The sequence below is a fragment of the Curcuma longa genome, chromosome 15, assembly GCF_044706935.1.
Source record: "Curcuma longa cultivar G26 ecotype Majalengka, Jawa Barat chromosome 15, ITB_CL_G26_1.1, whole genome shotgun sequence".
Lineage (NCBI taxonomy): Eukaryota > Viridiplantae > Streptophyta > Magnoliopsida > Zingiberales > Zingiberaceae > Curcuma > Curcuma longa.
This window is the reverse complement of record NC_133875.1, coordinates 2,942,214-3,491,479: the sequence shown is the minus strand read 5'-3', so window position 1 is coordinate 3,491,479 and position 549,266 is coordinate 2,942,214. Positions and strand designations below refer to the sequence as shown.

At 39.5% G+C, this 549,266-nt stretch overlaps 92 protein-coding genes, 1 long non-coding RNA gene, 2 other non-coding genes and 8 pseudogenes across 115 annotated transcripts in view; 52 read left to right on the top strand and 51 right to left on the bottom strand.

The window, feature by feature from the left end:
* LOC141846267 (uncharacterized) overlaps window positions 1-2,569 on the top strand; it is a 4,287-nt gene extending 1,718 nt beyond the window's left edge. The window contains exons 7-9 of the mRNA XM_074734278.1: window positions 679-821; window positions 2,121-2,208; window positions 2,318-2,569. Of these exons, the coding sequence (XP_074590379.1) occupies window positions 679-821; window positions 2,121-2,208; window positions 2,318-2,454 (368 nt within the window). The 3' untranslated portion in view covers window positions 2,455-2,569. The remainder of the gene's footprint in view (window positions 1-678; window positions 822-2,120; window positions 2,209-2,317) is intronic.
* A 99-nt stretch (window positions 2,570-2,668) lies between these two features.
* LOC141846264 (thioredoxin reductase NTRB-like) lies at window positions 2,669-5,883 on the top strand. 2 transcript variants are annotated; one of them, XM_074734276.1, is made up of 3 exons: window positions 2,669-3,943; window positions 4,247-4,250; window positions 5,643-5,883. In XM_074734276.1, exons 1-3 carry the CDS (start codon window positions 2,764-2,766, stop codon window positions 5,716-5,718), a joined length of 1,260 nt encoding a protein of 419 aa, XP_074590377.1. In that variant the 5' UTR covers window positions 2,669-2,763; the 3' UTR covers window positions 5,719-5,883. The 2 variants fall into 2 exon arrangements, with proteins under 2 accessions (XP_074590377.1, XP_074590376.1); XM_074734275.1 differs by lacking the exon at window positions 4,247-4,250 and having other exon boundaries at window positions 2,749-3,943; window positions 5,672-5,883.
* A 447-nt stretch (window positions 5,884-6,330) lies between these two features.
* LOC141846339 (AT-hook motif nuclear-localized protein 25-like) lies at window positions 6,331-7,570 on the bottom strand. Its single transcript, XM_074734357.1, has one exon. It carries the CDS (start codon window positions 7,508-7,510, stop codon window positions 6,479-6,481), a length of 1,032 nt encoding a protein of 343 aa, XP_074590458.1. The 5' UTR covers window positions 7,511-7,570; the 3' UTR covers window positions 6,331-6,478.
* Window positions 7,571-13,686: 6,116 nt separating this feature from the next.
* On the top strand, window positions 13,687-15,296 carry LOC141846613 (uncharacterized). Its single transcript, XM_074734648.1, has 3 exons — window positions 13,687-13,830; window positions 13,901-14,017; window positions 14,622-15,296. The coding sequence occupies exon 3, from the start codon at window positions 14,659-14,661 to the stop codon at window positions 15,064-15,066; it is 408 nt and encodes a 135-aa protein (XP_074590749.1). The 5' UTR covers window positions 13,687-13,830; window positions 13,901-14,017; window positions 14,622-14,658; the 3' UTR covers window positions 15,067-15,296.
* Window positions 15,297-16,482: 1,186 nt separating this feature from the next.
* Window positions 16,483-18,461, bottom strand: LOC141846770 (transcription factor bHLH81-like). Of its 2 annotated transcripts, none has more exons than XM_074734813.1 (6): window positions 18,045-18,461; window positions 17,845-17,972; window positions 17,646-17,765; window positions 17,503-17,568; window positions 17,365-17,433; window positions 16,483-17,283 (listed from the first exon to the last, which is right to left on the bottom strand). In XM_074734813.1, exons 1-6 carry the CDS (start codon window positions 18,391-18,393, stop codon window positions 17,200-17,202), a joined length of 816 nt encoding a protein of 271 aa, XP_074590914.1. In that variant the 5' UTR covers window positions 18,394-18,461; the 3' UTR covers window positions 16,483-17,199. The 2 variants fall into 2 exon arrangements, with proteins under 2 accessions (XP_074590914.1, XP_074590915.1); XM_074734814.1 differs by having other exon boundaries at window positions 17,646-17,762.
* Window positions 18,462-19,730: 1,269 nt separating this feature from the next.
* Window positions 19,731-23,485, bottom strand: LOC141846077 (galactinol synthase 1-like). Its single transcript, XM_074734059.1, has 6 exons — window positions 23,218-23,485; window positions 22,768-23,130; window positions 22,343-22,666; window positions 22,143-22,277; window positions 21,824-22,061; window positions 19,731-20,309 (listed from the first exon to the last, which is right to left on the bottom strand). The coding sequence occupies exons 2-5, from the start codon at window positions 23,086-23,088 to the stop codon at window positions 21,843-21,845; spliced, it is 999 nt and encodes a 332-aa protein (XP_074590160.1). The 5' UTR covers window positions 23,089-23,130; window positions 23,218-23,485; the 3' UTR covers window positions 19,731-20,309; window positions 21,824-21,842.
* Window positions 23,486-23,871: 386 nt separating this feature from the next.
* On the top strand, window positions 23,872-26,573 carry LOC141846078 (serine/threonine-protein kinase Nek6-like; annotated as a pseudogene).
* An 841-nt stretch (window positions 26,574-27,414) lies between these two features.
* LOC141846529 (uncharacterized) lies at window positions 27,415-30,077 on the bottom strand. The gene is given in 7 exon segments (XM_074734572.1): window positions 27,415-27,474; window positions 27,476-27,524; window positions 27,566-27,601; window positions 27,603-27,856; window positions 27,858-28,396; window positions 28,399-29,314; window positions 29,316-30,077. Coding segments are annotated over 7 exon segments (2,616 nt in total).
* Window positions 30,078-30,905: 828 nt separating this feature from the next.
* Window positions 30,906-32,097, bottom strand: LOC141846528 (GPI-anchored protein LLG1-like). The gene is made up of 3 exons (XM_074734571.1): window positions 31,484-32,097; window positions 31,354-31,410; window positions 30,906-31,270 (listed from the first exon to the last, which is right to left on the bottom strand). Exons 1-3 carry the CDS (start codon window positions 31,566-31,568, stop codon window positions 30,906-30,908), a joined length of 507 nt encoding a protein of 168 aa, XP_074590672.1. The 5' UTR covers window positions 31,569-32,097.
* Window positions 32,098-35,677: 3,580 nt separating this feature from the next.
* On the bottom strand, window positions 35,678-39,196 carry LOC141846758 (disease resistance protein RPM1-like). The gene is made up of 2 exons (XM_074734799.1): window positions 39,059-39,196; window positions 35,678-37,934 (listed from the first exon to the last, which is right to left on the bottom strand). Exon 2 carries the CDS (start codon window positions 36,936-36,938, stop codon window positions 35,910-35,912), a length of 1,029 nt encoding a protein of 342 aa, XP_074590900.1. The 5' UTR covers window positions 36,939-37,934; window positions 39,059-39,196; the 3' UTR covers window positions 35,678-35,909.
* An 867-nt stretch (window positions 39,197-40,063) lies between these two features.
* Window positions 40,064-41,335, bottom strand: LOC141846787 (zinc finger protein CONSTANS-LIKE 2-like). The gene is made up of 2 exons (XM_074734840.1): window positions 40,643-41,335; window positions 40,064-40,477 (listed from the first exon to the last, which is right to left on the bottom strand). The coding sequence occupies exons 1-2, from the start codon at window positions 41,333-41,335 to the stop codon at window positions 40,160-40,162; spliced, it is 1,011 nt and encodes a 336-aa protein (XP_074590941.1). The 3' UTR covers window positions 40,064-40,159.
* Window positions 41,336-42,616: 1,281 nt separating this feature from the next.
* LOC141846723 (cyclin-D1-1-like) lies at window positions 42,617-44,092 on the top strand. The gene is made up of 6 exons (XM_074734761.1): window positions 42,617-42,808; window positions 42,929-43,015; window positions 43,242-43,337; window positions 43,422-43,623; window positions 43,694-43,824; window positions 43,904-44,092. The coding sequence occupies exons 1-6, from the start codon at window positions 42,626-42,628 to the stop codon at window positions 44,090-44,092; spliced, it is 888 nt and encodes a 295-aa protein (XP_074590862.1). The 5' UTR covers window positions 42,617-42,625.
* A 9,063-nt stretch (window positions 44,093-53,155) lies between these two features.
* Window positions 53,156-56,031, top strand: LOC141846527 (disease resistance protein RPM1-like). The gene has a single exon (XM_074734570.1). It carries the CDS (start codon window positions 53,156-53,158, stop codon window positions 55,925-55,927), a length of 2,772 nt encoding a protein of 923 aa, XP_074590671.1. The 3' UTR covers window positions 55,928-56,031.
* A 3,960-nt stretch (window positions 56,032-59,991) lies between these two features.
* On the top strand, window positions 59,992-61,777 carry LOC141846300 (RING-H2 finger protein ATL46-like). Its single transcript, XM_074734314.1, has 2 exons — window positions 59,992-60,227; window positions 60,459-61,777. The coding sequence occupies exon 2, from the start codon at window positions 60,528-60,530 to the stop codon at window positions 61,632-61,634; it is 1,107 nt and encodes a 368-aa protein (XP_074590415.1). The 5' UTR covers window positions 59,992-60,227; window positions 60,459-60,527; the 3' UTR covers window positions 61,635-61,777.
* Window positions 61,778-61,870: 93 nt separating this feature from the next.
* On the bottom strand, window positions 61,871-65,605 carry LOC141846359 (homeobox-leucine zipper protein HOX16-like). Of its 2 annotated transcripts, none has more exons than XM_074734380.1 (4): window positions 64,997-65,605; window positions 64,775-64,911; window positions 63,839-64,078; window positions 61,871-62,460 (listed from the first exon to the last, which is right to left on the bottom strand). In XM_074734380.1, the coding sequence occupies exons 1-4, from the start codon at window positions 65,088-65,090 to the stop codon at window positions 62,065-62,067; spliced, it is 867 nt and encodes a 288-aa protein (XP_074590481.1). In that variant the 5' UTR covers window positions 65,091-65,605; the 3' UTR covers window positions 61,871-62,064. The 2 variants fall into 2 exon arrangements, with proteins under 2 accessions (XP_074590481.1, XP_074590482.1); XM_074734381.1 differs by having other exon boundaries at window positions 64,775-64,884.
* Window positions 65,606-68,237: 2,632 nt separating this feature from the next.
* Window positions 68,238-70,041, bottom strand: LOC141846691 (protein NRT1/ PTR FAMILY 5.8). Its single transcript, XM_074734725.1, has 4 exons — window positions 69,951-70,041; window positions 69,670-69,887; window positions 69,145-69,596; window positions 68,238-69,081 (listed from the first exon to the last, which is right to left on the bottom strand). Exons 1-4 carry the CDS (start codon window positions 70,009-70,011, stop codon window positions 68,268-68,270), a joined length of 1,545 nt encoding a protein of 514 aa, XP_074590826.1. The 5' UTR covers window positions 70,012-70,041; the 3' UTR covers window positions 68,238-68,267.
* Window positions 70,042-72,857: 2,816 nt separating this feature from the next.
* Window positions 72,858-74,445, bottom strand: LOC141846614 (trimethyltridecatetraene synthase-like; annotated as a pseudogene).
* Window positions 74,446-81,160: 6,715 nt separating this feature from the next.
* LOC141846619 (trimethyltridecatetraene synthase-like) lies at window positions 81,161-82,664 on the bottom strand (annotated as a pseudogene).
* A 4,227-nt stretch (window positions 82,665-86,891) lies between these two features.
* LOC141846325 (dimethylnonatriene synthase-like) lies at window positions 86,892-88,449 on the bottom strand (annotated as a pseudogene).
* A 2,749-nt stretch (window positions 88,450-91,198) lies between these two features.
* Window positions 91,199-92,074, bottom strand: LOC141846326 (dormancy-associated protein homolog 4-like). 2 transcript variants are annotated; one of them, XM_074734343.1, is made up of 3 exons: window positions 91,726-92,074; window positions 91,535-91,640; window positions 91,199-91,424 (listed from the first exon to the last, which is right to left on the bottom strand). In XM_074734343.1, coding segments are annotated over exons 1-3 (363 nt in total). In that variant the 5' UTR covers window positions 91,982-92,074; the 3' UTR covers window positions 91,199-91,423. The 2 variants fall into 2 exon arrangements, with proteins under 2 accessions (XP_074590444.1, XP_074590442.1); XM_074734341.1 differs by having other exon boundaries at window positions 91,199-91,393.
* A 7,166-nt stretch (window positions 92,075-99,240) lies between these two features.
* On the bottom strand, window positions 99,241-100,292 carry LOC141846392 (RING-H2 finger protein ATL3-like). Its single transcript, XM_074734424.1, has one exon. It carries the CDS (start codon window positions 100,260-100,262, stop codon window positions 99,417-99,419), a length of 846 nt encoding a protein of 281 aa, XP_074590525.1. The 5' UTR covers window positions 100,263-100,292; the 3' UTR covers window positions 99,241-99,416.
* Window positions 100,293-106,106: 5,814 nt separating this feature from the next.
* Window positions 106,107-111,151, top strand: LOC141846356 (uncharacterized). The gene is made up of 12 exons (XM_074734377.1): window positions 106,107-106,346; window positions 106,502-106,634; window positions 106,878-106,955; window positions 107,800-107,925; window positions 108,018-108,206; window positions 108,291-108,425; window positions 108,548-109,023; window positions 109,314-109,413; window positions 109,854-109,913; window positions 109,989-110,081; window positions 110,168-110,287; window positions 110,545-111,151. Exons 1-12 carry the CDS (start codon window positions 106,273-106,275, stop codon window positions 110,872-110,874), a joined length of 1,914 nt encoding a protein of 637 aa, XP_074590478.1. The 5' UTR covers window positions 106,107-106,272; the 3' UTR covers window positions 110,875-111,151.
* Window positions 111,152-111,314: 163 nt separating this feature from the next.
* LOC141845823 (protein TIFY 9-like) lies at window positions 111,315-112,169 on the bottom strand. Its single transcript, XM_074733829.1, has 5 exons — window positions 112,064-112,169; window positions 111,881-111,953; window positions 111,688-111,799; window positions 111,544-111,616; window positions 111,315-111,468 (listed from the first exon to the last, which is right to left on the bottom strand). The coding sequence occupies exons 1-5, from the start codon at window positions 112,114-112,116 to the stop codon at window positions 111,375-111,377; spliced, it is 405 nt and encodes a 134-aa protein (XP_074589930.1). The 5' UTR covers window positions 112,117-112,169; the 3' UTR covers window positions 111,315-111,374.
* A 6,686-nt stretch (window positions 112,170-118,855) lies between these two features.
* Window positions 118,856-122,808, top strand: LOC141846241 (organic cation/carnitine transporter 7-like). The gene is made up of 6 exons (XM_074734247.1): window positions 118,856-118,943; window positions 119,039-119,321; window positions 119,782-120,019; window positions 120,644-121,163; window positions 121,242-121,444; window positions 122,395-122,808. Exons 2-6 carry the CDS (start codon window positions 119,053-119,055, stop codon window positions 122,611-122,613), a joined length of 1,449 nt encoding a protein of 482 aa, XP_074590348.1. The 5' UTR covers window positions 118,856-118,943; window positions 119,039-119,052; the 3' UTR covers window positions 122,614-122,808.
* A 661-nt stretch (window positions 122,809-123,469) lies between these two features.
* On the top strand, window positions 123,470-124,124 carry LOC141846782 (uncharacterized). The gene has a single exon (XM_074734832.1). It carries the CDS (start codon window positions 123,515-123,517, stop codon window positions 123,962-123,964), a length of 450 nt encoding a protein of 149 aa, XP_074590933.1. The 5' UTR covers window positions 123,470-123,514; the 3' UTR covers window positions 123,965-124,124.
* Window positions 124,125-125,983: 1,859 nt separating this feature from the next.
* On the top strand, window positions 125,984-129,704 carry LOC141846370 (putative mitochondrial adenine nucleotide transporter BTL1). Of its 3 annotated transcripts, none has more exons than XM_074734390.1 (5): window positions 125,984-126,152; window positions 126,838-126,932; window positions 127,682-128,015; window positions 128,815-129,052; window positions 129,196-129,704. In XM_074734390.1, the coding sequence occupies exons 1-5, from the start codon at window positions 125,985-125,987 to the stop codon at window positions 129,444-129,446; spliced, it is 1,086 nt and encodes a 361-aa protein (XP_074590491.1). In that variant the 5' UTR covers window position 125,984; the 3' UTR covers window positions 129,447-129,704. The 3 variants fall into 3 exon arrangements, with proteins under 3 accessions (XP_074590491.1, XP_074590492.1, XP_074590494.1); XM_074734391.1 differs by lacking the exon at window positions 125,984-126,152 and adding an exon at window positions 126,243-126,345; XM_074734393.1 differs by lacking the exon at window positions 125,984-126,152 and adding an exon at window positions 126,357-126,517.
* Window positions 129,705-130,583: 879 nt separating this feature from the next.
* LOC141846526 (putative invertase inhibitor) lies at window positions 130,584-131,132 on the top strand. The gene has a single exon (XM_074734569.1). It carries the CDS (start codon window positions 130,584-130,586, stop codon window positions 131,130-131,132), a length of 549 nt encoding a protein of 182 aa, XP_074590670.1.
* A 319-nt stretch (window positions 131,133-131,451) lies between these two features.
* Window positions 131,452-136,761, top strand: LOC141846327 (cytoplasmic 60S subunit biogenesis factor REI1 homolog 2-like). Its single transcript, XM_074734344.1, has 5 exons — window positions 131,452-131,630; window positions 132,567-133,154; window positions 133,240-133,409; window positions 134,597-134,815; window positions 136,416-136,761. The coding sequence occupies exons 1-5, from the start codon at window positions 131,526-131,528 to the stop codon at window positions 136,573-136,575; spliced, it is 1,242 nt and encodes a 413-aa protein (XP_074590445.1). The 5' UTR covers window positions 131,452-131,525; the 3' UTR covers window positions 136,576-136,761.
* A 2,601-nt stretch (window positions 136,762-139,362) lies between these two features.
* Window positions 139,363-140,122, top strand: LOC141846522 (pathogenesis-related protein PR-1-like). Its single transcript, XM_074734564.1, has one exon. It carries the CDS (start codon window positions 139,363-139,365, stop codon window positions 139,870-139,872), a length of 510 nt encoding a protein of 169 aa, XP_074590665.1. The 3' UTR covers window positions 139,873-140,122.
* A 1,303-nt stretch (window positions 140,123-141,425) lies between these two features.
* Window positions 141,426-143,285, bottom strand: LOC141846708 (aspartyl protease family protein At5g10770-like). The gene is made up of 2 exons (XM_074734745.1): window positions 143,001-143,285; window positions 141,426-142,927 (listed from the first exon to the last, which is right to left on the bottom strand). The coding sequence occupies exons 1-2, from the start codon at window positions 143,167-143,169 to the stop codon at window positions 141,666-141,668; spliced, it is 1,431 nt and encodes a 476-aa protein (XP_074590846.1). The 5' UTR covers window positions 143,170-143,285; the 3' UTR covers window positions 141,426-141,665.
* A 573-nt stretch (window positions 143,286-143,858) lies between these two features.
* Window positions 143,859-148,517, top strand: LOC141846369 (uncharacterized). The gene is made up of 3 exons (XM_074734389.1): window positions 143,859-144,115; window positions 146,109-146,627; window positions 148,091-148,517. Exons 1-3 carry the CDS (start codon window positions 143,873-143,875, stop codon window positions 148,310-148,312), a joined length of 984 nt encoding a protein of 327 aa, XP_074590490.1. The 5' UTR covers window positions 143,859-143,872; the 3' UTR covers window positions 148,313-148,517.
* A 1,003-nt stretch (window positions 148,518-149,520) lies between these two features.
* Window positions 149,521-150,881, bottom strand: LOC141846520 (class V chitinase CHIT5-like). Its single transcript, XM_074734563.1, has 2 exons — window positions 149,743-150,881; window positions 149,521-149,641 (listed from the first exon to the last, which is right to left on the bottom strand). The coding sequence occupies exons 1-2, from the start codon at window positions 150,863-150,865 to the stop codon at window positions 149,619-149,621; spliced, it is 1,146 nt and encodes a 381-aa protein (XP_074590664.1). The 5' UTR covers window positions 150,866-150,881; the 3' UTR covers window positions 149,521-149,618.
* Window positions 150,882-152,765: 1,884 nt separating this feature from the next.
* On the bottom strand, window positions 152,766-157,778 carry LOC141846395 (transcription factor TGA4-like). Of its 2 annotated transcripts, XM_074734428.1 has the most exons (10): window positions 157,571-157,778; window positions 155,673-155,841; window positions 155,522-155,596; window positions 154,653-154,712; window positions 154,487-154,564; window positions 154,350-154,413; window positions 153,712-153,819; window positions 153,548-153,603; window positions 153,207-153,443; window positions 152,766-153,134 (listed from the first exon to the last, which is right to left on the bottom strand). In XM_074734428.1, exons 1-10 carry the CDS (start codon window positions 157,609-157,611, stop codon window positions 152,982-152,984), a joined length of 1,041 nt encoding a protein of 346 aa, XP_074590529.1. In that variant the 5' UTR covers window positions 157,612-157,778; the 3' UTR covers window positions 152,766-152,981. The 2 variants fall into 2 exon arrangements, with proteins under 2 accessions (XP_074590529.1, XP_074590528.1); XM_074734427.1 differs by having other exon boundaries at window positions 153,548-153,819.
* Window positions 157,779-159,499: 1,721 nt separating this feature from the next.
* LOC141846394 (elongation factor 1-alpha-like) lies at window positions 159,500-163,237 on the bottom strand. Its single transcript, XM_074734426.1, has 3 exons — window positions 163,175-163,237; window positions 160,782-161,252; window positions 159,500-160,663 (listed from the first exon to the last, which is right to left on the bottom strand). The coding sequence occupies exons 2-3, from the start codon at window positions 161,241-161,243 to the stop codon at window positions 159,782-159,784; spliced, it is 1,344 nt and encodes a 447-aa protein (XP_074590527.1). The 5' UTR covers window positions 161,244-161,252; window positions 163,175-163,237; the 3' UTR covers window positions 159,500-159,781.
* A 2,416-nt stretch (window positions 163,238-165,653) lies between these two features.
* Window positions 165,654-166,439, top strand: LOC141846399 (PLAT domain-containing protein 3-like). The gene is made up of 2 exons (XM_074734431.1): window positions 165,654-165,819; window positions 165,919-166,439. The coding sequence occupies exons 1-2, from the start codon at window positions 165,721-165,723 to the stop codon at window positions 166,423-166,425; spliced, it is 606 nt and encodes a 201-aa protein (XP_074590532.1). The 5' UTR covers window positions 165,654-165,720; the 3' UTR covers window positions 166,426-166,439.
* Window positions 166,440-166,966: 527 nt separating this feature from the next.
* On the top strand, window positions 166,967-169,969 carry LOC141846393 (uncharacterized). The gene is made up of 3 exons (XM_074734425.1): window positions 166,967-167,263; window positions 167,546-168,297; window positions 168,387-169,969. Exons 1-3 carry the CDS (start codon window positions 166,967-166,969, stop codon window positions 168,883-168,885), a joined length of 1,548 nt encoding a protein of 515 aa, XP_074590526.1. The 3' UTR covers window positions 168,886-169,969.
* Window positions 168,995-171,014, bottom strand: LOC141846397 (uncharacterized). Its single transcript, XM_074734429.1, has 8 exons — window positions 170,883-171,014; window positions 170,181-170,611; window positions 169,996-170,068; window positions 169,674-169,754; window positions 169,525-169,588; window positions 169,369-169,456; window positions 169,196-169,280; window positions 168,995-169,107 (listed from the first exon to the last, which is right to left on the bottom strand). The coding sequence occupies exons 1-8, from the start codon at window positions 171,012-171,014 to the stop codon at window positions 169,054-169,056; spliced, it is 1,008 nt and encodes a 335-aa protein (XP_074590530.1). The 3' UTR covers window positions 168,995-169,053.
* Window positions 171,015-172,350: 1,336 nt separating this feature from the next.
* LOC141846525 (UDP-glycosyltransferase 72B1-like) lies at window positions 172,351-173,803 on the bottom strand. The gene has a single exon (XM_074734568.1). It carries the CDS (start codon window positions 173,785-173,787, stop codon window positions 172,351-172,353), a length of 1,437 nt encoding a protein of 478 aa, XP_074590669.1. The 5' UTR covers window positions 173,788-173,803.
* Window positions 173,804-176,319: 2,516 nt separating this feature from the next.
* Window positions 176,320-177,426, bottom strand: LOC141846398 (transcription factor MYB93-like). Its single transcript, XM_074734430.1, has 3 exons — window positions 177,294-177,426; window positions 177,089-177,218; window positions 176,320-177,022 (listed from the first exon to the last, which is right to left on the bottom strand). The coding sequence occupies exons 1-3, from the start codon at window positions 177,424-177,426 to the stop codon at window positions 176,389-176,391; spliced, it is 897 nt and encodes a 298-aa protein (XP_074590531.1). The 3' UTR covers window positions 176,320-176,388.
* Window positions 177,427-179,452: 2,026 nt separating this feature from the next.
* On the top strand, window positions 179,453-181,101 carry LOC141846308 (putative protein phosphatase 2C 10). 2 transcript variants are annotated; one of them, XM_074734326.1, is made up of 5 exons: window positions 179,453-179,591; window positions 179,994-180,230; window positions 180,298-180,574; window positions 180,653-180,807; window positions 180,873-181,101. In XM_074734326.1, exons 1-5 carry the CDS (start codon window positions 179,514-179,516, stop codon window positions 181,011-181,013), a joined length of 888 nt encoding a protein of 295 aa, XP_074590427.1. In that variant the 5' UTR covers window positions 179,453-179,513; the 3' UTR covers window positions 181,014-181,101. The 2 variants fall into 2 exon arrangements, with proteins under 2 accessions (XP_074590427.1, XP_074590426.1); XM_074734325.1 differs by having other exon boundaries at window positions 179,991-180,230.
* A 555-nt stretch (window positions 181,102-181,656) lies between these two features.
* LOC141846445 (F-box protein FBW2-like) lies at window positions 181,657-183,136 on the top strand. The gene is made up of 2 exons (XM_074734491.1): window positions 181,657-181,964; window positions 182,572-183,136. Exons 1-2 carry the CDS (start codon window positions 181,657-181,659, stop codon window positions 183,134-183,136), a joined length of 873 nt encoding a protein of 290 aa, XP_074590592.1.
* Window positions 183,137-185,744: 2,608 nt separating this feature from the next.
* Window positions 185,745-188,136, top strand: LOC141846664 (F-box protein FBW2-like). The gene is made up of 3 exons (XM_074734704.1): window positions 185,745-185,823; window positions 186,512-186,834; window positions 187,515-188,136. Exons 2-3 carry the CDS (start codon window positions 186,527-186,529, stop codon window positions 188,095-188,097), a joined length of 891 nt encoding a protein of 296 aa, XP_074590805.1. The 5' UTR covers window positions 185,745-185,823; window positions 186,512-186,526; the 3' UTR covers window positions 188,098-188,136.
* A 2,545-nt stretch (window positions 188,137-190,681) lies between these two features.
* LOC141846635 (F-box protein FBW2-like) lies at window positions 190,682-192,469 on the top strand. The gene is made up of 2 exons (XM_074734675.1): window positions 190,682-191,009; window positions 191,635-192,469. The coding sequence occupies exons 1-2, from the start codon at window positions 190,702-190,704 to the stop codon at window positions 192,185-192,187; spliced, it is 861 nt and encodes a 286-aa protein (XP_074590776.1). The 5' UTR covers window positions 190,682-190,701; the 3' UTR covers window positions 192,188-192,469.
* Window positions 192,470-193,322: 853 nt separating this feature from the next.
* Window positions 193,323-194,739, top strand: LOC141846402 (mitochondrial uncoupling protein 5-like). Its single transcript, XM_074734435.1, has one exon. The coding sequence runs from the start codon at window positions 193,585-193,587 to the stop codon at window positions 194,566-194,568; it is 984 nt and encodes a 327-aa protein (XP_074590536.1). The 5' UTR covers window positions 193,323-193,584; the 3' UTR covers window positions 194,569-194,739.
* A 2,895-nt stretch (window positions 194,740-197,634) lies between these two features.
* LOC141846746 (uncharacterized) lies at window positions 197,635-198,707 on the top strand. The gene is made up of 4 exons (XM_074734785.1): window positions 197,635-198,022; window positions 198,098-198,156; window positions 198,224-198,388; window positions 198,477-198,707. The coding sequence occupies exons 1-4, from the start codon at window positions 197,669-197,671 to the stop codon at window positions 198,544-198,546; spliced, it is 648 nt and encodes a 215-aa protein (XP_074590886.1). The 5' UTR covers window positions 197,635-197,668; the 3' UTR covers window positions 198,547-198,707.
* A 104-nt stretch (window positions 198,708-198,811) lies between these two features.
* LOC141846524 (protein TIC 22, chloroplastic-like) lies at window positions 198,812-202,327 on the top strand. The gene is made up of 4 exons (XM_074734566.1): window positions 198,812-199,014; window positions 199,768-200,188; window positions 200,335-200,397; window positions 201,090-202,327. The coding sequence occupies exons 1-4, from the start codon at window positions 198,812-198,814 to the stop codon at window positions 201,204-201,206; spliced, it is 804 nt and encodes a 267-aa protein (XP_074590667.1). The 3' UTR covers window positions 201,207-202,327.
* Window positions 202,328-204,492: 2,165 nt separating this feature from the next.
* Window positions 204,493-207,453, top strand: LOC141846268 (galactoside 2-alpha-L-fucosyltransferase-like). 2 transcript variants are annotated; one of them, XM_074734279.1, is made up of 3 exons: window positions 204,493-204,617; window positions 204,748-205,694; window positions 205,769-207,453. In XM_074734279.1, exons 2-3 carry the CDS (start codon window positions 205,538-205,540, stop codon window positions 207,262-207,264), a joined length of 1,653 nt encoding a protein of 550 aa, XP_074590380.1. In that variant the 5' UTR covers window positions 204,493-204,617; window positions 204,748-205,537; the 3' UTR covers window positions 207,265-207,453. The 2 variants fall into 2 exon arrangements, with proteins under 2 accessions (XP_074590380.1, XP_074590382.1); XM_074734281.1 differs by lacking the exon at window positions 204,493-204,617 and having other exon boundaries at window positions 204,850-204,863; window positions 204,957-205,694.
* A 6,329-nt stretch (window positions 207,454-213,782) lies between these two features.
* On the top strand, window positions 213,783-213,938 carry LOC141846836 (U4 spliceosomal RNA). Its single transcript, XR_012603373.1, has one exon. It is a non-coding gene; the product is annotated as a U4 spliceosomal RNA (small nuclear RNA).
* A 2,140-nt stretch (window positions 213,939-216,078) lies between these two features.
* Window positions 216,079-217,149, top strand: LOC141846582 (heat stress transcription factor B-4d-like). The gene is made up of 2 exons (XM_074734618.1): window positions 216,079-216,360; window positions 216,436-217,149. Exons 1-2 carry the CDS (start codon window positions 216,079-216,081, stop codon window positions 217,147-217,149), a joined length of 996 nt encoding a protein of 331 aa, XP_074590719.1.
* A 640-nt stretch (window positions 217,150-217,789) lies between these two features.
* Window positions 217,790-221,948, bottom strand: LOC141846581 (uncharacterized). The gene is made up of 4 exons (XM_074734617.1): window positions 221,053-221,948; window positions 218,982-219,119; window positions 218,184-218,423; window positions 217,790-218,096 (listed from the first exon to the last, which is right to left on the bottom strand). The coding sequence occupies exons 1-4, from the start codon at window positions 221,908-221,910 to the stop codon at window positions 218,007-218,009; spliced, it is 1,326 nt and encodes a 441-aa protein (XP_074590718.1). The 5' UTR covers window positions 221,911-221,948; the 3' UTR covers window positions 217,790-218,006.
* On the top strand, window positions 221,930-223,125 carry LOC141846523 (putative purine permease 4). The gene is made up of 4 exons (XM_074734565.1): window positions 221,930-221,960; window positions 222,050-222,389; window positions 222,441-222,694; window positions 222,983-223,125. Exons 1-4 carry the CDS (start codon window positions 221,930-221,932, stop codon window positions 223,123-223,125), a joined length of 768 nt encoding a protein of 255 aa, XP_074590666.1.
* Window positions 223,126-224,430: 1,305 nt separating this feature from the next.
* LOC141846057 (putative auxin efflux carrier component 1c) lies at window positions 224,431-226,897 on the bottom strand. Its single transcript, XM_074734044.1, has 6 exons — window positions 225,727-226,897; window positions 225,363-225,639; window positions 225,183-225,268; window positions 224,925-225,082; window positions 224,736-224,812; window positions 224,431-224,660 (listed from the first exon to the last, which is right to left on the bottom strand). The coding sequence occupies exons 1-6, from the start codon at window positions 226,865-226,867 to the stop codon at window positions 224,594-224,596; spliced, it is 1,806 nt and encodes a 601-aa protein (XP_074590145.1). The 5' UTR covers window positions 226,868-226,897; the 3' UTR covers window positions 224,431-224,593.
* A 7,313-nt stretch (window positions 226,898-234,210) lies between these two features.
* Window positions 234,211-236,172, bottom strand: LOC141846084 (putative auxin efflux carrier component 1c). The gene is made up of 6 exons (XM_074734067.1): window positions 235,173-236,172; window positions 234,883-235,132; window positions 234,733-234,818; window positions 234,509-234,666; window positions 234,360-234,436; window positions 234,211-234,277 (listed from the first exon to the last, which is right to left on the bottom strand). Exons 1-6 carry the CDS (start codon window positions 236,170-236,172, stop codon window positions 234,211-234,213), a joined length of 1,638 nt encoding a protein of 545 aa, XP_074590168.1.
* Window positions 236,173-237,876: 1,704 nt separating this feature from the next.
* Window positions 237,877-242,878, top strand: LOC141846302 (E3 ubiquitin-protein ligase RHF2A-like). Of its 3 annotated transcripts, none has more exons than XM_074734319.1 (9): window positions 237,877-238,039; window positions 238,315-238,448; window positions 238,560-238,606; window positions 239,046-239,108; window positions 239,203-239,311; window positions 239,396-239,724; window positions 239,814-239,909; window positions 239,991-240,302; window positions 240,634-241,187. In XM_074734319.1, exons 2-8 carry the CDS (start codon window positions 238,317-238,319, stop codon window positions 240,286-240,288), a joined length of 1,074 nt encoding a protein of 357 aa, XP_074590420.1. In that variant the 5' UTR covers window positions 237,877-238,039; window positions 238,315-238,316; the 3' UTR covers window positions 240,289-240,302; window positions 240,634-241,187. The 3 variants fall into 3 exon arrangements, with proteins under 3 accessions (XP_074590420.1, XP_074590418.1, XP_074590419.1); XM_074734317.1 differs by lacking the exon at window positions 240,634-241,187 and adding an exon at window positions 242,592-242,878 and having other exon boundaries at window positions 237,878-238,039; XM_074734318.1 differs by lacking the exon at window positions 240,634-241,187 and adding an exon at window positions 242,592-242,878 and having other exon boundaries at window positions 237,878-238,039; window positions 238,308-238,448.
* A 268-nt stretch (window positions 242,879-243,146) lies between these two features.
* Window positions 243,147-246,267, bottom strand: LOC141846307 (uncharacterized). The gene is made up of 11 exons (XM_074734324.1): window positions 246,182-246,267; window positions 245,956-246,025; window positions 245,690-245,770; window positions 245,490-245,606; window positions 244,881-245,321; window positions 244,380-244,786; window positions 244,103-244,202; window positions 243,961-244,020; window positions 243,809-243,895; window positions 243,617-243,745; window positions 243,147-243,524 (listed from the first exon to the last, which is right to left on the bottom strand). Exons 1-11 carry the CDS (start codon window positions 246,250-246,252, stop codon window positions 243,210-243,212), a joined length of 1,878 nt encoding a protein of 625 aa, XP_074590425.1. The 5' UTR covers window positions 246,253-246,267; the 3' UTR covers window positions 243,147-243,209.
* Window positions 246,268-251,465: 5,198 nt separating this feature from the next.
* Window positions 251,466-256,121, bottom strand: LOC141846178 (BEL1-like homeodomain protein 2). The gene is made up of 6 exons (XM_074734175.1): window positions 255,222-256,121; window positions 254,605-254,812; window positions 253,378-254,465; window positions 252,619-253,034; window positions 252,084-252,144; window positions 251,466-252,008 (listed from the first exon to the last, which is right to left on the bottom strand). Exons 3-6 carry the CDS (start codon window positions 254,407-254,409, stop codon window positions 251,598-251,600), a joined length of 1,920 nt encoding a protein of 639 aa, XP_074590276.1. The 5' UTR covers window positions 254,410-254,465; window positions 254,605-254,812; window positions 255,222-256,121; the 3' UTR covers window positions 251,466-251,597.
* Window positions 256,122-256,285: 164 nt separating this feature from the next.
* Window positions 256,286-259,008, bottom strand: LOC141846830 (uncharacterized). Of its 2 annotated transcripts, XR_012603368.1 has the most exons (5): window positions 258,841-259,008; window positions 256,957-257,017; window positions 256,636-256,883; window positions 256,486-256,541; window positions 256,286-256,318 (listed from the first exon to the last, which is right to left on the bottom strand). XR_012603368.1 is itself a non-coding variant. In XM_074734890.1 (4 exons), exons 1-3 carry the CDS (start codon window positions 259,006-259,008, stop codon window positions 256,663-256,665), a joined length of 450 nt encoding a protein of 149 aa, XP_074590991.1. In that variant the 3' UTR covers window positions 256,286-256,541; window positions 256,636-256,662. The 2 variants fall into 2 exon arrangements, 1 of the variants encoding a protein (XP_074590991.1); XM_074734890.1 differs by having other exon boundaries at window positions 256,286-256,541.
* Window positions 259,009-259,563: 555 nt separating this feature from the next.
* LOC141845758 (protein PHLOEM PROTEIN 2-LIKE A10-like) lies at window positions 259,564-260,735 on the top strand. Its single transcript, XM_074733759.1, has one exon. It carries the CDS (start codon window positions 259,564-259,566, stop codon window positions 260,617-260,619), a length of 1,056 nt encoding a protein of 351 aa, XP_074589860.1. The 3' UTR covers window positions 260,620-260,735.
* A 1,368-nt stretch (window positions 260,736-262,103) lies between these two features.
* On the top strand, window positions 262,104-266,361 carry LOC141846802 (kinesin-like protein KIN-7L). Its single transcript, XM_074734862.1, has 15 exons — window positions 262,104-262,254; window positions 262,347-262,436; window positions 262,497-262,615; window positions 262,702-262,815; window positions 262,893-262,974; window positions 263,052-263,119; window positions 263,214-263,291; window positions 263,368-263,510; window positions 264,002-264,104; window positions 264,179-264,259; window positions 264,556-264,624; window positions 264,694-264,753; window positions 264,869-265,018; window positions 265,114-265,392; window positions 265,978-266,361. Exons 1-15 carry the CDS (start codon window positions 262,104-262,106, stop codon window positions 266,359-266,361), a joined length of 1,971 nt encoding a protein of 656 aa, XP_074590963.1.
* A 1,512-nt stretch (window positions 266,362-267,873) lies between these two features.
* Window positions 267,874-270,419, bottom strand: LOC141846632 (growth-regulating factor 7-like). The gene is made up of 4 exons (XM_074734670.1): window positions 269,993-270,419; window positions 269,378-269,602; window positions 268,945-269,275; window positions 267,874-268,776 (listed from the first exon to the last, which is right to left on the bottom strand). The coding sequence occupies exons 1-4, from the start codon at window positions 270,402-270,404 to the stop codon at window positions 268,005-268,007; spliced, it is 1,740 nt and encodes a 579-aa protein (XP_074590771.1). The 5' UTR covers window positions 270,405-270,419; the 3' UTR covers window positions 267,874-268,004.
* Window positions 270,420-277,677: 7,258 nt separating this feature from the next.
* Window positions 277,678-279,293, bottom strand: LOC141846703 (putative inactive poly [ADP-ribose] polymerase SRO3). Of its 2 annotated transcripts, none has more exons than XM_074734738.1 (3): window positions 278,381-279,293; window positions 277,950-278,301; window positions 277,678-277,859 (listed from the first exon to the last, which is right to left on the bottom strand). In XM_074734738.1, exons 1-3 carry the CDS (start codon window positions 279,196-279,198, stop codon window positions 277,761-277,763), a joined length of 1,269 nt encoding a protein of 422 aa, XP_074590839.1. In that variant the 5' UTR covers window positions 279,199-279,293; the 3' UTR covers window positions 277,678-277,760. The 2 variants fall into 2 exon arrangements, with proteins under 2 accessions (XP_074590839.1, XP_074590840.1); XM_074734739.1 differs by having other exon boundaries at window positions 277,735-277,854.
* Window positions 279,294-297,452: 18,159 nt separating this feature from the next.
* LOC141846379 (uncharacterized) lies at window positions 297,453-300,949 on the bottom strand. The gene is made up of 2 exons (XM_074734408.1): window positions 298,321-300,949; window positions 297,453-297,991 (listed from the first exon to the last, which is right to left on the bottom strand). The coding sequence occupies exons 1-2, from the start codon at window positions 300,947-300,949 to the stop codon at window positions 297,591-297,593; spliced, it is 3,030 nt and encodes a 1,009-aa protein (XP_074590509.1). The 3' UTR covers window positions 297,453-297,590.
* Window positions 300,950-312,356: 11,407 nt separating this feature from the next.
* LOC141845776 (uncharacterized) lies at window positions 312,357-313,117 on the top strand. Its single transcript, XM_074733783.1, has 2 exons — window positions 312,357-312,620; window positions 312,714-313,117. Exons 1-2 carry the CDS (start codon window positions 312,417-312,419, stop codon window positions 312,810-312,812), a joined length of 303 nt encoding a protein of 100 aa, XP_074589884.1. The 5' UTR covers window positions 312,357-312,416; the 3' UTR covers window positions 312,813-313,117.
* A 1,615-nt stretch (window positions 313,118-314,732) lies between these two features.
* On the top strand, window positions 314,733-314,806 carry TRNAE-CUC (transfer RNA glutamic acid (anticodon CUC)). The gene has a single exon. It is a non-coding gene; the product is annotated as a tRNA-Glu (tRNA).
* A 52-nt stretch (window positions 314,807-314,858) lies between these two features.
* Window positions 314,859-317,204, top strand: LOC141845756 (pentatricopeptide repeat-containing protein At4g16390, chloroplastic). Its single transcript, XM_074733758.1, is given in 2 exon segments — window positions 314,859-316,837; window positions 316,839-317,204. Coding segments are annotated over 2 exon segments (2,106 nt in total). The 5' UTR covers window positions 314,859-314,941; the 3' UTR covers window positions 317,049-317,204.
* Window positions 317,205-319,690: 2,486 nt separating this feature from the next.
* Window positions 319,691-323,166, bottom strand: LOC141846157 (microtubule-associated protein 70-5-like). The gene is made up of 10 exons (XM_074734156.1): window positions 323,067-323,166; window positions 321,910-321,995; window positions 321,752-321,817; window positions 321,491-321,661; window positions 321,225-321,395; window positions 320,987-321,142; window positions 320,754-320,900; window positions 320,495-320,566; window positions 319,883-320,416; window positions 319,691-319,804 (listed from the first exon to the last, which is right to left on the bottom strand). The coding sequence occupies exons 1-10, from the start codon at window positions 323,164-323,166 to the stop codon at window positions 319,691-319,693; spliced, it is 1,617 nt and encodes a 538-aa protein (XP_074590257.1).
* A 4,086-nt stretch (window positions 323,167-327,252) lies between these two features.
* On the top strand, window positions 327,253-329,813 carry LOC141845869 (ACT domain-containing protein ACR4-like). The gene is made up of 8 exons (XM_074733872.1): window positions 327,253-327,369; window positions 327,741-327,801; window positions 327,874-327,919; window positions 328,021-328,135; window positions 328,220-328,299; window positions 328,365-328,961; window positions 329,053-329,157; window positions 329,230-329,813. The coding sequence occupies exons 1-8, from the start codon at window positions 327,366-327,368 to the stop codon at window positions 329,566-329,568; spliced, it is 1,347 nt and encodes a 448-aa protein (XP_074589973.1). The 5' UTR covers window positions 327,253-327,365; the 3' UTR covers window positions 329,569-329,813.
* Window positions 329,814-333,231: 3,418 nt separating this feature from the next.
* Window positions 333,232-337,042, top strand: LOC141846033 (uncharacterized). Its single transcript, XM_074734020.1, has 5 exons — window positions 333,232-333,298; window positions 335,151-335,268; window positions 335,354-335,422; window positions 335,504-335,610; window positions 336,329-337,042. Exons 2-5 carry the CDS (start codon window positions 335,160-335,162, stop codon window positions 336,881-336,883), a joined length of 840 nt encoding a protein of 279 aa, XP_074590121.1. The 5' UTR covers window positions 333,232-333,298; window positions 335,151-335,159; the 3' UTR covers window positions 336,884-337,042.
* A 123-nt stretch (window positions 337,043-337,165) lies between these two features.
* On the bottom strand, window positions 337,166-339,187 carry LOC141846035 (ureide permease 1-like). The gene is made up of 8 exons (XM_074734021.1): window positions 339,055-339,187; window positions 338,727-338,976; window positions 338,520-338,658; window positions 338,242-338,432; window positions 338,137-338,164; window positions 337,931-338,058; window positions 337,491-337,865; window positions 337,166-337,418 (listed from the first exon to the last, which is right to left on the bottom strand). The coding sequence occupies exons 2-8, from the start codon at window positions 338,961-338,963 to the stop codon at window positions 337,263-337,265; spliced, it is 1,254 nt and encodes a 417-aa protein (XP_074590122.1). The 5' UTR covers window positions 338,964-338,976; window positions 339,055-339,187; the 3' UTR covers window positions 337,166-337,262.
* Window positions 339,188-342,179: 2,992 nt separating this feature from the next.
* Window positions 342,180-343,917, bottom strand: LOC141846360 (flavonoid 3'-monooxygenase CYP75B137-like). The gene is made up of 2 exons (XM_074734382.1): window positions 343,003-343,917; window positions 342,180-342,903 (listed from the first exon to the last, which is right to left on the bottom strand). Exons 1-2 carry the CDS (start codon window positions 343,900-343,902, stop codon window positions 342,244-342,246), a joined length of 1,560 nt encoding a protein of 519 aa, XP_074590483.1. The 5' UTR covers window positions 343,903-343,917; the 3' UTR covers window positions 342,180-342,243.
* Window positions 343,918-349,835: 5,918 nt separating this feature from the next.
* Window positions 349,836-350,705, top strand: LOC141845787 (uncharacterized). Its single transcript, XM_074733796.1, has one exon. The coding sequence runs from the start codon at window positions 349,836-349,838 to the stop codon at window positions 350,703-350,705; it is 870 nt and encodes a 289-aa protein (XP_074589897.1).
* Window positions 350,706-353,941: 3,236 nt separating this feature from the next.
* Window positions 353,942-355,031, bottom strand: LOC141846704 (uncharacterized). 3 transcript variants are annotated; one of them, XM_074734740.1, is made up of 3 exons: window positions 354,871-355,031; window positions 354,515-354,665; window positions 353,942-354,445 (listed from the first exon to the last, which is right to left on the bottom strand). In XM_074734740.1, the coding sequence occupies exons 2-3, from the start codon at window positions 354,599-354,601 to the stop codon at window positions 353,993-353,995; spliced, it is 540 nt and encodes a 179-aa protein (XP_074590841.1). In that variant the 5' UTR covers window positions 354,602-354,665; window positions 354,871-355,031; the 3' UTR covers window positions 353,942-353,992. The 3 variants fall into 3 exon arrangements, with proteins under 3 accessions (XP_074590841.1, XP_074590843.1, XP_074590842.1); XM_074734742.1 differs by having other exon boundaries at window positions 354,515-354,629; XM_074734741.1 differs by having other exon boundaries at window positions 354,515-354,623.
* Window positions 355,032-359,870: 4,839 nt separating this feature from the next.
* LOC141846385 (uncharacterized) lies at window positions 359,871-367,919 on the bottom strand. Its single transcript, XM_074734416.1, has 9 exons — window positions 367,733-367,919; window positions 367,178-367,258; window positions 365,138-365,255; window positions 364,971-365,065; window positions 364,199-364,270; window positions 361,769-362,107; window positions 361,527-361,632; window positions 360,599-360,770; window positions 359,871-360,138 (listed from the first exon to the last, which is right to left on the bottom strand). The coding sequence occupies exons 1-9, from the start codon at window positions 367,754-367,756 to the stop codon at window positions 360,051-360,053; spliced, it is 1,095 nt and encodes a 364-aa protein (XP_074590517.1). The 5' UTR covers window positions 367,757-367,919; the 3' UTR covers window positions 359,871-360,050.
* A 3,456-nt stretch (window positions 367,920-371,375) lies between these two features.
* Window positions 371,376-377,603, top strand: LOC141846082 (mitochondrial outer membrane protein porin 5-like). Of its 3 annotated transcripts, XM_074734064.1 has the most exons (7): window positions 373,289-373,381; window positions 373,511-373,578; window positions 375,772-375,882; window positions 375,963-376,049; window positions 376,130-376,338; window positions 376,419-376,762; window positions 376,952-377,603. In XM_074734064.1, the coding sequence occupies exons 1-6, from the start codon at window positions 373,336-373,338 to the stop codon at window positions 376,723-376,725; spliced, it is 828 nt and encodes a 275-aa protein (XP_074590165.1). In that variant the 5' UTR covers window positions 373,289-373,335; the 3' UTR covers window positions 376,726-376,762; window positions 376,952-377,603. The 3 variants fall into 3 exon arrangements, with proteins under 3 accessions (XP_074590166.1, XP_074590165.1, XP_074590164.1); XM_074734065.1 differs by lacking the exons at window positions 373,289-373,381; window positions 373,511-373,578; window positions 376,952-377,603 and adding exons at window positions 371,376-371,439; window positions 371,570-371,637 and having other exon boundaries at window positions 376,419-376,807; XM_074734063.1 differs by lacking the exon at window positions 376,952-377,603 and having other exon boundaries at window positions 376,419-376,807.
* LOC141846083 (uncharacterized) lies at window positions 371,805-372,394 on the top strand. The gene has a single exon (XM_074734066.1). The coding sequence runs from the start codon at window positions 371,921-371,923 to the stop codon at window positions 372,347-372,349; it is 429 nt and encodes a 142-aa protein (XP_074590167.1). The 5' UTR covers window positions 371,805-371,920; the 3' UTR covers window positions 372,350-372,394.
* On the bottom strand, window positions 372,452-373,278 carry LOC141846068 (uncharacterized; annotated as a pseudogene).
* On the bottom strand, window positions 377,043-378,107 carry LOC141846518 (mitogen-activated protein kinase kinase kinase 20-like). Its single transcript, XM_074734561.1, has one exon. It carries the CDS (start codon window positions 378,105-378,107, stop codon window positions 377,043-377,045), a length of 1,065 nt encoding a protein of 354 aa, XP_074590662.1.
* Window positions 378,108-378,853: 746 nt separating this feature from the next.
* LOC141846517 (zinc finger protein ZAT6-like) lies at window positions 378,854-379,369 on the top strand. The gene has a single exon (XM_074734560.1). It carries the CDS (start codon window positions 378,854-378,856, stop codon window positions 379,367-379,369), a length of 516 nt encoding a protein of 171 aa, XP_074590661.1.
* Window positions 379,370-384,194: 4,825 nt separating this feature from the next.
* Window positions 384,195-385,883, bottom strand: LOC141846081 (cyclin-D2-1-like). The gene is made up of 5 exons (XM_074734062.1): window positions 385,457-385,883; window positions 385,295-385,381; window positions 384,924-385,227; window positions 384,708-384,841; window positions 384,195-384,452 (listed from the first exon to the last, which is right to left on the bottom strand). The coding sequence occupies exons 1-5, from the start codon at window positions 385,781-385,783 to the stop codon at window positions 384,234-384,236; spliced, it is 1,071 nt and encodes a 356-aa protein (XP_074590163.1). The 5' UTR covers window positions 385,784-385,883; the 3' UTR covers window positions 384,195-384,233.
* A 3,028-nt stretch (window positions 385,884-388,911) lies between these two features.
* LOC141846516 (long chain base biosynthesis protein 2a-like) lies at window positions 388,912-391,726 on the top strand (annotated as a pseudogene).
* Window positions 391,727-395,518: 3,792 nt separating this feature from the next.
* LOC141846515 (homeobox-leucine zipper protein ATHB-21-like) lies at window positions 395,519-396,235 on the top strand. Its single transcript, XM_074734559.1, has 2 exons — window positions 395,519-395,884; window positions 395,957-396,235. The coding sequence occupies exons 1-2, from the start codon at window positions 395,594-395,596 to the stop codon at window positions 396,233-396,235; spliced, it is 570 nt and encodes a 189-aa protein (XP_074590660.1). The 5' UTR covers window positions 395,519-395,593.
* A 941-nt stretch (window positions 396,236-397,176) lies between these two features.
* Window positions 397,177-400,150, bottom strand: LOC141845856 (uncharacterized). Its single transcript, XR_012603306.1, has 6 exons — window positions 399,966-400,150; window positions 399,814-399,886; window positions 399,533-399,727; window positions 399,384-399,437; window positions 398,988-399,063; window positions 397,177-397,673 (listed from the first exon to the last, which is right to left on the bottom strand). It is a non-coding gene; the product is annotated as an uncharacterized LOC141845856 (long non-coding RNA).
* Window positions 400,151-400,903: 753 nt separating this feature from the next.
* LOC141846350 (deSI-like protein At4g17486) lies at window positions 400,904-405,525 on the bottom strand. 3 transcript variants are annotated; one of them, XM_074734369.1, is made up of 4 exons: window positions 405,322-405,525; window positions 404,362-404,573; window positions 402,683-402,970; window positions 400,904-401,758 (listed from the first exon to the last, which is right to left on the bottom strand). In XM_074734369.1, the coding sequence occupies exons 2-4, from the start codon at window positions 404,567-404,569 to the stop codon at window positions 401,517-401,519; spliced, it is 738 nt and encodes a 245-aa protein (XP_074590470.1). In that variant the 5' UTR covers window positions 404,570-404,573; window positions 405,322-405,525; the 3' UTR covers window positions 400,904-401,516. The 3 variants fall into 3 exon arrangements, with proteins under 3 accessions (XP_074590470.1, XP_074590471.1, XP_074590472.1); XM_074734370.1 differs by having other exon boundaries at window positions 405,332-405,525; XM_074734371.1 differs by having other exon boundaries at window positions 405,436-405,517.
* Window positions 405,526-407,016: 1,491 nt separating this feature from the next.
* Window positions 407,017-409,254, top strand: LOC141846677 (vicilin-like seed storage protein At2g18540). Its single transcript, XM_074734714.1, has 5 exons — window positions 407,017-407,496; window positions 407,570-407,754; window positions 407,815-407,895; window positions 407,974-408,285; window positions 408,355-409,254. Exons 1-5 carry the CDS (start codon window positions 407,208-407,210, stop codon window positions 409,252-409,254), a joined length of 1,767 nt encoding a protein of 588 aa, XP_074590815.1. The 5' UTR covers window positions 407,017-407,207.
* Window positions 409,255-418,680: 9,426 nt separating this feature from the next.
* Window positions 418,681-427,427, top strand: LOC141846713 (phosphatidylinositol/phosphatidylcholine transfer protein SFH6-like). Its single transcript, XM_074734751.1, has 15 exons — window positions 418,681-418,890; window positions 418,987-419,030; window positions 420,176-420,464; window positions 421,198-421,297; window positions 422,161-422,427; window positions 422,530-422,607; window positions 422,807-422,908; window positions 422,991-423,040; window positions 423,146-423,245; window positions 423,416-423,514; window positions 423,596-423,712; window positions 424,874-425,009; window positions 425,731-426,131; window positions 426,760-426,834; window positions 427,194-427,427. The coding sequence occupies exons 2-15, from the start codon at window positions 418,997-418,999 to the stop codon at window positions 427,218-427,220; spliced, it is 1,875 nt and encodes a 624-aa protein (XP_074590852.1). The 5' UTR covers window positions 418,681-418,890; window positions 418,987-418,996; the 3' UTR covers window positions 427,221-427,427.
* A 1,759-nt stretch (window positions 427,428-429,186) lies between these two features.
* Window positions 429,187-430,409, top strand: LOC141846712 (mitogen-activated protein kinase kinase kinase 18-like). Its single transcript, XM_074734750.1, has one exon. The coding sequence runs from the start codon at window positions 429,198-429,200 to the stop codon at window positions 430,407-430,409; it is 1,212 nt and encodes a 403-aa protein (XP_074590851.1). The 5' UTR covers window positions 429,187-429,197.
* A 4,548-nt stretch (window positions 430,410-434,957) lies between these two features.
* LOC141846513 (mitogen-activated protein kinase kinase kinase 20-like) lies at window positions 434,958-436,022 on the top strand. The gene has a single exon (XM_074734556.1). It carries the CDS (start codon window positions 434,958-434,960, stop codon window positions 436,020-436,022), a length of 1,065 nt encoding a protein of 354 aa, XP_074590657.1.
* A 4,313-nt stretch (window positions 436,023-440,335) lies between these two features.
* On the top strand, window positions 440,336-441,024 carry LOC141846711 (uncharacterized). Its single transcript, XM_074734749.1, has one exon. The coding sequence runs from the start codon at window positions 440,351-440,353 to the stop codon at window positions 440,909-440,911; it is 561 nt and encodes a 186-aa protein (XP_074590850.1). The 5' UTR covers window positions 440,336-440,350; the 3' UTR covers window positions 440,912-441,024.
* A 246-nt stretch (window positions 441,025-441,270) lies between these two features.
* On the bottom strand, window positions 441,271-459,669 carry LOC141846710 (calcium permeable stress-gated cation channel 1-like). The gene is made up of 12 exons (XM_074734748.1): window positions 459,422-459,669; window positions 455,575-455,913; window positions 454,502-454,651; window positions 452,787-452,922; window positions 451,773-451,874; window positions 450,482-450,601; window positions 450,268-450,348; window positions 448,132-448,472; window positions 446,772-447,017; window positions 444,628-444,952; window positions 442,450-442,683; window positions 441,271-441,685 (listed from the first exon to the last, which is right to left on the bottom strand). Exons 2-12 carry the CDS (start codon window positions 455,886-455,888, stop codon window positions 441,428-441,430), a joined length of 2,307 nt encoding a protein of 768 aa, XP_074590849.1. The 5' UTR covers window positions 455,889-455,913; window positions 459,422-459,669; the 3' UTR covers window positions 441,271-441,427.
* Window positions 459,670-460,950: 1,281 nt separating this feature from the next.
* LOC141846031 (putative clathrin assembly protein At2g01600) lies at window positions 460,951-470,043 on the bottom strand. Its single transcript, XM_074734017.1, has 15 exons — window positions 469,832-470,043; window positions 469,663-469,732; window positions 469,465-469,562; window positions 465,940-466,078; window positions 465,694-465,821; window positions 465,501-465,593; window positions 465,319-465,369; window positions 464,791-464,856; window positions 464,616-464,681; window positions 464,353-464,433; window positions 464,185-464,265; window positions 462,571-462,747; window positions 462,421-462,496; window positions 462,216-462,331; window positions 460,951-461,567 (listed from the first exon to the last, which is right to left on the bottom strand). The coding sequence occupies exons 1-15, from the start codon at window positions 469,919-469,921 to the stop codon at window positions 461,193-461,195; spliced, it is 1,707 nt and encodes a 568-aa protein (XP_074590118.1). The 5' UTR covers window positions 469,922-470,043; the 3' UTR covers window positions 460,951-461,192.
* Window positions 470,044-473,920: 3,877 nt separating this feature from the next.
* LOC141846509 (single-stranded DNA-binding protein, mitochondrial) lies at window positions 473,921-476,086 on the bottom strand. Its single transcript, XM_074734553.1, is given in 6 exon segments — window positions 473,921-474,308; window positions 474,935-475,035; window positions 475,769-475,814; window positions 475,817-475,894; window positions 475,897-475,960; window positions 476,030-476,086. Coding segments are annotated over 6 exon segments (420 nt in total). The 3' UTR covers window positions 473,921-474,234.
* A 624-nt stretch (window positions 476,087-476,710) lies between these two features.
* LOC141845827 (uncharacterized) lies at window positions 476,711-477,544 on the bottom strand. Its single transcript, XM_074733830.1, has 2 exons — window positions 477,284-477,544; window positions 476,711-477,028 (listed from the first exon to the last, which is right to left on the bottom strand). Exons 1-2 carry the CDS (start codon window positions 477,542-477,544, stop codon window positions 476,711-476,713), a joined length of 579 nt encoding a protein of 192 aa, XP_074589931.1.
* A 1,180-nt stretch (window positions 477,545-478,724) lies between these two features.
* On the top strand, window positions 478,725-491,424 carry LOC141846250 (putative protein phosphatase 2C 67). The gene is given in 13 exon segments (XM_074734260.1): window positions 478,725-478,824; window positions 480,990-481,449; window positions 482,322-482,430; window positions 483,296-483,346; window positions 483,348-483,383; window positions 484,155-484,191; window positions 485,635-485,679; window positions 486,853-486,905; window positions 488,309-488,473; window positions 489,017-489,100; window positions 489,876-489,965; window positions 490,048-490,095; window positions 490,987-491,424. Coding segments are annotated over 12 exon segments (1,230 nt in total). The 5' UTR covers window positions 478,725-478,824; window positions 480,990-481,057; the 3' UTR covers window positions 491,107-491,424.
* Window positions 491,425-492,271: 847 nt separating this feature from the next.
* On the bottom strand, window positions 492,272-492,783 carry LOC141845816 (uncharacterized). The gene has a single exon (XM_074733818.1). It carries the CDS (start codon window positions 492,776-492,778, stop codon window positions 492,272-492,274), a length of 507 nt encoding a protein of 168 aa, XP_074589919.1. The 5' UTR covers window positions 492,779-492,783.
* A 1,873-nt stretch (window positions 492,784-494,656) lies between these two features.
* On the bottom strand, window positions 494,657-495,920 carry LOC141846806 (thaumatin-like protein). Its single transcript, XM_074734868.1, has 2 exons — window positions 495,540-495,920; window positions 494,657-495,463 (listed from the first exon to the last, which is right to left on the bottom strand). The coding sequence occupies exons 1-2, from the start codon at window positions 495,897-495,899 to the stop codon at window positions 495,038-495,040; spliced, it is 786 nt and encodes a 261-aa protein (XP_074590969.1). The 5' UTR covers window positions 495,900-495,920; the 3' UTR covers window positions 494,657-495,037.
* Window positions 495,921-498,759: 2,839 nt separating this feature from the next.
* Window positions 498,760-504,846, top strand: LOC141846278 (uncharacterized). Of its 2 annotated transcripts, XM_074734290.1 has the most exons (8): window positions 498,760-499,212; window positions 500,434-500,576; window positions 501,044-501,315; window positions 502,266-502,420; window positions 503,181-503,443; window positions 503,566-503,628; window positions 504,261-504,552; window positions 504,621-504,846. In XM_074734290.1, the coding sequence occupies exons 1-7, from the start codon at window positions 498,945-498,947 to the stop codon at window positions 504,528-504,530; spliced, it is 1,434 nt and encodes a 477-aa protein (XP_074590391.1). In that variant the 5' UTR covers window positions 498,760-498,944; the 3' UTR covers window positions 504,531-504,552; window positions 504,621-504,846. The 2 variants fall into 2 exon arrangements, with proteins under 2 accessions (XP_074590391.1, XP_074590389.1); XM_074734288.1 differs by having other exon boundaries at window positions 504,261-504,846.
* A 1,722-nt stretch (window positions 504,847-506,568) lies between these two features.
* LOC141846192 (uncharacterized) lies at window positions 506,569-510,328 on the bottom strand. The gene is made up of 8 exons (XM_074734192.1): window positions 510,086-510,328; window positions 508,897-508,977; window positions 508,731-508,819; window positions 508,567-508,641; window positions 508,356-508,474; window positions 508,066-508,263; window positions 507,784-507,849; window positions 506,569-506,985 (listed from the first exon to the last, which is right to left on the bottom strand). The coding sequence occupies exons 1-8, from the start codon at window positions 510,209-510,211 to the stop codon at window positions 506,861-506,863; spliced, it is 879 nt and encodes a 292-aa protein (XP_074590293.1). The 5' UTR covers window positions 510,212-510,328; the 3' UTR covers window positions 506,569-506,860.
* A 5,411-nt stretch (window positions 510,329-515,739) lies between these two features.
* LOC141846486 (protein WRKY1-like) lies at window positions 515,740-518,191 on the bottom strand. The gene is made up of 3 exons (XM_074734526.1): window positions 516,810-518,191; window positions 516,592-516,717; window positions 515,740-516,204 (listed from the first exon to the last, which is right to left on the bottom strand). The coding sequence occupies exons 1-3, from the start codon at window positions 517,604-517,606 to the stop codon at window positions 516,060-516,062; spliced, it is 1,068 nt and encodes a 355-aa protein (XP_074590627.1). The 5' UTR covers window positions 517,607-518,191; the 3' UTR covers window positions 515,740-516,059.
* A 7,145-nt stretch (window positions 518,192-525,336) lies between these two features.
* Window positions 525,337-526,374, top strand: LOC141846345 (AP2/ERF and B3 domain-containing protein Os05g0549800-like). The gene has a single exon (XM_074734363.1). It carries the CDS (start codon window positions 525,360-525,362, stop codon window positions 526,338-526,340), a length of 981 nt encoding a protein of 326 aa, XP_074590464.1. The 5' UTR covers window positions 525,337-525,359; the 3' UTR covers window positions 526,341-526,374.
* A 5,276-nt stretch (window positions 526,375-531,650) lies between these two features.
* Window positions 531,651-534,589, top strand: LOC141846206 (LEAF RUST 10 DISEASE-RESISTANCE LOCUS RECEPTOR-LIKE PROTEIN KINASE-like 1.2; annotated as a pseudogene).
* A 3,605-nt stretch (window positions 534,590-538,194) lies between these two features.
* Window positions 538,195-539,067, top strand: LOC141845751 (zinc finger protein 6-like). Its single transcript, XM_074733753.1, has one exon. It carries the CDS (start codon window positions 538,314-538,316, stop codon window positions 538,926-538,928), a length of 615 nt encoding a protein of 204 aa, XP_074589854.1. The 5' UTR covers window positions 538,195-538,313; the 3' UTR covers window positions 538,929-539,067.
* Window positions 539,068-545,946: 6,879 nt separating this feature from the next.
* On the bottom strand, window positions 545,947-547,179 carry LOC141845877 (uncharacterized; annotated as a pseudogene).
* A 1,555-nt stretch (window positions 547,180-548,734) lies between these two features.
* Window positions 548,735-549,266, bottom strand: part of LOC141846508 (uncharacterized) — a 1,447-nt gene continuing 915 nt past the window's right edge. Inside the window, exon 3 of the mRNA XM_074734552.1 lies at window positions 548,735-548,750. Within this exon, the coding sequence (XP_074590653.1) occupies window positions 548,735-548,750 (16 nt within the window). The remainder of the gene's footprint in view (window positions 548,751-549,266) is intronic.

Sequence of the window (549,266 nt, the reverse complement as noted above, 5' to 3'; positions counted from 1 at the left end):
AGAAAATGAGGTTTCCTTAAACTACGATCATCAGCAAGTCATTTTGTCCCAGTTACATTGAGCTGTACACAAGACAGGTTTCATTAAACTATCATTTCTTGGATATATTAGTGGATTTAGACTTTGTTTATCGTGCATAATCTTCCAATGAATTAATTTATGCTTTGCAACTTGCTCCTAATTTTTACTAACATGATTTATTGAAAGAAGTCATCTTTCAGAATTGGGCACTCGCTAGATAAAAGAATCTAGCCTAATGAATTCTCTAATGATTTGCTAGCTATCTTAAATTACTCAGCTTTACAGTAGAACTCTGTAGCTTAATTCCTGCTGAAATAAGTGATTTAGCATCCTGACATCCTTCAGCCATGTTGATAAACCTCTTTTCTTAACTTTCAAGGTTTGGTATTTGATTTCTCTTTCATCTCTCTCTCCTTCTATCGTTGTCAGATGTTGATTATTTGCCAGGGTATATAAGTGTATTATATAGAGAGTTTACCTAAAAATTGGCTTCATTCCTTACGTCCTGTAATGACTCTTAAGGTACAAGGAAATGAATTTGCATTTTTCTATAGTGATGCAGATTTCTTTTTGATTAAATAGAGGTTTGGAATGATCATATACAGGTAACTTTCGGTAAGTTGCTCTTTAATCTAACTCTTGTACGTCTTCAAACAGACAAAATAGTTTCTAAATCAGAAGTATCCGACAAGCAAGATATGCTGAAACTAAAAGGTATTGAAGATAATATTGCTCATCTCAAAGATCAGATGCAAAAGTTGGAAGAAGAATATCAGAAGGAACAACACAACCATAGCAAGGTTAGTTTCAATTTCTTTAATTTTGCATGTGCTTCAATTCCCATGTTTCAGAAATATAGAATTTAAAGTTGTTCATGTTTAACCTGTTTCTTAGTGCTAGAGAAATTTTCAATATTTTTATTCTTTCCATTTGTCTAAAATGTCTTCGACAATTGTGCTCTGGGAATCTGAGTTTGTAGATTGATCTCTATGCAGTGGATGCTCTACATTCAGATAACGTGAATGTTTCCATGTAATTTGATCTTCCTCTAAGTGCAAGGGAAATAGATGCATCTTCAGTTTATTCATCCCCTATTGCTAAATAATCTGTGATAATTTTCCTAGTGGTACACTATTTTGCAGTTATGTCACAACCGGCAACAAACATCATCTGTGTAAGTATAGACATTGTAGAACTTGAATTTGTTGCATAGCAATCTATACATTACATGCTGAAAATCAAAGAATGATTTGTTCTATTACTTTTGTGATTGTACCAGCCGAGTACCATGAATTCATTGTTTTTAGTTGATGATGTGCGCATTTGGCTTGGCATTCCATCCATCATATTTGTAAATGCTGATTTGATTGATTGTTGGGGTAGGAAGTAGATCTAATTATGATTTATATACCTTTTATATTTGGACTTTTCATCTATTCCTCCTCTACTTATGTTAGACACCCACACTTTAACACCAACAAGGTCTTCTCTATTACATGTATTAAGAAAATATAAAAAATGCAGTGTCTAACCTTGAATTCAAGCACTGCATTGAATGCGTGTACTTAACTTCGAGTATTACAATATTTTTTCCACCTTTGCTGCTGGCTATAGCATATAAATGTTTTTAATATAAACTTTGTATTGCATTTTAGCTAAATTAGTTATCTTTTCAAAGTAAAAAAAGCGAAATTGACCATGAAGTTAGGAATACATTACTGGGATCAAGATTTGAAAAATAGTGCCATAGTAGCCTCTACTTGGCACATTGCTTGTTGTAAGCTCGCTTCTCAAGTTATAAAGTAATTATGCAACTGCATAATGATTTATAAGTTATTCTATTTCTGGTTTTAGTTATTAAGTGAAACTCGATTCATTTTCTAACACCACGCATGAGCTCTGCTGTAATGACTTTTGACAAATTCGTTTTTAGTCAGATTGTAATCTTCTATATCAATTGTCTGCCTCCAAGTATGTTCTATACAGATGTTCTATATTACCCTGTCCACTGAGCTAGGCCCTCCATTTCTTTGCATCTGTTCTAGGATTTGATGAGTAACGGAATTATTAACCATTTGCTGGTATCCACATTCGTGCAGGCTTGTGAAGGGCTTGCCCATGCTGAAAGAAGATGGTTTCTCACGACGGCTATCATGGAAGAAACAAAACAGCTGCAGGAACTAGCAGAATATCCTTTCTCAAATATTCCTATTTAAAATGCAATAATAATTTCAAAAATGGTAGAATGCCATCATTTTCTCTTTTTTTTTCACAACTGTGGCATTAACTAGGAACAAGCGGACACCTGAACTGGAAAAGGCTGTTGCTTCTCTCGGGGAAGACTTGGCAAGGAAGTGCACTTGTCCCAGTTGTGGATTAAACAACATCGAAGCTGGAGCCATGGAAGGACCAGAAGCGATTGAAACTAGCTAAATTCACCCTTTTGTTTAGGTCGCAATTGCACGATGAGCAAATAACCTTTTGTTTCAAGGTGATGTTCCCTTTCTTTTCTTTTCCTTTTTCTCTGCTGCAGAGACTCCAATTGCAACAATCTGTCCGAAAAAACAAAGAATAATAACAAAAGATCCTAAACCAACTCTTACTCTTCTCAATCCTTTATTCTTTAGTAGCCATGTAAAGTATACTTTAGCTACACGATCAAATATTTCAATTACAATGTAGCAAGTTTTGCACATAACGATTAATGATCGACAAGATAGTTGAAGAACTCCAAAGAATTCGATGGATGAATGGAGTAAAGCCCAATTAGAAGGCCCGGCCCAATTGGACCGCAGTTACCACCCACCGAAGCAGTCCAAGAAGAGGAGTCTGAGAGCCAGAGCGAAGGGTTTTCTCAATCCCATGAGCCTCCGCTCCAAGCTCTCTGCCTTCCTCAAGAAAGCCACTGCCTTCGCCGGCGCCTCTGCCGGCGCATCCGGTACCTCTGCGGGCGCTGCTTCCCCTTCTTCTCAGAATAGGCGGTTCTCAGCGTCGACCGCCATGGCCGACGGTTCCGTGAGGACGCTTCGAACCCGGCTCTGCATCATCGGGAGCGGCCCCGCCGCCCACACGGCGGCGATTTACGCTGCGCGGGCGGAGCTCAAGCCTGTCCTCTTCGAGGGGTGGATGGCCAACGACATCGCCCCCGGTGGCCAGCTTACCACCACCACCGACGTCGAGAACTTCCCAGGGTTTCCTGAGGGGATCATGGGGCTCGAGCTCATGGACCGGTGCCGCGCGCAGTCTCTCCGCTTTGGAACTGAGATCCTCACGGAGACCGTGACCAAAGTCGACTTGAGCGTCCGCCCCTTTCGTGTTTTCACCTCCTCCACCGCCGTCGAGGCGGACGCTGTTGTCGTCGCCACTGGCGCCGTCGCACGTCGGCTTCACTTTCCTGGGTCAGAGGAGTTCTGGAACAGGGGAATATCTGCCTGTGCGGTCTGTGACGGGGCGGCACCTCTCTTTCGCAATCACCCCATCGCAGTGATCGGCGGCGGAGATTCAGCTATGGAAGAAGCCAACTTCCTGACCAAGTACGGATCCAAAGTCTACATTGTGCATCGCCGGGACGCTTTCAGGGCGTCGAAGATCATGCAGGCGAGGGCGCTCGGAAACCCAAAGATTCAGGTGCTGTGGAATTCGGAGGTAGTGGAGGCCTACGGGGAGAGCCGGGGAACTCTCTCTGGCGTGAAGGTGAGGAACGTGGTCAGTGGAGAGGTGTCTGACCTCAAGGTCTCTGGTCTGTTTTTCGCGATAGGCCATGAGCCGGCCACCAAATTCCTTGAGGGGCAGCTAGAGCTAGGATCCGATGGGTACATTGTAACAAAGCCGGGGACGACTCACACCAGCGTGAAGGGTGTCTTTGCCACAGGGGACGTGCAGGATAAGAAGTACCGGCAGGCCATCACAGCTGCTGGATCAGGTGAACTATTCTTTGCTTTTGTTTCACATTTCAATTATATTAATCTAAACACACGAAAAGTTTAACTAACTGCCGAAGGAACCCCAATGAACATTAGCTTGATATTGATTCCCGATTGCTTTGTTGATAGGCACAAGAAATGTGTTTATGCATGTCACAACTTTTTATTGTTCCTTCATGGTGATGTTCTAGTGGAATCCATGTTATGATCACTGTTGAATGACTTGATTGCGTGCTGGTTACAAGAGTTTTAGATCCTTATAATTTTCTTATATTTTGTGTGCTCCTTGTGCTTTCTCTTAGGTTGGTCATAGTATATATACTATGAAGATTTATTTTTACTCTCTCATTGAAGCTCATATGAGTTTGACATTGCTATGTAGCAACATCTTTATTATATTATATAGGTTTCATGGTTATATTTTCTCAATGATTTGTGTAAGACTAACCTTATTCTACGGAACAATTGGTTAACAAATTGCAGCAATTCCTCTGAAACGTGAATTTAATTATCTATAGTACACAAATTAGCCATTGAAATTCTACATCAAGCAATTTCTACCCACAAGTAGCACACAGATGATGGTGCTGGCAAAAGAAATAAAGCATCAGTCAAAGCATTATCATCAAGATGTCATATTTGTTCCAACAAGTTGAAGTTGGATGCATGAATTTTATCTTCACTGAACTATATGTAAAGTTATATCGCAACTAATAATTAATTCAATCATTTTTTTATTAGGATGTTTTAGAGCCTTGTTTTTGGATTTTAAGTTTCTCTTTCGATATACTTCTTTGGTCAGCCATTTGTTGTCTTCATGTGTATTGATTGTCACTCATATATATATATATCATTTTACCAAATGCTCTTATGCCTTGGTGATTGTTTTGTTTTATCCTCTCTTACAAGTTTATCAAGGTTTAGGAAGTTGATCTTTAATTTCATATGATGGTTTATCTTTTGGTCACATTGACCAAAGTTTGAATTCCCAAAATATCCGAGTGGTTTTGAGGTCAATTAACTCCCCTAGACTTCAAATTGGAATGATTAAATGTGTTGGCGGCATGTTGGTTTGACTCTTGTCCTTTTCTTTTGACCAATATCAGTTACTAAAGATCTTCTTTAATACTTTTCCCAAAGGGTAAAAGTAAATTGAATGCTGGTTTTATGCATCTTAGAAAGTGAGTCTTGACAAGATTTGAGGTGTAATTGTGTAAATCAAAAACTACTATTGTATTTGGTTTTACCAATTTGCCAATGCTGCTTGATTTATTCCTGGATAAGCAATTAGCATAGCACTTATAATACATTTATAGATATACCTCACAACTCTAGTAAACAAATGTTGCAGTTGAATGCAATAAAATGTTTTTTTTTCTTCCATGCAAGAATTGATTTCCACTGTGTAGCATCCCTTAGATCGTTTAGCATCAGAGGCAAACCTCTAGCTATTGTAGTGAACATATCTTGGTTGGAATTAGATGGTGCCAATTGGTGTACCATGTGTTAGAGTGAGGTGGAGGAGGAAGATGAATGAGAGGAGGAAGAGACATGCAGAGGAGAAGAATATGGGATGGTGGCAACACAGCTTTTTGTACACACATAAGAGAGTAATATGAGAAGAATGTAGGCTTTTTGTACACTCCTTGAGGAACTCTTTTCCCCCTTTAAATCAACTTCACACTGATGCTGATCTAGTGCTATTCGCATGGCTGCTTTGGATGCAGAGCATTATTTGCAGGAGGTTGGAGCTCAGGAGCCAAAGACTGCATGACCATCTTCAGATGCCCTGAAAAAATCTCCAAAGATCTTATTTTCAGCCAGGAAAGGAAAAGCTTCGAAGAGCAGTAAGATTGTTGTTGGGATTTCTATTGGTTTCTGTTGTTGAAAATGAACTTTCCAATTGTCATATTTGAATTCGATTGATACATTCTCACAATGTGTGTTAAAGGTGTCGATTTCATGCACTAAAACGCATTCCCCATGTATCTTGGAATGAATATTCATTTCGTTTGCTGTTAAAAAAGCATCCTTCTTACAGTTTATCGCAAATTACTGTCGTCTTACAAAGAAACAGAATGGAAACAGAGAAATTAGGCTGGTTGAGTTTCCCCTTCATTAAAAGAGTTAATTTTATTGAGAAAAATCAAGAACAGGCACCATTTGAAGAACCGACGAAGCATCCACGAAAACGGCGCAGGTCGATTTGAGCAGGTGCGAAGTTAGAAGCTATCCAATATCATAATCATATGCATGTTGAGCGAGTAAATGACAAAGATAACTGCCACTCTGACAATTTATCTTTCTTTGACTTTGACTATCCTCCATCTTCTTCTTCCTCCCCTTCTCTGTTCCACAATGCAACCATGAACTTGAATTGAAAGAAGAAGAAGAAGAATCAAGAAAAGGAAACAGCAGAGGTTTAATGATTCGTTGTTATTGTCTCATGGGCAACTCAAATGCAAGCAATCGACACTAAAGGCAATGTTGCAGCTTCAACATTTGCATGCAAAGCAAAAGGGGATGATGATGCACTACTCCAATACATGGATAAATTGATCGACCGCCAATGTGAAATTAAACGAGGGAATCTCGGCAGTGGAGGAAGTGACTAGGAATTGATTGGACTCTTTGCTGGAATCAGAACGGTGGCCGGATGCTGCTGCCTCCGCCGCCGCCGCCGCCTCCCCAACCGGAGCCAAATCCATCGCCCTGGCCCTGAAGCTGGTAGGTTCCCCGAGATTGTAGAAAGGGACGCCGGCCGTCGCGCCTCCGCCTTCGCCGGTGACAGCTCCTCCTGGCGACTGCAGGCTGCCGACGCCCTGTTGCTGTCCCCCCTCCGCCGCCGCCGCCGCCGCTGCTGCCTCCTCCTCGACTTCCAGCGGAAGCCGCTCGTACATCGCATTGGAAAACGACGCCGCCATCAGCACCACCGTCCCCACAGCCATCAGCGGGCCCACCACGCTCCCTCCCATCACCTGCCCCTGGCCTCCGGACAGAAACACGGTGAGGCCGCCAGCGCCAGGCGGGGCCGGGGGCGGCAGGACTGTCCCCGTCAGCGAGAGGATCTCAAACCGCCCCCGGAGGGTCGCCACCAAGCTCCCAGGCGGCGATGCTCCGGGCTGGCGCAGGACCACGTTGGCGACGGCGCCGCTGCCGCTGAGCACGGAGACGCCCCGGCCTCGGCGGCGCGCGTACTCGGTCACGCACTCCACCACATCCGCGCCAGCGGCCACCTCCAGCACGTGCGAGTGGAGCGCGTTGGGGCTGTCCTGCGTCACGATGATCGGCGGCCTCGGTTTGTTCTTCGAACCGAGGGGGCGCCCTCGGGGCCGCCGGAGAGGGCCGCCGGAGCCAGCGGCGGAGGAAGACGGTTGGTCTCCGTCTCCGTCGCCTTGGTCAGCCCCGGGGCTTTCCTCCTGCGACGCCTTGGATTCCTCGTGCGGAGGGAGGTGCGCGGACGAGGACGCGGCCGGCGGTTGCGGCGGCCCAAGAAGGTGGTGCAGATAGCCCGACGACGAGCCTCCACCTCCAGCACCACCCCCTCCGGAGTCCATTCCTCCCATGGCCGCCGCATCTACCCGTTCCCACCACTTGTTCGCCAGCTTCTCTGTTCTCCGTCGATCTCCCACCTAAAAATCGCTCCTTTGACAGCAAGAACTCCAAAAAATCAAATCTTTACCATCCCAAACCCATCGTTTCAAAGAAAGATCTCGATCCCGCTTTCTATCCCTTCTTGACAAGATCGAGGCGAGATGGAGACGATGAAGAAGAAAGGAGAGAGTGAAAAGAGAAGTCGTCGCCAATGAGCAAGTGGCATCATCTGCTCTCGTTTAATATGAAGATATATATACACTTTTTAATTAACCAAAAAAACATGATATTTAATTAGCTTAAGAAATTAATGCGGTAGAAACCAGAAATAAATGGATTTGACCATTTTCTTACTGTGAATTTTGGACAGAACTGCACATACTAATTAATTATTAATTAATTAATTATGAAAATTTTAATGCTGCTATCACGTCAAGAAAATAATTAATTAAGTTGATGGTGCAACAGCCAGCAAGATGATGTGTTTAGGGTTTTATTTTAATTCAGGGCCAGGGGGATGGAGTTCGTGGGTTCATGTGGCACTTCACGACGGTCATGTGGACAACTTTGTCATGGGTAGGACAAACTAGGTTTTCAAACCCTAGGTGGGTTCGACCGGTTCGGTCGCAAAGATCGAATGCGGTTTAATCGGTTTATCCGATAGAGTTTGGCCTAGTGAACCCATTGATTTTAATAGTGTATTATGTAATCTATGATTTATAATATTATTCTATTCATCAAACTTTTGTATCTATTATTTGACTAGTCCAATTGAGAAACTCCAAATCAAAGGAGAATCTTTCTATTTGTTTCCAATCGAGAGTTTATTTCATAAAAAATTATGAGCATTTAGGATTATGTTAATTTAATAATACACTCGATTATGTTATATTGGATCAAACATATCTAATTAAAACATTTACAGATTTAAGTTATTGGATATAGATTTATACGTGTAGTGTTAAATATTGACAATTCTAAATTTATATCTTATTGATTAGTCTAATCAACTAACCCAAGTCAACTTTTAATATGAATCATGATAATTCCTTAAGGTCTCATCGTAATGTTTAAAAGTAAAGGGGCAAATATCAACAATATAGAATATAAAAGATCAAGCAAATCTAAAGAAATCAATGAAAATAAGATTAAATTCATGTATATTTATTTTGATTACCCACTTAGTTATTTGGTTTACTGTCCGCTCCCTTTGACCTTCAGTTTTGCAAAGTATCCTATTGATATTATAGTCGGTGTCAACTTTTATCTAGAGTTGTTTGGTAATCTTAACCTATTAATGCTTGATTCTTAATTATATTTTGTTGTATGTACACTTTGTTTCGTCTGTTATTTTATTCATATAATTTTCCTTATATATAATAAAAATAATATAAATAAAAATTTTAAGATATTTCATAGTTATCTTGATTATATATTATCATTGAGTGAGGTATCTCTTTGTGCAAAAATGACACCCTCACGTAATTTATAGAACCATTAGTCCGTTTTGTTAGAATTAGATATTTTGACAGATCTCTACGCTTTCCACTAACACCCTATGGAAGATCATCTTTACAAGATCTCCGGATTTCATAGAGGACACTGAGACAATGACATTTTTACTATAATCAGGTTCTATTTAATTTTTGACATCCTTATTTCGCTATAAAATTAGAATCAATCATTTTAGTTCACTTATTAACGAGTGCAAGCTCTCTAATATAAACATTAAGCATATCCTTCTTGCTCTCTTAGCTTGTATGATCGAGGAGCTACTTAATTAAACAAATTAATTAATTAGCAAGAAGCCGGTTGAGATGCTTAAGAGTATAATTAATTAATTAGGTTAATGGATGCCAAAGCACATAGAAAAAGGCAAAAAGCAAGAGGGGATTAAATTAATGAGGCAGTGTTAAGAGATGCTGTCCTCCTCATGCGCACCTTAAAATTGTCCCTAAACCTCTCACTACCAGTTGTGTTCTTTGTTCTTTTGTGAATTAATTAAGACTAATCTCATTTGGGGTTATCGCTAAGTACGGTCACAAATCACAATGTAAGTAACATGACTCGACTCGAAGATGATTAATCAATTATTACTTTGTTACTTACCCTCTAGAAAGAAAGAAAAAACAAGAGTATTTTTTTTGAAAAATTAGTGATTTGCACTTTCAAGATTGAAATTAAACATATATTATTTCGAGATAGAACGTTTGTCTTTCTCCGAAATAGATAGCATTTTTTGCGGTGTCGGTAGCCAATGACTTGATGCTTGCGATTGAATATTGTCGGAACAATAAGACTAGAACGAAGAAAATCTCATCTCATTTGTGAGTGTAAGGATAAGTAATTAGGATAAGTTTGTTAGGTGTTAATCTTTTTAGGTTTCTAAGTGGACTTGAGCTCATCACTTGTTTATTAATGGAGAATGATGTAATCCAACATTATTATGTGGAGTGATTAGTGTGATGTTAGGCCAAAAAAAGGTTGAGACCAAATTAATGATATTGCTAAATACTCTAGAGTTTCTTAATTAAGAGTTTACAACTTCATAACAATTGAAATAAAATTAAGAGGTCATAGAGGTTTCTTTTCTAAGTCTTTTAGTGTTCTTAAAGCTTTAAAGGTATGACTTTTCATTTTCTTTAATAATTATGATTTTTTAAAAAGGGCGAAATATTCATTTAATTATAAGAGAATATATAAAATAAATAAGCTTAAACAAGGATTTTTTTCATTTAATTATAGGAAAAGTTTGACAAAGTGAAAGGCATGAAATATATAATTAATACAATATATAGAATATGTTTAATTATCATATTGATCGTGGCGGCGCTGCCTTGTCGCCGGCGGTGGGAGGCCATTGGCTCCTCCTCCTCCTCCTCCTCCTCCTCCTCCTCCTCCGGCGATCTGATCCACTGCATGCATCCAATTAAACACCACCTCCCATTAATTAATCATTAACCACTATGACTTTGAACACCAAGCACGCTTTTTAATTAATTATCCACATATATATAAATATATATATATATATAGATATTCAATACTGATGCATAGCTTTAATTTGTTGCATGTGGATAGGAATGATTGCAACTTGCAGGTCCATGCTTTACTTGCCTTAATCCATCAGCTAATCTCATAGTGATGCATAATTATATATGTTTAATGGCCAAAGCCAATCCTTTAACCAGATGCTGATGGCAAAGAAGGTGGCCTTTCACATTAACTAAGAGAGGATATTAAAGGCAGCATCTTTAATTCTGTGTTAATCAGAGCTCTTAAGGAATGCGATGCTCAGTGATCATGTCCTTCATTTAATGAAATTAATTCTGAACAAGAACAAGCATGGGCATGAATGAGAAATTAAAGCTGTAGGATTCTTAATTTTCTCACCCAGCAAACTGTTTAAGTAAACTGTTCTTCCTCTCGTCTGACACAGACCCTTAGGAGACAAGTTTGGAGGAGTCTTTGCTGGACCTGTTGCATTCCATGTGACCCATGGCACGAGCAGACATGAAGGAAAAGATCACTGCTTTCGATTCATGAACCTATCAAATGATTCAGCAAACGCACAGTGTGATGATGAGGAGGAGGAGGAGCTCGAATGCTGTTTACAGTTCTTCTTATTAAGTTAATTAGTTCAGTAGAAGGCAAGGTTTGGCATCTGTTTGTTCCTTCTTGGTAATTGCCATGAGCTACTTAATTGGTGAAGACTAGTAACCCTAATGAATTTTCTTCTTCGACAGTTTTGATCATGTGAAAAACAATCGATAAAACCTGTGCACATTCGAGTTGCTTTAACTCATGGCGGACTGAGATTTTTCTTATCATTTTCCTTGTCTTTGAAGGAAAAGCTACCACTTGCTTGCCATTGGCATCTGCAAGTGAACTGGAAATGAAGGTCGCTAGCTCGTCTTTCATGAGCGATGGCATGGCAGCAAGAAAGTCTGCGAGGAACCACTCAAGGCACACACACACAATTAAGCCGATTTACTTGCTGCATATCCATCCTTATTCAGAATCATTGATTTCGAGAATACAAATATATTTTACAAAAAAAAGGAATTCGAGTATTAAGCAGGCAATGATGAATGGTAAGAAGATGAAGTGTTGGGGAAGAGTAGAATGCAAACAATCGATTCTCGTCTGTCTCTTGTCGCTTGACTGTCACCATCATTAGCTTCGCAATCGCTGGTACAAAAGTGTAGCTCAACGAGAAGTGCAAATGGATTGGAAGTGACCGGGCAAGGTGCTCGATGAGGATACCGACTGGAGGAACAACTCCATGGCGGGGGTTTATGATCCTTTCTACCTTCGCGGTCTCTGCCATGGCGCTTTGCTTGGCCGTCGACGACTCGGGCATCGTCGACAGAAGCAGTAGCCTAGCTCCGCGGCTCCGGTATAATGTCATAGAAGGCGACGAGCGCAGGCAACGGCCAATTGACGAAGGCGGCGGCGGCGGCGGCGGCGGAGGTGGGGAGAGAGGAGGAGGAGGCGGGGGTGGTGGCGGCGGCAATGGTAGCGGCGGCGGTGGAGGAGGAGGCGGCGGAGGTCGTATAAGTAGTTGGGGATGGGGATGGGGATGGGGGTATGGTTGGGGATGGGGCACTGCAGGCGGCGGAGGCGGAGGAGGAGGAGGCGGGGGAGGTGGTGGAGGGGAAACCAGGAGGAGTAAGCAGAGCAGCGAAGGAAGAGTGGGAATGGCGGCGGCCTACGGCGGTGGGGGGCGGCCGCGGCGCCATAACTACAGCTCGAGCTTGTACAGGGTCGGGGAGTACGCGCGGTGCTCCGGCCGGGGGCGGTGCGGCGGGATGAAGCTTCTCTGCCCCATGCACTGCGACGGCCCCTGTTTCTACGATTGCCAGAGCAACTGCAGGGCTCATTGCAGGTTCCAATGACGCACACTCACAATTTCGCGCCCTCCCATAAATAACTTTATTTTATTTTTATTTTTATTTTATTTTATTTCCTTTGGGCACGAACTTAATTAATTAGTGTTGGATGAATATTTATATTTTGCTTTATCAAGGAGACTAATTCAATTCAATCGCACCGTCCATTTCAAAAGTAATCGATGTAAATTAAATTTTATCAAAATCACATCATTCAATAATTAATTAACTAATTAATTCTTTATAGAGAATGTTTTCGTCGCTTCGACGTGCAATAGACCGCACTGATTTTAGTAAAAGATTCGGAGGCCCGGTCCGGCCCGGCCCGGCCCGGCCCAGTCTTAATGAGGCCGTAGTCGTCGTCGTCGTTTGAATATAAAAGTGTGGGAGACGGCGACCTAATCTTGCACGCCGCCGCCGTGCCGCCAGCTTCCGCGTGCTGGGCGGCCGACACCGGAGACGATGGCAGCCGACTCGTGTTCGACCAAACAAACAGAAGCGTGTGTGTTGATTTGAGAGAAAAGAAGAAAAAAAACACCTGCGTCAACTGCCGCTGCCGGTCTCGCTGGCGATTTTTTACCTGCAGGCGACGTTGGATTCCGACGAGCCCCTGCGGCCCACCAAACTACTCCGTCCTCAATTCCAACTACAAGTGCGAAGGTTGCGCGCAAGCCGGATTTCCCGGTGGTGCTGATTACGAGCGCGGATGAGAGAATGTTCGATCGATTGCTTCTGCGCGCTCGCCATTTACAGTCCCAACGGGATGATCTGCTTCAAGAAGCGTTTTCCCGTCGGCAAATGGCAGATTCAGAATCCTCCAAAACAGTAGCACCGGAGTAGGAAACGGTTCTTCAATCTCTTCCTCGACGTCGTCGCCGTCGAGGAGAGGGAGAACTGAGAAGGACTGCCAGTTCTTGCGTCGTTGCTCTTTATAGTAAATTTTTTAAGCACAGAATCTAAAGTCATAGATCTTTTATGTTACTTCTAGTAATTAATGATCAAAACTAATTAATTTATAACTTGAAATTAATTAATAAATATACAAATAATTTTTTTGATGGGATCGGATATTCATCATCGGCTTGTTTGTTTCAATCGAAATTGCCATTAATAGAATCTGAACGCCATCTGGGACCAATTTGTCAATTTTATTGTTTTTTGTGCTAAAAAGTAAAAATGGAAGGGCATGACTGAGGCAGTACCATATATCTTTCTGTAGGTTTTGGCCAACAGAACCAACCCAACAAGGTATCCAATCTACGCTCGCCTCTTTCTTCTTTCCATCCGGTTTCTCTGCTCATCTTTTTAGCTTCTTGTAGGGATTTGATCATGACAGCAGCCTGATACTCTCGTTTCTAGAGCTGCATCGCACTTCTGTTTGAAACCGCACTCCATTTTTGGTTCTCATTCTTCTGTTCAAGAATCACTCTTTGTTGGCTATCAAATCTTCAAATCTTCGACTTTGTGCAGGCAGGAGCCTAAAAATCCGATCTTTTGATGCCCTCTTCCTCCTTTTCTTATTTCATCGTCGGATATGGAGGAAATGGGCGCGAGATTGTAGTGGCGGAGACCTGATGCTCGTATAAGGTCAGTTTTCTGAACTAAAAATGTCGTTTTGTTTCTCCTTTGTCGATTTCCATGATTAATGTTAGTTTTAAATGTTCTTTTTGCTTCCGAAGATTGATGAGATCACGGAATCATATAAGATGGTCGTCGTTGAATGATTTCGCCTTTTTCTTTGTCATCGGCTTTCATAGATTTCGACCAATCTGTGTATCGGTATTAGTCTTTGCTTTTGTTTACTGATTGACATGAATGGAATCTGATCGATATTATCACTTTGTTGATCAGTTCATTTTGTAATTCCTGCGATCCATCTTCAGTTCCTGATTGTTCATTCGTATGAATCAAATCTCAGCGATCCGTCTGCAGTTTACCTCTTTGAAGCTTAAGTTGACTTTTAGATGTTTGATCTGGGTAAAGATCGTCCGCCAAAATCTTATATTCTCTTACTTGGTGGAGATTGGATTCTGTATCATCTCTGCTGCATCTTCTATCAGTTTATAGACTTTCTTACCAGCTATTGTGTAAATGCAAATTAATTGCTTGACTAAACTGTTGCTAGGAAACAAAAGAGCTCTTAGATAACTGCATCTGATTGCTTTCTCAATCTTTTTTTTCTCTTTTGCAGAAAATCATAAAGTCCAAGTGTTGCTGGTTTAGGGTTGATGGGTAGAGGTAGGGGAAAGGGTAAGAAATTGACTCTGTCCACTTATAATGAGGAATCAAAAAGTGGTGGTGAAGAGGTTCTCCCTTCCTATAAGAGGAAAGGAAGGCCTCAAAAGCCTTTGAAGGATGACATGGATGAAGAAGATCTTGAACAAAATGAAGAAGTAGAAGATGATTCAAAGCTTAGTGCACTAAATAAAGAGGTTAAGGTCCTAACAGTGGTGAATGGGAAGAAGAGAAAGAGGATTTCAAAAGCAAAAGAGAACTCTGATTTGCTGAAAACAGAAAATGGAACTGGATCCGAATCTAAGGAACACTCAGCTAGTTCTAATGGTTTTCGACGTGTTGGGAGCCGGCGGAAAAGTAAGCCTCATAGGGCTGCTGAAGCTGGAGTTGAGTGCAAGTGAGAATTTCTACTGAGACCTTGTATTGTTCCAGTTTCAAATGTGGCTGAGAGTTATGATCCATGGTTCACTTTTTTTCCCACATTTTAAGTTTTATGCTGTTAATGATAACTTGATTTTAAATACTAGCTATACTTTGTAATCTTCCAAGCTAATAGAGCTGGATGCAAACTTTACTTGAGTGTTGTGTGCTTTTTTCCTGAGAATCTCAAAAATGAACTTTTTTTCCTTCTTGTGATCTGTTTCATATAATTGTCTTCTTTACCATTGATTGAACACTTATTATTGTCTTGGTTTATTTGCCTGGAACGTTTTGCAATTGCTCAATTCTTATATGTCACATATGTGCGTTGATGTTGCAATTCACCTCTTGTCTGTTACCTCTGATTGTTTTCATACTGTAGATATTTGATGCAGCAGTTAGGTTATCAAATGTTTGTCTGACATTTCGTGCTCGCTCGTGTCGGTTGGTACACTCTTAGGAACAGATAGTGTCTTGTTTATTACATGCTTCTCTTCTCTGTGGAATTTTGTTTCTACTTTGTACCAAGTATTAGGATAAACTACTCTGGGCAATGCTGATTAGTCTGAAATGAAAGAAGAACACTACACTCATCAATTTCCCCTTTTCCTTCTTGCTCTGTCACTTTTAACTTGATTCCAAACAGTTTATCGACCATAAAAGTACCCTAGGATCTCCCTACATCTTGTTAGATTCAACATTGTTTTGATCCCTTTGTTTCTGTTGGTTCAAACTGGTCAGACAGTAGCTGAGAGAGGACTCCATCTCTCTGGAGTTAAAAACTTTCCATTAAAAACTCGACCCAAATGATTCACAGATTTTGATCCCTTTATTTACATGTTTTGATTATCAAACCATAATGATCTTTTGGTTTGTCTGAGATAATTCTCATTTACTGGAACTTGATGATAAAGAGTTTGGTTCCTTGTTACATCATGATGGTTTCTGCAGCTGCAGAAAAATTTCTGACGGGTGGACGATCAAACTTGATTCGTTTCAGACTCATTCAAACAATCAAATTGCTTTGGTTCATGGAAGAGCAGCCAAATCAGACAGATACTTCCGACGGATTAGGTGGCAACTATACGATGTCTTGCAGTGTAAGCACACGTTTCTGACCCAAAACAAATCACATGCAGCATTCTTAATAGTAAATATAAGTTTGATAGACTTCTTCACGGGCAGAACTTGTGTCAGGCAAAGAGAATAGTTAAACGAGCATAATCTGCTTTTAACTTTGTTGAAGCTGGTAAAGTGTTGCACTGTTTGTGGGACAGATTGGATCATGATTTTTGCTATTTCATGACTTTTGCTTAATCAGAATGATACAAGAACAATTAACTCTGAGTAGTCATTGCAGTCCAAAAGTTTGCTCCTTGGAAACTTCAAAGCAAACGTTCTTTTTCTGTTGTCTTCTAGTGGCAAACAATAATGATTTCACTATTTAAAGCTGATTGAAGTACTAAGCAGTTTTTGACAGGAAGAACAAAGGCTGTCTCTACTCGAATAGCAAGTTGCTTTTTCCATGTTTGAAAAAGTAATCTGTGTGCTGAGAAACTAAACTGATGCATCTAAACAGTGTTAGCAATTCAATTGTTTCTTTGATAATTACAACATCAGACCCTGCACCAAGCCACCTTCATCACAGTCCATTCCACCACCGTCCACGAATAACCCAGGCAATGCCAATGCGCAGCCTGCTGCTACTCGATCGTTTTCCAGAGTTGCTTGCAGCCATGGTAATATAATGCTCCACCTTCTGTTCAAAAGTGGGCTTTCAACAGTGGAGTTGCCTCTTTCTCTTCGTTGGAGCCAGCTGCCTTCCTCACAGAGCACTCTTTCTTTCCTGGTTTCAAGATCAATTATTCGTATAAGTACTAGGGTTCTTGACAGAGGTAAACTTGTCCCGATCGATGCAAGTGGAGGAATATGGTATGAGTTTGTCCTTGAGACGAGAACAACACTAATGCTTTACTGATTCCAGTAATTGATAGGAGCTACACACAGTCACAGACAATGCTTTTCTTGCTCTGCTCATCTGCTTCGATGGAGCTTCCTCCAGCTAAAATCTAGCATAACTAATACTATTACCAATTACCAGCATCTCCAATTCTTTAGCATTCACCCGCTCCATTGCTCAGGTACTTGCTCTTCTCGCTAGATGAGCAGGTGCACTTCGCCTGTCCCTCCGCGAGCACCTTCAAACAGCAGCGAAAACAAGGCGAAAGAAATCAGAGGGATGCAAAGCGGAAATCTTGAGAGAGCAGCTAGAGCAATACCTTGACTTGTTTCTGAAGATCCTTGATATAAATGACTGCTAAATCGAGCATAGCGGCTGTGTTGATTTGCTGCAAATTTACCACATTTTCAGCAAAGCTAGGCCATTTCGTGTTTGTGTTAGTGACTGATAGAGTTACCTTATCCATGTTAGGAACGAGTTCTTGTAGCTTCCTCATTCTTTCACTAATTTTGCTCCTCCTCACCTAATCGAATCCATGCTCAATTCAGTTATTTGACTCAAGCAAACTATACGAACATAGATCGGAAGGAGATTGATAACCCTTTCAGCAACACTTCGCGGGTGGGTAGCGAAACCCCGTTTAGCTCGGGCCCTGCAAGTTACTGCATCCTCGAACTGTAGGAATCTGTCAATTGCACAGTTCTTCGGCAAGCTCGTCTGCTGTGCCCAAATCACACAGAGAAGTATAATTAGACAAGCTAGCTAATCATTGTAATTGCGTGAATCTGATGTCAAGTACCTGAGTTTCTGATTCCTTGCCATGACCACTTTCAGAGATCTGAGGCATTAGGAAGTTTTGCCTCGGTGGGCAGCTAATGGGCGGAAGATCCTTGTTTCTGAGACTGCTCGAACTTATCACAGTGTAGCCTACCGACGAATGAAGCATAAAAATCTCAGCTTTATTGTTTCTTGCAGAAATTGGAAGAAATTGATCGTTACCATTATCTGCATTCGAGTGGGGAAATGAGGCGACAGCAGGAGAGCTCGCCGGGCGAGTGAAACTGGGACAGAGATGATACATCGTCAGCGGAGTAGTGGGGAATGCAACCTTATGATGGGGGATGAGGATCTCCGACAAAGCCGGCGGCCGCGACTGGTTTTCCGGGATCTTTGGGGCCGAGAATCGGGGGAACATGGTATCTGTCTCGGGCCGGACGGGGAAGAACTCGCCGCAGATTTCTCCGAGAAACGAGCTCGGAGCGGACTGGAAACGCTCGAGGCCGGAGCTCATCTGTGGTTGTCCGCGGAGGAGTTCCGATTGAGGTTCCTTCGACGGAGTTCTGCCCATCAACCACTCTTCCTTCTCCGCCGCCCCAATCACTCCATTTTTTAGCCAAAAAAAAATCTCTTTTTGATTGTAATCCACAAGATACCTCGGGAGATTGAATCCGCAAAACCTTAAAAAGATCAGATTGGAAGCAGAGAAGGAATCCAAACCTCGTCGACGCCGAAGAAGCTTCGAAAGAACAACTTTCTCTGCTCGAAGTCGTCCGACCAACGATGAACTCCACCTCAACTGAATTTTTGCAGCTGCAATCACAGAATTATATGATAAACAAAAAAATAAAAGTGGGTGCAGCGCCAGATTTCTCTCCAAGTCCACGGAAACAACACCGGAGTTTGAGATGAACCACAGTGTTCTTCGAGGCCGCCATTTATAGAGGCCAAGTGTCGTAAATACCCATTCGTATCATTGTACAATACAAAAGACCACACGTTTCAATTTCCTTAAATTACCAAAATGCCCTTAGTCGCTTGTGAAATCTTTCTGCCACAAGGGTACTTCTGTAAATTGCCATATTGCAAGTGGCAACTTGCGATACGCTAGCAGGTTCGATAAAATTCAAATTGGATAAATAAATTCTAAATTTTATTACATATGATTACGTCATCATTATGTCAAATCTTGTCCACTTGCACCCATAGATTAACATACATAAAAAAAAAGATAAAAATAAAAAAAACGTTCGACATTTAGACATTTTTTTTTAAAAAAAAAAAATTAAAATTTTAAATCCTAAATACTACTATATCAAAATATTTCTTAATCAATTTTATTAAAATTATTTAAAATCATTTTAAAATTATTATAATAACTACTTAAATAGTTATATTATTCTATAATTATAACAATTACTTATTTTTGGAGAATTAATAGAGTAAAATTCGAATTCTCATGATTATATATTTTTGGAGAATTAATTCCTCCTATCTAGGAGGTCACTCGATATCGTAATTTACCTCGCTTTCGTAATATCTTAGAATGATATCATCTTTTACAATAATATAACAATACTAAAATAAAAAATATTCTCGAGATAAAACATATAATGGGATGCTTACTTCATATCGTTTACAAAAGAAATGCTCATTTGACAATTCATTAAATGTGCTCTCTTGATTTTTGCCCTAAAAAAATCATAAACAAAAGACACATGATTTAATGGGGAGATTTCAAGAAATCAAGCTCACATTACAGGAGAGCATTAAAAGCAATTTAACAACTGAAAATGAGAAACAAAAAAAAAGTGAAATAAATTTCATTAGTTAACAGTTAAATCAGCTCACAACAAGCCTCATCCTGATCATATAAACGATCACTAGATTCATCCAAAGATAGCTTTCACTTTGCAGAAAAGTGTCATCACTTTTGCCCAATTATTATCGAGATACCTCAACTGATTCACTTTAAGATAGATTCCATCAATAAGTAGCATCCCTCAATGGTGGATTGGTTGACATTTCAGTGGAGAAGAATAAACTTTCTTCACTTGTCTGTAAGAGAATGGTTCTGTTCATTCCATCGTCTTCAATCATCAGCCATGTTCATGAACAAAGAACATCTCTGTGGTTCTTGCCAAAACATAAAAAAGGAGATCAAGCACAAAAAACCTTTAACTCTTTTGTCCTAAAGGATCTGCTTCTAGAGGTCAAACATTAAAATTGAGAAAATGAAGGCAGTGGCATCTTCCAAAGTCAAACCTTCAGGCTAAAATAAAATTCAGTAGACAGGCAACAGGTATATTATGCAAAATAGAATAAAGAAACTCAGAAATGCATGTTTTATTCCATTAAAATTTCATACTTGTTGCCAGATTTGATATACTACACTCATTATTGGTAGGTCACTAGCAAACTGACAGTTGACATCTCGATCATCTCCTAGTCTGTATGATGGTTGAAGTAGCCCTCCAGAAATCCAATCTAAATCAGAGCCAAAAAAACGAAAAAATAGGAATGCAAATAAGTAACCCAAGCAGCAAAATAGTTTGTCAAAGAGACTTTTGGCTACACATTCTATTGCTTACACAAAGAAGGACAAAGAAAATTCATAAGAATTTAAGGAGACCAATATGTAGTTGCAATAGATTTATAGAGCAAACAATCTTAGAGTGTGATAGACAATGGATGAGGAAACAATAGTTAAGTTAGTTGTTGCAAAAATAAGTAGAAATATATAATTGGATTCATACTCATAAACAGGTTCAAATTTAAATTCATTGCCAAATGTGATAAACATGATGCAAACAAATTGAAACAACTAGAGATAAGTTAAAGTGGGTAGCTAACAAGTTCGATAATAACTCTAATGTTATAATACTCATAACAAACCTTTAAAAGCAATATAGACTTGTGAACTAGTGTAAATACAGATCCAATAGTGAATACAAGAATATATAAATACAATTCTAGCCTAGAGTATGGAACGACTTGTGAACAATGTTCAAGAACTATAACCAAGTTTAATAATATTCATGAGATTCATTCAAAAAACTAAAAAGAAAGTCTATAAATGCCCTCCGCTGGTGGTATCAACACTCTCAATTGGCATTAATATCCAACCTCATCTAAGTTTGTAAAGCTCCTCTATTAGTCAAAACATACCATGTGAGACTAAATTAGAGAGTTACAATAAATGAGAATTAGCTAATTTGCTTATTAATCATAATAAATGAAGCACAAGATATTGATAATCCACTCACCTAATAAGTCTATAAATCTCCTTCATTAACCAACACCTAACTATGTTGGACTCAACTATAAAAAGGAAAAAGGGGCAGGGAGGCACAATTGACAACTCAACTATGCGAGAATGCTTGAGTTTTGTCAAAGGCATGATATAAAACATCTAGCATATCAAAGTCAATTTCTGACTTAAATAGGGAAATTATAATTGTGTTCCTTTAGGAAATGTTTGCAATATGGATTGAAATTCCAACCATTATTGGACCCAAATAGACTAGTACAAAAGGGGAGCAAAACCTTAATATCCCATTGATCAAATTCCATGGTCAAATTAATAGGCAGAAAATAGTTGCCTTTTTAGTTGTGGAGATTAGTTTGAAGATTATCTGGCTGTGCGCCCACAGAAATCGAGACCATGTCTAAACAGTTGGATGAATGACTTTATGACGATGTTGAAGAAAAAAATGAATACAACCAACTTTATATTTGAAATCAATAAAATGATCAAGCATTCAATTATTATATAATGCTACATGTCTACCAAGAAAGATAATTAATTTTTCTTTTTTATCTTCAGTTTCATTTTCTTTAAAAAAGAAAAAAAATACTAATGATGAACAGAAAAGTACATTATAGATATATATACATGTGTTATATCACAGTATAAACAAGCCAAAATGCAGCGAACAAAAAAAACAATTTTCAAATAACATGCAACACCAGCCCATCCTAAACTTTAGAAAGCAATATACCTGAACACTAGATAGAAAGTCACGCTGCGGAGGGAGTCATCACGTACTCTACAGCTCCAGCTGCCGATAGTGTTGATACTGGCAACTCTCTGACCTCCCCCTCCTTCAATGCAAATGGAAGGCCCTTGTAGTCGAGGCTCTCATCGTTGTACACATTCCACCACTTGCCCACAAGCATCTTGACGTCCTCCCGGTCCATGTTTGCTTCTTTCCCCGTGTACCTCCATGGCTTCGACCACTGAATAAATTCCCACATTTAATTTCACAGCAACACAACTGATATGCTCCCAGGGATAGACGAGTGCAAAGTAGTACATACGGCATTACAATAGTGGACGAGCTTCACTTTCTCAAGATCCACCTTCTCTGGATGCCTCCATAGCATAGAAATTATCAGGTTGTAGACCAAAGGGATCGGCTTGTAGATGTCCTTAAAGAACATGTTCAAGAAATCCTACAGAAAAAATTTAGTTCTTTTAGTGCAATCTCCAGAAAAAGAGTAATAAACTCACCATGCACCTGCTCAGCAAAGGGGGAGGGGGCGGCTATCTTGACAGCGGCAAGTAGAGACTCGCAGGTGGTGAGACACGGTTCGTGCAAGAACATGCCGGCATTGAAGTAGAGGGAGGGAGGCGGGCTGAGCTCGCCGGCAGGCCAGGTCACACGGTCAGGGCATTGCTGACAGTAACCAATCTTGAACTGCGGCGTGTGGCTCCACGTCTTCTCGCAGAAGCAGTCCATAACGGCGTAGAAGTAACCGTCGGGTAAGTCAAACAGATGATCAACATTCTCGTAAACTTGTATATCCGCATCCAGGTACACAATTTTCTGGTACTCGACGAACTGGAAAATGATCGAACACCTTCTATTCTCATCCCAATGGCAGAAAGAATCGATTTTGAATCAAATTGCCAGGACGAAAGGAAGATAAAGAGTTGGATTACCCCCCAGATGCGAAGCTTGGAGTAGTTGATGGCATAGTAAGCCTTGGCGAACTCTGTCTGGTTCTCCGGGGGGTACACAGGTTCAATGTCACGGACTATGCAGCCCTGTGACACGAGGATCTGGCGGTGACTCTCCGGCACGTTAGGGAGCGTTGCCACCACCAGCGGGTAAGCGGAATCTACTTTCTTCAACCCCTTGGCAAGCCCCACAGTACCCTTAACGTAGTCACCATCGCCGGCGAGAAATGTAACGTAAGCCCTCGACGGCTTATCCTTCCTCTTTCCCTCCTCCGCCGATTTCCGGACAATCTCCGACGCCATGTATAAAGAGAGCTGGATGAAGGATCAAATCAAGGGCAGTTGCTACAAATCGCAATGAGCGAAAAGGCGGAGATCAAATAAGAACAAGAGATCCATTTTCGGAAAGTTCATTAAGTTTGGAATCCTCACCATTAATCACCAGAATCCCTCCAACAAATCCTTCCATGATAGGAGAAAAGATTCGTGATCTGCACCATGCGCTGCCATCCAAAAAGACAAACGAAACCGCGGCGATCGCGACTTCAAAGGATCGAGCAGGGTGGAAGCCGCCGGAAGCAGGGCAAGGCCTCCGGCCATCGAGGACGTGGTAAAACACAAAGGAGGCTTCCGAACCCACCTGCTCGAACCACACCTCCTCTCCTCAAGCTCCATCAGACACTCCGATCTTGCAAGCCGGCGGCGACGGAGGCGGCGGCGTAGAAGCGGGACGGAAGAAAGGGTAACCTAGTGACGAAATGAACCGGCTCGGTTCGAGTCAATCTACGAAATATAAATGAACCGGCTGATTTTTAATCAATTTTTTAATTATTTTTTTCTGAGGGAAAAAAAAGGCCTAATTGTTAAAGCAGAGCAGAGTTGCGACAGACGCGTCACCGTGACAGCTGACGTTTAACCGGCGCCATTCCCTTATCCGACGGCCAGCCAACCACCGCAGGCCCCGCCAGAGCCGACCCCGCCCCGCCCCCCCCCCCCCCCCCCCCCCCCCCCCCCCCCCCCCCGCGTGCCCACCAAAAACGTGATCATGGTGGCGCAGCGATGATTAACTCTATCAGCATACAAAGGAGGACTTGGAGTCGCTTCTTCGCCACGGCTCTGTGTGCTTCGAGTCGATTACCGCGGAACAGGAACGATGGAAGCAGGCGGCGGCGGCGGCGGTGGAGAGGAGAGCTACGAGGTGGTGGAGCAAATCGGGCGAGGGTCCTTCGGCGCCGCCTTCCTCGTCGTCCACAAGGCCGAGCGGAAGAGGTACGTGCCCGTCTGCCCTGCATGGCGCGTTGTCGGCCGCCGGTGACATCACCTGAGGTCGTGGTGGTTTGCGTTGCAGGTACGTGATGAAGAGGATACGCCTGATGAAGCAGACGGAGAAATTCCATCGCACCGCTTACCAGGAGGTACCTATAGAATTCATGCTCGAACCAATTGGATCAGTTCTGCCTCCGATTGATACGCTTTCTCTGCATCGAACAGATGGCTCTGATCGCGAGCTTGAGCAATCCCTACATCGTGGAGTACAAGATGGATGGGTGGAGAAGGTACACCACACACACACACACACACTTGTCATCATGGCAGCAAGCAAACATTGATGCTCTGTGTTTGCAGGGGAACTCTGTATGCATTGTGACAGGATACTGTGAAGGAGGAGACATGTAAGCATTACCATTTTCAGATTCATCTTTTAGTGTTGTTTCTTTGTTTCCCATTAAAGTTCCAATCCAAACTGAAATGAAACAGGGCTGCAAAATAAAGAGGGCCAGAGGAAGGGTTCTTCTCAGAGGATGTGAGTACTGTGTAAGTCTTACAGCTAAAACAGGGTCATGTTAGTTGATTGCATGTTACTGCAGAGGGTGTGCAAATGGCTTACACAGTTGCTCTTGGCTGTGGACTACCTCCATTCTAACCGTGTTCTGCATCGAGATCTCAAGGTAGATGATTCAAGCCTTAAATTTTGACGAAGATCATACTATATGTGTCTGATTCCTCTGCATTTTGGTTTCAGTGTTCCAATATATTTCTTACCAAGGATGATGATGTTAGACTTGGTGAGATGATATCAACTTTCATCAGTTAAAATGTTCTATGATAAGACTAGCTTGTTCATTGTCATCTAGTTTGGGTGTAGGTGATTTTGGACTCGCAAAATTACTGAACTCAGAAGACCTTGTTTCATCGGTATAATCCATTTCATTTCCTAGTTATCAAATAATTTTGCCTTCATAAGCAACCTAAGAACAACTCTAAATGTATGTCTTCGAATTGTGAAAAGAAAGACTAAGGTGCCAAAATATGAAGTTCTTGAGCACTGTCACAAAAGAGAAATATGAGCTTGGAAACATTGACAGAAAGTAATTCATAGGCTTTGCTTATCAAAACTCGCATACTGATCATTATTCATGTGAGTTTGCTCTGCATGTGTAGATTGTAGGAACTCCAAACTACATGTGCCCAGAAATTTTGGCAGACATACCATATGGCTACAAATCAGATATATGGTCCCTTGGTAAGATCCTCCAAAAAGAATTTATCACATAGTTCCTATCGATATGATGATGAATTTTGCTATCTATGAACTGAATCAGGTTGCTGCATGTTCGAGATAGCAGCTCATCGACCAGCCTACAAAGCTGCAGTAAGTATTTGATACCATATCTAGACTTCTTGAAATGCAAATGATTCATTGAATTCTTCAAACAGGATATGCAAGGATTGATCAACAAAATCAACAAATCATCCATAGCTCCAATGCCCCCCATTTACTCCTCTTCTCTGTGAGTTTTCCTTGGAATCATTGTTTTCTATTTCGAATGCCAAGGAGCCAAAGTTTTTTGCTTTAGTTTTTGAGAGTATGTAATGACTCCTGTGAGTGACAGGAAGAGATTGATCAAGTGTATGCTGAGGAAAAGCCCTGAACATAGACCTACAGTAATATTCACATACACTCCAGACTTCTTATATCGTCTCAATTCGATATCTTGTATCGGTTATGCTTGCCTTGCATTTCAGGCTTCAGAACTGTTAAGGGATCCCTACCTGCAGAAGTATCTTGCAGCATCCTTCAATCCTTCACCTCTCTACCTTCCAGTACAATCAAACAGCAACATTCCACAAGAGAAACCGGGAAGAAGGCAAAGACACCAAGAGTTGCACAATGGCGAAGTTGAAAGATTGAATATCCAGGTATCAGAAGGTGCACCTGGAAGATTTTTGCCCATCGAACGGGTCTGCTAATGATCATGAGTCGACTTTGCTTGAATCGTGATGATGAGATCAAGAGGATTGATCCAGGGAGCTCTAGGACTACACTCCACACTGATATTGGGCAAGAGATATCCTTAGATGGAGCAAAGGATATGACAGTGGATGATGAAACAGCAGGAGCAAGCGACCACAAGAAAGATATTAAGAATGCAGATGAGGCAAACTTCTGCTGGGGAAGAAGCATCAGCCACCAGCAGTGTGGCTCCACCTCATGGAGACAACAACACAAGAGGTGAATGGGAGAGCTTGAGCATAATCCAACAAAGGGCCAATGCCCTGGAGTCCCTGCTGGAGCTGTGTGCACAGCTGCTGCAGCAAGAGAGGCTCGAGGAATTGGCTGGTGTTCTGAAGCCATTTGGAGAGGAGGCAGTGTCATCCAGGGAGACGGCAATCTGGTTGACAAAGAGCCTCTTGTCTGGCCACAAGTATGGATCAGAATCCAAAACCAACTAGCACTGTAAATTGTATTGCAATACACTATCTTGTTGTTTGAATTTATAATGATGGTGAAAAAGCAAGACAAGTAATAAATAAAAAAACTCTTTTTATCACATTACATTTATCATTCAAAATCTCACAATCCGTAGAAATTGAACACAGTGCAGAAGGAATTATTGACTCATCAAGCTGCAAGGTTTCGCCTTGATGAAGTTACTGCAAGTAGAAGGCGAAGAAGGAGAGGAAGGAGGCGGCGATGGCGGCTCCGACGGCGGGGGTGATGGCGAAGGAGGAGCTGGCGGGTCCTGGGGCGGGGGCCTCGGCGGCGAGGGCGGTGGTGGCGACGGTAGCCACCAGGGCGGCGCAGGCGATCTTCCTCATCTCCATGGTGATGGCTGTGGCAGGGGAAGAAATGAGAAAGATAGTCTTGGAGGGATTCTTCCTCTCCTTTGCTATTGCAGATTTGCAGGCCTGAGGGAAGGGAAGGGGGGAAAGGGGGAGATTTATAGGAGGTAGGGTTGGAAGGACAACGCCATTGTTGTGAGGATGGACGCGGTTCGAGGGAAGGCCATGTGGAAGGCCATGCAAAGCTGGTTCGTGCCTCCTCTCAAACCAGGCGAGGAATTTAATGGCTATAAAAGGACCTTCACATAAATCTTTGAGAAATCTATCTGCTTAGCCAGTGTTAATGATGACATAATTCAAGCTCCATAAGCTTTCAGGATCATAAACGAGTCGAGCAGAATTAGCAGTGAGTGGTGAGGTGATCGATAAGAGATTCTCCTGAAAAAGAAAAAAAAAGTTACCAAAGACAACCTCGAAGAACAGCAGATACATGGTGACAGAGAATTCCACTCTATAGTGAGAAAATTTGTTATCAAATCTCAATTCTAATCTTCTTTTTTTTTTTCACATCTTTCGTCGAAATCTGACCAGCTTGGCCAGTGTTTCCTGTGCCGCCAAGGTCATGAGCATGGTTATGGCCTAGCATCACGGTCCTAATGCTAACACAAGTTTCTCTTCCTCGCAGAGTCCAGGGCTGAGTTGCTTCCCCTTCAAAGGAAGGGCAGTCTTTTTGATGAAGAAGACCATGTCCTGCACTGAGCTGCACGAGAGGTGGCTCTTGTTTGAAGCCGAAGACGAGGAATGCTGAAGCCCACAGGTGATCCAAGTTCATTGCAGCATTGCCAGCCCTCATGGCTCCGTGCACTGCAGCCTTCGCCGGCGGCAGCCCGCCCTTCCTTTTGGCAAACACTTGGGTGATTGGATGGAGTTGGATCCAGCAACCTGGCTGTCTCGTGCTTCTCTTTGCCAGGCCGAGATTCACCAGCAGCATAGCAGAGTCTACTTCAGCTCTTTCTTGCTTGACTAGCTGCTAAACAGCACCTGGAGGCACAAAGGAACGCATCAGTGAGATCTTTCCCCCATTGACAAAAGCTTCCTTTTGTAGGCAAGTTGTTGGAGGCGGCCGCTAATAGATTTGAAGAAACTGGAACGGAAGCAAACCATGCACCAGTTTGGGCCATTTTTGACGCAAGGCTTCTTCCTGTAGCTTGATCCACCACTGCAAAGCAGAACACCAGGGTTTTCATCAAGAAACTGTTGCTCCTCCAGAAGCCATCCTCATTTCCCCACGACAAACAATTGCCATCGTTGACTGAGATCCTATCAATTGCTTCAAGCAGTTCCAATGGTGAAATGGGAAGCTCTGAAAGAAGTGATCCAACCACTGACAACCCAAAGCTCAATCTCTCCAACCTCTCATCAAATTTTTTCAGCACTTGACTTTCCTCACTGGTGTAGTCCTTCTTCCTCCTCCCTTTGAGGAGCAACAGCGACTCTGCGAGTGAGAGTGGCGGAAGTTGCATGGGTTCAAAGCTCATGACCTTGGTAGCCTAGTGGTGATGATGACATGGGTAGCTCCAGTGTTCCTTGGAATGAGATCATGCAAATCTTTCCCTTCCCACCATTCTTTCTCCGTCTCAAGGTTGTCAATAACCAGCAAGTAAGGGATATCTCTGAAGAGCTCCCTCTTTACCCGTAGGAATGCGTCGAACTCTTGTTCATCGAAGCTCCTTATCCTCCCTCTTTCCTTCTCTGCCTCTGCACTGAGGTCCAATCCCAATTTCAAGGACAGGTTCAAGATGTTTTGCCTCAAGTACCTTGTTTCACCACCGATCCACAGCACCATCCTGTATCTCTGAGCATACCTGTAGGCAAATTCCAAGGCAAGCTCTGTCTTACCAATGCCCGAGCTCCCATTGACACAGAACACACTAGCATTTCCATGGCCTTTGTTAGCACCGCATCGCGATTTCTTGTGCTTCGATCGCTGCTTCTGAAGGCTTCTTCCTTTGCTTGGTAGTTCAATTACTGGTTCAATCCAAGCCTCTAAAGTAGGCTCTTTGCACTTCCTCATCTCCAAACTTATATACTTTTTACTTGTTCTAACTGTATCAATTTCCTCGTCAGCAAATCCATCACTCGAGCTGCCCCTTGTCAGGGAAGGCTTTGGGCATTCCATTTCATGAGCTTCGATGCACCCAAAGAAAGCAGCTTCAATCTCTGCCACCTCCTTCTCTCTACCCACAAAATGGTCATTTCGAGGAAAGGGCAATTCCTCAACAAAATCAGTTTCTACCTCTGCAATGCTCCTCCTTCCAAGCCTTGATTTTAGAATGGCCACAACCTTGGATATGCAGCTTCTCCAATTGCTACCATTTGTTTCAATCTTGAACTCGTTGCAGTTTGTAAAACCTTCCAATGCTTCTCTGCTTTCCTTACCCTCCATCCTCTCATTTGAAAGGCTGAACAATCTCAGAGAGCTCGGTGTCGAACAGAACTGAAATCAGATTTTTCTTCTGAGCAAAGAACCTAATTTCCTCAACACTGAGACGATTTAGAAAGCTTGATGGAGTCACCACGATGACGCCAAAGGCAGCAGAGCATATTATCCGGTCTGCGATTTCATGGCTCTGAGAATCCGAGTACTTCGCCCGGTCAGCAACAAACGATGCTATTCCCTGGAGCTCAAGCTCGGTCTTTAGCCACCTACAGAAGCGAACGAGGACGTGGTTGTGTCCGTTGTACCCAATATAGACATCACAGCCATGGAGCTTCAGGTTGGAAGGAGGAGACACCGAGCCTCTTGTGAGCGAGGTGCGAGGAACCGGGAAGGAGAACGATATGCGAGGCAACACGGCATCGGAAAACTTGGGCTTTTGCTCGATTTGGTCTGCAACAAAATCAGACCTTTCCGAAGGAGGAGTGTAGGAAGTGCTCGGGATGTCATCGGAATGCGAAGCGGAGTTTGATGTGGTCGACGGCATCGTAGCTGTGGAGTAGCTGTGATTCCCATTCAGAGGTTCCAACGCTCTCGGAGAAATATACGGAGATTGCAGAGCCGAAACGAATGCAGACGATGGAGGAGAAGGTGAGTTCAGGTGTGGGGAGAGAGAGATGGCCGGAGAGATTGGCACAGATTTCTCTCCATTCTCCGACGAAGGCCCAGCTATTCTAATGGTCAGCGTAGATGTGCATTGTTCGGAGGAATGAGAAGCTGATTCATCCATGGGTAGCCACAGCTCTCCCTTTCTTCACCACTAAAGCAGAATAAGATCGAAGAAAAGGAAGAAAAGATCATAAGCTGAAGTAAGAACTTACAAAGAAGGCTGATTTCATGCTCTAAAGCTCAAAATTCGAAGATCCAATTCCATTTCCTCACCAAAGCACAAGGGCACGGCAAGGCTCGAGATACATGAATCTGGTCCGTCTTCTCTGTATTGCTCACATGGCTCAGGTTTGAAATAAAAATCATTGGAATAAACAATACAAAGATACTGTTCTTGGCCTTGTTCTATGCGTTGGGTGGGGGTTCCTTCAATTCACGTCGCAGGGCTGCACGCCAAGTCTTGGCAAGTGGCGGGAGACATTGGGAGGGGAACCAGGGCTCAGACATTATTGGCAGAGGGATTCAGTGGAGCAGAAGAAGACAGGTGTGGCTCCAAATCCCATGCCGTGGTATTTGGAGCAAGGACCAGTCAACTTCCCCTCTCTCTCTCTCTCTCTCGCTGATATGATAGTTGATACTCTGAAACTTGTATTGCTTGTGATTACTGTGTTTAGATTCTGCTCCAAGAGCTCAAAAGCAATGTTCAGCCATGGGATTGTCTTCACGGAAATAAATGTTCTTTGGAGCTGTCTCATGCGTGCAGTCTGCAACAGTAGGGAGTAAACATACAGGACAAAGCTTTCTCTGTAGGTGCAGAACAATTGCAGTGAGAGACGCCATAAATTTCCTCCAGTAATTTTTAGGATTAACCAGAAGCATAACAGAATTAGACAGTTTCAGTAAAAAGAAATATATTATTAGAGAAATGTTATATGAATCCCAAGTTTCGTCAACAAAGAAACTCTACACTTCCAAGAAAGAGAACGAGCTGCACTGCGAGGGAGAATAAGCTTTGAATCGTCGAGCCAGTGCTTGCATCCGCATTGTCTGAAGCCGGTGGAAGAGCATCGCAAGCGAGACCTTCAGCGCCTTCGCGACACTCGCTGGCAAAAAGTCCAGGCGGGTACTTTCCGTAGAGGTTAATGTAACTGAACATGGTGGTGGCGCAGTCATTTCTGCCGTCGTTCAACTGATCAGCGTGAGGGCACGCGAATTCCTTGAACGCAGTGCAGCAGAGCTTGGCAGGGTACTGTGGCCCTTTGCACTGGCTGGTGATCACCGTGTAGTTCAGGTTCTCAAAGTCGATAGAGCAACCTAAATAAGCATGAGCAGAAATTAATGTATCTGAAGCAAGCTCATCGACGATCAGAAGAGGGAAATGTTGCACAATTTATTACTCGATTGAGCCTGAAGCAAACTTCTCCCCGCAGAGCCGCGCGATTCGAGAGCATTATCTATGCAAAGGCGAGCCAATTGGTAAGCTCGGAACAGAAGGACGAAATCACGAACCATGGTGACAATTCATACCTGAGATGAAGGTAGAAGCGGCCGCCGATCGCGCTACGACGACGAGAAGAACAGTGGGGAGGAAAACCTTCAGAACGAAATCCATCTCTTCCTATCGCCAGACAGAGGGGGAAAGGAAGAGATAGACGGGGAAGCAACGAGAGAAGCGGAGGAATGGGAATAGAAGAGGAGGGGACTTGCTGCGGCCGCACAAGTCGGGGAACAGAGGAGGCCATGATCGATCGCTAGAGCTAATAAAAGAACATGCTATTTTTACAGTTCAGCTTTCAGCAATCATCTGACCAGTTCGCAATTGTATTTTTTCAGAAAATTTCAGAAGAAGAGCTCGATCGATCGTTCTCACCATACAGCGCAGATTGCAGAATTAATTACAGATAAACATTATCAACTTGTAGTATTCGCTATAAAGCATTTAAAACAGGGGCGAGCTTTTAGTCACTGCCGGCGGCGAAGGTGGCCGGCGCTTCCGGCGCCGCCGTCCGGCGTCGTCGTCGTCGACGCAGTAGAATATGATCCAGGAGACGATGGAGAGCCACGCGACGATGACGCAGTACATGGCTTCTCCCCCGAGGCCTTGGATCGTTCCGATCTTTTCCATGATCTCCATGGCTCTGTATCTCTCCATCTCCTCCGTTGCTCAGAATTTATAGGAAGAGGACGATGCAGACGCTATATCGTTGATGTTAATTTGCTTAAGGTTTAAGGAACAGGAGCGATAAGCTCTGCTGCAAGCTTAATCAATGTTGATGGGGATTGGCTTCCCTTCCCAGGAATCGCGATCGGGGCAGCACAGTGCTGACATTTATCAGGGCGACAAATTAGGTGGATTCCCATCACATCTTCGTATAGCAATTTAGAATTTTTCAACATCATTTCAGTTTAATCAAACTTAAATATTGCTTTTCAGGCGAGATGAAAGCATTTTCGTCAGCTAAAGAAGCCTGGAATTAAGAACGGCTTCGCAAGACGAGAGCCGCAAGGCATAATTGAGTAGCTGGGAAGACGTTGACATTGGGCTAGGATCGTTGACTTTGTTGGCGGGTAGATGGTGGTTGACTTTGGTCTCCTTTATGGCTTATTGACGTAGCGAAAAGTTATTGGTCTCATTAATTTGTCGAAAATAATATTAATATAATATAAAAAAATAGAAAAATAAATACATTGTTCCCAAAGAAAAAGATGACGATTGAAAATTATAATGGATCCAAATTCATCCAAATTAATTCAACAGGTGTTTAAATATTCAAATCCTAAATATTCAGATGATGAAAAAGCCTTCAAATTCTATCTCCAATACAAAAGATTACAAATGGGCTAAAATTCTTTCGGACCTTTGAAAAAATTTTAAACAACGTATTTTGGGCTTGAAATTGACATGTTATAGATTCTTAATGAATTTCGATTTGACACGTATAATATTTAATTAATCAGAATAAATTTCGATTTGACATATAAAATATCATATTTTGATATCTATCTTTAAAAATTTATTCTATTATTCTGCATCACTCAAGATTAATTATTTATGCTCTCCCTCCCTAAATTGTTATAAAGAATTATTAATTATCTTTAATATTTTACCTCTTTAAAAAATTAATATAATATTTTTCAGCTACTCTGCGATAATCTAATTAAGAGATTTAATTAATTTAATTAGGTGCATTAATACATCAACAATCACTAGTTTTTTTTTCCGGTCCGGTATATTTAATTTAGCGCACACATAAAAACCATTATTTTTCTATTTTCCTTTTTCAGAAATGTCTATAGTATTTTTTGCTGTTTTATGCAAAGAGAGGTAATCCTTGTCACAACATATTCCCGTCACAAATTTGTGACAGGAATCTGGATCATTCGATTTTAAAATAGAAGATTAAATCCAGGTCATCGCAATCATCCATTCAATCTACGGCCTGGATTTAATCTTAATTTTAAAATCGAACGGTCCAGATTCCCGTCATAAAATTTGTGACGGAAATCTATTGTGACAAGTAGCTTTATTTTAATAGTGTTAGCATAATTAAATTATAAAATATTAGAAAACAACAATATGAACATTCATAAACTTATTAAAATTGCAAAATATTTAAAAAATAAATAAAAATTTGATTAAAGATTATTATTTAAAAATCGATCGTTAAATATACATAATATCGAATCCTAAATATATGGATTATAAAAAGATAAAAATTAAATTATTAAAATTAAAAATTATGTATAAACTCTCTTCATCGTTGTAGCCTCCTAGAGATCCACAAAGCTTGCCCCTTTTTCATCCTCGACAACTCGATCCATCGACACTGCGCCATGTGCTGCCCGAGCAGGTGCTGCTGCCTCTGCTTCCTCCTCTTGCTGGCGATCATCGTCGTCGGCTTCGTCTTCGGGTTCGGGATCTTCTCCCACGGCTTCCACAAGATCCGGGACGCTCTACACCTCCAGGAGCCGCCTACGCCCGGATCCCTCAACGGCCGGCCCTTCCTCGCCGGCGCTGCACCGCCTTCTTTCTGAGAGGCACGCTCTTACTCTTTCCTTGATTCCCCTCATTCTCTGGATCATTTCGCATGCTTACATTGGACTTCGGCAGGGGAGTTTCGGATTGGTAGATTCTAGGGTTTATAGATTTCTTTCCTTTTAATCGATTTGATGTTTCTTATCGGTTCGGATTTGAGATCGATTCTTCTTCTTCGGTTTGATCTGTGGAATGTGGATATCTGGTTGAAAGATGGAATTTGTTCCCGATATGGATATTTATTCTGGATAATTCAGTGAAAAAACAAAAATTTATCTTTGTTTGATGAATAATTTCTCCCCCAAATCCATGATTCCATGGCTTGTCGATCTTTATCCAAGTTGAAAAATTCCTCTCATTTTTTTTAATTTGAAAAAATAATTTAATAATGCGAAATAGCCGTTTGTTTTATTTACGATAATAATCTTTATCATATGGTAAAATCCAAGATGATCTAACTCCTGGTTGAAACTAATATTTTTAAAAAGGTTAATTAGCAAAGAAATTTGACACTGTGTTCCTTTCTTGAATATCGATCGGGTTGAAACGCTTGCATGGGGAAGATCTATAACCTTAATTTGTTGGGATTTTCACTGTCAACAATGAGAACATTTCTATCTTAATTGTCACTAAGGAACTGTATTTTGTTAACGATAGTGTAATTGATTCTCTTTATTTCATTAAAACATTTCGAACTTGAAACGAATATGTTTGAAGCTTCTACTTCTTTGTTCTTACTATACTTTGGAAGTTCTCCGTGAGCATGTTCTAATGATCATAGTATCCATCAAAGCGTGGGAGGATTAATTGCATGAAATTATTAGAAGTCATTAATTTCATTTTTACTCAATTCAAAACTTTAACTCTTGACATCACTGATAATAAAAATATATAAAGTTTTATACACTCATACAACAACTCTCTGTTTGAGAGGAGGTGAGGGAAGAAGAAGGAAAGATAATTTTGATCTTTGTTTGGGATGAAATGAGTTAAGAAGGAGAAAGGAAGAGAAGCGCAAGCTTCACCTTTGCATACTCTTAATCATTGCAATATCTTACATTCCAATTTGAAATGTAAAAAAAGGAAAAAGAAATTTAAAAATATTTTATACTCATTTTATTTATATTTTAAGATGTTTCATTTTTACGCCGTTGCTCTTTATACAACACACGTCGTTATCGTTTAGTGTCTAATCACTTGCACTCCACGAAGTCGATGTCGATCCTTGCCACATATTTCTCTGAAGACAAGACTAAAGAGGATAGAGACAGATAGTCTTAATTTTCTTCTTTTCCTCCTCAAGGACTCTTCTTCTTCTCTTCCAAAATAGATATTTATCCAAACAACATATATTATTTATTTTAAATTTTTTATATCCTAATTTTTACGTGTAATATTAATAGAATTTTATAATTTTTTTTCTATTTTCTACACGCGTTATCTTTTTTAAAAAATGAAGTTATTTTTATAATTTTATTTATTTAACTTTTATTCCTCTTCTTCCTTTCTTTCCAAATAAGATAACACATTAATAAATCTTTCATCGCTTATAAATAAGAAGAACATACATATTTTATTTTTTTCTTTCTTCCTCTTTAACCTTCTCTCATCCAATCCAAACAAAATGTAATAATAGAAGGTTAAGAATTTGAAAAAGACAAAGAAGATAGAATTTTCTCATAGACTTTTATTGACAGCAAATAGTTTATTAATAGACTAATACATGACTGAAAATAACTTAGCCACTAACCCGTTAACTCCTCAATGACTAGATATGCACTAATTCAGTAATTCCATAATAGATAATGAAGATTAACCCTCTAATTAACTCCATAATACATACTCCTTAATGAGATTAGCATCCACTAATTAACCTTTAATTGTCGAACATGCTCCAGACCACTAATAACTCTTTAACTAAACAGGCCATGCTATTGAGTTGCAGACTGACTTCCAACCATGGCTTCTCTTCACTCGGCTGTCTCCTCCGAGTTGCGACGAAAGTTCATCCGGCATTTCCTGCAAGTAAATGAGACAAGGAGAGGGAAGCTTATGCACACCTTCAATTCTCGCCAGACCTCTGCAGCGGCAAAGATGCAACGCACACAGGCTCGGCAAAGCATCTTCCTCCACCTCCAACTCACGCAGACACTCAAGCTCCTCGATGTTGAGTGATTTCAGGCCCCGAAACTGTTGCGCGACGAAGCAGAGACGGCTCCCGTCGTACGCCCTTCGAAGCGTCAAGTGCAATAAATTATCTAATTCCCCGAGAAGAGGAAGGGGATTCGACTCTTCATCGCCCAGTTGAGAATCAATCAAGTAGAGGTGTGTGAGGCTAGTTAGGAAGCCGAACCACATTGGGAGCTTCTGCATGCGTCCATCCACTACGAGCTTCTGGAGTTGAGGAGGCAGGGAAGACAGTGATTCCAACTTCAATGCGTCGGCCGGTGCAGCTTTTATACTGAGGGAGAGAAGTTCCCGCATCGCGCTTAAGGACTTGCAAAGATCAGACCACTGTTTTTCTTTAAGGTTCGCAAGCGCAAGACGCCTGAGATGGATCAGTTCTGCCATGTCCTCGATGATTGAAGAATCTAGTCGGACTGTTTTCAGAGTCAACAAGTCTTTCAGTTGCCACACCCACGAATGATCTGTGACGAAATCAATTAGGATGCCGTCCTTGGTGTGGAGCCTCGGTTGGTCCATTAGCAGGTGCCGTAGTCTCGTAAGCTTTCTGATCCTTCGGGGAATGTATGCAACTCTCGTTCCCTTCACATCCAAGGTCTCAAGCATCTGTAGTTTGTCGATGTGCTTGGGGAGGTTTTCCACCTTAGTTCGCCTCAAGCTCAAGTACCTCAAATTAAAAAGATCAGCCACTTCATCTGGAACATGGGCAATAGGAAGATTCCTCAATTCCAATACCTTCAAGAGCATGAAATTGGGGGACATTTTCACAAAAGCAGCAGCAGAGTCCTCGTCACCTGAAAAGAAGAACAAAGATCGAAGGCGGGAGATGACGTTGTCTCCCACTGTTGTCTTTTTGCCTTTTGGAAGGGAAACAGGGGATTCCTTGATGCTCTTCTGGATAGATAGGCGACGTGTGGTGTCATCTACTGCAGTTATTCGCTCGTCTAATACGGTGAAGGGAGTTTTGCAGCAAGCTTAGCATATCTTCCCTGCTTCTGTCTGGGCCGATGTCATCGTTGGTCACTTGCCTTACGATGCTTCCCATAAGCTGGTCGAGGCTGCAAGATTTGGATACGGAAACCCAAGCAGAGCAATCAAAGCACTCCTTGATTCCTGATTTGTTGTAGACATTCATCGCGAGGGCCGTCTTGCCCAGACCGCCCATGCCGCAAATGGAGATCGCTATGTTCCTCAGGACGTCGACGTTGGTCTCGTGCAGGAGCCACCCAGTTAACATGTCTTCGTGGCGCCATTTTTTGACCTTGATATCGCTTCCTTCTCTCTGGAATTTCATGTTTAAATTCCTTCTTGATATTCTCCAAATGGGTGGCCATGTAGTTCTGAGCTATCGATCTCCAGGATTTATCCCAGACTTGGCCGCGTCCGCAGTAGACCATTTGTTCAAACATGTCCTCCACCTTCCACGACGTTTCTTGCACCTGCTCTGCCCAAGCGGTGAGAGCGCCGCCGGTTGTGTTTTGCTCCACCTCTCTTAGAAATGAGTGCATGCTCTTCAGCTCCTTGCCCAACTCTTCCAGTTCATACTCGATATCGATTTCGGAGCCTCCGACGTCTTTGATAGCTCGTTGGAACCCGAGGGAGGACCGATTGGCCAGCGTGAGGTCTTTGATAGCTCGTTGGAACCCGAGGGAGGACCAATTGGCCAGCATATTCGACAAGTAGCCTTCTAAAACGGACACTGCGGAATCGATCAGAGAATCCATTTTATTTATCTGCGCTCTCGTTCAGCTCCGATCTCTGCAACAAGTTTAATTAATGCATAAGTTTCTCTGCTTGTGATCGATAGATAATTCATGATTGAAAAAACTGGATCGAGTAAATGAACTCTAGCTCAGATATCCACCAAAAGATTTAATACAAATTTTTAGTTTTCTTCTTTGAAGATAGATATAGATCAAATGAAGAAAACTAGTAGAAATTTTCAAACTATATATTGCTTTGCAAAGTAGTTTGTGGTTTACAAATCATAAAATTACAGTGCCCTGAGATGTAAAAGAACATTTTTGAGTGTTTCATATATGAAGGAACTCCAAAAAAAATTGCTTTAAAAGTTCATTATGATATGGGGAGGTCGAATCTTTCAACACATTTTATAAGTAGCAAGTAACTCACTAAAATGTTCATATGTCTATTAGATTCGTTAGATCCAATGGAATTTACGTATATCTCCAAAACGATATAATATTGTTCATTTTAGACTCATATTCTACTGGTTTTATTTTTGGACTTTATCCAAAAATTCTCATACCAATATAGATATCTCAATCTTATAATCTCAAGATTTTTTTTATGTATTTCCAATATTAGAATCCCAACAATATCTTTCCTAGCTATTAATGTTCTTACCATCTTTAACAAATTAATACATCAAAAATTAAAAAAGGCACTCTTTATTATCATTTTCATAAAAATATATATTGATTTTTTTTAAATGTCAAAACAACGTTTTAACACATATTTCTCATCTAAAAATACCCTTCTTCAAGTATTTTCATAGCATCTATGAAAAGCAAAATTACTACATATATAACACTTTTTTAACAAATTTTTTTTTTTATCAATTTAGTCAAAGAAAAAATTAAACTCGATCAAAATTATTGTAGCAAAAATACTATATATACATAGTTGCTATAACAGTGTATTGATTATGTCATAATTGTTATAAGGCACTATTTTTATTTTTACCCAATTTAATACACTAAGAGTTTCCATTATATTTGTGATCATCTGAAGTGCTTTTCTTGATTTCTTGACAGTATTCATGTAAGAATGCACATAAATTTTCATTAATGAATATAAATAAGAGGAAAATCTTCCTAAGAGATAAGTTGTCGAGCAATACTGAGTATAACTTAACGTACCTTCACTACTTAAAGACTTTTCGGCCTCGATTGCCTTCTGTCTTAACTCTCAATGCTCGATACTTCCTTTCCTCTTGCTTCCTCTGTTTATAGATGGTGCTGGAGAACCAATGGGGCTTTGCTATGCCTGGGTCTTTAGATATTTCTTTTAGAAAAAGAGTTGACCTACAAGGAGTCAATTTGCAATGTCTCACGCAACTAAAACTAAAAGACGAATTTGTTTTCCATTCTTCTGATAATCTTGTGCATATTGAATGGCTCTCATACCAAGTCGTTCCTCCACTTGTTGTGTGTATAATAACCTATTTATTACAGACACACATCATCCTCTGGTTTAGGTTCAAACTGAAATGGATTGCATAGGTGGAATAGTTCAAGAGAATCAAGTGAGGTTGCTTTCTGCACTCATTTTTCTTCTTAAATGAAAGCATCATTTTGGTTGGTTGCTGAAGCTCTTAAATCGCCATTTGTCTTTTCCATTTCTCCCTTGTAGTCGTATCTTGTCCTTCCCTTGTGCTTGGCCTTACGATAGATGAGCTCAATTTAAAATAATTTTGATTAAATTGCTAAATTTGTCTAACTCTTCAGCTGTCTCTTACTACTTACTGTTCCATTGCAGTGTCGATTTTCTCAGTGGGCTTTATGCTCTCCTTTTGTCGTTTTCATGAAAGAAGGGGGCCAAAGGAGAAGAGAGAATAGTTTTTGCACCATGAAAAAGGATTGCCTTTAAGCTTTACCTTTTGAGTTCTTGGCACATATGCTCCCTTGTTTTTCAATTTGGTGGCTAGCAATCACAGAGGAAGGATGCAAGTACACAATCCTTCTTCTTTGGTTGCTTGGCACGAGTTTTTTCTTGTTTAATGTCTTTGGCTAGCAACCACATTCTTTTCTTTCCCTCTTCTTCCTTTTTCACATACAGTTTTGGGATACTTACGATGTTTCAACAAAAAAAGCAGGCTAAGTCAATAGAAAATCTTACATAAACTCAAATTTCATAGCTACTTACATCTATCTAACTATGTATATCTAGCAATATCTCTATCCATTTCTTAGATTTGGCCAATAACACTGACTGAAACTCTTCTGCTAGTTCAACAAACACTAGAAAGAAGGCACAATGCCGTAGCTTCCATCTGATGGCTTGTGCTCTGCATCCGGCCGCTTCACGAACCGGCCCTTGATCCTCGGTCTCATCTCGGCATATGCCTTTCTTGATGCATACCTTATGGTCTTCTCGAATTTCCTAGCCTTCCTCTTCTCTCTGTACTTGAGCACTTTGGCCTCCCTGTACATGGGAAACTGGGGTGCCATTTGCGGCAGTGGAGAGCAAGGAAGGAGCTTGATCGGTCCGTGTGAGTTCGAGATGTCTGTTATTGTAGTGTCCGGCACGATACTCGCATCCATGGATGCAAAGGATACCTGAGAATGAGCTTTAGAATAGCAACATCAAAAGAGGACTCCATTGTATCGAACACAGTTATTTACACAGTGAAATTTTAGCTCAATTCAATCATCATCTACTACAGGAGAAGGTTTCTGAAACTTGATTATGATTTCTACTATAATTTGATAAGAATGACTCACGCTGTGGCTGAGGGAATTGTCAGGGCAGCTGAATCCGGCAATGCAATTCGACACCTCGTATTCCAACTCCAATCCATAACCTTCCTCTTGCTGCTGCTGCTGCAATTCTTGATGATCTTGGACAGTTAGTAAGCAAAGAGGCGAAGGAACGACGCCCTCGCTCAGATGATGATGGAGTTGTTGTTGTTCTTGATCGTGGATCTCGTTACAGGCGTTGTTGTCGTAGCCGACGAGGTCCAAGTACTCATCCACCAGATCGACGCCGAATAAGGCCGCAGGGTTGTCGCAGTTCTTGCTATTGATCAATAGCCACGACTCTGCCTCGTCCTCGAGGGCGTGGCGGTGCTCCTCCTCTGTCGGGGAGAGGAAGGGGGTTCCGGCGAGGGGGAGGATGGGGACGCGGTGGTGGCGGCGGGCGAGGGGGTTGGCGGAGTGGACCTCGGCGTCGCAGGCGGCGCAGAGCGCGGCGTCGTCGGCGCGGCAGGCGAGCGCGGCGGGGGCGACCGCGCACGCCTCGCACACCCACACGCGCTCGTGCCGCGACGCCACGCGGTTCGCCGTGTGCACCCTCGCGTCGCACCCGCCGCACAGGAACGCCGCGTCCGCCCGGCAGTACACCGCACTCGCCGCCGTCCGGCACGCGTCGCACGCCCGCGCGCTGCGGCCGCCAGGTCCGCCGAAGCCAGCCATCATCGAGCGAGAACGACGGCGGAGACACGCGGCGCGCTCGCGATTGCACAACCTCTCGTGCTCATGGGAGAAGACACTCGCGGGACTGGATTTGGATTTGCACTGGCGGCGGCCTTCGCCTCCTAATAACACTGCGACGACAGAAAAAAAGGAGAATCTAACGATCGACACGTGGAACGCAGGGAGAGGGCGAGGCTCGGCCTAGTGGTCGGCCGAGCTCCAAGGTGGGCTCCACCGCAGGGCCCGCAGGCTTTCTCCTTTTGGAATCCATGGTCGCGTAGATTGAGGGATTTGGGCATCCAACCAAAAGCCAAAATAAGTGAGAGAGTGTTGACTCATTAAATTCTCTCACGATCTTGATATAAATGCCATGGCTTTATGGCCAGTGAGAAAGAAAGAAAGAAGACAAAAAAATAAAAGGAAAAGAGGATTCCAAAAGGGTGAGGGACTTATGGCCATGGTTGCAGGGTTTGGAACCTCGATCGAGGGGCGAATGCTCAAGGCATTGGAAGAGGAAGAAGATATTATGACCTCTGAAATATCTATCAGCCACATGGATAAAGCAGCCATGCAGCATAAATATCTATCTTCGGATGCACGTAAACATCGATCGAGAGGGACGTCGACGATGCATGGGTGGCTAAGCATAGGAGAATCGTACGTGGTGTTGCATTCCTTCAAACAATAACTGAAAAAAGATGTTTGAGAGGTCAATTAATTACAGAAGATAAACACAAACTTAAGTATTGTTATTTGTTTGGAATCACGTAACATGCATGCATGTTGATACTGACCTAATTAAATTATGCTTTCAGTAACCCTTGAGAGTTCAGATATTTTGATTGTGAATGGAGCTAAACAACAACTGTATCAGATATGAGATTGTTTAATTATGCTACTTATTTCAGAATTCTCAGCTTTTTGTTGAATATGTTTGTTTCAGTTGTTTCTGAATATGTTATTCTTGTCAATCTTTTGTGGTTTTAAGGAACTTCAAAGAGCTTGTCAATCGGTTTTAAAATCAAATATATTATAATAATAAATTATCATGTCATATTTTTTTGAATAAAATTAATTTATATTAAATAATATGTAAAAATTTTAAATAATAATATTAATGGGAATTGCTTCAAGGTTAAATAAAACCCTTCTCCCTATTTAAGGACACGTGAACCATTGCTTATACTTACCGTTTGAGTCTCTCGGGTCTTCTCTTCTTCTCCGTCTCCACCGGGTTCTGGTGCTCCGCGGTGATGGAAAATCAATGACTAGCTGGCTCTTTCTCCTCCCACCATGCCTCCATCGCCGCCAGCCTCATCCAGCTACTTCAACCTCCTCTGCGAGGACGACGCCGGCGAACTCGCCGACTCCCTCGCCGTATTCGTAGACGGCGAGCCGGAAGTCGATTCGACCAGGTTCCCCGCCGACTCCGTTGACCACTCCGCCCGGCGCGCCACCGTCGAATGGATTCTCAAGGTTCTGATCTCTTCTCTCACCGGCGCTCCGTTCATCTTAGAACTCTCTTCTCCCCCACTTGCTAACATGCGCCTGCGCCGGCCACCATCGTCTTGGCGTACGTTTGGTTGCTTTTCGTAGGTTCGTGCTTACTATCGGTTCAGCCCACTGACAGCCTACCTCGCCGTTATCTACCTGAATCGCTTCCTCTCCTTCCATCGCCTACAGGTAGATCAATCTCCCTTCACCCAATTCTTCTCCATCTGATTCCGATTAGAAGGTCTCCATTCTAATCAGAGTAAAGAAATAAGCAGAACTCTTGCTGCTGTAGTGCTGTTGATGCATTAGAATTCCGCAAAAATTTTCCCAGTAAAATTTTACGATATGGAAGTCATGAATGATCGAATGTAAACTTCTGCGTGGCCTGCAATTGCTAACGGTGGTTCTGTGCCAGCAAAATGGATGGGCACTGCAGCTCTTGTCAGTGGCCTGCCTCTCCCTTGCTGTAAAAATGGAGGAAACACTAGTCCCGACCCTTCTGGACCTCCAGGTGATTGAGCTAAGGACTAAGATCGCTGCTACGATCTACTTCACCAAGCATGCATGCGTGAATTAAGCTGTGTTAATCGTATAGGTTGAAGGTGCAAAGTTCATCTTCGAGCCTCGCACTGTGCTTCGCATGGAGCTTCTCGTGCTCGCTGCGTTAGATTGGAGGCTTCGTGCCGTGACTCCCTTCACCTTTATCAACTTCTTTGCTCTCCAGGTTGACCCAACGAGTAAAAGAGCAAAAACCTTAGTTTCTAAGGCTGCACAAATCATATTATCTTCGATGCAGGGTAATAACTGAGCTAACCTCAGCAATAGAATCTGCAGTGCTTTTTTGATCTGAAGTCTTTGTTGGAACAGAGATTGACATCACGAGTCATTCCCCATCGGAACTTGCAGCAGCTGCAATAATCTGTGCAGTCGACGAGACGCAAGATCTAGCCATTGTTGGTCCTACGATCGCAGCATCATGGTTCGCTGGGCTAACAGAGGTAACTAATAGATATGGTCCATAATTTGTAATTAATCGATGGATGGCTCTAGGCTCAGCGTAGAAATTTGGCCTTTTAGGAGAGGATTTCAAATTGCTACCGAACGATGCGAAGAATTGTCGTAGAAAGAAGGCTCAGAAAGTCTCCAGTCATTCTCTCACAGCACAAAGTAACTAGTCCGGCCAAAAGGGACTCAGGAACCTCATCGTCTTCTTCCACGTCTCTACCAAACAAGAGAAGGAAGCATAGCAGCCACAGTTGTGATTGAGTGGCTAGTGAGGGAGAGACCTTGCTAGAAATAAAATGAAAACGAGGAGCCTTAGATTATGTATCTCTACCAATATGCAGATTCTTCAGTATGTCTTGTTTCTTTTTGGCCCTTGAAAAAGTTGATTCATTTGAGGGGCTTTGTTTCATTGCATTGAGTGTGGAAAGGGATAGAGTGAGCTGGTGGGTTTTGGTGGGGCTGCGGTAAAAGCAGTAAGTTCTACATTCGAGCAGGGGTAGAAAGTAACTGACGGCGAGTTCCAGATCTCACACTGTTGCATTGCTTCTGGTCAAGCTTCTCTGCCATTGATGAGAGTTTTCTTTTTGTTGTTTTGCTTAGGTCTCGTTGCTCGAGCAGCATGAATTATGTATCTCATGCATGTGTTTTTCACTTTCTGCATGCTTGGCAGTGATCTTGAGGTTGTTCCTAAAGCTACTGCAAATGCTTCCATTGGCCATCTGAAAGAACATAAACATGTGAAACAGGTAATCTACTGAAGATTGTGGGGAGCTGGATTCTGGACCACTTGTGAAAGTTAGGAGGTCAAGCAACTAGTCATTTTAAACGGGATCGTTAGCTAGATCGATTCCAATCTGCTAACGAACTTGGAGATACTCCTAAAAAACACACACATCTCTGTGCATTAGGGGCCATGCCTTTAATTCATTCTTATACAGTTTGTCTCTTGTATTCTCCAATGATGTGATTTGTGTGTTTCTGTTTGTTTCATCCCCTTCTGTATCTACTTGTTCATTACGCATTCTCCAGTGTGCTTCTAAGCTCCTTATCAATGGGGAACACTTTCAACCAGGGAAGTTGGTAGAGAATGAGAAGGAACCCAACCCTGTTAGATTCCCTCGTGCCTGACATGTTTCCAAATTAGTGAAAGAAGAGTAGTTTTATTTCCTTCTCATGTTCTTGAAAAGAGAGAGGGAGAGAGATGTTAATGCTTTGTTTTGCTTTGCTATATATGCCCTCCACTGCGTTCTGCAGTCTCTTTGTCCATCAAGCATGCAGGGAATCCCAAGAGTAAGCCCAAAAGCCAAAGACCCAATGCCACTCACTCTCCTTAGTCTTCTTTCTTAAAGGCGAGCATGATTTGATAAAGGGTGCTTCAACTTTGGTTCTCTCTGCAGGATCTCTCTACTTCATGCTCATGGTGTAATGTTGCAGTATGTCCTGAAATAATGGAGGCAAAAGTTGGCATTATAACACAATACTGAACAGTGCATAATCATCAATATCCCTCATCACTGCTCTTTTCTGTTAGCTTTTCAGTTTTTTCCCCCTAAAAATTTCTGGCATGATGATGGTGTGCAAATGGAGAAGACAGTTTGATGGCTGTGGGGAATGGCAAGTTCAGAGGACTGTTAGATGGCAACACACCAAGTCCATTGTTAGTGATGAAAGCAATTGGATACCAAATGATGGCAAAGGCCATGTAAAGTTAGCCAGGATTATGTTATGATATCTACAGATGCATAAAAGCAACTTTTCTTTCTTCATCAGAAGATTAAATTAAGCTTTATAAGAACTCTATTTATTGGACTAAATTGAAGAAATGTTGGATGATGCAGTCTTACGTATGGATACCTACTTGATTGGTTCCTGCTTGGATTTGACTGAAGAAGCATCAGGTAATAGTAAGTGATGATTCATGATTCTACAATGGCAAACAGCACATTATGCTGGCACAGAGGAGGACAATGCGATTTGAAGATCAATTTTCAGTGGCTTTTAGCCTCTTTAGTTAGTGTTTTCAGAATCCGACCGGCCCGACAGCTCTGACTCAATTAGATCGTAAATGAGAGGGCAATCTAATCCAACTAGTAAAAGCACTCTGATCAAATTAACTCAAGATTGTTAATTTATGACCAAATGATCATAATATCCTCAAGTTAAGAAGATTGTTCTTGGGCTATTCTCAGTCTGAACCAACAACAAATCTAAGTTCACCTTTAAGCCTGGCCCGAATCAAGTAGACTTGGGTCGCGACCATTACACAGTGTTGTATAGCAGTTCCTACTGGCCTTCCTTTGTTATTGGCACTCAACTAGAAAAATGTTGCTTGCTATAGATGCATCATGATCGATAGTATCGTATTCTCGTCCAGTGCTTTTATGAAGTGATGCTACAAGGAATTGAATCCAAGGTGCCAAATGCTTCATGTGTTCAGATGGTAGACATAAAAACTCTTAACAACTAATTGCAATTCTATAGAAATAAGAAACTTGTTAGTTGATTACTTGGAAGTGTGGAACTGAAACTACATCAAACTTATACAATTTTCCATTAGTGATTACCTGATGACAAATGAAACTGAAACATTCTTGCCTTGTAGTGATTAGCGAAAAATTGGACGAGATGTTTAAAGATCAGGAACTGAAAGTTCCTCTCATAATCAACACTACTGTGACTGGTTTTTGTTAGGAATACTTTTAGTTTGTCTCTTTTAGTTTAGCTATCATTAAATAATTATTGAAAAGACTAGACTAGGTCTTTTGTATATAAACATTTATGAAATAAAGAATCATGTTTTGGTCAAATGATTGCAATAGTTTATTTTGCAATAAAGTCCTCTTAATTCACATTGTAGATAACTTGGTGTCTGTGAGACACAGAAGACCATGATTATCAGTCCCTTGTGAATTATAAACTAAGGCTCACAACCAAGATGGCGTTGGACAACCCATCGGGAACGGTTGTAGTGTAATTCGGTGACTGTCTGTCTTGACTGTAGAATTACACTAGTGCACTTTGTGTGTATTGAGTAGGACCATTGAGGTTGTTCAATTTACACTGACTCGCAAATTGAACAAGACCTCTGTTATTATAATTATGCACTCTTAATCCCGATGTAATAAATGAGCACCTATAGTTAGTAGTCATTGCTTTGATTTACCAAAGGGTGAGATCTTTCCGTCAGATCAAATATTCTCGGTAAGTTGGGTGATGTTGCTATCTATACGGTGTGCCATTAATTATAAAAGGAATCCGTGTCCCAGTAGGGCTGATGATGTCCCCTTGGAGAGCTCATAAGGATTGTCAAGTCAAATCTTGCAAGTGGACTTGGTCCGGCTGACAATAAGGTTGAGTGGTACTATTCAAGGTCTTAGATGTCGATTATTGAGTTGTCAGTGAACTCAGATAATTGACGGACATACGATATCTTAAACACGGGGAGCAATGCATAAAATAATAAGAAGGAACCCATAACATAATTTGGGGATTGGATTGGTAGTGCAATAATGATCCTCTAGTGGAATGGATCGTTATTGATGGATGTAGGTGTGTATTCGGGGTTGAATACGGGATCCGAAATCCATCAGAAGGCCAGATCTAATACCTCCTCGAGGTCCCCACTGTAGCCTAAAGACATCTTCAAAAGGATGCAATCAAACGGATGAGATTAGTTCTTAGCCGTCGGATGAGATTTAATCTCGACCGTTGGATGAGATTGGTTCTCGACCGTAGGATGAGTTAATGGATGAGATCAACTTGTATCCGTGGGATTAGATCAAGTTGCATCCATTGGATCGAAATAAATAAAGAAAAATAGAAGAGAATAGATTAGAACCGTTGGATGAGATTAAGTCGCGTCCGATGGACGAAATCTTTCCAGTTCGATTTTAATTCTCTTTGGAAGGAAGAACCGGTTCACGAGGTGAACCAGACATGGTTCAAATAGACCACACGCCCAAGCCATCAAATTGCAGCCGTTGGATCGGAGCAATTAAGTTATATTAAAGAAGATTATATCTTAACCGTTAGATGAGATTAAGTTGCATCCGATGGATGAGATCTCTTCGGTTCAGTTTTATTTTCTTTTTAATATAGAATTAATTCAAGGAATTAATTAAAGTGGTCGGCCATAATAGATAAGGTTGGAATAATTTTATTAAAAATAATTCCAAAAAGATCTAACGGTTGGAAACCAAACAATCTAATCCAAGAGTTTAAATTTAAGATGTTTCTATAATTTGAAATTGGTTCATTGAATTAATCCAAATTGGAATAATTCTTAAAGAATTGACAAAGGGTGCATGGTCTTGGGCGTGAAGCTATAAAAGAGGGCAAGGGGTGGGCGGCAGAAGATGAACAGAACAAGAGAAGAGAGATCGAAACGATTCGAAAGCCTCTCTTCCTCTTTCCCCTTGGTGCCGCCGCCCCTTCTTCCTTCTCCTTCTCTTTTTCTTTTTTCTCTTCTTCCACCGCCCCTTCTTCTTCTTCTCTTGAGGTGGCCGAACCTCCTTGTCCAAGGTGGTGGCCGGATCTAAGCAAGGGAACGAGACAAGGCGAAGTTGCAGCAAGAAGAAGAGACGTGATCCAAGGCTTCATCATCCAGAGGTTGCAGTTCCTTTGGTCCTGGAGGATCGTTGTCCACCCAACGTCCAACAAGGAGATAGGAATACAGCGGAAGGCAGCGAGGTTGTTTAAAAAGGTTCAGGTAAAATTTTATTTCCGCAGTTTTTAATTTTACTAGAACTAGTATTGTAAACCGTAGATAATAATTTAGGAATCGGCGATCCTGAAGGATCGATTGACTTGGTCTTTTGTAGACTTTGTCAATTGATCCAGGCGGGATAGAAATTTTTGTCCGGTGGGGTTCTATGCTTTTCGGAGCGGATAGAATTCGGAACGCAGGACGGAGATCCAGATCGCCAACAGAAGAATCTCTGGTGATATTTTGCTGAGAATCCTGCTGATATCATTCCTAATAGGGGAATTTTTCATTCTTATGGTTTCACTTACTAATCATTAACATTAAAAAAAAACTCTAAGATCATCATTCTGCAGGAGAATTCTCAAATTCAGATTCACAATCACAACTCACTCTCACTACAGCTCAATGATTGTGTGTGTTGGTGATGAACTGGATAGCTGCTCCCCTGGCCCTACAATTCAATTTCGCACATTAATAGGTTGGTGAGAGATTCCATCCCATAATTGTCTGCAGTGGCAGTCCACAGGCACTCATTTCCAGCTCCAGTACGTAGGTCGAATTCGGCTATGAATTTTGGATTGTTTTGGTGTCTAAACGGGTAAATAATGTATTTGGATCATTTAGCATTTCTCAAAATTTGTGATATTAGTTCATTTTTGTCGCATCAAATATGTTTTTTAATCATATTGTGAGTTTTGTTTTTCAATTTATATGAGTTAGTTTAGTTTTATGTTCTATTTGTTCTAAAATTAGGCCCAAAGAAAAAAAGAAATTAATATTTTAAAAAATGAGTAAAAGTTAAAAAGGAGTTGACTTTTTTATGAAAATAAAATCTTACTCTCTTGTAAAATGACATAATTGTCATTCAATATGGTTCTCATTATTATCCTACCTATATCTTGTTAGAACCGATGAATCAAAATATCTCTACAATGATATGATATTGACCACTTTGGACCTAAACCCTCATGATTTTGTTATTGGGCTCTTCCCAAAAGGCTTCGTATTAATGGAGATATCTTCCATGATCTTTTTCATGTGTTTTAGATATGGGACTATGTTTGCACCAACAATCCCCCCTCAAACAAAGGACCACAGACCCCTCTCAAACAGAAAGCCTCCGTTTGATGTTCGAATCCTCGATCCATCAGGACTTCCTGCCCCTCGGTCCATCCGACTTACTAGGACTTCCTGCCTAGCCGCAACTAGGACTTTCTGCTTTGTGTCTGATCCTCTTGATTCAGACACGGGAGCACCCACTTGGGAGGGACAAGATACGACTACAAGGGAGAAATGGAAAAAACAAATGGCGATTTAAGAGCTTCAGCAACCAACCAAAATGATGTTTTCATTTAAGAAGAAAAATGAGTGCAGAAAGCAACCTCACTTGATTCTCTTGAACTATTCCACCTATGCAATCCATTTCAGTTTGAATCTAAACCAGAGGATGATGTGTGTATAATAACCTATTTATTACAGACACACAACAAGTGGAGGAACGACTTGGTATAAGAGCCATTTAATATGCACAAGATTATCAGAAGAATGGAAAACAAATTCGTCTTTTATTTTTAGTTGCTTGAGACATTGCTAATTGACTCCTTGTAGGTCAACTCTTTTTCTATAAAAAATATCTAAAGACCCAGGCATAGCATAGCCCCATTGGTTGAGAGTCAGTCAACGGTTTAATTATGTGTATGAAGTTGTTAGCAATCCTTCTCCATCACCATCTATAAACAGAGGAAGCAAGAGGAAAGGAAGTATCGAGTATCGAGAGTTAAGACAGAAGGCAATCGAAGCCGAAAAGTCTTAAGTAGTGAAGGTACGTTAAGTTATACTCATTATTGCTCGTCAACAATTTATGTCTTAGGAAGATTTTCCTCTTATTTATATTCATTAATGAAAATTTATGTGAATTCTTACATGAATACTGTCAAGAAATCAAGACTCCATTTACAAAAGCACTTCAGATGATCACAAATGGAAACTCTCAGTGTATTAAATTGGGTAAAAATAAAAATAGTGCCTTATAACAATTATGACATAATCAATACACTGTTATAGCAACTATATATATAGTATTTTTGCTACAATAATTTTGATCGAGTTTAAATTTTTTTTTTTACTAAATTGATAAAAAAAAATTGTTAAAAAAGTGTTCTATATGTAGTAATTTTGCTTTATATTGTATCAACTACATCATAGATAGATGCTATGAAAATATTTGACTAAGGGTATTTTTATATGAGAAATATGTTAAAACATTGTTTTGACATTTTAAAAAAATCAATATATATTTTTTATGAAAATGATAATAAAGAGTGCCCTTTTAATTTTTAGTGTATTAATTTGTTAAAGATGGTAAGAACATTAATAGCTAGAGAAGATATCACATCCCGAGACCTCCATCCCTATATGGAAGTTAGCCTCCTTTCTTGGATAATATTCATTCCTGTATCAAAATCTATAAATAACCCAACAAGGATACACAAACTGTATAAATATAAATATGCAATACTTTATTCAATGATGTAGACACTGTTCGATCCCAAAATCTGAATCTACTATGTCATGACATGACTAACAACTAACCTCGTGCAGATAATGAAATGAACAATACCGAAACAATAAAATGTATAAGTAGCTGCAAATGAAATAAACTTAAAGAGGGCAACACCATCTATTATTATTTATCTTTTCTATGTCATTTATCTTTTATTTTCTTTTTAATTAATATTCTCAATTCTCATTATTGTCTTATTTTATTTGACTACTCAATATGATTTTTTGAGTTAGTAAATGACATACAATCTACTTATTTGGAATATGTCATTTAGGAAAAAGAGAACGACCTACATTCCACTTAATACAAACACATTATGTATAAATAAAAAAATATCAAAGTGAGCGACCTGCAACTCACTTGAAAAAGATGCATCGTATAACCGAGTGAATGACCTGCAATCCACTCATAATAAAATTGCATCGTAAGTATGCATTTATGCATACATAGCTCGAGTGAATGACCCACAATTTACTCAAGAAAGATGTATCGAATATGTAAGGAGTGAACAACCCGCAATCCACCTTAATATATAATACATTATATATGTGAATGCATATATACAAACACATACATAGAGTGAACGATCCGCAGTCCACCCAAAAAATACCTCACATAACAAAAATATGATGAATGACCTGCAATCCACCCTGTGAGAAAAATTTTATCTCAATTTGATCGAAATTTATGTACACGTAGAACGATTCGAAGGCTCCTTTCAGGCTGTGAAGTAAAGCGTTCTATATGTATAGAAAATTACTTAATTCTTTATTAACTTAGTTGAAAAGTTATATATCTTCTTACGAGTATTGAGCCGAAGCTCTCTCGTATGATTATATGACTTACTTCAGTTATAAGAATTTCATGAACAAAATTCATTTTTGATATTCATCTACTATTTATTTCCTTGTAATCATTCAGGTTATTCTTTTTTTTTTTTCCTTTCATGATCAAATTTATGGACAAACAACAATAGATCATAACCATAAGAATATATATAGAAACATACAACATATTATTATTTTCTAACGGAATGAAATTAGTGATATTTATTATCAAGAAAAAAACTTAAATTGATTTATAATAAAAAGCTGCATGTGAAATAACATCTTAGACCAAACAAGAATAAAAGAATAATATTTTCATAGGTTGGAATCCGAATAAAATCAACAATAGTTTGTATGCTACAGATAATTGATTTTCATTCTATAATATCAAAGAAAGTAACAACACGAAGAGCTAAGAGAATTTGGATTGTTGGTTGAGTTCCGAATCCATAGAATGATCAAGATAAAGGGATCCAATTAAATTGTTTATTCATATAGGAAAAGAGATCTAAAGAGATCAAGTAAGAAAACTCCACCTCAATTAAATATCTCATCATGTTTGATGCTATGAAATGTTGGCGGTGCTGCGATAACATGCAACGGCAACGATGACGACGATGACAGGAAGCAAGGACGGCGACGGCGATGACGACAGGAAGCAAGGATGACAATGGCGGAGTAAGGAGTTTGAGGGTGAGAAAAGAAATTATTTCTGGAGATATTAAGATTTAGGGTTATAGAGGTTTTAAAGAAAGGAAGAAAAACAAAAGTCAGGTTCAAACCCTTTATTTATATTTTTTATAAAGATCCAACCAATTTTTAAAATTTATAACTAAGTCTCTTTTTTAAAAAATTTAAGATATAACAAAGACATATGAACATTTTAGTGAGTTACTTGCTACTTATCAAATATGTTGAAAGATTCGACCTCCCCATATCATAATGAACTTTTAAAGCAATTTTTTTGGAGTTCCTTCATATATGAAACACTCAAAAATGTTCTTTTACATCTCAGGGCATTGTAATTTTATGATTTCTAAACCACAAACTACTTTACAAAGCAATATATAGTTTGAAAATTTCTCCTAGTTTTCTTCATTTGATCTATATCTATCTTCAAAGAAGAAAACTATAAATTTGTATTAAATCTTTTGGTGGATATCTGAGCTAGAGTTAATTAGAGAAACTTGTTGCAGAGATCGAGCTGAACGAGAGCGCAGATAAATAAAATGGATTCTCTGACCGATTCCGCAGTGTCCGTTTTAGAAGGCTACTTGGCGAATACGCTGGCCAATTGGTCCTCCCTCGGGTTCCAACGAGCTATCAAAGACGTCGGAGGCTCCGAAATCGATATCGAGTATGAACTGGAAGAGTTGCGCAAGGAGCTGAAGAGTATGCACTCATTTCTAAGAGAGGTGGAGCAAAACACACCCGGCGGCGCTCTCACCGCTTGGGCAGAGCAGGTGCAAGAAACGTCGTGGAAGGTGGAGGACATGTTTGAGCAAATGGTCTACTGCGGACGCGGCCAAGTCTGGGATAAATCCTGGAGATCGATAGCTCAGAACTACATGGCCACCCATTTGGAGAATATCAAGAAGGAATTTAAACATGAAATTCCAGAGAGAAGGAAGCGATATCAAGGTCAAAAAATGGCGCCCCGGGAAGACGATGCAACGCTTCGTGATCCGTGGCAGTTCCCTCAGAGCCACAGCGTCGACGATGAGCTCGTAGGGGTGGAGAAACACGAAGACATGTTAACTGGGTGGCTCCTGCACGAGACCAACGTCGACATTCTGAGGAACATAGCGATCTCCATTTGCGGCATGGGCGGTCTGGGCAAGACAGCCCTCGCGATGAAAGTCTACAACAAATCAGGAATCAAGGAGTGCTTTGATTGCTCTGCTTGGGTTTCCATGTCCAGATCTTGCAGCCTCGACCAGCTTATGGGAAGCATCATAAGGCAAGTGGACGACCATGCCGTCGGCCCAGACGACAATCTGCACAACAGAAGCAGGGAAGATCTGGTAACCTTGCTACAAAACTCCCTTCATGGCAAGAGGTATGTGATCGTCCTAGATGGCGTGAGCAGCAGAAATGCATGCGACGAACTTTCTCACTTCCTGCTACAGAATGGCGCCCCAGGAAGCAGGGTTCTCCTGACAACCAGAGACCGCCGGATAGCATCCTCCCTCTCGACTGAGGAGAGGTACGTCTTGAACCTCCAACTTCTGCCGGAGAAAGAAGCTTGGTCTCTTTTCTGCAACAAGGCTTTCCGATCAAACCCTTGCCCGAAGGATTTGGAGGATTGGGCTCGGAAGATTGTGGCAAAGTGTGGAGGGTTGCCCTTAGCTATTGTGACACTTGGAAGCGTCATGTCAACCAGAGATCGAACAACTTTAACCTGGAAGCAATTCTACAATAGCATGGGCGCAAAGTTCTACGACAATGAGAAACTCGCCACCATGTCTCGTGTTTTGATGCTCGACTTTGCTGGTCTACCATCCAATCTCAAGCTGTGCTACCTGTATTGCTGTAGCATCTTCCCCGACAACTACCTTATCAAGAAAAATTGGCTAATAAGGTTGTGGGTGGCAGAAGAATTCGTGGAGGAAACACAAGGAATGACAATGGAGGAAATCGCAGAGGATTACTTGGATGAGCTGGTCAGAGCTAACCTTATTCAAGTAGCAGTTGCAGATGAAATGGGAAGAACAAAAGCTTGTCGAGTCCATGTCTTGATGAGAGAAATATCACTCGCTGCAACCAGAGATAAGCTCTTCACCGTATTAGACGAGCAAAGAACTGCAGTAGATGACACCACACGTCGCCTATCTATCCAGAAGAGCATCAAGGAATCCCCTGTTTCCCTTCCAAAAGGCAAAAAGACAACAGTGGGAGACAACGTCGTCTCCCGCCTTCGATCTTTGTTCTTCTTTTCAGGTGACGAGGACTCTGCTGCTTCTTTTGTGAAAATGTCCCCCAATTTCATGCTCTTGAAGGTATTGGAATTGAGGGATCTTCCTATCGCCCGTGTCCCAGATGAAGTGGCTGATCTATTTAATTTGAGGTACTTGAGCTTGAGGCGAACTAATGTGGAAAACCTCCCCAAGCACATCGACAAACTACAGATGCTCGAGACCTTGGATGTGAAGGGAACGAGAGTTGCATACATTCCCCGAAGGATCAGAAAGCTTACGAGACTGCGGCACCTGCTAATGGACCAACCGAGGCTCCACACCAAGGACGTCGTCCTAATTGATTTCGTCACAGATCATTCGTGGGTGTGGCAACTGAAAGGCTTGTTGACTCTGAAAACAGTCCAAGTAGATTCTTCAATCATCGAGGACATGGCAGCACTGATCCATCTCAGGCGTCTCGGACTTGCGAACCTTGAAGAAAAACAGGGGTCTGATCTTTGCAAGTCCTTAAGCGTGATGCAGGAACTTCTCTCCCTCAGTATAAAAGCTGCACCGGCCGACGCACTGATGTTGGAATCACTGTCTTCGCCGCCTCCTCAACTCCAGAAGCTCGTAGTGGATGGACGCATGAAGAAGCTCCCAACGTGGTTCGGCGTCCTAACTAGCCTCACACACCTCTACTTGATTGATTCTCAACTGGGCGATGAAGAGTCGAATCCCCTTCCTCTTCTCGGGGAATTAGACAATTTATTGCACTTGACGCTTCGAAGGGCGTACGACGGGAGCCGTCTCTGCTTCGTCGCGCAACAGTTTCGGCGCCTGAAATCACTCAACATCGAGGCGCTTCAGTGTCTGCGTGAGTTGGAGGTGGAGGAAGATGCTTTGCCGAGCCTGTGTGCGTTGCATCTTTGCCGCTGCGGAGGTCTGGCGAGAATTGAAGGTGTGCATAAGCTTCCCTCTCCTTGTCTCATTTACTTGCAGGAAATGCCGGATGCTCTGTCGTTGCAACTCAAAGGAGACAGCCGAGTGAAGAGAAGCCATGGTTGGAAGACAGTCTGCAACTCAATAGCATGGCCTGTTTAGTTAAAGAGTTATTAGTGGTCTGGAGCATGTTCGACGATTAAAGGTTAATTAGTGGATGCTAATCTAATTAAGGAGTTAGTGTGTTACTGTATGTGTTATGGAGTTAGTGGGTTAATCTTCATTATCTATTATGGAATTACTGAATTAGTGCATATTTAATAAACTATTTGCTGTCAATAAAAGTCTATGAGAAAAATTGTATCTTCTTTGTCTTTTTCAAATTCTCAACCTTATTTATGTTTTGGATAAAAAATTATAAAATTCTATCAATATTGCACTTAAAAGTTAGGATATAAAAAATTTAAAATAGATAATGTATGTTTTTTTGGATAAATATCTATCTTTGGAAGAGGAGAAGAAGAGTCCTTTGAGGAGGAAAAGAAGAAAATTAAGGTTATCTGTCTCTGTCCTCTTTAGTCATGTCCAGTGTGCTTCTAAAAAAAATGATAATCCCAGTAGTCACATCTCTGGGGGTGGTCGGCCCGGTCCCATGGAAGTTTCCCACCGACCATCAGGGTAAATCGGGAAGCGCATACGGCGGTCAATCCAGATGCCCAGCATCTTTTGATTGCGTTTCCCATTTGGAGGAAAATTCCTGCAAATACGCCGTAGCTGGGAATCGAACCGCGGGTCCCTTGGTCACAACCCGGATGTCTACCGTTGCACCATTGCCCCGGGGACTCCAGTGTGCTTCTAAGCTCCTTATCAATGGGGAACACTTACAACCAGGGAAGTTGGTAGAGAATGAGAAGGAACCCAACCCTGTTAGATTCCCTCGTGCCTGACATGTTTCCAAATTAGTGAAAGAAGAGTAGTTTTTTTTTTCATTCTCATGTTCTTGAAAAAAGAGAGAGAGAGATGTTAATGCTTTGTTTTGCTTTGCTATATATATCCTCCACTGCGTTCTGCAGTCTCTTTGTCCATCAAGCATGCAGGGAATCCCAAGAGTAAGCCCAAAAGCCAAAGACCCAGTGCCACTCACTCTCCTAACAGGGCATAATCATCATTATCCCTCATCACTGCTCTTTTCTTTTAGCTTTTCAGTTTTTTTCCCCCTAAAAATTTCTGGCATGATGATGGTGTGCAAATGGAGAAGACAGTTTGATGGCTGTGGGGAATGGCAAGTTCAGAAGACTGGTAGATGGCAACACACCAAGTCCATTGCTAGTGATGAAAGCAATTGGATACCAAATGATGGCAAAGGCCATGTAAAGTTAGCCAGGATTATGTTATGATATCTACAGATACATAAAAGCAACTTTTCTTTCTTCATCAGAAGATTAAATTAAGCTTTATAAGAACTCTATTTATTGGACTAAATTGAAGAAATGTTGGATGATGCAGTCTTACGTATGGATACCTACTTGATTGGTTCCTGCTTGGATTTGACTGAAGAAGCATCAGGTAATAGTTAGAAGTGATGATTCATGATTCTACAATGGCAAACAGCACATTATGCTGGCACAGAGGAGGACAATGTGATTTGAAGATCGACTTTCAGTGGCTTTTAGCCTCTTTAGTTAGTGTTTTCAGAATCCGACCGGCCCGACAGCTCTGACTCGATTAGATCGTAAATGAGAGGGCAATCTAATCCAACTAGTAAAATCACTCTGATCAAATTAACTCAAGATTGTTAATTTATGACCAAATGATCATAATATCCTCAAGTTAAGAAGATTCTTCTTGGGCTATTCTCAGTCTGAAGTCTGAACCAACAACAAATCTAAGTTTAGCCTTTAAGCCTGGCCCGAATCAAGTAGACTTGGGTCGCGACCATTACACAGTGTTGTATAGCAGTTCCTACTAGTCTTTCTTGTTATTGATACTCAACTAGAAAAATGTTGCTTGCTATAGATGCATCATGATCTATCGATAGTATCGTATTCTAGTCCAGTGCTTTTATGAAGTGATGCTACAAGGAATTAAATCCAAGGTGCCAAATGCTTCATGTGTTCAGATGGTAGACATAAAAACTCTTAACAACTAATTGCAATTCTATAGAAATAAGAAACTTGTTAGTTGATTACTTGGAAGTGTGGAACTGAAACTACATCAAACTTAAACAATTTTCCATTAGTGATTACCTGATAAGAAATGAAACTGAAACATTCATGCCTTGTAGTGATTAGCGAAAAATTGGACGAGATGTTTAAAGATCAGGAACTGAAAGTTCCTCTCATAATCAACACTACTGTGACTGGCTAGGAATTGAAACTAACTTTTAGGTTATAGAGTCTTTTACTTTCAGTTTGTTTTATCAGAATTTTTGGTCTCTTCAAAGGAATACTTTTAGTTTGTCTCTTTTAGTTTAGCTATCATTAAAGAATTATTGAGTAAGAAGAATCTCTGCTGCTGATATCATTACTAATAGGGGAATTTTTCATTCTTATGGTTTCATTTACTAATCATTAACATTAAAAAAAACTCTAAGATCATCATTCTGCAGGAGAATTCTCAAATTCAGATTCACAATCACAACTCACTCTCACTACAGCTCAATGATTGTGTGTGTTGGTGATGAACTGGATAGCTGCTCCCCTGGCCCTACAATTCAATTTCTTGCACATTAATAGGTTGGTGAGAGATTCCATCCCATAATTGTCTGCAGTGGCAGTCCACAGGCACTCATGTCCAGCTCCAGTAGATCGAATTCGGCTATGAATTTTGGATTGTTTTGGTGTCTAAACGGGGTAAATAATGTATTTGGATCATTTAGCATTTCTCAAAATTTGTGATATTAGTTCATTTTTGTCGCATCAAATATGTTTTTTAATCATATTGTGAGTTTTGCTTTTCAATTTATATGAGTTAGTTTAGTTTTATGTTCTATTTGTTCTAAAATTAGGCCAAAGGAGAAAAAGAAATTATTATTAAAAAAATATGGGTAAAAGTTAAAAGGAGTTTATTTGTAAAAGACATAATTGTCATTCAATATGATTCTCATTATTATCCTACTTATATCTCCCACCTAATTTTTGAACTGGTCGGACGTATTATAACAACTACAAAACCGTAGCTGTTATACAATTGTAGCAACTACAAATCATAGCTGCTATAATATGATTTTTTTAAGATAAATTATTTAAAACCTAAAAAAAGCTTTAAATAATTTTTTTTAGACCTGAAATTGGATTATTATGGATTCCATCTAATAATCATTTGTAGATTTTTGAACGAGCTTGGATTTGATATATTATGCATCGTGTGGTTCAATCCGAGTTAAAAGTTATGATATTTCAAAGTGGTTTAACATTTACGTTGTACCGGCTACAGTTTCGTAGATGTTAATTCTTAAATTTTAAGAGAGTATAACTTTTAACTCGAATTAAACCACAGGACACATAATATATCAAATCAATCTCGTTTAAAGATCTACAATTGATTACAGGGTGGAACTCGTAATGGCCCAATTTCAGGCTAAAAAATATCGTTTAAATCATTTTAGAAGATTTCAAACAATTTTAATCTTAAAAAAATATATTGTAGCAATTAAGATTTCATATCTGCTACAACTATGTAACAGTTAAAAAATCGTAATTGTTACACTATGTGACAGCTCTGATGTATAGTTACGAAATCGTAGCTGCTACAAAGCATTCGATTTAGATGGGAGAAATGATGAAAATAATACTAGAGGATAGTTATATCATTTTACAAGGGATGCAGGTATTCTTTTGATAAAAAATTAATTAATTTGGCCGATAAATTGTTCGTCTATTGCGATGGGCTAAGCGAGCTCGAGTTCACTATTATGTAGCCAATTTTTTTAGCGTTTGAAATCGAAATCGGCAATTGGAGTTATTTGTTCTTATAGCTAGAAAATTTAAAGAGAAGCATGAAAAGTTCATGTTGCAAAACACAACTTTTAGGCTTGTTAACAAAAAGACAGGCAAATTGATGCTCGAGCATGTTTATCAAAATAGGCCCTTAATAACGATAAATAAAATTTGTGGGGCCATTTCCAAAACTGCGCAGGAAAGATTTGGAAAATGCCAATCAGAGAGAGACAGCTGTTCTTTTCTGAATCCAAAAAGGAGCCGGTGGAGATCAACGCGACGCGACGCGAGGCGCAGAAGACAATCTGCAACCCTAAGCAAATCTGTTCCTTCCACCGCGTGATGCAATAGAAGCCAATCTGGAGGTTACTCTCGCATCCAAGTTTGGTCCTTTGCCTCCCCGGATCTCGCCTTCCTCGCGGAGTTGCGGCAGCGATAGTTTGAATTTTTTTTTTTCTTCTCCTGGAGTAGCAGCGACCGGGGGTTCGTTCTTCGGATGCCGTGACTGGATCTGACCTCGAAAGGTTCGAAAGTGCTTAATCTTTCGTGCTTTGTTTGCTTGCAAAAATTTTGTTTTTGTTTTCCTTTCGATCGATTGGGCTACTTTACAACAAAATAGTGCCTTTTTCTTTCGATGAAGGAGCGGATCCGCTTTCGACTCCTTTCCGAATTCCCTTCTCTCTCTTTTTCTTTCCTAATTTTGTGAATTTGGTTATTGGAGTTTTGGTTTATGAATTACCTTCTGATTTCAACAGGTTATGGTCTTTCTAGTCTCGAGAAAGTGGTGAAATGACTTGGATTTGGTCCAAGATTGGGGAAGGAGAATGCCTGTCTCCCATAGATCAATAAGAGCTCCTGATCTCGTCTCTGAAGCCAAGAACCAATCTTCGCATCTCAGTGCCTTTCTGAGAGATTCACTGCCAGTTGCATCATCGGAATCCTCACCGGCACCATCTTCACCGGACAGTAGGATAAGCCCAGTACTCCTCTTCATCATAGTCATCGTCGCCCTTGTATTCTTCATTGCTGGTCTTCTCCACCTCCTGTTGAAATTCGTCATCAAGAAGCACCCTTTCCCCAGCTCCTTCCAGCACTCGAGCGGGCAACCAGACGGCACAGAAGTCGCTGGATCCGATGCACTCCAGCGGCAGCTCCGGCAACTCTTCCACCTCCATGACTCAGGCCTTGACCAGGCCTACATTGATGCACTGCCAGTCTTTTTCTGCAGGGAGATCATTGGCTCCAAGGAGCCATTTGATTGTGCCGTATGCCTCTGTGAATTTGCTCAGGAAGACAAGCTCAGGCTTTTGCCGATGTGTGGCCATGCTTTCCACATCAACTGCATAGACACTTGGCTACTGTCTAATTCTACTTGCCCATTGTGCCGAGGGGCACTCTTCGCGCCCAGCCTCCCGATCGAAAACCCAATTTTTGATTTTGAGTTGCCAGGGGAAGAGGATGGATTTCCACAAGAATCAGAAGCCCCTGATACCAATATGGAAAAGAGGGTGTTTTCAGTGAGGCTAGGAAAATTCAAGAACTTTGGCACTAGAGGTATTGTTGATGGTGGTGCCATTGCTGTTGGCACCGTAGGGACGGAGGAAGGAGAGACCAGCAGCAATGCTACCAGGAGGTGCTTTTCCATGGGCTCTTATCAGTATGTGGTCGTCGATACGAATCTCCAAGTTTCTCTAAACAGCGTACATGCCGCGAATGGCTATGCGAAGGGATCCAGGCGACTGAATGAGAATCATACAGACATCATGAAGGTTTTAGAGAGGAATAAACTGGGTTTAGGAAGTAGAGGTGAGAGTTTCTCAGAGTCAAAAATCTGGCAGTGGACTAACAATAAAGGAAAACTCCCAGTGTCTTTGGATACTAGTTCGCCTGCTGGGTACTTGTCATGGATTAGAAGTAGTAGGGATACATGAACTTCATATGTCTGTTATATTTCTTTCTGTTGGCTAATTTAGTTAATGTGCCAAATCCATATCAGATGCTGCATTTGATTTCTATCCTCCTTGTTTTGAATGTGGTTTCACTAATTCTCAATAGAAGAAAGTATGCTTTTGTTCCTTCAGATTCTTTGTAACAACTAATTGATGAATCCACTCTAACCAATTTGACAAAAGAACAAAGATTGTAAATCATAATGGACAACAATCAGTAACCAACAGTGGCAAAGCAACCTTATTAGGACAAATGTTCAACACAACCAGCCAAACTACAAGTCTTATGCACTGAGTTGCATGCAGTCCAAACATATAACGATCCCCACGCATTGTACTACAGCTATTATTACACACGTCCAACACCGATCGACTTATCGACAGTAATCATGACTGAATACGATCGTATTTCCTAGTGGAAGAAAATGCTTTCCACGCAATCCAGCCATTCATTCAACTGCACTTCTTGCTGTTGCAGTTGCTGATGATTTGTAAAGACGCCATCGGGATAGTAGTTGCAGCCCTCATTGCTAATGTCGTCCTCAGAGTGGGTGCCAGCGTCTGACAGTCCAACAGGGTGGTCGCTTTCTGGGAGGAAGGGCTCTTCCACGAAGAGATGAGGCTCTCCCATGGCTGCCGCCACAGCGTGTGCACCACTTCCCGTGCTCAGGAGGTCGTCCACCTTCTTCTGGATATTCAGGGCCATCGGATCAGCACCCAATGCCGCCTGATCATCAGGCGACAGCACGGTGACTCCAGATGCCCCTTGCTGATCATTGGCTTGCAACTTTTCCAGCAGAAAGTTCACCTGCAAGTTATGCGAGATGAAAAATGTCTATATATCATCGAAATTTCCTTTTTGTTAGTTCGACTAATCATTGGAAGCATAATTAACTGAATTGAGAGTAGACTTTTGACAATTACAGTTGAGAGGCTTTGGAGCACATCCTCTTGCTCCAAGGTGCTATGCTATTGGTGCTTAGTTTACTTTAGGCCTACTGGGTACAAGATCGACCAGATTGCATCTGGCCCAGGTTTCTTTTAGCATCAAAGGAGAGTCTCTATGATTTGCAACTTAGCAGCTTGGTCCTCTGTGAGTCGAGTGACTAGCTTGGGAGGGATTTGTATTCTCAGTTTAAAAGAATTCAACTTAGGTATGTTATGTCACTGGTGGTGGGTCTTTATTTCCCCTTTCAGAGAGGTGATATTTTATCTTTTCTTAAGTAAAAGGGGGAATATGCCACCCCAACGGTCCCATGACCAGCTGTGAGAAGTTAAATCGGAAAGCTACAATTAACCACTACGAGGAAGAGCATTACCTTGGCTTCGTCGAGATTCGACCCTTGCCCACTTCAGTAAGTCTGTCCCGTAGTAACCAACTCAACTATGTCCCCAGAGCACATATCGATATTTTATCCCTAGAGGACACTATAATCAACAAGATTGATGCCGAGTCCCGTCAAATAGATCAAAAAGTCATCCTAAATCCAAAGGAAGATAGAGCTCTGCTCAATCAAGCAATGAGGAAAAGATAGATTTTTGTTTGCCAAGTGTCCAGATCAGCAATTGGAAAGTCGTTTTAGACAAAATCGAGCACCAAGGATTTTTGTCTCTAACTAATGATCAACAGGGGTGAAGCTGGAATTAGACCATCAAGAGTAGATCCAACATTCACACATTAAATACAGAAGATGGAAGTGCCAGCCATTTCTTTTGGGATATTGAATTTTGTGATTCACTATTATTTGCTAATTCAATAATATGACAAGTCGACTTTTTTCTATTTTCAAATACAGTGTCAACAGAATAAATTATCATCACTAGATAATAAGTTATGACCTTGACTAAATCCTAGATTTTTTTTAGTTACCAAATATGGTGACGAGTCCTACTGTTTCTAAATTTCATACTTGTTGCCGTGTATATACAGAACTTAGGGCGGAGCAACCAATCAGTTGACCAGGCATCCATTTTCTACCTACCAAAAAAGATTAAAAAAAAAGTTTCTAAGTTGACAAAATAAGGCCATAACGAATGATGTATGATTTGATTTGTGATCATTATAGTGGTTTGACCTTGTCTCTCATGAATTTACCAATGAAATTAACAATTTAAGCAAACATGTTAACAAGTTGTAAAGTACAAGCTGAATGAACTGAAACTGATGCGAGAGAGGAATGGTTCACCTGACAACGCAAGCGATCGTTGTCCTTGCGAACGGCATCATGGTCGAGGACGAGCGCATCATAAGAGGCCTTCAGACGATCGTAGTCATGCTCCACCTGCTTGTTCTTCCACCGGGCACGACGGTTCTGGAACCACACCGCCACCTGCCTCGGCTGTAGCCCTAATTTCTTAGCAAGCTCGCTCTTGCGCTCCGGCTCCAGCTTGTTCTCCTCCTCGAAGCTCCGCTCCAACATGCGTATCTATTTGTTAATTCAAAACTATATCACTCTTGATCTGTATTCAAGCAAAACTAATTGTTATAGCCTAATTTGAAGTAAAAGTAATCAATTCCGCCATATCTTCACAATCAATCACCCAAAACAATTTCCCAGTCTCATAAAAATTATATTTTTGTCCAAGAAAATCACTTGCTCCATCAATTTCAGAGAAGAAGACACTATAGTTTCAGATCGTGAAAAACTCATACTAATAGGACCACTTCAATTAATTGAAATTGATGTATAAATTTCAGAGGTGGAGGCAAGCAAAGCACTAAAGGATTTCTCTTTCACAAGTTAAATAACATTGAAAGATCGCGTAACAAGGAAAATCAGCAACGAATTTCAAACAATTGAGGTTTATTATAACTTTCATAGTAACAACTAACAAGGAACTAAGCTCGAATCAACTTACTACCAGCAAAAGTAACGTTTTTCTAGTTTCTTGTTGAGTCGGCAAACAATTTGTCTCGATGATTTTGTCCTCTTCCCCTCTATCGATGGCTAGATGACAACGGAAACCAGAAAGACCTTTGGTGCAACGTACATAAAGCAGATTCAGGAATGCAATTTGCAATGGACATGCAATTATGGGCCGCCACATGTTGGACCCACGGTGCGTACCGATGACAAGGCAGTTAGGTACAATGATACAGGTTGTGTTTGCTTCGTGCGTACCTGCTCCGAAGTGAGGCGGCGCTTCTTCTCCGGCTGGAGCTCCTCGTAATACTCCTCGTAGATCTCGTCCGGCGACGTGAAAAACCGTGGCCTCTTGCTAGCATCGTCCCCTGCGCACATCACCACCGATCTCACCTCTTGTGATTCCAACATAACACGCTAGCTGATAAACCATGTATTGGAACCCCAATCCAAAAATCAACAAGAGGTCATAACCAGTACCTGAAAAGACCGAGCTCGAGCTGCTCAAGAAGATCAAGCGGCCGCGGGAGGTGGAAGAGGAAGACGAATCGAAGATCAGACGGCGGGAACTCATTTTCTTACCTTGAATCGGGAGCGATCGGCCGTGGGATCTAAGTTCCCAAGTGCGTATCCCTCCCTATTTCCTCGCTTCTAGCTACTAAACCTATTTACTCTTCTCCCTCAGTTCTCGATCTATCGGAGATCGAATGAAAGGGGATCCAGATCGATTTAGAAGAAGAAGAAGAAGGCGATGATGCAGATGGTCTTATGACGGAAGAAGCTAGTACTCCACAGAAGACGCGTCGAAGTCTTGATCGGGTAGAGAGAAAACCCCATCAACAACTAGGGCTTTGCAAGACGCGCTCGCAAGAACAAAGACGAAGAAAAAAAACAAGCCTTCACCACCACTTCCTTCCGGCGGAGACCCGCCGGAAAACGACTCAGCTCCCGGAGAAAGAGGTGAGCACGATGGGCCTCGAAGGAGTAAGATTTCCAGGTAGCTCCACCGCCGGAGCTGGAGATTCCGACGAGATTTCTGCGAAATTGGGGCTTATTTTGCCCTTTTCGGCAAAGAGTTCCGGCTGAGTAAGGGGCGGGGGTTTTGTATACAGAGGAAGTCGGGAAGCGATATGCGCGCGCTATACGGCGTCACCGTAACGCCGTTACTCTCTGATAACGACTCCATGTCAGCGAGAATAACGGCGGAGTTGGAAACGGCGTCGGGATTGGGAATCGGAATTCCGAACTGCTTATCAATAACGGGGCCGATACGTAAAACCATATATCGGGACGGAACTGTTGTAACAGTTGGAGAGATCGTGCGAGGCGACAATGACATCTGGCACGACCAATAGGAGCGGACTTAGTGTCGATGTGAAATATTTTGAAATTAATGAAATGGAAATGGACATTAAGATAAGACAAATTAATTTAATCCGTCCAATCATATAATTTTTCTGTGATGTATAAATTTTATTATGTTCATTTTATGTGTACTAGGAAAAGCGAAAGAAGTTGCAAAGAATCTTCTTTCCGCCGAAGTAAACAAAAGTAACGTGAATGTCAATTCACTGTTTTCGGACCACCTTTCTAATACAGTCCATTTGAACAATCCATTATAACAGATCTGATATTCTACACGATCCGTGTTACGTGATCCCGTGCGCGACATAGCCGACTCCTGTCGCTTCCGACCACCCTCGCTGCACCGTCCGGCCATCGCCGGCCGCCGGACTCGACGATCGACTCGTCGGCACGTCAGCTGATAGCGGATTTCGGTCGGTTTGTGATCGGAATCCGATGCAATTTGGCCAGAACGCGATCGGCAGTGGCACGTGCCGTTTTCGATCAAATCGCGATCGAATTTCGGCCAAATCACGGTCGGAGACCGCCCGGGGAAGGACCGACGTGCGACGGCGATCCTTCCTCGGTCGGTCTCCGATCACGATTTAGCCGGAAATCGATGTGTGTCAGCCATGTTTCTGGCCAAATTGCACCGGATTCCGACTACAATCTAGCCGAAATCCGATGTCGACAGACGCCCCGACGAGTGGCGCGTCGATCGGGCCCGGGTCGGCGGCCGGCGGTGGCCGGACGGCACGACGAGGGCGGCCGGAAGCGGCGGGGGTCGAGGGGGTGGAACACTGTACATTTCCATATTTGAACGGTCAGATCTGGCACGTGATCACGTGATAAACGGTGGATCACATGTCGCGCATGGGCACGTACGAGGGAGTCGCGCAGAATATCAAAATCATCCGTTACAAAAGCATACCTAAATGGATAAGTACGGATTGCAAATGAATTTTTTAAATTGGATTATGAATTTATGATGATATTTTTTTTTTAATAAAAATTACGAATTTTTTATTTCAATTACTTTGATTTTTGGTTAATATGTGTAAGCGTAAAATTAACATTTTAAAATTTTATTAGATATTTTAATATTTATTTATGAAAAAAAAATCAAATTTAATAAATTATAGAGATTTTCGATGGATTAGATCCATCTAACCGCTTTAATGCTACAGTCTTGACATATTAATGATCATAACGAACTAATTAAAATTCGTTTTTTTATCTTTAAAAATTAATAAATTCCAAGTCAACGGTAGGAGTTTTTTTCTTCAGTTATTTGTTAAAAAATATTCTGCTGATTGATTGTGGATATATTAGTTTATTATCTGTCTTAATTAAGCTAATCTTGTCACATTATTTCTAATAAATACCATGATTGATTTTGTAATATTTTCACAGCTCATTTTTTTCTTAAAAAAGAAATTAGTTTGCCAAACTTTAACAAAACAATTAAATCAATTTGGCATTGGATCTAGCGCAACGATGCCAGAATATTGATAAAATCTTTTGTTGCATTTGTTTTTTTAGTCTGCATCTAACCTCTTTTGTAATAAATAGAATCAACAATTATTTGTGAGAAGGTAAGTTGGCCGGTATTACTCGACTTCGTCAAGATTCGAATCCTTGCCTTTTTCTGTAAGTCTACTTTATCGTAATCAACTTAACTATACTCCGGGAGCTATATCTAACTTCTAATTTTTAAAATTGATTAATTCGAGAGCTAATCAATTTTATAAAATTTGTTCACAGAGTAATTCAAGAGCATTTGTTTTCAAATATTATTTATTTTTCTATCTTTTAGTATTATTTTAAATTAATATATTTTAAAAGATTATTTTCGACGTTCACAGTTAAATCAACGATTTCAATATTATCTATAATTAAAATAATCGCTATTCCATCCGATGTCAATTAGAGTCAGATCAATCAACTACTCTCACCACGGCACCACCACTCGACTATTCAATTGACTATTAAAATAAATCAGTTTTTTTTTTTGACAAAATTTGGTCGTTTAATTTATCTAAAAAAATTTGTTTTGTTCGATTTTAATTTAATATTCTTCGTAAAGCTTCATGTTTATTGAGTTCAAAATGATGTCTATGTTTTTCTTTTTCAGTTAAAATGCAGTCATGGCTTCTCCATGAACCAGACTTGCAAAGTAACCACTCGGCAAAGTGCAAAGGGAAGAAGAACGTATCAGGAATTTGAGGAAAACGCATGCATCACGCATTTAATTCTCGTCCTACGCAGATTAATTGCTTATTTGCTTTCGATCATTTGGTCTCTAATGGTGTCATTGTTTGATGGGAAGATCTCAATATGAAAAAGAAAAACTAATTGGAACTCAGTTCATGCATGTTCTTGATTTCTGAATCATTTTTGGGAAGAATTAATTCATATTGCTGTAGTGTCTACACAAGTATGCAAACGCAAGAAAGCTAATGGCGCTCGATGAAGCTAGGAACCAGTAGTAGCTGTCGAGCCTTGCTTCCCTGATATCATCAGAGAACCAGCTTTGGTTCTTCCCATTTGCGTTACTGAAAAATTCAAGAACTGATATCAGAAGAGCACTCAAGAAGCTTCCGAATCCGAAAACGCTGAGGTACAGCGCGATTCCGATCGTTCGCATCGTCGCCGGAACTTCCGTGTAGAAGAACTCCTGCATCCCCACGACGGTGAACACGTCGGAAATTCCCAGGAGAATGTACTGCGGCAGCAGCCAAAAGATGCTCAGCTGCGATTCGAGCTGGAGAGGATCCTCGTGTCGCCCTCCTCCACTTTGCTGCAGGATTCGGATCCGTTTCGATTCGACGACGGCCGCGACGACCATCGCCACCACCGAGAGGCACATCCCGATGCCGATCCTCTGGAGCACACTGATTCCCTTCTCTTTCCCGGTGAGCAGGTGGAGGAAGGGGATTATGAGCTTGTCGTAGAGAGGCATGATGAGGATGATGGACATGGTGATGGCGCTCTGGAGCATCGCCGGAGGGATCACGATTCGCCGCTGCCCGATGCTGTGTTTCATCATCATGCCTTGCTTCGTGAAGAAGGTGAGCGGCTGCTGGAAGATCACTGCGAACATGAGAAGCATTGTCCAAATCGGCAGGAGTCTGAGTATCGTTTTAGCCACGCCAGGCGGTTCGTCGGCGACGTCGCCGCCGGTGCAATCAGACGACGATCCAAGAGGTTTCGCTTGTAACCTTCCAACAACACAAATCAATCACAAATGTATCAAGCAAAATCTAACAATCAGCTGATCTTACTCGAGTTCCACGGCGTCATTTTTCAAACTGATGAGGCTTCTCGATCTGAATTTCGCGACCGCGAGCTTCGCAGCTCGGACGATGCTTTCAGTAGGCCGGTCGGGGATCTTGTGGACGTAAAACCTCGACGCGCAGAGGAAGCAAGCGACCGAGACGGCCATGGCACAGGTAGGGATGGCGAACCCCAGTCCCCAGCCAAAAGTGTCTTGGATGTAGGACATGATGGAGTTGCCCAAGAGGCTGCCGCTGCAGATGCCGAAGTACCACCACTGGAAGAACATGCTCTTCTCCTTGCTCCTCTCGTCTTCTGCGTCCAACTGATCGGCTCCGAACGCTTGCAGGGAAGGGTTGTATCCTCCTTGACCTAAGGAAATCAAGCAGAGTGGAAGGAACAGAGATGAAGTCGGCATCCATGCGCACAGCAACGCCCACGAGGTCAATCCCACAAATCCCTGCCGACCGACAGACAAAAACGTTTTCAGTAACTTAAGAGAGATCGATCGAGCCATGATCATTCTCTCTTACCATGATGTAGAGCAAGGAAGAGACTGTAATGGTGGAGTAGCGATCCCAGTAGGAATCGGCGAGGATGGCACTGGCGAGAGGAAGCATGGAAGTGACTCCGCTCCAAGTGCTGACGCTCTTGGCGGCGGAAGAGGTGCTCATCTTCACATGGTGAGTGAGATAGCTCAGCAGGTTGGAGGCCACTCCTTTGTAGGCAAATCTCTCCACGCTCGCCACCACTGCAATGCTCCATGATCAGTAAACTCATCACAAATCCATCCATCGATCGATCGAGATCTTACCAATTATGAGTATGCATGATTTGCTAAGGCCTGAGGAGTTCTTCTTCATCTCCAGAGCCATGGCAGAGATCAGGACTAATCAGGAAGAAGATGGTGGCTCCATCTTATGTAATTGTGCTAGAGGGGCGACAGATCCATCCATCAGACAGACACATTTTGCTTTTCCCTGTTCGAGATAAAACAAGTGTAACAAACACTTTATCTGCTACTTCCTTCCCCAGTAGCGAATTCTGTTGCTAAATCGTGTCACTTTGCAACACTGTTCGTCATGGTGCGTGCGTTTATGGATTGGCTGCCCAGAAAAGGATTTGGAACCGAAAAGCTTTTGGATCATGGAGTTATTAAAGTTGTTCCTTTAGAGATACTTTGGGTGGCATCCCCATAACCCTGACGCACTCGATCGAGCAAAGGAGATGGCAAGATCGATCCGGCACTGCGACTGTTGTTCTTGCTGCATTTGAGCAGCCTCATCATCAATCCAACAGAGAAAAACACTGTGATTGGAATTGCTAACTATCTCCTTAAATGATGCTTTCTTCAGGGTTCTCTGAAGATTAGAGGATAGTGTCGACATAGTGTCTAATTTAAAGGAAGCAGAGAGCAAAGAAGAGGTACGAAGATTAGAGGAAAAAGTGATAGAAGCCATTAAAGAGAGTAAGGTGGAGGATGATTCATCGTTGCAGAGAGAGAGGTGTTGTTGCTTGTCGAGGTGTTCTTCACTTTCTCTTGGATTGGATTCGCCTGGTGGATCATCCTTTTCCCTTTTAAGCATCCCCATCGGATTGCACACTGTCCAGTTAACTAACTGTTTTTATTTAAGTATGAATTAATGCTTAAATCAGCAGTTTGTATACTTGGTTGAATGTTACTAAACAATAATTAACTAATTGTCGAAATGTGTGATTTCTTTTTTTTTTAATCTAAAAAAATTACCGTCACCAATATGGATTTTAATAGCTAGAACTATACTGGGCCAACAGCCATGTTTGAACAGTTAGGATATTATAATGGAGTTAGGCCTTTTTACTAAGATTTAGATGAGTTAATAAATAATTTTGTTAATTGAATTATTTTTTTTTAAAAAATGGTTTATATATAGATAAAATAAAAGAGGTTAGATTCCTCAAATATACAATCAAAAGATCAGCATCATAACCTATACAGTACCAACCTTTGAGCACACATATATGATCCATCACACAAGAAACTATATCAAACTCATGACACCACCAACACCTAGATATCATAGTCTCACATGTCCACACATCACAACATTTACATGCTCATCTATGGGCATACAAAGCACCACAGTTCACAAAACCAATTTTATCTCAGGAACAAAGCCACCGGCAACTTAGATGCTACCGTGGCTTGAGATCTACAAATCGATACACATGGACCTATACCTTGCGAAAAATCCAATCAAAATCTGAGATAATACCTTGATAACACTTTCGATTTCGTGCCTTCCATATATAGTATATCAAGCTAGAGATGCCGAGGTAGCACGCCTTGGTTTTCCGTCCTCTATTCTTATGATGTCGCCTAAGAACATGTTGCATCTCCTCAAAAGAAGTAAAAATTTTTATCCAATACCGAGCCAATATTATTTAAGTATGAATTACACTTATTGTATTATATTATATGATAGATATAATGGTGACAAAGATATATATTCAGGATATTTAAAAATTGATTTTAATTAGAGTTCTAATTATAATTGTTCCGGTCAAAAACCGACGACAGTCAACCCACTAGCCAAGGAAATACCACCTCAACCTTGGTGGCCCCCGGTGAGATGAGGGTCTGCAAGATCACAAAGAAACAAATGGATTACTGGGTGCCGGGAAGTCCCGACAAGCCCCTCCGACGCTCAAGTCAGTATTCCGTAGAAGGGAAAATGAGAATGTAGAAGAAGAAAAGTTTAGAAAATCGAACCAGCCCTCCAAGAGTGAGAAGAAGAAGAGCCTCCTCTTTGAAGAAGAGGTAAGGACTTTAAATGCATAACCCGTCCAGAAGAAGAAATGTCCCTTCTTGGAAGAAGAGGAAGAAGGAGAAGAAGCCGCCCCTGTCCTTTTGAAGAAGAAGCAGAAGTCCCCCCCTTAAAGAAGAAGAAGAAACCAAGGAAGAAGCCTCCTTCCTTTTGCTAGAGCTCTTCATTATGTAGGTATACAAGGAGACCAGATCTAACATATGTCCTTTCCTCTTGCTTCTTTTTGGCATTAGGTGCAGGAAAAAAAGGAGTTCAAAAGCATTTTCTATGACAACTTTATAAAGACTCTTTATGTGACCATGTGTCTGGGGAACCGGGGTAGTTTGTTGAGTCCACAAAAAATAAATATTGACACTAGTCCATTTTACTAATATTGCCAAATCAGCCTTATGCTTGACCCCCCCTTGACTCTTGACTTTTATCTTAGAGAAAGAGTCACGTCATTTATACACCGGCATCAATAATCACAACTATATTTATTATTATCATAATTATTATGGTATATTATCTTATTTATCATAATATTTTTTTATACATTATTTTAATAATATATATATATACAAAATAATAAATTCTAAATTTATATGGAAGTTTAAAAAATAAAAGAGGTTTGTGTAAAAAATCCTCTTGTGATATCTTATTTATATGGAAAAGGTAAATTCTAAATTTTTTGATTTACTTTCTTTATAAATAATTGACATATTTATATAGTTAACATAATATAATCATGTAAACCCATTAATTCCACTATTTTATCTTATTTTATTAATATAATATATCACTATTAGCCATCATCACTATTAGCCAACTCATTAACATACTAATACGGCACACGTCGTTACAATATAACACGTGGATCAGTAAAGGTGATGTGGCAGTAAAGGTGTCTGTATCTGTATTATATAACACGTGGATCAGTAAAGGTGATGTGGCAGTTTGGGCTCGACGATCGCCTCCAGCGGCACCTTCCGCCGCAGGTTTGAACCGGGCGCCTCCTCCATGCTCACCTCCTCCGGCCTCATCCCCGCCGGCGGCCGCCACTCGAATCCGTGAACCAGATTGGCCATCAATAACTGGATCATCTTCAATCCCAATCCGTACCCTGGGCACATCCTCCGCCCTGCCCCGAACGGCAACAGCTCCATGTCCTGGCCCTTCACGTCGACCGCGCTGCCCAAGAACCGCTCCGGCCTGAACTCCTCCGGCGCTTCCCACACAGCCGGGTCCCGCCCCATGGACCACACGTTCAGCAGCACGCGCGTCCCCGCAGGGACGTCGTACCCGCCGCAGTCCTCGCCCGCGACGGCGTGCTCCCGAGCTTGCCGCGGCACGAGCAGCGGCACCGCCGGGTGCAAGCGCATTGTTTCCTTGACGATGGCCACCAGGTACGGAAGCCGTGGGATGTCATCCTCCTCCACCCACCGTCCGCGGCCTACCACCTGCTCCAGCTCCTCTGCTGCCTTCCTCTGTTTCTCGGGGTTCCGGACGAGCTCCGAGATGGCCCATTCGATGGTCACTGACGACGAGTCGGTGGCGCCAACGATCATGTTCTGTATAAAATTAATAGATTAAAGCACTCAAAATCAAATCTTGAAAATGATGTAATCGATTAATCTACTTGAATGATAGCCTTCACTCTGTCCCTATCAAATCTGGTATCGTCGTCCATGGTTGGATCATCGACCATCAGAAGGAGCACGTCGACCATGTCCTTGGCAACGAACGCGTCACCTTCGCGTAGGCGGCGCTCCTCGTGGTCGACCAGAATTTGCTCGTACAAGCCGTCGAGCTTCCGGCACAGCCGCTTCATACGGCGTACACAGCCCTGCAGGTCGAGGAATCCGAGCCAGGGAATGTAGTCGCCGAGGTTGAAGACTCCAAAAAGCTGAAAGATTCGTCGATCCCTTCCTTGAAGTCCTGTGCTACGTATTGCCTCCCAAAAGCCATGCGGCTGATGACATTGAACGCGAAGGTGAAGAGGAATTCCTTGAGGACGACCGACGGCGACGCGTCGAAAATGCAGCGCAGGAGGGCGTGGACCTCGTCGACGCGGATGGAGGAGAAGGAGTGGAGGCGTTTGGCGCTGAACAGCTCGGTGAGGGAGAGGCGGCGGACCTGGCGCCAGTAAGGGCCGTAGGGTGACCAAACCATGTCGGAAGAGTTGTATGCCGTGTACTTTCCGACGGCCAAGTTGGGGCGGTCGGAGAAGGAGAGGTCGTGGGTCTTGAAGAAGAACCGGGCGGCGGCGGCCGAGGAACCGACGACGGTGGGGCGGGAGCCGAGGCGGAGGTACATGAGGGGACCGTGCTTCTTGGCGAGGGCGTGGAGGGATTGGTGGCTAAGCGGACCGATCAGGTGGAGGTTTCCGATCACCGGCCATGGCTTGGGACCCGGGGGAAGGTTAAATTTGCGGCGGCGGCGGCTGCGGGTGTGGCGGGCGGCCGCAAGTGCCAGCGCAAGTATAAACGCGATGATGAGCAAATAAGTGATAATTAGCTCCATATTTCTCTCTCCAAATATATTGATTATATATCGGAAAGCAGAGCCTATTTATAGAAATTAGAATGCTTAAATTTCACTTTCATCCATTTTCTATAAACAAATATTATTATCACTTTTTTCTATAAATGTTAATTCTTCGATCGTTAAGGTAACCTATTTTTGAATAAATAAGATGATTCACGCTGACAAATTTTATATTATAAATCTCTGTAATTATAATTTACAAGGCAGGCGACACACATTATTTAATTTTAAAATATATTCGTTAACATTTTAATAATTTGCGCGTGTTAATTAACTTTAATTAAATATGCTAGCTAATTTAGTAATAATAGGTCTCTAATGTGGATAAGTTTATTTCAAATAATAAAAAAATAAGTGGGGCCCAGTAATTTATTGTTGCATGTATGAAGTTACCGTTTCAAACAACCGTAAAAATGAATTATTGTATATCATTGAATTATTTTAACCGTTAATGTGGGCGCACTAATTTTTATTGCTGCATCGATATTTAACTATAAATATTTACTTGGATATTTATTTTATTTTTTAAAATTTCACTATAAATAGTGGATGAACTTTTGTTATTTCTCATTTGAACTACTCATTTTGATCTACAATTCTTATTTTTATCCGAAATTGATGAAAATTTTAATGAAATTTTTAACAATTTTTTGAATCCATAAAATCTTGAAGAAAATACAACACCTCAAAATAGTCACACATGTCCAATTTTAGATTTCTCAACTTTCCTCTTCTCCCCAATACCACCTACCACCCACAACACCATCACCATCTTCTTCTTCCCTTGAGTCTCAATTTTTGCAAGTTGAGATTGAAAAATTTGATTCTAATATTGATATAAAAACGGGCAAAAATGAACATCTTGCATAATCATATATCAATATTAGCATCAACTCAACAATCAAAAATTCCCAAAAGGATAAAGTTTTTTGGAAATGCATCGGAGATTACTACAACGAGACTCGGTCACACGGAATTAAGAAGAGGGATTTCAGGGTGCTAAAGTCACATTTCCATGAGTATTATTAGCTAAAAAAATTTGATAAATCACAATCAGTCTTTTAGAGACTCGTCAATCCAGTGGGAGTGGCCAGCCCATGATTATTATTAGCTAGCAAATGAAGGAAGTAACCTGCATAAGAACAAATCTTCAAGTACGTGAAGGATTTTAAAAAATAAGTGAAATGGACTTCACAACTAGAGGGTTATCACGCTAAAAAGAAAGCACGGACTTAAATGGACCATCCAACTGAATGCTAGTGTTGATATGGACTATTTTTATTGAGATCGTCTTCCGGATGAGTCGTCTGTCACTTGGCTAGTAAGTTGGCAATTAAGTGGTGCTCACGTGCAATGAAGGACATAGATGACGAACTCTGATGCGCCGCCAAGCTCTACACAGCAAGAGAAAGAAGAGGGTAAGAAGAGAGGTCAAGGGTACTCTCTCGCTCAACTGCTCCAATGTTCAAGTTAGCTTCTTAATCGGGGAGGGAGAAGAGAATGCAAAGAAAATGAGCACTTGTGAGTCTATCAATGTGTGTACTTGTATCCGTATGAGGAGGGGAAGATATATAGACGTATGAAAGAAAATAGTGGAGAATTATCTTATCTTAATTAAGAAGAATATTTCTAAGTGGAGATTTTGTCAGATGAGATGTCCCATTTGGGTAAGGAGAACATTCCATCATCGCCGCAGTAGCTAAAAGTCTTGTCATCGATATCGAGACAGTATCAGACTGTGTTATCATACCACATTAACAGGGTGATAAATTGCCTGAGATATCATATGATTGCATGTGTTATTTTGATGGCGGCCCACAATGAGGATTGAACAGAGCGGAGTCGGTTGAGTGTGGTGTATGACACTAAGAGCCGGAGCACGGTCAACAGAGAAAGCCCGAGCTGAGGCCGACGAAGACAAGCCTTGTGGCCGAGGGCTTGATGCAGTCATCAGGAGGAGACTCGGTGGAGGGCTCAGATTCGGAGCTCAAAGTCAACTGTTAAACTGGAGTTAAGCTTCGAAAAAGATCAGATGTGAAATCTCGAACTAAACTGAATACAGAGTTAGATATTGGATCCCGACCTGAGTCGCCCATTGAGTCAGAGTCGTCAGACCTGACCTAAGGAGTTGAGGTTGTCGAGTCGATGCGTGGGACCAAGCCAGTTAACCCTAGAATCAAGTCTTCTATCCGACGTGTCAATTAAATCAGATTGGATATTGACCTTCTGAATTAAATTATACTAACCTATAACACAAGGACCATCCAACTTAATGCTAGTGCTGATATGGACCATTGTGAAGCACGCAAGCATCCAAATGGGCAAAAGGCGGCAAAGAAGAAGGATAAAGTCAACTATGCAGTTATAGAAATAATGAAACAAAGCAGCATGCAGAGGAATTCAAAGGTATTCAAACGAGATAGAGTTGGGAAGATAGATGAATTTTATAAGGATGAGAAATTTGCAGAATCTGAAGCATTTCTATTTTGAAGCTCCAATTTTGAAGCTCAAACTTGCTTTATCAAACTTCATTTAACTTAAGCACCAAAATACTCAGGCAGGTTAAAAGGGTTGTCGAGCCACCACTCTTGGGCTCATTTCTCACTCCAGCCACATGCTAAACTCCACTACTCGACCAAGATAATTGATCAGTAACGCTAATTGAATCAAATCATTATTTGGATTAGAGCACTCGTCCAACCATGAATGCAAATATCAATTCCAGTATAGTTGAGTTGGTTACCATGAAATAGAATAATTGCTGAAGTGGACAAGTCGAATCTCGACGAAGCTGAGACAATGCCCTCTTCTGGTAAATTACAACTTCTCAATTTACATCCTTACAGATGGTCGTAGGGTCAATCGAGTGGATTCCATATTTTGTTGGAAAAATGAATATAAAAACTAGTTTATACTGCTGAAATATTTTGGCAAAGATTTCAAATGCGAAAAAAAGAGTTATTTTTAGACATTATCAAAAAATTACAAAATTATTCAGCTTATTTTCAATAGAGAATCAATGCAATGGAAAGGATGGGCTTATTTCCACATCAAAAATGGACATTAGTTCTTCGTCAATTGGCATACGGAGCCCCTGCCAACCAATCCAATGAGTATCTAAAGCTTGTTGAAACAACTATCATCCATTGTTTGATCAACTTCTATAAATGTATGTATAAAGTATTTGGGGACTAATATTTGAGAAGACTAATTGCAGCTGACACTTAACGATTGTTTGAAATGCATGAGCAAAAGCATGACTTTTCTTGTATGTTAGATAGTCTTGATTGTATGTATTGAGAATGAAAAAATTACTCCTGTGACTTTGGAGAGACTAATTTACTCGAGGCGATCATGGGCATCCAATAATTATACTTGAAACTGTCGCATCTGCTAACTTATAGATATGACATGTTTTTTTTGGAGTGCAAGATCACATAATAATATAAATGTGCTTTATGAATCACCTCTATTCAACAATTAAAGTTTTAGACAGAGGTGCACCAAAGATTTATTTTACAGTAAATAACACAATATATACTAAAGGATATTATCTAACAGATGAGATCTACTTAACTTGGATTACCTTCGTTAAGAGTTTCCCATACTCTAAGGACTCTTACAGAAAGAAGTTCAAGGAAAAATAAGAGGTTATAAAAAAAGATGTCGAGCGAGCATTTGAAGTGCTTCAAGCTTGTTGGGCAATAGTCAAAGGTATTGGAATACAATCAAAAGTTTTATATTGGAAATACATAAAAACGATTCTGGGGTTATAAAATAGAGAAATATATATTGGTATGAGACATTTTGGGTATAGTCCAAAAATAAAATCATGCATGAGGACGTGAGTTCAAAGTGGATAATATCATACCATTTTAGAGATATATATGGATTTCATCTGTTCTAACAGTGGTATCAGAGCAGATCAATGCGGTGTCATGTGGGGACCCTAGTAAGGAGTTCATTCAGACTGTCAAAAGGGGTGGATCCATTAGAATCCGGACCAGTAAGGGGTTTGTTAGGACCGTTAAAAGGAGCTCTCAATGGTCTTTTATTTGAGAGGTAGATTGTTATGATACAATCAAAAATCTCATATTGAAAATACATAAAAAAGATAATGGGATTATAAGATGAAGATATCTATATTGGCATAAGACATTTTAGATATATGCTCAAAATAAAATCATGAGGACACATGAGTAATATAGGGCTCCACACTCGAATTCCAAAAATAACTCTAGAAAAACTGCAAGCTATGCAATAGTCAAATACATCATCAACTTCGAACTAATTTAGTTGAACACAAGGGCGGAATCACATTACAAGCTACTTGGGCTGTAGCCCAGGAGCCTGACGACGCCCAAAAAAACTCAAATTTATAGATAGGAGAAATGAAGGGCAGAGTCTATACTCGTAGCCCACAACTCGAGATCAACTTGAATAAATCTTCCGGGCTAGCTCCATCATTGGTTGAACTTGAACACATATGGGCACTCGACAAAAGCAATCAACAAAAGATGAAGTTAATTTATGAAGTATTTGATTATGTTATGTTTTATTTCATCAATCCTAACGTCGTACTACTCCTTTCTTTTATATAAATATAAATTTTCAATAAAATTGTTATCAAATTATTATTTTGAAAATAATTAAATACACTCGATAAATTAAAAAAATATACAAATGACTATAATTGAATTAACGTTTCATAAGTAATAATATTAACTATTTGTGAGGAGGTAAATCAAGAAACTGCAGTGTCTGGCTTTGCCAAGATTCGAATCATTGTTCTTTTCTGTAAGTCTGCTGCATCGTAACCAACTTAGCTATGCCTCATATTATTATCCGTACTGGATCAATATTTAACTTGTCAAAATTAAATTTGCGACTAGAGCCTATTTATATATTTGTATATAGAGTTTAAAACGCTAAACTTTATTAAAAGTTGCAGCAAAAGAAATCCTATTGTAATAAATTAAAATTAAATATTAACTAAAATAAAAATAAATATGAATGGAAAAATCATTTTCAATTTAAATAAAATTTGCGTGAAAAATGAAGCTTAATTAGTATTAATTAAAAAACATCTGAAAATGCATGTATTAAATTATTAAATACGTATGCAAAGGAAGGATAGACAAACTGTCGATAATTTTTTAAAAAATTGATAAAATTGTATCTTTGCTTTTGTTATTCCTAACGCAGAGGCTCAGGAATTTTGGTCAGAAGTAAAAAATAAATAAATAAATAAACTTTAAATTACTAATATTAAAAATACGTCCAAGAAGAATGCGGAGCCAAACCTAATTTCAAGTGAATATTGAATAAGAAAGAAGCCCGTATTTTTGGTGAAGCTCAAATACGTTCATTTAAATTAATTTAGGGAAAAATCAAAAAAGCAATTAAATTTATCATTTAAAAAACATTATTAACAATGAGCACTCCATTTTCTAAAAGTTTTTTATTTTTAAGATATTGTAGTAGCTATAATCTACGGTTTTGTGTATATGTGAATAACTTGATTTACGCGACCCGTGACAGTCTCGACCCCTAGCCACTCCCGCCGCTATCGTCACGCCGTCTGGCCACCGGACCGGGCCCGATCGACAGCCCACTCGCTGGCGCGCCGACCGGAGTCGGATTCCGGCCGGATTGTGGCCAGAATCCGACTGGAAACCGCCGCATTCACCAATCCAGCGGCTACTGTTTCTCGGGGTTCCGGACGAGCTCCGAGATAGCCCATTCGATGGTCACTGACGACGAGTCGGTGGCGATTGTTCGGCCAAATCGCGGTCGGAGAAAGCCTTGATTCTTTCCCTATCAAATCGGTCGTCGTCCATGGAAGGACCGTCGACCACCGGCGATTCTTCCTCGGCCGGTTTCCGACCGCGATTTGGCCAGAAACCAACCGCGATTTGGTCCACAGTGGTCGCTTGCTGAATGCTGTGCTACGTATTGCCTGACCGAATTCAGCCGGATTCCGACCACAATCCGGCTGGAATCGTCTGGCGTCGATCGGCACGCCGGCGAGTGGCGCATCGACCGGGCTCGATCCGGCGGTCGGCGGTGGTCGGACGGTGAAGCGGCAGCGGCGGGAACAGTGACGGGTCGGGCGCTCGTGGCACTGTGCATTCCAAATAAGTGATAATTAGCTCCATATTTATCTCTCCAAATCTATTGACTTTTATAGAGTTTAGAATGCTTAAACAAATATTATTATCACTTTTCTCTATAAATATTAATTCTTCGAACGGTCCGATCTTCGCGGTCACGCGTGATGGACGGTGATCCCACTGTCCCGCACAGGCGTGTATAATCCGACAATAGCTAATACAATTTTATTATGACTAATACAATATCCTTAAAAATAATTAACTAATTGTTTAAACGTGAAATTATTTTAAAATAATTTTAATAAATGTCATCGCTTAAGCGATAATTTTATCATTTAAACAAAATTAAAAGAGCATCCATTTTGAATTTAATCAGTTTTTATTATTGTGGTCCACTTGGTAATAGTTGCTTATTGTGGTCTACACGCTTTTTGATTTAAATGAGTTAATTAATAGTTTTGTTAATTAAATTTTTTTATAATTTTATTTATGAATGTCATTTATTTAATTTTATATATTTTACATTAAGTATGAATTACACGTATTATGACAGATAGGCATATTATATAACACGTGGATCAGTAAAGGTGACGTGGCAGTTTGGGCTCGATGATCGCCTCCAGTGGCACCTTCCGCCGCAGGGTTATACCGCCCGCCTCCTCCATGCTCACCTCCTCCGGCCTCATCCCCTCCGGCGGCCGCCACTCGAATCCGTGAACCAGATTGGCCAGCACTAACTGGATCATCTTCAATCCCAATCCGTACCCTGCGCACATCCTCCGCCCTGCCCCGAACGGCACCAGCTCCATTTCCTGGCCCTTCACGTCGACCGCGCTGCCCAAGAACCGCTCTGGCCTGAACTCCTCCGGAGTCTCCCACACAGTCGGGTCCCGCCCCATGGCCCACACGTTCACCAGCACGCGCGTCCCCGCGGGGATGTCGTAGCCGCCGCAGTCCTCGCCCGCGACAGCGTGCTCCCGAGCTTGCCGCGGCAAGAGCAGCGGCGCCGTCGGGTGCAAGCGCATTGTTTCCTTGACGACGGCCACCAGGTACGGCAGCTGTTGGATGTCATCCTCCTCCACCCACCGCCCGCGGCCTACCACCTGTTCCAGCTCCTCGGCTGCCTTTCTCTGTTTCTCGGGGTTCCGGACGAGCTCCGAGATGGCCCATTCGATGGTCACTGACGATGGTCGTCGGTGGCGCCAACGATCAAGTCCTGTATAAAATTAATCAGATTAGAGCATTCAAAATCAAATCTTGAAATTATGTAATCGATAAATCTACTTGAATGAAAGCCTTGACGCTGTCCCTATCAAGTCTGGTATCGTCGTCCATGGTTGGATCATCGACCATGAGAAGGAGAACGTCGACAGTGTCCTTGGCAACGAAGGCGTCACCTTCGCGTAGGCGGCGCTCCTCGTGGTCGACCAGAATTTGCTCGTACAAGCCGTCGAGCTTCCGGCTCAGTCGCTTCATCCGGCGTACGTAGCCCTGCAGGTCGAGGAATCTGAGCCAGGGAACGTAATCGCCGAGGTTGAAGACTCCATGGAGCAGCATGAATTCGTCGATCCCCTTCTCGAAGTCCTTTGCTACGTATTGCCTCCCAAAAGCCATGCGGCTGATGACATTGAACGTGAAGGCGAAGAGGAATTCCTTGAGGACGACACTCGGCGAAGCGTTGAAAATGCGGCGCAGGAGGGCGTGGACCTCGTCGACGCGGATGGAGTAGGAGGAGCGGAGGCGTTTGGCACTGAACAGCTCTGAGAGGAAGAGGCGGCGGACGTGGCGCCAGTAGGGGCCGTAGGGTGACCAAACGATGTCGGAAGAGTTGTATGCGGTGTACTTGCCGACGGCCGTGTTGGGGCGGTCGGTGAAGATGAGGTCGTGGGTCTTGAAGAAGAACCGGGCAGCGGCGGGGGAGGAGCCGATGACGGTGGGTCGGGAGCCGAGGCGGAGGTACATGAGGGGGCCATGCTTCTTGGCGAGGGCGTGAAGGGATTGATGGGGAAGCGGGCCGATCAGGTGGAGGTTTCCGATCACCGGCCATGGCTTGGGACCTGGGGGAAGGTTAAACTTGCTGCGCCGGCGGAGGTGGCGGTGGCGGAGGGCGGCCGCCGGAAGTGCTAGTGTAAGTATAAATGCGACGATCAAGTAGGTGATAATTAGCTCCATATTTCTCCCTCCGAATATATTGATTATATTGGAGAGTAGAGCATATTTATAAAGTTTAGAATGCTAAATTTATTAAAAGTTACAACAATTTTGTAAAAAAATATGAATGGAAAATGCATTTTCAATTTAAATAAAATTTGTGTAAAAAATGCAGCTTAATTAACAATAATTAAAAAACATCTGAAAATTGCATATATTAAATTATTAAATAAGAATGCAAAAGAAGGATAGCAAACTGTAGATAATCTTTGTTTTTTATTTTGCTTACGTAAAATGATATTTTTTTATAAAAAAATGATAAAATTGTATCTTTGATTTTGTTATTCCTAACACAGAGGCCCGAGAAGCAAAAATAAATATATTTACTTTAAAATGCCCCGAAAAGTTTGTTGAGCTCAACCTAAATTGAAAGTGAATAGTTGAATGAGAAAGAAGCTCATACATTTTTGGTCAAGCCCAAATATATTCATTGAACTCAATTTGGGGGAAAAATATTATGGTTCATGTATTATAATATGTATTATGAAAAAAAATTATATTTTAATTATTATAATAGGTTGGAAGGTGGATTCCCTGATAGTTTACTGTGATTTGTATTATAAAAAAAAATTATTTTATAATTTTATATTATATGATTATTTATATTATTCAATAAAAATTTATAGACCATATTTATTAATTAGATACGTTCACTTATTTTATCTAGGTGTATGAATCATAAAAATCATATTTCACTAGATTCATGTACATTAAATATTTATTATGGTTCATGTATCTAAGTTATACTCCTCCTTAAATTTAAATCTTCCTTACACATGAACCTTTGACTTTAAAAAATATCAAATTTGAATAGTTTTATAAAAATATTAGCAACTTGATCCACAGTCTTAACATACCTTAATTCAACTTCTTTCTTTACAATGTATTTTCGAATAAAATGATATCTTGTGTTAATATACTTACTATATTCATGAAATACTAGATTTTTTGTTAAATTTTGAGTTGACTTATTATCAAATCTTTATAGCATTTTCTTGTTCTAAATGAAATTTTTTTAACAATCTTTTCAACCATATAGTATGACAAATGCAATAAGTAGATGCAATCACAAGATTCATGCTAACTTAAGCATCCAAGTCACGGTAGAGTCGGACAACCCTAATATGCTTTGCCTCTTTAGGCCATCGGATCTCGAAGACCTAGAAGGCTATGGGGGAGAGGAGAGCCTAAGCAAGCGGAAAAGTCACAATCAATTATAATAATTATGTCGTAACTTTACCAACTACGGTGTATCTACTATAATAACGCTAGAATAAGGATATCTTTCGGATGAGAACATATATGGAGTGCTATTTTGATGTTTTTTTGAAAAATAGTCGATCTTTTGGTGAAAATTGATTTTTGTCAATATTGATTTAACCGAACTGTGTTATTTGAAATAACATATTTGGGAAAGCCTTTGTGTTAGGAATAACAAAATCAAAGATATAATTTTATCATTTTAATAAAATTCTCATTTTATGCAAGCAAAATAGAAAAAAAAAAGGCTATCCGTAGTTTTTCTATCCTTCTTTTGCATACTTATGTAATACTTTAATACATGCAGTTTTCAGATGCTTTTTTAATTATTGCTAATTAAGTTGTATTTTTTACGCAAGTTTTATTTAAATCGAAAACGATTTTTCCATTCATATTTTTTTATAGTTAAGGTTTAATTTTAAGTTTTTACAGTAGGATTTCTTTTCCTACAACTTTTGTCATCTACTCACCTCTGGCCGTCCTCAGCCACCGCCGCCACTGCCGCCGCCAAGCCATGGCCGATGATCAAAAATAGGGTCAGTCCTGGGCCAGGACAACCAAGGAGATTGCTCAGGTCCATAAATTGGTAGAGCCCTAATTTTTAGATTAAATTTTTTATTCTTAACTTTTAATTATCGTCTCTCAAAGAATATTAAAAAATATTTTTTGATCAGATCAAAAAAAATTTGAACAGTCAACTTTGTAGTTCTTTGTCCTTCTGTCCATTGAACGGTCAACTAATTTTTGAGCCCTAATTACCGATCATTTTTCTATTCATTGCATCAAGCACAAACACCATATCTCAATAAGTTGTGGATCTCGTCATCACTTGTCAGATCCTTTTTCTATTCATTCCACGGGTTATGGATCTTTGTCGCGAACTGCCCCCACAGGCCACAACCACTTCTACAGTTTCACATATCGTGTAAATGCCCCTCCATATTAAATTTTATTGTTCTTTGTTTATTGCTTATTATTGTTCATAATTATTTATCATCATGAAACAACTATATGAATATCAAAAAAGATTAAAAAAAAAGAGTATTTCAATGGAATTTACAGTGAGAATTCAAAAACCCTGACTTTTTTTTTTATGTTCTAATTATTATTTAAAGTATCGCTACCATTTTAAATAAGAAAAATTATTCTTTTTTATCTTGAAACTCTAGTTGCTTGGAGAGCATTGTTTCGTATGAAAATTTTTTATCTTGGAATTCTTATTGATTGAAAATCATAATTTATGAAGCTCTAAAAATTAAATATGCTACTGTTTCAAGGCTCAAAAATTATAATTTCATCCAAAGTTCTTGTACAATTAGGACCGGCTCTGATAAAAAACCTCCACCTAATTGGCCAGCTTCCCCATCAATCCCTCCACTCCCTCGCTAAGAAGCACGACCCCTCATGTACCTTATATAGAAGCTTCATCTCTCGCTTGTATACTTGCCTTTTCTTACGGCTTGTTTGGGAGGAGGTGAGGGAAGGGGAAGGAAGGGTAAATAAGGGGAAGGGAATTTGTAACCTTGTTTGTAAAGAAGTGAGGGAAGGGGAGAGAAGGGGAAGGAAGGGTAAGCTTTCCCCTTGCATGGCCATAAATAGACACAATTCCTTACACTCCGATTTGGGGTGTAAGGAAGGGGAAGGAAATGTTAAAACATATTTATTCCAATTTTACCCTTATATTAAAATATTAATTATTAAAATAATTTATCTATTAGATTTTTGCACCGTTGCTCCTCGTCACATAACGTAGTCGTCACAGGATCTCATCATGTTAACTTCGTCGTAAATTTTTACATCAATAAATTTTTATTTTATATCAAGTAAATTTTTATAAAAATATATATATAAATATTGATTTATCTTTTATCGTACCAAAATGTATAAATTCTGTATTTCACATATTTTTTATATATCTACTTATTATTTTTTAAATTTTTTATTTATTTAAGTTGTAAATATTAATTTTTGTTAATCTTATGAGCTATATATATTTTTTTACATATAGATTTATTTTAAAAAATAAAGATATTTTTATAATTTTATATATTTAGTTTATAATTTCGATTGACGAACTCATTGAACGAATAGTTATAAGGCATTAGATAAAATAAAATACCTAACGAACAATTATTTCTAAATTATTATAGATCTATTTTAACAAGTAAGGATATTTTTGTAATTTTATATATTTAACCTTCATTTCCTTCCCCTTCCTCCCAAACAAGGTAGCACATGTTACGTTAATGAACCTTCCCTTCCTCCCAAACAAGAAAAATATAAATACCTCCCTTCCCCTTCCTTTCCCTCCCTTCCCCTTCCTTCCCCTTCCGTTAATGAACCTTCCCTCACCCCATCCAAACAGAGTGTTAGGGTTATTAATGCATCAATTATATACTCAAGCACGTAGCTAAAAAGAGGATTCAAATAATAAAATATTAATTGATTCACTTAGACAAATGTCAACTTAGTTCAATACATTCGGGGTATCTCTTATTATTATTATTATTATTATTATTATTATTATTATTATTATTATGCTTACTTAAAATGAGAAATTTAAAAAAATTTAAAGTTATATCTTTGATTTTGTTATTGGGTTTTGCACAAGTCTTTGGTAAAGAAGCAAAAAAATAAATAATTAAACATTCAATTCTTCTAAATAAATAAACATTTAATTTATGGAAGCCAATAAATTATAGATTATATATTTTACATTATTAATGAGTTACACGTTCGTATTATGACAAGTAGACATATTATATAATACGTGGATCAGTAAAGATGACGTGGCAATTTGGACTCCATGTAGACATATTATATAATATAATACGTGGATCAGTAAAGATGATGTGGCAGTTTGGGCTCCACGATCGCCTCCAGTGGCACCTTCCGCGGCAGGGCAGGGTTATACCGCCTGCCTCCTCCATGCTCACCTCCTCCGCCCTCACCCCCGCCGGCGGCTGCCACTCGAATCCCTGAACCAGATTGGCCACAACTAACTGGATCATCTTCGTTCCCAATTCGTACGCTGGGCATATCCTCCGCCCTGCCCCGAACGGCACCAGCTCCATGTGCTGGCCCTTCACGTCGACCGCGCTGCCCAAGAACCGCTCCGGCCTGAACTCCTCCGGCGCCTCCCACACAGCCGGGTCTCGTCCCATGGCCCACACGTTCACCAGCGCCATCGTCCCCGCAGGCACTTCGTACCCGCCGCAGTCCTCGCCGGCGACGGCGTGCTCCCGAGCGAGCAGCGGCATGAGCAGCGGCGCCACCGGGTGCAAGCGCATCGTCTCCTTGACGATGGCTACCAGGTATGGAAGCTGTGGTATGTCATCCTCCTCCACCCACCGCCCGCGGCCTACCACCTGCTCCAGCTCCTCTGCTGCCTTCCTCTGTTTCTCGGGGTTCCGGACGAGTTCCGAGATGGCCCATTCGATGGTCAACGACGACGTGTCGGAGGCGGCGACGAACATGTCCTGTATAAAATTTAGTTAATTAAAGCATTCAAATCAAATATTGAAATGATGTAATCTGTTAATCTACTTGAATGAAAGCCTTGATTCTGTCCCTATCAAGTCTGGTATCGTCGTCCATGGTTCGATCATCGGCCATCAGAAGGAGCACGTCGACTATGTCCTTGGCAACGAAGGCGTCACCTTCGCGGAGGCGGCGCTCCTCGTGGTCGGCCAGAATTTGCTCGTTCAAGCCGTCGAGCTTCCGTCCCAGCTGCTTCATCCGGCGGACGTAGCCGTGCAGGTCGAGGAATCCGAGCCAGGGAATGTAGTCGCCGAGGTTGAGGACTCCTTGAAACAGCATTATTTCCTCGATCCCCTCCTTGAAGTCCTGTGCTACGTATTGCTTCCCAAAAGCCATGCGGCTGATGACATTGAACGCGAAGACGAAGAGCAACTCCCTGAGGACGACCGGTTGCGACGCGTCGAAAATGGGCCTCGGCGCAGGAGGGGAGTCGTTTGGCGCTGAATAGCTCGGTGAGCATGACTCGGCGGGCCTGACGGCAGTAGGGGCCGTAGGGTGTCCATAGTATGTCAGAATAATTGTATGCTGTGTACTTGCCGGCGGCCATGTCGGGGCGGTCGGAGAAGGAGAGATCGTGGGTCTTGAAGAAGAACCGGGCGGCGGCGGCCGAGGAACCGACGACGGTGGGGCGGGAGCCGAGGCGGAGGTACATGAGGGGACCGTGCTTCTTGGCGAGGGCGTGGAGGGATTGGTGGATAAGCGGGCCGATCAGGTGGAGGTTTCCGATCACCGGCCATGGCTTGGGACCCGGGGGAAGGTTAAACTTGCGGCTGCGGCGGCGGCGGCGGCTGAGGATGGCCGGAAGTGCTAGTGCAAGTATAAATGCGATGATCAAGTAGGTTATAATTAGCTCCATATTTCTTTCTCCAAATATATAGATTATATTAGATAACAGAGCCTATTTATAATGTTCATTATAGTCCTATTCTATTCTATCATAACCAACTCAAATATATTTATGAAGTAAATCCTCATTTTTCTGAGTATTAAACAATTGATGCAAAAGAGATTTGATTATAATAAATTGAAAATAAATCTTAATTATAATAGAAAAATGTGAATGAGAAAATCATTTTCAATTTAAATAAGACTTGTGCACAAGAATTATTATTTAATCAGCAAGAATTTAGATGCATCTGAAAATTGCATAGATTAGATAACTTGTATAGAAAAACTGCAGCTTAGACTCTTAGTCAGTAATAATTTATCAGCATCTGATAATTACATAGATTAAATTATTAATAAGTATGCAAAAGAAGGGAAGAAAATTAAAATTGTGGATAGCCTCTTTTTCTATTAATTTTGCTTACATAAAATGAATATTTTTTAAATGATAAAATTATATATTTGATTGTGTTATTCACAGGTGTTGCACTAGTTTTTGGTCAGAAGTAATAAATTAATAAATAAACTACAAAGTACTCTTTTATATTTACTTAAAACATTTAATTCTTCTAAAAATGGCCCAAGAAGACTGTTGAGTCCAACCTAAATTTCAAGTGAAATAAGCCCATAAATTCTTTATGAAGCCCAAATATGTTCTTCCAAATAATACAGTGCAGCTAAATCAATTTGAACAAAAAATGTTAGTTTTTTATTTCTTAAATAGTTGAATACTTGAATTATTGAAAAGAGTAAATTAAATTATAAAAAATTAATTTTCATCAAAAGGCAACTACCTGTCAAAAAAAAATATCAAAATACATATGTTCCTTTTTGCCAATCCCCAATCTTCCATTACCCCAACTTCATATGTACATTCACCATCTAAACTCAAACACCCATATGATGTCCATTGCACAAATTTTGAGAACTCAACTGAACATTTACATCTGGAGAACCTTAAACCAAACACCCCCTAAATCATAATTGGTACAGTAGAGAATAACTACGACTTAACTACTATAACATATAACAGTTACTACCGCAATTGCTACAGCCCGTAATAATTAAGTGATTCAACTTGATCAAAATTATTATATATGGAGCACTAGTATATCAAAATATTGTATAACAATTTAACCAAAATTATTTAAATTTGATTGAAATCACTTCAAAATTGTTGTAGGGAGTTTTGAGTGATTTTGATTAAGTTGAAAGGATTTTTTAATATTAATTAAGTTTATAAAAAGTATAAAATGTTCTATATATAATAACTTTAATAAAGTTAAAGTAGTTTTATTCAATGCTATTTGTAATTATGGCCGTAACTATTTATTAACATATTTTAGGGTAAAAAAATATGTTAAATGCTCTTTTAATATATTTATATTTTTAAAAAAACGGTGCCTTGCTGTAATTTTCTTGAGTCTCTAATCTGAATTATAAAAATAAAGCTGGAAATTAATTCCGTGTCCTTAGCAGCTAAATTAATGGATTAACTTATCAAATCTATGAATTAATTGGCCAAGGGTTCTTGTTCTCTTGCGTCATGTCAATTGTACCTTACGTATGCATAATTGTTGTTTATTCTGTTAATTGCTCTTATGGAATGCTTCCTTTGGCGTTGTGACAAAAAGTGATATCTCTTGCGCCATCTTTTCAAACTGTCGACTCCATAATTATATATATAAAAAAATTATATTAGATAAAGAAATTTTTTGGAGAGACAATACCACTATGTTGATAAGAGAACTCGAACTCGGAATCTTCGACAATACAATCTCCATGCTTACTACTTAGAATAAGGCACTTCAAACAAAATTATATTTGGAGGTTCGATACCACTATGTTGATAAGAGTCTACTACCGAAACAGCACCTCAGTCAACAGCTACATGTTACTAATAGAACTTAAACCCGGAACCTCAGGTAATATATGCCTCCATGCTTACCACTTGGGATAAAGCATTTCGACTCGCTTGGACCTCTCTTCTTTTGCAACCTTAGCGGCCCCATACAGTCGGTTCCACGTCTATATGTAAGAGGTAAATTAGAAACTACAGTTGACCACTATGAGAGAGGATATTATATTCGCCATTCTTATCCACTTCTGCAACTCTGTCCCGCAGTAACCAACCTAATTATGCTTCGGAAACCATTCGAGGACCTCTTTAGTACTACTTCAAGTTATTTGAAATGAAGACAACTTACGAAGGACTTCATCTAGCACAGCAACCCTTTGCATGGGGGCGAGGTATCAACAGGGCATTTTGCATCCGTTGAAAATCGAATCCAAAACTTTATTACAATAACACCCAAGCAAAAATCAACTGTGTTAGCCATGGGGCAACACTTCTTTATCATTGTTTTGACAATGCTTCTTTGTCATTGTTTCTTGTGATCATCATCACATATTTGTCCCATTGCCTCTATTATTTTTGGTCGACATCAATAATTTCTCTCCTTAGAATTGCATTGAATGTTCTTAATCCAATTATGTTTTTTTTTTTGAAAAGAAAATTACTAACTCAAGGAGATTGTTTCTTTTTCCTATGTTTTTTTAGATTATTTGTGTTTTCTTGTGAGATTGAAGAACAGGAGTAACCATGCACTTGTACTGAAATAATCCATCAACTGCTCTTCTTCTTCCAAAAAGGTCTTATTTTCTTATCATATCTGAGTTTATAATGGAAAAAACTAATAATTTTCTTGCAGACTTCGATCGATCAAAGAGCAAATACTATTTCTGAACACATAAAACTCTGAAACCATACATTTCATGAACTACAGAAGTTCACTTCTCCAAACATCTCCACAAAAGTTACAGTCTACATCATCAACTCGTAAAAGCTCTGCAGGTTCTTCAGTTTTTCCACTTTTCAAGCTCTGATTCATCTGTCCAAAGCACTGATCACCACCCTGCTCGATCATTCGATCGCATTCAATTAATCTGACAAGTGTAGGAGATCATAAAAAAGTAATTTTTTTGTTAAAAATTTCATCTTTTTCCCTCTTTTTTGGAGAAGAGAAGAGAAGAGAACGGAAGAACAGAATACGAACCAGTCATAGACAGTGGGCTTCCTCGGCTCGACGGCCTCCGATCCCTCGCCCACCACCGGCGCCAGCCTCCTCCGGAGCCTCTTCCAGTCTTCCCTCGGCGTCGGAGCTGCAGAAGCAAACAAATAACCGATCAAAATCCGATCTTGCCGAGGTAATTTCCTACATCTCTGTTCTACGAGCGGCGGTCTAACCGGAAACAGGGGAGTCGGGGACGCTGCGAGGGGAGCCAGCAGCGCTGCTAGGAGAGGCAGCGAGGGACGGCGACGGGGGCCCGCCGCTCCGGAGGATGGTGATGCTCCGGGTGACCTGGAGTGCGGGGGGAGGCGGCGTAACCGCCGCGGAGGACGAGGAAGGGGAAAAGGACGAAGACTTGCGGAGCCTCCCGAGGCCGGAGTCCGGCGGAGGTCCGGCCACCGTGTCGTCCCACAGGTGGTGTAGCAGTCCCATTCGCTGCTCAATTATTATCGCGTTATATTGGTTGTTATGCTTATTAGTAGCGGATGCTATAAACAGCGTAACGGCCCGTTACAATGGATGAGCATATCGAAGGCTTCTGTTACGACGCTGAGGTTTGTGGGTATTTATAGGGGAAGGGAGAGGAAAATGGTCACGGATTTGGTGGAAATTTCAAGAATGCCATTGGATAATTAAGATGAATTATTGTTCAATTATGTGAAATTCTAAACACTTATCTACAAATTTAGACATGCATCATGTGGGCTCATGACAATGACTAATTCATAAAATATTTTTTTTAATATTATTTAATTCCCTTATTTATTGTCGATTTTGAGTTATTTTATGAGTAAAATATTTGGATTGGCCATTCCAATTTGCTCACTAATTAATCTTTATTAATCCTAAATAGGTCATAGAGACTTAAACTAATCCTCTTCAATCTTGAATCAAAGAGAGACTGTTTAATCTATGAGTTTTCTTGTATAAATATTAACAAATTTATTGTTTAAATAAGATTAGTTTATATAGATGTGTATTTATATCAAATGAATATGATACATTTTTATATTTACTGTCCCACTACTATAGAACAAACAACAAAAGTGGCTGAATTGAAGACTCCTTTTTAAAGATCCTTTCTGATATTTTATTCAAACAGGAATTAAATAAAAACAAATAGGAACTAAAGAACACCAAGATATCATTTAAAAAGACCATTAAGAATGCAAAAAAGGTGCAAGCTCTGTTTAAAAAAAAGATGAAATTGGATTGACTATTCCAATTTGCTTTCTCATTTCTTTTCTTAACTAACAATTCATATGAAAAATCATTTAATTTTGGATAAAAACTAAAAGTGTCTTCTAAATTATACAAATCTAATTTTCAAAAAAAAAAGTCAAAAAAGACTCTCCACTAAATATTTTATCCTAAGAATAATTTTAATTTTAATATTATTATAACAGTTGCTCTATAGTTGCTTCCTTCCAAGACTATTATAATAGATAGAGAAATGATAGACTGTATGAAAATGCAGTATGAAATTTTAGCATGACACACTATAGGCCTGAGTTCCACCTCCATGTAATGTGTGTGTCATGTTAAAATTTCATACTGTATTTTCATACAGTCTATTATTTCTCTAATAGATAATATAATATTATTGGTATTGTAGTAGTTGCTATACTGTATAGTAATTACTTAGATATATATAACTATTATAATTATTTCAAAATAATTTTGATAAAATTTAAATAATTGTGACTAATTTAATAAAAAGTATTTTAATATAATAATATTCAGAATTTAAAATTTATGTATTAGCTATCTAAATAGCTGTTGTAATTATTTTAAAATAATTTTGATCAACTTAAAGTCATATTGTTAAAGTTTAAATAATTTTGACTACATTGATAATGAGTATTTTGATATGGTATTGATTTATAGAGTCATCAATTTAGATTTGATTCGGTCTGCTAAATAATTTAAGCAGGTTATATGAAATTTTTATCAACCGATTTAATAGTGGATGTAAATAGACCGGTCCTTGTGGGTTATATGCCCAAGCAAGTTGGGGTAGGTTTGAATTGATCCGTGGGTTGAGAAGGAAAAAAAATAAAAAAATAAAAACAGAAATAAACCTTCAACTCCAAGTTTATTTATAAAATGATCAAATTTAATGAATAAGGATTTTTCTATATATATTTTTATTTTTTGATGGACCAACCCTTCTAACTCGCAATGCATCTAAGGTTTGGGTTGAGTTAGGAATTTCCTAGGCCCAACGGATTATGGATTTTTAACGAATCAACCTATCCTGCTACGGGTTGGTTCATCTGACAACTCTAGTGGTTTATATACACAAACCAATCCTTATGTGTCGGGGGCACACTTGAGTTGGCCCGTGGGTTGAGAAGGAATAAAAATAGAAAACTTAAATTAGAAATAAGCTTTCTAATCAAAGTTTATTCATGAAATGATATAATTTAATGAATAAATTTTTTTTATATATATATTTTTTATTTTTTGATAGACTAACTCATCTAATTCGCAACCCATCTTGAGTTATGTCGAGTTAGGAATTTCCTAAGCCCATACACGAGTTGGTCTATCTAACAACTCTAGTGATTTATATACACAGACCAGTCCTCATGGGTCAGGACAGGTTCGGGTTCACCCACGAGTTGAGAAGGAATAAAAATAAAAATTCAAAATATAAATAAGCCTTCAAATCAAAATTTATTTATGAAATGATCTATTTTTAATGAATATATATATATATATATTTATTTATTTATATTTATATTATTTTTTAATAGACTGACTCGTCTAACTTGCAACTCATTTTGGGTCAGATTAAGTTAGGAATTTCTTAGGTCCATCAGATGATGAATTTTTAGCGAGTCAGCCTAACCTTACCATGAGTCGATTCGTCTGACAACTCTAGTGATTTATATATAATAATTTGAATTAAAATAAAATAATTAATTTTTTAAGTACGAGTAGTTGCTCCATGTTGTAATACCTATCGAGTATCTGCTAAAATAATACTAGAATAAAGAATATTTTGATATAAAATATTTAATGGAATGCTCTTTTATTTTTTTTATTAAAAACATACCCTTAATTTTAACTATTTTACATACCCCCCCTTTTTTAGCTTTCTACTCTACAATCTTTTTAGCTTTATTAACTTAACCAATGGCAAGCACAATTATATTCATAGGTAGCAGAATAATCAATGGGGTGTGAAACAATGAAGCAGCTAGCAACAACGGGTCAAAATGGGGAACAGAATTGTGCATTATTGATCAAGACAATGACCAAAATCTATCACTGTCTTCAGAGCTAAATTTTTCCACAAAGCATTAGGTATCAGTTGCTGTCTTCTGTCATCGAGGAGTGCAGGCTCAGCAAGCAATAAGCCACATATAATTTTCTTCTTTCATTTCGATCGTCTTTGTATTTTCATAATGCGTGCAGTGGATAATAATATATGGATATGTCGATGTCGCAACCAACTGTTGATCAGTGGGTCACTGGTGAAAGAAACTGAAAGGAGCAGCAATTCGATAAAGGAGAAGGAGAAGGAGAAGATGAGAATTTTGCAGCAATAATTAATCTTCTTATCCGTGGACTCTGCTGAGTGCTGAACAAGCACCTTCTTAATTATTCAGTTCAAATGATGCAGCAGCAATAGCAGACAACTAATTGGCTCCCACAGTCCCTTTCTAGCCACAGGAGTTTTGGCTACGCCTCCAGAAAATTTGAAATTAAGATCGATCGATATTTCACAGGAATTTTCAACTCAGATTTTTATTTTTATTTTTAAGGATATACTTCTAAAGAGTCAATCTATATTATTATGATTAAATTATTATACATAATCTTGATGTTGTTGGATAGAATAATAATTATTTTAGAGGTCCGTTTTTATAGTGGAAATTAGAGATCACTAAACGAAGAGAAGTGGTTAAATCTAATAAAATTGATTCAAAATAAAATAACATCTAAATAAAAGTTTAAATAGTCTCAAAATTCTACGATGTAAAAAATAAAAATAACTCTAATATAATGATAAAAATCATTCGAAACTGTTGAAAAAACTTTAAATGATATTTTTTAAATCTAAGATTGGATTGTTACAAGTTACACCTGTAATCATTTGTAGATCTCTCAATAAACTTCGATTTGATATATTATAAGTCACATTGTTCAACTCAAGTTAAAAATTATGACCTCTAAAAGTTCAAATAGTCTCTTGCATCGCAAAGATTTCTAGACTTGGGGCGTCGTCACCGTGCCATGACCGTGTTGGTAAGCATGGTTAGGCTGTGTAAGCTGCTACATATCTACGATTGCCTAAACACGATTATGTCAGGAACAAAGCCAAACCATATTCGACTCTAAATGTTTCTTTGTCAAATAGTAGCAAGAGACATGGTCATGCCACCTGTATTTGATATTATAAATCTTAATTGTTGCTCCGTTGTTGCATCAAACTTTTAATTCAGTATTCAAAATAACTATTTGTAAATCTTTCAACGAACTTTAATTTGATATGTTATAAGTTATGTGATTCAACCCGAATTAAAAGTTATGAGCTCTCAAAGCTCAAGTCTCCTATATCACAAAGTCTTCCAAGCTTAGGGCACCGCCACCGTGCCACGACCCTGTTGGTAAGCAAAAGTCAGGTTGAATTAGTTGTTCAATGTTTGTGGTTGATCGAATATGATTGTGTCTGAGAATATGATCAGATTGTATTCCACTCTAAACTTTTCTTCGTCAGATAGTAGCAAGAGACACAGTCATATGAGGGGACATGACCAATCCATATTAGATATTGTAAATCTTAATTGCTGCTCCATTATTGCATCAAATCTCTTTGATTCAGTGCTACTTTAACAGAGTACAATTTAATAAAGGTTGCGTCATTTGATAGCTTAAGCAATCAATAAGTCAAATCTGTTAGTTAAAGGTTGAATATCATTACACAATATAATATTTAAGAAAAATACATTACATTTTAAGAATAATATTCGTGATTCATCCACAAATTCAGCTTTGGTATGAACAATAAGTAGTCAATGACTGAAAGAAAGTTAGTGTTGCGATGTTATTCATGTATATATATTTTTTATTTTAATAAATAATATTTTTATTTTCTTAAACTAAGTGAAATAATAGAAGGATCAAATCGATTATTGAATATGCATAAATTGTATTTTAAATTTATCGTAGATGAATTAGAAAAAATAATATCGGACACAAAGTTTCACTTTTTGGCACTAAAACCAACAAATTCATCAAAAGAATCGTATTCATATCTCAATAATAAAAAGATGATCTATCACAAGAACACCGATATGTGCATGAACGGCTGAAAAATTTCATATATATTCCCTAGCAATATAGTTTCCTATGATTGATCATTGATCCCTACTTTGGAATCTTATTCGCTCATATTTTGTCTTCTTCCAATTAGTCTCTGCAATAAATACATCAATTTTCATTTTTAATTGTATTAATTTAGTAATATAAATACGTGCGTTTAATAGATTTTTGTGCGGATATATGAAATATATTCTTATAGATTTTTTGGTGCAAATATGAAAAAATTAATAATAGAGGTGTTTTTATGATAATAAAAATAATAGAGGTACTTTTGATTTTCTGCTTTTTCTTTTAGATAATATAAATATAAAAAGTAAGATTAAAAATAATAATAAAAAGATTTGAACGAGGATGTGTGATTGCACACTTTATTGATGCCAAAAGAATATGAATATAAATAGGTAAATTAAATTAATTTATTAATAAACAAATCATCTAATAAGTATGCTAAGTGACAAAATTTGTGGGGAATTATAATAAGAAAAATTATATATGTGGTTTAATTTATCATCTATAAATTTTAGGATATATTCTAGGAAGAAATATCACAAAAGCTTTGTCCAAGGATTTCTCATCAATATTCATGAAGTGGTATGCTTTTGTTCTTGAGGATACGATATAATGGTAAGATATTTTAATAGTTAATCAAATATTCATAAATTAATATTTAATTACGGTGCATTGTAAATGAATTTTCTCTAATAAGAAGGCAATCCTTTGGAGCGACGAGTCATTAGTGCTTTTTTGATTTATCCTAATGACTAATAAAAAATTATCATAGGGTTAGGTCAGTCATCTCAAAAATTAATCGATTCGAAGAGTTGAATACCTAGATTATATAAAAAAAATAGAGTAATATGTTTTGCCCCTAAGGTTATGATAAGAGGTAGGATGGATTCCCTAGGTAATAAAGATTTAAATCTCACGTAAGATATATTACACCTGATAAGTTTAAAAAACTTATAAGACTATCTATTAAGATTCATTTGCGCTTTCTCCAATATATCATGATGGTCGGTGGAAAATTTATATATGACTGAATCAATCACTTCTAGGATTAATTGAATAGTAAGAATTGTATATCAAGATTATAAAAAAATGGAATGATGTGGTTTAGGAATGAAAAGGGGAGAAATTATATGTGGAGAACTTGATTGTGGTTCACCAACCAACTTCATTATAGAAAAAAATAAGATGATGAAGCTAATGGATTTTTTAAAAGAATACATCTGAATCATCTTAATTTTGATTTTATTAAATTTTGAATTGTTTTTCTTACAAAATATTTTGTATAAAAGGATAGTCTAATACAAGAAACTTCTATTAATACGGAATCTCAAAGAAAAATCAAATCACATTGAATTTTTTCTGACATTGCAAGTGCCTATTTTTGAAATTTGAATATGTGATAGTTAGATCACACAATAATATTTTTTTGAATAATTAAATGTATATAAAAAGTCGTATACAATAATCTAATGCTAGAAGCTATTTATGTATAATCAAGTATCATATCAGAATACACTTTTAATATCCAACATATATGAATCAGCACGCTCCTTTACATTTTTTTCACTGTCCAACTATCCCTCACCATAGAAGTTAATTATTGAAGAATCTTAATATTAGTCGGTAGATAGACATCTCCAATCCCATAGGCAGTCAATCTCTAATCCTCCTCTATATGTATTATTTTTCTTCTCAAATGTTCAATATAAGGGGCAATTTGATGTACAAAGTTTCTACTAATATAGATCCCGAAGAAAAATTAGATCGCATTAGATTTTTTACTTACATTGCAAAACGATATTTTTAAAATTCGAATCCATGACCGTGGGATCACACGACATCAATTTTACCTCGAATGATCTTCAGAAAAATCTTTTTACTATGACATGGATTATCATTTGAATTATGAAGTTCATGATCGATTAGAATTTGTCCGTACCTAATTCACTGGACAAGAGAACTAATTGATGGATTTGCTATCACCAACCTTAACCTTCCCACCTGATTTGCTATCACCAACCTTAACCTTCTTCCTTCCCTATCCATTCCAGCAACCCAACACTTCAGAGCAGTTCAACAAGATTAAACCAACCCCCAAACGGATCACTGTTCAGTAATCATCACTCAGTTTCCCACAAACGAAATCGTTTCTGTAATGAAGACTAACAAAGCAGGAATTTTTTTGGATTAGTTCAGTTCAAACACTGTTTTTGCCACACGTCGAAGGACAAGAACTGATATCTTATTCCACAAAGGTCGCCGAGTTTGACTTAGAGGTGAGAATCTGAGAAGAATTATGCTTTGATTTTCAAACGGTGTGGCCTTAAAGTCAAATTTGTGTCAAAAAGTTGCAGAAATTCATGTGCATGATTATCTTTTGGATCAATGAATCGAATTAAACAACCACAGAAACGGTGAATTCTTCAGAGGGATGAGAAGAATTCATAGGCAGCTACAGTTCATCGAGCATTCGCCCTGTACACAGCAAAAAAAATCAAAATTTTACAACGAGTTTTCCGACGAGTCATGGCTTCGGAGCAGGGGACTTGAGCGGTGGCGCAGGGCTTCCCTCCTCCGGACCTTGCTCGACGTCGACCTCCCTCGAGCTGAAGGAAGAGGGACCCGCGCTGGCCTTCCTCCCCTGGCTCCATAGCCTTCGCAGGGACCGGAACGTCACTGAAACTGGTGATCTCAGCTCCTCCAGCGCCGCCCTGCTGGAAGGTAACGGTGAGGTTTGAGGGCCGAGGCCGTCGACGGCGTTCCTCGGGATCTCGATCACCAGAGCCCTTTCGTTAACCCGGTCTTGGCCTCCCCGAATCAGCACATTGGTGGGAAACGCCGCCGGGGTGGCCTCCGGCGGCGGATCGGGCGACTCAGTTTCAGGGGAGGAGGGCTCGTCGGCGACGACGGCGCTGCGGCATAGCGGGCAGGTGGAGTGGGAGTGGAACCACATGTCGATGCACTGGAGGTGGAAGCCGTGGCCGCACTTAGGGAGCACCCGGGCCTCCTCGCCGTCGGCGAGCTCGGAGAGGCAGACCGCGCACTCGAGCCCGCCGCCGTCCTTGAAGTCAGAGGCACGGTACACGGTGGCGGGGAGGGAGGCGAGGGCGGCGGGGTCCAGGCCTCGGCGCGGGGCGGCGGGGCCTAGGTCGCCGGCGGCGAAGACAAAGCGAGCGCCGTGGCGCGAGCGGTCGTGGCGGAGGTAGCGCTTGGCGTAGAGGTAGAGGAAGAAGACGAAGACGACGACCATGAAGAGGAATACGACGGAGGCCACCATGACCTCGCTGCTGATCCTCACGGTGGCGGCGTTGGTGGCGGCGGGATCGCCGTCGCCCCCGCTGCCCATCGCCGGCTCAGCTACTGATGACATTGAGAATTAAGAAGTAATGGCGAGAATTATGAAGCGTGTATCCAAATTTGTTCATCAAAACCGAGCTTTTATAGGAGGAGCCGAGGAGGAAGGTGGAGAGGAAGGTGGGAAAGGTGGAATTAGTCAACGGTGGCACCCGATAGGCGGCGGTCAACGGAGCGCTCCTTGGATTCGGACTTGGATTGCAATTGTTTGACGTGTCAAGCTTGCTTGGGTTGACTAATCGAACTATTTAAATTCGATGCTAATTCGACCAAATTTATAAATGAAAGATTTGCGTGATTTGTCTATAAATTTCTAAACTTGTTTAAATGTCGAAAGGACATCCCAATGACAGAGAGAACATCCCGAAATACAAAAAAAAAAAAGAGTGATTTTTATGATTGCAAAAATCCTGAATCTTCCCAGAACTGAGGGAAGAAAGAGAGGCACGTCTGGTCTGATCGTGTATGGAAATTGCAAGGCAAAAACAGCTTCGTCAAGTCAAGAAAGACTTGAGAGCTATCAAATCAAGGTCTCTGAGAACGAGTTGACTGATATTAACTGAGGTAGTATGGCTGCCACACGGAAACTCATTGCGCAAGTTTAATAAGACAGCAGACTTATGCCTAGTCAAGTCAACTGGTGGGAGGAGACGTTGACCTGACGCTTCATTTCGTGGAGTCATGGGCCTTGTTCGATGAACACTAGTTACGGGCTATAGATCCATATAAATTCATTGAATTATAAAAATTAAATATTTGAATTATAAATAATATATATATATATATATATATATAGATGTTTTCTCTTAAATGATTAGTTCTTTTGGGAAATCATTAAACATATTTGATTTCAAATTGCTTGGAATTATACTTGTATGAGAAATTTACAGGACCTTTCCAATTGCATTGCATTTGTTTTTCCAATTTGGATGTGCTGCTTCTTTCTTAATCCTTTAATGGATAATTTATTTTGTTTAGGTTAAAAATGTTAAAAATCAAGGGTACCTTAAATTATGTAAATTGTTAAAAGAAAAAAAATATTTTTTTAGAAAATTAAAAAGACGTCCCGTTAAAATTTAAAATGTTCATCTCGATGATATCTTTATTTTTACCGAGGTTATAGCAATTACCGAGGTTACGCCCCCACGGGCTTGCTCGCATGGTTAGCGCAGGGCAGTTGCTACCATGAGGCCTTGGGTTCGATTCCTGCGTGAATTAAAAGCCCTCCCTTGCGCTAGCCATGATGAGAAAGAGGTCAAAATGACCATCCGTGATTTACTCCCTCTGGACACTTGTGGGGCCGGGACCAGGGGGCCGCTAAGGTGGCAGTTCCACCTTTTTGCTACCATGAGGTTATAGCAATTAGAATTAACTACTATAATATATAATAACGGCAGAGTAGTTGCTATAATATTATTTTTTATTTCTAATATTATTATAGCAGTTATAACTAGTTACTATAATATGTAACAGTTAATAAAATACTATTAGGATGCGTTTAATTCAAGTTATAATATATAATCTTGCTTGATTATGAGGAATAAAATATAATTTAATATTATTTGATTCAATTTAGATAATACTATAACCTGATTTATATTGATTGTATTATCTTTGGTTCAATCTTAAACCCTTTTATCATTAAATTTAAAATCAATTTGATATTTGATTAATTTTTTAAGAATAAACTAAATTAATACTACTACTACTACGTACTAATAATAGATTGATAATAATCTCGAAATCGTAAAAAATTTTAAGCTTCCAAAGTTTTCTGATTACAAATTATATTCTTGAATTGTTGATGTGGTGAGAATGTTGCATTATGGAGAACAACTAATTACCTAAATCAAATAAGATTTTTATTAATAATTATCAAGGTTATCAACTATAACTCTCAATCAAACACCTCTTATAGTATTGCAGACTTATAGTAACTACTAAACAATTTTTATAATTTTGTAACAACTAATTATAGCTTCTACAGCTATATAGTAGCTACTTACGTAACTGTTATAAATATTTTAAAGTGATTCAAATAATTTCGATCAATTTGATAAAGAATATTTTGATATAACAATGTTCAAAATTTAAAATTTAAAATTAAGATTTTAGAGTTTAATTATAACTATTACAATTATTTTAAAATAATTTTGATTAATTTAAAATTTTTTAAATAAAATTTAAATAATTTTAACTAAATTGATAAAAAAAAATTTGATATAATAATACTTATGTATATAATAATTTTGATTAAAATGAAATATTTAATTTATTTTTATTATTATTATAACTATTCTTAGACTAAAGGATATTTTAATATAAAACATTCTGTGAAAATTTATTTTGATTTGTTTTTAAAAAGAAACATCCTAATCTTTTTGACAATTTATATAATTTGAAGTATTTTATATTTTATTTTTTTAACCATTAATTGTGTAAAAAAAAGGAAATAAAAGAAAAGAAATTGACTTTTGGCTGTTCGTGCCATGACTGATGTAAATGCTCTCTGCTGAGAGTAGTTGGTTGGCATGGTGTTTGCCGGCCAATGCACGTAGACAGGCTTGAAAAATCCTGCATGGATTTGTTCTCCAGCTACAGAGCCTCATCCCCTCGCTGGCTTGATTCTTGAGGAATTCAATGTCTAAAACTGCAGTCAGAAGAATGGGACCAGATAAAAGAAAAATGGAAGGTAGATGACAAAGAATGTCTGTTTCAGTTTTTCCTGGGTTGCACGGCATACCATCAATTCTCCTCTCCTCTCGCCTCGACAAGAGATTGAAGATAGTAGCTGGGTCAGTCAATGCTGTGCAGATTTTGGACAATTCTTTTACTTCTTCTTTCACAGAAATAGTTATTTACTTCCTGCAACTGTTAACCTGCTCCTGAACGAATGTTTCAGAATAAATAAAAATCCTCATCGATACTGAATCAGGTGGACCAAACCCTTGGTTGTTTGGAGACTTCTCCACAGTGGAGGTCTTGAACAGATCTCCTCTCGCCAATTGGAGTTAAAATGGCTAATGAGTTGCAAATTGACTGTTTCTTGTAGTATTTGTCATTTGGTTTCTGAACATTTGAAGATTGAGAGTGGAGATCAATACCCAATCATTTTTAAAATGAGATTTGGAGCTTGGTCTTGAATTGTCAGTGTCTACCTGGGAGTCTTAATTTCACCGTCCAGCATTTGCATGGCTTGAAGAAATTATGGAGGATGAAAGTATATGAAAGATATGAAGAAGCAAAGGAGACAGAAGTCGACCAAAATTCACCCCATCAGTATATATTTACATTGGCCAAAGGAAAATCCACCATTATTTGCCATACAATAGAGCTGCTGTACGAGTTTTATAATTTCTTCATCTAATGCAGTACGAGAGGGAGAGGGATTCTTGAATTACCCAACACATCTAATGAAGTAGGTGATCTACCGTCGAATGTTTGACCGTTTCACGTGTCAATCGAGTGATGGTTCAATAGGCAGAATGAGGAAGGTAGTGATAACGGAGCGGGGCTACATGGATGAGAGCACCGGTTCAGCGAGACTGAGCTGACTGAGAAATAGACCTCTATTTGAGAGATCATGGATTCATTCGGAGGCAGAGCCGGCTAGTTGAGTATCGAGGGGGGAGCCAAGTGGGACATTGAGTGGGTGACAGAGTCGGTTGACTAGGGAGTTAAGTCAGAGCTCGATCACTGTGCTAGAGTGAAGAGCTCGATCGTATAGAGTACAGAGCTCTGGTGGTTGCTCAGCCGAGTTGGTTGGGGATCAACCATTGAACTACAAAGGAGAACTAGGACGGTCATTGAGCCAAAGAGGAGAGCTCAGACGATTGAGAGGAGAGCTCAAGCGGTCATTAAGAGGAGGGCTCGATCTTAGAGTGTGGGGGCTTCGAGCCGAGCTAACTATGGAGTAGGACACTGAATTGAGCTAGTTGGCTTTGAGATCGGGCCTTACCTCTATCATGTCGTTACCAATTGAACTATATCTTGACTTTCTTTACCTAAGCGTACTGACTTATAATATGAGTCTCCTCACAAATCTAGTTAAAGGATAAGTCAAACTGACTAGATCAGTTCTTTAGCACGAACTCAAGTCAATTATGAGTCAAGAAAGTCAGCAACCAACTGAGGCGACTTGGCCTAGATGAAACTCGGGATAAAGATGGTAACATAATTTGATCTAAGGTGGTCAATGCCAGGTGCTTAACAACTGTTTCTGCTTAAGATCGTGTATGGATGAGTCATTGGCTGCTAATGATGAAGTCATGCAAGACCCATAAACTGTGGAGAGACGATAACACTCCTGTCGGACTGCAAAAAGAATGAGAGTGAGAACGAAGGTCGAGGGTGCTCTAATTTAACTGCTACGACACTCAAGTCAACTCTCCGGACAAGATGGAGATGAAGAGAAAATAAAAATATTGGAGAAATAGAGTATTGATTGTCTATTTTTGTGTGCATGTACTTGCGCCTGCGAGAAGCGGAGTCACTATATGGAGTTATAGAGGAGATGTCTCATCACCGGTAAGAAAAATATTCCATCGTGGTAATTGAGGGTCTCGTCATCCATGTTTGGCATGATATACCATACTATATTAATGAAGTAGGTGACTTACCGTTGAATACTTTACTGTTCCACGTGTCAGTCAAGTGGCGATTTGACAGACTGAGTAAGGGAGATAGTAATGACAGAGTGGGGCTACATGGGCGAGAACACTCGTTTCGACGAGATTGAATTGACTAAGAAATAGATCTCTATCTGGGAGATCATGGATTCATTCAGGGAAGGAGCCAATTGAGCACTGAGGGGGACGTCGAGTGGGACACTGCGTAGGTGATGGAGTCGGTTGACTAGGAGATTGAGTCGAAGCTCGGTTACTGAGATAGAGTGAAGAGCTAGATCGCGTAGTTTGGAGACAGAATTAGAGTAAAGAGCTCGGGCGGTCGCTCAGCCGAGTGCAAAGGCAGAGCCATCTTGTAGGGTACCCGGGCTATAGCCCAGGGGCCCGACAACATTAAAGAAGAATTTTTTTTTAGATTTATGAGCAAAAGAAATAAAAAAATTGAAGGAACGAAGGGTATAGCCCAAGTATTACGTCAATGTAGCCCATAGTTTGGAATCAGCCCGGGTAAATCACCTAGGTTGGCTCCGCCATTGGTTGAATGGGTTGAGGATCGATTACTAAACTAGAGAGGAGAGCTTGGACAGTCATTGAGTTAGAAAGAAGAGCTTGGACGGTCACTGAGAAAAGAACTCGGGTGATTATTGAGAGGAGAACTTGGGCGATTACTTAGAGAAGAGTTCGGGCTTAAAGTGCGAACGTCTCGAGCCAAATTAGGTGATGAACTGAATTAGTTGTGGATGAGACATTAAACTGAATCAGTTGGATTTTAAATCGGATCTTACCTTATAGTATCATTGTCAATCAGATAAGATAATTTTCTAACCTAAATGTAATGACCTCTCTTCTTATTGCTGTCCGGTTGTCCATCCGAACCTTGCCCATCATCCGAATCTGCAGTTGCAATTCACAAATCGAGCTTTTTAGAGAGAAAAATATGTTTTTGTTTTAGTAATTGCATTGAACAGGCATGAATTTTCAGTCTCTGGGATCGTACATGTTAAAAACCATATCATCCATTGAGAAAAAGGAGAAAAAAATCGCTCTTTTATAGATTTTGACGCGTCTCCTGCATGCCTGGTGTTGTTTTTCTCTTCGATTTCATCAACCAATCACACTCTATTATTTTACTCGGCGGCTTGTCGCCTTCCTTGGACTTTGCGGTTGGCCATACACTCTTTTTGCGTTCCTGCACTGCTGTTCCAGTTTTCCTCCTCCCCCTTCCATTTCCAACTCCCAATCCTGAACAGTGGAGTGTGTTGCGATCACGGACTTCAAAGAGTGTTTTTTCCCTTCTTCTTTGGGAAGGGGAGGATCCCTAAGCTGTTATTTTAATCAGCCTTGACCGTGGATTCACGGGAGGAGAGTAGAAATAACGGTGGGAGGAGGGGATAAAGAGAGATGCTGTGCCTGAAAGCAGAAGCTTTGGGGCACGAGATGCATTCCTCCCATGGCGTCATCCTTCCGGCGAATCTGTAAGCCTCGTTTGATCGATCTCTTTCCCCCCTTTGGGGTTGGCTTGGTTCTTTACCCTTGTCTGGTTCTGGTAGTAAGAATAAATCAAACTCTAATCTTTTGTGTGGAAATGTAAAGTCAAAATGAAGTCTTCGATTCGGGTTTCCGTGACCAGGGGAAGATCGCTACAGAAGCTGATGCACAAGGTGGGGAAGAATCGCGGGGAGGAACCGCGGCGTCGGCGCGCACGCTCAGATCCGTCTTCTTGTTCCTCCGGCGATGGCACGGCGAGCTGTTCCGGTCTAGATGTGAGTGAGTCTTGTGTTTGCTCTATCGCTTCCGCCTCATTAACAAAATTAACACTTCATGTCTGGAAGAAGGATTGACAAAGAACTGATGCATTTGGCGCTTTGATGCTGTCTAATTCTGAACTAAAACAAAAATTATTTGAGCAACGAGGACAAAAGTTTAACTATCATCACATGCTGCATGGTCTTTTCAGTCTCATCTACTTGGCTACATTTGACCTTTGAATTTTCAATAATTGTTAGGATGGCAAGAGTAACGATGGCGCAACGGAAGGAAGGCGTCACAAAGTGTGCTGCTACAGATCTCAGCTTGAAGAGGAAGTGAGTTTGTTGTTTCTCACTCGTCTTCCATGCTTTTAGCTAAAAATCTGTTCTTGAATGGTTCCTTCTGTAATCTGTCTGGTTGAGGTTTCCTGTATTTAAGTTGATGGGTATAACTCAATAGACTAAGTTAGTTCGAATTCATACCGTGAATGATTTTGGAACATTGATTATTCTTGTTATCGTACTTTCGTATTTTCAGGACTATAAACTGAGAGCATTTGACCTTGTATCTTCTGATGACTGACATTAGTGCTAATATATGGAGGCTATTCCAATGGCACGATAAGGGATGATGAAGAACAATGAAAACTCTATTGACAAAATCAAGATAGTCTTATACAGAGTTTAGTGGCAGGGTTGGTTTCAAGTAGCTGAATCCAAACTGAGATTCATAGATACACTTTTGGAGGCTATTAATTTGTGGCTTAGTTCAGGGATAGAACAACTAAAACATGGTCTTGCTTGTGTAGTTGTGACAAACTGTTAGTTTGAGGTTGACATATAGCTATTCTAAATCGTTGTGTAACTACTAACTCACGGTCTATGATGTTAGTCATCCTTCTTGTCGCTTGCTGACTGAATTTTGCATGCTTATGGCGTAGGGGTATGTTTTGTTATGTGATTTAAGGAAAGTCATTTTATTCGTCTCCATTTGTTTTGTTTATGATGGCACGATTCCATTATTGTGAAAATGGAAATTTCAATTACTAATTCTGTATATAATAGCAGTTGGTAGCTTTACTAATTGAATTTCTATTTTCAATTCTCTGTGTGCCTTCTCTTTTCCAGTCTTTATGGGTTTTGTATATGAAGTGATATAAATGCCGAAATCACTTAACAGGTTGTGGTCCTGCAGCAGCAGCTCAAGGAGGAGATTGATCTACATGTAGCTTTGGCAAATGCAATAACTGATAATGCACATAATCTTGTGCGATTGTTAGACTCCCCTTCAAAGCTTCCCGATAAAGTATATTTCTTTTTTTTCTCTCTATGTTGATTTTGTGATTCAGAAGTTAGCAATAGCCAATAATAAGGACTTTGATCATGAACAACTATTAGGCTCAGAACCTTCTCCATACTGTAGCAACATTGGAGATAACAGTTTCAAAGCTTGAAAAGGAGCTGGCTTCTTTGCAACTTCAGCTTTGTCAAGAAAGGAACGAGCGCCATCTTGCTGAACACCATTTTGGAAGTTTGCCAATATCACCAGAGCAACTATCCAAATCTTCTGGCAGCATGTGGGAAGAGGTATAGATTTTTTTTTTTAAAAAAAAATCATCTCTTTGATTTGATCCACTCTAGTTTTCTCATATTTGTCACTGACTGTTCTAGCACATATCTTGTTTGCGAGCCTCCAAGTTTGGGTTAAATGAAATTTCCAGTTCAATTCAACAAGATCGGTCATCAAATGGAGATACAGAGTTAGCTTTGACAAACAAATCATTGGATGAATTCCCTGAAGAAGAGGTCTCAGTTTATATCCTTCTTTTACAATTCTAAATACTCTCACTTTTTAAAATTTAGTTAACTTGAGACGATGATTAAGTTTGATGCTCAATTACATCCCAATCCTATCCTTCTTGCTTCAGCTATTAGGATCATCTTATGAGGTTGAAGAAGGGAACAAATTGGTTGCTTGTCTTCAGCAGCCTGATGCAGTGAAATCGAAAGACTCTGGGAGAACAAACCTATCGAACATGTCAAACAAGCTTTCGGAAGAAATGGTGAAATGCATGAGAAATATCTTTCTTTGTCTTTCTGAACCATCAGACATCACTTCAAAGGCATCTTTGTCTGAATGCTTGCCTTCCCAACCTTCACCAGTTGGTCAGCTGGCTTCTTCTTCTGATTCATCCTTCACAATATCGTCTTCTCGGAAATTTTCAACTGAGACACGTCTAACTAATGAGATAGTGGACCGAGTGGACAGATTTGATCCTTATGGAGTTAATGGCGGAGTAAACTGGAGGAATATTGGATGTTATAGCTTTGCAATGGAGGTGTCTTGGATGTCAGTAGGAAAGACACAACTAGAATATGCTGCTGAGGCTTTGAAAGGTTATAGGTATTGAACTCTATTAATTATGTCGTCTAAAGTTCTCTTTACTCTCCAAATGTCGTTCATGCATCTATTTAATTGAATAACCATCTCCATTCGGAACTTTGGAAATAGAAACTCGTATAGATGGGTGTTTTAATGTTCCTTTATATAATTACTTTTCCAACTTTTGCTAATATTTTCACAGCACTAACCTAGATAGTAAATAATCTTTATGCAATTGCGATATTGGATGCTTAAAGCATCAAACTTATGTTAAAAATAACTTTTTTTTTATCATTCTCTCAATTTTTCAGATCTCTTGTGGAGCAATTGGCAATGGTAAATCCTGCCAATATGAACAGCAATGAGAGGCTTGCCTTTTGGATTAATGTGTATAATGCCTTGATAATGCATGTAAGTAAAGACGGGATCGCTCTATTCCACTGCACTAAATATTCAGAAGGTTACAGAACAAACTGTGCATATGTTAGGAATAGTAGGCGGTTTTCTCTAAGGCACATACGATGATATGAGTATAGTTGCTAGTTCTGTCCCTTCTGGCCGATCGAAGCTGTCAATGTTGTGCTAGTCAGTGAGTAGGTAAGACTTAAGCATATTATGGGAACCCTAGTTTGAAGACCAAGCTTTCAAAATAGTACATAATTCTTATGCTTAATTGAATTTGCTTACCACTGATATTATTTTAATAATTCACTATGTACTTTGTTTCTTTTAGGAAGTAGAAGTAAGGTGCCTCGATCTTGGTTTGTTTCGTGTTGGTTCTGGTGTAATTTACTATTTTTGGTTGATTTCTTTTGGCACCTGGAATGAACTTGTATTTCTGAAACCTGCAGGCCTATTTAGCATATGGAGTTCCTAAAAGTGACATCAAACTATTTTCTCTAATGCAGAAGGTTGGTTTTCATGTCTTTTTTAGCCTTTAATTATCGTGTATCAGTGCTATATCATGACATTTATTGGTGTTTTAGGCATCTTATATAATCGGCGGTCAGTCCATTAGTGCAGCTGAGATTGAATTTGTCATCCTGAAGATGAAATCTCCAGGGCATCGGCCGCAACTTGTATGTCCATGTTGCCAAATTTACGATGCTTATTGCTATATTTTATGCCCAAACTTACCACCAAGTGATTGATCTTCTGGTTTCAGAGTTTGGTTTTGGCTCTTCACAAGTTTAAGATTTCTGAGGAGCAAAGTAGCTATTGCATCGATAGTCATGAACCTATGCTATTATTTGCCCTTAGTTGTGGATGGTACTCCTCGCCCGGGGTGAGCTTCATATATCGATTTTACCTAGCAATCAAATGTTTTTCCTGTCATTAATAAAACTGCTCTGCTTGTTTGTTTGCCGATATCGCAATACTCGTTCTGTCATCGTTCTAAATCCTGTAAATTTAAACATAGTGATACTATGTGGAGTATTGAAATAATTTTTCAACAAACCTTTCTTCAGCTAAAGCAAGTACTTTCATTTCCTTCATTTCCCAATTGAATGTTTGTCTGTCTGTTTGTTTGTCTCGATACAGATAAGAGTCTTCAAAGCCGATAACATTCGACACGAGCTTCGCAACTCAATGCTGGACTATATTCGAGCATCAATAGGTATCAGTGAAAAAGGGAAACTGTTAGTACCAAAATTGCTGCACTCTTATACCAATGGCATCGTTGAAGACTCTTTGTTGGTCGATTGGATTTGTCATCATCTATCCCCCAACCAAGTAGCCATTGTTCGAGAGTCGACATCGCAGCGGAAGCAAAGGTTGCTTGGTGCCCGGAGTTTCAGTATCACACCATACGATTCAAGATTTCGATACTTATTCTTGTCTGATGATTGTACTTGCGAGAAGTCTGCATGATCAGTATGAGTTTCAGTAGAGGGGTTAAGCTCATGCTTCAGACTTCATCGCCTGTAAATATGCATATGGATTACGGCGTGGAAGATCCTTCGATTGTTTTCGTAGAAATTAGGAATTGCTGACAAAAGCTTGAAGAAAAGCCATTTTTAAGGCTTTTGTTCCTACATATGCTGCCCTCTTTGTTTGCTTAGAGTTGTATATTGAGATTTCACATAATCGAACCAAAGTGATTCTTTGTTTACTTGTTCCTCTCAAGAGAAACAGGAATGAGTTATCTGAAAACTTCTGTAAATTTAGACAATCGAATGACACTCTTAGGATCTGTTTTCATTCATTTGTTTACGAGCTTCCATGATCAGAAACACAACAAAGAAGAGAGAAGGATTAACAACAGCAGCAACACAAAGTTCATTCCAGACAAAGAACACAATACAAGAGAAAGTAAAGCTAAGTTCATGGTTCAAAGCTAGACGATGAGGCTCCGCAAGTTTGCAACAAAGCTACACAAATGGAGGCATCCCTGGAGCATGAGACGGCCCTTCCACGTACAAAGATTTTGCTGAATAATAGTTGTAAGGGGCTTTCTCCATCTTCCTGCACACAACTTTTCTGAGTTATTCTCTTTAACCATGAACTTTAGATTTAGTTTCTAAATGGTGAAGATCTCACCTTTCACGGCGCTTCTCCAGGAAACGCTGAAGCGAGTGCGATCTTGCCATCGGCAGCTCGTCGTCGTTCGTGTCTAAATAAAAGCAAAATTTAATCGACAAAGGAAAGAAAACCATAAACTAAAACTCAGTAATTAACGACTACCATCTTGCAGGATGTCCAAGAGATTAACTTTGCCATCGAACTGCCCCGCCGCCGGCGAAGCAGATCTCGTCGCCTTCGCCGCCGCCGACGCAACCAGCATTATTACCTCCGCCTGCTCAAAGAAAGAAGAAGAAAAGATCAACTACTATAAATCAGAAACTCATAAAAAAAAGAAAAGATGAACGTAATGAACCTTTTCCTGGGAAATTGCGTTGTAAACTTTCATCTTTCCATTGTAGAAGATGGTCAGCGGCAGTAAGTTAAATCTATATATATATCATGAAGCATAAACATACAGATAACTAGATAAGTTTCTCCAACAAATTAAAAACAAGATGCTGCTTGTGAAAAAGAAGTCGACGATTTGTGCTACTACTTGTTTCCACTGGTGAAGTCCTGTTCCTCGTGCTGTGTTTGGAAGTGATCCATGGATGCCTTGTTTTGCTTCAGCCTCTGAGATGAAAGTTCGTAGGAAATAATTAATATAATGTTGATCGATGAGGGTGGAGGAGGCAATCAAGGACAGATGATAATAAACAGTTGAACAGCAGAGTCCTTTTTTTGTTTTTTTATTGATTTCCTTCAAAAGAAATTAAAAGAAAAAAAAACTAAAAATAGTATGTTTTCCGTTGATTTATTATCAAACGAGCGTCGCTTCTTATCACTCGTATTTTTATTGTTGAAATTGACTTTATTTTTGACTCTATTGAAAATTGACTTTATTTTTGGCCCTATTATAATATTTACGATCTAATAATTATTATATAATTATAATAATTAAGATTTTATAGCGGTTATAATTACATAGTTATAATAACTATAAGATCTTAACTTATAATATTCTTATATTGTTCAAAAATAAAATATTAATTATGATTTATAGTTATTATAATATAATATTGATAAATGTTAATTAGTGTTGACTAATATTAATTAAAGATAAAATATTCATATTGTAATACTTATGTAATTATGATATCACAGTGTTATTAGTATGATAAGGATTAAGACGTCGCTATAATATAACATTAACTAATATTAATCAGAGGTAAAAGAGATAAAGTATTCATATTGTAATAGTTATGTATTATAAAATATTAAAATACAATATTATTAATATTGATCAGAATTGAAATATATTATAGTTATATTTTAATTAGCTGCTAGTTAATTAAAATATAATATTGACTGATGTTATCAGAAATAAATTAATGATTATAAATAATAATAATTATAATATAATATTGATCATGTTAACTAGTGTGGACCAATATTAATCATAAATAAAATATTCATATTGTGTAGCTATGTAATTGCTATGCATTATAAATAGAATATTAATAAATATTGATAAAGTTAAAGACGTTGTTATAATAGAATATTAATAAATATTGATCATAGATAAAAGAGATAAAGTGTCTACACTATAATAGCTATGCATTATAATTATTAAAAATACAGTATTATTAATATCAATAAGAATTGATATCTATACTGTAGCAGGTATAAAATTGTAACAATAACTTCTAAAATACAATATTGACACGTGTTAATCAGAAATAAAATATCAATTATGATTTATAGTTAGTATAATATAATATTAACCAATCAATGTTAATAAGAGATAGAGTGTTCATACTATGTGTTTCGGCTAGATGCTGCGGATTGTCAAGTCATTAGTCAACGAACGATCCGACGTGTGCGACTTCCTAGCGGAGCTTGAGGGAGAGGATGATGAAAACCCGAAATGCACTTCAACAAGAGGTGAGAATGGTGCCGGAGAGTCCCGGCAGGCCACTCTGACGCTCAAGTCAATATTCCGTGAAAGAAAAAATAAAAATGTAGAAGAAGAAGAAAGAAAGAGTTTAAAAAATCAAACTAGTCTACTCAGCAGAAATGGAAGAAGAAAAAGTAGCCCCAGTAGAAGAGGAAGAGTCCTCCCCTTTTCTTTGCTAGAGCCTCCCATTATATATGAGGAGATCATCTCTGTCAAAATGTCATTTTCCTCTGTTTCTTTTTGACATTATGTGCAGAAAAAAAAGAATTAAAGGATATACCATCTGATAACTTCATAAATGCTAGCTCTTTATATTGTCATGCGTCTTGGGAACATGTGCAATTTGTTCATGAATCCACAAAAGATAAAATATTGGCATGGGTCCACTTGACTAGCACTGCCAAGTCAGCCATAGGCATGACTTCCACTTGACTCTTGACTTTTATCTTAGAGAGAGTCACTTCATCTATGGCACCGACATCATTATGATAGTTATGTAATTGCTAAATCATAATATCATTAGTATTGATAAGAGTTAAGATATTGCTATAATATGATATATATTGACCAATGTTTATTAAGATAAAAGAGATAAAATATCTATATTATAATAGCTATGTACTATAATTATTAAAATATAATATTATAATTAGTATTGATCAGAATTGAAATATCTATATTATACCACTAAATTTAGTTGACTCATATACCAATATAATCCGCATATACTAAAAAAAAAATGATAATTCTTACAAATACGCCGTAGCTGGGGATCGAACCGCGGGTCCCTGAGTTACAACCCGAATGTCCTACCGTTGCACCATTGCCCCGGAGACATCCGCATATACTAAATACCATACGACTGTAGCTTGATTAAGAGTATAACAATGGCTTGCAAGTTGATTGCATGTAATTAACTGTACCTCGATCAAATGCAATTGCGATTGCGTGGAGCATTATGCATCTCCAATGCAAGATTTTTGAAAAAAAAAAACTTATGAAATAAAAAAATTCTAATCGATCATTATGGATGTGAGGTTTGAGGTTTTTAATTTAAAAATAGTAGTGAAAATTTAAACTTATTTATTTTTTTTTTCAAAATTAATCATGTGGATAGGATTAATAATTAATTAATAATGAAGTTTGAGATTTATAAAGAGGTTTTTTTTAGAGTAATAAATTTTTATATTTTTGTTATAATTAGAGTGGTCCTAAATGTTCCATAAGTGGGATGATTGCGAGAACTTCAAATTTCAATGACATATCACATCTTTTCATTGTCCTTTAGAAAGTAAATTTATTTGAGTGAGTCAAACAACATGTGAGCCATGAACTATTTTTGAAGTTAATGGACAAAAAGAATTATTATTATTATCATTTTGCTGTTGGTCTGTAAGTTCATTGGCCGGATTTTGAGTGGGGCCCATAGCATAATTTTAGCCAGGCATCCTTTATTTTAAGTGGTCCGAGTTCTCGAGAGTCAAGGATGAATTTAAAAATTAGATTTGAATTAGATTAGAGTCGACGACAACCCTGAATCGTGTCTGATTTCAAACAGCACCTATTTTAACTTTTTCCTTATTTTAACATCACTAAATAAATCTTTCAATATTAATTCATGTTTAATATCAATTATATATCCTAACATTTTAATATATATATAATCCTAAATTATATGAGTAATTAATTGTCAACTGTGTTTAAATGAATCAAAAATGACATAAGTAATTAATCCCAATATTGTTTAAATTAATCAAATGATTTTATCAATTTAAATGATAATTTAATTTTATCATTATTAAATTATTTCCAATTTGCCTTCTAAGTAAAATTACTTGACGACTCAAATTCATATTTTAATTATCTTTCTAATTCCCATTAAATTTAATGAATTAAAATTATTCTCTACTAACCAATCAAAACTTTTATGTTACAATCGTTCCGTTAAATTAAAGCATTTATTTTTTTTTTTCTTTTCGCTTCCGTTGTTTTTCTTCTTTCACGTATCTTCTCCCTCGCGATGCAGCAGAGTTGCAAAAGAAGACAAGGATTCGAATCTTGGTGAAGCCAGACAATACTCTCGTACGTCGTGATCAACTGCAGTTTCTCGATTTACCTCCTCACAAATGGTCGTGGGACCGATCGTGTGGAGCGCTAAGATAACGGATTCCACCTTTTGCAGAAACAAAAAACAAGACAACCACCTAGCCACTCTTAGATTAGGTATCTAGGCCGACAAAGATTGGAGAGGCGGCGGTCGCTCCATGGAGACAATCTAGGAATTAGATTTGGCCTGAGCTATAGCCTAGGACAACAACCCTTGCTTGGATTTGTCTCTGTCGAGAGCACAGGTGATTTGAGTCTGCATGGTTTTAGAATCCTGACTGAGTTACGTTGTCTGCCAAGATGTCAGGAGTTGAATGGTTCACCAATTAATTAATTTATTTTTCAAGATCAGTCGACTATTCCAGTGAATCAAGTCGTCTGAGTGTCGAAGATGATCATCGAATGCTCAGAGAGTTATATCAGTCGACTGTTATCTCATATTAATTGAGTGCTCTTGAGTGATGTAATTGCCAGAGTGCACTGTGACTCCTGCGTGAGCCAAGAGTCTTCCTAATCAATTGTCTTATGTGTCTAGTCAACTACCCACGTGATATCTGTCGGATTGCCGATTAGTATTTTGCACAAGAATTGCTCGACTAAGATTTTATGTAGAAACAGAGAAATGTAGGTTGAGTGTTGTTGAAGTCTACGTTAGATTGTCTTTGAAATAGATTTGTCTCTGCCGACGATATTTGAAGATTATGTTGGATGACTATTTTCTAAGATATAATAGTTCGATCACGATCGCAATTGTTCGAGGTGAAAGGAACGCTATCACAAGAAGTGACCTGGCAACGTTTCAAGGCACAAAAAAATTTGATTCGGTGGTAAAATATAGGCAATCCGTTTGGACACTTTTTATCCTGATAACATTTGACACGCGTAAGTTGCACTCGTACACAAGTGAATTGAGTTTAGTACAATTTAGATCTTAAATTTGCACCTTTATAAGGTACGAGTGAGAGAATTTTGTCCCCGGGGCATAGGTGAGTTGGTTACGACGCAGTAGACTTGCAGAAGAGGGTAAGGGTTCGAATACAGACGAAGCCAGGCAATACCCTCCTGCGTCGTAACCAACTGCACTTTCTCGATTTACTTCCTCACAGATGGTCGTGGGGCCGCTAAGGTGGCGGATCCACCTTTTGCAGAAGAGTGAGAGAATTTTTTTTTTTATAATGTAAGTATTCAATTCTTCTAACCAACTACGAATCTCTCACTAATATATATTTACAATATCACACTATAACACTTCCAATTTGAAACTAAAAAAAATTATAATCCCAATTTGTCACATTGACTCAATCCCTAGGGGTGATCGATCCGGTTCTATGGAAGTTTTCCACCGACCACCAGGGTAAATCGGGAAGCGCACGTAGCAGCCAACCCAGATGCCTAGCATCCTTTGATTGCGATCTCAATTTGGAGGAAAATTTCTACAAATACATCGTAACTGGGAATCAAATCGCGGGTACTTAGGTGACAACCAATATATCCTACCGCGGCACCATGGTACCGAGGACTTCCAATTTGAAACTAAACTTTCACCCACATTGGCACTGGAGCCCTCTTCTTATCCATTCATTTTCATTCACTTTTTCTAATAATAATTTAATGTTTTTCTGACCAAAATTAAGTTGAAGGGTGTTAAAAAAAAAGGAAAAAAACTCAATTAATGGTTAAAATGCACTCGGATCGATGGAACTCTCCTTCCTTAATTTTTTTTATCAGTTTTGATATTGTTTTTTATTATTAAATATTTGACCAAAATTTGTCATAATCGAAGTGTAAAGTGTAGTTATTATCACAATGATAAGTTTTAGTTTTTTTATTATTAATATTTGATAAATTACGGACCAACTGTTGACGTGTCTTCCGAGACAACCAACAAGATTTCGTAACCTGATCGCCAAATTAGATAATGAAATAAATAAAGATAACGTTGGAAAATAAGAGTCCCTTCCTTTCCTTTTAATTGGAAAAGGACAGTTTTTTTATTATTTAGAAATCTATTATTAAAGATTTTCACAATAATTTTTAAAATCTTTATCACACTAAAAGTTGAGAATATTTGTCCATATTAAAATTCAAATTGGATCCATATTTTTTTTGACCTTTAATTGAATATTTTTCTATATCCATAATAATCATATATGGGTTAGTTTATGTTGCCCGTAATGCAAGTAGTTCTAGAAAGTTTTAAATCATTAAAATATTTTAATAATTTAGAACATAGTTGAGTTGATTATGATAGAATAGAATTTTTAAAGTAGACAAAGGTAAAATTTCTACGAAGTTTTTATTACGCTATGTTTACTTCATGAAACGGATGAAGAAAAGAAAGGAATCCCTGGGGAAAATAAATCCCTGGGGAGGAGAAAGGAAATCCCTCGTCGCAGGAAGAGTAAACGGGGGATTTGCGTTCTGCAGGAGGCGACGAGGAGGGAGAGAAGAAGAAAGGCGGAGGCGGAGGCGACGAGCAGCGGAGGCGGAGGCGACGAGCAGCGGAGGCGGAGGCGACGAAGAAGAGAAGCGGAGGCCTGGAGGCAGTCGATCGGCGGGGATGGTGGCAGTCTGCATCGCGCCGTAGGCGTTCCAGCAAAAGGGGTCGTCGACAAGCTCCCCCTCGTGCGGCAGCAGCTCCAGCAGAAGGACTACCGGCTTGGCCCAGAAGAGCGCGAGGTAGTCGTCGCTGTCGGTCACGGCGCAGCGGTCGAAGACGAAGCTGGTGGGAGGGGTGCGCCGGCGATAGAGGAGAAGAAGAGAAGAAATCGGCGAGATTTTTTTTTTTTTCGTCTGTCCGTCCGCGTTCCGCCCGATTTCGGGGTGACAGATTTTGGAAAAAAATTGATCCGCGGACGGATGAAATTTCCTTTCCTTCTTAAAAACTTCGAGAGGTAAACGATGGATGCATGCATGCAAAGGAAATCTTTCCGCGGTTTCTCTTTCCGCACCTCGAAGTAAATTGGACATTACAGTTTCTCGATTTATTTCCTTACATATGGTCGTGGGACTGACCGTGTAGATTATTTTTTTAAAAAAATAATTTTTAAAGCATTTAAAGAGAAGTTTGAAATGAAATTCCTTCTTAAAATTTCAAACAGATTCGACTAATTTTCAAATTCTCAAAGAATTTCCGAACCGGATCGGTTCGAAGTTAGGCCGACCGGTCCATCTGTAATTTGGCATCAACGATCCTCCGAAATCAGAAGACGACAACCAGACGCAACCAACTCGATGGCCTTTCTTCTTGTGGCGGCAAGACGATGGCGCAAGCAACGGGTTTGTTGCACTTTCCTCGTGGCGGCGACCATTCAAAGGCTTCGCTGCTCCCCGTTTTCTTGCTTCTGAATTCTGATCGCAGGAAACTAAACAGGTGATGAATTGCTAGTTCTTTGTCCTTTTATTTTGTTTTTCGCTTAGAAAAAGATCGCCTTTTTGACTGTTCGTCTTGTCTTTGCTCTTCGATAGGGATCGATTTGGAGATGGAAGAGGCAGGAGCGACTTACACGGTGGATGATGCGCTCTTGTCCGTGGGGTTTGGAAAATTCCAAACCCTCGTCCTGGTCTACGCCGGGATGGGTTGGGTCGCCGAGGCAATGGAAATAATGCTGCTTTCTTTCGTCGGTTCGTCGGTTCAAGAGGAGTGGAACATCGCTCCGAATAAAGAGAGCCTTTTGACCAGTGTCGTCTTCGGTGGGATGCTGGTCGGAGCGTATTCCTGGGGTGTGGTCTCGGATAATTATGGCAGGAGGTGTGCCGTTCTTCTGTTTGATTTTACGCTTGGTTTAAACTACATAAAACTACATCTTTAGCGTCTTTTTCTCTATTGGATGAGTAAATAATTTTCATGTGTGGAAAAAAACCTTTGGTGCATCAGCAAGAGCGAGAAATTAAGTTGGAAATGTTTAATTGAAAAGAGTCAATATTCAATTAGACCCAGGGATATATATATATAAAAGAGGCTTGATAAGAGCAAAATGATAAATTTTAAATAGTTTGAAAAATGTTTCATTCAGCAGCGACCTGTGTTAATAGATTTTTAGTAATTGATATTGTTGTGTTAGTAATTCCATGTGACCCTCACATGGTTGATGATGATGCCAATGTTGTCTTCTCCAAGTACAGTTGAAGCCTGTGGTGCATCACTATTTTTTGATTTATGGAGAAGATGACCATTAAATTCATATCTGATTATTATCATCTGAATTCAGGAAGGGTTTCCTCTTCACTTCACTTGTTACTGCTGTTGCTGGCTTTCTTAGTTCATTGTCCCCCAATTACATATGCTTGCTCGCGTCTCGGTTTATTGTGGGAATTGGTTTGGGTGGTGCGCATGTGTTTGCTTCATGGTTTCTAGAATTCATTCCAGCTCCAAATAGAGGTACTTGGATGGCTGTATTGCAAATTTTCTGGACTGTTGGCACAATTTTGGAGGCTTCACTTGCATGGGTATGGATAATTTTTTTTTTCTTCTTTGACTCACAGGCTTATTTGCAAGCAAATTTAAGATTCTACCATGTGGATTCCAAATTATGACGAATATAGAGTGCAAAAAGAGGGGGAAAAGAACATTAAAATACTTGATTAAGTGGATGCAATATAAACCCCATGCATAATGCTGAATTGTCAGCCATGAATTGAGTTATGTTAATTTAGGGCACAAAAATTTGAAACCATATATTAGGTTAAAAAGCCTGGAAATGAGCAATGTAAAACAACCATTACATATACATAAAAAAGTGTAGGATATCTAAAAGAACTCTAGTCCTCAACATGTTAATTCGAAGCTTAGAGTTCTTATCTCTAGAGTCTCTGATGACAATCAGAATTTTATCATGGATATTTTATTTCCTTGATTTAAACTGTTTGGTCCTTGTATTTCAATCAAGGGAGAACATCTATGCATTTTTTAGCAACTTATAGTATAGTACCCCCTATCAATTCATAAATAAGTCGGGAACTTAGTGATTTATATGTGGGTTATGGTAGTGTAGAACCATTTCATACTTGATTTATTTATCTAAATACAATGCCACGTTTTTCAGCACTGATTCCTTTTGCACATATGTGCAGTTTATAATGCCAACCTTAGGTTGGAGATGGTTACTTGCAGTTAGTTCTTTACCAGCATTTGTGTTGCTTCTGTTCTATAATATTGTTCCTGAGTCGCCAAGGTACCTCTCTATGAGAAGTAAAACTGATGCAGTGTGTATGTTAGAGAAAATGGCAAGAATGAACAAGATGATGCTCCCTCATGGCACTCTTACCTCTGATCCCAAAAGTGAATTTGACAGAATTCACGATTCTTCCGAAATCACACCTTTAATCACAGACCAGATCTGTGAGATATCCATCACCAGCAAGGATACTAAAAAGAAAGTCGGTTGGACAAGTGTGTTTGATAAGCTTTTGTCTCCCAAAGTGGCCAGAACTACTCTTCTTCTGTGGATTGCTTTCTTCGGGAATGCTTTTGCTTACTATGGAATTGTTCTCCTGACTTCTGAATTAACTATATCATGTAACTTGAATGCACCACTTTTGAAGCTTTTAAAGGATAACAGCTATAGAGATATATTTGTAACTACTTTTGCGGGTATGTATTCACAGATCTATCAGATTCATTTATTTGACAATGTTCGATGTTAATGTTAACACTGAAAATCCTTTTTAGAGCTTCCTGGACTTCTTTTATCCGCTGCTATTGTGGACAGGATTGGCCGCAAGCCTTCTATGTCGATCTTACTCTTCACAAATTGTTTCCTGCTAATTCCTCTGTTTTGGCATCAGCATGAAGTATTAACAACATGCCTATTGTTTGGTGCCCGTGCTTGTATCACAGGAAGCTTCGATATCCTCTATATATATGCTCCAGAGGTCAGTATCATTTATTTGGAATCTCACTTATGAGTTCTCATTATTTCACCTCTCATCTGAAATTTGGAATCTCACTTATGAGTTCTCATTATTTCACCTCTCATCTGAAAAAATTGTATTCGGTTTGACCCCTAAAAACAAGATGCCACCATGACTAAATCAGATGCTCCATCTCTTGCTACTTCAAGTAGCAGTTCCAATTGCTTACACTATTTCCTAGTATTTAAGTGACTAACTCTCCATCTTTTGTAACTTCTGACCTAAATGATCCTGTTTTACAGTAAGCTATTTGTGGTTGTATATTGTTACCTTATAAAGGATAGGAGTTATATTACACCATATCTAATTTACAAAATTTGCTTTGTCACTGAAAATTAATTGCACAACAAATTTATTAATTTTTGTTAAAGCATCTATCTGTTTATCGAAAAGTTCCAGGTATTATGAGAGGCACTAGTTTGTATATTCATATTCTTGACACTCCCCATCAAGTGTTGGTGTTCGAAAGGAAGTAAGGAACTAGACTGGCCCAGCTCCAACACACAAATGGCTTTTGGATTGATTGAGAGCATATATATATATATCCTTAGATGATAACCTCAGTTGGATTCAGACATGTAGGACCTTCTGCTCTAATACAATGGAAAGTTAATTGATCAACAATTTATCCCCAAAGTATACACAGAAGAACCATAGCAGTGATAATGATGTATCCTAAAAGTTCAAGCAGTTAGGAAAGGGATCCCTCTATGCATTTACATTCTTGACAACTTCATATTTTCCTTCAATCAATAAAATTTTCACTGCTCCAAAATCTTCATCAGTGAACTTTCTTATTTCAGTTCTATTTCATATTCCTTTCCCTTCTGCTAAATCAGCATCATACTTAGAGTTTGAAATTTATGAATATGGAACAAAATCCACTATTCTTTTGTTCTTTCTTGATGCAGGTATACCCGACCTCACTACGCACAACTGGTGTTGGAGTCGCAAACGCAATCGGTAGAATTGGGGGCATGATCTGCCCACTGGTAGCTGTTGGGTTAGTGAAAGGCTGCTATCAGACAGCAGCAATTTCATTCTTCGAGATCGTTATATTCCTCACAGGGTTGGCAATTATGTTCTTCCCTTTGGAGACCAAGGGCCGTCGACTAAGTGACACTCTATGAGCACTAGTGCAAGTTCGATATCAAATGCCATGAACATAGCTGCACTTGGGCGATTTCTGAAGCTGCTCTCTGTTTCATAACTGTAACTGTCTCTAATTGGTCCAGTGCATTAATGTAGATGATTTTTGGACTACTGTGCAGATTTGCTCTGCAGCCACTTATGAATATGCAATAAAAATATTTGAGATTTGTTGTTATGAGTCAGAAAGAACTATACTTGGTTTAGTATTGAAGTTGGATTTATTTAAGTTATTTAACTGCAAAATCTTTCATTTGTTATAGCATTGGAATCTTGATGGATGAGGTTCTTATTCCAATCAGAAGAACAATGAGATGTCAAAGATATTATCTTCTTTGGCTCTAATGGTTGGATTTCCAACTCGTATCATTAGATCCTAAACAAAAGATATTTATGTTTCTTGAAGTTCCTTATGTGTTTGTTAATTTTATAAATAAAAATTAAATTATATTTATAAATAATATTTATGAATAATATTCACAAATAAAATTATAAAACATCAATTATAATATATAATTCTAATAATATTAGTATTTCATATCTGATCAACATTATTAATAACATTATATTATATGAATATTTCATATTATAATATTATCAATATTATATTATAGAAGTAATTATTATAATTACGTAGTAATAAGTATGATTTTATAGTTATTATAATAATATTAAAAATAAATATAATTTTGAAAAAATAAAATGTAAAGAGGTTGAATTTATAATAATAAAAAAAGCTCTTTCGGCTTAAAATCTACCAAACTTAGGTTTTATTCGTCACGCTGTCGTCACTTGTCAAAACCCCCAAATCCTTTTACTACCCAACGGGGAAAAACCCTAGCTCTTATCCTATTTCGGCGACGGAGCACCTCCGGCGCAGTAATGGAGCAGCCTCCGATCCCGACCGCGTCGTCGGTCGCCGAGGCCGCTGGAGGCAAGGCGAGCCCCAAGACAAGGAAGCGCTCGCTCTCCCCCGAGGAGATTCTCGCGCACTATGAGTCTCAGGGCTTGAACTCCCGCGAGGCCGCCCTCCAGGCCGTCGGCGATCTCCAGGCGCTCCTCTACAGCGCCCTCCCCTCCTCACGCGGCAGCAAGAATGACCGCCTCACCGCCGACTCCCTCCGCAAGCTCGACAACGCCAACGCCCGCCTCGCCATCCTCGACGCCAAGCTCGACTCCAAGCCCGACATCGGCCAGTCCTTTGCGATAGGACTCGCCTCCGGCGCACTCCTCCGCGGCGCCGGAGCCGTCCTTCCGCACGTCATCGGCAGCATCCGCAGCATCTGGAGCTCCGTTGATGCCGCTACCAAAAGCTCCTCCTCTGCGCCTTAGCTCACAGGGTACTGCCTCCCTACTTCTCCCGTTTGTGAACTTGAGCAATAAAAATTCCATCTTGATCGCTTGAATGCTTAGCCAAGTAAGTAGGCTTGTGAAATTCCTCTCCAGAATCGTTCTGATCACAGTACCTTTGCGTTGTTGCCAGTAGGAACAAGATTTGCACAAGATTTTGCACAAGATTCACATGAATTACTGTCATTACTTGTTCAGATTGTTTCTCTTCCTTTTCTTCCTTTTCTTTTCAATGACTAAATCAATGCTTACATTCTCGATCATTTGTTTCTCTTCTAAATCTGGGGCTCCTTCCAGACAATGCTTGCATGCAACACCTTAAAGCTGCTAGCTGATTATATGCAACACAACATCACATAGCAAGAACATCTCTTATCCAATTGAATGCCAACTTTAGTCACCATGACATTCATTTGTTGATACCTACTTTTAAATATTCTATTTTTGAATTCATTTAGACTAAATACTCAAATTTTGTTTTAAATTATCGCATTCTCTCCTTAAGGTGATCTTCTTATTTGCTTCTCCTCGAACTCTTCCCAATCCATTCTCTTCTTTAACATTCCTCTAGATTTTGGCTAAGGTTTCTATCATCTTCATTTTAGGGTTTTCCTTGCCGTTAAGTTACATCTTCTTTTTACTCAAGATTCTCTCCACTATATCTAGGGCGGTAAACAAGTCGAACCAAATCAAATTTTATAGTGTTCAAACTTGTTTGATAAGGCAACCAAGCTAAGTCGAACTAAGTCTAAAATGGACTAAGTTTTTGAAATGATTGATCAACCTTGACTTGGTTTAGCTTGAGTTTGATTCAAGCTTGAACTTGGTTCGTTTAAATATTATCTAACTCTCCTTGTAAATTTATTTGATTGTTTGAAATTTTTACATTTTAAATGGATAAGAGTTTTATTGATGAACATAATTCTTAAATATTATTCATGAACATTGTTTATGAATAATTATTCACGAACGTTGTTCATGAATATTAATGAGTTAAATAATATATGTATTCAAGTTTGTTTATTTAATTTAACAAGTTAATCAAACTCATTTATTTAATTGATCTTGTATATATTGAACGTTCAATTTATTTACAATTCTAATTGTATTTAGCAAAAGTAGATATTTTTAAAGTTAATCTTTATTTGTTGCTATTGCAAAAGAAACAAATATTTCTTTTTTATTTTTACTAAATATGTTCTTATAGCAACCAATGTAGTTCTTTGTACTTAACTATTTATTTTTAAAAACTTATTTTAGTAATCACCTTTTGATGATAATTCAAAGTTGGCCTGTCCTTAGTGTTATTATTATTTTAATTAAACTAAATGCTAGTATTAAATAGCTAGACGATTTAAAAATTTAAATAATTGTTTTTTAAATATAAAAATATTTAAAGAATAATTTATTCTGACGTGGTCCCTTTTGGCCAAATTATTGCTCCCTTGGAAAAAGTATTCCCAACACAATTTTCACCATCTTACAATCCTCAAATGTATACCACTGGTTGAGTCTCCTCCTGTCCAATCACAAGAAGGTCTGAAACGGGTACGAAAAGGCCAGTCCACGCGTATTGGGATAAAAAGATGTTTTGCATTTTTAGAGAAATAAATTAAGATATTTCATTTAAAGGATTTGATAATTTCCTCCTTCAAATTCAAAAGCATGTAACAAAGACCGTGCCTTTTTGGGTTCAGATAAGTTTAAGAGAAAATTTTCATTTTAACCATCATTTTTAAGTTTATTGTTAAAACGAGTTTCAAACTTTAGGAATTATTATTATTATTTTTATCATTTTGTTATTCAATTATCATTAGTGCTCAGTGTTATTTGTAATTTAACAGTGTTAGTGATTATAAATAGAAAAATAAAAGTTGGTAAATTTTGAGGACAATTTTAAGGTGGTGTGTTTTGCAAAAGCAGAAAAATCATGGGGGTAAAAAAAATTTCCCTAGCTTTAAAAAGAGAGGAAATAAGAGAGGTCGGCGAGCCGTCGGCTGCGATGAATTTGGAGGCGGAGTCACGGAGGAAGCGGGAGGTGGTCGTCCTGGGTTTAGCCGATGCATGCGGCGATGAGATGCCGGTTCCGAAGGAGGTAGAGGTTGACAAAGTCGCCCCCGCGGCCGTCAAGCTCGGTTTCCAGGGCCCCGATATTGGAGTCGCGTTCAAAGTTTGTCTTTTTCACCGATTATTTTTGTTTTTGTATTCTTCCATTTTGATCCGATGGTTTTTGGTTGTTGCCCTTTGATTACTCTTGTTCTTCTGGTCAGAGTCGCCTTGCTTTCGATTTAAAGATCTTTTTTTATTCTCAATCGGCTGGTGTAATGAAGGATCTCGTTCTGTTTTCAGATCCTAATCGCAAGGTTTCGTCTTTTTGACTTTTCTCTTTGTTTTGTCACTCCAGGTTGCACTTTTTTCGAGTTCAAATCGTTTGATTTCCAATTAGTCATGAAGATCTCACTTTTGTTGCCATTGGCCCTGCGTTGAGAACGTACTGTCCTTGTTCCTTTTCATTTATTACGACTGTTCTTCATGGTAAAGTGATCAAATCCCCTTTTGCTTGAGTTTTAGTATTGCCTTTTTATGCATCTCCCAGTTTAAAAACCTTCCTTTAAGTTATAATATGCTTTGTTCTTATTTTCTAACATCTATTTTGACACGATCTCTAACCAGAGATAGACGCTGTCTGTTCATATGCTTATTTTAGCACTTCTTATTTTTGGTTGTACTCTCGAAAAATTATTTCATTATTTGACACTCACTGTCGTGGAAAATTTTGAATATATACACGTAATCGTTTTCCACTTTAGGTTGTGGTTTAATGGATGTAATTTCGGTCGCTTGTTTTGTTCCAGAACTTCTTCAGGCGTAGAGAAGTTGGCGAATTTGTTAGCGGAGCATTAGCTGGTGCTATGACTAAAGCTGTTCTTGCTCCTCTAGAGACTATCAGGTTTGGTTCTTCCTGTTTGACTTTATTTTATCATTTTAAAATAAACAAACAGTCTCATTTACTTAGCTGTGATAGATCTGATTACATATTTACGTGTTATTTTGGTGAAGTTGGCTTGCTTGGGATATAGATTTGCACTAAATGATGAAACTTATTGTACCAGCTATCTAGTGTGGGTAATAACATCATACTAAGTAAAAATTTGTAATTAACTGATAAGTATAGTTACATAAAGTTTTAACTGTGGCCACTGATAAGGTCGACTAGTTTCAAAATGTTACTGCCGCTGTTAGTAGAATCAGTTACTATTATGTTATACATTTTAGTACTAGAGATGTCTAAAACTACTCTGTGCCGAAATTTGTTCATCGTTTGTATATTTTATATTTTGCCATTGAATCTTGATGCTTCTCGAATTGTGTCTATATTACTGTAAGATACATCCCAGGGGTTAATTGTGCGATTCATATCACTTTTGTTTTTTTTTGCAAAACTATTCAAAGTTGGTCTAGATGCTCATGTGTTGATGAGCTAAATTGTTTTCGTTGTGTCTAATGATTTATTTTTATTGTAACTTCTCAAGAAGCTGCTGTCTTGTATCTTCTTTTTGTTGCTATCGGATTTAATTGGATAGCAAGCATATGCAGTTTCAAAATGGGAAGCTATGGCAGTGACAGTTGATTTTGTTTTTCATGATTTTGTTATGGATTTCATCTGAAGTAGATTGGACACCAATGGCACTGTTGCAGGACGAGGATGGTAGTCGGAGTTGGATCCAAGCATATTGCTGGTAGCTTTCTAGAAATTATTGAAGAGAATGGTTGGAGAGGGCTTTGGGCAGGAAACACTGTTAACATGCTCCGCATAATACCTACACAAGCAATTGAGCTTGGTACATTTGAATGTGTAAAACGTACTGTGACATCTGTACAAGAGAAATGGAAGGAGGATGGAAGCCCAAAGCTAGAGATTGGCCCAATGAATCTAGATTTGTCCTTTCTATGTATGTCTCCAATTGCGGTTGGTGGAGCTGCTGCTGGTATTATAAGCACAATCATCTGTCATCCTCTTGAGGTTCTAAAGGTATATTAGATCATGATGCAAAAATCAACTTTCCTTCATTTGCTGTTTTAAAAATATTAGAAAATTTTCCTGGGTGAGAAGCCCAGTTAAACCATTGCTGACAAATGCTTTTCCTACTTTGTTATGTTGTTTGCTTAGATTTGCAATTCTTTAAGAACTCCATGTTGGATTATTAACATGCCCCGATGTCTTTGTGTTTTGATACACTAAAGGGTGAATGTTTTCATTTAATTATACACAATTTTGCAGATATAACTTTTTATAGGTCAGAAAATTTATATGGATTGATGGCTTTTTTATGTTGAGAAGGAGCTATTAAACCTACTTATATATTGATTATCTTGTGATGATGATAAATTGCTGTACCTATTAGCTGAGTTTCAGATAGATGAGAAAATCCACTTGTTTAACTCTTACATTAATTGAAGAATCATAGTTTCTGAATCGACGACTAGGTTACAAATTATATTGTTCAATCAGTATGTTTCTTTAACAAGATATGGCTCTATACTTACCTTGTGCAAAAAAAGGACAAGATATGGCTCTAAGGGAGGTTGTCAGCTGCTGTGTTTCTGTTCTTGATCCCTAATACTTGTTGTGCACAATTCCTTTCTCATCAAAATAAAACAGACTTCTTTGGATATGTTTCATTTGGATATGATGGAATGTGTTTCTGTTTCAGTAAATGTTAGTGTTTCCAAATAACAATAAGTACCTTCTTTTAATCTGTTGCTTTGATGTACTATTTTTAACATGGATACATTTGCTCATCTTACTTTATGTCCAACAACAATTACAGGATCGCTTGACTGTGAATCGAGAAGCTTACCCCAGCATCACTCTCGCGCTTACTAAGATATATAAGAATGATGGGATTGGTGGTCTATATGCTGGCTTATCGCCAACATTAATAGGCATGCTTCCATACAGTACATGCTACTACTTCATGTATGATACCATGAAGACTCATTACTGCAAATCCAAGCAGAAGAAGTCGTTGAACCGTGCAGAGCTACTGTTGATAGGCGCTCTTTCTGGTATGCATTCAAGTGCAGCTATATAAGTAACTTAATGAGATTATCGTCGCATGTATTAGTTTGCATTGCTCAATAAATTGTTGCATTTGTCACTCTTTAACTGTGACAGAAAAACATTTAGCTGACTGCATTTTTATGGTCAGGTTTTGTGGCAAGCACAATCAGCTTTCCACTTGAAGTTGCAAGAAAGCGGCTAATGGTCGGATCTCTGAGAGGAAAATGCCCACCTCACATGGCGGCCGCATTGTCTGAGGTTGTTCGCGAGGAGGGCTTGCTGGGCTTGTACCGAGGTTGGGGTGCCAGCTGCTTGAAGGTGATGCCTGCATCAGGAATCACTTGGATGTTCTATGAAGCATGGAAGGAAATTCTGCTGGCAGACCAACCTCATATTTAATTTAATTCGCGAAAACGATTCTTGCCATAGTTGCTCATTACGATTCCATCGCGGCTACTCTGCGGAGGGTGATGCTTGTTGTTTTTTTTTCCTCGCAATTTCACCTGCTGCAGATTGAGAAACAAAAGAGTTCTGATAACATCATATTGTAGACTGATGATGAAAAATTTTGACTCTGTCATTGGATCTGTAGACTTTGTTTCTAATGTATCGATTGCTTCTTGAATGAAAAAAAAAAAGCTATGTTCTTCTCATTCATGTTCAAGCATTTGCACTTCCATTGTGATGTGTGTTGGATTAGCACTGAGCCAAAGATTCGTTAAAAGTTTGATAATTTGATGAAAATTAACGCTTTTATAATCAGATCAAATGTAGTTATTCCTAACTGTTGAAGTTTTCTTTATAATGTTCAACATGATAAACAAAGAAAAGAGCTTCAATTATTTTGGAAAATAATTTAAGCTTGTTCTTTAAAATAGTTAAAAGCTTCCAAAATAATCTGATAGAACTTAGTCTTTTGTAGGGTTGAGTATTCGGTTAAAACCGAATCGAACCGAATCGAATTAAATGAAAACCGAATAAATCGATTTTTTTTTGAACCAATCAAATTGATCGAATTTTCCAATAAAATTTGAACAAATCGAATCGATATTTTATCGATTAATTCAGTTTTCGATCGAATTAACTAAATTAATAAAAAATTTTAAATATTATGAAAATTTTACTAATTAATTAGGGATTTATAAATTTATTTACTTAAAATTTATAAATTATTTTTCTAGCTCCGTTTATTCAATTTAATGAATAAAAAATTTTAAGATTGAAATGGAACCAAATTAATTGATTTTTTTTAAAAAATAACTGAAAATTTAAAATAATCAAATTAAAATTTTTAATTCGATCGATTCAATCGGTTTATTTGATTTAACTAAATTTTTATTCACCCCTAGTCTTTTTGTGGTCTCCCAAAGATGTCGTTCCCCAATTCACCACATTCTCTCATTGCTCTCCGAAAATAATCAGAAACTCAAAATCTGACACCGATAAAAGAACACTCGTTGAACTGTTCTCTTCTCTCTCTCTAACCTCAAGAACAAGAAGAAGCTAAGGTTGCAACGAAGGTTGCAAGAATAAACCATGGCCGCACTCACCCACCCTCCCCTGCTCCTCCTCCTCGCAGCCGTGGCGTCCCTCACCGTGGCGGCCGTGTCGGAAGACCCTTCGTCGCCGAGCACACTTCAGGAGAACTGCGCGCACACGCCCTTCCCCAACTTGTGCGTGACGCACCTCTCCTTGATGCCTGAGAGCCACACCGCCGACGCGCACAACTTCGCGGAGCTCGCGATCCGCGCCGCCGCCTCGACGGCCTCCAAGACCTCGGCCTTCATCGACAACACCCTGGAGGCCGCCGTCAACGACTCGACATGGCAGCAGTGCCTCAACGACTGCGCGGAGAGCTACATCGACGCGGTGGAGCAGCTGGACGACTCGACGGGCGCCATGGAGTCGAACAAGTACCCGGACGTGAAGCGCTTCGTGGCCGCGGCCGTCACCGACGTCGAGACCTGCCAGGAAGGCTGCAAGGCCGCGGTGTTCCCGGAGAAAACCAAGGTGGCGGAGATGAACGAAGAGGTCAAGAATCTGTGCGCCGTCGTTCTGGACCTCGTCGGCCGCCTGCCCAATTGACTGCTCGTTGATCACGTAGACGACGCCATTTATCTATCTACATACATGCATGCGATCGTAATTCCTGTCTTATAAACCTTTATTGCGAGCTACCAGTGATCATTGAATTCTTTTGATCGATTGATCTCGAAGTATCAGTGAATCGCACTTTCGATTATAGATCTTGAATTACTTTGTAATTCAACCAATTTTGTATAACGATTTTATTATGATCTCGGGCCTCTCTATAATGGGCTCCATAATGGGCCTTTCGATCCAAACAGACTATTTAAGGAAGAGAGGGATCGCGTGGTTGTAGGCATTCAGCCGCCGCCGTCGCTGACTCTGTGCTTCGCCGCCGAAGACGATTCCACAGAGTTCGGCGGAGGTGGAGAGGGAGAGAGAGGGGGAGGGATGCTGACGCTTGCTTGTAACGCTTGCAACAAAGAGTTCGACGACGAGGCGCAGCAGAAGCAACACTACCGGTCCGAATGGCACCGCTACAATCTGAAAAGAAAGGTGATGGATTTTACTGGCCTTCCTAGGGTTCGGCTTCCGACGCTCCGGATCCTTGAGTTGATCAAAATTTTTTTTCTTGCTTTCATATATCGGGGGTTTTCCTTTCTTGTTTATGTTTGTTTGTTTGAATGATTGGGGTTGAGGATTAGTCTTCCGGAATGTTATGGGGCTTCGTTAAGATTGCGCTCCTTGATCTTTGGCGTTCTCTGTTTTGTTGAATTCTTTCACATGAATAGGACGTGTGATCCAGAACAAAATGGTTTTGCGGCACTTTCCGGAATTGCCAGACTGCAGAATCCTTATTTTGTATTGTGCAGTGGAAACAAAGTTTTGAGGGTTGTCGTCGTTTTGAATGATAGTCTTGTAGGTGACTTTCTTGTGGAGTGCCTACCATGAATATTTTTGGGGGATAAGACGTTCCAAACATGATCAGTGAGTTATCTCAGTGGCTTAAGTCACTGGCACGTTAACGGATGCTTGGATTATATTAGCTGTTATCCCAGAAATTGGCTATTTGCTAGTCTTCACTTTGAATAAATATCTTGATCTTTTGCTTTTCTTTGCTTGTCCCATGGTCGAAGTGTAGAACATGTATAAAAATACTAATGTGCTTGTCTTTCACAGGACCTTCCAGGTTTTTGTTAAAGTCATCAGAGAATATGGTAGCTTGGTAGTATTATTATAATAATGTTTGATATCTTTGGTTTTGGGTATGCAAATTTAATCATATGATTTGTGTACAAAGATGCGAGTGATATAACTAAAGGATAAACTCTGAATCAGCAGAAAGTGTCCTTGCTAATAGAGTTTCAGCTCAAATCTTTGACAGTCGTATTAATCATAGTAAATAGTATTTTTTTAATAATAAAGTTATATTAAAACATCCCCGCATGCAAAAAAAAAAAGTTAAAATAAACTTGGTGCCATATGTCTCAGGTTGCAGGAGTCCCAGGAGTAACAGAAGAGTTATTCCAAGCTAGACAGTTAGCTCTTGCTGAAGAGAATAGCAAGTTGAGTGCAACACCAATGCTCTATGGATGTGCTCTTTGTGGCAAGGAATATAGAAGTTCAAAGGCACTAGCTCAGCATCTTAAATCACGAACTCATGCTATGAAAACATCAGAGGAGGTGAGCCCTTCAGCTGCAGCCATCACTACAATAAAACCATATACCCCGCAAACATCAAATAAAATAACTAGTAAGGCTCATGTTATTGGAGAAAATGAGGATGTTGAAACAGATGAGAGTGAGGATGAATGGGAGGAAGCTAATCCTAATGATATGGACATGGCTTCCGAATCTTTGTCATATTTGCATGTTGGGGAAGGCAATGGTGCTTCTGATGATGAGCAAGTTGATGTCATCGATGAAGAATTGGATACTTCTTGTTGCTTTATTTGTGATCAAAAGTATGAGAGCGTAGAAAGTTGTATGGTTCATATGCACAAGCAGCATGGTTTTTTCATACCTGATATTGAATATTTGAAGGATCCCGAGGGCCTTCTTACATATGTTGGTCTCAAGGTGGAAATTTCATTTGCTTTTCGTATGTTCAATATCCTACTTCCAAAATTTCTTCCACTGGAAAAATCATTCTCTCTTATGGCAGGTAAAGAGGGATTTTACATGCTTGTACTGCAGTGACAGATGTCTTCCCTTCCAAAGCTTGGAAGCTGTAAGGAAGCATATAATTTCTAAAGGTCATTGCAAATTGCGTTATGGAGATGGTGGTGATGATGAGGATGTGGATTTGGAAGATTTCTATGATTATAGCAGCAGGTTTATCTCCTGGGCTGATTAATGATTTTGGCTTGTTTTTTAATCATCAACATCATCAGCAAACCATGATTTATCCCAACTATTTGTGGTCAGCTATATTTTAAAATAATAAAACAAGATAAAATTTATTTAAATATAGATGATGATATAGTAGAAAATAGAACCTAATGATGTAGAAAGATCCATATAGTTGATCCCACCTAGTGAGATAATGCTTGGTTGTTATTGTTGGTTCTAATTTTATATTTGATCCATTTGCAAATCAATCAAGTGCTTGTGATCGCAAATTATGTTTATATAGGACCACACAATCAATATTCCACCTTTTTATGTTTTAGGTTGTTTCCTTTGACATTCATGTGTGCCTTCTACAAGTGACTCCCTAAATCTACCAAATGAATAAAATGATGCATCAACTGGACTATTAGGGAGTCGTGACTCGACTTTTTGATGTATTCTGAAAACAAATTTATCAGAAGCTAAAGAAATGACTGATATAGAAATTATGTTAAGCTCATTGTTGAACTTGCCACAAGAAAAGGCAAAACTTGAAGGATGATTACCTAGAAAAATATTTTGAACATAGTAGTGTTATGAGATAAGTGACTATTTGAGTATTTGTTTTATCACTTGAACATTTTGATTATTGTGAAAACAAATTCTTCCCTATCTTTGTTCACTATCGGTCTTAAATTAAGTTGATGCTAATATGAATTTATAGCAACAACAAGCCGTCTTACTTCTAATTTGGTCAGTTGCATGAATTTTATCCTTCAATTGAACTCTGTATAGGTGAATGTTTAACAGTAATACCCATGTCTTATAAATAATTTTTACATCAGCTAAAGTTTTCACTCTCTGGCTCTTATGAATTTACTGTTCCATTCAAATCATATAAGAATCTGTTGATACTCTTTGAACATGCTTGTACTATATTAATCTATTTTCTCAGATTTTATCATCTCGCCACATTTAATTTCTTTTGCATAATAATTTTTTGCTTTTTTTTCTTTTCTATTAACCATGCACATCCATCTTACTATTCTCATATCCACTACACCGTTATTTTTTTAAAAGAAAAATTGTAATCTTTTTGCATATTAATGTTGTTTTACATTCTATTCAATTTGAATTTGCTCTGGCTGAGATTTATTTTCGACATTTAATTGTTGTATGCTTTTTGCTAGTTATGTGGATGCAGATGGTAAACAATTGATGTCAGTAGAAGACATGGACAATAGTGTTGAACTTGGGAGTGGAGGTGTTGAACTCATCATAAAACACAAAACAGAGACTGGTGTGCTTGTTCGAACTCTAGGATCTCGAGAATTTCTTCGTTACTATCGCCAAAAACCACGGCCATCTCCTACACGTGAAATTGCAATGGCTGTTTCTTTAGCAACAAGGTACTGACACCTTTAATTTTAGATGCATTTGGAAAATTTTTGGTTGCTTGGATTGACATTGTTCTACAAAAAAGTTTTTCTCTGCCCAGTTTCTTGATCCACTTCTTGATGACATTGTTTCTCTTGATGTTTTGAAGTTTATTGATGGATATTATTATCTTAGGATTTTATGCTATGTACTTGCTTGGATTTTGTGGTCCCTTGGATTTTTGATATGTTAACAGCATGATATCTAACAAGGTATCATGTCACTCATCTTTGACTCTGACATGCTTTTGGATGACTGGATATCTTTGCTATGTGCTTACTTGGATTCTTTGGTTGTTCATTGTGTCGGTACGCCAACAATCTATGAGATCTAATAGGGCATAATGGTGTTTATCTTTGCATTTGATGATGCTTTAAAAAAGAATGGAAGATCTGTTAGTTAAGGCTTTGAGTAAGTGACAATTTTGGAAACTGCTGAATTGTAATTGAATAAATAAACTTGATCTTTATTCAAGTTGCCATTTGACTGTTCTGAATTTTTTTGTATAATATTAAACATAAGAAAGTAGAAGCTTAACCAATTGGTATCTTTTGACCTTTTTAGTTTGATTTAAAATGGTTCTTTTTCCCATTGCTTCCCTGGTTGTTAGCCATTTGATGGCTTAGACCTTATGGCCTATTTGGGTCGTTTTTTGTTGAATTAATTCTAGTATAATTTTTTTTTAAAGAAAGCCAAGGGGCTAGACAAGGAGAAACATATTGAATATAGACTAGATGGTGGCTAATGTATAGTGTATCTCCCCCTTTCGTCTCTGAAAGTGAATACATATAATGCGAGAATCAATTGTTTATTGGAACTATAAAGATCAATCAGATATGACTGATTGGAGAGTGAGCAGACATTTGGACATTTTGAATGTACAACAGTAAAAAAAAGTGTCAAGTCCCAACTAATTGGTGTTGCCTTTTGAATCTTATCTCGCCATTAAACTTTATGAAGTCTATCACTATATCCAACATTTTTAATCCACTAATAAAAATAAGATGTGAATTATTACATTAATTTTTTTTCGCAATTCTTAATCTCCTGAGTAATTGGATTGGTATATGCTTAGCTTCTTGCATTTGTGCTGATTCTAGTTCTTCAAGGCATTGACTGTCATATAGCAATCATTCATATTTCTACTCTCGTTCTTATTATTTCTTCTCAGTTGGACATATGACCACTACTTTATCTATCTAGATTCATGCTTTTTATTGTGTATCTGATAATTATTTTCTATTTTCAATTATATTCAAGTATACTGCTGTCTTTTCTGCTGATCAAGGAATTTGATTTCAAAAATCATCTTTAAGTCTCAACCTCAGTTTTTTTGTTTATTTTAAAGGATTCCTGATTTATTAATTTCCTCTTGTTTTGTGTTTTTTTTACTTTGTTTTTTTGAGCACATATATCTATCTGACAATTGATTGTTGCTATCTGGAATCGAATTTGAAATGAAAGTCATTCACCATATTGAGTGAGGCGATTTGTTATCTAAGCATTCTTTACCCTTAGTGACGGAAAGAGGTGTTTCTATAAGAAACAATCTAACAAGAGGCATCCCTGCAGGTATCGAAGCATGGGCTTGGCAACTGTACAATCGAAGGAGCCAATTGTTAGGATGAAAGTTATGAGGGAGATAAACCGGCGTGGAATAGAATCTATGCGCTCAAAGATTGGAATGAAGAGTAACGTCATTAGAAATCTCCCTAAGAATGTGCCATATTAAGGTAGAGAGAGCCTTTCTATTTGCTTATAGCAAAATTTGCATTACATGTTAAGAACGTAATTCATATTTGTGTGGTTCTGTGTGATAGATTTTATTCTTTATGTTTTATGCTGTAGTATTTATGATGGTTCAAACTATAACATAATAATTAACATCAGCATGGCCCTGTACTGAGTCCTGCATCAACTGACCTCTATTATTTTCTTTCTAATTCTTATTTCCTCTACATGCATAGATTAGCCGCATGGAAGGCTGGACTGTTTTTTGAACCTTTTTGGTTACACACTGAATTAAGTGGAGTCAGAAAGGTATTTTGGTTTTGGTTTTTCTCGATCCCACTGGTCCAGTTTGAGTTTTATAACTATGCTTGGCATCATATCATAGCATGCCAGATTGGGTTGGCCTGTCGGACTAGAAAAAATCAGGACTCACTTAGCTAATAATCTGAAGTTGTATGCTTAAAAACGTACAGAACTCATTCAACAATCATCAATTTGTCATTCAGTCTGAGGAAATGAACTAGGAAATCATGAATGTGAGATATTAATTTTTGTTCACTGTGTAGATATGATTATATGAATAACTGTAAGATCAATCCACTGAATTAGCAGAACCATTTCCTAGTTTACAATCTCAGGGCTATAGAGAGTACAAATGATATGAATGTAGATGTTATCAGCAGGACAATAACTTTGCAAAAAACCAAAGTTGTAAGTAAATTAACAACTATAACATTAATTCATCACTGTAGCATTAGTTCTTGTAACAGGTAGGAAGAAACAAAATTGCTTTAAGAACAGAACACAAAAGCAAAGGACAAGTTTGAAACTGAGACCGGAATGTATTTGAAGTTCCACACGTTCAACTTGGTGACCTCTGTGGAATGCTCTTGCGCCGGTGCCGCTTTTCCTTAGCATGGTTGGCTTCCTGCACATGAGTTACCTCTGTTTCGCGTGAAGGAACCCCTTCAAACTCAGGTTTCTCTACCTTCTCCATCACTTCATTGTCCCCCTCCTCTAAATCTTCCTTAATTATCTTCTTAGGCCTTCCTCTTTTCTTCTGTAGGTGCACAAAATCCAAGCCATCCTCACTTTCCCTCGCTACTATCTTCAACTTTCTTTTCAGCTCATTACCCTCATCCATGGTATGACAGTTGCTAACATAGGCTTGTTTTTCAGTAAGATGGTTTTAGATTTGAAGAGGAGTTTCAGTAAGATGGTTTAAGATTTGAAGAGGAGATTTAATGACACCTGCTGTGAAACCCATTTATGGATCATAGTGGGTAGGGCAATTATAAAAAGGTAAGGTGGTGGTTCAATATGAAACCAACTCCAAGTGCATGAAAGTGTTCTGGTTTGGATTGTCTTGCTTCTAATTAGAGAAGAATTATCTCTAAAAATTAATAATTAAGAGAAATATGCTGAAATGGAAGCACTCAGATTCTGAACCTACAGAGTTCTATCTATCCCAAATAAGGTTCCCTCATTGATGTCTCAACCTGTAGCACTTAAAGACAGTTCAAACTTGCTTATAGGTCAAGTTCTTTTTGGGTGAGATTAACTTTCATTGAATTTATGGTTGGTGCACTGTTTAGCCTACTCACTCACATACATATACAGATAGAAGCAATGAATGTGCACCACAAGGACTAAAACCAGTTAGCTAATGACCTACATGATCATCTCACATTCATTAGAGGGACCTTCTACTTCTAGATGTCACTCTATTGACAAGATCTAGAAAAGGAGTTCATTGATGAATACAAACAATTTACATAGGGAATTATATGAATCATTACATGCACACGCACAATATTCATTTACTGTCTTGAACAGTCCTTGAATGAAGCAGGTACACTTTGGTGTTGTTTATCTTACCGAGATCATACTATTTGCTGTACCTCCTTCCTTTGGTTTTTGCGCATATCTTGCTCACTGAACATGTTCAGCACCTCTCTTATTGTTCATGTCTGAAACTCGCCATGTTTTTGGTTGTGTACAATAGAGTTGAAACAAACATCGACCCTGCATCTCATCAAACCTTGTCGCATGTTCCAGTCAACCAAGAACACTTAAACTGCAGGGTACCAGCTCAGAAACCCACCTAGTGCATGAGCTCCAGATGCACTACAACTAGTATAACCCTCCACTTTGGCTCAAGTACCAGCAGCAGAGTTTGAGAAGGTAGAAGCACAGTTTGGCTACTCAGTGGGTTCATTATTGCTAATGCCATGCACACACATGCACAAATGACCTTCACTCTTCAAAAGCTTCTGATTTTCATGAAGCTCAGACTCTGTCAAAGCTTGCTTGTGGTCCACCAACATAGTTCTCTGTGCAACCATCTCTAAATTTGCATATGAACTACATGTGATTATGACCTCGCATTGGTCCCAATTAGCCTATAAATATTCCTTCTACCATGTTATACCTAGTGGAAGATTGCATTCATCCTAGCATCTTTGAACCAAATGATCTCTCTCACCAACCTCCTAATCATTGATTTCATCAATCTTCTACTGTCCATCAAACCTCCCCCAGAACATGACATGATTAAATGATGGTGTTCCAAGAGATTATTTTTTGAAAAAGATGGTGTTTTTCTTTTTTTTTTTTTGTTTCTCTATCTTAGTTGGATTTTAGAATCTAAGGTTTCCATCACTGAACATGGGTGCCACCAAACCACCACCCAATCTATATCTACTCCACTAGTCCATGCCCCAGGCATAACTATATAGTGAGGCATTTTAACAAACAGGTACCGGGCATTAGCTCACTCACCACGGTCATGGTGAGCTCCAAGGTTCCCTTTTCCCTGCTGCTCCTCGTCGTGGGGTTCCTGCTCTGTTGCGGCCAGGTCGGTGCCAGGCGGCGTCCGCGGCCGGCGGCGGCGACGCAGTTCCTGCACTCGCAGAACGCGGCGCGGGCGGCGGTGGGGCTGCCGCCGCTGCCGTGGGACGCGCGGCTGGCGCGGTACGCGGCGGCGTACGCGGGGGCGCGGCGGCGGGACTGCGCGCTGGTGCACTCGGGCGGGCCGTACGGGGAGAACATCTTCTGGGGGAGCGGCGCGCGGTGGCGCCCGGCCCAGGCGGCCGCCGCCTGGGTCCGCGAGCGGCGCTGGTACCACTACGGCTCCAACTCCTGCTCCACCCGCGAGTGCGGTCACTACACGCAGATCGTGTGGCGGAGCACCCGCCGCCTGGGCTGCGCCATGGTCGACTGCGCCGCCCGGCGAGGCGTCTTCGCCGTCTGCGAGTACGACCCGCCGGGCAACTACATCGGCGAGAAGCCTTATTAACCACCAATTTACCCCCCTGTAAATGCCTCAAAGATCGCCGGATCGATCTCGATACTTGTTCAATTTGAGCCCTCGATTCTCGCATGGTCCATAACTTCGATCAACTGTGGAATAAAATTGGAATCCAATGACAACGAGTGGTCGGTGATCTTCCCTCAGTGGCAGTGACAGCAGCAGCAGCAGCTGTCGTAGTTGGCATTGTAATGAAGTTACAGAGTAGCATGTGAACGTAGGGACCAATAAACTTAAATTTTAGGCTTTAAATGCTCATAATCTTACACATATTTAGCACTTCTAAATCTTCCATCTCTTTCCCATAATGATTCCAACTGGATCCACGATCAATTCCTCACAGTTTATATGAACTTTGCTTCCCTCAATGATCCTTCAGGCTTGTCTGCCACTAGAAACAAACAAGAGGTTCATCATCTCACCATGAACAGTATCAGTATTAGCTACTCAAGAAGTGAACTTACTAATCACCAGTTACCTCTGTCAGCTATAAAGTGGAAGTTAATGTCTATGTTGGGAGGGCCGAGGACACTGGCAACCTGCAATAGATCCTCATGAATGCTGCTGTCTTTTGGTTGCATGCAGCAGTTAAAATTGAATGCTTCCTGTTCTTAGATTCCAATAAAAGTAGGGGGAAACAGCAACTGCAATAAACATCAGCTCTTCTCAGCAACAACAATTCTTCAAGTACTGTGACAACAATAAACAGTAACAATGTAAGATCCACTGACCATTAATGTTGTAGATGATGCATTTTCCCCTCTTTTGACTCACTCAAAGAGCAGTAGTTTAATACATTCAGCAGGATATGAAGTCAGTTTCTTGTTCACATTCACAGGTTGCAAGCATGGCAATGAAAAACTGCACAAGATGATACAGCACATTAATGGTGATAATGCTGAGAGAGAGAGAGAGAGAGAGTACAAACCATTATGATGATGCCTGCAAAATGCAGGAAATAAACTTTCCTCAAGGATCCAATGCACTCTTCTTCAGTGTACATCGATATCTGCATTTTTAAAAAATTTTCCTCAAAACATATTAAAAATTTCTGCAAAAAGGAAAAAAAAAATTGAATCTTTCATGGAGAAAAGAGGAAGAAATCAATGCATCGAAGTTGAGAACAGTGCCGGGTCCTCAGTACTTGAAGGAGCTGCTGCTTGCTCATCAAATTTCACAAATTCTTCCTGAAAACAGATTGGAGAAGAAGCAAAGCTTACTCTGTTTGCCTTTGTGTATATTCTGGTATTTAACTTCTCATCCATTAATTCTTCTTCAAAACATTGAATTTAACCTCTTGGCTTCAAGGGAAATTCTTGGTTTAATTAATTAGTCATGATAATTATTTTGTTTTTACGTCTCAAGTTTAATTATATTAGTGAGTTGATTATATGGTTTACAGAGGCTTTATGCTTAATCCATAGTTTTCCATTTGCACCTGATTCTAAAGTTTTAGTCATTTTTAATCCGCAGGCAGCCATTGATCTGCTTTGTATGTTTGCTCGAGCAATCATGGTTCAAAGAACAGGTATGATCAATCATCAGCTGAAGTGTATCTTTCTCTTAAACTGATTCTGATGATAAATTCTGAAAGCTGAACATTAAATCAATAGAACTATGATTAGTTTGTAGCTGAAATACCAAAATGCAAAAATCTAGCAATGCAAGTATCTCTTCTAATAGGAGAAGATAAGTACACTCGATGAACATACCTTTACAGTGTAACAACACAGTAGAGTTCAGAAACCAACATCTTTACAAAGTTCAAAATTTTTGATCGATCAACTATACCCACAATTCTCCTCTGCAAACCCTAGCCTTGATCCCACAGTATCATACACCACCCTCAGATTCTTCTGCTGGTAGTTCCCAATAATCCCAACCTCATCCTCATAAGCTAGGCTCGCGAAGGCCAAGCAGGCCTGAGATGCATCTTGCTTCACCAAGTAGAGTACACCACTGACATCTACTTCAACCTCTGCTTCCCCTTGGAACGCAAACCTAATGTTGGGGATGCTCACTTCCTTGTATCCACTCAGGTCGAAGCAAGTGTCTAGTATCGAAAATTCGGGCGCCGGCGGGAACCCAGAGAATTGCCTCAAGAACTCATCCTTCACCAGTTTGTAGACTGAAGGGGCAAGCCGAGTGATCACTGTCCCGGAGTCGATCAACACCTTGGTGCTGAATTGGTCTGCGCCTCCAAGCTCCACTCCGCCGACGCTCATGCCGGTGAGGTTGAGGAAGTAAGAGGATGAGTCAGGAAGCATGTCAGTGAACACGACTGGTGTCGAATTCTTGTAGGCATTGTAGGCATTGCCTAGGATCAAGGAGCCTGATGAGTCGAATTCCTGAGTTGGGAGGCAGTAGGAGAAGACACCCTGAAATTGAGGCGTTGTTTGAGAGATTAGAGAGAGCTGAGCCTTGCCGAGCCCCATGAGACCAGAAGTCCCACCGAACATGCCTCCATTGCTTTGCCCACACCCGAACACAAACCCTTCCACTGAGACACTAGCCAAGCTGATGCTGTCCCTGGCCAACACGCCATTGGTGTAGGATCCATCCCCGTAACTGAGCTCGTAGTTGCAGCTCGGCCGGTCGGAACCGCACACGCCCGAGATTCCGGTGGCCGCCCGTAGGGAATCGCAGGTGGAAGTGTTGCACGGGATGGGCTGGTAGGAAGGTGAGGCGGCAGGGTCGAAGAGAGGGTCTTCCTGGCTGTAGCAGGACTTGCATGGCACGCACTGAACCCAGGTCAAGTCGCTTCCAGTGTCCACTATCACCGTCATCTGCTTGCCAGCGAGCTCGATCGTGACGATGTAGTTCAGAGTTTGAACCTTTGCTCCGGAGTTGAGAGGGAGTCGAGCTTCTGATGGAGCTGCTTCTGCTCTGTTTGCCACTGTATATCCCAACCGGGACTGCAAAGATCGAACTCTGGCATTGTCACCAGCTAAAACCTTCCGAGTTGCGTCCTTTCTGCTCTGGATTGGCCCAAAACAGTAGCTTCGTTGCTTCACTTCTAAGATTGTTGCACCAGCTACTCTCCCTGTCACCGAGACGCTAAATCTTAAATTTGTTCGAGGCTAAAGAAAGAGCAGGTATGAACTAATTCAACTCACTTGATCTCTGCGGAAGGCATTTCTCGGAAGTTTTAGTGACCCCGAGCTGAAGTCGCTGCTGCAAAACCAGCACTTTCTTCTCTCCGAGAAAAGAAACACCGCCTACAGCAGCAACAAGAACAAGAGGAAGGAAGGCAAACCAGGAGGCGGCGGCCCTGATCCTCACCATCAGAAGAGGAGAAGGAAGAAGGAAAAGGAAAGGGACTAGGGAGGATGAACGGAGAGATTCTCAATTGTGGTGGAATTTGGCATGGAAACAAAGGAGAATGGGCTGACAAATTGGACCTACTCCACAGTGCATGAGAAAAATTATTGGGGCTTCACGTGCATCACCTCCCACAGACACAGAGCTCAGCGCAGTGCTCTGTCCCATTGGGTTGGTCATCTGCCATGGCCATGAAGAATTCCTGCAAACTATTTAGGCACTGCCTCGTGATTTCTTCTTCCTGCAACAGTAAAACCCGTGAACAGAGAATGCCCATGCTCCATAGCACCATTGAAGCTTGTTCAAAGGTTTGCTGCATTTGCGCACCTTCATGTTCAACTCATGAGTTGATTGATTAACCTCGAGCTTTCAATGTCGTGGTGCTGTTTCCTATGTTTCCTCACGATCGAGATTCGAGACGAAGGCCTGAGCAATGCGGGGCCTGAGGGCGGCATCGAACAGGCAGGCTCTGACGGCCTCGACACTGAGCTGGGAGATATAAATGAGATGGATAATTTACAAAATCACCCACTAAGTTTAAAATATTCGTCCGGCAATGAACCGGTTCGGCCTATATTGATTTGGTTCGGACCGAGCCGGGATAAATGGGTGGACCTTTCGGGAACCTTTCCAGCTAATCAAGCCGCTCCCTTTCTCTCTCTTGTCGATGGCTGCCGTGCTAATAACGCCGCCGCTATTCGTCTCCTCGCCGGCGGCGGCGACCCGCGCGGCTCATGCTCAGGCACCGAGGAGTCTTCCGTGCCCTTTGTCGAGGCGGAAGCCTTCGTGTGCTTTGAAGCTGAAGCGGTCCCCTGTCGTCAAATCCCCTCTCCGCTTCCCTAGGTTTCGGCTCTTTGCCGCCTACGGGGACATCACGGAGGCGGAACAAAAGGATGAAACTTCGGGAAAGGTACCATCTTTTTTTTGTGCCTGATTACTTAGGTGTAAATGGGAGATCTTGTTGCTGAAATTGCTGTTTGTGAATTGAATGGTACTTCTTCGTTTTTGAATATTTATAATTCATGGAGGGTTTCTTATTTCAGTCGATTTGGGCATTCGGTTAGGTATATATTACTTAGTTTTGGTGTTGTTTGTTTCGTTGTATAGTACATCTTAGTTTGATGGCTAATTTTAGAGGATTTTCGATAGGATGCCAGTGAATGATGATTTATGGTTTTTGAAAGAGGTTCTGGGAACATTTTCCCATCAGCTTGGAAGATCATAAGAAGCTAGTTTACTGACCTGCCCAGGGGTGGATTGTCCCTTTGAATTGTTGTGATGAACAAGTTGAATTTAGTATTATTTGATAGGATTTGAAAAACAAATTAGAGTACATGAAACAGGACAGCAATGTCTCGCTGATTTGTTAAACTGGCCATAGCAATAACATGATCTTATATGAGAGTGATACTCATTTTCGGCCCTGGCTTGTGGATTAAGAACCATTCCAGTTCTCTCTTTTGTGTTTTTACTCTTCTTGAATACCTAGATTCACGAATTCAATCATCGCTTGGGTGTTTGTTACTCTTCTTGAATACCTAGATTTACGAATTCAATCATCGCTTGGGTGTTTGTTACTCTAAAATGCTTGTCAAAGCTTAGATTTGGAGACTGTGTTACTCTGAGCAAGATTTATACTGCATGGTTGGTTAGCAAGAATAGCTATTCCATTCTTCAAGAGTTCTAGCGGGGTAGTCATTCCCAAGTTTGTTTATAAAATGAACCTAAAATACCAAGTTAGATAGAATCTTTATTCCTTTGCTCTTATTGAGTGCAAATCAAAGTGTGGAAAAGATGGTTTGATTATAAATTTTTAACCTTGTGTAGATTGGGTTCCTTCCTAATAGCTTAAACCTTTGAAATAAGTATTTATGAGTTTGGTTGTGCAAAGTCTATATATGTCTTGCCTTATACTTTGGGATATTAAATGTTAGAATCATCATCCAGCTATTTAGGTCCCAAATCCCAACTTAAGCGTGGGATACTGAATAACATGGTTTATAAATTGTTCCCAGCAGTCTGCATGGGCAAAACATATAGTATCTCCCATTGTTCGGCAAGTGAAATGGTCTGAAACCACAATCCTAATCTTCGTCACAGCTTATTTTCACTCCTCGATGGCCAATGCTCATCTCCCCTTCATGTAAGGTGAGCCCTTTAACATTGATATGTGTGACTCATCTTCCTTCTTATCCAGGTCTTCCTCAAATGAATCTCCAGTGCTCCTCCTCCTCCTATTAGGGTGAGACTAGATCCCCTTCTATTGCAATTAGGGCTTTCTCCTTCTTCACCTGTTATGGCTTTACACAAGAACCAACACCACATGCAGCATGACCTGCACAACATGGTACATCTCATTTTAGTTGGGAACTGATACCATCGCATGGAACTAGATCTAAACCTTGCTCAATAGTAGGATAAGATCCATTTGGCCAACACCAAATATTTGGGATATACAATAGTGAGCTAAGGGGTTATCCAATCAAAGCTCAATGTCTTTGGCTTTCATGCTTTCTCAAGTTAGCCAGGATTCAAGATTATCTGATATAATTGAGTGCAAATATGTAGGGGAAAAGCCTTTTAATTAAATTTAGGAACCATTTCTGAAGATTCTGGCTAGTATTTAAGGATGAGATACATGGAAATTAATAAAGGAAGTGGCTCTTGAGAATCTTTATATTTGAGTCATTATGCATGAATCAGATGGGAGGTAGTAGAAGGGAAAAAGAATGAAATTACGAAATGAGGAAAAAGGAAAACTAAGGGCTATAGCAAAGAAATTGAGTTAACATGCTTATTTGAAGCTTAAGTTTATGTTCTATTGTGAGTACTGTTTATTTTTGAGTTCATATATGTCATCAGGGAAGCTCAGTACATCCATACTAAAAGTCCTACTCTCACAGGAGGATTCCGGTGAAGAAGTTTCTTCAGACGATGAAACAACTGATGCCAAAATAAATGACACAGAAGAGACAGTTGCTTCAACTGTAATGTTGGCTCTGCAGGCATACAAAGATGCTTTGGCTAATAGAGATCAATCTAAAGTTGCTGAAATAGAGTCCATTCTTCTGTCAATCGAAGCTGAGAGGAACACTCTTTCATCTAAACTTGCTTCTTTATTGGAAGAATTGTCAACAGAAAAGGATCGAGTTATTCGGATCAGTGCTGATTTTGACAATTTCAGGAAAAGGACAGAGAGAGAGAGACTTTCTCTGATGACCAATGTGCAAGGTGAAGTAATAGAGAGTTTATTGCCTGTGTTAGACAACTTCGAAAGAGCTAAATCACAGATAAAGGTAGAAAGTGAGGAAGAAGAGAAAATTAACAGCAGCTATCAGAGCATTTATAAGCAGTTCATGGAGATCTTGGCGTCTCTTGGTGTGGAGGCCATCAAAACTGTTGGGTGTCCATTTGATCCATTGGTAAGGATTTTTGGCTTTCTTTCTGTTGAAATAATATGTTAGACTTGATGCTCATTTGGCATAAGCTTCCTTTTCTTGCCAAATTTGAGAAAAAAATTGGTGCCATTAGATCATTTTAGTCCCTGTGTGCATTTGTCATGGGAATTATGTAGTTCCAAGCTAGTTAAAATTTAGGCTAACTCGACCAACAACTTCTCACAGGGGCAATTTTACCTTAATTTACATTTCTAATACTGGTTTATTATATCAAGTTTAAAAGAATATCATGAACTTTTTCCTTAATTAATTATTTATGAATTAATGATATTGATATCAAATAGAATAATTATTTGGGGGGAATGAAATTGATAGAATAAAACAAGAATATCAATTCCTTAGTTTGGTTTATGGAATGGAATAATTGGATTATTTTCATTTCTATATTTTATCTTTGAGTAGTGATTCACTTATGCTCTTAGTCCAAGGAATCAGTTTGCTAAGGAATAGAGTTTATTCAGAGAGAATAAAATTGACAGAATATAATAAAAATATATACTCCTTGGATTGGTGCATGGAATTGAATAGATTGATCATTTTTGTATTTGGTTGTAGAAATGTACAGATAATAGATAAGAAGTCACCACAATGATAAAATATTCTTTCAAGTATAATAGTTCACCTGGCTCATTTGATTTGTGTGTTCAGTTCTCACCTACTATGCACTTGTTCTGCTCGGCCCATCAATAATCCAATAGACCTCTTAACTCATCCAAATCCTGCTGACCCAGTGGGCTTGTCTAGTCCTCTTAATCTACTCTTCTGACTTGCTCATATAGCTTTTCCTGTGAATTTGTCCATATTGATTGTATCCACTTTCTTTTTTATAACTAAACATAGGAGTCTATTGGAGTTTTTACAGAATCGAATAACTATTCCTATGAACCAAATGCCCCATTACTGAGATTCTGAGAACACACTTCAAACTGAAGCCAACAAACATCTAAGTTTGTTTTGGTTAGAAGGGGTCCTTTAGGACCATTGATTCATATCAGCAGTAATTGCATTAATTTTTCCAATCATCCTTCCTCTTCATCTAAGCCAGGGGGAGGGCGTCGTTATAAGAAACCCTTAGTATTGTTCTCTTCTCACTTCTTTCATTGGCCAGTCTGGCTCTTGGTTCTTATTGTGCCCGCAGTGAGAGAAGTCCACTTCACATTCCTTTTTTCTTAGTTTGTCGCACAGTCATTGAAGTTTTCACCCGGCCAACAGGTTGTATGCTTTTTTTTTATCTGTCATCACCAAAACCTTTCTTGCACACCAATCCCATGCACTATGCATCCAACAAAGGTCCATTCAATTGTCTCCATGAAATGTTTTCTGTTGCATTTAGTTTCTTTGTATATACTTGTGCATTTAATTTCTTTGTTTTATACTGTGGATATTTTTTTCCCCATTGCTTACGAGTTTGTAATTTGCTTTTGAAGCTTCACGAGGCGATAATGCAGGAGGAATCATCTGAGTATGAGGAGGGCATCATAATCCAAGAATTCCGTAAAGGGTTCAGACTCGGGGAAAGGCTCTTGCGCCCATCAATGGTGAAGGTCTCTGCAGGTCCAGGTCCAGAAAAGGGGGGAGACGGTGTTGCCGTGGCATCGGATGATGATGAAGCTAGTGAAGACGTTGAAGATGATGAAGATTCTGAGTAAATTGCAAAATTGAATTTCTCCCCGGCAGGTTTTACCAGCAAATCTAAAAGCTATGAAACTTATTTGACAAACAGATGTTGTAAATTGCGGTTCTAGGATCTTGCAAGTTCTTCATTTGTTGAGAAAAAATCTGATAACTTTATGCTGCATTGTAAGTTTTGAAGTAGGCATTCAGCTCAATATCATTTATACTCTTTAAGCAACTTCTCTCTTCGGGTGCTTCTGCAAAGATTGTTGTATCCAGAGTTTCTCAAAGTTGCTAGAGTTATTCTAGTCTTAGATAATGCCCTTGACATTGTATTCATGTAAAAGGTGGAATTTACCATCTCAACGGTTCTATACGGTCAGTCCCACGACTATATGTAAGGAGGTAAATTGAGAAGTTGTAGTTGGCCACGATGGAGGAGGGGATTATCTCGATTTCATCGAAATTTGAATTCTTGTCAATTTTTACAATTCTGTTTCGTCGTAACCAAGTCAGTTATGTCATGGGGGCGCTCTAAACATTGTATTGATGCTACACCCAGGGGATTATGAAAAAATGATGATATTAATTATTATCTAATAATCTTGGATCCTTTTGTGGTTTCACAAAGGTTCTAATGATCATGTTGTTGGCAGGAACAAGTGATATTTGAATCTAGCAATTAAGTGTGTCAAAAGTGAATCCAACTTGATAATTAGAAGTTTTTGAGTTCAGATTGGAAGTTTTTAGGTTGGGTTCGAGTTGATATGAATTTAAGATTTATAGTTTTTTAAATTAAATTAAATTTTATTTTAAAATTAAAATATTTTATGTACATCTATCGATTAGTACGATAATAATAAAGTATAGAGATAAAAATGAAGAATTATCAAGAAAAATATTAAAATAATCTTTTTAATTGGATCAGTTAGGTTATTTGGATTGATCAGATTATTCAGATTCAAATTTAGAATTTTCAAATTGAGTTTGAATTTAGATTGAGATTTTTTTATAATATCTTGTTTGTGATCCTATCCTAACCATTGACCCCCCTACAAATTTAGGTATGAAATAATATATCCATTTATAAAGCTTAGTTTCATAAAAACAAGGTTGACCAACTCTCTTATTTAATCAGCCGGCCGAATCTGAATTTAAGAATGATAACGTCAATATAACTGTTTTATTTTTCATTTTTGCTGATTCAACACAGGCTTCTGATCCAATTTTAGAACACTAATCAAGACACAACAAGAACAATTCGAGGGACTTTATTAAAATAATCGAATCAGGATCAACAATCTAAAGACTTGCTCTGCTCTGCTCTGCGTCTCGACCTGTTCATCGTCCCCACGCATCCCAGGCTGCCAGTAAAGACCGTGTCAATAATCAACATCCATTCAATTTGTTCATTTTCTGTAGTTTCTTCCGGGGAAATTAATCGATCGATAATTCAAGTGATTACCTGCTCTGCTGACGCTCTGGCGGCTGTCGTCGTATCCGATCGCCCAAAAGAAGTATCCTCCGAGGCGGCGGCGGCGCGCGAATCTGACCTTCCTGGCCACCGACCACGCGTCGTCGTAGCCGATCCAGCTCGTGCCGGCGTAGGAGTAGACCGCCGTCAGTACCTGGTCATGCACCACCGTCGCGTTGTTGTTCCGATTGAAATCCACCACCTCGGAGTACAATAGCACGCCGTTCTCCCCCGGCCCCACCGCCACAGCCGGCGCCCCCACCCCGTGCTCCGCCGCGTCCCTCAGCTCCCACGTCCGCCCGTATAGCGGCATCCCCAGCACCACTTGCTTCGCCGGCATCCCCGCCGCCACCCATGAACCCACCCCGTAGCTGCCGCTGATGTTGCTCCTCGGGTCGTACCACGCCGCGTGCTCCCCTGTCGCCGACGTGTCCCACGAGCCGTGGAAGTCGTAGCACATCACGTTGATCCAGTCGAGCGCCGCCGCCATCTGCGGCACCGGGTAACTCCGGCCGTCGCCGAGCAAGAACCGCGAGGCGAAGTAGACGGCCGCCGTGAGCAGAAGCCGCGGGCGCCCCGTGGCCGCGGCCTCCCGCTCGGCCGCGGCGCGCCACTCGAGGAGGAGCGTCGCCAAATTGGCCATCTCCCCGGCGTCCTGCGGGAACTCCCAGTCGAGGTCGAGCCCGTCGAGGTCGTACCGCCGGGCCACGGAGATGGTGGAGTCGATGAAGGCGGCTCGGGAGGAGGCGCGAGCGGCGAGGGTGGAGAAAGCGGAGTCGCTGTCGCCGCCGCCGATGGAGAGCAGGGCTTTGACGGGCGGGTGGGGGCGGCCGCGGTTTCCAGGGGCGTGGGCGGCGGCGGAGAAGTTCCGGAGCATGAGATCGTCGTCGGCGGTGACGTTTAGGCCGAAGGTGGAGGACTCGACTTGGACGAAGGCGTAAAAGAGGTGCGTGAAGAGGGAGCGGTCGACGGAGGAGGGCGGCGAGTAGGAGAACGTCCACGTCGGCCAGTAGCCGGCCTTGATCGCCGGATCAGGAGCACGGTAGGCGGTGACGGAAGGCGATAAGAAGAGAAAGAGAAGGAAAAAGGCAATGTGTTCTTTCCAAGCCGCCATGGTCGGAAGCTCGAGCTCAAACACGACCGAGGAGTACCAACGCCATGGACGAGCTAGCAATTTATACATCTCAAACCGCAACACTACACTGTTGATGAAAGTCAACGTCGCTGACTTATTCTATGTTGAGATATGTATCTATATAGTGAGCTTGAGTGAACGTCAACGTCGCTGACTAAATCTCGTCAAAAAAACGCATTCAATTCACAGGGCGGCCCTTTGTGTCATGGACAAGTTTGAGTTTCTAGATGCCTCAATATCTAGATGAGAGAGTTGCGAAAAGAATTTTCTCCATTGACATTTTCCTAAAAACAAAAGGAAAAGATTATCTCCGTTGACAAATCATCGTTGACTTTCTAAGTAATTAACCATGCCGTTCAGTAACTCTACTCGGTCAAGAAGAAGAAGAAGACTCTATAATGGCAAAATGGGCAGACACGCTCAAGAGGACGGTAAAGATCCTTATTTGCCTTCGACAAAATTAGAATAAAGTATTTGTCCCTCAAAAAAGAGTGAAACTTCTAGAGATGGAAAGATATGTAAAGATGAGACGTGAGAAGGAGAAGAAGATGATGCGAGTCAAAGTCAACTGCGAGTTAAGTGCATGAACATGATCAGATTAGATTTGTTGACAAAAAGGAATGGCGCAATGGCGCATTGAGATCAAGCACGTGCTAACCTTAAATAAAGTCAAAGGCGACGCGAGTGGATTGAATGGGTTGAATTCAAAAAAAACACTTCATCCTATTTCAATATATTTTTATCTTTAAAAATATCTTTATTTTTTATGTTGGTGTAGTAATTATAAAATTATAGTTATTATAATATAGATAATTTTAATTATGATTAATACTAATAATATTATATTATAGCAGTTATAGTTAATAACTATTTATTTTATTTCTGATTAGTATTATATATTGTATGTAGTAAAAGATGATAACGTTCACTTTGAGCATCCCTTATTGTTGGTCTCATAGTGAGATTAAAGGGCATAAATCCCAAGACAATGAATCCCATGGGAATGATCGATCAATGCAACAACGTCTATCACCCAAGTCAAATATTATAATATAGCAATTATGAATCATAATTATTATAATATAGATAAATTATTTTTTATTAATACTAATTAATATTATAATGTACTTAATTATGAAATGATAACTATTATATAATTATAATAGTCCTCTCTTATCATTACTGTTAATTTAAATATTGATTAATATTATATTATCTCAATTATAAGATTATAATTATTATAATTGTATAGTTATAATAATTATGAGATGTTATTTTTGAAAATAAAAATAGACTAAGACGGACGTTATTTTGATAATAAATAAAAAAATAATCATTTTATTTTATTTTTATACTATTTTTAACCTTGATTGGTCGTGAAGACTGAAGAAGGGTAGATAGTAGTGACCGGTAGGTTTGATTTGAAATGTAGTTAGTTATGTCCATCCATCCATTTATAAATTACACTAATTAATTAGCTCCAGCCACCGGCTGCCTTCAGCAACAGCTACGGTAAGAAGATGCATCCACCTCCTCCCAATCCCGTCCCGCACGGCGGCCGTCCGCCACCGCCAGCACCGCAGCCACCGCCGCATGAGCCACCTCCAGGCCCAGGAGGGCCGCCTCCGCCCCACAAGCCGCATCCTGGTCCGAGAGCGCCGCCACCACAGGGCGGCGGTCCCGTTCCTCCTCCTCCCGGTCCGCGGCGTCCTTGATATTTAGGCATTACGTCTCTAATTTGCATGGTCTCATGCATGTATTATGCTCATGAATAAATAAATAAATAAATAATATGAGCAGGGTTTGTCATACATATATGCGTGTGATTTTCTCTGTGTAGAAACTTAATTATAGTAAAAATTAAGCTAAAAATTTATCAAAAAAAAAGTCATGATCTTGGTGCAATTTTGCAGCTGCCTGAAGAAGCAATTTTGCAGGCAAATGTCTAGCAGCTGCTACTATAGATATTTACATATCAACTCTACTTGGTCTGTATGTTTCAAATTTAGTCGTGGATACCTTCTTATGTTTACAAAATTACTCCTGATGGATGCCAGAATCAATTACACTCCCCTGGCAGGGCTCGACGAGATCACTAAGCTGGTTCGCGGGGACGAGCAGCCCACAGCGAGCTAAGGGCACGAAGGCGATGGCAGTAATCACCGAGGGCAAGTAGACCCCTTGCCGCTTGTCGTATCGTGAGAATCTTGTACATCTGCTGCAAGGCTTGTTGCCGAAGATTATCCGCCTGAACCAAGATCAACATAATCATTCTTGAGAAACAATTAAGGACTAACCGAAAAAACAGGGCTCTTCATACCTGGCTCACGAAATTTACAAGAGCCTCCAGGTTCCCCATGGCATTCACCATCTGTCCCATGTAATTTGCAACGCCATCGGAACCAGAGGCATCGGATGCTAGAATTTCGGCTAGAGTTTGTTGAAGTTTCTCCATGCCTTGCGAAAGTGCATCCTCGGCTTGCTGCGAAGATTGCTGCAAGTTATATACCGCGTGCATTTGCTGCTCTGTCAGAGGATCTAGCTGTGGTAAGAGAACCTAAAATGAAATTTCATAAGTTTTGTAGCCTCCTTTTTGTTAATATTCTAGACTATGTAATGTCATAGCATGATAACTAATTATTACTCCACACAAAGCAGTACCTTCAGGAGTTCTGAAGGCCGAAAACCGCCAATCCATAGGAAAAATCGTTCGGCAGCTGTCTTCCACATGCCAGACATAAGATAGAAGACATCAGATTTCGCAGCAATTGCTTTAATTCGAAAGAGATTGTCATAGTGACTCAATCCAGTCTCAACGAGCATACGAAGCTCTATATCGGATACATGTGCTTGTAGTGCCGCTCTAAGTTCATTGGTTTGTCGGCTCTGTTCTTCTACCCAGTGTGAATATTCCATCTCAAATGCAGTAACACCTAATACACATCGAAAGAAAAATGATTTAGGTGTATATTAAGCTCGATCTCTGAAATAGAAACTCAAGGATAGTGGAAAGAGGCATATAATGGTGGGACAAAGGCCAAGCAAGGCAAGTTTCTAAAAGCAAAGCAGATGATCAATCTAAGAACTTACTACCATGTTTCTTTCAATTTCATATTGGTGCTACACAGTGCTATAGTTCAATAGCTAATGCATTTATTTACTAATTATCTAATTGTTACTCGTGTCAAATGTTTGTGTTTTCTATCTTGTGTATGGTCTACTACTGCAAGCAATTGTTGGTGTTGATTTGTAGAAAGATTCACACGATAAAAGGAAAAGGGCAAATTATCTATCCTATTATGGTTAACCCGGCTCCATTTGTCCTGCCAATGATTATTCTATAGGGTTCTTGCTGTTAGAAATAAGTTCAATTGAAACTCTTCCAACTGGCACTAAGTTACAGAAGTTGTTTCAACATTAATAAAGATATTAGAGAGGTGAACAAATATAATGAGTACTTCACCTGAGTTAACACCAGCTGATAGGCTAAGAGTTGACTCTCCTAAACTCCCACCTACGTATGCACCCTGCAGTTAAGAAGTAATTAAATTGTTTTTTCGGAATAAACACCTGTATGTTTCCTGTAGAGCATCCTTATACCTGCTGCCTAGCTCGACCAAGCTCCTGCTCCAGCTGAGCTAGTTTTATACGACTTGATTCCAATTGTTGAACATAAGCCTAAAAGGGCATAATATAAGATTGACATATTAGGTGCCACCATGTGAGATTTTAGTAATCAGAATTATACAATTGCAATAAAAGATACCTTTTTCCTTAGACGACTTTTTCGGGCAGCCTCTCTGTTCTGTGCCAGCCGTCTTGATACCTATACACATAGTGATCATATCCATGAACATCACAGTTCTACATAGCCAATATCTCACAGGTTGAGAAATATAAGTTACTGCTCTTGCAGCGTGCTTGCAAATTTTACTTTCCCAAAATTACTCAGATCTCCATCCACAATCCGAGCTCACATCTCTATAGTTAAACCTTGTTGAAGCTTTTGATCAATGGTAGGGTTGCTCCTTTATCACATGGGTGATATGAATACGAGTGATTACTGACTAGGAATTGAGAACTAAGATACAAGCCGTAGTAGCAACCTCCTTAGCAATAAAGGTAATGGCTCAAAACTGGACGAAGCCCTATTCAGTGAACTATCCTTTTAAGGTAAAAACCAACACATTTACGAAAAGTAATGTCAACAAAATTGAATGAGAAAAAAAACTTGTGGGTATACTAGAACCTTCCTCTACTAGAAAATGAAGCTATATGTGTATCCATCAGTTTGAGTTTGAGAACAACTAAGAAGTCTTCTCCAAATCAGAACATTCTTTTTCAGATTCAACCATAAAACTATATTATTAAAAAAAAACATAAATGATAATAAAAGACTTCAAATGAATTTGAAGTGTTGCTTTCACTGAATCAAGTTAGTTTCCAGTGTAATTTTTTTTACTCATTTACAAGATGTTCTGCTAATTAAAAAAAAATCAACTGACTCTTCCAAATAATCAATGAAATATGTTCTTCATTACTAGAACACAGTGAATAAAAAAGATTTGTCACCACAAAAAGTGGTATTAACTTTTGTATATCGTGTGGGTAAATATGGTATGATAAGTTAGCTACCTTATCTGCAGGCTTGCTGGCTTCCTGGTCATATTTTTTCGATGGTTGTACTGTGGTATGTGGACCATCTTCTAACTGTAATGCCAATATAAAAGTCAAGTAGATCAACTAACAGTGTTGCCACCAGATAAACTGATTACACATTTCTTACCCTACTATCGAGTTTGACATTGGTCTCCACCATCGATGATGATGCTGTATTTTGGCTGTTGTCAGCATTTAAAGAATTTTCCCACATGCTTATCTGGTGATTTGGTTCATATCTTACCATCTTTCTAGGGGACACAAATTGAGACGATGCAGAGCTCATCCTACTTGAACTGCGAGTGAAAGCAATGTCACAGTCTACCCTAAAAGGTGAATACACAGTGGAAATTTCAAAAAAAAAAAAAAATAGCCATGGCATCATAAACTAAACTTAGAACATCTGTGAAATTGATGATTGAGGAATAAATGGATCCACTAGATATTTCACTGATTATAGCAAGGTCCAGGTATTTCACAATAATACATAGATATGTGCACAAAACCTGGGCAATGTCTTAATTCCAGACAGTAAGCTAAGATGCATTTGATTGAACAAACATATAACTTCACACGATCAAAATACTAACTTCGTGCAAAGACAATGCCATACATTATATTTTTGCTCCTAGTAAATTTGTTAGCATTTGAAACGTCATAGAGAAGAAAAGATGAATACATGTAATGCAATTTTAGTACCATGAAAAAACAGTTAAGATCAATGGACATAAAATTCGAGTTTAAGATATCGTGGATCCATTATTCAATAAGAAAAGGATATCTAAGATGCATAAATAGGATAAAAAATGAGTTTTCAAAATGGAAAGGAAAGTTTAGTCTTACATGATTGTCATATTCCTGCCATATTCTATGAATTAAGTGCTGAGTTGTTAAGAAGCAAGGTGTACAAAAAATTAATGTAGCATAGATTAGAATACTAAGGTGGATACGTGGAGTTGCTAAAAAGGAAAAGAAAAAAAAAATACTAATATTCTAAAGCATGATATAGTTAAGTTGAATTTTCGAGTGATCTAAGAAGCAAAGGGAGCTCATAGAAAATATTATTCAATGTAACACCCAAATAATTTAATTAATTTGAATATTACGAATGATATATCCTTGCACAGAGCTAAATAACGGGATGATTCATATAACTGATTGCTGATGATGATGATAGAAGGGGGGAAAAAGAGTAGCCTATTGCAATATCTGACAAACTGCAATTCACCTTCCATAATTAGGCTACTATATTAATTAAAAACAAAGATATTCATCTGATCTAGAAAAATTTCTTCGTCATAGGCTTAACTACTTTGCCAATTTGAGCAATGCAAAATCATAGGCAATCTCAAGGAATGAGAATCACTAGCGAAAAACCAGATAATAATCAACTTCAAGTAATTAGAGAATATATACACAGGAGGCCAACTAATCAACAACGAGAAGAAAAAAAAATGTCATCGTCTTTCTTTCTATCTATGCATGAAATCACCATGCAGACAAACATGCTGTGAGTTGAGCTCCCAACAATTCATGGTCGAGTACATAAGTTATACCGTTAACGATCCAGAAATCTCAAATTTGTCTTAAGCTATTTATCAGCTTCTTAACGTGCGACAAGTGAACCCTGCTGAGCTTCGTGCTTTTGTCCAAATCTTATCCCAAGGAAACGAATATGATTCTCTTGTTCGTCTTAAACACTAGACAAGCGACAGTATGTAGGTAGGATCTGCTAAGCCCAAAAATCCCAGCTTTGCTAGAATCGGTGACCCAAAAAGCAAGAAAGAAGCAAAAAAAAAAAAAAAAGATCTTTTCCCAAATCAAACTAAAACCAACCGTCCACCACTGGATCCAATTAGAACAACGAAAAGTTGCAAATACTCTACACTCATTAACAAATAGACTTTAAGGGCAAAAAAAAACACCAACGACTATCTTTCTGTGTCATAAATGTCCAAACTTCCAAACACGGGCAAGAACATCAAATAAAAGGAAGAAAAGGGTAAAGGTGGGGAATTTTGATACCTAAATGCTGCGGGAGCTTCTCTCAGCGAGGCTAAAAGCATCGAGCCCGGAGCCGGCGCTGTGGAACCCTACCTCCGAGCCCTCATAGCCAACTGCGATTGCTTGCTTGCCGGAGCAGGGGAGAGAAGTAAAAGAAAGGAAGGAGGCGAGAGGGGAGGACAAAAGCACGAGCTCGAAGCGAAGCGGAGGTCGAAACCTTCGAAAACGACCGCCGCCTCTTTTCCTCCTTCCCTTCGCCATTTCCATTTTATTTTATTCTATTCGAAAAAATTATGACACAATAATTAATCCTCCGCCTTGACGTGCAAGTCAACGTTACATCGTGACGGCGACGCCGTCCGGTCCGACGTGGCAGCGGGAACGAAAGAGAACCGGCCTCCGTTGCGCTGCGCCGTCGGCGCACGTTAGCATGCCACCTCATCGCGACGTCAGTGCTCGTCACGTTTGTTAGGTTACGTGTCGCCCGACCGATCGGTAAGCTTACCGCCCCCACTCTTTATCTCTAAAATTTTTCATTTTACCCCACACAGCATTAAAATTACCAATTTACTACGTGAATTTTTTCATATTTCTTTTTAACTTCACTTGGATGGCAATATAAAAACTATGCACGATTTTGATCTACTAGACGATTGAGAAAAACAGAGGTTCAGTTTTCATCATACAAGTAGACATACAATATGGTTTATGGAAGCATTTCTGCACAAAACTCTCACCTAAGAGTGAGTTGATGGAAGGTGTCTTCAAGACAGTCCTGGTAAAGCTCCATCACACTCCAGATTGCTTCTACAGCTTCATCTGTTATTTTACAAAGCAAGAGAAGTCAAATCTATTGGTCAAAAACTGTTGCTATTGTTACTTGAAGAAATTGGTTCTGACAGAGACAAGTTGCCAAACCAGATAAGTTTCAGAAATGATTCATGTCTTCTTAATCTAAGAAGAAAAGAGATTTACCAGAGCTAATACTTTCAACTGCATCCCTTAAGTGTGAGTTGGACTGAGAGAAGCTTGCTTACAAGGAGGAGTTTACTTTTGCAGCAATTGCCAGGCATAAATAGTGGAGAAAGGAAAGGAAAAAGACACTTTGTTGCTTTCACTCCATGAATCATTAGTATTCTGTTCAGCAGTCATAAAATCTTGGATTAGTTTAAGAACTACGAAAAGTCCTTTTCCCCATTGTTCAGATACAAGTGCTTCCCAACGCTGTGACACCAATGAAAAAATGTGGTTGTCCAACTCAGGATTAAAGGAGCATAAGAGGTGAAGAAAGAGAGGTGTTCATGGGGAAATCCTTTGTTTTTGTCCTTCGCCTTTGGCTTTTGTGAGTGCCATGGAAATTGCTCCACCTTTACAACTCTTTATCCAATTGCGTACCGACCTAGTGTGGCTTCTTTAGTGGCAAAGTTGCACCGGCTTTGTGAAAGATACGACATGGATATCTATTAGTTAATCAAAAGAAGATAAGGTTGGTTGAAGTATTATTTAGAGGTATCCAGTCGGTAAAACAAACAGATTGCTGATTAACTTAGGCTTAGATAAGTACATTGAAGTCTGTTAACAAGCCAAGCTCAACACCTTAAGAGACCACATCCACCTGAGCCAAAGTGCGTTCCACGGTCGAATTCAACAACTTTACGAAAAGCCATAGACGAACCGCCGTAACGAACACCTTCGGTGAGCCACATAGCCACATAGGCAACCCACTCAGTCTCAACCTAATTCAGACAGCACACTTACCTGTTTGCATTTCGATATAAATCTAGTTAAAAAATTTGAGGGGGCAATTAGTGCTTGATCTTGTTTTTTTTAGTTACGTGTTAGAGATTGATTGATTAATGGATTCTGCTCGACCTTTTTTCCTCATTTGCATCAGTATAGAAGCAACTAATGCAAATCACATACAAGATTAAGCACAACATAAGACAAGCATTTATAAATGTCAATTTATTCGTGCAGAAAATAAACAAAGACCAGTAGCGTTTTGCAAAGCACAAGGACCAGAGGACACTCAACTGCAAAGACTCATAAAAATCCGATTGGTTTTTAGAAACAGAAAACATAAATAGACCTTAAAGCCCGCCACCGCCTGTCGAGCACCCAGTTCTGCATCCAGACGCCGGATAGCATACCTGCAAACTCATAAAGCAGATGGAAGGGAATGACGCGACAAATACCGACCACTCCAGACAACTCTAACTTGCAATCCTCAGTTCATTTCTTCTTCTGGGCTGCTTTGGTGACCTTGGCACCAGTTGGGTCCTTCTTCTCCACACTCTTGATGACACCGACAGCAACTGTCTGCCTCATGTCCCTGACAGCAAACCTACCAAGAGGAGGATACTCGGCGAATGTTTCGACCACCATTGGCTTGGTGGGAACCATCTTGACAAAACCAGCATCACCATTCTTGAGGAACTTAGGCTCCTTCTCGAGCTCCTTGCCAGATCGCCTATCAATCTTGGTAAGCAACTCAGCAAATTTGACAGCAATGTGAGAGGTGTGGCAATCCAAGACTGGAGCATAACCATTGCCAATTTGTCCAGGATGGTTCATGATGATAACTTGTGAGGTGAAGTTAGCAGCCTCCTTTGCAGGGTCATCCTTGGAGTTAGAGGCAACAAAACCTCTCTTCAAATCCTTCACAGCGACATTCTTAACGTTGAAGCCGACATTATCACCTGGTAGAGCCTCCTGGAGTGCCTCATGGTGCATCTCCACGGACTTGACTTCAGTTGTCAGTCCTGTAGGACCAAAAGTCACAACAATTCCAGGCTTCAAGATTCCAGTCTCAACCCGACCAACAGGGACAGTTCCAATGCCACCAATCTTGTAAACATCCTGCAAAGGAAGACGAAGGGGCTTGTCTGTTGGACGCTTTGGCTCATTGATCAAGTCAAGGGCTTCAAGAAGTGTTGGGCCCTTGTACCAGTCGAGATTTGTGGATCTCTCAATCATGTTATCCCCCTCAAAACCAGAGATTGGAACGAAAGGAATCTTGTCAGGGTTGTATCCAACTTTCTTCAAGTAAGAAGAGACTTCCTTTACAATTTCATCATATCGTGCCTTTGAGTACTTCGGAGTAGTAGCATCCATCTATCAGAAATGAAAAAGATAAGTTGTTAGTTAGCAACTTAAATAGATGAAAAACATAAGTTGTTAGTTAGCAACTTTAATAGCTTCTCTACTATGTAACATAGCATCTCAACATTACCTTGTTGCAGCAACAAATCATTTGCTTGACACCAAGAGTGAAAGCAAGGAGTGCATGTTCGCGAGTCTGCCCATCCTTTGAGATACCAGCCTCAAAACCACCAGTTGTCGAATCAATGATGAGAACAGCACAGTCAGCCTGAGAAGTTCCAGTAATCATGTTCTTGATGAAATCACGATGGCCTGGGGCATCAATAACCGTGCAGTAGTACTTTGTTGTCTCAAATTTCCACAGAGCAATATCAATGGTGATACCACGCTCTCTCTCAGCTTTCAGCTTGTCAAGCACCCAGGCATACTTAAATGAACGCTTGTTCATCTCAGCTGCTTCCTTCTCAAATCTCTCAATAACACGCTTATCAATACCACCCAGCTTGTAGATGAGATGTCCAGTGGTCGTAGATTTCCCAGAGTCGACATGGCCAATGACCACAATGCTAATGTGAACCTTCTCCTTACCCATGGCTAATTTCTAGCAGAAGATCAAAAAATGGCAATTAAAATCAAATTAATAGCACAGCCATACACAGAAATTTTAACAAATAGAAGGAAAAAAACTGAAAGCAAACTAGGACATTGAACAAATCATCTAAATCAAACTATGCCTACAAGGACATGAAAACAAAAATCCAGCAAAGGCAACAATAATCAAAATCGACAAATGGTAACAATTTAAGTTTATAAAATAAAAGTGAAAGAGAATTAAAAGATGATCAATGATATTAAATAATTTTCAAAAACATTTCATTCTAATTCTAATACACTTGCAGATTTTTCAACTTTCAAACCATCTGAAAAAGAAATTGGAAGTAGAAAATTGCATCGTATAAAAAATAAGCAAGCACTTAATCGACAATATTGTCAAGATATATAAGAAAACACTTATGTCAAAATATTAAGCCCACTACACAATTGAATCCAATAGAAGCAATATTTTAGTGTTATACTAAATTGTTTGCAAACTTACAAACTTGAGAAAATAATCATAAAGAAATTATCTACAAATATTCACAATTTACATAATTTGCAAGAACTCAAGGCACAAAACAAATGAAACACATAGGATCACTATCATCACCTCTACTACTGTTTAAGATCAGATTTCAAATCGCCCAATAAACATTAAAAATAATATTTGATTATTTTGTGAGATAATAAAGATCCATTTTAAATCTAGTCTACTCACTGACAATATTCCTAAAACTGATAACTGCTAGTGAGTGAGCAAAGAAACAAAAGAACTAGATTCTAAAAATGCTCAAAACAGCTCACTCTGTGAATATTTCTAACCAGAAAACAAAACTAAACAGATATTTCACAGTAATCATCTAATGATTATTGTATAGATGTGGTAAACAAAAACAATGAAACATCATACTGATGAGAAATCCACTCATTGCTATTGTGTTTAGATGTGTTATAATTTTGCATGATCATTGTTATAGTCATTTAAATGCAAAAAAAAACACATCCATCATTAAGAATTATAGGCTGATTTAGTAGCTAACAACATAGCACAAACCTTCAAGTCGTTTTACACTACGTGTCAAACCAAAAACCAAACTTTGACATTTAGAAAGAAATATGGTGACATTGATTTACCACTATAACTAGAAAGTGTAGTAATATAATATATCAACATATTACTAGCACAGGACATCACTAAGTGTCTGAAACTAACAGATAAATATTCAATGTTTTACATTACTATTTTAAATAAAATATTTATAAAATGATTCTTAATTGAAACATATTAAAAAAATCAATTAGCTTTGATTTTATCCTCACACAAAGAGGTGATATCAACTCAAAAAAATGAAATTACACAAATTTAGATCAGATGATCACAAAAACAAAACACACTTCGATAATCAAAGAAACAAAAAAAAAGTAATACACCCAGGTATAACGTTGTCATCAGAAGAACAAAGATTTACTTGCTTAATAGAGGATCCAAAAGTATATAAAGGGATAAGGATATCAGAAAAAGATTTTGCTAGAACGAGGATCAAATCGACCGTCTGACAATAAGATGATCCTCGTTAGGTTTATCCAAATAATCCGACTAGATCCTACGATATCTAACACCCGATCTAGCATCGCCAGGCATAACACAGTAAATTGATGCAATCAGATGTTTCAGTAGGCAAGCTAACAAACAACAACGCAATATCGACAAACTAACTATCTGATTTAACGTAATTCGTAGATCGAAGAACAAACTCATTACCTAAGTTACGAATATTTGCAGATCAAAAAACATGGATCACATCCACAAAACCGGAAACAAAAAGCCATCCAGAAAACCGAAAACACCAACTCCAATAGCTAAATCATCGACAGAACTAGGAATGAAACACACACAAACGAAGGCAATGAAGGATAATCTCGTACCGAAAACGAGAAACAAGGAGAGCGGCTACTTCCTGGCCTCTTCGACGCGATGCAGAAAGAGCAGGGAACCCTAGCGGAATTATTTATAGAGTCGGTATCACTATTATAACCTTAGGGCTCCCGCAATATCGAGGGTAAAATAGGCATTTCATATCTCTCGCATCGATGTCCAATGGCAGCGTTGCGGTGAGTAAAATATTTGAAGTGTACGTGTTTTGCGTTCCTTCTTTCGTACCCACAAATAGAGACTCAAAACATTGGGACCCAACATACTACTGTCCTTTCACTGAGTGGGTATTGCTTGAATCGCTTGAATTCATGTATACGGTATATAATGCGTATGCCAAAAATATCTAGCGCATGCGTGAAACACAGACCGTTTATTTTTGATCGGAAGGCTGTGAGAAGAACCAGATTGTGTGACCGAATGCTGCGTTGGCAATGTCTCGTGGCCACGTCAGTGTTGCATGGACACACAGACATTTTCTTTGGTAGCGTTTTCATATGAGATAAAAATAAAATAATTATAAGGAAAAAACAAATATAGTCTTTAATTATTTTTCCTACAGTGAAGCACTGATATAATTTCTTTTTATAAAAAAATTTCACATCTAAAAATAATCTATCATTAATTTTTTCCTAAAATGAACTCGTATTATAAAACTATATAAAAAATTGTCTAATTGTTGTAACTCTAACAAAATATCCTCCTATGCTATAGTAAAAAAAAAATAGAATCAGTCACTCGTGGCCCCACACGTAATAAGGACGGAGCTAAGTATTTTTCTATTCGAGGTTTAGTCGGGGGTTCGATGGACTTAAAGAAGAACTACCATTTAAATTTATTTAAAAAAAATAAAAAATAGATATGAGAGAGGAAGATAGCTCGGGACTTTCGATCAGATCGGGATTAATCCGGAGATTATAAATTTTCTAACTCCATCATTGCCCACATGATCAATCTCATAAGTATATGTGAAAAGATAAATTAGAAAGTCGTAGTTGGCCACTACAGGAGAGGATTTTTTTTCTCAACTTTATTGAGATTCGATCCTTATCAACTATAACAAATCTGTCCTGTAGTAATTAACTCAATTATGTCCCGAGAACAACAAAATTTCCACTGAAAATATAGATGAACATGCATGATCAATTACTTGGGCTAAGATATGATGATAAAAATAAGACGAACTTCTTAAGTGGGTATATTATTAAAAAAAAATTATTTGATAATCGATGGAAAATTTTTGGGAGACCAAATTGATCATCTCTAGAATTAATCAAACCTTAAGAATTGAATATATGGATCGTCAAAAAAAATTTACATGATCAATTGATTAGAAGATTACGGAGATGTCCGACAATATCTCTTTGATGCTTAAGTGATTCTAAGTAGCTCTCAAGGCGTAGTACAGATGGTGAACACATAGTATTACTAGCATAATAGTTAGGGATCGATTTCAAGAGATAATGATCTAGGGTCGATTTCGTCATATGTCTAGCACCTGTATACTTGCATCATGAACCTCCCCCATATCCGTGTTCCATTCAAGATCGATTGTTGAATTTAAAGGTTAAAATGTGTTGAATTTTAGTGATATATATAGAAATTTTTCATCGATCATTAAAACAAATTTGAAAAACACAAAGTGAACCTATACTCGCAGATGAACTTTTAAAAAAAGCAAGACGAACCTTTTAAAAAACAATCACGTTAGATAAATACTCTTGTTGAAAATTGCATGTTCTTATTTGTATCACATATGCTTTATCACTGCGTTGTATCCTAAATTGAAGTCGATCTACTTTCATCTACATTTTTTTTTCATTCAAAACTATGTGATATAAAAGGAAATAGTCAAAATATATCAAACAAATATTTTTAAAAGCCAATTTCAATTTTGTCAAATAGAATTACTCTCCTAAAAAAAACACAACTTTTAATGTTGTCCATCGTAATATATTTTATTATTATTATTTTTTTTAAAAAATGGTGATCGATTTGTAGCAATAATTGATCGTTGAACATCAGAGATTACGCACGTTAAAAGAGAAATCTATTATTATTATGATTTATTTATTTCTTGAGATAAAGGATAAACTAATGGCAAAATTGCTGCCTGCCACGTTTACCATGTCTGCCGTTGCCGACAACGCTAGCAATCCGCTGAGATGGCCATTGTCCGACAGACCACACTCCGCCAATCGAACGCCGGACGCGTGGACGGAAGACGATGGCTCCTGTCTCGAATTTAATTTAATCTAATCAAGCTCTCCTTCGACACGTGACTCAGGCACTGGATCACGAGCTTGGTAGTGTCTGGTATCCCCTAGGGAACAGCGTCACTTCCGGACATGTGACACGTGTTCACTTGCACACAGCGGAGACGGGAGGTCGAGAGAAATAAAACTGATGTATTCGGTTATCCTGCAGGATACCAGACCCCGACTTTGCCTTCCCCCCGCCTCCCTCTCTTCCCTTGAAGTAAACACGCTTCGGTCTTCTTCTCCTCGCAAAGAGGCGAGAGAAAGCAGCGAAACCAATCATGGCCGGCAGCAGCAGAATCCACAGTGCTTCTATCATCTTCCTCCTCTGGTGTTTGATCGGCTTTTCTCACTCCACAAGACTCTCCTCCCTTCAGAAAGTAAGTGTTCTTCTGCCATGATTGAGGATTTGCTTATCAGTTATGCTGTGTTTTTGTTCATACCTTTGTTTTTTTTCTTTGGGGCAAATGATCGAGCAGCTGGTGGACGGAGGAAACAAGGACGAGTTCAATTGCGTGTACACGATCTACGTCCGGACCGGGACGATCTGGAAGGGCGGCACGGACTCGATCATCAGTCTGGCGATCGCCGGCGCCGACGGAGACGGGGTCCTGATCGAGAACCTTGAGTCGTGGGGCGGCCTCATGGGCGACAACTACGACTACTTCGAACGCGGCAACCTCGACATCTTCAGCGGCCGCGGACCCTGCATCTCCTCCTGGCCGCCCTGCTGGATGAACCTCACCTCCGATGGATCCGGCCCCGGGCACGGCTGGTACTGCAACTACGTGGAGGTCACCACCACCGGCCCCCACATGGGATGCAACCAGCAGCTCTTCACCGTCGAGCAGTGGCTCGCCCGCGACGCCAGCCCCTACCAGCTCTACGCCACCCGCGACCTCTGCCCGACCTCCAACTCTGGCGACGGCGACGACCAGGGCGGCGAAGAGTTCGCGCCGATCAAAAGGCACGTGACCGTCGCGTGAGCGGATCACCGTTCACCGCTAGTCCCCGCTCGCCTTCGTTGTCGTCGCTGTTGTGTTGGATTGATTAAACCGGCACCGTTTTGTCACCGTATCGGTTCAGTCGATGTGTTATTTGTTCTGCCGTGTTAAAATTACGAGTTGGAGAATAAAACAGGCGTTACGGTTTGTGTTTATGTATCACGTAGACTTGGTGTTGATAAATAAATAATGGAAGGATTTCTCCCGTTGCAAGAAAAACCAAAGTGCACGTCAATTATTACGTACCTCACATCTTACTCGACACTCTTTGTTATCTTGTTAATGTACAACAGTACAAGGTAGAAACGTGAGTAAAATGGAAGGTCCCTTTTAACGATACGAATAAGTATACTCTCTGCATTGCACCCGTTAGGATACCAACCACAAAGCCTCTCAATCCGTGAGGACCCTACTTCATTGTTCCCGCGTTCTTCGGATGTACCATTTTTTATACCTCCTTTATTTGGTTAGTCCTTCGCCCTTTTCTCCGATCCGGTCAGATCCGACGGCGGTGGCACAGAGGATGAAGCTCGGGACGGCGGAGCACCGGACGCTGGTCCTGGTGAACCTGGCGGCGATCATGGAGCGAGCCGACGAGGCGCTCCTTCCGGCGGTGTACAAAGAGGTGGGCGAGGCGCTGCACGCATCGCCCACCGGCCTCGGCTCCCTCACCCTCTTCCGCTCCATCGTCCAGTCCGCCTGCTACCCCCTCGCCGCGTACCTGGCCACCCGCCACAACCGAACCCACGTCATAGCGCTCGGAGCTTTGCTTTGGGCGATCGCCACCTTCCTCGTCGCCCTCTCCAACACCTTCCTCCAGGTGCGCACCTAAAATTTCCATTTCAGTAATCATTTTTAAAAAAAGCAAAAAAAATCGTTCGATTCGCTCCATCTTGATGTCCATTTAACCAGCCATGATTTCGTTCTTCAAATTGCAGATTTTTGTCGACGATATTGATGTTCCCAATTGCAATAACAAAATCGTGTAGAACTTATCATCATATTTTCTTTAATAATTTCACTTCCCTCGAAATCAATTCATGTATGATTTCTGTAATGAAGAATCAAACATACTCTGTAAGACGATTTCTTTTTCCCTCAGGTAGCAATTTCCAGAGGCTTGAATGGAGTTGGATTAGCACTGGTCACCCCAGCAATTCAATCCCTTGTCGCTGACTCCACCAATGATACCACCCGTGGTACAGCTTTTGGATGGCTACAGCTGACCGGCAATTTCGGTTCTATTATCGGAGGCTTCTTCGCTCTGTTCTTGGCTTCCACTACCGTAATGGGAATCGCTGGTTGGAGAGTTGCATTTCACATAGTTGGTATCATAAGCGTGGTTGTTGGAGTACTCGTACGGCTCTTCGCAGTTGACCCTAATTTCCTTGACGATCCCAATCCGGCCAATGATCATGTCTCAAGGAAGTCAACTTGGGAAGAAGTCACGGATTTGCTTGAAGACGCAAAGAGTATCATAAAGGTCCCATCTTTTCAGATAATCGTGGCGCAGGGAGTGACCGGTTCCTTTCCCTGGTCGGCATTGTCTTTCGCACCAATGTGGTTGGAACTCATCGGTTTCTCTCACAAGGGCACTGGAATTCTCATGGGCGTGTTCATTATTGCAAGCGCACTCGGAGGGCTCTTGGGCGGGGCAATGGGCGACTTCTTCGCCGAACGTTTCCCTAACACTGGGAGAATAGTTCTGTCTCAGATCAGTTCTGCCTCTGCAATTCCACTCGCAGCCTTGTTGATGCTGGTCTTGCCTGATGATCCATCTACGGGAGTGGTGCATGGCCTCGTCATGTTCATCATGGGCTTAAGCATTTCTTGGAATGCTCCGGCTACAAACAAGTATGAATCTAACACGAATACAATTAATCACCACTGGAAGAGACAATTGAAATGAACACTGTTTAATTTTTGTTCCTTTTGCCATGCAGCCCTATATTTGCAGAGATAGTACCTGCGAAATCAAGAACAAGTATATATGCACTAGACCGATCTTTAGAGTCTGTTCTTTCTTCGTTTGCCCCGCCTACCGTCGGCATTTTGGCTGAGCGTGTTTACGGCTACCGGCCAGTGCCCAATGGACTGAACGACAACAGTAGTATCGAGGGAGACAGAGCAAATGCTGCATCTCTAGCCAAGGCACTTTACATATCGATAGCGTTTCCTATGGCACTCTGCTGCTTCATCTATTCATTCCTCTACTGTACGTATCCGAGAGACAAAGGGAGGGCACGAATGGATTCGTTGATAGCATCAGAACTGGAACAGATCGAGTTGGATAATGCTCATGAAATGTTCAGAGAGTTTTCTGAGGTTCAGCTCTCTGAAATGGAGATGAATGAGAACCAGAGAAGTGTGATTGATATGGTTTATGAGGATGAAGATATCGAAACTGATGACAGTGATGAACGAACACTACTCTCCCGCTAGGTTGAGTTTCTGAATTGCAGTAGTAAATAATCTTAGCTAACCATTCATCTGATTTTTAGGTCATATTTGCATTTAACTCAGTTGCTGTAATTAACAGCGAAACAAAACAGCCGATTTTCGAGCTCAAAACATGTTAGTTCACCATTTGAGAACTCCTGGCTTTTCAGTTCAACACAGCTTCACCATCTCATCGTACTTGGAAGCATGGACAAAACCCCACAACTGCAGAAATGAATTGAGGAAATGTTTCATTTGGAATCACATTCGACCGCAATTCAGTTTGTCTAAGAAGAGATGAATCATCAGATACCTCAATCTCCTTTACTTCAAACTCTTCACTGTGGGCCAGACAGGAATTGCCGAAAGTATCTGAAGAAGAACTTGATCCATTCAACCTTTCAAAAGGAGTTCAAAAGACATTAGTTCTGATACTTAAATGGGCACATGATATTGAGATAGAATCAGCTAACGAGAAGAGTTTACAGATCTCCATCCAAGTATAGAGCGAAGTGGCCGCCACCGCCCAGTGCCAAGGAATCAGATGAACAAAGTGTGAAATAGCGATTCCTACCTGTCGAGTTTCGGTAAGCAGAATAAGTACACACAATTTGGGTAACAATTGAAGAGTAGCTCAAGTACCTGTAGTCCGGAATATTACAGGAGTTCCAGATAGATCAGTGAAAACAAAGCTGCTACTAGTTCCCTGAAACAATGCGAATGCAGAATTAGTTCAAGCCGACAAAATGAGAACACTCCAAATGGAAGGGAGAATCCTTCAACTTGTAGACCTGATACTTTCTTCGATCGGTCGGTTGCAATGGCACTTCAACTAGTCCACCAAAAACAGCACCTCTTCTATCCCCAACAACCTGAAAGAGGAAAGAGCTGTAAACTTTACTATGACTAGAAGATTGATATTCCATCAACGGTATGTCATCTCTAATTTCTTAGGTTATTTTGTTTAGAACAATGGAGATTATGCCTTGGTTTTAACCTCTACATTCAATTACTAGAATATTTCCAACTTTGATTGTAAGAGCCTTAGCGATATTGAATGATGAAGCTTGAATACCCAAAAATATAATTTCTTTTAGAAACTATTTAGTTTACCAAGAGAGAATAACCAGGACAAAGTGCACTTCTCCTATAAAGAGTCGATAAAGAAATCCCATGTCTCCGTGTGCTGCATTCAAAAAACAAAAAAGATGAACAAATGAAATGCAACATTCCTTTCCCTTCTATAATAATCTCACAAATGTAATGTCAGATCAGTGAATCGAAATCAATTACAGCACCTGTATAGCAGCACCCAATTTGTCCCTTTAACTAATGCTGGGAGTGAGGAGTAGAGGGCAGCACGAATATTATCAGACAGAAGCATTGATTGTTCAGACATGTCTGGTAGATCGAAATATGTATTATCATCCTTTGCAACTGGTCTTAAGTTGTTTCCAGACAACTCTGGCTCATAAGCTGAACTTATTTTGGCAGTCTTGTTGATAACTTTTCCAAGTGCTCTCCTGCCTTTAGTAAATAAAGATATCTTTCCACTACTTTCAATGGATGCAGATGTTGAAATCGTCTCTTTTGCTTTTGCATGATGCTCATTTTGATCTCCAGTAGGATGATTGCCTGACTTTGAAGATGACAACAAAGAGATTAAGAATGCAGTAAAAGATGATGTATCAGGTCCATCCGGAACTTCAGATTTCTCTTCTGTTTCTTCCTTCTTAGGATGTATGGTTGTGGAATTCTCTTCCCGAACAAGAGAAGATGATTCCATCCGATCAGAAACCTTCTGCAGGATTGCACACTGAAAATGTTTCCAAAAATTTAAAAAGATGGGAGAATACAATCCCAAAGTTTCTGTAATCGCCTGCTAGCAACTCCAACTCGAAGCCCTATGCTTAAACCCTAACTCAAGGATCTCAACATCACGCAGCTGCAATCAAATGAAAGAAACGAAAAAACCAACAAAGACGCGAATATTTCACCACAGAAAAGGTTGAGTTAGTGCTTACGGAAGGGGGTCGGGATCTGGAGGAATCAGCGGAGCCGGGATCCAGGAGGACGGCGGTGATGTCAGAGGTCAAGTGCGCCGCTTTGCTTCCGAGCGATGGCAATCCCATCGATCAAGGAGGCAAGAGCGGCGCCGGCAAATTCCTCTAATGTTGCCGTGGAGATTTGACCGTTAGCTGGCGTTGCGTATTTATAGAAATTTCATTTCTTTTTTTGGCAAAAAAAAAACAGAAGCTTAAGAAGGTCTTTAAGTTTTGGAGAGGAAAAAATCTAATAACGGTCAAACTTTCCAAAAAAACCTCCATTAAATTTTGTTTTTTAGATTTGTAGAATCCTTATCCAAAAATAATAAACCTATTTTTTTTATTACAAATTAATTAAATACTGTTTTGTCTTTGGAAATACAATTAATAAATATTTACTTCATTTTTATGAAATCCAAAATATTGGTTCATGAAACACACAGTTTCCAAATACTCATATTTTATTCTTAGAGTGTTCTTTATTAAAAAAATAAGGGGATTTTTTAGACTTTTGCCTGACTTTTTAGATTTTTTTAAATTAAAAGAGTATTATGTGAAAATAAAAATTATAAAATTAAAATAGAAAGCAATAAACTATTTTAACAACTAGGAAAAAGAAAGTCATTTAAAAAAGAAGAAGTTGGAATAGATTATCTTAATTCATTCCATTCAATAAAAAGGCTTTAAATAGATGCTTAAAATTTCTTTTTATCATATTTATTTTGAAATCAATATGCTATAAAATAAGAAATATAATTACATCATTCTCAATGTGGTGGAACAATATTAAGTAAAGTAATGTAACCTTTTTGAACAATAACTAACCAATTTTAGTTAAAATAAGACTCTAATACACGTGTGTTTTGACAATAATAAAAATAAAAAAGGAAATAAAATTAAAGTAAATTTATTAGATAAAATTTAAAGGAACCCTAATTAATCAAAATAGTTAAAGAGTGTCTCTCTTCTTAAAAATACAAAACAATCATCTCATTATATTTTTATATTAAAAATATTTTTATTTTAGCACGGGTATAACCACCATAGAATTGTTAGCCAACTATGTCATAATTGTTATTAATGTACATGAGAAATCAAATAATGTAAAAAAATAGATAATTTTGAAAGAAAGTAAATTTTAGATTAATTCATCCGCTATAAAATATTTAAAACAAAAAAATAGAAATTATTTAAGATTAATATATCTACAATAAATAAAAATGGAAAATATTTAAAATTGATAGACTGCAATAAATTAAAAAATTATTATTATTATTTAATAATTAATACTTAGACAAATAATAGCTCTGTTTTTTAGATTAAAAATATATCTTACAAAAATATTTTAATTCTGAATTTTAATAGCAACTTTTTATTTCAGTAAATATTAAAAAATTCAAAAACATTTTTTAGGCGAAACAAATTAGTCGGGGCCCATCTTCCCTTTCCACTCTTTGACAACGTCTTCAAGCGCCTGGTACGCGCCGCCACCAACTGCCAGATTGTTGAGCGCCTGCTCCCGTAGCTCCGCCACCCGCCGCCGAGCCGCCTTCCCCTCCTCCCCCTCGATCATCTCCCTCGCCACCCGCGCCACCTCCTCCCGCGGCACCAGCCCTCCCTCGCCCGCCTTCGCCCGCAGCGCGATACCCGCGCCCTCAGCCAACAACACCGCGTTCTGCCTCTGCTCCGCGAACAGCGGCCACGCCACCATAGCCACGCCGGCCACGACGCTCTCCAGGGTCGAGTTCCACCCGCAGTGGCTGAGGATCCCGCCGGTGGCGGGGTGGTGCAGCACGGCCTCTTGGGGAGCCCACGACGGGACCAACAGTCCCACTTCCCGGGTCCGCTCCAGGAATCCGTCGGGCAGGAACCTGAACGGGTCCGCCTTGCTCTGCACCGTGAAGAAAGCTTCGTTGTTCTCTCCGCCGTCGCTGGGGCTCCGGACGACCCACAAGAAGCGCTGGCCGCTCATCTCGAGGCCCAGCGCCAGCTCCGCCAACTGCGCCTTCGGCAGCGTTCCTCCGCTGCCGAAAGAAACGTACAGGACGGAGCCAGGCGGCTGGCGGTCCAACCACCGCAAGCACTCCGCTTCCTCGTCACCGGCTTTTGCGGGCTTCCGAGTTAGCGGTCCGATGAGGTATACCGGTGGCCGACCCGGTTCGGCCTCGCGGAGAGCCACCGCAGCTCCCGGCTCGATGGCGTCGAAGGAGTTGACGAGGATCCCCTGCGCCTCGCGGTAGCGGCGCCCGTGGTGGACGAACCAGCGGTAAACCTCGTTGGAGCGGTCTTGGATCGGGTGGAGGATGTCGGGACGGGGGATGGGGACGCACCCGGGGAGGAGGAGCGGGTCGGGGAGGTGGTGGTCCTGGTCGGTGGCAGCGGCTTCGATGGCCGGGAGGTGGAGGATGAGGGAGAGAGCGAGGAGGTTGGTGGGGAAGAACAAGTAGTGGGGGAGACCGAGTTCTCTGGCGACGGAAAACGTGTCGGTGCTGAAGAGGTCAGAGACGAAGGCGACGACGTCGGGGAGGGCGGAGAGAGCGAGGCGCAGGGCAGGAAGGGACCGGACGGTGGCTTCGGACATGGTGGTCTCGATGCGTACGTCATCGGGGAGGTCGTCGAGCGAGACTGGGGGAAGGGAGACGTGCGAGAAGTGGTCGGAGGGGAAGGAGGACAGGAGGGAGGACTGAGTCGCGGAGGCGGAGCAGGCGAGCGTGATGATGGTGACGGAGAATCCATGGCGGCCGACCAAGACCTTGGCGAGCTCCATGATGGGGATGAGGTGGCCGATTCCGGGCGTCATGCAAACGGCGACGCGAGGGCGGCGCTGCTCATAGGCGGCGGCGGCGCTGCGGACTTCCATGGCGTACGGAAGGGAAAGGAATAGGAAGATGACAGAAAACGATGAAGCAAAAGACCAATTTGATTGGCAATAAATAGAGTTGAACGGCTCGAAAAAAAAGACACGTTTTATCAACGGTCCAGATGGAATTAGAAAAGAGAGAGCAGAATTTTTTTAAAAAGCTTTATATTGTTTTTATTTTGCATTTATTTTTTATTATTTGGACGGAATTAGAAGTATATAAACTATAGTAATTACTTTCCTTTTTATTATGTAAAGGCATTTAATCGAAATAATTTTTTTTATTTCTTTCTATCTTATTCTAAATTAAAATATAATGACCTTTTAGTTTCCATCCAAATAAATAAAATTTATTCTACACAGTTGTCATAGAATTTGTAATTGAAGAATTTTAGGCAAAGGAGTTATATTTAAATTTTGTTTTTTTTAAATGTATATAATTGAAAAGACAGATTAACTAAAAATTGTTATGATCCATGCACGTGTTTAATAAAATATGAAAATGATGCACATGTATAATGAAGTAAAATATGAAAATGATGTGATTGAGTAGTTAATCATGAATGTAGAATAAAATAATTGCATATGAAATGAGTATATAAATTTTATATATATATATATATATATATATATTCTTAAATTTGGTAAATCTTTTATTCTTTCTATATTACTACATTATTTATAAATTTTATTAAATTTGGACAGCTCAAATATTTTCAAGTTGGATAATTTAAACCCATAAATTAGAGTTTGGGACTCGACGGAAGTTCAACCCAAAGGAAGTTGGTTATAGAAAGCCGATTTAACTTGTATTCAATTGATTAAAATTATTCGATCGTGATTATTTTGTTGAATTATTTTATCTTTGATCTCAAATCGAATCAATCTACTTAAATTCCTATAGCAAATATAAGTGATGTGGAGCACAAGGAGGGCTTTCACTTCACATGTAGTACTAAGGTCAATAGTTAGTTTGGGATAGAGGTTAGTAAGGTCAAGTTAAGTCAACATGACTACTATCACTTAGATCAGTTGATACAACACCATTGTCCCAATAGACTCTGCAGCTTTACCGACTCAAACGGTCAACTCGACTAACCCAATACAAGAGACTCAATCACTCAGCTCGTTTGATCCAACACCGTTATCCTAGTTTGCTCAGTTCTGTTGATCCAACATTCTTTTTCCGTCACCTCGGTCCCACCAATAGGATCTCTCCGATTAACATGTCAAACCCCTTGGCTCAAGTCTCCCAATTGGTCAGCGACACGGAGGATCTCACAAGGGTTATCATAACACACGGAATAGCAAAACCTTTACAGTGTGATCTCCACATGATCTTCTACATGATAGGATGTGGGATGATTTGACTCGTAGATATAACAATTGAACATTTGCCTTATTACGATAGGACGATCCATTAAAAAAATCAAAAGGTACTATTCTTGATGATATAAAAGGAGTCCACTATTGTAGACAAATGTATACTAATCATATACACACATTCACCAACTATCCATCCATTCTCTCTCATTTTTACTGTTTTTAAGTGTTAGAGTAACTGAGCTAAGACATCTCTATCCTCCATTTTAACTCGTTTTTTGTCTTAAGGCTTATAGACTCTCCAGTTGATCCAACTCTTCCTCGATGTTCAACAATCACATCAATGTAAAAAACAGTTATCCGGTGGTTCATCCCGCGACGACGACCTCAGACAGGAGCAATAAGTAATCTGATGAAGTCATCAATCTAAAGCATGCATTCATGCCCATATGAACACAAAGAATAGATTCACGTTTACAGATCTAGTGTCATATCGTAGAGCCGTCTTCTCTGAAATCCGAAGATCCCACAAGAAACATGAGTGGAAGAGACCTTCCATAGGGTACGGGTGATGACTTTGTATTCTTCTCACCAATGGACTACGTGAAGATCGTCAATCATACATTGTCAAACGTAACCATCATTAATAATAGAACGGACTAATAGATATAAATCAAACATAATTTTCCCCCATCGCTGACAGAATCATGGCCCCTAAAACCTAACAACCCAATTAGGTTGGAATTGCCTGTGATTATTTTTGACTTTCCATCTATTCGTCTGTTCTCTCCGCCATTGAAGTCATATGCTTTTGTATGAACCTTCACGTTTAAGTTTCTGCTCTACAGGGAAATAAAATCTCCAACTACTTCACTACATTGTATGAACCTTCATACTTGATGTGCTACTATTCAATCTCTAGCCATGGTTTCCTTCTTTCAGTCACCAACTTTTCTATCTTAATCTTATCAGTCGTTATTCAACAGGTGACATAGGAAACTTACTGCACTCTCCCAACTGATCTTTTTCTTTTTTTGTTTGTTTGTTTGTTTGTTTGTGAAAGCTTTCGTTTGAAACCATATTCAAGGATTACAGTACATACAATCATTGTCGGAGAAGGCATCGGAATTGAGAGAGAGAGAGTTGGGATTCAGGAGGAACAGAGAAGTTTTTTTACAGGATTTATATATATAAACATCACAGTATGTATCGATTTACAAGTGTGAAGGATTCATCATCCATTTGGTAGGCAGCAGATCGAGTAAAACACGACAATCTTCAGGCGAATTCAGCCATGAATTGGTTATCGAGCAAGAGCTCATCAGGCCAGATATTGGAAGTGGTTTCGTTGCTGTTGTAGCTAGAAATGATGCGATCATCGCCATGGTTGGCAACGGAGACTTCTATCGGCGGAGGAAGAAGAGAATGAGGCGGCTCTTCCTGGGCGAATCCTGCCATGGAGTAGCACAGCTCTCTGTTCTCCTGGTTCGCAGGCGGCTCGCACAAGAACGGCGGCGGCTGGTTATCAAGGCCGGCGCAAGGCATCGGAGGGAAGGGCGGCATCATCTGAGAACCAAGCAGGTTCATGGCTTCCAACTCAGCGGCGGCGGCGGCTCCATTCGCCATGGTCATGGTGGTCGCGGACTGCAACAAGCACTGAAGCTTGGCGGCCTGGACTGCTTCTGCCTGCAGGCGCGCAGCGTGGTCGTCCCACGGGCGGCGACCGTCGGTGAGCTCGCGAAGGTTGGCGAGGGCGATGAGCTGCGGGAGGGCGGAGAAGAAGTCGGTCCTCGGGCGGTGAGTCATGGGGTCGAAACCCATCTGGATGAGCTTCTTCTTCAGGTGGGTGTTCCAGAAGTTCTTGATCTCGTTGTCGGTCCGTCCAGGGAGGTGCGACGCGATTGCAGACCACCTGAAGATACAGATCAAACTCACGTCAAAGGATCAATTCAACTCGAAATTAATGCACGATCCGTACTTGTTTCCTAAGATGGCGTGCAGGCTGAGGATGGTTTCCTCTTCCTCCGGCGAGAATTTCCCTCTCTTAATGTCCGGCCGCAAGTAATTAGTCCATCTCAGCCTGCAACTCTTGCCGCACCGATTGAGCTCTGAAACTCACCCGAATGAGAAGAAGAAGAAGAAGATAGACGACGAATACACAGAGATAAAGAGATCGAGAGTACCGGCGAGTTTGGGGAGGGCTCTCCAGCTTCCATGGCCATGCTTCTTGATGTAGTGGATCAGCTTCTGGTCCTCCTCAGGAGTCCACGGCCCTTTCTTGAGGCCATTCTCGTCGCAGCTGGGCGATCTCCCCATTGCAGCGAGCGAGCGACTGACTGCTCACTTTCTCACCAGAAGATCTCGCTGCTTATTTATACACGACAGCTTCGAGCACGCCACTACTTGCCATGCAATCGGCTCACCAAAAACATTGCTATCACTACTGACTACTCTCTCTACTACTTTTCGATAGATCTTTCAGTTTTACCATACGCAGTTCGTCAGGGGATCTAATTAACAATCTGATACAGCGTTTACACCTGCTACTCGCTCGACATTAGTGAACGAAAGTCAAAACCATAGGTCGCACGTGCAGTATTAATATCACAAAACAAAATCCAAGTTTATGTCGCATGTGCAATATTAATATCACGAATCTTGGTTTGAATCTCTAGCAGGGCATCTACTCTGATTTTGTCAGAGATTCGAAGGGAAGACAGCAAAGTTTTGTTGAGACAGATTTGCAATGGAGTTGGTGTGGCAACACCCGAGATCTCCTTCTAAAAATTAATCAGACACTGAGCGTCTGCATGCAGATCGTGTTTTCTCTCTTCGTCCTTCTGTGCAGGTGTTTGTTTTCACAGAGTATCAGAGAGATTAATAAAGTCCCTTGAAAGCTCTGGTTGAATCGTAGGTTACACAGTTGTTCATCTGTAAGTTTGTTTAAAGCCAAATGTCGATCGATAGAGAGTTTGAAATTCAACTAAACCTACTGATGTGGCGGGGATAGGTGGCTTACAAGGGGTATCAATGGGTCGGTCTGAAATCAAACTAAGTTATGAGTCAAAGAGAAAGAGAGATCGACTTTGGGTAAGATGGGCCCGAGGCAGCCAATCGGAACATTGAGGTGGAGACGTGCTAAGTTTAAAAGGTATCTGACTCCTTTAGCTCGACCACTCCTGACTCCTTCAATTCGGTTCATTCCAATACCTTTGAATGCAATAATTAGTCTCCTCAATTGTGGGGAATATGGATACCGTGATAAGCGGGGGATATGGAACAATTGAGGGTACGAATAAGGACATGTGGGTCTACGTGGCTATCCCACGACCTAAACGTGAGGATAGTGTAAAAGAGAGTCCACTTTTGCGGGTGCAAGTACGTGTACAAGCTATCAAAAATCTTTTTTCTACTTTCTACTCTTTTCTCTTTCTCTACTCTTGGATACTTGATTTGAACTGACTTTCATTCTAACTTTTATTGAGTTTTGTAGAGATCCACAGAGTCCATCTTTCACCAAATCATTAGAGCTTGTCGATCACAAAAACTACTTATCGATGGTTCACTCATCTTTGATCCTTGACTGGAATAAAATTTAAGATCTAATTTGAGTGTCAGAGTAGTTGAATCAAGGCCGTTTTGACCTCCATTATAATTCTCATTGAGTTTTGTAGAGATCCATATAGTCCATCCTTCACCATGTCATTGAAACTCGTCAACTTTGAAGACAACTCATCAATGATTCATCCCTCCTCGATCTCAAATAAGAAACACCCACAGAGAAGCATCCTAAAGTATTGGTGGTGCCTTTTGCGTGCTTTCTTCTTGCTCAGCGTAATTTCATCATCAAATCATCTAATCCTAGAAAAATAAATACTAAAAATTTAATCTCATCTAAACAAATGGCAATTTTCATAAAAAATATCCATCCTTTTTTTCTCATTCTAAAGTCATCTATTAATCTATTTCTAGGAAACTCCTAAGCTAGAAGTCTTCTTCTTCTCAGGCCTTTTGGCTTGATGTAGGTTGGTCGACGCTTAGTCTACTTGACCTAATAACCAACAACATATTAAATGAATCTTGACTTGGCTTAGTTGATGCAACCAAATTAAGAAGCTAAAGACTAATACATAATTAAATTGATGTAATGTTAAGTTTATTTCAAATAATACGAGTGTATTAATGGAATAGAGAGCTTTACAGAGAATTGTCCAAGAAGATTTTAATTTTATATTTTAAATTTAATGAGTTATAGAAAGAAAAGTCAACCAGGGGGACAAGAAAGTCTTCGTGGTGATTTATTGGGCTTCGCCGACGACTCCGTCAGTCGTCTGCACTACTCTTCAAAGAGACGGACCGACTGCGTCTTGCTTCCGAGTTCCGACGCGCAAATCCCCTCCCAAATGCTTCCACATCCCATCCGAAATCTCTTTTTGGATCTCTGCTCCGGGTGGAAAGGGGACTGGGGGTTCTTCCGACTGGTAAGCGAAGTTCTAGCGTTTTATTTACTCTTGGCTTCCGTGCGTGCGCGTGATTCAATTCTACTCGTCGAATCTCTATTTCCCAATCGCGGGCGTGGGCTTGCCTTACAAAAGCTGGGATTTTGATACTCGAGCTTCCTTAAAAATCGCATCTTGGCGTCGCAGCCAACAGATTAGGGATTCGGCGAGGAGAACGCTAGCTAGTCTTCGTTTTCGCGATGCGATTTGTCAATCTTTTGCAAGGATTTCATGGAAAAGATATGCTTTTGCTTCGTGAGTTTGTACCTGTATATCATCGTTCTTATGGATTAACGTGGCTTCCAATTCTTCATTTCATCTTTATTTTGCTGCTTTAGCTTTTGAAATCATTGTTTTTCTGGAATCGATTTGGGCATTCAGCAGGCAGGGCCATCGTTGACTGTTGGGAAAGGTAGAAACTCAAACAGTCGCAGCAGGATTAGCTATGGCTATAGTCTACTAAAAGGAGCAGCAGATCATCCTATAGAGGATTATCATGTAGCCAAATTCATCAATATCGGAGATCAGGAACTTGGTCTGTTTGCGATCTTCGATGGCCATTCAGGAGACAGCGTTCCTGCTTATCTACAGCATCATCTGTTCACCAATATTCTGGAGAAGGTAATTTCCATTCCACTGGATTCTCGAATACAAACGGAGTACTGATGTTGTTTATGTTTCTTCGCAGGAAGAGTTTTGGAACGATCCTGATGCAGCGATCAGAAGGGCCTACGAGAGGACTGACAACGAGATTCTGTCTCACAGTCGCGATTTAGGGAGAGGTGGATCCACCGCAGTCACTGCCATCCTCGTAAACGGCACCAAATTGTGGGTGGCTAATGTTGGCGATTCCAGAGCTGTTCTTGCGAGGCGAGGCGAGGCCATCCAAATGTCGATCGATCACGAACCGAATTCTGAACGAGAGAGCATCGAAACGAGAGGTGGCTTCGTTTCTAACCTGCCAGGTGAGGAGGTGTGATAGAAAGGATCTCGACGGAGGTTCGTTAGATTTGCTGAATCTTTGTCGATGAACTTCCTTCCAGGCGACGTGGCGAGAGTCAATGGGCAGTTAGCAGTTTCGCGGGCTTTCGGGGACAAGAATCTGAAAGCACAAGTAAGATCGGATCCTGATGTGCGAGCTGAAGATGCAGACTCCGAGACTGAGCTGCTCATCCTTGCGAGCGATGGCGTCTGGAAGGTGAATTCAAACTCTGTTTTAAGCGATTTCTTTTGCGGCCGTTTGAAGTATGATGGATTTCACAGGTTTTGAGCAATCAGGAGGCCGTTGACCTGGCGAGAAAGATCAAGAACCCATTAGCGGCAGCTCGGCGGCTGACTCTGGAGGCCTTTAAGAGAGAGAGCAAAGACGACATTTCGTGCATTGTTGTTCGCTTCAATGGTTGAGCTTTATCAGAGGAATGGAATCGAGATTGAGCATCTGCTTTCCCTTTTTGTACAAATCAAGAATGCCCTGAATCATCTGTGTTTCCTATGGAATCCTTTGCCCTGTTGTTGTAGGATCTAGTTTATCAAATTCTCTAAGCCATCATCTGCTTGTCTGCTCTTGAAATGTCATACAATTAGCAGAACAACTCGAATCATATCTAATACAATAATATTATTGTAGCGTTATGATATCTAATATAGAAGTTCAACAAATTCAAAAAGCAACTCAAGATTACAAATTAAGAGGGGATATTGAATGATATTAATTTGTAATATGTGGGAATCTGGAATTGCATGATTAAGCCTTGGGAAATCAAAGAATGCATGGTCAAAATATGGAAACAGAAGAGTTACTTCTTGCATGATACTTTACTGCACGATCAAAGCATGGAAAACGAAGAGTTGGTTCTTGCATGATATCTGCATCAAATCTTTGAAACTTATTAAGAGTTAATATGTGTATCATGTTACTTTTTGCACTATAAAAACAGAACATGTAAGCTCTTGAGAGCTAAGTGAGCAAGAGAGGAATTGTAAAGAGTGGGCTGGTTTTTTATTTTTCACAACAGTAAAGTACGCTGATTGTCTCTGCGGCGGCTACATGGCCGATGGCAATGAGGTTAGGCCATGGGCGGAGCTCATTCCTGACGCCCTGGGCCTCATATTCTGCAACCTCCCTCTCAAAGAGATCCTAACTGTCGTTCCTAGGGTTTGTAAATCTTGGGGAATGGCGGTTTTGGGCCCTTATTGTTGGCAGGAGATCGACATCCACAAATGGAGCAAGCGCTGCGACCCCGAGCTGCTCGACCAAATGCTTCGCATGCTCATCGAACGCAGCTGTGGCTCCTTCCGCAGGCTCAGCGTCTACGGCCTCCAGACCGAATCCATGTTCACATTCATCGCAGACCAGTACGTAGATCTCATCTCAGTTCCTGTCTTGCTTTATTGCCTTAAATTCTCAAGATTGGAACTTGCTGCGTGATTATGTTGCCTCGGTTACAGCCATGATCCACCAAAATTTATCACTGTTCATCCATCCTTATCACTGTTCATCTCTTTGGAGTTTTCTCTGAAACTTCATGTGGGAGAAACAGGGAGGGTAACTGTTAAGTTGCCAATGCCAATGCAATAGATGTCATCTCTTGTGCTAGATGGCATTTCTATGGCCTAGTTATTCTTAGTTTGGTTAATTCATAAATCTATCAGTCTTTATAAGAAATTTCAAATCTATTGACAGATTTATAGATTAAGAATTTTTTGTTTTGTCGGAGGTCAACACATTGGATTCGTAGTAGTTTAATCTGAGTTAGGTGGTAAGAACTAACCATCAACAAGATTTATGATCATATATTTACTCTCTCTAGGATTCATTGAAATTAGCTACTAAATTTAAAAGAAACTATCTGTTGGATGAATTTGAAGTAATATGGTAGTTCAATATACTGGAAAGTTGTTCATTTTTCTTCGATGACTAATTTGCATTCTTGCTGTTCTATCTACACTTGAATTTGTCTAGTGCTGGTTCCCTCGAGAGGTTGGAGCTTCCAAATAGTGAAATTAGTGATTCTATCGCCCAACTTGTTGCGCCGAGATTATCCAGCCTAACCTACTTGGATTTGAGCTACTGCACAAGGATAGGACCCCGTGCCATTGAAGCATTTGGGAAACATTGTAGATCTCTAGTTGTTCTTCGCCGGAGGATGTATCCTTTAGAAGAATTCGCCAGAGATGATAACTGCCAAGAAGAAGAAGAAGCATTTGCCATCGCCAAAATGATGACGAAGTTGCGCCACTTGGAGATACCCTACCAGTTGGCTACAACCCGAGGGGTGCTTGAAATCCTCTCGAAGTGCAGGGATCTTGAGTACTTGGACTTGCGAGGTTGTTGGAACGTCAAGTTAGACGAGAAGTATTTTATGGAGCGGCATTCTGGAGTCAAGGTGCTGATGCCTGAACTTGTGGAGGGCTATCATTCACTTTCTTCCAAATTCTTATGGAGGCCGATGAGTGACGACGACGAGGAGCTATCTGGGGGATTTTTTACGGCCACTTTTACGCCAGAGATTTGTCTGAGTCCATGATGAAGACTGTCTCAAGGGATTAAGAACCAGATGCACCTTGTTTGCTGTCACTACTAATGTCTCTCTGATAATGGAACAATCAACAAAGGAGGAAACTCCACTGTCTCTTTGCTTCGGCTATCTCTTGAGATACTTGTCTTAAGTACACTTGTAGACAGTATCATAAACTTGGCCTTAGTGTTTGTTTACAAGGTGTGTCCATGGAAACTTATATGTTTCAAATAAATAGTTTTCTCTGATGTGAATAACTCTCTCTTTCTGATTGTGTCAATTTTCAATTCTTCTGGTTTCGTCTTTAAATTATACCACTCTAAAACTCTATTTATCTGCTATTGTTGTTGCTTTAAAATGGCAATCAATCTAACCATGTGTGTCGACCTTTCCATATCTAGAAAACAATCCAAGAAATCTGTTTTTTTCATGATAAGATTTGCATCAAAAATCTTCCCAAATAATGATGTGGGACTTTGCGTTGACGGCAGCTCAGCTCATGCCCAGGACTTTGACCCAAATACGTAACAGTCGTAGTCAATCTTTGAAAAGTCAACGGACGATCTGACCAGGTTGACCTATTCTGTATCTTTGGAAACTTCATCGTGGGAGCCACGTGCCTGGTACTTGTGCGTTAGGTCGACATACGGCCTCGATTGGTCCCGTGGATAAATCCGACGGCGTAGATTAAATCCGTCAAAAGGGTAGAAAAGACTCCTATACGTCAGCAAGGACGAAAGCTAGGCTCTTAAACAGATTTCTTCCAAGCTTTCCAACAGCAATTGCGAATCTTTGGCCGTTCGATTAGAGACGGATGGCGGATACAGCATCTGCAGCCGTTTGAAGTATGATAGATTTCACAGGTTTTGAGCAATCAGGAGGCCGTTGACCTGGCGAGAAAGATCAAGAACCCATTAGCGGCAGCTAGGCGGCTGACTCTGGAGGCCTTTAAGAGGGAGAGCAAAGACGACATTTCGTGCATTGTTGTTCGCTTCAATGTTTGAGCTTTATCAGAGGAATGGAATCGAGATTAAGCATCTGCTTTCCCTTTTTGTACAAATCAAGAATGCCCTGAATCATCTGTGTTTCCTATGAAATCCTTTGCCCTGTTGCTGTAGGATCTGGTTTATCAAGTTATGGAACCCTTCATCTTCTTGTCTGCTCTTGAAATGTCATACAATTAGCAGCAATATTATTGTAGGTTTATGATAACTATTTAGTATTTAAATTGATTTTGAAATATTTTAAATAAGTTTGATAAGTTAATAAAGAGTATTTTGATATAATAGTATATAGAATTTAAAATTTTAGGATTTAGCTAGAAGTATATAACTATAACGTGTACGAGTTATTCGATAGTTGCATACAATGTGTATAAACCATTCAATAGCTACTACTTAGGGATGCAAGTGAATCAAATAATATGAAAATATTGATATTTGATTTAAAATTCAAAAATATAAATAATTTTGGTTTGAATTTGATTGGAAATAAAATTCGAGTTGGTTCGAATTGTTCAAATTTTGATTCAAACATAATAGAATTATAGTTAGAAATGATTTAAATTCGAGTTTGGTATATATATATATATATATATTAAAATTATATAAAGATAATTAAAATTCAATTTGAGTTCTATTCGAATTCGATTGGTAAACAATCAAATAAAATATTATGGTGATAATCTTAAATAAAAATATAATATTTTTGAGTCAATTCAAAAAAGTTCTACAATATTCTTAATTCTTTTGCATCCCTAACTATTATAGATGAAAAATTATTTATTTCATTTTAATAAAATTAAATCATAAATTTTAAATTTTAAAAATGTTATAGCAGCAACATAGCCGCTACATAGTACAAGAATTATTGTAGTGGTCATTTTAAGTGATTTTAATTTTTTAAAAATATTTTTAATATTTGAAAGCAAATTTAATCTAAAAATAAATTCTACATAATGTTTTGACTAAATTAAATTAAAAATTAATTTGATTTCAATTATCCGTAATTATTATAATAGTACCCTTGTCCCCAGGACAATGGTGCTGTGGTAGGATATTCAGGTTGTTACTCAGGCATCTGCGATTTGATTCCCAACTACGACGTATTTGCAGGAATTTTCTTTCAAACGGAGAGCGCAATCAAAGGATGTTGAGCGTCTGGACTGGCCGTTGCGTGCACTTCTCGATTTATCCTGATGATCAATAGGAAACTTCCGTGAGGACGGACTGATCACCACAGAGATAGCACTAATTGAAATTTATCATCATATAACAGTACCCACTTTGATATTAATAGTGTCAATGAGCAAAATTTATATATATATATATATATTAATGAGTAAATAATAAAATTCATAAATAAGAATAAAAAATTAATGAGTATACAATAGACTCATAAATAATGGAGATTAATATTAAAATGAATATGGATTTAAGTTAATAAAAAATATTACTATAATAGAAATGTAGTAAGTGAATCTTGTATTTTTTTTATAAAAAGATGATATATATTAATATTTAAATAAATATGGATGCCCTAACAATATTAAAAATAAAGGTTCTCGTAATATGAAATTTAAAATTCTTCTGTTTCTTTTTCTTCTTCCTCTCTCTCTCTCTCCTCCTTTCCCATTCTGATCTCCGATCGGAGCGGCGGATTTCGTCGAAATCCCCTTTTTGGTGGCGGAATCTTAGGTATTTTCAAACCTTCTCCCTTCGTCCTTTGTTAAATCACAAGAAATTTGGTTCGCTTCTCTGGAATCGTCGTCCTCTTGAAATGATCCCTCTTTTGGACGGCTTCTTCGCTTGAAATGGAAGTAACACCTGAGCTGGGCCTTGGTTTGCTAATATTTTCTCAATTAAATGAGGAAAATGATTAGAGACGCAATCTATTAAATATTATTAATTTGTAATCTTTGGAAATCTGAAAATGCATGATCAAATCTTGGGAAATCAAAGAATGCATGATCAAAACATAGAAATCGAAGAGTTACTTCTTGCATGACACTTTACTGCATGATCAAAGCATGGAAAAGGAAGAGTTGGTTTTTATATGGTATCTGCATGAAATCTTTGAAACTTGTTAAGAGTTAATATGCTATTAATGCATCATGTTACTTTTTACACTGTAAAAATGGAACATGTAAGTTCTTGGGATTTAAGTGAGCAAGAGAGGAATTGTAGAGAGTATGCTGTAGAAGTCCTACTTCAATCTAAAATCTCTTTTTTTTTTCATCAACGCTTTCGCACCCAACAAATTTGGTATCAAAGCCATCCTCCTCCTCCTAAATCTGGTTCTCTTGAAGATAGAGCAGGATTATTTGGATTTCTTGTTGTTTGAAGCAAGTTTTTTCAATCGTCATTTGTGAAAAAATTCCAACAGAGCTTGTGCGGCGACATGGCCGATGGCAGTGAGGTTAGGCCATGGGCGGAGCTCATTCCTGACGCCCTGGGCCTCATATTCTGCAACCTCCCTCTCGAGGAGATCCTAACTGTCGTTCCTAGGGTTTGTAAATCTTGGGGAATGGCGGTTTCGGGCCCTTATTGTTGGCAGGAGATCGACATCCACAAATGGAGCAAGCGCTGCGAGCCCGAGCAGCTCGACCAAATGCTTCGCATGCTCATCGAACGCAGCTGTGGCTCCTTCCGCAGGCTCAGCGTCTTCGGCCTCCGCACCGAATCCATGTTCACATTCATCGCAGACCAGTACGTAGATCTCATCTCAGTTCCTGTCTTGCTTTATTGCCTTAAATTTCTCAAGATTGGAATTTGCTGCGTGATCTCAGACCAGTACGTAGATCTCATCGTTATGTTGCCTCGGTTACAGCCATGATCCACCAAAATTTATCAGTGTTCATCCATCCTTATCACTGTTCATCTCTTTGGAGTTTTCTCTGAAACTTCATGTGGGAGAAACAGGGAGGGTAACTGTTAAGTTGCCAATGTCAATGCAATAGATATCATCTCTTGTGCTATTTGATCTTAGATTGTGACTAATTACCTCATCGTAATTAGCAATGCTAGATGGCATTTCTATGGCCTAGTTATTCTTAGTTTGGTTAATTGATAAATCTATCACAGTCTTTATAAGAAATTTCAAATCTATTGACAGATTTATCGATTTAGGTGGTAAGACATTGGATTCTTAGTAGTTTAATCTGAGTTAGGTGGTAAGAACTACCCATCAACAAGATTTAAGATCATATTTTTACTCTCTCTAGGATTCACTTGTTAGTTTATCTTGAAATTAGCTACTAAATTTAAAAGATACTATCTGTTGGATGAATTTGGAGTAATATGGTAGTTCAAGATACTGGAAAGTTGTTCATTTTGTTCGATGACTAATTTGCATTGTTGCTGTTCTATCTACTCTTGAATTTGTCTAGTGCTGGTTCCCTCGAGAGGTTGGAGCTTCCAGGAAGTGAAATTAGTGATTCTATCGCCCAACTTGTTGCGCCGAGATTATCCAGTTTAACCTACTTGGATTTGAGCTACTGCACAAGGATAGGACCCCGTGCCATTGAAGCGTTTGGGAAACATTGTCGATCTCTAGTTGTTCTTTGCCGGAGGATGTATCCTTTAGAGGACTTTGTCAGAGAGGAAAACTGCCAAGAAGAAGAAGCATTTGCCATCGCCAAAATGATGACCAAGTTGCGCCACTTGGAGATACCCTTCCATTTGGCTACAACCCGAGGGGTGCTTGAAATCCTCTCGAAGTGTAGGGATCTTGAGTACTTGGACTTGCGAGGTTGTTGGAACGTCGAGTTAGACGAGAAGTATTTTATGGAGCGGCATTCTGGTGTCAAGGTACTGATGCCTGAACTTGTGGAGGGCTATCATTCACATTCTTCCGAATTCTTATGGAGGCCGATGAGTGACGACGACGAGGAGCTATATTGGGATGAGTTCAAGTTAACCTACGGCCACTTTTATGCCATAATGTCGTCTGACTCCATAAATTTTTTCTGAAGGGATTAAGAACCAGATGCACCTTGGGTGCTGTCACTACTAATGTCTCTCTGATAATGAAACAAAGGAGGAAACTCCACTGTCTCTTTGCTTCGACTGTCTATCGAGATACTTGTCTTAAGTAAACTTGTAGACAGTATCATAAACTTTGCCTTAGTGTCTGTCTACAATGTGTGTCCATGGAAACTTATATGCTTCAGATAAATAGTGTTACAGCCACGAGGAACAGACCGAGTGAGAGACTTAGGATTCGGTGTCCCACAAGACCCGACTCTCGTGTCGGTCCTTAGCTACCGACTCAATGGCCAGCCCAAGGCATTCCTCGATTCGTGACCCCAACTCTTGAGTCCCAAGTCCTTTTCATTATCGAACTCGGCTCGACTTTGGAGCGCAGAGCTGTCACCTTTCAGTATGTGAATCCTAATCCCGAGCTGAACTCTTAACTGAATCTCCTTGTAGACCGACTCCGCTTGCAGACTCGAGGCATCTTAGTCAGCTCGGCGGTTGACTCTGGAGGCCTTTGAGAGAGAGAGCAAAGACGACATTTCGTGCATTGTTGTTCGCTTCAATGGTTGAGCTTTATCAGAGGAATGGAATCGAGATTAAGCATCTGCTTTCCCTTTTTGTACAAATCAAGAATGCCCTGAATCATCTGTGTTTCCTATGAAATCCTTTGCCCTGTTGCTGTAGGATCTGGTTTATCAAGTTCTGGAACCCATCATCTTCTTGTCTGCTCTTGAAATGTCATACAATTAGCAGCAATATTATTGTAGGTTTATGATAACTATTTAGTATTTAAACTGATTTTGAAATATTTTAATTAATTTTGATAAGTTAATAAAGAGAATTTTGATATAATAGTATATAGAATTTAAAATTTTAGGATTTAACTAGAAGTATATAACTATAATGTGTACGAATTATTCGATAGTTGCATACAATGTGTATCAACTATTCAATAGCTACTTAATAGATATTGATATTTGATTTTAAGTTTTAAAATATATATGATATTTGAATTTGATTTAAAGTTGGAAAATATAAATAATTTTGATTTGAGTTTGATTCAAAATAAAATTTGAGTAGGTTCGAATTGTTCGAACTTTAATTCAAACATAATAAAATTATAGTTAGAAATGATTTAAATTCAAGTTTGATTTAAACATATATATATATATTAAAATTATATAAAGATACTTAAAATTCAATTTGTAAACAATTAAATAAAATATTATAGCGATAATCTTAAATAAAAATATAATATTTTTGTGTCAATTCAAAAAGTTTGACAATATTCTTAATTCTTTTGCATCCCTAACTATTATATATGAAAAATTATTTATTTCATTTTAATAAAATTAAATCATAAATTTTAATTCTAAAATGTTATAGTAGCAACATAACCGCTACATGGTATAAGAATTATTGTAGTGGTCATTTTAAGTGATTTTAATTTTTAAAGATAATTTTAATATTTTAAAGCAATTTTAATCTAAAAATAAATTCTACATAATGTTTTGACTAAATTAAATTAAAAATTAATCTGATTTCAATTATCCGTAATTATTATAATAGTACCCTTGTCCCCAGGACAATGGTGCTGTGGTAGGATATTCAGGTTGTTACTCAGACATCTGCGATTTGATTCCCAACTACGACGTATTTGCAAGAATTTTCTTTCAAACGGAGAGCGCAATCAAAGGATGTTAGGCGTCTGGGCTGACCGTTGCGTGCACTTTTCGATTTACCCTGATGACCAATAGGAAACTTCGTGAGGACGGACTGATCACCACAGATGACCAATACTAATTGAAATTTATCATCATATAACAGTACCCACTTCGTTTTCCCTCTGTTTCTTCTTCTTCCTCATCTCTCTCTCCTCCGTTCCCGTTTCTGATCTCCGTTCGGAGCGGCTGATTTCTTCGAAATCCCCTTTTTGGTGGCGGAATCCTTGGTATTTTCAAACCTTCTCCCTTCGTCCTTTGTTAAATCACAAGAAATTTGGTTCGCTTCTCTGGAATCGTCGTCCTCTTGAAATGATCCCTCTTTTGGACGGCTTCTTCGCTTGAAATGGAAGCAACACCTGCGCTGGCCCTTGATTTGATAATATTTTCTCAATTAAATGAGGAAAATGATTAGAGACGCAATCTTCTGGCCTTTTCTCTTTTAGATCTGGATCTCTTGCCGTTTTGGTAAACGTAACCTAGGATTGAGCTTATGCTTTTGTTTATCGAGTATTCTGTTGCAGCTATTTCTGTAAATTGGGGATGCGTATCTCATGAACACGTTTCTTCGCGGAGTTGAGAAAGATCCGTTCTTTGGGCATTCTAGGATTGAGGCATGCTATAAACTACATTGCATACCTTAATTTTCGCTTATCATCGATATTTTATGTGATACCCCGCAGCTCCTCCGAGATTCCTTTTTGGGCATTCAAGTGTTCTTTTTCAATATTTATTTTCTGTTGATCTGTTTTCTGGCTTCTTCATTTGTCTCATTCGATCGGTCATTAGTTTGATATTTGATCTCATCTCGATCCATATTCCGATTTTTTACTTTTCACAACAGGGAAGTACGCTGATTGTACTCTGCGGCGGCGACATGGCCGATGGCAGTGAGGTTAGGGCATGGGCGGAGCTCATTCCTGACGCCCTGGGCCTCATATTCTGCAACCTCCCTCTCAAAGAGATCCTAACTGTCGTTCCTAGGGTTTGTAAATCTTGGGGAATGGCGGTTTCGGGCCCTTATTGTTGGCAGGAGATCGACATCCACATATGGAGCAAGAGCCGCGAGCCCGAGCAGCTCGACCAAATGCTTCACATGCTCATCGAACGCAGCTGTGGCTCCTTCCGCAGGCTCAGCGTCTTCGGCCTCCGCACCGAATCCATGTTCACATTCATCGCAGACCAGTACGTAGATCTCATCTCAGTTCCTGTCTTGCTTTATTGCCTTAAATTCTCAAGATTGGAACTTGCTGCGTGATTATGTTGCCTCGGTTACAGCCATGATCCACCAAAATTTATCACTGTTCATCCTTCCTTATCAGTGTTCATCTCTTTGGAGTTTTCTCTGAAACTTCATGGGGGAGAAACAGGGAGGGTAACTGTTAAGTTGCCAATGTCAATGCAATAGATATCATCTCTTGTGCTATTTGATCATAGATTCTGACTAATTACCTCATCGTAATTAGCAATGCTAGATGGCATTTCTATGGCCTAGTTATTCTTAGTTTGGTTAATTGATAAATCTATCACAGTCTTTATAAGAATTTTCAAATCTATTGACAGATTTATTGATTAACAATTTTTTGTTAGGTGGTAAGAACTAACCATCAACAAGATTTAAGATCATATATTTACTCTCTCTAGGATTCACTTGTTAGTTTATCTTGAAATTAGCTACTAAATTTAAAAGAAACTATCTGTTGGATGAATTTGGAGTAATATGGTAGTTCAAGATACTGGAAAGTTGTTCATTTTTGTTCGATGACTAATTTGCATTCTTGCTGTTTTATCTACTCTTGAATTTGTCTAGTGCTGGTTCCCTCGAGAGGTTGGAGCTTCCAAGAAGTGAAATTAGTGATTCTATCGCCCAACTTGTTGCGCCGAGATTATCCAGTTTAACCTACTTGGATTTGAGCTACTGCAAAAGGATAGGACCCCGTGCCATTGAAGCGTTTGGGAAACATTGTAGATCTCTAGTTGTTCTTCGCCGGAGGATGTATCCTTTAGAGGACTTTGTCAGAGAGGAAAACTGCCAAGAAGAAGAAGCATTTGCCATCGCCAAAATGATGACCAAGTTGCGCCACTTGGAGATACCCTTCCATTTGGCTACAACCCGAGGGGTGCTTGAAATCCTCTCGAAGTGTAGGGATCTTGAGTACTTGGACTTGCGAGGTTGTTGGAACGTCAAGTTAGACGAGCAGTATTTTATTGGACGGCATTCTGGTGTCAAGGTACTGATACCTGAACTTGTGAAGGGCTATCGTTCACATTCTTCCGAATTCTTATGGAGGCCGATGAGTGACGACGACGTGGAGCTATATTGGGATGAGTTCAAGTTAACCTACGGCGACTTTTTCGCCTGAATGTCGTCTGACTCCATGAATTTTTTCTGAAGGGATTAAGAACCAGATGCACCTTGGGTGCTGTCACTACTAATGTCTCTCTGAGAATGGAACAAAGGAGGACTGTCTCTTTGCTTCGACTGTCTATTGAGATACTTGTCTTAAGTAAACTTGTAGACAGTATCATAAACTTCGCCTTAGTGTCTGTTTACAAGGTGTGTCCATCGAAACTTATATGTTTCAGACAAATAGTTTTCTCTGATGTGAATAACTCTCTCTTTCTGATTGTGTCAATTTCCAATTCTTCTGGCTAAATTATACCACTCTAAAACTCTATTTATCTGCTATTGTTGTTGCTTTAAAATGGCAATCAATCTAACCATGTGTGTCGACCTTTCCATATCTAGAAAACAATCCAAGAAATCTGTTTTTTTCATGATAAGATTTGCATCAAAAATCTTCCCAAATAATGATGTGGGACTTTGCGTTGACGGCAGCTCAGCTCATGCCCAGGACTTTGACCCTTCAAATACGTAACAGTCGTAGTCAATCTTTTGAAAAGTCAACGGACGATCTGACCAGTTTGACCTATTCTGTATCTTTGGAAACTTCATCGTGGCAGCCACGTGCCTGGTACGTGTGCGTTAGGTCGACATACGGCCTCGATTGGTCCCGTGGATAAATCCGACGGCGTAGATTAAATCCGTCAAAAGGATAGAAAAGACTCCTATACGTCAGCAAGGACGAAAGCTAGGCTCTTACACGGATTCCTTCCAAGCTTTCCAACAGCCATTGCGAATCTTCGGCCGTTCAATCAGAGACGGATGGCGGATACAGCATCTGCAGCGAATCAGATACGAATCGAAGGAGGCAGCGGATCCTAGGTGGGAAAGACGCGTGACGCAGCGGCCGCGAATCTACCAACCATCCACTTACAGCGACGGTGGCCGTCCGATCGTAGATCCACGGTCTAAGACCGACTCGCACCGCCGCAAATATTCCAAGTCCGAGTGGAGAACAAATTGAGCGGCTGGAGAAGAGAATCGAATCGCCCTGCCCGGAAGCGGCCTCCCCCCGCGTCCTCTGCTTCCTTCCTTCCTTCCTCTTTCTCTCCTCCGTCGATATGGCGTTTGGTTTGCTCGTCCTCGCTATAAATGGCGTCGGGCGTCTGCTCGGACAACTCGCAGTTCCACAAGCAGCAGTAGTATTGCATATGTCTCAAAGGCCCAGCGTCCCACACTCTTCCTCCGTGGCCTTCGCCCTCCACTCTCATCTCTTGGTTTCCAGCGATTTGAAACCCAACTGGTTTTAGCCTTCTTCTCTGCTTGTAAAGGAGTCGCATTGTCCAAGTTTTCTCGAGAGAGATCGGATTTTGAGCTCGCCTTTGGCCTAAAGCAGTGATCTTGAGTTTGTTTGAGATGGGGATGAAGGGATTCGTAGAAGGTGGCGTCGCTTCCATTGTGGCTGGGTGCTCCACCCATCCGCTTGATCTCATCAAGGTCCGGATGCAGCTCCAGGGCGAGTCCCTTAGCCCGGCTATCTCCGCCCTCCGCCCCGCCGTCGCTCTCCAGGGCGGCGCCGGCGTCGCCGCGCTCCCTCACCCACAGCACCACCACCCTTCTCTGCCACCGCCGCCGCGTCGCCCCGGGCCAATCTCGGTGGGCGTGCAGATTTTCCGAACCGAGGGCACCGCGGCGCTTTTCTCCGGCGTCTCCGCCACTGTCCTCCGACAGACTCTGTACTCTACCACCCGGATGGGGCTGTACGACATTCTGAAGAAGAAATGGTCCACGTCGGGCGACGGCGGATCGCTGCCGCTACACCGCAAGGTCTCTGCAGGCCTCATCGCCGGCGGGATTGGCGCCGTGGTGGGCAACCCCGCCGACGTGGCCATGGTCCGGATGCAGGCCGACGGACGCCTTCCCCTGGCCGAGCGCCGCAACTACAAGAGCGTCCTCGACGCCATAGGGCGGATGGCGAGGCAGGAGGGCGTCGCGAGCCTCTGGCGCGGGTCGTCGCTGACGGTGAACCGGGCCATGATCGTGACGGCGTCGCAGCTGGCGACGTACGACCAGGCGAAGGAGGCCATCCTGCGGCGGCGCGGGACGGGGGCGGACGGACTCGGGACGCACGTGGTGGCCAGCTTCGCGGCGGGGCTGGTGGCGGCCGCCGCGTCGAACCCGGTGGACGTGGTCAAGACGCGCGTGATGAACATGAAGGTGGAGAAGGGGTCTGCGCCGCCGTACGCCGGGGCGCTGGACTGCGCCGTTAAAACGGTGAGGGCGGAGGGACCCATGGCGCTCTACAAGGGCTTCGTGCCCACCGTCTCCCGTCAGGGCCCCTTCACCGTCGTCCTCTTCGTCACGCTCGAGCAGGTGCGCAAGCTCCTCAAGGACTTCTGAAATCACAATGAGAACGATCCTGAGCTACGACGGCGATAAAAAAAGAAGAAAAAAGATCAATTTTTGCAATAATTTTAAGGCTTAAAGTCCTCTGTAACGACAAATTGTTATCAGAAAAGATGCTCTATATTTACTACAAATAAAGTTTTGCTTCACTTTATTTGTTCTTAACGATGTTCGTTACCGATTACAGTTACTGTGTAATCGATCTATGTTCTGCTAAAAATTGGGAAAAAAAATGGATAAAAACAAGTGAAGAACAATATTGTAGACAGTATTACATATTCATTACAGTGTAGTTTCTTCTTTGGAATAAGTAATACAACAAGAAGCTAAAAACCTGAAGGCAATGGCTGAAAAACAATTGTTATGTTGGTGCAAAGATACAAAACAATCCAAACTAAGATGCTAAATAGTTAGATCAGGATCTACCAAACGTCTACTTATATCAGTTCATATAGCAAAATCATAGAAGATCAAGAATCCTAGAAAGGGTTTTGGCATGCCCTACAGGCGATGTTTGGATCAGCTAAGCTATGCGTTGCGGTCAAAATCCGCCTCCTTCGTCTTGTTCTTAGCGACCACCTCCCCTCTTGTAGCTCCGAGTTCCAAGCGACCTTCTCCTGTAGCTTCTGTCGAGATTAAAACACACCGGTTATGGATCGTGATACCTTGCAATTTAGTGTCTTTAGGGACCCGAGCCTAGTTCGATATTCAGGGATCTTGTATTGACAAGAGCTTCTTGTATTGAGCTACAATTTGAGGATCTCATGTGATGTTAACTACCATCATAACTGATATAGTAGAAAGAGGAATCTATACGTGATAGAATTAAGTCAAAAATCTAATTTAGGTGGAGGTTAAAGGTCGAATCTAAGTGGAAGCCAAAGCATTTGTCCGATTTTAGAGATTTCAAACTCTCGACTCTATCAGTTCGGTCCACCGGACTATAAAAGATTTAGACTCCTTGACTTCATCAATTCAGTCCACCAGACTCCTCCGGAGGATACAAACTCCTCAATTTCATCAGCTTGATTCATCTAATTCCCGAGAACTCAAACTCATCGACCCTATTAGCTGGCCATTTCGATCCAAAGGGTCCAGACTGAATCTATAATATTATTCGCGAGCCGCTCGAATTAAAACATTTTGAACTAAAATTTGATTCCGCTTGAATTAAGGTTCGAATAATTCGAATCGAACTCGAATAATTTAAGGCATTTCGAACTAAAATTTGATTTTGCTCGAATTAAAGTACGAATAATTCGAATCGAACTCGAGCTCGAATCATATTTCGAATTAAACTTGCCCAAATTATTGATAATTTCGAACTTTGAATCGAATTCGAATATCATATATATGTTTCGAGCTCGAATTCGAATATCAATATTTTTATATTGTTCGATTCAATTCGACTCGTTTGCACCCCTAGTTCAAACTCTTCAAACTCCTTAAGTTTACATCCTATGAGTAGTCCACTGACAATTATTATGAATATTCTCAAATGTAGCATCATGGTTGGATGGAAGAACAATCATATGATTGTTAGACTTAGTATCCTAAATGCTCTTCGACGTACACATGACATTCATCGAGTGAAGTAACCCATAACGACTGTCAGATCTGATCTTCCATTATTACTAACATGGAGATAATCTTTTGATAACTATATAAACTCTAAAAAAGACTCATGCGAGGGAGGTATGCACAAGAACATATCCGTCTTCTTCTTCTTTCATATTGTCTACTATTTCATTCTCTCAGAGTCTTTGTGCTAATTTCAGTGTCAGACTAGTGGCTACGTTGAACTCCCTCGGTACCCATTCTAATCTCTACTTGAGTGTTGCAGACATTTCAACATCTTCCTCATGCTCAATCCGTCATTCTCTTCATCGTTAGAGTCTACAACATCGCCACATCAACCGTCATCTTCTATTGATTCATTGTACAGAAACAATAACCATAAGTGACACAAAGTTACTACTCTAGCAAATAGCATTTAATGAAAACCCACATGTGATTCAGTGTAAACTCTTTAGTTATTCCTACTCCTCACTTCTGTGTGTTCACTTTCCCATCTCTAACTCAGTGCCACGTAGTTTCAATCATGCTCATTAAAGTTTAATCTTAATTGCCTTAAATTACTCTAAGCACAAACAAACATTGACTGAGACATGACACAAAAAATATATTTATTATTCATTTATTTATTAATATATCCTTAGCTTAGCTTAGCTTGTTGTCAATGTCTGCTCCACTGCTTCATGCATGCACCTTTATCACTGTGCAGCTGTGCTTGTGCTCGTACTTGGCCAACCAGCTACAAGACACCACCTCATTAGGCGTCCTCTCCTGCAGCCTTTCGAGTTTTACAATGTAACAGTCCACGATCTCCATCGATCGTACTCCTCATCATTCATTCGAAATAAACAAGAAGAAAAAAAAAATTTAATATAAATCATTTTTTATTTTTGAAAAATATTTATTAAAACTTTTTGAAAACCTGCGCGGGGTCCACATCATGGACGCCCCCAATTTCCTGCCCCCTCCCCACCATGGACCACCAAACCGGTGGTCCCCGCGCAGCGGCAGACGCGAGTGCACCCAACTACCTCGCGGCCCCCACCGCCACCTTAATCGAGGAAAAAGCCAAAATCCCTTATGATTAACGGCGCCCTTCGCATTTTAGCCGGAGAGGAATCTTGGGATATCAGTGGCAGTGTTGTGATAATGAGAACAAGTTAGGGGCTTTATGGTAAATGCGGAGAGGGAAATAATTATTACGTTACCAACTCATTAGCTGAGGATATAACTAACCCCACGCGCGACGGGCGGCAGCCGGTTCGATACCGTCCTTTCAGGACGCGATGATTCCCGTTCACCGGTATCTTCGAATCTGCGACCGGTCGAGCAGGTGCGCGTTCCACTTGCCTCGAAATCCCAACGGCCAGATCCGCCTAACGGCGCCGTTAGCGGGGGAAACGCTTAAACGTAACGGCGTTCCGGGCCTTTAACTCGCATCACTTTTACTTTTTCGTGTCTTTTCTGAGTGCTCGATCGCCCACCGGTCGGCGAGCGGAGGAGCGAGGAAGGAGAGGGGATGGGGAGGTACGTGACGAAGTGCGGCAAAGGGGCCGGGGAACTGGCGGTGATGGAGGCGACGCAAGTGGCCGGAGTGACTACGAGGGCGAGGGCGCTCGCTATCGCCTCTGCTGCGGCTGATGCCGCTTCTTCGGTCGCCGCGGTGCCGAAGCGAAGGAAGGCGGAGATGGCGCCTGCGCCGTCGGAATTGGTGCAGACCACCTCCTACATTCAGCTCCGAAGCCGCCGTCTCGTCATGACCGGCCGCAGGGAGGATCCTCCGCCTTCACGGAATTCTCTTGATTCTGCCTTCGGTTCGGCGACCGCAGAGAAGGTGGCCTCCCGTTCCTCGAGCAACGCGTCCAGCGACGTGGTGAGAAAAAAAATTCTGTCGAATTCGACCTCCGTCCTCTCTCCAATCGCCTCATTTATTCTTTCCTCTTTTTAGGACGGAGAGATTTTGGAGTCTTCTAACCGCAACGACATCGACAGTGCCAGACGAGCTAGGTTGGTGCTTGCTGGTTTCATCCTTCTCTTTTCAATTTCACTTGATTTTTTCTCGCCTCGATTGCAGGAGAGAAGCTACACATTCGAGCGCGGCGCGACCCGAAGCGGGAGATTTGGAATCGACGGCGCGGATGACGACGACGACGAGTGCGAGAACTACGCCGACGAACGCAGAGATCGAGGAATTCTTCTCCGCCGCCGAGAGAGACCAAGCTCTGCGCTTCGCCGACAAGTAAGCTCCCCTCTTAATGCGCATTTTAGTTTCTTTCCAGTTTTTCTTTTCTTCTTCTTCTCAATTTCCCGTTCCATTCTCGTGCCAGGTACAACTACGACGTCATCAACGACGTTCCGTTGAACGGCCGCTTCCGGTGGGTTCCAATCGACCTCTGAAGCGGAGATTAAAATTATCCCCAAAAACACTTTTTTATGTTTATTTTAGTTTTCGTTCTGGAGACTGCACTTTTCTTCTAGAAGCCATGTACAGCTTTCTGCAACTTGAACCCACCTCCTGTACTAGTCATACAGAGAAGAACACCATTCCCATTCTCTCTCGTCATCCTCCGCCTCTTCTCACGGCCGACGGGCAGCGGCTCCACGATCGACGCTCGCGCTGCTACGCCACGTTACGACGAACTCCGACCGCGTGGCGGAAGGCATGGGGGAGAAGGGGGCCGCGGCGCACGTGGTTAGAGCCCTCTCTCACCTGCTTTATCTTCTCTCTCTCCTCACTGGTTTTATCGCTTCCATCGCTTCCTGCCAGTTTTTTAATCAATTGTTTGCCATTCCTGGTGGTTCGCCTCGGATCCGGTGCGAGTGTCATCGTGAGATGCATGGGACACTGCTCAATCTGGGAAGAATGTTAGCGACCTAGGGATTCGAGGTGGAAGAGGGGAGAATGAGAAGCTGCTGCTTCGCTTGTTAATTTTTGTTTAATGAGCAGAGATCCATCAATGTGGGTGGGTGCGGAGCAGAAGGGGGCTCCTGCAAAAGAATGAAGAACCCTAGGTCAGTAACATTCCATTTCAGTAAAAGAATGAGGGAATTCCAAAAGCTTACCTTCTTTTGGAGGTAACTTTCCTTCTGGGAATATACCTACAGTACCTTATTGGGATTCTAGTTACCTGCTAGGAGAGAGGGGTGGCGTCGCCTTCCATTTTTGGATTTATTTTTAATAATATTCATTTAAAAATTAATTTTTAAATAAATAATCAAATAGAAAAGTATTTTTTTTTCTTAAAGAAATAGGCGTTTGCGGTAGGCTCCCCGCCCCGCCACCCACCGCTTAAAAAGCGAAAGCTAAGTTAATTCCGTCCGCGGTTACGCCTATTGGTGATCGTGCGGATGGGGCCCGGGTAATGGTAGGATTATGGGTTAATGGGAATGGCATTGCGAAATTTGGGGAAATGATTGGGTTTAGCATTTATTTTTTATTTTGAATAACTAAATTTAGGATAAAAATAATTCCTTTTATTTTAACCGGCCTAACGATTATACGCCTAAGAAATTTAAAAATTAGGTTACATTTTTAATTTATTCTATTTTTAGATTTTTGTTTCTTTAAAAAAAACAAACAAAAAAGCAAATCGAGTGCTTGTACTCTTTCCCTATCAGCCGCCCCAATCCCGATGGAGGGCACCTCGTCGTCGCCGTCGTCGTCGCCGTCGGCGCCGATGAGCTCCGACCCTCTGGCCGCAGCCGCCACCATGTCTCCCGCCTCAGTTCCGAGTTTTCCTCCCGCGCCGAACGAAGTCGTTGCCTCGTCCTGGCCGCTGCGTCACCGCGACTCTCCTTGCCGCCTTTTGCGGCAGCTTACTTGGGGTCGGAGACCGCGCCCTCGCCGGCCCAGGGGAAGCATAATTTTGATCTCGCACTCATTGCAGACTACGTGGCGAAGACGTTGGCCGGGACGTCAGTGTACACGGTAAGCAACTCGAACGACGAGTTCGTCCTCATTTCCGACCCCAGCAACAGTTTCCGGTCCCTTGGGATCTTTTGCTTCCGGAAAGAGGACGCTCAAACTCTCCTCGCACAGGTTCCTTTCTTATCTCTTCGGTCTTTAGTTTCTTCGCCCATTGATGCCATCTCCACCACTTTTTTTTCTTATGTTATTCAGATGTGCTGGTCGGCTTAAATCTCGTAATTTTTCCCCTCTTCTTTGAGCTTCCCTGCGTTTTGCAGGTTAAATTGAGGCAGCCCATTTTGGGCAGGGGAGCAAAAGTTGTACCCATCGTTCTCGACCAGGTTACTTCTGTTACTTATTTGTTACCTTTTAATTGCTCAAATAAATCTTGCCAGACATATTGATTTGGCTATTCTAAATTTGCTTGGTGATCTTAAGATCAAGGATAAATGATGTTGTTTGATGAAATGTGTCATAGAAAGCTGTGATGTCTCTTTAAAAATCTCTCTCTCTATATATATATATTTAAAAAATCTACGTCTCATTCTTACAGATTAATCAGAGGAATGATTTCTCTATCTATTCTTTTTCTCCTTTCATTTTGGATGGAATGTATGTAGTTGAGAGTAATGGCTTATTGTTGTGGATACTGGAAATATTAAGTCGCCTCTATAATGTCAAATAATTGAGGCTTAAGGTCGGCGATCAGTGGAAAATTGTGTTTGCCTGTGATTGTTCTAGCTATATACTGCATCTACAATTGTGTTTCATTGCTTTCTCAACGTCTGTGTGCTGTAATAGAAACTTTTTTCACGATTCTGCTAATTGAGGAACATGAATTGATTTTAACAAGTGAAGGGAACTGTTTCTTTAAATCATGTTCTTCTAAAATCATTTTCAAAGGACTTGAGCTATTTTTTTTCTGGAATCTATGGATAAGGACTGCTGTTTTATTTTTTGACTGCAATTTCGTCACTAAATTTACTCTACCTTTTCAGGTTACAGTATATTACTTATTCATTCCATGTTGTAGGTTTATATGCTAAAGGTTGAAGGAATTGCATTTCGTTTTTTACCAGATCCTCTTCAGATAAAGAATGCTCTAACAGCATGTTCTTTTATTTGTTTCCTCCACCAACTAATATCATAGTCACACAACTTGAAGTTAATCTATTGTGTTTTTTTTAATCAGAATCTGTTAAAATGTGATTTCTTCTATCTTGTATACTTGAAGGGAAGTGGGACAACAGGTTGGAAAGAAGAAAAACTCATGATGGTTGACATGGGTGCCTTTCTTTGTTTTGTTTTATCTCTACTTCCACGCAAATTTGAACTGGAAAGAAAAAGGGAATTGCATGGCCTTCCCTCCACTTCCTTTTTTTCTTCCCTTCCAAGTAAATTGTCTTTTATTCTCTTTCCTATCCTTTCCTTTTCCTCCTCCCTTTCCTTTTCAGTTTCCACTTTCCACCCATTTATTCACACTATGAATTTGTATGGTTGTCAAAGTATATTCACACTGTGAATTTGTAGAGTCCATCAAGGCTTGTAATACTCTATTTCTTGATGGTTTATCCAACAATTTCCTCTCAACTTTTTTTGTGTGTCCTTTCATCTACTTTGAGGTGTTACGAAAGTAACAGTTAATGTAGCATGAAGCCATGATCTTAATAGGTTGAAACAGGACCTTTTGGCATATATTACACACAATGCATCGTCTTCACCAACCTTGCATACTGATATAGACATATGCATTATGATTACAACTTCAGATACTTGTGACCTTAAGATACTCTTCTTTTTATAGTTCATTTGTAACTTATTGCAGTTGCATAAAGCAATCAGGCAGATCATGCCATCGTTTTATGTCAACTCTATCTACTTTTACTAGGTAAGCATGACTTTGTCATCAACCTGAGATAAATGAATTATTGAATAGGCCATATTTCTTGGACAAAAAGGATGTGGAAAAGAGGCGGAAGAAAGATGGAAGGAAAGGTTCTTCTATGTTTACTTAGACGAAAAGCAGAGAGGGGCAGGAAAGTGATATAAATTTCCCCGCATTTCCTTGACGGTAAAAGGAGGGAGAATCCAAAGGGATGATATGACTGGTTGGTAGGTGCTGTGATGGGTCTTCTGACTGATTGACTGTTCTCTGTGTTTATTTATCTCATCCATCCCATTTTCATAGGTTTAAGTAAACACAAGGAACAATATTTTCTTTTTTACCCCTATATTTTATCCTCAGATCGCATCCCTCTATTTTCCTTACTCAAGTAAACAAATCCTCAATCTATATGACTATTTTCTCTACCTTGCACATGCTAGTCATTATTAAATGGAATTGTGCATCAGTTTTCCTTATTAATTATTCTTTTCCAAATGATTGTGTATAATTTGAAGTCCAAATCCTCAATCTATATGGTACTTATCTGTCCTTTTCTTTTCCTGAATTTATACTGATAGTGCTTCTCATTCTACTCACTAGAACATGCAAGTTTGATTATTCCCTTTTAGTTCTTGTTTTTTCTAATTTCTTACCCAATAGAATCTTGTTTCTCTTTTGTCTTTCCTCATGGACTGCAAGTTATTACTTGTTTGGATTTTTCTTTTCTTGTTGGTGAAATGAAGGAAACAGTTGATGTGTCAGAACTACAGTGGGCTAGTTGTGGCATGTTATGTCCAATATAAACTAACTAATCTAATCCCTTTTGAATTTGATGAAGAATGGCCTACATTTTTTGCCGAAGAAGAAATTCCTGATTATTATTTCTTCTACTTGTGGCAACAGGTTTGTCATTTGGGTGCTGCTCACAATTAGATCATTTCTTAATTTGTCCGTGTGATTCCTTTGCAGGCTTGTTTGCAAAAGTGAAACTTTTTTTTGAAGGATTGTTCATCCCAATCATATTTTCTAGGGCTAGTCTTTTTCATAGAAACCTCATGGTCAACCAAGAATAATAGCCAAATGGTAATATATGTTAACAGTAAAACTTATGGGTTTTTTTCTCATAGAAACCTCATGGGCAACCTAGAACGGTAGCTAAATGGTCATTTATATTAACAGTAAAAAATTATACTGCTGTGGAATAAAGAAAAAGAAAACGATGATTTTAGGGTCAAAAGTAGCAAGCATTATGGTGACGTTCAGGTATTTTACTGCTGTTTCAAGTTCTACTCAAGCAAAAGATGAATAATGAAGACCTCTCCAATGGGGTGACATTAATGATGTTTTCTTACAATACACCATTGACAAAGTTCACATGGTTCTCATGTGTAATGGTTAGTAAAATTGAGTATGAATGACAATGGGATGGGGCAGCGAATATTAAATGCTTCCCCATCCTGCCCCGGCAGGCCTCTCAAATATGGTGGAGCAATAAAATGTAAAATAAATATGCATTTGGGATAGGTTATGTACTTCATACCTACCCTATCCTACATATGCAGCACATGAGACAATCTCAATTGGGTTGAGGCATGTCTTGATTGGGATTGGGCAAATTGTCATCCTTAACTTTAAGTAAGCTAGATAGATGATTGATAGTGCATTATGTTTGTCCCTTATTAACCTTGCATGAATTGGCAATTTTTTCATGTGATGATTATTTAAGGACTTGACTGTTGGAGTACTAAGCCAAAGGCTATTGCTTGGGCATCATTATCAATATGAGTTGCTTATGATCATCTGAGTTCCAAACTAAATTCCATTCCTAAGGGTCACAAAAGCATGAGGGACAATAAGTGATATAACTATTAGATAACAAGAACAGTTTTTAATTGATGCAAACACTTCCAGGGTTATGCATCACACAATAGACATTTATGTCCCAAAATAGAAGACACCAAATTTGATGGCATCCATGCCTATTGAAAACCTAATGAAAAAAGATTTAGGCTGTAGATTTTATATCGTCTTTACATATTATGTGAAAATGACAAGTGATAGTTTTTTTTTTAAAAAAAATAGAGTTGGGACAACAAATGAAATTTTCCCTTCTACTTATTAGTTTCCTTAATAGTATGTCTGTTATATTGTTGTGTAAAGCCACATGGCATATTGCAATATTCCTATGCTGGTCGGAAGTTTTGAAGACGTATTGAAAAAGATGGAGGTAAGACCATAAAGTTAGTCTTTCTACAGCCCTCTTAGGTTAAGGTTTTGCTGTATCTAATTTCATTTCAAACTGATCACAGATGAATGACAAGAATTCTGGATGGGATGATTTGCTTTTCATTCCACCTGGGAAAAGCTACACACAACACATCAACGAGGTGGCGATCTGTCGAACATTGATTAGGTGCTGCTGGGATCCTGAAGTAAGTTACCTGGACTCCTCTCCCATCTCTTAACATACGAGCTCATCCATCAGCTATGATTTTTTTTTATTTTTATCATGAGACTGATTTTTGGCACTCATATGGTTTTCTCAAGTGAGGTGTAGAAATTGTTCCTCGACAACAGTCTGAGGGTGCTGGGGAAGTTTTTAAACGTGCCTTGAGAGTTTCAAGAAAGAGCAAAAGGGAACTTATGATCCAGAGCATATCGATTATACTATACAGGGTGAGTAAATTACATTCTTTCCTCTTCTTTGGTTTATGGATGCCATTATGATGGTTAATTTTCTTCCTTATTTATCACAATTACTTGGTTTTTTGATGCAAACTTTTGGCTTCTGCCAAAAATGATTCAGAATTAGAAGTCGGATTAGTTGAGAAGGTGTGGCTTTTCAAGAACTTCAAATTGTCTGGTCATTGGCAAGCAGGATCCATGAGTCCTCCTCATGCCATCTTCTCTCTGCTTGACAGTGTGTGGCCTTAGCTTCCAATTTGGCTAATGCCCTACGATTGTTCTGGTGATCTATCTTTTTCAAGAACTTAAAATTGTTTGGTCATTGGGCAGAAGGATCCATGAGCTCTCCTATGGCCATGTTCTCCGATCCAACATGGCTCAGGTCGCGCTAATGTTCGGCCGGTCTCTCTCGATGCCGTCGCGACTTGTCCCCTTCAATTTTCAAAGAGGGGTCAGAGAGGCTTAGCACCTCATATGAGGCATCCAGATCCTCGGCTGGTAAGTGGTAACGAGGGAATGAGATGTTGTACGACTGTGAATCCATACACATGGAATTAATGAGGAATCATGGGGAAGGCTGTAAATGTGTCCCGGGATTGCTAATTCGACTCCATATAGATCTGTCCCAACGTGATCCCCACACACAAAATGCAATCGACTTCCCATCATTGGACCATCGACGTGCAGAAGAAGGCCCCCCATTAAAAAAACGTTTCCAGAACGCGACATGGGAAGATCAATCTGCAATTCCAGAATGAATTCTAGTTCAGTTCTTCTTATTCCTGGCTTCTAGTCCGTCGAGGTTGTTGGACGTGCTCCTGACACTTCTGCCACCACCGTTGACAAGCAACTGGATATATAACAGCCAGCGCCACCGAAAGAGTTGCAAGTCACAGTGCGACTCCCCGGCCATGGCCGAAAAATTTGTCGGCGGAGCCGCCACGCAGCCGTTCCTGGTGGGCGCCTCCCTAACTGTCGTCGTCCTCCTATTTGTTCTTTCCGGAACCACTCGCAATCTGCCGCTAGATTTGCTCGTGCGCAGCGGCAGCTACTCGGCGCTCGAACAAGGTAGTTGTTCATCTCCTAAATTGTTGCATCTTTGTGAAATTTCATGAGCTCGATTTGTTTCTTGTGCGCTGCAGCTCCCAGGAACTGCTCTGCGGAAGCAGCAGCAGCAGCAGCATCGACGGGGGATCCGGCGTCGAAACCGGAGAAGCTCCTCGGCGGCCTCCTGAGCCCTGACTTCCAGGAAGCCTCCTGCGTGAGCCGCTACCAGTCTTCCCTATTCTGGCACTCCAATCGCACACCTTCATCGTATCTCCTTCACAAGCTACGAAGCTACGAAGCCCTCCACAAAAAGTGCGGCCCCAACGCCGAGCTCTTCAACCGGAGCCTCCAACACCTCACTGTCGGCGGCGGCGGCGGCGGCGGCGGCGGCGGCGGAAACTCCGAGTGCAACTATCTTGTTTGGCTTCCGTCTGACGGCCTCGGCAACCAACTCATCGCCCTCGTCTCCACCTTCCTCTACGCCCTCCTGAACGACAGGGTCCTCCTCCTCAGCATCCCGACTGGCCTCCACGGCACCTTCTGCGAGCCATTCCCCGATAGTTCATGGGCTCTGCCGTCCGATTTCCCGATCCACAACTTGGACACCCGTGACTTTTACAGCGAGTCGCCGCGCAGCTATGGCTACTTGCTCAAGAACAAGGTGATCAGCACCGAGATGGCCTCCTTGCCGCCGTACCTCTACCTCCATCTTTCCCACGACGCCGGCGACTCCGACAAGATGTTTTACTGTGACGACGCGCAGCCCCTGCTACAAAACTTCGCCTGGTTGTTCCTCCGCTCGAACCAGTACTTCGCGCCTGCTCTGTTCCTTATGCCCCAATACGATCAGGAGCTGTCGGAGCTGTTCCCTGAGAAAGAAACGGTGTTCCACCACTTGGGCAGGTACCTTCTTCACCCCACCAACGCCGTTTGGGGCTACGTGACGAGGTTCTACGAGGCTTATTTAGCCAGCGCGAAGGATCGAGTGGGGATTCAAGTTCGAATTTTCCCCAATGCGCCTGTCAAATTCGAGCTAATGCTCGACCAAATCATCAACTGCACGCTGAAAGAAGGCATCTTGCCGGAGACTCAACTGGAAGCGCCGGCGAGCTCCTCGACGCCGGCGATGGGAACGAAGCCAAAGGCTGTGCTAGTGGCCAGCCTCCAGACTGGCTACTCCGACACGCTGCAGACCATGTACTACGAGCGGGCGACGGCGACCGGCGAGGTGGTGGGCGTGTACCAACCGAGCCACGAGGAGCTTCAGCATACGGAGCAGCAGGGGCACAACGCCAAGGCGCTGGCGGAGATTTTCCTGCTGAGCTTCAGCGACACGCTGGTGACGAGCGCCTTCTCCACGTTCGGGTACGTGGCGCAGGCCCTCGGCGGGCTGCGGCCGTGGATCTTGCTGCGACCTGACAATGGCGGCAGCACGGCGTGCCGGCGAGCGTCGTCGATGGAGCCGTGCTTCCAATTCGCGCCGACGTACGACTGCAAGGCGGGGAGGGACGTGGACAAGGGGAAGGTGGTGCCGCACGTCCGCCACTGCGAGGATTTGAACTTCGATTGGGGGCTTAAACTCTTCGATTAGAAGAATTATTTGTTGTTAAATGTGATACGGGGGATGGTGAATAAGAAGCATAGCTCATTCATTCATGTTCTTGTTATAGGAAAATCAATACGATCAACCATGAATCAGATAGTACAAAAGGCAATCTCTGTGTATTTTTAGAAGTTTAAGCAATTAAGGTGACAGATTTCTTCAGCCGACGTTTCTTTTTATGGAAATAGAGGAATTGAAGATAGAAAAGATTGATTTTTTTTTTCCCATTTTAAAGTCAAACAATTGATTGGGAGGGAACAAACCACTGGTGGTGGTCGGGTTTTCCGCCGCCGTCTTGCTTCTCGCTGTGCTCTCGGGGCCCATCTCGGTTCGCCTGTTGGTTGGATCCTCAGCAGCTTCGTATCCACCTTTTCTCAGATCTCCTTTCTTGGAGTTTTCCCACTTTCTTGGAGTTCTTCATTTTTGTTATTTTAGTGCTCTAGCTCTAAGGTCGTAAACATCACCTTAGTCTTAATTATGGTTAAGTTGATTCTTTTCCCTACAATTACATTTCAAGATATAAGATTAGAGTTGATCGATTTTATCAGTGTGACCACTTCGACGTCTAAATCAATTCCGATCAAAGTGAAAGATTAGTAAAGATGCCGAGCTATCTCAAGATATAAGATTAGAGTTGATCGGTTTTATCAGTGTGACAATTTCGACGTCTAAATCAGTTCCGATCAAAGTGAAAAATTAGTAAAGATGCCAAACCATATTTTTTTAGGCTTTTAACAATTTAAAAAAAAATCGTAAACATCACTTTAATCTTGATTATGGTTAAGTTGATTGATGGTGTCCTTTTGACTTCTTCTCCCTACAATTACATCTCAAGATATAAAATTAGAGTTGATAGGTTCTATCCGTGTGACCATTTCAACGTCTAAATCAGCTCCGATCAAAGTGAAAGATTAGTAAAGATGCATAGCCATCTTAAGATTCTTTAAGGCCCAGGTAAAATTTTTTTTTAGGCTTTTAACAATTTTAAAAAAATTTAAATCGTAAACATCACTTTAGTCTTGATTATGGTTAAGTTGATTGATGATGTCCTTTTGACTTCTTCTCCCTACAATTACATCTCAAGATATAAGATTAGAGTTGATCAGTTTTATCCGTGTGACCGCTTCGACGTCTAAATCAGTTCTGATCAAAGTGAAAGATTAGTAAAGATGAAGAGCCATCTTAAGATTCTTTAAGGGCCAGGCATTTTTTTTTAGGCTTTTAAAAATTTTCTCTCATTTTTTTACATTTTACAATATAAAAAAAAGATAAATCCCAATTAGCCTTATTGACTATCTTTGGGGTGACCGGTCCGACTCCACGGAAATTTTCCACCGGCCACTAGGATAAATCGGGAAGTGCACGCAGCGGTCAGCCCAAACGCCCAACATCTACATTTTACAATATAAAAAAAATAATAAATCCCAGTTAGCTCCATTGACTATCTCCGGGGGTGACTGGCCCGGCTTCATGGAAGTTTCCCATCGGCCACCAGGGTAAACATCACTTTACTCTTGATTATGGTTAAGTTGATTGATGATATCCTTTTGACTTCTTCTCCCTACAATTACATCTCAAGATATAAGATTAGAGTTGATCGGTTTTATTTGTGTAACCGCTTCAACATCTAAATCAATTCCGATCAAAGTGAAAGATTAGTAAAGATGCAGGGCCATCTTAAGATTATTTGAGGGCCAGATAATTTTTTTTAGGCTTTTAAAAATTTTCTCTCATTTTTTACATTTTACAATATAAAAAAATGATAAATCACAATTAGTCTCATTGATTATTCCTAGGGTGACTGGTCCAACCCCACAAAAGTTTTCCATCAGCCACTAAGATAAATCGAGAAGTGCACGCAGCGGCCAGCCCAAACACCGAACATCTACATTTTAGAATATAAAAAAATGATAAATCCCAGTTAGCCCCATTGACTATCTCTTGGGATGATCGACCCGGCACATGGAAGTTTCCCACCGGCCACCAGGGTAAATCAGGAAGTGCACGTAGCAGCAAACCCAGACGCCCAGCATCCTTTTGATTGCGCTCTCCATTTGAAGGAAAATTCCTGTAAATACGTCGTAGCTGGGGATCGAATCGCAGGTGCCTGGGTGACAACCTGGATGTCCTACCACGGCACCATTGCCCCGGGGACACATTTTACAATATAAAAAAAATGATAAATCTCAGTTAGCCCCATTGACTATCTCTGGGGATGACCGGCCCGGTCCCACGGAAGTTTTCCACCGGCCACTAAGGTAAATCGGGAAGTGCACGCAGCGGCCAGCCCAGACGTCCAACATCCTTTGATTGCACTCCTCATTTGGAAGAAAAATTCTACAAATACGCATTAGCTGGGGATCGAACCGGTGCCTGGGTGACAACAACCTGGATGTCCTACCGCAGCACCATTGCCCCGGGGACACATTTTACAATATAAAAAAATGGACCTTTATCACATTTTACAACATAAAAAAATGATAAATCCCAGTCAGTCTCATGGACTCAATCCCTGGGGGTGGCCAGCCCGGTCTCACGAAAGTTTCCCACCGACCACCAGGGTAAATCGGGAAGCGCATACGGCGGCTAATCCAGATGCCCAACATCCTTTGATTGCGTTCCCATTTGGAAGAAACACATTTTACAATATAGATATTATGGCTAGTAGAGATGAGCTCCGAATGATGGACCTTTATTATTAGAACTGAAATGAGCTTCAAACTAGCTAAACTAAGTTAAGCATATGAATGAGCAATCAGATTGGATTTATTAAAATAAAATAACTAAAAATTACTACACTGAAAAATTATTACAAACATACAATAACACCTTCAAATATCTGAAATCCTTATAAAACACACCATATGAAATAATTATGAATGCTCTCTTTCACAGATAAATCATTTATAACAAAAATATAGAAATAAATACTAATCAGCCAAAGAATTATCATGTATAAGATCAAGTTATTCATGTTCAATATGAACTAGCATCAAAATACATGGAAAACCTATATTGGTTATAAGACTAAATGAGCTGAGATGATAAGATTGACCATGTGATACAGGTACATAATTTACCACCTTAATAGTAAGACTACAAATTTACAAAAGAGCACTAAAAAACAACACAATCAAAACAGACCTCATGAAAATTAAAAAAGAAAAAAAAAACTAATTTGATATTTAAAAAGATTAGCATTCTACTTGATAAAAAAAACTCTAATTCATATTCTTATTGTGGAAGAAGAAGAAAGAAAAATTATCAATGAATGAGGGAGAAGCATCCTCTGAGAGGATGATAAAAACTCGTGTCCTATCTCATGAAAAATTAAAGAAACAATAAGAATGAAGATAGGATATTCATTTCGAGAGGATCGACCTCTAATAATAAAGTTGCATTGATTAATCAAAAGAAATTACTTCACTGTTTGTTTTCACAAGATTACATAATTACTCTGTATATAATCCTACAACAATACCAAATCAATATAACAATTATTAATAAATATAATAATTTTATCTAAATTAATAATAAATCTAATAGCATATTTTAAAGGATAATAATTTGAAAGAGTTATTTGAATAAATCTATCTAGGGATCGTATCATTCCACCGTCCTTTAAAATAATCTTATCTTCAAGGTATCTTTTTCTTATTTTTTTTCTTTTGATGATTTACATAAAATAATTTATTATGCACTAATTAAAATCTCCTTTTAACGAAGGTAAATTATATTTTATGATTCTTTTTTAAAATATGAAAATTTCCATTGGTTCTTTAACGAAAATTTATGATCATATCAATACTTTTTTTCTTCGCTTAGTCTTGCATCAGGTTCTGATCGAATTAATACCCTTTGATTTGTTGGATGTTATTGGAGATGACAAGACATTATTGCTTTATTCACTAGAATGATGGAAGTAGAGATTGGTGATCTAATAACTTCAATTATGGGTGTCATAAAGTTTAGCTCCTCATATATATTGTCTCTGTAACTATCTTATTGTTGTTCAATAAATCCTCTTACCTTTTATTGTTTATGGTGGTTGTAATCCCTTTAAGACATAAATTGATTTTGTGATAATAATATCCTATTTTTTATTGACACATTCTTATATTTTTGTCTTCATTGATATCATCTTTTTATTTTGAATCCTTTATTGGTTCATCCCCATCAATATTCTCATTTGTGTACATTGATGACTCAGTGGCACTTATTATTTCTTTATGTTTTCTCATTGATTTTCTTTTCTTGAAATTGTGCAAAGGACAATGTAATTTTTACAATGTGGAGATAGTACATCTTCACCTCTTTTTGGATGTTAAAATGAAATCTTTCAATAAAAATATTCAATAATTTTTGTTCTGCCAATCATGAGTTTGGTTAAAAAGTCAAAGAAAGCGACTATGATATTCTGCTACTGTGTTGATTTATTATTGAATTTTTGGATAATTTCTCATATACATTATTATACTCTTGTGAAATGAGTAAAGACCATTTGCAAACTCCTCCCATATTGCAGATCTATGATATAACATAAATAATTGATACCGCCGAAGAGCCTCTCTTCATCCAGATACAAAGAAGTTATTTTAACTTTCGAATCATTTGATGTGTCGTGTAGGATAAAATATTTTTCTACTTTAGAAATAAATCTGATAGGACTTCTACTTCGCCAACAAAGGAAATCATCTTTACAGGATCTCCAATTTTGTCATAATATGAAATTAACTTTGCTTTGATACCAAGTTGATTGAAGCTTGTGTCCTATCTCATGGAAAATTAAAGAAAAAAATGAGAATGGAGATAGGATGATTACTTTGAGAGGATCAACATCCAATAATCAAGTATAATTGATTAATCAAAAGAAATTAATTAATTGTTTGTTCTCAAAGATTACATAATGACTCTATATATAACCCTATAATAATAATAAATCAATATAAAAATTATTAATAAATTTAATAACTTTATCTAAATTATTGAAAAATCTAATAGCATATTATAAAGGATAATATTTTGAAAAAGTTATTTGAATAAGTTTATTTAGGGATCGTATTAGAGTATCACCGATGACGGAGGAGAAAGGTATGATCCGTACAGAATTGTTGATGAAAAAGGAAAAAGGTTAAAATATTGATGAAAAAAAAAGTTACAAGACCATTAAGATTTTTGAAAGATATTAAAAAGAAAAGAATTGATGATGTATTATAACATATAATTAAATAATTATTATCTATAAAAAAATGAAAATATAATAATTTAATATTAAAACTAAACGTTTTCTTTAAAAAAATTGAATAAAAATAAATTTAAAAAGTTAAAAATTATGGTCCCAAAATGAATGTTTGATGCCCTTTAACTTGTCGATGCTTCATCTATTACAGTCTTACAGATTATCAAAATACAAAAAAATAATAAAAAACGACATCGTATATTTTATCTCAGGAAATTTATATATAGTCAATGTATTTTTTTTTGAAATCATCTATTTAATTCCGCATATGGTATTGCCACCACATATATTAAATACTATGATTAAAAATAATGGGCCCTAATAAATTTCTTGATAATTAGGGCCCGAATCTATTTAATTAGGGCCCTCGGCGTAGATCATATAATGGCCTACGCCTTAAATTGATTTGCAAAAGATGTTAAGAAAAAAGATAGGAAGTGTTGAAAAGAAGAGAGCTTAGGGAGAAGAATTATCTTCACGCATAAAAAGAAAATTTATCCTTCTTTCATTTATTTCTATTAGTCATTATATAACTGACGGAAAGGAATTTTTACATGGGATGCACTTATCAGCACTCCATCTGAGAGGCGGTTAGAACATCAAAGACGATAATCGTTCAATCATACTTAGCATTATTAAGCTTTTGGTAAATTATCATCTTCTACGAGTTGTCGGAGGTTAAAACTAGTAATCGGATGTTGTTAACATGCTTCTTAAGTCCGAATGAGTATACCAAAGTTTGAGTGCTCGAGAACATTTATCAACTAGTCCAAGCTGAAAGTCGAGTTGGGAATGCTCAGGATAGGACTTTGGCTACTCAGGAATAAGGTCAGGTGCTCGAGGAAAGTGACTAACGAATCGAGTTGCTCGAGAAATGACTTTGACAACTCAAGATGCTCGAGAGGAATAACTTTAGATATCCCTCATTGACCATTGAGGAGCCACATCCTCCTCCATCAATAAGCATATGATATGCCAAATTTACCGAGACAATTAATGAAGATGCTTAGGACGTCTCATCACAAATGGGAATCATTTCACTGAAGAATAAACCTCTCTAATTATTAAAATCACCAAGATCAACTGCAGAACTCCTCCAGATCTCGATGACGGCAGAGAAGACGGCGACGCCCCGGAGGGAGTTTCTGGCGGTCTTTATGATGCCCATTCTCCAGACCACCGGGTCTTTAGTCCCACATCGATAGAACAAAGAGTCGGCACGAAGCACTGCGTCAATAAAAAGAAAGCCGGTTAGGCCGTAGAACTCATCTTTGCGCTTGGGGCAATGTCGCAGCTAGTGAGGTAATAACCGAGGCGCGACAATTGCTGGTTGAAAACTATTTCCAAACCCCCTCTTTGGCCTGGGTTTGGCCCAGCGCCATCGAGAATTTCTGGAAGGGCTTCCTTTGAAAAAGGAAAAGCCCTGCAATTTGAATAACTAAAAATTTCTTAGTTAAATTGTAAATTAATTAATAATATATTGTCTTTTAAATTAAATTATTATACACAAAATATATTAACTCAGTTGACTTTGTCTAAAACTTTTATTTACTGGAAATATTTTCCAGGCAAATGTGCTTCAGCTCAAGAAAAAACAGTCACCAAAATGCTTATTACAATCACTGCTTATGATGGGTCAGTTTCGACCCGTAAAACATTGAACTGGATCTGGTGATCCTAAACCTCTTAATGGGCCCGAACTTGGTGACCTTAAATCAGGTCAGGTGACTGGTTTGATTTAGGGTTTAGGGTTGGGATTGAGGTGGGTGTCAGGCTTTGCCATGCATGAGGGTCAACACCTTGTACGCATCCACTGTTGTCTTAAGTACAGATGCGTGGCAGAATAAATTAAATGCCGGGGAAGCAGAAATAGGAAGAAGGTGACGAGCATGTGGTGGCAACAGCCTTTGCCCCTCTCCTCGGCTACCGAGCCATGCACTCCCATCTTTACTACTGCCTTCTCACGTGATAGTAATTCTTATAGTTTAACTTGAAGGTAACTTACACTACAATTTTTACACATATAATATAATTTTTTTAAAAATACATATATATATTATTAATATAATTTAATAAAATTCAAAAAATGATCTCTTTGCCCTCCTCCTCTTCCAGCCGGATTGGGCGGGAAAGAGAGATGTTGGATTCTGGAATTTAGAATCAAATCTTTCTCGCCTCACGTGGACGACAACGCTACGGACGCCGGCTCTGGGAACATGCTGGACGTGGGGCCCTTCCGTTCTCCCGCTGCTCTTTCTTTACCACTGCGTTCGTCTTCGACGCACTGGAGACAAGGCGAAATTATTCACTCCACCCGCATGCTGCCAATTGCACCATCCATTCGGCCTGCTACCTCCCATTCTACACGAGATTCCTTCTTAGGAATTCAACTTCCGTGTGTTTGTGTTTGCTGATCGATCTGCATGCCCCCTTTGATATATATCACGAACGTTAAAGATCAAAAGATTTTTCTTCCTGCTGCAAAATCTTCATATCTGTTTGCCAATAGAAGCAACGTTCATCATCTGATTCTGGATATAGTCAAATGCTGTAACAGGGATGTCAGATTCTTAAATGCGCGAGCTTTGCTGCCACTGTCACAATGGCAGCAGGAGGAAGCTGAGCGGAAGAAGAAGAAGAAGGAGAAGAAGAGAAGGCCTTGGAAAAGCAACTCTTTAAATCCTCAGAATATAGACATACATCTCATCGATAGGTACTGAAGAGGAATCAATAGCAAGCATCCCTCGGGACCTGGAGCCCTATTACATGCTCTGCGGCCATCTCGCTCATTAATTTCTTAATCAACGTCCCTTCGCTACCATCCAAACAGAGGTTTAAGAAATTGAGACCGGCGTTAAAAATGGCATGCAGAGGCAGGGAGGTGCGTCCGTAGGCTGTCCTTTTGCTTCGGTCTCATCAAAATCCGTGCTTGCTTTTGCTCGCCATGGTGGCCATGGATGAAGCAAAAGGTCCGTGGGATTCGAGCTCCATTTCATTTCAAAGGTCAAGCTCGAGTCAATTACAGAGTCTGGCTTGTTTCAGAAAAAGGTGGCTTTGCAGGGTCGACAGAATACATACACACTGAGCTGCAGGTACGGGAGAAAATACGAAAGGAGATGGAGAATTCAGTCAGCACGTTAGATTCTGTGGCTGACGTGTCTCTGCCTGCCTCATCACAGCTTTTAAGCATGCAGTGAATCTAAAGACCAATCATAATGATGGTACAAATTTATGAGCTTTGGGAAGCAGTACAGAGCAGAGCACAAGCCATAATTATAAGGGTTTGTGTTTGTGTGTGGCGAGGAAAGCAGAGACGGAGGGTAAAAGAAGAAAAGCCAAAGAGAGCAGGGAGGGAGGGAAGGAAGGAAGGAAGCGGATGTCACGGGATCATCTCGAAAGCTGAAGCTAAAACCTCCATGAAAAGCCCGCCCCTTTCCTCAACTTTCCACTTCTCCACTTTCCCTGACGCCGACCGACACATATTCCTCCCGTCTTCTCCCTCCTCCAACTCGAACTTCGAGGCGCCTCGAAGCCGCATTAATAATTAGACCGACGGCGAAGCCATGGCGCAGTACTCTGTTGTGTCCGCCACCGTCATGGAGGGGGGTTGGGAAGGCGGGGCGGGAGGGGAAGTGGCGGAGGCGCACAAGCCTGTGCCGGCGCCGTTCCTGACGAAGACGTATCAGCTGGTGGACGACTCGGCGACGGATCACATCGTTTCGTGGGGCGACGACCAGGTTTCTACCTTCGTGGTGTGGCGGCCGCCGGAGTTCGCCCGCGACGTTCTTCCGAACTATTTCAAGCACAATAACTTTTCCAGCTTCGTCCGCCAGCTCAACACCTACGTATGTGATCGCATTGCTCGGCTGATGTTAAATTTTATGTGTGTTTGATCGGCGATGGGGTTGTTTATCTGGCAGGGATTTCGTAAGGTGGTGCCGGAGAGATGGGAGTTCGCGAATGAGTTCTTTAGGAAGGGCGAGAAGCACTTGCTCTGCGAAATCCATCGCCGCAAGTCCTCTGCTTCGCCTTCTCTGTTCCCCCCGCTCTACGGTCACCACTTCGAAGACTATGGCCTCGCCGGCTCACCGGCGTGGCAGCAGGACGTCGTCGCCGCTGCTGCTGCTCCGCCGTCGCGTGTCCTCCTCCTCGGAGGCAACGACTTCGGCGCCAGCGGCAATAATGCCGGTGGTGGCCAGCAGGCGGCAGTCGTGTTGGCGGAGGAGAACGAGAGATTACGGCGGAGCAACGCGACGCTGCTGTCGGAGCTAGCGCACATGCAGAAGCTCTACAACGACATCATCTACTTCCTGCAGAACCACGTGCGCCCCGTCGCGCCCAGCTTCGCCCGACGACCGACGGCCGCCCCTCTCCACGGATGCGGGAGCCCCACGTCAAGCAGCTCCCTCACCATCGCGGAGGAGCTCTCTCCTCCCCCGCCGCCGCCACCCTTCCAACTCGAGGAACACTGCGCCGGGGAGCCCAAGCTCTTCGGAGTCAGGCTCGGCGGCCCATATTCTACTAATAAGAGAGGATTCCATCTCCACGATCCACCACCGCCGTCAACGTCGCCCTCCACAAGACCGCGATTGGTTGACTTAAGCCTCAACCTGACGTCGACATCTTCTCCTTGAACACCACGCCATTAATCTCTGATCGCTCAAGCTCAAACTCGCGTTCATTCCTGTTCTGTTCTTGTTGTGTCTTCAGTTTTTTCCCCTTATCATTTGCTTCTTAGAACTGATGTAAATTAAATACTCCAACCTAATGGATCTCCCTCATCTCCGACTCGCCGGAACGTGATAGTTCGCAGAGATTCTCCGTCCTTTCGCTGCTGCCTCTCTGCTCGCGCTGGTCCACATGAGATGACAAGCTATTAACCATGTCGAAAGAGTTAAACGACAGCTAGTTACAGGCTCTCCCCTGCCAGCCGTGCATGTCTTGCAGCAGGGAGAGCCACATTTGTTGCCTTGCCGCTGCGAGGGACAACAATCAACGCCATGAATCCGAGGACAGACATGGCCTCCTTTAACTCGAAGCTCTTTCCTTTCCTCTGCGATGTAAATGCACTGCTCGTTGCGTGCATAGCGATCAGGATCTCCTTTCCTCTTCTCTCTCTCTCGTGAAGGGCTTTATCGTGTCCTGCAAGGAGAGAGTATGGACGACTCTGTCGACGGCAAAGATCATCGGTGGAAGGCTGCTGCATTGCATGCGTGCCTTTGTTAAGTGTGGGAGTTCACGTATAAAGCGAAAGAGAGTGTAATGATTAATCTATAAAAAAAAAAAGCACGCAGGATCTATCTATTTGCATGATTGAACCATGTGGCTGTTCATCACCAAATCTTTTCAGATATCTTAGTTCAGTTTGAGAGTGATTTCCAACGACACCAGCAAATCAAAAACATAACGAAAACATGAGAACAGTCAAAGTGGTCGTCTTCAAAAACATAACCATTCATTATATGAACAATCGTTCAAGGCACCATCTAGCTCATAATGAAGTTTCTGGTAAGGAGCTCAAAGCAGTGATGACTTGCTCATACACCTTGATCCCGTTGAGAAACACAGAATCCATCAAAAACTGTATGCAAAGTCAATGAACCATCAGAAGAAATGAGTAAGGAAATTGAAAATGGACAATGGGAAACAAAGGGATGAGTATCTGGACCTCGTTGTGGTCGTGAAGTAGTATTGGAGTATTCTTCATTGGCGAAAAGCCCAGGGCCGGAATTCCCATCTGTCTCATGAATCTAGCATCAGTCGTCGAAGACAAGATTTCTGGTCTAGCAAGTTTTTCACCGGACGCCAAAATAGCTTGTTTGAATGCAGACCACCATGGGTTGGACTCGTCGGTTGGTGTTGCTAGGGGCCGCCCTTTATGATCCCTTATCGGTCCTTTTTGTATCAGCTATAAGAACATGGAAGATAAAAACACATCTGAGATTGAAATAACAATCTGTAACAACCCGATCATTTTCAAATGTAGTCGAACATGTATATACATGAAGTTCTTGAAGAAAAGCTGGCCATAGTTAGAAACTTTTACTTGAATTAGAGATCAATGTCGATCTTACATATATACATCTACATGTTTGGTTGAAGGAAAGATGATTCAAGATTAAAAAAAAGAAATATAGCTGTAGGAAACTAAGGTTGGTTTTCCTCATTCTATCATGACAAAAATTGTGTTCTAAAACATGAAGCATTGCATCAACACTACTGCTACTACAGCAAACTGTCAATCTCAATTGTTTAGGGTTAGTTGCAAAGATCTTAGTGATCATGAGATTTCGGTAGAGCTTGATTGCAAATGTTAATCAGCTATATTTGAACTGATGTCTGTATTTATGATCATCGAATAACCTAACTCAATATTCTCGTCAAAGCATTGCATTAGGCAAACAAAATACTCAATTAGAATGAATTTGCACCAAATGAATTCTCCAATAGTCCAGCATTTTCTAACCTTGTATGTCAAATTCTTTATAGAGGGTGCCCATTCCTCCTCAATCCTTTTCTTCAGTAGATCTATATCGGCTGTCGGCGGCAGACGAACATCAAAACCCACCTCTGCTTCTGAAGGCTGCATATTCATTACAAAACCCTGCAACAATTATTTTTATATGTTACACGACATGTTGCCTGATTAGATATAAAAGTATATTCTCATACTAAATTCAAAGTGCAAACAGTTTGATGAATAAATCAACAAGATGAGAAACATATGTATAGTTTATGTTGATTCGGCAGTTGTTTAATGCTGTTGATATACACATCTACCACCCTACGATAGGAAACTTACAAACTTATTTTCGGTAAATAGTTTACTCAAACCGCATTAAGAAATATGCAAAAACTCATAAAATTTCAACATTCCATGTCAGTGTAAAGCACATGAACTTTCAACACTGAAACTGATTATTCACATATAAAAGATTTGGGAATGTCTGTGTCACAGATTCATATCGGTGTCAAATACTCTACCTGAGTCCACAAAGCATAACCATAAAGCAAAACAATAAGGTCCCTACAAGTACAGTTATTAACAAAAGCATCACGAATAGAGAAAACTGTATGTGTGTGTGTGTGTATTCTCAAACCACAACATTTTTAAATTTTGTCGACTTGAATTGCAACAAAATTAACAAAGCTGACAATTCACATTAATGTCTAAGTACAGAACCATAGTTTCTGATGTCAATCAACTGCCAACTGATATTGATGACAAAGGTAAATAGGCCGCTCCTGCAAACAAAGTTTTGGTGGCACCAACCAAGAAAAGGTTTCTCTCGGTTGGTACCATTAGGAACTGACCAAGACAAGAAATTTATCTTCCCATTCATCCTTCAGTTCCATATGTTGGTTACAAGGAGACAAAAAAGAGAAGAGGAGAAGAGAGGAAGTACCAAGTGAAGCACCAAATTATAATACAGAGAGTAATGTCGGAGTTGAATACATCAAGATATGTCCATATTTTCTACCAATTCCTGATGCCTATTCTAATTTTTGTTGTGCTAGTTCAAATCCAAATTCTAGAGACTATTCGTGTATATTTATTGGTGCGTGGAGAAATGAATTCTAATACTCTAATACTAAATATCTTGAGAAACTGTAATGTAATTTAGAAGTTGAAAAATCATTAGGTTCATTCTACTAAAATGCAAAAAAACTAATGTTCTCAAGTAATGCATGACATTCAGAAATAATTATCAATCAAGATACTTATAATATTTTTATAACTTATTGTCTTAAAATTTTAATTTAATTACCTTTTGAATTGTTATAAACTTATATTAATTTCTATAACCTTATATTTGATGGTAAATATATTAAGTGCAAGAGGATCATTACAGAGATAGCCACACTACAGGATTATCTCACTAGAACACAATGAACAACATAAAGCATGAATCCATACCCGAGTTAAAAATTCTAAAGAAACTCTTGATTCAGGAGAAAGCCTCTGAGAATGTCAAATGGAGCTAACAAAAGCGGGCATCAATGACAACCTGGCCTAGTAGAAGTAGTTCAAGTGCCAATCTCAAGTTGGAATGCTTCAGGTGGCGATCGAGCTATGCATCATTGAACAAAAGCTGAACTCATGATGCTACTCTAACTAAATTTACAGTGTTCACATCAATTACAATGTGAAGTATCTGATACCCAAGGTAATATTGACCATAAAAGACACCTTTATTTGAAAGGAGGTTTGAGAATTCAGAGACACGGCTGAAATTTTCATGATCATCGTGAAGGTAAGAAAATAAGAAGAAAGTTCTCCGTATATGACCACAAATAGGATTTCAGTCCTAGATTTTGTAAGCACGAATAACCTAATCAATCAAGATCAAAATATGAACGAGAAAACAAAACGATCAAAGAGAAGGGTTTCAGAGAGAGCACCATCATCTTCTTTCTTATTTGAACGAAGTGCAACCAGTAGGGCTATAGCATGAATGGAAAAAGGAACGAACTGTAGCTTTCAGAACAAGGATCATGCAGAATTCAAGAGGAAAATGTATACAGAGTGGGCTCACAGTGGAGCTAGGAGTGCCAGCCTTCATGTAGACGGGATTCACCGAGATGACTTCCGAATTGGCTTTAGATCCATACTTCACTTGATCGAACTGACTTGCCCTGAATTTTGCAGCAGCTTCCACGCAGTCCATCAGATTCTCCATCGCCCCGCCGTCATACATCTTCGATCCGTGCCCCGGAGCCCCGACGGCTGTCACGATCAAAGATAACGGAGACCGGTCAGCGTAGAACACCCTAAATTCGTCCTTGGGAGAGGCCTGTCCTTCGTCCAGCATGAAACCGACGTTGAGCTCCCGGAACTGCTCCGAAGCGGAGAACTTGGCGGCCCCATCTTCGCCTCCGATCTCCTCATCGGGAACCAGCGAGACATGGATGGACCGGAGCGGGGCGAAGCCGGAGGCCTTGAGGTTGCGGATGGCCTCGAGATATTGTACAGCGATGCACTTGTCGTCCTGAGCGCCGCGGGCGAAGATGCGGCCTTCGGCGTCGCGGACGGCGGCGAAGGGCGGGTGGAGCCAGCGCGAGGCCTCGGCGGGGACGCTGTCCATGTGGGAGTTCAGGAGTAGGGAAGGGAGAGAGGGGTCAGAGCCGATCCAAGATAGGAGGACGAGGGGCTTCCCAGCAGCGAATTCGAGGGAAACATCTCGGAGGCCGATAGAGTGGGCCTCGGCGAGGAGAAAGGCGGCGGCGGTGGCGTAGTCAGGGTTGGGGTGGGCGGTGTGGATGCGGAGGTAGCGCTGGAAGCGCTCAATCTGCTCCTCCTCTTGCTGGATGAAGGAGGCGGCGCCGGCGGAAGGAGAATGAAAGGAGAGGAGCAGGAGGAAGAGAGTGAAAACGGTGACCGGGAGGTGGAGCATCGTCGGTGGATCCCCTTCAATGTCACACTACAGGTCCGGCGAGATCAGGCGTGCCAATTTGACCAAATTACCAATTTTGTTTTCTTCCTTTTTTCCATTAAAAATAGTAAAAAGCAAATCTTTTTGAAGCTTTCCTGAGCTTTGACTACCTCCGTCTCCGCCCACCGCCTCCTCGTGCTCTGCTTCCTCGTCGTCGGCGTCAACATTTTCTTCATCGAGTGGGGCGCCTCCTACCTCCCTGTTTCCACCTCCTCCCTCCTTCTCTCCTCGCAGCTCGCCTTCACGCTCCTCCTCTCCGTCCTTCTCGTCCGCCAACCCATCCGCGTCACCAACGTCAGCTGCATCCTCTGCTCCAGAAGCGACGCGCCTCCGGGAACCTCGCACTCCTATTTCACCCTCCGTGATCTTCGCCATCTACCTTCCTCTGGCTCAGTGGACGTACCGCCGGCCGCCAGCAGCGGAGCCGTCCGTTCCGGATGGTGATGGAGATGCAGCGGCAACAGTTTGCGTGGGTGGGATGGCGGCCGGAGGGGGGTCCAGCAAACGGCGAGGGAGCTCGACATATGGGCGGCGTGGTACTTGGTGACGATCGCAGAAACGATGGTAAACTGGAAGCTATGCTTCATGGGGACCGCGCAGTTGGCGTTCTTGACATCGTCGACGAACAGCGGGACATGCACGACGGCGATGCTGGCGGTGAACGTGGTCGGAGAGGGAGACGAAGGCGGAGCCAGCGGAACTACAAGCGGAGATCCCGACGACGACCGGCCACAACCAAACTGTGGTTGTCACGTGAGATTGCTCTCGACGATCTTGGGCTTTTATTGGGCTTTAGTTATCTCGCAACATGTTGGGCCGTACGTCCATATATATATATACACACAAGATTAAAACAAAGAAAATTTATTTTCTACCAATAAAAATTAGGAAAATTAATTCCATTTTTACGTAACTATTCAACCACAGTATCCATATATAATTGGTTGACTTTTCGAGCAGTATCTACTAGTGATCCGTTGACCTAATCATGAGAATCTAGAGGTGTGAATTTTCATAATCTGAGTTATTTTAGTGAATCGGTACAAAAATGTTGGTGTTAAGGAAGATCAAAAGATCCCCCTCACACAGAATCTTCAGAGAAAATCTCCAATCGACAGACGTCGCCGGAGCACTGTGGTAGTGGAGGTGAGCCACGCCACCGAACGGAGCCGCTAGCCTTCGATGCTCTCTCTGTTCTCGTTCTGATCCGCTGTCGGCCACCTGCGGTTGTCGGGTCGGCCGCGACGCCGACAACGGTGCCCCCACCACCCCGTCCCCGTCTCTTATTCCCCCACTTCCTCCCCTCGTTTCACCACTTTTTACCAGCTGCATCTCCCCCACCACCCACGCCATGATTAGACCACCGCTGCAACCTCGCCCCTCGCAGCTCATTCTTCCTTTTTATATACTCCAGAGGCCCATCGCCGTGCCTCGTTTCTCTGCCTCCTGCTCTCTACCTGTTTGCTTAAATGCGCTTAGATTTCCAGTTCAGGTAGCAGCTGGAGTTGCAGCTTCTGCATGAATGAAGAATCATATCTGATGAATCTTCGGCGTCAAAATCGGAATCTCCAGCGATGTGGGACTGCGATATCATCATAGTAACAGCTTGTAGATTAGACAAAAGTAACTATCGGTAGTACCTTCTTCACTTTCTAATTACAATCATATGAAAATTCGCTGAAAAGTAGGAGCTGATCTTTCCAGCTCTGTTCCAGAAAAGTATAGCGATGGCACCAATTTGTGGCCACGCGAGATTCTTGTGATTTCTTTCGGGGGAAAAAGGAGTGGTGTATCCTGTATACGATGATTTTTATACGTATTAAGGTGCGTAGTCTGCTAGGCTTATCTCTTTAATGGCGAAATGGTGTCCACAGAGGGTCCGTCAATGAGACGGGTGGTCAAGGAGGCGTTTTTTCATCACTGTCTTCCTTTGCTGCCGGGACCTCAACGATGGGGAATGAACAGAAGCCGACGCCACAAGTTTCTGCAAAATTTCAAGCTTCATTCAAGCAATTACCAACTCCTCACCAAACAAAATGTGGCCCAGCCTCTATCAATTTGTCCTTGATAATGTGCATTTTGCTATCATTGTCGTCGTCATATTTAATGCTGATTAGCACGGCGACCCCAGCGCCCTGCTCTCGCCTTATCCTCTCGCTGGAGAAATGATTCGTGGTGTGCGATATTCATGCTTGAAAAATATAGTTGAAATGTAGAATTAGATGCGAGAAGTGATTGCGAAGAAGCGGTTTAGTGAATCCTGAGACAAAATCCCGAATTCCACGATGATTTTGTCGTGCAAGGAAGGAGGGAAATGGGAATGGGAATTAGCGTTTGACAGGCGCGTCAATGGGGATGAACTTTGTCGCAGGAGATGCCAAAGCAGTCCGTGTCAAAGCACGCCACTCACTCCTCTAATGGATGGCTAATAATTTAGCCGCACGCCATCGTCTCCAACCATCTCGTCACAAGCCCCACACAGAGAGGAATTGGGAACTCCATTCCCTCGATTTCATTAACTCCCCACTACTCTTTACATTCAATGTCAAAAAACAAAAAAAGAAAAAGAAAGCTTAGGATTCATAGTTAACATTCAACGACGACGGAGAAAAACAAATCTTCAGGAGCTGGTTTGGAGTCGTAGTTAAATTCCCAGGAGGATGTAGTAAACCAGAGTTATGGGGAGAGCGATCAGCATCCCGAATATGACTCTGCAGCAGGAAGGAGACAATGGATTAGTCGACAAGAAAGAAGAGACGGAAGGATGGGAACGAGGTTGTACTCACGCTGTGCTGAGAATGTCTGGGTGGACGTTGTACTCTTTCGCGAACACAAAGGGAACAATGCCTTGTGGCAGGGCTGCCTGTCCATTGGAAAGAAAGGAAAGAAAATTGTGGGAGAGAAGTTAGAGATAAAGTTGGTGTTGGGTGGAAATGCGTGCAGGCATGTGGGAGGAAGCATGGGGAGGAGAGGACCTGGACAATGGCGATGTGCAACAGGACACCGCGTAGGCCAATGACCACGGAAGCCACGGCCATGACAGCAGGGCCTACCAGGAACCTCACAGCCATGGCGTAAGTCGCCACCTTGTTCCCGCACGCGATGATTCTCGGCTGCAGCGCCATGAACAGGCCTGCAATCATCCAACGTCGATCGGTAAATAATGGAAAAGATACCAGAAACGGAGCGTTTCAAAAAGGATTAAAGTAGTCTCGTGGCACGTGGACGCTGACCGAGGCTGAACATGGCCATGCCGAGGCCGGCGTCGGAGAGTATGGAGATGGACTTAAGTACGATCTGCGGCATCGTGAACTTCCACCTGCAACAGAAAAAAAAAATCAACAATTGTCTTCGAGCGTTTGCGAGATTGTTGGATGATTTGATTTAATGGCGAACGGGATAAATTTGGTTACCGGAAGCAGATGAGAGCCCAGATGATGCCGATCAAGCTGGAATAGGTGTTGGGGTTGCGGATAAGCTTGCGCCACACCATGATCAGGATCAGCCTGGTCATGACGCTCGTCGGCGGCATGGCAGTCACTTCCCGTAGGCCACCTTTGCCGGCGGCGGCCGCCTCCTTATTAGCCTTCTCCTCGCCTCCCTCGTGAGGCTGAGCTGTTCCGTCTTTGTCCAGAATTGTCGTCTTGTTGGCGAAGCTGAACCCCTCTCGCTCTGCGTACTGACTGTCCACTAGATTTTCAAACCAAATCAAGTTAACTGATGATGAATAATATGAAGAGAGAAAAAAAGAGCAGTAATTGAGATTGGTTAGCATACATTTGGCCGGAGAAACTCCTACAGTGACTTGGTGCTCTGCCGCCGCCGGCAAACCGAAATCCTTGCCGTTTCCGAACACTTCGGAGACCGGCGACGCGCTGGAGCTCCACACGAACATGTGAAGGTCCTTATTACCGGCGTCCTCTGTTTTAATGGCGTTAGGCTGTCCGTTGGCCGCCCTTTTGGGCGCTGGGGCGAAGACGGCAGGATTCGGCGTCGGGTAGGGGGCAGTCACCGGCAATTGGTACTGGAACCGCGTCGGAGGCTTGGTCGCTATCTCAGACTCGTCGTAGTTCGACGGGCGAGGCGTCACCGCCCCGAAGTTGGAGCTCCGGCCGCCCACCATGGCGTAGAAATCGTTGTGGTTGAAGCTGGAGCCGCGGGGCGTGGGGTTGCGCGACGACTGGAGGGAGTAGATCTCGGCGTTAGTGAGGTTGGAAGGGCGCGGAGTGGCGGCCGAGAAACCCCCGACGGAGCGGCGCGGGTAGTTGAGGTCGGAGCGGGAGGCGTTGGAGCGGCGGACGGTGACGTGGAGCTTTCCGTCCTCCTTGAGTCGGGTTTCAGTCTCGATGGGGACCTCGCGGCCGTCGAGCGAGACGACATCGGAGTCGACGCTGATGGAGGCGATGGCGCCGGCGGTGTCAGGGAACTGGTCGGCGATCAGGGCCTTGGCGGCTCGGTACTCAAAGAGGAAGAGCATGAGGGTGTACCAGATGATGCACTGCAGGACGACGATCTGGACCATGAGCGAACCTGCCTCCCCTCCGTACATGCCTGTGAGCAGGGGTATGCCCATGACGAGGGTGTTGGGGAGGGTAGAGACGGAGAAAATGGTGATGGTCCAGTCAAGGCGGCCGCGGCTGCTGAGGCGGCCCCAGACGGCCAGCGCCGCCAGGACCAGAAACTTCTGGAGCGTATCTGCGGCGATGAAGCGGAGGTTCATCTTGTAGATGTTGTTGGTGGAGATGAAGTGGAAGGAGAGGAGCGGCACCGCGAACAGCGCCACGAAGCGGTTGATGCCGGAGCACTGCACCGGCGTGAAGATGCCCCACCACTTCACCGATCCGTAGGCCAGGATCATGGCCACGTAAAGCGGAACCACCGCCGTCATCACGTTGTAGAAATCCGTCGAAGTGATCATCTTCTCTTCTTCCGCTTCCTCCTTCACTTCCTCTCCACTGAAGAAGAAGCGACTCCACTACTCTGCTATAATAAATACACCTTCATTTGAGCATCTTGCAAATAAGCCCTCCGTATTTTGATACCGCACGAACTAAAATTTTCCATAAAAGTTCTATAAATTAAGGAGGCTACAGTGTGTTTGAACATTGTCGATAGGCATTAAATTTGTCCTAAATTGGAGGGTAAAACCATAAAAGCCTTAGACAATTTAGCTAAGTTCGCCGAATCCATTAATTATTTCTATCTATTTCCCAAATCGCATACCTTAACCATTCTAATTGCCAACAACTTACCGACAAGTATTTGATCGAAAAGGCAAAGATCCAAAATGCATACCGTAATCTTTTAATTGCCGTCAATTTACCAACAATTATGATGTGAGAGACTAGTCCCGGGACAAGGTTGAATTGGTTACTATAGCTCTTGAGTAAGATTGAATTTCGGTGAAACTGAGACAATGCCCTCCTTCGTCGTGGTCAATTGTAGCTTTTCAATTTACCCTTCTCATATATGGTTGTGGGGACAACCGTATGAGACCACTAGGGTGGTGAATTTTACCTTTTTGATGAAGAGTTAGTTACTGTAGAACAGACTTGCCAAAGTAGACAAACATCGAATTTCGACGAAGCCGAGATAATGCTCTCTTTCGTAGTGGTCAACTATAACTTTTTGATTTACCTTATCATAAATAATCATGGAATCGACCGTGTGAGATCATTGGGATGACGAATTTCACCATGCTGAAATAATGTGAGAGACTAAATGAAGGTATTTAATGTAATTGATTTCAAAACAATATGTTTGAAAAGTAAAATTAGTAAATATTTGAAAAATAGTATGATATAATAAACTTAGACAAAATCAATAAGATACATGGTCCCTCATTTGATTTCTACCTCATATCTATCCAATACTTCATTATCGTTAGGGTTGTAAATCAGTCGAGTCAAACTTTATAGTGTTCAGGTTTATTTAATAAAATGATCGAATCAAGCTCAACCAAGTCTAAAATAAACCAAGTTATTGAAATAATTGTCTAAGATATGAATTTAATTGTTTACATATTATCTAACTCTCAATTCAAATTTGTTTGATTATTTAAAATTTTTATATTTTAAGTTTGTTTGTTTGATTGACAAATTTATTTATTTAACATGATGATGAATATTGTTCATAAAAGTTATTTATAAATATATATGTTAATTTAAAGTTATTCATTTAATTAATTTTGTATGTATTAAATGAATATAAACAAGTAAGTTGAATATTAATCCCGGTGGCATAACTGAGTTGGTTACGACGGAGCAGACTCGTAAAAAAGAGCAAGGATTCGAATCTCAGCGAAATCGAGCAATACCCTCCTTCGTCATGATCAACTGCAGTTTCTTGATTTACCTCCTCACAGATGACCTGTGTAAAGTCGCTGGGATGATAGATTCTACTTTTTTGCAAAAAAAAGTAAGTTGAATACTAAAACTTATTCACGAATGTTTGATTCATTCACAACGATGTCTTTCCCCTTTTGCCCACCTCTGAAATTTCTATCTCTAACTTGCTCCTCCAATGTTGTTGGAGTTGTTCTTCTACCCTTTTTATCTCTAGTTTGCGCCTCTAACTTTGAGAATAGAATGTCCTCCATGTTAACGATATGATCATTATCTAAAAACAAAAGCTACTCAAACAAGGGAATTAAGGAGTAAGAGGTCCTTTTACCCCAATCGATTTGATAATCGAAGATTATTCGAAACTTCTATATTTTAAATTTGTTTGATTGACAAACTTATTTATTTAACATGATGATGAATATTATTCATGAAAGTTTTTATAAATATTAACAAGTTAAACATATATACGTTCAAGGTTATTCATTTAATTCATTTTGTATGTATTGAATGAATATAAACAAGTAAGTCGAATACTAAACTTATTCACGAATGTTTGATTCATTCACAACGATGTCCTTCCTCTTTCGCCCACCTCTTAAATTTCTATCTCTAACTTGCTCCTCCAACGTTGTTGGAATTGTTCTTCTACCCTTTTTATCTCTAGTTTGCTCCTCTAACGATACGATCACTACTCAAACAAGGGAAGGAGTAAGAGGTCCTTTTACCCCAAATCAATTTGATTTCGAAGTTTATTAGCCTAAAATCTTCCGGAATTCCTTCCATAGAAGACACATAATCCTCAAACAATTAAGTTTCAAAGCTCGTAAGGATCAATAAAAACACATGAGAAACAGTAAAGAAACAATATCTGAGAACCCCAAAGTCCTCCGGTCCCCTGCAACTGCTACAAACTCGCATCAAACCAATCAGCATCGGCAAGCACACTTCATATATAAACGTAACTAACTACTCATGGCCGATCGCATGAACATTAATTAATGATTAGCAAGAGGACACCGAGTTTACGTGATAATTATTGTTAATTACCCGCATCACGATCTAACAATTGTTGTTCGTTCTTCATGAACAATCAGAATCCCCGAAACCAGGGATTGTGAGGGCGCAACTACCCTCCAACTTCCAGGATACTCGATCGTCTTCCTTAAATGCCATTTCAGAGTGGACCCTAAGCTCCATCGTAGGCCAATTCTTTTATCTTCTTCAATTCCTACGTAATTGGTATTACTGAATTAAATACTGTGATTTAGTGAAATGAAGGGAAAAGGGAAAAGGAAGAAGATGGTGGGTTCGCTAGATAGATAGATAGATAGATAGATACTCGAGGGATTCTTCCAAGTGAACTGAACTCTGCGTGAGGAATAAAGTGGAAAAGTGTTTGCTTGTGAAGTCCAAATCCAATTCCTACCATCTAGAAAAAGGTTGATCGATCTGTGCATCAGGAAGTGGACTCGGCACCGAAAGCATAATTTGACCCGTCAACCTGCAACCTTTCTCATTATTCGATCGATTAATCAGAAAAGTTTGTGCACAAAGGCCATGAATGGCAGTGATTATGACACTGATATGCATGGGGCGTGCTGCTTCACAATGTCGTCTGGTTTTTGACTGCAAATATATTATTCTCGCTGTTTGGTGTCTGCATACAATAAAGGTATGTATGAAAGAATAATTGAAGGAAACTTTTAGAATCAAGCTGTTGATGATGTATTTGTTGAAGATAAGAAAAGGGGGGAAGTACAGGTTGATAAAGCATTAATTGATTGTCGACTAAAATCGCTGTCATCGCTGATCAGCCTTGACGCTTGTCGGCAGGATGGCCGCCGGGGCCGCATTGAACATTCTGCTCGAGCGTCTTGTTGGCGAAGTCGAGCGACAGTTGCAGTGCACGCTGCTGATCATCCGCTGAAGGCACGGAAGACTAGTGAAGTCGATCGATCTACATTGACCAACGTGGAAACATAGTGACAGAGATTAAATTGTCTATATACATTTGGCCGGAGAAATGGGACTTGATGCTCATTTCGCCATGAACATTCTCATCTTCGGAGCTTGTAATTAATGTCTGAACAACCATTTTATTAGCTTAGTTGCTTAGCTCACCGAGCATTCCTTGCTGCCTCTAAATCTAAGAGAAAAATAAAAATGCTATAAAATAGAGCAAGAGATCTGAGTGTTGAGATGTCATTTTTTTTTTTTCCTCCTCTGGGGCATAACTGAGTTGGTTACGATGAAACAGAATTATGATGGCAAAAGTTTGAATGCCGAAATAATATCCTGTTTCATCATGGTTAACTGTAATTTCTTGATTTACCTCCTCACAGATGATCGTGAGACTCACCGTATGAGGCTGTTGGGATGACGGAGTTCACCTTTTTTGCAGAAGAAAAGATGAGATGTCATAATTTTTAATTTGAATTTTAATATAACGATTCAATCTTAGGTGTAAATATTTAGAAAAAAGCTACTTGTCACAATCACAAATGTTGTGACGGGAATCTGCATCGTTGGATTTTAAAATTAAGATTAAATCCTGGTAGATTGAATGGATGATTGTGATTGAATGGGTGATTGTGATTGAACGGACCAGATTCCCATCACAAATTTGTGACGAAAATATATTGTGACAAGTAGCATCACTCAAATATTTAAAGTCTTTTCAAAAGCTCTGAATAATTTGTGTCATTGTATTAGGGTTATTTCGCCTTTTACATCGTTAGGATTTTGAGACTATTTAAAATTTTAGTTAGTTGTTGTTTAGGTATTATCTTTTATTTTGAATCAAATTTATTCGATTAAACATAGAAATAACTTTTTTACGTTTAACAATTATATTATTGATGGCTTTTCTAAAATTTCACTATAAAAATTAAATAATAATTTTTAATATCAAATTATCATCCTTCTTTTATAGCTCTTACCGTGTAATGACGTCCATTGTGACATTATTATTATTTGATAACAGCAATCATGATCACCTCCTTTTGTAACAATTAACGTTTATCATTATTAGTCGTCTGTATTGTTTGTCTCTCCTTCCTAAAATGATTCCCTATCAAGTTAAATTTCCACTCCTTCCATTTCCAATTTTCTTGAACACAAATCTCCGATGCTAAACACCACCCGGTCCTGAGCTCGATTCTCAAGTGCCAATCATGCATCATTCATTCCCAAACCCGAGTGACAAACATCCTACACTTCCAAGCCCTCCTATGCTCAAGGCTCGAGTACTGAGTTTAGCATGTTGTGATATAATCAAAGTCGTCCCACATTAAAAATACATAAAAAAAAGATTCTGTAATTATAAGATGAAAAATATCTCATTGATATAAGACCTTTTAGGTAAAATTTAAAAATAAAACTATGAGAATTTCAGTTCAAAGTGGACAATATTATACTGTTTTAGAAATATATGTGGATTCCATCAGATCTAACAAGTATACATACGTACCTTAGCTTCTTCAACTATCCCAACTCTTAGCTTGATTAAACAACTTAAAGCCTACTATGACTTCATCCTTAATTTGTTGTTGCTTCTCCTTTACTATTGAATATTGTATAGTCATGGCAATAACTTCATCATTATTAACAAGTATGCAATTAGATCTACAGGGCCTTTCATATGACGACACTATTGAGATTTAACTAATTTGTTATTCATACTCTGAATCTAATGGAAGCTTCATCCTCTGTTCTTGAATGACATGAAAGAAGTGATTAATTTGACTAGCTTCCACAGGGGAATTATTGTGTGAATGCTACAATAATGTGAAAGAATATTACTTGTTTTTCTCTCGTATTGCTTTCATTACAAAAAAGTCTAAAGCAAATTGATATCTTTCTACATCAAACACACCATTACATTTAATTTCACTCAATCAATCAAATTTGGCTAATGAATGAATGAATACCAATGCACTTTGTTTCAGAAAAGGCACAAGATTCTCTGTGCGTACTTTTGCAAGAAAAAGGAAGGCAGGGCCACATAAACATGTGAGCGACCTATTAATATGTAAAGCGAGTGAGCAGGGAACAGGCAGAATGAAGGCTTAGTTTGTTTATCTTTTCAATACTTGTAACTTTGTCTGTATAAGTAAGCCAATGACCATACATGGGCACATGTACCACAAGGATCGGGCCCTCTCGGCCATGATGTACTGCATGATATATCAAGTTAAAAGTCAACATGAATGGGAAGTTAAGGTCAAGCTGAACTCAAATCAAGTTAAGCCGACCCTCCTGGAAAATCTCAAGTTAAGTCCTTTTGAGTTGCATTCAAGTTAGGTGCACCCCTAATTTGAAATTTTGATTTGACATGATGATTATTAAAGCATCAATTATCAAAAAGTGTATCGCTCGAGAAGAGATGTGTACCCCTGGGGCATAGTTGAGTTGGTTATGACAGAGCAGAATTGCTGAAGTAGACGAGGGTCGAATATGCCATCTTCTGTGGTGGTTAATTGCAATTTCTCGATTTACCTCCTCATAAATGGTCGTGGGGTCGATCATGTGGGGTCGTTGGGATGACAGATTCCATCTTTTGTTGAATAGAAGAGATGTGTCTTATAAATCAATATGGAAGAGATATGCCTTTTGAAAATCAAAGTCAGCATTTGACTCTCTATTTAATTGCAACATCAAAAACATCAAAGGAGTGATTCCAATATTCTATACTTTCCTTATTATTCATTTTCTTTATTTTTTCTTCGAGATCTGAAAGGCTAGAGGGGTTTTATCAAGCCTTGACTTGATCGCCCTCCTAACATCTTCCTTGAGTCTTTCCAAACTTTTGTGGTGCTCAATAGTTAGAAACCTACCTCTTGAGAAGTCATCTTAACAAAGGATGATCGATTGAACAGTCGGTCGGATAGTCGTAAATTGCGTAGCAATTTAACTTTTTTACTATGCAATTTCACTCCTCTGCGTAACAATTTAACTTCTCTGCTATGTAATTTCACTTCTCTGAGTAGCAATTTCACTCCTCTGCTACGCAATTTCTCTATTGAAAACGTAAAAAGATCTACCTGATCGAAATATACCTATCGGATTTCCTACCCTCAACACCAGTCGTGAATGACGTCAATCTTCTAAGAAATCATCCCAACAAAGGTCATCTTTTGAGAAGTCATCTCAACAAAGATCGACCTCATTTGAAGGCCAATCTTATTTGAAGCCTGAACTAATGAAGGCCAATAAAGCCTGACATAAAGGAAGCCGTCAAAGACAGATTTGAAGGAAGATCGACTCGATCGATATCCAACCGATCAAAAGTACTCGGTCGTGATTACCTTACAAAGCCATCCCATCTCATTTAAAGTCTAACATGAAAAGCCCGACCTAATTAAAGCCCTACCTAAAGGAATCCTGACTCGCCAAAGACAGATTTGAAGGAAGTATGGCCCGTCAAAGATAGTTTTGAAGAAAGATTGACTCGACAGGTATCCAACCGATCTAAAATACTCGATCGTAATTACTTTGTTGAGTCATCACATCTTTTGACCGGATCAACCATAGAAGTCGGCTAGCAGCGTATATATTATCGCAAACGCTTTCGAATTTATCCGATAGACGAATCGAGAGAAGATCGTCCACCTCCCAACTTAATTGGGCTATAAGAAAAAAAAGTGAAGCCCAAGGCTCGGCCTCTTGTCCTGTCATGTGTCTCAGAATACATGATAGAGCACACCGAATGGAACGACCAACGATGAAGCAACAGGGCAAGCACAAAAAATTTACAATTGATTGATTGGGACTTCCTTATCAATTCTCTTATTTCGTTCAATTCTCACTACTGTTTTAATACAATCTGAATATATAGAAGAGAGTTAGCAGGCCTGTTCGATCGACAATGAAAGCAGGTCAGTAAAGCTGCATCTAACAGTGAGGAAGAAGACCGGTTTCACAGGCCCAAGAGGATGTAGTAGACCAGAGCTACGGGCACAGTTACGATCATCCCAAAGATCACTCTGTCACACAGATTCAAGCAAGAAGTTGATTAGTTGACGATGAAGAAGATAAACGAAGGGCAAGAGATCGGTATGTGCTCACGCTGTGCTGAGAATGTCTGCGTGCACATTGTACTCTTTCGCGAACACGAAGGGAACAATGCCACAAGGCAGAGCTGCCTGTCGATGCAGAGGGAAAAAGTGGTAAGAAAAGTTGTAGATTTAAGTTTCTGGTGGAGCTGAGGAGAGGACCTGGACAATGGCGATCCGCAAGAGGTCGCCGCGCAGGCCGATCGCCGCGGTGGGCATGGCGATGACGGCCAGGCCGACGAGGAACTTCAGGACCATGCCGTAAATCGCGAGCTTGTACCCGCACGCTATGAGTCTCGATTGCAGCGCCATGAACAGACCTGCGAATTGTAATTGTGGATAAGTAGTGAAGTTACTGCAGGAAACAGGGGATTGTGGAGACTGACCGAGGCCGAACATGGCCATGCCGAGGCCGGTCTTCTCGATCAATTCGATGGACTTATCGATGATCCTGGGAAACTCCAAGTCCCACCTGCAACAAACAACTAGACTCGCGATTCTGAGAGTTTGCGAGATTGGTCTGTGCGGTTGTATACCTGAATTTGATGAGAGACCAGATGAGGCCGATCAAGCTGGAGTAGGTGCTCGGATTGCTGATGAGCTTCCGCCACGCCATGGTCAGGACGAGCTTCATCATCACGCCGGCCGGCGGCATGGCCGTCACTTCCCCGGGGCATCTTTTGATGGCGGCCGCCTCCTCTTTGGTCTTCTCATCGCCTCCTTGGTGAAGCTGAGCTGTTTCGTCTTCCTCGATCGTCTTGTTGTTGATACTTAACTCCTCTGTCACTAGATCATGGACGTTGATTACTGTGGGAACAAGATATACATTCGGCCGGAGTAACTTCGGCTATGACTTGATGCTCCGCCGCCGGCAACGTGCCGAACGAGTGAATGGCTGGTGAAGCGCTGAAGCTCCTCGTGAACATGTGAAGGTCCTTATTTGCGCCGTTCTCTGCTTTAGGATTTGGCGTCGGCTGAGTAGAGTTAGACGGCATTTGGTAGCGGAACCTTGGCAGCCTGGTGTTGAGCTTGGCCTCACTATAGCTCGACGACCGCCGCGTCCCCTCCATGGCGTAAGCTTCGCCGGAGATGTAACGCAACGACTGCTGCCGGTAGATAGTGGTGTTGGAGAAACTGGAGGTGAAACCGAAGGACCTGCGCGAGTGGTCGAGGTCGGATCTGGAAGCGCTGGATCGCCGGACGACGACGTGGAGCTTGCCGTCGTCCTCGACGCGGGCCTCTGTCTCGATCGGGTCGTCGATGTTGACCAGGGAAACGACCTCGGGCTCGACAGTGATGGAAGCGATGGCGCCAGAAGAGGCTCCGGGGAACTGATCATCGATCATGATCTTCGCGGCGCGGCACTCGAAGAGGATGAGCAGAAGCGTGTACCAGACGATGCACTGGATGACGATGATCTGCGACAGGAGAGGGGATGACCTGTCGCCGTACATGCCTCGGAACAGGGGAATGCCAATGACGAGGGTGTTGGGGAGGGTGGAGAGGGAGAAGATGGTGATGGTCCAGTCAAGTCCAGCCCGGCGACCGCCGACGAGCCCCCAGACGGCCAGCGCTGCCAGGACGATGAGCTTCTGGATCGTATCGGCCATGATGAAGCGGAAGTTCATGTTGTAAGGGTCATTCTTCGAGATGTAGTCGAAGGACAGGAACGGCACCGCGAAGAGCGCCACGTAGCGGTTGATTCCGGCGCACTGCTCCGGCGAGAAGACCTTCCACCACCTCACCGAGCCGTACGCCAGGATCATCGCCACGTACAACGGCACCATCGCCACCATCACCTCGTAGAAGTCCTTCCCGGAAATCATCTTCAATTCTTCGCCTGCTTCTTGATTTACGGCGCGAGAGAAGGATCAGACTCCTCTCCTCCCCTCCACCTCCGCTCGCTTCCTCTTCCTCTCCTCGCAAATAAATAGATCTTTATTCCGGTCCATCTTACAAATAACTTCCTACTTTTTAAAATAATTTATGATCGGTACCTGAAACTATCCAACGTTAGATAACTTTCCAAATACACCCAACTTTTATTATTTTTAAAATAGTTTTTTAAAGTCTAATTAATGTTAGAATATCTTTTGGAATTTTATTTTATTATTAAAATACTCCTTCATAAAAAAAATGATATTTGAAACTTAAATAGGAATGTCGAAAGATATTTCAAATTGGAGAATTTTTCGGCTATTATAGGGAATGAGACTATGTCACTGTTTTACTTTTTCCATATTTATGAATTTTAAAATAAAAAATAAAATCATTATTTTTATTTACTTGATAAGAGGTAGAAAAGGAGAAGATGGTTAATTCCACACAATCTTCGGTTTTAATTTGTCCATGGGAATGGATGACAAATGGAATTAAGTATAATTAAATAAATATAAATATTTGATTTTTATATTAGTCGTAAATTTGGATTGGTTTATTGAGTTAGTGAGTCTAAATTTGGATTGGCTTATTGAGTTAGTGAGTCTCATCAAACAATTTAAGTAGTTAGTTAAAATTTTATCAATTTATTTTAAGATAAATTTAAATAGGATGACCTCTTAGACCTGCGATCTTCATGCGAAGGCTTAGTTGATCCCTAGATTGAGATATTTTTTTAATTTAAAATTAAAATATAAAATTTAATAAACTAGCAAATTTGATCGTCTAAATTGCAATCCAAATTTAAAAATTTTAACTTAACTCATTTAAATTGTAATCCAAATTTAAAAAATTTAATATTTTTTATATTTATATTATTTTTTGATATTTCTTTATAGATTGATCCACCAAACTTATAATCGATTGGATTAAAGATTTTTTAAATCTACTAAATTAGTGGGTCAGTCCATTTAATCATGTTATGTCATATTTAAAAGTAAACTTTATAAAATAATAATTAAATTTAGCATATGGAGTTATTTTAGATTATGAATCTAAAAATAAAAATAAAAGAATGGTTAAGGATGTTAAATGAATGTATGTACATATACACAATAAATGAATATTATAAAAAATAAAAATATTAAATTATGTCAAATGAAAATTTTTAGAAAATATATTTAAGATTATATAGATATATACTCAAATGACTAATAAATATATACGAGACTATGATAATTATATATATATTAATTGAAAAAAGGGCACAAAGGAATAATTTAATAAAAGGAATAGTAATTATGAAAATTGTGATAAATTTAACAATTATTTGTCTTGCAAACCAATTTGTTCCAAAGGTTCTTCTAAAGGGAATAATATTGTTCTAAAAAATTACTGCAGAGATATTTTTATTAAAAATAATTGTAAAAAGTATATTTGTATTTATGTTTTTTAAAATAATATATTATGGGCTAAAATTATGAAACAAGGCCGAACAAATGGTGAGTTGGGAGACCTGAGATGGCCCACAAGAGTACGGAGCTCGGAGGGCCAATTAGCTGGCGACAACTCAACCTGATAAATCTCATTAAGCAGCGAAACAATTCTTTCGTTAGTCGCATTCATCCGCCATTGATGACCTCTTAAACCACTAGCGATGCTTGTTGAAATGGAATCCGGTTCCCAGGTCGAAATGGAGGTTGAAGAAGTCTCCTCATCGGATTCCTTGATCAATTATTAGGCGCTTGTCATCAGCGCTCGAGGCACGCGCCAGGGAGAGCCGCTATCGGACCTATCGTCGCCGATTCCCTCCAGGTACTGTTTTCTCCGCTATGTTTCTCTGATTCTTGATTAAATTACAAGGATTAGGCACGGATCGTGGCGATCTGTCCATAAAGATGTCCGCTTTTTCACAGTCAGCGATTGCCCCATGGTTTTAGTTTGACGTTTTTTGAAGTCGATCGAGTTGTATTCTAAAGATTTGTTTTTTGTGGACCGTCTGTGATGTTAATCTGTTTCTGACTTCTTTGTTTCCTTGTTGGTTTGTTTTCCTTCCTTTGGTTTGTTAATTTATCGGGTTTAGGGTTTAGGGATGGAGGAGGGCGCAAAGATGGAGAAGGACTTGTCGTCAGCTGCGGCTTTTGTGGAAGGGGGCATCCAAGATGCCTGCGACGATGCCTGCAGCATATGTCTTGAAGAATTCTGCCAAAGTGATCCTTCGACAGTACGTGGTTTACTGGATCTTTTATTGATCGGATAAAATCAACAATTTTGTCACGTAATCTGGATTTATTTAATTTTATCATTTTTTGCGTTACTGTCGTTGCTCGTATAGGTTACTGGCTGCAAGCATGAGTTCCATCTCCAGTGCATTCTCGAGTGGTAATCAACGTCTTTGTTCATGATGTTGTATATTTGTTGCTAAGGACCAATTATTTTAGACGCTATGTTTCCTGCTCAGCAAGCCAGGATCTTATCAGCCGTGCACTGCAGGTATTATTAAGGTCAACGGAAATAGGCATTCTATGATCCTGTTTCCACCTAATAAGGCATGTGCCTTATATTATCGAATTCTAGTCATTATTAATGCACTCACAGTTGTTGCTCAGTGGTGTAAGTTTCAGTCGTTATGGTAAGCTAGGCCAAGTTTCATTGTATTTTATCCATTAACTTGGTTGTTAATGTGCTTCTTAGGAAATAAGTTGGCTCAATGATCTTTAGTGCACATCCCTTTTTTTTTTCTTCTTCATTTACAATATCAATAGTGCCTAGCATGGATGCTAGTGGAACTGAGGTATTCATGCCAAGAATTTGCAAGCAGGTGCCAGAGGAGTTCCCATTGCCCCATGTGTTGGCAGTCCGTGTCTTTGAAGGATCCTACCAGGTTTCATTTGATATGGCATAGATCGCAAAATGACAAATCTATTAGGATAATTTTCCCACATCCTCAGTTCATTGTTTAATGTTGAACATGGCAGCCAGGAACTGCTTGATGCTGTAATAAGGGAGAGGAACATTAGACTAAACAAAACACAAACAACTACTATCTTCCATCATCCAGCTCTTGGAGATTTCGAATTGCAGCATGTTGGTAGTCATGTTGATTTCATATTTCATAGTCTCATCCTTCTATAGGAGATGATAAGCTTTTTTTTTTTATCAATACTGCAGTTACCAGGAGGTGGAAGTGAAGCTGAATTTGAAGAGCGCTTAATGCAGCACTTAGCTGCTGCAGCAGCAATGGGAAGGGTGCACCATATTTCCAGGAGAGAAGGGCATCATGGTCGGTCAGGATCTCATCGCCATCCACAGTTTTTGATCTTCTCTCCACATCCAAATGCACCTTATGTTGGTTATCGATCTTCCTCTTCTGCACAAGAAGAAAACGAACCAACTGCCTCAACAGAAGAAACACACCCGATCTCAACTCAAGTCGAACAGAATGATGCAATAGCATCAGAAATCAGCACCAACCACAGCAGGCCCAGTATCACCAGCAGGTCCTCCATACGATTACATCTTTGTTTTCATCTATTTCCTTGTATCTTGCATTGTATGATAGATAGTATTTGCACATTACCTATGCCAGCCAATCAATTCCAGTCCTTCAAGACAGGCCGGGACCATCAGATTTTCAATGTTTCTCAGAATCTGTGCGATCTCGTTTAAATGCTGTCTCAATGAGGTATATCATGTCTTGCTTGCTGTGTTTTAAGGACTAGACGATCAGATGGACTGAAAATGGCCACATTGTGTTACCATTTAGGTACAAAGAGTCTATCACCAAGAGTACTCGGGGATGGAGAGAGAGGTTTTTCTCTCGTAATAGTGCTGTGCCTAATCTTACTTCTGAACTTAGAAGACAACCAAATACACAAATTGACACAGGCTCAGAAATGGTAAATCACCTAGCGACAAGAGATAACAATGCTAGTGCTTTTGCTTCACCTGTTGTAGTCAACTCAGCAGCAATATCAAATAATGAAGGGGTCACTGGGAATCATGTGGTCAGTCTTCCAACTGATACCTCAGCTCCTTGTCATACAGCCTCCAGTGCAAACTGAGTTTTATCAATCAGGTTAATGAGCTATGCTGATTAGTTGTGTTAATTTGTCAAATTTAGAATATGCTGATTATTTCAGTCACAATTCAATATACTCAGTCAAATCATGCCTCTAGAAATAAGTTTGCTCAAATAATGGAGTAATCAATGTGTAGCAATTAGAATGGCACTAGCGAATCAGGAAAATGGGTTTACTACAATATGCATTGCATATTACAAGTACTCTCTCCTATGGATTGGAATTTCTTGCCACAGATACCATGTTAAAGCACTTTTGGCAACCCTAGATATATATATTTATCAGGCTGTTCCCAATCTGCTATTAATTATCTTGTTTTGTTGCCAGATATCTAGACGCTAAATTTATCTATGAGGGTTGTGTTACATCTAGAGACACGTGGAAGACTCCATTCCTTTTCACTATCTTTTTCAGTGCAGCTTTTCTTGAAAATAATTTGAGGAAATGAGCTGTGAAATTCCTCAAGAAATTTCTTTTTCCATGGACGCTGTGTCCAGTCTAGTGTCTTTGCAATTTCTCAGAATTTTAATCCTCTAAATGATATTGCAATGCAGTGGTGAGAATATTATTCTGCTCTAAATTATCCAACAGTTATGAAGTTAACAAGCAGCTCAAAGGGAGAACTACTACTAAAATATCTTCTCTTTAAAACAAGAGGTTATGGATCGAGTGGTGCACTAGAGGCTTTTACAAGTGCATGGTTGCATCAAATTAGTGGATGCCCTTGGACAAAACCCATAAAGTAATTTTTTTTATCATGCTGCACTACAGTTAGACCTCAATGGACATTGTTAAAATGTCTATCAGCATGAATGCACCTCTTAGATTAAAAAGAATATTTTATAGTACAATCCCCCATACTTTATAAATTGAGTGCTGAGTTGGCAGAAAAAAATGGAGAGAAGATGTATGGATGTGTAACGCTAATTGGAAGATTGAAAAAGATATTATTTGGTCAGAGCAATTAGGTATTGAAAGAATTAAAAATGTTTTTCTACAATTACAAATTTGTTTAGAACTTAGAATGTTTTAATCCACCACTAAGATGGCCCAATTGAGGGCCAGGACAATGCAAAGTGTTCTCAATGGTCATCTTCTACTGCGCGTGTTACAATGACAGGTCCTTTTGGAACCTAAGAGCATTTGAATCCATTGATTAGATGGCCCACCTGACGACTAAGACAATTTAAAGTGTTCTCAATAGTCAACTCATGGTCTACTTGACAAATTTGATGTCATGATGATAAATAGTATCGAGTATTAAAAGAGACTTATATTTAAAATATCTTGTATGGCTCAAGGAACCATTGGGAAAAATGACCATTTGCCTACTTTCTTGTTTGAAATAGGGTATACACATCATATAAGTAGCGTGAAGTGAACAAGACATCAATTTTCAACAGTGACTTGTAAGATTTGAATTGTGATTATAAATCAATTTAGAACTTGTTTGTGGCCACCAATTAGACCATTATGTAAGGTGATAGCTTAATTAAATTGAGGTATTAGTTTAATGAGATTGAGGCGTTAGCTGTTTCTAACTTCATTAAAAATTGATTTGCTGACATACTCAATTATGGAGTTAGCTTAACTAAATTTTGGTGCTAGCTTAGTTGATCAAGATTTTATTTTAAGTGTTTTAATATAGACTAAATTTGATTTTTTTAGGTTTCATTTTATTAAAGGCTCAATTTAGGGTGTGTTTCTACTTGATTTTACTAGATTTTTAGACTTGAGGATATTTTAGTTATTTATATTAGAGGAAAGCGTTCATGAAATGGCTACAAGTCTATCATGCTAGGCATCAGATTTTGGAGTTCAGCTGAAAGAGATTTTGGAGTTCTAGAGTACAATTTTGTTGATTTTAGAGTTACTGTGAAATGATGATTCCTTTTGACATGAGAATTTTTTTTTCGACTACTCTTTTTAAACATTACCTTTTCACCAAATCAGTTCTATTTTGCGTTTTATCTTCTGGATGTTGGGATTTTACTCCCCAGTGCTGTTTTCATGACTGTTATAGTTCCTAAGCAGTCGCATAACCAACCTGGCATTTTGTTTGATTTAGGTAGCACATAAATTGTGAGTTTTATAGTGTGTGTGTGTGTATCTCGACAATCTTCTCTCATTTTTGACCTACAACAATGAATCTGTATCATCTAGATTCGATGTTTCTTGTGCTAAGAATGCTTCTGCATATATGATTGGTCATTGATACATGTTATTCCCTTTCTCTTTAATTTTCCTCCTCTTTCATCTTGTTCATGAACCAAGACGTTGTGCAGATATCCTGTCCAATACCTTGCTTATGGATGGAATTCAAAGTGACCCACCCAAAGAAATGTCATGAAATGGGTATTCTATTTCGATGTTGTAAGTTTGCCTACTTTCTGTTGTGGTCAACTATGTCATCTATTGTTGAAGAATCTGTCTCCATGAATAAACAGCTACATTGCTTTGTCTATACACACTTATGATTAATGTATGTTACTGAATTGTAAGCATAGTTGTGTTTGTGTATCTGTACCTCTTTGAGGTTACTGAAAGTGTATGCCACGAAAAGATTAGTATTTGGGAGATCTTGTTCCTCTATTCCTGGTATCATGCTCATTAAACAGCAGGTTGACACCGGTTTAAAAGTTTTAGCATGGAGTATTTTACTGGATAATTGAAAATGATTAGAACGTGCCCTATTAATGATTTGTTTTATGTTGAATTAAAAGTAGCTTCAATAGCAATATGATAAAATCCCATGATAACTGAACAACGAATAGTTGATGTGTGTATCCGTTATGGTCCTCTGTATACATCTTATATTGAATTAACAGAAACAAAAAGTTTGTTAATTACTTGGAAAGCATCATTTTACAAAGGATTCATACATTACTGCATGTTTTATGCCCTTAATGAGATTTGAGATTTCCAAGGTCCCTAGGCAACAAGTATCTGAAAGAGACGTTGTGCGGCACCCACTCGATGAGCTTTGCAGAACTGCTTCCCTGGCACGCGTCGACCATGAGCCTTAAGCTTTCAGGAAGATGGCACTTGATCATCTCCACCAGTTTCTGGGAGGACAAGTTGGAGTCCCTCGCAAAGTAGTCCAAGATCTTTGGCACAAGAATCCTGCGCCCCTTGCCAATCGTCACTGTCGCATGGATGTACTCCATCTTGGCAGCCTGCAACAGTTGGAATAATCTCTTGGAGTTGTACACTCGAACCTGGAGCAGAAGGCAGCCAAAGTCAATTTCACTCAGGTTTTAGACTTGCAGCATGGTGCAGATGAAGATAAACACAAGTGAGAAATTTTTACTGCAGGATCCGAATGGCTCCCTGAGCAAAGTGCGAAGCGAATTAAAGGTTCAGGGTTTTCAATGGCATAGGCTTTCCATTCATCACTGTGTTTGATCTTTACTCTTGAGGAGAGTAATGCCCTCAGCCACTACAATGAAGAGGAGTTAAGCATAGTATCAAGCAAAAAAGGGATTAAAAGCATGATAAATACCTGCCCAGGAGGATTCATTTGGCAACCGAGTATGGAACCCTGTATAGTATCAGCGTTTACCATTCGACGGCCAACATTGTACATATTCTGAGATGAAGAATATCAACATTTCAAGCTTACAATCTCTATAAAACAAAATAACTTTAGATTACCTTGGTGGCCAATGAAGCCTTTTTCATGTTGCTTCCTGGAATCCCATGCTCTAGGTATGACTATCAATCACAAGAGGAGATGAGGGTTAATTTCTGGAAGCTAAATGGTTGATGATGAATTACTTGCAAAAGTAGTAGTTACATGCATCATCATTGCATTGTGGATGTTGATCCAGAATGCGATTTTTTCCTCGTTGCTCATCGTTCTTACATCAACTGTTTCCAGTTTCTGGACAAGCACTCTGTAAAAGGACAAGTCAGTTCCAAACTCAGCAAACAAAAGCTTCATATGATGTAAACTGAGATCAAACAGTACTTTAGTTCTCAGTTGTCACTGTACTTACATATGTAACAGCTAGTCAAACAAATGGCAGAGATCAAAGTTCCAATTATCAAATATGAATCAGGCAGTGGCTTACTTGTAGCTTTGCAGCATTTCTTGGATATCACTGCACCTTCTACTGGCCTTGCAAATGGAAGACACTTCTACCATCATACTGTAAGGTCCGCTTAACTCCTTCAATCTTTCAGAACATCTAGAATTGTCAAACCACGCGTCAAGAATTGCATCCCTCTTATGACAAGGACTCCATAATTCTCTGGTATAACAGGGAGAGAAAGTGGTCCTTGATGAGAAGGAAGAGGTAGGTGAAGATGAAACACCATGATGGCCAACATGATGGTCCCTGAGTTTGCAATAGATGGCACACATTGACCTGACCATCTCTTCAGAGAGTCTGTTTGGTGTTTCAGGAATGTGATGATTGATTGTAGTTCCGAGGTGTTCTGCGAGGCTCGTTACCCCTGAATTGAAGCTTTGCCCATGCTGTCCATAGACCAAAGGCAACAATTGTTAGAAACTAAGGAGAAAGAGCTTTCTTTTGCTCCATGGAAGAAGTAGGTTTAGCATGATCACATACTTCAAGGAAAGACAGTGGTAGAGTATGGCATGCCCCAAAAGCTCGAGCTAGATTTTTAGCACAAGGTATCCCTTTAGCTGAACAAACTGAACGTGGCACTAACGACGAATGGCTGCGGTGAATTCTGCGGCTATTCTTCTCTTGACCTCGAACACTACAAGCTTCACTTGGTAAATAGTTTGAAGATTTTCGCATAGGTACACTATGACCTGACTGAACTGCCGATGCTACTTCTCTGAAAGACAGATCATGTGAGGCAGCTTCTGGAAATGGTGCTGATTGTGGAACTAGCGGTTGCATAGTTTCATCTTCAACAGCATGTGGTGGTGCATTGGGTATTTGTTGCTCAAATGCTCGCCGGTAGAGGGATAGAAGATGTTGTTCCAAATGCACAACCTCTAGCTCTAACATTGCAATCTCTCTTATTAGTTCCTTTGTTGGCTGACATCAAAAAAATTTGGATGAGCCAATTGCAAAATCTGAATTACTGGTTTATACTGATTCTTCATGTAAGAAGCAACTGGAAGTCCTGGCCTCATTGTGGCATTTCAGTTCAAGCAATGTCATCTAGCGAAGGAAGGGATGCTGCTAAGAGAAGAAAGAGCTTACTTTTGGGATGTAACTAGTAGATGATTCATCGACAGAAGAAATGTCATGCCGGAGTGCTTTTTCGAGTGCCCGGCGTACCACAAACTGATCTTTAAGGCATTTTTCCAGTTGTAGAATCTGCATCGAGGAAGTGAGACTATGAGATGCTGTCTAATATGTGAGAACTGGAAAGAAGCCTGTATGAACAATTTGGATATTACCTCTGCCTTTAAAGAGCTTTCAATCAGATATTTGGGCGATGAGCTTTTGTTCATTTCAGCTAGAATGTCTTCTTCCTTATCCTTGCAACCATATCAAATGCAGATTCCAGTGCAATAAGAAAGATCATACAAACTGGTTTCGAAGAACTATTGGTGAATTCATAAATGCAAATGGAGCTAAGTTTTGCATACATCTGGGAGCCAACAAGCTATTTGGAACCTCATAAAGTAAAAAAAAAAGGAAGAAAAGGAGGAAGGAGCTTTACCACACTAACATGATGAAATGATTGGACCGATGCATCGAGCTTATCTTTCTTGATTCTCTTTTCACAATCACTGTCATTTCAGAAATCTTGGATTTGATCAAATCTAGCAGAAGCAATTTTGTTTGAAAGGATCCACAAACAACTCAATCGAAGAAAACTGAAGGTTTTGGTTCATAGAATCATCACCTAAAGAAGACTAGAAGAGAGACGAAAGCAAAAGTGAAACCTTTTTGAGCGCTTATGAATTGCAGAAACAGCATCAATGGAGTCTCTTGCGGCAGCCGTGAACTTCACCATTCCAATTCCTGCAACATAAATACAACGATGAGGAAACAACAACATCAAAGGAAGAAGAAGAAGAAGAATGAGAAGCCAAATGCGTGGAGGAACAGTCAAACTAACCCAAATGATTCGTGAAACAGTTCAACCACCAAGCTCCTCAACCCAAAGGGCCATTCCCTGAGTTCATATCCACCATGCCTGCAACTTGTAGGTTGAACAGAAGGCCACTTGCACTAGAAGCCAAAACCGAGCATTTGACTAACTTGTTTAATCGATCATGCAGTGGGCTCTTCCTTAACCTGACAGTAGCTTTGGTGTTGCTCCTAGATATGCAATGGTGATGTAGGTGAACCAAGCTACAGTTGACTCGTGAGAAAAAATTGGGTCAGTGTGTCAGTCTGGGGAAGATCAGATGCTCAAATTGGCCGAGGCCTAGTCCCACGACTCATTAATTGAGTTTGTCTCATCCAAACTCGCGGATCAGAGTTGAAACTTTTCCTAGGAATAAGTGCTAGCAGTAGAAGAACCTTGTCCAGGGCATGTGATTCTGATCTCAGTGGCAAACATGTTTCTTATTAAAGTATACTGCACTTCACTGCTGGAAAGATATCTTTTGTTGAAGGACAGATCCAAACTGTCTCATAGCCTTCTCCTGTTCGAGCACAATGAAGCTTCGGATTTGTTCAGAAAGCATCAAATTCGTCATAAACCCTTCCATTTCATGCCACAGTACAGTGCTCAGGATACAAAGCGTTGAGATTAAAGAAAAAGATGACTCTGGAAAGCAAATTAATGGAAGCGTAAAGGGCATGAACACCATGGCTGAATGAAGCTTCCTCCTCCGTATGGTCGTTTTTCCCACCCAAAAAAGAAGCGAAGATGCCTCATTGGCCTGCACGCCATTGGTAGTATTGTTTGTCACAGAATCCAGGGCTTAAAATAATGGATTATGGTCTGTCATTTCTATAAAGAGGCAGTTGATAGGCAGGCCAAAGTGGTATGCTTCACCTACATCGCCATTTGCTCGGAAGAGGGAAGGAATTTAACTTCGATTCTTCCTGTTTACTACTCTGCAATGATTACAAATACCAGTGTTTCAATCCTCTAAAGTTCAACATTTTTTTCTTCTTCTTCTTCTTCTTTTTGTTGTTAATGGCGTGCGGTGGGGAGAAACGAAGCTGTAATACAATAACAAGCAAATGACAGACATGCTCGAGGCTCCATGTGGTTTGGAGCTCTCATTGATAGTTTCAATCGTGTAGAATGCATAACTTCGATCCAAGTTAAATAATCATATAGCCTGTAAACTGCCCCCATCTTCTGCTTTTGTAGTAGGTGATCTTCTTGTCAGTGAACAGCTTATACGAACTAGTATTTGATTCCGGAACATAAGAATCCATGTGAGTGACAGCGTCCTGTTCTTGTAGCATCTGTATGTTGCAGGGAATTTGTGGAAAACACCTGCACAATCTATAAGCTCAAACCAGGATGATTAATTCAACAGTAGTTGCCAAATGAGCGATTCTTTAGTAGATAACTTCTGGCTTTTTAGAAGGGAAAAAGAAATCTTTCTCCTCGATAAAGTGTCAGTGACAGATTTAAACCTACCTCGTTATTCCATTTATCCGAATCAAAAAAAAGTTATTTTCAGGACATAGTTGAGTTGGTTATAATAGGATAAATCTGTTGAAATAGACAAGGGTCGAATTTCGACAAAGTCGAGGCAATGCTCTCTTCCGAAATGGTCAACTGTAATTTTTTGATTTAACTCTTCACAGATGGTCGTGAGACCGTTGGGTAGTGGATTTCATCTTTTTGTCGAAGAAAAAGCTATTCGATTGAAGAAAAAGTGATTCGATCGATGAGATTTTGTATGATACTTTGTAGATCGATATTCAAATATTTCTTTTTAGATCATATTGATTTGACCTCATAAATATAACCACCCACCAATGGAACTACCAACCAATAGCATATTGCCACTAGAACCATAACTATATTTCTTTTAGGAAATCTCCTAATTGTTCCAAAGCAATTAAAAATAGATCCTTTAATTAGTCAGATGTAAAATGCCTATCCAAAATCTTAGAAGTGATCGATTTGATCCGCCATAACACGGCCGCTTCGTCATATGGTAGCCTGATCCACTTACTTTGTGCTATTTTTCATATTTTTTTTATCAAATAGAGAATATACATGTTTCAGTCAATAAATTTAACTATGATACTCTGAAGAATCCACCAATGATCTACCCCGTGCCCCGAGGGGTTACCTTATTAGATGATGTTTATACATTAAGTTGACCATCCATCATAGAATTAATCATCCATCTAAATAATAATTGATATATTTCTCAATCAAATCGTGTTCAAATGATTTGATGACTTCCTCAAGTCATATTCTGTATAACTAGTCACTATGTTTTAGAGATTTATGTAGTCATTTGTAAAATATAAAAAATGAAAATTTACAAAATATTTTTTAAAAAAATAATTTCAAGATATTTTTGTAAAATTATAAACAAGTCATATATAGACATTCGAAGAACTATAAGTGTATAATTTTATTGTGATTTGTATAAAAGGGCTATTAGAGATAATAGCCTAATTATATCATTACAATTGATGTCTTTTTTATAATTATTAAATTGTGTTTACATCTAGTTAGTTTATAAAAAAAGGTAATTAACTAAAGAGGACTATAAATTTAATTTATACACAAAATTATTACTAATTTGTTTCCTCTATGTTGAATCATAAGTCTAAATATAATTCAGCTCATACCTTGATTTATACTCCAAGCTAAGCCACTCCAACTTGACATAAGCATCTAGACCAAGCAAAGATCGATATTGGCACGGCTCAATCAAATCGATCAAATCGTAAATTACAAACAAAATATAAGATACATGATTCAATCTGATCGAGTCATTCCAATATCACCCTCCCACTTAGCCATAACCCAAGTTTATTTAGAACTAATTGTAGCCCTTGCGAGAAAGGAATTGAATGGAGACATCAGACATGAAGAGAGAAATCGAAGTAATATAGGACATCTCTAGACGAGAATCACAAAAGAAATTAAAAACAAAGCACGGGTTACAACTATTAATTTAATGTTTTCCATTTCCACACGTAGTGGTTGATATATATATATATAAAGAAGATAATTACCAAAATAATTTGTAAAAATCTTAAACATTATTATTATTATTATTGATTGAAGCTGGTGCCTCTTCGTTTTCATTTTAGTAGACAAAAGCCAAGAATCTCAGGGGATTAATTAATTACGTTTTGTCTGAAAACAATATAATTAAATTAGATATGCATGTTGTTTAATTGAGTCTTTACAGAGCAAGATGACAGAGAGAGAAGGTTGAGATTCGTACAGCTAATTGCATTAATTCAGAGAAATATATTAACTATATATTTTGTCTTCGAGATGGTGCATAGTCACAACAACTTAATTGTCATCAGCAGACTAAGAACTAAGAAATTTCTGGGATTTAGAAGAGACAAAGAACAATAAGAAGATGCTCTGAATAATTTTGTTTCTGTTTTTTGTTTTTTTTTTGGTGTGGTTTCTTTGATCTTATTCCTCTTTTAACTTTAATGTTTTAGTGGTTCAGGTACAAGCTAAACTAATCGCTAATGGCCAGAAGTTACCCGAATATATGGATATTATTCATTATCCTTAGCATCCAAGTGACCAAGCCTACGCTTCTATATAAAATTAGGATAAAAATTAAAAAGATTTTTTTAATTATTAAATAATAATAATAATAAATCAAATTATTTTAAAATAATTTTGATTAAGTTGATAATAGTATTTTGATATACTAGTATTTTATGTATAATAATTTTAATTAAAATGAAATAGATTGAGTAGTTGCTACAACAAATACTAAAATAAAGAGTATTTAAAAAATATATGATAAGATGTGTTTTTTGAAAAAAAAATCTTTTTAAAAAAAAATCTTTTTAATTATTTATATAATTTAAGATGTTTTTTTAATTTCAATTACCTAATGACACGGGCGGAACATATGTGGATGCCCACACTGGCTCAGACATTATAAACATATATATTTATATTATACTACTAGATAGATTTGCTACATTCAATTGCATCAGTAAAAGTTCACTCTTTCTAAGGCTAACCTAATTCTCAATGTCAAGGAACTATAAAATGTTTGAGGTAGGCAGGCATACGTACCTTGGAAACCTCATCGAGTAGATCATGTAGGTTGGACTCTCCTCCAAAGGCCTAGATTAAATTTCCAAAAAGAACAGTCATAAGGGGAAGAGCAAGAGCATTCCCTACGGCACCCAACGTTCTAACAAAGTATTTCAAGGATTGAAAGGTTTGACGAACAAAGAAAAATATGGTGTACCTGTTGATTTATAAGATTCTGACATTGGCAATAATTCTACCGGTTGCGACTAGGGGTGCAAGCGAATTGAGTATGTTTGTGAGCTTTTTGATCCGTCTCGAAAAATATTTGATCGTATTTGAAATTATCAAATTCAAGTATAACTCGAATATGTTCGATAATTTTTTGAGTCGAATTCTAACCCATAATATTTTGTTCGATTGTTCACGAGTCACTCGCGAGCTGAACTCAAATCGAACTGTGATTATTTTTACATAATTTTAATTTAAATATGCTCAAATTAAGATTTGAATAATTCGAACTGAACTCAAATTTAAGTCATTTCGAACAGTTTGATTCTGCTCGAATCAAAGTTCGAATAATTCAAACCAAACTCAAGCTCGAATTTTATTTCGAATGGAGCTCAAGCCAAAATTACTTATATTTTCGAGCTTTGAATCAAATTCAACTATCACATATATTTTTCGAGCTAGAACTCAAAATATCAATATTTTCATATTATTCGACTCGATTCAATTAGTTTGCACCTTTAGTTATGACTACGACATTGTGTGATCGAATGGGTAATGATTGGATAAATGATAGTCTTACTGTCTATGTAAAGTAGTTATTTTGTAATGCTTTATAATTATAAGATTTTATATTTTTTACTTTAGTAATTATAATGTTGTTTACAGTGAACCAAGATTCTAACTTCGCCCCTGCCTAATGAAACTCCATGAATACTCGACATGCTTGTGATTGATAGTCGAAGATGAAGATGGAGTTGAAATTGCCATTACTTCAATTTGGGAGCATCAGTTTGTGAAGCATCATTCGCAATTCCGTTCGTGTTCTCCGGTGACAAAATTTAATAAAAAAATGAAACCTGCAAAAGATCTTATGCATTAATTTCTATGTTCTTGCTGTGTCTATCTTAGTTAACTCGTTGCGTCAATGGCGGATCGATTTCTAGCATCGTTTAAATTCAACATTTGGAGAAGTCCCTAACCGAGAATCTGCTCTTCTCCGACGCGCTTCCGCCGGCTCCGGCATGCCGTAGTCCGAGCGTGAGCGACACGTCTCCGGCACCGCCGGGCTTCGCCGCCGCGGAGAACCGGTGCACTTCGAATGCCTCGTCGGCGCCGGCGAGGCTGCTGCCGTGGTCGTGCCGCCACGGCGTGCTCGCAGAAGAGCCGTCTCCGCTTTCGGGTGGCGGGTTAACGGATTCGGGTCTCATGGTCGGTGAGTGGGTTCGCTGGTTCATGTCTTCCTCCGGCGGCGGCTCCGCTTCCTCCTCCTTCACCTCCTCTTCCTCCGCTTTGGATTCTTGGAGGTACATCTCCTCCACCATCGGTTTCCACAGTCTCACCCTCGCGTTGATGAACCAGTTGGCCACCTACATCGATCATGATCTCGCAGTTTACGAGGTTAATTAATAAAAAAATCACGGGAAGAGATTCATGGGACAAACCTGGTTCCTGGATAAACTTGTCTGTCTCGCCAACAAATGCTTATCTGCATCACTCGGGTACCTGAGAAACCACACAACCAAACCACGCTATCGATTTCTTCTTGCAGCTTTTCTTGCGCAAGGACGACTAAGCACATGGACAACAAGAACTAAACAACGTTAAAAGTAAAGCCTGTTCATAGGACACAGGGTATGCATGCTCTGTTCTGCCACTTCATGGAAGTGAACAGATGTTGAGGAAAAGACAATCCTTTACGGCTACATGCATGAATTCAAGAGTGGCAGTGGAATAATATGTAATGAATGCTCGCTGTCAGATCTTTCATGTACAGTGGATCACAAATCACTGTATGAGAAGCTTTAAGGTACTGCGAAAAAGGCATGCAATTCCATCCAACAGGAATAGATGAGTTTAGAATGTCGATCTAGAGATAATTTGAAATCGAAGATGGAGTAGGATTGATATGAAGAGGAGAAGTAAATATGTCTAAACGTGTAAACCAAGTAGTAAATTAGCTTTGAGGAGAAGGCGTACGGGTGAAGGAAGTGCTCAAAGAGCCAGCCTCGGAGGATGTTGACGGAGCGATCCGGGAGGCCGCGCTGCGGCCGCCACGCCTCCGGCTCCATCATGCCCAACTGGACGTAGGCGGACTGCTGGCGGAGGGTCTGGTCCAGCAGGCGGAGCCGCGGCGTGGCGCCCTTGGTGATGCTGGTGGAGCCACCAGAACTCCCAGCGGCGCCGCCTCTAGTATTATTATTATTATCCCCGAGCGCTTCGCACGTCTGCTTCAGCTTCGCCGCGATCGCGTCCCTGAGGCACCGGAAGTGGCGCGACATGGCCCTCTGCGCCAGTGCCGTGTACGGCGTCGCCGCCCCGAACCCCATCACCGAGTCGAACGAGTTCACCACCATCTGCATCTGCTCGCAGTAGCGGTTGTATCTCCTGTCCACCTGCGATCACAATCAACGAAATCGCAGTAATTTCTAAGCATGTACAATAATCAATTCCCCTCTGTATATCATGCCTTTGGTGCCTAGAATCATGATGTAATCGTGGAGAGAAAGAAAGACAAATGTCATACATCAGCATTTCAGTTTTGTTGGGAAGATAACAAGAGCACGCGGTTGAAGTAGTACAGTCCAACATACGCAGGATTTGATGAAAGAAACAGATCAACTAATCGACTCGGTGCAAAAATCTAATCAGTGCTGTTGTTGCAGTTGAAGAAAAGTATTCTATATGTGATGAATAAATTGCCGGAAATTGAAAATTGTATTGGTAAATTATACGTACCTCGTCGATCATGGAGAGGAGCTTGGTCTTCTTCCTCTGGAGCTCAAATCTTTCGGCAGGAGACAAAGCGGGAGAACCCTTTGATGCGCTGCCGGAGCTGCCTATGCTGCTCAGGTTACGGTTAGAATTGGATGTGCTACCGCGCTTTGCGAGTTTATTGGCCTGTTTGGTTTGTCCTCTTCCCACGCTGCAGAATTCCTCCAGTAGCTCTTGCGTCGCCTTGGCGTACTTGGAGCTTCTCAAAACGTTGACTATGCCGGCACCGCTGCCCCCAAAGGCGGCGACGTGCAACTGCTGGTCCTGCAGGTGTTGATTGTTATTGAAGTATGGGATCCCTTCCCTCGCTCGGAGTTCGTCGGTGGCCTTGGCCTGCATCTCCAGGTGTTGCAGGGAGGAGGAGAGAGAGAGAGACAGTCCTTGGCCTTCTACCACCCGGCCGGCGCCGAAGGGAGATGACTCCGTAAAGCGATGATGATGAAAGGCAGCAACTTGTGGTGGCGAAGATGAAGATCGAATCTGTTGAGGTGACGGTTGCATTGCCGTCGGGCTCATGAGGAAAAGCTGCATCGCGGCGGAGGAGTCGGTGCTCAAACCAGGCACCGAATGCTGCTGCTGATCGTGGGGATGCTGGTCGGCGCCGTACCAGTCCACGGCTGCGCCGATGGCCATGGATCTCGAAGGGATGATACGGAAGTCCATCGGCGCCGCCAACCCTGACGACTGCGGAAAATTGAACATGTCAGAAAGCATGTGACCTCCAGCAGCGGCGGCGGCTCCTACGGCAGCGGAATCGTAGATGCTTGTCTCTTCTTCGATTGGGACGACGAGCGCGGGGTGTACCCTGGCGACGCAACCATTGTCCCGCCTGCTCAGCTGAGCGACGTGGTCGTGGTCGCCGCTATCCAGGCCGTCGGGGAAGCTTAAGAGGCCTTGATGGAAGCCATGAGACATGGTGCGGCTCCGGCGATGTAGGCGGACGACTTCTAGGCGGGTCTTGGTCGAGCTCCTTATCAGTTTCGTGGGCGCTCCCATATTTCTGCTCTACCCTTCATCACCATCATCGATCAAGAGCAAGCCAACTTTAAGATCTGCAACCACCACGTCAACCCAAGCATCCATCGATCAAAACAAAAAATTAATTAGAATTCAAGAAACGAACAAATATACTTCCTTGCTCTGGTCCTTAATTAAGAAAAGGTTGAAGCTTGAAGACGATGATGCGCTTACTGTGGTTGAATTCTATTTACGGAGATTGAAGAGAGCAGATCTATTTTGGTGGATTAAATTTGATGATGATCACAGCGATCGCCGTCGTGGATCCTCATCAGTAGCAGCAGCCATGGCGATTCCATCTCTGTCTGCTCTGCCTCTGTCTCCTTTCTTCTCTCTCTCTTGGCTGCTTCCTCTGCTGCTCTCCTTGGGCTACAAACGCCTTCTGAAAGGGAAGAAAAAAAGGAGAAATCATTAAAAGGATTGGCCGCTAGAAGAAGACAGAGGAAGGAGAACCGGTCGCTCTTCCTTTTCCTCTGTCTTCCCTCGGTCTCAAAGCTTTCTCCTTGACATTTTCATGTTTTATTTAGAGAAAACTTTCACTTTACTCCAAAATCCAAAGTCATAAAAGTCCTCTAAAGTCTTCAAATTCTTGTGCTTGCTCCCAAATTGTTGCTCGTCCCTGCACACAAAGTGCCTGTGTAATGTCTTCACTTTGTTCACCAACCACCACTTCTACCTCTGAAGACTCCTCCGGCCACTCGTTGCTCACTTTCACCACGCCTCCAGTCTTTACGCTTTTGTCTAATCTATCTGTTAACGAAGAAGAAGAAGATAGTGTTTAAATTTAATACCTTTTTTTTCCAAGAAGAAACCCGCATTAGTGGGAGCCTTCTAGTCCAATTCTGCAGGTTGACTTGTGGAGAAGGTCTCGAGGAGCATTCTCGTCATCGCACTACATGCATTTGCTCCGCGAGGCAGACGAACTCACCAAAGACTGTGTTGAAATGGCTATGCAGTAGGTAGTATTGAAGAACACACCTAATCATTGGGTGACTCCAAGCTTCACAATCAGTGTTGCTATCTGAAGTTGATCCCCCTGAAATCTTTGAATCTGACACTTCACCATTTCACTGCAGCAACTTGTTTCATTAAAAGATTTCTGAAATTTTTGAATTCTGCAAGAAAGCAACGTATCCACATCACCAGTACGGTTTTTGCATGACTTGATCAAAGCAATTGGGATATTCACATCTTTTCATGCCCTTTATTTTTTACTGTTGCCAATGTCATCCTCCCCAGTTCGTCACTTTCCTACAGTTGCGCAAGAGCAGCTCAAGCCACACAGCCACGCTTTCCTGCTCTTCTGGGTCCCCATTTTATTCTTTTGAGAGCAAATTCAGACTGGCGATGTCCTCTGATCGTCAGTTTGCATGAATCCTTTGAGGTTTGCTTTTGGTTCGATCGAAATTGCTTCCAAATGGTGCCGTGGTCCACAGGGCGGAGCTCCGCGAGGAGCCCCCACACCACCGGTGACAGCTGTCCTGGTCCGGCGCCATTACGACACACTGCGCCCGCGCGGGCCCGACGCCGCCACTCCTAGTCCTGCTCGGCTCCTTGTCATCTTCTATCCGTGCCGTCCCTTTTGCCAATTCGTCCTCTGCTGAAGCTCCAATTCGCAAACTCATCGAGAAAGAAAGGATAAAACCAGCCACAGACGAAGCATTCACTCTGTCGCCGTCACGTAGCTTTCTTCTCTCTCTGCCACGGACGAGCTTGTCGAAGAAATTCCGAGAACCTAAAGAACGCTCAGGTGAGGTCGGCACTTGACCTCTCTCTTCCAACGGCAATTGATCGGCGGACCCGGCCGGACGGCGGCCGTAAAGGATCAGGTCAGGCCACCGCAGAGCATCTTGCAGGAAATTTGGTTGCATTAGAGGAAAACGACCATCTGCGATTGGAATTATTAGGGAGACATAACAAAGACTGTTGCACAAGATCTGCTCATATCTTTGAATGAACCAATTTGATTGGACAGGATTATTTGAATTGGATGGACTAAAACAAATCATGTAGATCAATAATTTCAGAGCTTCAGGTCATTACAGATTTATTTACCATGGGAATCGGAGACTGTACATGAGACAAACAAATAGCCTGAGATCCTACAAAATCTGCAATTCATGTATATAATAATATAAATGCAAACAAAAGATATCTAAGCTTGTAATTAAAAGAAAATCAGTTAATATAACAAGCTGTACATACCATAAAAGGAACTCTTTAGTATGTTAGTCATTCAGGTTCGCAAACATTCTCACGCAATGACCTTTCTGAAGGTTCGTCCACATATTGGGCATTGGATGGCAACAAAGGTCCAATGATTTTTCTTCCAACTGAAGCAGTTTCCTTCAACTTCCTTTTCCTAAGCCTCTTTCTCTGAGCCCTTGTGAGTTTCTTGGGTTCAAGGTCATCTTCAAGAGCCTGAGAGCTTTCACTTCCGTCATTATCTACATCTGCAAAAACAAATGAGTTAGAAGTGAGATGACAAGAACCGACAAATAGTTTGTGAATTGTACGCCCAATTACCTTGGTCAAAATTTGAATCCAAATCCCCACAAACAAGAGGCACTAGCTCATCCACAGGTATCTGTCATAGATTATCAAGGGTGTAATTTTAGTAATGAAGGCAAACACAGATCAAATATTGGTGTTATTTAGCAGCATAGACAGCACCCAGAGGGCTAAGGAAATCTGAAAAATTGCATCAATTTGTTATTTATCATGTGCTATTTGTATTTCAAGATTGCATCAATTTGTTGCCTTGGAATAGTTAATCAATTGTATTTCAAGATTGCATCAATTTGTTGCCTTGGAGTAGATAATCAATTATTTTTGTGATGACTTGTATAAGTTAGTTGTAGGAAGTGGTAGATTCCCCACAGGGGTGCTCAATTGACTAGAGGGTGGCAGACTTGTTATAATGGGACAATAGATCAACTCCCAACGGACACATACCCTCGGGAAAAAACTTCCTCCCATCCCCTAGCCACTTGGTGGTTGGCTATAAGTTGACCCCGTGATTTACCTCCCTCCACATAACCTGGGGACAGGCTATGAGAGCCACTTGGAGTTAGCATAATCACCTTTTGCTACAATTATAGGAAGTGGTAGAATGAAGAAGTTACAGTCACAAGTTGTATCCTATCTTCTTCCAATTCTTGTATTTGCATCCTTCAACAACAAGCAATTGAGAAGTTACTTTGGTCAAACGTGAAGGTTTAAGACTGCCACTCAACCAGAAGTCAGCCATTTGGCTAATAGTGAACAGGAGCAGCTTAAGAATCCATGATTAAAAAACTAGAAACAGACTGAAATGGTAGCCAAAATCAAGTTCGAAGAAGGAAATAAAGGAATACAATTCAAATCTACATGACAATAAGCTTGGAAAATCAATCCTGGTATTACTTAAGTCACTCAAACCTGATGGTATCAATTGTTTCTCCCTTTGATCTAAACTCAATTAATTCATCCACCCTTAAGACAATAATATGGTCTAGACTTCTAGAGCGATATGATACACTAGAGCAACACGATACATCCAAACACATGCAATACAATGGCCATTGAAAACAAACTCAACTAGTCTGCCATCGATAACCCCAGTTGATAACAATCAAAGTATAAGCTCTAATAATTACTGAGCCATTTTCACATTGAGCCTGGCATAACATTTCCTTTATTCGCTCGAAATTAAAGAAAGTTTATTTAAGATAAATGACAAGTATGAACTCATTATGTGCCAAATGGCAACTTGTCGAAGGACAGATTCATAATAATATAACAAAATATACAGATCATGAGTTTATACTATGTGAGGTCAATCAGATGAAACTTATCACATCGTTGAACTCATTTTGTGGCCATATCACTAATTACGGGAATGTACTTCATCACTATTATAAATTCCTGATTCAACTCTGTACGTATTTGCATTTGCATCAACTAATTCTTTACACACAAGATTGATTGTATATATCAATACTTGATAAAGTAAAAGAGAAGAGTAAATAATAAATCTTAACTTCAGGAAAGTAAATTTTCAATCCAAATATATCTGAATCACTGTAATTTCATACAGAAGATTAACTTAAACATAATTCAACGTGTATATACTTAAAACAAATACAAAACCAAATCATGCTATAAAATGGAAAGCGAGAAATGGGTGCAATACCCAAGTTGCATTGACTTCTCCGATTAGTGATAACAAATCTATGATTTGGGCATCCTAGTCTCAAAAAGAACTGAAGCTACTCCTGCTTGGATAGTAATATAACATTAAAAAGATAAGAAAAAAATTTCGAAACACTTAAATTGGCGGAATGACAGCAATCATTTAACTACAAGTTTCAGAATTCGCTAACGTAGGGGGGAAAATTGGAAGGGCGAAGAGGTGGCCAAAGAGATTACTTGAGGCAGTCGAGGTGGCGGCGACCGCCGAGGCGAAGGAGGAAGGTAGAGCTTGATGAGCGCCTGGTGAAACCTCTTCCCTTTCCTGAAATCCTTCTTCTCGATCGAGGCGGCGGATTCTTCGAGGTCCCCAGAGCCTCCATCCCCACCCAAACCCTCCCCCTCCATTGGATCCGTGTAACTGATCCCTCCGCTTCAATCTCAGAGTCAAAAGAGGAGGAGCTCCGGCGGCTGGCGACAGGGAACGGATCCGGGCCTCAAAGTAGTGGTCGACGGAGCCCTAGTTCGTTTTCTGAAACGGGCCTTTTTATAGACAGCGAAATGGGCTTATAGAGAATTTTATGCGGAGAGGACATAAATGACGTAGTAAGATGCGCAGGGAGCACCTCATGCGGTCCCACTCAGCATTTAACTGCATTGACTCTTCTTCTTAATGTCACACCAACTTTGTGTGTGCAAAACATGTAACGTTCAATTCCTTTAATATCAGTCACAACAAGTTTCCTTTCAATCGAATACAAAAGAAGTGAATTCATACCTCCATCGATCTTTTTTTTTTCAGTGAAAAAGTGAGGAATTTTCAACGTAATTGCTTGTCTCTTGCATCGCAATGCAATTCCATGTGAACTTGACTTTAGTCAACGTCAAAGCCTTCAGACAGATTCGCATTCTAACTATTTTACTGCACCAAGCCAAGTCAGCGCTGCAACCTCCTCGATCCTCATGCCATCGCTCGCCGCGCCAGGGCTCGGTTCCTCCCGGCGAGGACGGCGGTGGCGCCTCATCCTCCTCGCCGCGGCCGCCGGAGTCTCCGCCTACGGTGCCTACAAGTTCTACCACCTCCCCTCCATCGCGCGCAGGCGGAAAGAGCTCGCGAGGATCGCCGGAGCGTTGATCTCTGTAGCCGACGCCGCCTCTTCCTCCGTCGAGGCCATCAGCCTTGTCTCCTCCGACTTGAGCCGCTTCCTTTGGTCTGGTTCTTCAGAAGTCCCCTCCAGTTTTCGGCAAATCGCCAAGCTCGCGGGTTCGTTGGAGTTCTCCGCTGCGATCTCTAGCGCTTCGGAGGCTGTCGCCGCCGGGATCGTTCGGGGGCTCCGGTCAGCCGAGCTAACCGCCGGAAAAGTCGAGTCCTTGGAGCCGGAATCGCGAATTGGCTCTGCTACGACCTTCCTCGAGTGCTTTCTGGACAAGTTCTTCTCTAGCGCCGGGTCAGGCTTCGCAGCGGAGGTCACCGGGAGCTTCGCGAGGGAGTTGTCATCGAGCTTGATCTCTTCTACTGATTTATTCCGGAGATCAGACGAGAGTAGTGCTCCGAGGTGGGTTGCCATTCTCCGCGACGACAAGACCTGCAAAGAGCTCGCGGAGCATTTCATCGACCGGATCGTGGGCGCCGCGGCCGCAGCGTACCTCGACAGGCGGACGAAGACAAACGCCGTCGACGACTTGTTCACCGGCCTTACGAACCCCATGCACGAGGCTAAGATGAAGGACGTCTTGGTCGCCGTGGGCAATGGAGCCGTAGAGACCCTGGTGAGGACATGGCACACTGTGAGGTCTGATCACAGAACAACGCCATTACAGGACAACAGGAGATTACTTCAGCCGGTGCCCATGGAGGCCAGAGATGTTCATGTGATTCGCGAGGTAATGGAGAGAGGGCAGCAAGTGGTGAGGTATGCGGGTGCCAAAACCATGGCGATCATGACTGTGTGCCTTGCTCTGTGCATGGAGATCTCCATTGGGACAAAGAAGCTCATGATGCCGGCGCCAGCAGCCTAATCAAAAAGGCCGACGGACTTTCAGGAAAGATGTAAACTGTAAAGCACAGACAAAAATTAAGAGCGCACTATTTATCAACTATGAAACGAGGTGTCATTTTTTGGACTTGTTATCGAAAGAGCATATTATATTTACAAATTATCAAATCCGGCAACATTCTCCTCTCGCCGGAGTTCGAGCCTCTGTTCACAGGCTTCGGTGGGTTTTCGATTGATCAGGTAGGGTTATTTAATAATTACGTGAATATCAGATAAAGGGGGATTTAAGAAAAATCAAAAATCATATAAGCATAATTATCGGTTAACTTTGAAGATTTCTTCGTGAACTCGAAACCTAACCTCTTATTTCAATCTTGGCACACTTTCTGGATCACGTGCCGACCTCTCGCCTCGGTCTAGGTACATTTCTCTGCATCACGTGCTCACCTCTTGTCTCGGCCCCGGCACGCTTCTTGTATCACGTGCTAACCTCTTGCCTTGGACCCGACACGCTTTCTACATCAGGTGCTGACCTCCTGTCTTGACCCGACACGCTTCCTGCATCACCTGCCGACCTCCTGCCCCGGATCCAGCACGCTTCCTGCATCACGTGCGGACCTCCTGTCTCAGTCTCGGTACGCTTCCTGCATCATGTGCCGACCTTCTGTGCCTCAATCTTAGCACGTTTCCTGCATCACGTGCCGACCTCTTGTGTGTGATTCTTATTTTGAAACACGATTGTCTCCGCCTAATTCGGGGAGCCCAGAGCCGTTTCTTCTAAAGAAATAGAAACATATTCTCAAAATATACAAAAACTAATAGAATCCTTCCAAATAAGAACATGTGTATCAGAATATTTCTTAGACGGATACTATTAATTCGGAAATCAACTACTATAAAAAAGTAACTCATGTCCATAGGTACAGGTACGTACACATTTATTCTAATTTCTTAGAGTCATTAAACTCTTTAATTCATCATGTCGAACCCTAATTTAAGCGTAGAAGTGACTTGCCGGGATCACACCTTCGGTGCCATTTTAACTCTCTTTTTGAGTGCTTTATAGGTCTCTCCTTCACTCTCTGCAATTTTATTTCAGGAGCATGCACGTTGACAATCTTTGAATCGATGTTGAAACTATCCACAATGTATTAGTCAAAATATTGACAATGGTCGACGCAGCACCAGGTAGGGACGGTGATGTAGGTAAGAGAATTTGAAAATATGAGGGCTCTTTTGATAATTATTTTTTATAAAAATATACCACTCTGATAATTTTGCTAATTAGAAGCACCTTTTTAACTTTTGCTATGTTTCAGCTGAACTCGGGCTTCCATTTTCTTGGGCCATCAGCCCATATAACTATCTATGGGCCCAATCGAGCTCTGATCCAGAGCGAAAAGTAGTTCAAACGTTTGCCCCGCTGAAGGCGCAGTGCCCGTTCAAATTCCCTTGGAGCCTTCCGTCACTACTCACAGTGAAGCAAGAGAAGGATCTCGAGTGCCAATGGAGAAGATCTCCGTCGCCGTCCGCTTCCGCCCCTCGACCACGATCGCCGTCGATCCGTCCTCCGATCGGATTTGGAAGGTCGAAGATAATCACATCTCGCTTCACTGGCCCCTTGGAACTCCGATCTCTGGCGTCTCCTTTGCGTTCGGTGAATCTCTCTCTGATCCACCGCCTCTTCCTCCGTCGTCTCCGATTTCACCTGATATTTCTTTCTGATTATTATTCTTTTCCTCCGATCAGATTATGTCTTTGATCAGAGCTATAGCAACACGATGGTTTATGATCCCCTCATCAAATCCATCATCCGAGCCGCCATCAATGGGTTCAACGGTGAGTTCAGTTGTCTTCCTTTTGCCGCCAGTACTGGCGATTCATCATTTTAGGTTGCAGGGACTGCTTTCGCTTATGGGCAGACGAGCAGCGGAAAAACTTTCACCATGAATGGCTCGGAAGAGGATCCCGGAATCATCCCTCTTGCCGTCAAGGATGTATTTAGTACAATCGAGATGGTATGTGATTTGATTTGTTTCTCGGTTAGGTTTAGTTTAGTTTCGAGAAAAAATAAGTTAAAGTGATGCTTTTGTTGGGAAAATAGACTACGGACCGTGAGTTCTTGATTAGGGTCTCATATATGGAGATTTACAATGAAGAGATTAATGATCTACTGACGCTGGGAAACCAGAAACTCCCAATTCATGAAAGCCTGGAGGTAGATTTGCTGCATAAGAGATATTCAGGATATGAATGCCTATTTGTCTGCTAAAACCTTTCCCATTCTGAGTTCAGCGAGGAATCTACGTGGCGGGTCTACGAGAGGAAATTGTGAACAGTTCTGAACAAGTGATTGAACTACTCAAACTCGGAGAAGGTTTATAAAATGAGTTGTGTCTAAATTAAATCAATAATCCATATGGCTTTTGTGTGAATATCATATTTTGGTTGCAGAAAATAGGCATTTCGGTGAAACTAACATGAATGCTCGGAGCAGCAGATCACATACTATATTTAGGATGGTATGGAACCTAAAGTTTGTACTTCTATTATGTCTTTTTGTCGGTCAATATTACACTCCCCGTTGTTAGTTTATTAAAAAAGCAGTCCTGTTAGGTCATTGAAAGCAGTGCAAGAGATTCCATGGAATCTGGAGATGTATCAAATGCAGATGCTATTCGTGTATCAGTTCTGGTGTGTTTCTTCTTTTATTTCAGGTCCAAAATCATGCAATCACCACAAAAGCAAACTTTATGCTTTGCTTTTACAGAACTTGGTAGATTTAGCTGGCTCAGAGAGGATTGCTAAAACAGGCACAGGAGGAGCTAGACTGAAGGAGGGGAAGCACATTAATAAGAGTTTGATGATTCTTGGTAATGTGATCAACAAACTCAGTGAGAGTGGAAAACAAAGGTACTCCAACTTCTAACTAGTTGATTGTTCCCCTATTTCATCATAATGGAAACTGGATTGTGAATTTTGAGTCGTTTGATTTCTTATGATGCTACATCGCATGTCATGACTCTATAGTTTATACTCATAATACAAAAAAGATATTTAGTATCTTTACAAAAATTTGTCTAGAAATATAGACCAATTTCCATATAGCAAACCCTGTTCCAATGAAATAGGTTTCAAACCCATTGGCAGCAACCTTTACAGTCTTGATCGAATTAGTAGCTATATATCTAAAAGAATAAGCATTGCTAGGCAGCATAGACTAATGTCTCAATGCTTTCTTTAAAACTTCATAGTTTCACTATTTTCATTTAGTAACTCATCATAATAAGGCTTATATAAGATTATATTCCTAATATGAAATTAATTCAGAATCTAATTAATGGAACATACAAATGCTACTGACGAGTCTAAATGGTGTCTAAGATGACTATTTATTTGTACAGGAGGCACATTCCATATCGTGATAGTAAGTTGACCCGCATTCTTCAACCGGCTCTCGGTGGTAACTCAAAAACTTCTATAATTTGTACAGTTGCACCAGAAGAGGTAGTTCCTAATAAAATTTTTCTGAAATTCTTAATTTTCCTCCATATCTTTGGTTTGTAATTGATAACTTGTAGGTTCACATAGAGGAAAGTAGAGGGACACTTCAATTCGCAAGCAGAGCCAAGCGAATCACAAATTGTGTCCAAGTGAATGAGGTTGGTCTTTCAGTTTTGCTTTGATCAACTACCTGTTGATAGCTAGATGCTAGTAACTTCAAATCTCATATTTGCTCAGAACCATTTGAATGGGCTAATTGTATGGGAAATCATTAGGATGCCTATTAAAGTTTATGTTTTTTGTGTAGATTTTTTCTTATATCTAGCTACATATTTGTGGAATCAAGTTAAACTTGTAGGCCAATCGCAGTATGAAGCATATTTGAGGAATTATGTTGTACACCTTTGTAGTCCTTGTTAGATGTTTGTGTTGCCAAGTACTTTTGGTCTTGTAGATTTTAACTGATGCTGCTCTACTGAAACGACAAAAACAAGAAATTGAAGACTTACGGGGAAAACTACAGGTCCTATTTCATCTATATTAGTTTTTATCAAAATGCTCCAAACATATAGTTCATACATTCTATATTCAGGGTTCTCATTCAGAAGTATTGGAACAAGTCATCTTGAAGCAACGGAATGATATGCACAAGGTATGAAGGTTTCATTGGCCACAAAATGTGTTTAAAAACTTTAAATTACTATTGGAAGTGTGAGTTTCATTGTTTTAGCTAAATCAATCTTATTTCATAATTCATTTCCCACCAGTCTGAATTAGAACGTGAAAAACTTGCAATGGAACTAGAGGAAGAAAGAAAAAGACGTGCAGCATTAGAACTTTGCATAAAGGATCAGCAAAAGAAGCTAGAAGATCTTAGCAGCCTCTCTACTTCAGACTATGCTTCAGTTTCTATTCAGGTAATCAGATTAATCTAGTAAATATTGCTTAGCACCTATCGAATTGATGACTCAGTAGATTGACACTGATCAACTTCACATATGAACTTCTGTAGCAAAAAAAAAGCTCAGTAACCATTTTTGATGATGCAAGTGTGTCAAAACGTAATGTACTCAGAACTCCCAATTTTAAAGCAGTGGGAGATGATTTTGTCATGAAACGGCCAAGCTGCTTCATGGAACTTGATTCAAGCCCTACTCTTGAAGCTTTTGGCAACACAGCCGATGAGGATCTCTGGATGCAACTAAATAAAGGTTGCATCACTGATCTTGATATGCTTCAACTGACACCGGATATAAAATGCCAGCCATTGCCATCATTTGATATGCCACATGTAAGTGGACATTTTACCTTACTCTTATCTTTCACATTTAGGCTAACTATCTTACGTTTAATTTGTTGTGTCAAAATTCAACTGTTGTATATATATATATATTTGCGTAGTCAAAGGCTCTCTGATGGTCAATTATTAAAAACAAATAAAATTTTTCTAGACAAATTTGAAATTGTATTAACTACGTTTCATAATTTAAATTTGCAATTGATTAAATATCTTTGTACTAAATATAGAAAAGGTTTTAAACAGTTAATTCATCGTGAGGCTCAGATATTTGTATTTTTAACAAAAAATCAGATCTAACTAAAATAGAAATATTTCCAACATTATTTATAATTTGGAATAGATATTCAAAGTTTAAAATTCATAACATGTAATGCTATATTTTTTGCCAAATTATCCATATAGACAATTAATTCGTTTCTGAAAATGTATTAGTTGCCTACATGTTCATGAATCATCCTTGTATAACTATCATCCTCGGGAGTTTTTATTTTATTTTATTTGTCTTTTGCTTAAACAGAAGAGAAAGCTTCAATTTTTTTGTGGATATGCAGTCTGAATAATTGAATTTTCCTGAAGGATCCAGTATTGAATGAAGACGCAGACAGCAAAAGATGTCAAAGCTTGGCAACTGAATGTGACTTCATTAAACAACAACTAGAAGCTTCAAGGGAAAAGTATAACATCATGGAAACTGAATGCACCCTATTCAAAGAGGAAAACTTTTCTCTATTTGGAGCTCTCTCCTTGTCCAAAAAAGAGAACGACCAGATCAGAGCTGAAAAAGAGGAGTTGCTTAACCAATTGAATGAAGAAAAGCAGAAGCTGAAGGAACTTAAAGAGGACATTCAACGGTTTAGCTTGGCATTTGTAGAAAAGACAGGGTTACAAGTAGCTCTCCACACCAAATTAAAGGAAATGTCTGAGAAAATGAAAGCTCTGAAAGTTCCTTGTGATGGCTAAGTAGCAAGAGGCATCTTTACTTTATTCTAAATGGTTTTTTGGCTTATGGATGAAGTGTTCCTCTATTCTTGTTAAGTTCTCTCCGTGCATTCCCTATCTTAATGTTGTTCCATGTTCTCTTTGTTTAAGACATCATATTGGATTCCATTAATTACAAATTGGTGTATTTATTCCAAACTCATTTCACCATTTACCAGTCTGTTTTGCTCACTTTGCCCTTTATCCATGCATTCATTCAAATTCAGCACATCACTTCAATTTTTTTTTTTCAACGGCCAACTTTTGAATTCCAACATTGAATGGCTCATTTGAATGATCCCTATTCAGCATCATGCAGACAGCAGGAAACATCTCTGCATTCGAGCATTCGGGTAAGTTCTTAACTTTCACCCTATGCTTTTCTAGTTAAACAATTACATGAATGTCTCCCTCTTTACCACTGTGTAATGTTTCAATGGTTCATTTGAATGATCCTTACTGAGCACCATGCAGACAGCAGGAAACATCTCTGCATTCAAGCATTCAGGTAAGTTCTTAACTTTTCACCCTATGCTTTCTAGTTAAACAATTACGTGAATGTCTCCCTCTTGTGGTAAATACCATGTAATGTTTCAAACTCTATTCTGTAGGTAAAAAAATTGCTGCATCACATGGCGCGGGGCCATTTTTTTAAAAGTTTTGTACAAAGAGAATTATTTCTCTCTGGACACGGAGCAACTTGGTGGTTACTCAATTAAGATGAAGCGCAGCGTGAGAAGAAGCTACAATTATGGTGAGCCCGCTGTTTAATTCTACAGTTGGACCATAAATTGCCTCCAGATTTGGCTGCCTGTTCTCCACTGCTCCAACACAAATTTGCGCCAGAGACTGTCACTATACAGCGACGTGTCACGAACAACAGATGAGGTGCATTTTCAAATTTGAACAGCAGAGACAGCTATTTTTGGCCACTAAATGCATACAGCTTTTGAATCGTCCGACTGAAAATGAATACATCGTTTGCAGTAATTCTCGCCATGTTCATGACCATGCATGAACCTTTCAATAGTTCTGGCAACTAACGGTACAGGTGCTAACTTCTGGGATCAACAATCATACTAAAGTTCTATAGAACACTGTTTTGCATGATTTAATATTTCTGGTAAATATGGATTCTGCTCTCTCCTCTTTCAGGATGCATTCCCTGGTTTTGTTTACTTACCAGATCAAAGCCAACTAATCTCTGCTTCAACCATCAATCAGGCGTTGCTTCCTCAGCTGGCTTCAAGTTCTTGCAAAACAAAAGGTTTGCATAAACAACAAATACTGCAATCCCTTGAATAAAGGTTTAAGTTTCACACGGCACTACTAGTCAAATTATAGATCCACTGATATTACAAGCTAATTAGCCCGGCTCCAGTTTTATAAAATGCAAATCATGGAGCCATCTAAATACTCTTCACTGACAAGGATCACAGTAGACAAACTAGAAGGTGAGGGAAAGGAAACATAGATTGTACCACAACCAAATCAAGTTTTTCAAGGCTTATCAACTTCCATGGTGCATTTAACTAAACACTGCATACACTTGTAATTTCCTACCTCCGCTGCTTGCCGTTCAGAATTGCAACTCAGATTGAGATCTTACAGATAAGCGGAAGGACCTACAAAGGCTGGGCCAACAATTCATTACACAAACTCCCCGTGCTTCGGTTAGTCTTTTTGTTCTCTGCCCTTGGGCTACTCCCTGTGCTGCTGCTAAGGGAGCCAAATGAGGTTCTTTGCAGAACACCCGATGGAGAGGACTCCATCTGGGTGACCAATTCCCAGCCTTCATTCATGAGGTTCAGTGATGATGACGAGTTCTTGCTTTGATCCTTCAGCTTGCTGTTGGTGTTTGTAAGGGCCTCACCCAATGGTCCACCCATGGAGACTTCCCAGTGGATTGGTATCCAACTTGCTTTTCTTTGGTTCACTTCATTCAACATGCACATCTGTGAATCCTCACGAGCAAGATCATATTCCCGGGACAGCTTAAGCGGTGAGAATGTAACATTTTTGTTGTTCGGCGAAGCAGAGGATGAGAATTTTGAGGACGACATGGGTATTGACATGGAGAGTTGAGTTCTTTCAGATTGCAAGTCTTCGATCTCAGGCCATGTAACAGTTGATTGATCAGTTTGGGTTTTGGGCCAGTCATCAATAAAGTGGTGAAGAGAATAGGGTTGGGAATGTAGGGCTTCAAGCTTCAGAGTGGGGCAAAGGTTGTTATCAGAGAAAGAACTACATGAATTGAAACGAGTACATGTGGAAACATGTTGAAAATCTGCATTGTGTTGTTCTGCGATATCCATTGATGTCACTGACTTTGGCTTAGTAGAAAGATTCACAAGATCTTGTCCTGTCTCAGTTGCATTTTCTTTGCTCAGCGACATCCTGCACACAATTTGATCAGCAATTAAGTAAACGAGAAGAGCCAGCCGATGACAATCCAAACAACTCATTTTACAAAGAACTGAAACTACTTGTCAGCCTCTGAAATGTATCTCCCTGCAGGAAATCAATTGGTAAGAAGAGCAAACAAGAGCTAGTAGTTGTCCATACATGTTGAATGGCGCAGGGCATGCTTCACCAACAGTGGACTTGGTGAATTTACTCAGTGTTTGTGCAACCCTGGACGACCCACCACCACCAGAGACTGCTGTAGCTAGCTGTGACGGTGTAACAGCAGGCTTCGCTTCCGCGGCATGGCCAGATTGGCCTTCCACATGCTTTCTTGAACGGTGGCGGCCGCGGTTCATATGACGCTCACAGTACTTCTGGTCGGCAACTGCATCCCTCGAGCACCGCCATTTTTTCCCATCAGTTCGCCGGCATCTACCAGGCTCTGGATCAGCATTTCCAGCATATCCCGAGTAGAATGATCCCCACCCCACTGCAAAAGTTAAGGAACTAAATGGATCGCCAACTCTATCATTGACATGAGCAAGGCTTCCAAGATATACAACTTCATGATGAAAATGTTCGAGACCCTTACATGCACTTGACCCAAAAGATCCAGGTGAGAAGTGAGGGAATGCCGAAGAGCTGAGGCTTCTAGTGATAGGAGTGAGTAGACTTGGTGGTATAGGTACTCTTGCATCAATGTATTTGTAAATCAAGACCTGGTGTTCTAGTTCCAACCACTGAGATGGAGTGAAGGGCCTCCTTACTCTTGCCAAAACTCCATTCATATTCACGTCATGGCTCCCAGAATAAAGACCTGTAACAGCAAAAAGAAAAGAAGGAATAGGTTACGGTTCAAGCAAAGCCAAAACCCGAGAATGTGACAAGAGAAGAAGCGGCAAGGCAGACAGGGCATGAAAGATGGGCATGAAGAACCCCAACCAAGCTGCAAGAACATCAAATCAATCATGTTTATTCTCTCTCCCTCTCGCTTCAGATTTGCCATCTTGAGATTATTTTCCATCTGCCCTTCTATCAGTTTGATTCTATTCCCTCTTTCAGTTTCCTTCGTGAAATGGGAGGCAAAATTTCACCAGGGAGGAGCAGACAAAAAAAACAACTTTTTTTTTTCACTGAACAAAGCAGAAGAATAGCAACACTAGGATCGAACATGCCAGCAGTTCAGAGATCTGATGGTCCAAGTTACCTGGGTTCCAAAGGTAAGGTTTTGGAGAAGATGTTGCTGGAGTAGAGTAGTAAGATGGCATTGACCCATCACATTTGAGCACAAAGCTATCCTGCTTGGAAGTCGACGAGAAGCTGAGCATTTGCCCCTCGTCAGGGAGAAGAAAATGGGGCTCTGTCACCGTTGCCTCAGTCCTGGCCATCTTGAGGGCTCTCCAATCACAGTGCTCATTAGGAGTCTCAGCAGCCCTCCCCAGCCTCTGAAAAGCTTCACGCCCAAGCAACCCCTTCGGCTTGCAGGCTTCCGTGCTGGAGTTGGTCAGGGGACAAGACAGAAGACTGCCACCCTCTGAGGAAGCACCTACTCTTCCTCCTCCTCCTCCTCCTCCTCCTCCTCCTAACCCAGCCATCCTCACTACACCTCCAAGGTCCATGTCCAATGCGTGACCAAAGTAGCAACCACTGCAGAAAAGAGAGGAGGTCATGGGATGGAAGGTGGAGGGAGGTGGTGGAGGGAGGAGGGAGTGGGGACAAGACCAGCAAGGGGAGCATTCATTCTCATGGCGAGAAGGGGGGCAGTTGTTGGATTGGGATGGAGCTCAGAAACCAGGCTGGTTTTCCTTTTAAGGGGAGGGAGTGGTGGTCGCAGTGAATTATTAGATTTGGGCATGCCAATAAAAAGATTTTGGTGGCTCTCGGCTAGCAATATTTGGACGCATTGGCTGCATGCACCACATCAGCTTCAATGTTCATTCTCGATTAATGGATGCTTTACGTGCTTGACGAAAGCAGGAAAGGAGACTGCCAGCACTTGACATTAAAACGGTGCTGCCACTTTGATCTTCGGCCACTAGCAAATTCCTGCAAGCAGCACGTGACTTCATGGCCTAAATCTTAGAACAGCCAAAAACATTGCTTTGCTCTTCTACTCCCCGACTGGATGGATTCAATCAGAAGCAGAAAAATAGTAAAAGGGTAGGTGGAATGTGCTCAACTTCAATCAGTAACCATGATTTATAGACAGTATTTAGGTAAGCACAGATCTTTATTTTTTTTTAAAAAAAAAAAGAAAGACACTCAAAGAATCTAAGCATTAAACTGTTTTAAGTTTTGCAGCACTGTTGCTGCTGCCCTGCGTCTGGAAGCTCTGCGTGCACTCACTCAGACACTCTGAAGGAGAGAGACCAAGTTGGTGCCTCTCATGTGATCTTTAATTAATTGTTAGGCAAGCTGAGTCATTGCAACCTTTTCTTTCAGTACTCGATCCCCGTTCAAGCTAATCCACGTGTTTCGCGAATATAATAAGTCAGGTAACTAGAATCGGGTACCCTTTTCTTCCCCTTAAAGAATGCTTCAAACATATGACTGAGTGATTTTAATTATGTCTATTGCTTCCTAGTACAGTAGCAAACCCAACTTTTGAATTTAATCTTGTACGTGGAAGCCGCAAGCGATCCTTTCTTCATTGTGTATTACTTTGGTAATCATGTTTACCTTTTGTCCTCTTTATCTTTTGTTGGTATTCAAAATTATTCCTAGCACTTTGTCTCATTTTCCAATACATTAATCTTCTTTTTTGAACATTTCTGACTCATTAATCCTTTTTCTTGAGCAATTAATTTTCATCCAATGACGTCTCATTTAGACTCGAGAAGGTCGCTTGAAATCTGTACTCCCGAGCACTCAACTTTCATCTAGCGATATTTCATTCAAAAAGCTCAGTTGACTATAAGTTTAGTCAACTATTCAACCTCAACCTATGACAATTTGCGCACACCTAGTCAATGGCTAATAGCCTTTAACAACTCATCTCGAAAGCAATACTTCAATAGTGGACTGATAATATTAGATATATAGTCTAATGGTTGTCGCCCTTGGCGTCCTTTAAGTCGCTTAGTCGATAAGCGATATCTCATTTTTGTGGTCGCCTTCGTGATTTGTTTAGAGCTTGCATGGTTGTTGTATAAGGCTTCACAATAGTAGATGAAGAGATATTTTTTTGCATGTGGTGATAATTCTCTTTCATTACGCACTCATTCACTCTAATAAAAAGTGAAATCTGCCCCTAGTAGTCTCACACAATCGATCTTATAATCATCTATAAAGAGGTAAATCGAGAAGCTGTAATTGACTACTACAGAGGAAGATATTGTTTGGACTTTATCAAGATTCGATCCTTGTCTACTTCAATAAATCTGTTCCATAATAATCAATTCAATCGTATCTCAGAGAGCTCACTCACTCACTCACTCACTCACTCTCTCATCTTGGGGAGTTTTACTTCTTAATCAGTGTTAGATAAAAGAAGTCATGACGACAATGTCAACCCCGCCGACACACTTTGCTACACAGGCTATGGGTTTTTGACTAATTAGAGGATTGCCACAGCTTCAACTCGGGAGACGGAACCTTGAAATGGACACCATCACCTTTAGTAATATTTTTTACAATAAATTTATATATATATATATATATATACAAGTCTGCTACATCGTAACCAACTCAACTATGTTTACTATGTTTCAGGATGATTGAGCCGCAAGTAAGGCGGTGCGACAGAGACATGCACGAACAGCCCTGCCATCCATTACTCTGTACCGCTGGAACTTGCCCTACAACTCTAAGCATGTCTTTTGAGCCCATGTGCCCGCGTAGGGATGAGTTGAATGTCGGTTCAATCAAATTAACTAATCGATCGAGATAAAAAATTATTAATTTAAATTTTTGATTTTTTTTAAAATATTAATTATTTCTATTAAATTTTTAAAACTTTAAATTTGATTAAATTAATTAAATTAAATTCGACTTTGTTTCATATGTCACCTTTTAACACATGCATCCAGTTTCCCAGGCACCTACCACTAGCAATTTTTGGAACCGTATCCCCACTCATTCAATTCGACGACTCCCATCTCCTCACCACTATAATAATATTTAAATAATTTTAATTAAATTAATAAAAAAATATTTTTAATATAAAGTATTTTATGAATAGTAATTCTAATTAACTTAAAATAATTTAATTAAAAATAATAATTCTAATAAAATAATTTTTACGTAAATATTCTCTCATTATTTTCCTTCGTACAGCAGACAGACATTATTTGACAACATTCAATAGCTCAAACAAGTTGTTGACTGATTAATCTCTGAGTTGAATTGAGGCAAGTTAATTAATGAGGGTAGCTAGATAATATTCCACCATTTAATTTATGAAATAAATGAATATCGAGGGATCAATGAATCAATCCCTCCCTCCCTGTGGCCCCCTCAATTATGTCGGTCACGAGGAGACGTGCCCCCATTCCAAGCAACCCATGCATCCTCAACTAATCAAGCAATCCCTTTATTCATCAAGAATCGATGCTTTTAATTTATGTTACATAATTGAGTTGTCAAAAGATTCAATTTATAATTAAATAAAATTACTTGTCACAATAAATGTTTACAAATTTTGTGACGGGAATCGAGATAAAAGTTAAGATTAAATTCATCGTAGTCAACTATAATTTCTCAGTTTAATCTCCTCATTTTATAGTCGTAGAGTCGATCGTGTGAAACAGCTGAGGTGGCAGATTTCACTTTTTTATTAATTAATATAATTAGATATATTAATTTATTATAAGTTCATCATATGATAAGTGAAATGGATCGGTTCATCAACTTAATAGATTAAGAAATCTTCAATCTAATCCAACCTAAAACGGAGTATGAATTAAGACGAATCAATCCATGGATGTATATTAAAAAATAAAAAATATATAAAATATATATTAAATTTAGATGGCACTAAGTCAAAAGTTAAAATTTTTAAATTTAATTAGATTGCAATTTAAATAGATTAAACTCATTAGTCCATTGAGTTTTTATTTTATTTTTAATTTTTAAAAAAAATAAATTTTTTTCAACTCATGGACCAATCCAAGTCTATCATAGACCGATCCACGTGAGTCGTGGGCTTAGGCGGATCGACTCCACCTAAATCCGTTTTAAAATGAATTGATAAAATTTCAGCAATCCTCTTAAATTGTTTGACGGAACGGATCAATCTTACGGACCAAACTTAAATTGATAACTCTAACGATTAAGTACTTCGACGGTCATTTAAGAATCCATAGTTTGATTCTCAACTATTATGATTTTTTTTTGGCAGGATGACAACCCTAAGATGTTGGGGCTGTTCTTGATAGGACAACTGCATATTTGTCGGTGTAATTAATGAAAATTTTTTATAGAATCGGATCGATTTTAATCAATTTTAAGAAGAATCGGATATCTAGGTCATATAAAAAAGAAAAGAAATCGATGCCTTTAGATTTGCTATCTATCCATTATCAATCTAACGTACCTTATCTAATCCTGCAGCCTACCTCCACTTTAAGCTGCCACCCACCTCATTGTGAACAAGTTGATTGCCGTGGGGGGCTCAGCACATGGTGGATGGCCACCCGGTCAGGTCGACGGGAGACCGGAAGCATGCTCCAACTTTAAGACTCTTCTTCTTCTTCCTCTTCTTCTACCTCCTAAACTTCATCAGTTGCATGCATGCCTTGTGAAATCTTTTTATTTTTTTTTCTCCTTGGAGATTTTGCAGAGCTTGTCTCTACTTAATTCTCTTTCTTTCTTTTAATGCATGTCTATCTATCTCTTCTTGTACTGTTCTTGGCCTGGCAGCTGGTTCTGTCATCGATCAGTGCTCGACTTTAGATATCTGCAGCAAGCAAGACCCACCACAAAGGACCCAGCTAGCTGTGCCATGACATTTTTAATTTCTTTCTGCGTTAGACAATGCAAACAGATGGATCTAGTGGAAGATCTTTTCTGCATCTAGCTGATCTGCTTAGGAATTAATTAAGATGATGCTTGGAAGTTGGATGCAGACAGTAGTTAGTAAGAATGAATTTGCTAATTATAAACTTGAATTAGTAAAAGTGATTAATGTGGAGTGTATTTGTATTTGCTTTCTCTTCCTTTCCTTGGAACTCACTCCTAATAATTATATCTACATATATATAGATATAGATAGTTACATTCCCTTCCATATGCTTTCCTGCTGCCACATCATTCGAATCTCATAAGCCTGCATCACAACATCACAGCTAGCCCAACACTGTTTAGTAATACTGAGGAGGGCCCTTCGAGGTCTAGGCAATCACAGAGTAATAAGTATCTTGCTCCCTGGCCAATGATTTATGTCCGCTGGGCCATTGAGTTATCAATGGGACAAGAAATCCTATTTGAGATCATCTCCGGATGAATCATCGGACACCTGACCTCTGAGTTGACAAAGTCGCACGGAGTCCACGAGCAACAAGAAGAAGACAGTGATCTTGCAAGGCTTCAAAGAGAGGGTAGAGGGTTAGAATGGAGGTCAAGGAGATGCCTCAGCACACCCACTCCAACGTTTAAGACAGTGCATCGTCAATCAAAGATGGAGAAGAAGAACATGAAATGGAGTGCGGAAAATGAGGCTAAAGCATGTGTGTGCATGTACCTAGGCCCACGGGAAGCGAGACTCTTTTATAGAGCCATCGGAGGAGATATCACATTGAAAGTAAGAAAAATATTCTATTGTGGCAGAAGAGGTCTCATCGCCCATACTTTGTAGGATAAAAGGTCATGATGTATTAATGTGATAGGTTATCTACCATTGAGTATCTTACCATCCCACGTGTCGCTCAAGTGGCTGTTAAGCAGGGTGATTGAGGGAAGTAGCGCTGATGGAGCAGAGTCACTCGGGCAGAAGTGCAAACTTGGGGAAACTGAATCGATTGGGGAGTCAGCTTCCGTCTAAGAGACCATGAAGTCGATAGGGTACGAAGCCAATTGGGTCTGGGGCCAATTGAACATAGAGCTAATAAGGCACGGAGTCAATGGGGCACAGAGCCCATGGAGTGTAAAGCCAATTAGGCATAGAACCAATAATCAGACGTGGAGGTAGTGGAGCACGAAGTCAGTGAAGCACAAAGTCAGTCGGATATGGAGTTAGTTAAGCATAGAGTTAGTCAAACGTGAAGCTAGTGGGGCACTAAGCTAATTGGGCTGATGGGGCACAAAGCTAGTTGATCAAATCTTGATTTTTTTTTATCAAAATATATCAACCCATGCACACATCGAGCTAGCTGAGTAGTTGGAACTGAATTGATTGAATCAAATTATCTAAAATCAAATTAATAGAATTATTTTTTTAACCAATTGAATCTATCAAATTTTATTATGAAAATCAAATAAATTAAATCAATAAAAAATCGATTTATTTAATATTTAAGTGAATTAATTAATTTTTTGATAAAAAATATAAATATTAAAAAATTAATAGAGTACTAAAAATTTTAAAATCTTAATTTATTTTATTAATAAAAAATCAATTTGATCAGTTTAATATATTTTTAAAAATAAAAATTAAAAATTAAAAATTAAAAATTAAAAATTAAAAATTAAATCAATATAACTGAAATAATTATATTTTTTACATGAAATTTCTCAAATTATTCCGTTGCGACTTGAAAACCCTAGAGGGGATAGGAAGGGAGAGCTCCGCCCTGCCCATCCGCCGACGCCGTCATGCTCTCCTCCCCAGCGGGACACTCCGTCGGAAGACTTCCTCAGCAATCTCCCCGATGCGCTTCTCCACCACATCCTCTCCTTCCTCCCCACCTGCGACTCCGTCCGCACCTCCGTCCTCTCCCACCGATGGCGTCGCATCTGGTCCTCCGTCCGCGCGATGAACTTCTATTTCTCTGACGCTTTCGAGTGGGCAGCCGTATCATCCGCCGACATCGTCGACCGATCCGTCGCCACCCGCAACAACTCTTGCGTAAATGGATCGACTACACCAAATCCCACGGTGCTCAAGGCGTGACCCTCCGCATAGGCCGTCCCAGACGAGAATATGCTTCCCTACTCGTCGCTCTGTTCAATTGGCCATCGACGTCTGTGTCGGAACCAAGATTCGATCGAATTACTTGTCAGAATCTTGAATCTCTAACGCTAAAACCTTATGTTCCTGTGCAGCAGCTGAATATCGAAGCGCCCTCTTTGGCCTTCATGAAAATTCTAATCAATTCATCGGTTAAGGGTGTAATTGAACTGAACCGAGCCGAACAGTAAAAGGCTCAAGCTCGAACTCCAGTAAAAGACTCGAGCTCGAACTCGGTTTGTTTTTTTTAAGCTCAAATTCAATTCAAGCTTTAATCCTTAAGCTCGAGCTTGGCTCGTAATAAAATTAAATAGTTCACGAACGGCTCGAGCTCGATTCGAAAAAGGCTCATTTAAAGTTAAACGAATTTAATTTGAATTCAGTTCGAAAATAACTCATTTAACAATTAAACGAGCTTAGTTCTATATATATATATATATATATTCATGAGTCTTTTAACAAACGTTCGTGAGCCTTTAAACGAATATATTCACGAACACGTTCATGAGAGCCTTTAAACGAACATGTTCGCGAGCTCACGAACCAAATACTGTTAAGCTCGAGTTCGGCTCGATAATATTTTCAAGCTCGAAATCAGGCTCAAGCTCAGCTCGTTAATTTAATCGAGCGAACTTAAACAGTTTTTTTTCGAACCGAAACTCGAATAGCTCGTGAGTAACTTGGTTCATTTACATCCCTATTCATCGTATGTTATGTATGTGTGCATGTGTCATTGTTAGGAGAATATATTTATCAAACTCATAAAAAAATTTATAGCAAGTCCATAAATCAGGAATATTTAATCTATAACACATCACACAGGAAGGATGATGATGTTTAGACTCCATGCAACGCTTGATCGAAGCTTTCTTCAATGGCTTCTGATGATCTTTACGATAGAAACTAGTAGCTTGTCGCCCACCAACCCCCGAATGTTTCTGATAAAAACTTCTTTGCTAATCTTTCTTTCCTGTTTCATTAAGAGAGGAAAGGGGAAAATAAATCCAGAATCACCAACAAAATCTTCCAAACTTGTAATGGTAATGCAGTTGGATTTTACCTGAAGCTGCTTGTAGAAATCCTCTGCGATCCGCATCATCCACGAAGGAAGGATTCTCCTCATCTCTGCAAGAAGGTGAGGAAACATGAGCCTCGGAGCAGAGTTGGCCGCCGGTCTCGGCCGGTGGGGGATCTTGTAGCTGACGATGAAGTCGGGGATTATGTGCGTGTTCATGTGAGTGCTCCAAACTACGTAGTGCTTGGGATTTGCAGTGTCGTCGACGCCGCTATCGAACTCGTCGCTGCTGGGGTGGTGCTGCTCCGACGCTGTCTCCACTTTCTCCGGCCTCCCCAGTATCACTCGGCAAAGCAACATGTGCCGCTCGCCGTCGCCGGAGTTGGCCTCCACGGCACTGCGAATGATGAGAAACGTATGTTTGAAATCACTTCATTCAGCGTGGAAGAGAGAGAGGAATTGGGGATTCTGCTCACCTCGAGTGCGAAAATGGCAGGGCAGAGAGATGAAGCCCGAAGCCGCCGACCGGCGAGCCCGGGCGCGCATTTGCGGGCTTCCCGAAGCCGTGGGAGACGACGGCGGCCACTTCTTCAGCCGACGCCCCGTACCAGGAGGCCTTGATGTTGGCGTCGCCGCGGGCTGCCTTCGTCATCTGCTCCTGAAGCTGGAATGCCTTTGACCTCGAAGCCGATATCGTGCACCTGTGGATGGCGGTGATGACGACGGTCGGAGCATATCTTCGATAGCCCTTTAGAAACCAACTCGCCACCGGCGTAAAATACTTATCGCCCTCGCTGCACGCCTCCGCCCCATTCCACCTCGCTCCCCCCAAACTCGTCGCCGTGGATCCTTCAGAATCGCAATCCGCCGACTCAGCCGGCGATTCGCGCAACGGGATCGGCGGCGGGAGACTCTGATTCTCGATCGCCGAGGTCGGGAAGACGCACCGGCCGTGCGCGTCGACCCAGGCGATCGAATTCGCCACGTTGGTCTCGGTGTCGATCTGCGACATCGAGCGGAAATCGAACAGGTAGCAAGATCCGGCGATGGGGAGCTTGAATGAAGTCTTACCCGCGACGAAGCGTGCTCGGAGGGCGACGGTGGCCGCCGGGGAGAAGTCGGTCCACGCGCCATCCCTATAGAACAAGATCCTCATCGGAGCGGCGCTCTTCTTGAAATCATGGAACTCTCGGCTCAAATTACCACTGCCAGCGCCGTTCAACATGGCCATCGACCACGGCGTCGCTATACACCGGCGATCGTCAGAGAAGCGCGAGGTCGGGCGGTGGTTCATCGGTCAAGCCGGCTGGAGAGGGAGGAGGGCAACGGCGATGAAGTCATTTATAGGGTTCGGGTCGGAGCCCTAACAGCCCGATTAAGAAACCAAAAGGCGGTTCCAGGAGATTGCGATCATGCCATTAATGGAATGATCTGGCCTTATTCCGTACACACGCTCTCACCCCAATTAATTGTTTGCTTTACTTCCAAGGCACAACGTTCCTGAACCCTAAACTCCTATTCCAATTCGAATTCGATTTCGATTTGATTTCGATTTCAGATTTTTTATGCTAGACATGATCAACAATTGGCTACGATTTATTATCATTTGATGAAATATAAAATATATATTTTTAAATATGAAAAAAGAGTCAACTTTTGTTTAAATTTTTGTAGAATTTTTTTTGTTTTTTTTTTTGGGGTTAAAGAGTGACTTGGGTGTTGGTTTTGCGGCGTGGCTGACTTGAAGGCTAAGTTATGTAAAGTAAGACGGACACGGCTCTTTGTGTTTGAACCTTTAATACATATTTAATGGGGTTTTTCAGATTTGTTTGCTTTGGGCTTAAGGAATTTCGGGATATAAGATTTAGATTTCTCAAGTTTTTGTTTTATAATTAATTAATAGATAAATAAAATTGATTTTTATTTAGGTATTGATGAGGGCTCCTCCTCTTACGTTATGATGATCTTCTCAGCTAGCCAAGCTCTAATGGCCTGTGAAAAGATATAGTTGGTCAGTGTTGAAATATACTATTTCAAAAATATATTTAAAAATTAGAAATATATCAAATATGTTATTCGGATAAGGTTACCAATTTATTATTTTTTAAATTTATCTTGATATAATAAATGTCAAATATTTATTATTTTTTCTTCTTTTTAACCAACTTATATATATATATCTATATCTTTTTAACCAACTTATATATATATATATATATATATATATATATATATATATATATATATATATATATATATAAATAAGGTTTTATACAAGGATCAATAGATAAGAATATTTTTCTAGGTTTTTATTATTTCCTAGTTCTTCCATATTTTTTTATAGTCGACGTTATCAATAATCACTCCAACGCTTAAGTCAGAATCGGATTGAAAAAAGAACTCAGAGATGCGAGAGAGAAAGAGAGACAGTGAACGTGTGATGGAAAAAGTTGTATGAGAAAAGAAAATCATACTTTAACTTACCTTCTCTGGTTGTTATATAATATGTGAAAAAGAATATTCAATCGACCATCCTTAGAGAGACAGTCAGGGAATCAAGGAGCTGCAATTGTTGAGTCATGCCTCCGAGAATATCCATGTAAGCTAACATGTATCCATTTGCGGTGTAGTTAGAGCACCAAGAGACAACAACCATTAAGGAGAATTTCCATGTGGATAGTGCATGTCTGTCAGATCCTTGAAAGTTGAAGTCGAGTACCAATTTGACTGAGCACCTAATGTTAAAATGTGTCTCTTGAACCCAAACGAGTTATCATTGGATGAGCGCTAAGTACTTGAGGAACAAATCCCAAGTGAGCTTTCTGAGTCCGAGTGAAATGTCTCTGAATGCATATTTAGTGTTTAGGGATGCTGATCATATTTAATGCTTGGGACTGTAGTTCTAAAGACAGGATGTTTAATACTTGGGAATCCCATTTTAGAGATGGATATTTACCGCTTGGGGATGCTATTCTAGAGAAGGATGTTTAGTGCCTAGGGATATCGTTTTGGAGGTGGTTGCTTAGTATTGAGGATGCTATTCTAGAGACGAATATTTAGTGCTTGAGGATGATAACCATATTTAATGCTCAAGGATATCGTTATGGAAATTGATGTCATTTTAGCACTTGGGGATGTCAATTCCAAATGGGATGTTATTAGACGGAAGTTAAAGCATTCAGAAAAAGATATTAATAATCTGAAAATATTCAAAAATTGGATCTGATCGGTCGAGAAGTGAGACCAATTAACTCGGTAAAAGTGCATCTTTTTATTCCAAAACAGTAGTTCTTTTTTAAAAAATTATTAAAATAGCGCTTATCTATAATTTTTTTAATCTAAAATACTTCTCGACGCTCTGCGTTGAGTTAGCCTTTAAGTTTCAGATATAAAATAGTGTTATTTTGATTAAAATTGAATCAAAATAGCTTTAAAATTGAGATAGAGTAATTTTAGTTAAGACGATTTCATAATAGATTAAAATAATTCTAAAGTTCAACATAAAAAGGTATTTTAAATAGAAAATTATAAATGGATGATATTATAATATTTTTTTAAAATGAAAGCAGGTGTCTTTTATTATTATTATTATTTTCGATCTTTTATTTTTTATATTAAAACAACCTTCCCTTCCCTGAGAAATGAATAAAATGAAACGGTTATTTTTATATTTAGTTGCACTAGTGAAATGGTTTATTTTATTCAGATTTGGTCTCAATTGGAGACTTCTGAGGCCCTGCAGCTTCGTGCCCTGTTACGTCAAAGCCCAACCTCCTTCCCTGTGATGGGCCAAAGCCCCTTCACAACAGAAAATCGTCATAACAATTTCCTGAAACAGAGACTACCAATTTATTTATTTATTTTTATTAATTTAGATATTCAGTTTTCATGATTCGATTAATCTTTAATGTTACTTGTCTGATTCAACAAAAATGTTCCATTAGTCATCAAAATAAATCCGGAAGTATACACAACTCCACATCTAATAACTAACTGATTCGGAGGTAAGAAAGAGGGTCCACATGACAAGATCTTGACTTGGTCAAGAGGGAGTTCATATAGCAGATCCCTTGACCCGATCAATGCAAGAGTCATGCCATCCATCTTTGACTGCATTCGTGGCCGAGTCTAATCTATTGAGTTCCCAAGTTAGATTGTCTGACTACTAACTTCCCAATCATGTGAAGAGACATGACAAACTAAGGACTCAACGGTTACCAAAAGACAAAGCGGCATAAGGGTTTCACAACAACTTTTAAGGGGATGCATCCTTTGCATTTCTCTCCACCAAGATCACTCCCTTGGTTTTCTCTCCCAAATGTATATCTTTTAGATTTCTCTCTATATAAGATAAGGAGGGGAGGCTCTAGAGAGGATCAGATGATAGGCTCTAAGGATAAGATGATAAATAGACCGTAGAGGAGGAAATATGCATTATTGTCATGATCGATGACTATCTCATATGTTACTTTGTATTATTATTTAAGCTCTGTTATGACTTAAACATCGAAGGGACATATTTACTCTCTCCATAAACTAATTTAAAGAAATCAACTCCTTCTGTCTAATCTTTCTCATTTTGTCAAGCATTCTTGCTTCAACTTTTGTCCAGTCTTCTTGCCCCTGTCGACTTCTACTGCCAACTCTTTGTTGTTGCTCATTCACCATAAAAATTCTACTACACCACGTTTCATAGAATTTGATCCATCCTCATATTCACACCGAAACACTAATGTTTTAAAATTTTCATCCTATTATATAGAAAAATACCATACAATTCATCATCATAAGTTAGAATTCGTAAGTACTTTGATAAATTATTAAAAACTTTGCCACCACTGTATCATCATTATCGAAGGGAGGAGAGTAGCAATTTAGTATCCATCCATCCACAGCTGGCTTATGAGACAGACATGATTAGCAAGATGACTAAATCTGTAGCATGCAGAGCTTTCAAGAGTCTGAACTCTGAACTGAACCACCTTTGTTGTTTTTCCCTCGATCGTCAGTGTGTTTGAGTACTCTCCACTGACCGCCGCTTGGAGTTTATCTCTTGGCACGGAGCCATGGAATCTTATCAGGTGCTCACCCTCCCTCCTCGGCTGGCTCTATCTTCGTATGGGCGTCTTTCACTCCTGCTCCACTTGCAGGTTTCGGAAATTTAGACGCCCAGGTAACGCAGGATCCAAACTCACTGTCACAGGAGAATGTAGGTCTATTCTCTTCTCTTCTCTCTCCCATGAGAGAGGTCTGTGATTGGGACGGATTGAATTAATTAAAGTTGGGAGAGTTTGAACTTATTTAATGTTTCTTGGATTGGAGTTAAAGGCAAAAGATTATATAAAATAAAAATGGAAATTGGAAAATTATTATAGTTGATGTAGCGGATCTTGATTAGTCTTACATGGTAGCGAAGGTCAAGTAGATCAATGTGTTAAATCAAAAAGTTAATGGTCAATCTTAGATAAACCCTCATTCTAACTTGTATCATCTTGGTTTCTCGGTATGTTTCTCGGTCATTCCGACCTCGACCATCTGGTCCTTCGGCCATCCCAATCTCGACTATCTCGATTTCTCGGTCTCTCGGTCATTCCGACCTCAACCTCTCGATCTCTCGACCATCCCGACTTCCACCATCTCGGTCTCCTTGCCTCTTGGTCATCTTGACATGTATCATCTCAACCTCTCACCCATCCCGACCTGTATCATCTCAGTTTCTTGGCTATTCCGATCTCGACTATCTCGGTCTTTCGGTATCTCTTTGGTCATCCGACCTCGATCATCTAGGGATGTTAAGGCAGTGAAGACTTACACGTGTCAAATCAAAAAGTCAATAGTCAATCTTAGATGAACTAGTGCCCTTATTCAGACCTGTATCATCTTGGTTTCTCGGTATCTTTCTCGACCATTTCGATCTCGACCATATTCTCAACTATCTCGATCTCGACCATCTTGATCTTTCAGTCTCTCGGCCATCCCGACCTCAACCCTCTCAATCTCTCGATCATCCCAGTCTCGACTATCGCGGTCGTCTCTCTTCTCTTGGTCATCCCGATCTGTATCATCTCAACCTTTCGTCCATCTCGACTTATATCATCTCAGTCTCTCGACCATCTTGATCTGTTGATATCTCTCTCGACCATCTCGGTACGTTAAGGCGTGAAAACTTACATGTGAGAGGGTAGGAGTGAGGCTATATACGTGAAAGAAAATTTAACTCATTTTAAATATATTAAATCGATTTAATCCAAATAAATTTAATTCGATCAAATCCAAATCAATATTTAGATTAATATATAGACTGGACTATAACCAAGATAACCTTTTCTGATCTGTCACTGACTGACTCCATCAGTTGCTCTCTTTTTGAGTCTATGAAAGCTGCACGGGACCTTGTTCTCCACAGTGAACGGGAATCCACCGACAGCAGAAGGAAGACAAACTTACATGGAATGTCTGTTCTACTTGTCTGCCTTTGGTAGGGACTAGAGAGCAAGAGCAAGATGCATGGAATAATGGAACATGATAAATTATACACTAACTCGATCGAGGAGATAAATTAAAACAGACAAGATCTTGCAGCAGCTGGCTGGTTTAGAGGGAATGGGACCTCAATGATGTGGAACAGCAGCAAGTAACAAATTAAAACGAGACGTTTAGATGAAAGTTTGTATATTCTTCCTGTCTTTTCCAAAGCAAAGTGGCTGGATTACAACTTTCACGTGCCCACTTTAATTTTGCCTCTTTCCAAGTCACGGACGTAATATATCTTTTCAAGTGTTCGCAGAACCAAATGCATGCCTTCCATGGATATGTATCTTTCTTCTTCCTTCCTTGGATTGATTGAGCAGGCATTGACTACTTGCGAGTCCTGCGGCTATTAATTTCTTCATTGAAATGGAGGAGAGGAGAGGAGATGTTTAGCTTCTGGATTTGGTGTTTAGCTTCGTGACGTCATGTGGTTTTAATTTGTTTTTGCTTGCGAAGCGAGGGGCGGGGCATGCATGCAGCAGAGCAGAGGAGAGCAGAGGACGGAGGTGGCTTACGTTTCTTCTCTCCTAGCTAGATTTGGCGTCTGGCGAGCGAGGGAGGGAGGAAGGCTGCTGCATGCCTGCCGATCGTGCGTGCATGCATGTGGGCAGATGCGATTCGAGGGGATGCAGACACTCGAGTGAGTGCGCAGGAGCGTGGCGAGCAAGTTTGATTCGTCAGCACTCTGTTCTAGGTATAATGTTAATTATTATTTTCAGGACTGAGGTGGTAGATGATGATTCATTCCTATACGACTATTGTTATCAATAGAATAGATCTGATAATAGATACGTGATCAAATCTGAACGAAAATGAAATTGTGATACGAATATCGACCAAGTCGAGTAATATTCTCTTTTATTATGATCAACTATAATTTTTCAATTTATCTTCTCAATAGATGATCATAAAACCGACAATGTAAGACCGCTGGATAGCAGATTTCAACTTTTTATAAAAGAAATTGTGATACAGATTCAGCAGGATAAATTCAATTTTTGAAAATTATAATTTTTGACTTAAGATGTTAAATTGAAACATAATCGATTGTTTATCGAAATTCTTTTATAGATTTTTATTCGATATCGATAGAATCTGTATCGGTCCATTTTCAGATCCGTCAGATATTGTTTAATACCTTTTAAATACTTCAAATATATTTTTATTATTTATAATAATTTTTTATTTTTAAAATTTAAGAGTATCTTGTTTTTATCTATTTAAATGAATTTTTAAGTAAATTAGTTTTGAATTAATGTTATTTATGACAACATTATTATCCATTTTTTTATATTCCGATAGAATTAATAGATCATAGAATATTACTTTCAATATTCTTGCACCAATCAATGAATTTAATAATTTCTGCTATGTTAAAATGTCTCTGATTGTATAATCCCTACATGTGCTATTAGTATACTAAGGATAACTCCCTCGATTATTTACCTCTTCTTTTTGCCAAATGTTAATTATTCAAGGCACTTAGCGCAAACAACTAACAACTATAATTGTCAATTTGGATTAGGTTTGTCGGATGAATCCGTCCTATCAAATATTTTAGACGGATTAGATTGAAATTTTATCAACATATTTTAAGGTGAATTTAGATGGATCGCCCCTGCCTAAGCTCATGACCCCATGTCGATCAGCCCATGACAGACTTGGATTATTTCATAAATTAAGAAAACTTATTTTTTTCGTTGAAAATTTAAAATTAAAATAAAAAATTCAATAAATTAGTAGATTTGATTTGTCTAGATTAAATTACAATTCAAGTTTAACTTTATAAATTTAAATTATAATTAAAATTTTTTTAATATTTTTTATATTTTGATAGGTCTAGGATTGACCTTCCTAATATGTAACTCCTCTTGAGTTGAGTTGGATTGAAAATTTTCTAACTCATCAAGTTGACGAGTTAGTCAGTTTTGTCCCATCTTATCATATGATAAATTTCTAATGGATTGATCCGTATCATTATGAGTTGACTAATTTAACAACTCTACCCGCAATAATAAAAATAGAAAAAAAATATATAATAATAAAAAGGTGGTATTTAACTTTCAAAAATAGCTAAACAATCCATTCAAATTTTTTAATATTTATTAAAAGTAGTTTTTAAAGGCTATTGTTCCAACCAATACATCGTGGACAATTCCAACACTGGTTCAATGCTCTCCGACGTGCATGCTCTGGTGATGATGCTACGGAAGGAGAAGAAGAGGTCTGTAGACTGTAAAGTACTCAAAAAAAGGATTAGAATGACACTGAGAGTGGATCCCGGTAAGCCACTCCGACGTTTAAATTAGGGTTCAACACTGGGAGTTTAATGACTTGGGGAAGTTAAGATTTATATGTGTGTATCTGTGCCCATGGATGACTACCTTTTTATAGCAATTGATCTATGAAATATTAGCAACAGTTCAAGAAATATTCTGGCATCCTTGTTCTGTTATAGAAAAATTCCGTCCGTTGATATATATTTGAGAATGCGTTCATGTTCCCTCAGAAGAATTAGTTTTGTGCTCTTCTATTTAGGCAGAACGACTATGCCACCAAATATGTGCTGAAGATTGACCCTGCAGGACGTAAGAGGCGGGCCAAGACTGAATCATGAGATCGTTATATGATGTGGGAAACATATCGAGACCGAAATAGGAGGTCAGCACCTGTTTAAAGAAGCATGCCGAGATCGAAGTGGGAGGTCGGCACATGCTTAAAAAAACACATGTTCCGGCTAAAAACCGACGACAGTCAACCCACGGGTCAACAATATGCCACCTCAACCGTCAAGGGCCCCACGGGAAAGAAGACCTGCAAAATCACTGAAGAACGAACGGGTTAGCTGGCGCCGGGAAGTCCCGGCAGGCCACTCCGACGCTCAAGTTAGGTTTCAGATGGAAAGTAGTAAGAACGAAGAAGACAGTAGTGAGTATGCGAAGAATGCCCCCTTTTTTTTCATACCTGTGAGAGGACTTATATACCTGTGAAGAGAACCTTCCACCTGTTAGCGTGGCAGACTTTGAGGGTATCCGGGGGGGACAACTTCTGATACTATCTGACATTTGTGCCAGGAGGATGGCATCTGAGGGACAAGGGCAAGCTGTCTGTAACCGTCTTCCGACGTGGCGATACCCCTGACTTTTGTCGTTTAGCCGGAAAAGGGGAGATGATTGCCACGGGTAAGAAAGATGCTGAAGACATGAGCGTAACCCGTTCCCTGCATATCAGTTTACACGCTTCTTTGTCTGTAGTGCGAATTAAACTTGAGCCAGGATTGTTTATCGGAGTGGGAAATCATCTGGGACCGACAGTAATCGGGTTTACCCAGGACCAAGTGTAGGAAGGGGGCATTGCCCGGGCGAACCAGACATCGCGGGTGAATGGCCGGGTGAACAGGGGTCCGGGGATGTGATTCCCGGGAGATGGCTTGGCAGTGTAGCCAATATTTGGGTCGAGGTGTAGATGGTGCTGGCCGGGTGAACCGGGGTCCGGGGATGTGATTCCCGGGAGATGGCTCGGCAATGTAGTCAATGTTTGGGCCGAGGTGTAGATGGTGCTGGCCGGGTGAACCGGGGTCCGGGGATGTGATTCCCGGGAGATGGCTTGGCAGTGTTCTCGTATTCCCCTAACCGAGGGTACCTACCTCGAGACCACGGGTCCCACAGTTGGCCACGTTAGCCACTTGGTTGACCTTTGGGGCCTTCTATGACTGGGCTAGACTTCCTTGACCGTGGGCCCCAGAATAGGCCAGGATGGGCATTCTATTGACCGACTGCGCCACGTCAGGCCTGGCAAGACTTACCACATCACAAGTCTCCCCGCCAAGTCTAGTCGAAGGAGGTATGCGACTGACTAGACATCAGTCTCACCGAACTTTCTCTCTATTTCGCACCATTCGCGTGTCGGAATATGATGGCATTTAAAAAGACGCATATGCCCGACGCCTCGCCTGCAGTGTCAGGCACGTGCCAGGGGCGGTACTCTCTTTGCAACGAGGTTTACTGCGGGAGTGTGGCGTGGATCAAGCCTTGGAAACAGAGCCTTTTCATCGGACGGCTACGTGATGCCCTCCATCCGTATATATATAAACCCTACAGGTCGCTTTTTTGACACCGCCTATACTTCGTCACCTTCTCCGGCGGCACAGCGTTGTGCTCACGGCGGTTGGGTTTCTTCCTCACTCTCCATTAGCAATGTCTTCCGAAGGACCCTGGTATGAGCACCAAGTATCTCACTTCAATGAGGAGACATTGTCGATACTTCAGGAACAGTACCCCATCCCGTCGGATCATGTCGTCGGTTTTCCTACGCCCGGCGATCGCCCCTGCCGGCCACCAAAGGAGTATGCCACTTTCTTTCTTGACCAGATGCTTAGTGGTCTGCGGTTTCTGGTCCCCACCTTTTTCTATGAGTTAGCCGGTTTTTACCATATCAATATCGCCCAACTATCCCCAGAATCCTTCCAGCTTATCTTTGGGACTATTATTGTCTGTCGGTTATACAGTATTCACCTTACCGTGGCCCTGTTCCACTCTATGTATTCGCTGAGAAGTTGTGAACCTGGCATCTTCTTCTTCATTGCCAGACCGGGACTGGGGTTTCTGAGCAACCCGCGCGTGGCGAAAGGAGGATGGAAGGAGCGTTGCTTCTACATAAAACCTCCTCAGGAATACCCATGGGCCAGCCGGTGGGCTCAGAGTCTTTCAGCATTTCAGCAGGGCGGCGAGGTGCCTACTAATGGTGCGCTGCGCAAAGCCCGTCAAATACTCGAGGGCCTGAACTTCGATGTAGATAAGTTAGTCAACAATGAGGCGTTGATGTACCGCGCAGGCTTAAGCCAGGCCAATGTTCCTCTAGGGGATAATTTATGTGAGTATGATATGCTCATATTCTTCCCTTGGTGATGCAGTTTCTAATTCCTTGCTGTTCTATAGACTTGGTCATGCTAGGACATTCAGTCAACCAAAATGTGAAGTGGGAGTTAGCTCGTCCCAATAATCTCAGGGTAAAAGAGGATCCGGCTGATGACTCTTGGTTCGAGATTCCGACGCGAGTAAATGTTAAGAAGAAAGGTTCCTCGAAACCTAAGTCAAGTAAGACCCCAAAATTACAGAAATCAGCACCTTCCGATTTGGTGAAACTGATTGAAGGACCACCAGCGACAAGGTTACGTAGTGCTCGACAGTTTGTGAAGGCTGAGCCGTCGCAGACAGCGCAATCGCCAAGAGAGAAGACTTTGTCGGACGTACCCGAGAAAACAACTTCGGTCGTGCGGCCAGCGGAAGAGCAACCCCGACCGGTTGCCTCGTCTGCCCAACTTCAACAGGTTCAAGCGCCCTTACCATTGCCATTGCAAGGTCGGCCCCCGGCCAAAGGATTAGTAATCTACGCGTCCGCGGAGGGTGATGGTCAGAAACCAACCACCAGCGCTGCTCCCCTTCTCCTTCCCCCGGCAGGTTCTCCGAGGGGAAAGAAAAGAGCCAGGGAGGAAGAGCCTCCAGAGAGTTCTTCCTCAGGAGATCAGGGGGAGAAGCCCGGGAATAACTCGCCCCCAGACTGGGCTAAGCCAGCCCCCGGGTTCTTCTTGACTCTTCCACCGCCGGGAGCCTCTAATTCGACAATGTATCCGACGAGGTTCAGGGGGGATGTCCACTGGGTAGACGCTCTCGAGACTGCTAGGGATCGCTTACGCCGTTACGAGCACGAGGTGCTTCCCAAGTTAGGTCTGATCGATATCGTTGATGGTTTGTTTGAATCTCATGCAAAGGTAGGTCATCCTTCGATTATGGTTTCTTCTCTCTCGTTACTTCCGGCCCTCATTCTTTGCCTGGGATTGTTAGGACGGACTAGCGAAGGAGGCCATCCGGCAACGCTTACTAGAGCTGGAGAAAGACTATGCTGACAAAGAAGATGAGCTGGCTATCCTTCGGGGTCAGCGATCATCATCTGAGGCACCAACCGTCGCGTATAAAGCGATTACAGACTTGCAAGAGAACACGGAGCACGCCGTTCAGGCTCGACAGCGAGTGGAGAGGGAGTTTGCAGACTATAAAGTCTGGACTAAGGGCCTATATGAGTACCTGCTCAATTGGCAAGGTCAATCTTCAGTTGATCAGCTGGCTTTGGAGGCTGCCCAAGCGGCTGAACAACAGGCGAGGGATGCTCAGTTGCGAGCAGAATATAGGCTAGCCGCAGAGGAACAAGACAGGAAAGCAATCGAGGCCCAACTAAATTTTGAGAAAACGGGCTTGCAGGAAGAAGTTCACAGACTGCGGCAGCAACTGGTGGAGTTTCAGTCTCGGGCAGCGGGCTTACAAGTCGATCTGGAGGAATCCCGGGCTAGGGAAGCCGACTTACGAGCTAATATGCTGGAGCTGGAAACTAATCAGAACAAGCGATGCAAGACTCTGTTTGAAGTGGGGGTGCAAGGGGCGATCCGGCGTTTATTCAAAGCGGGGGTGATTAAGCGTGACATGGATCCTCAGCTCTGGGACCTTCGCCAAGTGTGGGCAGCTCTTCCAACTTCAGTGAAAGCTGCCTACCCGGGAGTTTGGGCAGCCGGGGCAAGCACTTCTTCCGGCATTACACCCGCAGCACCGCGCCAAACCCCAGGGATAACAGATGCTCCACCTGTTCTTGCTGTGCCTCCTACTGGCCAGGATCCTGGTGTGATTGGGTCGGCCACCGTGCACCCTCCCTGTATTTCTGATGAGCTACCTCGGGAGATTGGTCCCGATCTATAAAAAGAAAATCTTTACTGTTTATGCTTATGGCGTCCCTTGCCCCATCTCTTGCATTTCAGTGTTGTGTGAGGAATAAATTTCCTATTGTCCGAGAGATTTTTCCGACGAGTTGATTTCCCGAGCGAACTACATGGTTACCCTCGTCTAATCTTCCTGCTTTCCGTTACCGATTACCCGGTCCATAGAGCTTATATTATCGGCAATTTTTGCGTTTCGGCCTCCTCGCCGCGTTCCAACATTATCATCTAATTTTGAAACTTTCCCGGGCGAAGAAGCTTGATATGGTACTTATTATATCAGCGAAATATCTGCCTCGAAAAAGGGGACATACCTTTTCGTCCTGACAGGCAGCATTCCATTAATGACGAGTGACGTGCAGGGTAATGTGCTATCCTCGTCTATTCTTGTCGGTGAACACGCGTCAGACAACGAGACGTTGCTGACACAAGTCGGGCGCGCGGGGGCCGTACCACTAATCGACACCGTCGAAGCTTAACCGTCACGATCGGACGGCTCTCTTTTATGATAACGAAGAGGCGCTGCCCTTTAAAAGGTCCGGGCTCCTACATTGCCGTTCACCGACTAGGTTATTCGTCCATACCGGCGAGCGTCTGTGTTTCGTTTTCAAGTTTGAGTCTCTTCCAGATGCATATACTTATCGGCACGTTCCCAGAAGTTTGGGAAAGCTGGGGGGAGGTTTCTTCACTAACGATCGGAAGAAATCTCCATCTCGTAGGCCTTGAATTAAGGCACTAATGAGGACATCAGAAGAAGTGGAGGGTTGTTCCAAGGCTTCTTTATTGAAGCGATGGAGATAATCCCTCAAGGTCTCCTTGGGTAGCTGCTTCATTGCAAAGAGAGTGAGCGGGGTTTTCTGGTATCTCTTGAAGCTAGAGAACTGGTGCAGAAATACTTCCCTGAACTCATCGAAGGAATAAATGGAAGCAGGCGGCAGGTGATTGAACCAGCGCTGGGCCGATCCGGACAGAGTGTTGAGAAAAACGCGGCACTTGACCCCATCTGGATATTGGTATAGTAGAGTTGCATTCTCGAATCTACCGAGGTGATCTTCAGGGTCAGAGGAACCGTTGTACTCTCCTATAGGCGTAATCTTGAAATGCTGGGGTAACCCTTGCTCCAAAATTTCTTTGGAGAAAGGGTTCTTATGCAGCTTCATAGGGGGATCTGATGGGGAAGCCAGGGGAGCCTTCCCCTTAGGGTCGTACCGTCTGTTCCCCTCCCCTGGGGTCCGTGCGAGTCGGCCTCGGTAGAGCACCCCCCGCGGTTTGAGGAGCCTTGAGGAGGTATAACCTCCTCCAAAGGTGAAAGTCTATGAGCCCCGGCGGGAGCATTGTTTGCGGGTGCAGGGGGTAATGGTATCCGCCCCTGAGCGATCATTGCTTCCACCACTGCCTGGATGGTGGCTTGCAAATCACCTCCTGGCCCCAAGATTGGGGCTCCAGGATTAGTAGTATCGGGGTCTCCTTCTCCGCCATGATCGCGGTTGTCGGTGGTGCGTCTGGTGGTGACCATCGTGTCGTCTAGCTCAGATTTCCCACAGACGGCGCCAAAATGTTCCGGCTAAAAACCGACGACAGTCAACCCACGGGTCAACAATATGCCACCTCAACCGTCAAGGGCCCCACGGGAAAGAAGACCTGCAAAATCACTGAAGAACGAACGGGTTAGCTGGCGCCGGGAAGTCCCGGCAGGCCACTCCGACGCTCAAGTTAGGTTTCAGATGGAAAGTAGTAAGAACGAAGAAGACAGTAGTGAGTATGCGAAGAATGCCCCCTTTTTTTCATACCTGTGAGAGGACTTATATACCTGTGAAGAGAACCTTCCACCTGTTAGCGTGACAGACTTTGAGGGTATCCGGGGGGACAACTTCTGATACTATCTGACATTTGTGCCAGGAGGATGGCATCTGAGGGACAAGGGCAAGCTGTCTGTAACCGTCTTCCGACGTGGCGATACCCCTGGCTTTTGTCGTTTAGCCGGAAAAGGGGAGATGATTGCCACGGGTAAGAAAGATGCTGAAGACATGAGCGTAACCCGTTCCCTGCATATCAGTTTACACGCTTCTTTGTCTGTAGTGCGAATTAAACTTGAGCCAGGATTGTTTATCGGAGTGGGAAATCATCTGAGACCGACAGTAATCGGGTTTACCCAGGACCAAGTGTAGGAAGGGGGCATTGCCCGGGCGAACCAGACATCGCGGGTGAATGGCCGGGTGAACAGGGGTCCGGGGATGTGATTCCCGGGAGATGGCTTGGCAATGTAGCCAATATTTGGGCCGAGGTGTAGATGGTGCTGGCCGGGTGAACCGGGGTCCGGGGATGTGATTCCCGGGAGATGGCTCGGCAATGTAGTCAATGTTTGGGCCGAGGTGTAGATGGTGCTGGCCGGATGAACCGGGGTCCGGGGATGTGATTCCCGGGAGATGGCTTGGCAGTGTTCTCGTATTCCCCTAACCGAGGGTACCTACCTCGAGACCACGGGTCCCACAGTTGGCCACGTTAGCCACTTGGTTGACCTTTGGGGCCTTCTATGACTGGGCTAGACTTCCTTGACCGTGGGCCCCAGAATAGGCCAGGATGGGCATTCTATTGACCGACTGCGCCACGTCAGGCCTGGCAAGACTTACCACATCAACACACAAGACCAAAGTAGGATGTCGGCACGTGCTTAAAGAAGCATACCGAGATGAAATAGAAGGTCTACACCTACTTAAGAAAGCATATCGAAACCGAAGCAGGAGGTCAGGGGTTTATTTGAATTCATAACCTTCAAATTTTAACAGGTAATTATATTTAACCTATTTATTCATATTCCCTTCTATCCTATATCCATGTCATCACTAAATATCACTAAATGACCCCACTGGATCAGCTATCTTTCTCATTTTTAAAAAATTACAAAATAAAAAAAATGATTGATTTCGTAAAGAACCCCGGTCATTGTTCTCAACCTCTAGCCAGAACGAGACTAGCTCTAACGATCAACTGCGGCTATCCGAAACAAAATAGTGACCAAGGCCGCGACCAACTTAGCGGTGCTTTCACAGCTAAGCCCATCACTGACTCGATCGCAGTTTCATGGCCAGGAGATCACAATCAACTTGACTAGGAGGGGGTCACGATCGACCTGACCGGACTACTTACTATTTCATGGCCAAGAGGCCAAATCGCGATCAGATACAACACAAATTGCTTAATTTGTTAATTTATTTTTTGATGGATTAAATCGAGCAGTAGTCCCGTGTTAATTTTGCAATGTGGTCAGATTCGACCGTACGTGACATTTGTTTGTATCTTTCCCTTCTGACGCTGGAAAGTGCGTGTACGGCATCTCGCTGTCTCAGATGGCTGCCAAAGCCTAAGCGCATCGAAAGACATAATTGAATTCATTTCAGATGGAAGAAAACTACAGAGAGAGAAGGGAGGTGACAAGGCGCTGCTGATCTGATAACGTGGTGATCGGAATGGAACATTGTGTCTGAATCAATCAAAGAGATCTATCTAGTGAGGTTATTTAATTCAGTAGCTTCATGATCAGTAACGTTCATAAATATCTGACCATTTTAATTTCTGCATGTCTCCTGTGATTGATCGATTCGCTGAGAATGTGTGACGTGATGAATTAATGGGTCAGTTGAAGCGAAACGATAGGAAGTGATAGGACACGCAGGCAGAAACCAAAGGCTCCTCCATTGTTACTCTCTTTGGCAGCACATCGCCCTCGCCTCGCGGCGGTGGCCAGAGAGACAAGTCGCTGAAGGATTCCTGCCCGCCCGTGGTCCTGCACGATCCATCACCGTCGCTTAGCTCGAAGCTGCCCGTTTCTGCGTTGGCCTCACACGCAGCTATCTCAACCTTACCCGCTTATTTGGCATCGCACTGCCCGGGCTCATGGTCATGGACTCAATGAGTATAGTCGAGGACAGAAAAGGGACAGAATGATAATTGTATTATAGATTTGTTTTCGTAGTAAAATTTCAATATCGAATTGAAAATCATAAAACTCAGAGAAGTTGCTATCAGACCATAACGCAGATGGTAGACGCAGAATATTTTTAATATAACAGTTAAGGTTTGAATTTCACGAGAACTCATGATCTGTTATTCATTCCACCATACTTTTCTGATATATTTATCTGAATTTAATTCCCTCTATATCCATAGGATTGATATTAGGGGATCGAGTCATTGAGGTGGCATATCTATTTTTTTTTAAATAGTCTCAAATTTTCATCACATGGTAGATTTCCAAAATTGAATAAGGATCGAATTCGAATAAAGTCGTAAAAATACCCTTTCATGTGGGGGTTAGCTTCGATTTCTTAATTTACTCCCTTACAATGGTGTGAGACAATCTTGAAGGTTGTCAGCATGAAAGATTTCACCTTTTACAAAATTAAGTAGTTTAAAAATAAAATCCTAAAGATAGTAAATGATAAAAAATTATTCAAATATTCTAAAAAAGATTTTAATTATATCTTTGAATAAATTTTAATTTAATTTAATTAAATATATTAAAGATCTCATGATTTATATATAATTATAATTTTAATTATTCATATTATATTTTAGGATCTCTTTTTTAACGATCATCTATGAGTAAATAAATTAAGAAGCTGTAATTGATTATGATAAAAGAAGATATTATCTTGATTTCGTTGAAATTCAATTTTTGTCAATTTAATAATTTTATTTTATTATAATCAATTTAATTATATCCCACGAGTATGTTTTAGATCTCAATAAAACATGATATACATATTCATTAATTTGTTTTGAAAAAATTTAAAAGTTGATAGTGACACGGAGGAGAATTAGATTAGTGAAAACTAATATTATTCTCAGGGAAAGAGAGAATGAAAAAAAAAAAAAGTTAATGTAGTGGAGCAGATGTAAAGAGACAGGGGAAAGACCACACGGAAAGGGAGGAAGAAAGAGAAAGAAACAAACAAACAAAAAAACTCAACGTGCCTACCTGAGCTTTGGTTAAAATAGAACCGACCGAAATTAAAATAATCAAAATGGAATTTATTAGTATTTTTAAATAAATTGAATCTATTATTAAAATCCTATATCAATCGATTTTTAAATTTATTATACTTAATTTGTGAATTAAAATAATTATTTTTTAAAAAATCAAAATTTCAAATTAACCGAACGAAAATTTTAAATTAAATTAATTCATAGAAAATCAAATTATATATATATATATATATATTTATAATCTTGATTTCTAATTTTTTAAACTGATTGATTAATTGGAAAAAAAATTTTATTGACCATCAAAATAAATTTGAAAAGTGCTATGAGAGCACTAACAATTGACCTCCATGATCGATCTATCATTATAGAACATTATCCATCATCTAGCAAAACGATCGTTCAATCAAGTAGCAGTCTGATCCATCCATGCATAGTCCTTTGATTGCTTCTTATAATTTTTTCTACTAAATAGATAATATATATATTTCATGAAATTCATCATCTCAACGGCCTCACACGATCGATCCAACGATCATCTATGAGGAGGAAAATCGAAAAACTATAATTGACCACGATAAGAAAAGGCATTGCCAATGATCATATTATTTCAATAAAAGGTAGAATTCATTACCCCAATAGTCCCACACGATCGATCCAACGACTATTGAGTAGATAAATCGAAAAGTTGCAGTTAAAAAAAATATTTTTATCGAGATTCGATCCTTATCCACTTCAGTAATTCTATTCTATCATAACCAACTCAACTATTAATCCTACCCCAATGGATCATATTATTTCAATAAAAGATAGAATTCACTACCCCAATAGTCTCACACGATCTATTCCACGACCATTGAATAGATAAATCGAAAAATTACAATTAATCATGACAGAGAAAAATATTACCTCAACTTTATCAAAATTCAATCCTTATTCACTTCAGTAACTTTGTTCCATCGTAACCAATTCACCTATTGAGCCTATAATTTTTTTTCAACAGCCACTAAAATAAATCTACTTGAGTGAAAACCACACCCCTGATTTGAATGCCCATCAAACCACACACTTCGGCACCCAAATCTCTTGGCAAAAACCTCATCATTTCGGCACCCACAAAACCTGAAAGGCCAAAAGCAGTCCTTCAGGCATACGTAATTATCATACTTCCTTCACGTCACTGGACGCAAAAACACTACCTTTACCATTTCTTTTACCTGATAAAATTCCACACCTTACAGAACAGAACAGAACAGAACGAGAAGAGAAGTAGAGAGAATTAATTAGCCGGACTACCAGCCAGCAGCATTAAGAACCAAAAGGGAACCAACCTTCAATAAACAACCATCTCCCCCACCAACTTAGACGAGCTGTACAGGAAATTAAGAACCACTGAGCAAAATTGCACTTCAAATGCTCAGGAGATCCGGCGGCGGCGAGCTCCGTGATTCTTCCAGCGACGCTTCCTTCGCCTCCTTGACCGCAGGCGCAGCTGCCGGTCTCGGCAGATCCATCAGGATTTGAACCACCTCCCTCATCGTCGGCCGCTCCACGCTCTGCTCTTCGACGCAGAGCATGGCGACGTAGAAGACGTGCATGATCTCGTCCAGAGGAACCGCAGGGAGCCGTGGGTCTGTGACCTTCAGCACCGCCTCCTTGATGGAGCCCGTCATCTTCCGAACCCACTGCACGATGTCCACTCCGTCGCCGAACTCCCCCACCGGCTTCCGGCCGGTCACCAGCTCCAGAAGCACCACCCCGAAGCTGTACACGTCGCTCTTCTCGTCCACCTTCAACGTGTATGCGTACTCTGGTGGGAAGAAGACGACGATGGATTAGAAGAGTAAAAAGGCATCACGATGAGAGTGGAGTTGCTGAAGAGTGCTACTTTAGTTCTGGATCGAGGACTGGACATCTCTACTTCCCCAAAGTTGATTTGAGACAAAAAGTGATGCAAAGAAAAGGCCTGCAGTGGGTGTACTTGGTTCGAAGGCTTTTGGCACAGTGATGACAGAATAGGAATCGGAAAACAGAGCAGCTCTTAACGCACACAGCCATTGTTGAAAAAAGAAGCCAAAATCGAACCTTTTCTAGCTGCTGATTGTCGACGATGAGAATACGATTGATTGTAGAAATTACCTGGAGCAATGTAGCCGTAGGAGCCGGCGATGGCCGACATGTACTCGGAGGCGCCGGAATCCTGCAAGAACTTTGCGAGGCCGAAGTCCGCCACGTGAGCTTCGAAGTTGGAGTCGAGGAGAATGTTGTTGGACTTGACGTCGCGGTGGAGGATGAGCGGCGAGCAGTCGTGATGGAGGTAGCAGAGTCCCTTGGCCGCATCGACGGCGATCTTGTACCGCGTGTCCCAGAGCAGGTGGCCGCCCTTGGTCCCGTGGAGGACCTCGCCGAGGCTCCCATTGGGCATGTACTCGTAGACCAGCAGATTGGTCTCGTGATTGGAACAGAAGCCGAGAAGCCTCACGATGTGGCGGTGACGAATCCGGCCGAGCGTTTGAATCTCCGCCGAGAATCCGTGGTCGTGCGGCGACCCACGGGTCATGGCCGGGAGCCGCTTCACCGCCACCTGCTCGCCATTGGGCATTATGCCCTTGAACACGATCCCGGCGCCGCCTTTGCCGATGATGTTCTCCTCCTTGAGACAGTCGAGGACGTCGTCGCAGGTGAAATCGAGGCGCTGGAAGGCGGTGAGACGCCACATCCGGGCCTCGCTAGCTTTCTTTAGAGACCAGGCCTTGATAATGGCAGCGATGGAGAAGACGATGGAACAGACGAGGAGAGCGATGACCAGGAGCATCTTGAAGGAGGCCGGGAGCGGCCCCTTTGGATGGCCGGAGTTTCCGCCGTTAATGGTGGGGCTGCAGGAGCCGAGGTAAGGACCGCAGAGCTCTGGATTCCCCATGAATGAGCTCGCATTGAAGTAACTGAACTGCCCGGCGGAAGGGACTGGGCCAGAGAGGTTGTTGTAAGAGAAATCCACCGCTGTGAGGCTCTGCATCGTGCCGATCGACTGAGGAATACTCCCCTCGAGCTGGTTTCTCGATAAATTGAGGTAATTCAAGATTCGCATTCCGGAAATCTCCGGCGGAATCTCACCGGAGAGCTCGTTGCGGCTGAGGTCGACGAAAGTTAAGAGCTTGCAGTGGCTTATTTCCGGCGCCATCTGGCCGGAGAAGCGGTTCCCGCTTAAGTCCACCTTGGAGAGTTCCTGCAACAACCCAATCTCCGGAGGGATGCGGCCGGAAAACTGGTTCTGGTTCAAGAGGAGCTTCTGGAGGCCCGAGAAGTTTCCTATGGACGGCGGAAGAGACCCCAAAAGCCGGTTGTTGGAGAGGTTAATCTGCCCTAGGTCCGGCGAGATGGCAGCGGCGCCGGTGTCCGGGAACCTACCGGTTAGGATATTGTCCTGGAGCTCGATCTGCGAGAGCTTCGGCAAGCTGAACAGGGCATCGGGGATCGATCCGTTGAGGTAGTTCTCCCCCATCCGAATCCTGGCTAGTGATTTGCAGGTGCTGAGGGTCTCTGGAATGGGGCCGAAAAGGAAGTTGCCGAGGGCGATTAGGGTTTGCAGGCGATTCTCGGAACAGAGGTCCGGCGGTAGCGTTCCGGTGAGCTTGTTCGATGATATGTCGAGGATCTGCAGACGCCCACTCTGCCCAAGCCGTCGGGGAATATTGCCAGTGAAGTTGTTCTCCCATAGTTGGAGCACCTCCAGCGCCGGCAGGTCTCCGAGGAAGTCCGGGATCGACCCATGAAGCTTGTTGCGGAACAGATTGAGCAGGGTCAGATTGCGGAGCTCAGCGAAGGTAGGTGGTATCTCACCGGAGAGGGCATTGTTGGAGAGATCCATCGACTTGAGGCTGCCTAGGCGGCCGATCTCCGGGGGAAGATTGCTGGAGAGGCCGTTCACCTGGAGGAATAGCGTGTCAAGGTTCCGGAGGTTCCCGAGCTCGGGTGGGATCTCCCCGGTCAGGCCGCAGTTGGCCATGTCGAGACGAACGAGCGACGATAGACTACCAATCTCCGGCGGGATGCCGCCCTCAAAGCTGTTGAAGTAGCCGACGTAGAGCTGCCGGAGACGGGTGAGATTACCGAGTTCCTGCGGCAGGGAGCCCACGAGTTCGTTGCCGGAAACGGCTAGGTACTCGAGGAACTCCCAACGACCAAACTCCCGCGGGATGATGCCGGTGAAGAAGTTGCCCCCTAGATGGAGGTGGCGGAGGTTGGGAAGCTCGGATACCTCCGTCGGGAGGGGGCCGGTGAGGTTATTGTTGTAGAGGTCGAGGACGACGAGGTTCTTGAGGCGGGCAAGGGAGGACGGGAAGGTTCCATTGAAAATATTGTTGGAGAGATTGAGATGGCGGAGGCTCACCAGGCGAGAGAGCTCGGAAGGGATGGGGCCGGCGAATGAGTTTGAGGCGGCGGAGAGGTTGAGGAGGTGGCTGAGGCGTCCGACTGCGGGTGAGAGCACGCCGGAGAGGTTGAGTCCAGTCAGATCAAGGGACTCGACGAAGGCCTGGAGAGGGTCGCAGGTGACGCCCGGCCAGGAGCAATGTCCGTCGCCGGAGGAGGAGTTCCAGGCGGAGAGGACAAGGGAGGGGTCGGAGACGGCCGCTTTGATTTCAATCAGGGCGTCGGCCTCCGTCTCTTTCTGCGCGAACGCGCCGAGCGGCGCGACGGCGACGAGGAGGAGGAGGAGGAGGAGGAGGAGGAGGATTTGGTGGCGGCGGGTGGGCGGCGCAGGCGGCATAGCTTTGGGCCGAGCTAAGGAAAGACGACGCTGGAGTGTCGGGGCTCGAGTGTCTTGCTTTTATTATGGGAAAATTAATATTTTTTTGATTTTTTTTTTTAAAACGAATTTTTTTATTTTTTTTAGAATCTCGTATTTTTTGTGGGGCCATCCGATCGAGAAGGTGGTGGGGGAATTGTTTTTTTTTTTTGTTTTTTTAGAAGATGCCCTGAAACTTGCATTATTGCAAACATACCCAAAAACTTTTGATAGATATTTTCATTTCCCCCCGATTTCTTTTCCAAATAGCTTATAAAACCTTCATTTAACTTTCCCACAAGGTAAATTTTTTTGAAAAGGATAAATTTTGAAGGGCAAGGGTCTAACAAAATTGATAGAAAATCAAAAGGATGCTTTTAATTATCTATACTATTAAAAAAAGATTTCTGTTTTTAAAATATCAAACTAGTATTTCATCCATAATTGAATATTCAAAATATCCTTTTTAGATTTCATTTTAGAACAAATTTTATTAAAGTTATATTATTTTGATTAAAATTACTCTAAAATAATATAATTTAAGTCAAAACATATAATTTTGATCAAGATTCCTGGATCATAGAAGGTATTTTAAATATTAAATTTATGGATAAAATATTATTTTGACTAATTTTAAAAGTGAATACCCGCCACATGATTGGAAGTTGGAGAGATGTAGTTTTTCCAAAAATTATTAAATCTGTAATTTTTAAAATCTGTGGATTCCATTGAAAAATACTTGTGGCTTTGGATGAAGAAGATGATGAAAATATTATTAATTAATAAAATTATTTTAAAATAATTAAATAGATATTTAAATAAATCTTAAAATAAAACCTAACTTTCAAAGGACAAAAATATTCTTAACTAAAAATTTAAAAATTATTATAAATAGTAAAAATATATTTAGAGTTTTCAAACAAATACTAAACGATGTTTGATGGGTCTGAAACTGAACCGTTATAAATTTCACTAAGTAATAAATATAGAGCTCTAAGTAGAAAAAAAAATCACACCTCATTTTGATACTAAAATAAAAAATTATAACCTTTAAAATTTACTTTATTGATCATGCATAAAAAAGTCCATCATGATTCTTCTTTGCATCAAATCAAAACGATCTTAAAACAACTAAATACACATTTAAATAGATTCTAAAATAAAACATTAACTTACAATGGACAAAAATACTTTTAAATCCAAAAAATAGAAAAAAAAAATACTCGAAGCATCCAAAAAAGTACTAAACAATGTCTGATGAATCTGCAACTGAGCTATTATGGGTTTCACCTAAAAGAACTCTAAGTAAAAAAAAATTGTATCTCGTTTTGATACTCAAGTCAAAAATTATAACTTTCAAAATTTCACCATCATGATATAACTTTCAAAATTTCACCATCATGATTCTTCTTTCATTAATTCTACTTCCATTAAGCACATCAAAAACCAAAGCTTCCTAGCAAAGTATGGGCGGTGAAGTAGTTATTAGATGTGTTTCTTTCACGAATGCATTCAAATTTTGCACCGTGCCTTGGATTGTTCCTGCATGATTACCCTCGGAGCCTAGTTGAGTTGGTTTATTACGAAACGGACTTACTGAAGTAGGCACTAATCGAATCTCGGCGAAGCTGAGATAATATTCTTTACCTTCCGATCGTGTGAGATCGTTGAGATGTCAAATTCTGTCTTTTACTGAAATGATTGTGAATTTATTTCACAAAATTCTAAATTTTGATAAAAGGAAAGCATGTATCGAATTGCTGGCCTTTGGTACTCCATCCCTATTCACTCAACAACATTAATGTCTACCACTAAAAGCAAATTGCGATGCCTTTTCTATTTTTGGACGAATGTTATCGATAGCAACACTGTTCAAGTACCACATGAATAATGTGGCCATCCACTGGTCCACACTTCATTATTCCGAGCTCACTGTTCAATCGACCTAGCCGAAGAACCGGCGAGCTATTCGAGCGGTCCCGACTCGCAGACGCGTAGTTGCATTCACATCCAATTTGTCGATAAGCCTAGCAACAACCACACATGATCAAAAAAATAAAAATGGAACGGTTGGTGCCATAATTCCTCAGTTACCTGAATCCTCACTGATTTTTTGGAAGTGGTGGCCAGTGCCCAACTTTGATCCTTGAGTCCGAGCTCATAATTAGAACTTTGCTTTAGCCAAGAAAAAGGAATAGTCAAAAGAGCAAGACATGAATCATGTTTGCCGGTTGGACACTTAATGAGCTCTTTGTTTGATGAAAGATCATATCTATGAAGTTGCTAAATTTTGGTTTTTGGATGATAAAAGAGGAGGGAGAGCAATAATTGAATGATCTTATGGCATGTGACTTCAGACATGTAAGATTCCAAATTCCTGCAATAAATAAAGGAGCTGAAGAGTGGAAAGTTCTTGTCTATAAACTCAGTTTAATATCCATCCATGGACCACCATGAATGAAGTCCTGAAGGTGCAATCATGGACCACCATGAATGAAGTCCTGAAGGTGGTACCAACTGAAGGTGGTACCAACTTTAGATTGCCCCAAACATACAAGCCATCACCAAGGGCTGATGAGCAAATCCAGCACAAATCGAGCAGTTGCCATCAAATCTATCGGTGAGTGTTCTTCCAAAGCTTCGAAATTAAGAGGAGATTAGTTCGAGGAAGAGCCATGGCGTGGCAGTCTCGAGAAGCGGCCTTCTTGTCTCCTGTCTGTCTTCTCCCTAAACCCATCGAACAACACTGCATTAAAGTAAGAAGACAGTGAGGGAAGGCAATAAATTTCGAGTCAAATTTCGCACACTTACCGTGGCCGAGCAGCAGGCTTCGTCATTAACGCTAAGCAGCATCATCATCATCAGTACAGCATGAGCTCGCACAGAGTGAGTGGCAAGAGACAGACAAAGGAGAGGTCGGTGAGGTAGCTGCTCTGTACACGCCAACTCAGTTGGCAGCGAACAAAGGAGGTTTATGAGAATCTGATGAGCTCGGCAATGAAACTGCCTGTCCTTTAGCTGAGGTCGCCATGGACCCATTTCCTTGCCTTTGGGGTAACTTGTCAGAGGAGGGAGCTGGCTGAGCTTGGAACAAGGGCCTTAATTGGAGATGGCTTCAACTGGGTTGCTTCCAGTGCTCTGCTCACTTGGACAGATGCATGCTTGATCCAAACCTTAAAGGGCCCTATGGTCCATCAACAATATGCCATTGGTGGTAAATCTTCTTGGGGGCTTTCTCTGCTGCAATAAAAGTATGAAACAGTAGGTGATGCATTAAAGAACACTTCAAATGGTAAAAGAAATGTAACTGCAGATCAAAACACTAATATGGGACCATTAGACAGCACTGATCATGTTGTGCATAAGTTAAGGAACAGACAGTAGCTCACCAAGAAAAACTGCTTTCCTCTGGATCTTAACTAACATGCTTATTCAGAGCATGTGGAGTGGGAGTGAGCAATCTCTACTTGCTCCTTCTTGGTGACCAAATATATTTGAAAGCTCAGGTTTAACAAAGAGGGTTTGCAAGACAAATGCACAAAGGTGCATTGCAGTCACCAAACTTGTTTTTTGTCATACTGGAATTTGGTAATCTTCTCGATCTACTTAACTAGGCATTTTCGCTGCCTTCGGTGCCCATACTTAATCCTGGGATGTTCTTGAAAATGGAATTGTGAATGAGATTTATCATTCTTCCTTTTTGTTTGAAGAAGCCAATGTAACTTGCAATGCCCAATTTAGAAGCCATAATTCTTTAGATTGAAAAAAATTAAGGTTGATTTAGATTAGATAGGGAGAAATCTATTGTGTTGGACAATTTTGTTGTGGGAGATTACAAGAGAAATTACTAAATTGAAATGAATTCAACTTCAGCTTATCTGTTGGAAAGTTTGAGCAGATAATTTCAAACTGCCAGCGGAGTAAGTTTGACTGAACTGTTTGAATGCTTCCCGAGTCAAAACAGTAATTGCTGACAAGTCCAAGTATCCGAGCGCTCCTGAATTTGAGTGAGAAGTTGGGATTCCAAGTGCTCTTGAGTCCTAGCAGGAAGGTAGGAGCAGTAGAGCGATCCCTAAGTCGACTAAATACTCCAAGTGTGAGTCACCAAGTACTCTAAGTGTAGAATCGACCGAGTATGTATCGAGTCGTCGAGTACTCCGAGAGTTGAGTCGCCGATTACTCTTGAGTGGAGGTCGAGTACCTCTGGGTCGATACTAAGTGGTCGAGTTACCGAGTATCGAGTTGGGTGTGAAGTCGCTCGACTATCCGATTCGGGAAGAAGCGTGCCTAACTACAGAATGGAATGTCGAATGCTGAGTCAGGAGAGAAGTCGCCCAACTGCCAAGTGTTGCTTGAATGCTAAGTAGTGCTTAAGAGTGAAGTTTGGGTGCTCGAGAAAATACTCCCGAATGAGTTTTTGAGTGCTCGAAAACTAAGAAGCCGAGGTCTATGTTCAATATAGTCTACTTAAAACATATTCACCCTATCTCCGATTGTACTTCGAGGTTGTCATGAGTCATCTATTTCCTATAATACAATGGCAAACCACGATTCACACCAAGCACTGGTGGTAACGACGCACAGAAAGGTACTCGAATACTATCACACGTATTATGTTGAGCAAGAGATGCACGACAAAGAGAATGAGAGCGAGAGGCAACACAAGTGAATGAAGATCTTTTTGTTATATCTTTAGCTTTTTCTTTTGCTCAACATGTAGCCTCCTTATATAAGAGTGCCTCCCATTTTGCGTTAAATGACCGAGTAAAATGTCCGAATCAAAACGCTATCGTTGACCATCAATAATCGGTCGATTACGGATTCATGATTAAAGACGATTAATTCTTCCATTATACTCTTGAGCAAGTAGCAAAAGGAAAATTCAATTGGCAAAATATTAGTTGATTCATTTGGACAAATTTTATTCTAAGCACATAGAGTCTTTCTCTATGCATTTGTTTATAACATACATACTTATCCAACAATATAAACCAACTATTTAATCATAAAACTCTCAATCTCATAGAGTCTCTTTCTTCCATTCACCTTTTTCATTCACATGTCTAATATATTGTACGCAGGCTTACTCTCCATTACAAGAATATGAATTCGTGACCATCATATCACACAACAACAGGTGTAGTGCAGGCTCCCCGAGTCCCGCTCGCACCGCGCCGCCTGCTCCGGCTCTCCCCACGTGTGCTCCGGCTCGCACCGACGCCACTGACCCTTGCTCCGGCTCCCACTCGGCATCTCCTCTCTTCGTCGGCTCCTTGCTCCGGCTGCTGCCATCACTGTTCTCTTTTGAGGTAACCGATTTTGAACCTTAGTTTAGGGTTTTGATCAGTTTAGGGATTTTGATGAGTTTAGGGATTTTGATGAGTTTAGGGCTTTGATGAGTTTAGGGATTTTGATCAGTTTAGTTTTCAAAATTATCAGTTTAGGGTTTTGATTAACATTTATTATCTGACCTGATTGTTAGGGTTTTGATTAAAAATTTGTTAGCTGAACCTTAGGTTAGGGTTTTGATTAAAAATCCACAGCATTTCATTCGGATCTGAAATGATCCAATTTGATAATTATCAAATCTACTTGAAGAATGTTCAAATTTAATGGCATCCGTCAAAGATGCCTCGGTTCACAGGTGCACACTGTGGTTACTGCCCTAAGCATCAGATTCAAGCTAAGGATGAATTGTACTAATAGGCCACAATATATTGATTGACATAGTTGGAACCTAAGGATGAATGACATGAAGAAAATCAAAAGGATTTATTTTTTTAATTTAAATGACAATTTATTTCTCAATAAATTAGTTTTTTATAAAATTCATAATATGATCAGTATATGCTTTGATAGAGATTGAAATTTTGATAGTAATAAAATATGTTTGTGATCGTTTAGGGCTTACAGTAATTTTGCCCGTAGTGATAAAATATGCGTAATTACTCATTAATATAAAATTAAAATAACTTAAATAATAATGAAATAAATTCTTGAAGTAAATAGAAATGAGTTTAAATCATTAAGTAAATTCAAATGAGTTTGATTCATTAATTAATGACTAAATTAATTAGATAATTGACTTCATAATTGGTATTATGTTTGCGTTCAATTTAATATATTATTTATATTCAATTAAAAGTTATTTTTGCAGAAGGATACAATATATATGAATAAAGCTTAGATGTACAATAGATTAGATGATGGATTTCTCCGACCTGAATTTTATGCCGGAGTTGAAGAGTTTGTGAACTTTGCTAAGAGCCATCCAGAATGTATGAATGGTGCAGAGTTGCGTTGTCCGTGCAATCATTGCAATGTCGAAATAAAGCTTTCCGTGATGATGATACCGTGAAGGTGCATATCTGTAAAAATGGTTTTGTTCCAAACTATTACAATTGATATTGTCACGGGGAGCCTTATATTTCGGAAAGAATTGGAACCTCAGCTGCTTCTTCATCTAGCACAGCTGTTTTAGAGGAATCACCATCTACTGACCATATGATGCAAGCTATGGTTAATGACGCAATTAATGCAGCTGATTTATCTAATATGGATGAAAGACCAACACCTGCAGTTCAGCAACTATACGACATGTTAAAGGCAAGTGAAAGAGAAGTGTGGGAAGGTAATCCATCTGGTCATTCCCAATTATCAGCTACTGCAAGATTGTTGAACATCAAGGCTGAACATTATTTATCAGAACGATGTTACGATGACATTTGCCAATTGATGTCAGAGTTGCTCCCTGCTGATCATCAAATGACTGATAGTTTCTATAGTACAAAGAAATTGGTCAGGGGATTAGGTTTGCCCGTGGAGAAGATTGATTGTTGTGTAAACAATTGCATGATATATTGGAATGAAGACAGTGAACTTATTGAATGCAAAATTTGTAGTCACCCTCGCTACAAGCATCATAGTCGCATTCCAGGGAAGAAAAATAAAAAAATTGCATGGAAGATTATGTATTATTTTCCCTTGACTGCTAGACTTCAACGCTTGTATGCATCTGCCGCCACAGCTTCTCACATGAGGTGGCATCATCAACATGTGCATGAAGGAGGTATAATGTGTCATCCTTGTGATTCCCCAGCATGGAAACATCTAGATACAGTATTTCCTACTTTTGCAATGGAACCACGTAATGTGAGATTGGGACTTTCTGCAGATGGATTTCAACCATTTGGTCAGTCAGGACAGCAATATTCATCTTGGCCAGTTATATTAACACCGTATAATTTACCTCCATGGATGTGCATGAAAGATGAATTTATGTTTCTGACTGTACTTATTCCAGGTCCGAACAAATCCGAAAGAGAAGATCGATATTTTCTTGCAACCTCTGATTGCGGAGTTGAATGAATTATGGAATGTAGGATCAGAGACATATGATGTTGCAAGTAAAACTAATTTTACCTTGCATGCTGCTTTATTATGGACAATTAGTGATTTTCCAGCATACTCAATGTTATCAGGATGGAGCACAGCTGGTAAATTAGCATGTCCACATTGCATGACAGACTCTGATGCTTTTTCATTACCATGCAGTGGAAAGGTATCGTGGTTTGATAATCACCGTAAATTTTTGCCACTTGAACACCCTTTCAGAAGAAATAAAAAAAATTTCTTAAAGAATGTTGTAGTCAAAAAATTGCAACCAAAAATGAAGTCAGGTGCAGAAATCATTAACCAAATAGACAGTTATGGTTTTCTACCAGTATATGATCAAAATGCAGAGGAGATAAATAAATACATTGTTAGGATGTGCAAATGTGGTTGGAAGAAGAGAAGCATATTCTGGGACCTGCCTTATTGGAAGTATTTATTGATTCGACATAATATAGATGTGATGCATGTGGAGAAATTTTTTTTCGATAATATCTTCAATACAGTCATGAATATTGCTGGAAGGACTAAAGACACTGCAAAATCACTAGAGGAATTAAAACTGTTGGTGAATAGACCTAAATTGCATCAGAATGAATCAACACATCAATATCCAAAGGCTTGTTATACATTAGATAGAGAAGGTAAAATAGCTTTATGTAGTTGGTTGAAACAGATAAAATTTCATCACTTGCTAACTTATTTTGCTTCTAGTGATGTAGCCTTGCATGAAACTCAATTATGATGATAAAATTTGTGGCTTTTGTCGGGAAAAACATAGCTTGATGCCGACGTGAACACTCTGCTGCTTCATTGAATTTTACATCTACCACTTTGTTTATGACAATCAATGTTCACCTGTTGCTTCACCTGTATATTTGTCATTTGCTGTCCACTTGCAACTTGCAGTTCATCTTGGCCTTTGAATTGCAATTTTTATATCTTTATTATCATTAGTTGTACTATTTTCACATTGTTGGGATGTACACTTACACTCATTATTACTCGCAGAAGATAGAGATAGAAGAAAAGGGGGGCACCTACTCTTGGAAGGTATGTTACTTTGTTTTGGGTTTGCTATAATCTTGACTCAAAATTCTTTTCTGTGATGCATGTTTTTTCTCTTGTTTCATTTTGTGGTTGTATACGGCTGGTGTTCCAATGTTCCTACATCTTTTTCATGATGTGCTTAAGGTGTGCTTGATCCTCCTCTTTTAAAAATATACTTGCTAACATATTTGGTTTGTTATTAATGAGCCCTTGCCGATACATACTTGCTAACTTATTTTGCTTTTCAAAAATATGCTATTGATACTCCATCTGGTTATTGATACTCCATCTGGTTATTTTTGTTTATTATGATTCTCTATATTGATACAATCTATATTGAAGATATGTGATATTGGTTTTACAATTTGTGGTGAAAAGAAAAGCAGTTGGGATTTGGAGTTGCAAGGACTGCGGCAAGGTCAAGGCTGGTGATGCTTAGATATGTAATATTTTGGTAGCATTGTATTTAGACATATGATACAGTATTAAGTATTATGTATTGATGAAATTTGTATTACGATTTCGGAATTTTGATATGTGAACCAGTGTCGTATTGTTCAAATTGTAAATAGTATTTTGATATGTGATGCAGAGTTTAGATATGTGATGCAGTGTTTATTTTAAATTTTAATTACGATATGTTATTATTCAGATTGTAAACAGGACTCTAAATATGATATAGGTAAAGAATTTTAAAAAATCATTAAAATCTAGCGACGGACTTTTAAAATTCCGTCTCTAAATAGAGACGGAATTTTAAATCTCCGTCTCTATTTAGAGACGGACTTTTAAATATCCGTCGCTAAATAGCGACGAACTTTTAAATGTCCGTCTCTAGGTAGAGACGACCTTTTAAAAATCGGTCTCTAAATAGAGACGAACTTTTAAAATTTCCGTCTCTAAATTTAGAGACGGAATTTAAATTCCGTCGCTAAATTTAGAGACGGAATTTAATTTCCGTCTCTAAATTTAGAGACGGAAATTAAATTAATTTCCGTCTCTAATTTTTTTGAGACGTAATTATAAAGTCCGTCGCTAAAGTGACGTCAGCGATCGAAATTTTCAGCGTCGGCTTGTTTCCGTCTCTAATCCGTCGCTAATCTCGATTAGAGACGGATTAGCGACGGAATTAGTCCGTCGCTAATTCGAAGATTTTTTGTTGTGATAAGACTCTCAATCTCATGAAGTCTCTTCCTTCCATCCACCTTGTTCATTCACATGTCTAATATATTGTACGCAGGCTTATTCTCCATTACAAAAATATGAATTCGTGATCATCATATCACACAACAACATGTGTAGTGCAACTTACAAGAGTTGAATGTTGGACTAGTTGAGTAAAAATGACTTATGTAGTTCAACTCACTTTTACACCTTTTTTTCATTAAATGAATGCCTTAATAATCATTAATCAATATGTTGCCTTATATGAACACGGGTTAATAACCATTAATCGGATCAATTGCGGCCATTAAGTGGGTTAATGGCCCACATTGAGTAATTGGATGTAAAGCCTATATTATTCAAGCTCATTTCCTCAATCTCCTATAACAATAAAATTACTCTTCTTTTAATCTTTTAACGACTGAAAGATCATCTAATTCTTCTAGAAGTTTTTTAATAATCCGTGTCCGACTGATGTGGCGGATCTTAATTAACCTTACATGGCAGAAAGGTTAAGAAGCGGACTGATGTATTAAAGTCAGAAAGTCAATAGTCAATTTTAGGTGGATTAACACCGTCATTCTGACTTTGACTATATCAGTTTCTCGATCTTCTTCTCGGCCATCTTGACCTCGACCATCTTGATGTCTCGGCCATCTCAACTTCGACCATCTCAGTCTCTCGGTCTCGGCTACCCCGATCACTCTATCTTTTTCGGCCTATCGATCATCCCGATCTCAGAAGCTGTTAAAATTCCTCAAGCATGCGAGCCCTGCCAAAGGATCAGGGTGGTTACAAAATTGTCAGGTCTGGTCCCCTGAATCCTCTCGTGTTTGCACATACAGCTAAAAGATAAGAATAATCAGCACTACCGAGTCACAAAATGATTACGAGATTGGCAGGCTCGGTCTCCTAGATGCCTCATGTTGGGGGCCATCTATCAGCAATCGTCAAAATTTGTTCCCTCGGCCTCGACAGAGGTCTGCTCCTAAACTGACGTGGATATTCCTTCTCGTAAATATATAAACCCTCCCGCAAGTATGAAAATCTCTCCGCAATTTGAGCAACTTCACATATTACTACTTCTTCCTTTTCTACTCAGACTATTTTGAACATCAGAGTGATCTGTCAAGAATCTCCGACATCGAGTTAATTCGTTCATTCAATTTCTTCTCAAGTCCTTTCACTGGCCGGAGCAGCGATCCGTGAGTTGAGGATTTATTAATTAGTAATTTGATTATCCACGGCATCCGATCGAAATACTGACTAATCGTAGATTAACGTATCTTCTCTTATCTTACTTATATAATCTGAAACATAATTTATAGAGAACGTGGACCTCAATTCATCCTTCAGGAAAGAGCCTTTACAGACATCCAGATACGTACACAAACTCCATTTCATCTTTTATTTTGTTTTAATTTTGTGCTTCCTGCAACAATAGTCACACTGTGTGAGATTCTGCAGCACTGTTCTTTGGTTGCAGGTCAAAGTTCTCGTTCTCGATTGGAGAAGACTTAATGTTTTAGCCAACAAAGCTGCACCTAACGAAGGTTTTCTAGCATGAATGGCAGTTCTAACGCCTGCTGATCGGGGCCACGTCAAATCTCTCAAGCCGAGCACGCCAATCCACGGCTCTCTCTGTTTTCTCCAATCCGCGTGCTCCGCCGCTGTTTTGCGAGCTTTCTAGTTTCTCCGCCTCCCTTTTTTCCATTACAATTGGCTTTACGCCATTAAATCCGTTGTCGTCGCCGCATGCGCTGTACTGTCATTTCGTCGAACATATAAAACTGCTGCTTTTGCACTCGAGTGTCAGTTTCGTGACAGGGAGGAGAGGGAGGCCATGGAGACGGCAAACTCCAAGGGCGGCGAGCGGCCGGCGACGTCGCCGTGCTGGAAGAAGAAGGAGCCCGACGCCGGGTTCCTGGACGACGTGAAGGACCATCTAGGCCAGTTCGTGAGCACCTCCATGGACCAGCACAGGATCTGCCTCAAGAAGTCCATTCGAGGAATAAGCGATTACCTTAAGCTCAGGAAGCAAAGAAAGGTATGCGATAGAAAACCCGATTCCATTCTTCTAACTTCTGTTTGGTACATCTCCTCTACGTTTGCCTTCATGGTCTTGCTGAATCCATCTCAGGCTTCTTCTTCTTCTTCTTCTTCTTCTTCGGCTTCTTCCTCTGACGTTGCCTCGGAGAGCAATTCTGGTTCTAAAAATGCAAAGATGGATGCATCATGATGAGATTACATTTCACCTGTTCTGTTCTGATACGGTTGTATTTGCAATTCCAGCAGAAATGCACTGCTTTTTCTATACTATAGATACATACTTTTTGAAACATGGAATGGCTGTTTGAGACGAAAACAATTGACTTCTCCTTGGCGGAATATCGCACAAGAGAACTTTCAACGTGATGCTTTGGCCAGCGCCTTTGAATTCAACTTTATTCTCTGCTCTGTTTTTCTTTACACCTCTCTCTCTCTCTCTTTTTCTCTTTGGATCAGAAGAAGTGCTTTTTGCTCTGAAGATCGCTTCTGCTGACCGTTTTGGTCTCGAAAGCCGACCTTTCTATAGTGAATTTTTTTGAAGATCATTTTATTTTATTTTATTCCCATTATATTGTGAAATTTTAAAATCATTAAAATAGTTAGTGAGGGATTATTATTCAGATAATGCTTGGCAATCGATCAAGTATTTTTTGTCAATAAATTTTAACTTCGATTAAAAAGATATATATGGTTGATACTACTAAAAATGAAAAACAGTGTCCTTTTCGCTTACTCAAACCCTTTTTCTCACAAATACCTTTTGAGTAGAGACTATGGTGGCCTCTTAACTGACCAAGATCCGATGGCTCACTAAGCACAAAGTACGTCGGTCGGTGTTATCAGCGCGTTTCTCATGTAGCCAGCTCAGGCCCATTATTATTTAAAAAATTTATTTTAATGAAATTTTTTTATATCAATCGAATAACGTGTTCATTTCATGAATTTTTTATTTAAAAATTTATTTTTAAATTAATATTTTATTAAAATTTTTTTTTAAATCTGTCGTTGTCGATCCAAGTCCAAATGAAAATGGGTAACAAAAAAATTTATATTTTTAAAAAAATGTATTACAGGTCTAAAAAAATTTTAGCCTAGGGCCTCATGAAACTTTGAGACGGCCCTGAGCCAGTCAAAAAGAATCTGTATATGGAATGTCGAATTCGCATGTCGGATGCCACGTATTCACCAATTATTCGTTTGAGGGACGGTTAAGGAACCAAAAGGTAACAACCGTTGAGAATATCTCCACGTAGGATGACTCGTGCCCGCCAACTATCTAAGGGCGGGTAGGGAAACAAAGAGCGATAGCCATTGAGTTGCGTCTCTGAGAATCTCTACGTAAGGTGTGAGACTGTCAGAGGTGAAGGCCGAATGTCAAACTGGCTAATTGAGTTGGTCTCTCATGCCCGAATGGGTCGTTGTTGGACAAACAACAAGTGCTTGGGAACACAATTTTTTACTAACCTTCTCGAGTTCGATTGGGATGATGTGGGCGAACATTGAGTGCTTGGAAAACACCGAGTACTTGGGAACACTGAGTGCTCGAAGGTTGTTGGGTGCTCAAGAGGCTGATATGGAGATGAAGACTTGGTGCTCGAGGATGTCGATCTGGAGTGACCTTCTCGAGTGCTTGGGAAATAACTCGAGTATCATAAAAAATTAATCAAGAATATTGAAATTTAGTGGCGTAAATGAATAATATTTGAGGTTTGATTATGCTTATTAATAAATTTGAATAATTTATTAAATTAAATGAATAAATTCAAATACATACACTAAATTAATTAGTGAATTAATAAAGTTTTGAAATATAAAATTTAAATAATAAAAAACTTAAGCTAAGATTAAACTAAGCACAAAGCTCATAAAGTTGAGTGACTATTTTAAAGGTTTAATTTAATTCATGCTCAACTTAGATTAGTTCGAGTACTTTGTTACACAAACTTAACAACATTAACATTAGATCATAAAAGGCAAATTTATTATTCATGTTTTTGGGAGAAAGAAAGGTAGAAAGAATAAATTTATTATCATTAAGTAATAATAAAAAAATAATGTGAAAAGGAAGAAATTATGAATAAATAATTATTTCTAATGCTAACGGTATCAATCCATTGTCGTCTAGTCCGGTTAGGATACCTGGCTCTCACCCAGGCGACCCGGGTTCAAATCCCGGCAATGGAATTTTTTCTTCTTTTTTCCCCTTACATTTCGAGACGTTTTCTAGTTTTTTATTGAGTGGCTATAAAGGAAGAAGGCAGCCAAGCGAAACCCCAGCACCGGTAGCGGCGGCGGCGGCGGCGAGGATAGAACAAGGTGATGGCTTTCTACCACCTCTCACCTGCAGCACCTTCCTTTATGCACCTCCGCTGTTCCTCCCTTCCTCTACCTTCCTCTTCCTCGCCCTCACGCAGGAGGAGCAGAAGGAGAAGCATCATTCCCTCCCATCCCATTTCCTACCCCTGCCTCCTTCCTCTCCATCGGCATCCTCACAAGCCCCTCAACGTCTACCTAGAAGATCCCCACACTTCTCTTTCTTCTCCTCCTCCTCCATCTTCCAATCCGACGCCCTCCAAGAACTCCATCTGGGTCAACCCCAACAGCCCCCGCGCCTCCCGCCTCCGCCATCACTCCTCCGGCTCCCGCTACGCCCTCCTTGTCCGCCTTGCTGCCTCCCTCGACACTTCCGATTCCTCCGACCATGCCATCTCCACCGTCCTCGCCTCCCTCGGCAGCGCCGCCTCCGAGCAGGACGCCGTCATCGTCCTTAACTCGATGTCCAACTCTCATAACGCCGTCCTTGCTCTTCGTTGGTTCCAGAGCAACATCAGGATCAAAAGGGAGGTAGTTCTCTACAACGTCGCACTTAAGGTTCTCAGAAAGTCCAAGGACTGGGCTGGCGCGGAGGATCTATGGGGGGAGATGCTGGAAAAGGGAATCAAGCCGGATAATGTGACGTTCACGACCATGATTAGCTGTGCCAGGTTCTGCAACAGACCCGAACAAGCAGTCAAGTGGTTTGAGAAAATGCCCGAGTTTGGATGCTGCCCAGATTATATCACCTACTCGGCCATGATTGATGCTTATGGTCGGTCGAGTAATGTGGAGATGGCTCTTGAGTTGTACGACCGAGCTCGTGAGGAAAAGTGGCAGCTTGATCCTGCGACTTTTGCTACAGTGATAAGGATCTATGGCATGTCAGGTAATTTTGATGGAGCTTTGAATGTGTATGAGGAAATGAAGGCTCTTGGTGCAAAGCCAAATGTTTATATTTACAATACATTGTTGGATGCCATGGGCAGGGCCGGAAGGCCATGGCAAGTCAAGACTATTTACCGTGAAATGTGCAGCACAGGGTTGGCTCCTAACAGAGCAACATACTCAGCTCTTCTGCGAGCGTATGCTAAAGCTAGATATGCTGAAGATGCACTCAGCGTGTATAAGCAGATGAAGAAAGAAATGGAGCTTGATATCATCTTATACAATATGCTTTTGTCAATGTGTGCTGACGTTGGTTTGGTTGATGAAGCAGTGAAAATATTTAATGAAATGAAGGATCTATCAAATGGATCCAAACCAGATAGCTGGAGTTATTCGGCCTTGATTACTGCATACTCATGTAGTGGAAAAGTTTCTGAGGCTGAAAGCATGTTGAATAACATGTTAGAAGCTGGGTTTCAGCCAAATATTTTTGTGCTTACATCTTTAATCCAGTGCTATGGTAAAGCTGGAAGGACTGATAGTGTTGTCGAAGCATTTGACAAACTTCTAGGGTGGGGAATCAAACCTGATGATAGGTTCTGTGGATGCCTCTTGAATGTGGCAGCTCAGACGGCAACAGAAGAACTAGGGAAGATTATTGGTTGTATTGAAAGAGGAAATACTCAGTTGGGTTCTTTAGTAATGTTACTGGTGGATGAGGGAAGTGACAATGATACTGTTAAACAAGAAGCTGAAGTACTCTTTAATAATGTGAGTAGTGAAGTCAAAAGAGCTTATAGTAATTGTTTGATAGATCTCTGTGTAAACCTCAACTATTTGGAAAGAGCTTGTGTGCTCCTCGAGCTGGCAATTCAACTTGAGATATACACAGATCTTCAATCTCGATCTGCTACACAGTGGTCCTTACATGTGAAGAGTCTCTCACATGGAGCAGCTCTAACTGCATTACATGTATGGATGAATGATTTAACCAAATCCTTGCAGAGTGGAGAAGGACTTGCCTCCGTTACTTGGTATTCACACAGGGCATGGAAAACATAAATACTCAGAAAAAGGGTTAGCATCTGCTTTTGAGTCTCACTTGAGGGAAATTGGTGCACCATTTCATGAAGCACCAGACAAGGCTGGATGGTTTCTGACCACAAAAGTTGCAGCTCAATCATGGTTGGAGTCAAGGAACTCATCTTACATAGTTGCTGCTTAGGATACACAGTTAAGTAAATGAAAACTTTCTGAAAGGAGATTGCTGCTCTTATTGTTTTTCCTTTGATTCTATGGTCAATGAGGTGTCAGTGCTGATTTTTAATGCATGCTACTTTGCTAATAAATAATCTCTGTGCCAAGAAATTATTTTGCTTGATTCTGTTGTCCTTAACTTTCAAGGAGCAGTTGAGTGCTTTGATGAACTCAAGGTACTCATTCTCTTGTTTGAGACACCCAGAAATAGATAATAAAATGGGCTGTGTCTTGAGTTTGCCTAATTGTATTTTTCATTTTTTAAAAAAAATTAAATATGACCTTTCAATTATAATGCATATAATCTAATGATCAAGCATCATTCAAAATCCCATATGAAAAATGTCTGCAATGTAAACAGTCAATTATATAAAAAAACCTTGGTTCTAGCTAGGACTGTCTATAATGGACTAATGCCCTTCTCTGGCATATGCCTTGGGTCCACGATAACTACCCATCCTGTCATGCTTTTATATTGTTAAGTCTGTTTGAGACCCTAGTCAATGAAGAAGATCTGTATAAGGAGCCTTGCTCCCTCACCTCACCTTGCAGTGGTGGACGAGAACACATGTTTTGAATCAGGGAACCAATCATTAGGTATTTGGGTGTACATTAGTTGGACGTAGACTCACATCGAGGAGAGACACCTTGTGGAGGTGGGGGAGAAAACACGTTTTGATTCAGGGAAACAAATAATTAGGTATTTGAGTGTAGATTAGGTGGAGGAACCTTCATGTTGAGGAGTGTCCATTTTGCATGCTATTCCACCAGCTGAATATATGATGCTTTTGTACTAAATGGCACATAATGATCTTTTAAACCATGATGTTGTCAACAATCAAAACAGGTAACTAAAAAAAATGCATCAAAGAAAAAAGTAATATAAGGTGAGAATTGAGATCACTACAACATTGACAACGAAATGTAGAGCAAAGGTGTGGTGTGGATCTTATCCAGAAGATGACTCAATCGTGTTTCTTTACATCCCATTTATGTTTTGCCTATCCCATCTGCATCTCTAAAACAGCCTTTTTCTTTTTTTCCTTTTGGGTTTAAAGGTTAAATGGGGTCTCATTATTACTGGAATCAACAACAATAAGAGGATATTCATCCCCCTTCCACAGCCTAAGAGAGGCGCCTCAATAGATCCACAGAAATTACATCAGAATCAATCCTACTGTATCTATTTCTAAGGACCTCTTTGTTATCCAATCTGCTTCAGTCTCCCTTAACATGCGGTTATAGGTGACATTCCATTCCCTGCATTGCAGCTTCATGATGGCTTTCAATTTGCTGAACCAATCTCTGCCAGTTTTGGCTTCACTATGTATATTCTTCCATGTCTCCTTGCTATCAGTGAATAGTCTCAATGCACTAATGCCCCTATCCTAGGCAATTCCTAATCATTTCTGATGCTACTAGTTCCGCATCCAAGAACAGTCAGTTTTAGTGCCTCCATGAATACAACCTATATGTTTCCGTCATCATCTCTGAGTATCCCTCCAACACCAACAATGCCATATGTTGTGACAAGTGCTACATCCATGATAGATTTATGCTGTTAGCATATATTTTCAGAACTCCAATAATATCCTCAGCTCATTTGTTTTTTTTTAATTTGGTGGGATGGCCTTGGAGCATGATGTTCTGCTTCTATGTCTTTCACTCAATTAACAACGACCTCCTACAACATCGGCATTTGGAAATTTACTTCAAACGTCTGCTTGTTCCTCCAATTTCATGGGTTCCAGCATGTCACTAAGGTTCTTCACAATACATAACTGCAAAAGCAGAGCTAGTTTCCTTTTTATCCTTATTACATGTTTATGTGATGAATTCCATTGAAGCATGACTAGTGATCTTTGTTCATTTCTCATATAGTTGGATGTGTGTAAGCTTATTGATGAACAATGTAGTTTAAACTTGGCACTCAATTCAAGTGTAGGATTTCAAGTAATTTTCTGCTAAAATTTCTAAAAATTAAAGATTTTATCAGTCAACTCAAATTTAACATAATTCTCGTTTTAGGTTAGTATTCACTTCATAATTGTTCCCGCAAAGATACATATGATTGGTTCCACTGAATATGCCCAGAGGTAAAGCATGTGACATTAGGATCAGTCAATGAAGATGATTCACAATTTTCCTTTCTATTACTCCATCACAAATACAATGTTCAACATGCTTGGAACTCAATTGTATGTTACATGCACAGTGAAAAAAGAATAAAAATAAAAAGGGTAGGAACTCCACAATCTTTTCTATTATGTGATAATTATTTGAAACTGTACATTTGAATCACCAGATACAACATACCATTAGATGGTATGTTCAACTTCTAAGCTCTGAATTCTTTTGATGCTTCAGTCACTTCACAAACCTGTAGAACTAGCTGTTATGATTTTAGCAGTGCAAGATAAAATAATGCACACACAACCTTAGCGATAATAACTCTCAACTTTGGCATGTACTTATGAGAAAGTAGAGAGAAATGTTACAATTTAGATTAAAATTTATGTCAGTGTGTTTAAATGAATGTGGTAGAAGGATAAAGTGAGTTTCACAACCCCTGAAACCAGTTTTTACCTACCTGTTTCAGATGCCAGTATTTCACTTTTTATCCTCCAAGATAATCATCATTTCCTTTTCTCTAGCATTTCTTCTTTTCTTCTTGGATTCCACTTCTGCAGCCTTTGTTAGCACATCAACCTTCCTTAGGAGGAACTGAAAGAAAGAAATTATTTTAATTAAGCAAGAGCACTTATGTGTTAACACTAGTAGAATGAACTGTTTTATATAGACCTTGATTTCATGATCTTTCATTATCAATACACTATCCTTGTCCTTGTGAGATTCTCTCAAGTTTATAACTTCCTTTTGCAGTTTGTCATAAAGAAAGCCAGACACCATATCCTCGTAGCCATTTTCTAGGCTCTCATTCTGTGACTTGATGTCTCCATGTTTTTTTTCATTAACCTCGTGGTTGACCTCTGTTCTTCCAGTAATAACATCATCTGCATGTCCATTGGGCCTAACATTTGTTTCTGCATTTTCCTTCCCAGTGTCATTATATGACCTGCTTCTCAAAGCTAGCAAGTTCTTTTTCACAACATTTGAACTTAAGTTCTCCATTCCTCTGGCATCATCAGCATCTCCAGAATTTAAATTAGGCTTCTGCAATGCAGTTGCATTGTTGGGTGCACAAGGACTCTTCTTTAGGTCTTTGGGTGATGGCAATCCACTCTTCTTTCTCTCACAAATTTCCCTTGTCTTTTCTGGAAGACTTGAATGCTTTATGCCCTGTTCTAATGTTTTCAACCTCAAGCTTAGTTTCTCCTGCGATGATAGGATGAACATTATAAAAAATATTGATTATTTTCAATTCAGACAAGAACTGGTCAATAAGTATCTTACCTTCAGTTGGTTCTCTGTCTTTGCTGTTCTCTCTGCTAAAGTTAACTTATCCTTTAACCTCTGTATCTCCCCCTACAATTTGCCAATACTAGGAGCTATCAGGAGACATCATATATGTACCAAAACTTAGTGTCAGCGATGCAAATAGAGACATGTCAGAAACCATGTTATTGCACTTGAACAGCAAAACAAATCCACTTATAGATGGTTTCAGCATAACCTATGGAGAATATAAGAGAATTTTCATAGATTAGCAAACCTGAAAAACTCTCCTCTCTTCCAGCCACTGCTTGACAGGTATGACTTTGTCTCCATCATCTTTCCACTCATTAGCTGCGGCTGTCGCTATCCTACTTGCTGAAACTTTAACTCTGGCCAGCTCTCTCTCAACCACCCTTTTGTCCTCCTAGAAATTTGTTGATCATCTAAAATTTTAACCTCCAGTGTAGATACAAAGAGCCAAATTGCAATACTTAATGGACTGAAACCTACTTTCAACTCAGTGATCTTGCGTTGATAGTCCCTTATTGCATTGGCAGTCGCACCTCCAGCTAGAATAGATTCCTCAAGTTCACGAATGGTTTTCATAAGTTTTTCTACCTCAACAACTTTCTTTCTATATGTTTTCTCCAGAATTTTGTTCTCTTCCTGCAAAAAAAAAAATTCATTAGGTCTGGCTTGGTACTTCATTAATTTGCAAAAGTAATAGTTTAATGCTAGCTAATTATGCCTGGTTGATCTCTATTTGCCTTTTCAATTCAAGATTTTTGTTCTGCACCACCTCTACATTCCTTGTTTGTTCATGTGCACTATGCAGAAGGCTTTCTGCTTCCACTAGTGATGCCTCTTTAGACTTTGTCAATTTTTCCAATGCTTTTATATCCTCTTGAAGCATCAGAATCTGCATGTGATTAGTATGTAAAATCCCATATTTTTAGAATTATAATGCTATAATTTAGTCATACTTCCGGAATGGAAAATGTTAGAGAATGGTACCTCATTTCTGTATTGCTTGATTTCCGACTCAAATGGTGCTATAAGAACCTCGACAGGAATGAATTCCTCATCCTTTTGAGTTGCGTAGACCCTTCTTAGAGTTGCTTCTGCAGAAAACTGTGCTGTCAATGCCTCTTTCTTTTCATTGGTTAGTTTTTTGATGTCAAGATTCTGCAATGTAGCAAATGATGGTTTTGTCAGCTAGCCAAGACGCTAATCACTCTGCAAGATTTTTGTTTGTAAAAAGTAGTCTCTCAAAACCTTCTGTTCAAGTTGTTTCTCAATGGTCCTGAGTTTTTCGTCCATTTTCTTCAGTTCATTGGTTAACTAGAGAACATGAAATAGAAAAGGTTAGTTCAAACTCAATAAGGATACTTGGTTGGGTTACTGATTGTCTCATTTTCTTATTCTATACTTGCCTCCATAACAGCCTTATCCTTCAAGATTTCAGTTGCTTTCAAGGCTTTGATTTCTTTTTTAGCAATTCCCAACTCGCTTTCCTTCTCTGCAGGTTAAGCTCTGAATTTAGTCAAGTCAGTTCAAATGAATTTATGCTATCAAACTTATCGCCAGGTGTTATTGTAGGACCCAACTTCCAGATAATGCCAAATAATCTTGCAGAAGCTAAACTAGCTTCTTCTTATTTTTGTTTATAATAAGAAAAAGATGAAATGGTGCAAGTGTAGAAGTATGCTTCCTACATAGACAACAACAAAACAGTCTTGATTAATAATTGGGATCCATGAAACTGATGCTCCATCCTCAAATAACTAGACCACTGTCGTAAAGAAAATGATTAGTAGTCAAAACCACTTTTTTTTGTACTTGGTCTTGCTTTGATGTTGTTGAAACTGAATCATTCAGATGAGAAACAAGTGGATAAGAACTCATGCAGATAATTTTCTTTCAACAACTCATCACAAACTAGCTAACAACTTCGATTGTCTGGAAGTCTTGCTTCAAAGGCTCTTACTAATAAGTCAATTATGATCAGCAAGAAAACCTACATTGGATTTTCATCCAGAAAGAGTAAAGATTGACCTCATTACTACTGTAGGTTATTACCTGTTCAAGCTATCTATGTTGATCTTACCTTCCTGAGCATTCTAACAAGCAACCTAGAACCTGAACTCTTATGAATCATATATTTATCTTGAAGGTAATATGGGCATTTGGATGGTTTGTCATTTTATCTCTAACAAAAGGTTTCACCAAGTCTCAGACCTCATTTGCTTGATCTTCATATCTATGCTTACTGTTTGCCTGATTTATAGCTTCCCAAATTTGGCACTTTCTATGGGCATGAACAAAACTCTTTCTGCAATAATTAAATTTTCCAAGTTCAAGAAATTAACAATACACAGAAAAATCCCCTGTCATTTGTATTTCAGCTTCAACAATAGAATAACCATATTATTTAATGAAAGCTTGACCGTACGAGCAGGAAACCATGGTTCAAGTGTCCCTACCCTTTGTTTTATTTATTTTTGAAGAATGGATGTCTGAACAATTAGGTCAGGGACTAAAAGTAGAACAGTCAACTCTTGAAGGAAAAAAGTTCAAAGGACAAACATACCCAGAATACAATTTTGCAACCTGTTGAGCTCAATTATTACAGGGTCAGAAGAACTAGCAAAGAGTTCCATGGCCCCAGCTGCATCCCCCAAGCTGCCCATTGCACCACACACTTCTCTTCTTCAAGCAGCTCTTGTTCCTCTTCTCAACTGTGCCAAAAACCTGGAGGATTCGAGGCAATTTATGATGAAGGGTATCTTGAGAAACACTGCCCATTTTCCAGGTGGGATTCACCAGAGAAAGAGCAGCTGAAGCCGGCAACAACTCAGCTTGATAGCTATCATTTTGTAGGTGCAACTCCTCAATCACAATTTTTTTTTTTGAATTACAGCAAAAAAAGTTTTTAGCGTGTAGATCTGACAGCATGGCCTACAACGGTTTTGTGTGGTTATACTTTTGATTGTTGACGATAGCTATCAATCAAAGATTGTGTTAAAATAAAAAGGAAAACAAGGCAAAATCCATGCTTCAGTCTTGTGATTGCGTCAAGTACACAGGCTAATACAGAGAATAGATTTGTTATATTCTTTTTTCTTGTTAAGCAAATTATAACTGTGGGATTGTGATTGTTACTGAAACAGGCAGAAAAATAAGTAATGGTTTATCAGGCTCTGTTCAATCAATGAATCAAACTCAAGCCAACAATGAAACTTTCTCCTGTTTGCAGTTAGCAGAGCATATAAACCCAGGTAAGTTAATGGTTGAAGCGACTCAAAGAGATTATTTTGATGCAGATAAAAAAAGACAGAAGGCCTACTTCTTATCTTGGATGAATTAATATCCTTAAATTTTTTTTTCCTTTGCTTTATTCTTTTGCTCTTGTTTGAGGATAAAGACTTTCACCAGCCAATGCAACATTACTGGCTTCTGCTCCTTGAATCCACATTGCATTTGATAAATTCAGATTTCAGCATCACTATTTCCAACTAAAACTAGATTGTGATGTGAAGATTATCCAAAAAATAGGTGATTCTTCTTCTTCTTTTTATATATCGTAATCTTTGTAGTCGGTGAACACGGTTTACAGAAATCAAACACTGGACATACTTCTTGGAAAAGATTCACGGGACTCATGTGAATTGCCCTTTTGTTTATTGCTGTTTTTTGAACAGGTCAAAATGTGAAATCTGAAAGCAAAGCTTACAATCATAAACCTTTGATTCTAATGTCAAGTGGCCCTTTGATTTGGATTAAATGGTTGGTGAGAAGGTGACACAAAGTGGAAAATAGTATCGATTGAGGTCAGTATGTTTTTTTTAATCAATTGAATTCAAATATAAAATAGATAATCATATATATCAGACTCAGCTTTACCCCTATAAATTTATATAACTCCTACTTATATGTATATTTGTTCTCTACTTTTGCAAATCTTTGAAATTTGCTCATGATTTTACATCTTGACTGAAATGTGGTTTTGATGATCATGATTAATGTGTAAAAAAAAGTGAGATGGGGAGATGATTGAAGGCTGCCCTGACAGAAAAAGGTGCTAAGATGAGGATCGAATAAGTTGCAGCTTAGAATTTTTTTTTTTGAGAACATAAAAAGAAAATAGACCATAACATAATAGACAAGCATATGCTCTATGTTATGGATAAGAATCCAAATCGTTGTTTGGGAAGTTCTCGAGAAGTCTCAGAGACATGATTGAGTTGGTTAGTACGAGATAAACTTGTTGAAATGGATAAGAATTGAATCTTAGTAATGTCCTTTCCTTATTGATTGACTACAATTTCTTGATTTATCTTTTCATAGATGGTCGTGAGATTGATCATGTGGAGCTACTGAGGTAGTGAATTTTATTTTATTTTATTTTTGCTGAAGAAGGGAAGGCCTCGAGAAACTTCATCAAGCTACATAGTATTGTGGTAAAATATTTAGAGAAATACAAAAGAGGATCATGTTCTAATTTCAGATGAAATGAATATCTTAAAGATTAATTTTTGAATGTGTATAAACTATGCTTTAGATATTCTTAGTAGGTGAATATGAGAAGGTTGTCTATTTTTAGAATTAGTTGGGCAAAGTTTGAACACGTTATTAAAAACAAATAAATAAAAATTAGAGTATATATATTCTTTTGAGATTTTTATGTTTAACTAATGATAATTGATAAAATTCCTCATATTTAAATTCAGAATAAGTCACCAATAAGAAAGTATTTTTGTGGCTTATAGGCCTTAGGCCCAAGTTAAAGGCCCAATTAGATAATATAATTTAATTTGACTTTACTCAAAACATGATTATCATAAGGAAAAAAACACTTTAAAAGTAGCATAATACAATGCGATCAAAATATGATAAATTGTTTCAAAAAACAAAAATTTATAATTTATTCAAAAATAATTAATACTATAAAATAGAATAAAATTTAAATAAAACAAACATGTGATTCAAAAATATTGTGCGCGCATCCTTTTTTTTTAAAACTCAAATATATAATATCAGCATTAAAATTTCCATTATTTATAGATTCAGATATATTATGTTATAAATATATCAAAATATATTTTATTATTTTAATTCAAATATATATGTATTTTTAATAAAAAATTTGAAATATATCCAATTTAAATCACAGTGTCTTGATTCAAAAAGCCAACTTTAAATTAAATAAGCAATTTCATTGATTTTTATTTTGTAAAAGTTTCCCGTTTTAAGTTGATCTTCCATTGTTCAATTTTTTTATAATTAAATTGGACTAAATTATACGGTTAAATGATCGACAGAATTTTCGATTTTTAAAATACTAACTTGACCAAGCCAAATGGACACAAAGGCAAACCATTAAATTTAGTCTACCATCTCTTTGTGGCCACTTTATAGTTATTTTTTAAATATATTCTAGGTATCTAGATCTTCACATATTTGATTATTCTTTCATTGGATAAATTTAAAAGTGTTCATATTGAAATCATCAATCCATCATCGTAGAAAGTCATATTCTACTTGAGTACTAAATCATGATTGACATACAAGATCGCTCTGTCAAGTGAGAGTTGTTCCGCTCCACTTGAATAATCATATTTTATATTATTTTTTATAATTTTTTCACATATAATATATATTTGCTCTAATTTAAAAATTAAATTATAATATTTTAAAAATTCATCAAATATCTTATCGTTTCAATAAAAGATGTAATCAACCATCTTAGTGATCTTATACTTGTAAGTTTTACAATTATCTATGAAAAAATAAATTGAGAAGTTATAGTGATCACTACGAAAGAATATTATTTTAACTTAATCGAAATTTAATTTTATCCCATTTAATAAATTTATTTTATAATAATTAATTCAATTATACTCCCGAATCATCAAATATCTTAAGAGGACAGCCCCTCTATAGTTAATCTTTGACTAATGTAAGAGGTGGCGGCGTGAACAAGAAGCATGAGACGTTGACTTCATCAAGCACGTGATAATTAATACTAAAGAATAGAACTCATTGATTGATAGATTGTGATATTTGTGTGCGTATATGGCATTTTCTTTATTTTATGTTCTCATTGATCGTCCTTTAGTAAATGGCTATTGATAAAACAATATTTGTTTGTGGAAAATAAGTAGGGTAAGAGAAGCCGACACGATTTAATTTGTCTATATTATGTCATTCAATTAATAATTTTATAGGTTTAAATTTGAAATAAATATATTCAAGTCATAAATAAATTGGTATGTTTATAATTAACAAATAAGCAATTAAATTAATTAAAAATGGAGATTAATTATTATTATTACCTTTTTTTCTCTAATTTTTAGGGCATTGGAAGGTAGAAGACCGGCATGGAAGGTGACAGGCTACATAAAAATCTTGGAAAGGAATGGAAAATCAAATATATAGGAGGTCATAGTTGCAAAAATGATAAATGGAAATTAAGTAAAATAATTAGGAAAGTTTTTATTGCAATTCAATATTCAGCAAATGTTTATAATAATCACATTTATAATTTTAGTTTAAATATTTTGAGAAAAAAAAGATAAAGTTTCTTAACATATATAAATAAATGTAAGCCCAGAATAATTGCTCGTTCCGTTATTATGCGGCCTTCAATAAAATTAAATAAACGGGTCAGGTACATGGTTCCGTCCGTATACATTAATTATACGTAAGCGTACGCCAAATGAGCGCTTTTTAACCGGTACCGCTTCGTTTCACTGCGGCGTCCGATGGGTGATTGCTAAAGTGCGCCTGTTCGGCCTACACAGCGCAACTTGAGAGAGCGAGCGAGGGAGCGCGAGATCTCCTCCCCGGAGTTTGAGCGAGGTTTTCCGGCGAACGCTGCGCCGCCGAGATGGGTACGCGTTTCACTCTGCTCGACCTCGAGCCTTCTTCCGTTCGTCGGATGATTCGACTTTGTTTTCTCATTTTTCTCGAGGAATCTGTTTCCTTGGCGGTGCCGATCCCCCCCTTTTTTTTCCTGTGGCTTCCCGCTGGATTTGGATTGGATTCAAGTAGTTCGCGGTGCAGAATTATTTTGCCAGGATTCCAATTTGTTCGAGTTCCCTGCGGGTTTCTGTTTTCTCGATTTTCTTTTGGTTTCTTTTGATTTTCTTTTTGTTGCGATTTCGCGTCGAATGCGTGCTTCTTTGATGAAAAAGGAAGGAAATCTCAGCTGGCCGTGTGGATTAGGCCTACTGATTTCTTGAAACGCCAACTAATTATGCAGACGGAGATTTGAGTTCCTCCTGGGAATACGAGAAATTCATCCGAGGAATGAACCCTCCACGGTATCTAAATCTTTTACATCGAGTAATCGCTTTTTGAATTTGGAACTTTCTGATCCTTCTTGCTCTTGTTAGGGTTGTTGTCGATAACACTTGTTGCCCAAATGCCACTGTCATTAAGGTAATCTACAATCTTCTGACGCCCCTTCTACTTGCTCTTGAATGCTCATTGGTGTTTGTAATTCGATCATATCTTGGATTTGTTCTTCCTAATTCACACAGGTTGATAGCGTAAACAAATATGGCATCCTTTTGGAAGTTGTTCAGGTCCTCATAGACCTCAATCTCATTATCAAGAAAGCTTACATATCATCTGATGGAGGATGGTTCATGGATGGTATGTCGTGGCTTTCGATAGTTCCTCTGGATACCTGAATTTCTATTTCGCTAATTTGATTTCTTGCTTCTTGGACTGCTGCAGTTTTCAATGTCACAGATCCGGAAGGAAAGAAAATCGAGAGACCAAAACAATTGGAGGATATAAAGGACTACATCCGTAAGGTATACTTTTCACTCCATCTTCACATGAACATCAGCTGACATGATCTAAATTTGGTTTATTATAGTCCATAGGAGAAGGTTTTTCCTTTGTTCCATCACAAAGTAGATCTGTAGATTTCTCACCGTCGTCCTCGGATCACACATCGATCGAGCTGACTGGGACGGATCGCCCCGGCCTGCTCTCCGAAGTCAGTGCAGTTCTCACCGATCTAAAATGCAATGTGGTGAATGCCGACGTGTGGACGCACAACACTAGAGCTGCGGCGGTGATGCAGGTGACCGACGAGGAGACTGGTTCAGCTATCACAGACCCCCAAAGGCTCTCTAAGATCAAGCAGCTCCTCTGCAATGTTCTGAAAGGGAACGACAGACGCCGGAGAGCGAAGACTGCAGTCTCAATGGGCATCACCCACAAGGAGAGGAGGCTCCATCAGTTGATGTTCGATGATAGAGATTACGAGAAGTCTGGTGAGGACGATGAGAAGGAGCATTGCCGGCCGAAGGTTACTGTTGTGAACTGGTTCGACAAGGATTACTCTGTGGTCACAGTGCGATGCAAGGACAGGCCCAAGCTTCTCTTCGATACAGTTTGCACTTTGACGGATATGCAGTATGTGGTCTTCCATGGAAGCGTGGATGCAGAAGGCCCAGAAGCTTTTCAGGTACTTTCTGTTAATTCTTTGCTTTCTTTGCTTTGTGTTTAGTACACCAAAAGGAAAGACATTGATTGATGATGTTCTTATCACCCTGAAGGAGTACTATATTAGACATATAGATGGTTCCCCAGTTAACTCAGAAGCCGAGAGACAGCGAGTTGTTCAGTGTCTTGAAGCAGCCATAGAGAGGAGAGTATCTGAGGTATATGTCCAACATTTGATCCTTTTGGTATCTATCACCCTTGCTCATGTTTCATGTATTCAATACTCTCAGGGTGTTAAGTTGGAGTTATCTACGGGCGATCGAATGGGCTTGCTATCGGATGTCACACGAATATTCCGCGAGCATGGCCTGACGGTCACAAGAGCAGAAGTGTCTACAAGAGATGGCAAAGCCGTCAACACATTTTACGTCCGCGGCGCTGCCGGTAACGCCCTCGATCCGAAGATCTTGGACGACATACGATCCGAGATAGGACAGACAGTGCTCCAAGTAAAAGGCAATTCTGATGACCTTAAATCCCCACAAGAATCTTCTACTCGATTTCTCTTTAGTGGTTTATTCAAGTCGAGATCACTTTATAATCTTGGATTAATTAGATCTCACACTTAGGCTTTCTTTGCCCCTCTCCCTCTTGTATATAGATCATTCGTCATTGCTTCATCATGCAAAACATGTCCACTTTGACATGAGGAATTCAAAGGGAACAGGACAAAGCACTCGCTTAAAAAGTTACAGCTGGGTGCTCTTGCCTCATTTGCAAAGTGACTTGTCTTCTTTTACATTAGGAAACATGCTTGTGGATCCTTATCATGTACATACGATCAAGTCTATTGTATCCATCACTATAGTTCATTTCTGACAATCATTCTTCCTACTGCGAAGAATCTAAACTGTTGCTTTCAGCATCCTCTTATCAATTTCCAAGAGGCTAAGAACAAATAAAAGTGTACGAAATGCTTGCAGAAGTTGAACTCTAGTTGGGATAATATAATATCACAACGAACAACCTTAAAGTATTAAACAAAAGTTGATGTTGAGGATGGGCATTGACTAGGAATTGTCGACACAAGTTATTGGAAGACAAGTGGTGTCCAGTGACTCACATCACAGAGAATAATTGTGGTCATGGGGTGTGACACTGTAAACAATATTGAAGCCAACCGAGTTTGAGCCAATCAAAGGAGGAGAAGGTGATGGCTTTTGAGTCTGACTCAGGCCAACTGAGCAGATTATTCTGTGTTCCGTAGGTAGACAATGGGTGTCCTTCTCTTGTTTTCTTCTAGCTGTCCCAGAATAACCTATACTCATATCTCAAATTTCCTCACCTACACAAATGGTTGTACCAAGTTTCACTCAAATCATCTAAGCAACTGAAGAAGAACGGTCCCTCCTCCAAGATGATCCCACACTTTACCCAGAGGAAGAATTGAATACGGCTTCCATGTCTGGTCAAATTGAGATGCTGGATTCCAAGCACCTGCACATGCCTGTTGTCCTTTGAGTCAGTCTTCATTCACATGAGATGATGCATGCCAACTGAGACCAATTAATGAAGGCTGAGCATTTCACCACAACTCTTTGATTCCTACTAATATATATTTTCTTTACCAAAAGGTGTCCTAGGTTTATATAATCTTAGAATAAAGGCAAAGGAAACCATCTGACAAACAGTCAGTGTAACTCTGAACTAGTCCATGGCCAAAGCATGGTAATGCAGGTGCTTCACACTCTTCTTGTTTTCTATCTTCTCCATTAAAAGTCTTGGAAATGAAGGGAGAATAAACAGCAAGGACAGCTGTTTAGATTAGGCATCCTCTTTTCATGCTTGGGCACACACTTTACAGCAACAAAGAGGATCATCAATTGGATGGGCAGTTTCGTTGTTAATCTATGTGGAAAAATGAAAGGTAGTATGCAACATTATTCTTAGGATCATTGATTACTCTTTCCTTGTCCATTACTTGTCTGAGTTGGATATAACTGAAAATTTTATGTATAGATGGAATGTATAATGAGACAAATCTTCAACTTTTGAGATATTGTGTCATTTGAAAGAGATGGAACACTTAAACCAGACAACAATTGAGGAAATGAACTGCACGAGGACAATATAATATTGAAGCAAAAAAGATTGTCTTGGTAAGTAGATTTAAGGTTGTAAATAAATCAAATGTTCATGAACAAAATTGGTGTTCGGCTTGGTAAGAGTTTGTTTATGTTTGTTGAATACACAAGATCAATTAAATAAACAAAGTTTGAACAACTCATTAAACATAACAAACAAGCTTGAATACATATATGTTCAACTCGTTAATGTTTGTAAATAATATTCGTGAATAATATTTGTGAATCATGTTCATTAATAAAACTCTTATCAATATGTTAAATAAACAAAGAAAATTTCAAAATAAACAAATAAATTTTTATTATCAAACTCAATAACCAACCAAACAAGATTAAAATATAAAAGTTTTAAAAAATCAAACAAGTTTGAATTGAGAACTCGATAACATTTAAACGAACTAAGCTCAAGCTATGTTTAAACCAAACTCAAGCTCATAAAAAGAAATCAAATCAAACTTAAACAATCATTTTAAAAACTCAGTTCTTTTTAAGCTCGGCTTGACTTGGTTATCTTATCAAACAAGCTTGAACAACATAAAACTTGACTCGGTTCGATTCGTTTATGACCCTAAGTAGATTATGCGACTAAATATATCTGTAACAGAAATTCTTGTTAAATGCTCCAAACAAGCAGCTTCGTATGGTGTAGCAACATATTTCAAGATGAGAAGTGATAAATAAAAATTAAGGTCAAAATTCACATGTCAATCTGAAAACTAGCCCATTAAAATAGATGCTTGCAAAAGTCACACAAAGAGAGTTGCTGATGTTTTTTTTTCCTATTCACCAAACCGTTACTTGAAAAGTTAATGGATAAAATTTACATGAAGCTCCTTTCACCAACTATAGCAGTGAAAATAAAATGATAAAACTGTAACACGTACTAAAATAAATCCTTGACACTTGATTCATTAGACAACATATACAAAAGGTAGAAGACTAGATTTAAAACTTGAGGAGGTTAGGTGGCAAATAAATTGGTTGATTCATGCTGTGTGCCTTTTGCCCAACAAGATCAAGCAAATCAACCACACTTCTCCTCTATAATTAGTTTGTGTCTCCCCAATCCTTTTGCTCCACTCAATCCTTCTGGGAGATGAGTGATAGTGTTTTCCCACCCTTGTTGCCTCATCATTTCATCATGTACAGGAAGACATTGTGTAAATATGATGTCATAAGATGGCTCAAACTTGCACAAAATGCCAACAATGGTTCTAACAAGAATGATCAAACTAGCCAAGTTAAAATGGTATCAAAATGGATCTAGTCATGGGCTTCTAATCGACCCTGTCGACCCAAATTCTCCATAGTGAAGCCACAGCCATTGCAGATTTTGTTCACTACATAGTAGTTTCTTAGTGGGCTCTGGATTCTCAATTGAACCAAGAATAATCATCATGTGCACTAGGGGCTTCAAGTTTGAAATGTGAAATAGATGAACAATGAAGAGTAAAATTATTTTTTTTGTCCAATTTATATGATATATTTTATCTTTTCTAACACTCCCCATCTTTCCTTGCTCAGACATTGATCATAATTCATAATCATCACAACAAATCTACAGGATTGGCAGTTAGATTTTGCTTTGTTTTTAACACCAGTTATTCAACCTGAACTCTGTTAGCTGTGAGAATGAGGTTAGGTTACTGCCTCGAATACGATTCATTCAAGAGCTTACGATGGGAAAGCCCCACATTTTTGGCAGGATCACTCAACCCCAGTGTTTAAAAAGAGATTGTCCGGCTTGGAGATCAGAGTTACCTTGATGGTTTGCGCTTTCTCGGAGGTGAAGGAAGCCATGGCGAGCGTCTCCTCGTCCACGAAGACCGCCTTCTTTGCCAGGATCTTCCACAGGAGTAGAAACTCGCACCCACATCCAAGATTTCGACGAGCGCGGCCTTCCATCTCTCGCCCCGGCGGCGAAGCCGACACCGACGGCCTTCTCCGCCATCGTCGATCTGTCCGCTTGCGTTCGACCGAAACCTTCGACCTCCGCCCCACTCTTCCGATAGATGGAAGGAAAAAAAACAGGAAATTATATATATATATTTTTTCATCGACGGTCAGCAATTATCCAAGAAGAACCAACGGTTACGATGCTACTGTATAAAACATTGAAATATCTAGAACATTCTACGACCTGGTAGGGTTTTGGGCAGGTTCGAGAGTGGGGAGCAGAGAAGCAGTCGCCAGATCCTCCTGAGTCCTAAGGAGGGTATCTGATTTTGCCTCTCTTCTCTTTCGTGATTCAGCCTTTTATCCTGATCGATTGTTATTACTCCTTGATCTGCACTATAGAGTTTCTTGTTTTTTCCCCCGATTGTTTATGAATACTAGTTGTTTGCAATTTTTAGGTTTATTTACTCTTCTTGTTTCAGTCTAAACGTCAGTGATGCTTGCCCTTGTTCTTCTGCGTTGACGTACTAATGTTTTGATTTTGAGTTTGCTATAAGTCTAGCTAGAGGGTTTTGGTCAACTAGGGTTTTAGATCCGAGAAATTTGCAGTTTTTTTGGAGCTTGTATCTCTCTCAATCTTGAACTTTGAGAAACACGATAGATAAATACGGGTACACTTTCTGATTCAGTGTTAGATAGTAAGTGACTACCATAATAATGAAGTTAAATTTGGATGTAAGCTACATAGATGTTATTCTTCCATTGAACTCTATGCTTTGTTTTAGTTTGTCCATATATAGTGAGGGTACAGCAGAGTAAAAACATTGTCTGCCCAAACATAATGAGATGTATTGTTATCATTAACGATTTTTTACATCAAAAGTCTGTTATCAATGCTGTGTTTGTTCATTGTTTGAATATATAGGTTTAACTGCAAAACAGTAAATTTTCTATGTTATGTTGATTGTTCCTAGAAGGGTGCATTGACGCAATGGTAAAGTTGTTGTCATGTGATCTGGAGGTCACGGGTTCGAGTTTTAGAAATAGCCACTTGCAAAGCAGGGTAAGGTTGTGTGCAATAGACCCTTCTCCAGGATCCCGCATTGGCGGGAGTTTCGTGCATTGGACTGTCTTTTTTTTTATGTTGATTGTTCCTAATAATCTTAACATCTCAAACTACTAAATATGTAAATTTATCTAGCACTAGGAATAAAGTATATGTCTAACAAAGATCCACCTAAAACGATGGACTTATACCCAATTTAGTATGTTTTTGAGAGTATGAGATCTGAAATGCCTCTGATGGATGATACAAATTATCCGGTCTCAAGCGAATAAATAATCTGTTGGTATAAGGTACTTTTTTCTGGCAGTACTTGTTACTATGTTGTACTCTTGGTTGGCAAGTGGCCTAACTTGTTTGTATGTTTGATGATTTCAATTAGCATTTTTCTAGGGTCATAGCATCAGAAGGTATTTGCTCATGACTCAAGTTCATCATTGTATAATCTCTGAGTTGGCATGAGCTTGACTCAATCTTTCTTATTACTCATGTTCATTATATTTGGATGTTGGACTTGTGCCAATTTGAGGCTTACTTCGGCTTGAATCAGCTGCTTGGAAACATAAAAATTCAACATAAAAGCTAATTTGTTGTCCTAATCGCATTATATTTCTCCATTTCCTTCTTTTAAGTAGCCATCATCAGCAATTTGCTCATTTCTCTTGCTCTTTTCACTCTCCAAAGCCCAGGCTTTGGCCTGTTAATAACAACAGACCCGTAGCAGCCTTGTTGCTGCTGCCAATAACTATGGCCTGTTGCCATGACTTCCCCTTTTATTTCATCGTCTTCCAATTGCATTTGCTTCCACCTTTCCCCTCATCTAGCATAGAATTATGTCAATAACTTTGATACCATTCATCATGATCCAGCAGTAGCAAATAAACTCATTAACTTTGCGCTTTGAAAGCTCAAAAAGCTTGACTCCTATTTAAAATCTCTATGCCTGAAAGGTATATAAATAAAGAATCCATGACAGATTTATACACAATTTCTCAAGTGAACTAAATTAAGGAATCATTGTGATTTATTAGCAATATTGTATTTTGAATATTTGTGTCTAGCTTTATAGTTGAAGTTGTGTTTGCCTTCTTGTCCATATCATTCTCAGGTCTCTAAGATGGCTTTTGCGAATAAAATTGGAAATCTCTTAAAGAAATCTGTCACTTCCAGTCCATCATTATTTCAAGCAATACGATGCATGTCATCTTCCAAACTTTTTGTTGGAGGTTTGCTATAATACCCATCAGAATATTTTGTGGTCTCGCCACTGAGTCAAGTTGTGCAACTTCTGATGCCTATGGCACTTAACAGGACTTTCATATGGCACTGATGATCTGAGTTTACGTGAAGCATTTACGAATTATGGTGAAGTAGTTGAAGGTAAGTTGTGATTTTCTTTCTGATTTATTGTAAAATTTGAACTACATGCATATGAACTCAAATGTATATATATTTGTGCAGCTAGAATCATCACGGACAGGGAAACTGGAGGATCTAGGGGTTTTGGATTTGTGACTTTTACTTCCAGCGAAGAGGCCTCTGCTGCCATCACTGGCATGGATGGGAAGGTGCATATGTGATGTTGTTTTGTTTGTTTACTGGAGATTAATTTTCAAATGAAACAGAATCTAAATGTTGCCACCTAATAAATTTTAAATACAAAATAAGAAAATGCCATATGTAGTTTCGGAAAGATATAGAATTAGCATGGCAATCTTTTGTTTATGATGATGAGCTATGAATATGTGGAAAATGGCATTGCTGACCAACCAAAAATGATGTGCCATTGCATTCGATTTTTAGAATCAACATGACATAACTAACATCAGATGTCTTTTGATGTCTAATTGCACATTCACAGATAATGTACTATTATTTGATAAGTTTGATGACGACTCATTTTTTCAAAATGGTATTGGATCAAATTCTGCATCTTCTACTCTATCACCCATTTTAGGCTTTCTATTGTCACCCGAACAATGCTTGCCTCAGTGCAGCTCTACACTGAATTTGTAAGTTACTGTCATTTTGGTTTGGGAGAAAAGTACAGTTTATCACGTAGTGTTTCAAATGAAGTTTTCCCAGCAAATTGCAAATAACAAGTGGATAGAAGCATATGAACATTGTAGTGAGACGAAAATCTGTATTTAAACTTATAATAAATGCATGCTAATGATCATGTTAAAAGCAAATCTTTAATTGTGACATGAGGATACATTGTGTTAACTTTAAAATTACATTCATTATGTTATGTTCTAATATCAATGGTGATTATTATTATGCCAGGATCTTCACGGAAGGATAGTTAGGGTAAACTATGCAAATGAACGAACTGGTGGATTTCGTGGTGGCTATGGTGGTGGTGGAGGTGGCTATGGTGGTTATAGTGGTGGAGGCGGTTATGGAGCTGGAGGCAATTATGAAGCTGGAGGTGGAGGTTATGGAGGTGGCGGTGCAAATACTTACGGCAGAGGCAACTACAATACTGGGAGTGGTGCTGCTGCTGGTAACTACGGAAGCCGTGGTAGCTATGGCGGCAGTGGTAGGGAATTCGATCGAACCAGTGCTGGTGCCAACTACGGTGTTGCTGGGGGTATCGGTGGCATTGACAATTACCAAATAGATGGCAGTTCTGGCAGAGGCAATGGTGGTTATGGAGGGAACAATGGGTTGTATGGTGGTGGCAGTGGTGACAGCACCTTTGGCAAGAGCACATCCAGAGGATTCAACAGCAGCAAGTTCAGCGGTGGCAGTTATAGTGATGACGATGATGAGGACGACTTATTGGAGCACAAATTCAAAGATGATGATGAACCAGATGACTACGCCAAGCGAGGGTAATGTATGAACATGCGATCTAAACAATTACCAACAATGAACATCAAGAATGCTAGACAATAAATCTGTGAACTTTGGTACTTGGCAGATTGTACGTTTGCAGATATCTGTTGCTATTTTGATATTACTGGTACATTATGAAATTAGAGATTGCATCGAGCTTCTTCTGTGCATATAATTTACATGAAGTTTCTTATTAAACATTTTTTTCAGTGAGTTTGACAAGGGAAATTTACCTGCTCTGAAGAAAAATACATGTTTACCATTGCAAAAAACAAACCAACATGCAGTTGAATGTCATCATTTGCTTACTTAAAACAAGGTAATGTTGATGTTACAAGTTTTCTTTTGGCTTTTTACACCCATTGAACAGTTTGCTTGATCAGTGCTTTCTATGCCCAGATGAAGCCATCAGAACCCCTACAGCAATGATAAACATAGACAACATGCTCACTAGCAGCGAGTAAGTCTTCTTTGATGACTTCCTGTACTCTCCAAATAGGATGATGCCCCAAAATGTGCTCACCAGTGGCAAGGCCTGACCAAGACAAACACAATTTATAGAACCATTCATCTTCTTCTCCGAAACAAAGGTGTCGATAACTCTTACCTGCACGGCATCAGCCGCTGCGTATCCGGCAGCTTGCCCGCCCATGAATTGAAAGCCATTCCCAAAGCCACAAAGTAGACCTGCCAAAAGTGCCCAATGCCTTCCGTTCCAGTCATTCAAATAAGCTTTGAAAGATGAACTTGGAAGGCCAAGAACAGGCTTGTACAGGAACCATATGTTCAATCCGATACCGACGACAAAGCACGAGATGGAGAAATAGAAGAATGCAGTGTAAACCACCAGGTGCGGCACCCCTTGTTCCAGCAAGTGCCACTGATCGTTAGTCGCCAAGTTAAACGCCGGCGAGAAGAGCGAGAAGCAAATGCCGGCAAAGAACACTATGACAAGGCCTAGACACGTGTTGGAGCCAAACACCTGCAGATACACAATGAATTGCCATGAAAATTGTGTGTATTTTAAATGACTGCACTGCCACTGACCTTGATCGATCTTCTATTTTCGAGCTCGATGAGGAATTCTGCTGTCCCAGCTTTTGCTTTCTCAGTGTTGATGTTTGAGTTTGAAACATCAGAAGAAACTCCCATCTCAGTGTCCTTGTGAGTAGAATCTGAGGTAAAAAAGGTGCATCTTTGTCAGTTAATCCACAACCTTTAGAAGTGTAAAAAGATAGAACACCACACAAGACCTTTTGCTGGGATATCCTTGTCTACTTGCTTGCTGCACTTGCATTACTGCACTTGAAAACATCTCCACTTAAAAACCACAAACTAACATTGTTGTGCCTAAAGACTACTACAAAGAGGTACCTAGTTTTGATCTTGTAGTTGCTTGATGAACCACTAAGCTTCTCTTTGTTATCAGCTGCATTTGATGAATGAACAGCAGAGCCAAGACAGACAGCAATGAGAAAGCAACCAACTCCAGGGAAAAGTATCTCAGCTTTATTGATTCGATCGTCGAGAAAATAGTTCAAAGTTGTTCCTGTCATTCAAACACACCAACATCATGCTCGTGAGCAATTCTTGCAAGATAACAACTGATCTTCTCGAGCAAAGGAAGAAGCAATACCTATAACTACAGTTATACTCGAAGTAATGACTTCAGTAACCGAAAGACCAACAAACGCCCAGGCATACTGAGTAGCAAGATTTCCAAGACTAAGAACAATTCCACCGGCCATGGCGAACAAGATCGAAGGCCAGTTGTCCTGTGGAAAGGGAAGAAGAACTGAATCAGCTTGTATCAGTCAAAAAATAGATGATTCCTTAATCCAACCTGCGTCAGTTGGGTGAAGAAATTGGGCATGTTAGGTTTGCTTTCTCCAATCTGCCCAAACGTCAATGCGATGAACACGGCCGCCAGGAGGTTGGTCACGGAATAATCGAGGTAAGTGTGCTGTGGAAGACGGCCTCTTCGTTCCAGAAGGGTCAAGACGGCAGGCCAAGTGCCCAGGAAGAACAGCGCCGCCAACATGAGGGCGATGGCACCGCCCTTGTCTTCAATGATATACATCTTGCTCGGATCTCTGAAAAACAGGAATCCACAAAGATGCAAGTGAACAAAGCAGAGCAAACTGTGGAAAAATCTGAATTAAAACACGCACAAAGATGCAAGGTGTCCTCCTCCGGATGAAGCCCAGGCCTGATCAAATTCTGAATGCTGAAATTTGAGTACTTTAATTGGAAAAAAAATATATTCTGAGGATCTGAGTCAAAGATACGAACAGTTTGCGTGCATCTGTTTCTTAGGGTTTACAGAGAGGCAAACGATTGAATGGCTTTAAAAAAGACAGCTATTGGCTGTGCAAGCGGTGGGCTGGTGTGAATCCAAGCGAGATTTTTTTCGCACGAGGAAGAATCTCAGAAAGGCCAACGAAAGATTCGACAAAACCACGTCATCGAAGTCAACGACTGTTGCGCTCAAAATCGCACAAAGATTGGATCGCATTTAATTAGTCAACGATGGGATAAGTTTTATTACTAGTGCAGTAGAAATAAATATTATACTTTTAAAATTATTATTTATGATCGATTATTTTATTTATTTAAAAATATAACTATTCTTTATATCTTCATTTTAATTAATTATTTTTATCATTTATAAATTTAAAAAAGTAATAAAGAGGGATGAATAATAATAAAATCAAATAAGGAGAAACAATGTGTTCTCTATCAATAAATCAACTTTAACATAATTAATCATGCACATAAATAAGCAAGAAGACCATCTACTTTAGAGTGTCGATGGCATGATGACGTCTCCGGGGCAATGGTGCAACGGTAGGACATCCGGATTGTAACTCAGGGACCCGGGTTCAATCCCTAGTTACGACGTATTTACAGGAATTTTCCTTCAAATGGGGAACGCAATCAAAGGATGCTGGGCATCTGGATTGGCCACCGTATGCGCTTCCCGATTTATCCTGGTGATCGATGGGAAACTTCCGTGGGACCGGACCGACCACCCCAGAGATGTGGCTACTGGGATTATCATTTTTTCGATGGCATGATGATGACTTATAGGATTTTCATGAGATATTAGTGTTTTACACGGCTCATAGAATCGATTAATTTTAAGGATGATCAATAAAATACACTACGATTGAGACTCAAACTTGAATTTATTTTTTTTATAGATATAACAGGAGGTGAATCAGTATTGATTAACTCATGCCATTGATTTATTATACATCTTTGGTATTTTAATCAAATCAAAGTATCTAACTTTTAGAATATATAAAAGTCTTATTTCCAAAATATCCTCTGTAGGTGTAGCTGTCAAGTATTTTTTTAAGAAAATATTTAATTTAGAAAAATTTAAATATATATATATATATATATATATATATATATATATATATTGTATTCCTAAGGTTTGCTTGATTATCATTATCATTATTATTATTAATTTTAATCGTGGGACCAGATCGGTCATCCTCAAGTATAGTGAATGAGGTTAACTGAAATTTATCATTTTTTAAATCATTCATATCATAATATCTGAATTATTTCCTACTAGGTTCAATCCTGAGCTCATTCCTGTGGGCATTTCAAATTGTACTTCCTTGAGCACTCCAATTATACTTCCTCAGGCACCCCAGCTATGCTTTCTCGAACACTCAACCTTTGTCTTACCACTCGGGATGCCACAATAACTACAAAACTACAGTACTCAAGATGCTACAGTATAACTCAAAATTTGATATTTTCTATGATGCTACACTAACTATGAACTATATATGGTGCTTGGATTATAGTACTTGGGGTGCTACAGTATTCACGATGCTATAGTAACTCAGAATACTATACAATAACTACGAACTATGGTGCTTGGATTGTAGTACTCGAGGTGCTACGCGATGTTATAGTAACTCGAGATGCTACAATAACTGCAAAGCTACAATACTCAAGAAAGTAGTCTATTCTCATGACCACTCGAAATCCATCCAATAATTTTCCATTGAAACTTAGAAATTCAGCCTCAACCTTTGACAACTCCCAATAGCCTAACAATCTGCCTACTAACAATCTGACAATATCAATATACGATCTAACAACTATCACTCTTGGCCCCCCAATGGCCCGACATGCCAGATACTACGTGGAGATTCTCTCTTGTCGGTTATATAAGGATCGATGGAGGTAAGTATTGGGGAGATGATTTTTTCTTCTAGTTTGTGGAGGCAACTCTTATCCACTACGCACTCGTCTCTTTTCTATTTTTTTTCTCTTTTCTACTAGTCTCTTCGAGACCTTCATTTTCTTTCACTCGATATTGACTTAAGCATTGGAGTGGCTGTGTTGATAGAGTCAGCCAACCCTGACATCTTTTGCTTCTCAGGCTAGAGACCTAGAAGGTTATAGTAGCTTTAGGAGAGGAGAAGCTCGAACAAATGAAAAAAGACATCATCAATAATATTTTTAATTAACTATTTAAAAAAAGTAAGTGCACTCTTTGATAAATTTTAGTATGCGTTTTGAGTAATTTTAGAAGTTAAATGTGTGATATTGTAAACATGTCATACGCTCCTTAACAACAATAAACAAAGGGACCCAACTGATTATTAAGATAGCGTCTAGTCTCCCTCATAAAAATAAGAGATTAGCAGAAAAAATTAATCTACCAAACTTAATTATCTTTCTAAGTTAATATCTCCATAAACTATCTACTACATTGTAATGCATACAAGTTTAGATAAGTTTTTAAAACTTTAAATGATTTTTTTATGATCCTCAATATGGCACATCAAAGTATAAAAATAAACTATTTTCAATTTTTTATCAGTCTTGTACTATCAAATCACACATATTTATTTATTATTTTTAATTTAATATATCTGTATGTATAATTTTTATTTAATATTTTAAAAAAGGAAAAAATAAAATTCCCACTGATATTTCCAATTTTGAGAAAAAAGAACAATTTAAAATTTCACTATTACTATTAAAATAATAGAGCAATGATTATCCAATCCTCATTCTAGCTTCCAAAATACTTTAAGGTTTGATACTCTTTAACTAAATTGGCCCTCGGGACATAACTGAATTGATTACGATGAAATAGACTTACAGAAGAGGATAAAAGTTCGAATTTTGATGAAGGCGAGCAATATTCTTTTCTATCGTGATCAATTATCTTCTCATAAATGGTCGTGGAGCCGACTGTATAGAATCACTGGATGACGGATTCACCTTTTGCTGAAAAGATAATCTCTAGACAATATTGGTAATTAGATATTTATTATGAAAATATTCAAACGGCCATGATCTAATTAATTGTCTCCAAATCCATGCTACGAACAACACAATTCGATATCGTAGGCTTCGGCGCGGAGCCTGGGCACCGGGAGGGCCGTCAGCGGCGCCGCCCTCTGCAACGTCAGCCCGTAGGCCTCCTCCATGTCCAGCTTGTCCGGCGTCTGCCCCTCCGGCAGCCTCCAGTCGAAGGCGTGCACCAGCGTCGCCGTCATCAGCTGCACCATTCGTATACCCAGGCTCATCCCCGCGCAGATCCGCCGCCCGGCGCCGAACGGGATCAGCTCGAAGTCGTTTCCGCGGAGATCCACCCCCTCGTGCGCGCCGCCGGGGAGGAACCGGTCGGGCTGGAACTCGGCCGCCTGAGGACCCCACGACGATGGGTCGTGCGTGATGGCCCACACGTTGACCAGTAGAGTGGCGCCCTTGGGGACGGTGAAGCCCCCCACCTCGCACCCCTCCGACGCCACCCGCGGCAGCGACAGCGGAGTCGACGGGTGCAGCCGGAACGTCTCCTTCACCACCGCCTGCAGCAGGGGAAGGTTTGGCAGGTCGGCCTCCTGCACCAGCCGCGATTTGCCCACCGCCGCATCCAGCTCCGCCTGCACTCGGCGGAGCACGGCCGGGTGCCGGATCAGCTCCGCTAGCGCCCACTCCACCGTGCTCGACGACGTGTCCGTTCCCGCCGTGAACAAGTTCTGCTCAAAACTCAAAATCAATTCACTCTTCGTCGATAAATGACAAAGATTGAATCCACACAAGAAGAAATTTCGTGATCGTTGATGATCATCACGCACCAGTAGCAAGGCCTTGATGTTGGTATCGGTCAGCTTACCGCCCTCGTCGTCCGGCTTCTCGGTCAGCGCTATGAGTACGCTCAATAAGTCCCTCCCTTTTCCTCCTCCTCCTCTTCGGCCGGCCGCCTCCGCTCGGCGGTGCTCCTCGATGATTCCGTCGAGCATCTCGTCGTACTTCCGGTGCAGGCGCTTCATCCGCGCCACCACGCCCTGGGGGTCGAGCCACCTCAGCCACGGAACGAAGTCACCGACGTTAAACTCGCCGGCGAGCCTCATCAGCTCCACCACCATCTCTTTGAATTCCCCCGACGCCGCCCCCTCCTCCTCGAACACCCTCCGCCCCAGCATGGCCCGCGCCAGCGCGTTCGTCGCGCACACGTTCACCGCCTGCCCCACGTTGACCGGCTCCCTGCCGCAGATGAGGGCGCGCACCAGGAGCCCTATCTCGCCCTCGCGGACCCACCGGAGATCGCCGAGCGCCTTGGCACTGAAAAGGTGAACGGAGCAGAGCTTTCGGAGGTAGCGCCAGCGCGGGCCGTAGGGCGCGAACACGAGATCCTGGTAGTTGTAGGCCACGTGCTCAGCGCCGGAGTTTGGCGGGCGGTCGCTGAAGTTGGCGTCCTGCGCGCGGAGGAACTGGGAGGCGACGTCGGAGGAGGCGGCCACGACGACATCGACGGAGCCGAAGCGGAGGCGGAACAGGGGGCCGTAGATCTTGGACAGAGCCTGAAGGGTCCGGTGCGGCTTCGTCCCTAGCTGGGGGAGGTTGCCGAGGACCGGCCAGCCGCGGGGGCCGGGAGGGAGTGGCCGAGCGCGGCCGCCCCGGTGCATCGACTTGTAGTAGAAGAGGAAGATGCAAGGGAGCAGAACGGACAGGAAGATCGGGAGAAGATCAAACATGGCTCTGTAATTTCGAATGCGTTGTTGCATGGGAAACGACCACTGGTTTTCTAGGCTATTTAAAGTCGAGTGGAGGAGGACGATGGAGAACTGAAGCAGCTGAAGCAAACAGGTAAATCGCGGCGGTTGTCACCTTCCCTTCCCTTCCTGGAAGAAAGGGAGATTGCCGCTAGCCTCATCGCTGCACTGTTATCTACCTACCTTCCCTTCCTTCGTCCCAACTACTTCTCTCGCGTCGATCCAACGGTCGGCGCTTAAGGTTCGTCCACTTGCTGCTGCACCATTGCCCGAGGGCGTATATTAATCTCTTCTCCTGCACTTAGTTATATATTATTCTGGTTGCATGTCGAATTATCAAACCATTAGTCAACAGATCTTCAATGTAACTCACGTACTATTATTGCTCTTGTCGATGAAAAGACCTAAGAAAAAGTTGAAATTATACGGATATTTTTGATAGGTCATTCTAACGCTCAAATCAGTATTAATAGAAGAGGAGGTAAACTTCAGCAGCTTCATACATTTACATGTGAAGAGGAAGAAGAAGAACAAATATATGAAATTGTTGAAGTTTGCCGGGGGCATTTTCATATCTGTGGGAGGGTTTATGTACTTACAAGAAGGAATATTCACATCAGTCTGGAGGCAGACCTTTGTCGGGGCCGAGAGGATATAAGTTCTGACGATTGTTAACAAGTGCCCCAGACGTGAGGCATTTGGGGGAACGATCCTATCAACCTCGTAATTCCCCTGTGATTTGGCATTGCTGGATTATTCTTACATTTTGGTTGCATGTGCAGACACAAGGGATCCAGGAGATCGATTGAGTATGACAACCTCATAACCGCCCTGACATTCTAGCAAGGCTCACACGCTTGAGGGATTTTGGTAGCTTCTATGAGAGGTCAAGATAGGGATGGCCGAGAGACCGAAAAAGATGGAGTAACCGAGATGGCCGAGCTCGAGGTGGCAGAGACAAGATCGAGGGAGACGGCTGAGAGACCAAGATGGTCGAAGTCAAGATGGCAGAGAGATCAAGGGAGATGGCCGAGAGACCGATATAGTCGAGATCGGGATGGCCGAAAAATCGAGGGAGATGACCAAGAGACCCAGATGGTTGAAGTCAGGACGGTCGAGAGATCGAGGGAGATGACCAAGAGACTAAGATGGTCGAGGTCAGGATGGGCGAGAGACTGAGCTAGATGATCAGATCGGGACGGTCGAATGGCCGAGATGATCGAGAGACCGAGATAGTCGAGGTCAGGATGACCTAGATGCCTAGAAAGATAGAGTGCCCGAGGTGACCGAGCTCAAGGTAATCGAAACTGAGAGAAATGGCCGAGGTGACTTAGGTCGGGACGGTCGAGAGATCGAGATGATCAGGTCGAGACGGCCAAGAGGCCGAGATGGCCAAGTGGCCTAGATGACTCAAGTTGGGACGACCGAGAAATCAAGATGGGTCAGGTCGAGATGAGGACACTAGTCCACATAAGATTGACTATTGACTTTCTATCTTGACATATCTACTCGTCCCTTAACCGTTGCTGCCACGTAAGGCTACCCAGAATCCACCATATCATATATCAAGATGCCAAATCTTGAAATTCGCAGTCTGTATTAAACTTCTATTGTTTGGCCAGAGCCTGAAACTATCTATATATTCAGCATCATGTCACTCCTCATTTTGATTTCTGATCATGAAACTTTCTTCAGTGTCCATTCTCAACTATTGATTTGCACCAGGAGAAGGTATATAACCTTGCAGTTAAAACACTTAAATTTAAATATACAAGAAATTGAAAGTTGTTTGTCATACATTTCTCACACAAAATTTGTGTGAAAATCAATTTTCGCATGTACCAATAGCATGTTTGGTACAGATATGAAAAACTAGATTTGTAATAAAATATGTTGCTCCAATATTCCACCACAAAAATTTACGGAATTAGCGACGGACCAATTCCGTCGCTAATCGGTCGTTAACGTCGGTTAACGACCGATTAGCGACGGAAATTGACCGTCGCAAAAAAATCGGTCGTTGACGTCATCTTAGCGACGGAATTTTAAATTCCGTCGCTATTTAGAGACGGAAAATTCATGTCGTCGCTAAAAATTAGCTACGGAATTATATTCCGTCGCTAAAACTTAGCGACGGAAAATATTTCCGTCGCTAAGTTTTAGCGACGGAATTTATATATTCCGTCGCTAATTTAAAAAATAAAAAACAAAAAAAATAATTTTGTAGCGACGGAATTTTAAAATTCCGTCGCTAAATATCGGGAAAAAAAAAATTAAATATTTAGCGACGGAATTGTAAAATTCCGTCGCTAATGGTTTTTATAAAATAAAAAAATAAAAGTCCCCAGTGTACGACGGAAGTTTATTGTTCCGGCCGTTTATTTTTTTTTAATTTAAAATATTAGCGACGGAATAGGTTAAATTCCGTCGCTAATAGGGTATTTTTTTTTTAAATTTTTCTTGTTTTTTCAATTTCCCTGTTTACATATACATACCAATAAAACAACAAAAATAAATGTTCAACATCTAATACAACATCTTGTAACACAACATAAATATAAATATAAATGTCAATCATCTAATACAACATCTTGTAACAAAAATGTCAAAAAATGTGATACAATAACATTAATATATCTTTTCAAAATTGTTAAGGCCCATAAAGGCCCATATACCCTGTTATCTATATATAGTTGTCTATACCTATTGTATTCTAATGATTCCATATTCATGTAACATGGTATCAGAGCAAGTCGATTGGGATTAGGTTTATTCGCCCTAATCTACCGCCGCCGTCAAAATTTTTTTTTTCTTTCTCCACGCGCCGTGACTCTCCCGTCCCGCTCTTCCGCGCGCCTCGTCTCCACTGCAGCAGCCGTCTCGTCGCCTCGCTCTCCTCGCACGCCGCCGTCGCCGCGTGAGGAATTACCAAACCTAACTCACCAAACCCGGTTTTCTTCTTCGCCTGAGCAGCGCTGTGCCGTCCGCGCCGTACGCCGCTTCGCGGAGAGCCACCATCGTTGATCGCGTGAGACGCGATCCCGTCTCCAGCCCATCTGCTGCCGTCGCGCGACAATCTCAGCTGCTTTTCTGACAAAGCTCAGACAAAAGCAGATTCTTCTCCACGCGCGCCAGTGATTCCGCACGCCGCCTCCCTCCCCGATCGCTGTCGCCATCGCGACCGACCGTTCTTCCTCATCGCGAACGCGGGGACGCCGCCTGATCCCGAAGCCACGCGACGCCGACCTTCTTCTTCCTTCCGCCGTTCCCGAAGCCCTCCTGATCCCGAAGACGCGACATCGGCCTTCTTCCTTGCTCGGCCGCAACACTGGTTTTTCGCAAGCCCTGTGCACCCACTCCGCCGACCGCAATCCCGGTTCCCTGTCTGGTCGTGATTGCGCCTCACCGTTGGCTGCCTCTGCTCCGTCTAGGCCTCAACCTCTGTTTTGGTTGGTCCTGAGCAAGCTTCCTGTTCTGTTCCAGCCTTTGCTGTTCGTCCACCGGATTAAGGGCTCTGCTGGATTGGATCCCTCTGGTCTGTGGAGGATCTGTCGTAGGATTCTGCCGCCACTTGTCAGAAGCCTCTTCTTCTTCTGTGTGGGGGCTTCCCTTGCCGCCGCTGTTCATTGCCAGAGTAGAGGAAAAGCCACAGCCGGCTATTTGGCTTCCTCATTTTCTGAATTTCAGTAACAGTAGCCCCCTCGTCAAGGCTGAGAAACTCCGCAAGATCTAGCCTTCCACCTTGGACTGACTGATCAGGGAAACTTCTGTCAGGTTCTTCCTATTATTTTGGTAATAATCACGAACATTTTTTTTAACATGTCTTCAATGAATGTAAATGCAATTATTATTAATATCACCTTAGATGGTCAGAATTATCCAGAGTGGGCTTTCTGTGTAGAAACTGCATTAAGGGGTTATGATTTACTTTTTCATTTAAATGAATCTCCACCTGTGCTTAAGAATGATGGTAGTAATGCTGCTGCAATAACAGAATGGCATATTAATGATAGAAAAGTGATGGCTGCCATGGTCAATAGTATTAAACAATCCATGATTATGAGTCTTTCTAAGTTAAGATCCACTATTTGTATGGAAGTAAATTAAAAAGTTATATTACTATGGAAAAGGTATATTCGATCCCTGTCTATTTCAATAAATCTGTTCCGCAGTAACTAATTCAATCATACCTCGTGAGCAAAAATAAGTGTAACATGAGGACTTTTCAAGAGGTTATTGATTTTAATACTGCTTATGTTCAAGCATATGTTTAACTTCGAAGTTCTTATGGGATCTAAGGTATTAGTAAAAAAAAAAGTTTGGCAAAGGAAGTGTGTGTTTTTTTAATTTATGAAAGATAATCTATCTGCAAAATTAAAAAGTTTGGTCTGGTCATTTGAATATTGGAACGACAGCACAACTAAGTTACTCATCTACAAGTGCACCACCACTCATCCACTGACCTCCAAAGCTCCGGCACCACACAGTCCATGACACCTCAATGACTTCCCAAAAGGCCTGCAGCTGCTTCGATGGGTCGCCTTTTTTGGTCAGCTTTAGGGCCAACATTGGGGCATTTTGAAATCTGAAAGACAGAGAAGAGGAGTTCCAAAGCTTCTCTAAAGAGTTGAGTTGATAAATGATACTCCGTAATAATCTATCTTGGATTATGAAAAATTGGATAGGCAGGGTTAAGTCAGTACAGAAGGAGATAGGGCTTGGTATTTTAAGTTTTGTAAGCTAGTATGCTAGGAGTGGAGGATTATTCATCTTAATTCGTAATTGCCCTTTCGATAATAGAAAGAAAACTCAACCTAAGGATCTAATGGCTCCGCTGTAAACGTTTACATATATTATTTTGTTCGATTATAAAAATTATTTTGTTTGATAATTCATGCATTCAAATCAATAGAAACGAAAATCATTGTTACAAAATAATTTAAGTATCATAAAGAACATCATTATATAAAAAGCTAACAAAAGATATCTGATAATCAAAAAAATATGTATACTCACACTCGTACAATTATCTTTTTTATTTTATTAATTTTGCTCTAAACTTCTTAAACATTGGAGGGATTTTGCCAAGACATAATTGGCGCTCTCTGACTAGATATTAACCTTGAATAGGAAAATTCTTCTATTTGATACGAAGAACATATGGAGTGCTTGGCCACTCGATATCCAAGTAGTATTTGACGGACAAAATCAACTATGTTATGATAAGAAGAAAACATCATCAACAATATTAGGAAATCAACTATGTCATGATAAGAAGAAAACATCATCATCAATAATATTGTAGGATGCGATATTTTTTTACAGCATCAATAAACTTCAGTGAAAATGGACTTGAATTGAATGCTCCAACTACACCATACAATCGGTCACTATTCATGAGGAAGTAAATCAAAAAAATTATAATAAATCATGATGAAAAAAAATATATTGTTCGACTTCAAACTCTCACCTTCAAGTCTTTAAATTATAATAAATCATGATGAAAAAAAAGATATTGTTCGACTTCAAACTCTCACCTTCAAGTCTTTGATGAGAATCCGTTGAATATCTAATTTGTCTGTTTATATCTTCTTACCAGGGCGACGATAGAATCGTTTAACGTGAATGAAATCACCTTTCTTTTGTGGCCATTGCTACCTCGACCTGCATTCAACTTGTCACCTTTTGCGAGGTGCGAGCTCGAAGAGCGCTCATCTTTTCATGCAGCAGCTTTTTCTTTCTCAGACACTGTAAAGGAGCCAGTCATGCAGGGCCTTTACCACAGCCCCACACTACAGCAATGGCTTCGAGAATTTGGATATAGAAAGCCTGCATTTGCTTTCTTTTCCTTGCTTTTATTCCCCATCTTCCTCTTATAAATCGCGAACCGGCCACTGTTCTACGATGCAAAGGCCATGGCTTTCCAACAGAAAAGGGAGTCCTTGGAGGAGGGGGAGGAGGAGGAGGAGGAGGTGTCCTTGTCGCTCTCTGATTTTCCGGCGTCCTCCGGCGAGGATGACTGCGCGTGCAAGTCTAGCGACGATGCAGCAGACGAGTTTGAGTTTCAAGTATCGGCTGCCGGCGGACTCCTCCGCGGCGCGGGGGAGGCAGAGATGTGCGTGGCCGACGAGGTGTTCTTCCAGGGCCAGATTCTTCCCCTGCGGCCCTCTGTCAGCTCCGACAGCGGCTTCCTCAGCCGCGGGGCGAGCCGGCGGTCGGAGTCTCTGGACCAGTATTACTCGTCGGCTATCCTCGGCTTGGGGTTCCACAGCACGAGCCGGAGCAGCAGCAGCAGGAGCAGCAGCAATGGCAGCGGGATGAGCAGGAGCCATTCGTCGAACAACTTCTACGCGCGCCCGAGTCCGACGCCGCGGATCCGAACACACAGAAAAACAAACGCCGGCCGGAGGAGCGCGAGCTCCACGCCGCCGGGATGGGGAATATTCCGGCTTGGGATCGCCAAAGCCCCTGAGATCGAACTGCACGACATCATGCTGCGGAGGCCGAGCAACGGCGCCCGAGGCGGCGGCGTCAGTGCCAGCGCCAACAATGCAGAAGCAGACCACGCGAAGAAGGAAAAATCCAAACACAGCAAGGGCAGGGCGGCGCAAAAGAAGCCCTCCGGGCGCGGCCTGATCTGCAGGTGCTCGCCGGAGGCGGTGGAGCCGGTCGCCGCGTTGACGAAGCAAAAGGCGGCGGAGGCGAGGTCCAAGAATCTCAGGCTATTTGCCCGGCTGCATCAAGGGCGATCATATACAAAGGCAGCAACAGCAGCAAGGTGCTAATTAGCAAGATATCCCTTCCTGAATCCAATTCACCATCAGCAATTGGCTCTTGAACATCTCTGTTCTTCTTTTTCTTCTGAAAAACAAAACTATTTTCTTCTACTTCTGAAATCTTGTAACATGCTTTGATGATAAAATCCTCTTTAGAAGAAATACAAATATGGAACTCCTCGCTTCTCGCGTCCATATCTGAAATTAATTACTACTGCTAAAATGAAGAACACCCCATGAACACTAGACAAGTCTTCCAGTGAGAGATATTACAGATTACAATGAATGATGGAGGAAGCACTCGATCATTCGGAGAACACTAGTATTTATTTATTTATTGTCCTCTGTTCTTGAGACAAAGTGATGTGGAACAGTGGAAGTTTATGCTTTGGAGGGCTGCTGAAAGATTTTGTGTGGTGAATCCAGTGAACTCGTTGTCAAAGTCAACGCTTTGGAACATTCTCTAGAGGGATTGGTCAAAGTTCAGGTTGTTGACTATTCTTTTAAAATGTTTTGCTATGAACTTAGAAAAAAGAAGAAGAAGAAAACAATCATAAGACTGAAGAAACTATATTGTTTATCCTATTGTATATTCATTATTATGTTCATCAGATACATTGGTTAGAATTCAAAGTAAAATGGATGTCATTGCATAATATTAAACAAAGTAAACTGAATGCTTTCTTCCTTGAATTGATCTTCTACCTCCCTTCTTTGCATTGGTTAAAACTTTGCTTTCAAGTTTTCAGCCATAAAGTAACTAGGTTACTAAGCTCGAAATCATCTAGTTTTCTTTTATCGAGCTTGAGCTCGACTCATTTAGATACATAAGCAAGCTCAATTAGGCTTCGACTTGTTTAAATAGGTATTGACGCAACTTGCAATCCTTACCCAGACATATATTCCTGAATGGATCTACTTATGTTAACAAGAGATGTGACTAGATATGCAAAAGGATAAATCAAAGGACAAATTATAGCTCTGAAACTTAAGAAGTCTGCATGACAGATCTCAAAGTATTGCAAATTGAGAACAACATATTTGAGTACATCCTCATAAAACTCAAGTCTCCATGACTTGAGAGATGTCACAGATTGGGAACAGTCTCTTGGGCACATCCCCTAATGGGTTCCGCAGTTAAGAAGTATGTGTACTCAGGAATGCATGACCTTGGAAGTTTATGGACTCGAAAATGCATGGTCTCGAAAGTTTGTGGACTCAGAAGTGTGGAGACTGGAAAGTGTGTGGACTTAGAAGTTCATGGACTCAGAAGTGTGTGCACTTAAAAGTTCGTAGATTCAGGTGCCTTCTGAGTACCTGCTCCTTCTTACCACAATTGATTGACAACACAGGAACATCTAGGTGTGGGAACATCCTCCTTCCATTATCATCCAGGTTGCAAGAACATCCATGTGGGAACATCTTTTTCACACTTCGTACCCTCTGATTGTTTTACTTTATTATTTCTATTGACATCTCTTTTGCTAGCAATACAGCAAAGGGTGTCATCACCTAGGCCACGAGAACATTCCCGTAGGAACATCTCTTCCACACTCTGTATCCTCCGATTGTTTTACTTTATCATTTCTATTGGCATCTCTTTTGCTAGTAATTCAGCAAAGGACATCATCACCCAAGCCATGAGAACAGTCACCCACATCTCTCTCACACTTCAATCCCTCCGACCATTTGTCTTATTATCTCCACTTAGCTCTCCTTAAAACATAGTCTTTGTAGCAGTCCGCATGGGGAGTGCAAGAACAACAAAGAGGCCATGAATGTAGCAGTCACTGCTGGGTTAGAGGTCAGCAACTAGCAACTAGATGAAGAGTTGTCAAATCCGTTATAGTGAAAGGAGGTACTCTTATACTTTGACTATACTTTTCAGTTGACTTCCACCTAGCACCACCATGTTGGGTCCAAAAGGTGACCAATGCCTGAAGGTTGACTTCCGTCTACCAACATGCTAAAAGTACATGAAGTCAAGGAATGTTCCACACATGAGATGGCAATCATCCCCATGCTTGAAGTTCTTCCCTGCCCATACTGTAACAAGATGGCTGGTATACGTGGTTGTCCACATGGAGCTTGACTTCACATAAGTTCATTGAAGCAGGGCTAGCCATTTCATCAACTTAGAGCATATGTAATGCTGCCCCGTTATAACACATTAAAAAATAAAAATAAAACATGTGGGACCCACCTGTACCACATGAACACGTTCAAACTATTGAACGCGTTCAGTGGCTACCATTGCCACATGGGCACATAATGCTGACTCATCCTCTCTCTCTTTGTTATTAACGCACCATTAACATGCGTTTGAGATGCTCTTAGCCAAGTAAAAAAGCAGTGGATTGACTTGGTCAATCACTGTACTTCTTATACTTCTAACTCAAGCTCTTCCCCAATTGAAAACTCTCATTCTTATAGCTTGCCAAAGCCCTTCCTCCAAGGGAGGCAACTCTCATTCCCATTCAAGCCTTTCCCTTGAGGAAAGCAATTTTCTTCTTCAGTATTGTGCTGACTTAAGCAACGAAGGGTTGAGTTGGCGCCGCCGACCTACCTCACCGACCCCCGCTCATCGATGTTGATATCATAGATCAAGTGCTGTTAGTGGTGTCAAAAATGAACCTTAGCTATCAACTCGATGCGAGTCAATTCAAAAAAAATTGGATTAGAGTTGGATTCGGATTGAGAGTTTTTGAGTTGGATTGAGTTCAGATTGACCTAGGTTGATCTGAATTTAGATATTTTTGGATTAAATTAAATTTTATTTTAAAAATTATGATATTTTATGTACATTAATAGTAAAATATTAGTATGACAATGATAAAGTATTGAGATAAAAATAAAGAATTATTAGAGAAATAGCAAAAAAAAAAATCCAAGTCAGTCAGATTATTCGGGTTGGTTGAGTTATCTAAGTTCAGGTTTAAAATTTTCGAGTTGAATTTGGGGTGGAATTTTTTGTAAGTATCCTCGCTTCGACTCGACCCAAATCCATCCAACTCATTCGAATTCACACCCCTAAGTGTGGCAGACTACTACCAAAGTATGATGGACTACTATCGAAGTGCGGCAAATTGCTATAGGCGTACGACGCAACGAAGTGCGGTGGACTGCTATACTGGAGACCAACTTGACTACCTAAGATCGAAGATTCTATCAGTATGAACCTGAACTAAGTTGTATGACTAGGATCGGAGGTCAGGGAGCTGGACGGGAGATTTTAGACCCCATCATGTATGTTTTTCAACATTGTAGAATTGATTGTAATATGTTTCAAGTTTTCATTACAATCCTAAAGAAGCCACCATGCTGTGTTGCTTATTACAGAGGAAGAGCCAAGAAGGCTGCTTCAGTTCATGCTGTCTCATTTGCTCAATCTTTAAATCTGCACTCTTCCTTTTGCCTCCGAATCTTCCGAAATCCTGAAGCACAACCCACTCACTGTTCTTCAGCTTCCTGCCGGCCGATTCGCCTGAGGTCGAAGAGAAACTTGATCCTGAGTGTGAATTATATGAAGCACTTGTCTTCTTCCATTGACTTCTACTGCTTCCAGTAGCAAGTGTCAGCTCCAAGTCACTACTTTCTTCATCCGGATCAAGCTTTGGTTCTTCATAGTGTTCAGGTGTCCCTTTGCCTGAGCTGCTAGTTCGATCTGTTTGTCTCAAGAACTTGCAGTTTGGCTGTGCATCTCTCATCAACAGTTTCTGAGTTCGGTACACGCGATGAAGTTCCTGGACCTGGATCAGAACTTGTGTCAATTTTCATTGTGTATCAGAGTTCAAATCAGAAGAGGAAGCAAGTTCTACCTGGTGCCTGAAAGTTTCTTCCTGCTTCAGCATCACCTTCTTCACTGACATGCATTCTTTGTAATCCTGATCGAGAAATCCTTCCATCTGTTCTAGTGATTCTTGTTGGCTAAATCTTCCAGGAAATGATCTCAAACAAGGATTCACTTATCTGTGAAAAATTGCAGATGCACAACTACTGAAAATTCTAACAAATCTAGTGTTTGAAATTGACTTCAAAACGAGGATTTTGATCATTTTTTTGTTGGATTCTGAGGCAGAACATGAAAGGTGAAAGCCAAGGAGCCATCTGAAGAAGAACCACTCAAAGAACTCAAAAACTTCCATGCAGAATTGGAAGAATGAATAATCCTCACCTGAGTTCTTCTGTCAACCAACTTCCTCAGCAGATCCTCAGTTTCTCTCACAACTCGAAGCCATGACTTGCTTGGAATGATAAATCTGGCATGGAAGATGGAAGATGCTCTCACTGGAATAATTTAATGGCCTCTCATGAGCATGCCAAACACATCCCAATACCTTGCCTCCAGGGAAAAGATGCCTAAGGATAACAGTTTAATAGTTTAAAGGAAAGCTACAGGAGTCCCAAAGGGGGCAGAAACAACAAACTAACAGATAAGTTTGCCATGGTAGGCTCCAGGATTTGCAGCCACCATTAAAGTGAAGGATTACTCTTCTGATCAATGAAAACTAGGCTCCAATGCGATTGATTGGGAAATTAACATCAGTTATGCCCTGGGGGCAAAGTCGGATTACTCGAGGGCTCCAATGCGATTGATTGGGAAATTAACATTAATCTCGGATTAAAAGAAGTTAGCTTCAGTTTGACATTGAAAATTTTGTTTATATTAGATCACAATCATAGGGATTGTAAATCTGTATGAGAGACTCTCTCTTGTTCTACAGGGATGTAAATTCAGGATCTGAATTACATTAACCTAGTTGACTTGTGTATGAGCATGATTTATTGCGTTGAATGTTGGACCGATTGGTGCTTAACATAGTTCCTTGCTTGACAGCTCAACCTTCTCAACTCACTTCAGCAAAAGATTGAATCCATCACCCCAGCAGTCCCACACGATCGACCTTACGACCATCTATGAGGAAGTAAATCGGAAAGTTATAATTGGTTACTATAGGGGAGGGCATTGTCTCGCTTTCGTCAAGATTCGACTGGAATATGTAGGCCTCTAAACCTTCTCAACTCAACATCTTGGAGTTGTAGGTCAAATTGAAATGCAAACTTATAACTCAAATTACATTAAACTTAGTTGACTCGTGTATGAACATGACTTATCGCATCGAATAATGGATTGATCGGTGCTCAGCATAGCTCCCTACTTGATAGCTCAACCTTCTCATCTTAGCATCTTAGAGTTGCAGGTCAAATCGGAATGCAAACTCAAGATACAAATTACATTAATCATAGTTGACTTGTGTATGAGCATAATCTATTACGTCGAATGATGGGTCGATCGATACTTAACATAGCTCCCTGCTTAGTAACTCAACATCCTAATTTGTCCTTCTCAACTCAACATCTTGGAGTTGTAGGTCAAATCGGTGCAAACTCAAGATCCAAAATTACTTTAAACCTAGTTAACTCATGTGTGAGTATGATTTATCGGGTCGAATGTTGGATCGATCGGTGCTCAACATAGCTCCCTGCTTGACAGCTCAACCTCCTAATCTGTCCTTCTCAGCTCAACATCTTGGAGTCGTAGGTCAAACTGAAATGCAAACTCAAGAGTTAGATTATATTAAACCTAATTGACTCGTGTATAAACATAATCTATCGCCTCGAATGTTGGACCAATCAATGCTCGACATATCTCCCTGCTCAATAACTCAACATCCTAATTTGTCCTTCTCAACTTAGAATCCTAGAGTTGTAAGTTAAATCAGAGTGCAAACCCAGAACCCGAATTACATTAAACCTAATTGACTTGTGTAAAAGCATGATCTATCGTGTCAAATGTTGGACCAATTGGAACTCAACACAGCTCCTTGCTTGCAGCTCAACCTTCTCAACTCAACTCAACTTTCTCAACTCAGCTCACGGAGTTGTAGGTTAAACCGAGATGCAAACTCAGGATCCGGATTACATTAAGCCTAATTGACATAGATCTCTGCTTGGCGGCTCAACCACTTAACTTGTCCTTCTCGGCTTAATCTTCCCAGGTCATGAGCATCCTTTAGCAGGTCAAATCCATCTCAACAGACTAATTTTTATTATCTCCGGCGGCGAGCCAATAATTTTAAAACAGAGACTGTCCAACAACAGATGAGAGTCGATAGGCTAAGACAGTGACATCGATCCAATAGAAGTCAGGGATTTGATTAACATAGTCGACCTTAAACAGTTGAGATAGATCCAATTCAACAATGATGAGAGTGGAACAGTGTGACAGTGCTCTTCGAGTGCAATAAAGTTTCTTAATAACTATCTGAAGCCATTGTAGCTTCAATTAGGTCAACAAACACACACACACACACTTAGCAAATCTTAGCTCATGCATGCCTTCATTTCCTTGAGAAACAACAGACACCAAAGGTCTGAAAAGAAACAATAAATGAGCAGGAATTTGCAGAGCCAGATATGAACTGGAAATGAATTGGAAACGACAAGAATTCATTGATCACTTCACTGATTATTTCCACTCTTTCTCCTCTGTTTTTCTTTGATCAGTTGTCGTCACTTCACATGGAGACTCAATCTCCGGGATTTTAATAGACAGAGGAGGGCCGGGAGAGGAGAGAGAAGGCCGACATGGGCGCACGCGCTGCCGGCGAAGGGTGGCGCAGCCGTAGGTGGGGCGGCTCCACCACCAGTGGTCCAAATGGCAGCGGTATCCAATCCGCCGAGGCAGATGTATGGCCATCACATTTATGAATATTATTTTATGAAAAAATAAGCAAAAAAAAATCTCAAAAAAAAATTTTCAAGTGGAAATCAGAAAGTGCATACGGCGGCCAATCAGATGCCCACCCCATTTGAAAGAAAATTTCTATAAATATACCGTAGCTGGAGATCGAATTGCGGAATATTATTTTATGAAGCGCAAGAGGTTGATCGATGCTGATGACTTCGACTAATAAAAATTATTCATTTTCTTAATTTATTTATTATTATTTTTAATATCAACCCTCCGATAGCCATGCCAACAATGAATCGGACATGTTAATTCGATCAAATCCGATCTAACTAGAAAAAAATTAGATTATAAGATTGAGTGTTTTAGGATTCAGATTAATTGTTTTGAATTTAATTAAATTCGGAACGGATTCGGATAGACCTAGATTTAAATTTTACAAAAAAAAATTTAGAGTTAAATCAAATTTTATTTTAAAAATTAAAATATTTTATATAATATTTAGATAAAAATAAGGATTTATTAAATAAAATAATTTTTAAATTATTCAAGTTAGTCAGATACGAGTTCGGATTAAATTTAAAATTTAAAATTAAATTCAAATTTAGATTGAAATTTTTTAATAATATTTTATTGCAATTCAATCAATTTAAATGATTTGATTTCAAATTTCACCTATCAAATAAATTAAAAAAATAATTTGTAATGTGACATCTCAAAAAAAAATGATAAATCCCACTAATTACATTTCAACGTCATTTATTATTTAAACATCTATCGTACATAAACTACCTCAAAGTGCATACACTACATAGATTTTGAATCTTAATTATTTAAGAAAAATACTCTATCTTTTATCACACAAACATTCATTTTCCCAATTTGATTATCTTCATCGCCATTTTTTATATATTTTACTCTTCAAGAATTATCTTTTTATTTTAATATTTTACCCTCTAAAGTCCATCGAAGCAGAGAATTATTATATTTTAATGATTTTATCTTCTGGTGAAATCCGTCACCTCCCCACACGATCGGCTTCACAATTATCTAAAGAGGTAAATCTGCAGTTGGTCAGAATTATTATATTTTAATGATTTTGTCAAACTATAATTAAAGATGTTGTTAGGCATTTTCATAATTAAAGATTTTAATATGAAGACCCCACCACTTGATCAAACATATAAAAATTTAAGGGACAATTAATGGATAGAAATAAAGTTTAATTTTCTGATAAAAATATACTTTTTTATATTTTAATAAATAATGTTATATATATATATATTATTTCTTTTCAACAAGACCTTTCAATTATTTACCCCAGAAAAAAAAACCAACCAAAAGAAAATTAAGAAATAAATCATTGAAGTGTTCTTTTAAAAGAAAAATAAAACATAAAATATGAGGTGCCAGGTGCCATCGTCAATTTTTTTATCTAGATATTTAATTTTTAAATAGATTAATTTTGAAAATATTTCATGATAGGAAACACGAATGGCACACATCATTATCAAAATATTATCTTTTGAAATTAATCTTACGATGCACCACAATTAAAAATATATTCATGAATATTTAATTAATCGTGGAAACACTTTGTCCTTGCCCAGGGCATCACTTCTTATCTTTTTCGGGTGGATGGTACGTACTACGTAGGACCCATGTTCTTCCTAAATTTAAGGATTTGATAGATCTGCATCCACAAAAACATGTCGGATTCGGATTGGAATAGATCTGGTTGCAATCTTATCGTTGGATTCGATATTTATCGGGTGGATTTGCACGTTGCGGTCTTAGATTTTGTCTGCTTGCCATGTACGGAATCAAATCATAAGAACTGACAGATTCTTTAAATAATTTTTAATATTTAATTTAAAAAATGAAAATAAATATATTTTTTTACACTTGACGGATGATACCCAACATAATATCTCTCTCTATATATTTTTTAAAAAATAAATAATTTTTTAAAAATAAATTTAATTTTAGTATTTACTGTGACAAATGATAATCAACTTCATAAAATAAATAAGTAAATAATCTACCCAAAAGGAAAAAAAATTTAAAAACCAATAAAGTGTGTGTCTCCGTTGGAACCAACAGTGACATTAGCAGATTCACGAAAGGACGAACAATCTATGAATATCAAGATATTAACAAAAGGGAAAATTATTGTAAAATATCTGTTTATGAAGTATGAAGTCACACACTCAGAACCCAGTGAAATGTTTGAATTACTTGAAAAGATAATTGCAGTAGTACAAATATCCAAGTGTCTGGTTAAGTACCTGTAGACAATACATGAGCAACAGATGGAATTTGCTTGACGTCATTAGAATTTAGAAATTCAAATACTTTGTCATACAAGATTCATTCACCAGAACATCATAACAATCAAGCCTCCAAAATGCCCAGAAAATGGGCCATGAAAAATTTTGTGCATGATTCATCAAAGGAACTAAAAGTCTTTGTTGGGCATGGACAAGTACATCAATTTAACATTTAGTGCAGTTAATACTTCAACAACACACTGCTCTTTCTGAATGCCTGTCGTGCCTCAAGAAATCATATGACAGGAGTGCGCAGTAAGAACAAGAAATTGGCATTTGATGAACTATGAAGCACCACGATACAAACTGCCATCGAAGAATGAAAGACAGTACCTACTGGAGCTCATCTTCTTGTGTGCTTTCATCTAGACTGTCCTGTGCCAATCTGTAGTATAATATTCCCATTGTCGCCATGCATGCCCTGCTCGCAAAAACCATTCTTCCAATAAGCATGTGGACAGAGATTTTCGTTTGCAGTTTCTATCATCATGATTACACGAGTCTAGTTTATAAACCATATAAAAGCAATAACCTCTAATTAACATGTCATAGTTTTCAGATTGGAAAGCAATCTATGTAATGATAAGCTCTTAAGACTTTGAACGGCCTCTATGTATCTGAAATTTGAAAAACAGTCAAATTGTTGGGTACTTGTTTATCAAGTAAGACATGTCATTTCAATCTTCTTAGCTAGCAAATGAAAAGCTTAATAGATCATAGTTCCTGGAGAGACATTGTTGTTGTCAACTTTCATAAAGATACTAAGTTCCACAATTTACATGCATTTTTTTTTATCAAGAAAGATTTCTTTTGTACAAAAGATGGCAAAGCATTTGGAATAATCAATAAACCAGATAAGCAAGAGCAGGAGGAGGAATTACATGATTGCCATAATGAGTAATATTTTCCTGGGGTCCATCCTTGAAGATTTTTGATGTCTCACTTTTCCTTCATGTGCACCATTACGTGGTGCTGGAGAAGTTACTGGTAGAGTAGGCAATGCATTTGACCAGAAAGGTAGCAACATCCTTAGAAACTTGTTGCGAAAGGGACCTGCAGCCAGTAAAATCAGCGAGCTATAAATTAAAATAAATTACTGCTAGCTAGTACATGAAGGTCACTTTTATCAATCCAAGCCAATCTCACATCCAGACCATAAGATTAAGAGAGTAAAGATTACCGAAGGCTAACACATCAGTGAACTGAATCCATAGTTCAATTATATATAATATTCTCATCCAAAAGCAGCATTTCTCATTATTCTTTTTTGGTAATGATACGTATTGAACTGCTGAATAGCTGCAAAATCCATAGTGAACCATATTGTTTGGGCAACATGAAGGCCCATTTTTATCAAATTTCCAGATGTAAATAATCTAATAAGTGGATAGTCCACATGCAAAAAGAATTCATCTGGAGACAATCTAGGCTGCAGTCTGTTGCTAGGGGCCTAGAATTGATTTGGAGTACCATTCTGGTGACTCAGGACACTGCCACTCTGGAATCACCATCTTTCACCTTGCACATAGCTAACAAATGCATGTATAACCTTATATATAACTATATATCAATATACAGGGTAGATTATTGGCCGTCCTTTTCCTAAAAAGAACAATGTATTAGTTGTCCAAAAGCACCCAAAATCCAAAGAAAATGCACTTTCCAATTCATGTTTTTTATTCGTTGATGAAACCAGTTATGCAATAGGAATTAAGTCTATGATTAACAGTCCAATTCACATAGGTAATATATATCACAACCATTCAGATAACTCGATGTAAACACAGAGAGAACCTGCCATTATCTTACCTCGTCTTGTGTACTTTTTGTTTGTTCCATCTTCATCATCTGCATGATATGATGATTCAGAATATTTCCTATCATTGTAAGTTAGCTTCCTTGTAGTAGCCCCTGGCTGTACAAAAGATAAAATTTAGCATACTATTAGCATTACTGAAGACATTGAAGGATAGAAATATCAAATTATATCATTGAACATCCTATGCAAAAAGGTTATTGCTTCAAATAAGACCTAGGTTCACCAAACTCACAGTTTTGATAAGACGGGGCTCTTGATCTTTCATCAATTGGTGTTCTAAATCATTAGGACCATCAACTTCAACAATCTCAGATTCAGTAACCTTGGAAGAACCCACTCCAACAATAGAATTATATACTTCATCTAAGTACTTGTCATCTGTAGCTGGTGATGATATTGTTGGTGTTGAATCCTTATCAGAATAGACTGAAGTTGCTCCACCTTTGTCTTTCTCTTCAGCCACAGATGTGCGAACCAGTGGATCAGAAGTAAAAGCAGGAGGAGGAACTCGGTGCTCTAATGCAGGAGGTGAAACTGCATGATTTCCAAATACATTTTTCTCCAAGCCACTCTGCAACAAGTTAGACAGAATATAGTAACTGTTCAGAAATTCAAAGAGCATGAACTTCAATATTCTGAGTGGAGGATGCTAATGGGAAATAAAAGCATCTAGGAAAATAAACAATAGTTGGAAAATACAAGATAATCACTGCAACTGAATCTCAAACATCTTTGACTGAGTCATAGTGCAGAGAGGAATGGATATATGGTACTTGTGGCTAGAAATTCAAGTAATTTCCAGTTGCTATCTTCTAGTGATACATCATGTTGCTGATTGAGTTCACCTGAACCAAAGTTTAAGTTTAGCTAAGTGTTACATTGTCCTTGCTAATGCTCTATAATTTCATATGCAGTTTCTTCAACTAAGTCTAAGGGGTTTTTAGCTCAGAGCTGGAGATTTCTAGAACCTGAGACCAGCAAATGGCCACAATATTTACTCTTGAATAAACTTGCACTTCACTGTAAAGGAACAATGTACCACTAACAAGTCAGAAGGCATCAGAATCTGTATGTTTTTTTTAAAGCAACAATCTAATCATCCAATGGAAAGACACAGATATGACAGGATATCAATAGTGAAAGAAATTGCTATTACATCATTCCAGTTTATCTTACTATTATTTTAGAGTGATCCTTATTCCATGTTCTCTATGGTGCATCTTTCAAACTTGCCAAATTTCATTCAAATTCCACTAACAGTTACTCTAATGTTGCTTTCAGCTAACTTAATTATAACCTTTTCGCTGAAAAAAAGAAACATACACATAGGACCAGGCCTTAAAAACTTGAAACTTTATTAGACATAGGGCTCTAATGAATCAAGTTTTTCCAATAAAAGTATTCAGTTCTAAAGTAGCACTTATAAACATGGTAAATGAGCAAGCGCAACCAGTATCTAGTTATTGGGTTAGATAAACAAACAAGTTTCTCCCATAACTAAAATAAAATTAACAAACAAGCTCAGCTTGTTACAACTTGAGAAGAGTTCACAAGAATGAACACTTCTTTTATTAGGCTAAGACAGTAGTCAAGCTCAAATCTTGGCTCACAAATTAGTAAGGATTGTTAATTATTCCGATTTTTAAAGCTTGAAGCTTTAGGTACTGTTCTTTATGTCTGAAAAAAAATAATCAAGCTACAACAAGGTAAATTATGAATAAATACTGCTTATGAATGGAACAAAACAGAAAAAGACTATTTCATGATCCCACTGTTAAGAAATTATAAGGAACAGATCATTAGAGAATATAGAAGAATAGTTACATAGAAGCAGGTATGTCAGATGCAGGTCCAAAGGAACTAAACTATGATGGGCCTGGTCAATTTGGAACTACTACCAAATTTTCAAATAACAATACTTACTGGTCAATTAAAATTTAACCTGAGCCTCTGTAAATTACTGTACATTCTATTATACCAATAAATACTCCCAGTAAGCCATTACTGTCATTTTCTCATTTTTTAATTACATATTCAATGTGTTAAAGCCCAAGGGGAATCCCAATCCAACCCAAAATGGCAAGGCACTTATGGTGGAGGAATTCTTAATATTTACATATGCCCAAGGGCTTTAACTCTAAACGCAAGGCAATAGGTGGAGGACTCCTTGAAACTTAAACATGCTCAAGGAGTATGTGGGACTAAGAGGAGTTATCTTATTCTATCACAAAGCATATAACAATGCAGGTTCTAATCCCATATAAAAAGGACAGTTATGCTAGGCCCTGACTAGCAGTACAAAACAATGGAAAAAATCTTTTTAGCATGCACCAAAAGAAATGAATAATAAAAACTCTTCTGAAAACTCCAAATGATTGGTAATTAAGGCTTGATAATCTAGCATGTGCGTTACAAAATCAACAAAACTAAAATTAATAACCTAGTTGATACCTTAAATAGCAAATAACAACAACTTCATAGTAAATCTAAAAACAGTCGTACTGCATTTAAAAGACATAACAAGAAATTGATGGATGATAAACCACCAAAACAAAGAGGGTAAATATCACATCTTAGAGTATGAAACTTGTAGGCGATAGATTCATAATAGCAACTAAAAGAATATACTAGTAAGTAAACATCTAAAAACAGCAGGCTTTACTTGAATTATTGCTTCCTTAAGCTTTGAGTGCAAACGAGATCCTGTATCCTTGATACTTATAGGGGGCCATATCTGCAACAAAGTGTTAATTCAGACATGAAAAACTCATCACTATTTCCAGGGTAGACTTCTCAACTAAACATATGCCATATAATTTTTATTTCAGTTACTGAAAGCCCAAGGAATCACATGTATTACTTGATTTTAGTTAAAATAAATAGCAACAAAGTTTAAGCCTACTGACACTAAGCATATCAAGGAAAGTGTAAATCATAAGTTATTCAGTCTTTTACAAGAAATGAAGATTAACTAATAACATAAAAATATTTAGTATGGTCTCCCATGTATCTGATGCATGGAAACCACATATTTGAATTCAATCAGAAAATCCCTTTTTGAACCAAACATTTTAAATGTTTTGGTCATTCTCCTTTTCCCATAATGTCCCTTGCTAATTGTTCAAAATTGGAGGGCCAAAATAAATGGTGCATAATGGCCTGTAGTCGTATTTGCTTTGAATCATCAAAATCACTATAAACATGAGAAAAAACATTTAAATAAAACATTTTCCAAAAACACCATCCATATGTGCACCAAAAATAAAGGCCAAAATAGTGCATGAGTTATATAAGGACAATTGCACAGATGAATAGGCATCATTCAATTTTTGTATTTTGACAGAAAACAGTAAGGTATTAAGTCTTACCCATAACTTGATAACTGATGATGCAACTGAAAAACACTTTATAAAAGGTTTGTTAGTATAACTTACAGGGGTAGAACATGTGGGACAGACATATCCTGCAGGTGCAGTTTGAGGTGGGAAGCTTTTAATATGTGAGACCAAGCAACTCGTGTGAATAAGATCTGAATTAGGAAAATCCAAAAACTAATGAGCATTAGTTTTCAAAAATAAGTAAAGACATAAAAAGAACTTACGCAAGCAACCCAATCGTGTAGCTTGATCCTTTCCTTCTTCCAATGAAGCATTGCAAAAAGAGCAAGTTGGTGGCCAGTCATATTCCCCATCAACAACCCAATCAGAGTACTTTTTCACCTAAAGATTCAAAAATAAAGTTAAGTGGTTAGACTATTCACTAACCTAGACTTATGTAAACAGAAAAGTGTGTTGGTTAGCAAGAAGAAAACAAATATCTAGAGTACTTTTTCACTAAAGATTCAAAAATAAAGTTAAGCGGTTAGATTATTCACTAACCTAGACTTATGTAAACAGAAAAGTTTGTTGGTTAGTAAGAAGAAAACAAATATCATGATCATACTAAAGTTACCAGAAGATGCTTTCTACATGGAAAGTTGCAACACAAACTTAAACCCTAGCTCAAAGATGGAAAATTGAGGAAAAATAGTTGAAGATTTAACATAAATTAAATTGTTACACATTAGAAGGGGAGCCTTGATGCAATGGTAAAGTTGCTGTTATGTGACTTAGTGGTCATAAGTTTGAGTCGCGGAAATAGTCTCTTATAATGCAGGATAAGATTGTGTACAATAAACTCAATGTAGTCCGACCCTTTCCTAAGACCTTGGAGCTTTATGCACCAGACTGTTGTTTTATTTCATTACACAGTAATTATAATTGGACAAAGTAAGTAATAATAATATAATTATAAATAAATGCTTTTAAATTTTAATTGTTGTCTATAACTCAAGTACAATTGTTTCTCGGTAATTTATAACATCCTTTGTCAAACATAGAAAAGAAAATCACCATAGTCAAGAGAACAAATAGCAAAACCACAATAGATCTCTCACTTCCAAAATGAACAATATCTTGCAAGCGCATAAGTCTGAATTGTTGAACAAAAATAACCTTGTCGGTGATCATCATAATGGGTGTATTATTCAAAATCTAACAACACAAGCAACAAGGGGTTAACTATCAAGTTTCACAAGCTAGAATAAACGACATCCTTCTCTCCTTCTCACTCGCTACACATTAGATTGTTAAAAACTGCATATGTAATTAGACTATTAGAGTCAAAAGGCCTAGATCCAACAGCATTTCTTCCGACACATCTTTGTGTTCTTATCAAACAATGGATCCTCAAGTTGATGTACAACATGATCAATTTGAAACCATACCTGTCACAGTCCATGTCTCAACAAAGGAGTAATTGTTGGGTAAATAGTAAGAGGTGTTCTCAGACAAATTAAAGTTGTACTAAAAAGGTCTTAACCTCTTCAACTTATAGTGGTATATATAAATTGTATTCTGGCAAGTCCTAAAGCCTAGTCCCATATGAAAAAGCATCTATAACAATGTCATTATGCTCAACAATAACACAATAGGTCAATTGATGAAATTCATGTAGAGATGGAGTTGACGTGTGCCCCTCTGTTAGTACCTATACTATTCATGAATCTCCATGTGGTTATCAATTAATTAATTTTATATTCAAAGAACCAAAAAATCAATGATATTGAAATATTTATGTTAAACGAATTGCAGACATCCTCGTGATTGAAGAAAGAAGCCAACTCCTTGGCAACAGTGTAAGTGCCATATCAATGTACCCGAATTTGTGGCTTGCAATCACAACATAAAGTGATAAAAGTCTTGACACTAAGATACAAAGCATCAACCTAAACTCATATTATTGAAAGAAGGAAACTCACTATTCTGGATATCATCATCTATGCAAAATAAGGAGGATGTGAATTATGTATTTGTTGAACAATGAGTGGAAAAACAGGGACATCTTTGCAACTGATTTGCAGCATTCAACAAGAACCTTAGTTTGTGCACTTATCTCTAGTTCTTTGTATCGAAGGTTATCTATGTAGCATATAAATGAGAATGAGTCGAATTTGGCATACGCAAGAACTGGCCGTCTGAGGTAAATAGTTAAAACATAGTCGAAGAGCACATCAGAATGATTCCAGTTATAAATAATGGCAGATTTGTAATTGAAATGAACTCCAAATTACACCAGAACTAAGTTAATATGAAATGAGTACCACACAGATTTGATGTTCCGAGAAACATATGCATTCTCCGCAGACAGGAACTTTGTGGACAAAGCAATAAAGCCTGGTTGCCTGCAAACCAAAGATCCATCGGTAAAGGAAAAAATCCACCAGCCAAAAATTATCAAATGCACAACATATTTTCTCTTTCAAGAACAAATAGAGCTCTCTATAAAACATATCCATTGATCATAATTTCAAAATTATCCTCTCTCAATAAAAATTTCGCCAGAAACCGACGCCCTATCAAAGTGCCCCTGGAAAGGATAGCATTTCGTTGCCACTAAGAAATCCTAGCTCAACTAAATCGAGATAAAATGACAATTCTAATCAGACTCCGAACACGACCTAATAACAAAAATTCAACCAAAAACCTGCCATCTTTTTCACTTTCAATTTTGCAAAGGCCCAAAGGCGATAGCCTCGAAGTTCCGGACACGATTTTGAACCGACGGAAGGATCAAAAGGGAAGGATCTAGAACACAAATTAACATATCTTCGCAGTGATAGCAACTGGAAAAGCAGTGGAATCGTATCCAAAATTACCTTGCGGCATTTGCAGACAACCATCGCCTAGATCGAAGATCTACCAAGTGCCGGCGAGAAACAGAACGGCAAACCAACCGATGAAGGCTTGAGATCAGAGCGATCAAGGAAAGCAACGTGAAGCCGACGAGCGACGAAGAGATCTGGGATTGAATCAAAACGCCGAAGCCTGGAGAGCAGATTTCATATATGCTCAGAATTCGGAAATGAAATGAATCAAAGTGGATAATAAATAAATAAATATATCAAACATAAAGGTTATATCGATTTAAATTAAAACAAAATAATTGTATAAAATCAATTAATGATTTTCTATAATTCATTATTCTTCAATCTGTTTTATTGGTAATAAAAGTTAAAACAAAATAATAGAGTGGACCTGTCTGTGACAACTATACATGTCAATGATATAACGATAATTAGGATTAAACTATTAAGAATTAAATCTTATTTGGAATTTTAAATATATGTATTATTAATATATATATATATATATATATATATATATATATATATATATATATATATATATATATATATATATATATATATATATTGCTTAGATTATAAAATATAATTGAGTTAAGGATATACTAAAAAGTGTGTTCCTCTTTCAAAAAAATATTAAAATAACATAACGACCATAATTTGATATTTAAAGTACTCCTTTGTGTTCTATCTTTGAGTAATTTTTATCAAAGTTATTTTAAAATTGTGTAATTTTAATTAAAACTATCTAAGATGGTGGTATAATTTGAGTCAAAATTATTTCTCTAAAATAGTATAATTTTAATTAAAGTCACTTAAGGTGGTATAACTTTAGTTATTGATGTCCCGTAAAAGTGGTGCAATAGTAAATAACAAGAAGATGAGAAGTTAAATTCCACGTGGGATGAATATCTTGAAAGTCACTTTTGACTATGTATAAATTATGCTTTAAATGAATCAGAAATGAAGACCATCTATCATTATGATTAATCAAAATAAAATTTAGATAATATTATCAACGAGTTAAATCAAATTAAATTGAATTTTATTTAATAAGATAATCAAATCAAATTAAATTAAGCAATTGAAATAATTATTTCAAAATTTTAACATAATATCTGAATTTAAAAAATAGATGGATATTGATACGGTGGATTCTGATTAACTTTACGTGGCAGAGAAGGTCAAGGGGTCGAACTGATATGTCAAGTCAAAAAGTCAATGGTTAAACTTGAGTAGACCAACGCCTCCATCCCAACCTGAGCCGCCTCAGCTATTCGATCTCTCGGTCACTCCATCTCATCTTGTTTCGACTACTCAGTCATTTGACCACTTAGCCTCTCGGCCATACGACCTGTTAGTCGTTTCGGTCACCTCAACCTCGATCGCTTCAGCCACTCCACCTCATCCCGTCTTGGCTAATCAGTCACTTGGCCACTCAGTCTCACGCCCATATGGCCTCTCAGTCGTCTCGACCACTCGACCATCCTAGCCTCGACCGTCTTGGTCCCTCAACCTCTCGGTCATTCAACCAATTTACCTCTTGATCACTCGACCCCTTAACCACTCAACAACTTGATAGCCCACCCCTCGGATGAATTAGTTCCTCCACCGCTCATCCTCTACGAATCCCTCAGTTAAGTGGCCCGCTTGGTCTCCACACCTCATCTCAGCCATTGCCCTCGCCTTATACAGAAACTGTCAAAAATCCCCTAACCGTGCAAGGTTTGCCAAGAGGTCAGGACGATTACAAGGTTGTTAGGCCTGGTTCTCTGGCGTGCTCACGCATACAATCAAAATGTAAGAATAATCAATAATGTCAAACCATATGACGGTTACGAGGTTGACAAACTTAATCCCCTAGGCATCTCATATATAGACCCTATGCCAGTAACTTACAAAATTAGTCTCCTCAGCCCCCAACAGAAGTCTTCTCTCAGGTCGATGTAGAGATTCCTTTCTCTAAGTATATAAACTCTTCCACAAGTATGAAAAACAGGATGGAAGGTTTGATACTTTTGATGGAGGGTTTGATACCGATGTTGATCCATGCCGTAAAGAAGAACATGGAAAGGAGGGCGTACCAGTGCTTGGCCGAAGGGGGAGCTGCGCCGGCAGCCCTCGCCGTCGAGTACTGCTGGCCGAAGGAACTGCGAGAGGAGGAGTACTTCCCGCCGCCTTCGGCGCCGTCTCCGTCCGTCGTCCACCGCCGCAGCACCGCCCGCTCCGGTTACGCCACCGACTGCCCCTTCTCTTCCGAACCACTGATCGCTGCCCCATGCCAACTTTGAAGGTTGAAAGTGGATCCCACCCCATCGTCGAGACAGGAGACAGGAGACAGGCAGAACAAGTGTACAGTCTGCGTGAAGAAAATAATTTGTAATATTGTTAGAAATAATAATAATAATAATATTTGAATTAATAATGAACCACGACTCGATTTACGCCTCAGCACACGACACGAGACACGCATTTTTAAATGAGGGCTGCTTTTCCCACCCCCGGGATTTGACAGCCCCCTCCCCCTCCTCCTCTCTCCTATTCAAATGGCCCTTCTACCCTTTTTCTTTTTTTTTTAATTTTCATTTAGTTTTATTTTTTAATTAATTTTATTTAAAAATAACTTTCATACTTATATATTTTTTATTTTATTTAGTTTTATTTTTTAATTAATTTAATTTATTATTTTTTTTATCAATATGATATTATTTTTTCAATTTTTATTTACAAAAATTTTTTAATTTTTTTCATAATTATTTTTTAATTAATTTTATTTATTATGTTTTTCATAATACTTTTATTTTTTTAATTTATTATTTTTTAAAATTTTATTTTTATTGATTTTATTTTTTATTAATCAATTTTTTTATCAGTTTGATTTTTTTGAATAATTTTTTATATGTTTATAATCTTTTATTTATTTTTAGTTATAAATTTTATGAGTTAATATTTATAAAAATATTAACAAGTATAAAAATATGGATCAAAATAAAAATTATATATTTAAAACTAACAAAAATACTAACAATTAATACTGAACACATTCATCACTTAGGAACAAACATTTTTTTTCCAAATGAAGAGTACATGTAATAATACAAAAAAAACATGAAAATATATAAAAATAGAAATTTCAATCAGTATTGCCTCCAAATTCTGCTCCTGACGCGTTTAGTGGTGGTGTACTTATTACTTTATACCACAATTGAATACGTGTTCTATAATGAACAAAATTGATTAAAAAAATAAAACTAAGTAAAAAATTAAATAAAATTAAATAAATAATAAACAAAATTAATTTAAAAATAAAACTGAATGAAAATTAAACAAAATTAAAAAAATAATAAATAAAATTAATTTAAAAATAAAACTAAATAAAAATTAAATAAAATTACAATATATATAAGTATTAATGGAAAATTAATAAACAAAATTATTTTAAAAATAAAACTAAATAAAAATTATATATCTATATATATATATAATAAAATAAAAAAAGAAAGAAGAAAGGGTAATGCAGTCATTTGCATGAGAGAGAGAGAGAAAGAGGGGAGGGGTGCGGTGTCAGAAGAGAAGAGGGGGTAAAAGCAATTTACTTTTTAAATTCACAGCTCTCGAATCATCAAACCACAATTCGCTTGTCTCTCTCTCTCTTTCCATTTCAACCGCCGCCATGAAGGGTCCAGGTCTCTTCTCCGATATCGGCAAGAAGGCCAAAGGTATGCTCCGATCCAACTTTTGATCCTTTTTCTCGCTCAACCATCTTCGTCGAGCTTCTAATCTGGAGTCTCTTTCGTACCTTTTTCTGTTAATTTTTTTTCCGCTTTGATTCTGCTGCTGGGAATGCAGATCTGCTTAACAGAGACTACACCTGCGACCAGAAGCTGACCATCTCCACCTTTAGTGGCTCCGGATTGGTAAAACCTCTTCTGGACGTTTGATTTTTCACCTTGGATTTTCCTTCCTCTTCCTTGGTTGTCTGCTCTAATCTGGATTTTATCTGGATTTTAAAGTTGGAATGTCCGTCGGCTTGGTGTAGCAGAGACGGCGAGGCCATCGATCGTATCAAGCACGGGAGGTCAAACTCCAATTCTGCCCTCCTATGCGCTATTATATAACTCCAATCCTTCCCCTCTCATTCCTCAGCCTTCAACAAACAGATCGAGAGAGCTAACGCATTAACAGGGATCAAATCAATCAATGGCGTCGCAGAGCATCGAGAGCCACCGCGAGGGCGCCGAGGTGTACCACGGCGACGCCCTCTGCAAAAAGAAGTCCGTCCAGCTGCTGCAGCAGCTCGGCCTCCCCGACGGCCTGTTCCCGCTGGACGACATCCAGGAGTTCGGCCACAACAAGGCCACCGGCTTCATATGGCTGGTCCAGAAGAAGAAGAAGGACCACACCTTCAAGCAGATCAAGCGGCAGGTGTCGTACGCCGCCGAGGTGACGGCCATCGTGGAGGACCGCAAGATGAAGAAGATGACCGGGGTGAAGACCAAGGAGCTCCTGCTCTGGCTCTCCGTCGTCGAGATGTACATCGACGATCCTTCCTCCGGGAAAATCACCTTCAAGACCGGCACCGGCCTCTCCGACAGCTTCCCGGCGACGGCCTTCGAGCTCCACGAGTGAGCTATACGCAGGCAGCTCTGACGCCGCCCCGTCGCCTTCAAGTTTCATACATACAAATAAATTAGATGAATAATATGGTCCAAATTCAGTATCAACTGTGTGTTAATGTTTGTTAATGATTTGATCATGTGATGCAATGAGCAGTTTAAAGCAATTAACAACTCTGAGTATTCGAAAAAACCAGAGCACAAGTCTGCTAGCAGATGAATCAAACATGGAGCCTTTGGACTTTTCTGACTGAATTCGGTCAAAAACGTCGGGCTTAAAACTGTTGGGATTTCTTTTCTGAGCGATAGATAACGAAGAATCTTGTATCCAATTCCACGACAGCCCGCGGATTAGCAGTCTTTTTCCACGCCCACGCCTCCCTATAAATTCCCAGTTGTTCTTCAGCGATTCCTACGCATCGATTGGTACAGCAGAAAATTAGACGAGGTCTTGTTAGTTGTTACTCTTGATGGAGGGTTTGATACCGATGTTGATCCATGCCGTAAGGAAGAACATGGAAAGGAAGGCGTACCAGTGCTTGGCCGAAGGGGGAGCCGCGCCGGCGGCCCTCGCCGTCGAGTACTGCTGGCCGAAGGAACAGCGAGAGGAGTACTTCCCGCCGCCTTCGACGCCGTCGCCGTCCGTCGTCCGCCGCCGCAGCACCGCCCGCTCCGGTTACGCCGCCGACTGCCCCTTCTCTTCCGAACCACTGATCGCTGCCCCACGCCAACTCTGAAGGGCGAAGATGGGTCCCACCCCATCGCCGAGACAGGAGACAGGCAGCTGTTCATTTCGAGTGAGTAATAATAAGACAAGTGTACAGTGTGCGTGAAGAAATTAATTTGTAATCCTGTTAGAAATAATAATAATAATAATAATATTTGAATTAATATTGTACCACGACTCGATTTACGCCTCAGCACACGACACGAGACACGCATTTTTAAATCATTAAACCACAATTCCCTTGTCTCTCTCTTTCCATTTCAACCGCCGCCATGAAGGGTCCAGGTCTCTTCTCCGATATCGGCAAGAAGGCCAAAGGTATGCTCCGATCCAACTTTTGATCCTTTTTCTCGCTCAACCATCTTCGTCGAGCTTCTAATCTGGAGTCTCTTTCGTACCTGTTTCTGTTATTTTTTTTCCGCTTTGATTCTGCTGTTGGGAATGCAGATCTGCTTAATAGAGACTACACCTGCGACCAGAAGCTGACCATCTCCACCTGTAGTGGCTCCGGATTGGTAAAACCTCTTCCGGACATTTGATTTTTCACCTTGGATTTTCCTTCCTCTTCCTTGGTTGTCTGCTCTTTGAGATTTTCAAAAAACTCTAAATGATCCACAGTAGTAATTGTAGGAACAGGAGAGAGTGATGCAGAGAGGTGGAAGGGGAAGTGGGTTTATAGTTTGCTTTTGGGATTGCTATTGTTTAAAACTAGGGGATACAACTCGGTTTCTTGTACAAGAGCTAAGATATGTACAATATAATATATGGTTGTAGAAACATATGAAACAGGATATGCAGGTCTAATGATGAATTTTTTGTAGTAAAAAATTGTCAAAGAAGTCTCAAAATAAATAGATAAAATAAGAATACATAAATGCAACATATTTTGTTAATCACTAGTATGAGACATAATTAATAATCAATATCATTGTATAAACATTCAGGTGTCCCTAAATATTCGTTCCACATGACTTACATGATGATAAGGAATCTTTCATATGAAGTAGTTGCCATGTGTTAAACAAGCAAAGTTGTTAGAGTTCTTTAATTCACTATTGTGTCTTATCATACGTTATAATTCAGTTGTAAAAGAACTATGATAATTCTATTCTTTTTGGTACAACATAATACAAATATTATTTGTATGAGTTATAAAAACAGGACAAAAATCTATAGAAAATTAAATTTTACTCATTAAAAGCATACCTAGCCTATTAGGGCATCAGATTAAGCCAACAGTTTTGAAATAAATTGTATCCATTACAAGAATGAAGGATGGATTTTCTGTTTGGAGCCAAAATCAAACCAAATCAAATAGAAAAAATGTTTATCGGTTTAGTTTACAAAAATAATAAGGTTTTCAATTTTGGTTCCATTTTGGTTTGTAAAATAGAAAGCATTCCTCTCTTCATGTAGCATGGTCTTGGCCTTCCTCACAACAACAATGTGGAAGGGACCATGATTTTTCTGTGGTTAAAAGCATTCCAGAGTCTTTTGCCCATTTTATTTGAATCTTGAATGAAATGAAATAAATGATATGTAAGATAAACCTTTAAGTATTTTTATGACTAAATGCCAGCCTACTCCATTAAAACAAACGCATAAATAAAATATCATATTATAAAAAAGTAAAAGCCTTTTTAAATCTATTTTATAATTTAATATGAACCTAATATTTTACAATTGCAAATTTTATCAAAATGATTCATGATGCAAATCTTATTTGACAACCTTGTTAACATTAACAACAGTGGTAACTCCAAACAGATTGTTCTCTTTTGGTTTCACCTTTTTAACACCACCGTGAATTAGTACACACATCTATCAAATATATGATTGGTTAGCGACACTAGTGCAACAAGTTAACATTCTGTGGTTGTTTGAAACAAATTTTATCTCAACTTAATAACTAATTTCCTGTGTTCTTCTTATAACTATTTGTTTTCCTCATCTTTCACTGTTTGCAAGAAGGGTATTTGTATTGCACCTTTAAAGAGGCATAATTTTATCTGGATTTTAAAATGATGCTTTTTTTTATTAAAATTCTTAGAATCAGTTCTATAACCTATAAAACTTTGCTTATAAATTTTAAGGATCAGGCTTCCTCTACTTTCTAATTTTTGTTTCATCTTATGCAGAATAAGAAAAACCCAGATGCCACCAACTCTTTGGGGTGTATTATATGGATATTATTCCTCTAGTCATGGTCACTATATATATGAATAAGATGCACGTCCATAAAGTTTTTGACATATTTTTATGTTGATTGATAGAAGATTAATGCAACCCTTATGACAGGGACTTTATTTGCATTTCTTGCATTTATTTTATTTTATTTTCATAATCTTTAGCTTGTTGTGTTGCTTTATTCCCATTTGTTTTGACGGATTTTGCTTTATGTACTTGTGTGATTCTTAAAATCTGCTAGAATCTTATTTGAGTTGGTATTTTAACTGATGACAAACAAGCCGTGGCATGCATCTTGATGACTTCTCTTGCTGATATCTGCGGAGATAACTATTTGCTTTTTGATTAAAGTCTATTACATTTCTTCAAAATTGTCAGATGATCCTACACATACTATGCGAATGGTTTTACAGTTGGCTTTGTAGATCTTACTAGTGTATATCACTTTGGGTTTGTGTGCTATCTTAATTGGTTTCTTGTGGCAAAAAGAAATGCCCTAATCTATTCTGAACGTCAATCAGGGACTTACTTCTGCTGCAGTCAATAAAGGAGGGCATTATACCTTTGATGTTAGCTCACAATACAAGCACAAGAACACTCTTATCGATGTAAAAGTTGATACTGATTCAAATGTACGTTTTCTCTCCTTTTCCTACTTGTTAAAAATCACATTATGAGCAACAAGTGACTCTCTTTAATTGTTTTTCAACAGATCTCAACAACAGTTACCATCTCAGATGTTCTTCCATATACTAAGGCCATTGCAACTTTTAAGATACCTGATTATCACTCTAGAAAGGTAGCAATGTTCTCTTCTGAACTTACATCATAAAGAAATTTGTGCTGGATATGTTTAACCTGCCTTTTTGATTTTTCTAGTTGGAGCTGCAATATTTCCACGATCATGCAAGTATTGCTTCAGTAGTAGGTCTGAAGCAATCTCCAGTGGTTGAACTTTCTGCAACACTTGGTACCAGAGCGGCTGCATTTGGCATAGAGGCCGGTTTTGACACTGCCTCAGGAAACTTAGCCAAGTACACTCTTGGGGCTGGATTCACGAAGCCGGAATACAATGCTTCCATAATTTTGTAAGTGTGCTTAGTAACCACGTCAACTTAAAGCATGGCCTTCTCGGACAATTCATCGATCTGTCAACTTCTTTTCCCAGGGAGGACAAGTTAGATACTCTGAGAGCATCATATGTACATCACTTGGATGCGGCACAGAAGACCTCTGTGGTCGCTGAGATTGTGAGGCAATTCTCCGCGAACAAGAACATTGTGACAGTCGGAGGGCAATACTCGATAGATCCCCAAACATCTGTAAAGGCACGGCTCAACAACTCAGGCAAGTTTGCAGCTCTTTTGCAGCACGAACTGAAGCCAAAATCGGTTCTCACCCTCTCCAGTGACTTCGACGCCAAGGCTTTGGAAAAGGCTCCCAAGTTTGGGTTGGCACTTGCTCTCAAGCCTTGAATGCACTTGTCAGCTGAGCTGCTTCATGCATTTTGGGGTGGGTCGATATCAAGAACATTTTAGTAGCTTTCCAATTTTTTTCTGCTGCCATCTGCTGCCATTTGGATTTTTGTTGCTATGTCGCCCAACAAAACTTTTCATCAAACGTTTGTCTATCTCGATTTAATTTCTTCAATGTTGATGAAGAACAAAGAATTACATACATATAAAAGTTTCTGAATCGCAGGAGAAACTACAAACTACTGCTGATGATTCAAGAAACAGCAGGTTTAGTTCACCGGCAAGTAGAAGAGATTAGTTCAGTAATGGCGGATCGATCAAGGTGAGATTGATTGGATAAGCACGCCGGCTCTCACTTCCATCCAGTCGGAATCTATGCAAGGAGAGGACGCCCAATTAGGCGGCGCCGGTGACGCGAGCTCCAGGATTCGATCCGTTGGAAACAGACCGTATGAATCTGCCGGAATATTCTCCTCTTCCATCGGGGAAGATGAAGCATAGGAAGGTATTTCCAGCACATTCGTCGGAGAGCCTCCGAGCGGAGTAGTGCATTGCCATGGTGCACCGGCGATGTCCTCGACGGCGTCGGTCGAAGCGACGAATGGATGTCGCAGCAGCATCTCGGCCGTCCATCTCTCAGCAGGGTCTTTGGCGAAGCAGAGTCTGAGGAAATCCTTCCCCTGTTCGGATAAATCCGCAGGGATCTCCGGCGAAGCGTCGCTGAAGGCGATTTTGAAGAGTAACCCCCACGCGTCCCCGTCGGTCGGATTTGGCCATGGCGGCCGACCGGTAGCCATCTCCACCACCGCGCACCCGAGCGCCCAAATGTCTCCGGGCGCTCCGTGCTCGTCTCTGGCTGCCGCCTCCGGCGACATATACAGCGGAGTGCCGCGAAAACCTTTGGCGCGGTCGTCGGCCTTCTTGGCGAGGCCGAAGTCGGATATTTTGACGGCGCCGCCGTCGAACACCAGAACATTCTGCAGCTTGACGTCGCAGTGGGCGTAGCCGCATTCGTGGACGTAATGCAGCCCGAGGAGAATCGCTCTGGTGTAGCGCCGGACGGCGGGCTCGGGGAACCGGCCGCCGGAGCGCAGCAGGAGGTCACGGAGCGAGCCGCCGCCGGCGTACTCGAGGAAAATATTGTAAGATTCCTCTGCGCAGGAGTAGACCACGTCGGAGCAGAAGCAGCGAATCAAGTAAGGGCAGCCGTCGAGGCGGGAGAGGACGGCCTCCTCGTGGCGGAGGACGGCGGAGGCGGAGAGCGGCGTGGACTTAACGGCCATCAACGGAGGCAGAGGATCCCCTGAGGGTCGGCGGACGTGGGCGAGGCTGACGGTGGCGAAGCTGCCGCGGCCGAGGACTTCTCCGCGGCTCCAGTCCATGATGCCAAGACCGGCGAGACGCCAAGTTAACAATTTTGCGATGGCGTCTCTTCTCCATGGAGGCGTTTATATATATACGTTCGGAAACGAGTCGATGTCACTTCAACTGAAAATGGAAATTCGAATAATCAATCATTGGCTAGATTTGTTTTCCAAGAAATTTAATTCAACAAATCCAATCAGGATTAGGATTTCCAAAAATAGAAAGTATTAATTCCTAGCATGATTAGGAGATGGTTCGTTCGTTTATTACAGATGGAATTCCTAGATTTCTCAGGCAATTTGGATCGCATTAGGATTTAGTTAGGGAGTTCTTGAATGGATCCTTAATCGATCGATCGAATGAGTTCCACTCTGTCTGGGATTCGCGGAATTATTTGCTACATTTGTTCTCCAAGAAATTAGATTCGGCAAATCTAATCAGGATTAGGAGTTCCAAAAATAGAAAGCAATAATTCCTAACATGATTAGGAGATGGTTTGTTCGTTTATTACCGTTAGGAGATCTTGGGAGTCCGATTGCAGAAGGAATTCCTGGATTTCTCTGGCAATTTGGATCGCATTAGGATTTAATTAGGGAGTTCTTGAATAGATCCGTAATTGATTGATTGATTGATCGAATGAGTTCCACTCTGTTTGGGATTCAAGGAATTCTGCCTATAAATAATGCTGCTGCATCCACTCTGCAATTCCATTCGCCTTCTTCTTCTTCTTCTTCTTCTGCTTCTTCCGCCGCCAGAAACAGAGATGGCTGTCGGCTTCCTGCAACGCACGCTGCCGGCCTTGTGGACGCCTAAGCGACAGCGAACATCGCGCCCTCGTCCTTCGCCTCCGCCGCCTTCTCTCCTCGACGAAGACGAGCAGGACTGCCTCCTCGGGCTCCTCTTGCTATCGCGCGCCTCAGACCATAACCACGCGATGTTTCCGCCGACCCAGGAGCACGAGCCGTCTCCGCTTCCGTCGCCGACGCTGAAACAGCAGCAGAACGAGCCGTTTCCTCCGTCGACGCCTCCGATATCTGATCCGCGTTACGAGTGCGGCAGAGTGTTCTCCTCGTACAGAGCACTCGGAGGCCACAAGTCCAGCCACCGGAAGCGCCCAGCGTCGGCCCCTCCGACGGCCGCGGTGATAGCCGGAGCAGTGGCGAAGAAGCGACACGAGTGTTCGGTGTGCCGTAAGCCATTCCCGACGGGGCAGGCGCTGGGCGGGCACATGAGGTCCCACTTCAATGGCGGCCGCCGACAAGCGACGGCGAGGAATTAATGATTAGCCATTTCATTTCAATTCATAGATCTTTTATCCGAAAATAGATAGTTATGCCTTCTGAAGCGAATTAATGTGTTTAAACAGATACATTGTTACTTTGTGATCTTCATATATATATACTCCATTAAATCATCACATGATCTTTTTAGTTGCTGCTCATCGATCGTTGCCTTTGTTTGTTCTTATTTGATACAGGCATTTATTAACTATATATTGTAGCATTGTGGTTACTTAGACTGTTTGAGTTCATTGACTAGTGATAGATAACAGCATCAGTTTTCTCCTTCAAGTTGTTCAATCCATTACTGACAAAAGAACATCCTCATTGTCTCCTCTCTCATTCATTACTAACAAAAAAATGCAATTAGCATTATCATTATCCTAATAAACAAATCACATTGCAACTGGTTAAAAAGAAAGTTAAATGGCATACTCGTGCAATTCTGAATGTAAATGCCACCTAGAGGATAGGAAAAATGAGTCGTTTTAATGAGTCTGAAATGAATAAGGGATAGAAATGATTATTTAAGTTTGATTTATTTTTTTTAATGAATTTGAGTTTGATTGGTTTAGATGTTAGAACTTTAATTCAAGTCAAGATTGTTTTATTATTTGAAATATTTATATTTTAAGTTTGTTTGATAATATATATTTGGTTGTTTATTTTTAATTTATTTAATATGTTGATAATAATTTTATTAATGAACATGATTTAAGAATATTATTGATGAACGTTAATAAGTTTAACATATATATATGTATTGAAGTTTATTCGTTTAGTTTAATGAATTATTTAAGTTTATTAATTTAATTGATTTTGTATGTATTGAATGAATAAAAATAAAGTCGATCACTAAATTTGATTCATTTAGGGCCCTAACTAACTTATGATATTGTTGTTTGTGATTCACTAGCATATGATCTCTAATACCCATGAAAGGCGATTGAGCACCTTAGTCGGGCTATTTTGGAATTTGACTGCCTAGTCATCTTGCTTGCCTCAATGATTAAAACGACTCAAGTTTACTTGTTGACTGATACGATGGGAAAAAAAATTATACGTGATGGAATCTAAGTCAAAAGTCAGCCGATAGATGAAGGTCAAAAGTCAAATATAGATGGAAGTTAAAGTGACCATCCGATTTCAAAGTACTCAAATTCCTTAACTCCATCAACTTGACTCTAGAGGACTCAGACTCCTTGACTCCATTAATTAGTTAGATTACCCGATTCTAGAAGATTCTAGCTCCTCGACTCCATCAGCTTAGCCACCAGATTCCAGATGACTCAAGCTCCTTGACTCCATTAACTGGCCACCCGAAGACTCAATCTCCTCAACTCTATCAGCTCGGTCACCCGACTCTAGAGGACTCAAACTCCTCGACTCTACCAACTCAGTCACCCAACTTCAAAGAACTCAGGCTCTTGAACTTTCGGGGACTTAGGATCCCCGACCCCATCGTCTTCATCCTCCTAAAGGACCCATTGATGATTGCTACGAATATTTCTGAATACGATACCATAAGTGAATGAAGGAACAATCATATCCATTTTACTCGTCAGTTTACATTACACCAAATCCAATTGGCTTTCCCTTATTCTTTAAAGAAGAGCATTGACTGACTTTCTGGAAAAATGAAAATTACTGAGCATACAAAATTCTACTCTGTTGACAATAATGAACTACAAATACTCCTCAAAGGTTTACAAGATTTATTTATTTCTTCTTTAAGCCAACAATCCAATGAATTTGATCTGAACTATTATTATTTTTGATAATCAAAGTGTTCGAATTTCACCTAATTAATTTACAAGTAGAAATTCGTATCTGAAATGGTGGACGCTTGAACCATCGAGAGTAGACGGTCTTCCAAGCGAACTTTGATTATCTAGCGATGAACAAACCTCCAAGACCTCTAAAATACTCAACAAAATATTAGAATGAGGATAAGATGGACATTACCGCGACCACTCTAACGCTCAAGTTTCATGTTTTAATAGAGGAGATGTCACGTTCGGATAGAGGGGGTGTCACATTGCTCCCATGTCATCCGCTTTCTATCAACCATGTTGTCCCATGTATTCTAGCTACTTCCATGGTGCTTGAGGCATTCCAATTATTAGATTCGAGATCTTATAATTAGATATAAGGTGCAAGTGGTAGGGATCTTAGAGTCGGAAGTCGAGCGTCAAGTGATAGGGATCTCGGAATTAGTAGTTAGGCACCGAGTGGAAGAGATCCCGGAGTTAAGAGTCGGGTGCGAGCTAGGAAGAGTCGGATCAGATTCGAGCCCGCCTTGCATGAGGTGATCTAAGGCTCAATTTGATTGGTTCAAGTGCCTCTTGATTTTTGACTTCTATCTCCACAAGCTCTATGATCATTCCTCACCACACGATCTTTAACTATCCTCCTATATCAATAGTTAATATTTCTTTAATTCGCATATCGAATAAATTCGAACATAATTTATGCACACTTAGAATATTTATTCATTTGAGATTCAAACTCTAATATTTTAATATTTTTTTAAATATTTTATCAATATATTAAGGATTATAAGTCAATCGAACGAATGTATTCACTGTAACAAAAAGTGGAATCTGTCATTCCAACTGTCTCATACGGCCAAACAAGCGAACGTGTTCACGAGGGAGAGAGTGTTGGTGATGATTAAGTTGATTCCCAGAGAGCAACGGCAGATTGCGATCCCGTGAACACGATTCATCGATAATGAGACAATTCTTGTTCCATCTCTCTTCGATCTTTGTTCTGCTCGATCGATCGATGCTTACCGTTCCACCCTCTCCAATTATTTCATTCGCTCTCTTTCTTCTATCGGACTGGTAGCTGAGCAGATTCTGGGCGTTCTCCAGAAAATACCAAACGCTGATTAGATCGTTCTATCTTTTTCTGCCAATAAAGATTTTGTTTCTTAGTCATCGATTAGCGACCGAATGACCGTAAATCAATGATTTTATTGTAGCATGTGTTCGATTCATCCAAAACAATTATAAATCAAAAGTGCAATTTCTTTTCTTTTTATTTACAAAATCAGTTCTCTTTTGGCTACATCTACGTAATGATAGATGACTTACTCATATAATAATTTTTAATTAATGAGAAAATCGAATATTTTATAAATAAATTTACACCGTAGTATCTAAGTTTAGGCCAATTTAGAGTTCATATGGACTTTATATGTATTTCGAATAAAAATAATTTTAAAATATATAGTAATTTCTAAATTAGAAAAGGAAACAACTTAAAACAATTTATAATTATGTACTTAAAATATCTATAAAAAATTTAAAGAATAAAAAAGACATATAAGTGTGTTTATTTGTAAAATTAGATAAATTAGGACAGATATAATAGTTTTAAATAAAATTACTATATAACCCTGAATGACTCTAAATTGTAAAATAAATGTGTGTTTCAATTTGAGAAATCTTATCCCGATGATGCAACGGTAGAAATTCCCCCAAAACAAAGAGCGTGGATGTCGAAGTCTTCTTCAATTGGTTTCTTCTCATGATGTAGCGTGGTTGATTTTGTGGAGAATAATATGCGTCAAAGGGTTTACTGAGAGTTACCTCAGCAGATCACTCTGATGCCTAAGTCATCTTGGAACTTTAAAAGAGTATAATACGGAGTAAAATTAGTTGATCATACCTCTTAGAGAGTTCTCTTTATTTACTACATAGAAAGAAGTTCAAAGGATGATCTTATGGAGAGAAATTCAAGAGACATGCCTCTTTAAAGGGTAATCTTATAACCACCATGTTCCTTCGTATCTGTAACCTCCGTGTTCCTTCGTGTTGGTGATCACTATGTTTCGTTGCATACAAGGAGATCGGGACGTCCACAATTCGAAAGGGTCAAAAGGTTAGGAAGTCAATATATATATCAGATCAGAGTGCTTGGCAAGTTGGGGAAGTCGACAGATCAGATCGGAGTGCTAAATCAATCAAATCGGCTCAAGTCGATCGAATCAGCTTGATCGATCGATCAAAGATGATTAACACATCATATGGAATCTACGTTGATCAAGTCCCATGTTCATGTGTTGATCGGATCATGTCATATAGCCCCTACGTCTCCACCATATCACTGTGTTCTTTAAAATTTTTTAAATCTAGAAAATTTAAATATTTACAGTAAAATTCATATCAATTTATTTTCCTATATTAAAAAAAAAAGACTACTCGTATGATTTGCGAAAGGTTATAAAAAAAAGTAATTACAGTAAAATAAGTATTTACGAAAGGTTATAAAAATAAGAAATAATTTTTTAAATGCACCACCGTATTTAGTAATCATGATAACTGAATTATACCTCGAAATATGATTGAGTTAATTATTATAAAATAAATATTATTATAATAGAGATCAAAATTTTTTTGTATGAAGTCGAAAAAATATTTTTTAAAATAATTTTTCGATTTAGCCAACGGATTCCCCTTAGACCGGACCGGAGTTGGGTCAACGGGCCGACGGAAAAAAAACCGAAGGTCGACGTGTCCTATAGGGACATTCAAGTCAATTCGCGTACGGCGCGAAATAAAAAACAGCTTCCCCATGCGGACGCGTCCCGTGACAGGATTGGCGGGAAACGACGGCAGCGGTCTTTTCAACCCCCCACCAACCGTCGGATGCATCTCATTCATCCTCCACGTGGACGACGCAGACTCTTAGCTGGCGAGCAACAACGCGAAAATAATGATGCGGTCAGTATGACGTCGGCCTCGCGTCATCCGGATCCCGTGAATGATCCGACGGCCGGAATTAATCGAGTGGAAATTAGGGACAAAATCACCGCGGTTCCTCTCGTAATCACAAAAACAATAGGGAGATTACATTCTAATCCTTGGAATTTGGTTTAATTAAATTAATATCGTCGCTCTCCCCGAGTCGCCGCCGCTTGGAGCAGCGCGGCTCGGAGTCGCCGTCGCCGTCGCCGTCTCCGATGTCGGCTACCGCCGGGCTCTTCGGCGGCTCCGCTGTCGGCTCCGGCCGAGCTGGTGGGCACGTGCCGATCGCGTGATCCCGCATTAGCTGGAGACACCTACTCACCACTTCCTGCTTCTCGAGAACAGTCAAAAAACAAACAAAAACAGCAGCACGTTAATACTTTAAACTGCCCGAAGTAAAAGTCTCCTGCCCGATTGTCCGGTCACCGCTCAGTACGTTTACCCGTCGTTTCACAATTCATATACTATTTTTATAAATATTATATAGGATTTTATTTTTTTTATTATTGACCAATTGGTAATTGTAAATTGCGGTATTCGCACCGGGAGTAGTTAGACTCTGCCATTTTAATATGTTAATTACCTTGCTTGTCCACGCACCGAGGCGTGGCGTCAGGTCGCCGATGTCCCCGGCGGAAGAATCGGCGATTTCCTCCGCCGCGCGGAGCAACGCGGCGGCTGCGATCGCCGACGGCGGATATTCCAGGAAATCCACCGCTGGGAAAAAGGTACGCCGAGCGAAAATAAGCGCGCGGTTGATTCGAGAGGTTTGCGGCATTGCGAGGAAATGGATGCATACCAGGGTGGGCGGAGAGGACGTGTCGGGCGGCGCGGGAAATGAGTGCGGTGGCGGATCGGGGAAGGAGGGCGAGGGAGGCGGCGAAGTGGTGAAGGAAGTCGAAGGGGGTGACGGCGCGCAGGCGCCACCGCAATGCGGTGGCGAGGAGGAGCTCCATCCGTCGGACGGTGCGGGGATGAAACACGAACGGCGGATCCTGGATCTGGAGATCGAGAAGCGGCGGCACCTGCGTCTCCTCCATCTTCGCGGCCACCGAGACGCAGGCCACCGAGAGCAGCTGCATCGGCCACGCTCCCTTCCCGTTCTGCCCCGAAATTGCCCATCCACATCAATTGATCGATAGATTGGTCGATGAATGAGAGAATGGTTACCGGCAGGAGATGGTCGGAGAGGAAGCGGTCGAGGTAGTTGACGGAGAGCCACGCCGTCGTCGGACGGAATCGGTAAAACTCGTTTACCTGTGAAAAGCAAGCGGGAAGTAATTGAGACACGAGGGGCATTTAAGGAATACAAGGAGGAGCGAGAGCACGTGCTTTGAGGATCCAGTTGACGGCGTCGCGGCGGGCGGAGGCGTCGACGGCGCGCGCGCGGATGCGGGGGACGTAGTCGGGGCAGGGGAGGTGGTCGGGCTCCGCTACGAGGAGGGCGGCGATGGTGGCGGCGTAATCATCATAGGAAGCCGTTGGTGGGGACCACTCGGATTCTTCGGCGGCAGCAGAGGAAGCGGCTCCGCCTGTCTCAACATAGTCGTCGTCCTCCTCCTCCTCCTCCTCTTCCTCCTCCCAGGACGCGACCTCGCCGGCGTCCTCGGGGCAGAGGAGGAGGTTAGAGGCGGCGAAGCGGTCGGGCGAGACGGCCATCGGCGGGCGAGAGGCGAGAGTTTCCCGGCGAGGGGAAACGGGGCTTCGCGCATGGAACTCGCTCTCCCTCTCAGGCGGCCTCGCACTCGCGCTCACTGAGGCGGCGCTGGCCTGGCGGTGGTGGTGAGTGGGGTGGCCAAATGAGTCCCTATAATAAGCTATTCTCAAAATTACATTTTGCTCCAAAAAGTTTATTATTATTATTTTTACGTTCACGTCCAGGACTTTGATAAAATTCACTTTACCATCTAATCTGTCTGTAAAGTGAATTGGGGAAAAGTGATGGGTAAATTCGTATAATACAAAATGATCAAGTTTACAAAAAATAATTAAAGCGCGCAATTTAAAATTTTTGATATGTATTAAGAGCTAAATCGACATATAAAAATAAAAATATTAAAAAGAAAATCGAAATTGTATTTATTTATTTCAACTACGTCTGTAAATTTTCGACAAGAGCATGGTAGAAATTGTGAAAGCGGCTGAAGAATGTTATTGTTGGTTTGTGTTCTCAGCTTGCAGCTTTTACACTCTGCAGGTCTCATGACTAACTTTTGGCCACTATATTCATATGCATCTCCTTATCGTTGGTCCACTCTTTCTTTCTCTTCCTCTTCGAATAAGTTATTCGGTTGTAGGACATAACTGAGTTGGTTACGATACAGCAGACTTGCAGAATAGGATAAGGGTTCGAATCCTGACGAAACCAGATAATACCCTCCTGCATCGTGATCAATTGCAGTTTCTCGATTTACCTCCTCACATATGGTCGTGGAACCGACCATGTGGGGCCGCTAAGATGGTGGATTTTACCTTTTGCAAAAGAGGTTGTAGAGCCACAAATGAGAATATGGTGCATTTGCGGATCCTCTAGTTAAATGATATGATTATGTCTAAGAAGATCGAAATGTAGACGCGACTCAAGTCTATAGACAGAAAGCATTTGGATGGACCGAGTCGCGGGTGCTAAAGAGATGAATTGGATCATAAGAGCTAGTAGCTCTTCAATAACTAAACAAAACCTAATGGCAATTTATTAAGATCTCTTATGATGGGCCGTGTTTGGGCTTGGGCCAATGCACCTAATTTTTATTAAGATGAAAAATTTGAAATTAAAAAACATTTGAAAATTGTAACAAAATATCGTATTTAAAATTTATGAAAAAAATAAAAGACATAAAAATTTGTATTTTCTGTAGATTAAATTTTTAATTTTTTTGGGATCCTTTATTATAATCAAAACATATGAGCTCACGTTTTTAATTTTTATTGGCCGTTATAAAAGAGAATTGATTATTTTCTAATTTTTCTGAAAGCAAAAGAATAAATGAGCCTTCTTCATTGGCTTGCAAAAGTTGGTAGAAGAAAAAGTAAAATATATATAAATATATTTTATATATAATAAGTATGATGATTAAAATAGATGAGAATGTCAAATATTTTTTGTAATAGTAAAATTTTATAAAATAATGATTAAATTTACTATTTTATACGAAATTGAATTTTTGAGATATGAAAAGAGTACCCAAATATAAGATGATAATAATGTCGATGAAGATATTAAGATGAATATTAAAAAATAAAATATTAAAAGATATTAAGATGAATATTAAGAATAAAATATTAGAGAAAGGAAGTTTTAAAAAATTGATTAACAATAATAGAATATCATATAAATACTTAAATAATATTTTGGTTGTATACTCAATATGATTAAGTTAATTTTTTTAATCAATGTTTATTGAAGCGGCTATAAGGATCTACGTGATGGACTCTTTCCTCGATCAATAGTAGGTTGTCAAATGGATCAATTCATGGTGGGATAGATTAATTCATTAAAAATTTGTTATATAATGAGATGGAATGGACCAATCCACCAGCTTCACGGATTAAAAATTTTTTAATCCAACTCAACCGAAGACAGATTACGGATTAGACAAATCAACCCACAAACTTCTCAAAATATAAAGAAAATATTAAAATTTTAAAGTTTGAATTATCATTTAAATGAATCAAGTTGAAAATTTTAAATTTGAATTATAATTTAGATGAATCAAGGCCACTCATCCATTAAATTTTTTACTTTAATTTTAAATTTTGAAAAAAAATAAGTTTTATTAAGTCCATCACGAGCCAACCCATGTGGGCCTAGGGCCTAAACGGATTGATCCACCTTAAAATATGTTTATAAAACTTCAACTCAATTCACCTAAATTATTTGGCAAGACAAATCAATATGACAGACCTAATTCAAATTGACAGCTCTAGTCAATAGAGGTCCATATAAGACTCTTCTTGATCTAGTTAATGCAGGGCCCGTATGATATGATTCAAAACTTGATCATCATAGACTTCATATGGTGTGTTAATAGTCTCTGATTGACCAAGCTAATTCGATCCACAGAGCTAATCCAATCGATCGAGTTAATCAACTGAGCTGATTCGACCGACCCAACAGATCCAATCTGTCAAGCATTTTGACTTTCTCACCTCTCAAGAAGAAGTCTTCTCAACAAAAATTGATCCGACTGAGGAAAAGAGATTAATAGCAGCTAATGCGGTCAAAGTCAACAGAAAAAAAATACCGCGGGAATTATTCACCCTCCTCGTATCGAGACCGGAAGATTTATGAAACTGAAAGTCAAATACTCAAATGCAAGTTGACCTTTTGGATCAAGGAAATCTAAGCATATGATTAATTTAAGAGGAAAACTGTGGCGGATCGAAGAACATAACTGCCTTCCCCAGTAGGAGAAGGAGGAGAAGAAGAAGAAGAAGAAGAAGAAGAGGAGGAGGAGGAGGATTTGCAGTATATTAATGGGGAAGGTACTTACCAGAAGATTCTTCGTCAAGAGTCAAAGTCCCTGCCTGGCTCATCGACACACTCCGCCATGGCTCCTTCCTGGTGCGTGCAGGTGCAGCTCCCTCGCGCCGCCAACCGAACGACGAGTAGAACAGCGACACATTGAGCCGTACGTCGTCGCTAGCTTGCCATGGGCTACAAGCCAACAGCGGCCATTAAAAGCGCTTGATCCCATGCGCGCCGCCTCATCTCCCACCAGTGGCAGCAGAACCGACGCCCGCCCACCGCCTCCGACGATCCATATCCATCCGTCCACCAGTACTCCATGACGCGGCTCCTCCTCCCGCCGCTGCCGCCCATTCCGCCCATCGCGGTGCCGTGGGAGATCCGCCGGGCGGTGAGGCTCACCAACCTGACCGCTCTCACCACCCTCGTCGGTTACGGGATCTTCTTCGCCTTCGGTCTCCTCCGCGACCTCTTCCGGAAGCTCATCGACTGGAACAAGGCCGCCGACGACGACAAGGTGTTTAATTAGTTTGCTATTCTCTCCTCTGCCTGCAGCCGTTTCACATATCTGCTTCATTGCTGTGTTAACGGATCGATTGTTTCGGTTGGCGGCAGGGCTACGCACCGACATGCCCGGCGTTTGAGGATTTCTACACTCGCCGGATCTATCACCGAATCCAGGTCGGCTCCAATTCCACCTTTTCCTTTCAATAAAATGCTTCAGTTCTTCACGCTTGCCCGGCAATTAATACCGGAAAAAGGTAGCTCCTTTTTAAAGAGAAGCTAATGCAGTATTGGCTTCTCCGGTGGCAGCGCCGCCGCCGCCGCCGCCAGTGCCCCCATTGCCACCGGCGGATGGAAGAAAGAAGAATCAATTATGATCCATTTTTAATATCAACAATATTTACATCCATATGCTATAAAATAATATATAAATAGAGAAATAAAATCCCCATTGAAGAAGCTGGCGCTTGCATGCTCTTCAGCTTCAACTGATGCAGGCTTCTTTTGGGAGAGGCGAGTTTCTTGGATCCAGTTGACAGTTTACTTGGTCAGCATATGGAGTTTTTGGTTTCTCTTGAACAGCAAGAAATCTCCAAAGGTGCAGAGAACCTCCATGACTTTGACGCAGAGCGAATTTTAATGTCCAGTTTGCTGAAGAAGATGATTGATGCAGAAACACTTGCTGAAACAATGCCTGTTCAGATGATCAGTGTGCGTTTTTGATTGCTATCGCAGGACTGCTTCAGCCGCCCCATTGCAAGTGCGCCGGATGCTTGGATCGATGTCGTCGAGCGTTGCTCCAGTGACAACAACAAGACTTTACAGTATGTTCCAATTGCTTTACTGATCACCATTCATCCATTCATTCATTCATTCATCCATTCATTCACGCAGTCGAACCTCGAACACTTCGAAATGCCTCAACCTCGGATCATACAACTATCTTGGGTTCGCGGCAGGAGATGAGTACTGCACGCCTCGGGTCATTGAGTCTCTCAAGAATTTCGCACCTACGACTTGCAGTTCTCGAGCAGATGCAGGTACAGACAACTCCGATCTCCTAAATGAAGCAAAAATGGTCTTGATCTTGGTCTTATTCTCAGGGACCACTAAGTTGCACACTGAGCTCGAGGAGTTGGTGGCAAGGTTCGTCGGAAAGCCGGTGGCTATCACTTTCGGCATGGGATACGCGACGAACTCTTCCATAATTCCTGCTCTAGTCGGAGAGGTTTGAACAAAATCCAACATTTCGTCACCTGTTAGTCCCAATTTGCAATCTTTCTCTCTTGCACATGAACAGGGTGGGCTAGTCGTCAGTGATTCCTTCAACCATAATTCCATCGTCAACGGTGCTCGAGCATCTGGTGCCACTGTCCAGATCTTCCAGCACAACAGTAAGCTCTGCACCTCACGACATGTTTCAAGATCTTGATGTCACTTTGTTTGTGGTTAATTTCAGGCCCGTCGCGACTGGAAGAGGTGCTGAGAGAGCAGATAGTGAAGGGGCAGCCGGGCACGAGGAAGCCATGGAAGAAGATAATAGTCATTGTTGAAGGAATATACAGTATGGAAGGGGAGTACTCTAAGCTGCCTGAGATAGTAACTATTTGCAAGAAGTACAAGGTTTGAATCTTTTCATGAACATGGAGATAGGCCTTTTTCGGGGGCGATAACACCGATTGTCGTCGTTCTCGATCAGGCATACATATACTTGGATGAGGCTCATAGCATTGGTGCAGTTGGCAAATCTGGTAGAGGTGTTTGTGAGCTCCTTGGGGTGGATCCAGCTGATATCGATATCATGATGGGAACTTTTACCAAGTCATTTGGGTCCTGTGGTGGCTACATTGCAGCATCTGAGGTAGAATTCCTAGCAAAAGTGTAGAATTGGAGTGTTCAAGTTCTCACAGCTAAACCTTCTTGTTCCTCAGGCAATCATACAGTACGTCAAATTCAGTTGCCCAGCACATCTCTATGCTACTTCCATGTCGCCGCCGGCGGTCCAACAAGTTATATCTGCAATCAAGGTTGTCCTAGGAGAAGATGGATCAAACAGAGGTAAGACTGTAAGCAATGGTGATCATCCAGTGTGTGATGATGGCAGCTAAATTCAGCTTGCTTTGATGGAACCAGGAGCCAAGAAGCTTACACAAATTCGCGAAAGCAGCAATTACTTCCGGTCGGAGCTGAAGAAGATGGGCTTTGTGGTTCTTGGTGACAATGACTCACCAATTATGTCTATCATGCTTTACAATTTAGCTAAACTGCCTGCCTTTTCCAGGGAATGTTTGAGTCAAAATGTGAGCTTTCTTCGAAGATACTCGACTGTCTTCCTCCTGGTTGAGATTAACCATTGGAGTTCATCGTAGGTTGCCGTTGTGATCGTGGCATATCCGGCGACGCCGGTACTCCTTGCCAGGGCCAGGATCTGCATATCTGCTTCCCACACCAGGGAAGACCTGGTGAAAGGCTTGAAGGTAAAGAACAAAACCAGCAAACTGTCTAACAATTGTGAGAACCCTGTTCGACATTGTTTGTTTTCTCAGGTCATCAGTGAAGTGGGTGAACTGGTAGGGGCGAAGTGTCTCCCTCAGGAGCCTGAGAAGACTAAAGAAGCTGGACAGAGATGACAGAAGACAGAGAGGAAGAAATAGAAAGAAAGCATCACCTTCATCATGGAAGAATGAAGACACAGATTGTTTGGTTGGCAAAAGACTTGATAAATTGTTCTTCTTTGGCTGCTATTGATATAATTCTTTATTGTCTAGTATGTATCAGCTTTGTCCAAGTCTAATAAACTTTATCAAATCAATAGACTTATCAGAGTTTGTCTTGGATCTTGTCATTTAGGCAATTTGTATCCTTTATTGCATTTCATGTAATTATGTAAAAGTATTTCCTTGTATCTAAAATAAATAATTATAAAGATAAAAAATTTGTAATGTTTTTCTTTCTTTTATAGGGTAAGGATGTTGGATTTAGTCTCTTATCGTGTGCTTAATTGTAATTTATATATGCGGATATAAATTGAACCTATTTAAATGATCTAACTAAGGTTTATCGGATTTCAGATTAGCGGATGTAGATTAAATATGTAGAATCCATTAGCCTGATTCGTTATTATTTATGGCTGATAACGGATCATATTATAGATATATAGGATCCAAGAGTTTAGGGTTAACTAGCATCTTACTTTCGTTTTTCATTGACGAAGGTTTTACAAACTCGACACTCTAATTCCCTTAGAAGATTATCATCTTGCTTCCGTTTATCTTCTTCAATAATGATCGAGCAGTTGACGCTGCAGAACAATGACAATAATTCTCCAATCAGATTCTTTATTGTTATTTATGTATTTTAATATGTTGTGTCATGTTAATCATTGAAACTAAATCTATATTCTTGTATATCCAATTATTCGAGTTCTTATTCCGTTTATAGAACTTATACGAATTAGATTTATAAATTTTTTCAAATGATATTAAAGCTTAGGTTCTATTTTATCGAATTTTATGGTTTATAAGAATTTTTATTCTTTGTTGATTCCATTTTATCACAATCGTGCACGGTAAAAGATGTGGCCAAAAGCATTTTTTTTGAAACACAAAAAAAACATGGAAGGTGGAACGTGAAAAAAAAGAGTAATGATAGCATGAAAATTTGTAGTATGAATATAACATGACACACTCAATGTAAGTGGGTTCCATTGACACGTTTTTTTTAACGTGGCACACGGGAAAGCCAAAAGAAAAAAAAAACGTGTTTTGATGTTTGATAAATGGGATTACTCTCCAATTATAACACGAGGGGTTATTCTTTTGGTTTTTTAGTTTTTTGATGCCTCAATCTGAACAATCTTTGAGCACTCATCTATCGTTGGTTGGAAAATTTGGACGGCGTGTTGATTTTAATCGGTTATCTGATTTAATTTCGTCTAGAAATCAATTTCAATGATCAATTGTTAAATCACTAATCGGTTATTATAAATCAACAATTGATTAATGAATTAGATGTCGAACATATAAGGGTTTGTGATCGATTAGTAAGATTGATTGGTTGACACCAATCGATTGGCACTCGTCATCAATCAATTGATGATCTTGAAGTCTCATATATATAGTAGACTTTCAAATCGATTAAGGTAATTGATTGAGTGATATCAATTGATTGTCATATGGTATCAATCGATTGATAATTCTAATATTTTGAGCTATTAAGACGGATTAAGTGTTTATATATCATTTAAAATTTCTAGAGTCTATCTACACACATGTTACTAAATTAAACTATTGTGTCAGCTCAAAGGAAGACACACTAGATAGATTTAGTGCATTTTGTGTCGGTAGACATATATCTTTGTTAAAAATAATTGGCCCAAAGAAAAATTATTTTTATGTCAAATATATGTTCAAGGTAGTTTACAACTATAAAATAAATTTATTTTGTCCAGATCGTGTATAAAATATATCGATCTAAAGGAAGACATATTGCGTAGCTAAATAAGGTTGATATAAGTTATGAACCAACATATAACTCATATAAAGTATCGAATTATGGGCATAATGGGTCGCCCTAAAGGAGGTTTATTATGTGGCCAACTAAAGTTTGAGTTATATTAGAGAGTATCGCTAACAAATTATAATTTTAGTCCAAAAAGTAAAATGCAATATTATACTTGGTATCTCATAAAGAACTCATTTATATGCTTTATTTGCATATTTTATTATCTATGCTTGTATATGTTCTTGTCATTGATTAAATCGTGAGCTTACATTATTTCTCTTTTTTATTATTTCTGTGCAAGCAGTAACTATTAGTCTTAATAACATCTCTACTTTAACTAGTTCTAATTTTGTTGAATGGAAAGAGTACATTATCGTAGTTTTATAGACTTGAATTATGCATTGAGATATGATCGCACTGCAGCCCTGACTAGTACTAGTACTATAGAGCAAAGGGCTAAATTTAAAAAGTGAGAGCGTTCAAATCTCATGTGTCTAAGTATCATGAAGCTTTTCATATCGGCACCAATTAAAGGTTTTATTATTGAAGGAAAAGATGTTAGAAATTTCCCTAGTCAATTAGCAGATCGTTTTGTTGCAAACGAAAGGTCGAGACTACCACACTTCTTTCGAAGTTGGTAACTATGCGGTATAACGACAAAGAAAATATTAGAGAGTACATTATAGAGATGTTCAATATTGTCACAAGTCTGAAAGCACTCTAGAAATGTTTGAGTCTATATTAGATTTCATCTTGATGTTTCTGCCTGCACAGTTCACTACTTTTAAGATTTCATATAATACTCAAAAGAATAAGTGGACATTAAATAAGCTTATAACTTAATGCATGCAAGAAGAGGAGAGACTAAGGCGCGAGACACTTTAAAGTGCTCACTTAGCATATGGTTCCCAAGGTTCGAGCAAGCAATGAAAAATGATCAATAAAAAAGGAAAGAAAAAACAAATTATAAAATTTGGAAGTGTTGGTCATAAAGAGCACAAGAAACAAGATAAGGAGTCCACTTGTTACTTCTACAAGAATAAAGATTATATGAAGAAATATTGTCTTAAATACGCCAATTGACATATAAAAAAAGATAAATTTATCAACTTTGTTAATTTAGAAGTCAATTTGGCTATAATTGCACCATCTGACATTTAGTGGACAGATACCGGTGCTACTACTCACATAAGTGTCACTATGCAAGGTTATCTCAGGAGTCGTCTTCCATTTGATGATGAAAGATACATCTATACAGGAAATGGAAAAAAGGCTAAATTGAGTCAATTAGTATTTTTAGACTTTGTTTAGAAACTAATACCTTTTTGGATTTAAAAAATATATTTATTGTATTATCTTTTCAGACAAATCAGATTATTCTTATTTGGACAAATCAGATTATTCTTATTCATTTAAAAATAAATTTTTTAATATTTTCTAAAATTCAGTATTGACCGACAATAATTTCTTAATTGATAAACTTTATAAATTAAATATCATAACTCTTATGATTGATAATATAATTATCTTAATTTAATATTTTAATTTATACAGTTCTTATATTTTACTCTTGTACTCGCTTTATAATCTAATATATAATTTTATATAACATAATAAGTCCAATCTTGTGATGAAGAACATCTCTATCAACTTTTTTTTTTGTATTTTTATAAAAATAATTTTAAATACTTAAAACTTAAACTTTCGATTACATATGACTTACATAACTTACGTCTCCCACCTTAACAATATTATCTTAATGTTTCGTCTGTCTGTTCCTAGTAAACTTATTTCAAAGAAGATAAGGCACTAAGAACTAACAAAGTCCTGCCTTTACCTTCCAACACGCCTCTTCTCCTCTGGACATTTATAAATAAGCGCCATGTTCATTGCAATATCATCTATTTTGATCATTCAAACTGCAGTTTAAGAAAGATTATAGTTGTTTTTTTTGTTGCTCTAAGTTAAACAAGATCAGCAGTACTGTATTATTGATGGAAGAAGAGATGGAACAGAGGAAGGTGAAGGAAAAGGAGGGAAACAAGAGAAGATTGAGCGAGGCACAAGTGAGGCTCTTGGAGACGAGCTTTCAGAATGAGAGGAAGTTGGAGTCTAGCGGAAAGGCCTTCCTTGCTTCTAAACTCGGCATGGAGGCCAAGCAAGTCACCGTTTGGTTCCAAAACCGGCGAGCCCGGCACAAGACCAAGCAGGTGGAGGCAACCTACAAAGAGCTCAAGACAGCCCACCGTGCCCTCATCGTCGAGAATTGCCAACTTGAAGCTCAGGTAACAAAGTTTGGTGCGATACGATAATTCAAACTATGTTGAGTTTACTTATAGAATTCGAGCACATTGCAGGTGTTGGAACTGAGGGAGAGACTTTACAGGGTGAAAGAGGAGATTAGGAAGCTATTGTTAGGCGTCGTTGGAGGAGCTTCCGGCCGCAACAACGTCGAGAAAAGCTATGGCAGCACGAGCTCATCCTTCTTGGATGTCGGAGATTTGGGGGTGGAAGTAGAAACTAACATGATATACATGCATAACAACCCCAAGTCAATCGACAGCAACATCTCTGCAAGAACCATCTGTGCTTGTTCGTGGGAGCTTTATCATTGTCACCATGATCATATCATATGAGTTATCATTGTAAATTGAGGTTTTAATTTGTACTAAAATTACTCTGTCCAAATTCTTTGACCTTACGAGTAATTTTGATCAAATTATTAGACTAATTGGGAAGATAGATAATCTTCTTCAAAGCACAATTATATATTTTTAAAAATTTATCTTTAAAATACTTAATTATTACATGTAATAATTTTGAATAAAGTAGCACTAAATTTCAAAAATTAACATGTATTGAGGTCTTGATTTTTAAAAATCAACACCACAATTATACAACTCCGATTTAATTAAAAATTTTAATTTATTCAATTTAATCAAATTAAAATTTTTAAAATCAAAACAGAACTGAATTTCTCAAAATAATAATTTTTTTAAAATAATCAAATTAAATTTTTAAATTTGATTAGTTCAACTAATTAATTCGATTTAGTCTAACTTTTACTCACCCTAACTAGCTACCTTTTTATTTTTCCCAACAAACAATTTGAAAAGAAAATCTATTAGAGAATGCCTATTTTGGGCTTTCAAACACAGAGATTCTAGAGCAACCTAGGCATTTGTACTATTGGGATCCCTAAATAAAGAGAGCAAATTAAATCCACTCTTTGACCCACTTTGGCTGGATGAAGAAGCAAGGGAAAAAGCAGCACTCAAATATTTACCTTTAAAATATTAATCCCATTTGAAATTTGAATCTTGATCCTCAGGGCAACAAGATTTAAGAGCCATTTTTTAGCTCTTGACTGTGGTACATGAAGCCCTGCACAATGAAATACTTGATAGATGAGAAATTAAAATTAAAGATTGCTAGAGCTTTATACAACTAGGGACAAAAAAGAATTCAAAGGTTGCCCATGGACTGTGGTTGCTACTTTCTTGCAAATCACTACTCAACAAGTGTCCAAAAAATAAGCAATTACTTGTCAAGATCAAACTACTTATCTTGCCCCAACTTCAAGAATGCAGGCCCCAAGTGTTGTTTATATAAAGAAATGGTGATCATCCAGTCATAAAGCTGAAGTAGTTAAAGCACGCAGTATTGTTTGTGTTACGCCCCGGGAGACAGCTTTCCGAGAAATTTCGACAGCATCTCCCCTGTAACAATGGACTTTCCCTGAATACATACACATATATAAGGCCCACACGGCCAATCCATAACAGGCTATGGATTTAAACAAGTAAAATAGACATAAATGTGACCCACACGGCCACTCAACACATCCTACTATAAAATCATAACCACGCATGTATATATATAAAATCCGTAAAGGAGTTCGGTAACAACTCGAATATGGAAATCAGAAATATATCGAACAGCGGAAAACTAAGTACTCAAGTGGAAAACTCATCGAGAAATCCAATAAGTTCAAATACATGTATGCGGAATAGTAAATAAACCAAAAGCTCAATAGTTCGGGACTAGCAGTGCAGCTCTCCAGACGGCATCAACCTGAAATACAATACAGGTAAACGGGGTGAGTTCCAAAAGAAACTCAGCGGGTATCTAGCAGATATGTGTATAAAGGCTATCAACAGTAATAACATGCTGTACAGTCTACTGGAAGGTAAATAAGATAGACAACTGAACAACAGTAGATCTGTACACACCAGAACCCGATAAACAATAGTAAGGTGGAAGGTAATCTCCAAACCAACAAATAGGTATCCTATGCATGCATGTCATCCAAGTGCATCAAACAAGTGCAGCAATCACAAACAAATGCAATAGTGCAGTATGCACATGGTGCAATGCATGTCCTGGTCACCCCTGACGCCAATCAGATCAATCACCCCTCTAGCGGTGAGGTCGCGTGGGAGCCAAAACCCGTCAGAGTACTCATCCGCAGTGGTGAAGTCGAGTGGGTAGGGCTGTGACCTCTGTGCACTCTGCCGTCACCGCTCCTGCGAGACCGAGTGGACAGGATGTCCTCAAGGTGTACACCTATCCTGGTACCCAAATCATAAGTGGGCGAGCAAGCTCTCATCTCCTGGTCACAATGACAGAGGAGGGATCCCTGTATGCTACCACGCTACGAAACCACTATCCTGGGTGGCCTAGCGGAAGCTCCTGTCAGGGCAAGTATGCACCAACCTAAAGGTTTCCACTAACCCATGAGTGGAGTGTGTGTGTAAATCATATACGAGTGACGGGCTCAAACTGTGCTACAACTATAATAGGAGCGACTCGACTAAAATAGGAGCAGGAGCCGATGATCATAAGACATGCAATTACACACACCCTTTGGTTGGTAGCCTGCATGAAACTGACGCCGGACTCAACAACAATGGAATCCCGCACGTCAGTTATGCAATATATGCAAGTATGATGTATGACACTAGTCCATGCAGCATATATCCAAATACATATCCATCAGTATGATCCATGCACCACCTATCCAACTACCAGTCCATGTCCCATGCTCCAATAACCATAATGAGGTAAAGTCTCAGGTCGATCACAAACACCGGTACAGAATAAAATAAACCAAGTTAAGACATGTGAACAGGTATCAGGTGGTATCAAACTCAATAAGTATCAGATAATCAAACATGGCAAGGGTATCAGATGATAGCAAGATAAATAACTAACTAATATCCACAATATGAATAAGAATCAGATACTGTCAAATAGCAGTAAGGACTGATGTAATAATCAGATCAAGATATCAAGTGGAGTAAATATGAACCAAAACATGAATTACTGATAGCTTGAAATACACATATCAATAAGACTTATCTATAAAGAATAAGTCAAAGTACCCGCCTTCTGTTTGGTTGCGAGTGATCGCAAAAGATCCGAATCTGATAACGTCCGCAACCAATCAGCTCAAATCAAGGTCCTGCAGGTATTATCACCATCTCTAATTATCAGAATGCACTAAGAAACCTAATCAACTAGAGTTAGTTTAATTTTATCTAATTAAACTAACTTGGATTAAACGAATGTAATTAGTGGGTTGTTATAGACATGAATTAATTAATCAATTAATTAATGATATTAACTAATTAATTAATTAATCATATTAACCCACTAACACAATTAATCCACAGTAATAATAACCTTGATCCAATTCACACTCACAGTACATATCCTTCTAACAGGTAAATACTTAAAATCTGCAACTAAACAAAACAACCAACTTAGAATCAAGGGGTTTACCTTTAATCGAACCGGATCACTTCTCCAATCCAAGGCTTATGATCATAATCAATCCTACCCAATTACATCATCATCCAGATTTTAATATATACATATCATAAACCTTAACAGCTAATGGAACTCCTACAAGATTTAGTTCCAAAGTTTACCTCAGATTGATTCCAAACCTTAGCTTATATTTCCTTGCTTTAACAGCCCTAGTTTCTTCCCCTCTCTTCTTCCTGCGGCAGAACCATCCCAACTTCTGAAGCTAGCGATGGTGTCCAGCGTTAAGCGAAGGAAAAGGGTGCACGAATGGAGATACGACACAGCAATGGAAAACCTCACCGAGCAATACCCAAGGTCTGAAATCCGGAAACCATAAACACTCAATCCACAGCATACGTAGCAAGGATCAAATTCCAAATCAAAAACCAAGAAAAAACCTTACCTCAATCCAATCTCACCGATTCCTTCTTCTCCTTGCTTGAGATCAAAACCCACAGCAGCCTCCCCTCTAAAATCTAGAATCAGAAACCAACGAAACCATGGATCTACGCTTAAGGAATCAAACACCAACCGAATCCTAATTTTAATCCTTACCGATTTCACTCCCTTCCGGATCTCGCCGTCGCCCGATCTGCTCACGCCGCTGCAAGCGCCGATTCACAATCCAAGCCCCGGCGAAATCATCCCTCCACCGATCCACCCTCTAGTCACCGGCTCCTCTTCAAGTCCGGCCTTGGCGTCAGGCAGCTGCTTCAGACGGCGTCGGCGGAGAAACCACAAGCAAGTCGCGCGATTGGGAAGAGAACTGTAGGTTTCTTATAGGTCGGGTTTAGCTTAACGGGTAGGATCCAAACCCATTAGTCCTTTAAACCCAAATCAAGCTTGAGTCCAACCCAACTAACCCTGGCTGAACCAAACCAACTGACTCAGCCGAACCACAATCGAACCAAACCCAAACTGAACTGGTACTGTAGCAAACCGGGTTTAACTTTGGTTCGCTTGATTCAGGGGTCAAACGACCTCCGTTTTGGTCCAAACAAGTTTCGTTTGGTTCGTCTTCGCGAGACGTATTTGTTCGTACCAGAATCAAAATTTTTCCGGTATTTTACAGTTTGACAAGGCAAGCAAATGAAGAAAATGAGGTGACAATGAATGATCAACAACTTTAGTTGAACTCCTATGATATCTACATAATCTGATGTGACATCAAATCTATACAAGCAGTGATAAAGCAAGACTTCTGTGTTTTCATGTCCTCTTTGCATCAGAGTTTCAAAGAGCTTCTATTGCTACTGAAGAGGTATTTTCCAAACATGATTTGCAATTAGCCTACTTTATCTTTAGAATTAGACAGACAGTTCCTGTTTAGAAATAGCTGTTCATGTTGCATTGAAGCAAGAATGAATAAAGTGTTTAGAACAATTGAAATGGATCAGGAATTAGTGTTTCAGGAAAAGGGACACAACAGTTCCTCTAAAAGTGTGAGAATAAATCCAGACAACAGAAGTTGAAATTATCAAATGTGTCACTTGGTCTAAATGATCCAATCGCATAGGCACAACAGTAATAACATCCAAAACCCAAATGAAAGCATTCACTTGTCTCTCACAAAGGCAAAAAGTATTCAGGGTAAAATATCACCTCTATTTTGACTAGAAGTAGATATGGATATAATATCAGCACATTTGTTTATGATCCTGGCCGAGAGACTTAATCTACCGAGAGCACTTTGATGATTTAAAATCAATTACAACTGATGAACTGGAGGCTGCAGTAAAGAATTCATTGCGCAAATCATTTATGTGCTTCCATCTCCCCTGCTACAACAATTCTGGTAACTTCAAGGGTCAAGGATCAAATTGAGACATTTGAAACTTCAAGGTCAAACTAAGACGCATTCGATAGTTTCAAGGGCCCAACTGAGAATTTAAAACTTCTGATGCTAATGTGAGAGTTTTGAAACTTCAAGTACCGAGCTAGAATTTCTCAAAAAAAAAAAATTGGAAAATTTGCCAAAGCTCTACAAACTTTTACAACAAACTAAAGCTTAAAGGACAATAGGCTGTCACTTGTCACTTTGTTCGATGATCTGCAATTATGACATGCTTTCCTAATAGGAATAGATCTCTTGTTCAGAGATTGTGTTCATGCATCCTTTATAGGAACAGAATTGGACCTCCGTAACTCCTGGTGTGGAAGGGATGGTTTGAAAGAAGGTATGAAAAAAGAAGAGGTAGAGAGCTGTCTGTGATTCATCGAAATTGAAGATAAACAGCTGAAAGCAGTTGTCAATCTCTGTTTCTCACCATCCTCTGTTTGAGAATCTGAATCATGTTGAACAGCAGTTATTTTAAGGGGCTCAGGTAGGATGAAGTTACAGAGGGAACCTGCAAAGAAATTCATCAAAAGGTAAAAGTATGTCAACAAGATGGATAATATAAACTGATCCAAGAGTGAAAGACAATATACTGCATTACATAACATTGAGCATAAAGATTAATGATTCAGTTGCTAAATTCATATTAATTATCCAATTAAGGATGTTCTTACGTTGAGGTTCAAGCAAAATTTCTGAATACAAGCAAGGACATGATTAATAATAGAAGAAAGAGATCTATGTACCTTGTAGCAACAAAGGGCAAACGTGTTCTTTCATTGCATGCATATGGATCTCTTTTTTTTTCAAATAAATGACTAAGTGGAAATGCATAATCAAAGCTCTGTATATGTATACACCACTAGTTCTAACACGACAAAAACAATCTAAAAACTCGTGTGAGTGGGTGTAGATTAAAAGAAGTAAAAGCAACAGAGAACAAGGAATATATGTTATGTATATGTATCCTGTTTATCTCCTTTTTGCACAAAATGCACATGTCTCTTTTTGCTTGGCACTTCTGGCGCTAAAATTTTTTGGCTTGAATTTCTTCAATTTATGGTTGTTCCTAGTACTTATTTTGTTCCTGTGGCTATTATTATATGATTGAGCAGAAGCTAGCTCAGCATTATCTCATTTCTGAGACAACTTGAAATCTAAATTGATCCACCAATCTCAATTGATTTCCCTAATCTTAATTCACATATAATGCCAAGAAATTAGGATATCATTGAGTCCCTTCTTTCAAAAGAACTTTAAAGTGGCTAATAATCTCTTTAATCTAATTTCATACACAGCATAGTTAAGTGTTAATCAATTTTAAGTTATACACGTTTAGTAGGTTGCAGAAACAAACTGGAACAGTTTAGGGCAACCATAAATAGAGAATTTATTGAAGAAAAGTAGTCACAGTTTGAATTGAAGGGAGCTATACCAATCCTAGCAAGTCGATTCACCCATTTAGGAATAGAGTTACCAGTCAACTTATAACAGATATCTTGGCAGAAGTGGTTGCAGTTCTTTGTGATCAAGTGGTAAGTGTCTCCATTGTAACTTCCAGACTGAATTTCCACAAACTCTCTAATGTTTAAAGGGTCTAAACATGTTGTCCCCATGAATATTGATTTCCTAAATTGGTAGCCTGGACATTGGCGTGGCTCAACCTCAAATACTCCACTTGTTGGATAATCATGTGCTCCAAATGCATATTCAACCCCATGAACTGCAAGAATATATTCAAATAGAGAGGTCAATTTGATACTAATACCTGACAGGAGAATGCTTATAAATCAAGAACCTTAAGAGAAACTCATGGAAAGAAGATTTGTGCTATAAAATTCACTTGTAGGTAGTGAAACCATCAGAAATCAAGGAAATATACAGAAGTAATCAACCGCTGAGATTTTTCTGTTGTCATAAATTATGTAATTTTTATGATGTAGAAAAGATTTTCCTGTTCGTACCAAAATAGTTTGTTTTGGTCTTTAGTTTAGTAACATTTGAGTGGTCTTTTACAATGTTTTGATTGGATCCTTTGCAAAATATGCTGTGTGATCTTGTGGTCTGGATTTCATGATATATTGCTTTGAAAAGAATTTATCAAATATACCCTTGTAAGTTGTAACTTTGATGTGAACCGATAATGTAGATAGACTCTCTTAGTTAGTAATCAAGGCCTTAGTGTGCCAAGGAAAGGAGCCATACTTCTAGGCATAAGCCAAAACAATCCTTGTTTGTTGTCATTTTATGGTTAGTGTCTCTATAGTTACCCAACATCTATAAGCAATTATTTGTAAGGGAGTAGTCTATCAGTAAATTCTTACACCAATTCTGTTGCAATGAAGCAAACGTAATGCTTGAAATTCCCTCTTGGTTCAGGCAGTCTTGATGACACAGCATGTATCATGCATGCAAGTTCCACCTAAAGGAAAAAAAAAAATCTTGGAAAGCACTTAAACTGCTTAGCAGTCATCTGCTAAGCAGAAAAAGGAACTTGAATCACCTGGCCTATGTAGGTGCACAAAACCTAATAAATTGTAGTCTGACTTGAGGGACCAGACAACTGAAGGCAAGTCATTTGAACACCATGACCTAGCTAGGATGTTCTCAAGAAGGTTTCAGACATATGCTTGTGCTGAAATCCTCATTACTGTCTATACAGTGTGTTTATCAGTTTACCCAAGTAAATACTATGAACTGTACTATGGTATTGCTTTCCCCCGCCCCCCTTTGTTTTCTCATTCTCAAATGTGATACTCTATGATTGGGTCCTTGCTAAAGCAGCCTCTATCAAACACTAGATCATTTACATATCTAACTAAAGAATTCAAGGTATAGCTACAAATATGATAAGACAGAGTCAACAATATCTTAACCAATTAAAGTTAACCAACATATGTTGTAGTTTATCAGATGGAAGAGTGCAATGAGTTGAATGCGATGTCCATAAACATATATCATGTATTCACATTAATGGAAATTCATGAATGTTTAAGCAAATGAATAACCCATTAGATAATCGAAGAAATTTCATCATTAACATTTTAACAAAGCAACCCATTTCTAGATGAGTGAATCCATAAAAACTCTTTCAACAGTATCAGCAAATAGTACCTTCAACACCTGTATGAAATATCCCAAGACCTGCCCAGTACATGTAGCCATTTATCGGTGTCAAGTCATAAACATTCAGATAAACAGGGGCATCTCCAGATGTTTGGCTGGCTAATCTAACTTTTGGAAACAAACAAAAATGTGTTGTTGTTCTACTCAGTCGAAAAGGCAAGAAGGATTTCTTCCCCTTCTTTAAGCTTGACTTCATGCTCCTGCATTCAAGAAAAAAAGGAGGAAAAGTTGAAAAACACAAGCAACCGACAGTAAAAAAACTAGAAACAACATCTGCTGCTGCACAATCGGTGAAACTCAGAGATAGATGAATTATTCAAACAACAATTGTTGAACAAACAATGCTGAAATTTCCGATTCTAAAACCACACGAGAGAAGAAAAATCTGGAAGAAATTGACAGATCAGCTTCTCATGCGAAAAGCATTTGGACATTAGGAAGCCCATTTGTCTCAGGCGAACGCAATAAGATCTTCCCAAGATCCAGCTAAACCGATGATGCCAGTCGAAAGGTGAAACCGGATAACCGATGATGTTTAAACCAAGAGAAAATAAATGACTCCGGGAAACCCAAGGAATCAATGCATGCAATAAAAATAAACTTAAAGAGCAGTTGCCAGGAAGCCTAAGCAACGGAGGGGAAAAGCGCATAACTAAAAACAACAACTAGAAAGATTAACCTTTCCGAAGATCTAAGCAACATGAAACCCCCATAAAACATGGCCAATCGATAAACATTGCCAGCAAAAAAGGCTTGACAACAGCATTCAAACGCCAGACGCAGCAAGAAGTATCAATCTAAGGTTCATGAACTATACATCACAAGGCATAAATGGAAATTAGGAAAAATTATATTTCTTCAATCAAACCCACGTCCTCGAAAACTAAACGCGAATCTAACTACATTCAGGATGCGGAGCAAAAAAAATGGCGATATCCAGATCTTAACTGAAACCCACACGAAATCCTACTATAGGAAGAATCTTTCTCCGAATCATTGAACACATCCAATCAACCAAGTTCCTCAACGACCTAAATTGCAAGAGAAAACAAGAGAACAAACAAGGCACTCTTGTCCAAGAAAACCCAGCAATCAGGTCCTCGCCCGCCGCCTAATCGCACAAGGAAAAGCCTCCATTCTGAGAATTCGAGAGAGCGCCGGTCTTCTCCGCGACAGCAGTCTCGGGGTAGACAGAGATAGGGCTCGGGAGGAGGGAGATCTGACCGCCACCTCCCCGAGATGCGATTTCTCTCTTCCTGCTGCTGCGATCAAGGGAGAGGAGAGAGAGAGAGAGAGAGAGAGAGAGAGAGCGCCTGGCTGTCTTTCTGTTGGCTGTTGGTGCGCAGTGAGATTAGAAAGGCGATGCCACTTGAGACGCGTTTTTTAAAACACTTTGCACTTGCGACAATTTTATTAATTTTTTTACTTGCGTTATAAAAAAAAGACAAAAGTGAGATTTGGTCCTTTAAAAAAATTCAAAATAATATTAAAAATAGTTTTATTCAAAATTGCTAGGGCAAAAATTACATATTTTTTATTTGAATAGTTAAAAAGAATATATTTTTATTTTTGATATTATTATAACAACAACTACCTGATCATAATTAGGGGTGCAAACAAATCGAATCGGTTCACAAATTTTTTGAACCAGTTCGAATAATATTTGATTCGTATTCGAAATTATCAAATTCGAACCGAACTCGAACATATTCGATAATTTTTCGAGCCGAATTCGAATCTATAATATTATTCACGAACCGCTCGAATTAAAGCATTTCGAACTAAAATTTGATTTGCGAACCGCTCGAATTAAGACATTTCGAACTAAAATTTGATTTTACTCGAATTAAGATTCGAATAATTCGAATCGAACTCAAATAATTTAAGGCATTTCGAACTAAAGTTTGATTATACTCGAATTAAGTTTCGAATAATTCGAATCGAACTCGAGCTTGAATCATATACGAAACAAACTCGAGCCAAAATTATTGATATTTTCGAGCTTCAAATCGAATTCAAATATCATATATATGTTTAGTTCAAATTTGAATATCAATATTTTTATATTATTCATAACAACAACTACATGATCATAATTGTTAAATTATAGTAATTACAAGACTAATTAATATAACATAATATTATAACCATTATAAATCATAATTAATACAATAACACTAAATTTTAAAAAATAATTTGATCTAATAGTGTGTTATGTGTAATAATTTTAATAAGTATGAGCAATTTTAACTTTAAAATGGAGTAATTTTAACTAAAGCTATCATTAAAAATATTAGAACAAAACTAGTTTTAAAATAAACAAGATAAAATATCATTTTAATACTTTAAAAAATTAGAGTCTCCTTAATAAAAATAAGAAAAATGATACCATTGTTCAAAAAATAAAACGTGTCTTTCTAATTTTTACCTTTAATTTATTTATTTTAGATATTATATATTTAATTAATAAAGGAATTTTAGATATTTCTCAGTCCACGAACGGAATTACTTTAAGCCAATTTCTATTAAATAGCCCATGGGCTTACCTCATCAAGGACTGGAGGAAAATGGGCCCATCGGACCGGCCCAATCAATTACTCGACGACAGAATCGCCTCCGACCAGCCACACACAAGCGTCGTCCACCTGCTGCGAGGACGAGTCACCCGACCAGGCCTGGACTCGCGACGTGGCGTCCATGCACGTCGCCGCCTCACGAGACCTACGCATGTCCCAGGTTTCCTTCTTCTCATCGACCACCATTCTTATGCCTCTCTGTTCTTCCAATCCCTCCACATATCCCTTACCGCCGAGATCACAGAGATCGGCAAGGAAATGTTGGTGACTTTGAAAGCTCTGGTTGTGGTCGGACTGGCCGCCCTTCTGTGTGCCCTCGCGACGGCCACAAATGGAGACGACGTCCATCATGCGCAACAATTTACTCCGGTGGTGACCAAAGAGAGCAGGAGAACCCTGGCGCTGACGGCGTCGGGGATGATCACGGCCGTCGACGTGCATGACGGCTACAGGGGCGCTTACCACCTTCAGTTCATCACCATGGAGCCTGGTTCGATCTTCCTCCCTGTGCTCCTCCACACAGACATGGTCTTCTATGTCCACACTGGTATTTATCAGTCTCTTCATTGTTTTGGTTTCTCTCTGCACATATGCGCGGTTCATGAAGCTTTAGTGTGCAGGTAGAGGAACGGTGACCTTCATCGGCGACGGCAGTGAAGAAGAGGTTGGAGTCGTTCGCGGTGACGTTTACAGGCTCGAGCAAGGTACGACCTTCTATGTGAAAAGCCACCCTGATCCAGCGAGAGAGCGGCTCAGAATTCATGCAATCTTTGGCACTGTGGAGGTTGATCATTGCAATCCCTTGGTAGGTTCAGAGATCGATCTCTTTGCATAGTTGACAGCGCTGATGGCTTCTTGGTTGCAGGGGCTTTCTGCAGGAGTTTACTCGAATATCAGCGATTTAGTTCGAGGATTCGATGACAACATTCTCCAGATGGGTTTTGGGGTATCTTAATTTGAATCTGTCACAAGGCATACCTGAATTTGACATCTGAATGATTGATTTCTGTGATGGATGTGCAAGGTTTCGGCGGAAACAATTCGACGCATCAAATCTGCTCCGGCATCTTCTCCGATCGTGAACTTTGCTCGAAGGAATAAGACGGAGGAGCCAAACTGGAAGGAAGAAATCATCGAAGCTCTTTTTGGCGTCAGAGGAATACCTGATTTGGTGAACAAGAAGAAAAAGAAGAAGAGCGAAAGCAAGGCATTCAATTTCTTCAAGGTTAAACCGGATGTGAAAAACGCCAATGGATGGAGCATCGCGTTGACACACAAGGAACTCAAAGCTCTCAAGGGTTCCCATTTAGCCCCATTCATGGTCAATTTGACGAGGGTGAGCGATTATGCTTGTCAAACTTCGGAAAATCTCGACTCGTGTTGATTTGCTGATGACATTTTGAAGGGCTCGATGATGGGGCCGCACTGGAACCCTAGGGCGTCGGAGATCGCCATCGTGATACGAGGGCGAGGCATGGTGCAACTGGTGTGCCCTAGCGATGCATCTGGGAAGAAGATTAGGGGCGCTGCCGCCGCCAAATGCCAGAGGGCGAAGTTTAAGGTGGAGGAAGGGAGCGTGTTCGTGGTGCCGCGATTCCACCCGATGTCGCAGATCTCGTTCAACAACGAGACCTTGGCATTCGTGGGATTCAGCAGCGCGACGACGAACAACCACCCGCAGTTCCTGGCGGGCAAGAGATCGGTGCTGCAGGCGATCGACGCCGACGTGCTGGCGGCGGCGTTCAACGTGAATTCGAGCGTGGCCGAGGGCTTGTTGGCAGCTCAGGGCGAGGCGGTCATGCTCCCGTGCACGTCGTGCGCGGAGGAGATGGAGGCGGCGATGGAAAGGGAGGAAGAGGAAGCGAGGAAGAGAGAGGAGCGAGAGGAGGCGAGGAGGAGAGAAGAGGCGGAGAGGGAAAGAGAAGAGGAAGCAAAGAGGAGGGAAGAGGAGGAAGCGAGGAAGAGGAAGGAGGAGGCGGCTCGAAGAAGAGAGGAGGAGGAAGCAAAGAAGACAGAAGAGGAAGAAGCGAGGAGAAGAAAGGAAGAGGAAGAAGAGAGAAGAAGGGAGGAAGAAGAAGAAGAAGAGAGGAGAAGGAAGGAGGAAGAAGAAAAGGAGAGAAGAAGAGAGGAAGAGAGAAGGAAAGAGAGAGAAGAGGAGAAGAGAAAGGCAGAGGAAGAGGAAGAAGCTAGAAGAGAGAGGGAGGAAGAGGAAGAGAGAAGGGAAGAAGAGGAAGCTAGAAGAGAGAGGAGGGAAGAGGAAGAGAGTAGAAGAAGAGAAGAAGAGGAATGGAAGAGGGAGGAGTAGAAGTAAACGGGTCTCTGTTTCTGTAATCACTGGTTATAAAATAAAGAAAGGATGAACACAACTCCTTTCATTATGCAAATTATTAAAATAATCTCTCTTTTTTTTTAATAAAAAAGTACTCTATCAACTATTTTAATTTTTATTTCAAATATTATTATAAGAGCATCCGCAACTTTCGTGACGTTATAACGCGTTATAATATGGATCTACTGGGTCCACTATCACTTGATCGATCAGTGGTGGTCGACCAGTGGTGGTCGACCAGTGGTCGACTACCACTCAGAACTCTGAGAAAAAATGGTTGACCATCACTCAGAACTCAGAACTTTTTTTCTCTGTCGAACGCGTTAACATTAAAAAAATAAAAAAACACACGGGCCCACCTATTAATGTGTTCAGAACTCTGAACGCATTCAATACGTAGCTCCTCTCTCACTCCTCCCTCACTCCTCCACGTACTTCCCTCGCTCCTCCATGTTCGCTATTAACGAGTGATTAACACCGCGTTGCGGATGCTCTAACAGTTACTTGGTTGTTATTGTATCGTATAGTAGTTATTGTAGAATTAATTATTTTATTTTAATTAAAATTATTATATATAAAAATATTATTATATTACAATATTTTTTTATTAATTTATCAAAATTATTAAATTTTAAATTGATCAAAATTATTTTAAATTAATTATAATAAGTACCGAACTAATTAGATTAGCTATGAAGTTGATATACCAAGCTTTGAATTTTTAAAATTTAAAATTTTGAATTTTAAAATTTAAAAAATATTATATTAAAATATTTTTTATCAATTTAATACAAATAAATTTTTTTAAACTCATTTTAAATTAATTAAAATAATTATAAATAATTGTAAAAGCATTGAGTAGTTATTATAATTATTATAATAATATTGTATTAATTATTTTATGTTATAGCGGTTATTTTGTAATTGTTATAAGTTGTAGTCATTAGTCTTAGTTATTAGGAATGTCACTCACCAATTCTATCCAAATTGATCTTAAAAATATCGAATTAGGATTGGAGATGGATTTGGATTGACTTGATTTTGAGATTTAGAGTTTTTGAAGTTAATTCAAATTGTTTTTTGAAAATTAAGATATTTTTATGTATATTGTTAATATGATAAATGATAAATGATAAATTGTTTATAGGTTGATATATCCTGATCAAGAAAATTCAAGTCTATCTTGATGAAAATAATACATCAGACGGAAGAAGGGGGAGCGACTGCTTGACTAGCTCTATGCCTAACTGGCTTCATACTCGACTCATTCAACCCCCTCGATAGGCACCTGAACGACATATAGACGAAAAACATGTGGGATAACATAGTACACAAAACAACGGGTAACTAAATACATTATTAATATAGTATGATCTTCTACCGTATTGGGTATGGATGATGAGACCCTTCTTTATAATGATGAGATATTCTCCTTATCATGTATGTGACATTCCCTTTGATGACTGTATATAAAAGGAATCCACTTTCGCATATGCATACACATTGACCATTATTTGCATCCACTTTTTCCTCTCATTCTTCTTCCTCATCTTCAAACGGTGGACTAACTTGGGCGTTATAGTAGTTGAGCTAAGTCACTCTTGGCCTCTATTCTAATCCTCTTTATTCTCTTCAAAGCCTTGCAGGTCCGCTGTTTTAGCTCAGCTACACATGAGTTCTGAGCGACTCCATCAACACAGAAGTCAAGTGTCCGATGAATTATCTGGAGGCGAACCCAAATAGGAACAATTAGATTGATCATTGATCGTGTTAGGTCTAGCTTAATTTTAATGTCTAATTGGTTTCAATATAAGTGTCTACAGAAAATGACCAAAAAGCCCCTATTACACTTCTCTAACAGCAAGCTTGGTGCGGAGTAAAATTGCAATTTTGGGAAGATTGTGAGTAAAATTGCAATTTTGGGAAGATTGTGAGGGTATATTCGTATTCGAAAATGATAATCTGCGAGCCTGTTTCTTGCGCGCCTATGCGCAACTTCGAATTCACCGTTCACCACCAATCACACGTCGCATCTGACCGTCCAAAATTGAAAATATACAGTGCTCCACCCCCCATCCCCGCCGCTGCCGCAGCCCTCACCGCACCGTCCAGCCACCGTCGCCCGTCGGACCGGGCCAGATCGATGCGCCACTCGCCGGCGCGTCGATCGGCATCAGATTCCGGCTTGATTGTGGTCGGAATCCGACACAATTTGGCCGGAATCACGCTCGGCAGTGACCGCGTGACGGCGGTCCTTCCTCAGCCAGTCTCCGACCGCGATTTGGTCATGAATCGGCCGCGATTTGGCAGCTAATGGTCGTGCGCTGGATTCGGTGGTTTCCGGCCGAATTAGTCGGATTCCGGCCACAATCCGGCCATAATCCGACGTCGGCTAACGCGCCGACGAGTGGCACGTCGATCGGGCCTGATCCGGCGGCCGTCGGTGGACGGACGCGCAAGCTGTGTCGCACGGCGTATTTACGGCCTATGCGGCAATACTGCCCTCCTCTAAATGGGCTAAACAATTAGGAGGAAGAAGAAGGGTCGGGGTCGGCTTTCATTATTTGTGTTTCTGTTATGGTCTTGGGATTAAGCAGATTCTTGTGAGGCGCGGAGTTTTTCGCGTTCACGGGGTATAAAGTCTTTGATCTTTGCGCTGTTTTATCTGGTGATCTATAGAGATTCCGCTGATTTGTTTAGTTTCTTCTTTGTGGTTATCTGGATCTGCTCGAAATCGGCAACCTTTTGACAAATAGATGAGAATAGAATTTTCTGCGTGAAATCTGGGCTATCAAAGTTGCTCATTGCTCTCTGCATTGATCGTGGATTTTAGAGATGTTGATCCAAGTTATACATTTTGAGGAACTCTTATATAGTTTTTGTAAGAATTGTTTGATATTGAATTTATACTTGAGAAATGTCGAGTCAACTTGAAGCTCCCCAATTTAGTCTCGCCATGTGAATTGTGGACTATTAGAGGAGCTCTATAAGTTCAATTCTCTCATCTAAAGCGGGTTGTCGCAAGTGAGGACTATGTAAACTCCGCTTTGATTGAAGCTGGTAATGTCTTTGAATCTATGATCCTTTCTGATGTTTTAGGCTTGGCATAATTTTTTGAATGTATAAGTTGTATTTTTTTTTTTTACATTTTCTCTCAACATAACAATTACCATAGTGACTGTAGACCATCTCTATGTTAATCTAATAATTCAATTCTACAAGTCTCTTGTTCACTTTTAATGTGTTAGCTTCAGTTGGGCCTCAAATCTAAGCTTTTATAGGTTCACGTTATAATCAACCATCTGAACTGAGGAGAAAGAGAGTGGATGACCTGCTGATATGCTTTTTCAGAAAGAATAGGGTATTAGAAGTGAGAAGACCACCTGCAATCTTGTTTTGGTTGTGATGAAACTAGTCATAGGTTATATTTTTTACTGTAAATCATACATGTTGGCAAAGTTGATTTCTTTTACATTGATATAATAATCATCATGTAGTCTTCTGATTTACTAAACGATCCATAGATTACATGATATTTGTCTTGTACAAGCAGTTCCAATTAGAAGTGTCTAGATTGTTTTATGATTGGAAGATGTTTAAGATGGATGTTTCACAGAAACCTCAAGGAGGGAAATTATCAGATTATGCTCCTCACCCTGCAATTGCAGGTTTGTGTTATAATTGACCATCTGATCTGAGAAGAAAGAGAGTGAATGACCTGCTGATATGGATTTTTTCAGAAAGAATGGGGTATTTGTAGTTAAATGGCCACCTGCAATCTTGTTTTGGTTGTGATGAAACTAGTCATAGGTTATATTTTTTGCAATAAACCATAGATGTTGGGGAAGTTAATTTCTTTTACGTTATATGGTGATCATCATGTAGTCTTCTGATTTACTGTAAGATTAATAGATCACATGATATTTGTCTCATACAGGCAGTTCAGGTTATAAGTGAGTCAGACGGTTTTATGATAAAGATGCGTGATGGAACTGGAAGTGGTCTTCTGCTTCCTATTGTTGTTCGTATGTTTTTCCATCTTTGCTGTGTACAGCTGCTAGTCTTTTCTTCCACAAAAGTGATCCGACTTTCTTCATATTCAGTGCAAATGCCAAGTTTGTTGTCGATGGCTGCAATTCTGAATGTTCCAATAGTAAGATTGCATACTTCTGTTAACCATTATTCTCATCATTATTATTTGGTATCTTCTAATAGAAGAATGCCTGATCTATGTTTGTTTGTCAGGCAAGACCAACTAAGTAGCCAAAGTGATGATTGAAGAGCTGGGGTGGGAGGTAATTTGAAAGCCTTCATCTTTTCTGTGAGTATGAAAAGTTACCCTAGGAGGTCTTCATAGAACATACTGTAACATTCCATGGACTATTTATTTGATCGATCAATTTTGATAATGGTAGTTGTAAGCTCTGTTTGTTTGGAACCATATGAATAAGAAGATATTCCTTGTTTCAGGTTCAAGTTGTTAGGATCACCAAGAGAGTGGATCAGGTTTACTTTGCTCAGCTACATCTCTCAAAGGTCAATCTCATAATAAGGTACCTGCAATCCACTTTGCAGCTAATGAGAACCTTGAATTGACAATCAAGGTTATCAACGATAACTCTCAATTAAACGCCAACTAATGTTAATTTTTTTAAAGTTTAATATTTAAATCAGAGGCAGTGAAAAATAAATAATAATAATAATAATAATAAATGTTCATGGAGTACTCACGACGTGGATGAATGAGTAGGTAACAAAACTCGCAGTATATATATAATTTAAAAACAATTTGACTACTTCAGAAATCAATGTACTATTTCAACAAAATGAATCACTACTTTGTCACCTTTGTTGACCAAAGTTAGCCCGCTGACTCCATCCTATTATTATTTTTCAATTGACTTTGATCAAGTCAATCTATCCAACCTCATTTTATTTTAGGATTTAGTCAATTTAATTGTAATCGCAGGTATTATTTGTTAGATAATTGCTTTTTTTCATGATTATTTAACTAACTTAAAAATTAAAAAAATATAATGAAATTAAAATATAAGACAACTTTATGAAATAGAAGTAATTGCATGTAACTTATTTATATTATATTATTATTATTATTATTATTATTATTATTATTATTGATGTGTATAATAATAATAATAATTATAAGTGATGCGTGATAAAAGGATAATGGGGGTTGAAAATATATATATATATATATATTACAATAGTTTTTTAATCGTAGGGCATATACCTTTAGGGTGCGTTTGGTTAGGGGTAATCTGTGATTACCCCGGTTATCCATCCAATGTTATCAACAAAAACTGTGTTTGGTTTAGGTATTCAATGATTCCGGGGTAATCTTTTATGCCTGACACGTCAGCATACGTCATCAAAAAGGTAATGCAACCCGGAATCACATAACCAAGGAAAACGTAGGTTTTCCTGGATTCCGGGGTTAAGTAAATTTCCTTTACCTTATTACCCCGCGTAACCCTCTCATCCTGCGCGTGCGAAACTTAGTGAGCGACTCCTCTCCCTGGCGAGCGAAACCTAGCGGCGGCGACGGCGATTCCCTGCGAGCGAAACCTAGCGGCGGCGGCGGATTTCTTAAATTACTCAATCGCTTGCTTCAATTTCGGTTACCTCCGGCTACCTCCGCCCTTCGCCCTTCGCCCTTCGAAACCTAGCGGCGGCGGATTTCTTAAATTACTCAATCGCTTGCTTCGAAACCTAGCGGCGGCAGTAGATTTCTTAAACCAGTTCCTGCCGGCTACCTCCGCCCTTCGCTGCCCCCGGCGGAGCCATGCCCGGTCGCGTGATGAACTGGAAGGCTGAGAAGTTAGTGGGTCACCGCAGGGAGGCGGCGGCGGCTACCGGAGGCGCGCCGGTTCTACTCGAAGAAGAAGTTCGTTCGCTCCGCCCCTTTCGCCCCCCGGAATACGACTTCATTCCTCATCCGCGCGAAGAAATCTGGCGGGATCGCCCCGCTAGTCTCGCCATGCCCCGTCACGCGGCGGTCCTCCCGACTCCCGAGCTCTCCCCGACGCGGGAGGGCCTCACCGACCTGGTCAAGGAGGAATGGGGCGTCGACGGTTACGGTTCGATGAAGGGCCTGCTCCGTCTCCGGTCTCTGAGCGGCCACGATACACGGCCGGGCGAGGAGGAGGATGGCAACGAGGCTGATACGTCGAGCGAAAGCGACGTGGAAGAGCAGCCTCGCCGATTGAGCACTAGAATATGAATAATTAATTAAATTATCTAATAATTAATAAATAAAATTTATACAGTTATTGAAAATATAATTTTAATAGTTAAAATTAACGAAGACAATCCTAATTATTTTTTACTAAAAATTACCTTTAATCTATAACACTTCTAATTACAATTAACAAAATATAAATATTTAAATACGTTTATTAATGTTGATTCAATTTTGCTCAAATATTTATTCCTATTTGTTAGAACATATTCCTATTTGTTAGAACCTCTCTTAAGATAATTTAAATTTTTAAAATTTATATATAATATATTATTAATATTATAATTAATAATTTAAATTTAAAAATAATTAAATATCAAATTAATTTAGTTGTAAAAAATGATTATAATTGAACTAGGGATAATATAGTAAATGTAAAAGTAAGTAATGTATTAAAACCTTCAAACAAATAAGGTTTTGTTTCATTACCTAGGATTCAACCAAACAACATTGGTTATGTTTTATTCCCTATAGCCTTGGTTATGTGATTACTTGGTAATCACATAACCAAGGTTTTAAAGAGATTTATGAAATAAAAAAAGTTGAAAAAAAAATTCGAACTATCGTGGATGTAAGATTTGAGGTATTATTTTAAGAATGGTAATGAAATTTTAAAATTATTTTTTAGTAACGTGGATGGGGTCAATTAAAGATGTGTGATTTAATAATATAGGACTCATAAAGAAGAATTATAAAGAATTTTTTTATATATAGTAGAGAGAGTTATAGATTTGTATATTTTTGATGTGACATATTGAAAATCATAAAAAAAATTAATTTAGAGACGTCGGTAAAATTTATGGATTTCAAAATATTTTTATAATATAAATATAATAAAAATATTAATTAACTTAGAACAACAGCTAACAGCCCCAATGATACCGCGTGGAGTTCGTCTTGTCCAAATATCCACGAATGCTTATCGTTTTGTATATTACTTCAGTAAAAGATGAGCGGTCTCATGCGATCTATATTACGATTATCTATAAAAAAATAAATTAAAAAATTATAATTAATCATTATTAAAAAAATATTATTTAAATTTTATCGAGATTCGATTCTTGTTCACTTTAATAAATCTGTCTCATAATAATCAATTCAATCGTACCTCAAACACTTTTTGCGTGTATTATGGTCGAAGTGTTTTATTTCAAATGGTAAATATAGAGATGTGTTGCTTGAGATGTCAGGTTTTGAGTCCTCTTAACAACATGTAACTGTTGAGTGAGGTGCTGTTTCAGCCGTAGGTTCTTATCAACATAGTGGTACTGTGTCTCCAAAAAATCTTTTAAGGGGTTTTGAAATACAATTTTACCCTCAGAACATAGCTGAGTTGGTTACAACAAAATAGATTTGCAAAAAATAGCAGATTCTAAAATCTTTTAAGGGGTTTTGAAATACAATTTTACCTCTTAGAATATAGTTGAATTAATTACGATAGAAGATTTAGAAGAGCAGCGGATTTCATTTTTTGCTGTGATCGAGAAGCTTTACGGGTCGGATTCTCCTCGCCGCTCGTTAATTAAGAAGAGGAATCAAATCCCCGATAGCGAACTTCAACCCACTTAAATGTGTGCGGGGCCCAACGCCCCACTGCCCTCTAATCAATTTCCTACTTTTACGATTGGCATCCACTAAACAAATCATTAATTCTTCACCATCAATTTTTCTTTTTTATTCTTTTAATAAATATGAAAGTTAGATATTATGATGAATCACCTTTTATTTAATTTAAAAATATGTCTAAATTTCAGCTAAAATCTTAGCTTTTATTCTACTCCACCACTACTTTTCATCTATATATATCTCTCTCTTTTTTTTTAATAAAGTACCTTCAATTTGATTATTTAAAACTTCTATTTTTTAAAAAAATATTTGACTGATCAGTAAATTTTATATTAGTTTATAAAAATTAATAAGTTAAATATATCTATTCAAAGTTATTCAGTTAATTTAATGAATTATTTAATTTTTTTATTGAATAAATATAAATAAATTTTTTATCAAATTAAATATTAAAATTATTTATAAAAATACTAAAATTACTCTAAACTGCCCCCCTACATTTGAAAATTCTTCTCGTGAATGTCTTCTTCTCTTAACACTTATTAAGTTAATAAACAAAAACAAATAAAAATAATGGCCTAATAGTTTAATTACTTTTGGATGTAGACATTTTTTGATATATATATATATATATATATATATATAGTGGACTATATGAATGAGAAATGCTATGCTGTGCGACTCCTTCTACGTAATCCGTACGCAACATCGCCGACCTATCGTCGTTACCATCGCTCTTGCCGTGTCGTCTGATTATCGCCGGCCATCGTCTCGGGCGCGATCGATACGCCTCTCGCCGGTGCTCCGTCCGGCGTCGGATTCCGAATGAATAGTAGTCGAAATCCGACGTAATTCGATCGGAAACAGTAAAATCACGCAATCGACAGTGGCCAACGCCGACCCGTCCTCTATCATCTGACGATCGCGATTCGGCTAGAATCCGGGCCGATCGCGGTCGACAGTGGTGCACGCCACTACCGACCGTGATCGGGCCTGAATTCGTTATATTTCGGTCACTATCCAGTCAAAATTCGACGTCGGACGGAGCGCTGATGAGTGATGCATCGATCGCGTCCGAGACGATGGTCGGCAATTGTCGAACGACATGGCGAGGGTGGCGGCAATGACAGTAGATCACGGATGTCGTGCACGGGTCGCGCAGCATAGCATTAATATATATATATATATATATATATATATTATTTTCTCTAATTTAGTATAGAGGACTATTTTGGAAAATCAGATAAATTGTGGGTGAAAAAAAAAGTTGGCCGATCATTTTATCTGGAGAATTAATTCTCATCAAGGATTTTATGTCTCTTTTCAATCACGATACAGAATTCGAGTCCCTACCATTGAATTATCCTCACCTACACACGTTGTGCCCACTCTCGTTGAGATGGGTCCCACATACTCCGACTAATGAGAAGACTCGTTCATGTTCGGCGGGGAACATTCCACCGACGCGCTCCTCAAACCTGTTCAACGTCTCTCTCTCTCTCTCTCTCTCTCGATAAATTTTTATTTTTATTTTTATTTAAAACGTCTTTTTTCTTCTCCATTTGGTTTTTCTTTCGCACAGAAAGAAGCAACCACACGGAACAGAAGAAGAAGCGGATCAGCTTGCAAAGTTCGATAATCCGCGGAAGGAGCTCCGTTCCACGGCCGGCCGTCCAGACGCCCCGACGCTCTCCTCGACCTCCGATTCTTACTGCGCGTACTGATAGAGGGAGGGAGGAGAGATTTTCGATCGGGGCTGTTTCTTTTGACTGTTCGGACCTGCTTGGGTACTTGTTCTTCTTTCTAGGGTTTCTGGTAGTTTGACGTTTGTGAGTGTACTCCCTTTGTTGTTGTTCAGCTTTTTGATTGCCTTTTTTTTTCAGACTGGTGGATATGTCAGGGCCACTTGACCGATTCGCGAGGCCTTGTAAGTAGTTGTTAGCATAAATTTTGGTTATAGTGATTTTTAAGAGAAACACTTTTGTTAAATTTCCCCCTTTTTTAGCTCGTAAATTTGTTGTTTTTCCTATTTTCTTCTTCTAAACTTGTATAGCTAAGTTCTTGTTGTCGCGGAATTGGTATAGCCAGAAACATGAACAGAAGGGGGAAAACATGAGGTCCATTGGATTTCCTCTAAAAGATAGAATAATATGTGTTTTCCTCTTCAAATAAATTTAAAATAATTAACTGAGCTTCTACTTCCTTGAAGTGAAGAATTGCATATCTAGTCTAGCACGGTGGTCCTGATAGTATTAAGCTTATTAACTGCCTCTGCTGCAAATTTTGAATTTGGAGTTATTGACGACCATAAGTGAAATTGTCTTCATTTGGTCATTCCCTTCTGTTTGTTTGATCTCCTTCATGTGTTAAGTGTCCCCTGTTTCAACTTGTAGTTACTCTGCTTTCTGAACCTTTTTGGTGGTGGCAAGGGGCAATCATAAGTTTCATCATGGATTTGCACTTGATCAACTGAAATTTTAAATTATTTGCTATACAGTGCACCAATTTGGCCTGAGATGCTTTCAATGATTACTAGATGCAAAATTTTATCACTTTGATGAACTTGAAGATAAGGTTTGACTGCCCCACCTTTCAGCAGTTAATATAGTGGTCTGTGATTGAAGCCCTTATTGCCTGGGCCACTACGGGCATCATTACAACAACTGAGGACATAAATAGATGCTACTAAGAGCAGACAATCACTAACCAGTCATGATACAATTTATTCGTTTATTATAAACGTAACAAAGATCTTGTTGATTTTGCACACTCTTTGTCAAAAACTTAGATTTGGTTTGACTTCTTGGATCAAGGAGTTAGAAAATTGGTTTAGTTGCTTTCTCATCCTTTGCCGATAAATTAGTTTGACATTCTTGACGTGTTTTCTGGAATTAGACTCAATTAAGCACCGTTATCAGGTAAAAAGATTATAATATGATGCAGTTTGGTATCTATACATATCTGCATACTTTGATTCTTATGAAATTTGTTATGCTTGATGCACAAGTTTCCTTCCGATGGTTAAATGTATTTTGACATAGACATTATCACAGATTTATGTTGGACTTGCAGGTTTTGAGGGGTTCTCCAATCATGAAAAGAAATCAGATGTTGAGAACTCAGAAGATGAGAGGAAGACAAAAATCGGATCTTTGAAGAAAAGAGCAATAAGCGCATCTACTAAATTCAGGCATTCTTTGAGGCGAAGGAGTAGAAAGAAACTCGATAAGCTCACTAGCACTATTCCAATCGAGGATGTTAGAGACATTGAAGAGCTACGAGCTGTTGATGCATTTCGCCAGTCCTTAATTCAGGATGAGTTGCTACCATTGAAGCATGATGATTATCATATGTTGTTGAGGTAACCTACCTTATCCTTATAAATAGTTCTAATACAACAAGGGAAGATTCTTTGCAATCAATAATTGAACTAGGGTATATGGTAATTGATAATAATCCCTAAAATATGTGAAATGCCATGTTCTGGTAAAGAATATATGAGTATTCTCTCTATAATTTATTTTTCTCTATTTGTGTCCCCTATACATGTATCTAGTCCTGTCTGCCATTTTTTTGAGCTAGGGTTTCCTATTACCTTGTTTCCTAGGAGCACTCTGCTAGCCACTACTTCTATGCTGTTGAGCTTTTGTGATCCTTTTCCGATGCAATTGCCTCCTACGGTTGCCTCCCAACAAGTTTTTTGTAGTGTCTCAAGCTAGAGCAGGTGTCTTGATGTTGTCGACTTCTTGACACATGGCATAGAATGATATGTCTCAACCATTTTCGGGCTAGAAGAAATGAGATTTTGATAGTTAGAATAAGTAAAATTAACAGACTGAAATCTTTGTCAAGTTCAGATATTGACATTATTTTGATGTGTTTTCTGAAAACTTTCAGTTAGTGTTGTGCTAATTATACTGCAAGAAGTGACATTATACAGATAAAATTGTTTGCCATAACTTGAAACTGCCAATCTTATTGCTGCTGAAGTGCTGATTCTTCTATCCGTAGTTCCTTGCTGACTTGCTGTCTTATTTTTAATTTTGAAGTTATTTTTTTATTTTCTTACTTACTAATGACATGTTTACCTTTAGATTTCTGAAAGCACGGAAATTTGATATTGAGAAAGCGAAGCGCATGTGGTCAGAAATGCTTAAATGGAGGCAAGATTTTGGTGCCGATACTATTATTGAGGTAATGAGCAAATTGATCTATTCTCATGAATTGAAATTTTGAATCTAAAAAGTCAATACCTTCAGAAAAGCATATGTACGTTCCTTCTCCTATTCAAAAGTGCTCAATATTACTTCTAGACATCTGAAATTGGAATCTTGACAGACAACACAAATATTTTCCTCTCTTTTCAACTAAATTGGCCATTCAGATGTGAATTTTATGTTAGCAATAGTTAAACAAGTTTAATCATTAACATTGCAATCTCTCTTACTCTCTCTTCTCCTTCACCCTCTTCTAAGAAGACCATTGTTTTCTTCTCCCATATTTATCCTCACCATAGTACTCAATCAAGCCCATGTTTAACGTTAAGATGAAACAAAGCGGTCTGTTGTTTAGATAATTGTAGGTGACAATTTACCAGAACTACAAAATTGATTAAATTCTATAAAAGCAACTCATCTGATGACACTTTCCGCCTCATGGAACTTTCATGATTTATAGTAATCTCCAAAATGCCAATTTTCTAGTTCAAAGATTTTCTGTCAAATATTATAGCTAATAATGGAACGTTTTGTTGACCTTTCTGATCCACATGGTGATACTTGTCGATCCATACTGCGCCTATTTGTAAATTTATATGCCAAGTTATTTGAATCTACTTAGGCTGCCTTGATTGTTTGTTTATGATTGGATGAAAAAGTGACACACAAATCTAAAATGTTCTTGACATAGTGTACAATTGTAATCTAGAGTTGCTTGCTTCAACCCATATTTTAGCCTTTGCTGTGTAACAAATATTAAGGTGGAAGGTCTGGTTTGGTTTATTAGTATGTGAATGTTCGTTGAAAACCACAGTTATTTGATATAAATATCTTCATCAGGATTTTGATTATTCAGAGATAGATGAGGTTTTAAAGTACTATCCACAAGGTTATCATGGCGTGGATAAAGAGGGCAGACCTGTTTACATTGAAAGGCTTGGAAAAGTTGATGCAAACAAGCTAATGCTAGTGACAACTATGGATCGATACATAAAATATCACGTGAAAGAGTTTGAAAGGTGTTTCTTAATTAGGTTTCCAGCTTGTTCGATTGCGGCAAAACGACACATTGATTCAAATACAACCATTCTAGATGTGCAAGGAGTGGTATGCTTGAATATTTTACATAATTAATGATATATTACTCCAGTTGCCTACTTATGGTTTACTGAGAACTTACCTGTCAATACTTATGTTATATTTCATTAGGGTATGAAAAATTTCACCAAGGCTGCACGAGATCTGATTATACGTTTGCAAAAAATTGACAATGATAATTACCCAGAGGTATATAAATTCTTTGCACGCTTGTGCAGCACACAATATCATGCTCGAGTTTCATTTTCCAATATTTTTGGAAGCTTTCTCATTTTTGTTAGTATACTGCATTTTAACCTAGAAATCTATTTGACAACTGCTTTCTCATTTTGTCAATATATTTCATTTTAACTTTGGTATCAATTTGACAACCGTTAATTTGCTGCAGACATTGTGCCAAATGTTTATAATTAATGCTGGTTCAGGTTTTAAGCTATTATGGAATACTGTGAAATCATTCCTTGATCCTAGAACTACTTCTAAAATTCATGTAAGTGAACGATACAATGTGGCAGCTAACAGTAACATTTTGTGTTTAAACCTGGGTATATAAATTGCATACTTTTCTTTAGGTTCTTGGAACTAAATACCAGAACAAGCTGCTTGACATAATCGATTCGAGGTATCTTTCCTTGTTTGTGATTTCTTAGCCTTGTTTATCTTAATTTACAGTTTTGATTCTCTCTCTCTCTCTTTCATTCTGAAAAGTGGTTTCTGGATTCTCTAGGGAGTTGCCAGAATTTCTTGGTGGTAGCTGTGCGTGTGTTGAACATGGAGGATGCCTTAGATCTGATCGAGGTCCATGGAAAGACCCTGACATATTAAAGGTTCTTTTCTGTTATCTTTCTATTCACACGCTCATGCACACACTAAAAATGTACACTGGCAGCACACACTAAAAATGTACACTGGCAGCACATGCATAGACACTAGCACTTTGCTGGTGTGCTAGGTTGTATAATATTATTTGATGGTTAGGACTTGGGATTTTGAGCAGATGATTCTTCATGGCGAAGCACAATGTGCTAGGCAAATTGTAACTGTTTCAAATAGTGAGGGGAAGGTTATTGCCTATGCTAAGCCAAGATACCCATTTGTAAGAATTAAGAACTGCAAATAATACCTATCTTCGTCAGCATGTTTTCAGTTACTAAAGGCCTTTTGGTTTATGTTCCAGGTAAAAGAAAGTGATACATCTACTGCAGAGTCTGGCTCAGATGTTGAAGACACTGCTTATCCAAGAAAGTCTGGCAACTATTTTAATAATCCTCCGCTAACCCCTGTTCACGAAGAGGTAAGCTCTAGTTTCTTGCAGGTTGACTTGGTCCTGATTCCTTTTATTTCTAAACACCACAAGCAAGAGAATTCCATGAATTTTTCCGAGATGTGAGAGTATGTTATTTTATAAAGAATTTTTATGCCAATCTATTATGAAGAATTTTTACACTGAGAGAACTAGAAAAGAATAAGATATGTGATGTGATGGAATAAGGAAAAAGCTCAGAGCACAGGTTTGTAATATTGAAGTCTAACGTGATTTGACTAAAGGGGAGTTAGAATAACAATTTGTTGGTGGAAGGTAGCAAGGCATAATAATTGATGATAGGAGTAAAAGAGTCACATTAGCTAATTTGCGGTAGATTAAATGAGAACGACATAACAATAAGAGAAAGAGTGACTGGAAAATTTGAGATTTAGTTGGGGTTTTGGGTTGTATTAGTAATACATCTAATTTAATCACTCAAAATGATAAAGGTATATTTAATATTGTTTTGACACTGAACTTGACTCACAACTTGCAATCAACGTAAATTGGAGAGGATAGCTCTGATGAATTGCAAAAGAAAAGGAAAAGGTAGACTTTTTCTATTGTTGCCATTATGAGCGCTTTATGGTTTATCTTTCAGTTTCCAACACACGTGGTATTATTGTTTGCTTTAGTGAGAGAACCTTTAAGTTACAAAAAGGATCAAACTATTGTGCATTTATAAGTGTTTTCTGCATCTTGATAAGCACTTCTGGGACTGTACATATACTCAGAATTAAACTAGTATCTATCCCTCCATAAGAAAAATCTCTATTCTGTCCTAGTTTTCTTGTTGACATCTGCAGAATATTCTCTATTAGGTTATTAGTTATTCAAGTCATGGCATATTGTATATAAGAAATCCTTGAAAATCTCTAGATTAAATTTATATTCTGAGTCTTTGATAAAAAAAATGTATAGCTAGCATGTTTAAGAGTGGTACATGCATCCACAACCCTATATAGGAGGTCCTAGGTCAGGAGGGATACCCTCAGTAATGCCATGATATTCCTGTACTAGCTCTATACTTGCTACTTAACTAATGGCCTTCTTAAACATTAGCCATCATGCATTAGCCTCTTTGTAAATAATCATCTATAACTTTTGGTGTTGGCACAAATTAATTAAGTACCTTGAAATAATATGCAGGCAAAAAATACAGGAAAGGCAAGTAGCACCTCTGGTGTCTCTTCTGAGTATGAAGACTGTGTCCCGATGGTTGACAAGGCAGTAGATGTAGGATGGAATAGTCAAAATTCTAGTTCAACACATTATTCAGCTAATGGTCAGTGAACTAAATGCTAATCTCAAAACTATTTTTAACAGTTATAGTATCTCATGTTTATATTCAACAATGAAAAATAAGAATTATATATTAAGTACAGAGGTACATGATTATCCAATATGCCAACTTTATATTTGTAATTTATCCCCCTAACTACTCCCTTCTGCATATATATATATTATGTTACATCATTTTACATTGTTACTTGTGATGTTTATATTTATGAATAGACCCCCATCTATTTACGATTAGATATCTGTCACAAGCTAGTTTAAAAATGTTGTAAAACCTCAGCTTGTTACATTATGTATTTTGTTCTAGGGCCTTTCAAAGATTTAGTCAATGAATATGCTAACTGAAACTATTCTACAACATATGTAATTAGGGCCCTAACATCATATGCAGTCACTCAGCAAATATGCTAACTAATTTTACATGTTATACATTGTAATTAGGTTCCTAACTCCATATATATATTTTGACCTATATCTTACTATAGTAATAACTCTGGATCTACCCCTTTAACAGTCCTTTCTTTTCATTTTCTTGTTACAATTTGAGCATAACTCCCTTTAAGGTCAGTTAACACATGTTTAATTAAGTTCTTTATTAATGTAGTTTATTATTTTCCCATACAATATAAAATTCTTAGCTTTTTATGATTGTTGAATCTATCTGTTTGCTGTATTCTTGGCTAATTAGAGTAGCTTGCTTGTTCCAGGTAGATTCCCATTGTTGGACAGGGGGAAGACTTCACAAGGATTAAAAGCTCAAATTATCACATGGCTTGCTGCCTTCATTATGACACTTTACACTATGCTCTGTTCAGTCATTAGTCTAAACAAAAAGTTTCAACATAAAAGGGATGAGTTTGATCATTACCATCCTGAATTTGATCTGGATCCTATGCCTAAAGAGGAATTTCGACCCCCTTCTCCTTCCCCTGCTTACAAAGAAGTACATCTGCTTTCATCAGTCTTAAAAAGGTTGGGAGAACTGGAGGAAAAGGTTGATGAGCTTCAAGCAAAACCTACTAAAATGCCTCACGAAAAAGAGGAATTGCTTGATGCTGCTATTCGCCGTGTGGATGCACTAGAAGCTGAGCTCATTTCTACTAAAAAGGTGAGTTTATACCTTTTGTTTTGGATTACCACAACTAGCATATCAAAATAAATGTAATTGTACTTGGGTTTCAATTCAAGCACTAGGCACAAAATAAATTTCTTGGAGAAAGCTGTGTCATCCAACATTTCCCATCTAATGTTGCATGGTAATGCTTCTTAGAAAGTCAAGTTGATTATTTAATGAATATATGTTGTTCCAGTACTTGAACCTCCAGCAGTGTTTCACCTTTTGCTTACATGTTCAATGTTCTTCTCTTTCTAATTCATCCTCCTCCATCATTGAGTCATGTTTGTCCCAATTATTTGGGTTATCTCCATGAATCTTATTCCTCCAATGAATTTTATGTAAATCTACATTACTAATTCGAATTTTATTTCTAATCCACTTTCCTTACTAATTCAAACCCCTAATCAATTTGTTGGCATGCCCTATCTATCTATCCAAAGGGCTGATGCTATGCCTCATCCATCTAAAACTCACTTCACGTATTCTGCTTTAATTTTTAGATTCTAATGCACTATGAGATTTTCTCAAATTCATGTAGCATTCTATTTTATATTTGGCGTCATGCAATCAAATTATGCATTGATATACACATTCATCATCATTAATTGTGTCTGAGCAGGCTCTATATGAAGCTTTGATGAGACAAGAGGAGCTGCTTGCATATATCGACCAGCAAAGGGAGGCTAAGTTTCGGGTAAGTTACATCGTAATATGGTCTGCACCTTTAAAAATTTTACCTTTTGGCGTCTATGATCCTCAAACTAATTCAATTCTGAACATTCATTCTCCGCATTCGTATGACATTGAGATGTATTCTATCCTTGTAAATTTCCAGACAGTATCTGAGCATTAATATTGCATATGTTACACCTGCTTGTTTCACACATGCAGGGGACTTTCTTCCATCTTTTGGTAGTTTCTGAGTTATCAAAAAAAAAAATTCACCAACTCTAAGTGGAATCAACATTTCAAAACACTTGGTCGCTCATTCATTCGCATTGTACTGCTATAATTTTTCTGATTTCCTGATCGTAACATTTTCCTGTTTTGCAGAAGAAGAAATTTTCATTGTGTTTCTGAATCCTCACATCAGCTTCAATCGAAACACAGGCAGAAAAGACCACTGCAGTTTGTTCAATATATATATAATGTATATGATATATTTGATGGAGACTGAACTCCCTAATGCCAATATATATGTAAAACTAGTGTGAAATCGTATACGATGTATCGCTCGTTTAAATTCTACCTTCGATCTGTAGTTGCAGCGCGAGTGTGTTTCGTTCAGATGCATCTCAAGTGATATCCCTAGTCTCCTTCAACCAATATATCCTTTTTCTTAGTTGTGGCATAACCAAAAGTGTGTTTGAGCAACACAAAAGAAATGCTTTGTGTTCTTATTCGACAGATCCTCTGATAAACTATAGTTGGACTGAGCACAGTTGGTTCGCGAGGAGCTGGAAGCGGCCGAGGAGACCATTCATTGAGACAGTTCGCAGAGGGTGACAATTGAGATGCTTCTTTCCACTCAGAGGTATATTTGAAGCTTTTACTTCTCTATTTATGGCTTTTATAAGGATGGTAACAAACTATGTACGATAATAATTAAGTTTTTATTCCACTAAGTGAGGTTGGTTATGCGATGAGTGTTGTTTGGTGTAGTTGCCTTTAGAATTGCCAGTGTCCTAACTGTGGAAGAAGAAGACCTGCAGTAGATCCACAGAGAGGCATGTGAAGTGTAGGGCTATACCTAAATTTTAGTTGAGCACTTGTGCCTGAGTTATTCTACTATTTGGAACTGTACCCTTCTAATTAAATGGATGTTTGACTTGTTAAAGATCTATAAGAAGTCAATCCTAATAATCATTTTGAGCCAGCTGGAAGTCAACTGTCGGGTTGTTCATCCAAAGTCAATTTCCCACTGTGTTGGGTGCAACCACTTCTTTAGACCCTAAATCGGCTAACCACCTCTATCCATACCCTTCTCCATTTGGTCATTGGGTTACATGGTTGCGGTTCTCGTAATATGCATTCTTGTTTCGATTTTAAAATCACTTATTTGATTAAATTGAATAAATTTTGGAATAAAATCGATAAATTTGTAAGTAAATAAATTTATAAAATTTTAATTAATTGATAATTTTTTTATAATAAATTAAAAATTTTCATTAATTTGATTTTTGATTGAATTAATTGATATTTTATCGATTCAGTTTAAACTATTTAAAAATTTGATGAATTCGGTTAGTTTAAAAAAAAATTGATTTATTTGATTTTGATTAATTTGATTCGATTTTAATCGAATACATAGTCTTATTTGGGCGTGACTATCACGTTTGGTCATTATTTTACAATTGTTTAGCTTAAATAGCTAGCAGCTGCTATGATTTTATAGTCAAATTAGTTCAGTAAAAGGTGGAATCTACCATCTAACTGTTATTACACGATAAATCGAGAAACGATTATCTATAAGGAGGTAAATCGAAAAATTATAATTTGACTACTACAGAGAAGATATTACTTTTATTTTATCGAAATTCGATCCACTTGTCATAAATGGAAGATATTTTTAAAATAAGTATTTTTATATAAATAGAAGAAAAGTTAGGCAAAGGTAATATTTTAATAAGGGTATAACATTAATTATATAATAAAAAATAATAACATTAAAAATAATAATAATTTAGCCCTTCCAATATCCAGCCGTACACTTATCCAAATCGGATGCCAAAGAGCGAAGTCAATCATGCGTTGACAATTCTGACTTCCTGCGCTGGTCTATGGCGAGTCAACGGGTCCCACCCTTAAATCGTACGCGGACGGTTTTAATTGGTCAGAAAAGCTGCGCCGTGTGCTCCGCTGGAGCGCCATTATTTATCTTCGCCGTCAACCCTCGCCGCGGTCTCCACATGTGATCGATCATGACTCGTCCTTCCGCCGCTCCGCCGACCGCCAGCGGCAAAGATCTCAGGAAGTCAACGTTCTCTGGTATATAAACGGCTCTGCTCCTTTTCTAGATCCAAATCGACTCCGCCGAGTTCCGCATTTGATCCCAATATGGCCGTCGGAGAGTGGCGTCGAGGCCCGACCATCGGCCGCGGCTCCACCGCCACGGTCTCTGCGGCGGTGGCGTCCCCCTCCGGCGTCGTATTTGCCGTCAAGCATGCCGACGTGTCCCTCTCCGCTCCTCTGCAACGAGAGCAGGGGATCCTCTCCTCCCTTCCGCGCCACCCCAACGTCGTCTCCTACCTCGGCTTCGAGGTCGCCGACGGGGTCTACAACCTCTTCCTCGAGTATGCTCCTCTCGGTTCGCTCTCCGACCGCATAGAGGCTCGTGGCGGCGGCCTCGAAGAGCCGGATATCCGCTCCTACGCCGGCGACCTCCTTCGCGGCCTCGCCCACCTCCACGCAGCCGGCGTCGCGCACCGTGACGTCAAGTGCCGGAATGTTCTCGTCTTCGCCGGAGGCTGCGCGAAGCTTGCGGACTTCGGGTGCGCGCGGCTGACCGCCGTGCCGCCGGTGGCGGGGACGCCGATGTACATGGCGCCGGAGGCGGCGCGCGGGGAGGCGCAGGGCTTGCCCGCAGACGTGTGGGCGCTCGGGTGCGCGGTCATAGAAATGGCGACGGGGCGGCCGCCGTGGCCCGACGTCGCCGACCCGGTGGCAGCGCTTCACCGAGCCGGGTTCACCGGCGACGTCCCCGAGTGCCCCGGGTGGCTGTCGCCGGAAGCGAGGGACTTCGTGGGGAAGTGCTTGAAGAGGGACGCATCAGAGCGGTGGACGGCGGAGCAGCTGCTGCGGCACCCGTTCGTGGAGAAAGCGAGTTGCTCGCCGGAAAACGCCTCCGCTCCAACAGATCAAATCTGGGTATCCCCGAAGAGCACGCTGGAGCAGAGCATGTGGGACTCCGAAGAAGAAGAGTACCATCTCGACAGCCCGGAGGAGAGGCTCCGGCGCCTCGCCGGAAGCGCCTCTCCGGCGATCGACTGGGGAAGCGACGACGACAACTGGATTACAGTAAGGTCCGACGAGATGCAATCTCCCACACCGACAGCAGAAGATAACGACGAACTAGCCATCGCCGCCAACAGCAACCTCGATCTTAGCGCTTCAGATTACAGAAACGATCCATTTCCTGTAGAATCGATGAATCAAATTGTAGAACGGAGTCAATCCCCTGTGTTCGTTCTTAACATTAATAGTAAAAATTCAATCTTTTCCTCAAACTCGCCGCACTTCAATATTTTTTTTTGTCTTTCAAGCGAATAATGAAAGCATATTCCGGCGAGACAAGACAGCTAAAGAGGAACGTGATTTCGCAGCTATAATTCCCCGATGAAACAGAGCGTGATTTAGGGAATTAGGTAGCTTAAGTTGGAATGGTCCATCGATCTAATAAGAAAAGCTGTTAATGAGGAGGGCCGACCACATTCACAGGCAGGCGTAAGCAGCTGGACACAGTTGGAGATGCGCCCTCGCGCACGCTTACGCTTTGCTTTTGCTTGTGACAACTTTTTTTAATTTAATTTTATTTTATTTTTATAATTCAAAATTTATTAGTGTTTGATGCAGCTCGAGTGAATCCGATCGGGTCGTCGTCCTATCAAAACTTCGTAGTCTCAGCCAATGCTCTTTGCAACAACAGAAGCTCATCAAACCCCAAGTTTCTCCATCCGAGTAGCCATAGTGGTTCCAGAATGATGAGGGATACATTCAACCATCCAACGGTGATGCAAAATCGACCCTAGTGAAATTCCTCATCTAAAGAACGACGTCAGATTAATGACCAAACAATATCAGCAGTATGGATAGACAATTGTTGCTCCTAGCGCAAAGATTTGCTCATGTGATGGGCCATAGCGGTTCTAGAACGATGAGGGATCTTGATTGAGCAAGTTCTTTCAGATATTAACATCCAACAGTCCCTGATGCAAAATCGACTTTAGCGAAATTATCCATAATGATCAGACAATAGCAGTAGTATGGACAAACGGTTGTTGCTCCTAGCGCAATTGTCTACTTGTGTGGTTGGCCGGTGGGCGGCACCTCGCTCGTGTGATAGTCCATATAACTTGCTCAAGGCTTGTGTAGTGGTCTACATGGTTTTCTCACTTCCGTGGCTATATAAGATTTCGTGAAGGTAAATGAAGGTGTGCTTTTCCTTTACATGTGAAGATTAATTTTTTTTGTCTTTCTCTTTCAAGTTCTTACCACTCTCTTACGCACGCGAGCTTTTCTTCTTCCAATCTCTCTATTTTAATAAAAGATGGAATCCGTCACTCCAGCAGTCCCACACGATTGGTCCCACAATCATCTGTGAGGAAGGTAAATCGAAAAGTTGTAGTTGGCAATGACAGAGGAGGACATTGCCTCGACTTTGTCGAGATTCGACCCTTGTCAACTTCAACAACTCTGCTTAATTGTTAGAGGAGCTACGTCAACAATGTTACCCTCAATTGATGAACTTTGATTTGTAAGACACGAATCCTCGATGCGAGCACGTCGGAGGACCACCTCGACTGCAGTGGGGAAGGAACCCTGTGTTTGTAGCCTAAGACTATTCTGGGAATCATATTCAGTGTGAAATGACGCATCTTCACGAAACACGCCTTCTAGATCCTGAATGGAATCCGTGAGTCAACGTCAACGCGGGGCGTTGACGTTTGGGTCCACGTATTGAAAATTGGGCAGGTGGAGAAGGAACTGAATGCTCCTAGTCGGGATTGAACCTTTTGACTTGGCGTCGAACGTTCACTCGAACTTTCTTTTCCCTCGAATCGACGTTTGACACGACGCAAGTGGCCAGGTCAACCAATGTCGACGAAGCAGGTCGTTTGGCCGGCGATCTGGCTTCCAGACGTTGTCGCGGCGGCGTAAATCCGCCACGTGTACATCAACTACGACAAGACAGATCCGAGATGGATTTGCTCTCTTTTGGTCAACCGTCGTTTGCATTGCGTGAGCAGGTCGTCGGTGTTGTTGCGGACGTTAGATTACGTAATTAATCACACCCACCTCTGCTTGTCGGTATTTAATTAAAATTGAATCAGAATTAAATTAAATTAATCAAAATTAAATAAATTAATTTTTTAATTAAATTAATTAAATTTTTTAATAAAAATCAAATAAATCGAACTGATAAAATATCCATTAATTCATTCAAAAATTGAATTAATCAAAATTTTTAAATAATATAAAAGATTTATTGATTACCGGCGCCGGACTTAGAAATTTATATTCTGGCCAGTTTATTTATTTTAACAATTTATCAATTAATTTTTTACGGATTTGAGTAATCATTATTTGATTTAACTGAATAATAGATTTTAAAATGAAAATCAAACCAAAACCGAATCAATTATGATTGATTTTTTTAAAAAAAAATAAAATTTTTCAAATTAATTGAACCATTTAACGATTCAATTTAACTGAATTTTTATTCACCCGTATCTCCACAATATGTGATTACGGGGATATGAGCTAGTCGGGTCAAGTTGGGCCCAAGAAAGAAGAGGTTGGGCTCAATATGCAGGCTTAGTAAAAAGTTAAGCCCGGGAAACCTAATGTGTTTAAAGCTCATATTCGGAACGTAGAGGTGCTGAAGAGTTGGACTCGGAATCAAGAAGTGGTTGGAATTCGGTTAGGAGTTGTGAGCAATTTTAAAGTTGGGTTTTGAGCCGAATGACACTGGACATCAGAAATAGGGACTCGAAAAAAAGGGCACAGTAAAAATGATCAATAATAACATGCATTAACATTTATTAATAATGAAGCATTACCAAAAGAGGAGATCGTGAACCTTTATTAAATAGACACACATTAACATTCGTTACGGGATGAGAATTTGAATGTCATAATGAATGTCGTCACATGGTAATTGAAACATATATATTGTGAATAAATACATGGGAAGACGGGAACGCAATCAAAGGATGTTGGACTCTGAATTGGCCACATTTACCCTGGTGGTCGATGGGAAACTTCCGAGTCCAGGGATTGAGTCGAGACTGACTGGGATTTATCATAAATACATGGGAAGGACTCTTTCACACGTGAGTGCGCAAGGGATCAAATCTAGGGCTCAGATTGAACTGAACTAAGTTGACTAGTATACAAGCACTATTTATGAGCGTCGAATGCAAGATTGATTAGGTTAAATTAAATTTGCCCAAGTGAATCAATCAATATTTTACCAATTGAATTTTCCCTTTACTACTTTCCCAAGAGTGTAACGGAAGAAAATTAATCAGGCGATTATTATGAATCTGTAACTTCTTGAGTAAAACGGCCGACTACTCATAGTCAACAGTAGCATTTCGATCCAGGTGATAAATGACATTTACTTGATCATTTATGCAGCTAAAGAGGAGCTCTCCTATAAAAGGAGACGAGATCTTGCGCATCTGCATTCCCTCAAGCTCTCATTCTCTCTATTGTGCATCTCTTGCTCAGCAGAATACCCTTGATAGCAATCTTCTACTTCTCAATTCATCATGACCATCAGTGTTTGATGTGGATCTTGGTTTGTCATTGTATCCTGAGAAACAGATGACCCATAATAATCTTGAAGTACCGCCAGAAGTGGGACGAATCTGTTTTAAGATAACTATGTCAAACACAGGTCTCAATTTCTGATTCTCTGATTCAACGCTTAGGCAACCCACTCGGATTCAAGAATACTTGCTAAGCATTCGGCGGTTTCATTCCCAATTTAACTTCCCTATTCTCGAGCACTCATAAATCCACTCAGGATTACTTTCCCAAGCACTTGAACTCCACACCCAAGTACTTGGCAGTCAGGCGATACTCAATAAGTTAAGCGACCTCTCTCCCGACTCAGTGTTCGGCAATCTACTTGGTAGTCGGATGACTTCTCTCCCGACTCAATGTTTGACAATCTAGTCAGCAGTCAGACGACTTCTCTCCCGACTCACCACTCAGACCACTCAACGACTCACCACTGGGAGTACTCGATTGACTCGATACTCAAAAGAACTCAACTGCAATCAGAGAAGTCCTATTTGTACATGGATAACTCAGTAACTCAGCCTAACCTTTAAAGTCGACAATTTAAGATTATCAGCTCAAGTCCCTCACCAACTAAGTTGAAATTGAATTTATAATTTCAATTTAGTAAATTCTCTGTCTATCTACGGCAACACGATAACAAGATTGTCAACACTGGATCGGCGCAAGCATTAGGTGGTTCTGTTGCTTCGACGCCGGCGGCGCCACCGCGTGGTGACGGTCTAAGCCGCGCGATAGCAAGAGGAGCCCGAGGAGGCAGTTAGTGTGCCCGTCTTCGTCGAGGAGAGAAGACGGCGGAGGCGAAGGACGAGGGCGCTCTGTTCGCCGTCGCTTAGGCGTCCACAGGGCCGGCAGCCATCTCTGTTTCTGGCGGCGGAAGCAGAAGAAGAGGAGGAAGAAGGAGAATGGAATTGAACAGTGGACGCAGAATTAATTATAGGCAGAATTCCGCGAATCCCAAACAGAGTGGAACTCATTCGATCGATCGATCAATCAATTAAGGATCCATTCAAGAACTCCCTAACTAAATCCTAATGCGATCCAAATTGCCTGAGAAATCTAATCATGCTAGGAATTAATGCTTTCTATTTTTGGAAATCCTAATCCTGATTAGATTTGTTGAATTAAATTTCTTGGAAAACAAATCTAGCCAATGATTGATTATTCGAATTTCCATTTTCAGTTAAAGCGACATCGACTCGTTTCCGAACGTATATATATAAACGCCTCCATGGAGAAGAGACGCCATCGCAAAACTTGTTAACTTGGCGTCTCGCCGGTCTCGGCATCATGGACTGGAGCCGCGGAGAAGTCCTCGGCCGCGGCAGCTTCGCCACCGTCAGCCTCGCCCACGTCCGCCGACCCTCAGGGGATCCTCTGCCTCCGTTGATGGCCGTTAAGTCCACGCCGCTCTCCGCCTCCGCCGTCCTCCGCCACGAGGAGGCCGTCCTCTCCCGCCTCGACGGCTGCCCTTACTTGATTCGCTGCTTCTGCTCCGACGTGGTCTCCTCCCGCACAGAGGAGTCTTACAATATTTTCCTCGAGTACGCCGGCGGCGGCTCGCTCCGTGACCTCCTGCTGCGCTCCGGCGGCCGGTTCCCTGAGCCCGCCGTCCGGCGCTACACCAGGGCGATTCTCCTCGGGCTGCATTACGTCCACGCCTGCGGCTACGCCCACTGCGACGTCAAGCTGCAGAATGTTCTGGTGTTCGACGGCGGCGCCGTCAAAATATCCGACTTCGGCCTCGCCAAGAAGGCCGACGACCGCGCCAAAGGTTTCCGCGGCACTCCGCTGTACATGTCGCCGGAGGCGACTGCCAGGGACGAGCACGGAGCGCCGGGAGACATTTGGGCTCTCGGGTGCGCGGTGGTGGAGATGGCTACCGGTCGACCGCCGTGGCCGAATCCCCCCGACGGGGACGCGTGGGGGTTACTCTTCAAAATCGCCTTCAGCGACGCTTCGCCGGAGATCCCTGCGGATTTATCCGAAAAGGGGAAGGATTTCCTCAGACTCTGCTTCGCCAAAGACCCTGCTCAGAGATCGACGGCCGAGATGCTGCTGAGCCATCCATTCGTCGCTACGACCGACGCCGTCGAGGACATCGCCGGTGCACCATGGGAATGCACTACTCCGCTCGGAGGCTCTCCGAGGAATGTGCTGGAAATACCTTCCTATGCTTCATCTTCCCCGACGGAAGAGGAGAATATTCCGGCAGATTCAAGTGATCTGTCTCCAACGAACCATATTCTGGAGCTCGCGTCGCCGGCGCCGCCGAATTGGGCGTCCTCTTCTCGCGCAGATTCCGGCTGGATCGAAGTGAGAGCCGGCGTGCTTATCCAATCGATCTCACCTTGATCGATCTGCACGATGAAGCAGATAAGAGTTTCCATTAAAGAACTAATCTTTTCCAGCTGCCGGTGAATTAACCTCGCTGTTTCTTGAATTGTCACTTGTCAGCAGTAGTTCGATCTTTCTTACAAAGTTGTTAGTTTCTTCTGTGATTCAGAAACTTTTATACGTATGTAATTCTTCTTTCTTCAACAAATGTTTGAAGAAATTAAATAAAGATAGACAAATGTTTGATGCAAAGTTTTGTTGGGCTCTCTGCTGTTTCTCATCTAAAGGATGTTTATAAACGAACAGAAGAGCAAAACAAGCTTAAAATACAGAGCACGTGTGATGAATTTAATAGATTTTGGGATCTAAGTTGGTGAAAGTAAGTTCTGTGAAGATCATTCTTTAAAAAAACATCATAAAGAGTTGATGAAGATCATTTTCAATTGTTTATTTTTTTTCTTCGAATTAGAAAACTTTGTAAATTTTCTCAATTTTGATTTAGTGGCTTATAATTATTCAAATAACCTCGATACTATTTTATACTGTTCAATATGATTATTTTCTATCTAAATTCAAAATTAGTAATTTTTGAACCGGTCAGATGTGTTATAGCAGTACGGAACCCATAAATACTATATATATTGTAGTAGTTATGCTTTCGTAGCTGTTACAACATGAATATTAGGTGAGTATGTATCTATTCAAGTTATAACAACTACGATTTTGTAACTGTTATAACGTATGCTTAATGTGTTCAAAAATATTTATATTATAGCAGTTATAATTTCATAATTGCTACAATATAGATGTTAGGTGAACAAGTTGAATCCGCATTGTAACTGCTATAACGTGAATGATAAGTGAATAAGATTAAATTCACATTGTAACAGCTATGAAATCGTAGATGGTACAACTGAATATTTTTGAATAGGTTAAGCATGTGTTATAACAGCTACGAAATTATAGCTGTTAAAACGTGAATATGTTTTATGCGTTCTCATCTCATCTAATATTCAAAATGTAATAACTATAAAATCATAGCTACTACAATACGTATTTATGATTTTGTAACTGATACAATACCAATTTTGATTATTTTAGAAATTAAAAAGGAGATAATTGTATTAAATGATATAGAACAATTTAGATGATTTCATGATATTTAGATAATTATATATGGTTGAATTAGGACATTTTTTGATTAAAAAAAAAATCAAAAATAAGACGTTCCCTTGATTTAAAAATAAAGAGGCATTTTGTCCTAAATAATAAAGAGAAAAACAAGCTTATAATTTTTAAGCAAGTGTGATGAATATAATAGATTTTACAGAATCTACAGAAACCGGTAGTTTGCTCATTTAAAACATTTTGAAAATACATTTAAAAAAAAGTTATTCCCGGTAGATTTCGATAAATTCTATTTTGAATTATAGATTTGTTCTCCAATCTAAACTTTCTGTTTTGGGTATTTTGAAATCTAATTAGGATTAGGAGTTCCAAAAATAGAAAGCAATAATTCCTAACATGATTAGGAGATGGTTTGTTCGTTTATTACCGTTAGGAGATCTTGTGAGTCCGATTGCAGAAGGAATTCCTGGATTTCTCTGGCAATTTGGATCGCATTAGGATTTAATTAGGGAGTTCTTGAACAGATCCGTAATTGATTGATTGATCGAATGAGTTCCACTCTGTTTGGGATTCAAGGAATTCTGCCTATAAATAATGCTGCTGCATCCACTCTGCAATTCCATTCGCCTTCTTCTTCTTCTTCTTCTTCTTCTGCTTCTTCGCCGCCAGAAACAGAGATGGCTGCGGGCTTCCTGCAACGCACGCTGCCGGCCTTGTGGACGCCTAAGCGACAGCGAACAGAGCGGCCTCGTCCTTCGCCTCCGCCGCCTTCTCTCCTCGACGAAGACGAGCAGGACTGCCTCCTCGGGCTCCTCTTGCTATCGCGCGCCTCAGACCATAACCACGCGATGTTTCCGCCGACCCAGGAGCACGAGCCGTCTCCGCTTCCGTCGCCGGCGCTGAAACAGCAGCAGAACGAGCCGTTTCCTCCGTCGACGCCTCCGATATCTGATCTGCGTTACGAGTGCGGCAGAGTGTTCTCCTCGTACAGAGCACTCGGAGGCCACAAGTCCAGCCACCGGAAGCGCCCAGCGCCGGCCCCTCCGACGGCCGCGGTGATAGCCGGAGCAGTGGCGAAGAAGCGACACGAGTGTTCGGTGTGCCGCAAGTCATTCCCGACGGGGCAGGCGCTAGGCGGGCACATGAGGTCCCACTTCAATGGCGGCCGCCGACAAGCGACGGCGAGGAATTAATTAATGATTAGCCATTTCATTTCATTTCATAGATCTTTTATCTGAAAATAGATAGTTATGCCTTCTGAAGCGAATTAATGTGTTCAAACAGATACATTGTTAGTTTGTGATCTTCATATATATACTCCATTAAATCATCACATGATCTTTTTGGTTGCTGCTCATCGATCGTTGCCTTTGTTTGTTCTTATTTGATACAGACATTTAAATTTTTTTTTTTTACTATTGTATCGTTATGATGCTTAATTAATTGCATAAATCTATTGTTCATTTATGTTAATTTGAGACATTTGATGAACTATAAATTCCAAATTATAGATAAAATAGAGTTTGAGAATACATTATTTATAAATTTTTTTCCAAGTGTGTAGTTATTTATCTTTGCATATGAATATATTATACCTTTTTTCTATTTTCTTGAATTAAATAAATATAATCATAAAAGAATGTGTTTATTTTATAGGATCACCAAACAATTAATTAATTTACAATCTTAGAAAAACACAAAAATTAAAACTTTGCTATATGGGTTCGAGAGTAACTAATTCATATGGGTCGTGTCGGATTCAAGTTAGTTTTAAGTGCGAAGGCCTAGCCCGCGGACTTCAGCATATTTATTTCAAAATGATGCCTTGCTACCAATGACGGAGTCAGGAAATGGATAGCCTCGAGGTTAATCCCGAGCTCCCCGAGCTATTTTCTTTTCTCCTTTATATTTTTTAATTTTTCTACAATAAATTTAAATAATAAATTTGTTGGGCCCCCGAAGCTAAAGCCCGAGTAGCAAACTGTTTAGATCCGCCCTTGCTTGCTACTCAAGTTCAACGCAACTTAAAAGGATTAATTTGTTGATTCACACAGAATAGTCAGGAAAATATTAGTGTTGCGAAAGTGGATAATAACAAATAATTAACTTATTGGTTCATATAGAATAGTTTAGAAAATGTAATATTGTGGAAGCTTGTGGTAGTAAAGATTAACTTATTGATTCACATAAAATAATTTTTAAAAAATCTTTAAAAATATATAATAAATACGATATATATCAAAATTGAACTATCGAACCATTTAGAAATTTAGAACGAAATTGATGAAGCAGAAAAAATAACTCCATACATAAAGTTAAATTGAAATTATATTAATTCCAAGAGGTCTCAAATACAATAAATATGAAAACAAATATTTTAAATAAAGAAAGCACACTACTCTTAATAGTAATTATAATTGTTCCTTATTTATTACTAAAATAAACAAATATTAATTACCCTATGATATATAAAAACTAAATCTTTAATTATCCTAGATCTATCAATCTAGATTTTATCAACAATTATCTTTTCTTCAGTATTATTTGTTTTCGTATTGTATCAGCTTCCAAAAGGAATCTACAGTTCGATTTGATTTTAATCGAAAAATGAAAATTAATATGATCCTAGAATCTTTGAAAAGATTGCACAGGAGTATTCCTTGTAATCTCTTTAGTGACTAATCCAAAAAGTTGAAAAATAGCACATGAATTGGATATAAAGGAGTTGTTCTTTATTGCCCCCTTCACTGTCAACCATCCCTCAATGAAAGTGGAAAGGAGAATATCAATGCACAATCTTCCTTTATCTCGTTACCCTTTATTCGGTCTAGTCGGGTCAGGTTCGATCGGGTTCAGTTGGGGGTTGACTACGGTTAAAGACGGTGAAACTATCATTTTTGAACTTCAATTTGACCAATTCGTCCAATACGATGTTCAAATTTTACGAAGGATTTCTATAGGGAAGTCGAGAGAAGAGGAAAAATGAACTCTTGAATCCACGAAAGCTTCTCTTCTAACTTCGAAAAGATCATATAGAAAAGTTGCACCTAAAGTGCTTTGGAATATTTTCGCCGATCTTATCCTCTTCAAAATATGTTGCCACACACTATCTTTGTTCTACTCTAAATCCTAATTGCCTATTCATTCTATCTATACATATGTGTCGTGGTTGTCTTCTGTTACTACCACTTTCGACACGCATAGTTGGCTAGCTAGCCATGGAGAGGTTAGCTAGATCTCAAGTATCCAAAGGGTTGTTCCTCCTTGTTCTAGTCCTCGTCGCCCCCTTCATATCCTCTTCGCTAAGGAGCTCTTATATGTATATCCTTTTTAACATCCTCATCTTTGTACTATGTGTCGAGGATGGATTCCTCAAGGCCTTCTCTAGGCATCATGAGGAAAAAACATCAAATTGCAATGCAACAGGAGCTCCAATGGTGAGCGAAGCCTTCATGAAGCTAGCACAGAAGACCGCGGTGGCACCGAAGGCCTCCAAGGTCACACCGAGAGCTCAAGCTCGTGAGCATTGCTCGTCAAGACCAAGCCTCTTCTTCATCGGAGGGTTCGAGGGATCAGAGAAGAGTGCACATGCAAGGAAACAAGAAGAGAAAAGAAAGGAAGAGAAGGTTGAGGTCGAGATCGAAACCGGGGAGATCATAAGCAAGCAAGAGCTGTTTACTAAGGCAGAAGCTTTCATTGACAACTTCTACAAGCAGCTCAAGATGCAGAGGCAGGAGTCATGGAAGAAGATCCATAAGTTTTATGACAGCATAAGCTAGCTAGATATTGCCCGATCTTGTTATTTTAATTTTGATATTCGGGGTGGTTAAACAAGAACAGAGATCAGAAGCACCAATAATTTTTATTTGGTGTTCTAATCTCATTCTTTCACTATAAGATTAGAATCAATGGTACAAGCATATTTATGAAGCAAAAAAGAGAATACTTTTCACAATACTTGAGTATCTTTGATGATGCAAAACTGTTTTCTTCTTGATCATTACACAAATAATTAACTTACAAGAATATTACAAAGCTTAAATGAACAAATTTCCTTCTTTGCCAGGTACAAACTCCAGAAAGCAGACACCGAACCGATCGAGGAAGTGAAACTGATCGAGATTGTAAGCACAGATCATGAAACATTTTAGCCAGCTTTTCACAAATAAAACATTCGGCTCAATCTTTAAACGCAATTACAAACACTTGCTGCACATAGATACAGAGATTATGCTCAGATCGACTATTTCATAGAAATACTCTACATATTTCATCGGAAAAGCTAGTTTTGTAAACTATAGTTGTAATGGGACATCGATATCGGAAGGTGGTGATGATCGGCCATGTTTGCTGGGGATTGGAGTGTTCCTGCGAGACTGGCGCTTAGTTGGTACCAGTACGCTATCGCAGTCTTTTTCTTCGTCGGATGCTAAAGTATCTTCATCCTCCTCGTCATCTTTGAACACTGGGTGAAGGTATGCATTTGATAAGTATGCTTTCAAGTTTAGGTTCGGCTCCCGGGCATGTTCTAATGTATCTTTCATCATTGCTTCCTGAGAGGAAAATAAACACAAAAACTTCTTGTTAGAACCGTAAAGATTGAGATCCTAACTGCGTTGTGAATATTGTGATGTTTCTTTCATCACTGAAAACTAAACACATGTGAGCAAAACAATAACATTAAAGAATCGTATGATATCATAAAACAAAGAAACCAGTTGTGTGACAAAAGAGTCGTCTATATATTAAGAGGGTATCCACTCCCAAATGGCTAACCATTTGGAATGGACTCCATCTCAATTCAACAGATGCAACTAAACTTACAATTGTTGATCATAATTACATAAGAACATACCCTACCAGCAGTTTTAACTATTGTTTCTTCTTAATGAAGAAAGCAGATCTACATAGCCCAATGAAGGACATGCCATTTCTTGAGGAATGCATCTGAAATCTAAAATGAATTTTCATTAGTTAAAGTCGTCCTTTTTAAGGGTGCATTTTCAGTCCCTGCGCTTTCCTAGTTTTTCTTCAGCATGCCACAGAAAAGCACACTGACCCTTGCTAGGGAAAACATGGCAAGATGATCCATTATAGTATGCAATTTCTCATTTTTATTGAGTGAGCAAATTAAATTGGTAGGAGCAAATTTCTGTTGGTAAAATTATTAACTACAAGTTTTTTTTTCAGAGCCTTAACCATGATCAGATGAACGATTGAGATCTATAAATGGATACTGCCTGTAAACAATGTAAATTTGCAATAAATATTAATTGAAATGATTCAAGCACAATAAAAAAATGCATGTAAAAGATACCTGAAGTGGATATCTAACAAAAGCAGGTTCATAACGATTCTTGCAATATCTATGAAACCATATAGTCAAAATAGGAAGCACGATGAGGAAAGGTGTTGCATCAACAACTTTCTTTGTACTTAAGAGTCCAAATAGAAGAAGTTGAGATATGACCAGTGCAGTGATAATGCGTCCGTGAACATCTGGCCAAAATGCTGCTGCACTCTCATATTCTTGGTTATACACATTAATTATCTATATCACAAGAATAATATACATCAGAATAAATTTAGTGGAGTAATGAGATGGGAAAAATTTTGATTGAATAGAATAGTTACAAAATATGTATTCTACGAAACAGAAAACCACTAGCTACGGATGTGTAAATTGTAATGCATCATACAAATTCAAGAGACAATTATGGTATGGTTATGTAGCTTGTAGTTCGCTCTGTATCAGCACACTGACATGTTTAGAAGTGCTTTTCCCCCTTTCATAGTGGCAGGAACCCAATCGAAGTTGACAAGCCAAGTAATTAATTAGAAGCAAGCACCAAATGATAAATAATAAATGAGCCTCTCTAAGTTATTTGATCTTGTGAATAGTTAGACAGGGCACTTTATTTATAAGGATGCTAAAAAAAAGTGTTCAAGGGATGAGGCAGGGAAGGTTGCTAAACTATGGTAGAAGTGGGAGTAAAGTGGACAAGCGTGTTGTGCAAATAGAAGCAGCAACAATAATCCAGTTATGTTTTCTTTAAGCTCACTGATAGGTTTAGAACTATTTGGTTTCCCGCTTCTCAACAATGGTAGGAACAGGGTGAAAACCCAAAACTTTCAAGACAGCAGTTGAGCAAGTCAAGATTATCATTTCTAAAACTTAAGATCTTGATCCTACAGTGCAATATCCTCACAAAGTTAGCTCAGTGGTTCTTCAATCTTTCCACCAAACTCTCCCTTAGGTGTATTCAAGGCTGCTCTTAGAAAGTGTTCGTGACATGCTATGCCTCTCAAGGGCAAGCTTGTGGCTCATTGGGTCCAGACTGCTGCCACCCACTTGGATAGCAACCGCTAACAGGAGAAAAAAGAGGCTTTGATGATTGTTTTTGACATCTGACCCCATATGCATAACCTCTAAGATGCCAACTAGCTCAGGTGATAAGGAGGTTAAGAGTTGTTGTCAAGGTCTTGATTTCAAAATCTACCAGCCCAAACTATATCTTTGAGTGAAGTTTATAATTTGTTCTTCAAAAAAAAAAAAAAAAATTCCTACATTTCCAGTTAATGGATATGTAGAAACGGCAAAATGAGGAAAGATGTCATTCTCCAACAGCTGGCATTTTACTGAATTTCAGATGCAGTCATGTGCCTAATTGAGAACCAGAACATATAAAAGTATTTTTGCAATATGTCAGTGGGCTAAATTACTATCCAGAAGCAATTAAATGCAAATCTAATATATGAAAAAAGAAATAAAATAAGGTAAGATGGTATACAAATGTTCAAAGGATCAATAGAATTTATAGTTTGACAAGTTCTTTAAAGTGGAAGGTGTGAGTGGAGGAGAAAAACCAAAGAAAGATATAGTGGCAGAGAAAAACCAAAGAAAAATATAATGGAGAAAAAAATCAAAGAAAAATATAGTGTATGTGATTAAAAGTGATCTAGAAATTCAGTGATAAAATGTTGCATAAAGTTCAATGCAGAATAAAGGACATGTTGCTAACTACAAATATGCAAGCTTAGAAAACTTGAAATTGGTCATTGGGCTGCCTCAGTGACATATAACCTTTTGTTATTGTGCCTTGACAGCCTGACATTCCAGGACGAAGTCATTTGAGATCTTTGTCGAAATACAATATTCAACACATGTTACACCATCCCCATTTTATCTCATCTCTTTCTGCTGATATATCCACATCTCCTGAAGGATGTGAATAACACAATAGATGACAGCTACAAGTATATTATTGAAGATGGATAGTGCTTCTTCATTGTTAAAGGAAAGACCTGCTATCCCAAGTTCATGGGTCTATACTCTATATCATTTTGTACGATGGAAAGAAATTAGTAATGAAATCGAATATGATGGTAGAGAAAATAACTACTTAATTGGCATAAACTATTGAAGTCGACTATGACTGATAATACCAATGCAGTTATAAATGGATTTAACAGTAATAACTTCACAATTGCTCACCTGATGACGAAAGACAACATATGCCAGAGCAAAAAATATTAGTATGAATGGAAGTAAGAAAGGTGTGACAACAGAATAGACAAGACCAAGCAAGAAATACAGCTGTATCTGAGGCTCAGATGTAGAAAACTCAATGCTTCCTGGATCCATTGCTTCTTCTCTATCCTTTTCTGTCTTTACCAAAAAGAAATTCTTCAAGTGGAAGATTATAAGAGGCTTCAATCTAAGAATCTCCCCAGCAATTCCAGCCCAACCATCAACCATGATAAAAGTGATGAAAAAAGTTGCTTTCTGCGGAATGGATACACCTATAGTCTTTGGGATCCTGCATAGAAGAGCATGCTTCAACTTAGGTTCGGAAAAATAAAGATTCAAATCTTCAAAAGTGTCTGATACAACAAGAACTAGTGGATTAAATTGCAGCATGGACAGATTTTCAGAATTTTATCAGGTTGACCAATTAATGTCAGGTGTCATGTAGGATGTACATTGCATTCGAGAATAATTTAACATACTTTTATTCAGTGAGACCTAACACTGGAATTGTTAGCAGAAAAAGTCATAATATTGTACACCGCATAGGCATGTAATTCACTATTACAGTATCATCAAAATGTCAAAACAATAGATGTTCCTTTGGTGTTTATGCACACCCAAGAGAGTCATTTAACAATGTGGGGCTAAAGGGTGGAGTTTCTTCTTCTCCTTCCTTCCGCTTTGCTCCATCTTAACATACTTCCTCAAACCCAACATAGCTAAAAGTGAAGCTTTTAGCAAGGAACTGTCTCATACCATATCAAGCACAGAGGGAAGATAATTCCAACTTCATATGCCAAGGCAATAAGGTTGGGTCCTTTTGACACCAAGAGAGGCTTAATTAGCAATGTACGACTGTAGAAGGTGGAGTTTCTTCCTTTTCCTCTCTTCCTCTTTACTCCGAATAACACATAATGCATACTCATATCAAATACTAGCTGGCAGTTAGACTAATAGTGGGACCAGTAGATGCAACAACACAGGGTACTTGTTGGTCAAAAAGAGAAACAAGAAGAGAATTACAGGGGCAAATGAAAAGAGTTACGCAGTCAAGAAGAAGAGAAGTGAGGTGCAATCAACAAAGAAGATTACTACTGAAGAAGCAACAAAGAGAATTACTACTGAATGGCAGAGAATAAACAGAAAGGCAAGCAAGTAAATGAAAAAAGAAAAAAGAAAAAAGATGGAAAGATCAAATCGTGGAAGATAGGAGGCATATAAAAAACATAGATAACTTCAAAAATGAAAACAAAAATCACAAGGCTTTTGACTCCTATGACTAGTACACCAGTGTGTAAATTAATTCAAAACCATGCACCAGCAAATAACTGTCCCCGTAATTTGAAGGATGTGACCAATGTTTGGGAAAACAATTTGAGCCATTTCATTCAATTAAATTACTTTTTTACTATATTAACTAAAGCTTTCTTTGAACTCCTCAACCATGCCAACCTTATTTTCTCATGTTAATCGTATATTGGAATTTCACCTAATTTCTGTTGAATAATAATTTTTTATTTTGTCCTTTCTAGTACTATATCCATCTTAGCATTCTCATCTTACTATATTATTTATATTTGTAGGTGGCGCTTCTTAATAGACTAACCCAAATCAATTAACATGATGGGTCAAACATTTTCCTTCTAGCCAAAAGGGAAGACAACATGAATCTATTAAATATAATGGATCCAACATTTTCCTTTTAGCCAAAGGAGCACCTAAAACTCTTCTCTGTTTCAACTATCATTTATTTCCAATTAATCATAATCATATATCCATAAACATTTTCTTATTGAACAATAGATTCAAGGTAACTAAAACTCTTACAAGAATTTCATGTTTGTATGTGTTATTTATTCTCTTGATTGTTTTCTTATTATTGGTCCATGTATTCAATTTTAGTTCTACTTAGCTTGAAAGCTTATATTTCTTAAGTTTAGATCAGTATGTTTACTACCTACTATTTTAGGTTCAGCAATAACTTAATGTGCCAGTGGTATGCAACTTTAAAGTGCTGGTTCTATCAATATAAAAAGATATGCAAAAACAAAATATAATTTTACAGAAACATCATTGAGTTGGCTTTTAAACATAAGCATAGAACATACTCAGTTGCTGACTGATGAATAAAACTATTAAGTTGTTCCATCGCTGTTCCAGCAATTATGCTCACTAAGAATACGTTCACTATCAGAAAGAGGTAATATTTAGATGCAGAGCGTCTCTGGAGAGAGGACAGGGATATGAGTCCTTCGAACTTTGACATAATCATCAATATTATTGGCAGAAGTATAAGAAAGATCTTCAGAGCAATTCCAGGGAGAAAACCTTGGATGAATGATTTGATGACCGGCCTGTGTAATATCCAATCTGATGTAAGTAGAAAAGAAAAGGCATAGTTTCACCACAAATCTACTCAAAGCTAAAACCTACTTTATTTAAGTTGTAATTTTTATCTAGGTAAGTATTCTGCACAAAAATTTACATTCATGATAATACTATTGACCAGAATAATATTTAGAGATCCAACAAATAACAACAACCAAACCTTTATCTCACTAGGTAAGGTCGGCTATATGGATCCTCCTACATCATTGGGCTTGATTCCCTACTATATCCTATCTATATTTAAATGAATTTTATCCAACAAACAACTAGAAATAATTTCAAAATATATATATAACATCAATGGAGAAGAGGTGGAAATGTCTTTCATAGGCATGTGTCAAACCTACAAACTGAAAGAACACAAAATTACATGTCCAACTAGTATATTCAAAGTAATCCATAAAGTTCTTGATTGTGCATCCCAAATAATCTGAAAAATAATCATTTATGTCAAACTATACATTGTTGAAATGATGTCCGGCTGAAATGTTAATGGTTATTATATGCATGCTTGGTGAAAGTTTTGACTGATATTCAGTATTAATGAGCAATGACTAAAACCACAATACAAAGACCTCCAACTGAAGTTCTAGAATTTAATATTTCATTCTAGTTTCAGTTTAAGCAAACACAGATTAGAAATCATAAACAAGGAACTTATACTACTAAGTTCTATTCTGTTAACAATGCATTTTAGGAAAAGAAGTTTCATAATTAAGTCTAGAAGCTTATCGTTAGAGATTATTATGTTCATATCCCAAGCTTAAATTTTCACATTCAACTAAACTATGACCATCTCCAATTCTTGGAGATCTCCTAATGTGTTTTTTAGGAGGAATATTAGAAATCATAAACAAGGAATATCAATTATGTTAACAATGAATAAGTCTAGAAGTTTATGGTTCAGAAATTACTAGGTTCATCTCTCAAGCATAAGTTTCAAATGCTTCAACTAGACTATGATCACCTCCAATTCTTAGCCTAATGTATCTGTAGGAGGAATAAGACGGCTTGGGTTCTTTCATATAATAAACCCAAAATGACTAAATAGCCTGAAAGCTAAGCAGGAATTGTACTCACACTTCAATTAAAGGCTTCAGAAATGAAGCTGTCTTCTCAATACCCTCAATATTTGCAAGGGATTGAACAAATGCAACTGGGATTGTAAAGAAGAATATAAGAAAGAAGAAAGCAACAGCCACTATCAATCGTCTGACTGTAATGGAAACAAAAGGAATGGCTAGGTTATGCCAATAAACATCGCGTGGTTCTGGAGCCCATTCAGTCAACCACAATGTGGGATTTCTAGTTTGTTGTGTCTGTGCACAAACAGCAGCTCCCCATCGTGTTCGGAAGGAAACAAATGCAGCTGGCATGACAAACTTGGGCATCTTTACTATCTTCTCACGTTCAGCAGCTTCCTGAGAATGTATTTAACAGCGAAAGAGGAAAACTAAATTAAAATGAAAGAGCAAACGTTCTATTGAATTTAATTGGGCAACTAAATTCAACAAAAGTCCATATAACATATTTTAAGATGATAGAATAGAATCCAACAGCATGCAACTTGGTTCTCAAAACACAAGAATATCAATCTTATGAATTTCAAGGAATATCAACCATATTGGTCAATACAATTACAAACTAGTATTTTATTGAATTTCAAGGAATGATAGGCACACCATATAAAACAGGGTGGACACTGAATCCAGAGTATTTTATCTGAACCAGGTAGCACCCTGATATTTCAGGCAAATTAGTTTATTATTTGGTACCTCAACCCAGATCTGTTTAGTTGTGCTTTGCATTTAGGGAAAGAGAGAGTTGTCAAAAAAAAATTCTTTCTAAAAGAAGACCAAGGGCAGAAAAAGAAACATTTCAAGTATTGAACTGACCCTTGGGAGTGTTTAAGGAACAAAATCATAAAAACAAGGGGAAAAACCTACAGGAAGAAAAATGTTCATTTGCAACAAAAAAAAACACCAATATATATCCACAAAGGTGAGGCTGCAAAGTCAGACAAAATCAACAAAAGTTGGCCTATATTGTTGTCAAAAACAATGTGATCTCTATCCAACCAGATAGACCAGATGAACATTAAGACCTAGGAGAAACAAGCTAGCTGATTTAGATGCATGATTTGTCAGGGAAGCCCACAGATTGCCAATGCACAAAACATGTGGATGTACTCCAAGTTTCCAACCATCCAAGAAATGGTGTTCCATATCCTTGGTGTCATAAGAGAAAAAATAACAAGAAGAATAACAACATCCTAATAAAAATTCATCATTGTATTGAAAATTCTAACAACCTTCTAATAAATATAAAAGCATTTTATTTAAAAATAACAAGAATAAAATAAATCCATAAACTATGCGACAATGGTTACTGATAGTATTTAGGTCCCTTATCAACAAATGCAGTGGTCTTGTGGCGTTTATCTTGAGGGTTGCAACCTTGCCTTGTTTAGGTCTTAGTCCCGCTAAGTAGAAATGTCAGGGTGCAATTAAACACAGTTAAAATGCTAATGGTAGAATCCCTGAGCTGTTGACTTTGAAGGTCTTAGTCCCTGTAAGAACACAAGTTAGAGTGCCATGAAACACACTTAAAATGCTATTAGTGGCATCGTTTAGCTGCTGACTTTGATTGGCTAGAGATAGGAAAAAGAAGAAAAATGTGGAGGAAGAAAGAGGAGAATTCATTTGTACCATTGCAGATGAAATTTTCTTTATCAATTGTCTGAGACGCTTTACAAACCGCAAGTAGCGGGAGAAACTATTAAGGGTGCGGATAATGGGATGTGCTTTGTAGATGCCATGTTAAGTATTGGATTTTATATAAATAATAAGAAGAATGATAAATAAGCGAACTGAATCATCGAACACAAAGTGAGGGCGTTGAACTAAAATCGGATTGGGTTCGAACTAAATCCATTGGGTAGGATTGGAGATAAGGATTACGTAGTTCAAACTAGGATTGATTTGGCCAAGTTATGGCTGAACCAAGTAATGGGTTAAACCGGCTTGGTTGGTTTAAAATGAATTAGACCTAAATACTATAATAAAGCAACCAGACATCTTATACTTCAATTTCTATGACTATTCGGTATCTAAAAATTTGGGGGAAAACCCTAGTTACAGTAAGATATCATTATTAAGCAAAAATACTATAATAAATGAGAAGCATCCAATAAAGGATCCAATCAATATCACTTACTTTGTCAGAGAGCTTGTCGATCTTAGATGTGTAATATTCAATTGCATCCACCTCGTCACCCCACAGTCCCAGAAAACCAGTCTGTTAAAATGAGAGCAAATACAGCATCATGGATCCAATAACTTCTGGATGCATGTGTTAATACAGATGCAGCTAAAATAAGAAAAATCAGACTCATTCGAAAGAAAAGGAGTGAAATTATCCTTGAAATAACCTTGCAAGTAGGCCTTTTTGATGGATTGCGTTCATATCTCAATTGATAGAAGTCTCGCCAGTTAACCATCTTTTTCTTCTCTTCAACCAGCTTAGCAAGGGTATTTGCATTATACACGACCTATACATACAAAACAATAAGATAGAAAATTCAAAACTTTTTCACAACAAGATAGTTTCATGTAATTCTTTTACCAATCATATGGTATATACACTCATCTTCTCTTTACCATATTTGTATGATTGTATCACTGCGCTTCTGTTGATTTTTAATGAACCCAGTGAACCAAAGTCAATGTCTCACTCTCCATACTTGGTGCTAAATTTAAGTGGAAGCGAAATGTTATACTTCTTGTAACAAGATGAATCGACAATTAGTGTCTTCACTGGGGTATCCTAGGCTGAAATATTTAGATGCAAAAATCTGGTATTTTGTTTTTTGTTTTTTGTTTTTTGTTGGTCCTCTAGGTGTTCATTATTCATCTTATTAATCAGTATAAAAGTCAAAATTAGCAACAATTTATATGAGCAGAAAGGAATTAACGAACACACATGTTCAACTAATTTAGGAATTAATTGGCAAATGTTAACCATACAACAATGAGGAGAAAGCTAAGGGCAAAAGATATTGAGATGCAAGAAAACAAAATCACTGAAATAGAAAACGAGAATGATTACCAATTTTTTGGCAAAAGAATAATTATCTCTTTCTGATATCATCATGAAATAACACATGAAATTTATGCTGAGATTACTGTTACTCCACATAGCTGATATGCCACATGAAATGTACATTTCATCAAAATTTGGACTTTCTAATTATAGTGATCATCTTCAGAAAACACAGTTGATGTATGTAGTTTGAATTGTTTCTATCATCACTATACAAAGCTCCTATACAAAATCTAGAGCCATCCAATCAACAAGGATTTTATGGTTTAAAGGAAATGCAGCCTCAAAGATCATTAAACCAAACACATCAAATGATCAAAGCTATAATTAACTCAATACACAATCTTTTGAGCATCCATGATGATGATTAAAGCACCAACTCAAAATCAGCAAAACCAGAGGTTCACTTCCTAGTTCTAAATTATGGATCAATGACTCAAATACAACAGCAGCGGTTATGAAAGTTGCCTATAGACATGTAATGGCCAAACCCCAATCTCTTTATTAACTCACACCAAACACTTTAAGGCATATACAGATATTAGTTACATAAAGATATGCACTACATCATGATGATGGTGCACATCCATATTCAACAAGCTCAGATGTGTTAGGAATACCTGATGGGTTAAATAGTGATCACGATGATTGACAAGGAAAAAATGTTCAACAAGCTCATCAACTGACTCATCTGGATCAGGTGGCACATTACGAACGAGGACCTGAAATGTTTAATTCCAAAATCAATTTCCAAGTAAGAGAAGAAAACAAGGGAACCATGGAACTCACACTAGTGAAATTTTTAGGTTTTGGACTCAATATTCTTAAATGCAACGGCAGCACTCCGATATATATAAATATATACGTCAAGTATGTACAGAAATATGTGCTCATGGTCAATGGCAAAGTTAGGTAGTACCACAAATAATGATACATTTACTAAGTCACTACACATGGCTAAATCAACTTAATATCTAATGCACTCGAGTTACTTCCATACTATGTTGTTAAAGAAATATATGCTAAACCAACATGTTTGACCAACAACTTTTTCTGATAAAACAATTTAAAAAAAAAAAAACTGGATCGAACCACCTGGTCAACTAGTTAACTAGAAAACTAATTGTCAATCAAGACTGGTTGAAACAATAGAAAACATCCAGATGAAATGGATTTGTTATCCATTCAACCAGGAAAATAATTAGAAAACATCCAGATGAAGTGGATTTGTGACCCATTCAACCAGGAAAATCATTAGAAAACATCCAGATGAAATGGATTTGTGACACATTCAACCAGGAAAATCATGACCCAGGGAGTTCACGGTTAAACCCTTCGGTCAGATTTTCAAAACACAATAAAAAAAACACCTTCACGTGTTGCTAGAGATTGAATGAAATTCAGAAATGCAGAATCCTATTTAAACATGAAAAAAAACAAATTAGATAATGGCGAATATTGGCCAACAGAACTAAGTATTTATGCCGATGATAATTGAGAGACACCAAGTGATATAATTCATCAAAGACTAGCTAATAGCCAAAACAGAGACAAAATGAGAATTTTCTCTAAGAGACCAGTACTCAATAAAATTGCATTGCAAAGCAATTTGAAGAGATCTTGAATGCACTTACAGTGAACTGATCAGGACGGCGTTTCGCTGACGCAAGAAAATGTAACCTCATTGATGCAACAATGTCATACTCCTTGCGCAAAACATAACATGTCCAAAACGTAAAGGCATATGCCATTACCACATGGGCCCAAAACCTGTAGTAAATGATATTGTCAACCAAAGGCAAACATAAACTCAAAGGTGAGTCAAACAACAAACTGGCAATTTCTACAAGCAAAGAATGCATGTAAAGTAATCATGAAAAAAGAAATAAAGTTATATCTTCGTGGTAACAAGAGAAAGGTAAATGTTTGATTTGCAACTAATTGTAAATAAATACAAACAGTTGACACGAGACACATGATGTAATTTTACCAGCTTCAAGATAGTGCTTTCATTGGAAGCTGATTTGCAGAAAAAGCTGGTCTGGCTTGCCTCCAGGCCATAGTTTTCAAAGGGTATAAACAATATTTCTTTCATATCTCAAATTTGTGACTAACATAATGTGCTGAAATTGGCAGACATTTCTTACATTTAAATTAGTATCAAGGTATACAACATTATTTTGTACATTACTTTCATGCTAAATTCAGGTGTCCTAATGGGAATAGTAGCTTTTGTCATTGTATTGTGCCGATGCTTGCATGCACATTGAGCATGCTCAGACACCCTTCAGCACGCATTAAAGTGTATTGAGATGAATTTAGACGAAATTTCCTAGTTTATTTACTCCTAAAACTAAGATTACAACAACTAATAATTGTACCCAATACTCATCAAGCTTCAACATGTATTAAAGAGCGGTAAGATGATTTAGACAAGTTCTACTCATATAGTCTCTTCTACTTTTCAATAAGACTATCAATTAGATAGCTGAACTAAAAATAATTTGTTCTCATTTTTTTATTCGAGATGCGTTAAGATGAATATTTATAACAGTTTTCCTTCTATAATCTTCTTTTGCTTGTTTATTTTTAAAAGTAAGAATATAATAATTAGATATTTGAATAATAATTTTGAATAAACAAAATATAAAAAAATAAAAAATGTTATTTGAATTCATCTTGACACGTGCCAAAGTATATTGAGTCACGGCATGATACAATACTCATCAACACAATTGACTCAGGCTACACAAATTACCAGATCAATAGGTACCGAATTTTGACAATTTGTCAACATAGTACATTTCCACTATGTCCCAGCACAACATGAGGTTTTAAACCATATTAGCATTATCATTATATAATTAAATTGCCAACATATCGATATGTAACCACAAGCTTTCATATCATAGGAACTCTAAGGAAGGTGTGGAGTCTAATCGACGAGTTAGTTCTCTTTTATACTCCTTGAAAGTTATTCTCCATCTTTGCAAGCTTTTGGTTCCTGTGATATCTTCAAAAATTATGTTCTATTGAAGACCAAGTTATCATACACTCACGTTTCATCAAATGTTTCATTTGGTGGGACTGGACCATTTATTCTAAAACCCTCCTTCAAGCCGAAGCATGGATATCAATAGATATAGCTCAACTCACCAAAAGAAAAGCTAATCTTACAGGCATGTTTGATGAAACCTTATGAGGTATGATGATTGGTGTGTGTGTGTGTGTGCACGTGCAAACTTTACATTATCCCTTTCTATTGAATTAATTTGTATTTTCCTTTACATTCCTTTAACCAGTCAGATGTAATTTTAACTGATATGTTGATAGAATCATAACTTCTCACCTCTGTGACCCTGTAGAGACATTGGATATTGATAATTTGTCAACGTCACTGTACTGTAAGCTCTTTGAATCCGCTAGTTCAGTACTAGTCCAGTTTACAGGGACAAGAACACCAAATGCCAAGATTGCAATGGGAATAAAGATTTTAAGTCTGCAAAAAAACAAGGGAAACCAGACGAGCACTTTAAAGGGGATTGAAGACAAAAGAAACTAATACATACTATAAGTGTAAGCAATTGTGTGAAAAACAGTAAAATAATACATCACAAAGCGTCATAAATACAGAAATTTTGAAAATAGGAAAGTTACCAAAAAAGTGTTTTACACAACGTAATGTGAAAATCTCAATCATGCAGTAGATTCTCATGCAAACCAAATGTTCTAATCTTATGTGCAACAATAATTAATGAAATAGCATGCTCCAAGATGTGATTCCCTTTGGTAATCTTATGTTCCACGAACAAAATGACTCCTAGGGTTGGAAGACAATGATGAGCCCAGTAGGAATGTGATCCAAGAGGCATGATTGAGACAACACATAAAATTTGATGAACTTAAAACCTAGGCCAAAAAATGCACAAAATAATTTCCTTATGACTTTTCATAGCAAAAGAGAAAAGAAGACGAGAAAACTGTATATTTTTCTATGCAAAAGAAGACGAAAGTCCTCTTTAAATAAAAAGCAAATCTTTCATGAAAAGTCACACACACACACACATCCATGTCCTTTGGTTTCACATGGACAAATGTGGTGGGACAAGTAGTTAGTCAATCAACTAAAAAAAAAATGGTACCAAAGCAGGGAGAGAGAATATGGTTCAAATCCTCCCTATGTCCAAAAAAAAGTCATACTTCTAGGTCACGATGAGCATGATGGGACATGGAGCATGTTTAAAAAAAAACTCATACTCTCACAACTTTATCTCTAATTGATTCAATTTATCAACTATAAAATCTGTTTGTAACATTAGAAAACATATTTATTCTCAAGTATCGCACCTGATATTATTATATTAGTATTATAACAATAATCAACAATAACAAATGAAATAAATCCAAAACTTAGCAGAATACCCAATCAAGTATATCCGCAAGAAAACAGCAGAGTCAAGTCCTGCATGCTCTATAAGCTCTAGTTCAGGCATCTTGAGAGCGGCAGGCATCCAGTCCAGAAATTGCACGTATGACCTCCAATTCAAATTGACAAACTTTTGCCCAAATGCTCCAGCATGGGTTGGACTGCTTCTTGAACCTTTAAGATACCATTTTGAAAAATAAACCCTGTCATTTAGCGGCTGGAGTCTTAGAACAGCAAAGGCCACAAGGAATGCAAAGGCAGTTAGCATGTTAATGGCTGCTGCAAGCCCTATGTCAGCAATTGTGGCCATAACTACCTCCTATGAGACTGGTTTCCTGTGAACATATGTCATTTAAAAGTAAATTTAGAAAGTCGTTCACTATATATAAAAAAAACTTATGATATACTGATTCAGCCACAAACAATATATAGTTCTTCTCCCCCTTTCAATAATAAATAATAGGACAATTAATGTACAAATATTCACATATGATATTTAGTATAGCTACTTTAGCATTATAAAAAAAATTGAAAAAATCAACAAAAGGTAACATTGGGTGGATGGTATTTTCACAACAATAGGTTGTTCCATTGCAAGCTGCATTCTAGTATCGAGATCAACCTTTTTAATCCAAGGATAAAGCTACATTGTTGCCCGTCAGCCCACATTAGTGCAAGCCCAGCACAATGGAGCCACTTTTTTGCCAAGTTAAAAGACCAAAACCAAACTAACTAGTCTGATTTAGGGTATTTACTTTCATAAAAGGAAAAGGCAGGAATTATAAATCAACTTCTACAAACAATACATCCAGCAGCATGAACACATATAAAATCAGATTAAAAAAAAAAAAGCAGAGTTAATAAATGGCAATAGTTTTATGCAGAGATAATGCACTAAAAGTATAGCCTGCTTCCACAATATTTGACACTAGATAAGTACCAGAGAGAATTATAACCCCACAAATACTGATAATAAATGCAGACCCATTGATACATTTGATGCCAAAGAACTGTGAAGACTTTGTTCAGAACTCCAGACTTTAAAGCCATAAAACCCCCAAAGTATGATAGATCATAGATCATACAGAAGGAGAAGGCTTTGCTTGGATAGGTCTCCTTTGCTTGTTAGACTTTGAAAGTAGCCGAAGCTTACTATTAAACAAATTTTGACTCATATTTTATTTCCTGTTAGATATCTTATTATTCCTACTCAGAAACCTTGCATCTATTAGAAATATTAGTTTACTACTCAATTTGTTTAAGTAGTATGAGGTCTGTATTAAACCTAAAAAAATCACCATTGTTTGATCAAGCTATTAATTTCATTAGACACTTTCTTCTCCAAACAACATAAAAACGAGAAAAATCAGAAAGGGGAAAAAATAGAAAGTGATTGGTAAAGTTGCTGTCCTTCAAGTCCGTCCAATAGGTTCTTCAGGACTTAATGTTCTTGGATAAAAAAATCTTCGAAATGGAATCCATCATGTAAATGTCTACTAACAATTGCATTGAGGACCCGAGTATTTGTTTGATGACAGACATCGGGACATGGAAGATTTTAAGAACACTTTCTAGATTTCTTCAGACACAAACACAGAAAAACATCATAAACCTCCAATACTTGTGAGTCATTTTTTGCCAAAATGTTTTTCAGTATAACAAAATGCATAATGAAGACTTATGCTTTCTCATTATTTGCTGGCACAATATGTTGACTTCAGCAAAGACTACAAACAAAAGATTTCAACATCCGTCAGAATCCTATTTTGCATTTGTTTAATAGCTTTGGGTATAACCACGAATTCAAGGTTGCTGTCTGGACTTAGAATCTTAGAAATGTTCCAAACTGACATAATTCCAACTAGGATCTAAATTAGACTAGGATCTTAGATCATATGAATCTGCAATCCAATCCTCAGCCTACTTGGAATTCTTACAAAGGATTTTTGTTTCAACAACCATTTAGAATATGTGCATTCAGTTATTCATTCTGAATCTTGATATTTATCATAACAAATTTTTTGTCATATAATTTGACAAAACCTTCCATTATGTAAGATTCTTTTTTATCTCCCACGTTGAAGAATCATTCAATTTGTATTTTTTTATGGCTCATGATATTGGAATGGTAGTGTTCCATGAATAGATAGAATATGTGCATTCAGTTATTCATTCTGAATCTTGATATTTATCATAACAAATTTTTTGTATATATAATTTGACAAAACCTTCCATTATGTAAGATTCTTTTTAGTTGAAGAATCATTTTAATTATTATAATCTGCAATTTGTATTTTTTTATGGATGATATTGGAATGGTAGTGTTCCAAATGTTCATATTAATACTAAATATATATAAATTATAAAAGTAAATATTAATTAAATTGTAGGATCTCCTCCAATCCGAACCTTTGAACCTTTTCAAGGTTGTCAAGATCAACATCTTCCCTAGAAACGGCAAAGATTATAAGTTCAGATCATATGATCATAAGATCCTAAATTCAAATAAAGTAAGCATGATATCTTTATGTAACAAGTAGCAATTATAAGATGAATGATAACTGTATGATGGATACAACTGCTAAAATAAAATAAAAACTTTTTTTAATTAGTTAAAAGAATCCCCATAATTGAATTTTTTTTTCAAATAATATGCCACTAAAACATTGCCTAATTTCAGTAAATAGAATATCTACAAGAAAGTAAATACGAGATCTTACATGCGAAAGATGAGGAACCACAGAAGGATTGTAGATTCATAAGATCCTAGCCCAATTTAAATCCTACCTAGATTTAGATTGTTTAGGTCAATTTGTGTAGTGAAATCGTAAGTCCTAAGGTCCATATCACAATTGTGACTATCATATTGTTATAACTTTCTATCAATAGTAATAACACAGTGTTCTTATCCCTATGCAATGAGCATAGTGCTGAATCACTTACTAGTTGCTGCTAGAACAAAACTATAAATTCTTCTCACGAATCAAAAATTTCTTGAAGGATCTTAACCAACAACAATCAGCATGAGGCATGTACATGTACCAGTCAGGAATGTTATCATGAGGTATGTACTCATGTAGACACGTAGGTACCATCACACTTATAAAACTGCTAAAAGTACCAAATGTATCATAATTCACACTTCACAACTCCACCATACCCACAATTGACATCAAATGTGCTTTATAGGGAAAAAAATTCGGGTCAAAACTTATGAATTAGTTTTGACAGTTTAAACCTTTCAATAAGCACTTTGAGCCATAAATTAAATGTAGTCAGGACTGTAGTTACACTAAGTAATTGTATTTCTCTTGAACTGATTATCCAATCTCTAAAGGAAAGGGCAATGGTTGACGAAATACACTGCAAAATTCAGATTAGGTGAATATTCCTACAAATATGAAGCAAAGAGGGTGACAGATAATTCACAAATATCAGTTTTTCCAGTGTGACACAGAACAGTGTCTCTCATGTGCATTATCTCTTGTACTTCATGTATACTTCATGTGTGGATACAGGTAAGCATAGACTCATAGAAACTATTCTTAGTCATTCACTAAGACAAATTCTAACTCCGAGAACCGAAATTGTATGTCAAATTCCCCAACAAATAGTCTGCCAACTTTGACTCCTACTGTCATGTCCGTAAGAACAAGCCAATTTTTAAGATATTCTGCACACGGAAGTAACCGAATATTATAAACATGTCATCATACCACCCTCACAGCTATAAACCAAAAAAGAAAATTCGCATACTCAAAACACCAAAAAAACAAATGGGAAAACACTAAAAGATCCACTACAAAGAAAAAAATGCAGAGATCGAGAAAAACCGCCGCGTACGCTAGGATCAGTCGATCGGACGCGCAGAACTCAGCACCGATCTGTTCTTCCCCAGCACCAAACCGTTCCTCCTCCTCCGTCAACTCGCCAGGAACTCGAATCCGATCAAGAACAGCGATCGATGGCGTTCGGCTAGACCAAGAAGAAGAAAGTGGGGAATCAGTAAAGCGGAGATCTGATCTTCAGGGTAATCGGAAAGCCGTTGAGTTGGTAGCCAGTAGAGAGAGAGAGAGAGAGAGAGAGAGAGAGATATTTAACGCCGTTAATGCATGTGGACTCCAATTTGAACGCTTTTACTTTCAATTTTATTTTATATATTTGGAAATTTATTAATTGCCATTAAAAGGTCGAGTTGCCTTAAATATATACATATATGTATTTTAAATAAATAATTAATAAGGAATTAATATTAATTAAATTAATGAGTTTAATGTCGGCAGGAGATATCTTTGGGTCATCTCCGCCATCATCTCCGCCATGTGTGGGAGGGGAGTGGCCAAGTGTCGGCGAGGGAAGGCGACGACGTCGCCTCCTTTTTCGCTGTAGCTTTCGCGGCGCAGCCGGATCGTGACGCTTGATGGCGGCCCGGTCCAATCGCGATTCGTGACTGACGCATGAATCCATGCCTGCAGTGCTGAGGAGGGCGACGGGCACGTGGCGGAAGGGTGGGGATTGGTTAACCGCCTCCTGACCTTATCCGTCGGCCGACCGAGTGGGGCAGCGGGTTAACGGAACGTAGACATCGGACCAACTCGACCGGGGGAAAATGACAAAAATGTTCCGGGCCTCCACATGCAGGTTTTCTCTTTCTCATTTAACGTATTTAATTTTTATAATACTATTAATGTATTCTAAAATCTTCTCAATATATTTATACTCTTCAATAATAAATATTTATTATTTTCAATTTATATTATTAAATTCAAATTTAAAAATATAGATACATTAAAAAATTTTAAAAATATATTAATTTTAATTTAAAATGATTCAGAATTATTTAGATTCATCAATCAATCTAATTATAAATTTATATTTTTTAAACTAAAAGAATCCTTTGAGATTCAATGATAAAATTTATATTATTTAAAAATTTAAAAATATAATAATTTTTAAACAAGTGTTGAGATTTAATAATGATATTAGTTAAATTTTATTAAATTTAAAAAAAATTATTTTTAATTTACGCTATCAAATACAAATCCAAAAATATAAATATATTTAAAAATTTTCATAAATATATTAATTTTATTTTAAAATTTAAAACGGACTCGATAGGGAAAAAAGGATAAAAAATATTTTAAAAATACACTTTATGATTAGAATATTATGAAAGTTAGATAGAAGAAATAAAAAATATGCACGATTCGATAAAAAACCGAAAATGTTCTGGCTGAGACAGGGCTATTGATAGTCAATATAATACGATATAATTTAATTGATTTGGACAAAAACAGTTACACAGATATGCATATTCGATAATGATGTTATGGTTCACAATGAGGTAAAAAAAAACAGAGTGCATACAATAGTTATCGCAAAGGGAATGAAAACTAACCAGACAACTCTTGAATGAGCAATACAAGTAACTAATAATCGACATTCGTCCAAGAAGCAAACTGATCACAACACCATCCAGCATTTTCATATATTTTCGTGTGAATTACTACTCTTTTTTTTATCAGCACACAGGCAGTTTGTTCCTAGACAAAATCCAAAAGAATTCGCGGGACAATAGAATATACGGGCAGGGGCAGGCATATCGCTCGATGAGCTAGATCAGCTGGGGGCTTCCAAAAGGGTTGTTGGGCTGGTGAGGATTGTTTCCTGGGAAGGCTCTGAAACCGTCATCGCCGAAGGGATTTGGCGCAGTCACCAAGCTGACCTGCTGCTGTTGCTGCTGATAGACAGGCTGCCCGAAGGGATTGGGTTGCATGTACATGGACATCTGTTGCTGCTGCTGGGCCATGGCAGCCATTTGGACGGCCGGAGGGGCGGCAAATTGGTTTGACATTGCAAATGGATCTGATGCCATGAATGGATTCGGAGGTGGTAGTCCATAGTACTGTGGTTGCTGCTGCTGTCGCTGCTGCCTGTATGCCCCCTCTTCATATAGGCTGTCCAACGTAAGTTTATCAAAGCCACCAGCCTGCAAGTCACAATACTCAAGCTTGTGAGAATATAAAAGGGGGTCAGAAATAAGATATAATGGGAAATATTCTCGCATGTGATTCAGAATTTGAAATGAGATGTTTTGCAAACTGCTTCAAACGATAAGATAACCATTCTCGATTCCACCATCATAATGGAGTTAGTCTTGATAACATCAGCATGACTGAAGATACAAATCTACACTGCTATGTGAAAGATAGGAAGATGGTAATGTTTTAGCTCACCATTGATGTCATCCTCACTGTGGTTTCGGAGTCTCAAAGTGAAAAGAGTTTTTTCAACTATTGCCAAGTGTCGACCCGACCCTCATCTCCAGCACTAAGCCTCCACATGGCAAGATCAGCTTTTGTTTTATAAAATGAGCTAGATTTAATTTGATGAGTGGGGTTTAATTTCACTAAATCGAATGTAACTTTTAATAAGTTTTCTTTTTTCCCAAAGAATTGGTAGAAAAGTAATCCATTTTGAATCGTATTGAATCATTATGATTCCTTCGAACTCCGATTCAATTCAAACCATTTTTTACGCCATACCATATCCAAATCATGGCAAGGACATAGCAACACACAATATAGCAAATCTCATAGTTAGCAAATCTCAGTAGGGGAAAATCGGATAGACTAACCAGTTTGCTTTCAGTAACAGCAGCATTATTGTCACTTGGAGTAGTCACCAAGGCAAGTTCCCATCCTGTTGGATCAAATCCTTTATCTTGAAAGCTGCCAGATTCAGTTGTAACACCTGCAAGTAAATATGATTGTCCTCACCATCACTTCTGTACTGAATCTAACAAAAGAAAATTATGAGTTCAAGGAAGTTCATATTCATACTGGCAGGAACGATTGCCAAGGCTAATGCATTACTTTCTTCTAGTGCTGATACATTTGGATTTACTTCATTTAGTCCCTGTACACCAAGAGACGATTGTCAATCAAGTAGGAATAACAAATCCAAAAAAAAAAATCTCATTAAAAACTTACAAGAAGATCTACGGTGTCTGAACTTTCTGCCTTGGGAGGTGGGGTAGGAGGGGCGGGAGATGCATCTTCAATGGTGGGTGTTGCTGATTCAGTGTCTTCAAGAGATGGTTGTTCTTCCTCAACTGTGGCAGGAACTGCTTCGACTTTGTAAGTCAGAAGGAGTCTCTCTGGGAATTCCTATCACAAGACAGATCAACAATTACTTTATTGAATAGACTTCACAAGGATAATATGAGGAAATCAATCTCGATGTACATTGAATGTTCACATATATTTCAGTGTTTGATTTATCATCAATTAATTTATTATAGACAAGATTAGTCAACCATGTGAAGAACTTAGGTGGACATTCTTAGTAGAAAGAGAAGATCCCAAGCCAATAACAAATCCTTTTGTAGGATTCAGATGCTAATAATTAAAAGCAGTTATTCTATCATGAATTGTCATCCAGAAAGGACAACTGTTTCATTAGCCCATTGGTGTCCCTTGACTTCCTAACTTTATAATACTTTTTGGTGAGTCATAACTTCAATTTTAAAATGCCCATCCATCTTATCTCAAGGCTCTAGAAAATAAATTAGAGATTTTGATTCACTTATTTCCAGCAAAAACGCATAGCTCAAACCAAAAGAAGAGAGAGAAGTGACACGATGGAAGTTTCCAAAGAACAAGACCTGAGACAATGGAGAAGCGTCATGTAGATGAAGATTGGAGAACATTTAACTAGTACCATAGAGAATACAGTTCCACCAACATGTTTGCCACCCACCACCACCAATGTAATGGCTTGCTATTCATTGCAACTGTGCAGCAAGATACAGAGGAAATGGCAACGCAAACAGGAAGAAGAGATAGTAACTTTTTTTTTAAATGACCATAATACACAATGATGATAAGGGTAGATGATTCATGATTGATTATGTGAGACTGTCGCCATTGGGCTGTACGTAAATAATCATTGTACGAATGTCTTACATCTCCATGCATTTCCAATGGCTCATCGGCTTGAAATTAAATGAAAAACTTCATCACTTTGACAATAAGATCACTCTAGCATTATGTTTCATCATCACATAATTGTCGAGCACAAACAAGATCATTGCTATTATTTGATACCCAATTGTCTTTCACTGTTATCTTTATCTTTATTCTTTAGACAATTCTTTATTTGCAATTCTTTATAGATATATATTTTTGAGGGTTAGAATGAAATATGAAGGAAAACATTATCTTCGAGCATAAAAAACTCATGTATTTTTTAGCTTATCTAATTGGTAATTCTAACCACATCTGCATTGATATGGATTTGGATAAAGCAATCCCAGGCAATCCGAAAGTTTGTTCCTGTCCTACAGACCTGGCACTTAAAATATGGATTCATTGTTTGGCTGCAGGTAGAGGGCCAATGGTCATAGCAATTTATACATAAAAGTTATCACAAAATAAAAGGGGGAAACACATCTTTTCTCCATCTTCATACAGTAAAATTTCATGGCATATGAAGCATTGGCAAAAAGCAAAATTTGGAAATAAGACATTGTACTTCAATATACAAAATACAGGAAATGACAACTTGAATATAAAAAAATAGTACTAGTCCAACTAGTTACTTACCAATGGTTCTCTTGAGACTGAAACCATACGTGGAGCCTCTCTAATGTATTCTTCCATAGTTGCAAGAAATGATTGTGGAGGCTAAAAAATTAGGAAAAGTTTCAAATAATCCATATTAATTAAAGAAAATGCTAGGGAACTTTTAAAATCATGCAAGGATGTTACTACCTCCCTCAAGTTTGGAAACTGGAAGTTTCTAGCGAGTTCCAGTCCACGACAAACTTCATAAAATTCTGAAAGACTTGCAGCCTGAAAAGAAAGAGCCTTCTTTAGGAGCCAAAAAAAGGAGGAGGGAAAATAGTTTCTTTTATGTATGCCATTTCGTGTCACCTTGAACATGATTACTAAAAAACAACCTAAACAGTACTGCAATCACAAGAAGAAACTAAATTATTATGTGCCAGAGGATTTCTTAAATGCAAATATCAGACCTGTTGGCCAGCCCTTCTGTAGATTTCAAGGGCTTGAATCGCTTCATGTCTTGGCATCTCAAAGAACTGCAATGGAGAGAAAATTAGCGAGCTAAGCAAACTAGATGCATGGTTGTCGTTCTCTAAAATGTCAACATGTGAAAACTCCGGCAAGAAGAGAAATCCAAGACAATACCTTGTCAACTAGGTTGATGATACCATCATTTATAGCACAGTAGATTTTGAAGCTCTCTTTTAGTACCTAATAAGGTATGAAGAGAAAAAAAATGGAATAAGAGAAAAAAAAATTCCTTCTCTGTTATAGAGAAACAAAAAAAATATGAACTAATAATGGTGGACAGAGAGCAAGGCAACAGGTCATATGTAGAAAAAAGAAAGCAGTTTTCAGTAAAGCAATTATGGATAGATCCGTTTTTATCTTCCATGCTAGACAACCCCAAATAATAGTTAATCATGAAGAAACTCAATTTACACTAACTGTGTGTCTCTAAATAAGAACACTTTTCTGAGTTCAACAGTGTGACAGCACAGTTTTTCTAGCAGTCACAGAACACTATAATATCAAACAATTTGGTTGAATTTGACTTGGGACAGAACACTATGATTCTTTCAAAAAAGGTTATAATGTAATATAAACACAAGAATGTACTACCTAGTAACAGGAAGAAACAATAATTTGTTTTTCTAAAAGCAAGTTGCTCACCAAAGCTAGTGCATACTGGACAACATAGTTGCTAACGGCTGCTCCTTCTGGCTGCAAAACCAACCAGAAACCAGAGTGAACATCCATTAAACAGAAGTAGAAAAAATAAAATAAATTTTATTGACACATTCTCCCACTAAATATGTAAATTTTATTTCTCTAAGGGTTGAAGTGATGATTACATGACATCCAACAAGCCGGTATAATAACTGCTGTAAAGCAGGCAATTGCTCCAATAAATCTTCACTTTTCAGTTCTCTGGTTTTACTATGCCCCTGTCAGAAATGTGTTGGATAAGTAGAATAATTCAGCATTTCAAGTAAAAGTTCCGGGTGCAAACAAAACATGTTTGGTTGTTCAGAAGATTGTCTAGACCTTTTCAGAACTTGGAGCAGGTCGTACCAAACGCTCAGCTTCAACATCATACTTCAAGACCTTGAAACATTCAAGTCTTTCCTCCAAAAACAAAGCATAAGCACGCACCCACGCAGAGCAATCCCATGCTGCCAATGATACAAATTAAGCATTTCTCCCGACAACATAAGAAAATAAAGTTACAAGCTCCAGCACTGAGACATAGGCTCTCAATTTGTTCTCTTTTATGAAGGTATAAGCAAATACCAATAGGACTTGAATCATCCTTGAAATTTGATAGTTGAAGAATTCGGACCCTTTGTGAGAAATTAAGAAGCTCTTCACGAAATGTTGGGTCACCCTCCCTAAGAGCCCTATGGATTACTATCAATGTCTTTAACGCCACCTGCATTGAACCATTTACTATCAGAAGTAATGGATAATAATAACAATAACAACAACGATAATAATAGGATATAGTAGAGATGACACTTTAGAATGGAACAGGTGAAACACTGAATATTCATAGTTTGCAAAAAATTTAGCAAATTAATATAGTCTGTCACCTGTACAACTGTCTATAAAGATGCTCGATTATCTTCTTAAGCATCTCATTATTAGGCACAGAAATCTATCTGAATTCAAATAATATAAAATTGAGATTAAGTGTTAAAAAGCAACATAATTTGATCAATTAATTTGGTTAATTTGCGGTCACATTGTGCAGATTTAGCAATGATCAACCAATGCCAACCAAGACCGGCTAATATCAGATCGATCTGCTAATAGACTAGAACCAATCATGACGAAAGAGTGATGAATTAAACAAAAAGATAAAATCTTTTAGAAATAAAATTGGTACAGTAAAACAGATATGTTTTTTATCTAGATCTTAAATTTAAAATATTTTTATTATTTTTACAATTCTAGCAAACCAAGTCAACCTAATAATGTCTTACCACACTGAATACAATAAGGACTATAAAAGAGGCCTCATCTCGTTGTTACATTCATTCAATCATTCAAGCAAATACTAGTTTGGAGACTTCCTCTCTTGCAGAATTGCTGAATTTTGCATGAATCTGTGAGATTGTCAGTTGAAGCACATGATTCATTCATGCCTCATCAAGGCTCATAGGAAAAATGGTTGAGGCACAGGACCTTGCCCAAGCTACATTAATTGCTATCAAAACACAACCTCACTCTCAACCATGTATCCATCATTATCTCCCTTCATTGAGGCACACGGCCATGCTTGTTCTATGCCAAAGCACAATCTCATTGTCAACCCTATACCCATCATTTTCTCCCTTCAATGTTATATCCACATGTATGCCATCAACTTCTCCTCCCAATGCCTTCACACCTCTTCTCTCCTTGTTATTCCCCCAAAAAAAAACATTTTTGTATTCCTAACTTGGGCTTGCAGCGGGCTGAATTGGCAAGTTACACTGGAAAAAATGAAAGTAGTTGTAGACTAACAATTTATTTCACAAAAAATGTCAGATGCAAGGCAATTGGGTTTTGATCCAAGATACATTGAAAATAGAAATTGCAATAAATTGAGATCCAATGCAAGAGAAATTTCAAGATCAAAAGAATCAAATTGTAAAAAATTGCAAATGAGAAGGAAGCTGTTAAAGTGCAACAAAAGCAAATTGGTTTGCATAATTGTGGTATAGTTAGTCACAAACTCTTTTTGAAGATTAATCTTTTATTTGTGTTTAAGTATTTTAGCAATTAATTAACATTCCCACACCAAAAACTCATTGAAGACCATTCCATAATGTTCCATTAATCCAAATATAATAAATCATGGAAGGCTTCCCATTTAACTCCAATTATTGTGAGTAACTAGATGTGGCCTTAAAAATTTATAGAAAGATTTTTACAAAAATATTGTAGCATCTTCTGAACATCAATGGGGACTCTTGAAACATAAATCTTAACTATTTTCAAAAGATATTCATCCAATAAAGTGTTATCCAAAGCAAACATCCACCATAATATTGACTCAATTGTTTAAACCACACTGCGCAGCAATTCAATTTAAGCACCAACAAACCACATTGAAAAACAGGACATAACACAAACATAAAGCATACACCACTTATTATTTATGATGGAAACTGAAAAATAATCCATTTTTACTAGAAAAGAAAATAAAGCCTTAAAAAAATCTCCATCTAAACTAACCAACACAAAGAGGCATGCATACCACTTAGTATGCTTGTTTGAATGGTCCAAACATTGCCATATCATACATGAGGTTGGTTTGGAGTTTTACTCACAAACAGGCAAGAAAATTATTTATGGTCGTCATAGTTGATTTAGAGAAAATATAGCTGGGATTAACATCTTATTATAAGGAGTCACCATGAAATTGTCTAAGGTCTAGAATCCTTCTAACATTAGTACGGAACTGACACAATTGACATTCAATATTCAATTCTAGTGTCAAACCCACTTCATGTGCTTATAACTATGGTATTTATTTTTCCACTTTTGCTTTTTCCATTCCCATTATTGTCCCCTGCACAAATTACGTTTTTTATAATTCCAGATCAAATTATATTCACTATATTTTTATTTTTTTCAGATTTATAGAACTTATGATTGTACTTCCTATTTGGTACATTGTGTTCCTTTCCAGTATGTGACCCTTCACCCTTCTTTGACTCTTTTACACCACCATGGCTTGACCTAATTACATGATCTTATAACTCTTACTGCTAGAACAGCAATAGAAAGTAGCAACAAAAAAAAATCCCGCTCAGCAATTTATATCAAGTCTGCAGTGTTGTGCCCATGTACAGCACAATTATATGCAGACCACACCCAAAAAAATCTGCTGCGTGTTAATTGTCCCACTTAAAACAGTAAGACTATATGTTAGCACCTGCACTCCTGATGTTATTTAACTTTTACCAGTCAATTCTACAACTTAAAAAACCTAATAAGGGAAGTGGCATAGAAACAAGTCAAAAGATCTAGCCTTGATCTAGACCTTGTTAGAATTCTAGCAGCAAAGGGGGTTGGGATCCATTGTATTAGACCTTGTTACACAACATGGAGCATTTTCAGTTGTTCTAGCCTTGATCTGTTATCAACAAGCCAAAAAAACCAAAACTAGAAAATCCTTTATGTACCAAAAGACCAAGGAGTTCACAACATTTTATAATCATAATTCTAACTGGTAATCTAGGTTGCTGGCATTGACCACATGAATGTTCTAGGATATTATTATTGTTGCTTTAACAAAGGAATTGTGAAAAGGCGGTGGCAGAACCATGAAAGCCCTTGAAATTCTATCTCAACTGGGAAGTCGGTCAGCCAAGCATAAGACTGGTGGGTTTTATACTACTTGAATCTTGCATCTAGATAAATTTTCTTCAAACACAAACCATGGCAGATGCTTTCTTTACGTGTACTTCCAACTTTCTACCACCAATGCATCTACAGAGTTCACATGATATGTCTGACGCAACTCAAATATCATATCAAAACTGTATAAGATGACACGCATTGTTCAATGATATTCAACTTCGCTTCCCTTTCCCCAAAATTGGAGGACTTAATTTCCCCCTTTCTGTCTTCCTTTCCTTTTCAAACGAGGAACTATAAAGGCCACAATAACTATTTTGGAACCAAACCCACAAAGAAAAGAAATCCTCATAATTCTCTTCTCAAACACATATCCAATCAATTTTAAACAATTTTTAAGTTCCAAATTTTCTCAAACGCATAATTCTCTTCTCAAACACGACGCAAAAGAAGGGAGAGAAGGGGTACCGTCCAATTGCGCGTCTTGGCGAGTCTCCGTGCAAGGGCGTGGATGCAGTAGGCTACATCTGCGCGAGGGCGGGTGATCGAAGTGGCCGCCAAGATCTCTGCAACTCATCGCAGTCCGGAAAACATGAAATTGATGATAGAAAAAAAGGGCAAAAATTGGGGGAAGGAGGAAAAAGGAAAGGGGAAAGTAGAACTGACTCCTCAGATGGCGTTCCTTGGGCGGGCACTCGACGTGATTGGTGGCCTTCACGATCGCCACATCCAAATCCTTCGATCAAGAAAAAAAAACAAAGAAGGGCGATCTTCATGAACTACAGCAGGAGAAAAAGTAAGAGGAGAAAAAAAAAGGAGGGATTCGGATTTTTACCTTAAAATCGCTGTTGAGGTTGGCGAGGCCGACGGTGGTGGAGTCTTTGAGCGCGCCCACGGCCTTCCGCCAACTCTGCAGCGTCGCCATGCGCCTTCTCCTCCGCGACTCTCTCGATCGTCGTCCCCTTTTCCCTCTTTCGGCGGCTTGCGTGATGCGGACGCGTTTCTTGCTCTCGCACAGGCGTCAGAGTGTGTGTCTCCGCCGTTGCCTTGACATTTCTTCCAACTTGTCCCAATTATTTTATTTTTTTTCCTTTTATTATTTGTTGCCGAAAATATTATCGGCAGATTTATCAAATCACTCCTATTATTTTACTGATTTACCAACAAGAACCCATACACTTCTTTTATTTTATCAAAATTTTTCCATTTCAAAAATCTTCTCTCTCACAGATTTTCATTTGAAACTGTATTTTTTATTTAGTGTGTTTTTTCAAAAAAGTAAAATTTAAAATTCACGTTTTATATATACACACACGATATTTGAATAATTATTTAATTAATGACGTTGAATCGTCATTAATTTGGTGGATGAAATATTGAGCCAAATCATCTATCCTAATAGGGGTGGAAATTTAAATTCCGATATTCAAAATTTAATCGGATCGATCAGGTAATTATTTTAAAAAGTCAAGTTCAAATATTACTTGAATCCAAATTTATTATTGTCGGGTCAGATTTGAATAGTATTTTTTTTATTCTAAATTCAATCGAGTATCTATCCATTATTATATATGAATTAAATTTAATTTATATATCAATGTGATATTCTTTTTTATTTTATAAGAAATAAATGTTATTTATCGATGCTAAAGTGAGTGTTTTATCAACTAATCCTCAAGGGCATGATTGAATTGGGTATAAGTGAATTGGCTACGACGCAGCAGGCTTGCAAAAGAGGGCAAGGGTTCGAATTTTAGCGAAGCCAGGCAATATCCTTTTGGTAACCAACTGCAATAATTTACCTCCTCATATATGGTGGTGGGACCGACTGTGTGGGGCCATTAAGGTGGTAGATCCACTTTTTGCAGAAGAATTGGTTAATGCGGACAAATTTATTATAGTGGATAAGGATCAAAATTTTGATAAAATAGAAATAATATCCATAGTAGTAGTCAAATATAATTTTAGTTTTTTTTTATCATCGAAGGATGCTTGTATTTAAAATCAAATTTCTTTCTATTTATTTTATAATCTAAAATTATTTTATATTTAACTTTTATTAAAGGTATGTAATTCTTTTCGTTTATTTTATTAATATTTTAATTTTTAAAAAAAATTATCGGGTACCTAATATTAACTTAGGTACCTTCTATATCGGATAGGGATCAAATTTTTGTTTCTTACTCGATACGTGGAATACTCGATTATAACTATCTAAACTTGGCTCGTGCAAGATTAATAGGTATAAATTGGATATCTAATATAAAAAATTTATTTTAACTAAATAAATGAGGGGAAAATGATGCTTTTTTGAAAGAAAAAATTCAATAAATTAGGAAAACAAAAGGATATGAGATTTAATAAATTACTCGATAACACACCATTTTGTATTAAAAAATATATCTTTATTTCAGTATTATTATAATAATTTTGACTAAATTACCCTAACTTATTCAAAATTAATAAATAATTATAATTAAAATTATTTTAATATTAATTAAAACTATTTTAAATATTAATTAAATTTACTATAATATAAATAAAAATTTCGACTTGTCAATAATTGGATTAAGATAGCGTATTCAATTCTTATAATATAATTAATTATATAAGTAATCGATTCAGTCATATAAAATTTTTTTCTCGATCACAAGATAAATTCGTGGACAGTTCAATATCATAAATTTTTTAAAACTTTAGACCATCTCCAACGGGTACCCTTTTACACCAAAATGGTGTAAAAGTGGTACTATTTCTCTCCAATGGATACACCAAAATGGTGTCCAAAATGATGTCCATGAACAGTGCAGCACCATTTTGGTGCTACACTGTTCACTTGCACCAAAATGGTGCAAGTGTAATATTAATTAATTAATTAATATAAAAATATTTTTAAATGCTAAAAATACTATAAATATTAATGCATTAAGTAGAATAAATTAATGTATTAAATATCACATGCACGAAAATATTTTTAAATATTATAAATTAATATTATTTAATTTAATTTAATTAATTTTGTAAATTTTATATATTATAAATTTATATTAGTTATTAACTTAAATAAGTAATATGTAAAATATTTATTATATTGCTAAGTTATTAGTTATTAATTTTATTAATTTAATTAAAATTAGTTATTATGTACCATAAAAATATTAATTTTATTAATAATTATGATCATAATAAAAATAGGGAACAAATTAATATATATGTTGAAATTAATATATATTATAAGATGGAAAAATAGAATATTCTAAGGAATATTCTTTTTAGTGTAAGAAATGGTGTCTCTTGGTTGGAGTTGAAAAAAAATTTGATATTGAAATGACACCAAATTGGTGTTGAAAGAGTACCAAAATGGATTTTATGGTTGGAGATGGTCTTATGAATGATAAGCCGGGGCTTCATGTATCTTTCAACAATAATGAAAATACGAAGTTCTCTTTTAAATTTCACCCAATCGTATCATTTGATGGGACCCACTTGTTGCCGAACCACGAGGGAGTTAGATTAGGTGAGCAAAATACCAACAATTTGTTGTTAACGTGAGAGCCGCCACCGGGCCACCACACAACTGGTTTGAACTTTGAACAAGCTGTGTAATTTATGCGAATATAAAATTATATAAGATAATAATAAATTGAAAATCTAATTTTAAAAAAAATAAAAAAGATTAAATATGTAATATAACGTGGCAAAAGGGATCTAACTCCTATGAAGACCATAATATTGTTTCTAATTCACAAATTATTAATTCACCTGAACAAGATCCACGTGAACTTCAATCATCATCGTCGTCGTCCTCTAAACAAAACATCACACCTCGAACTAGTCAACTGTCACTGTCACAGTCCACGTTTGCTCCTCCCCATGAACTGGAATCCAAAGAGCAGCCAGCAAGATGAAGGAAGGATCAGTCGTGGCAGCAGAGGAGCATGACGATGCACCGATAGATGATGTAAAGCTTCGCCTTCTGCTCCGGTAAGGTCTGGCTCAGCCTCCGCTGCTGCTGCTGCTGCGGCGGCGGCGGCGGCGGCGATTGCTTTCTCTGCTTCCTCCTCGCCTGTTTCTGGTTTCCTCCGGAGGAGAAGATCATGCTTTCCGTTTGGCCTTTGACGGCCTCTCGGACGGTGCCTTGGGGCCTTTTATAGAGGGGGAGGAGGCGGAGGTGGGCCTGCGCTTGAAGCTTTAATTTGATCGTGTCCATGGCGAAGGCAGGAGCGTGCGCTGCGCTTTGAATTGGCGAGCTGCACGCAGATTGAGGAGCCCTCGGGGGACAAGCCTCTGCCCTCTGCTGTAGCTCGATCTAACGTCTCTTTAATCACAAAAGAGTGGCCTTTTTGACACTGCAAAAACACATGAAACACATGAATTAGATACAATTTACTTATCAAAACTGAATCTGATTCGTGTTCTTCCCTTTCTCCTTTGATGAGATGGTGGAGCAAAGAATCTCACTGGTTACTGCAAACAGGAAAGAAGTCAATTGGCTTCCAAAATGGTGACTGGTTAAAGTTTTGCTAACATGTACAGTCAGAAGAAAACAAAGAACAGAGAAATTCAAAGATGGATGGGAAAATCTTGTTCCTGAAGTATTTTTTTTAAGCATTTGATCTCCAGAGGCCTGCTCGCTTGATTGGCAGCGTCCTCACAGGTTTTAATGGCCACGGTTCATGATGTGCAAGAATCTTGGACCACAAAAGAGCATCAATGGCTTTTCCACCCTGCCATTTGCCACCCCCTTTACCTCATAAATAGGCTCCATGGCCACTGTTTGTCCGACATCCAACAGCTTCAGATCCCCTAGCAGAGACCACTTTGTTTTTCAGCAGCACAGAGAAATTGAAAGGAAGCTCACAAGCAACACAAGCTATCTTTCTTAAGAATCATGAAGGGATCAATCTTTTCAATGCTGATGGATGGAGTAAAGAACTCTAGATCAAAGTTTGTGAAATTATTTTCTAAACAAGGCAAGGATCACAATTTTCTGAAACAGTGAGACCTAGAACAAAAATCTTTTGAAGGCAGGTTAGCCCTGGAATGCAGACTTGGGTAGCTATTTCCCAGTCATCTGCTGGAAGAACAATACAATGTCATTAAGATCAGAATCCCTTATGAGTGTGTGATCCAATTGGAATTTTTTGGAATAAGATCACCTAGACAATCTTTTTAACAGATAATGTCCTAAGCTTTTTGGCACCTGGAGGCTGGAGTGGTGAATCCAGATCATGCTTCTCAGTAATAACCCACATTTTTAGGCGCCTCTGATTCAGCAGCTGTGTTACCATGATTCAGAAACAGAAGACGACCTGCAGACATTTGAAAAGATGTTAGCATTCACAGATCTTTGTGAAGTAAAACAAATAGGTGTCAGATAGTTGAGTCAGATTGCATCATGAGCATACAGTAGTTAAGTGAGGGATCAAAAGCATACTACTAATCAGTTTATTTTTCTCATTCCAAGACTCCATGATCTATCAGCAAGATAAATTTAAGCACAACCACCAAACCTTAGACCATGTTCAGTAAATAATTTTTGCCAGCAGTTTAAATTATTCAACAGTTAAATCAAAAGCTGTCTGGCAGTGGATAAAGCTGTTGTTTTCCATACAAAATAAAATAAAAAAGATTCCAAATTCATACAGTTTTTCCTGATTTAACACCTAGTTAAAACTGTGGCAGTAAAAGCCGACCTATCCAGTTGGAACTAATCTATGATGCATTTGCAGATTTAGAAGCTAAAATTATCTACATCTATAGTTCCAATAGGCATGACTTCTGTGTGCCATCATCAGATAATGACATTTTCTTTCGGAATGATAGTTGATAAGCATACGATTAGTGGTACAAAGTTTATACTTGTAGGTTACAAACGGATGGTAATTTCTCTGATTGAAACCAAAGCAACTGAAAAAGGAAAGAGTGGCACTGGCACCGTCTCGTCGAATAGCAATTTCTCTTAATCGTCTAACTAAACCAGTAACTTGATCAGTGAAAACTTTAGTCTCAAGGTTTCCCTCCACAGACAAGATTGATCTACATTAAAAGAGAGTAACCCATAATCACCACTGAGAATAGTAATTCTAGCTTAAAATGCTGGCTATATATATGAAAACAAATCAATGTAACAAAAAAAAAACCCTGAAGTCATTTGCATGTGTGTGTGTGTAGAAGTCATTTGCATGTGTGTGTGTAGAGTTCATTAACATAAATGCAGCATACACCTTTGTAGACAAAAATCCCATAATTTTGACACTAAATAGTAGAAATCTTATACTAGATCAGCTTCACAAACTAATCAAATAATCCTTGCAATTGATTTGAGTGGTTTGATTTGGATGGACTAACAATGGTTCTTTAGGATTTTGAGGAAGTTAGGCAGTCATATCTACTAAAAGGTGGGTGCAGTTGTTGAAAAATTCTTCAATAGGCAGATCACGATTTAGAGTAAAACCTTGTCTTGCATCTTTTGCAAGTCCAATATTCAGGACATTGACTACGATAAACTTGGAGAAAGAGACTCTTTCTCATACACCTTTTATTTGTTTCTTTGAAGGAAACAACTATTGAAGGACATTCATCTCGAAGAGAATTGACAACTAATTATGGCCAGATCAAAGTAATAGCAGTAAAATCAACCACTTATATATTTATCAATATGGCGAAGCCAAAACTTACAATGGCAAAAATGGCATACGGATCAGAATTCTTACAGTTAAAGGTTCAGACGACTCCTTCACAATGCCAAATGAACTCGATTGTAATCAACCCTGGCTTGACATGCTTGAGAGCTAAGTTTCCCAGCCGATCTGGGTTCCTCATCGATCGGCGTAATCTCTCGGTTCCTCATTGTCAATGGGGCGTCGATTATTCCGGATTCCTCCCGTTCCCAGAGAAAGAGCACCACAGCGCTTCCACTTCTGAGATGCTTCTGCACCGGGCTCTTCACCACAAGAATCCCCTGCGAGGCAAACAGATCTCGAAGGATTTAGATTCCTGATCTATGAAATCATTCGTTGCAAAACCGCACCCTGTAAACGCCTTGATCGAGGGGACGCGCCGCTGGAGGGCCTCGTCGCTGCAGCATCGTCTGTTTCAGGGAATGACTCTTCGGGTTTGGTTCCCGGATCGGAAGAGTCGCCGGCGGCGAGGAAGAACCAGAGAGCGCGAGATCAGGCGCTTGGAAATGGAGGGCAGAAAAGAAATGCTCTTCGCTGACGCTACCTTTCCATTTATGGTAACGATTCCAATTTCCAAACCCTAGAGGACTACAACTCGACCGCCGATTTCTTTTTTCTTCCTTAAATGCAACGATTTTTTTCCAGATTTTTATTTTTTTCGTCATAATTCAGTACATTATCCATTTAAGAAAAATAGAAAAATGTACTTTTCACTAAACAGTGAAAAATATTAATAAGAGAACCATTTTCCAGAGCTACATAACAAAGAGAAAAGAACATCCACAAGACAGTTTCTCGTAACACCAGAGACACTATTTTGCAAATAAAACAAGGCCCAAATTACACTTAAGTCACACTAAACTAATACTCCTATAGTCATTTTCGGGATAATTAATTCTTAACCACACACTAAACTAAACTTTTCCCCACTTTCTATTGTTTTCTTTTTTCTTTTTTTTTTAAAAATATTTTCTGTTTTTGTTTTTTTACTAAAACTACACTGATAGTGTTAAAGTGAAGCAGGAGCAGTACTAGGAATGGAGAAAGAGGCCTGAGGAGAGTGACATCAAGAGCAAGGCAGCCTCCTCGACTTCTTCGCCGTGTTCCGCCGTTGCCTTCTTCTTCTCCTCCTCCCTCCCGCCTCTCTGCTTCTCGTGCTGCAGGAGCAGCAGCTTCAGCATCCTCTCCTGCTTCAGTCTCTGTCTCTTCTTCAGATCCTCTGGGCTCAGCGCCTCGCTCGCCTGGGCGTCGGAGCCGGCGTCCGATCGCGAACTTGTGCCCGTGCGGGATGCGGGTTCGAGTGCCTTTTTCCTCTTCCTGTACTTAATCCCGCACGCATTGCAGAGGGACTGCCAAAAGCAACCGAAGATTTGAGTAGTTCAGGGGATCGTAGAAAGTGCAATCGCGTTTTGGACCAAAGAAGCAATCAGGCATTCTCGAATTGACCAAACAAGAAACGGAAAATAAGAGCCGAGAAAACCCTAGAAGAATTTCAAGAGACCAAGCTCGATCGAACTCGAAAATCATCCGGATCAAGCTCCGGAAAATGCAGAATTAGGTCCGGAGATATCAAGAAACGCGAGGGAAAAAAAACAGATCGCGACCTTAGGCCCGGAAGGGCCGCTCCGCCACAGAGGCGTCTCCGAAGTGCCGCAATCGGTGCAGACTCTCGTCGGAGACCCGACGGCCGCCGGCGCTTCCCGCTCCTCCTCTGCCTTGGCCCGCCTCGTCAAGTACCGCCTCGCCGCCTTCGCGCTATCGCAGCCGCCGGCCACGTCTCGGAACTCGCCGCTGGATCTCCAATCCCGACGTCCATCATTCGCGATCGCCGTCGCCGAGATCATCAGCTCAGCTCGAAATACCATCCGGCAAATCAAGCAGAAGACGTGCGAGGGGTTTTATAAAGGGCGACGCTTCGGGACCTATTTTGCGAATAAACCCTCGTCTCATATTTCGGTTCCCAAAAACACCCTCTCCGCGGGCAATAATTAATTAAAATAACTCCGGAATGACGCGAATCTTAATCGTTTCTCTAAAAGGAAACGGTTGGAAACAAGTATTAAACGGGTGAAATGGATCAGATTAAGAAAATATTAGGAAATGATGGGAATCTTTTAGGAAAAGAGAGAGAGGCGAGGAATATTTGGAATCGGCGAATGATGAGGAGGAGGCGGGGGACAGATCCTGACACAGCGACACCTCCGGAACGGGAACAAAACGACAAAATAATTTTTATTTTTTGTTTTGGCATTTTTAAAATAATTTACCAATCAGTAAAAGATTTATATCCAAGAGAATAATCGATTGAGTGAATATTGCATCCATTAATACTTGATTTAGGTTAAAATTAAAAAACACCACTTTAAATTTGTATTGACATATCTCATCCTAGAATTACTCAATTATTCTTCCATACTATTTAATATTATTATTTTCATCTAATTGCTAAATTAATCGAGAACAAGGATTTAATTCATATGAAATATTAACTGTTATACAACATCATATGAATTCACATTATAGCAATACCCTTATGCGTCATGACCAACTGCAATTTCTCGATTTACCTCCTCACATATGGTCGTGTCCGACCGTGTGGGGCCGCAATCAAGATTGAAAATTAAGGTACATGGATTCCACCGCGAAGAGGTTAAAATTGAAATGAATATATCATTTATATTTAAGAGATCAATTGACTATATAATAAAAGTTTAATATGAGAAATTTGTAACTTTGAATTGTCTGTTACTATATGATTTAATTTATTTTAATAATTAATAAAAAAATTTATAGGACTTTAAAATTAATTAAATTATAAAAATTAAATATATGAATAAAAAGAAAGGTTCAGATTCCGATTCGGGTTCGAGTCACACGGTCCACACCGTCAAGGACGGACCAACTCTGGGTGTTGATTTTTCATCAAGCACGTTAACCCTCCTCCTGATTGGCGAGGCAGATACCACACGCCGGGGCCCATGTGCATCGATCGGGTAATAATCGCGGGAGCAAGCGAGGGCCTCAAAGCCTTTTTTTCGAGTGGGTTCTAGAGGAACGTCGAGCGACCGCATCTGGAGCGCCGCCTACGCCAATTGGATCCGCCGGCGCCGGCCGTCTCGTGAGTTCATGCCAGATGGGATTTCCGGTAAGGCGTCACGAAATCGCCCCGGAGCAGTTTTGATTTTTTCCAATATTTTCATTTAGGGTTCTTATAGGTATATTTGGCAAGGATTTTAGGTGGATTGACTGGATTGTAGTTTTTTTTTTACTGTAAAATATTAATTACGGAGTATAGCCCATCAAAGAGGCTGAGATAATTTGCTTCTAGGATTGCATATTAAGCTTTATTTGTGATTTTCTGTTTATTTTCGGACAAGCTTGCACTTTTGTTCGTAGCGACATGTAAATATTTGTCGGGAAGATAATGGATAGATATATTAAAAGAAATAGTAACTCTGTTTCTGTACTTTGTCCATTTTGTTACGACTAACATGATCTATTGCATGTTTGACAACGATAACATGTCACTATTAGATGCCATACATTCTATATATCGTCGGCTAATAGATGAGATAGCTACTATTAACTTGAGATTAAGGATTTTGGACTGATGCTTGGCTTGAAAAGTGAACGGGTCATGATAATTGAAATTAGAGTGAAACTATTCCAAATCAGGCTGAGGCATTGAAAAGGACTACTTGCGTGATGGTGGAGTCACCATTAGGCCTCGCATGCCAACGATTAGGGATGATTCTAGGAAATGAGTTAAAATTTAAACCTTGATGGGATGTGAAGCCTTAAGTAGTGCGGAGATTGTAACACCCCAATTTTTTCTCACATGGTGAGTTATGGGCTAATAGCGGAACTTTATAATCTTAGATGAGATAGCTGCTATTAACATGGGATTGCGAATTTTAGGCTAGTGGTTCTGCTTGAGAAGTTAACCAGCCAGTTCTCTTGTCTAAGTGGATCGTGACACATTACTCTTATGGTCTTTTCGCATATGCCACGTCAAAAATTGTGTTGACTCTAAGGTGGCTTGATACAGATACATGTTGTCAAAGTCCTCTTGCTGTATTTTTCAAAGATTGCATCTTTAACATTTCCTAACTTATTTACTTTTTGCCTTATACTATTCTCTAATTTGCTGGATTTTCTCTATTATTGTTATTATAATTTTTGAATGAGTGACTTAATGGTTATTATTGTTGCCCATTTTCGTGATTGAAGTCTTGTTCATTGACTAATACAATGGCCAATTGAACTTACAACTTTGGCTCTGTGGAAATAGGTGGTGCACTATGAAGTATATATTTGATCATCGATGTCCCTAATTATGTGTCATATTTTCCCCATAAGTATATAGTTTCTCTAAATTTTTTTATCAAATTGCCATAAGTCTTATTTTTAGAAGTAAACAAGCTATAGATAAAATCTATCTTAATTTATCTTTGTATGGTACTAGAATCAAACCATTTAGGCCAAAGACTGATATGTTAATAGAAAGTGATACTTTAAACCTTGATTTTAATTTACCCTACTATAAACCTTGATTTTAATTTCCCCCTTGTTCTACTGAAATTAACATCATAAGTTATAATGATTCTAAATGCCTCTTTCTATAAATCAGTTTCATCTAGTTATTGTCTTTTTATATATTTTGGCACATATCCATTCCTCCCTGTAGCAACTGCTTTATTTTTAGCACTGATACAGAATGTGATCAGAGGTTTTAGCTACACTCCCAGTATTTTTGTATAAAGAGTGAGAACACCTACTAAACTAAGAAAACTTCTAGTTGTTCTGTTTCCTGCTTTCCTAGGTATTATTGTCCATAATTTCATATGCTTGACATTGCAAATGTTTGGAACAAAAAGGAAATGTTTCTCAGTTATTCATGGAAGGAAAAGGTAAAATTTGAAGGATTGTGCTTGAGAAAGAAAATTATGTACAAGTAAAATGTGAGATGCTTTTTTTTTAACATCCTCTCCATATATGAAATGTTGGCATCTTTGGTTTTGCTCACTCATGTAGTTGATATTCCTTCAAAACACATTATCTTTTTGCAAAAGTCTTGGTGCTGGTTCTGAAATATTCCATTTTTGGGGGGAAATTTATATGATTGCTTTCTGTTCAATATTTTTGGAATTTAATTTGCTATTTTTGCACTCTTTCTATCAAGTATCCAATATGGTTTAACCAGAATTTGAAACCATCTTTTTAATATATATTCTGTTTTTTTTTGCTGTGCATGCTGGGAACATTGTATTACCCTCACTGGTACATTTTGTTTCATTTTTTCATGCTCAGGTTTGCAAGTGATAGTGTTTCTTTGAAAACTTAATAAAGCTGGATTTCGTTGTGATATTAGCATCGATATGGCTGATCATAAACGAGAGGGAAGTTTTGAGAATCTGGTTACGAAGAGGTCCAAAATTACTGATATCAACATAGGTTTAGAAAGTAAAAATAATAATGGAGACTCTACAAAAGTGTGGAATCAGTCAGTTTCAGCTGAAATGAATGGCAAGAAAGAAAACAGTTCGGATGAGAAGCTTTTTGGGAAAGCTGACAACAATAGTCAAGTATCTGTAACCCGTAATTCATCAGAGGATGTATCTTCACATAATTCAGTAGACTCAAAACAGCATGTGATTAGGGCGACATGTATTGAAGCTGATGCAGCAGAGGATAAAGGTTCAAGACACACTATGGAGGATGCATGGGTGGTCCTTTTAGACGCAAGCTTGGAAACTCCTGGAAAACTTAGGTTCTGATTGTTAATTCTTTCATCTTCATGAAAATTGCCTAATTGTTCTTATATACAAACTCATTCTTTTTCCCTGCTTCAGTCTTATCTCGTGCAAGGATGATGATGTATTTTTTTAAAGCATCTTTTTTGTTATTAGTTATCTTTGCTGAGTTAATATCAATCTCAACTGCAGTGTTCAATTTTGATTGAGTTAAAGCAGGAGTATTTTTTTCTTTCTGTCTCTCAGAACCATGATCTAAATCTGGATACTTGTTGAGATATTTCACCTAATTATGTTTTCCATTTCATATGGTAGATGAGATTGTCCTATTCTGTAGGCATTTCCTATGCTGCTAAAAAATATCTGAATATACAAGATTATCCTGTTCAATAAATCATCTCAAGTTGCCGACACTTGCTCAAAGATTGCTAGTTTATCATACAAATGCATATTATATAATAAAATGTATAATACCAAGGATAAGGATAAGAATTCTTAATCGTACTAAAAGGATTCAAATTATGCTTTACATATCAAAATCTTTTTTTTCTTCTTGATAGACTTCAGTAAGAGAATAAGCTCAACTTGAAAAAAGTTATGCACCTGCTGGTTCATGTAGCTTATAGTGTGTGGTTATTTTGTTTATTAGTATAATATTTTTTAATCTAGGTGCTTTTGAGTTTTGACTATATGCCTTGATGACTATATGAATGGTGCTTCAGATCTCTTTTCTATTTCTATGTATATAATGCTGAAAGATATATAATGAATCTGTACACAAGGAAAATCCACATGTGCTATGGCATTTTTCATGCTAAGGAGATTTTTATTTCATGTTTTCACTTGTTATGGGTGATTGAAACATATTCATGGTTTAACTTCTCCACAGATGTGCTCATTTTTCAATTTATGATGGGCATGGTGGTCGCATGGCTGCTGAATATGCACAGAAGCATCTACATCCAAATGTTCTTGCAGCAGGGTTACCACGTGAGTTGGTGTGTCTGCTTGTTCTATGTTATTTTAATAGTAGTGATTAATGTTTGATCTTGTCTTTCTTCAGAATCTTCTTGTTACCAAAATAACTTTAGAAATCTTATTCCATTAAGAGATACAAGCCCCTCTTTATATAGGAGGTTTATGGACCTATTCTAGGAGATTTATTCTAATAAACACAACCAACTTCTAATAAATATAACCAACGGCATGGTGGTCGCATGGCTGCTGAATATGCACAGAAGCATCTACATCCAAATGTTCTTGCAGCAGGGTTACCACGTGAGTTGGTGTGTCTGCTTGTTCTATGTTATTTTAATAGTAGTGATTAATGTTTGATCTTGTCTTTCTTCAGAATCTTCTAAAATGATATTCATGCAATTATTTAGTGTGTAACCTGAAAGGAGTAGAATAGCTGCCCCATAACTAGAAAAAGGGAACCAGCTAACTTCAGTTCTTTCTTTTATAGAAAAACCCGATTTATTACTTAATCAGTACTTTCCCAGGAGTTGAGTTCTTTTGAACTAATCTTTTATGATCATTGTACATTTTCAGAAAGTAGCTTTATCTCTGTTATGCATACAGGATTATATTTGTTGCAAACTTCATGAATACATGTGAATCCTATCTGTACCTACCTTCTCAATATACTTATTTTGGCAGTTTAAGTAACTTTCAAATCATTAATTAGACATGCATGTTCATGTATGATAAACATGCTATTTGGTAGATATGAGATTAGTCACAAGTTTTGGTGGAGCTTAAACTCTAAGGAATTTGAAGTTCTACTACATTCACAGCATGCATTTTTATTTCCAACTATTTGGGATTCTTATCCAAGAGATAAGAACCAAAATAAAAATGTAGCCTTTTGGCTGGATGGGATTTTTTTTTTCAAGCTCACACAATGCTGATCTGCAATACTAAGGAGACTTGGAGATTTCTAATATATATTGTAAAGTGAGCAAAGTTTGGTTCATTGTTCTTAATTTGGTTACATGTGATGCTTAACCTTTTTGATACTTAACTTTGCCATTGTTTAACTTGTAACATATTCATTTTTGTTTTGGGAAGGAAACACAGACCTTCCAATCATTTTTTTCCCGCAATCAAATATAGAGGATTTTTAGGCGCTATATTCCTCTGAAAAAAATCATGTAAATTTCTTTTGTCAATGCATAATGAGGTTATATGATTCCTGTTTTTCATAGACATTGTTCTTGTTAGCTATGTAGGAGAATCTCTGGGGTTGCTGCATATTGGCACTCTGTGCCTCATAATCTTCTTTCGTGCCAACTTATTTTTTAAAACCAAATGTGAAATGTACTGATGGAAATCTATAAATTTGTTAAGCTTAATGGTGTGAGGAGTTCAGACAGTTAGAAATGAAAAAACCTTGATTTATAACAACTTGACGAGTGAAATAATATTTTCTTTAAACAGCTCTGGGTAGACAACCTTACATAGTTTCTACATAGAAATTATATATAGATCAGCAAAGACTTGCCATTGATGATATATTTATTCAAGCTGTTTTTTTTCCCAAATGTTTGTGCTTATAGAAATAGGATGCAGATGCATACCTATCTCAAAATCTTCAATTTTGGCTAATGTGTATTATTATCTGAAATTATCTAGGTTTACTGTTACTCTTTTGGGTGATAAACAATGATTACAGTCATGTCTTCGTTCTTATATTCTACCTATTTGATTTTGATTGTTGCAGATGGATATCAAGGTGGCTAAGAAGGCTATCATCGAAGGTACTAAGATAGCTTGAAATTTTCATTTGAGCTTGAGCACATAAGAAGTATCTAATGTGGCTACTTTTGAACTTCCAAATTAAGTTTGCTTTTATTATTATTTTGGTCTTGATACTATGTTTTTAATGGAAAAGCCTTGCTGCCTTGCTAATTATGGAATTAGAATAAGTCAAATAAAAAAAGGGAATTACAGAATTTTATAAATCTAGGTTCTTTTGTCAGGTTTGCTTCAGCCATGAATCTTTTGCATCTTCTACATTTGTTTCAGACCCTAATCTAAAACATCGGTACCAAATTGACAAGCTCAAGTCTCAAATCAATCCCAGAATTTACAGAAAAAATGTTATTCCTTCAATAACTTCCATTCTACAACATTTTCTCAATCTGGAACTTTAGAGCAAACCACCACTGAATCCAATTATGAAGAATGATAATCAATTTAAACAACTCAAATCAATTCATTGCTAAACTTACAACTATATAATATCAGTGATCATCGAAATCTTTATCTTTTCTTCCAAACAATAACAAACTAAATCCTATCCTAGCAAATCTATAAAACCATTCAATCATGAACTAAATCAAGAACCAAGAATCCAAATTGGTAGATTCAGACAAACACAACACCACAAACCCCTCCTGCAGTCACCACCCATTACGATTGAACCATCATTTGAGAGTCGCCAGAAACCAGATTAGGGCAGATCAATATGTCCTAGTTACATTCCTCCCCAGATATCCATATATTTACCACCATAACCACTAGAATGCCAACGAATGAGAATGGAAAGGTTCAAAATCTGAAAAAATAAAATTATGAATCAAAGTGGATAATACCTTCATACAAAGCTCAGATCTATGCTGGATCAACATATCCAAAGAGCATCACCTAAACAGATCTAATGGTCTTTGCAGTGATTGCACTAGCAAATCTCTATCTTTGAAACTAGCTCAGTTACTATCTGGCTCCTGCTCAACCCAATTGGAAGATCCTCAAGCCCTCACCAAACTCTAATTCCAACTATAGAGATTGAATTAAATCCTAATTGATTGCAATTGATCCAAATCTTGCCGAAATTGATCGATTATGTTGCATTTGATTACATCAATTGACTTAATTGAAACCTAGATATAACATCTGCATTTGCCATCTACTTATTTGATTCTCTTTGTTTTTTTTCTTTAAAAGATATGATGCCTGCTATTACTCTTTTGATGCTTAAATTACTCCATGTGCTGTCCTGCTTCATTCAGCAGTTCATTTATAGATATGGATTTGCAATACTTTATTAACTGGTATGTGGTATTAGTTCACATCGTATTTTTTATTCATGTAATGATTAACATATGTTTCTATTTTTATATTTTATTTTTGAAAAACTGTGTCAGATAAACCACCTTTGCCTATCAAGTCTAATTATTTCTTGACATGTACTACTACAGGTTTTCGTAAGACTGATGAATCATTATTTCAAGAAAGTGCTAAAGGTACACATGCAATATTTATTTCACTGTGTAAGATTTGTCTTTTTAGAAATTGTAATGTTGCACAGTTGTTTGAGTTAGGATTGTTCACCATACGAGATTTTGTAGCCATGCTCATGCTTAATTAAGAACTAGGATAAGCTGTGTAATACAAGAGGGTGATTCCTTTATGGATGGTTGTATCTCCTTTTCTTATCATTGAACTTCAGATACATTTTGTTTTTATCTCTTTAAAAATTTTATGTTAGCAACTTGGAAGAGCATGTTCTCGTCTAAATGACCACTGGATTGATTGGATCCAACTGAGGTCCAATTCTCTGCAGCTTAATCCTGAGTATTCAGGACCCTAAGATGCAGGATGCGTGTGGAGAATTTTTAGTTGGTGCAACTTGCCAATGTAGCAATTGGTTTCTCGCTATGGTATATAGAATGTTAAATGTATCATTCCACATGTTATCATCTTTGTAGCTTAGCAGAAACAATTTCATTTGAATATTTGTATGGAAATTTTTAATGCTTCTATTATTTAAAGGAAACTTTCTAGTTTTCTTAAAATATTTATTGAATGCCTACCTGGTTGATTGTTTGTTTTTGTTTGAAAAAGGACCCATACTTATTGGAGAGGATATATTCTGTGTGCTATCCAATTCTCTTGGTAGGTGTGAAGGGCCTCTTTGTTTCCTTTTACCCTTGGATGTCACAGAGAAAGCATCTGTAGCAGGGTAAAACTTAGGCTGACCCAACTAAAAGTTATAATCCAATCTATGGACATTTGTTTGCAAGTGCGTGTATTTCAGGATCTGACATGTCTTGGTCACAATTATAATTTTAGGTTTGTAGATTAGCTGGCATAAAGAGTATCCAAAAAATTTCACATTAGGTAACTGTGAAGTTAGATGGTCACATTTTTGAGTTGTGTTTATTTTTTCCCAGACAATGTTTGTTAAGGAGCTCTCAGCTGCCCCACCAGCACAAGCTCTTCTTCATTCTACAAGTGTTTCTACTATTCCCTTTCCTACAAGGCATTAGTTTTTACTAATCGACATCATTTTCGAAAAAAAAAAAAAATTTATCAACTAGGAAATTTATGTAATGTAACTGCTAGTAGAGGTACCTTGACAATTTTGACTCAAATATAATTTTTTGCATGATCTGGTGTATACTGAAAATTTTCAGGAAATTGGCAAGATGGGGCCACTGCTGTATGTGTGTGGATCTTAGGGGAAACGGTTAGTTAGTTTTGCTTTAGATCATATTTTTCATTTTGCACCACCTCTCGTGTACCTTATTTTATTAAGGTTTATTCAAGACTTCAAGTTGCTACCATCATGCTGTCTGAAATCTTATAAATTGAGAGATTGTAAAATTTTGATTTTACCTGTATGAAATCTTTTTGGAAGGATATCTGTAGCCATGATCTAGATATCTTATCTCTTTTGGATGACAATCATAAAAAATGGTAGGATAGTAACCTTTGTATAATTTTTGCATTTTCTTGGAAATTTCTGCAATTTTTTTAAATTTCAATTTGTACCAGTTTGTCAATTTCTACTGAGCATTATGTTTTCTTTGATGTATCCTTAAATGAATTTGGGTCTCTCCTACTCCAACAAAAAGGGTTGGAACTTAACTGTGAGGGGTTAACAAATTCTGATCACCTTGAACCAATTGGAAACTGATGCTAATTCTGAATTCTGAATTTTGGATTTTGTTTTTTCTTTAAATGTGATAGATGGGTTTCAAGTGTTTTCAGAAAACACAACAAATCCAAACCTGAACCGATTTACAATTATATATGAAAAATATAATATATTATAATATGATATAATATACACAACATATAAACCTGAAAAATAAAAAAAAATAAAAAAAAAAAACTTGAAACTGAATAGAAGTTTTTCCCCCATGATTTCAGGGTCCAATTTGAAACTTGACTTGACTTAACCCTGGTTCACCTGTATAATTGCTTGTCGGGTCCTAACTTTATTTCAAAGATTCATTTGGCCTAGTATCTAGCACCACCAATGTTTTTCCCATTTCTAGATTAGAAAGGTGGAGGTTTGTGTTAGACCTGATAACTAGCCTAAAATTTTACTAACAACCTTATAAACATTATAGCCAATCCCAATAGTTGGGATTTGTGGCTTTATGTTGTTTTGCCCGCTATGACAACATATATTTCTCTAGCTACATTGAGCTATCACCACGCTGCAGATGGTTACAGGGAGCTAATTCTCTCAGGGTAATATGGATGCTTCAATCAAGGCTTCCATCTTGGATGAGTTATCAAATGACAGAGAGAAAACAATGGAGGAATCATAGCTGAAAAATGAGAAAATGAATAGTCATTTTTTCTGCTCTTGCTTTTACCAATTCACATAGGCATTCTCCTAGATGTTGAAGATTGTCTCATTTTCGTTGAAAGATGTCTTTCAACAACAATAATGACCAAAAGATGTATTTCATAAACAATAATGCAGTGTGCCACTGCCACAAACAAATTGGTGTTCATGCCATTTTTACAATTCTCACCATAAAATGTAGTCCCTACCCTTATGTGCGATATCATTGAACTTTCTATGCCAATGCTTCCTTCTGAAAGTGCTAGTATTGTGTTTCTGAGTTCATCCAGGTATTAATTGCTAATATTGGGGATGCTAAAGCTGTATTAGCACGTTCAGTTGGTGAAGAGAGTTCACAGGCTCTATCAGATAAAACACGATCTCAACTGAAAGCCATTGTTGTGACAAGGGAACATAAAGCAATCTATCCACAAGAACGTGCACGTATCCAGAAGGTGAGAGTTTTTATTCCTGCATAATAGTTGCATTATTGGAACTTGTACGGCACTAAGAATGAAATTATGCACTTATTTAATCTCTTTGAGCCACATTGAATGTTGTTTGCAATTCTATTGAATTTTAATGCATAAGCTATAACTTGTAACAGTTTGAAATCTTTTTCAAGCAGTATTTTAATTATCTATTCCTTAAGAAGGGGGAGTATTGGCGCAACGATAAAGTTATTGCCCTGTGACCTTATGATCATGAATTCAAGTCGCGAAAACAACCTCTTGCAATGCAGGGGAAAACTGCATATAACAGACCCAATGTGGTTTGACCTTTTCCCGAGATCCCATATTGACGGGAACTTCGTACACTAGACTGTCTATTATTTTAATTATCTATTCCTTAAACAATAACTTCCGTGGTACAATGTGTGATGGATATTTTATAAAGCAATTCAAAGAATTTATTTGCAAGTGCACGTATGCATGTCAGTTTGTGAGTATAATTGTTCTATGATCAACAGATAATGGTATAGTCTCTTGCTTGTGCAGGCTGGAGGTTCTGTGAGTTCTAATGGACGATTGCAAGGACGACTTGAGGTTTCTAGAGCATTTGGAGATCGACAGTTCAAGAAGGTTGCTAATTATATGTTCTTTTGAATTTGTTTGTATGCAAATTAACGTTTACACATTCGAAATGGACGCTAAAGAAGGTTACCAATAATAATCTGTGAAAAAAAATTTGGATATGAATTACCTTTAACACATTTGAGCTGTCATTTGAAATTTGCTGTTGAAGGTCATTAGCACATCTAGAGATTTATGTCTTTTGCAACCTGTTGTATCGCAGCTTTTAGGCATTAGACTTTTACTCCCATAATATAATTTTAAAAACCAATGTGAGTTGTTGTTTTTTTTTTGTAGAATTTTAATACTAGCACTTGTCTCTCTATGCTAATTCTGTTTTTTTTTTCTCTTCTCCAGTTTGGATCTTAATGTAAATATTAAATTGTTAGATACAAGATGATTCTCAATTGATCCTATTCAACCAACTAGTTTAAGCCACAGACATAGCATTTAAGAAGTGAATCAGTCATTAACTAAGTGGGATGTTAAGTCCACACTTTAAGTCAAAGTTTTTTTGTGTGTGTGTTTTCTTATTCATCTATAGATTTATTCTATGTGCCTATAGCTCAGCCTCAAGCTAAAGCATAATTAACAAGAAAGGAAGATTATCTTCTTGGTGTATCTTAATGAAAACATCAAATACAACACATTGTTTTCAGTTCCATGTCAATGCCTTGACTCCTCTTTTACACGTCTCAGCTTTTGCATTTGCATCAATGTAATTTTGAGGTTATAGCCCATTGTAAAATACCCAAATGCCTGAAAACATTGTAATGTCATGCAGGTTGGAGTTATTGCAATCCCTGATGTCCATTCTTTTGAGCTTACGGAACGTGAGCACTTCATGATTCTTGGTTGTGATGGCTTGTGGGGGGTAACTCATTAATTTTCTTGTGAAAAAGAACTGTGATTATATATGACATGGACTAACATTCTACCATGAGTTGCTGTAACAGGTTTTTGGGCCCAGTGATGCTGTCGATTTTGTCCAGAAACAGTTACAGGTAAATATCATACATAAATTCTGGCTTCAGCTTTAATGATATTTTGAAGTGAATCCTCCAGTTCTCTCCCATGTTTTGTTTTTTTTTGGTTTAAACAAATCGATATAAACATGCTTTAATTGCGAAATTGGTACACTTTGTTTTCTCCCCAATCATATCTTAGTAATATGACCAATTTTAAATTGGATATGATATGGGTAAATAGAAAATCTGTTTTGAGATAAAATAATAATTATTAAAAAAGTTTTCAGCTTTTTTCTTACTATTGTCATAAACCATAAAACAGTTTCTGGCTTTTTCATAGGTGCGTACAAACATGTTTTCTTTAAAACATTTTTTCTAAGAACATTTTTGTATTCTACCTTCTGCTCCTATGTTGAATCCAAAGCAAGAAACGTTGCATTTGTTTCAATGTTTTTGTCCCATTCAGAATAATCAAATTCAGGAACGTTTAGGTATGTTCCTAATCCTTGTCATAAGAAGTCATTTAGGAAGAGCAAAATTTAGTTCTTCATTTGTGTAAAAGTTAATGTTGTCATAAGAGTGATCTATCATAATTACCTTAGCCTCACAAATTCTATAATAGAACATATGTGACCTTTTTATGTTAAATTACTTTTAACATAGTTTGTGTCTTTCTTTATGAGAAAAACACAGTGATATCTTGTTTGCTAAACAATTTCGACCTCAATGCAACGTTTCCAAATGCGATATATCTATATCTATGGTCACTACCTGTATGCTGCATGCTTTTTTTTCTTGCTTGAAATGAAACAACCAACTTTGTAAGCAGTTTATTGACTGTAAAATTTCCTCATTCTAATTCCATAACTAAGCCACTAGCTCTCCGCATCGAGCTCACTTAACCTTCGACGACACTTGCTGTTACAGGAGACCGGATCTGCTACGACTGCAGCCCGTCGTCTTGTTAGGGAAGCCGTCCGCGAAAGACAATGCAAGGATAACTGCACTGCTTTAGTTATCTTATTCAAGCATGATGGTGGCTCATGAATGTATCTAGTTCTACGGCCACATTCTATCAAAATCTAGAGAGCCAAAAACTCTTGTATCAAGCACCTATTTTTCTTCAGAGTCAGCTGAATTGGGTAAGTATGGATGAACTTCTTGGCATTTTTTAGTTCGTGTTGTGTTTGTTAGCATTCTACACTCATGGCAAACAGTTTGTGGATGAGTACGTGTGTAATCGTTATGACCGGTTCTTGTGAATTGGAGTGGATTCATAGATGATAAGTGGATGTGGTAGGCGTCATAGAATATACCAGAATTGTTGTAGTTTATAGTGATAAGATATTAGCAGCACACACTTCAGCAAGTCTGTTCCGTCGTAATCAATTTAATTATGTCCCTGAAGCAAAATTATAAACACATGGTCATTTGAGGTCAATTTTCAATAAGAATATTTATTCCTTGTAAAGTCTTACTATAGGATTACTTTACAGAGTTTTGATATTTTGCGCGACCCGTGCTGCGTGACCCCATGAGCAATACAATCGACCCATTGTCGTTGCCGCCGCCCTCGACGCGCCGTCCGACCACCGTCGGCCATTGACTTGAGTATGATCGACGCGCCACTCGTCAGCGTGTCAGTCGACGTCGGATTTCGATTGGATTGTGGTTGGAATTCGGCGAAATTTAATCGGAACGCAACGGCAATGGCATGCGCCAATTTCCAGCTAAATCGTAGTTGGATTGCGACCAAATCGCGGCTGGAGATCGACCGAGGAAGGATCGGCGTGCGATGGCGGTCCTTCCTTGGTTGGTCTCCAGTCGCGATTTGGTCGGAAATCGATGCGCGCCACTACTGACCGCGTTTTCTGTCAAATTTCGTCGGATTTCGGTCACAATTCGGTCAGAATCAGACGCTGGCCGACGTGTCGGCGAGTGGCGCGTCGATCGTGTCCGGGCCGGCAGTCGGTGGTGGCTGGACGGCACGGCGATGGCGGTTGGCAGCGGCGGAGGTCGGGGGTGAGTGGCACTATGCACTTTCACATTTGGATGGTCAGATATGGCGTGCGATCGAGTGATGAACGACGGATTGGGTGGCGCTTACGGACGCGGAAGAGGGAGTCGCGCAAAATATCAAAAACGTATATTAAAAATTTTGGTGGAATCGGACTGCAGCATAATTTATAATTGTTAAGGATGAATTTGATCCTCATCTTGATCGAATGCCTTCCTCGTGGATGGTCTCCAGGTTTGGCCTCCTCGACCTGGACAGGTTCAACCTGTACTTGAACTCTCCGAGCTCAACCACCGCCGCTGCCCCCTCACTTTCCTCCCCCAACTCCGACGTGCTCTCCGCCGCCGCCGACGCGTCCGGCAGCAGCCTCGCGCTTCGGCCGCCCATCTCCTTCCGCACGCCCGCCAGCAGCACCGCCATGTCCGCGGCGGACACCACCGCGTTCGCCCGCTTCATCGGGAACATGACGTACACCTGCCCCGCCTCCAGCTCCTCGTCCGCCGTGAGCGGCGCGAACCGGCGGCCGACGTGCACGGACCTCGAGCTGACGAGGAAGTGCCCTGGCGCGTCGAGCATGAACTCCGCCGCGGTGGCCGGGCCCTCGGCGCGCCGCACCTCGCCGCCCGGGAGGACCACACTGGTCGACCCGAAGCCGTCGCCGCCGCCGCCGATGGCGAGCGCGCACGAGACGTAGCTCCCCATGAATCTCGACGATCGATCGAACGGCACGAGAACGACAAACACAGGGCCACAATTAGCTGGAGAGAAAAAAAGTTCACGTTGGGAAATTGCAGAGTCGATCTGCTTGTGGAGCCGGCAACCGCAGCAGTTGCAGTTGATCAAATTCTAGTTTTCAAGTGAGGAATAAATAAGGCCTTCGAGGCTTTGACCTGAGACCAAGTCAACGCCTATCGACTTCTTGGTCAAAACTGGTATGTATTAAACACATCTCAAATTTGACCAATTCATTTGACGGGGCTAAACAGCAGCTGACTCCTCTTTCAGAGACTCATTTGGCGAGGAGAAAATAAGAGGAATTGAGGATGCTCGTTGGCTGTGAAACGGTTAATTTATAGTGGGGCAGGTTGTCCAGGTAATGGTGCAGGACATCCAGGTTGTGACTCAGGATCCGCGGTTCGATCCCCAGCTACGGCGTATTTATAAAAATTTTCTTCCAAATGGGAAACGCAATCAAAGAATGTTGAGTATCTGGATTGGTCGCCGTATGCGCTTCCCGATTTATCCTGGTAGTCGGTGGAAAACTTTCGTGGGACCAGACCGACCACCCCCAAAGATTGAGTCCATGAGACTGTTTGGGATTTATCATTTTTTTTATAGTGGGGCAGGTTAATTTATTAGAAATTCATCATACAACAGTGTGGAATACGTCGGCCCATCAAATTGATGAATTAAAAAATCTTCAATCCAACATAAGAGAGATTGTGAGTTAAGCGGATCAACTATTGCAGGTCTGTCAAAAAAAATAAAAAATATTAAATTTGGATTATAATTTAAACGGATTAAATTAAAAATTTTAAATTTAGATTACAATTTAGATGGATCAAATCTACTAGTCTATCGAATTTTTTATTTTAATTTTAAATTTTTTAAAAAAATATTTTTTCTCAACTTGTGAGTCAATCTAAATCCATCATGAGTCAATCTATACAGATCATGGGTCTAGATAGATTAATCCATCTAAACCTACTTTAAAATGAATTGATAAAATTTTAATTCAATGTATTTAAATTATTTAATAAGATAGATTAATTCTATGGATCCAACCTAAATTGCTAACTCTATTTGTAGTAGATGTAAGATCATAGTTAAATACTTTTTGTTAAAATGCTTGGTTCTTTTTTTTTTTCTCACGTTCTTCCTTTCTTTCTCCTCAACAAATTTGAATTGCAACTTCCTTTTCAATATGGTCAACCCCTAAGTTAAAGGTCATGTAGACTAACATGTGGCTCTGCACTTATGGATAGTGATGAGTCAACTGAGAGCGTATCTTGTCAATTAGAATTAATTACAATTGATCCATCCTCTTAAAACACTTTTAGCAAGAGTAAGTCGAGGTAATATTCTTCTCGTAATGGTTAATTGTAGTTTTTTAATTTATCTCATCCTAAACGATCGTGAAATTAATCTTGTGAAATCGTTGGGTAACATATTCTATTTTTTATTGTAATTTGATGATCTTTTATGATTCAAAATTAAAAAATAAATATAAATCCACATGTTTAATCTTGTCAATTTCATATAAATTTGAGGTCCTTATGATTGTTAACTATTTTTAGTAAAAAAATTATAAAACTATAAAACTCAAAATCTAGAAAAATAATATAAACAAATTTAAGAAATTGATATACAAATTTAAAGTTTTGAGAGTCATTAAACACTTGTATTCATTGTATTTGATTAGTGAATTGGTTAATAAAATGTTTAAAGACTTTATGTATTTATTTTTTAAAAAATAAAGATAAACAGGAAAATTTTAGGAGTATAATCATTTTCATTTATATATATAGAGAGAGAAATGCTACGCTGCACGATGAGGAATTCGCGATCCATGCGCGACACTCGCGATCCACCATCGCTGCCGTCGCCCTCGCCGCGCCGTCTGGCCACTGCCAACCGATCGCTCACGATTCGGTCGGAATTCGACCCAATTGGCTTCGACAGTGGTCGTGCAGTGGGGACGGCTATTTTTGATCAAATTCATCGGATTTCGGTCACTATTCGATCGGAATCCCACGCCGACAGAAGCGCCGGCAAGTGGCGCATTGATCGTAGTCGAGGCGGCGGCTGACGGTGTCTAGACGGCTCAGTAAGGGTGGTGGCAGCTGCGGTGAGTCACAGGTGTTATGCACGGATCGCAGATTCTTTGTCGCGCAGCATATAAATTTCGTGTGTATATATATATATATATATATAATTTATTTATTTATTTATGGTTAATTATCACAGAGGAAGATGAGCGCCGCCCCATCCCGCCGGGCAAAACGTGATGACGTACTCCCCGGCGTGGCAGTTCACCAGCGGCGGCGGCGCGTCGTAAGCGTAGCTGAAGTACTCCGGGCACGCCTCCTTGAACACCCTCGAGTAGACGCTGTCCCTGCAGGTCTCCGGCGTCCCGTACGCGTTCCGGCAGCAGAAGGCGTCGAGGTCGAAGGCGAGGCAGGCGCTCCTGCACGCCACCACCGCGCCGCTCGCCTCGTCCACCACCTGCAGTTCACGCGGGCAGACGCTGTTGACGTCCCGCGCGCATCCGCCGATCGAGCACTTACCCTCCGCCGGCCTCGTCGACACCGACACCGGCAGGTTGTACCCGTCCACCAAGCTCACGTCGTAGAAGCTCGGCTCGCTCTCGTCCCTCCGCAGCGACACCTACCGGAGAAAGTCAGTCATTTAGATCGTAAATAGTCGACCGATCAGTGTAGAAGATTATATATATAGTCGGTGCCTCGACGAGCGTAGCAGGCGGCGCGCCGATGGTTCCGTTGCAGGCGAGGCGGCCTTGGCAGTCGCCGGTTTGGCACGCGCGCGCTGAGGAGAAGTCGCAGCCGGTTCGAGCCCAGAACCGGCCGTTCCACGTCGGCGGCGCGCGGACGCGCCTGGTTCGGTTGGGCAGGAGGAGGAAGCCACCGGCGGCGATCACAGGATGGCCGGCGTTGGGCGCCGCCGCCGGCCACACGGGGAAGGGGCACTTGTTTTGGAAGTGGAATGCCACTGAAGCTTGTCCATTGGCAACTGCAAAGTGGCATATGAAAGAAAGAAGAAGAAGAAGAAGAAGAAGAAGAAGAATGGTTGGAATCGGATGCATGATTGCTCCTTAATTCATTAATTTGGGTGATTCGATGAGAAGAAGAAGAAGGTGGAAGAAGTTGAATTTATAGGGGAAGGAATGAACTTTGTGTGGCGTGGACTACAATTCAAGCATATCTTGGTACAATGAGAATTAAAGAGCAAGAATGTGGATTGGTAGATGAATTGTTTATTAAAGGTGGGTTGAACTTTAGAGGCCACGAGGATTGATTTTAGTTGGCTAAATAAAAAATTTAGCTAATAAAAAAATTAGGTTGGACTAGAGCCTAGGGTAGTCCTACTTAAGATCCATCTCTTTTAGATGTTGAGTTTAATCCTATTAATTCTGAAAGTAGACGTTTCGCTTCCAGCTCATTTATTAGATAAATCTAAATATATACCTTAGAGATTGATCTTTAAAATTTTTTATTGTGCTATTCTTAAGAGGAGGTAGCTAGCTGAATGGTTATGATATCTATTTCTACATGTTCTTCTTTTAAAAATTATTAAAATAGTATTTTATTGATAATTTGATATTTAAAATATCTTTTTATACTTTGTTTCATTATCTTAGAGTAATTTTTGATCAAAATTGGCTATTTAAGATCAATTTTTGTCAAAATTATTGCAAGGTAGTTTTTTGGTCAAAATTATTTAAAGACGGATTACAAATGAGTATTTTAATTATATTAAATTATGGATAAGATGATTGTTCCGCTTAATACACTATGAATGATTAAGTCATCAGTTCACGAATGGTTGATGTATACGCTCCTCGAAGATAGTTGCCCAGAGAGATGAATAGTAGACTTGAAAAGCACTAAAAAAAAGTTAAAATGACACCGGGGGTGAGTCCCGACAAACTACTCTGATGCTTAAGTTAGGATTTTATGTGAGAAATGAGTTTAATGACTTGAGAAAATTATGGTTGATATGTGCATAATTGTGCTCATGAGTATGAGCTACCTTTTATAAAGTTATCTCCAAAATATTAACGTTCGTTTATGAAATATTCTGAGATATTCGTTCCAATTTTAGAAAGATTCTGATCGTCTGTAAATTTTGGAGATTTTTTCCTATTTTTTCGAAAGAAACAATATTAGGTTACCTTGATTGCGCGCGCCGACTGACTCCTGAGATTAAGCAGGCTCTGAGGTTGAGATGGAGTCAGCGCGTGATGTCGAGTGAGTATCCAGATCGGAACTCGAGGCCGTGACCCAAAGCTGAGATGGGGTTGGCGCATGATGCCGAGTGAGCATCAAGATCAGAACTCGAGGTCGAGACTTAAGACTAAGATGGGGTTGGCGCGTAATGCTGAGAAAGTGTCGAGATCAGAACTCAAGGTCAAGACTGAAGGTCGAGTGAGCACCGAGACCAGAACTTGAGGTTGAGACTCGAGACCGAGATGAGGTCGACACTTAATGCCGAGTGAACGTCGAGATCGGAACTTGAGGTTGAGACTCAAGGCGGAGATGAGGTCAGCATGTAATGCCGAGTGAATGTCGAGATCGGAACTCAAGGTCGAGACTCGAGTCCGAGATGAGATCGGCACGTGATGCTGAGTGAGCATCGAAATCAAAATTCGGGATCAAGACTCGAGGCCAAGATGAGATTAGCATTTGATGCCGAGTGAGCGTCGAGACCGAAACCTGAGGTCGAGATGAGGTTGATGCGTGATGCCAAGCGAATGCCAAGGTCGGAACTCGAGGTCGAGATGGGGTCGGCACGTGATGTCGAGTGAGCGTCGAGACTAAAACTCGAGGTCGAGATTCAAGGTCGAGATGAAGTCAATACTTGATGTCGAGTGAGCGCGAGATCATAATTTGAGGTCGAGACTCGAGGCTAAGATGAGGTCAGCACGTGATGTTAAGCAGTTACAGAGGTTAGATCCTAACCCTGATCTTTCTTAACGATTCTTCTCATTCCTATTTCTCAGCCACGTAATGTTCTATCAGCAACCACGTGCTAGTTCTAAGACTCCATCATATCACAAGCCTTCTCGATTAATCTAGTCAAAGGTGGCGCACTCTGACTGACTAGACTGTGCTGAGTTATCGTTGGAATACCTTGATGAGGTGTCATCGCTCCACTACATCAATGATATTTTAATATTTTAAAATATTTTTTTTGACTATATGAATAATTAGGGGAGTCCTATTGATTTCAAACCTTTTGAATTTTGGATTTAAGAGGTTGATTCCATAGATTAACTCAATCGAGCATTATAAGAAAATTTGATTTGATTCTATTAGTGAAAGTGTTTCAATTGAATTTGAGTTACCTCCTATCGAAACTATACTATCAGATATTTACTTTATCTACAGGTTAAAATAACAATATTAATAGTTTCATATTTAATGCATTTGAAAATCATTTAAATAATTTATTTTTTTAATAATTCAATTCTTACGATTTAATTAATCTCAGCCACTAAGATAAATCGAGAAGTATAAATTAAGCCTAAGGAACGGTTAATATTATAAGTTTTTCAAATGTATTCTTAGTAAGATTTGAATTCTTATTGCTTAGGGAGTCATCCTACTTTTTATGTTTGGGGATTAAAAAAAAATCTATATAAGTATTAGGGGACATTAGATATTGATGAAACATTAAGTTGATCTTAAAAAAAAACTAAGCAAAAATTAAAAGGATCAATTTTAATTAAAGTTGATGATATTAAATTATAAATAAAATATTATTTTGATTAAAAATATTTTTTTGGTAATATAAATAATTAGGGCTGCTATTTTAATTTTTCTATTTAAAATCTAGCGAACTTGGGCCAATTTAGAAAGTATTAAAGTATTTTAAAATAAAAAAGGAAACTCGACTTGAAAATAAAGCAAACTCGCGGGGTGAAATGAAAAGTTTCCATCGATTTCCCTGATCGTCGGCCCAGTTCCGCCGCGATCTGAGGGAAAGCGAGCCTTGATCGGCCATGGCGTCGCGTCGTCGCAGATGCTGACAGCGCTGCTCTCGCCACCAGCGGTGGAGGGGGAGGATGGAGCGAGGAATCCCCACTGAAGGCTGACGCGATCTTCGTGCACCTTCCTTCCTCTTGGCGATGGCGAAATCGGCTGCCGGATGGATCCCTCACAGCAAGCGCGTCCTCCTCCTCTTTCTCCTCGTCGTCTCCGTTTCCACCGCCCTCGTTTGCCTCGTCCGCACTGCCTCAGATCCATGTGATTCTCGCCGGAATGGACCGCCGGTGGCCGTGGACCGGACACAGATCCTGCGACAGCCAGATGCCCGCGTCGGCGCCCGGAAGAACCCTCTTGGTTTCATGAAGAGCAAACTCGTCCTTCTCGTCTCCCATGAACTCTCTCTTTCGGGTAATTAATAATGCTTTTCTATATATATGCATATGACATATGTATTTGAACTTCTTCCCTCTTTTGGGTTTTGATTGTTTGGTTGTGATTCTTCTTCGACTTATGCCTTGTGCGAAATTCCTTCCTTTAAGTGGGTTTTTCTGATCTTTTGGTTCTCCTCCTTTGTTAATTCAGTATTTGGGTAGAGATGCTGGATAACGGTTCTGCATTATAGAAAGGGATGAGATTTCACACTTTGACCTCTGTGGCCTCCTGATTTGATGTTTGAAGCAACTCAGACAATGGGCCGAATGATTTGATGTTTGAAGCAACTCAAACAATAATGACAGAAATTGTGTTTCATTAACTTGTTGGTATTTGCAGAAAATTGGAGCTTTTTTGGCTGTAGACACTGCGGTTTTGGCCTTGTATTAAGTTTTTGAAGTGGCTTGGTGTTGTCAACGAGCTTGAACTAGAAACTCGGAAGACTTTCTTCTTATGAGTACATTATTGTTTGGTAATGAGGCCGAAGTTGTTTGGTAAAATGTTGAAGATATCAATGAGGAATAACAGAAAGCTTCGAGAAGTCAATTCTAAATATGTATCTGTGAGTTGAATGGAATCTGCTGGTATGTCAAACTTATATACACTAAAATGCTCATGATTCATGGGAAAGATACTAAAACTAATTGCCTGAGGTCATGTTGTGACAATAAAACAAGGAACTATTAGGTTAAATAATGTTGTTTGAAACCAAGAAACCATTTCTTTTCACATATAATGTAATATGCCTGTTCTTTTGAAACATGGGGAAGCCATGGAGGATAATTTTATAAGAAGAAATACAATGAATGAGAGAAGGTTTCTAGTAAAGGAAGTGCTATATGTCAAGTGCATTCTCTATAATGAGTTGAAGATCGAGGCAGTGGAATTTATTTGATTCAATAATGAAGCTTTGGTTTGGATTTCATTCTATTATAGTTCTTCGTTGAGGTTGATTTCGAATTATTTCTGCTCTTTATTATCTTATAGAAGTAGCAGATGATCTAAGTCACTAAAGCAGCATTAAATTTATGCATGTTCATGAAAGCCTGCTTATGCAGAAGTGTATGACTATAAAAACATCTGGGATGTGATAAACTAATTTCCATTCAACTCATTGGTCATTATGGTGATAAAAGCACAAAAAAAGAAGGAAATTGCCACATTTGGAATGTTTTTTCATCAAAGGTTTTGTTTCAGGAGGACCATTGCTGCTAATGGAGTTGGCATTTCTCTTGAGAAATGTTGGTTCCCATGTGGTATGGATTACTTACCCAAAATCTGAAGAAAAGAATGAAGTGACATATAGTCTGGAGCATAAGATGCTAACTCAGGGAGTACAGGTATTACAGCACCAACCAACATATTTGATCAGAATTTGTTCTTGTAGTGTGTGTCCTATTCATGCAGTCCTACTATCCAAATTTATCTTTCTTAACACCACATGGCTAGTTTCCACCATATTTGTAACTATATTTGGTAACCTGATTTCTTGGCTGATCACATGTATGTGATTACACTTAATCTGAGATGGGAATATATGCCATGTTATGGTTGTCGAATAACATGGTTTGGGATAATTGGGAACATTATTCTTACAATGAATTGGTGTCAGTTAATCTTAAAACTAATTGCATTTTCTTGCAATTAATGGTTAAATTCGTTCTTAGGTATTTTTATGTATCCCATGTATATTTATAAGGATACTATTCTGGCATCTTCTGTTTTGGTAAGAAAAAATAGTTTTCTATTTCTTATTACCTCATTCGGTTGTATTATATTTATAGGCTTGTATTTGGCAACTTGTCAGGTATATTCTGCGAAAGGACAAGAGGCCATTGACACTGCGATTAAAGCTGATTTGGTTATTTTGAACACTGCCGTTGCTGGAAAGTGGCTTGATGGCATTCTCAAGGAACAAATTCCACTAGTTGTTCCAAAAATCTTGTGGTGGATACATGAAATGAGAGGACACTATTTCAAATTAGAATATGTGAAGCATCTTCCTTTTGTTGCTGGTGCTATGATTGACTCTCAGACAACAACTGAATATTGGAAAACTCGGACTCATGACCGTTTAAAGTATGTTAGAAATGCAATAAGTTCCACTTTGCATGTTGCCTCTTTTTTCCCTTTATCTTGTACAAATATGTTCACATCTTATCTCCCTGTCATTTGGTATTTTTCTGTACATTCAGATGTTCTCTAGAGGAAATTGAAAATAGTTTCAACTATCAGTTGACTTGGAAGAGTAGGATTCTTGATTATTTAAACTTTAAAGTAGTCAGAAATACAGTAGTTCCATCACAATGCTACCAGTTTGTTCCTATGTCTTGTACAAATATGTCCACATCTTAACTCTTTAGCATTTAGTACATTGGTTCATTTAGATGTTACCTAAATAGTAAAGGAACTTTTTTTATTTAAAAACCTGAAGTGCTTAATTTCACTATCCAGCTTTGCATTTGTCTTTGTAATAGGATACACAATCTAGTCACTGCAGACAACAGGTTTTGTTCTTTCTGTTCTGGCCTCTTTAGTATTTATTGCTCTTCTGCAATGAAGAAAAAATTTTAGATATCTAAATTTATAAAAAAAAAAATTAGGCTGATGAGTATTTTTTTTCCTAAATTATTTTTATGATATTATGGTTTCGCTATCCAGCTTCCAGCTTTGTACTTTGTAATAGGATGCAATCATGTCACTGCAGATAAGTGTTTGTTCTTTCTATTGTGGCCTCTTTAATATTTATTGCTCTTCTTCATTGAAGAACAAACGTTTGATTTCTAAAATTTACTAATGTTTTGGGGTTCATGCGTATTTTATTTTGAAGAGTATTTCATGATATTAACATAGATAAATATGCATCAAATGAATAGCAGAAAATAGTATTTAACCTGATTCACTGTAAGCCACCGATGGCTGATATTCCTTTCTACTTACTGTTTTCTAATGCAACAAAATGAGGTAGTTTATCGTCTCTCTTCTCTCAAGTTATCTACTCTTTCCTCATTTTTTTATGTTGATTGTAGGATTAATATGCCAGAGACCTATGTTGTTCACCTAGGAAATAGTAAAGATTTGATGGAGATTGCTGAAGACAATGTTGCAAGAAGAGTTCTTAGGGAGCATATACGGGAATCTCTTGGAGTGCGGAGCGAAGATCTTATATTTGCCATAATAAACAGTAAAGACTTGTTTCTGATTTCCTTCTATAGAAAAGTATTTTATTGATACTGGCTGGATTAAATTCAATCATTTTCCAGCTGTCTGCAAATCTGACTTTTTGGTCTGCACTAGTTTTTATTTGTGCATAAGTTTTAAGCTATGCAGCATTTCCAACATCCTGTGTCATTGACATAGAACTTCGCTGCCTTCGGTTTTCATGCCAGAAGGTTATTGATATGACTTTTCCTTCTGTTACATGCTTTGCACCATCAAATAGAGTATTCATGTCTAGGTCATTCCCACTGAACTCAAGACATTACAAAGTGTACTGGTTTTTCAAAGTAGGCATCAATCCAATACATGAAGATGATTTGGTTTATCTAGAATTCATCTATGTATTTGATCACTAATAATCCGGATGTATCCTTGCTTGGTTGGCAAATTTCATGATTCCAGCAATTGTCAGTTGTGGGTTTGCCTTGTGAGCTGGGTGAGGGTTGATTGCAAATTTTGCATTAATAAAGTATTCCCAAGTTATCCATTCATGATAGTAATGCCTAAAAGTTTTAATTCAATTTCTAATTATGCTGCTGATTGTTCATTTATGTACACATTACAGTTTGTCTAATACAGCACTTGTAACTCGCATTTGGCTATATATGTTGTGGGTATAGTCATCATTGACAGTTGCTAGTTGGAAATGGGTTGTGGAAAGCTCTGTTTTGGTTCATAATGTCTCCTTTTCAGTTTCTTTTTGTGGCCATTTGGATACCTTGCAGGCGTTTCGCGTGGGAAAGGACAAGATCTATTTCTTCGCTCATTTTACGAAAGCCTCCAAATCATCCGAGAGAAGAAGCTCCGAGTACCATCGATGCATGCAGTTATAGTTGGAAGCGATATGAATGTTCAGACAAAATTCGAAACAGAACTCCGAGAGTTTGTTCAGAGTAAAGATATCGAGGGCCGTGTTCATTTTGTCAACAAAACACTAACAGTTGCACCATACTTGGCTGCAATTGATGTGCTGGTTCAGAACTCTCAGGTATTTGGAATGCGCTTCCCGGATTAGTCTAATTGCTAGTTTAAAAAGATACGAGATTCCTTTTGATATCGTCAAAGCATGTGTTGCCAAAGTTCTGATGCTTGGCTTTTTCTTCTCATCAGGCCCGCGGAGAGTGTTTTGGGAGGATAACCATAGAAGCTATGGCATTTAAATTGCCAGTATTGGTATGTCACTCTCTATAGATAAAAAACATGGTACTTGTCAAATATAAACTTATTGCTAAAGTTTAAAGCCCAGCCTATCATTTGTTTCAATTTGATAATATTTGTTGTTGACTAGTTTCATTGTTGGTAGATTTATTTATTTTTTTTACAACATATAATGGCCAATTTTTTCTTAGTCATTCTTGTTGATCTTAATGGTGAGCAATTAAAGAAAAAAAATGAAGGCCTTAATATTGAACAATCAGTGATAAACATATTCATTTGCATAAACCATAGCTTAGTGTGTATGAATAAACTGCTGTCAGATCAAGATCCATTCTGTCAAAAGGAGTTTCATTCGCCTCAATTTTTTTTTCTGTAAGGTTAGGTCTGTAAAATGGCCATGTTAGATAGTCCTATGTACCATTAGTAGATTTGGATTCAAATTCATGGTCAGTTCTATGACTTCGGACTCACTTGTAGTTGAAAATCTTTTACATGCCATGCTGCAAATTGAGACCAAAAGATTATTCTATTAGGATGTATAGTCTTCTGATCTTAGATTTAGGATTTTTCATGTTCCCCTTTAGGTCTGGAAAATCTTTATGTTCTTCCTTGTGATTGCACTCGACTTTTACCTCTGTTATTTTCAGGGCACGGCTGCTGGTGGCACCACAGAAATTGTTGTGAATGGATCTACAGGCTTATTACATCCCATCGGAAAGGAGGGTGTAACCCGACTCGCTACGAACATGGTAAAACTCGCCACACATGTTGAGCGAAGATTGACAATGGGAAAAAAAGGTTATGAGAGGGTGCGCGAGAGATTTATGGAGCATCACATGGCAGAGAGGATTGCGTCGGTTTTGATTCAAGTTTTAAAGAAATCGAAGGCTCGCTCTCATACTCGAGATGTCTTTTGAGGTCAAATGAAGCAACAAGATTGTGAGATGCTATCCTCCCTCTTCTTCTTCTTCTTCATCTTTTCTAGTGTAGTTTCATGCTTGACTCAGGGAACATTTCACTCCGGTTCGGTCGCCAGCCATCGTAGTATGGATCCTTTAAACACCCATCTATCTAGAGCCTCTTCCATTTGCTAACACGCAGGTACATACAGCTTTGTCAAAGTGTATTAGTACTTGATCTCTGTGTTTTACTCAGCACCCAGTGATCATCCTTGCTATTGTAACTATCATAACTGGTGTTTAAAGTAGCGAAAAACATCATAAAATCAGATTAGATACATGTTTCTACTGAATGTGATACTACTGACTAACAAGATTGTATGCACCAAACTTTGCTCTCAAAGTAGTGTTCTAATTTTGGTTCTAAAAGTATTAGAAGATGTGAACTGGAATAAACTCCGTGACGAAATTTCCCCTGCAAATTACACGTTGGTAACCCACACGAATAAATTTGACTAAAGGGAAAATTTTGAGGAAGACGGTCTCTTCGCCTTTTCGAATATTAGACAGTACATTAGCACTGTGGCAACTCTTCTATAAAAAGATGAAATCTGTCACCATAGCGGTCCTACACGGTCGGTTTCATGACTATTTGTAAGGAGGTAAATCGAGAAATTACAATTGGTCACGATAGAGGAGGATATTGTTCGATTTTATCGAGATTCGAACCCTTGTCCTCTTTTGTAAGTCTGTTCTATCGTAACCAACTCAATTATGTCCCGAGAGTCAGTACTGTGGCAACTTAATGACCTCCAAGTTGTCGATTGATTTGGTTGTGAAAATAGTCAAAATGACGTTCATACTTTTAACCATGCTCATAGTGAAGAACTTGCATTGCTTTCCCATTTTCTGATTTAAAGGATAGTTAACAGTGAAACTCGCGAATGGTTAAAAAGAAGGATTGCAGAAAAGGGAATGTATTGAACTACCTTCTGGTAGGAAAGTCCAGGTAGCGATCCTCTGCTCAATTCGTGCAACAGATTCATCCTTTAAAAGTCAACATTCACCATTTTTGAAAACCTGTGTTTTAGGCAGCTCGAGGAGGAAAGTGAGAATATTCCCGGAGAATGTCCTTTATTACCATTTTTTTAAAATATATATATATTTTTTCAATAAATAAAATTTTTTGTCACAACAAATTCCTGTTACAAATTTATGACTGGAATCTACACCGTTCGATTTTAAAATTAAAATTAAATCCAGACCGTAAATTGAATGGGTGATTGTGATAGCTTGGATTTAATCTTCTATTTTAAAATTTAACGGTCCAGATTTCTATCACAAATTTGTTATAGAAATTTATTGTGACAAGAATCCCAACTGTTTTTCAATAATCTCAACGTCAAAATCTCACTCCAATAATCCGCAGAGATAAATTTAAAACACAATTTATACACACGTACAAACCGATTTCAAAATATTTAAATTCTAACCGAGCAACTGTTATTTCAACACTATTTGCAACTCTTATGATAAATAAAAATCCACTTTTTTTTTTGGATGAAACAAAACAAGATCATCTTACCCCGAACAATGGTGCAATAATAAAATGCTCAATAATTTATCAAAACATCTATAATTAAAATCACAACTATAACTGCAGAATTTTTTTTTCAATAGAATGAAAAAATATTCATCATTCAAATCTCAACTAAGAAGCATTATACAATATTTTTCTCTAATAAAATAAAAAATCTAAGACATTGACTATTAAATATAAAACTGCACATGCTTCTAGTGATCAATAATTTTTTTTTATAAAATCAAACAAATGACCTCCAAAACTAATCAAATAATAAGAACTGATATAATAATAATAATAAATAAGATCATCTATCTTCAAAAATAATCAATCAAAACCCGAATACTTAGATTATCTATAAAATCAAAGTTGACGTCTCTAAGTTTGAGAACATCCTTAGGAACAAGCCACAATTTCAATATCTAAATCAGCCTCTACCTTTGTTTACACCAGCTCTCCCTCCAGAGTAGGCAGTTTAAGAAAGAGGCCAGGAACAAACAAACTGATGGGGTTTCAACAATTACATGTTGGAATACGACCAATGTTGGTAGAATTAGACTGATGAGATCGGAAACATTCACTCCGTGCGTAAAAATGCTACGAGTCTTCAACAAGATTGCGAAGCTAAAACTTACAACCAACAGAGTAAATCAATGACGATTCTGAATATTATGAAAACATGTTCTTGTACGAACTCAGCTCCGGAGCCTATTATCTGAAACTCAAATTGGAATGGACAGCTGATCACGATGGATACCAAGGAAAGTTAGTATCCACCTCTTCCACGGTTGCCTACCCGTCCTCGCCCACGAACATAACCTCTGCCGCCACCATTGCCATTCCTTCCACCACCTGGTCCACCTCCATATCCTCCATAGACTGGACCTGCACCTATTGTATCGAGAGATTGAATCAATACAGAATTTGAATAAAAATCTAAAGCCAAGAAGAAAAATACGAGCTTTGCTTTAGTTTTGCCTTTAACCAGACGAGGATATTCTCAATGCCAACAGCCACTGAATAGCGGCTTTTATTGGATGGGTACGTGAATAGAAGGTGTCAGAAAGAACGAAATATCTGGGGACATGTCCACAACATTCATCTCTGAATAGGAATTTACAAATACCTATCATGACAATGAAATTATTCTCTGTTGGTTCTGCCTCCAGTTTAATTTTAGGTTCAACTTTCCTTTGAAAAAAATACTGTGTACTGACAAGTTGAACCTAGCAACAAGGTAATCATATTCTTATTGAGCTTAACAAGGACAAGCATGTAGAAGCTGCAAAATTTTTTAACTGGAATGACATTATAGACCAAGACTGAATCAAATGAAAATACTAGACTAGAGAGCAATACAACTATGAACTTTTAACATAGCATAACTACTATTTAGCCAATCTAGATTACGATTAGCCAATTCCAATACTAGTAGAATCTCTTGGCAATAGCAAGACTATTGTCTATTTGCAATATCTGCTTAACTACAAGAAAGTTAAATCTTACTTAACAAATACATGTTCAAACTACTTCATTTCATACCAATTAAATTTTTAGTAAATTCTAGATATATTTAATCATATTAGCTAATCTGGCTAGTCTTCAGTAGGATTGGTTATGTACCTTAAAATTGTTCTGAAATATGTTTTCTGAATAAGTGTAGAACAAAATTAATCATTCTGAGCTTACCACGGGAATTCCAACCTCTACCTGACCCACCACCTCGGCTCCAGTTTGCATTCCATCCACCATTTTCTATTGTGAAAAAAGTGAATTAAAAAAGGTCAATTAAAATAAAAGAAATGGAAGGTAAAAATGATCAATTACTATACCATGTAATATACATAATTATACTGTAGTGAATGCAATCCATCAGAACAAACATATGGAATTCATAATAGCATGTACGACCCATAAGCAGAAGTATTAAACAGTGAGACAGATACAAGAAGTTTCAGAAAATTAAAATACCTTGATTGTTTCGGTAGCCACCATATCCACCTTGATTATAGCTGAAACCGTTGTAGCCCCCACCATTGTACCCTCCTTGATTGTTGCGGTACCCATAATACCCTCCCTGACCCTGATTGTTGTTATATCCACCATATCCACCTCTTGCCCAGCCCCTTCCTCTTCCACTACCCCTACTGCGCTCCCGCCCATATGAATCTTTTGCAAGTAAAACAAAACACATATGGTATCCATAGTTATAATTATATCTTTCATTGTTTCACCATGTTTTATTTTCCAAAACTCAGTACCTTGATTAAGTTGACCTAATGTTTGTCGATGTTGCTGTTGTTGTTGCTGCTGCGGCTGCTGTAATTGTTGAGACTTCTGTTGACGCTTTGGCTGCTCAACTTGTGCTGGTGCTTGATAACTACGAATGGAGTAAATTACCTTACATGCATATTTCCTAGTACACTCAACTCTAGAATTATGTTTAAGATGGCATGTATGAAATGTCAGTACCCTGGGGTCTTCTTTTTAGGCTCTACGATTGACAAAGTTATAGAGATCACTGAAACAAGACGTTTCGTCTCCAACCTGTAACAAGACTATGCAGGAATATATTACCAACAGACCTACTGAAAAGACTCATTCTATCAAGGAAAGAAGTTCATCAAATGACTCACGGAACCAAACCCTCTTCAATAGGCTCCCAAACATCAGTGATACTGACGGAACTTATTGAGACGTCTTGATGTAAATGCAGATTCCATTTCTGTGCTAGACATACAGGTCAAGAAAAGCTAAATTGATAAACCTGTCAACAAAATGACAAGCAAGTAAAACTTCAACCTTGATAATTTCAGTAGCAGCTACAGCTTTGCTGATTGCCTGTCCCATTGCCTTCAACACAATCACCTTCAAACTTCTTTCCTGTAGGTAAACCCACAGTAATTATTAATAGATGTTACAATATATCAACAAAGTCAGAGATGGATGAGAAATATACAAGCACATAGAAAGTTTCCTGCAATGTCAAACTCAAAGGATAACAAACATGAATATAAATAATCCATGATAAACAAACACAAATGTAGAAAATAACTTCCTAGAAAAAAGAGCATCATTTAGCTAACAGTCTCAACATCAGAGTTCAGAACGTATCGTATAGCTGCACTATTTAATATTGTTAGAGACCCCATGGTCATTTAACTTAGCCAGAGAAAGCATTTGACTATCATAAGAAGAGTATAGTAGGCTTTCGTGTAAGTTAATCTAGATTGACATAATTCCAGTTTGAGGTGAAGTTAAGAATGATAAACATTTCCTCATTTTGGAAGTGTAGTCGGCTAAAAGCTTCCTGGAAAGTCGCTACAATCTGCTTCACAATCTCAAAAAGGATCAATTGAAGTTATGCTCTTCAGTTTTGAAGCAACTTCAGTATTCAATATGGTATAGCATGTATACAGAAACTTTTCAGATCTATCCCAGTTGATGAATTCCTACTCTTCTTCATTTCACAGGGGAAAATTACACATCAGTGACTGACAGAATTTCCTCAAATAATTTGCAGAGGGACTATGGTGCAGCTATAGCAGTCAGGTAAATCCATATTGATGTGGGGATTGATATTTCAGCTTAAAAGTATGTTAGAATAACTAAGGGCAAATTAACAATATTAACTGTCACAGAAAAAAAGAACACAAGCCCCAAATTTTTGTTAGTTTCTAACGGAAGAAGATCTACTACGGTTAAAATGCAGAAAATAATTATTATGTTCCTCCATTAATCGGCACCTATCATATCTTCCACAGAAATCCATCCTGAACAACCCCAAATTTTTTTTCCACAAAAGGTACCAACCATTTCAACTACATGAGTAGATTACCAGAAAATATCGTTAGGATTTCTGATGCAACTCCGAGGTCAAGAAATGACACAGAAGAATGTGACGCACAAATGCATCCGACGAAGAAATGGCTCCACAAAAAGCAAAGCGCAAGGGAGAAGAAGAAGAAGAAGAAGAAGAAGAAGAGGCCACCTGAAGGAGACTGGACGCGTAGTTGACATAGTTACGGATGAGTCCCTGCGAGGTGATGCGGATCTCGTTCTCGCTGATCGCCGCCGACTCTGACCGCGGCTGCTCCACTTTCTGGTACCGATCCATGTCTCAGCAACCACTCCCTCGCTGAATCCGAGAATGATCGAAGCGGGCGGACTCGAAGTAGGGTTTCGCGATGAGGCAGAAGACGCAGAGGGGGCTGGAGAGGAGCGTCGCCGGGATTCGGTGCGCAGTCTTAAACCCTAGGAAATGGGCGGCCCTACTTGGCTGAGGCAAATTTTCCAAAAGGCTCCCCTAAAGTTGGGTAATTAACAATTGGACGCCCTACCTTGGATGCCTTCCCGTCTACACTACTTTCCTTTCTGGGCAAGCAAAAAATATTATTATTTATTTTATTAAAAATAAAAAAATTATCATTTTAAATAAATAAAAGTACCATTCTAATTTTTAGAGTGAATTATTAAGATCTCCTTAGCAATTGACATTTATTGATCAGTAGTCATCTCACTCTAATTTATTTTTATTTTTAAAAATATCTTTATTTTTAATAATATTAATTATAATAGTACTTACAATTCTATAAATATTATACAGATGTAACCATTATAATTTTATAATTATAATATAATATTAAAGTAAAAATGATATACCTATATGATAATTATTACAATATAGTATCAATTAGAATTGATCTTGTAGATATTAAAATAATATCAAAAATAAGAATATTTTTAAAAATAAAAATATATTAAGATGGAATGTTGTTTTAATAATAAATGAAAAAAGAATATTTTTTTTAATGATTCTAATAAAAAAATATTTTTTAGATTTTTATCATTAAGTTATGGAATGTTGTTTCTCCAAACGCAATGTCGTCCCCGGGGTCATGGTACCACGATAGGACATTTAGATTGTCACCCAGACACCCGCAGTTCAATCCTCAGCTATGGCGTATTTGCAGAAATTTTTCTTCAAATGAGGATCGCAATCAAAGGATGCTAGCCATCTGGGTTGGCCGCTACGTGTGCTTCTCAATTTACCCTGGTGGTCGGTGGGAAATTTCTATGGGATTGAGTCAATGCGACTAACTGGGATTATCATTTTTTTTCAAACTCGCAATGTCTTCTTTTAAATCAACTGCATATTTCTCGATTTACTTTCTTATAAATAGTCGTGAGATTGTCCATGTAAAAACTATTAGATGACAGATTTCATCTGAAATTGTTTCTCCAAACTTCAATCCTTCTCATGATCATCTTATTACTAGACGTCTGCATCTGTTTACTTGAAAGGACAAAAATAAAACATCCTTCATGGTTTTTCCTTTCGGATATCTTTCTTCTCTCCCTACTTTCCTTCACCTTTCTCCTAGGATTTTTTTTCCGTCTGGAATTTCTTTCCCTCCCCACTCCATCTTTCAAAATAAACATAGCAAAAATGAATACCGCAGAAGAAAGGGATGTGGAACATCAATCCTCTTCATTCAATCAAAAACATAGAAACAGTATGCACTCACTCGACATCAGACGCTCGAAGAAGACGAAATTCACAATTGCATGAGCTGAGGGGAATGAAGCCTGGTCCGAATCCACCAGTTTCAGGCAAGACAAAGAGATCAAATGGCTTCGAGCCAGACGGCATTCCCCTCAACTGACATGAATTGAAAGGAAGGAGCATCAAAAGACCTTCCGCGATAAACTCTCCTCCTTGATCACTTCTTCTACTACTACTATGAGTATAAATACCTCTATTTCCCTAGCTTTTCAGTGCATGAGGCAGGCTCCTCCTTTACACTTGGAATATATCTGAATCAAATCAAATCAACTTACTTTAGGAAATTATATGAAAAGAAGTCGATGTTCAGGAGATCATGAAAGTGAAACTTGCACAACGTATCTCATGATTGAGCTCTTAACTAAGGTCAACCAACAAGTTTGGATCTAAGGCCAGAACTTTAGGTGACAGAGAATCTAGATTTTAGTCAGCACCCTGCAGAAATGATTGAAGTTGTCAACTAAAGAAGATTTAATTATTCCATAGAAACTAAAAGCAGTTCTGGAAAGGGGGTTGATGACTGGTGGGAAGGCTTCTGTGGCTCTGTGCTTGAAGATGAAGCAACAGAAGCAGTGCTGCCAGAGAAAGCTCTGTGTGGTTGATGAAGAATCATATACGCCAGAAAAAAGAAGTGAGATTTCATCCAATCATGTGGATGATCATAAATGTTACTATGAAATTTGGAAGCTCCTTGTCGAGTACTCGAGATCCGAGTGTCGAACATCGTATCCTCCTCCTTTTGAACCCAATTTAGTCGAGCTCATCCTTCAGTCTAATCTTTGTATCCTATCTCTCAGGCTTTGACTCCTCAACCTGTAGATTATTGTAGGAGTATCAAATAAAAAAATATGAAAAAAAAAAACTCATATTATTTTTTTTAGTTAGCATCGTATATCTAACTCTTAGAACTAACTAATCGCAAGAATAATTGGTCTGGCCTCACTGAAGTTTCCCGCTAATAAATCAGGAAGCTCTTGCAAAGGCTTATCCAAACGACCAATGTTCTTAGGCTTGCTTCTTACTAGAGGGAAAATCTTCTATAGTGTACCTTAGTTGAGACTTAAATCCAAAATACTTGTTATCCACTTGAGAGTTTCACCGATGCACCGCAGCTACAAGGGTGAAATTGAGAAGTTTTCCACTTGCCACCTAAGTAAATATGTAAGAGATCATATTGAAAAAAAATTATTCATTGTAATTGAGACTCGATCCTTATATAAATAAGTGTCGTAGCCTCTATTATTGTAGCAAAGGTGGAATCTGCTATCCAACTATTTTACACGGTCATCTCACGATCATCTGTGAAGAGGTTAATCGAGAAACTGTAGTTGGCCACTGTGAGGGAGGACATTTTTGTCAACTGTTCCAGCTAAATACCGTGGATAGTCAAGCCACCAGTCAACGAACCGTCCGACGAAGGCAATCCTGTGACTGAGCTAGACAAGAGACTCTTGTAGAGATCTAGCACCAAGGTGTGCCTGAAATGCACTTACAAAAGAGGTTAGACTGGTGCCGGGGAGTCCCGGCAAGCCACTCCAACGCTCAAGTTAGAATTCCGATGAGACAGGAAATCAAGAACAAGTAAGAACAGTAGTGAGAGAGTTTCAGGAAGCAGACCTCTTGCATGATGTTGAATTACTCCTTTTATAACCAACCTTAAGGTTTCATACATAAGGTCGGCGACTGCACACCTCGGGACGCTACACAGTTACCGGAAGGACCTTCATTCTGTCCCCTCTATCTCTGACTATGCACATAGGGGAGGCCTCTAAGTGAGGATCAAGTTTAATCCCCATATCTTCTTTTTGGTAGTACGTGTAAGTCACAAGGTTAGAGGAGGAGGTCACGTATAACGACCTGATGTGTCTTTAATGCAATAGCGTGGAAAGGACATATGTCAGGGGCACCATACTTATGTTATCTACTAACACATCCTTCTTCCAACAACAACGCCTAAGGCGGATGTCAGGAAGTCTGAGTTGTGCCTACGACTTAGCCTGGTGGTAGAGGTGGAGTGGTTAGGTTCGCATGTATAGGAGTGAAGTTGACTTGGAGGAGATAACTGAGGCGAGGTTATCCGATGAGAGCTGAGACGAGAGGGATTGTTGGCCGGGACGAGAGGGTTCATCCGCCGAGACGAGATGAGAGGGATTGATAGCTGAGACGAGAGGCTTCAACCGCCGAGAGGACTTGATAGCCGAGACGAGACGAGAGGGATTGATAACCGAGACGAGAGGCTTCAACCGCCGAGAGGACTTGATAGCTGAGATGAGACGAGAGGGATTGATAGCCGAGACGAGACGAGAGGCTAACAGCGAGCCGGGACGAAACGAAAGCTACGGGCTGAAACGAGGCGAAAGCCGCGGGTGACACCTTGGCCCCGGTTTTGACCATAGGCAGACTTTCAGAGGGGCCACGTCGTCCACCTTGACTCTCCGCATCATCAATTTTGTTGAGATTCAATACTTATCTACTGTAACAATATTTACTCTGCTTAACCAACTAATCTTACCTCGGGGGCACCGCAACCTCTTATTGCGGGACAATTGAAGGTGGATTGAAAAAGTCAACGAACCATAAGGAAAATGAAAATTTCTTTGGAATAAAACTGGAATTAATTGTTGTCAGCGCAGGAGTCTAGGTATTCTGAGAACCTTGGCGACCACGTCGGTGTAGATAGACGAAACCTAAGTCGAAGCCGCGTGGTTTGATTTGTTCTCGCGCAATCGCTGAAAGTCAACGCTGCTGGTGGAAAGTCCACGTTGACCTCGAAGGCTCTCATGCCTTTTTGTCGATATAAATGCTCTTCTCGTAGCCTCATTCCGAGCTCAAGTGTCGAATCGAAAAGCTTTAGATTCTCGAAATCGAACAAAGCAAATCTAAGCGCGATCGGGGATTAGTAGATGGCTCGGCGGTCGGCGGCGGCGGTGTTGGTTCTCGTTACGGTGGTGTTCTTCAGTTTTCATCTCCGCATGGCCGCGGCGGCGAGGCCATTGTCCGGCGACTGGTGGCGGCCGGAAACTGTGAGACTGTTCTTGCAGGTGCTGCCGCAGGGGACGGTGGCGCCGTCGGGGCGGTCGGGGTGCACCAACAGCCCCAGTAACCACGGCGGCGTTTGCCCTTCGCATCCATGAAGGTTGAAAGTTGTAACAGAGGGATTTCATCATTTTTTTTTTCCAATTTTTTTTTCAAAACAGAGGATTCTTTTGTGATTTAACATGATTTAATTGATCATTTGTGTTACAGAAAAATATATTTTAAATGTGAATATATTATTTTGTTAGAAATTTGAATAAAAATAAACAGTAGTGGGAGGAGGCTCATTTGTGATTGGGAATATAATTCAACATTAGAAGTTTCAAGACATAGTTGTTGATTTATATTGTGTTACAAACATTAATATTGTGAACAAATGCATGGGAAAAGACTCTCTCTTACACATAAGTGTGCAGAGGAGGTGCAAATTCAAGGCCCGGAGTGCACTACCCGCAAAACAACTTGTGTGCGAACGCAACCTGTGCGCGTTGAATGTCGGACCGGTCAGGACAAAATTTGTCCAAGCGAATGAACCAACATTTTGTCACTTAAAAATATTTTCTTTTGCTCAAATGATAAGTATGAAACTAATGCAATTTAGTAATGACATGAACGTTAATGCAACTGAATGTATGAACGTATGGATGCATGAATATAATTTAATGGCATGAATGCTTAGTATCTCAGCACTCAACAATAGGCCACTCAACGCTCGACACTTGCCAACTCGGCTCTCGACGACTCAACCATTCGGTTGACTCAACACCTGTGATCAAGAAAACATCAACCTCTATTGGCAGCTTAAAATTATCAATTCAAACCATCTCTAAGTTGATTTGTCTTCTAATTTAATTCAGTAAAGAATTAATCTCACAGGGAAGATTGTCCAATATATTTTTCATGCGCAGCTTGCCATGCTAAACAGCAATAATTTTATCAGTTGTTGTATAGGCATTACTACACAGTCAAAGTTGACACAGATAGAACAAATACTCAACCCAGAATACTTCATAGGTCAACGCAGTAGAGAGAGCAAGAATGAGTTGAGTGAAGTATCAACAAACCCCAAGACCAATAAATTCATCAACATCAAACACAAAAAACCTTCATATGTTCTATAGCCTAGACAGGGTTAGAGCACAAAGCCCTTCTACAGAGGTTAGAGCATAAACTATATATGAGACGTTAACATCAGTTCCCCCAATTTAGTCGACAAGAATTTAAGTTCCTTTTGACCTGAAACTTAACCGAGACGACGACGACGATGACGACGATTGTACTATGAGCGGTTTTCTTGAAAGCGTAGAATACTTCCAGGATGTAAGGGACTCTTCGACTAGCTACTAATTGGCACCTCAGAGCTCTATGTGCCTGTGGACTGCGTCAGAAGCTTCCCATGGTTGTGCTCTCCTTCATAGGTCACAATCAACATAGATGGATCTTCAATGCATCTCTCAACATGCTTCCTTGCAGGGCAGCCCCGCATGCTGCTGCACTTGTAGTATCCTCTGTCGGATTACAGGCAGATAAAATTTTACAGTATCAAATTGGATTTCATTGATAGCAAGACGGCGATTAACTAGCGAACAACTAGTTAAATACAGAATTTGTAAAATCTCATTTCAGTGTAATATATTCAGGAAATGTTGTTTTAATTTATGAAGATCACATGCTAACCTGAGGATGTTATCAGTCTACCTCTATTTATTGTCAACATCACAGAAATGCTAGACCAATTGTTGGTTAAATTTGGTTAGGACAGTAAGCAATAACTATGAAACTTGAGCTGCTTGTACATGAACTTTATCAGCATGAAATGAGAGAACAACTAGAAATAATTATGAACTATTAACTTTATAATAAATTGTAAAAAAGATATGAGTCAAATTCTATACCTAGGATGAGGAGAGCCCTTAATTGGCTTTTGGCCATACTTCCTCCACGAGTAATCATCAGCAGGGATATCAGCAAGTTTGTTACTTATAGCAGGAACTTTAATGGTCCTCCTCACTTTCAACTTCCTGGGAAGAACAAGTTCGATGTTATTTTCCTTAACAAGGAATTTATTATTGTGAATACAATGGAAATGTGATCGGATCAGACAAGCTCAGACCTCTTCTTTGAGCAGTGGCACCTGCCTGTTTTCATGCATTTGCCATTTCCATCATTCCCTCCTTTGGAGCACTTCCTCTCCTGAAGGTGCCAGTTCATGGGACTGGACAATTGTTGTCTACCAACTAGGTCAAAGGCCCTCCCGTCCATGCTCCCCATACTTCCATCAATGCTCAGGGACGACAAGAAGGACCTAGAAGATGACGCAGTCCCCGTGCAGCTAGAGTTGTCAAACATGACGTTGAGCCCACTGTTGGTGCTCCTCCCATACGTTCCGTTGTGGAACTTCAGCTGTTGCTGAAGCTGAAGCATCTGGTGGTTGTGCTGCTGTTGGAGGAAATGGAAGTGGGAGGGAGTGGGACTGTGGAAGGCAGCTTGAAGATCGCTCCTGCTACCCTTTATCACTATTGGGTTCTCCAGCAGCAAGCTGGATGGGACTTGAGGAGGCATCTTGGAATTTGAAACCTTCATCTCACTGACTGGTTTTTCTAGCAGTGGAGTCGTCGGCAGGAGTTGGAGCAATGACGGAGAATGGTCAGCTCTGCTTACCACTGAACTATCTAAGAAGATACTGTGATTGAAATGGTGGTATTGGGTGTTCTTCGGCCTCCTAAATCTTGCATGACCCATGCCATTACCAAGCATAGAAACAACCTTGTCAAACCTTGAAATTGCCTTTCCTGTCTCGGCCGATACATTTTCGTAAGCTAGGGTTTGGTCTTTGGTCTCAGATAGAAGGCTCAGCACTCCGTGGCAGCTCTCCACAGCTGCACTATTAGCCTCTTCCACACCTTCCATCTCTGCAGAATCCAAGAGCACCTCCCGAAACTATATCTCACTCAGCAACAGGAATCACCCATGTTCCCTGACCTAGAGAACCAGATAGGAATCACGAAAACAACACAAATGGAATTTTCTACAGGATTTTGCAACCGTAAGAAACTTTTAAAGCGGAAGGCAAATCATCTCGACCACTGAAAACTACTCTGTGAAAAAAAAATGGTAACGAAAGCAAAAAAGCCTCCTCGAATCATCTCCAAGGAAACAGAACGCGCCTCCGAAAATTCAATGGAGAACACAGAGGACAAAAGAGCGGACTTCAAGTCGACAGATAGAAAACAGAAGAAGTCACCTAGAACGAGGCGAGCAAGGGGATCCAAGGTCGGACTTCGACGAAAACGATCAGCTAAAGTTGCTTTATCTTCCGATAACGATTGCGATGAACTCCAACAAAAAAAAAACAAAGACAAATCTAACAGAAACAATCAATCCGAAGAACCTCAACAATAAGGATCGAAGACGATTAAAAAGCAGCGGAAGATTGAAACCCTAGAAATTCTTGCAGAGGTAGAAGAGAGAGAGAGAGAGAGAGGCCCAAGGAACAGAAGCTCGTTCGGAGCAACAGGAGAGAGAAAGTCGCAGTTATTTAATGAAGTGCGGAAGAGGGAGACTCCGCGGCGCACCCTGAGACAATATCGGCCGCCAGATGGAGATCGGACGGCCAAAATCAGGGTGGGACCAGCGTGTTGGTCCCGAACGGTGACACGCTCCTGCTCCCAGTTGGCGCAAAACGGTTGATCTCCGAGTCGAATACGGTGAAAAAAACTGATCGAACGGACGCCGTTTCGTTAAATGTGCGACGGACGGCGGGTGATTCGTGAGTCCGCTGGAATAATTGGAGCGGATCCCGATTCTCTTTTAATCCTGACGCTTTCGTCAAAGCGGTAGCCGTTGCAATCTGAAGGCGAATATCGATGCGACACGCGTCGCGCGGCGAGGGACACGTTTCCTTGCGCATGTTGACCCTCGATGCTGCGGGCCCCAATCCCCGATGTGGGCCCGAGCCAGATGTTCGGCCCAACTCAAGATCTTTAATTAATTGGTTTTTTATTTAATTTTGCATTATCAAAATTAGAAATATTTCTTTTATTATTATTATTATTATTATTATAACAAATTCAAGGGCGTGTCTTTGAATTGCCTTAGGTGCTTAGCCATGTACAATTGGTGATCATAAACGAACTTGGTGCTCGAGCTTGGGAATGAATAATGACTCAAGGAATCGGGTCTCGGGATCGAGTGGTGCTTGACATTAGAGACTTGGCTCGGGAAAGAGGGGTGTAAGTTTGACTAGACGATGTCTTATATGAGGAGAATGAGCAATAACTTTCATGGGAAGATGAGATGTATCAAATGAGTGAGTAGTAATGATGGTCATCGTAGAAGGGGAATCATAATGTGATAACGAGGATCGTTACTGGTTATCATTACTCTATATAAAAGTATAGTGTGTTTCATATCCATGCAGTATAGTGTGTCATGTTATATATTTCATATTGTATTTTCATGTAGTGTATCGTTATTCTATATAAAAGTAGATACAATATTTAAAAATCAATACATTCACAAGTATGAAACAAAAATATTATTAAAATTCTGTTTTTCGATTATTATTAGAATCAAACTCTTTAATTATTTTATTACTTATTTTTTTCAACCAACTGTTCAATATAAATGACTATAAAATTTGTTTAAAAATTTTTTTCTAGAGTTATTTTAATAAGTTTCATAGTTGAAAATGCTTATTTCGATATTGCTTTAAAAATAAGAAGAGTTAAAACATGATGAATTTACCTACTAATTAAATAAATATATTAGATTCAATATATAAATAAATATTATAATTATAATGTATAAACTATAATAAATAAGAAAACAATCATCTGTCAATCAAATTGTAGATTCATGACTTATTTCAACTAATCTTTGATATAATTCAAAAATAGTTGATAAATTATGAAATCTTTCATGCCAACAACATCAAACTTAAAGTGATCGAATTGCATTATTCTCAAGGGGTGCAAATCTTAGGCATTGAAATTAAGAGAATAGAATTTCTCAGCAAGTCTATAGATGTTATCAACATTGAGAAGTTTATCGTTTTCTTTAAGTTCCAAAGCACAACTAAGCTTAAAAAGTTTAATTATTCATCCTAAATATAGGATTTCGAGGTTGTTTACGTTCAAACAGAGCATGGAAAGTAAAATATAACATCTTTTGAGGAAGAGTATTTTAATCAAGTAAATTTTTTAAACTAATGATTTTGAAATTGTCAATTTTAATTTTTGAATTTAGTCACTGGATACTCATTTTTAATAAGTTAATAGATATAAGCTCGTCTAATTTTATTTTTTTTATTAACAAGATATTTCCATATCAGAGTATCTAATACCGAGGTTCAAGAGAACTAACATCAACATCAATTTAGGAGATTTATTAGGTTATTGATCATTGAAATTTGAGATATTAATATTAGAAGGAGAATGTTCCTCGTTTGTCCACGTCTACTCTTTTGATTTAAAAAATGAGTTGATACCTTTTCCTTTTCTTCATTCCCTTAATTTTCTATATTAAAGTGAATAAATGAATAAATTACCTAACTAAAAAAATCTAACAATCCAAAAAATTCCCAACAAAGAGTTATTTTCTAAATTTTGCAATTATTCAAAAAATTGTAATATAACCCCAATAATAATTGTAACATCAATAATTTTCAAATATCACAACCAATGGATTATTTTTTCAAAATTTACAATAATAAATGTTTAGACCAAAAATTCAAACTTAAACTCAAATCATCACAACTAAATATTCAATATAATTTTAGAGTTATCGAATTTTATCTCAAAATCACATAATTTCAGAATCTATAATAATAAACCAACTAATAAATAATATTAGCGCAATATATAAGTCAAAAATCAAATTAAATCAAATGGGTAAAATTCTCACTCAAGGTAATCCGTAAATCTTAACTAATACAAGTTGAAATCGAGCTTCAAAACTTTCAAAATCACCACTAAATCGAGCTGACAAAATTTCTAACAATCCACAACCTAAAAAACCCAAACCAAGGATATGGAATCAACTTGAAAAATCCTCAAAAACGAAGCAAAATCGATTTGGATTGAAATAAGATGGTTACACGATGGTTTTGCCTAAATTACTATCTAAAACTCGATGGGAGGCATCAGTCACAATCAAGTTAATTTGGTAGGAAATTTTCCTAGGGTTCAAATACATCCAACCCACAACCTAAACTCTTGACAATCACCGATAAAATGGAAGAAATCGAAGGAGAATAACTCGCGTACAACCTATACGCGGACTAAGATATATTTTTCACCATTTCTTACTAAATAATATTTCGATTGAAGTCACAAATCAATGTAATAGTACTTGAATTAAATTGGATGTCCTTTTCCAACAATTTTAATGAGGTTGAAAAAAATATTAAAAGTTATTATTATTTTTAAAAAATAGATGGGATTAAAATCCACCCTAGTCAAAGATGACTCCGCCCCCTATCATATATGCTACAATAAATGTCACATTGGCCGGGCTGGTCATCCTCAGGGATAGTCAACGAAACTAACTGGGATTTATCATTTTTTTACAATAAATGTCACACCTACTACAACAATAATATTAAAATAATTTTAATTAAGTTAAAAAAATAAAATAATGTTTTAACAAAATTAAAAATAATAATAATAATGCCTTTTTCATTTGTTGCACCTTTTGAATTTAAGCTGTTTGATGAATATATATATATATATATATAGGTGATATTTTGTGCGTCTTAAAGTACGGTCGTACGGGATCATGCGTGATATCAGAATTAGAACATCCAAAGAATTTCGAACATCTAAAATAATAAATAGTATCATTTTATATTTTTTATTATTTATTTATTTAATTAATTTATAATTAAGCTATTTAAGATTTTTTTCTTTAGAATTTAAGAGTTATGTTATAGTATTAAACAAAAAAAATTTAAATGAAAAAATTTAATTACTAATGAGTGTGTTAAATAAAAAGTATGAGAAAATAACACTATATCGTCCGTGAATAATTAATTTTTTTATTTTAAAATTTTTTTATATTTAATACCTTAACACAACTTTTAAACCATAAAAATAAAATCTTAAATGACTTAACCATAACTCAAAAAAAAATAATAAAAAAAATATAAAATGATATTATCCACTGTTTCAAAAGTTCAAAAATTTTTTCAACATTCCAATTTTGATATCGCACACAGTTACATATTTTTAATAAGCGCAGGATATCACTCTTTTATATATATATATGTTCCCGTCAAGATCAGCCTCTGGATGCGCGGCCTCTTCTCAGCAACATGTCGGAACGAGGATGGATGATGACACGTCTAAGAAGTCCCCCAAGCCTGCAAACACAGTTACCGTGAGAACGAAGGCCAGGGAGCCCTGCGCGACCACTCCGATGCCTAAGTCAGCCTCTAAAAGGGAATGAGATGAAGCAGAAGGCACTAAAGAAATGGAGAGATGTAGAATGCCTACCTTGCCTTGCTGAGGGGATCACCTTATATATTGGAGACGGGGGTAGTACTACGGAAAGGGTAAGGTGAGGGTCACCTTCGAGGTGAGGTCCGTACGAGTGGAGGCGTGGGGTATGAATGGCACTCGTACTTGCGAGGACAAAGGGGTACGTTTGACGGCGTGTTGCCATACTTGGTAAAGAGGTGTCAGAGACTAGACTACCGTACAAGTTGTGGAGTGGTCGATGGGATGGAGAGAGAGAGAGAGGCGTAGGGCTGAGGCGTAGGGTTGAGGAGTCGGCGTGGCTTGACTCGGCTCGGGCGATACGGGCCGGCCCTCTCTCGGATTCGGCTTGGTTATCCTAGTCGGCGGGGTGCCATTAAGAATTCGCCATTGTGTGGACCGAAAGCTGATTCAATTTAGCTCGGTGGGGAGGCCTAGAGGATTCGGCTCGGACCTGTCCTGGAGGCCCGGATCGAATGCTAACGGGTGCCGGCTTGGGCCCAGGCACCGGCGGCTATTGACTCGGTTCGGACAGGGGAGGGCGTCAGCTCGGTTCGGTAACCCTGAGGGGGTGAACCGGAGGCCCGTCCCTTACGACCATAACAATATATATATATATATATATATAATCCCTGCAACAACAGATCAGATCATGCGTGGCCGTCCATTTTCTCGTTTACCTGGCAACCAATTAATGAGAAATACAAAATAAACGTGAAAAGAAAGGAGGGCTAAGAAGAAAGCAGAATATATATATATATATATATATATATATATATATATATATATATATATATATATATATATATATATATATATATAATCCCTGCAACAACAGATCAGATCACGCGTGGCCTTCCATTTTCTCGTTTACCTGGCAACCAATTAATGAGAAATACAAAATAAACGTGAAAAGAAAGGATGGCGAAGAAGAAAGCAGAAGAAAAAATCATGTCTGTACTATACGTCGCCCCTTTGACGATAAGGTTACGTTGCTCCAATCATCATCTTCTATCCGGCTTCTCTTCAGTTTTCTTCTCTGTGTCCTGATGCGTACACACAAGTCCATGGCCTTTCCGCCTGAGCTAGCTAGCTAGCTAGCTGCGTTGAAGGTGTCTGTCTTTTCATTAATTTATTAATCATAATTGTAATCACCTCCCCAACCACATTATTAACATGCAGAATCTTCATCTTTGTCAATTATTATCATCTATGATTTCTTAATTTATTTCTTTATAGATAATTATGAAACAAATCATACGACATTATTATCATACAGAATCTTCATCTTCATCAATTATCCTTCTTCATCATGATCGACTATAATTTTTTAATTTATTTCTTTATAGATAATTATGGAACAAATCATATGAAACCGCTGAGATAATGAATTCTATCTCTACAGAAGACTTACACATATAAAGGCACAGACACAGATAATTAAGAAGACTTTCAATGATATATTAATTTTAATTTAAAATAATTTAAAATTTTTTAAATCTGAATAAAATTAACTGCTGAATTTATACCTAGGATTGTAAGTAAGTCAAATCGAGCTAAGTTTTGTGATGTTTAAATTTATTTAATAAAGTTAGATGTTATCTATCTCTCAATTCAAATTTATTTGATTGTTTATTGAATTTAATAATATAAATTTATTTATTTATATTGAGTATGTTAATAAGAATTCTATTAATAAATATAATTTAAAAATATTATTCATGAACCTAACATATGTATTCAAATTTATTTATTTATAAATTTAAAATTTTGATATTTTTCTAATTAGATATTTATAAGAACTCATTGATGGATAAGTATTATTATCGGTCTTTGGGACATAGTTGAGTTGGTTACGACGGAACAGATTTACAGAAGAGGACAAGGGTTTGAATATCGACAAAGCCGAACAATACCCTCCTCCGTCGTGACTCACTGTAGTTTTTCAATTTATGTCCTCATAGATGGTCGTGGGACCGATCGTATGGGGCCGCTGAGGTGGTGGATTTCACCTTTTGTATAGAAGATAAGTATTATTATCTTAAAAATAATAATAAATTTTTAAATAAAAAATAATAGTTTTTTATAAAAGGTGGAATCCGCCTGTAGTTGACCATGATGAAAAAGGGTCTTGGCTTCGTTAAAATTCAAACTTTTATTTTATTCTACAACTCTACTTCATTGTGACTAATTCAGTTATGTCCCGAGATCAGAGTGAAAAATAATTGATATTATAAAAGTTAGATATGAGACATGAAAATTTTAAAATTTTCACGTGCATTTTTGTTATTTATTTTATTGATCATGTCAAAGAGACAGAGACAGAAGAAGAATAGTAAGAAGAAGAGCCATGAGCTGCACTGCTCTTCCACATTATGGTCCGTGCAATCATCCTACCGGACCCATGTGCCTCGCCAAGCCACTTGCCTCCTCTTTTTCTCCCACGCTGACTTTGTTTGGCAAGTCAAAGTCACTGTTTTTGAACTTGGACCGATAGATCCACCCTTCGATTGCAATTTTATCAGTCGGTCAAACATCAGATTCATCTAACCGTGAATATCATACTGTCACTAGATATTTAATAGTTTTATTATTATTTTAAAATAATTCAGATGAAATTGATAAATAATATTTTAATATAATAATATTTCAGATTTAAAATTTAAAATTTAAGATTTTAAAATTTATTCCACGATCATATGAGAAAGTAAATTAAAAAACTACAATTGATCACTGTGAGGGAGGACATTGATTCAGTTTCATCGAGATTTAACTCTTGTCCACTTTAATAAGTCTGTCCAATAGTAATTAATTCAACCATGTCCCAGGGACAAGAATGAGATTCTTTTGAAAATTAATGACCTTAAATCATAGTATGGACACGAACTCATACCATAGCTTTGAGGGCACACGAACTCATGATCGTGGTGGAGTAAATAGGGTATTAGTATTAGATAACGAATGATCCGAATCGATTAATCTAGTCAACTCAAGCTCAACCTTGTCAATACGAAGGTGAACCTTCAGGGAACCATCATGGAAAGAGTTGACCAAGCCATGGCATGAGATCTTGAGGATCCTAACCAAGTGGATAAAGCCTAGTGCACAACTTGCTATATAAACAACACATCTTCTTCTCATCCGCATTTACACAAACACCTTACCGTCGGAAATTACCGTCGTTCCGAATGGAGATGAGCTCCGTCGAAGACGCCGGCGGCGAGCCCTCCGGGAGGAGGCCGGAGGGCCTTATGCGCGTCGGTAGTGGAGCGAGCGACGTGATCGATCCGGAGGTGGGAGGATCAGGCGGCGCCGAGGCTGAGTCCGGGCGGAAGCTGCTGTCGTCGCGGTACAAGGGCGTGGTGCCGCAGCCCAACGGGCGGTGGGGCGCGCAGATCTACGAGAAGCACCGCCGCGTGTGGCTCGGCACGTTCGACGACGAGGCCTCGGCGGCGTGGGCCTACGACGTGGCGGCGCAGCGGTTCCGCGGCCGCGACGGCGTCGCCAACTTCGAGCCCCTGGAGGAGGAGGCGGACGAGGCCGAGCTGGCGTTCATCCGAGCCCGCTCCAAGGCCGAGGTCGTCGACATGCTTCGGAAGCACACGTACCGCGACGAGCTGCGGCAGAGCAAGCAGGCGGCCTCCACCGCAGCTGCCTCAAAGAGACCGGCGGCGACGGCGGCACCGCCAGAGAAAGAGCGGCAGCATCTGTTCGACAAGGCCGCGACGCCGAGCGACGTCGGGAAGCTGAACCGGCTGGTGATCCCCAAGCAGCACGCGGAGAAGTACTTCCCGCTGGGGGAAGACGACGCCGGCGCGCTGCTGAGCTTCGAGGACGGCGACGGGAAGCTGTGGCGGTTCCGGTACTCGTACTGGAACAGTAGCCAGAGCTACGTGCTGACCAGAGGGTGGAGCCAGTTCGTGAAGGAGAAAGCGCTGGCGGCCGGCGACGTGGTGTCGTTCCACCGGTCGGCTAGCGAAGAGAAGCGGCTCTTCATCGAAGCCAAGGCGCGAGGCGGCGCTCCGCCGGCTGCTCGCAGATTTAGGCTCTTCGGCGTCGACATCGTCGGGAGCAGCATCAACGGCGAAATCGAGAACAACAAGAGGAAGAGTGATGATTATGACGGCGTCGAGAAGATCAAGCAGCAACGCCAAGCAGCTTTCGATTAATTTGTAGGACATAGATATCGAATCGATTTTGAGATCCAAGTGTTTTTGTATAAAAGTCAACTGGATACTCTTTCACACGGTTTCATTTTCTCAGATTATCTCAGTTCTTATCAGCGTTGGATATGTACTGTTGCACAGTCGGAATATCTCAATTCTTTAAAACAAAAAAAAAATAGATCCGTTATTTCAACCGTCTCTTTATAATCGACTCCATCAATACGGAGAGAGATTCATACACGATAGGATCGATCATCACCTCTTAAAATTGATCCTTGATCATTATGCCAAGAATATTATACATCAATTATCTATACTACACCCTAGGGCAACATATAATTCTTTTAAGATTTTACTAAAAATCATGGTAATCTGCAACATGCTTCAGTAAAATGATAGAATTCATCATCCCAGCAGTTCCACATGATTAAAATTCGACTCTTGTCCACTTCAACATCGTAATCAACTCAACTGTAACTCGAGGGCTAATATATCTCGGGGACTAATATGCAACATGTTGATTATTAAGATACTGAATCACATGGCCACAGATGTAGAAAATTCAACGAATTCCTTTGCTCGGAAGTCAACGGCTGATCGAAGGGCACACGAGTCGTTGCTGTGATGGCTAATGCACTCGATTGGCTTCGAATTCTACTTATCGTGCATGGCAGCAAGATTCCATCTCCTGCAGCACTTTGACTTTTTTTCCCCTTCCTGTTCACGTGCTTATGTTATTCGTCCTTCCTGTTCACGTGCTTATGTTATTCGTCTAAGATCCGGCTTTGACTTTGAAATTAGTTGTAGATGTAGAAGGAAGACTTTTGGCCTACGGCCCCAAGTTAGGTATGGGGAAGGGAAGCAAGAAATAAAGCAGTCCGTCCGGGCAAGGCTGCCCTCGATCTACTGTGATCAAAAGTCAACTCTACCCTCTTTCTTGGATTCACAAGGTAACAAATATGTGTAATTAGGTCTAGAAGTCAACTCTATCCTTTTTTTTTCTTCTGAAAAAAGATAAAATTTGTCACTTTAATAATTTTACACGGTTGATTTCATGATCATCTATTGATAATCGAAAAACTGTAGTTGACCACTATGAGAGAGAGCATTGTCTCGGCTTCGCTGAGATTAGATCCTTATCTACTTTAGTAAATCTGTTATTTGTCACATAATAACTAACTCATGGTATAGTAACCAACTTAACAATGCACCGAGGGTAATCCTTTTCTTTCTATTCTATGATAAAAAGGTTCAGAATAGGAGATGCTCTGGAGAAATTGAGCTTGGAAAACCATGCTTCGTAAATAAGTTCGTAAGTGATAGTAGATGCTCGAGAATTGGGTTTGGAATCGTATAATGCTTAGTCTTAAACTCTAGTGTTTGAGAAATAGGTTCGGAGGCGTATAGTGCTCGACCTTAGAATCTAATCTGGGTGCATAATAAGTGCTCAGCTTCAAAGTTAGTGCTAAGGAATTGGGCTCGGAACCAAATGATGATCGTCGTTCAAGACTAGTGCTCGAGTAGAAGAACGAAGGAAGCAATAGGTAAATACAATCAATGGCGAACGTTAACGGTTACGGATGAAGATCTTTGGGGGAGGGGCCGTTGTTAAACGGAAAAATAATAATGAGCATTATTAGGTGGTAAAAGTTATAAAAGAAGACAATAATTTAGAGAGGGTATGCTAATTCCACAAGGTCATCTCCTTTCTATTCCATGATTTTTCTATATTTCTGACATTATAGAAACTATTGAATCCGTTGATTTATACACGAATACCGAAAATAATTTTCTAAAATCTACTTATTCTACCAAAGAATACAAGGAATTAAGAAAAAATACTCGTCGATTTCAAAAGAAGATGACAGAAATATTATTAATCAGTAAAACTATCTCAAAATAACTTGCAATGGACAAAAATACCTTTAAATTTTTAAATTTAAAATTTTTTATAAAAGGTATTAAATGATGTTTGATGGGTCAGAAATTGAATTGTTACGAATTTCATCTAATAACAAATATAAATCTCAAAAAGAGCTCTGAGTAGGAAAAAATCACATCTCATTCTGATATCTCAAGTTAAAAGTTATAACTTTCAAAAGTTTGTTCTGTTAATTTCGTATCAATTTCTCTCTCAAAGTCTCATTTAAACATCGGAGGGGTCATGTCGGGATTAGACCGACACGCTTTAACCGTGTGTTAATTTTGCACAGGATAATTATTTTATTAAGATACAGAGACTACGAGGAGCGCTCGACCAAAGCTGTCCAAGGAATACTGTAATCACGGGCATTCAAATTCCACCGTGTATATGTATCTGACAGCAACTTTGGCACAACCAGACAGTGATGATCCTTGAATGCTTCAAATTATGATCTAGAAGATCTAGAAACAAGATTACAAATGAACAACAACAGTCACTACTGCAACCAAATCCAAAAGAAAGAAAGAAAGAAAGAAAAACAAAATTATTTATCTGTATATTTCCAGCATTTTTCTTTGTTTTCATGTTTCATATCCTCACACGAGAGTTGGTCTTCAGTCAAATCTTTTCTATTCTGTTCTTACTGAAGATAGATAAATAGAAAGAGTTTCGTTTGAATAGAACTGTTCATTCTACCAGTCTGAAAATTCCAGATGCTAATTCCTTGGAATTGTTTGATTGATACAAACAAAAAGTAAGAAGCTTGAGTTGGATATTTTGAAATAATGGATTTCAATCTGCACAAATTTCAATATTAAGCATCAGAATGGACAATTCTCTTCTCCCAAAGTCTCTGTCTGAAAATGATTGTCTCCTTCAGCAATAAAAATGAGACATTGTGGAATTGTATTCCTCTCTCTCTCTCTGTCAAACGTGACACTCGATTGCGCGTATATAAGATTTATTATTATTATTATTTATTATTAAATTATTTACAATTTAAAAATTAAATTATAATATTAAATATACAAAAATTTTAAAATAAAAAAATTTAATTATTTACGGAATATACAGAGTAAAGAGTGTAGTATAACAATCAGACATACTCCATTAGTACTTAATTTTTTTTATTTTGAGAATTTTTTTATTTTAACATTATAATTTAACCTTTAAATCTTAAAAAGAAAATATTAAATAATTTAACTGTGAATAAAAAAATAAATATAAAATAATAAAAAATAATTATAAAATAATAAAAAATAAATATAAAATAATAAAAAAATAAAAAATACTATTATTTCTATTTCGAACGTTTGGAAGTGATTCGAATGCCTAAACTCTTCTATCGTACATCTTACGCGCATAAACAATGCACAGGATATCAAATTTGTGTGTGTATATATATATATATATATATAAAGTGCAGAATTCGAAGCAAAATAAAATTGTAAATCTGAATCTGAAATGTAAAAAGAAAGAACAATAAGCGAAGGTTTGGTCTTTCGTAAGGATTAAGGTGAGGGCTACTATATCTCCTTTCCAGATGGAATGAAAAAGAGAATCAAGATCATCCTTACCTTACTGAGATCATAACCTTTTATATATAATTTTAGAATTTGAATTCGTTATTATTAGTCCATAGATAATAATGAAAAAGCGGATTAACAATTTTTTACACACATCTATCCACACCTAATAAATCAAATTCATAATAAATACATGCATTAGATCACCTTATTAGGTTTATCTGTAATGGCAAGTTCGTGTGTTACATCCTTCACATGTAAGCCCACCTTACATAGAAATAAAATCCAACAAGACAAAGTTCTCTTAGATTTTTACCACATTAGAGGATTGATCATATGGTTCAGGGGTTAGAATGTCACCCCTAGAGCATAGTTGAATTGGTTATGATGGAGCATAGTTGCTGAAGTGGACAAGGGTCAAATCTCGATGAAGGCGAGATAACACCCTCCTCCGTCATGGTCAACTGTAATTTCTTGATTTACCTTCTCATAAATGGTCGTAGGACCAAACGTGTAGGGTCGCTGGGATGACGAATTCCACCTTTTACGAAAGGGATTAGAATGTCAATATTTCTGCCACGTAAAAACCTTAACTTGTCAAAGTATATTATATGTGATATTTTTTTATCAAAACAGAAAGAAGCCATCTTTCAACAATTCAAATCTGTTACTGAAGTCGGATCGTATTCCAACAATTCAGATCCATTACAGAAAGAAGTCAGATAATCTTCTTATAACACATATTCATTATAAAAAAGGACTCAAAACATCCGACGAGAGCAAAGCCGAATTAAAATATTCATTTTATGCTACAGGGACTCAGTATTCATAAAGCTAACTCATCAAAGTTCACGTACTACTTATTGAGACATAAAGGAGAGTTCATCTTAGTCAACGAACAACTCGGTTTGGAAAGATACTAACAATCGAATTGATAGAATGAAAGGTTGTGTTAGTTAAGTGGTTAAGCTATCAATACAATTATCTCCCACATCAGATATAAAAGGTCAAATGAAAAGTTATGTCAGTTACAGACAGTTACACATATAAAACAAAGAGATGGTTACCGATTACTTATTCCAAATCACAATTAAAAATGTAAGGGATGCGGTTGTTCCTTGCATATGAAATTAATGTCACGACTGTTGGAGTTTATCTAGCAAGCCTTAGCCACTGGAGTTTAATAAAGAGACACACTCATTGAAGTAAAAAGACTTCAATTAATGAAGAGACAGATTCTTTCTTCTCTATAAAAATATTTTACTTCTTTAATTGCAGATATGCAATCTCTGAGATCACAATAACAGTTTCATACTTTCCATTTATTTCTTTGTATTATTCTAACTTGAATATCAGAGGGGCAACTCTAAAATACGCCTTAACCCCTTTTTAACCTCTTGTTGAGTCTAATTTGCAAAGGTAACTAACTTTCTAATAGTTGATTTCTTGATGATTGACTTGTTGATAGTCAATTTCTTTAGCTGACTGACTCATCATAAAAGTCAATAGTGAATGATTTGCTAAGGATTTGATCCATCCTTCAACATAAGACGGAATCTGCCACCCTAGCGGACTCACCCTTTTTCTCTACGATGGGAGCATTCACTATAAATGAAGATGGAAAATAATGATTTTCAAGTTTAGGTGATAGTTTAAACGCTAAGACAAAGTGAGGGATGCCTTCAAATTTAAGCCTGAAAGAAATTGCTTTAATTAGCAATGTCAAGAAGTCCTCATCAAGTCTGTGAAAAGCTTAAGAGAGACTTGATGGTACTTAAAGTTTCGGTAAAACTTCATCTTCTTCATCATTATTTTCTTCACTTCCTTCCTTTATGATATTGGAGAGCTTTGCAATGTGTCGTGCGCGTGGCCACTTTGCCCTCCAAAAGCTTCCCTTTTGCCGATCTACGCGTCCTGCAATTGCCAAAAAAAGGTGCCGATCTACTTCCTGCTTTTGAATACCTAAACCGATCGATCGCCATTGTCGCTAATGGTCAAAGTTGCGAGGAAAAGGACACCCAAAGTGCCTGCTGCTGCAATTAAAGACCAGTCTAAACAGGGAAGCTCGTCTCGTCTTGTGTTTCACCGGAAAAATTGAAGTCGATGGAGTCTCCTGCTGCAGTGATCTTTGTATTGTTCTTCAGTCTGTCGTCATCCATGGCGTCTTCTTCCTACTACAGGTATGCGAATTGTGCTGCTTTCTCGTACACCTGCGGCGGCAAGAAGCTCGACGTCAGCTATCCGTTTCACGTCGATGGGCGTCCCAACTACTGCGGCTACCCGGGGTACTACCTCTGGTGCGACAAGGAGAAGTCCTTCGTCATGATCAACATCAACGGCAAGAGCTACCAGGTGGAGCGCGTTGACTATGTGAACCACCTGATCGACGTCGTCGACCGAGCTCTCTTGTCGAAGAGCTGCCCTCTGCCGACCGAGAACGCCAGCATCGCCTCGAACCTGTACGGCTGCAGCGATCGCGATCGCAACACCACGGTGTTCTCCGACTGCGATGCCGTCCCGGGGGGGTTCAAGGCGATCAATTGCTCGAGTGGTGCCGCCGCCGGACGCCGCGGGTACTACGCGCTCAGAGAGGGCGTGTCGGCGGGGATCCGGTGCAACTCGACCGTGCTGGTGCCGATGCACCAGGAGGCGGCGGACAGGCTGGCGATGGGGAACCTGAGCTTCGGGGACGCGGTGGCGGATGGGTTCTCGGTGCGTTGGACGGCGGGGAGGGGGTGGTGCAGCGATTGCATAAACTCAGGCGGCGTCTGCGGGTTCAACAGCGTCTCTCCGACCAACAACGACACCTGCTACTGCTCCTATGGACAGGGATTTCCGACGTGCTCTAAAGGTTCGATCTTCTTCAATTCACTTATTATGCTTTTCAAACTGGAACTTGTGATCTGTTCATGCGTGCGGCCATTCAAGAATCTCGATTCACAGCAATACCACAAATCATAAAGTCAACGGATAACTCATCCTCACGATCATTCTGACTTTCATATGATAGATCTCAGAAAATTCCTAATTGCTATGGTTTCGATGAACTGATTTGTATTCCTGCACTGCAGGAAGATCTGGTCACAAGAGGGTGAAGATTGTAATCGGTAAGATCTCTTCCAATGATCTGGGAACAGATCAATTTCTGCAATTCTGTGTGTTCTTAGATCTCAATGGCGAGCAGGTTCTGTGGCGGCGGCCGGCGTTTTGGTTCTAGTTTGCGCTTGTTTGCTGTGGTTGAAGCGGAGGAAGAACAGAATGCTTTCCTCAACCTCCAAATTTCTGGTTCGAAATGCCTCTTTTGAGCCGTATCTGAAGGATCCTGACCTCAACGCTGCTCGCCTACAGACCCATCTCTTCTCCTACGACGAACTGCTGCAGGCGACGAACCGATTCGATCCCTCGAATGAGCTCGGCAATGGCGGCTTCGGCACAGTCTACAAAGGTAGTGAAGTTTGAGAACGAACGATTTCGCTCGCTCGCTCAAATGGCTTGGTGTCTGCAGGGAAGCTTCGAGATGGACGCACGATCGCCGTGAAGCGGCTCTACGAGAACAACTGCCGGCGGCTGGAGCAGTTCGTGAACGAGATCGAGATCCTGTCGCGGCTCCGGCACCAGAACCTCGTCAGCCTTTACGGCTGCACGTCGCCCCGCAGCCAGGGGCTCCTGCTGGTGTACGAGTTCGTGCCGAACGGGACGGTGGCGGATCACCTTCACGGGCGGCGCGCCGGGGAAGGAGTCCTCACGTGGCCGGTGCGCCTGGGCATCGCCATCGAGACCGCGGACGCCCTCGCCTACCTCCACGCCGTCAACCCTCCGATCATCCACCGCGACGTCAAGACCTGCAACGTCCTGCTCGACGGCAGCTTCCGCGTCAAGGTTGCCGATTTCGGGCTCTCGAGGCTCTTCCCCGAGGACGCGACGCACGTCTCGACGGCTCCGCAGGGAACGCCGGGGTACTTGGACCCCGAGTACCACCGGTGCTACCAGCTCACCAGCAAGAGCGACGTCTACAGCTTCGGAGTCATGCTGGTCGAGCTCATATCGTCGAAGCCCGCCGTCGACATGGCCAGGGATCGGAGTGAGATCAACTTGTCGAGCATGGCGGTGGCCAAGATCCAGAATGGTGACCTGGAGCAGCTGGTGGACGCCGGCTTGTGGTTCCGATCCGATCAGGCGACGAGGAAGATGATCGCCATGGTGGCCGAGGTGGCGTTCAGGTGCTTGCAAGCCGATGGAAACATGAGGCCGTCCATAAAGGAGGTGCTCGACGAGCTGAGAGCCATCGAGATCGAGGGGCACAAAGTTGCCAAGAGTGGAGACGATGATGTTTCCTTGATCAAAGGAGCACCGACATCGCCGGACACCGTCATAAACAAGTGGCTCAGTGGGACTACAACATCAAACACAAACGATGGAGCACCCATGTCACTTGACACGGTCACATACAAGTGGGTCAATAGGTCTACAATATCAAATACAAATGTGCATGTCACACCGTCATCGACCGATAGATCACCAATGTCGTCTAACACGTTCACGAATAAGTGAGTCAGTAGGTCTACAATATCAAACACAAGTGAGCATCTAACTTAGTTATCGAACGATTGAGCACCAATGTCACCAGACACGGTCGTGAACAAGTGAGTTAGAGGTCTACAACATCATCGAACACCGGACACCATCATCAAACGATGGAGCACCAATGTCACCTGACACGGTCGTGAACAAGTGGGTTAGTAGGTCTATAACATCAAACACAAAGTGAGCATGAGAGTGCTCTTCTAAAGAGGATTTCTAGTCCATAGTTTAGAAAATTTTAGAAATATAAATAAATTTATATTTCAAGTGACTAGTTGGTGATGTTATTTCATATTTTGGCAATAAAGAATTCCCTCTTTATTTTGTTTCTTCACTCAAATTTCGATCGTTAATTAAAAACCATGTGCTAAATATTTGGTTAGATGTACTTGGATGATATCATCTTTGAGTTAACAAACTTAGTGTGGGCCTTCTCAAGATTCTAGCAATCTTGAAAGTTGTCATCTTAAATCTCATTCAATCTACACCTAAAAAAAGACATGATGAAGAACACGTAAAGTCTTTACGACATGTTCATACCGGTTGGTGGAAGCCACTTCGACAAGAAAAGCCATAATATATTTGTGATTCAAGGGGGTTTATATTCTTCAAGATGTAGGGCCAGGGACAAAATAGATAGATGATCCAATTGTTTTGAAAAAAGACACACAATTAGGTAGCAATAGTTGGAACTCTAATTATGGACGCAAACTGATGTGGTAAGTCTTGCAAGGCCTGACGTGGCGCAGTCGGTCAATAGAATGCCCATCCTGGCCGATTCAGGGGCCCACGGTCAAGGAAGTCTGGCCCAGTCATAGGCGGCCCCAAAGGTCAACCAAGTGGCTAACGTGGCCAACTGTGGGACCCGTGGTCTCGAGGTGGATACCCTCGGTTAGGGGAATACGAGAAGTCTGCCGAGCCATCTCCCGGGAATCACATCCCCGGACCCCGGTTCACCCGGCCAGCACCATCTACACCTCGGCCCAAATATTGACTACACTGCCGAGCCATCTCCCGGGAATCACATCCCCGGACCCCGGTTCACCCGGCCAGCACCATCTACACCTCGGCCCAAATATTGACTACACTGCCGAGCCATCTCCCGGGAATCACATCCCCGGACCCCGGTTCACCCGGCCAGCACCATCTACACCTCGGTCCAAATATTGACTACACTACCGAGCCATCTCCCGGGAATCACATCCCCGGACCCCGGTTCACCCGGCCAGCACCATCTACACCTCGGCCCAAATATTGACTACACTGCCGAGCCATCTCCCGGGAATCACATCCCCGGACCCCGGTTCACCCGGCCATTCACCCGCGATGTCTGGTTCGCCCGGGCAATGCCCCCTTCCCACACTTGGTCCTGGGTAAACTCGATTGCTGTCGGTCCCAGATGATTTCCCACTCCGATAAACAATCCTGGCTCAAGTTTAATTCGCACTACAGACAAAGAAGCGTGTAAACTGATATGCAGGGAACGAGTTACGCTCATGTCTTCGGCATCTTTCTTCCCCGTGGCAATCATCTCCCCTTTTCCGGCTAAACGACAAAAGCCAGGGGTATCGCCACGTCGGAAGACGGTTACAGGCAGCTTGCCCTTGTCCCTCAGATGCCATCCTCCTGGCACAGATGTCAGATAGTATCAGAAGTTGTCCCCCCGGATACCCTCAAAGTCTGCCGCGCTGACAGGTGGAGGGTTCTCTTCACAGGTATATAAGTCCTCTCACAGGTATGAAAGAGGGATCGCATTTTTCGCATACTCACTACTGTCTTCTTCGTTCTCACTACTTTCCACCTGAAACCTAACTTGAGCGTCGGAGTGGCCTGCCGGGACCTCCCGGCGCCAGCTAACCCGTTCGTTCTTCAGTAATTTTGCAGGTCTTCTTCCCTGTAGGGCCCTTGACGGTTGAGGTGGCATATTGTTGACCCGTGGGTTGACTGTCGTCGGTTTTTAGCCGGAACACAAACTATGAAAACGAAGCACGAGAACGATGAAAAGTGAATTGAACGGTGACCTTCGTGTAAATAGAATCTACTCTCGTTCCCCCCTCTCCTCCTCTTCATCAAAATAGATAATTTTGAATCATAAAAAGCCAACATAACTCACATGATCATGATTCAATACATGGATGGTTACTCTTACAAGAAGATTAACAAGGCCCTTTACAAGAATGACACTCATAAATCGAGAAATAATTCACAATAATTTTTGCCCTCGATGGTACAGGATAGTAGTAAGACACCCGAGATGAATATTTTAAAAATAAACTTTTGAACGCGTATAAATTGTGCTCTGAATTTACTCGTATGTGAATCAAAGAGGAAGGTTGTCTTCCTAATATATATAACAAAGCTTAGGAATCAATAGCTACATAGCTAGGATAGTCTTTAAATATAAAATTTAGAAAACTTGTTGATTAAGTTCGAATCATTAATCATGAGTAATAGTTTATTAGCTATTAGCTACCTTGCAATATCTATGGGATGGACTAATATTTTTTTATATAAAAAAAATCTACATGTATGAAATTATGGCGGCAAAGGAAGTTAGCTATAGTTTGTACTAGAAGTCTTAAGAATTTTATAACAGCCAAAAAGATACGAAAAGATTTATCCATGTGCCTTTTGTGATTCAATCGTTTGCAAGTATATGTCAATGTGAATCTACATCAAGATAAGACCTTTATAGCACCCGGGGATTGAGTCCATGAAACTGACTGAGATTTATCATCATTTTTTTATAGCACCCGGGGTTATGACGGACAAGACGCCTATGTAGTTTTCCAAGTATCTAAGAATTGAGTCTCAGCTATAGTTAATTATCGGATGAATTTCTCTCAATGGACAATTGACCTAAGAACGCTAAGTTACCGGACCATCCACTGTGAGCACTTCCCGATTTACTTGGTGGCTAATAATTTTTTTTTATGAAACTGGATCAATCATCTCAAGATTAATCAATCCAAAAGACTAAATACATTATGCGAATTAAAAAAAAAAAACCTTTACAGTCCCACAGGCGTGATACACTGATAACATATTTAGGACTTCTTAATCGCCCAATTGCAAAATCATGGTAGGAAACTATGGAATCGCGACCAAGTTAGCTATGAACTCGCGGTCGAGGTACTTGCAAAATCACAATCAGGCAGTCGACTTGACCATGCAGCCACAATTTCATAGCCAACTCTACTATTTGGCCGCAGTTTCATTATTATAAGTGTGTATAAATTATACTCTAAATTTACACTCCCGGAGTATAGTTGAGTTGGTTATTGAAGTGGGCAAAGATCGAATCTCAACAAAGCCAGAGGCAAGCTCTCCCCCGTAGTGGTCAGTTGCAGCTTCCTGATTTACCTCCTCACCGATAGTCGTAGAGGCATTATCATAAGTTAAGTGTGTATAAATTATACTCCAAATTTATATCCTTTGGGACATAATTGAATTGATTACTATGAAACAGATTTATTGAAGTGGAAAAGGTTAAATCTCAGTGAAACTCTCAATGCCCTGAAACCTGATAACCACGACTTCTAAGTCGTGTATGAATTGGAACCTTAAACAGGAAAATCTGACCCTGAGGTAAAGGGAGTTAGTTCCACGCAGCTGTGCCTATGCGTTATGATCTTCAAAAGATCAGCAAGAATCTACAGAAAAGTCATACACGACAAACGCAATCTAAGCCGCCTCCAATGTTTTCTTGCATTACACGTGTTCCCAATTCCACTACTACAACCTGTGCCCTTTTCTCGGGACGTCCCTGTCCCTGATTAACAGTTGATTCGACGCTCTGTTCATGCAAGGAATTAGCTTCGATCCTCTTATAAAACCCCCTGCGGCGACTCCGACCTCTCGGGCAGCCTTGAATCCAGTTCTTCCTCTGTTTTTTAATTCCCTTTGCAGTCGTCGATCGGCAGAAGAAGAATTGAAGTTTGATTTATGGAGGAGATCAAGGCCAGCACAAGGATTATGCTGTTCGGGATCGACGTGTCGGATAAGGAGAGCTGCGCCGTGGAGGGCTCCGGCGAGGAGACGCCGGCGGAGAGCAGTGGTAGCCCTACGTCTGCGGCGGCCGACGGCGGGAGCAGGAGGTACGAGTGCCAGTACTGCTTCCGCGAGTTCGCCAACTCGCAGGCGCTCGGCGGCCACCAGAACGCGCACAAGAAGGAGCGCCAGCGGCTGAGGCGCGCGCAGCTCCGGGAGGCGGCGGAGGCCGGGAGCTTCTACAGCCATCCTGGAGTCGCAGGGCACCGCCGGCCCGTCGCCGCGGCTTTCGCGCCGCACCTCCTGGCGCCGTCTCCGCCGGCCGGCGGCTGGGTCTACGCGAGGGCCTCGCCGGCGGTCCGCCTGCCGCAGTACTTTTCGCCCGCAGAGTACGCGTGCGTCGGAGAAGGCGGCGGTGGCGGTGGCGGAGGCGCAAGGTTCTATGGAGGAGGAAGAACGGTCGGCAGCTCCGCCGCCACCTTCGCTGCAGCGTCGCCGGAGCAAGATGCGGCGGCGGAGGAAGCCTACGGGTTGAACCTACGCCTGAGCCTGGCCCCAACGGGTTCGTGATCCTTCAATTGTGACCGTCCGATCGTTTAGTGGAGCTTCTCGGCTCGCGAAGGATTTAAATATGGTGAATTTGATTGCAATCTCAATTATATTTATTTACTACTTCTCTAAAAAAAAATTTCAAATATATTTTGCTCCATTCCAAACTTTATCATTAGCGATCGATTTTAAATTCGTAAAAATATATTCAACATTATCAAATTTGATATTGTTCATAAATACTTTCGTAGTTTCAAGAGAGGAAGAGGATCTCGATTGTCATAGACTATGGTCATGCCTTGTCTAGACGATGCTCATGCCGACACTTATCGCTCATCAACCCATGGCCCTATGTTGTTTGCCTAGTTTGTAGTCCTTGATCCTTTTCTTGTGTCACCTTGACCCACATTGCCACCTACCACCTCCTAACCTCATCTTACTAGCAATCGACCCTTGTCAATTTTCGCGTAATCAACAATGGTCAATTGATACACTACTCGTACCCACGCCCTCTCGAGCCTCTATCAAACTCACAAAGACCAAAGACAAATACGGTATTCATCACTAATTCGACGAAGCGAGTACACGAATAGAAGTGTGAACATCGAAAATAATACTCCTCTCCGCGAAAGTACACAACCTAAAAGGGGAAGGGAGGTCAAATAATGCACATGCTTCCAAAAGAAAAGCACCTGCATTGCATCATGTTTGAGATGCGTATCTCTTAGTTTATTATGCTTTAAGAGCTCTTTCTTAATTTTTGGTGGAGTTAGGTTTATGGAGCTTAATTACTTTGGTTAATAATTAATTATCTATCTCTCTGCACTTGCATCACGCAAGGAATATACTTGTTGGATTTGCACTCTAAACACAGCCATAATTCTAACTTAAAACAGTATAATGATGTATATATATATATATATATATAGTCGTGGCAAGGGCCATTCTCTTGTCGTGCAAGTGACTTGCAACAAGGTTCAACTTCAACATCGCTTTCCATAAGATGCCCACCAAGGAGACATATCTCTAAAGTCGAGATACGCAAGGAGGATGCTATATATGACTTTAGCTATGCGTCTATGATTGTCTCTAAGATCTCTATTGGGTGGTGGGGCATGGCGGCCCCGAAGAGATAGATCCTAGGATCAACTTCCCCTATTAATGACGTCGAAGTCTTTCGACTTGGGAAGAAGAAAACAAAGCAATGGAGTAGAGGGTCAACATAGAGTTTGAATCAAGATGTGGAAAAGTTGGTTGAGTGATCAAGGGACAAATTAAATAAATATCAAAAGTGTGCTAAATTTTTCTTTATTAGATCACTATAGCGAATGTGGGGGAGCCTTAATTAATTGTACATAGACTTTGCTAATTTGATGGAAAGTTTCACCTAATTGTACACATAAAAAAGTGTTTGTGTTTGTCTTTGTCTGCCAAAAACAAAGACAACAACAACAAAAAGAAGCAATTTGATTGAAAAGGAGTATGAAAGTATCAACTATCTTGATTGATTGATGACAACTTTGATTATGCTATAAAAAGAGAGTATACTTTTTGAATGTTGTTCGTCATTTTCCTAGGCATGATTCTATTGTTGTTTCCCTTCCCTCCTAAGAAACAAGGGCCTAAAAACTAGTGTTTGGACAACATTCCTAAACTTTCTCATAGGCCAAAATAGTGAACTAACCAGCAGTATTGTGATGATCTAAAGCATAGGACCATGTAAAGCTTCTTAGTGAGAGCATCTGATTATGAAAACTTGACTAACTTCTCTTATGGGAATAGGATCTCAATTCTCAGAATGAATTGACAGACAATTTCCAACATGAAAATATTTCACAGATCAGAAAAGCATGTGGTCCAGTCTGAGATCAAGGGATAGAATACCTCAGCAAAGTAACCACGATCGAGTAATTTCGACCGGTTGGATACAAGTCAAATCGGCTTCAATCAGGTCAGACTTCGTCAGGATGACTTCTCAAAAGGTCGGCTTTCAACTGCCGAGCATGGAAAGAATCTTCGGATAAAGGTATGGAAAGACTCAAAGAAGATCTTGACAAGGTCTCTCCGACGTTCAAGTCAGATCTCGAATAAAAGATAGAAACAATGAAAGACGAAAAGTAAGAAAACTAGAGAGTATTAGAATTGATTACCTTGATGCTACAATCGATTACCTTTAAATACTCTGATTCCCGAAAGGTGCATCTTTTACTTTCTTTATCGAGAGACACCTCTTTTGGTAATCGATGGTTTAACCACTGCATCTCTTGGTGATCAACACTTTAACAATTATTGAATTGAATCAGAGTTCCCATCTGGACGGACCATTTTCAAATGCGACTCAAATGAGATTGTCTTGAGGTTTTCAAATTGATTGCCTTGATGCTACAATCGATTATCTTTAAATACTCTGATTCCCGAAGGGTGCATCTTTTACTTTCCTTATCGAGAGACATCTCTTTTGGTAATCGATGCTTTAACTACTGCATCTCTTGGTGATCGACACTTTAACAATTATTGAGTTGAATCAGAGTTCCCATCTGGATGGACCACTTTCAAATGCAACTCGGATGGGATTGTCTTGAGGTTTTCAAATTGATTGCTTTGATGCTACAATCGATTACCTTTAAATACTCTGATTCTTGAAGGGTGCATCTTTTACTTTCTTTATTGAGAGACACCTCTTTTGGTAATCGGTGCTTTAACCACTGCATCTCTTGGTGATCGACACTTTAACAATTGTTGAGTTGAATCAGAGTTCCCATCTAGACGGACCACTTTCAAATGCGACTCAGATGGGATTGTCTTGAGGTTTTCGAATTGATTGCTTTGATGCTACAATTGATTACTTTTAAATACTTTGATTCCCGAAGGGCGCATCTTTTACTTTCTTTATCGAGAGACAGCTCTTTTGGTAATCAGTGCTTTAACCACTGCATCTCTTAGTGATTGACACTTTAACAATTGTTGAGTCGAATCAGAGTTTCCATCTGAGTGAACCACTTTCGAATGCGACTCATATGTGATTGACTTAAGGTCTTCTATTTGAGTTGATTTGGTTGGAGCTTGATCTAACCTGACCTGACTCAAGCTCGGTTTGGCCTGAACCAAACTAAGTTTGACTTAATCCGAATTTTATTTTGACTTATTGTATAGCCCTACTTGACTATTGACTTGACCACGCCACATATGATGACTCTACTATAAAATAAGGGGTGTCCTTTTGATTTTTGCTCCTTTTTATTTATATGTATATTTTTGTCATTATGATCTAATGTAACTAATATTGGGCAATAATGTGTTAGAAAACTAGCAAGAGAGTGCATTTTGTTAGGAGTTTGATTAGAGAAGTGGCTGGTTTTGCTCCCGAATTTTGTACGATACCGTATACCATACCGAGGATCACTGAGTTACTAAAGGTTGGAAAGGATAAACGTGCAAAATGTTGCTATACCGAAATGAAGGTTGCAAAGAGAAAGCTGGGTACACACAAAAGAGCCAAGGTTGCAAGAAGAGAGAGGAGATGGCTAATGTTCTCCGGAAAATGAGGTGAATAGTTTATTATGTTTTTCATGATTCCAATTTTTTGTTGTAGGAGTAATTTTATTTTTCATTTTTGGTTAAGTCTAATATCACAGTTATATAATTTAATTTTATTCACTGGAGGTTTTATTTGATAGATGCATAACCTTAATAAAGAGGAGTAAAGATCTCATTGAGTAAATAATTTTTAGTTTTGTGAAAGTGTTAGACAATGCTTTCAAAGTTAATTATATGCCTGTTCCATGATATTGATTACTATTATTGGAGCTGTTAAATAATCGAACTAAACAAACTTGTTATCTAATTTCTTTTATATATTGATGATTGATTTTGTTTGTTTATACTTTTGACATGATCTATTAATTAAGCTGTACATATTCAATTCATTCAATATGGAACATTACTGTTTGTATGACAGAATTTCTATAGTCCTCCAAATTGAAACTTTACCAGCATATTACACTTCAACATTCAATCATTTTCATGTCGTATTTCTTTCTCGCTTCAAATGGTAGAAAGAAAAAAGGGGCAATTGGACTCCTCCATAATGTACCATTTTCAAAATGATTCTTTAGGGTGATTTTTAAGGCTTATGGGTAGTTAGAAATGAGAGCATGCACTATATATGTTTTTCTTTGTCATATTCGCCTTACCTTATTCTTCCAATTCATATCACCTGTTTGGCTCATTGGATCTATTTAACTAATTGACCTCTTCTAACTTGGGTGTCCCTTACCCAATCAACCCACAGGACCAGTTTCGCCCAATTGGATCATCTTCCCTAGCTACCTAGCTTGGCTTTGAGTGTTTTAATAAATTAGTGTGGTCGGCAGCAGCAGAATTTCCTTTTCAAACTTTGAAATGATGAATATGATTGCCACTCTAGTTTCCTCTAGGGAAATGATGTTGGATTGAATTTAAACTCTAGTTTTGCTTTCTACAGTCATTAGATTTCGGATCAAGAATAGAATCACTTGAACTTGCCCTTTGTATTAGCTTTTCTGACTGATTACTTGCCTAATTTAAGTTTTTCCCCGGACCGATGCCAGATTTTCGTTTCGTTACGTTTTTATCTGAAAAGTAAGCATCCTCTCTGTTTCTCAGGTCTGCTGGAGTGAGCGATCGATAAGAAGAAATAATATGATTGTTTGCGATGGTGAGATTTGCTATATCTCGGTAGGCAACCTCAGGTAATCGAATTGAAATTCGATGTTTGGTTTAATTTTTCAAGAACTGTTCTCAGACACATCCTTTATGTTTGCTGAAAAACAATTTCTTTTGAAAAGTTTTCTTGAAAGAAAGAAAAAATAGATTTTTTTTCTTGTTTTTTGATGCAATTGTTAAAATTTAATTTGCTATATTCTAACTTGGTGCATTGATGAGAAAAACTCTAGAGGTAGGCTAGACGCTATGAAGGATCAGCTCAAACCAATTGATCTGTTCACCTGGTCCGACTGGCTTGCCTGGTTTAATCATCGACCTTCTTAAATAGATCGACTGATCTGCTAAGCCTGATTGCATTGATTGTCTCATTGGATCAGCCAGAAGGACTAGCCCATTTGAACTGATCAGCATGTACTGACCCAACCCAATTAACCCGATTGACCACATTTGACTTGGCTCGGTTGTCCTTGTCAGCTCATCTAATTTGATTGGTATGTTCAGTTTCGGTATATCAATTGGCTTGCTCATGGTTGGTGAAAGTTGTAGGAGCATTCTTTATTTTATTATCATGGGTTTAAGAAGATATTAAAATAATATTTTATTATATTTTTTATCTTAAATATATATTTATTTTAGTGCAGGAGTAATTTTGTTCAAAACTATTAAATATAGAATAATATAACTAAAATGTTTGTAGTTGCTAAAGTCGATTGATTAAGTTTAAATTAATTTGGATAAGTTAGAGAAAGATATTTTAATATAATAATATTTTTTATATGGTCATTTTCATTAAGTATGAGAACTTAGTTACGAGTAAAGGTGCTACAACGTAACTTTATTAAAATAAAGGTATTTTTAGATGAAAAATGAATAGAATGTCAATTCAGTGTTTAGTCTATTTGGTACTTGATATTTTGTATTGAAGTGAAAGATTTTAAACTGTTTTTAATTATGAAAAATTAACCGATTATTAAATGAAATCTGTCACTTCAATAAAAGATAGAATCTGTGTTCACACGATCGTCTTACAATCATTTATGAGAAAATAAATTGAGAAATTATAATTAACCACTACGGTAAAGGGCAGTATTTTGGTAAACGATGAAAAATTTTCATATGATTGAATCGATCATTTTTTTAAGATTAATTGAATATATGATAAATAATATTTTAAGGTACTTTTCAATTATTATAAAATGACAAGACAATGATAAGGATGCTCAAACAAAATGGATGATGTGGTGAACAGATGGTTAAATTTTTATATATTTTTGTAAGAACAAAGCCAAGAAAATTTCTTCATTTTTTGACTTGGCTTATTAAGATTCATAAAACTCTAAACTTCCCAATTGTTTTTTTTTAAAGAAATTAAAACTTTGCTTTTGTATATTTACAATCCAGAAAATATCCTGTTATTGTATTAGTTGTGACGTAACTGTTGTAATATATTAATATTTTTTAATTTAATTTAGTTAAAAATATGTGTGAAGCATTTTCATATTAAAATAAATAATTTTATTAACTTTTTAAAAATTATTTAAATTTAATTTAAAATATTTTAATTTTATAAAAATCATTTTAAAAATATTATAGATAATAACAACTATAATAGTTTTGTAGTATAATGACAAATTAAAATATTAAAGAAATAGATCATGAGTCGAATTTTTAATGATCGACTTCTGCATAAATTATATTTCGGATTTATTTGATATATATTAAAAAATTATGACATAATTATTATATTAAAGTAAAGATATTTTGAAATACTCGCAAGTTTGCACCTGTAAATATCAGAATTCTTCATTCCTCCTTCACGCCACTGACTAAACCCTAACAAAACCAATTAAGTACCCAAGTGGCTCACAAGAACTAGTGCTGCAATATTACTTGGGTCCATCTTCTTGTTGATTGATTGTTAATGAAAAATTAAACAAAATAATTAATATATATCAAGTTTTTTATTCTTGATCTTTGCTAGCCCTTAGCTTCTTGTGCCAATTTAACGAAATAAGCGTTGGGAGATATTCACGAGAGATAATGAAAATGGTAGAATTTAAAAGTGTTAAATATAAAAGACTTAGTCTTACGTGATTTATTTGAGATGACCTTTCCCGATTTATTTATTCACTGATAGTCATGAAATCAACCGTATAAGATTCTTGGATGACGAAATTCTATTTTTTACTACAATATAAATATACATCAATATACAGTCATTCAATACTCAGGAAAATAACAAGAGAACAAGGTTTAAATCCCTATTGTAATTGTAAACGTACGTCAGCTTTCCGGCCGGCGAACCTAGCTAGAAAAGGATCTGCATGCAAGAGGATCATGAATAATTGTTGTTGTAGCCTGGGAATGGGATGGATGACGTGTTGGATATATTTTATATGGACTAGCATAATTAACATATTGTTGTTGGGCTTAGCTATAATGGATAGGCTTGACCCATTAAATCATAGCAGAGGCCCCTTCTCCTAACTTTAAAATGTGGTTATCGCCCCATTGAGACATATACGAACATTATGGAATTGGGCGATAGGAGAAGTTTCTCTGTGTTTTTCTCTATTGCTGTTTTGAGTTTTTCTTACAGGAAAACAAGATTAACTCCTCGTCATCTTCCGCTCCAGGTATTTTAACATCTAATTCTTTTATAGTGTTGTTGATGATTCATCGTATCTTGAATTAGATGTATAGTTTTTCTTTCATGACGAGTCGAAAACATAGAGATCGGCCGTCGTCGCCCAACCACCACCTTTGATGCCGTTGCTGCTCCCGCCGCCGCCATCTTTGATGCCGTTGCTGCTGCTCCAGTAGTGCTGGTGATAGTTTCCGGGAGGAGCTGAATACTGTCTCGGCATGCAAGATGAACCCTAAATGAGATGCGCGTGATCCTCCATTTTCACCGGCGGGACTTGGAAACGAGGCAACGTCAACTTGGGCGGTCGTTGCGCCGCCGGCTCCAAGAAAGGGAGGTGCTGCATCTGTGGCAGGTTCCACTTCTCTATCTGACGCCCTGCGGTGGCGGCGGCAGCGGCGGCCGCGTTTATCGTCGGAATTACTCCGGAACTCAGAGCAAGATAATTGCTTGGCTTGGCCGAGCTGGTGGAGGAGGACTTGGCGCTGCTGTTGCGGCGGCGGCGGCAGGCCCCGCCGACGGGGACGCTGCGGAGGGAGCCGCCGCGGGTCCAGTAGCGGCGGCAGGCCTTGCAGAAGTGGCGCGGCTGCGAGAAGGAGTAGTTGTTGAAGTAGCAGAACTTGGTGTTGGTGGAGTCGCACCGCGGGCACCGGAGCGCCTGCTCCGGCGGCGGGGCCTTCCTCAGCTTGGCGCGTTCCGCCGTCGAGATAGTAGGCTGACCGGCGGCAACTCCTGGTGCCTGTGCAGAAGCAAGGCCAGCCTCACCGCCGCCGGCTCCGGCTCCGATAGCATCTGGCAGCTGAGGCAACATTGAATATTATGATCTCGCTTTAAGTTTGAGGAATTGAAATAAAGAAGAAAAAAGATGATCACCTGGTTCCAGTTGGGAGGATCAATAGGTACTGGGAAAGAGGAAAAACTCATTTTCACTTCTTCTTCTTCTTCTTCTTCAAATGAAGAGGAGGAAGAGGAGCATTATTTAAAAAGAAAGAAAAAAAGTTAAAAATTAAAAAAGATCCTTTTATTTTGGTTATAGCAAAAGGAGCCTTATATTTATCATATATAGTGTAGAGGACACTCAGGTTAATTTGTTAGAGAGTCCTTATAAAGGTTTGTTAGAGAGTCCTTACAATTAAAAAAATATTTTATCCCTTATTTCTTGCTAGCTAATTATTTAGAAACACCACATATACATATTAGAATACAAAGCATACACAAGGAAAGATACAATATTTTACTTGATTTATAACCTCTTAAGATTTGCTATTCCAAGATCTATGCACAACATCATCCACTAACTTTTTTTTTTAATAAAATATTGAAGGTACAGAAACCTCCTATACAAATGATGATTGATACTACAAGTAGAGTAGCTTTTGCAATAAGAACAATAATGTTAAGAGAGTATTTCGAGTGTGATTGTCTATTTTTAAACTTTATGACTCTTTATATAGTTTTCACTTCGATCTGGCCATTGTATTATTGTGGTACTGTTCTGGTTGACTGAAAACTTTTTCAGTCGCCTAAACCTTACTAAATTAGCCGTCAAGCTTATTCATGAACAAGTCTCCTTTCATTCAATTGGGCTAACGTGATACCCTTCCAATCGCCTGAACACACGGTCAATCTGAATCTCTGACCGACTGACTCGATCATGCACTCCACATGTTCTTCTAGTTGTCCGGAGGTCCATCCAATTGGAAACCACCTGAATTGCTCAGATCTCAGACCTATTCAAAATATAAGTATATAGGGTATAGGGTTGCATAGATCCTTTCCGATCACTCGAAGTTCAATTACTCAGAATCCTATTTCGATTGCCTGACTATGACTTAGTTCACTTGGCTCTACCCAAGTCTTGAGAATAGTTCGCTCAACTCAACTCACTAGCTTATCTTGTGCAGACTTCGTCCCATCTTCTCGTCTCTCATATACAACGAGCTCTTCTGACTCACTCCTCGTGCATCCTTCTACTCCACTGGAATTCTGTTTTATTAGATTCTTCATACCTCAAATGCATCGAGCCCGTGAGCTCCCTTCTCGATCATCTTTCTCGCTCGCTTGGATTTTCTACCCCAAGGCTCATTGTTTCTGATACTCTTTTTTTTTCCGATCTCTTAGGTGTTTCATATCACCCTTCATCATACTCCATCGAATTTTGAGCCAGACACCTATATATTTTTCTAAGTCTCTACGTACTTAAATACATGTATCAGAAACACAAGAAAATCTAATTTAAATTTACTTATCAAACATTAAAATTAAACTATGATACATACACTTGAGATTCCAAAAATCTCCCCCTCAACTATTTAGATTACTAACAATATAAATCAACAATGAATTAATTTTGATAATACAAAGTAATTTTGACCCAAATTGAAGCATTTTGATCAACATTAAAATAATTTTTAGTTTTTCTTTTTGATAATCTAGATGTCTTCGTCCGACTAATTTTAAAAATAGACGATTTTATAATTCATCTATCAGTAAATCTAAAATATAGTTTATGCATATTAAGAGATTGACATTCAAAATATTTATTTTATTAAGATTTTAATTTTGATCTTCTTATTTATGATTTAAATTTTAATCTTTTTATTTATTCTTTTAATTACTTCACCATTGCATCATACCTACCGGGGCAACTAAAAATTAAGTTAGTACACGTGTAACACACAAGAAGAAGATAACAAAAATCTGTCCTTAATTCTACTAATTTTACTTGATTATTAAATGGGATAGTTTGTGAATGTTACACATGTCAAATAAAAAAAAAAGATATTTTTAGAATAAAAAATTAGAATGAAATGTCCTTTTAATATATTTATAAAATGGAATATATACTTCAATCCGAATCTTTTGACATGAAATAAATAAAAAATTATAAATGTTAAATATAAAAATCCGAGGTATTGATTCATGATTTTGACATAATTAGTTATATGACATAATTAACTTCAATCCTAATCTTTTGACATGTAAAAAATCCTTTAAATTTAACTCACTAT

Coding starts and splice junctions, on each gene's coding strand:
- LOC141846192 (XM_074734192.1), bottom strand. CDS start 510,211: ATGGATCGGTACCAGAAAGTGGAGCAGCCGCGGTCAGAGTCGGCGGCG. Junction 508,820..508,896: donor CTGCTACTGAAATTATCAAG/GTTGAAGTTTTA, acceptor TGTCTAGCACAG/AAATGGAATCTGCATTTACA. Junction 507,850..508,065: donor TGGCTACCGAAACAATCAAG/GTATTTTAATTT, acceptor TTTTCACAATAG/AAAATGGTGGATGGAATGCA.
- LOC141846528 (XM_074734571.1), bottom strand. CDS start 31,568: ATGGATTTCGTTCTGAAGGTTTTCCTCCCCACTGTTCTTCTCGTCGTC. Junction 31,411..31,483: donor CGCTTCTACCTTCATCTCAG/GTATGAATTGTC, acceptor GCCTTTGCATAG/ATAATGCTCTCGAATCGCGC. Junction 31,271..31,353: donor TTTGCTTCAGGCTCAATCGA/GTAATAAATTGT, acceptor ATGCTTATTTAG/GTTGCTCTATCGACTTTGAG.
- LOC141846278 (XM_074734290.1), top strand. CDS start 498,945: ATGGCGAAATCGGCTGCCGGATGGATCCCTCACAGCAAGCGCGTCCTC. Junction 499,213..500,433: donor CCATGAACTCTCTCTTTCGG/GTAATTAATAAT, acceptor GTTTTGTTTCAG/GAGGACCATTGCTGCTAATG. Junction 502,421..503,180: donor TATATTTGCCATAATAAACA/GTAAAGACTTGT, acceptor GATACCTTGCAG/GCGTTTCGCGTGGGAAAGGA.
- LOC141846581 (XM_074734617.1), bottom strand. CDS start 221,910: ATGCTCCACCTCCCGGTCACCGTTTTCACTCTCTTCCTCCTGCTCCTC. Junction 219,120..221,052: donor CTGGCACTCCTAGCTCCACT/GTGAGCCCACTC, acceptor TAATTGTTGCAG/GGTTTTGTAATGAATATGCA. Junction 218,424..218,981: donor TAAAGAATTTGACATACAAG/GTTAGAAAATGC, acceptor ATGTTCTTATAG/CTGATACAAAAAGGACCGAT.
- LOC141846712 (XM_074734750.1), top strand. CDS start 429,198: ATGGCCGTCGGAGAGTGGCGTCGAGGCCCGACCATCGGCCGCGGCTCC.
- LOC141846802 (XM_074734862.1), top strand. CDS start 262,104: ATGGAGAAGATCTCCGTCGCCGTCCGCTTCCGCCCCTCGACCACGATC. Junction 263,292..263,367: donor CTATTCGTGTATCAGTTCTG/GTGTGTTTCTTC, acceptor TTGCTTTTACAG/AACTTGGTAGATTTAGCTGG. Junction 265,393..265,977: donor CATCATTTGATATGCCACAT/GTAAGTGGACAT, acceptor ATTTTCCTGAAG/GATCCAGTATTGAATGAAGA.
- LOC141846307 (XM_074734324.1), bottom strand. CDS start 246,252: ATGGTGAAGTTCACGGCTGCCGCAAGAGACTCCATTGATGCTGTTTCT. Junction 246,026..246,181: donor ATTCATAAGCGCTCAAAAAG/GTTTCACTTTTG, acceptor CTGAAATGACAG/TGATTGTGAAAAGAGAATCA. Junction 244,787..244,880: donor TACCACTGTCTTTCCTTGAA/GTATGTGATCAT, acceptor GTCTATGGACAG/CATGGGCAAAGCTTCAATTC.
- LOC141846398 (XM_074734430.1), bottom strand. CDS start 177,426: ATGGGGAGATCGCCCAGCTGCGACGAGAATGGCCTCAAGAAAGGGCCG. Junction 177,219..177,293: donor AGCCCTCCCCAAACTCGCCG/GTACTCTCGATC, acceptor GGTGAGTTTCAG/AGCTCAATCGGTGCGGCAAG. Junction 177,023..177,088: donor CACGCCATCTTAGGAAACAA/GTACGGATCGTG, acceptor CTGTATCTTCAG/GTGGTCTGCAATCGCGTCGC.
- LOC141846708 (XM_074734745.1), bottom strand. CDS start 143,169: ATGGTGAGGATCAGGGCCGCCGCCTCCTGGTTTGCCTTCCTTCCTCTT. Junction 142,928..143,000: donor ATGCCTTCCGCAGAGATCAA/GTGAGTTGAATT, acceptor TCTCGGTGACAG/GGAGAGTAGCTGGTGCAACA.
- LOC141846031 (XM_074734017.1), bottom strand. CDS start 469,921: ATGGCGACGCTGCAGAGTTGGCGGAAGGCCGTGGGCGCGCTCAAAGAC. Junction 469,733..469,831: donor ACCTCAACAGCGATTTTAAG/GTAAAAATCCGA, acceptor TCTTGATCGAAG/GATTTGGATGTGGCGATCGT. Junction 462,497..462,570: donor CAGACACCGTAGATCTTCTT/GTAAGTTTTTAA, acceptor CTTGGTGTACAG/GGACTAAATGAAGTAAATCC.
- LOC141846664 (XM_074734704.1), top strand. CDS start 186,527: ATGGCCGATGGCAGTGAGGTTAGGCCATGGGCGGAGCTCATTCCTGAC. Junction 186,835..187,514: donor TTCACATTCATCGCAGACCA/GTACGTAGATCT, acceptor GAATTTGTCTAG/TGCTGGTTCCCTCGAGAGGT.
- LOC141846515 (XM_074734559.1), top strand. CDS start 395,594: ATGGAAGAAGAGATGGAACAGAGGAAGGTGAAGGAAAAGGAGGGAAAC. Junction 395,885..395,956: donor ATTGCCAACTTGAAGCTCAG/GTAACAAAGTTT, acceptor AGCACATTGCAG/GTGTTGGAACTGAGGGAGAG.
- LOC141846677 (XM_074734714.1), top strand. CDS start 407,208: ATGTTGGTGACTTTGAAAGCTCTGGTTGTGGTCGGACTGGCCGCCCTT. Junction 407,755..407,814: donor TTGATCATTGCAATCCCTTG/GTAGGTTCAGAG, acceptor TCTTGGTTGCAG/GGGCTTTCTGCAGGAGTTTA. Junction 408,286..408,354: donor TCATGGTCAATTTGACGAGG/GTGAGCGATTAT, acceptor GACATTTTGAAG/GGCTCGATGATGGGGCCGCA.
- LOC141846385 (XM_074734416.1), bottom strand. CDS start 367,756: ATGGTTGTCTGCAAATGCCGCAAG. Junction 364,271..364,970: donor GTCCCACATGTTCTACCCCT/GTAAGTTATACT, acceptor ACTTTGTTGCAG/ATATGGCCCCCTATAAGTAT. Junction 360,139..360,598: donor TTACTCATTATGGCAATCAT/GTAATTCCTCCT, acceptor TTTTGCGAGCAG/GGCATGCATGGCGACAATGG.
- LOC141846770 (XM_074734813.1), bottom strand. CDS start 18,393: ATGGGCAGAACTCCGTCGAAGGAACCTCAATCGGAACTCCTCCGCGGA. Junction 17,434..17,502: donor TCGTTCCTAACATGGATAAG/GTAACTCTATCA, acceptor GTAAATTTGCAG/CAAATCAACACAGCCGCTAT. Junction 17,284..17,364: donor ATCTTCAGAAACAAGTCAAG/GTATTGCTCTAG, acceptor TGCTGTTTGAAG/GTGCTCGCGGAGGGACAGGC.
- LOC141846035 (XM_074734021.1), bottom strand. CDS start 338,963: ATGTATATCATTGAAGACAAGGGCGGTGCCATCGCCCTCATGTTGGCG. Junction 338,165..338,241: donor CTAGGTACCTCTTTGTAGTA/GTCTTTAGGCAC, acceptor AAGTGCAGCAAG/CAAGTAGACAAGGATATCCC. Junction 337,419..337,490: donor CAGCGGCTGATGCCGTGCAG/GTAAGAGTTATC, acceptor TGTCTTGGTCAG/GCCTTGCCACTGGTGAGCAC.
- LOC141846369 (XM_074734389.1), top strand. CDS start 143,873: ATGGCTGCCGTGCTAATAACGCCGCCGCTATTCGTCTCCTCGCCGGCG. Junction 144,116..146,108: donor AGGATGAAACTTCGGGAAAG/GTACCATCTTTT, acceptor CTACTCTCACAG/GAGGATTCCGGTGAAGAAGT. Junction 146,628..148,090: donor GGTGTCCATTTGATCCATTG/GTAAGGATTTTT, acceptor TTGCTTTTGAAG/CTTCACGAGGCGATAATGCA.
- LOC141846360 (XM_074734382.1), bottom strand. CDS start 343,902: ATGTTTGATCTTCTCCCGATCTTCCTGTCCGTTCTGCTCCCTTGCATC. Junction 342,904..343,002: donor ACATCAAGGCCTTGCTACTG/GTGCGTGATGAT, acceptor AGTTTTGAGCAG/AACTTGTTCACGGCGGGAAC.
- LOC141846081 (XM_074734062.1), bottom strand. CDS start 385,783: ATGGCCGTCTCGCCCGACCGCTTCGCCGCCTCTAACCTCCTCCTCTGC. Junction 385,228..385,294: donor TCTCCGACCATCTCCTGCCG/GTAACCATTCTC, acceptor ATTTCGGGGCAG/AACGGGAAGGGAGCGTGGCC. Junction 384,842..384,923: donor CGTCCTCTCCGCCCACCCTG/GTATGCATCCAT, acceptor CCTTTTTCCCAG/CGGTGGATTTCCTGGAATAT.
- LOC141846077 (XM_074734059.1), bottom strand. CDS start 23,088: ATGGCGTCGGAGATTGTCCGGAAATCGGCGGAGGAGGGAAAGAGGAAG. Junction 22,278..22,342: donor CCTCCCCCTTTGCTGAGCAG/GTGCATGGTGAG, acceptor TTTTTTCTGTAG/GATTTCTTGAACATGTTCTT. Junction 22,062..22,142: donor TCGTCCACTATTGTAATGCC/GTATGTACTACT, acceptor GAATTTATTCAG/TGGTCGAAGCCATGGAGGTA.
- LOC141845751 (XM_074733753.1), top strand. CDS start 538,314: ATGGAGGAGATCAAGGCCAGCACAAGGATTATGCTGTTCGGGATCGAC.
- LOC141846356 (XM_074734377.1), top strand. CDS start 106,273: ATGCTGTGCCTGAAAGCAGAAGCTTTGGGGCACGAGATGCATTCCTCC. Junction 106,956..107,799: donor GATCTCAGCTTGAAGAGGAA/GTGAGTTTGTTG, acceptor ATCACTTAACAG/GTTGTGGTCCTGCAGCAGCA. Junction 109,914..109,988: donor TATTTTCTCTAATGCAGAAG/GTTGGTTTTCAT, acceptor TTGGTGTTTTAG/GCATCTTATATAATCGGCGG.
- LOC141846402 (XM_074734435.1), top strand. CDS start 193,585: ATGGGGATGAAGGGATTCGTAGAAGGTGGCGTCGCTTCCATTGTGGCT.
- LOC141846394 (XM_074734426.1), bottom strand. CDS start 161,243: ATGGGTAAGGAGAAGGTTCACATTAGCATTGTGGTCATTGGCCATGTC. Junction 160,664..160,781: donor TGATTTGTTGCTGCAACAAG/GTAATGTTGAGA, acceptor CATTTCTGATAG/ATGGATGCTACTACTCCGAA.
- LOC141846704 (XM_074734740.1), bottom strand. CDS start 354,601: ATGGAAGGATTTCTCGATCAGGATTACAAAGAATGCATGTCAGTGAAG. Junction 354,446..354,514: donor AAGAAACTTTCAGGCACCAG/GTAGAACTTGCT, acceptor GTTCTGATCCAG/GTCCAGGAACTTCATCGCGT.
- LOC141846057 (XM_074734044.1), bottom strand. CDS start 226,867: ATGATCACTTCGACGGATTTCTACAACGTGATGACGGCGGTGGTTCCG. Junction 225,640..225,726: donor AGGAGTTTCTCCGGCCAAAT/GTATGCTAACCA, acceptor TTGAAAATCTAG/TGGACAGTCAGTACGCAGAG. Junction 225,083..225,182: donor CATGGCCATGTTCAGCCTCG/GTCAGCGTCCAC, acceptor GGATGATTGCAG/GCCTGTTCATGGCGCTGCAG.
- LOC141846082 (XM_074734064.1), top strand. CDS start 373,336: ATGAAGGGTCCAGGTCTCTTCTCCGATATCGGCAAGAAGGCCAAAG. Junction 373,382..373,510: donor TATCGGCAAGAAGGCCAAAG/GTATGCTCCGAT, acceptor TTGGGAATGCAG/ATCTGCTTAATAGAGACTAC. Junction 375,883..375,962: donor AAGTTGATACTGATTCAAAT/GTACGTTTTCTC, acceptor GTTTTTCAACAG/ATCTCAACAACAGTTACCAT.
- LOC141846370 (XM_074734390.1), top strand. CDS start 125,985: ATGAATTTGGAGGCGGAGTCACGGAGGAAGCGGGAGGTGGTCGTCCTG. Junction 128,016..128,814: donor ATCCTCTTGAGGTTCTAAAG/GTATATTAGATC, acceptor CAACAATTACAG/GATCGCTTGACTGTGAATCG. Junction 129,053..129,195: donor GTTGATAGGCGCTCTTTCTG/GTATGCATTCAA, acceptor TTTTATGGTCAG/GTTTTGTGGCAAGCACAATC.
- LOC141846395 (XM_074734427.1), bottom strand. CDS start 157,611: ATGCTTTTAGCCTCGCTGAGAGAAGCTCCCGCAGCATTTAG. Junction 154,414..154,486: donor TTGGTCGAGCTAGGCAGCAG/GTATAAGGATGC, acceptor TCTTAACTGCAG/GGTGCATACGTAGGTGGGAG. Junction 153,820..154,349: donor ATCAGCTGGTGTTAACTCAG/GTGAAGTACTCA, acceptor GATGTGTATTAG/GTGTTACTGCATTTGAGATG.
- LOC141846691 (XM_074734725.1), bottom strand. CDS start 70,011: ATGGCTCTGGAGATGAAGAAGAACTCCTCAGGCCTTAGCAAATCATGC. Junction 69,597..69,669: donor CTTCCTTGCTCTACATCATG/GTAAGAGAGAAT, acceptor GTCGGTCGGCAG/GGATTTGTGGGATTGACCTC. Junction 69,082..69,144: donor AATGACGCCGTGGAACTCGA/GTAAGATCAGCT, acceptor TGTTGTTGGAAG/GTTACAAGCGAAACCTCTTG.
- LOC141846526 (XM_074734569.1), top strand. CDS start 130,584: ATGGCCGCACTCACCCACCCTCCCCTGCTCCTCCTCCTCGCAGCCGTG.
- LOC141845758 (XM_074733759.1), top strand. CDS start 259,564: ATGCCATCGCTCGCCGCGCCAGGGCTCGGTTCCTCCCGGCGAGGACGG.
- LOC141846746 (XM_074734785.1), top strand. CDS start 197,669: ATGGGGAGGTACGTGACGAAGTGCGGCAAAGGGGCCGGGGAACTGGCG. Junction 198,157..198,223: donor GACAGTGCCAGACGAGCTAG/GTTGGTGCTTGC, acceptor CCTCGATTGCAG/GAGAGAAGCTACACATTCGA. Junction 198,389..198,476: donor GCTCTGCGCTTCGCCGACAA/GTAAGCTCCCCT, acceptor TTCTCGTGCCAG/GTACAACTACGACGTCATCA.
- LOC141846758 (XM_074734799.1), bottom strand. CDS start 36,938: ATGTCCCCCAATTTCATGCTCTTGAAGGTATTGGAATTGAGGAATCTT.
- LOC141846723 (XM_074734761.1), top strand. CDS start 42,626: ATGCCTCCATCGCCGCCAGCCTCATCCAGCTACTTCAACCTCCTCTGC. Junction 42,809..42,928: donor CCGTCGAATGGATTCTCAAG/GTTCTGATCTCT, acceptor TGCTTTTCGTAG/GTTCGTGCTTACTATCGGTT. Junction 43,624..43,693: donor CATATTATCTTCGATGCAGG/GTAATAACTGAG, acceptor TTGTTGGAACAG/AGATTGACATCACGAGTCAT.
- LOC141846713 (XM_074734751.1), top strand. CDS start 418,997: ATGTCAGGGCCACTTGACCGATTCGCGAGGCCTT. Junction 422,608..422,806: donor ACAATGATAATTACCCAGAG/GTATATAAATTC, acceptor AATTTGCTGCAG/ACATTGTGCCAAATGTTTAT. Junction 425,010..425,730: donor AACACATTATTCAGCTAATG/GTCAGTGAACTA, acceptor TGCTTGTTCCAG/GTAGATTCCCATTGTTGGAC.
- LOC141845787 (XM_074733796.1), top strand. CDS start 349,836: ATGGCTTTCCAACAGAAAAGGGAGTCCTTGGAGGAGGGGGAGGAGGAG.
- LOC141846703 (XM_074734738.1), bottom strand. CDS start 279,198: ATGAACCACCGCCCGACCTCGCGCTTCTCTGACGATCGCCGGTGTATA. Junction 278,302..278,380: donor CTGCCATTTTCGCACTCGAG/GTGAGCAGAATC, acceptor CATCATTCGCAG/TGCCGTGGAGGCCAACTCCG. Junction 277,860..277,949: donor ATTTCTACAAGCAGCTTCAG/GTAAAATCCAAC, acceptor TTAATGAAACAG/GAAAGAAAGATTAGCAAAGA.
- LOC141846518 (XM_074734561.1), bottom strand. CDS start 378,107: ATGGACTGGAGCCGCGGAGAAGTCCTCGGCCGCGGCAGCTTCGCCACC.
- LOC141846582 (XM_074734618.1), top strand. CDS start 216,079: ATGGCGCAGTACTCTGTTGTGTCCGCCACCGTCATGGAGGGGGGTTGG. Junction 216,361..216,435: donor TCCGCCAGCTCAACACCTAC/GTATGTGATCGC, acceptor TTTATCTGGCAG/GGATTTCGTAAGGTGGTGCC.
- LOC141846787 (XM_074734840.1), bottom strand. CDS start 41,335: ATGATGGCTGGCTTCGGCGGACCTGGCGGCCGCAGCGCGCGGGCGTGC. Junction 40,478..40,642: donor ACAATTCCCTCAGCCACAGC/GTGAGTCATTCT, acceptor GCTCATTCTCAG/GTATCCTTTGCATCCATGGA.
- LOC141846157 (XM_074734156.1), bottom strand. CDS start 323,166: ATGGGCAGCTTGGGGGATGCAGCTGGGGCCATGGAACTCTTTGCTAGT. Junction 321,818..321,909: donor AGGATAAGGCTGTTATGGAG/GCAAGTATAGAA, acceptor CATGTTCTCTAG/TTAACCAATGAACTGAAGAA. Junction 320,901..320,986: donor GCAAGATCACTGAGTTGAAA/GTAGGTTTCAGT, acceptor ACAAATTTCTAG/GAGGACAAAAGGGTGGTTGA.
- LOC141846308 (XM_074734325.1), top strand. CDS start 179,514: ATGCTTCCACATCCCATCCGAAATCTCTTTTTGGATCTCTGCTCCGGG. Junction 179,592..179,990: donor ACTGGGGGTTCTTCCGACTG/GTAAGCGAAGTT, acceptor TTGGGCATTCAG/CAGGCAGGGCCATCGTTGAC. Junction 180,575..180,652: donor CTTCGTTTCTAACCTGCCAG/GTGAGGAGGTGT, acceptor ACTTCCTTCCAG/GCGACGTGGCGAGAGTCAAT.
- LOC141845823 (XM_074733829.1), bottom strand. CDS start 112,116: ATGGATCACTTCCAAACACAGCACGAGGAACAGGACTTCACCAGTGGA. Junction 111,800..111,880: donor ACGCAATTTCCCAGGAAAAG/GTTCATTACGTT, acceptor TTCTTTGAGCAG/GCGGAGGTAATAATGCTGGT. Junction 111,617..111,687: donor CTTGGACATCCTGCAAGATG/GTAGTCGTTAAT, acceptor GCTTTTATTTAG/ACACGAACGACGACGAGCTG.
- LOC141846711 (XM_074734749.1), top strand. CDS start 440,351: ATGGAGAGGTTAGCTAGATCTCAAGTATCCAAAGGGTTGTTCCTCCTT.
- LOC141846359 (XM_074734380.1), bottom strand. CDS start 65,090: ATGAGTTCCCGCCGTCTGATCTTCGATTCGTCTTCCTCTTCCACCTCC. Junction 64,912..64,996: donor CTCGAGCTCGGTCTTTTCAG/GTACTGGTTATG, acceptor TGGAATCACAAG/AGGTGAGATCGGTGGTGATG. Junction 64,079..64,774: donor GCCGCCTCACTTCGGAGCAG/GTACGCACGAAG, acceptor ATTAACAAATAG/ATACGCATGTTGGAGCGGAG.
- LOC141846326 (XM_074734341.1), bottom strand. CDS start 91,981: ATGGGACTGCTACACCACCTGTGGGACGACACGGTGGCCGGACCTCCG. Junction 91,641..91,725: donor CCCCGACTCCCCTGTTTCCG/GTTAGACCGCCG, acceptor TTGCTTCTGCAG/CTCCGACGCCGAGGGAAGAC. Junction 91,394..91,534: donor AAGCCCACTGTCTATGACTG/GTTCGTATTCTG, acceptor ATGATCGAGCAG/GGTGGTGATCAGTGCTTTGG.
- LOC141846613 (XM_074734648.1), top strand. CDS start 14,659: ATGGGTAGAGGTAGGGGAAAGGGTAAGAAATTGACTCTGTCCACTTAT.
- LOC141846350 (XM_074734369.1), bottom strand. CDS start 404,569: ATGAAGTCAAGCTTAAAGAAGGGGAAGAAATCCTTCTTGCCTTTTCGA. Junction 402,971..404,361: donor ATTTCATACAGGTGTTGAAG/GTACTATTTGCT, acceptor ATATTCTTGCAG/TTCATGGGGTTGAATATGCA. Junction 401,759..402,682: donor GAATCGACTTGCTAGGATTG/GTATAGCTCCCT, acceptor ATTTCTTTGCAG/GTTCCCTCTGTAACTTCATC.
- LOC141845869 (XM_074733872.1), top strand. Junction 327,920..328,020: donor CAAATGCCACTGTCATTAAG/GTAATCTACAAT, acceptor TAATTCACACAG/GTTGATAGCGTAAACAAATA. Junction 328,962..329,052: donor AAGGCCCAGAAGCTTTTCAG/GTACTTTCTGTT, acceptor ATCACCCTGAAG/GAGTACTATATTAGACATAT.
- LOC141846339 (XM_074734357.1), bottom strand. CDS start 7,510: ATGGGAGGAATGGACTCCGGAGGGGGTGGTGCTGGAGGTGGAGGCTCG.
- LOC141846345 (XM_074734363.1), top strand. CDS start 525,360: ATGGAGATGAGCTCCGTCGAAGACGCCGGCGGCGAGCCCTCCGGGAGG.
- LOC141846523 (XM_074734565.1), top strand. CDS start 221,930: ATGTCACACTACAGGTCCGGCGAGATCAGGC. Junction 222,390..222,440: donor GGAGCCGTCCGTTCCGGATG/GTGATGGAGATG, acceptor TGGCGGCCGGAG/GGGGGTCCAGCAAACGGCGA. Junction 222,695..222,982: donor CCGGCCACAACCAAACTGTG/GTTGTCACGTGA, acceptor GAGTTATTTTAG/TGAATCGGTACAAAAATGTT.
- LOC141846486 (XM_074734526.1), bottom strand. CDS start 517,606: ATGGAAGGTGTGGAAGAGGCTAATAGTGCAGCTGTGGAGAGCTGCCAC. Junction 516,718..516,809: donor TGCCACTGCTCAAAGAAGAG/GTCTGAGCTTGT, acceptor TGTTCTTCCCAG/GAAGTTGAAAGTGAGGAGGA. Junction 516,205..516,591: donor AAGGGCTCTCCTCATCCTAG/GTATAGAATTTG, acceptor GTAATCCGACAG/AGGATACTACAAGTGCAGCA.
- LOC141846710 (XM_074734748.1), bottom strand. CDS start 455,888: ATGGCCACAATTGCTGACATAGGGCTTGCAGCAGCCATTAACATGCTA. Junction 451,875..452,786: donor GCCGTCCTGATCAGTTCACT/GTAAGTGCATTC, acceptor TAAACATTTCAG/GTCCTCGTTCGTAATGTGCC. Junction 447,018..448,131: donor CTGAAGCCTTTAATTGAAGT/GTGAGTACAATT, acceptor GATATTACACAG/GCCGGTCATCAAATCATTCA.
- LOC141846445 (XM_074734491.1), top strand. CDS start 181,657: ATGGCCGATGGCAATGAGGTTAGGCCATGGGCGGAGCTCATTCCTGAC. Junction 181,965..182,571: donor TTCACATTCATCGCAGACCA/GTACGTAGATCT, acceptor GAATTTGTCTAG/TGCTGGTTCCCTCGAGAGGT.
- LOC141846782 (XM_074734832.1), top strand. CDS start 123,515: ATGGAGCAGCCTCCGATCCCGACCGCGTCGTCGGTCGCCGAGGCCGCT.
- LOC141846033 (XM_074734020.1), top strand. CDS start 335,160: ATGGCTTTTGCGAATAAAATTGGAAATCTCTTAAAGAAATCTGTCACT. Junction 335,423..335,503: donor TTATGGTGAAGTAGTTGAAG/GTAAGTTGTGAT, acceptor ATATTTGTGCAG/CTAGAATCATCACGGACAGG. Junction 335,611..336,328: donor TCACTGGCATGGATGGGAAG/GTGCATATGTGA, acceptor TTATTATGCCAG/GATCTTCACGGAAGGATAGT.
- LOC141846513 (XM_074734556.1), top strand. CDS start 434,958: ATGGACTGGAGCCGCGGAGAAGTCCTCGGCCGCGGCAGCTTCGCCACC.
- LOC141846392 (XM_074734424.1), bottom strand. CDS start 100,262: ATGTCATCAGTAGCTGAGCCGGCGATGGGCAGCGGGGGCGACGGCGAT.
- LOC141846302 (XM_074734317.1), top strand. CDS start 238,317: ATGGAGGAGGGCGCAAAGATGGAGAAGGACTTGTCGTCAGCTGCGGCT. Junction 238,607..239,045: donor CTCCAGTGCATTCTCGAGTG/GTAATCAACGTC, acceptor ATTTGCAAGCAG/GTGCCAGAGGAGTTCCCATT. Junction 239,910..239,990: donor TTAAATGCTGTCTCAATGAG/GTATATCATGTC, acceptor GTTACCATTTAG/GTACAAAGAGTCTATCACCA.
- LOC141846524 (XM_074734566.1), top strand. CDS start 198,812: ATGGGGGAGAAGGGGGCCGCGGCGCACGTGGTTAGAGCCCTCTCTCAC. Junction 200,189..200,334: donor CTCAAACTCTCCTCGCACAG/GTTCCTTTCTTA, acceptor TGCGTTTTGCAG/GTTAAATTGAGGCAGCCCAT. Junction 200,398..201,089: donor TACCCATCGTTCTCGACCAG/GTTACTTCTGTT, acceptor TCCATGTTGTAG/GTTTATATGCTAAAGGTTGA.
- LOC141845816 (XM_074733818.1), bottom strand. CDS start 492,778: ATGGGGAGCTACGTCTCGTGCGCGCTCGCCATCGGCGGCGGCGGCGAC.
- LOC141846520 (XM_074734563.1), bottom strand. CDS start 150,865: ATGGCGGCTTGGAAAGAACACATTGCCTTTTTCCTTCTCTTTCTCTTC. Junction 149,642..149,742: donor CCAGAGCGTCAGCAGAGCAG/GTAATCACTTGA, acceptor CTTTACTGGCAG/CCTGGGATGCGTGGGGACGA.
- LOC141846300 (XM_074734314.1), top strand. CDS start 60,528: ATGCCTGTCTCCCATAGATCAATAAGAGCTCCTGATCTCGTCTCTGAA.
- LOC141846399 (XM_074734431.1), top strand. CDS start 165,721: ATGGCCGGCAGCAGCAGAATCCACAGTGCTTCTATCATCTTCCTCCTC. Junction 165,820..165,918: donor GACTCTCCTCCCTTCAGAAA/GTAAGTGTTCTT, acceptor ATGATCGAGCAG/CTGGTGGACGGAGGAAACAA.
- LOC141845776 (XM_074733783.1), top strand. CDS start 312,417: ATGGAGACGGCAAACTCCAAGGGCGGCGAGCGGCCGGCGACGTCGCCG. Junction 312,621..312,713: donor AGCTCAGGAAGCAAAGAAAG/GTATGCGATAGA, acceptor AATCCATCTCAG/GCTTCTTCTTCTTCTTCTTC.
- LOC141846379 (XM_074734408.1), bottom strand. CDS start 300,949: ATGCCGCCTGCGCCGCCCACCCGCCGCCACCAAATCCTCCTCCTCCTC. Junction 297,992..298,320: donor CTACGGCTACATTGCTCCAG/GTAATTTCTACA, acceptor TCTTCCCACCAG/AGTACGCATACACGTTGAAG.
- LOC141846635 (XM_074734675.1), top strand. CDS start 190,702: ATGGCCGATGGCAGTGAGGTTAGGGCATGGGCGGAGCTCATTCCTGAC. Junction 191,010..191,634: donor TTCACATTCATCGCAGACCA/GTACGTAGATCT, acceptor GAATTTGTCTAG/TGCTGGTTCCCTCGAGAGGT.
- LOC141846264 (XM_074734276.1), top strand. CDS start 2,764: ATGGATGAATGGAGTAAAGCCCAATTAGAAGGCCCGGCCCAATTGGAC.
- LOC141846806 (XM_074734868.1), bottom strand. CDS start 495,899: ATGCATCCGATTCCAACCATTCTTCTTCTTCTTCTTCTTCTTCTTCTT. Junction 495,464..495,539: donor CGCCTGCTACGCTCGTCGAG/GCACCGACTATA, acceptor TTTCTCCGGTAG/GTGTCGCTGCGGAGGGACGA.
- LOC141846084 (XM_074734067.1), bottom strand. CDS start 236,172: ATGATTTCCGGGAAGGACTTCTACGAGGTGATGGTGGCGATGGTGCCG. Junction 235,133..235,172: donor CGAAGTTACTCCGGCCGAAT/GTATATCTTGTT, acceptor TCCATGATCTAG/TGACAGAGGAGTTAAGTATC. Junction 234,278..234,359: donor GCAGACATTCTCAGCACAGC/GTGAGCACATAC, acceptor TCTGTGTGACAG/AGTGATCTTTGGGATGATCG.
- LOC141846397 (XM_074734429.1), bottom strand. CDS start 171,014: ATGGGATTGCCATCGCTCGGAAGCAAAGCGGCGCACTTGACCTCTGAC. Junction 169,755..169,995: donor GTCCTGGTTATTCTCTCTTG/GTAAACTAAATA, acceptor TTCCTCTTTCAG/GTTGTTGGGGATAGAAGAGG. Junction 169,281..169,368: donor CTATACTTGGATGGAGATCT/GTAAACTCTTCT, acceptor TCCTTTTGAAAG/GTTGAATGGATCAAGTTCTT.
- LOC141846632 (XM_074734670.1), bottom strand. CDS start 270,404: ATGGACCTTGGAGGTGTAGTGAGGATGGCTGGGTTAGGAGGAGGAGGA. Junction 269,603..269,992: donor ACCTTACCTTTGGAACCCAG/GTAACTTGGACC, acceptor TTGCTGTTACAG/GTCTTTATTCTGGGAGCCAT. Junction 269,276..269,377: donor ATCTTTTGGGTCAAGTGCAT/GTAAGGGTCTCG, acceptor TAACTTTTGCAG/TGGGGTGGGGATCATTCTAC.
- LOC141846525 (XM_074734568.1), bottom strand. CDS start 173,787: ATGGAAGTCCGCAGCGCCGCCGCCGCCTATGAGCAGCGCCGCCCTCGC.
- LOC141846241 (XM_074734247.1), top strand. CDS start 119,053: ATGGAAGAGGCAGGAGCGACTTACACGGTGGATGATGCGCTCTTGTCC. Junction 119,322..119,781: donor TCGGATAATTATGGCAGGAG/GTGTGCCGTTCT, acceptor ATCTGAATTCAG/GAAGGGTTTCCTCTTCACTT. Junction 121,164..121,241: donor ATTTGTAACTACTTTTGCGG/GTATGTATTCAC, acceptor AATCCTTTTTAG/AGCTTCCTGGACTTCTTTTA.
- LOC141846327 (XM_074734344.1), top strand. CDS start 131,526: ATGCTGACGCTTGCTTGTAACGCTTGCAACAAAGAGTTCGACGACGAG. Junction 133,155..133,239: donor TTACATATGTTGGTCTCAAG/GTGGAAATTTCA, acceptor CTCTTATGGCAG/GTAAAGAGGGATTTTACATG. Junction 133,410..134,596: donor TTCTATGATTATAGCAGCAG/GTTTATCTCCTG, acceptor GCTTTTTGCTAG/TTATGTGGATGCAGATGGTA.
- LOC141846178 (XM_074734175.1), bottom strand. CDS start 254,409: ATGGGAGCGCCCACGAAACTGATAAGGAGCTCGACCAAGACCCGCCTA. Junction 253,035..253,377: donor TCCTCTCCATGATCGACGAG/GTACGTATAATT, acceptor TTGTGATCGCAG/GTGGACAGGAGATACAACCG. Junction 252,009..252,083: donor CAAGTTTATCCAGGAACCAG/GTTTGTCCCATG, acceptor TGATCGATGTAG/GTGGCCAACTGGTTCATCAA.
- LOC141846830 (XM_074734890.1), bottom strand. CDS start 259,008: ATGGAGGGGGAGGGTTTGGGTGGGGATGGAGGCTCTGGGGACCTCGAA. Junction 257,018..258,840: donor CGCCACCTCGACTGCCTCAA/GTAATCTCTTTG, acceptor AATCTATGACAG/ATACCTGTGGATGAGCTAGT. Junction 256,884..256,956: donor GGATTCAAATTTTGACCAAG/GTAATTGGGCGT, acceptor TTGTTTTTGCAG/ATGTAGATAATGACGGAAGT.
- LOC141846393 (XM_074734425.1), top strand. CDS start 166,967: ATGAAGCTCGGGACGGCGGAGCACCGGACGCTGGTCCTGGTGAACCTG. Junction 167,264..167,545: donor TCTCCAACACCTTCCTCCAG/GTGCGCACCTAA, acceptor TTTTTCCCTCAG/GTAGCAATTTCCAGAGGCTT. Junction 168,298..168,386: donor AATGCTCCGGCTACAAACAA/GTATGAATCTAA, acceptor TTTGCCATGCAG/CCCTATATTTGCAGAGATAG.
- LOC141846083 (XM_074734066.1), top strand. CDS start 371,921: ATGGCGTCGCAGAGCATCGAGAGCCACCGCGAGGGCGCCGAGGTGTAC.
- LOC141846527 (XM_074734570.1), top strand. CDS start 53,156: ATGGATTCTCTGACCGATTCCGCAGTGTCCGTTTTAGAAGGCTACTTG.
- LOC141846522 (XM_074734564.1), top strand. CDS start 139,363: ATGGTGAGCTCCAAGGTTCCCTTTTCCCTGCTGCTCCTCGTCGTGGGG.
- LOC141846517 (XM_074734560.1), top strand. CDS start 378,854: ATGGCTGTCGGCTTCCTGCAACGCACGCTGCCGGCCTTGTGGACGCCT.
- LOC141846268 (XM_074734279.1), top strand. CDS start 205,538: ATGGCCGAAAAATTTGTCGGCGGAGCCGCCACGCAGCCGTTCCTGGTG. Junction 205,695..205,768: donor CTACTCGGCGCTCGAACAAG/GTAGTTGTTCAT, acceptor TGTGCGCTGCAG/CTCCCAGGAACTGCTCTGCG.
- LOC141845827 (XM_074733830.1), bottom strand. CDS start 477,544: ATGGTATTTCGAGCTGAGCTGATGATCTCGGCGACGGCGATCGCGAAT. Junction 477,029..477,283: donor GCGGCCCTTCCGGGCCTAAG/GTCGCGATCTGT, acceptor TGCTTTTGGCAG/TCCCTCTGCAATGCGTGCGG.